Source organism: Saccopteryx leptura, chromosome 5 (assembly GCF_036850995.1).
Source record: "Saccopteryx leptura isolate mSacLep1 chromosome 5, mSacLep1_pri_phased_curated, whole genome shotgun sequence".
NCBI classification, from domain to species: domain Eukaryota; kingdom Metazoa; phylum Chordata; class Mammalia; order Chiroptera; family Emballonuridae; genus Saccopteryx; species Saccopteryx leptura.
This window is the reverse complement of record NC_089507.1, coordinates 9,911,998-10,488,713: the sequence shown is the minus strand read 5'-3', so window position 1 is coordinate 10,488,713 and position 576,716 is coordinate 9,911,998. Positions and strand designations below refer to the sequence as shown.

The 576,716-nt window shown below is 44.4% G+C and overlaps 1 protein-coding gene and 1 pseudogene across 10 annotated transcripts; both read left to right on the top strand.

Moving 5' to 3' along the window:
* The first annotated feature begins 89,295 nt into the window (after nucleotides 1-89,295).
* LOC136406443 (prohibitin-2 pseudogene) lies at nucleotides 89,296-90,315 on the top strand (annotated as a pseudogene).
* A 108,777-nt stretch (nucleotides 90,316-199,092) lies between these two features.
* LDB2 (LIM domain binding 2) lies at nucleotides 199,093-553,938 on the top strand. Of its 10 annotated transcripts, none has more exons than XM_066385356.1 (9): nucleotides 199,093-199,408; nucleotides 330,685-330,787; nucleotides 482,696-482,868; nucleotides 489,656-489,778; nucleotides 492,457-492,540; nucleotides 543,748-543,871; nucleotides 546,912-547,060; nucleotides 549,537-549,679; nucleotides 552,578-552,714. In XM_066385356.1, exons 1-8 carry the CDS (start codon nucleotides 199,277-199,279, stop codon nucleotides 549,639-549,641), a joined length of 993 nt encoding a protein of 330 aa, XP_066241453.1. In that variant the 5' UTR covers nucleotides 199,093-199,276; the 3' UTR covers nucleotides 549,642-549,679; nucleotides 552,578-552,714. The 10 variants fall into 10 exon arrangements, with proteins under 10 accessions (XP_066241453.1, XP_066241455.1, XP_066241451.1 ...); XM_066385358.1 differs by having other exon boundaries at nucleotides 546,909-547,054; XM_066385354.1 differs by having other exon boundaries at nucleotides 546,909-547,060.
* The last annotated feature ends 22,778 nt before the right edge of the window (nucleotides 553,939-576,716 follow it).

Genomic DNA, 576,716 nt, shown 5'->3' with positions numbered 1-576,716 from the left:
CTTTCCCTTCTACAGCGGCCATGAAAAGTCGCCACTGACTTCTTTCTCAGTAAAGAAGAACAGGATGCCTGCAAGGGCTGCCCCTCTGGCTCCAATACAAGCCACCACGCAAAGGCCACGGCCCCGAGGCTGCCGCCAGCCAGTGAGCAAGCAGTGGGGTACCAGACAGGGCCGCAGGCTCTCTGAAGTGCAAGCTTTGCCCTGCTGCCCACGACCAGGCTGAGACATTCTCAGAGCTGCACACTCAGAGGCTCTTTTTACCTGTTCCCTCTCCCTTTCTCCTTCTTTTTCTTTTTTTTTTTTATGGGTGTCAGACTTCCACTGGTGTCTAAAGGTGCTTCTGGCTTTTTCCTGCTCCCTGACTCTTCACCAGTTGTCTTTCCCAATAAAATAAATCTCTTTCTCATCTGATTCTCTTAGGATCTTCTTCCAAAGAGAACCTGATTGAAAACCACTAACACTGGTGTTTCATATCCCCCTTCCCAACTTCATTTTATCTGTTTGGCTCTTACTACTCTTTAACAACCTCTGTTGTACTTACTTAGCTTGTTCGTTGTATTTCTCTTCTCTCTTTGGAACCTACACTCCCTGAGGGCAAGAATTCTGTTTTGTCTCTCTTGTATCCCCCTAGAATGATTCCTGGCTCACAGAAAGATCTCAATAAATATTTGATGAGCGAATTAATAAAAGAAAGGACATTAAATAAGACTCAAATAATGTTCCTCGTGAAGATGAAAATCCCAGTGGAATTTTTTTTAAAGTTCAACTTGAAAAATAAATAGTAAAAAGTAGACAAGAAAAATTCCAAAAAAAAAGCAATATATAATATGAGATATTGAAGAGTATAAGACACAATTTGGACATTGACAGATTGGGGAGGAGAACAGCATGTAAGTCCAATTTCAAGTGTTTTTGAGAGATTGGTATATGGATAAACATGGCATTTAAAATTTGTATGGAAAGAATTATTCAATAAGCAATGTTAGGAAATCCAGCCATCTGGAGAAAAAATAGATCTGAACTTTATGTCATATGTAACTTATATGCCATATGGAGCAAAGATTTAAATATAAAAACAAAATCATAAAGTACTAAGAGGAATGTGTGAGTATATTTGGAGGATGAAGAAGATATTTATAACATGTTACTAGTGGCAAAAAGCTTAAAGAAAAATATTAATAGGTTAGATAATTTAAAAAGCAAAACAAAATCATCAATACATCTGTACATTAAAAATAGAAAAACCAGTGGATTGTTTCCAACCAAATTAATGGTTGGGATAAAAACATATGCCATGCATATGACAAAAGTTAAGTTTCAATAAATTTTTCATTGTTTCATGAATATCAATTATTATGTACTTACTTAATAGAGGGATTTTAAGAAATCAATAAGAAAATGATGAAAAATAATTCACAACTGAAGGAATGCAAATAGCCTATATAATTATAAAATATTTAACCCTTACATCGAGATTAGAAACCATACGTCACCATTTCATCTTTAAAAGATAAATAGAATGTTTATGTCAAATAGAGCAGTGGACCCCAAACTTTTTTGGGTCACGGACCGGTTTAATGTCAGAAAATATTTTCACGGACTGGACTTTATGGTGGGATGAATAAATGCACAAAATAAAATTATGTGACCGGCGTAAAAACTGTGGTATTTTTAAATATAATTGTCAAATTTACGAGACAAGCATCAAGAGTGAGTCTTAGATAGATGTAACATAGAGAGAATCTGGTCATTTTAAAAAAATAAAACATCGTTCAGACTTAAATATAAATAAAACGGAAATAATGTAAGTTATTTATTCTTTCTCTGTGGACTGGTACCAAAAGGCCCACGGACTGGTGCCGGTCCGCGGCCTGGGGTTGGGGATCATTGAAATAGAGAAATTATCTGTTCTTTTATGCCATTGATGATTTTGTCAACAATCCTTTTGTAAAATAATTGACCATATTGAGCTATGACTTTTCTTTCTATGATTGTCCCTTAAGGAAATAACCATAAACATGAGCAAAATTTTACCTTAACTACACGTTTTTTACACTATCACTTATAAATTGGAAGTGATTTAAACATCAATTATAAAAGATTGGCTGAATAATGATTTTTTTTTTAGAAAAATGTTTAATGTCAGAACAATGCTCAGAATAAATCAGATTATGCTGTGGTAGCAGCTTGAAGTTTTCAAAGACCCATAGACAGCTTGGTGACTCTCTAGTGTGGCTCTATTCTATGTGTTGGCTTAGCATTTCAGTATGGTTTCATCTTGTGACACTGCTATGTCACAACAGGGAAAGAGAAGATTAAATGTTTCCACCCCAACGTCACTTCAACTCACATTTTATTTGCCAAAATCAATGGTCACATCTAATCTCAAAGAACAAAGAAGTAAGTCATGTAGTGGGCTTGGCAGTAGAGGGGAGTTGGATATTGAATTGAGTATTGCTTACCATGCAGATAGGTTGTTAAAAGTTTGGAATGACAATATAATTTGTAAAAATTGTGTGTGTGTCTGTGTGTGTACAGAAGATATAGACAGATGTATAGATTCATATATAGAATCAACAGAGAATCTCTCAGGGTGGTGAGACTATTAATAATTTTTATTTTCTACTTTTTCTTTATCTACATTATTAAAAATTTCCACAATGAGTAAGTGTTGTGATAAAAAATCAAGTTATGACCTTTAAAAAACAGTAACAAAGAAATGTGTTGGATATATTTTCTTTTCCTCGGAAAATGTACATTATATATCTATAACTGTTTGGAGTCTAGGGTTTCAGGCCTTTTAAGAAAGTAAAGGTCTTTAAATTTTACCCTGTGCCATTTTTTATTATTTCTATCTTTTTTTTTTTTGTACTACTTCGCTCCGGTCCTTAAGTAGAAAAAATTGTTAAACTTTTGTTTGAGTGATAGTCTTTAATTTCCATCCCATTCCAATAAGATGGTGCTCAACTCGTGTGATTGAATTATGATTACAATAGCATTACTCCTCTTAAGGAGACACAGGAAAGGACAGATGGAGTTAAGTGTATTCTGAAGGAATGTGAACAATTGTCACTGAAGAGACTGAAGATATGACCTTTTTTCTTTTGTTCTCAAGCATAAGTGTTCTTACAGGGATAAAAAAAAAAAAAAAGAAAAAGAAAGAAAGGAAAAGAACTTTGTGCATTTTGATTAGCATAGGACCTGACCCCTTTTTACTCAGCTAAGAATTTGGAAGTTTGAAGTGTAACCGGGTTTCTACTTCATTCCTGCCCTTTAGAATTCAAGTGTCTGTGTTGGTGGAGGGGAAAGTCCTGCTGCACTTCGGTGTCCTATGCCTCCAGTTGAGCGGGGCCCCTTAAGAGACTATTGGCCCTTTTCTCAAGCTTACAGAGCGATTTGCACCCTGTGAGCGTGGTGCCTGTTGTGTAACATTGAAATCTATGAGCTGAACCCATGCTGGAGGATATGGTCTCTGGCATGCACCCAGACCAGCCTACGCGCAGGGCTGCTTATGTGTATAAAGCTGATTGTTTAAAGAGATATACTTGAACTTCCGTGGGTTCTGATGAAACCCTTACTCTCTTTCAGATTTGGACATCTAAAAGGAGGACTTTTATGGTCTCTGAGCTTGTATCTCATTTGTTCCTGGAGAGTATTGTTAATCTATCTACTGTGAATCTTGTCCTTATTAGCTTTTTTTCTGAATCTTTAACATAAACAGACCCCATTAATTTACCCAAACAATGTGTGTGCCTGTCAGTCCGTCAGTTATTATTATTTAAATAATATTATTTTAAATAATTGTCAGTCTGACAATTATTTCCATTTATCATTATGGAGGGCCATGAAGGAGCAGAGAGAAATGTGAGGTCACTTAAACAGAAAAGTGAAATTTGAAGATAGCTACAAAGGCAACCAAAATCTGTATCCTAGTTCTGAGAGAGTCAGAATGGCATTTCTTGGGTCAGGGAACTTAGGACCCCAGGTCCAATAAACAGAGACCTTGCGACAGTGTAACGAATTCAGTCATATCAGCTGATACCCGTCAGTGGATGGAGTGAGGCAGTTTTCAGGGAAGGGTGATTGTGAATTATCTAGTAAACCACTGTGCAGAGAGGCATGGCATTGAGAACTCTGTAGGGAGGCTCCCATAGTACGCACACCAGTGTCCATCTGTGTTCCATTCTCTTCCTGTTCCTGGTGTATGGAGTACTGCAACCATCTGCAACCACACAGGTCAGTGAGGCTACGTGATTGGTGCTGGTCAGTGATGGGTGGGCAGGACCGAAAGCTATTACTTCTGGATGGAAGCAGTAAAAGAGCCCTATGTCATTATCTACTCTTTCTCCTTCCTGCTGAACTAACCCAGAAGGCTCACACACAGCACGGTGGCCTCTCCAGCAGCCTGGAGTTTAAGGTCACCCCATAGAGAATGGGCACCCTGGAGAGGTACCGGGCCTAGTAGCTGAATTTGCTTCAGTGAGACAGGCAGCCACTCAGATTTGGGGGTTGTTATCATAGCAAAGCCAGTCTACCTTGACTAACGTACTCTGTAGGCTGCATCTAAGTCACCCCTAGGCTGGACTGAGGTCTGGCTTTGTGGCCTCTTTGATCTGGCTCTTAGTCCAGGCCATTGATGAATGCCGATCACTGGCCTAGTTGTCCATTCAACACTGGGTCTTCCAAATCACTCTTAGCCACCCAAGGTCTCCATCCCATCTGTAAGACCCTTAAACCACAGAACTGCTCCGATGAAGCCGGCCGCTGTACCACTCTTCAGAAGTGTGCTTTCTTTTCTCCATCTTTATTCTGCAAAGTGTTGCGAGAATGGGCTTTGGATACAGATGAGCTTGGGTACGAATCTAGCCTCAACCATTCCTAGCCAAGAAAAACGGGAAGAAATAAGAAAGTTGCTCCTTCTCTCCAAAAGTTTTGTTTCTTTCTAGCGATGACAATAACGTTGACTCACAGAACTGTTGAGAAGGTAAAATGAGATGATGTGAGTAAAACACCTGGCAGGAAGTTCTGTCACAAAGCGCGCTCTTGCGCTCCACCAGCGATGGCTGCTGTTGTGCTTACCAGCTCTTCCCCAGTTCAGCTCTGTTTCCAAACACTGAAGGACTTTCCTTGAGTTACCCTTCAGCCATTCTCACTCTGTTCTGGAAGACTCTGGGTGACCCAACATTGTGCTTCAAAACCTTCACCTACTGGCCTTCTCCTTGGGGAATAAAGGCTAAGGATTTTACTTTCTTAAATAGAAGCTCATTAAAGGAACAAGCGTCATGGACTTAGTTTCTTATATCATTGTCTGTCCCCAAGCAATGTTTGTTGGCTAAAAAGCAAGAGGGAAAAAATGAGCAATGTGCCCCTCTCCTTTACTTATTGGTTTGCCTGACGCAGGTGGGCTATGCTTTCAAGAACAAATCCTCTTCATTCTCTGCCTCTCGTCCTTCCTTAGTTGGTCCATCCTGCATTCCAGCCATCCTGAACCTTTATCATTGTCCCCAGAGCCGTGCTTTGCTCACCTGCCATGTAGATTCATTAAGATTTGGGAAGCGCCCAGTGCTTGAGTTGTCATTTGACTCTCTAACCTTCCATTCCCTTTTATTCAAAATGACAAAAACAATAGCCACGTCACTGAGTTAAAGTGAAGATCATAAGACACTTCGTATACAATACTTAGCACAATAAAGGTGACTATTATTAAAGTATCTTTCCCATTGCAGAGTCATTAGGGATCCACGGTGTGCTTTTGGCATGTGAATGATGGTCCTCCTTCAGCCCTAGCTACTCCTTACCATACCCCGTTTCCAGTTTTGAAATCTCGGAGGATTCATTTTTGAATTATAACTTCTACATTTCCTATCCCTTCTGGAAGGACCTTTTCTTCCAGTCAACTCTTTGAGAAGCCATCACACTTTTGGAATATGTCAGGTTTTTTTTTTTTTTTGTTTTGTTTTGGTATTTTTCTGAAGCTAGAAACCTGGAAGACAGTCAGACAGACTCCCGCATGCGCCCGACCGGGATCCACCCGGCACGCCCACCAGGGGGCGACGCTCTGCCCACCAGGGGGTGATGCTCTGCCCCTCTGGGGCGTCGCTCTGTTGCGACCAGAGCCACTCTAGCGCCTGGGGCAGAGGCCAAGGAGCCATCCCCAGCGCCCGGGCCATCTTTGCTCCAATGGAGCCTCAGCTGCAGGAGGGGAAGAGAGAGGGGGAGGGGTGGAGAAGCAAATGGGCGCCTCTCCTGTGTGCCCTGGCCGGGAATCGAACCCGGGACTTCTACACGCCAGGCCGACGCTCTACCACTGAGCCAACCGGCCAGGGCCGGAATATGTCAGTTTTTAATGTACATATCAGCATTTTAGAAATTCCTTGTTAGCAACGAAGTTGTTTGCTCCTCGGTTGTGGGGCGTGCTTTAGAACCCTTTGTCTCTGCAGTATCTGAAAAGAACAAGAGCTCATATAAATCAGATTCTGAGGGTGATGACAATTGCTTTCCTTTGACTGTGATTTTCCAGAGAAGGGGCATTTCTTTTTTCTTTCAGTCTTAGCCCAAGGTGTGCCGTGATTTGCAAACTTTAATTTCAGCCATGGACCCCTATTGTCAGAACAATATTACAGAACCCCGGATAATACGGGTCAGAGCTGAGCTGCTCTGGCTGAAATAGAGGAGGGGCCTGGAGTGGTTCACTTTCTACCTCTCCATCCCCTACTCACAGACGGGCAGAAGGTTAGGGGTCCAAGGAACAGGCGTAGAGTTCTCCTCAAGGACCTGGCAGGTGAAGATCTTGGTCGTGTCACTTTAACCCTGGACACCTTCAGCTACCTTATCTCCAAACCAGAGAACTGTGTGCAAAATGGAGGTAAAGAGGCAAGACAAAGATAGCGGCACTAATCTTTCTATTTTAGCGTGGGACAAGGTCCCTGTTGTCCTATATCTTTTGTTCTCAGTTGTGGTGTGACATAAGAAAGGTCCAGGGTCTAAAACCGAGGAAACAATTAGAAAGAAAGATTGACAGTGTGTTAGTTTAAAAAATATCCTTGAGGAAGAGGGTACAGACTTGGAAGTGCTGATTTGGCATTATGTGTCGTAAAGCGGAGAAGAGTGGATTGAGGATGTCACCTCTGGAAGCCTAGGAACTGGCCTATATACCTTCTTTTTCTTCCCTTCTCCCCCTGAATGCTTTCCCACATCCAGCGTTTCCTCTTATTATTACGGTTTTCCCCACTCTCATTTAAAAAGGGATCCCACGCTGGTCTCGAGGGAAGGACAAATGACTAACACAGGATAACATTCTTGGAATATTTCTCAAGGTGGAAATGATTCCATTTCAAGTATTTGAATATATTTCGAATTACCCAAACCAGGTGTTGTCTCATCAACACAGCGCTGCCACAGGGGCAGGAGAGCTGTGAGCGACCCCTGGGAAGATGACAGGTTTTGTAAACAGCAGGGTCCTGCAGGGTGTAAGGCAGCGACGAGGACTCTTTCGAAGGTTTGACTTTGCTTCTCAGTCCCATGGTTCACCATGCCTTCTCAGGCTGGGTGCTGGTCGAGAAGCTGCTACCCTTGTCCCCTCCTCCCGGGAGCATGTCTGAAGGGGGCAGGGCTCCTTGATGGTGGCCTAGAGAATTATCCTCTGCACGCTTTCTTGCACACTCACAGAGCAGGAAAAGCATGTTCTATCTTATTAGATTTCAGAGATACGGACCCTGTACAATATTCCTGACTCAAAACTGCCAGTGAAAAAGAGAGGGCGGAAGTCCTGGATTCGTAATTTGAAAAGATACCGAGTGAAAATGGAAGAGAACAGTTGCAAGGGCTCTGGTCAGAGAGGCCTTCATATTTCTCACTCCTTATACTTATTAAAAAGTGAATTGGCCTGACCAGGCAGTGGTGCTGTGGATAGGGTGTCAGACTGGGATATGGAGGACCCAGGTTTGAAACCCCAGGGTCACCAGCTTGAGCGCAGGCTCATCTGGTTTAAGCAAAGCTCACCAGCCTAAGCCCAAGGTCACTGGCTTGAGCAAGGGGTCACTTGGTCTGCTGTAGCCCCATGGTCAAGGCACATATGAGAGAGCAATCAATGAACAACTAAGATGCCTCAAGGAAGAATAGATGCTTCTCATCTCTTTGCCTTTGTCCCTATTTGTCCTTCTCTCTGTCTCTCTCTGTTTCTGTCACACACAAAAAAAGTGACTTGATTATGCCTCTTTATAGTCTCAATGAGAGGGTCATTGAGGAAGGTGGAAGCAGCTCAGGGTTGTTCGCAGAGTCAGGCAGAGAAAGAGGCAGAGAAGGAGGTTGGGGAGGACTCCCTGCACTTACATTTGGAGGAAGAAAATCAGTTAAAACCTTGCTATATGAATGGGCAAAGGAAATGAATGAAAAAGTCACACCAGAGGAACTTTAAATAGCAAACACACTAGGAAGTGTTCATCTTGTCTTGGGTCACCCACACAGCTGTGGTCATGACACGGTGAGACTATAAGTTCTTGGGCTGTGCCGGCGGGAAGGATATTTAATAATGTTTCTGGGAAAGTGTTCTTGGGACTCACGTTTCTACTCAATTCGGGATCATCTGAGTTACCTTCCCTACCTCCTTCCTTTGCGATTACTCTCCTCTGGCAACTCCCACTGTTTGGAACTGGTTTGTGGCTTGAAACTCTCCTTTCATTGCAAATAATCTCTGCAGTTACAGCAGCTCTCATTTGGGCAGAGTATACACATCATTTTCCAAGCATCTCTCTAAGCATTCTTGTGTTAATTTAACCATTTCTGCCACCCTATGGTATAGCCTCCTTCTCCTCTGCCTTCTCCTTCTCCTCCTCCATCCTTTTCTCCTATGAGTGGGAAAACCAAGGCTTAGAGGGCAAGTAGTTTGCCCAAGGGCCTGCGCTGGGATTCAAATCAAGGCGGGCTGACTTTACTCCATGTTCTATCTCTATACACTCAACCTCTTTTCATTTATACTGAAGCCTCTTTCTTCTTTTCTTTTCTTTCTTTTTTTTTTCTTTTTCTTTTTTTTTTTTGTATTTTTCTGAAGCTGGAAATGGGGAGAGACAGTCAGACAGACTCCTGCATGCACCCGACCAGGATCCACCCGGCACGCCCACCAGGGGGCCATGCTCTGCCCACCAGGGGGCGATGCTCTGCCCCTCCGGGGCGTTGCTCTGCCGCGACCAGAGCCACTATAGCGCCTGGGGCAGAGGCCAAGGAGCCATCCCCAGCACCCGGGCCATCTTTGCTGCAATGGAGCCTCGGCTGCGGGAGGGGAAGAGAGAGACAGAGAGGAAGGAGGGGGGGCGGTGTGGAGAAGCAAATGGGCGCTTCTCCTATGTGCCCTGGCTGGGAATCGAACCCAGGTCCCCCGCACGCCAGGCTGACGCTCTACCACTGAGCCAACCGGCCAGGGCCTCTTCTTTTCTTTTTAAAATTTATTGATTTTTAGAGAGAGAAGAAGAGAGAGGGAGAGAGAGAGACAGACAGACAGAAACATCAATTTGTTTCCATATGCGCCCTGACCGGAGATCGAACCTGCAACCCTGCATATCTGAACGATGCTCTAACCAACCAAACTATTAGGCCAAGGCTCTTTCTTCTTTCTTAACTCAGCTTCCCACTTGGCACAAAACACCTATTTTGTGAGATGTTACTAGGAATGCCCCCAGGGCAGTGATTCAGTGGCCAAATATTTATGAAAAAATTAAAATAAAGCACATTTCTACTCCACAGGATTTCCTGAATATTTTCGATAGTAGTATGAGTGTTTTGGAGGAGGATGTATCGTGCCATATATCTCAAACTTACACGATCATGAAACCTGTTGTTTGACATTATTTGGTTGAACATCTTTAATATCTGGGAGAGCTACTGTTGTGCAGGATTCCACTGGGGACACTGATTTACCTACCCAGCAGCTGGACCTGAGCCGACACCTACCTCCCCTGTGGCCAGAGGCTGAGTTTTCTCCCACACTCCCCATCCTGCGGAGATGCGAGCGTTGGGGAAGTTCTTCTAGCTGCCCCATGCTATTGCTCTTTGCTGTGCACGGCAATAAAAGCCCTCTTCATTTGAGGCTAATGAACATTCATCCATCCAACAATTGTTACTACTTCTCATTGCTTTTATTTGCTTAACTCCTGACCCCTTCCCTTCTTCACTGAAGACTTCGGCAATTGCAGCGCTATTTCCCTCTCCACCCCAATTCCTCCAATTGTCATGGGCAACATCTATGTAGATAAACCACCCAACAGCTAGACCTTGGAAGTCTTTTTCTCTGTGACTACCCATGGCCCTCACTTCCTTTTAACCACCTACACCCATGGTTTATTGCCAAGTATCATCCATCAATGAGGTGTAAACTTCTGTATTCCACAGTGACCTCAATTTCCCTCCTTCCAGCTAACTTCTTTCTTTACGGTGCTTCTGATTCCTCACCACATCAAGACCACTATACTCCCAGACTTCCCTTGCCACACAGCCATTGCCCCCTTCCCAATGCTTCCCTTTCTTTCCCATCTAGTCTAGATTCCATGGTGCACAGCTGCAAATCTATTGCTGATATCCTCAAATTTCTCACTCTCTTATCTTTTTGCTAGACCTTTATAATTCTGCTTGGTCATCCTTTCATTCTTATTCTCAAAAGCCTGACCAGGTGGTGGTGCAGTAGAAAGAGTGTTGGACTGGGACACAGAGGACCCAGGTTTGAAACCCCAAGGTCTCCAGCTTGAGCATGGGATCATAGATATGATCCCACTGTTGCTGGCTTGAGCCCAAAGGTCGCTGGCTTGAAGCCGAAGATCGCTGGCTTGAGCCCAAGGTTGCTGGCTTGAGCAAAGGGTCACTTGCTCTGCTGTAGCCCCTCTCCCTCATCAACGCACATATGAGAAAGCAATCAATGAACAACTAAGGAGACAAGGGAGCCATAACGAATTGATGCTTCTCATCTCTCTACCTTCCTGTCTGTTTGTCCCTATCTGTCCCTCTCTCTGTCTCTCTCTTTCTCTCTCTGTTTCTGTCACAAATAAAATGAAAAGTTGTCTTCGTAGTCTAATAAATTCTACTGTTTGGATGAAAGAAAAAAAAAATGATATTTTTCATTCTCTCTGTCCAAGCTGGATTTCTTTACACTTTCTCTTCCAGTTTATGTAAGTAATAGTGGTTTACATTTAGCTTTCATCTTCCTTTCTTCCGGGGTTATCAAGGATCAACTGCCAGTATTTGTTATACCTTTGATTCAATCAATTTCAGGAGTAAATATTTGTAATAAATTTCTTTCTATAATCAGACTATCACAGATGAACAGTGTCAGGCTTTTCTCTTTCTTCAGCAGGCTTCATGTTCTCCGCATCACTTTATATCACAGTTGTCAATGGGTTGGGCTTCCCCCTTTGACAACCATCCGTGTTGTCTAACAATTTCTGTTCCTCTTACTACCAGTTGTTGCAAGCCAATTTAGACCAAATTAGATTTCTCCCGATTTGCTTAAAATTCCTCCTGTTCAGAAGACATTTCGTGATGTGCACCCACAGAAATCCGCATGTGTGTGTGTGTGTGTGTGGGGGGGGGTGCTTTCATGGTTTATACCTTTTGGGTCTAGCCTCTTGCCCTAGCAGAAATCACGTAGGGTGCTCCCAGGCTGGAAGCTGAATGCACCAGTACCTGAATAGATTCTTGACTCTGGGATATTATAAAGATGATAAAAGGATTAGTTGAGCAAATCTGATTTTTTACTATGGAAAGTGAACCAAATACAGGTGATTAGACAGAGTTGATTACAACCACCATGAGTACAATGATGTTCTAATATCAACGAGCAGGTCTTCCTCTGTAAAGAACTACCAGTAACCCTGATCCATTTGACCAAGAAAGCATCTGTTATCTAGGATTGGCCGCAGATTCCTTTCTCTGCTTTCTCCTCTCCTCCAGGCGAGCTCCAGGTGTGTGCTCTGTACGTCCTGTCCCACTGATGTTATCCTCACTCATTACTTCTGTGGTATTCACTGCCCACTGCAAGCAAAGTATCAATTACTTTTCTTGCAGTTTTGCTTGTCTTTGATATGATCTGTAAAAATTCTGGGCGCCTGCTTTTCTCGCCAACCCTGCTTGTTGTTGCAGTCCTCTCATAACCTGAGTGTGGGGTCCTGAGCTCAATGCCATGCAGGGCTGAAGTGGGTGGTCGTCGGTCCTCTCTTGTGGAGTAGGAGAGCTCTTTGGGCTGGAAGATGAGAACAAACCGTCGCATTGATCAGAGCCCGGAGAGACACTCTCTGTGCAGTGGTACTCCAGTAGACAATGTCGGTGCCCTGCCTGCATACCTCTCCATCTGCCTGTCTGCCGGCACCTGCGTCTCTCTGTGCCTGGGACCTTTGTCTTCTTCCAGGTGCAGTATCAGGGTGAAGAGTCCAGAAACGAACAACCACAGACAACCCTCAATCAATGAATCTTGCATGTGGCTGTGTAAATACCCAGCTCCCTCCTTTCTAGAGAGGGATATCTGTTGTAAAAGTGTTTGGTGTCATTTCGTAGAGTTTTCCCTGGAATGAAGCTCTAGTTATCCTTCAGGGTAGCTGGCTTAATTACTTACTCTCTGTCGACCACCTTCTCTTCTCTGTGTTATTTTCCCTGGTCCCCTACTGGGATTCCCAGAACACCCCAAATAAACTGTGTCACTCAAATGCTTGTCTCAGGGTCTGCTTCTGAACTGACCAAAATTAAAACAAGCATCACACTTTGTCTGAGCAGTGTTATCTCAGGGCTGTTCCACTTAACCGTGTAACACATTCTACTGTGAGCTATACTGGCCGAGGACTTTGGATTTCATTTCCTTCTTCATTGTGATAAAACAGATGTAGCATAAGATGTACTGTTCTAACCATTTTAAGCGTATAGTTCCATGGCAAAAAAATACATCCACATTGTTGTGCAAGATAAATATGGTAATGACCACATTTATCTCCAGAACTCTTTTTCTCTTATAAAAACTGAAACACTGCACCCATTAAAAAAATAACTCACCATGATCTTCTCCTCCAACCCCTGGCAACTCCTCTTCTACGTTTTATCTCCCTTTTCCTCAGCCTCTGGTGCCCACCATTCTACTCACTGTTACTGATTTCAGCTGTAAAAAATATATTCCACATATAAGTGAGATCACAGACACCAAAGACCTAAGTTTTCTGTCGAGTAGCCCAAGAAGGACTCTATCTAAGGAAGGGTTATATTTCTCTAGTGGTTTCAGGGTCTGCTTACCCCTCGTGAGTGGCGTCCTCAGGCCATGAAATGCACAGTCGTTCCTGGAATAACAGTAGTGGGTTTAATTCTTAGGAGAATAAAGGAGCCAAGAAGACGATTTCCAATGATACTGAGACTGTTAGAGGCTAGTCACGTGTGAACTTTTTGAAATGTGGTTGATTCAGGCATTATAGATTTCAAACAATTTATTGAATTATATTCTGAGCAGCCTAAAAGTAAATGTGTTCAGTATGATTGGAGTGGCTGCTTAGAGGTCCAGAGGAATGCGTTTAAATGCTTCCTGCTAATAAAGTATTCAAATGTAACATATTCATTCATTCATTCATTCATTCATTCAGTCAGTCAGTCAGTCAGCCAGTCATTCATCTCTTCTGCCAACAGTATTATTGGGCACCTACCATTGGAACATACTGTGTTAAGAATTGGAACTATAGAAATGAAATTTGAGAATCCCTCCCCTCCAGAAGCTCAAGGTCAAATGTGATAGACAATAAATCAACAATAACAGTTGAGAATAGAAAAACCTAAGAGAGGAGTAAAGACCGAAGCATGATCCCTAATCAGTCTGCGTGTTTAGGTAGGGCTCCCCTGGGCTGTGATGCTCAGTCTCCGTCCTGAAGGACACCCGGGTAGGGCTCCCCTGTGCTGTGATGCTCAGTCTCCGTCCTGAAGGACACCCGGGTAGGGCTCCCCTGGGTTGTGATGCTCAGTCTCCGTCCTGAAGGACACCCGGGTAGGGCTCCCCTGGGTTGTGATGCTCAGTCTCCGTCCTGAGGGACACCCGGGTAGGGCTCCCCTGGGCTGTGATGCTCAGTCTCCGTCCTGAAGGACACCCGGGTAGGGCTCCCCTGTGCTGTGATGCTCAGTCTCCATCCTGAAGGACACCCGGGTAGGGCTCCCCTGGGTTGTGATGCTCAGTCTCTGTCCTGAAGGACACCCGGGTAGGGCTCCCCTGTGCTGTGATGCTCAGTCTCCGTCCTGAAGGACACCCGGGTAGGGCTCCCCTGTGCTGTGATGCTCAGTCTCCGTCCTGAAGGACACCCGGGTAGGGCTCCCCTGTGCTGTGATGCTCAATCTCCGTCCTGAAGGACACCCGGGTAGGGCTCCCCTGGGCTGTGATGCTCAGTCTCCGTCCTGAAGGACACCCGGGTAGGGCTCCCCTGTGCTGTGATGCTCAGTCTCCGTCCTGAAGGACACCCGGGTAGGGCTCCCCTGTGCTGTGATGCTCAGTCTCTGTCCTGAGGGACACCCGGGAGCCGACAGGGGGAGAGAAGGCAGGCACTGCAGGAAGAGGCGTGCGCAGGAGGGAAGCCTGCAGGGTGGCTCGTTGGAAAGGCTGCAGGGACTTCTGTAGGGCTGGGTCCTAGGGTCTCCTTGGTGCTGCCACTTGGGAAGCAAGGCTGGAGAACTGGCCAGACAGCTTAGCACGAGACACCAACGTATTTGCATTTATGTACATGATAATCACTGGGCAGTCGAAGAAGAGTTTCTGAACACAAGGATACTATAAATAGAGTTTTATAAAGCATCTCAAACTGTAGTGTGGCACTTTTCCATGTTAAGCTTGTTCGCCTGACGGATACAGTGACCAAAGGATAACTTCTTCCCTTGTGTGATGGGAAGAACTCAGACTGCCCACGGGAGAGAAAACATACTGTTCTCAGGAAAGGCAAGGCCCTGTCTCCATCCGCCCCTCATCTCGTTTCATCCTCTCGAGCGACAGACAAGCCCACCTTGCTGCACTTGCTCTCCCTTCCTGCTAGAACATTCTTCCCGCGGATTTGTCAGGGCGAGCATGCCCTGTCTTTTCAGATCCTCTCCCAGCAAGGCCTTCCCTGAATCAGCACCCGTCCTGCCTAGCTGCCAGCCGGCTGCCCTGCTTGGCTTCCTTCTCCGCCCTGACGGCCACCTGATATGACACAGCCATGCACTTGCCGGCTCGCTGTCCGTCTCCCCCCCTGGAGTGAATGGGAACTCCATGGCGGTGGGCAGGAGTTTTGAGTTTTTCACTGCTCCACCTTGAGCACCCCTAATAGTGCCTGACACTGTTCAATATCCGCTGCATAAATAAGTGAATAAAACCCAAGTTCTTCTCAAACCCAGAGACATGGAACTGACTGAATGGGCCTGAAAATTCTGGCTACACATGTTGACAAAATTTCATGGCTGTTCTTAGTTCTCAGGTGGCTTGATACTGTTACGTTTATACACAAAAAATCACTAGCAATGTCATAATAAACCCATTTTTTATGAGCACCTTTCCTTAGTCTTGTGGGCTGGTTATAATAAACATAATTAAAGCTATAAATAAAAATGTCACTAATCACCCAAGACCCAGAGTTCACTCCTAAGGGGATTCCATGGGTTCTGACCCCTGTAAATATACAGGTAAATGGAGGAAGACAGGTACTTATAAATAACAAATGAACGGAGGTTTGGGGAACGGGTGCATCCAATGTCGGTCCTGCAGCGGCGGCTGTTGCTGTTCCTATCTCTGACCCAACGTCTCAGGTCCTTAGCCAGCATCTATGAAACTGGAGCAGGTTAACTTGTTTACTTGCAAAAAATATAAAATCTCTCACCTTTCCAATCTCAACAGTTGGCATTTGGTCATCCTTGTTGATTAGGCAGGATCTGTATGATTAGATATATAAAATTTCACCAGGATGATGAAGTCTCTGGAATCCGCATGCCATGAAGAGCAGTGGAAAGATCCCAGAGAATTCAGGCTGCAGAACAAAAGGCCAGGAGGGCATGACAATGGGTTTCTAATCTGTACGGAGTAATATAGGAGAAAGAATGCCCTTTGCCTGGGTTGCGACAAAACCCATAGTTCACACTAATATAAGGAAGACACATCAAAGCAAATTTTAGCCAAAGGGTACGGAGAAGCTGTTAGCTGCAAAGCTGTGAGTAATGCCCATGAACAAATTGGATTTTATAATAAAGATCTAAGTTATTTGGCTCAGACTCTGGACATGCTCAGTAATGAAAAGGGTTTCTTTAATGGATCCTGTGCTCATGGACATGGAAGGTATTTAAACTCACTGCTGCCATCATGGATAAAGAGCCCACTCTCCTTCTAGTTGGGAAATTGTTTCAGATCTGATCTTAAATTTCTTGAACAAACTCATAGTCTATTCAAATTTTTCATATTCAAAAAAAATTTTTTTTTTAGTTATTTCTCTGCTGATGAATTCCTTCTAGACCAAAGACCCAGAGAAGTTAGAACATACTTTTTTATGTGGAAATGCTTGGAGGTTTAAGCCATTATATATACTTCTTTCCATACTGTTCTGCCGACATCTCATTAAAACAGAAGGCCAGTCTAGAAAGGAACTGGAAACAGATACGGGCAACCTGAGGCAGGTGTCATGTTGCACTGTCTGTTCCACTATTTATTTATTCATTCATTCATTCACTGCACAATGATGTGGCATCTTCGGTGAGCTAGACCTCGTGGCAGGTGTGGAGAATATGAGAGAAAGCAAAACACCACCCATTGTCCTAGCGGTTTTCACGTCTAGTTGTGGATACAGATGAGTAAACCAACAATTAAAGCATTTTTTTTTTCCTGTAGTGCTAAAAGATGTAAACCCAGAGTCCACAGGGAAAGCACAGAAGGCTGACTTAGGGACAGAAATAGTCATGGCCAGTTTCCCAGGAAAGACTACAGCACGTTCAGCGTCATTTCATTATACCGTTAATGAGATGCTGTAGGGACATAACTCTTGTTTGTATCAAGTAGTCTTTGGTAAAATTGGTTTTGTTATATATCATTTCACTGCAGTTCCAAGAACCTGTCAACAATGTTAAGTGAGAACTTACTGTACATGTGTGCTAACTCTTGAGGGACAAAGAGGAATTAAAATATCGCTCAGTTATAAGTGGGGTCAGGGCATAATCTGTAGAAGAAAAAGCATGTCCTCAGGCACAGGACAAGGTAGGAGATAGTCTGGCATGTCCTGGGAGCTAAACTGGTACGGGCTGTCTGAACAAATGGTGCATGTGGAACCATGAATGGGCTGGAGAGTTAAGCAAAAACCAGATCACAGAAGACCATTGGGACAGAAATGAATGGACAGAGACAGCTAGAACTTTTTTTCACAAAGATGGTGGGCTGCAATGAGCAGGATGACCCGGAGGAAGGAAACACTCAGGGGCAGGAAATCAGGGAGGCGGCGGCTACAGCAACACAGGAGAAAGGTGTTGAAGGTTGAACGACTGTGATGAGGGTACACTCTGAATTACAGGCATAGAAGTCTCCTGAATTTGCCTTAGAAACTCTTTTTGTGCCATCAGAAATTCCAGGGCGGGCGTCCATGACATAATGAGTGGGGGTTGGCCCCCCATGTGGGAGCGTTGGGTGGCATCAAGTAAACCAGGCGAGGAGGGCAGGGCCATCTCCTCCCATCCTCACTCGTCTGGGCTTTTCCAATGCCTCTAAAATGCATTATGGGTGCTGAGTGCATCCTCCTGGGTCTATGGAGAATATTGGAAGACAGTGCAGACAGAGTTCTGAAAGAGAAAGAGCTTGGTTGCTAGGAAACCAATGGCGATATTAACCACACCTACAGGGCAGCTCCAGCTGAAGTCTTTTCTCTCTAGAAAGGAATTTCTAATTCCTCCCTTCCTCTGCTGGCCAACCCATTTAATTTTCTTTTGGGGTACAACAGCCATTTGGCTCACTAACAAAGGGTTTCTAACTGATTATGCAAAGTGTTCAGAGCCAGAACTTGGCCAGATGTGAGTCTCTTTCTTTCACCTCCTCCTCTGAAATCAGAAAAAAATAAAATAAAATTAGGAAGGCTCTCTTTCTTTCTTCTTTGGGGCTAAGAACAAATAACACTGTGACAGCCACCTTTTAAAATTTCCACATGCATTTCTTCTTCTAAATGATTTTTATTGAATACCCTGAACTTCAAGCAAAGACCTGGGCTAGGCATGGAGGAAGAGGTAGCTGTGGAAATTTCCATCCAGTGGCTCATGATCAGGCTGGAGAGAGAAGACATCAGGCAGAAAATGTGGGTGGTAAGGGTTGGGTTATACTAGTTTTCCTTGTGTTGAGGTCCAGCCCCACGCATAAATGCACAGGGCCTGGTCCTTGGTGGGTGTTCAAGGTAGTTTTGGAGCAGAAAATAAATCTCTTATCAACTGTCAAAGCAATTTGACTTCAGCCCAATGACACGAGCTCAGGACAGAAACCGAAGCTCAGGAGGGCAGCCGCGATGGGGGAACACCACGGGGAGGCTCTTCGCTGGGCTCTTACCCCAAGAGCTAGCATTCTGAAGTCACCTAAATCTTGAGGATTGTTCTGAACTGAATTGTTCCCCCCTACTCTACCCCATCTCTGCTCTTTAATTAATATGTTCAAGCCCTAACTCCTAGTATCTCAGAATATGAGCTTATGTGGAGATAAGGTCTTTCAAGGAGTGATTCAGTTAAAATGATGCCATTAGGATGGGACCCTAATTTGGTCTGACTCGTGTCCCTGTAAGAAGAGGCCTCATGTACAGAGGAAACCCATGCAAAGATACAGCAAGCAGATAGCCTTCTGCAAAACAAGGAGAGCGTCCTCACTGGACACCAACTCTGATGGCACCTTAATCTTGGACTTCCAGCATCTAGAATGATGAAAAAATAAATATCTGTTTAAACCACCTAGACTGTGATATTTTATCATGGCAGCCTTAGTAACTAATATAAGAATTTTTATGTAGACATTGCCCAAATCTAGGGAGAAGCAAACTTAACCTTATGCCCTCCCTCTTCTACTTGGAATTTAGTGCAAACAGCTTGTAGGATGGGACTTGTCAGTCATGGGAAGTAAGGAGTCAAGGAGAGCATTGTGCTCTCTGAAATGAGACTCCAGGGCTCTGTGCTGGACCAGCTCAGGGGAGTCAAAGCTATTCCTCCCTCCCTGGAAAAGCTTACCCTCCCCTTCCCTTCAAGTAAGGAAACACAACAAGAAGATGTTTAACATAATCTCAGAAGTGTGAGCAGTCACCTGGAATTCTAAAAACGATTAATAGACACATGCATGTAGGTCAGCTGAGCTCTCTTGTTCTCTAACCTCCTATCTCTGGCCATCATTATCTAAGACCTCAGGCTCCTGAAGAATGTCCCTACAGGAACACTTGACAGTGATTCTCAGAGGATGCCTTTGAGGAAAAAATTAAAAGTCACTAGTAAAATATAAGAGCAACAAGAAGTTCTGTCCAGAGAGAGTTGGTAAGAGCAAGATTAAATAAAGGAATAAATAGTAAGTGACTATGACAGCTACACAAACTACTGAAAAAAATAAAGAGAAAGAGAAATGCATGCAAAATATAGGCAGAGAACTAAGTCTGGAAGAGAAAATAATCCAAGGAACAGAAGGCAATTCCCCAGCAGTACTTCTAGTTATAGAGCAACCTAATAAGAGTGGGAATTCAATAAAAACCAGTGCTCAAAGATGAGATAATAAAGCAATAGAACATGATGAAAAGGGACATTGCAGCCCTAAGGAAGAAAAATGGTTGAATAAAATACTTTCATTACAGAACTAAAAAGTAAAATTTTTAAAAGTAAGGAAGGGAACAGACATCACTGAAAATTCAATTACTGAAAATGTGAAAAGACTTGAAAATAACACAAGGAAGGCAGTTTACAAAGGGCAGAGAAAGCAATCAAATAGATGCTATTAGATAAGGAAGGCAGAAAAAGATACATCTGACATTTATTCATATTCACTTAGCCAATAATATGGAGCACATCCACATGGACAGTCTCTGCCTTCAATGCCTTTACAGGCAATAAGTAAATAAACAAACAAACAGAAAGTTGGTGTGTCAGATGTGGACAGGTGCTAGGAGAAACAGAAAGCAAGGTAAAAAGGATGGTAACTGTGGTCCTGAAGGTGTGATGACTGAGAGTGGTCAAAGAAGGCCTCTGGGGTAGGATGACCCCAGAGGTGAGACCTGAATGAAGGGTGGAAGCTAACTCCAGTACTGTTTAGAGGAAGGGAGTTCCAGGGAGAGGAAACAAGGTCTAAGGCCCATGAGGTGAACACATACCTGATGTGCTTGGAGGGCGGGAAGGAGCTGGTGGGACTAGAATAGGGTCATCAGTGAGGAGGTGTGAGCAGATGAGACCAGAGAGGTCAGATCTGCACCAAACTTGCAGGCGTGTATTCTGCGCATTGTTTCGTGCAGAGCAGGGACAGAATCGTTCAGGCTGGTTTGGTGAGAACAGACTACTGCAGAGTGAAGGTAGACTCAGGGAGGCTAGTTCAGAGGCTGCTGCAGTGTTGAAGCAAGAGATGATGGTGGATTAGAGGCGGAGGTTGGAACAAGTGGCCAGATTCTGAATATATCAATGGTAGAGAGAACAGAATCTGCATAAGGATCAGATATGGGACATGAAAGCAAAGAGAGGAGCCAAGGAGAACTCCCAAGGAGACAGTGTCCATCTATGAGATTGGGGAGACTGGCAGGAGCAGGTTTACAGTGGGAACCAGAGTCTGTTTGGGATGTGTTCAATTTGTCTCTTAATTCAAGAGGAGGTGCCAGGAGGTGATAGCGCATGCAGTTCTAGAATGTCAAGAAGAGCTCTGGCTTAAAGACATGCGTATGTGAATTGTCAGGATATAGTCACAGTCCTTGAGGTGGAGCTCACAGAAAACGGAGCAGAAAACATTTGCAAGGGTATAATGACATCAGAAAACCCACGACTCCGCAGATTAGGGGAGCTTGCTCTTCCTGAGGAGAATTCGACGCAGAGCACCCGAGCAGAAAGGACGCGATGCGGAGACATAGCCTGGTTCAGCTGCTGAAGTTCAAGGATACAAAGGGAGGTTTTTCGGGCATCCAGGAAGAATTAGTAAGTCACAGAGGAAGGAAGGAGGCAGAGGCTGGCCGCAACATTAGTCAGTAGCCGAAAGTAGTAGACCAACGTCTACATTTTCTGGAGGAAAGGGTGATTTAAGAATATCAGATATAACCAAGATGTTGTTGAAGAACAGGGCATCAGGCAGATATTCTTAAATAACTCACATAACTCAGGAAATATTGCACCCCTGAGCTTTTACGGGGAAAAAAATTACTTGAAAATGAAATCAAGACACTTAAGACATGAATCAAAGTATAGAACTCAGGGACGGAGGACGTGCTAAAAGTGAGCACTGAGTCAGTTTATATATAGATCCGATACTAAATAATGGTGGGGTTTCTCTTACAGAGCAGAATGCAGATACTACAAACCTTGACAGTGTATAAATGATGCTCTAACTAACAAAACTCAGGAGGTGGAGGGAGGGGTGGTGGGAGGAAGCGTTGAGTGCTAATGCTTCATTATTTACTGTCTTCAGTCAATGCTGCCTAAAACTGCAACCTGTAGTTTAAAAACACTGAATGCCTCTAATTATGATCTCCCTAATTTTATTTTGTAACATCACTGTATTTTAAAAATTTAGCACAGTACTGATTCATGTCAAGATTAGCAATTCCTCTTGTTTCATTTGAATTTTTTTTGTTTGGGTAAATTCAAATAAAGTTGTGTATTTTAATAAAAAATAGTGCTTGTTGCATGATTTTATTTTATTTTAAAAAAACATCTATCAATCTCTTATTTATCTACATTTATATAAAGAGAAACATACAGAACAATATTCACCTATACAATTGATGGTTAATTTTCAGTTGAATAATTTGATGCAATATTTAAATTTTTAAAAAATTTTTCTGCATTGCTTGAATTCACAATAACCATATATTATTTTTGAAAAAATATTAGCATGTTTCTTTCTTTTCTTTCCTTCTTTCTTTTATTTTTTTAAGTAACCATGAGAGATTGCTCACAAGAGACTGCTAGAATGAGCAAGAAAGGAGATTATTGTGAGATCGGTGGGAGGGGACGATTTCTTGGAGGAGGGGCTTTGAAGAGAACATTTACCAATGGAAAAGAGCTCGATTTGCATAAGAAAAGAATTCATGAAGCTGTGGAGACATATAGAAAAAAAAACATAGACACAGGTATTTTTCGTTCAGGGAATAATAAAAGCTTCCTTATATTCATTGCCTGTTATGTATTAGGATACAAATAGCTGTTTCTTACAAGGTGAAGGTTATTACTCCCCTGCGTTGTAAAGGGTCAGCTCAGCAGACTTGGGGTGTCCAAATCCTGCACATTCCGAGGAAAGGACTGATCCTGGGCTGGCTCCTGGGAGACAATCTCTGAATCCCTGGAAGATCCTGCCTGGTAAGAGCGTCTTTGCTGTACCTGGCCCTGGGCGCACGTCAGGTGGTTGAGAGAGCTTATGTTAACAATGTGGTGTATGGTGAAACCCGGTTTTGTTCTCCGGACCTGTCCTGGATCAGTTTGATCCCTGGGGGTTCTGTAGACTGACGAAAGGTCCGTCCCACGGGCACTCTATGACTAACGGCCGCTTACATGACGGACCCCCAATAGAAACCCTGGACAGCAAGATTTGGCTCAGCTTTTCTGGTTGGCGATAGTTTGTACCTGTTGTCACATATCATTACTGGGAGATTTCAGTGCTATCCCTATGAGTCCCCGGGAAGAGAGCAACTGGGACCTGACATTCGTCTCTTCTGGACTCCTGGAAAAAGTCCTTTTTCTCCTCTGGCGATTTTAATCTGTATCTTTCACTGTAATAAAGCATAACCATGAGGAGAACAGCTTCTCCAGTTGACTGCGGACCCCGTGCAGGGCCACAAAGGGACCTAAGGGCTCCTAGGCGAAGGATCCTGTGCTGACCCGAAGTTTGTCCTGTGTCCTCACACTGAACTATCCCCCACAAGAGATCAGTGGGGAGCATGACTGAGGTCTCGGGCCAGAGGGAGACCACAGGCCTGACGTGGGATGAATGAACCTCATCTGAACATTCCACAAAAACGAAGTAAGAAATGCCCCCTCGAGTGTGTCATTAAACACACTGGGTACAAACTGTTCTCTCAAGACCTGTCCTCATGCTTCGAGCTGCTGCTCTGTGGAAGGGCAATGGAAGCCGGACTCTTCTGACGCTAATTCCAAACTGGCCTGTTAACAAATCCTACACTAGCCTGACAGTTCGCATCAGGGAATTCCCCCTTGAGAAGGCCGGTTGGACAGAGGAGGGGAAAGGCTCCGGGAAGTTAAGTCACTTGCCTAAGATCACACGGACGCCAAGCTGCCCCGAGCTGGGTGCGGAGTACCAACCGACTCCTAATTTAGAGCCTCTCCCAGTGGAACACAGGGGGTTCCAGAGTAAACGCCATGGCGGGCCAGCCGGGGCCCCGTGCCATTGTGTCGCCGTTGTGCCTTTTCAGAGTGTCCGGGAAACGCCGTTATAACACTCGAGAACAGAACTACCGACAGTTTACAAAATTCAACTTCACGGAATCCGAAAAGAACGGCCATTTGGCCGACGACCTCCACGCTGAGCGACGGAGTCTGCCTGGAGCCCGCGGGACCGCGGCCAGACCTAGTCCCTCCTCCGTTCAGGGGATGGAGGGAAAGCGAGGCTGCCTGTTATCTGGGAATCCCCCTTATGTGGAGGATTTTGACTAGACCTTGATGTTAATTAAATTGTTTCTAGGGCCTAATGTATTATAGGTAATGTTTGCTTTCTAATGACCACCAGATGTTTTTTCAATGCTAATGAGGGGTGTATAATGACTCCCAGATTCCTAGTAGGAGCTGTAGAAGTCAGCATGCTGTCAACCAAATGGATGCTCTGGGCAGACTTCGCCCTCCCAGGGCCTCGCAGCAGCGGGGCCGGGCGTTTGCCACACTTGTGTGCACGTTAGGCTAGTGGCAATAAGGGTGTACTCAGATGACAATGACCTCAGCATTAGCACCTTGTAGGTACCACATGGAGCACATTTATTGAGTTTGTAAAAGGATGTCCTAGTTGGACTGCATCTTAGAGTCCAGATACGCCCCACCGTTAATGAGTATGACCAACTCTGTTTATTATTTAAAAAATGACTTTCTTTTTTTTTTTGCACTTCATTATTAAAGTTATATCTCCGCAGAAAAATTAGAAGTATAGATAAGCAAAAAGCAAAGAAGAAAGAAAGAAATGAAAGAAACAAAGAAAGAAGGAAGAAAAAAAAAGAGTAGGAAGAAAGGAAAAAGAAAAGAATGTACATCACTTTGCCCAAATCTGGTTTGGCTAACGCAAGTTTGTCCACGAGTCGTTGCCAGTTTCCACATTCGTCCAAAATTCGGCATCATTTGCACCTTTCTGGCGCTCATTCTTTGTTCTTCTATTGTTTTGACACTTAAGTATTCTTGACAAAAACATATTCCTAACTGCAATTATGACTGATTTTGGTATATCTAATTATGATTTATCAAAGTTGTGAAGTTGTATAAATAATGAGGAGCATCTGAACAAGGGATCATTTTATCTAACGACTTGTAGATATTTAGAAAACTGGTCCTTAGGAACCTTGGTGTTAGCTGAAGTGGCTGTTAGAAAGCCCGTTACTTATGAGTGACCAAACTCCTTATTTGGTCTCTGGGCAGTCTTTCTGAACATGGGTTTACTCATTTCACTGTGGAGTATGCATATATAAATAGACACATATATTAAATGTATCTTATATGCATATTTTATGCAGCTCTAGTTAAACAAAAGTGAGATGTTGTAATTTGAAGCCTAACCCATAAATGGAAACTATGTCACTAGAAATTCTACTCTAACTACATTAAATACCTGGGTAGTATTTGAGTCCACTGACAGGTTACTGGGGGATATTGCTCTTACAAACACTACGCTCTGTCACCTGCTTTCTTGTTTGCCCTTAACATTATATCTCAAGAAGCTTCGAATGACAGTATATATAAATGGCTCTTTCTGGCAGTTACCTAGTTGTCTATAGTGTGAAGGTACCACAATACTTTAAAAAAATTCTTTATTCTGTGCAGCTAAACTTGTGTGTAATCCTCAGATTAAATTCCTAGAGGTGCTATTAATGTTTTGAAAGCTTTTGATATATATACATATTCTCAAATTTCTTTCCAGAAATATTGTGCCAATTTTTATACTTCCACAAGTGGGATAGGATAATAGCAATTTCCCTACGTTGTTCCCAACTCTGGGTTGTTCTTTCTCTCCACCCCCACTTTAATTCCAAAAACAATACATGCTTATATTACAATACAAACAAACAACAAAGCAAGAGTATGGATTTCTAGAGAGAAAAAAGACAAAGGCTGCTTTGTGCTCTACATCTGTTCCCCTGACTCCCTCATCCAGTTTCCTATCCAGAGGGACTTCGGTTAAAATTTGGTGGGCACGCTTCCAGAAAATGCTCTTATGTGTTTATATTGCAAGTACTTGATCACAAATGGACTCTATTGCTTGCTTTCCTTTTTTTCAACTATGTATTTCATTTTCCAACGATAGTTAGTATAGATGATTTTTTGAGTAATTCCAGAGTATCCCACTGTATAGTTGTGCCACACACTTTTAAAACTATCGCTTATTAATAGACATTTAATTTCCATATATTCACTATTTCTAACATTTAGAATACTTGGCCAGTTGAATAAATGAGAAAACTCACGTTACTTCAATCTTAATAACATGTCCCTGATTTACAGGTCTGGTAAACATTTCTCACAAACTCATTGACCATTTGTATTTCTCTTGCAAATTGTCAGGTCACAGGTTTCAATAGACATTTCTAATAATGTGCTAAATTACATTTTCTAGGTCTTTAACTTCTAAGCAGGGTTGAGTGTTTCTTGCCAATTGAATGTGAGTAGAGGATGTGGGTATGACTCTCAGTGTGGGGTGGTTAAGAATGGGTATGACCTGGGACACTTTGGAGCTGCATGCAGAAAGGGACTGGATCCTTGAATGACTGTGTGGAGCAGAGGTTTCCCGGTCAACTTACATCAGATTGTGATAAGAATTGGGAATAGACTAACTCAGTGGCAAGCCACTGAAATGGGGCTAGTTTAGGGCAAAAAATAGCATCACTTACCCTGAAATACAGATGTAGAGACTTTTTAAAAAAATCAGACCAGATCATGAGAATTACTGGTCTACATGAATAGTGATATCACAAAGAATCCTATCGGGAGTACCTTAACCATTAAGGGATCAATTAAAGGGTCTTTGTGAGAATACACTTGTATTACCAATTAGAGAGACATATGGTGTAGGACAGTGAGTCTCAAACTTCACTGTGAATCACACATTTCTGGGGAGCTTACGAAAAGTACAAAGTCCTGGAGAAGCCCAGAGATTCTGAATCTATAGATTTAGGGCAAAATTCAGATAGGTATTTGAACAAAAGCCAGCAATGTTTCTGAGTCTAGTGTCAAAGGACCGCTCTTCAGAAACATTGGTGCAGAGTTAAGCATGTAGTTCTACTGTTCACCTGGGTCCTGTCCTCAATTTCTCTGAGCTGTGCATGTCTTGTCTATAAAATGGGAATAAGTAATAAGTAATTCAACCGCAAGATTGTTGTGACAATTAAATGTGAAAACCTTTTGTAAACATTAACTCTATCAACTGTTTCATTTTTTTTTATTAATGTAAGTAATCATCTTATTGGCAGAACTTTCTCTCTCCATCTGGTATATCAGCTTTACAAAGAGCAGGGATAAGAAAAAAAGAAAATTTGCTTCTGTTGATTTCCTACTATGTACAGGGAACTGTAGTAGACATTTTACTTAGGCTTTTTTTTAGTATCTCTCTCACAGCAAACAATTTTCAGGTAAAGGATCTCTTGGAGTTTGCGATGGGTATAAGGAATAAGACTCTTCTTGCTTTCGAGTTTTTAAACAAGTGAGAAGTAAACATAGATGTCACGTAGGAATCGAAAGCCTTTGCAATGGTAAAATTGTACCAGAAGTAGAAGCGAACTTCTTACTTCCCACTGCTGATACACACACACACACACACACATGCATGCGCACAGACACATCTTGTGCCCGTTATGATACTACCGTTTCTTTACTCCAAATCCGCCATTTTATACTCAGTTCGGTGAGGTTGGGGCTCTGCATATCTGCTTTGTCAGCTGCTCCCTGTTAGACTCATCCAATAGGGGGCGCTAGAGAGAGAGTAGGAGGCACCTATCTCTTGGCTCCCTGTCTTCCTGTTCCTATGAGCATCACTCAGCCTGGCTTCTTCATCCCGGCAGGGGCAGGATCTTCCTGGAACAGCCCCTGAGTCCAGCGTGCAGCTTTCTCAAAGCTTGCGGATCCAGCCTCATCACACTCCCCCACCCACATTGCCACCCTCATATTCCCCTCCTCAGCACCATTAGCCCAGCGGACCCCTCCGGGTCCCAGAGCTCGGGCCTCCTGCAAGCTTCCAGGTCTCAGTGATTCCAACCTCTTCCTCCTGCGCCCCCGGCCCTGCTGGTGTAGCTGCTTCTGCTGTTCCTCTCTGTGGCACTCTTGAGTTCTCTTTTATTCTTTCAGTTTCCTAGGTAACAACTTTATACCTAGTTAACAATTTTTTATATTAAATTTCCTCTTTTCAAATAACTGATGTGATTTCTTGTCCCTTGGCGCGCGCGCACACACACACACACACACACACACACACACACACACACACAGCAGAGAGAGCAGATAAACAACACAGACCCCTCCACCCTCCATTCCCCCAGTTCCAGGGCCCAGGCCGGCCTCAGAGAGCTGACCACACAGAGGGGGAAAAGGTGAGCGTGGGGTGGGCTTATCCCTTATTCTGAAGAGGAAGAGGGAGCCACAAAGGAGAGAACTCCACAGGTCCATTTCCCTGACGAGGACACCACTGACGGGCCGAGTGGACTGTCTCAAACTGTGACATCTTTGCTCAGTCCTATCCTTACCCCAGCCTTTCTCTCCCCTCTCCTCTGGGGAACTTAATGCAGTGACATCAAAATCATCGTCCTTAGCGAAGATTAGGTCCATGTCACCTACCCTAAACATACGGGTAAGTGACGAGCTCAGGCTCGGCTTTGTCTGATGCAAAGTCCTATTTTTCTCATTACATGATGTGGCCTTTCTCAGCAGCCTAAGTCCTATGAGTGGGACCAGGGACCAAATTTCAGCTGACAACTCCATGGTATTGTTTCATTTTTTAGGGGGAGAAACGTTTTTCTGTGACTTGGAAAAGAACTTATTTGTCAGGTCTGCCACCTGTCCCCGACAGCGGTACCTTCTTCTCCACTCTTTCCATGTTTAGCAATGGTGATGGTTTTTAAAACAGAGCTACTTCCGATTATTCCATGGTGGGGGTAGGGGAGAGGTGATACGGGTCACTGAGGTTCTCATTTTCTTTTCTCTCTTCTTTTCCCTCAACTACGCAGACTTACTTATTCATCTCTGCGTGACAACAGGACTCGATGCCTCCCGCTAGGGCTGACTTCCATTATTTCCATCTTTGTAAACTTTTCTGCCGCAGTGTCTTGGCCAGTTCAGCACATTTTGGCGTCTCATAGCATCTCTGGTTCACGTGTCTTTTGCCTTTCACTGGCCTGTAATTTCTGCGGAGGCAGGAACCACGTTTTATTCGTCCGTGTATTTCTGCCGCTCAGGAGTTCTAACCCTGGGCTGGGAATTCACGAGCCTGGGAATTTGAATGGAAACCGAATGCATCTTTGTTTTCACTAGCTGCTAACAGAAACTTAGCGTGTCCTTCAATCATGAATGTAGGTAACACCTGCGACAGAATCATAGTACCTGTGACTTGGTCACCAGTAGAAAACCCAGATGTTTTTATGTCACATTACGGGTTATTGCAGGCATCTCCACATATCTTTGGCTCATCACCACTCTGAAACTATGGTAGTTATTAGACTCGCTGCTAGATTGTGTTATGTTTAAATAAAGAAACACATATATTACTGTCACAATTCCTAAAAACATATTTTCAAAGCTGTATTTCAATATAATTGGTTTCCTTTGTAATCCTATGTTTTTATTTTATGCTTTTAAATATATTATTCTGAGAAAGCCGTAAGTATCGCAAATGGAAAAAAGAATTCTTGTCTTAGTTTCTAACTCAGTTAACCTTGTTCAGAGTTTGGTGCATAAAATACATGGTGAATAAAAGAAGTGCATTAAATAATTTCTGTTCCAAGGAAGAATATTTGGTCATGCTGGCATAATGAAAACAACTTGGCAAATACATCCAGTTAAACTGGTGGTTCTCACAATATATATACAAAAACAAATTCTAGATAAATGAAGAGTTAAATATATATTAAAGTTAAATTAATTAGATGTATTTGTTTGTCAAATATTTATTGAATGCTGGCTACCTGCCAGACACAAATCTAAGCAATGGGTACAGCAATACACAGAAATAAGTTTCCAATCACAACTGGTGCTGAAATAATTGGACATCCATACAATGAACCTCAATTCGTATCTGTGCTATATATAAGAATTTACCCAGAATTGATGATACTTATAAAATTAAACCCTAAATAATAAAGTTTTAAAAGGAAACATTGAGAAAATCTTTATAACTTTAAGTCACACAAAAATTTATTACATACAACATAAAGAAAATCTATAAAAATAATTGATAAATTGGATTTCATCAAAATCAAGAACTTCTGCTCTTTGACAGACACCACTTACAGCATTAAAAGACAAACCACAGACTGATAGAAAATATTTGCAAATCATACATCTCGTAAAAGACTTGTGTCTAAAATATATCAAGAAATTGTCAAAACTCATAATAATAAGGACATAACTACACCAATTAAAATTGGCAAAGAATTTAAATAAACATTTCACCAAAGAACATAAATGGATGGCAAATATAATCGTAAAAAATGCTCAGCATAATCTGTCATTAGGGAAATGAAAATGAAATCCACACAAGACACCATCACTTGCTCATTGGAATGGCAAAGAGTAAAACAAAGATACTGACAACTGATAATCCTGCCAAGTGTTGACAAGGACGTGGAACAACTGGAACGCTCATCCATTGCTGTTGAGAGTGGAAAGTAGTACAATTCTGGAAAAGGACTTGGTACTTTCTTATATCACTAAACACACTTAATAGATGAGTTAGCAGTCCCACTCCTAGGTATTAACCTAAGATAAATGAAAGCTTCTGTTTGCAAAACAACGTGGATGCAAATATTCATAACAGCTTTATTTGTCATAACCCCAAACTGAAAACAACCCAAATGTCTTTAAACTGACGAGTGAATAAGCAAACTGGGGTACAATCCATACAAAGTCATACTTCTTAGCATTAAAAAAAAAAGGAGCAAATTACATGTGCAACAAATGACTCTCAAATGCATTATGTTAAGTGAAAGAAACCTTTACAGTTTTATTTTTATGATAGTCTGAAAAGGTTGCCAGCAACTGGGGTTGGAGATGATCTTGAGTGTGGTGGTGGTCACGTGACTATGTATTTGTCAAAACTCAAAGAACTCTGCCCTAAAGTAGATGAATTTTATTGTACGTAAATCACACTTTAATAATTAAAAAAAAAAAAAAAAACTGGCACAAGACAAAAGAAATTCCCAGTTCTTGTGGGGAAAATAAATTTTAAAAGACATGACATTCAAAAATAGATAGAAGTCAATTGCTGTTAAGAACTATGAGGAAGAACGGACGAGAGAGAGGGACTCGGGAGTGAGGGAGCCGGCATTCAATGCCCAGAGGCTGGTCAGGGAAGTCCTTTCTGCTAATGTGAGTGTAGAACAGGGACTTTAAGTTAATTGCCTTTTAAAAATGGCAGAAAGAGAGCAGTGAATCCAGACATACCTCATTTCACTGTGCTTCACTTTATTCTTCGTAATGTGGGGTTTTTTTTTACAAGCTGAAGGCAAGAACCCCCCACCAGCGAAAGGACGATGACGCGCTCTATTGTGAAACTCTCTTTATTGTGGTGGTCTGGAAGCGACCCTGCCATCTCTCCCGGGTCTGCCTGTATTTATTAAACCTCTGCAGGGCTGATGATTTTCTGAACTTTATGATGGCCAAAAAAAAAAGAAAGAAAGAAAGAAAAAGATTAAGATAGATTTTTCTTTCTAGTATTTAAAAAATTCTGGAAAACCAACCTCTTGAAGTGTCATAGATCTTCTCTGGAGCCATTGGACAGAGGCACATGTAATAGTGAGCGAGTGAGAGCCTGGTTTGAGATGTGTCCAATGCAGGACATGAGTGACCATAGGGAAGTAGGGGAGGGGGCTACAGAGAAAGCAGAGCACCAAGATGGACTCTTTGGGAGATCCCCTCCTGCACCCCAACTTGGGGACCTGTTCCCCAGCTGTGGGGCCCTCCACCAGAGCCTGCACCCCTTCCTCTCTCTGATTGGAGTTCGGGAGATTAAATGAGTCATTTCTCTTTGCAGGTGCTGTAATCAGGTGTTCCTGTTCTAAATATAAAACTCCAAGGCTCATGTGCAGATATCCAGAAAGCTCAATTAATCCCAAACCTTCCTTCCCACGGAGATATCCCAAAATAAAATCATCGGCACATGTGAAGTGGCTTAGCGTTTTCCTTGACTTAATGACTGAAGTTAAGTTTATGAAGGGCTTTTATGAGGACAACGCTGAGCTTTATTCCCCAGGTTCATGGGCAGCTGAGTAAGAAGACAGGAGCTCAAATTAAAGCTGGAGAGTCTGCGGGCTGAACAGAAAGAAACTTCTTAACCCGCTGAGAAATTAAATGTAAGAACTGGCTATACGGAGCAGCTGGGGAAGCTCAGCTCTACAGAGGTTCAAGGAGAAAAGAGACATGCCGATGTCTCATTGATAATTGTTGATAAGGCAGAAAATAGCCTATTAATCGTTATATACATCTAGCTTAGTGCCTGGTGCATAGTAGACACACCTACCTGAAAAATAGATACTTTAGTAAAGAACTGAATGAATTAGTGAAATAATTCCAACTATGTGGCAGATATAAATAATAAGATTTGGTCCTTCCCTAATGCATGACTCGGCATTTGCATGAGAGAGAGATATTTTAGTTTAAGGAATTGGCTCAGACAATTATATGCAGGGTGAGTCAGCAGGCTGGAAATCCAGGAGCTAGCCAGCCGATGGTGTAGTTCAAGGCCAAAGGCCGTCTGCCCGTGGAATTTCCTCTTGCTTGGAGGAAGCGAGTCTTCACATTTTTTGTTCAAGCCTTCAACTGCTTGGGTGAGGCTCACCCACATTATGGAGAGCAATCTGCTTTACTCAAAGCCCATTGATTTAAATGTTAATCTCATCCAGAAGCACCCACACAGACACATCTAGAATAATGTTTGTCCAAAGATCTGGGCACCAGGGCACATAAAATTAACCATCCGACCTGGCATCCCATTCAGAATTTGTAGTTGCCACAGCTCAGTTGCTGAAAGACTATTAAATACTAGGCTTGGTGCTGGATTCAAGCAGGGCCAACAAGCATCAGCTGATTGGGTGGGAAGGTCAACAGATGTCAGAGGCCCTGATGGTTTTCTAAAGCGTTTTCACCCTGGTGTCTTGTGTGGATTATGCAGAGAGAGTGCCCCGTGAGACAAGTCTCCATGCAACTGACTCTCTGACCTCAGGCTTCCAGCCCAAATCCCTTCACCTCTTCCTTTCATTCTGCTGGGAAGGTTGTGCTAAAATGCAGGTCTGCTACAGAACACCCTCTGTTACAGATGATTGAGAGGATCCTTGTGCACCCACAGTCTGCCATAACCCTGTCTCCCTCTCCAGTCTCCTCCCTGGCCTCTCGCCCCACCCAGCGCCACACCAGGTCCCGAAAGGTGACAACTCCAGGCCTTTCCTCGTGCAGTGTTCCCTGCGTAGGTTGGCTTTGATCACTGGACAGGAACCTCCCAACTCAGGGCTCACCCTAAGTATTCCTTCTTCTATATTCTTTTCAGATTTCCCAGGCTTCCTCCTCCACTGAGCTCACAATAGGTGTGGCCCCTTTGTAGAATCCATGACACTTTATTCTATGTCTTCACCTGTTTACGTGTCTGTCTCACCCCCTGACTGACGATGATGCTTGGCACATCAGCGGTGCCCGATGCTTGTTGACTCCATGCAGGATGAATGAATGGGTGCACGTGCAGGAATGAATGGTGTCCAAGGTTATAGCGCTACAGTGGCAGAGTGGGGATTTGAACCTACATTTCTCTGACTACAAAGTCACTGGTGTTTGCCTTAAACAGTGGCAGTTTGTATGTGGTGTCAGGCTGGATATATCTGAGTCTCCACGGCAGATACTTAGTTAAAAAAATAAAGATTCCTGGGCACTATCCAGCTTCATTCAATCAAATCTCTTGGTGGACTGAGTGCAAAAGCAAAGAAGAGCCTGACCAGGAGGTGGTGCAGGGGATAGAGCATCAGCCTGGGACATGGAGGACCAAGTTTCTAAACTCTGAGGTCACTGGCTTGAGCACAGCCTCATCCAGCTTGAACGCAGGGTGGCTGGCTTGAGCGTGGGATTATAGACATGACCCCAGGGTCGTTGGCTTGAACTCAAAGGTCACTGGCTTGAAGCCCAAGGTTGCTGGCTTGAGCAAGGGGTCACTCGCTCTGCTGTAGCCTCCCCACCCCACCCCAGTCAAGGGCACATATGAGAAAGCAATCGATGAACAATTAAGGTGCCGCCACAAAGAATTGATGCTTCTCATCTCTCTCTCCTCCTGTCTGTCTGTCCCTCTCTCTGTCTTTCTTGCTAAAAAACAAAAAGGAAAAGAAGAGTGTTAGGATGCCTGGTTTAAAAACAAAACCAAATGCCCACTTGGAGTCGCCCCCGGAGCAGTCTGTCCTCCAGGGATCGTGCAGAGATGCACACGATGGAGTACATACACGCTCTGCCACTTTAAGAGGAAAAGAAAAAATTAGAAACAACCTACATTTCCATCCAAAGGGGGAATGGTGGCCAAATGATTTACGCTATATTTATACGTGGGAATACGAGGCAGACATTAGGAGAGAATGAGAGAAGAGAAAGACAGGAAAAGATCTCAGACACACATTTTTGACGAATAAAGGCGAACTGTGATCCTATTTATTTGTTTATTTTTTATTTATTTATTTTAAAGCCAATACATGGGTAGCTATTATTTATTTATGTATATAAATTCATTAAAGCATTGATAAAAATATGGGAAAATATACAACATAATGTTAATGGTGGTTTCTTCCATAATTTGTGAATAGAGGGATTTAAAGTCAAAATCAAAATTAAAAGCTTTCCAGGCACAAGAAAAATATTTAGGAGTGACAGAAATGTCACACTGGATTGTGGTGACAGTGGCACAACTGTATAGATTTACTAAAAATTGCTGAATTATACACTTGGAATGAGTGAATTTTATGGTATGTAAATTACACCTCAGCAAAGGCTGTTTGAAAACCAAGCTTCCCAGGTGATTCTGATGTGCACCGGAGCTGGGGAAGCGGAGCTGTAAAATGCTTTTCCCAGTTCTCCCCTTTCCGCCTCAAACCCTATCCTCCTCTCTGAAATGAATGTGTGTTTTGCCTTTGCCAGGGAAGGTGACAATAAAATCAAGAACACATTGTAAACATCATCAACGTTGCTGCAAAGTTTCTCTTACTTTGCATATTTAAGAACCGGGGAAAGGAGGGCACATCAGAATTAGAGTCTCCTAGAGAATGCAAACACTTCTCTAGTTTAAATTCAACAAAATGTCCAGCCTTGGGTCTTACTGTTGGAGTCTATGGTGAACCATTAACCTTGAAAAGAAACCATGTCTAAAGGATGCATTTTGAAACACTGGACTTCACAATATGAATAGAAGAAGTCATGGTTATATTAGATTAGATGGGAATCTACCGCGCTCTGCAATCTTGCCCCAGTCAGGATTGCATGAAGGCTGACTCCAGACCCACCCCTGCAGACCTTAGGGGATCGACTAGGCCCACTGGAAGCTGACCCATAGGTTGGCAAGAGCCTGTGTGGTCACTGGCTATGCAAGAATTTTAACTGCCAAGACTCATGATGGCCCAGTGAACCATAGAGAGTCTCTTTTGAGTGTCATTGGAAGACGTGTAACGGCAGAGAGATCAAGTCATTGTCCTACCAGTGGAGCACGAGACTGGGAATAGTGGACTATCCTTTCAGTCATGATTGTCACCAGATGGCTCAGGGCAGGGCAGTGCTTTGCAGGTGTGGAACCATGTTCGAGTCTCTATGTGGCCTGGCCAAGCACCCAATGGTCTTCCTCATTTCCTGTGCATTGTATGGGAAACTCCTCTTTCTTGCTGGAACCTAAATGAGGCTGTGTACCTTGCAGATGAAGCAGTCTAATTCACCCAGCCCAAGAAGTGGCCCCCAAGCAACCAAGAATGGTGTTCCCTAATGATGGTTATCTGTCACTCATGCTGCCCTTAATATACGCACAAGTCCCATTCAGAACATGTAGTATGTGGCCCTGACCAGGTTGCTCAGTGGGTAAAGCATCCTCCTGGCATGCCGAGGTCGCAGGTTCAATCCCTCATCAGGGCATGCCCTGGAAGCAATCAGTGAGTGCACAACTAAATGGAACAACCAAGTGGAATGGAGAGTTGATGCTTCTCTTCCTTCCCCTCCCTCCCTCTTTCTTTCTGTCTCAAATCAATGGAAAAATTAAAAAAATAAAAACAGAAACAAAAACCATGGTGCATGCAGCAACTCCTGGACTCCTCCCTGTTCATATGAGATGACGCTATTTTTATTATTATTCCCACTTCAGAGACGAGGAAACAGGCATGTTGAGGTTGGTCCCGTAGTTGGGAAGTTGGGGCTGGAACCAGAACGCCCTCCCTAACAACTGTGCCATTTTGCTCCCAATTAATACCCATTCTCTTTCCCTTCTTGTTTTCTCTCATAACACAGTTTCTTACGAGTCTTCCATCTGCGTGTGAGGTCAAAGCAGGCCACAGCTTCACCTTCCTACTTACCTCGAAGCCAGTGATCCAGTCTCCTCCACAGCAGACTGCCTTTTCCTCCGCTCACTCTCTACCCTTGTCATTAGCATAACCAAGTAGCTCACATTTCTTGTGCCTTCATTCAAGAGCGCTAAATGTGCTCTGCAGTAGAAAGAGGCATAAAATAGCAGGGAATGTAGTAGAAGAAAGACAAATTCAATATCTGACCTACTTTCTTTTTGGTGTTAGAAACAGGTACAACTTTAGAAGAGCAAAGCGTGACTTGAGGGAACATGGACACTTTAATCATTCTGATACAGCTTTTCAGACAATTCTTTCCATAGCAAATATTTTCTTTACCTCGAACATGAACTTTTTCTTTTCGGTTAAAAGGCAAACATCCATGAAGAAGAAATGCACATGACAGAGTGTGAACAAGTTTATTTCTGGTGCAAAGAAAGATTCCGAGTTAGAGGACGTTAGAATGCAGTCTCTGTTCTGCTATTTGCTAGCAGAGGGACTTTGGGGGGGCCGCTGGGTTTCCTTGAATTTCCAATTCTTCGGTTGTGAGATGTCTTCCCTGTGGGACTGAGAGTGTGACACACCACATGTGTGAAGGACCTCATACACATGTATCTATGGACATGCATCTATGACTGTAAGCAGAGAGAGAAATACGTTATTCTTGCACTTAGCTGTAACCTCACCTTCATAAGCCATGAAATTCATTATCTGAGGGAAAAATCTCATATTCTTTGGAGAATTCATATGAGCGTTAAATGACAATGATGCAAAATGACTTTGAGGATCTAAGTTGCTAGTAAGTATGAAGAATCGCAACACCTGTAGTAAGTCTTCATTCCCAAGATATTTCTTGAGCAGAAAACATGCAACTGTCAGAGAGAGTATCATAATTTCTGTTGTCACTATATTGTGGGACAGATGTGGTGGTGGTAAGGAATGCTAACTATTTGCAGAAAGGAGGGAAGGGTGGTCACTGTGAGTGAGGGTGGTCAGGGGTGGGTGAGGATAGCTGAGGGTAGACCAGGGTAACTGAGGGTAGATGAGGGGGCTTTTGAAACGGGGCAGGAGAGCATCAGCTGGGGAGGGGAGGATGCAGAAGTATCATGTTTGGGGACTAAAGTGAAGCCATTGTAGTGGTGCCTTCAGGGAGGCAAGATGGAGTTTATTGTTGTTGAGGAGACCAAGGAACTAGAGGGTCAGGAGCCGATCGGTGCTATGGGTTGGATGCTTCTGCCCCCCCTCACCCCCACATTCCCATGTTGAAACCTAATCCCTGTTGGGATGGTGTTTGGAGATGGGTCCTTTGGGAGGTGATGATATCACGAGGGTGGAGCCCTCAGAGATGGGATTAGTGCCCTTATAACAGAGATCCCACCGAGTTCCTAAGTCCCTTCCACCATGTGGAAACAGCCATCTATGAACCAGGAGGCAGGTCCTCACCAGACACTAAATCTGCTGGCCCCTTGACCTTGGACTTCCCAGCTTCCAGAACCATGAGGAGTAAGTGCTTGTCATTTAAGGCGCCCAGTCTGTGGTATTCTGTTACGGCAGCCTAAATCAACTGAGACCACTAGGATCCTGAGAGTGAGGGAGGTGGCAGAAGCTAGACTCTCTCCCCAAGCAAGGTTGTATCATGCATAAGAAGAAGCTGATTTTTTTTTTCTTTTAATTTAAATTTTTCATGCCGTTATTGACAGACTCACCTCTTGTCTGGGCTTTGAGAGGGAAGAAGGTATGATTTATTTAGAAATGGCTGTTGGAGCTACTGGACTGACGAGCTAACAGCTCTCCCGATGAGCAGTCTGGGTGAACTTCAGGACATGGCCGTGGTTGCTTCTGAGCGTGGCTTTGCACCAGAAGCCTCTCCCTCCCCTGACAAGCTCGGCCGTGCTGTGGCAGCTGAGAGAATGGGAGTAGCAGGCCAGGGGCCTCTCTCGGAAGGTGCCTTGGTGCACCTGCTATCCCCAGAAGAACCCATTTCCCTTCAAAGCTTAGAACGGATCCTCTTGGAGAGATTAATTTCCTGACACATTCGCTCTGGGTTTCATGATAACATATAGTCTCAAAAGTGACTTTTCAAAAAGCATAGGTCTGATCTCAGCACTTCCTACTCTAAAACCTTCCATGACTCCCCACTGCCTATTAATAAAATTCAAATTCCCTGGAATAGAATGACCTGACCCCAAACTCCCCTTTTGCCTCCTCGGCCAATTTTCATATCTCATACTCCTAATCTGGTCCCTGGATCCGTCACTACTTCCCAAACGGTCCGTGTGATTTCTCGTCCAGGCTTCCTCTCCCTCCTGAAATGACCGCCCTCCCAGCCCTTGTGGACCCTGTGGCTGTCCTCCGACACCTCCTGACAGGACAGGGCACTCCGTTCCCAAGGGTTGTCCGTCTGCAGTGACGCAATGCTTTTATCTCTCTGGGCTCATGTCATCGTTTTTGCTAAGGAGTCCTTATAAAAACAGGTGTGAATTTGAGCTTAAAAATCAAATTTACAACGTACGTGTTTCTACTTTTAAAAAGGCATTTGAGGGTGGAACTGGGTGCTTTTGTCCATCAAAACTCACCTGTACACACACATCCCGCCCCCTGTCTGCGACTGTGGGATGGCGCACGCACGTCGGGTTCCTGGCGGTCGCGACATTCAGGAGTGTTGCAGGAATCATTGCTTTATTCCGCAGCTCTGGCTTTTCACGGGCATTTCGGACTTTCCTCCTCAAACCAGCCCGCGTGCTGACTCACGAAGCAGCGTGTTTAAGAAAAGAAGACTCCTCTTTTCTCCATCTGCGTTACCGACCTTGGATTTTAGTGTCAGAGGAAAAGCCATAAAGATGTGTCCTTCCATTTGAGAAGGCACACTAGAAATTCAGCAGCTGGACGAAGGATGTTAGAGAAAAGGTTTTCCAGAGCCGGAAGGAGGAGGTGCACAGCCACGCATGACGAGGGGCCCAGGAGGGCGAGGGCTTGCACGCCGAACTCTTGCTGAGCCTACCGACCCCGTGGCTCCATTGAGGAGGTGGGGGGAGAAGAGTCCTCGGTCCATGCAGAAATGACAAATGGCCACACACCTCTCACTGCAGGAGAGAAGGGCAGGCAAGAGCCGCAGACGACCTGATTTCTGCTGGCTAAGCATGAGGAGAGAAAGGCAACCGCAGCCCCCGCCCCCAGCTCTCCTGAGGGGAGACTTGGTTTTGCGACTTCAACTTCCAGCCTGGATACTTCTCTGTGGATTTCCAGGGAATAGCTTCCCAGCTTTGTATCCAGGCTCCCCATTAAACTTGTATTTCTTTGGTAATATTTTGTGATCCCTACCCAGTGGTCGTTTTGTTGGATTGATACACAATAGTATTGCGGTTGGACTGGCATCTTTGTTCAGAGTGAGCTATATCATGTTTCCATGCCAACAAACTCCAAGAGTCAGCGATACTCATTCTTCCCCCCCCCCTTTTTCCATTTCTTTCTTTTCCTTTCCTTTTCCTTCCCTTCTCTCTTTTCTTTTTTTCTCTATTCCTTTACCTTCTTTCTTTTTTTTCTTTCCTTCTGCATGTTTTATGAAATACTCAATTTTAGGCATTGGGATAAGATATAATCGTGAGAGGGACAAACACAATAGGCCTTCTGTGGAGAAGGTCTTCATAGTTTATCACTCAATCTGCACGCGGTTTTTAGTTGTTTTTTTTTTCTTTTCATATACACTTACAAAATGAATTCCCTGGTGGCTAATTTTATGTGGACTTCGGCCATCTAATGACGAGGATGTAGAGGAAGCTTCCACCTTTCAGCTGCTGCTGCTGATGTTGATTTTCTTCTTGGGATGAGTGACCGCATCCAGTGGAGAAAGTGAAAGAGAAAGTGGCAGTGAGGTAACCCAGCAGAGGTAACCCTACCCTTGCTCTGACCTGAATGGATTTGAACCGCTTTAAAGACACAGACCAGCCTTGGCCGGTTGGCTCAGCGGTAGAGCGTCGGCCTAGCGTGCAGAGGACCCGGTTCGATTCCCGGCCAGGGCATACAGGAGAAGCGCCCATTTGCTTCTCCACCCCTCCGCCGCGCTTTCCTCTTTGTCTCTCTCTTCCCCTCCCGCAGCCAAGGCTCCATTGGAGCAAAGATGGCCCGGGCGCTGGGGATGGCTCTGTGGCCTCTGCCCCAGGCGCTAGAGTGGCTCTGGTCGCAACATGGCGACGCCCCCTGGTGGGCAGAGCGTCGCCCCTGGTGAGCGTGCCGGGTGGATCCCGGTCGGGCGCATGCGGGAGTCTGTCTGACTGTCTCTCCCTGTTTCCAGCTTCAGAAAAAATGCAAAAAAAAAAAAAAAAAAATACACAGACCATTTCCTTAAGCCTTTGTTCCCCCACTTCTCCGCCTGACCTAGCGCAGCACCCTTAGCACACAGCGAGTCCTCAGTGGTTATTCGCAGACCGGCACTGAGACACCCTTGGTTGCATTCCTGCAATACTCGCTCCCTTTCCACTGTTGCACCCCCTTCTCACCCCCGTTACCTTTGGGCTTACTGAGCTGGGCTCTTTAAGACATCAGGAGCAGAGGGGATGCATAATGAATTTTCGTTGTGACAGAAATCTAATTAAAATTACCCTGAGGGAGGGTATATTTTCCTACAAAACTGACAAGTCCATGGAGAAATACTATTCCAAGCATCAAACAATAACATCAAGATAAAGATACTTTGTCTCTAGAAGGCCCCCTTCTCTCTGGGTGGGGTTTGTTCCTTCCCGGTAGGGGCTTTCCAGCACTTCAAGTTTACCCTTAAGCCGTAGGGAAAGTTCCAGCGAAACGTGCTGGGGACAAGTCTCCCTACTGAACTGGTGCTGTGTGCTTAGTTCTGAGCCAATCACCCTGGGCACGGGGGTGGAATATTCTACCTGGGCCAGCCTGAGACTTGTGTCTGGCTGGAAGGCAAAGGGTGGGGATAGAACTGTCCACGTTCAAGGATGAAAGTGGGTGAAGGGTGGCTTTACAAGGGAAACTTGGGTGCAGAGAGGAGAGCAAATGAATATGGGCACCAGGCAAGAAAGATTGAAATGGTGCCCACCACGCTCTGTTTTCTCCACTCCCCACTATCCCCAGTGTTTGCCGGGACTGTTGAATCTTAAGTTACTCCAGACATCACACAAAAAAAGGGGGATTAAAAGACTAGCCCACCTACCTGGTATTAATTGGTTCCTCTTTTATATTTGATGGCAACTAATGAACTTCAAAGTGGCATTTCTTTGCATGTGGCCGGCCATTAAGTGGCTGCAGTTAAGCCCAAACGCTGTAATGACGAACTCAGAAAGTCCATTTTCATCCCCCGCCTCATCCATTCCCGAGGATATTTATGAGCACTTAGATCGCCGCTTCCGGGCACCGGGAGAAAACATCGCTGTCGCGCGACATTAGGATTTTATACCAATGAATGGGAAAGGAAGCATAAATGATCATAAATCGAGGAAAAGCCATCTTCCCTCTCTTCATTTCCTGCCCGTTTGCTAAGCGGGGCTCTATTTCAACAGGAAGCCAGAGAAGCATGTTTGAGTCTGTCCCTCCTCTCTTGTCAACACTGTCACTGTTGGTTTCAGTTCTCAACACCTCCTCCTTGGACCACTCTTGGGTGTCCTAACCCAGAGCCCCAACCCCTCCGCTCCCCTCACCTTGGCTTGTCCTCGCTCTGCAGCCTGAGTGATGGTCTAGGGGGCATAGCTCCGCCCACACAGGTCTGCAAAGTCCATCATGTCAGGGCTGTGCCCCGCCACCCCCCCAGTCTAACTCACACTGCCACCATTTGCCTACTAACTCTCTGACTTCTTTGCTATATTTTTGTGTCATCTTCACCATGCTTTTCTTAATACAGGGTGGGCCAAAATAGGTTTATAGTTGCTTGTATGGGAAATAATACAATAATTAATAAGCAATAATATACTGTTTCACTTACTCCCATCTGTAAACCTACCTTGGACCTCACCCTGCTGTATTTTCTTGGAATTCATTTTTTTATTTTTTGACTTGCCTTTGTTCTAAGCAATACTCCTCATTACATTTTAATTTCTCTGTGCTCGGATTTTTTTTATCCCATTAAACACGAATGAAAATTAAACCAAGGAAATGTGATTTTTAATGTTTCTAAAATGAACAAGGGTATACACACGCTCTTATTTGGGAACACTAGTCCTAAGGCAATCCTTAGGACATGTGCAATCCATAGGCAATGTTTGGATCAAAACCAAACATAACATGCTTCCAGGTTCTTGTTGGTCGGACCCCAGTGCGCCTTTCTGGCCTTGTCCCTCTCCGGTTGGCTCTCCAGGTTCCCTGAATTCTTCACAGATGCACATGTGGCTTAGCACATGCTGTTCCCCTTGGAATGGCATTCTTCTATTTCCTTATTTTTTACCAAACAAATTATCCTTGCCCTATATATTCACCCCTTCGGTGAAACTCTGCAAAGCAATTATTCTTTCTCCAAACAGTTCATCTAACTCAGTAGTCCCCAACCTTTTTTGGGCCATGGACCGGTTTAATGTGAGAAAATATTTTCACGGACTGGCCTTTAGGATGGGACAGATAAATGTATCACGTGACCGAGACCAGCGTCAGGAGTGAGTCTTAGACGATGTAACAGAGGGAATCTGGTCATTTTTTAAAAATAAAACATCATTCAGACTTAAATATAAATAAAATGGAAATAATGTAAGTGATTTATTCTTTCTCTGCGGACCGGTACCAAATAGCCCACGGACCGGTACAGGTCCGCGGCCCGGGGGTTGGGGACCACTGATCTAACTGAGCTGGATGTGTTGTACCAAGGCTGTAGACTACTTGACCCAGGTATGGGGCAATCGGGTTCATATCTGCTCCCCAGTGCCCAGCACCAGAACCCCCTCAGCAGGGGGTTACTGTGCTTGTTACAATCACACTCAGTCACATCTGTTCCATTTCTTTTTCCCCAATAACAATAAGGGTCATTTTACTTTGAAGAACCGCAACACGTAGGTATTTGCCGAAGGTCCATAGCTCATTTCATGGTACTGTGTCTGCCCACAGAACTACCTACTGTGTGAATTCTACTAAGCAGTGCTTCTTGCTTTGTATTTTTTTCTGGTCTGTTATAATAGAGAGTAATGAGAGAAAATGTTCATATAGGCAGTATTCTACCTTGGAGAAACACAAGTTTATCATCCACAGTTTCCTAAATGCTAATCATAACTCTGTCCCATTCTTTCTCACCCAAGACAGAGTTAACGTGGCAATGAGAGTGATATTACTACAGAAATAAAGTTGAATCCACTCTAATTTATTATTTAAAAAGAGAGTCACTTGAAAATTTTAATAATTAGGTTTTAGTAAAAACCACATGTGAGACATCTCACAACTGAGTCAGTTTTCCCTTACTGAAATAAAAACCTCCAAGAAAGCAAAGATTATACGTATTACTTTCTCTTTTAATTTCATAAGTACATACCCAGTACCTGGACATGGTGCCTTTAACATATTGGATGCATGGTAAATATTTTAAGTAAATTATGGCACCTGTGTATTGGCGAGTGAGTGATTGGATAACTGACTGTGAGGAGTTGCGTAAGTGGGGAGGGGATATTGCAGGGCAAGAGGACGTGTGAACAAAACTTTATAGTCTGAATAAGTCACTAAAACGTGCCCATTAGTACATTTCAAATGTGTACCAATGCCTAAATTCACAGTAGCTGTTTGTTATTGGGAACTTTACAATCAATAATAACAAAATAACTTTTCTTTTGTGAGGGAAGTTGTGATAAAATTATATACAATATTATATCCCTTTCACATATACGATCCCTTTAGTGGGGGTCCACACGGCTATTATCTTTGAGTGGGACAAATAATGGGCTCTCCTTTCACTTGTCTGCATTTCTACGATGAACAGAAGCTGCTTTAAGAAGCTTTTCTCTTTAACGTAGGAAGGTTCCCCTCCCCACTCTTAACAAAAAAAGAGGGATGTTCCTCCTGGGAATTTTGGGGCCCGCTGTTCCCTACACATCCCCCTTCTTGCTTGTTGCTCCTCTCCCTGCTCCATAGCCCTGCCTGGCCCCTTCCTCGCCCCAGGAATCCCGCTGCTTCACTTACCTTCATTTTCTCAGTCTCAGCCCCCAACTCCTTGGTTTCCCTTCGCCCCTTCGTTCCCGGGACAGGAGAGATGAGGAGGCTCCGAACACCCTGTGGGCAGGAAAGGTGGGTTAGAGGTTAGAGGCTCCTTGCGGTGCCTTCGCTGTGAGATCGTGAGATCGTGAGATCGCGGCCTTTCGGCTGTGAGGTGCCTCACACGAGAGTGGGGAAGGCATGCTTTGAGCTCCTCGCTTCTTTTCTGTCTGCCGTTTTCTTTCGCCTTGACAATGCTGATGTCATAGGCTGTCCCAAAGCTCTGGCGGTGACCAGTACCAGCGTACCAGGGCACTAGCCCTTTTTAATAACCGGAAGAGAGCTGAGGCAGAACATTGAAGGCTCCTGCTCCGTGATATCCAGGGGACTCCTAGAAATAAGCGCGGGCCTGTCCCCACCACTGCCCCGGAGCTGAAAATCACCCTAGAAGGCTTGTCACCTCCAAAGTTTTCACTTTGTCCTAGTGGAAGTTGGTCCTTACTGGCTTCTGAGCCAAATACTGGAACTTCTCTCCGAAGAAAACACATCTTAGAGTCAGCCCCATGACAAGATAGAAGGAATACTAGACGCCACGAGAGAATGAACCGAGGGAGGTAAGGGATGGGATGTTCAGGTTGAGGTGTTCAGGATGTCCTCCTGGTGCGTGGAAACTGCCAGAAAGTATCCCCAGGATGTCTTATGGGGTCTCCAAACTAAACATACTGTGGGCTTGAAGCCCAAGCCAAGCCTCCATCAGCTGAGCCTCCTTTATCAGCTGCAGCTAAGCCTAGTATTTTTAAATAGTCATTACAATCAGAAGTCCACTTAAACAGAGACCAAACTTGAAAGGTAATATGGAACCAAAAAAAAAAAAATCAGAATTTTAAAACTTAATCATAATAATGCCGGAGCTCTTTCCTCCGCCTCTCTGATTCATGCCTCCTCCAAGTAAAGATTGGTAAAGTAAAAGTTTTAGTTTGGCATTTATGGTACATTTTGGAGGATTTGTACGTCTGGCTCTTGATTTGTCGGCGTTCTGGCTGCCCGGTAGGGCCTGTAAATCAGGGTTGTGGTGTGACAAATCAACTTTGCTTTAGAGATGGAGCTCGGGGCTCAATGAAGCAGAGGAGCGGAGGAACGTAAATACTGCAGCTCTGGACGGAGGAGTGTCAGGAGCGAGGCCCAGGAAAGCCCCATTGGCATCCCGGCTGGGGAAAGGCTTTGGTGGTTACAGAGCTTGGCTTATGGTTTGCAAACTGGCCTCCGAGATCCAGAATACAGTCCGTCTACATGTTTTGCATAGCACGTAAAATGTTTTCTTAAAAATTTTTGTATGACTGTCATCAGTGGGAGAATCCAAGGAGAAATTCAAGTACAAGTGCTATCTCTTGACGAACAATCGGAGGTTCTGGTCACTTGGCCTGTGGGGTGATCGTGGCGACAGCCAGCTGGAGTTGTGGTGCCGTGGTCCCTGTATGAGCGCCTGAGCCCTCCCTTCTGCCATCGTTCCCACCTGGCCTGCTATACTCACATCACCTGCCTGGTCTTGTGATCTTGTCACCCCACTTTAGACACTAAAACACTCCAAAGACTAGAGTTTTGGGGAAATCATACTCAAAACAATTATTTATTTTTTCTCTGAAGTTCCAGTTTCACTTGCTGTCCTGTACTGCATCTGATGCTCCTACTGTGGGAAGCAGAATTCTGAGATGGTCACCAAGATGTCCACACCCCTGGTGCACGTGCTCTCCCCTGGAGCGTGGGCAAGACTGATGATGATGGATTTCACCCCTGTGATCAGGTTCTATGGCGGGGGAAGGGGTTGGGCAAATGCATCAAAGGTCCCGAATGGGTTGACCTTGAGGTCATCAAAAAGGGGTGCTGTGACTTAATTAAATGAAGCCTTAAAAATATTATCCCTTCTTGAAAAAAAAGAAAAGATTTAAGGAGTGAGATTCTTCTGCTGGTTTCGAAGATGTCGTTTCCTATGTTGTGAGAGAGTCTATAGTGGGACTAATGAGACAAGGACATGAGAGTCGGCCCCAGCCAACCATGAGGAAGAAATGGCGACCCCAGTTACAGACCACAAGGCAATGAATTCTGCCCACAGCCAGCTAATTTGAAGGAGGACCTGAGACTCAGATACCAACTCAGGCTGACCAGTGTCTTGACTTCGGCCTCGGGAAATCCTAAGCAGAGAACCTAGTTTAACTAAACCCAGACTCCCAATGAAACTGTGAGTTAACAAATGTGTGGTGTTTTAAGCCCCTGAGTTCGTAGTAACGTATTAACCAGCAATAGGAAACTAATACACCTACCAGAATCTTAATTTCTTTGTCTGATTTGAAAAAAATTCGAATGTTCTTTGTTAGTTACAGAGATACTCCTAAAGCACTAATGAGTTAGGTGAGACTCAGGTTACATTTCTCCTCAGGGTTCTGAGACGCCGACTCCCAGAGAAACCCACACCTTCGTCTGTACAGGGGAGGGTTAACAGAAACATACATGTGACAATATGGGGAGCTGGGTTTAAACTGGGCTCCATCAGTTCCTTCATGACTCTTCTCGCCTTATGGCCTCTCCTCTTCATGGCCTTGAGATTTCTCAAGTTTTTGGACTTTTAACTTCTCTTGCTACACCAGCACATATTTCTCCAGCTTCCAGAAGAATCTAATGGCACCAATAGCTCCCTGCTTCTAAATAGTTTTGCACCAGCCCACATTATACTATCTGAGAAACAGAGCCTGGCTGAGTAGGAGTTCTGGTTATCTACTGCAGTGGAACAAGCTTGCAGTTTGGGTAAGGCTCAGTGGGTCCAGTTCATTTCTGCTTCATGTGGCATCAGCTGAGGTGGCTTAAACAGAGCTGGAGGATCCCTTGTCAAGATGACACACCCACATACCCAGAAGGTTGATGCTGGCTGTTGGCTTGAAGCTGGGTCGAGGCTGCTGGCTAAGGCCTCATTTTTTTTTCTACATAGGCTTCTCTACATGGCTACGTGGGCTTCTCCACAGCATGGCAATTAGTATTCCAAAAGAGAGGAAGTGTAGGTTGCCTGTAACGTACGGTCTAGGTCTGAAAACTAGGATAGCACCACTTCCCCTGTATTCTTCTGGTTACACAATCACAGAGTCAAGGAGAAGAGACATAGTCTTCCCTCTATGTGGGTGGGTGATATAGAATTTGCTGCCATATTTTTCTATCAAAGTATATGAATCATCCACCTGTTATTTGATTATCCTTAGGTCAGGTGACCATTTCTGGTCAAATCATTATGACTGAGAGATGATTATGTGGTACTGAATATGACTCCTTATGTAAAGGAAAAGACAAAAATGTTAAAAAAATATTTGTATTTCTTAGCAAAAAATATGATTAAGGCAACTGTCCTTAGGAAGGTTCAGAAAGTTTTGCAGGCAAAACCTTCTTTAGGGTGGTCAGGCTCCTGGGAAATGTTTTTGTGGGGCCTCTGTCTACAAGAACAATTTGTTGAAAAAATTATTTTTTTGTTCTAAAATGGACTCATGGAATTATGGTGATTTATTGAAAAAGATTTAGACTAGTGGATAGAGAAGAAGTCCTTATATATTTGTTTGTCACCCAGTCAGTACTGGGGACCAATCTTGTACAATCCTGTGAAAAAAATATCACGTGCCAAATAGGAGCAATCCACTTGCTAAACACTCTCCTGAGACCAGGAACCAGTTATAGGACCCCAAGGCAACCTTGTAGATGGTATAGTCTTCCTCAGAGCATCTGGTCAACCACATGTCTGGAGTAGAGGGTCAGCTCATGCCCTGAAGGGGGGAACAGGAACTAAGCATTGGAGAAGGATTTAGAAAAATTCAAGGAAACTTTCCAAGGTGCATAACCCCTGAGGCTTAGGATTTAGTGCAAAAAGCCATGTAAGTGTAGTTACGGTGGCAGGCAACATAATGAAGTGTTTAAATCTATTCTTTTATGTAATAAACAAATAAAAAGATAAAATAGGTTTTTCAACAATCAGGCTTATCGTGTATGGTGACATATATGATTTCAGGTGTCAGGTGCTGCATACTCCCTTCTTCAAGCAGACAGAGATCCTCTTAAGAGGATCCCATTCCACATAAAGGACTTCCCCAGCCTGGAACCTGGGCCACAATGGTAGATGCATGAGCGGAGCTTGCTTACTTCCTGTGTCACCTGCCCATGGTAATTCATTTAGAGATGAGCATTTTAGTGAGTCCTCTGAAGCTGTCCACAGCCCCCTTCCATTCCCAATGAAGAAAATCATCACCTACAGTAGAGGAGAGTGAGACCACCTGGCAAAGGAAAACAAGCCAGCAGAGAAGGGGAATAAACAGAAAGATGACACGATCTGAGCCCCTGGATTCAGCCGTGCCTGAAACTATCATTAACTCAAGGTGCCATGGGCTACTCTTGGACTTTCCAGTTATGTGGAATAAATCATCCTTTGTGCTTAAGCTATTCTGAGATGGGTTCTATCTTTAACAAGCAAGAGCTCTTGAATGCATTCATTTATACAAGGAAGAGTCATTTCTTTCTCTTTCACACATACTAATATCAATCCAGCAAACTTGAGCACAATTAAATTCAAAGTGATCCTGGGTTCTATTATACTCCGATCTTTGTCCCCAACACTTGTAATGGTACAACCTTTTTTAAGGAACTGTGTTAGGTCAGGTTCCCTAGAATCAGAGCTTGAGAGGTGAATTCATGTGTAAGTGATTTATTGAGGATGTGCTCCAGGAGATTCCAGTGAGGGCGTGGGGAAAGAAAAACAGAAGAAAAAGAGATGTCAAACAAGGTCAAAGTCTAGCCTCAGTCTTATTTTGGGGGTAGCCCAGAAATGTAATTTGCACCACAGAATTAGACCAGCTTTAAGGCAAGGGGCTTTTGTGTCCCTGAATAAGTCAGTCATTGGCTACTGGCTGCTCCATGGGAGACAAACTCTATGACAGTTCCATTTATTGAAAGGCAACCTTCCCGACAAGAGTGCAGGTATGAGTCCCAAGCGCTATGTAGGTAGGCAGCAGCTGGGGGGGGGGGGGGGAATGGACACACCTAGCCTGTAAAAGGGATCCCTTGGGATTTGGTGAGGCACCAACAGCATCTGTTACAAGAATAGTCCTTGCCCTAGGTACTCACAATTTTAAAAATATTGGTAAAATTAAAAAAATAGCATAGAAAAGTATTTTTAAAAGGAGTGCTTAATAGCAATTGTTTTATGGGAATGCAAAGAAAGGGAAGAAATGGGGAAAGAGGGACTATAATCTTGGGTCACACTATGTGTGGACACTGGTGAGTATGTGTCAATCCAATCTCACATTATTTGACTCCTGTGCTCTTTCTAATACATCTCGGTGTCTCTTTAATCTGTTACATTTATATGCCTGCACTAAGAAAAGTAGATTTTGATTGGGAAAGTTTGAATGACCTTGTTGAGTTGGGCCTTGAAGAATAAAGAGTTTGGTAGAGAAAGGGGCCTAGAAGAAAGTAGACATTTAGTGGGAGAAACAATTTGGGGGAAATTACTGGCATCTGGGTGCAAGTAGAAGTAAGGCATAAAAATCCAGGACAAGGACCATGGGAGGAGCCATCTTGAAATACCACCTGTGAAACAAAGTTAAGTTTTTCATTCTTCATCAAGAAAAAAATCTAAGGTGATTTCTCTTTCAAAATTTGTTCCCAGTATGCATGGAAATGGATGGATTCTAACCCTTGCTTTATGTCACACCATCATCCTTGGTCCATTCATGAGCTATGGTGATTTATCTATTTTTTGCTTTTTGTGTCTTTGCCTCAGTTCCCTGGTTGTACCTCCCAAGTAAGGCATAGAACTAGGGTATCCAAATAATATTTACTGCTGTTTGAAATGTATTTTGTGATGATACCAAAGTTTATCTATTTTCTTGGCGATGAATATTTGAATAATTTCCAACTTTTTGCTCTTTTAAATAACTTTACTAAGAACATTCTTGTACACATGGCTTGGCACATAGTGAAAAAAATGTCTCTTGAGTATATGCCAATGAGAGAAATTGCTGGTTGGTGGGCTATGCAAATGTTTATCTTTACAAGAAAATGCCAAGTTACTTTCTAAAGTTGTTATACCAGTTTATTCCTTAACAACTATGTCTAAGGGTCCCCTTTGACCCACATCTCCAAAATTTGGCCTGGTTCAAACTTATAAATATTTATCCATTATGAACTTGTCCAAAAAATTCATCATTTGTCTATCAATTGTTTAAAAATTAATATTTTCTTTTTTTGGTTGAATTTTCCAAATTACAGCGGAGATTGAGCATCTCTTTGGATTATTTTTAAAGTTATATTTCTTCTGTTTCATCCCCAGTTACACATTTTTAGCCACCTTTAGTGGTTGGCCTTTTTATTATGCATCAAAAGGAGCTCTTCACATATCCTCTATTCTAGTCACTTGTCAATTGATTGTGTTGCAACCCATTCTTCTAAAAAAAGCTTGTTTTACTTTCTTTGCAGGGATTTTGATGAATATCTAAAAACCTCTTAATATTTCTTCCCTAATTTTCTATAAAAATACTCATTTGTTTTAAAATAGGAAAAAAATGAAAAGTCTCAAGTAAAGGATTTAATACAGATTTTAGTTTTAAAAAATGTGTGTGCAGATGTGTGTATTTACTTGGAAGGATATAGACAGACATTTTAATATTTATTACATAAATTAAGATTATAATTATTATTAAATATCTATATTTTTATTATTTTAATATTGTGCAATGAATATTTACTTTTTGTAAATCAATCAAGAGATCAGTTGAATTTCAGAAAAGTTTAAAGTCTAACAAAGAAAGAAACAGGAATGGGTTCCATACCAAAATGAGGTGATTCTAACACAATCCACAAAGGAGATAATTAACTACATCTAAGGTTTTATGTAGTGAAGCCATGGGCCATTCATTTCAAATCTAAAACATGTAAATTGCCTTAGTTAAAAAAAAAAATGTAGGCCTGACCTGTGGTGGCACAGTGGATAAAGCATCGACCTGGAACACTGAAGTTGCAGGTTCAAAACCCTGGGCTTGCCTGGTCAAGGCACTTATGGAAGTTGATGCTTCCTGTTCCTCCCCCTTTCTCTCTCTCTCTTATCTAAAAAATAAATAAATAAATATAAAAAATAAAAAATTGTGTAGCTCTCAAAGAACTTTCAAAATAAAAATCATCATTATTAGCTAGAATTACTATTAACAAGTGAAAAATGCCCAAGTTCAACACTAGGGTTTTAGATGGAAACCAAGAGAAAATAAATCACACCCACTTCCTGGGCGCCACTGTGATAAGGCTGAGTAGAACTTCATCCAGATCCACTCATACAGCTTATTACAGGCCACTGCTAAGAAACTCATTACTGAATTTGTACTTGAAGAAGCAAATGGACAGTCGAAGGCTTAGCATTTCTGGCTTATCACATAGAAGTATGACCTGGACATTTCTGAGGCTAAGCACAACTCTTAAATCATACTTCATGGTGCTGAGGGAGGGTGTTTCAGAAACTAATTCAGCAAAAATTGGAATATACTGAATTCAAAATTTATTAGAACTTTAAATAGTAACCTTCACTGATTTTTGTTGCTGGAAGGATAGTAATATATATATATTTACTAGAGTGACAAATTTGATTTGAATTATGTTATAGGATAAGAGCTATTGTTTGTATAATCCATCAAAGATTTCAAATAGCTCTCATCTTCATTAATTCACTTGATTCTCATAATAACCTTGTGAAGCACATGAGACAAGAAATCATTATTTTCTTTTTTTTTTTTTTTTGTATTTTTCTGAAACTGGAAACGGGGAGAGACAGACAGACTCCCGCATGCCCCCGACCGGGATTCACCCGGCACGCCCACCAGGGGGCGATGCTCTGCCCATCTGGGGCGTCGCTCTGTTGCGATCAGAGCCACTCTAGCGCCTGGGGCAGAGGCCAAGGAGCCATCCCCAGCGCCGGGGCCATCTTTGCTCCAATGGAGCCTCGGCTGCGGGAGGGGAAGAGAGAGACAGAGAGGAAGGAGAGGGGGAGGGGTGGGGAAGCAGATGGGTGCTTCTCCTGTGTGCCCTGGCCAGGAATCGAACCCGGGACTTCTGCACGCCAGGCTGATGCTCTACCACTGAGCCAACCGGCCAGGGCAGGAATCATTATTTTCAATGAGGCCATCCAGTCTCAGAAGGTGCACAGTCCCAAGGAATTGTAATGGATAAGTGATAAAACCAGGATCAACACTGGATCATTTTCTCCAGCTTCAGCGTCCTTTTTCTATTCCAGAATGGGGACCTGGGAAATATGGCCGCTCAGTAATAACTTCCAGGGACATCTGTTTTTCCACTTCCTGCATGTAGTAGAGAAATTAATCAGTTTTACAGGAGAAAATGCATTTCATTATGAAATAATTAAATCAGCACTTGTCTTCCAGGGAAGAAAGGAAAGTAGTAATTTAGCTACTCAAAGTAAACAAATGAGATGTGGAGGAAAAGGAAAGCCAAGGAGCCAGTGGGAGACACCCTAAAGAGAAACACAGGTGTCAAAATACAGACACATCAGGGGAAAGCAAGACTCCTGCCCAGCTCCACCTCAGTTAAGAATGCAGCTATACACATGGTTCTTTTGGTTGCAAGACCCATGGAGACAGGGAAAAGGCAGTGTCATTAGATAAATCTGGGGTTTTATAGAGAAAGTTTGAAAAGGAATGAGGGGTTATGTAGGGGAGTGATGAATTATCGACTTTAATACAGAAAATAAAGCCTTTGGCAGACAGAAGGAAGGTCCTTATTGAAACAGATTTAATGCAGTTTATAATCAAAAACAGATGAACATGAATTCGGTATTAGATGGCTTTGATAAGGAAATACCGAATTGAAAAATGGATAATTAAAAGAAACAAACTACTACTGAATATGCAACCTTGTGAAGAAAAATCATTTAATATTATTGAAAAGGAGCACTTGATTTGGACGCAGATTACAGAATATAAATAAGGAAGACACGAAGGTGCATCTGGTTGCAACCTATCTAGAGATGGAGTGACCAGTTTAGTGGCTTTAATGTCTGAGAATCTGGGAGTTCTGTTGCCCAAATACATTCTTTCTAAGTAACATCGAAAATTTCAATGTCAAAATGTAAGGATGCCAATATCTTCAAGAAAATAAGATAATAACCATTAATTTTATACCTAGCTCAGATACAAAAAAAAAATCAGGAAACATTTTTGGATGTATACTTCCTATGAACCCTTCTTAAAAAAAATTATTGGAGTATGAGACTTAGCCAGCAAAGAGATGTTAGTACATAGCAGAAAGAGAAGAAATTGATAAAAAGAAACTAATAGTATATATTTTACTCAGAAGTGAAATAAAGACCAAATAAATACAAGTATTTTATCTATAAGAACAGAATATGTCATAAATATTTTTAGTGTAGAAACTATGCAAATTACAATAACTGGGAGAGAAGAGTGAGAAAAAAAAATGAAGTATACTTATGTCCTTACCCTTTATAACCAGAATTAAAAAGATTTCATTTAAAGGTAATAATTTATAGAAAATCATATAAATCACTAACATTGGAGGAGGGAGCAAGGGAACATGTAGACATGTTCAATTTTGTCACTGTTATGATAGAATAGAATAGATAGAATAGAATGTCACTGTTATGATACTGTCTAAAGAAAGACGGGCTTAAACAAATTATGTTGTTATAAAGAAATTATCTAGAGGAAGTATGTAAGCCTTTCAAATGACCAAAAGAAACACAACACAGACTATACATCTAGTAAAAGATATTTAAGAGTGAAGAAAACCCATACAAAGTATACCATATGCCAACATTAAGACTAAACATATCTGACATGTCAGTAACTACAAATGGGTCAAATACTACAATTTAAAAAAAATGCATTTAGAATACAGCACAAAACCCAATTATATGCTAAGAAAAGAGACACATTTAAAACAGAGAATAGGTGAAAATAAAAGAATTAAAATAGACATACCAGGCCAAAAAAAAAAGTTAATAAAAGAATAGAAAGTAACTAATTGAAAAACAATTATTGAACTAATGAATAAAAGCTGAGTGTTTTAAGTAGATCGGGCAGTATAAATAGATAACCTGTTGGATAACCCAATCAGGGTAAAGCAGAAAAAGTGCACAAACTAAATCATAAGAGCTAAAGATTGAAAGAACAATGAGACTACTTTGCTGAACAATATGCAAATAAATTGGAAAAGGTACATAAAGTGAATGTAATGAATAATTATCTAGGAAAACACAGACAATGAAATTGACCCCAAAAGAAATAGAAAATCTACCCGCCCAATACCATAAGATATAGATGTTTGTGTTTACAGACATCTAATACACATGCACACACACACACACACATAAGAGCAGAAGTGAATTCTAGACTTTTAAGTTTCAATGCTTAAACAATTTTGTCACCCTCTTCATAAAAAGGTAACAGGTTTTTATTTATTTATTTATTTTTGTTTTGCATTTTTCTGAAGCTGGAAACAGGGAGAGACAGTCAGACAGACTCCCGCATGCGCCCGACCGGGATCCACCCAGCACGCCCACCGGGGGCGACGCTCTGCCCACCAGGGGGCGATGCTCTGCCCATCCTGGGCGTCGCCATGTTGTGACCAGAGCCACTCTAGCTCCTGAGGTAGAGGCCACAGAGCCATTCCCAGCGCCCGGGCCATCTTTGCTCCAGTGGAGCCTTGGCTGCGGGAGGGGAAGAGAGAGACAGAGAGGAAGGCGCGGCGGAGGGGTGGAGAAGCAAATGGGCGCTTCTCCTGTGTGCCCTGGCCGGGAATCGAACCCGGGTCCTCCGCACGCTAGGCCGACGCTCTACCGCTGAGCCAACCGGCCAGGGCAAAAGGTAACAGGTTTTTAAAACAAAACAATGATCAAAGTGAATATATATTTGTAATAAAAAAAGAAAAAAATTACAAATACAAACACTAAACCAAAATGCATATATTACAAATCTCAGGTAAATAATATGTTTTAATTAATTTATTTATCTGTAATACTATTTTTATCACAAGTTCTTGGCAACACACTTTATGATCACTTCATATGACAATAATTTCTGAGCGTCAATTTTCTACAGAAAAGAAGAAAGGTAATTTGGTGTTTCCTCTATCAACATTATTCAAAATTTATTTATTTATTTATTTATTTATAGAGATAGAGAAAGAGTCAGAGAGAGGGATAGATAGGGACAAACAGACAGGAATGGAGAGAGATGAGAAGATCAATCATCAGTTTTTTGTTGTGACACCTTAATTGTTCATTGATTGCTTTCTCATATGTGCCTTCAGCAGACCCAGTAACCCCTTGCTCCAGCCAGCGACCTTGGGTCCAAGCTGGTGAGCTTTGCTCAAACCAGATGAACCCATGCTCAAGCTGGCGACCTCGGGGTCTCGAACCTGGGTCCTTTGCATTCCAGTCCGACGCTCTATCCACTGTGCCACTGCCTGGTCAGGCTCAAAATTTATTCTTTTTTTTTTTTTTTTGTATTTTTCTGAAGCTGGAAATGGGGAGAGACAGACAGACTCCCCCGCATGCGCCCGACCGGGATCCACCCGGCACGCCCCTCAGGGGCGACACTCTGCCCACCAGGGGGCGATGCTCTGCCCCTCCGGGTGTCGCTCTGCTGCGACCAGAGCCACTTTAGTGCCTGGGGCAGAGGCCAAGGAGCCATCCCCAGCGCCCGGGCCATCTTTGCTCCAATGGAGCCTTGGCTGCGGGAGGGGAAGAGAGAGACAGAGAGGAAGGAGGGGGGGGGTGGAGAAGCAAATGGGCGCTTCTCCTATGTGCCCTGGCCGGGAATCGAACCCGGGTCCCCCCCACGCCAGGTCGACGCTCTACCGCTGAGCCAACCGGCCAGGGCCAAAATTTATTCCTTATTATTGTCCTTTTCAGTATTTTTTAGCTTCAGAGCTCATTACTGATAATATGAAAACTATGAGGATTGTTAGCAAATTTGGGAAAACCACTATTAAGTTTTTGTTATATATGAGATATGTATTTTTAGGTATTTTAAGTTTTCTTGTGCAGTGAACTGCTGCTACTCGTTACCTAGAGAAATTCAAATGCATTTTTAAATTGCTGTTATGTTGCATTGAACTGCATGATTGTGTAATCAAATTACTCATAAGCTACATGCACTGATGTATTGATAAATACATGTGGTTTTGTCACTCGGATACTTGTTTATTCAGGCACTTTCAGTTTATGATGGTAATTTGGCATGCCATTTATCTGGACCTTCCAAACTTAGTAAAACACAATTCACAAAAACAAAATTAAAAACAACAACACATGATTGCATGCACAAATGCACTTGGAATTTCCAACGCTGCTCCAGAATGATGCCCTACACTTGGAAAGTCTTTCTCAGTTGGCACAAATTGAGTTTTTAAAAGGTGTGTTGCTCTCATAAATGTATATACTACATTATTGAGTATTTTCCTTCCAGAAGAAATTTTCCATTTGGATTAGAAATTGATAGAAGCAAATCCTTTGTTTACACAGTTATGTGTGTGTCAAATGGAAGACTTTCTAGAGATTAGTTTCTGGCCCCGTACACTTGAAACATTGTCCTTCTCTACTCCAGGTACTTCCAGAACTGGGCACCATAGGACAGATTCATACATCAGTGTATCCTCTGACGCTGTATTTTCAGGTCATGATGACAAGTGAGTAAATAGAGTTGGAGTGAGGAGTACTTCGGAAGCCATTTCCACATACCATATCAGCAGTCAGTAACATAATACACCGAAGTGCGTGAAGATCACTGTGTGTGTGTGTGTGTGTGTGTGTGCGCGCGCGCGCGCGCACGCTTGTTGTTACCCATTACAACCAAACTAAATGTATACTGAACTTGACTTTCTTATTTGCAGGTTAAGTTCTCCAAAAGTTTGGAGGAAGTCTGGGGGCTGAGACAAGCACTTGGGACGAACGTCGTGGTGCGAAGGCGAGGAAGCCGACCTGCACCGCGTCTCTGATGCAGAGAGCCTTAGAGGCAGGGTCACCTGTCAGAGCGCTCTGCATGGGGTTCTTATGTCCCTTTCACTCAGTCCCCTGAAAGGCTCGCCTTGACGGGGCTATGACCCTGGGCAAGGTAGCTCTCTACAGACAAAATGGACCCCAAAGCATCTGGTGGCTAGACACTGTCTTCTGACTACATTCCCCTCAGTGAAGACACAAGGCCTTTCCGGAAAGGGGATTTGGGTGGTGTATCTCCAAGGCTACCATCTTCTCTTTAGTTAGACCTTCCAGGAAGTGTCTGCAGACACTTCAACATCGCTTAACAAAAACACAAGTATAACAAAAAAAATTAGATGGAAAGAGATAGTGGCCTTAGTCAATTGTTATAAAAAAAAATCTTACTTAGCAAATTTCACAAAAACATATCACCATTAGGACAAATGTCTAGGGCTTTCTAGGACCTTCTTAGGGTTCCATGCAAGGAACCCTCAAGTTTAAGTTTCGTTAGCATACGTGAAACTTGAATGTATAGTCAAAGTGTTACATCCCCCAGAAGCAACCAGGAATTACCAAATGGTAATTCTACCAAACCTGTGAGGAAGAGGTTAATTCAGTGCAATTTAAACTGTTCCAGAACGCGGAATATAAAGCGCTGTTTGAAGTTCTCTTTTTATGAGGTTAGCACAATATTGAAATCTAAACTCTACAGAAGGGGGAAAGAAAGTTAACTGCAGATCAAACTAATTTACATATATTGATAACTGCTATGAACTGGATTGTAATCTCCCCAAATTCATATGTTGAAGCCCTTGCCCCCCCTGTTTTGGTATTTGGAGGTGAGGCCTTTGGGAAATGACTAGGGTCATGAAGGTTGGACCCTTCGGGATGGGTTTAGTGCCTTTATGAGAAGAAATTTAAAAGAGAGATCTTTTATTCTCTCTTAGCCCTGGGAGGACCTAGCTAGAAGGTTCTGTAAGCCAGGAAGAGGGCTCTCACCAGGAACTGAATTAGCCAGCATGTTAATCTTGGACTTCACAGTCCCCAGAACTGTGAGAAGTCAGTGTCTGTTGTTTAAGCCACTCCAGTCTTTGGTATTTTGTTACAGTTGCCCAAACCCACTAAGACAATAACAAACAGAATCCAGAAACAGGTGAAAAGAATAATGCACTCGAAACTAAGTGGAACTAAGTGTTGAAATGCTAGGAAATCCACCACGTACTTCATCATAGGAATGGGTCTAAGCAGAAAAATTATATGATTATCTCTAAAGATGCTAGGCTTTAAATAAAATTCAATAGTTTATCTTACTAAAAACTTTAATAAATAGAAAATGATTAATATTTCTTCACATGATATAAAGCTATATGAATATATGTTTTAAATATACCTTGCCTCAGAATCAACAGCATGTTTCATGAAGAAACAATAGACTAATTCTCATTAAATTTAATACAGATTTTTAGTATATAATTGAGTATAGATAAGTTATAAAATTAATATAAAAATTAAATAAGCAGGTAGAGTCAAGAAAATGCTAGAAAGGAAGAGTAACAAGGAGAAATCTTGGTTTTCCAGGTGTTTTTAAAAAGATTTTATTTATTGATTTTAGAGAAAGAGAAAAGGAGGTGAGGAGGAACAGGAAGCATCAACTCATAGTAGTTGCTTCTCATATGTGCCTTGACAATAGGTTTTCCAGTTATTAAAACATATACTTCTATACTAATTAAAGCAGTGTGGTTGTGACATGAAAAAACAGATTAGTGAAATTGAACAGGACCTCAGAATATAACTGCAAATACATATAAAAATTTTAAATCTGTAAAAGAGATTTAAAAATTTGTTCAAAATATGGAGTTGGGAAAATAGGGTAGCCATCTACAATATGCATTTATCTATATATATATAAATATGTATATATTTGGCTCCTGACCTCACCTTACACATAAAAATGACCATAATTTTTAAAGATTCAGTGCAAATTGAAAGTATAAAGTAGTAGAATAAAATATAAAATAATCATTTAAAAATAATCTTAGAAAAAAGTAGTTTCTTATCATAAAAATCCAACATGAAAAAGTTATAAATTTAGCCACATAAGTGAAAAAGAATTCTGCAAAGAAAAACGAGTCAAAAACAAACCACAAACTAGGAGCAAATATTTGCAACTCACATTGCAAGTGTGGAGATCATTTCTTTAATAGAGAGCTTCTATGAATCAATCGAAAAAGGAAAAAATCTACAAGAAAAATATACAAAAGATTTCAATAGCCAGTTCACAAAAGCAGAAATACAGAGGGTTTTTGTACATCTGAGAAGACACTCAGCCTGATAATAAAAAAAATGCAAATAAAACCACAATGATGTACCATTTCCTACCTATCAAATTGGTAAAGTTAAGTACATTTAACCACACTCTCTGTCAGAGGGTGTGTGGGGAAATGGAAACTCTCCCACAGTGGGAATATGACACCTTCCTTAGAGGGCAATTCTACAGTACCGGTCAACTTTACACATACACCTCCCCTTTATTCCAGGAATTCCACTTCTAGGAATTTATCCTTTTGATGTAAGTTAGGTTGAACCAAATGAAATTATTGTTTAGGTAAGCCAAAAATGGTTCATTATCGACAATTCCATATGGTTCAACTCAGTACTTGAAAATGATCAAAATAATGAATGTTCAAAGAAATGTTCTATAGAAACAACCCACGTGTCCATCAATAGGGCACTCGTTAAATAAATTACAATACATCTTTTGGGGGGAAGAATGAGTAAATATTTTTTAATGTTTATTTTATTGATTTTAGAGAAGTAGAGAGAGAGACAGAGACAGGAACATCGATCTCTTCCTGTGTGTGCCCTGACCGGCGATTGAACCCAGCAACCTCTGTGTTTTGGGACAATGCTCTAACCAACGAAGCTATCTGGCCAGGGCAAGTGAATGAATATTTTTAATGAAGTATTTTCATTTCTACTGATATGAAATGATTGTACATTATATTTTTTAGTTAGCGAAATAGTATGCATAGAATGCCATCATTTAAGCAAAATTATAAACAAGAATATATTTATGTATATTTTCCTGTATATTCAAGAATTGTCCATGCAAAATACATTAGAAAATCATTATATTTCTTGCTGTTGGTGAGGAAAACTACATGACTGGGGGCAGAGATGCAGAAGCACTTTTTTTTAAATGTTTGCAAGAAAGAAATAACCTCAGATATGGCTTGGTTGACCCGGGCAGGGTTTACTCCACATCTGGGCGTTGGCTGGCTGTCGGCTGGGATAACAGAGGCAGCTCAGCTCTGCCTTGTGCGTCTCCTCTAGGGAGCCAGCCAAGCATACTCCCACTGCAGCTATGTAAGTGTAAGAACAGTCAGAAATGCTCAAAGCCTCTTGAGGCCCAAGCTCAGAACTGGAGCATGGTCACTCCTGCTGCTTTCCATTGAGCTTAGCAAGTCACAAGGCTGAACCATATTCCCCATGTGAGGAGCTAGACTTCATCTCTTTAGTGAGGAGAATTGCAGAGTCACATGGCAAAGGGAATGGGTACATCGAGGAATCAGAAAAGGAGCCATTATTACAATCAATCTACCAGGGGCTCCAAATTTTCTTTTCACCAAGAATTCAATTTGTAGCTAGCTTGCGTTATAGTCTACCCACATCAGTTCGCTGTCATGTCTAGTAATATGTTGGGAACAAAGTAGCAGCGGTCATTTTCCTTTATCCCAAATTGGAAAGCTCTGCTCTCTCGAGGGGCCAGAGTCGGCCCAAGTTCAGGTGTCCCTTTTCGGCATTGGGTACAAGACTGAAATACCCCAACTCTTCTCCTCTTCTCCCCTGCGTTTCTCAGATCTAGGTCACAGCATGTCCTGCCTTAGTGTACTATTTTATTCCTTATATCTTATTAACATCATACTTTAATCAGTAGGATAATCTCCAAGCTTTGCAATTGCCTGCCACTTCATAAGTGCTCAATGAATGGTAGCTATTACCATTATAGTGCAGATAGTCAGAATAAGGTGCTATAATCTGGAATAGATCCAAAGTTCTTTGATGAGTGAAGTGCAGGAAAGGGCCTTATTATAAGCCTGTCTGACCCATTAAGAGTAGTCTCCCAGGGTGGCAGGGTGACACGCCAAGCAAGGCGCTTCATTGCAGGAGTTGTCTATTACGGACATCATGCAATTTTTAGTCAGGCGATCTCCACTCATGCATTTGTGACTGTTCATTTTATTCAACATTCACACCTCTGCACACTTAATTAAATGTCATTTTCTTATGGGACTCCTCTAGCAGAGGGAAGAGGGTGTATTAAACAAACAAGAGCTCCTAATTTTTTTTCAGCCATCAGGCATTCATTTATCAGTGTCCTTGGACATAATTAATGGTCTCACACAACTTGCGACAGCTGGTTTGCTGCAGCCAAAACCAACCTTACTATGAGTTAAGATTTGGAGGTTTGCCACAAGGGTCCCGTTAAACCTGTCACTAACTCCTCATTTAATATTTTAATAGGCTTTTCTGGCGTAGGAGCCATTTGCTTGGACCCCCTTTCCTCTAACGTACAGAGGCGTGAATTCAGCTTCATCACCCTGCGTATCCTCATCTTGTCTCAAACGCCTGGAGCACCGGGTTTGAAAAGGTCAAATCAACAGAGAAGAGAAGTTTATGGAAAAGTTCAAGTGAAAACACCACGAAACTGCTCAGAGATGACGTTTAGTATTGGCAGCTCGTAAAACGAAAACTATGTTGTGAACTTGTCTAAATATCAACAAGTCCTTTTCCCGAAACATACCAAAGAATAAGAGATTGGCCCTAATCCTGAAGGTACAGTCGGTGTCACCTCGCTGTGTGCACGGCAGGGCTAACCTGGCCTCTGAGGGAGAGGAAGGGAATTCTAGTGTGTGCTGCATCCCATGTGAATGATCTGATCTCGTTTCTTCCTGGCAAAAAGCTGCTTGCCCTGCAGAGCTGTGATTGCCGTGCCCATGATAAGAAGGAGATATGGAGGCTCAAAGAAGAAAATGATTGGTCCAAGATGGCATGGCTGCTCAAGACAGAGCCAGACTTTGAACTCTAGTGTGCCTAGGTTCGGGGCAAGCCCTGATTCGTTCCCTAAGACAAATATATTAGGGCAGTGTACTCTGGGTCACTGTCCCTGGCAATGTGGCCTGAGAGGAGTAGAAAGGGAAGCAGAATCCTTTTATATTGTGGATAATAATAATAATGTAATAAAGTTATGAGGATTAAAGGAGATTATATTATATTATTTTATTTGATATATTATATTATGTGTGTGTGTGTGTGTGTGTGTATGTATTTATTTATTTTTTAGCAAGAGAGACAGAGAGAGGAACAGACAGGGACAGACAGGCTGGAAGGGAGAGAGGTGAGAAGCATCAATTCTTTGTTGTAGCACTTTCATTGTAGATTGATTGCTTTCTCATATGCGTTTTGATCAGGGGGCTACAGCAGAAGAAGTGATCCCTTGCTCAAACCAGCGACCTTGGACTCCAGCTAGCGACCTTGGGCTTCAAGCCAGCGACCATAGGGTCATGATTGTGATCCCACGCTCAAGCTGGATAAGCCTGCACTCAAGCTGGCGACCTTGGGGTTTCAAATCTGGGTCCTTGATGTCCCAGTCTGACGCTCTATCCACTGGGCCACCGCCTGGTCAGGCGTATTATATTATATATATTATATATATTATATATATTATATATATTGTATATATTGTATATATTATATATTATATATTGTATATATTGTATATATTGTATATATTATATATATTATATTATATTATATTATATTATATTATATTATATTATTATTATATTATATTATATTATATTATGCCTGACACATACTAAGGGCTAGATTAGTGTTATGTTAACTAAATAAACCCCAAAGTAGATCAAGTTGGCAGATCTCTTCTTTCAGTATCTACAGGACCACTGAAGATCATTTTTCATCCTACATCTGTAACCACCCAGAGTTCACTTTTGAGAAGACCAAGTTTTTCCGCACAACTTTAAAAGTTCATCCACCGTAGTTCACTTTTCTTCATTATATATCAGCCCATCATCTCCTTGCTTCTCCCTTTTCTGCTGGTCATACAGCTTTATAAATCTGTGGTCATTTAGACATTAGATGCCCATATACAACATCAATCCAATAACAGTATCTCTTTCAGAGTTCTCTCTCTGGAGATGAAAAGAGAGTCTCTTACTGTGCGAGGTTGCTAGATGCTCACTTTTCCAAATGCCTAGTATGTACATATCTGTGAGCTGTGTCTCACCATAAGCTGTTGGCACTGGCCCTCCTTTTCTTTGTGGCATCAGCGTCCTGAGTGGTCCTGGCTCTCCTTTAGGCCAGTTTTCGGCACGGGCTCTGCCCTTTCGTCCTCTGTATCTAGAGTCTCATCAGACCCTTGTGCTATTATGTATGCCTTCGTTCTCACCTAAACCATTGCAATAGTTTAATAAACCTAATAGGTCTTTTGCTACCGCATCATATTTCTCTAACCTATTTTCCAAACTGCTAGAAGGAGCTTTCTTAAATTAAAATCTTATCATAAAATTATTGCATGTCTCTCCATTGTCTTAAGGGAAAACAAAATATTCTTTAATTAATAAGCCCTGGAAGGTCTCTCCACGGCCTGGCCTGTCTAACTCCACAGCCACATCACAAGCTGCTTACCTTGAGAGAGGGGAAGAGAGAGAGAGGGGGGAGAGTCTACACTAAGCCTGATGAACTACAAGCACTTCTCTGTACTCATTCAGACCTCCATGTCTTTGCTGATCCAGAAAAAAATTTCTTTGAGTACGTCTACCCTTCTCTTGCCTAAATGATGATCCAATGATTCTTCAAGAGAAGATGCAAGTGCTTCTCCTAGCTGAGGATTTCTTTCATCCCTGCACTGTGCCTGATTCTTCTCTCTATGTGTTAATGATGACATTCACCCTCTGGCTTGCAACTGTGTCTCTGTCCTGTTATTGTAAGACTTTGTGGATAACGGAAAGGGGCGGGATGTTTTTCATTTATCCTTTCAGGTCGCTGGTCCACACTTTTCCATCCTGATCTGCATGTATCCAGGACTGCGTAGAAATATGAGATCTTTGGTCCCTGCTGTCTGGCTGGTGTCAGCCAGTGGGAGCCAATTATGGGAAACCTGAAGGAGGATCCGCCCTCAGGGGGGTGTTTTTCCTATAGTTTCCCCCACCCTCAGCCATGATGTGCCTTGGCTGTGTCTGCATTCACTTATCAGGAGGCCTCAGCTCCTGCCTAGTGGCTCTACTTCTCACAGTCTCTGACATCCAGGGGTCCCTGCTTCTCTGGTCTGTTCAGACCGAAGGAAAGTGACAGCTCCCCACAGTTGTTAGTGCTGCCCCCGTCCCTGGTATTGCTTCTACTTTTGAAAATGGTCCCTTTACCAGCCTCCTTAATCAACTAGTATGTATAGGCCATCTGTTGCCTGCCAGGTCCTTGATAGATACAGGGACCATGCCTTTCTCATTCTGGTGTTTCTAGAGTTTAGTGCAAATCCTGGACACATGGTGGCTGCTCTATACCATAGTGAAGAGCTCAGGCCCTGGGTCAGACAGACTGGTGCTAAGTCCAGCTGCTCTATTAACCATTTAGTGAGCCAATTACTCTAAGCCTTTGTTTCCTTATTAAATGATGGGAACAAGAATAATACTCATAGATTTCTTAGGATGGCATAAGATGATGAATACAAAGTATACATCACAGGGCTGTGAGTAGTAAAGAATTTGGTTTTGCCCAAAGAGAAGTCTGGCTTGCATCCCTGGCTCTGGAGGTAACCGTTAAACCAGGGGTCGTCAACCTTTTTATACCTACCGCCCACTTCTGTATCTCTGTTAGTAGTAACATTTTCTAACCGCCCACTGGTTCCACAGTAATAGTGATTTATAAAATAGGGAAGAAACTTTACTTTATAAAATTTATAAAGCAGAGTTACAGCAAGTTAAAGCATATAATAATAGTTACTTACCAAGTACTTTATGTCGGATTTTTGTTAAGCTTGGCAGAATAAATCTTTATAAAACAACTTACTATAGTTAAATCTATCTTTTTATTTATACTTTGGTTGCTCTGCTACCGCCTACCATGAAAGCTGGAATACCCACTAGTGAGCGAGAGGGACCAGGTTGACTACCACTGCTCTAAACCCTTGAAATTTCCTGTAAGTTGGGATAGATAGCTTATAATGCTGATGAGATGACTCATGCTGGGTCCCTCAAGCCACATGACATCACCCCTGACCTCCATGGTGCATGGGTGACTAAAGACTGAGCTCGACCGCATGAGTAATCAGCCAGTCATGCTCTAGAAATGTAGCCCCAATAAAAGGCCTGGACACAAAAGCAGGGAGGAGCTTCCAGGCTGATCAGAAGAGTGTGTGTGTCACTCATTAGTGCTGGAGAGGAACGCTGCCTGCCCCAGGACCTGCCAGATTCGCCCTGTGTGTTCTTTCTCTGGTCTGATTCTAAGGTTTCATTTTCCTGTAATAGACTGCCACTGTGAGTCTAACAGCTTTTAGTGAGTTCCGAGTTTATATATCAAACAATCAAACCTGATAGCGGTTTTAGGAAATCCTCAAACTTGCACTTGACATTAGAAGTCTTGGGTAGACTTGGTGGTCTGGAGGAATGTGTCCTCTCGCAAATCTCACAGTTTGGCTAACTGTGGTTAACTTGGTATGTGGTGATTGCCCAATACATTTTCCTACTAACTACAGGGGTCCTTGGTTTACAACAGTCTTGACATATGATATTTTGAGTTTACGACATTCACTCCCATAAAAACTTTAAAAAATTGAGACATGAGTGTTTTGGCTTACACCATTAGCATCGTACTTACGGACTATGTGAGTGAACTAGTTTGGTTGCCCGTGGCAGAAGAATACGCAATACGGGGGTATATGAGTGAGGGAGTTGGGTATGCTTACCTACACCATTTTGAACTGTTAAAAGTACAAGTGTTTCATTTGTGTTAGGCTAGGGTGTGTTTCGACTTACATCAGAATTCGGGTTATATCACTGTCATAGGAACGAAACTGTGTTGTAACCAGAAGACCCCCTGTATTGGTTCTTTGGTTCAAGGAGTGAATGAAAGGATGATGATGATCAATCAACACACATACCACTTTTCACAGTCCGGGAACCACGGCTGTGGCAATCGCTGCCTCACACTACAACTCTGCTTTCATGCTTTACTAAATTGACCATCATGTTTCATTTTGATCAAGAATATTGTATTTAATTTGGGTCCAAGTGGTACTATTTTGGTTATAAGCTAAGAAAGTTGAAATGGAATAAAGATTTTAAAGGTGAAAACTTCCAAATGGTCAGATTAGAGATATTTCTTATTTCAGAATGTTTTAATAGAAATCAGTTGAATCTCACATACCCACGAAAGGGTCCTTGAGACAGATTGGTTCTCCAATGTCAGGAAGATTGCTCCAGGCTGCTGGATCATTACTTGGTGGGAAGTTGTTCTCAGCCACACTTCCTCAGCAGAAATTTCCCTGCAGGGACCATGGAGGTGACCACCTGTCCCAGTTTTCCCAGAATATGGGATTCTTCATTTTAAAGCTGACTGGAGGATTCCCCGGGATTCGGGGCTTTTAGTGCCCAAATCAAAAAAGTTTCGGGAAAACTACGATGAGTTTTTCTGTTTAGGATCATGTGACCCTTGACCTCCGGCCTCAGAACTTTGGAGCAGACAATGGTCCCAAGAGTAACCAGTCTCTCAACTGAAGAATCACTTCTGTGGATGTCCGGCTGGAAGACTGGGTCCAACAGAGGCTACAATGGCTAACTGAGAGTTAGAACTTGAAAACAAACAACACAGTTAAAACTGGGCAGAGCCTGACCAGGAAATAGAGTATAGGACCGGGACACAGAGGACCCAGGTTCAAAACCCTGAGGTCACTGGCTTAAGTGCAGGCTTATCCGGCTTGAGTGCAGGCTTGCTGGCTTGAGTGTGGGATCATAGACATTCCCCCATGGTTGCTGGCTTGAGTCCAAAGGTGCCTGACTTGAAGCCCAAGGTTGCTGGCTTGAGCGAGGAGTCACTCACTCTGCTATAGCCTCATAGTCAAGGCACATATGAGAAAGCAATCAATGAACAATTAAGGTGTTGTAATGAAGAATTGATGCATCTCATCTCTCTCCCTTCTTGTCTGTCTGTCTCTATCTGTCACTCTCTCTGTCTCTGTCACAAAAATAAATAAATAAATAAGTGGGAAGAAGATCTGAATAGACATTTCTCTAAGCAAGACATACAGATGGCCAATAGACATATAAAAAAAAATGCTGAATATCACTAATCATCAGAGAGATGCAAATCAAAACCACAATGTGATGTCACCTCACACCTGTCAAAGTGGCTATCAATACACAACAAGTGCTGGTGCAGATGTGGAGAAGAGGGAGTCTTCAGGCACTGCTGGTGGAGATGCAGGCTGGTGCAGCCACTGTGAAGGTTCTTCAAAAAATTTAAAATGGAATTGCTTATGACCTAGCAATTCTGCTTCAAAAATATATTTTTAAAAATCCAACACACTGATGAGAAAGACAATATGTACCCTTATATTCGTTGCAGCATTTTTTCACAATAGTCAAGATTTAGAGGCAGCCCAAGTGTCCATCAGTAGATGGGTGGATAAAAAAGCTGTTGGGATATTTACACAGTGGAATAGTACACAACTTTAAAAAAGAAGAAAATCTTACCTTTTGCAACAGCATAGATGGACCTGGAGAGCATTATGCTAAGTGAAATCAGCAGGTCAGAGAAAGATAAGTACTGAATGATTCCATTTATGTGTGGAATTGAATAAAATAGACTATAAATAGAAACAGGCTCATAGATAGAGACAACAGACTGACAGCTGTCGGGGGGCTGGGTGAAAAAGGTGGAGGAATTCAGCAGGACAAATCGCTGGCTGCAGAGCAGCCACAGGGATGCGGCTTGCAGCATGGGGAATAGTCAGTAATGTCGAGAACTGGGTACAGGGCCAGGTGGGTGCTTTGGGCAGCAGGGGGCCTCCTCCGTAGTGTGCATGGTTTTCTGCCCACTTTGCTGTGCATCCGAAACTGGTGCTGAACGGTACTGAGTATGTACTGTAGTTAAAAAAATAAAAAATATGTATTTATTTTTTAAAGTTAGAACTTGAGATGGAGAGAATTGACCCACTGGTAGAATGATGTCAAAAGACGTAGGGAGTGAGGAGACCAAGAGTATAAACCAAGTTATAATAACGGATGAGATCTAAGAAATGATTAGTCAAGTCCTCTGCTGGCAAGAAATGGTGGTGTCAAAGCATCTTTGGATTCTGATAAGCCATTTATTTTCTAAATTCTGTTCCTACATCTTGAAGTCTGCTTTCTCTCACAGTGTCTGGTTTGAACAGTCAAAATTCCTACATTTTTATCTCTACATGAACACTTTTAATAATCCTTTCATTCCTCATGTTAAATGGAGCAAACTCTGCTCTTCTAAACCAAATAGCTGAGTGGAACATCTACACTGGATATTATGGTGAGTTGGGAGAAGGAAAGAAGAAAGTGAGTTGGGGAGGGTGACGTAGAAAGTGAGTTTAAAATTGGCACTGTGTATGGCATTGCCTACTGAGTGATTTGGCTTACCTCCTATAGATCCAAGAACAAGGAGATTGACATCTATTTAGTGTCTATGATGTGTTGAACACCTTCTATAGTTTGTCCATTTAATTTAGTCTTCTTGACAACATTGTGAGGTAAATGAATCATCTCATACATACGAGGAGCCTTTGTAAAGGTTAAGTAACTTGACATTGGCTTTCCATGGATGGTGAATTCAAAGCCAGGTTTTCTAATTGCAAAGGCATTAAACCCTGTTGCCTCGCACAGCATAAGAGAATTAATTGAAGTGGCTCTGGGCCGTGACAGGGGTCTGCGGAAAGGGTTGAACAATCCTTTCTGAACTTCAGACACATCGAGTAGACAGTAAATGTCACAGTCTATCTCCCCACTGCATTTTGCCTCCAGTCTCCTCTGTCTCTCTTCGTGCGTTACTGACTTTGGTTCCACTTGCCACGTGGTCACTCCCTTCGTATTTTTCAGATTTATTTTATAAATAGAGTGATAGTTGATCCTTTTGTAATAGCCATGGAAACGTAGGCTTAGATAATAACATAACTTGCCCAAAGTCACAAAACAAGATTCTGCCTTTCAGAGCTTCTGCGTCCCCTGGGGGCCTCCTTCCCATCCCCTGCCCCCCTGCCCCCGTCCCTCCGTCCCTCCATCCCTCCATCCCTCCATCCCTCCATCCCTCTGTCCCTCCGTCCCTCCGTCCCCCCATCCCTCCATCCCTCCATCCCTCCATCCTTCCGTCCCTCCGTCCCTCTGTCCCTCCATCCCTCCATCCCTCCGTCCCTCCGTCCCTCTGTCCCTCCATCCCTCCATCCCTCCGTCCCTCTGTCCCTCCATCCCTCCATCCCTCCGTCCCTCTGTCCCTCCATCCCTTCATCCCTCCATCCCTTCATCCCTCCATCCCTCCGTCCCTCTGTCCCTCCATCCCTCCATCCCTCCGTCCCTCTGTCCCTCCATCCCTTCATCCCTCCATCCCTCCATCACTTCATCCCTCCGTCCCTCCGTCCCTCCATCCCTCCATCCCTTCATCCCTCCATCCCTTCATCCCTCTGTCCCTCCGTCCCTCCGTCCCTTCATCCCTCCGTCCCTCCGTCCCTCTGTCCCTCCATCCCTCCATCCCTCCATCCCTCCATCCCTTCATCCCTCCATCCCTTCATCCCTCTGTCCCTCCGTCCCTCCGTCCCTCCATCCCTCCGTCCCTCCGTCCCTCTGTCCCTCCATCCCTCCATCCCTCCATCCCTCCATCCCTTCATCCCTCCATCCCTTCATCCCTCTGTCCCTCCGTCCCTCCATCCCTTCATCCCTCCATCCCTCCGTCCCTCTGTCCCTCCATCCCTCCGTCCCTCCGTCCCTCTGTCCCTCCATCCCTTCATCCCTCCATCCCTCCATCACTTCATCCCTCCGTCCCTCCGTCCCTCCATCCCTCCATCCCTTCATCCCTCCATCCCTTCATCCCTCTGTCCCTCCGTCCCTCCGTCCCTCCATCCCTCCGTCCCTCCGTCCCTCTGTCCCTCCATCCCTCCATCCCTTCATGCCTCCATCCCTCCGTCCCTCTGTCCCTCCGTCCCTCCATCCCTCCGTTCCTCTGTCCCTCCGTCCCTCCGTCCCTCCATCCCTTCATCCCTTCATCCCTCCGTCCCTCCGTCCCTCTGTCCCTCCATCCCTCCGTCCCTCCGTCCCTCCATCCCTTCATCCCTCCATCCCTCCGTCCCTCCGTCCCTCCATCCCTCCATCCCTCCATCCCTCCGTCCCTCCGTCCCTCCGTCCCTCCGTCCCTCTGTCCCTCCGTCCCTCCGTCCCTCCATCCCTCCATCCCTCCGTCCCTCCATTCCTCCATCCCTCCGTCCCTCTGTCCCTCCATCCCTCCATCCCTCCGTCCCTCCATCCCTTCATCCCTTCATCCCTCCATCCCTCCATCCCTCCATCCCTCCATCCCTCCATCCCTCCATCCCTTCGTCCCTCCATCCCTCCATCCCTCCATCCCTCCGTCCCTCCATCCCTCCGTCCCTCCATCCCTCCATCCCTTCATCCCTCCGTCCCTCCGTCCCTCCGTCCCTCCGTCCCTCCATCCCTCCGTCCCTCCGTCCCTCCGTCCCTCCATCCCTCCATCCCTCCGTCCCTCCGTCCCTCCATCCCTCTGTCCCTCCATCCCTCCATCCCTCCGTCCCTCCATCCCTCCGTCCCTCCGTCCCTTCATCCCTCCATCCCTCCATCCCTCCATCCCTCCATCCCTCCATCCCTCTGTCCCTCCATCCCTCCATCCCTCCATCCCTCCATCCCTCCATCCCTCTGTCCCTCCGTCCCTCCATCCCTCTGTCAGGTTGAATTCCCTGATGCCAGATTCACGGCGAGAACACCAAGGGGTTGGAGAGTCACAAAGAAGGGTAGTGACCAGTAAAACCCAGCAGACTTGGGAGAGTCTGGGGACACGGAAGCTGGCTTGCTTGCCAGCTAGCCGTGTGACCCAGGGGCTGGTCATGGTCTCTCTCCAGTTCTCAGTGGGAAAGGTTTCAGTGAACAGGGACATCATGCCATCCTTTGCTGTGGGCTTCTGTACTCACTGTGGTCCGAAGCTGGGTCTCTTTCCCTCTCTCTCCCCCTCCACACCATCCTGTAACTGACTTGATCCAACACCTGACTCAGATAGACCTCATAAGTCATCTCCTCCAGGAAGCCTTCCCTGGTCCCCAAGCATGCATGAACTTTCCCTCTTAGGTGTTTCTCTACTATCCTAATGCCCCCCATCCAACTAATTACAATGTTCTGTAAGTCCATTAATAGACAGTGAACGGGGACCAGACTTGTCCCACACAGCACTGTGGCTCCAGGGTGTGCCTGGCACACAGAGCATTCCATAAGTAATTGTCAAATAAGTCACTTAATAAATTAAAAACCACAGAGTCGTAAATAGTAGCCAATACAACGAAGCTCAAGAGTCGACCAAACAAAGGCAGAAGAACAGCAGTCTCTGTTTATGGAGTGGCCAGAGGGCACTGGGCATTCCTCCACGTGGCCTGTTTTATTTAATTATCATCATGGGTCTATGAGGTGGGCATTTCCATCCCATTGGAAAGGTGGAAGTCACCCGCACTGCCCAAATCATGCAACGTGAGAGCTGAAATTCAAAGACTTGCTTCTTTGCAAACTCATGCTTGAAATGCAGAGCTGCAAGAGGGAACCGTCGCTCGAAACTGTCTGGAAGCAGAGCGCTGGGCTGGTCCCGAGGGGCTGAAGTAGGGGGCTGGCTTGGTTCAAAGGTCCACCCAGGCAGCTGTTCAGGACAGGGCCGGCCTTTGTCCAGGGTTCCTTCAGCCTGCCGCGGAAAGCAGATCCCAGAGCTAGATAGTGAAGGTCAGCATTTCTCGTTCTGCCCGGGAAACCTTTCCTCTGGAGTTGACAGCTGAACCAACCCGGCTCTCCACCGTCCAGTCCCTCCTGTTCCCGTGGAGTAGCCCGTCTGCACCCCCTGGGGGGCCTCCTTCTCATCCCCTCCCCCCCCACCCCTGTCCCTCCATCCCTCCATCCCTCCATCCCCCCGTCCCTCCGTCCCTCCGTCCCTCCATCCCTCCATCCCTCCGTCCCTCCATCCCTCCATCCCTCCATCCCTCCGTCCCTCCGTCCCTCCGTCCCTCCATCCCTCCATCCCTCCGTCCCTCCGTCCCTCCGTCCCTCCGTCCCTCCATCCCTTCGTCTCTCCGTCCCTCCGTCCCCCCCGCCCCCGCCCCCGTCCCTCCATCCCTTCATCCCTCCGTCTCTCCGTCCCTCCATCCCTCCGTCCCTCCGTCCCTCCGTCCCTCCATCCCTTCGTCTCTCCATCCCTCCGTCCCTCCATCCCTCCATCCCTCCGTCCCTCCATCCCTTCATCCCTCCATCCCTTCATCCCTCCGTCCCTCCGTCCCTCCATCCCTCCGTCCCTCCGTCCCTCCATCCCTTCATCCCTTCGTCCCTCCATCCCTCCGTCCCTCCGTCCCTCCATCCCTTCGTCTCTCCGTCCCTCCGTCCCTCCGTCCCCCCCGCCCCCGCCCCCGTCCCTCCATCCCTTCATCCCTCCGTCCCTCCGTCCCTCCATCCCTCCATCCCTCCGTCCCTCCATCCCTCCGTCTCTCCGTCCCTCCATCCCTCTGTCAGGTTGAATTCCCTGATGCTAACCGTAATTATAAGCATATGTTGTTGCTCTCAGCTACCACTGGACTCATAAGCTTTATTTTTAAGGGGACGGGGGAAAAGCCGTTTTTGGAAAACGTTTTCTGTCAAGGGGCAGTTTCTGTGGACAGAAAAGTGATTGTCAAATGCATTCTTGGAGCAGATTTGCATACTAAGCATGAGTTCAAACCAGGTAGCCATGTCAGGCAATTACCGCCTCAGCAGAACAATGTTTTATAGCTTCATGTGATGGTCGCAGGATTCCAATCTCAGAGACTTGCTGGCTTACAGAATGCTAATGGGGAGCTGAGAACTCCAAAGAGCATCCCAACAGCCTCTGCAGACCGGGTCAGATTACTCAAAAAGGCAGATTTCCATAAACAATGTTGATTTGTTTAACTCCTGGTAGCCCCTTTCTTTCAAATTCCTCTCCTTTGAAATAGAGGAGCACACTCGAAGGCAAGCTGTCCAAATCTTGGCTTGGTCTACTGCCCGCATCTACGTGGGCAGAGGCGTGGGAGGGTAACTTGGTGTATGTGTGTTGGATTCTGGTCCATCTTCATCCCCCCTGAAGTCTCCACTGCATCCCAGAGGGCGGGCGGAGACCACAGATCTCCCAATCCCTGTCCTCCGATTTGCTAGTGAGAGGCTCTCGCACGAGATCTGGAAAGCTGAGAGCAGAACCCAGGAATTTTTTAGTGCAGTTGTAACAGATGTGTGCACAGAGGTGCAAGTCACAGGAGCTTCCTTACAAATTCTTGAGGACCACTTGCTTCTGTGTTTCAGGACGAGGACTTCCGTGTTGGCCTCTGTGACTTTCAGAGGTGGCTTTTCTGTTCTTAACTTCCCAGCTCTTCCAACAGCTCCACAACTCCCCAGTTCTAATACCTGAACACACAGAGTGACCCCCCGTTTACTGGGCGAGACGTGGCTAAAACGGTATGCGCTGCAGAAAAGCAGACCACTTCAGCAAGCAGCAACTTTCCGGCAATTTCTTTCCATGGTGTTTTACAGAATCTTAGTTTGTTGAAGCTGGAAAAGATCTCCGAGATCATGTTGGCTGATGGTTGCTCGAAATTTGGATTTCATTGACAGAATATTTTTAAGGTTAACATGGTGGAACTGCCTTGGGACTTGCAATGTTTTATTTTGCTGAGAATTTTTTTGATGTTTTTCCAGTTATCTATCACAATCATTTTAAAAAGAAAGGACATTTAACATCCCTTTTCAGCAAAGCAGACCATTATGTCAGTAGAAAGGACAGTATTTCAAAGTGACTACGTTTAGCTTTATAAAAACTTGGCTACAACTTTAAAAAAATTTTTTTTTACCTTGTAGCAAGCAGATCTAAGCCAAAGTCTTCATTTCACAGATAAGGAAACCAAAGTCCAGATAAGCTATGTGCTTATGTATCCCAGAGCTTATTCAAGGCAGAGTTAAGACCGGGACCCAGATCTCTTCATCTCTGGTCTAAGATTTCTCAACCTCAGCACTATTAACATTTGGGCTGAATAATTCTTTGCTTTATGGGTATAGGGAGAAGGGAGGTGTTCCATGCATTGTAGGATGTTTACAATTATCATTGGTCTTGACCCGCTAGATGCCAAAGCACCCCTCAAGCAACCAAAAATGTCTCCAGGCTGAGAATGCCTGCTCCAATCCAAGAGACCTTCTTCTATGCTAAGCTACTTGTGAATTGACTTTTGCCTTCTACCACCAATGACCAAATGGTATAAAAAGCAATTTTTAACAATATCAACTATCTTTTAACTGAAGAGAAAGAGAAAGAAGATGCTGAGGCCCCTATGGTGTTGGAAGAGGCACACACACTATGTGATGTGTGTGTCTGGGACTAGGTGAGGAGGATCCCTGTACCATCTCCACTGATAGATCAAATCACTGCAACAGCTCCTCTTTATTAAATAGGCTGGGTGAGGCATTTTGCTGAGTTAGGTATGATCTCATTTTTTCCTACTCAGCAAGTCTGAAAGGTGGGTATTTTTAACCTCCATTTTGCGGAGGTAGAAACTGGCTTAGAGCGATCAGAGCCCCCTACCCGAGAAGCTGCAAGTGGACCAGATCTTCCAAGGCCTTTCCCTTCAGTCAAGTGTCTAAGCCCCAGCAGAAGAGGACGCATCCACTGTGTCCCAGTTATTGCCCAGGGAGCTGAGTGTGGCTCGAGTCTGCGGGCAGTTACTTTAAACACGAGATTCGAAGAAGACTGATGGGGCACAGGGCCCCCTGGGGCCACATTTCTTTTTCTTCTTTATTCAGTGAGAGGATGGGGAGCAGAGAGACAGACTCCTGCATGCACCCTGACTGGGATCCACCTGGCAAGCCCACTAGAAGACGATGCTCTGCCCATCTGGGGCATTGCTTTGTTGCTCAGCAACCAAGCTCCTCATAGCACCTGAGATGGAGGCCATGGAGCCATCCTCAGCATCCAGGGCCAACTCACTTCAATCAAGCCATGGCTGCAGGAGGGGGAAAGAGAGAGAGAGAGAGAGAAAGAGAGAGAAGTGAGAGCAGTAGTGGTGGAGAAGCAGATGGGTGCTTCTCCTATTTTCCCTGACCATGAATTGAACCTGGGACATTCAGATACTGGGCTGATGCTCTACCACTGAGCTAACTGGCTAGGGTGGTACCCTAGTTTTTAAATCTCCACAGAGACTTCTGGAGTTCTAAATGCCTTTCCAGATTTTTCTTCTATGTTTCTCTAGCTGGGAAGTCTTCCTCTATGCCCTGGAGACCTCTCATCATTTCCCACCACCCCCATTTTATTCACCCCATTCTTTCCCACCCTGTCAAGTACATGAATCTTATTTATTTATTTATTTAGTGACAGAGACAGAGAGAGGGACAGACAGACAGGAAAGGAGAGAGACGAGAAGCATTAACTCTTCTTTGTGGCTCCTTTGCTATTCATCCATGCTATAGCAGAGTAGAGTGACCCTTTGTTCAAGCCAGCGACCTTGGGCTTCAAGCCAGCAACTTTTGGGCTCAAGCCAGCGACCATGGGGTCATGTCTATGATCCTACGCTCAAGCCGTATGAGCGCGTGCTCAAGCCAGCAACCTCGGGGTTTCAAACTTGGGTCTTCTGTGTCCCAGTCCTATGCTCTATCCACTGCGCCACTGCCTGGTCAGGCTACATGAATCTTATTTTTCAGAATTCAATTAATATCTTACATTTTCTATGAATTCCTTCTCAGTCAGCCTTCCTGGAAAACAAAAAACAAAAATCCTTTAAGATCATACTGATACTATGGTTCTAAGTACCAATGCCATTATTGTTACTAATTTTTTTTCATGAAAATACACATTTATTACACCTTCCCAACCAGACGTCTGTTCCTGGAAGTAAAAGCACACAGTGCTTCGTCCCATTATGGCTCTGCCGCCACTGGCTGTGTAATCCTGACCACGTCGTCTAACTTTCCTGAAGCCCAGTTTCTGCACGGGAAATTCAGAGGGCAACAGGGTTTTCCCTGTGTGTTGCTATGAGAATGAAATAAGAGAGCAAGTTGAAGTCCTTTATAAATTGCAAAACTCATCACAAATGCATCTATTTAAATCACTTTAACAATTAAAAAGTTCTTAACACTCTCCATATATAATATGTTGTCAGTAAATATTGCATATTGATTCATTGCTTCAGTCTCATTGGTGAAGGTGCTATGCAAAGGCGAAATCAGATTAGGACCTTTGAGGTAGGCAGATGTCCTTAGGTCCCCTGCACTGGGGTGATGCTCGTTGCTAAGGAGTCAGGGTGCTTACTGTGTAGGAGAGAGCAGAGGCTGCTTGTGGTGGCCAGGATTCTAAGCTGACACCCAGTGAGTCACAGCCTTGTATAACAGCCTCTCCTCAATATCCACAGACTCTCTGACTTGCTTCTAGCGGAGAGAATATGGAAAAGGTGGTAAGATTTCACTCTCATACGTTATACAATGTGAGACTTCAGCTTAGCAGACTGGAGAGAGGGGTTCTCCTGCTGGCTTTGAAGAAGCAAGCTGTCACGGTGTAAGAGGGCCTGTCGGGGGTGGGGGGACACGGGGAAGAGTCTGCAGGGGCCTGGTTGTCACTCCATGTCTGCCAGTCACCTTCCGGAGTCTTCTGGAAGGACCCGATCTCAGCATTTATTTGATGCTTGGGTACAGGGCGTGCCCCACCCCAACTCACCACCCAGCAGAGCTATGGGAAGTGTCAAACTTTGGGAACTTGGTGTTTTTGCTGCGTCCCTCTCCCTGGCATTCCTTTTCCATCCACCCCTGAGGTAGACAGCACCTTCGAATCTGTTCTCCTGCTCTTCCTCTTTGCCGGTCATTTCCTGTCCCCAGAGCATGATGGGTCTCCCTTCTGCAGCTGTGGAGAAAATGGCTCCTTGGCGGCAGTTAACAGATCAAGTAATCGAGGCTCAGAGTAGGGAAGAGACTTTCCCACGGTCATACCCAGGGAGTAGGCAGCCAAGCGAGACCTCAGACTCCCAGGCCAGCCTTATCTTGCCGAGACCCACCTCCGGGCCAATCCACGCAGCGTGCTGGGGTCTGGCTGACGGCAGGCATCCAGCTGATTGGCTTGTTCGGTGTCTGCGTGCATGGAATTATACCATAAATATTGTTATCCCCTAGCTCAGATTAGCACTGGTGCTAAGTCTTGATTTGGTTTTGAGAGGGGGCTGGGAGATATATAAAAAGATGCTCAGAGACCTGGCTGTTGGTCTCCGTACTTAAAAACAGATGGCAAAAAAAAAAAAAAAAAGCTCCAAAGCTGTTGAAAATGTGTGACCAGTCAAAGTGCTTCCTAGAGTCCCAACGCACAGCTGCAGAGAGAAGATGGGGAAGGAGGAGGAGGTAAGACAACCCCGGGAGGGTGATAAAGTCCCATTTTTCTGGGATTGTGGTGGGAGGTGGAGGCGTCAGCAATGGCCCCTGTGTTTGGTTTGCGTCATACCGGTAGGCAGCAGCTGTGAACAGGCTGACAGGAAACAAATCTAGGAAGAGCAGGATTCTTGCAAACAAAGAGAGCAAGCCGCCGATTCCTCTTGAGAACCCTGGGACTGCTCGGACACGTGGGAAGCCTCTCCTAAGGATGCCGCTGACAGCAGCGCGTGGCCTCCAGCGGCCGCAGCCGTCTGAACGTCACTGGTCAGAGGCGTGAACAAATCTCCGTCCTTTCAGCGTGTGGCTCCTGTTCTCCCCTCACGGCCCGAAGAGAACGCAGCCCCATCGAGCCAGCCAAGGGTGTATGTAGACTTGGCGTTGAGCGAAAACTTTGGAAAGCAGCAGATTAATGCAGAAAAAGATATGAAGGCAGCAGGTCTTCATTGCAGAGGTGCTGAGATGTCTGAGCTGGAAGGGACTTTAGAGGTCGTAGAGCTCCGGGTCTGCTAACAGGTAGAACCTGGAGTGATTTCTTGGAGAGCTCATTGTTGAGGGTGGGCTTGGGCTCGTGGGAAACCGTGCTGCGATGGATTAGCAATGTCTGTCCAAGGGGCAGAAGGAGGAAGTGAGAGCAGTAACGCGTATACAATTCCCTCTCTCTAATAGTTCAATCAACGCTTTGTACAAATGCGTGCGCTGAGAACTGAGAAGGGAAGAGACATTTTTTTCCAAGAGACAGTGGCAGAGGCAAGTCTTACATTTTGATTAGTTTACTGCTCTCTCCAGGGTTAATTCATTCATTTATTTGTTTAGCCAATGCTTGTTGAGCACCTACCTGCTTTGTGACAGGAATCTTTGCATTTCAGCCCTTAGCCTTGAATGCAAGCAACGAGTTTAGTGCCTCATCTCTTGCAAAGCATTAATGTCCTGGTTCAGGCATGAGACAAATTTGTTTTAATTTCCTGAACAGTGGCTTTGCATGCTTGCCATGTAGCAGGGGCTGTCTCAAACACTTTGTGACTCTGTAACAGTATAACATGGCGGTTGACACCATGCACTCTGGAGCCAAAAATCAGCTCAGTGGATTTGTCTAAAATCATGTTATTTACAAATTTTTCATAACCAAACTCTTGATGTCTCTCCTCTCCCCTTCCTGCCTGAAATCCAATCCTCCCCTAGAAAGCCTTATCTCAGGAACGATGCCACCCCGAGAAGTGCTATTCCATCATAGCCCATCATGCTTACCAGCCGGGCACTGACACCTCTCACCCTGGGGATCCGACCCATCTATCTGATCAGGTGTATTCCTTCTTTCCTGAATCCCCTCATTCCTCTTAACTCCATTGCTTTCTTTCTAGTCCAAGGCACTGTCACCTCTCACTTGACAGTTGCTTACACACTCTTACCCTTCTCCAATACTCTCTCCACACTTCCCCCAAAGAGATTTATGTAAAATGCAAATTAATTATCGTACATCCTTTGTTTCTGCTCACCCTACTCCAAACACATACTTAAAACTTAAACATTTGTGTGTGTGTGTGTGTGTGTGTGTGTGTGACAGAGACAGAGAGAGACAGACAGATAGGGAGAGACAGACCGGAAGGGAGAGAGATGAGAAGCATCAATTCTTCATTGTGGCACCTTAGTTGTTTATTGACTGCTTTCTCATATATGCTTTGACTGGGGGGGGGGGGGCTACAGCACACTGAGTGACCCCCTTGCTCAAGCCAGTGACCTTGGGCTCAAACTGGTGAGCCTTGCTCAAATCAGATGAGCCCGTGCTCAAGCCGGCGAACTCGGGGTTTTGAACCTGGGTCCTCTGAGTTCCAGTCCGACGCTCTATCCACTGTGCCACCGTCTGATCAGGCTAAAACCTAAACTCTTGAAGCCATTTCAGAGTTGTTATGAGAAAGGCCGATTTCCTTAACCTGGACAGTGGTGAGACAGGCTCTGCTGCCGCAGGCCCCGCCTTTCTCCGCAGTCTTGCCTCGCAGGTACACTGACCTTTTTTTTTCGCTGCCAAGCTTTTTCTCACCCCTGGACTTTTGCATATTCTGTCCTCCGCCAAGAACAGCCCTGTTCCTATCAACCTTAATAAATTAACTTTTATTCATCCTTTCGCTCTCAATCTCATTCACCTATTACACTTAGTATAAGAAATGGCTCATTATTAACTTTAAAAAATTTCATATTTTTAAAAACTGCAGGTCACTAAAAAGACAAGAAATTCCATTTCTGTTCTTCCTTAAAGTTTTTGGTGAAGAAGGTGGGGCAGTGGCCTCTGGTCTTCAGAACATCAAGGCCACGGCTGCGATGCTCACTGTCCAGCCTCAGAGGGTCCTCCCCTCTCTGCTGTGCTTGGCCCGCGTGTCAGCGCTGAGACCGGGAACTTGTGTGCTGGATGCCAGCCCGTGGGCACACTGCCTTGCTGTTTGCCCGTGGAAATTAGGTCCTGGCACCTCCCAATGGCATGCAAAAGGAGTGTTGCTGTCTTTTACTGGCAGGACCCTCTCATACTGCATCACTTTCCCAGGACGGGGGCCTCTCGCCCTCTCCCAGAGTGAGTTATTCCTGTTTCTACCTCTCCAAGCTCTTCCCCTGGGACCTGACTCCTCTGGGGCATCAAATGGGCCTTGGCCACCCTGTGAAGACCTGGGGCAAGAGCGGGAAAGGAGGATCCTGACACCGGTTTTTCCTGGTAAGTCCTCTAGTTACATCACTTGAAAAGAGGGGGGGGGGGGAAAGGTTTTTTTTTTTTGTATTTTTCTGAAGTTGGAAACGGGAAGGCAGTCAGACAGACTCCCGCATGCGCCCAACCAGGATCCACCAGGCATGCCCACCAGGGGGCAATGCTCTGTCCATCTGGGGCATTGCTCTGTTGCAACCAGAGCCACTCTAGCACCTGAAGCAGAGGCCATGGAGCCATCCTCAGCGCCCAGGCCAACTTTGCTCCAATGGAGCCTCAGCTGCAGGAGGGGAAGAGAGAGACAGAGAGGAAGGAGAAGGGGAGGGGTGGAGAAGCAGATGGGTGCTTCTCCTGTGTGCCCTGGCCAAGAATCGAACCCGGGACTCCTGCACGTCAGGCCGACGCTCTACACTGAGCCAACCGGCCAGGGCCAAAGAAAGGGTTTTTGACCGTCTTTAAGTCAAAGATCCCTTTGGCTGTCTGATGAAGCCCATTTATAACCCTCTCAGAATAATGTTTTTAAATCTACGAAATGCTCAGAAGTACAATTCCATTGAAATAAGTTATCAAAATACTGTTCACTGTGGTGTCATGACCTATGTATTTCTGTAGTAACTCGTTAAGTGTCAGGGTCATGAGGCAGGTGATGGGTATAAGCACAATTTCAAGATCCCTGCAACCACAGTGACACCGCTGGACTTGTCGGCCACACTTATCAATGGGAGAAGATGCCGTCTCAGTTAGATGGCAGTGAAAATAAAGCTGTAATGCTTTTTCTTTGTCACTGGGCATAGTCTGTGCTTTTCTGTGTACTGCTTCTTATAGTTGACAATTACATTTCGATTCGTGTGATTTTTAAATCATACGGTAGACTGTCAGCCCACTGAAGGCAGAGACGATTTTTATTTGCAATTATATTCCTGTATCAAGCATAGTCCCTGGCACTTGACAGAGGGGTGCTTACTAAATGCTTGATGAACACGTGGAAAAACACAAGAACCTTGAATCAGTTCAACCTTATATGACTCAGAGACTAAATTGTGCTTATTTTACTGTTCTGAGCTATGCTCTCCTTCCCTGAGGTCTGGTGGCTCCCTCGGGAAGGAAGCTCGATGTCTGGGCTGGTGAGGTGGCGGGGGTGGGGGAGGGATGGTTCAGGGGAACTGTGGAACTAGAGCCAGAGGGCGCGGGGTAGAATGGGGCCGGGGGCCGTGGAAATGCAGAAGGCCTAGTACTAGTCCTAGAAGCCCATCCAAGTGCATTGTTCGAACCAGCAACCTTGGAATGAGTTCTGGAGCTATGTTGTTTAGAATGCTTTTGGCTGCAAGTAACAGGATATTAAAACAACAACAACAACAAAAATGATTAAAAGAGCAAGGGCAGTTGCCTACTTGTGCCAGAGCCAGTGAATTCCAAAGGTGGCATAACAGCTCAGCAATCTTATCAGCTCAGGCTCTTTTCCAGTTGGCTGGTCCAACTGGGTTGGCAATGCTTCCTCTCCTGGAGTCAGGCAAGGTGGCTGCAGCAGCGTCACCCGGCCTACGGTTTCCATCAAGTTCAGTGCTCTCTACTGTTCTTGCCTTGGTTAATATATTTGTTTTTTTTACTTTCTAAAAACTTCTTTAAGCAGGGGAGGGTAGAGAGACAAAGTCCTGCATATGCCCAGACTAGGATCCACCTGGCAAGTCCCCTACAGGCAATGCTCTACCCACCCAGGGTTGTTGCTCTATTGCTCGACAACCAAGCTATTCTTTGCACCTGAGGCAGGAGGCCAGGGACTCATCCTTAGTACCTGGGGCTAACTCACTCAAAACCAATTGAGCCATGGCTGCAGGAAGGGAAATGAGAGAGAGAGAAAAAGAGAAGGAGAGGGAGGAGGGATGGAGAAGTAGATGGTTACTTCTCCTGTGTGCCCTGACTGGGAATCAAGCCCAGGACATCCACATGCTGGGCTGATGCTCTACCAAAATTAACCAAGCCTGGTTAATTTTTTATATGGCACTTACCCCCACCTGGCTCATTCTTTGTTTAATGCTTTATCTCTTCTACTAGGATCTGAGCTCCCTGAAGACAGGCACTTTATTTTGTTCAGTTTTATATTCCCATTGCCACTAAGAGGGCTTGTCCCAGATGGTCCAGGCTCTCGGTAAATATTTTCTTGAATGAGTGAATCAATGAATGACTGTTATGTGCTTGGCATTTGAGCGTGATGGAGGACCACAGCCTCTCTGCAAGCACCCAGACACGTGTGATGTCTCAAAAGCCGTTTGATGGCACTGCCAGAATTCTTGGCGGACAACTGTGTGTACACAACATCCCCACCCACCACCATAAAGGGAGTCCAGCACAGGCTGTGTTTCTGTCACTCTGGGGAAGAGGCATGAAGGTCAGGCTCCGTGCTAAAACCACAGACATTTGAATAGCTTCACAGAGAAAACAAAGTGGTTCGTGAGAAGCAGTCTGAAGTTTCGTACTGGAAGTGTGACTGCCCACTGTAATGACTCTTCACATAGACTTGCTGGGGATTGGTGGAGGCGGCGGTGGCGGAAATGCTGCTCATTGAAATAACAACACACATACACTAGGTGCTGCCACTGCAGGTCAGTGGAGCACAGCAAAGGCAGGTCAGATTTAATTATCAATGCACCATAAACAATGGTCTTTGCTGTACTCTCTCTGTACTGGATTAGTTATAGCAGCTTGCCTTAATTTAGTTTTAAGAAAAAACTCAAACCATAGCCTGCTGCAGGAAGGCTTCTCAGCATCCCAGGGTACGAGCTTTTCCTCCCCACGCCCTGCTGGGTGAAGCATGCCTCCCGTAGCACGACCAAGCTCTTCTAGAATATTTGGGCAGGACTGCCTCCCCATCACATTTGAAGTTTCTACCTATTCTTTCAGCAATGTCTTCCTTCCTGTTAGCCCCAAGTTCAAGTTTGCCCCTTTCTAATCCATCTTCTAAGATCAGAGTGGTCTTTGCTGAAGAACAAATTGGATCATGCTAGTTCCCTGTTGAAAATCCGTCAGGCATCCCTGTTGTCCTTCTGGTAAAGTCCCAATTTTGTATGTGGTTTATTCGCCATTAGCTTCCAGCTCCAAGACCCACAGAGCAAATGATGTTGAACATAAGATGAAAATCCTGAAAATGGTCAATGGGTGGATGGGAGTTCATTACAATAGTCTTTCTCTTTTTGTATCTGTTCAAACTTTTCCAAAAAAATAAAAGAAAGAAAGGAAGGAAGGAAGGAAGGAAGGAAGGAAGGAAGGAAGGAAGGAAGGAAGGAAGGAAGGAAGAAAGAAAGAGAAAGAAAGAAAGAAAGAAAGAAAGAAAGAAAGAAAGAAAGAAAGAAAGAAAGAAAGAAAGAAAGAAAGAAAGAAAAAAGGAAGAAAGAAAATAAAGGTGGTGGTCCCTGGAGGTAGCTGGCTCTTAGTAGAGATTGAATTCCTGGGTTGAAGGGGGGGAGGGGGGAGGAGGCATCATGGCCCGAGGTGACAGCATTTACAAAGCCCTAAAGATGACACAGAAACTCTGCTCCTGCTCAGATACCTGACAGAGCTCTAACCCGAAGGGCAGTTTGCAGTCCCCTGGTCAGACTAAGCAGCACCACTGTGCATTGTTAGTACCTTCTCAGTCTCATCAGATTGATGAGCTCAGTTTATCTGACTCAGAAGGGATCAAAATTATACTTTTATACATCTTACAAAGACGTAAAAATACTGAGAGACAAGGCCCTATTGAGGGCCACAGTGGTTCAGGGTGGCTGGCATTTGACATGGGAATTCCAGGAACTGAGAGTGAAGAAGGAATGTGCTAGGTGGTCTATAGTGAGTGAGTGATGACTGAGTGAAGGGGTATAGCAGGTGAACAAAGAAATGTCTGAGACAATGGGACCCGAGAGAAGAATTCAGTCAGGTAGAAGAGGCAACTGTTCAAGATGGCTATTGGGTTTCTGTGTTGTATGTTTGTCGGCAGTAGTGATAAGCAAGGTAGTGATAAGAAGGCCTCGCATTGGTTGGGTGTCCCCTGATGTTCTGGGCACAGTTCTGAGTCCTTGAGTTGGCTTTCTTTCTTTCTTTTTTCTTTTCTTTCTTTCTTTCTTTCTTTCTTTCTTTCTTTCTTTCTTTCTTTCTTTCTTTTTATTTATTGATTTTTTTTTTTTTTAGAGAGAGGAGTGAGAGAGAGAGAGAGAGAGAAGGGGGAGGAGCAGGAAGCATCAACTCTCATATGTGCCTTGACCAGGCAAGCCCAGGGTTTCGAACCGGCGACCTCAGTGTTCCAGGTTGACACTTTATCCACTGCGCCACCACAGGTCAACAGGTCAGGCTCTTTCTTTCTTTCTTTCTTTCTTTCTTTCTTTCTTTCTTTCTTTCTTTCTTTCTTTCTTTCTTTCTTTCTTATCTCTCTTTCTTTCTTTCTTTCTTTCTCTCTTTCTTTCTCTCTTTCTTTCTTTTCAAGCTTTAAGGAGAAATGCTCAGTAGGAAACTGCCTAGTAAATAGTGCTTCGTGAGTACCTGGAAATTCAGATGGTCTTCAAGTGTGGAATTCAATGAATGAAGAAATGGGGAAAGGCTGTGGAAACATCTGGTCTTCGCTCTCTGATTTAACACTAAGTTGACTGTTTAAAACTGGGCGGGCTCCCTCAGGGCCTGACCTGTGGTGGCGCAGTGGATAAAGCGTCGACCTGGAAATGTTGAGGTCGCCGGTTCGAAACCCTGGGCTTGCCTGGTCAAGGCACATATGGGAGTTGATGCTTCCAGCTCCTCCTCCCCTTCTCTCTCTCTGTCTCTCCTCTCTGTCTCTCCCTCTCCTCTCTAAAAAATGAATAAACAAAAAAAAAATTAAAAAAAAAAACATGTAAGCTTAAAAAAAACAACAACTGGGCTCCCTCAGCATGAATTGTCTCGGCGTGAATTGTCAAGTCGTGAGGATTGTTCCTGTTGCCATCATAGTTCTGTTGATGAGTTTTTGGATGAAGCATTTGAGAAAGAATTGGATTCTATGGCAAAACATGAATCTGGGGAAGATAATATTTTCCAGTTTAAAACTCAAATAGCCCTTGAACCAGAACAGGTAAAATAGAACTCACATACCTCCTATTGTGTTCTTTTTAGGTCATGTTTCATGGGTATAATTCCTGAGAAGAAAGCATTCTTTATAATAAAGCTACTCTCTTCCTTAGGACACTATACAAGCAGGCTTTTGTTATCTTGTTAAATAAGTGCTTTACACAAATCGTGCATATAGAAAAGTGTTTTTGCAGTGCTGATCCATTTAATAGTATTTTAAAAATTAAGGTTGATGATATGGGATTTATTTTCTGAAGAAAGCATTAGGATGGGAGATGAAAATGATGTTACCTGTGATACATGGAGTTTAGAAAAAAGAGAGAAAGAAAGAAAGGAAGAAAGAAAGAAAAGGAGAGAAGGAAGGAAGGAAAAAAGGAAGGAAGAAAAGAAAGAAAGAAAGGAAGGAAGGAAGGAAGGAAGGAAGGAAGGAAGGAAGGAAGGAAGGAAAGAAGGAAGGAAAGAAGTTTGGAGGGAGAATGGAAGGAAGGGAAAAAAAAGACACTTTTCATGTTTTCCAACAGGGACCTTTATAAAACAACATAACATGTTAAAACAGAGATAATCTTGTGATTTTTTTTTTTTTTAAGATGTGCTTTGGTGTTGGGAAGACCCAGGTTTGAATCCTGGCTCCATTAGTTAGATAATGACCTTCTAACGGAATCTTGTCGCCAGTGTGCGGAGGAGACAGAGTGGCGGTGGAGATTAAGTGTGATTACAGGCAAATGTTAAGTGTTCAAGAAATGTCTTCCTTCTTTATTTTCTGTTCTTCCATCAACATGATTTCACTTAACTTCCCTAAACATATATCCTGGAAGAAAACTCAACTAAATTCCCATAAACCAGCCACTGAAGTAAAAAATATTCCAGGGCTTAGAGGAAGATGCCATCTAGGTCCTAAACACTAAGAAGGTGGCTTTAAGCAACGTATATTAAAACAAAATATAAGAAAACCACCCACTTGTTACCTGAGGCTTATTGTAATAAGATTTTCCAATGTGTGTGACACTTATCTAAACACGGTTTATTTGTCTTAAATTTGTCACTTGGTATTTGTCTCAACATTCTTTAAACTGAGGTTCCTCATACCCGTATGGAGGTCAGCAGTGGCTGTGGCTGTTTTAGATCCAGAACACGGCGATGGAGACACTGGGTCCTGGGGCCTAAGCCCTGCCCCCCCCCCCCCCCCCCCCCCCCCCCCCCCCGCGGGCTTCTTTGCTTTCTGGCTTCGGTTGACTTTGGCCAAAGGCAGGTGCGGAGTACAAATGGGAGGCCGCAGGCCACTGGAGGCGTGGCTTCTTGCTCCCTCTACCTGCCGCTGAGCTAGACTTCCAGCCACGCCGGAGTCCCCTTACATCCTCTCCCGGTGGCTGACCAGCCTCAGATCCCACTATTTCCTTGCTCCTCTCAGCCTGGGAGTGGTCCTGGCTTCACATGGGTGCTCGGGCTTGGATCCCTCAGCACCTCTTACTGGCCCTGTGACCCTGCTCTGGGAGTGGTCCCTTCAGACTGTCCCCGCCAGGGCCGGACTGATTTTCTGCCTCCGCTAGTGCCTCCTGTTTCACCTCTTCATTCCCAGAGCACATTACAGCAACAAGCAAATTCTAGGTGTTCAATAAAAACTGATGAATGAATGTGCCTCTATTTCAGAGAGGATGGTGCTTTATTCCTTCATAGGTCTCCTATCTTAGTTAAATAGAGATGGAGGTAGTTACAGGTGACATGAGAAGGGAGAATAATGAAAGATGTTAGAGGACTAGGTTTGTTGATAAAAAAGGGAGTTGGAAGAAAATCGAAGGAAGCGAGCTGAGCATACACACAGGTTCCTTAGACATTTTGGTCTCAGAACACTTTATATCCTTAAAAATTATTCATAAGAAAATGTTCAAGCTCCCAAATTTCAAGAACACAGGCATATGCCAGCCCTTCCTTTTTGCCTTGTCGCATCAGAGAGGACAAGGTGGGTCACCAGCTTGCTGGTGCCGCCTGAGGAAATTGGACCAGGATTCTTGTTCTGGCTGCATCAGCTCAAACGGCCTGGTCTGATCCGGAAACATGGCCTCAATATGTGCCTCTGGTGGTTCCGATAGTCCGCAAAGGATGTAGGCTTCATTGAGTTGCACTAAGTGAATTTCTGAGAACAGGTCATTCAAGACATCTACCTTACCGCAAAAACAATGCTAGCTCTTTATACGTTAAAAAGGAAAAAAAACCCACTTTAAAAAATGTTCATTATCTAGAGCTATGCATAAAGTTCTTAGACTTGACCCCAAGGCACGAGCTATAAAAGAAAAAAAAAAATCAACCAATTGGACTTCATCACAATTTAGAACCTTTGCACTGTGAAAGATCTAAAAGAAACCACAGTTTGGGAGAAAAGATTTGCAAATCATATATCCGACAAAGGGCTTGTACCCAGAATACATGAAGAACTCTCTGAATGCAACAGTAAGAAAACAAATAATCCAGCAACACTTAAATTTTTACCAAAAAAAAAATGTATGGATCAGTACACAAAAGATGTTTGACATCATTACCTCTTAGGAATATTCAAATAAGGCTACAACAAAATACCCCTGCATACTTATCAGAATGACTAAAATAAAAATACTGACAATAAAAAGTACTAGTGAGGACGTAAAGCAACCGGATCTCTTATCTATTGCTGATAGGGATAAAAAGTAGTCCAGCCAAGGTGAAAACACTGAGCAGTTTCTCATGCACTTAAACGTATTCTGTGCATAACCTAGCAAACTCAGTCCTGAGTACTTAGCCTAGAGGAACCCATACGCAAAGGTTCTTTAATTGTAGCTTTATTGGTAATAGCCAAACACTGACAGCAATGCAGATGTCCTTCAAAGGGTGAATAAATAAACTGTGGTACATCCATTCAATGGAATACCACTTAGCAGTAAAAAGGAATGAACTATTGATACTTATGGGGGAGGATGTCAGAAACACTGCGCTCAGCATAGTGGCAGTTCTCAAAATGACAAAATGACAGAGAAAAGATCAGCATTTGCCAGGAATTAGGGTTGGTGGTGACGATAAAAGAGAAACTTGAGGAAATTTCTTTACGGTGGTGGAACAGTTCTATGTGCTGGTCAAGGTTATTGTTTTATGAATCTGTATGTGTCCTAAAATCTATAGAACGGCACACACACACACATGCACAAGAGTACATGTAAAAACTGATGAGATACACGTTAAGATCTGTAGTCAACAGTCCCGAGCCAATGTCAGTTCTCTGGTTCTGTCTGTTTTTGTAGAAGATGTCATCATGGGAGGAAACCAGGCAAAGAATACATAGGATCTTGGGGTGCTATTTTGTAATTTATTGACATTCTTACATTATTTCAAAATTATTGTGGTTCCTGAGGAACTTTTGTTTAAGTGTGCTATTTATCAGGACGTGCTACATTAAAAACTGATTTCTGAGATTTAGTTACATGCCTATTTACTAATTCATTTAAAAACCATAGTAAAGCCTCCTTGCGAGCCCCTGGGTCACGGACCCTGGGGTGAAGGGTGCAGTTTCTGAACTGGAGTGGGGTAGAGGCGGCCAGCACCCCCTCCTGACCTCTGGTGCCCCGGGCCTCAGGATCGGACATGACCCAAAACTTGAAGGCCTCAGTGGGCCGCTGCCCTCTGGGCCCCGGGACATGCGCACGGAGGGAAGCTACTGCTGGGGGCCGGCGCCCCGCAGACATGATCCACGCGTCCCTGTTCGCGGCGGAAGGCGGGCTCAGAGCCGTCTCTGGTCGGATCAGCAGCTTGCAGTAGGACATCGCTCTCACCAAGGGCCTTCAGTTCAGGATCCCCTGGTTCCGGGATCCCGTCATCTATGACATTCAGCCAGGCTGCAAAAGAATTCCTCCCCCAAGGCTGTAAAGACCCACAGATCTCCTTACGAGCGCCAGCTCGACCCAACGCCCTGGAGTTTCCCTGCGTGTGCCAGCACCCCAGCCACACCACGAGGGGCGGGCGCTGCCCTCCGCTGTGAACCGGGTTCTCAAGAGTGTGGTGGCCAAGCTCAACGCCTCGCTGCTGGTCATCCAGCAGGTTCAGGCATCCCTACTGATCCGAAGGGAGCTGTCAGACAGGGCCAAGGACTTCAGCGTCATCCTGGGTGACGTCGCCATCACAGGGCTAAGCTTTAGCGCAGAGTACACAGCCAAACAAGCGGCGCCCCAGGCGGCCCAGCGAGCCCAGCGAGCCCAGCTCTCGGTGAGAAAAGCAAAGCAGGGGCAGCAGCGAAAGGTCGTGCAGGCAGAGGCTGAGGCCGAGGCCACCAGGATGCTTGGAGGGGCCCTGAGCAAGAACCCAGCGTACACCACACCGCGCAAGAACCCGGCAGCTCTGCGCATCTCCGGGAGCAGCGCCACCTCCCGGAATCGTACCTAGCTCACTGCAGGCAGCCTTGTGCGGGCCCTGAAGGATGAAGGCTTCACCCGGGGAAGTGCAGCCTCCTCCAGGCTAAGAAATGAGCCTGAGGACCAAGAACTCACCCCCAGAGAAAAAGCGTGTCTGCTTCTGCCCTGGCGTTTGAGGAGCCAGCTCCCGTGGGGTCCAGCACGCTCCCCTGGGGTCCAGCACGCTGCCTCACACCCCCACCCCAGTGTCATGTGAGAGTCCTCCCCAGCTCCCGTGGGGTCCAGCACCCCTGCCCCCCAGTGTCATGTGAGAGTCCTCCCCAGCTCCCCTGGGGTCCAGCACGCTCCCCTGGGGTCCAGCACGCTGCCTCACACCCCCGCCCCCCAGTGTCATGTGACAGTCCTCCCTGCAGCTGTGCTCCCGACCCTGCTCAGACCAAGAAGACTGAGCGGTTTTCAGGGGAATGGTTTCCCTCCTTGCGTGGGCCGAGGTTGTCGGGACAGTGTGGGACTTCTCCCTGATTTCCTACACGGGGTCTCCTCCCTCAATTCCAGGAATTCTCAATAAACTCTTGTTGCTTAAACTGAAAAACAAAAAACAAAATTTAAACCCTCCATAGTAAACAATTATACAGCAACTAATACATTTTTTATGAAAAATAACTATAATTTTCAAAATAATATTAAGAAAAGTAGCACTATTTTACCTTTCATCACTTGGTGGGAATGCAGATTGGTGCAGCCACCATGGAAAACAGCATGAAGACTCCTCCAAAAATTAAAAATTTGACTGCCCTACAACCCAGCAATGCTACTTCTGGGTAATTTATCCAAAGAGATCCAAAACACGAATTTGAAAAGTTATCGGCATCCCTGTGGTCATTGTAGCATTATTTATAATAGCCAAGATACAGAAGCAACCTAAGGGTCCCTGATAGACGATTGGGATAAAGAAGAGGTGGTGCCTATTTGCAAGTCTCTTTACCGTCGAGATTAATAGAAGGCAGCTAGATTGTCCTGTTTCTGCATTCAGTCTCTCGTGATTTTATGTGTCACATCACCTCTGGAACACTCCACTGGACACTCGTGAGAGAATGGGAGTAAAAAAGGGCAAATAACATGTTAGTTTTTTTTGGGGGGGGGGGTTGTTGGTCTTTTTTAATTAAAAGTGTTTGGATCTTTCAGACACCCTGAAATGGTCTTGGGACTGCCCAGGTCCCCTTCCTATACAGTGAGAACTGCTGGTTTGGGTTAAGGCTGGTCCCACCATATTTAGCTATTCATTTCTGTGTGGTTGTCCCCAGTATGACAAAGCTACAGCAGAGCAGAATCTTGAATTCACACAACGCCAACCATTTGGTAGGCTGTATTTTTTTTTGCTCCATAAGAGGCACCTGACCATAAGACACACCAAGGGTTTTAAGGAGGAAAATAAGAAAAAAAAAATATTCTGAACCAAATGATGTATTAAAATATTTAATAAAATACCATATGTTTTCGCTCTGTAAAACGCATGGGCATTTTTTTCCCTCCACTTTTGGGGGAAAAAAGTGTGTCTTATGGAGAGAAAAATATGGTAATGCATATGGCAAAAAGAGTAAAAAGTGGATGAAGGATTGTTGTTCTGTTTGCTTGTTTGTTTTCTTTTTTCTTTACAGGTCCATAGGTGATTGCAGTTTTTCAAGTGTGCAGAGAAGTTTGGGTTTCAAGAGCTGTGCTGTCGGTAGGAAGAAAGTCCATTTTGTCAGGGAGCAGTGTCCAGCGGTTGAGAGACCCAGGGAGGCAAGCCAAGGGATTTGCATTCAGACTGCTCCGTTTGGCTTCTCCCTCCCCTCGTCTCCTGCCATCTTTGATTTTTATGTTCCTTGTCAGAGCGCAGGAGTACGTGCAGGATATACAGCATATGTTGCAAGATCCAGGAAGGCTTCTTTGCAGGACCAGGCGCAGCCAGGATCAATTAAATAACAAGGAAGGTAGAAAATATAGCTGCAGCTGGAACAAATCAGTTCGTCAGGCACGCGGGTTGCAGCCCATAAAAGGTCAGCAGGCAGCTCGTGTGAGTGGCTGTGAGTGAAGCTTTTGGCTCCATGGAGCCAGAAGGAGCCAAGTTGACTGAGCATCCTGATGTCCAATCAGGCATCCTGTGGATGCTGAAGACGTTGCAAACGGTGGGCCACGTTGTGCCCCAGTTACCTTTCTCATCTGGCTTCGTCTCAGCTGATTTCTCCCCTGCCCACCCCCTGGCCCTGGGTGAGTTATTTCACCACAGTGACAGTCTGGTTTATGGATGAAGGCGGGCCTCCACTACTAAATTTCAGTGAGTAAGAGGAGCTGGACCTGGGTAGGAATTAGGGGACTTCTTGGAAGGAGGATCAGACCAGCAGAGATGCTTAAAAGAAAAAGCAAAGCCTCATACTTCACTTGACCACACATTAGAGATCAAATTTCAGGTTCATTTCCAACCATGAATAACTTCTTGGCAAACTGATTAGCTATCTGCGCTTTGTTAGTTCAGGAACAAGGGATCCTTGTTTCCTAGCCCGACTCAGTTCTCTACCCTGTTTTATTCCAAAGAATCAATCCATAGACGTACACGTATTTATACATTTTTGTTGTGGTGGTGGTGGTTGTTAAGAGAAAATGCCACAACAAACACGTGAGAATGTTTTTTGAGTATCCTTGCAGAATGAAGCACACTCATTTTGATCAGAGTTCAGAATGCAATTAGAAAAGGGACACTGATTTAAATGAAGACTTTTTAGCTAAAAATAGTGATGTCAATATGATCTCAACGACCATGTTTGCTAAAAGTCCATCCTTCTTTTAAAAAAAAAATTATTGAACAACTGCTCTGTGCTAGACAAGGAGACTACAGAAATGAAGGAGAAATTAATACAGGTTAGATGGGGTCATTCAGTGCTGCCTGCTGGGAGATCAGATCATGCACAGTAGGACTTCAAGGGACAAATTGTCACCTCTACTGGGTGACTCCATGGAAGGTAAAGTCTTAGAGGAGATCATGGGCTTAAAATGCACTTTCAGACATAAAGTATAATGTTTAGAATCTTAAATACACCTGAGTTATTTTCATCCTGATTAGATTCAGAGAGATTATGCCCTGTGTTCAAGATTCAAGTTCAGTAAGCTAGTAAGAGGTAAATGGGTGGGTGGGTAGGAGGCTCAGATTCAGAGCTTTTTTGACTGTAGTAAATTTTCTAAAATACTGTTGGGAGAATAATTAACTTCAAAAATTATATGTAAAGATTACATGTTGTCTTTGTTGAAGCATATTTTTTTTTTTGTAACTTGATAATCATAGTGAATTAGAAGAATATAATCTCTTGCCTCTTTTTACACATTCAATCAACTTTATGCTTAAGTGCATTCCTTATAATTCATTATTTATAGAATTGGGGCTCAGTGTGGCCTGCTTTGTACCTTGAGAATTATGTAAAGAGAGTGTCCGACATGACCTCAGTTAATTTGTTTTTGGGAATGAGCATAGGAAGCATGGTTAAAGAGGAAGACATTAGAAATTATGTATCTTAGGGCCCTAGCTGGTTGGCTCAGTGGTAGAGCGTCGGCCCAGTGTGTGGAAATCCCAGGTTCAAATCCTGGCCAGGGCACATAGAAGAAGTGCCCATCTGCTTCTCCAGCCTTCCCCCTCTCCTTTCTATCTCTCTCTTCCCCTCTTGCAGCCAAGGCTCTCTGGGAGCAAAAGTTGGCCCGGGGCACTGAGGATGGCTCCATAGCCTCCACCTCAGGCACTAGAATGGCTCCAGTTGCAGCAGAGCAATGACCCAGATGGGCTGAGCATCGCCCCCTAGTGGGAGTACCAGGTGGATTCCGGTCGGGCACATGCGGGAGTCTGTCTGACACCCCATCTGCTCCACCCCCTACCCCTGACTTCTCACTCTGGAAAAATACAAAAAAAATAAATAAAATAAAAAGAAAGTACATATCTTAGAAAGAGACAGTGGGCCAGCCAGGGAGGGGAACGAGTTTTTGGGAGAAGCTGGCCAGTTCTTTCTGATTCCTGGGGGATCCTTTGGAAGGACAGGCTCAGGCCACGGTTTCTGAGAGGCCACTGGAGCTAAGGCAGAGGAGTTTACCACAAGCTAGATGAGAAGGTTTCACCCCAAAGAGCAAGAACAGTTCTCTGAATTTGAGGCAGCACTGGGCAGTGCAGAAACATGGGTTCTCGTGGGGCGGAAACGCAAAGTGTTTCCAGGAAGCGCGGGTCTGAACCTGCGGGGCCAGGGTGCCTCCTCTCTGAATGTCTGTTCGCTGGAGAGAAGCGTGCATAGTAGGTAGCATACCACTGAGCCTAGAGTCGATTCCATTTGAGTCTTAAATGTTCGCCAACGTCACCAATAGCCTGGGACCAAAGCCACAGCAGCTCTGGGTTAGAAAGGAAGGGCAGGAATGCAGTGAGGGGAGAGGCGGAAGATCTGGAAGCAAGCTGAGGTCCTCGGGGTGACCGTGGACCCGAGGCGGAAGATCTGGAAGCAAGCTGAGGCCCTCGGGGTGACCGTGGACCCGAGGCGGAAGATCTGGAAGCAAGCTGAGGCCCTCGGGGTGACCGTGGACCCGAGGCCGCACTAGCGAAGGAGCGGGCCTGCCCCTCTGCCCAGCAAGCCTGGAGGACAAGGCACATTGGGAACAGTTAACCCTGGAATTTTTGTCGTATTGTAGTTACTTTGTGTGCGGAAGGATGTTTTGCAGATTAATATGCATTCAGCTTGGAAAAGGAGCTGGGCTTAATACTCAGGTACCTTAAGTGGGAAAGAGAAGCGGAACAAGCGTTTGGTTGTGGGCGTGTAAAACGGAGGAGCAGAAGCACCAGTAAGTAAGAAATCCTCTTCTCTACTCATCATTTTTTTTTTTTTTTTTTTTTTTTTTTTTTTTTTTTTTACCAGAGTAGATTAAAGAAAAGAGTTCAGGAATAAGGAGGTGGGCTGGAAAGACAGCGTGAGTCAGTGTTGAGTCATCATATATATATGATGATTTTATATATATATAAAATAGGTCATGTTCACCAGGAATGAAGACAAGGAGAGACGATTCAAAGCCTGTGGAAGAGAAAAACACTTTCCCTGGATAATAAATAGTAAGCTGTCAAAAGGCCTAGGTGTGACCTTGGGCCCAAAGAGACGCCTTGGACCTGCTGCTCCAAGAAGTTCAGAGCAGCGGGACCAAACGGTGGTCGTACCGTGTCACCCGGGAGTGCGTGAATCTAGTTCCACCTCAGATCAGCAAGCTATTTATTTTAAGAAGATCTCCAAAAGGTAGTCTTTCAGCCAGATTTCTGTGATTACCCAGCAGCCCTCAGGAGCAAGGGATGGTCTTAACTCTACTTTGAGAAATGCCAGACCTTGAGTCTCCACACAGTCAGCTCTCAATAAAGGTTGAGTGGAGGCACTGATCAGACAATCCAGGGTGGGCAGGCCAAGTGTAAAGCAGCAGGGGTCGTCCTCAACATGAGGAGCGTGGCTGAGACCACACGAGTGTCTGGTGACGCAGGGGCGGGTTCCCGGGATGGGCAGGACAGGGGAGAGCCTGCAGTGCAAACTTCCTCGGCTCTCTGCATTCTCTAAGGGTTGAGACATCTCTCTGGGCTGGCAAGGCAGAGGGACCCAGAGGCAAGGTTGTGTGGCACCAGACACAGCTGCCGCGGAGGCCTTGTACCCAGGTCCCGCCGAGTGGGGCTTTGGGACATTGGGCCCATTGCATCACCCCACTCGGTTCCCACTCTGTGTGACAGACACAGGCAGGATGGGGCCTGACAGCACCACCAGGTGACCAGAATGCCTCTAAGTCCAGAGGCATTGCCGTGGCTCAGTGGAATGACCCTTGGGCCAGGAATGAGAAGCTATTGGGCACGTGGAGAGGAGGAAGTCACAACTTTACCATCTGTACTCACAGGCTGTGTGATGTTGAATGGGTGGTACCCACGAGTGTGACTTTTTGACTGACAGGCTCGGGAGTGCCTTGGGACATGACTGCTTCAGCCACAACAGACTGGTGGGGACAGCTGGAGAAGCAGAGATGGTGGGCTGTCTCTCAGAGGGCCCACAGAGCACAGCCCTGCTTTATGAGACCTGCTTAACCGTCTCTTGCTATTCCATGAAGTCTCTTTCCTGCCATCCTTTTTAGAAAGACAGCAGAGCATGGGGGCCGAGAACCTCTGGGGCCAGCTACTAAACCCTTTGCATCTGAACGTCCTGTGCTATAAAATGGCGAGGTCACAGTGCCTACCTGATAGAGGCTCAGGTGAAGGGTAACTGATTTAAGATATCAGAAGTCCTAGAATAGTGCCTGACTCAGACTAAGTGCTTAGAAACATCAGAAACTACTGTTATATATTTTTTGATCCAAATGATAGATGAAAAGGAGACTTGGGTATTTAGGCCAGGTGAGGATTTCTTCCGAGGAAGCTATAACAGCCCTTTGGAATTTGTTTACTTTCTGGACCCTTCTTCCTCCTGGGCCATCAGGTGGGATGCAGGATGCCTTGGGCTCCACTCAAGGCTGATGACGATTGTTGCAAGATCGGTCTCTGCAGCCGGCCGCTCCGGCCCAGCCCCTCCGTCAGAATTTTCAGACTGGAAAGAATCTTAGGTTCAGCAATGCACCCCCTGACTTGTCAGGCGAGGCTGCGAAGGGGCAGGTCTACCTGACTAAGCCATGAGAGCAGGAATTACGAGTCCCCGAGCCCAGGAGCCCCGCTGTCTGAGCCGACAGAACCAGCCGTGGAGCGTGCTAACATTGGCTGGTAAGCTCACTGGCTTTTCCCACTTTGTACATTGAAGGCAGAGTCACTTTGAAACATTGTACAAATTAATTTTTTTTTTTTTTGTATTTTTCTGAAGCTGGAAACGGGGAGAGACAGACAGACTCCCGCATGCGCCCGACCAGGATCCACCCGGCACGCCCACCAGGGCGACGCTCTGCCCACCAGGGGGCGATGCTCTGCCCCTCCGGGGCGTCGCTCTGCCGCGACCAGAGCCACTCTAGCGCCTGGGGCAGAGGCCAAGGAGCCATCCCCAGCGCCCGGGCCATCTTTGCTCCAATGGAGCCTTGGCTGCAGGAGGGGAAGAGAGAGACAGAGAGGAGGGGGGGGGGTGGAGAAGCAAATGGGCGCTTCTCCTATGTGCCCTGGCCGGGAATCGAACCCGGGTCCCCCGCACGCCAGGCCGACGCTCTACCGCTGAGCCTGTACAAATTAATTTTCTTTCCAAAATAAGGGTAGCAAATAAGAATGACTAGGAATATTCCTGCTGTTGTGTGCTGGATGTGTATGGAAGTATTCACAGTTCAGGGGAGGTGTCGTGAGTCAGGGGAGGATAGATTTGTCATAGCAACAGAAGTGAACGTGGGACGGGCTTCCTTTCGTTCCTGAGTTTCCAGAGCCCTCATCCAGTGGCCTCTCAGAAGCCGCAAGCGCGTCCTGCCGAGTGTGGCTCTTTCTTCTTCTCCACATCCTCCTCCTTTGATCTCTCCAGTTGTTTCCCTCTTTCTATCCCCTCCTTCCCTTCAGTCCCTGCAGGGAGGGCCCACAGGACCCATGGAGACCTCTCTCTCACTGGTGCATCTATGTCCTGGGATTTGCCTTAACCATGTAGCGCAAACTTAGAAATTGATTCTCTCATGGCCTGGAGACCAGAAGTCCAAAGTTAAGGTTTGGACAGGGCTGTGCTCCCTCTGAACGCTCAGGGGAGGACCTTCCCGCACCTCTAAGCTCCACTGGTGCGGGCAGTCCTTGCCATCCCTTGACTTGTCAGTGTTTCTAGTCTCTGCCTCCCTCATCTTATGACTTTCTTCCCTGGGTGCCCCCATAGGAGTTCTTCTCTTACCATAAAAGCACCAGTCATAGCGGACCTAGGGCCCACCCTAATCCAGGACAGTAAGGTCCTGACTTACAAACCTCTGACTTACATACAACTCATCCTTACAAATGGAGAGCCGTAGGGCTATTGGTAATCAACTGCACTTGGACAGCAGTGACAATGATATCACTCCCATGGCAAAGAACTAAGCAATGAAGACTTTGTGGTGCTATAGCAGCTGCTGATAGCATTTAGGGAGGAAAACAGGGACTTAGAATCTCCAGAACTGAAAAAGTTTTCTGTAAGAGTTAGCTGATGCCTTTTGTCTCACTGAGGCAGGAATGGCAAAATTAGAGGAGCAGGATCCTGACACAGAGAGGTTCACCGAAGTTTACCAGATGGTTACCAAAGGCCTGTGATTGCTACAGGGCCATTGATCATGAGAAAAGCGAAGCTCTCTGCAAACCTCCTTTGATGCCTACACTTCAAGACACTGACTCCAGCAGCAGGATCGCACCCTGACTCCCGGACACCAGTCCCAGCCTCTCCAACAAGCCCATCATCTTCTGCATCGTCCAAGATTGTTTGTGGTTGTGTTTGAACATGTGTAAGTATTTATATGCATAGAAAGGTAAAAATAAATGCTATGTTAAGACCAACATCTGTCTAAGTTGCATTTAACAGATCAACGTACATAGAAATTCAATTTAAGAACAAACCTGCAGAAACGTTTTTGTTCACAACCTGGGGATTTCCAGTAAATTTTCATGTTAATTGAACTAATTATGTCTGCAAAGATCCTATTTCCAAATCAGGTCATATTCTGTGGTTCTGAGTGGACATGGAATTTAGGGGGATGCCGCTATTCAACCCGGAGCAGGCAGGGTTTCAACAAAGCTTTGGCGTGGGTTCTCCAGGTAGGCATTGGGCCACCCTATGTCCAACTGCTCTCAAATTTGTTCTTTTCCAGGATTGGTGGGGTTTAGCCCCCCAAATTCCCCAGACTTGGTTCTGATCCATCACCTTTGAGTCCAGGCTCTTTATTTCTTTTTTAAAAATTATTATTTTCATTTATTTATTTATTTTAGAGAAAAGAGAGAGAGAGAGAGAGAGAGAGAGAAGAAGGGAGTAGCAGGAAGCATCAACTCCCATATGTGCCTTGACTAGGCAAGCCCAGGGTTTTGAACTGGCGACCTCAGCATTCCAGGTCGATGCTTGATCCACTGCGCCACCACAGGTCAGGCCAGGCCAGGCTCTTTATTTCTTACTGATCAAAATCTGTTAACTTCCGGTAGAGCATCGGCCTGGCGTGCAGAAGTCCCAGGTTCGATCCCCGGCCAGGGCACACAGGAGAAGCGCCCATCTGCTTCTCCACCCCTCCCCCTCTCCTTCCTCTCTGTCTCTCTCTTCTCCTCCCACAGCTGAGGCTCCATTGGAGCAAAGATGGCCCGGGCGCTGGGGATGGCTCCTTGGCCTCTGCCCCAGGCGCTAGACTGGCTCTGGTCGCAACAGAGCGATGCCCCGGAGGGGCAGAGCATCGCCCCCTGGTGGGCAGAGCATCGCCCCCTGGTGGGCGTGCCGGGTGGATCCCGGTCGGGCGCATGTGGGAGTCTGTCTGACTGTCTCTCCCCATTTCCAGCTTCAGAAAAATACAAAAAAAAAAAAAAAAAAAAAAAAATCTGTTAACTTCCCAAGGGACATTTAGAACCAAGTGGTAGAATCTTGTCCGGCACTACTTGTTTCCGAATCAGTCCTTGTTCAACGTAGTTTTGTTCTCTACCATCCACCTCTGCCACCCCCAGCATCACACAACCTACCCTTCCAACAATCTACCCAGCATCCCCCAGATGGTTTCCCATGCTCACCCCTGAGGATTTTTCTTGACTACCTCTTTCCCATCTGGCACCCCAACATCGTGGCTAGGCCTCTAGAAAGGCCTTCCCCTCCCGCCACCACTTCCCGTGCGTTCCATAGACATATTGTTCACACTGTCACAGTGCTCAGCACACTGCACCTAAGCGGCCCCTTTCGGAGTTGCTCCTTTATTGGACAGGGCTCTCTATGGGTCTGTTCTTCCAGGGAAGCCTACCGACATCCTCCAGGAAGACATCCCTCCTCCAGGAAGACATCCCTTCTTCCTCCCTCTTCTTCCTGCCGCCCCTGGAGGTTCTTGCAGGAGGATGGCCGGGGGAGGGGAAGGTTAGAGCTCCTCTACTTCCTTTCTGCTTCCTGGCGAGAAAAAAGAGTGAGTGCGGCAGGTGAGTCAGTTCGAGAATGTTAATCAAAACCCATTACCGAGTGATCGAGTGTTAACTGGGAAATATAAATAAACCTGAAAAAGGGATCTCTCTCTCTCCAATGTTGGAAATGAGATGGTACCTGAGCATCCCTCTTCTAGTGAAACCGTGCCCTCCTCATCACATCTCACTGTCTCATTGCCACCCTGGAAAATCCAGTAGAAACCAGGGGGAGGAGCCAGAGAGGAATCCGGTTGGCCCAGCCCGAAGGAATCTTCCTGGTTCTGTGCCAGGAAGGTCAGCTCACCAGGGGGCCGCGAGCCCACGTGGGGTTCACGCACTGTGGCGGGGACTGATGGGGGTCCCTCAGCAGCTACTCTCTCCTTCTTCCTTAACAAGAGCTCTCCCAACTTTGCGTTGGGTTCATTGTTGCCCTGACTACAGAGTTTCTTTCCAGCCTCCCCTGCAGTCAGCTGGGGCCCTGTGAGTGAGTTCTGGCAATCGGGTGGAAGCAGATGTGATGTGTGCCCCTTCCTGGAAGTGACCTCAAAGGGAAGGGGTGTGCCTTCCGTTCCTCCTCATTTGAGCTGCATGGACTTCAGACGTGATGGCTGTGCTCGAGCCAACACTTTTAGCCTATGAGGAAGGAGCCAGCGCCCATGGTCGTGTTGGAGCTGCCGTATCAGGCTTAGACTGCTTCCCTCTGGGATTCATTTATGTGAGGAAAATCAAGTTCTCGCTTACTGACACGCTTTGGGGGAAGGTTGCAGCGTTTTCTAACGTAGCTGAGCTGGGATGACTAATGTCTTGGCTAGTCATGAGCCTCCTTCTCCAAGACTGGTTATTGCTCTGTCCCTCTAGGAGGCTCACGGTAGGGGATGGTGGAAGCTCAGCATCTGAAGATGAGAAGTCCAGGTTCCTGTTGTAAAGAACAGTGTTTCCCTTGCCTTTGTGGAACCCATGCTAGGCCCTAACAGCCTCTCACGCACTATTTTCCAATCTACTTTCCACGGTCGACTCTCGAAAGACTCTTTTGATATTTGTTTCCTAATCAACTTCCCCCGTGAGATAGTATATTTGTATATATCCTACATACATAGGTGTGCCTCATACATAAAAATGTGTAAGATTTTTTCGTGCTCCCCCACAAAGAACAAAGTTTTGTTCCCTTGGGGACACTGTCCCCTCTGTTGAGGATAGGGCCTCACTGAGGACAGTGTGCTGACCAAGGGAAAATGGGACCTGTTGTGAACCCTCTTGTACAGACCTAGGGACTCGCTGTGTTTTTCTTGGTCCCTCAGGTTCCTGTAAGAAAACACTGGAAGCCTGTAGCTTTAACGACAGAAATGAGTTTCCCCCGGGGGCTGGAAGTCCAAGGTCAAGGTGCTGGTAGGGTCAGGTCCTGGTGAGGGGTCTCTTCTTGCCTGCGGACGGCAGGCTTCTCGCAGTCCTCACATGGCAGAGAGCAGAATACCTGGTGCCTCTCCTTCTCCTTCTTTTAATATGATCAATCTTTTATTTTAGAAATTGAATTCTGGATAATCTCAAGCATATACCAGAGTAGAGAGAATGGCATACATAGATGGCTGTATTCACCCTCTCCCTCCCTCATCAATTATCAGCTCAGGGTGAATTTTTTCCCTTTTATATTAGCTTCAGGTGTACAACATAATAATTCAATAAATGTATATATTGTGAAGTGATCAGCACCATAAATCTAGTTAATGGTGCCTCTTCTTACAAGGGCATTAATCTCCTTTACGAGGGCTGTGCCCTCGTGCCCGAGTCGAGGCCCGAAGGCCCCGCCTCCTCCTGCCCCCGCTGGGGACCAGGTCTCTGCATTGAAGAGCACACACATTCCGTCCCCAGCCCCCTCCGGGTGTGTTCCTTTCTCCTGCCCTTGCTGTTCCTCCTGCCTGGAACATCTTCTCCCAGATCTTTATAGGTCGCTTGGTGGCTCGTCCCTTCTCACCTTTTACATCTCAGTACTCCTGTCACCTTCTGGGGGTTCCTCGTTCACAATCCAGAAAAACATGACGCCCTCAGCCTGCACTCTCTGTTGTATTGGCCCTTGACTTCTTTTCCTGGCACCGCGTCCTGAAGCTCTCTGTTTACTGAGCTGTTTACCATGTTGTTTGTCTCTCTCTCTACCCACTGGGATGGGAAGTTCCCTGAAAGCTTTCATCTGCCATATTCACTGTTGTGTCCTGAGTACCTGAAAGAGGACTTGGCGCATAGCAGGCACTCAAGCAATGTGGAATAAGTGAAGAGACAACCAACCCCCTTCACCGTCAGCCTCTGAGCGTCATGAGCAAGCACCCTGGTCATTTCCTCCCGTACCAAACATGGGAAGTCTCGATCCCTCGCTGCACCCGGCCCTCCGGAGTTTACAAAGGCCTCTCCCATCCATTCTCTCACTGAGGGCTCTCAGCCTTCCAGGCAGGCAGGTATTATTCGCCTCGCTTTGTCGGGAAGACCTTCTCGGAGTCTCAGATCTGGCTGGTGGAACTAAGGCCTCCTGACTCAAGGCCAGCTCCCCTCCATTACACTCCCTCCTTCCCCGGGGGAAGGGCCCTCCCTGTCCATTACAGTCTCCACTTGTTAGCCTTGGACGTGAGGAAATGAGCCCACGCCTCGGCCAACCAGGCTCCAGGTCAGATATTGATTCAATTGATGGCCACCACGCTTTAAGTTGCACTTAGGAGTAACTGGAAAGGTTTCATCCCACTCCTGCCTCTTAGCTTTTCCCGAGCAAGCCTTTGGCCTGGCCCCAGCCTCCTCCAGGGTTTAGAAGCTCTCTGCTTGCCCTGCACTGGACAGACTGGTCCTGGCAGCGGTGTGGGCAGAGCGAGTGCTCCCAGAGACACTATATATAGTAAGGAGGAACCCTGGCGGGAGGCAGTCAGGCGACACAGGACATGGCAGTTGTGTACTTGGCTGTCATTTGAACAGTGTCTTGGGAAGCGTCCTCTTTTAGATGATACAATGGATGAAATGGGTCCTCTCCTTGGGATTTTTTCTAAGGGAACCACCCCTAATACACAGGAAGCATAAGACGGCCTGTATGTCACACAGCAGGCGAGTGAGTGGTCAAATAAAGACGAGTAGAATAGATACATGGAATGTCATTCCACATGGGATGTGACCATTCTAAATGTTGGGTGGAAAGATCAAATAGTGATCCGAGAAAACACGAAACACCAAGGACATGTTACGTGACAGAGACCGGATGCAGAGCTGTATGTACAGACACAACGCGGAGCGGAAAGGGCCGCTGAGGAGAACGTCACTGTGTGTGAGGGAGAAGGAGCGTCCTACCAGGGCAGGCTCAGCAGCGAGTCTTTCCCGTTCTCTTTCTAATCATTTTGTAATGCAACATCGAGGTTGCTTTTTCATAAAAAAAATAATAAATATCTAAAAGGAAACAGTTAAAAATTCACTAGTGTCCCCACCACTGGAAATATAGAGGGGATGCAATCTCCCCATTTTCTCTACACACGTAAAAATCTACACTATTACAAACAAAGGTGAGGTCACACGGTACCTGTCATTTCTAGTGTCTGTTTTACTCAAGCATATTTTATGAACATTTTAACATGTCAGATTTCTACGGCATTATTTAAAATTCTGTTTAGTCTGTGCTGTATTGATGCATGACTATTTAATTGATCCCCTACTGTCGTATGTTTAGACGACTTCTAATTTTTTTTTTTTTTGGTGTTATAAATTACAATTGTGGATACCCTTCCCAACTAACTTTTCACACAATCCTGATTATTTATTTAAGATGAAGTTTTTAAAGTGGAATTTTTTAGTGCTGGGGTATGCACGTCCTCAAGTTTTGCAGAGAACGTGCGTTTGTATGTACACATACACACAAATATATGCCAGTTTGTATTTAAGTCTAAGTTGCGTAGGAGGGAGCCTATTCCCCACACACTGACCAAATTTGGTCAGCATTACTTTTCGTTTTGTCAATGTAATAGACAGAAAAAGCTATGCTATTAGGTGTCTTTCCATGGAAACTTTAAAAAACCTAACTCAACTAGTGTGAGAAAGGAAGGCCAAGTTACCAGGGAGGAATAGAATGACAGGTCACATAACTGCAAAGTGCCGGAGACAGTTTCTTTTTAAGTGAAGTTTGATTTAAATTCAAAAATATCGCTAGGATTGATTTGTGGAGTTGGCTTCTTCTGAACTGGGTGCTTTCTCCTCTCTGTGATGTCATCTCAACGGCCATGCCAGAGCTAGGGAGCATTCAATAAAAACCCTAAGAATCGAGTCCTAATGGCCCCAGCTGGGCCCGCACAGGACATGTGGCCAGCAGTGCCAGTGGCCAGTGGCCACGGCGTGGACCCCACGCATGCTCCTGCCTGGCATCGTCTGGGCTACAAGGGGAAGGGGCGGAGGTTGCCTCATCAAGCCAGAGCTGCCAACAAGGAGAGGGGGTGGACGTCAGGTGGCCCCGTATAAAAGCGTGCTGTAAAGGGGGTTCACTGTTGGAAAGAAAAATGTCAAAACCCACATTAGATCATATCTGTGTGTTCTTCGAACACATCTGCAGTTTCGATCTGCTCATGGGATAAAACCTCCAAGGACCAGAAGTCCCTGAATGGTGGCCTGCCCTCCTCCCCACTCCCCCCGGCTCTTCCTCTCCAGCCTCACCCGAGCAACACTGCTCTCAGACCTGGGACAAGCCCTAACCCTCCGAGCCTCAATTCTCTCATCTGTACGATGGGGTTATTCATCCCACCGTAATCCATCTGACAGGGTAGCGGCAAGTCATACAAAATGAGCATAAATAAATCTGATAAAATCTCATGTTTGAATAGATGTTTCCTACCGACTCCAGGAAGAGGACTCCTAGGAAAAGCCCCTGACCACGATTTTTGGATTACCTCCAAAGAAACTTGTTGTGTGCCCTTTGGAAAGAAACTTAAGAATTTGACATCCATTACCTGTCTATATATAAAAAAATAAGCCTAGGAGCCCAGCCTTCAGACATATAATGTCAATGTAAAAACTGTAAGCCTTGTAGAAACACAAAACAGATCACGCCATCTAGAAAGAGAGGTCCTCATATGTGCAGGGAGTCCTGGTGATATTTTATGTGCACTGTGCAGTGGCTGCTGCCCCAGGCCTGCGAGCCATGGGGACACTTTCTAGGGATTCTCTGCCCGTGCTGTCAGTGGAGAAAAAGCCTGCACAGGGGCGCTGAATCCCTCTTGTCCCCGTGGCCGCCGAGGGCTCTCCGCTCTCTCAGCGGCCACCACTCATGAGCTCCTTTAAGTACATTCTTCCTGGAGTCCCGCTACATCTGCCCAGGGAACCGCGTGCTCCTGTCCTGTCTCTCTCTTTGCAGGTGACTGTTTCTTCTTTGATTTGGGGCTAGTCCATTGCCCTGTGATCTCAGGTCTTTGGTTAAGAAATACTCAGAAGCATGCATTTTGTTCTGCTCCTTTCGTGGTAAGATCGGGAGCAGGGCTTGTTGAATACATGCTTGAACAGACACTGAAAGTTTCTGCTCTCAGTTTTAACTGGAATCCTTGCACTGGTCACAGGAGGTATGCACTGTCCTCGTTTTAGCAATGAGAGAATGGCTCACGTCAACTCCAAGGTCCCACACGCCCTGGAAAGAATGGAGGTAGAACTGGAACTCAAAGTCTTGTAACCACTATGCGAACTCACCTTCTTTTTTTTTTTTCTGTATTTTTCTGAAGCCGGAAACGGGGAGAGACAGTCAGACAGACTCCCGCATGCGCCCGACTGGGATCCACCCGGCACGCCCACCAGGGGGCGATGCTCTGCCCACCAGGGGGCGATGCTCTGCCCCTCCGGGGCGTCGCTTTGTTGCGACCAGAGCCACTCTAGCGCCTGGGGCAGAGGCCAAGGAGCCATCCCCAGCGCCCGGGCCATCTTTGCTCCAGTGGAGCCTCAGCTGCGGGAGGGGAAGAGAGAGACAGAGAGGAAGGAGAGGGGGAGGGGTGGAGAAGCAGATGGGCGTTTCTCCTGTGTGCCCTGGCCGGGAATCGAACCCGGGACTTCTGTACGCCAGGCCGACGCTCTACCACTGAGCCAACCGGCCAGGGCCTGAACTCACCTTCTTAAGTACACCTTTCAGGAGCGGCATGTTCTTCTGTGCGGCTAGGCAGGAGCTTGAGTGAGGCTGGGCAGAGAAGCTGGAGGAGTTCAAGGAAGGCCTAGTATACCAGGTGAGGAATTATGACCTTTGAGCCTTAGCCAGTCAAAAACTTCTGACAAGAGAATGACTCGGCACCTACGAAGACTAAGTTTGTCCTGTTAAAAGAGTAGCCAGGCATCAGTGTGGAGGACGAGCCAGGGAGGTTGGGACCACGGGAACTTGCACGAGACCATGGGGGTTCCATTTCTGACCCACTGGAACAAAGGAATCTACGGGTCTGGATGTGACCAATGGAGACCAGGTGCGAGGGAATCTGATTTATGTTCTCGAGAAGAGCAGAGTGACATGAAATGGGTTGATTCAGAATCAGGTGGAAGACCTGGTTTGGCAGAAAGGGTGGATAATGAGCTTGGTTTTAGGCAGACCAAGCAGCAGGTGTCTGTCTAACCCACGGAGAGAAGTCCAACAGGTCCCTGGGCGTGGGAGTCCAGAGCACTGGGAGCCGGTCGCAGTCACGAGCTACACGGGACGGCACTGTCTCTGTCATCCGTGCACACTGGTGTATCGCCCAGCAGGACTCTAGCTTTTGGAAAACAAGTAAAATCAACAGCTCCCTGGGAATGTTCCGGGGTTTTAATGTAGCTTACATAAAAAAGCGGGCAGGCCTTTCTTCCTGGCTCATGCTGGAGCTCATCATGCAGCGACAATTTGAAATTTACAGCTCAAACATTTAACATGTTTCAAGGATAACATTATCATATGAAAACCTTGTGAGGAGAAATGTGTCTGTACTAAGAAGTGACACTATCTTCCTTTTGTAGAGAGACCCCAATCATTTACATTTTCACTTTGCTTCCAAGCTTGTGTTAAATAATTCTGACATTTTCTTCAAATGCAAAAATGTATTTCTGAAAAATTTTCAAATGTGAGGTTTTATTTTTCAGAGAGAGAGATTTCATGTGATAACTATGACTATCTCCTGGGTCTCTAACTCCCACCTAGTCTGATCAGAAGAAGTTAAGAACTACATGATTTCACATATAGGTGGGATATAAAAATGAGACTCATGGACACAGATAAAAGTAAAGTGGTTACCTGGGGGAGGGGTTGGAGGGAGGAAGTAAAGAGGGACAAATATATGGTAATGAAAAATGATTTGACTTTGGGTGATGTGTATACAACATAATCAACAGTTCAAATGCTATAGAGATGTTTACCTGAAACCTATATACTCTTATTGATCAATGTCACCTTGTTAAATTTCATTTTCTAAATATAATTTTTTTAGAAAAGGTACTAATTTTACCTAGTTTTAATGCCTGGCAGTGCAACTTCTATCAGAAAGTGGCTTCTTGAACCTTAAATCGCTGAGGAGCTAGCTGTTCAGATAAACACTCAAAGTGTTCAATATTAACATACGATCTTAACCTTGGGATTGGGAGGCCCTTCAAAGTCACCAGCGGTTAGATGCTCCCCCTCCATCACTGAATTTCCATGAAAACTTTCCACCAATTGAGTATTTGGCCAGAGCTTACACACCTCCAATAGTTGGTGGAAAAGATGCCCTTAAACTAAAATAATGAAATTATCCTTCAATTACATTTGAAAGCCTCCACCTATTGGTCCTACTTGGCCACTGTAAACTTCTCCTCGGTCAAAGAGGAAATAAGGCTGTTGGTTATGCTTGGGCTTTGCAGAAAGACGCATTTGGCTTCAAATCCTTCATCCGACTCATGAATCATATTTTAAGCATCATCTGCATCACCTGGGAGCTCGTCAGAGATGTGGAATACTGGCCTGCACCCCAAACCTACTGAGTCGTAATCTATGTTTTCACAGCAGCCCCCAGCTGCCCCATACACAGTAAAGTTTGAGACGGTTAGCTCAGAAGAACTTAATTACCCACACACTCAGTTTCTTGTCTGAAAATTGAAATGGTTGGACTTGATAACCCCTAAAAGTTCTTTTCACTTATAAAACACTAAAATCATACATAGAGTTTATAAAAATCTATTTGTAGGACATTTTAATAAGGAAAAACGATAACAATTTAGCTATAAAATAACAGGGAAATTTTAAAGTAAGCTGTGATTGTCACTCAATTAGACCTTTAAAAAATTACATTGTCCAAAATCCCTAATAAAATAGAAAATTTGGGGGAGAATATCAAGAAAAGATCTGGATATAAAATTTAATGGTTTTATTTAATATGCAGGAAAAACATTAGAAAAATATCAAAATGTCAAAAGTGGTTTTATATCGATGGTGTCACACCTAGTAATAGTTATGACCTATAGTCATCGGAGAAATGCAAGTTAGAATCACGATGAGATACCCGCTACATGTCTATTGGAATGGCCAGCACTAAAAAGAATGGGCACATTGAGTTTCAGCAAGAATACGAAGCAACTGGAATTCCCAGACACAGGGGGAAGGGGATGAAAAACAGTCCAACCACTTTGGAAAACAGTTCAGCCATTTCTATGGAAAGCTGAACATACATTTCCTTCATGTCCAGTCATTCTACTCCTAAGAATGTATATAAGAGCAGTGGTTGGGAAACTGCAAAGTTAATATTTTAGGCTTTGCAACATTCTCGGCTATTGGGATGCAAATGCAGCCAAGGATAATAAACACATGAGTAAGGCAATAAATGTGTGTGGCTGTGCTTATGGGAAGCACTGAATAAGCCACAGTCCGACGCCCCCTGCAGATGTCCATATAAAAACCTGAATGCTCATAACAGCTAATAGCCCCAACCTGGAAATCATCCAATTGCCACCTGCAGGCAAATGGATAGACAGATTATGGTATATCTATATAATGTAATAATACTCAGGAATAAAAAATAATGAATTATTGATACAATAAGTCCCTGAGTTACAAACGTACTTATGAACAGAATGCCATAAGGGCTTTTGGTAATCAACTGCTGTTGGACATCGGAGAAAATGATATCATAGGGTTACTTGACTCCCATGGCAAAGAACTAACCAATAAAGACCTTACAGAATTAGAACAGCATTTAGGGAAGAAAACAGGGACCTAGAAACTCCAGAACTGAAAAAGTTTTCTGCAAAAGAGTTAGTTGATGCTCTTCGTCTCACTGAGGCAGGAATGGCGAAGTTTGGAGGTTCACCAAAGTTTACCATACAGTTACCAAAGGCCTGACATGCTATAGGATGTTTATGATGAAAGAAAAGCTCTGTCAGAAAAATGAAAAAAAAAAAAAAAAAAAAAGAAAAGCTCTGTGCAAACCTCCCTTGATGCCTATGTCAAGACACTGACCCCCTCATACCAGTGCCAGCCTCTTCAACAAGTCCATCACCTTCTGCATCATCCAAGATTGTTCAGGCTGTGTTTGAGAATGCTTAAGTAGTTATATACACAGAAAGGTAAAAACAAATGCTATGTTAAGACAGGCATCTAAATTGTGCTTAGTAGGTAAAAGTACCTGTTCCAACTCACATACAAATTCAAGTTGAGAACAAACCTACAGAGCCTGTCTCGTTTGTAACCCGGGGACAGCCTGTACACACAGCACGATAAACCCCCAAGTCATTAGGCTGTACCAGAGAAGCCAGACCCAGAAAATACAAAGTATCTGTAGTGACTGAAAGCCGATCGGAGGTTGCTGGTAGAAGGGGGAGTTGGCAGGACAGGAGAAGAGGATTGTAAAGGGGCCCCCGCAAGCTTGTGGGAGGGACGGTGTGTTCATTATCTTGCCTGTAATGTTGCTTTCATGGATGCATACAGATGTCAAAACTCATCAGATAGTACACTCGAAATATGTTTGCAGTTTATTGTGTGTCCGCTATACCTCAATAAAGGTGTTAAAAACACACACACACAAACACACACAGTCCTCAGCTCTCTCGTGTCTTTCTTTCCAATGACTTGGAAAATTTCCCCCGGTGATGCTACATCCAAACCCCTACATTTATTGACCACACTTCCCTCGCACCTTAGAGTTCAGCTTCCTGCCCTGTTTCAACCCCCTGAGCTTGTAAGGAAGCACCTACATATTTTTAAGATGCAAAACTCTTTCCTCTCCTCAGTTCCGGACAATTTTATGGGACCTCAGAAAACGCAGGATGAGCCCTCGGGCCTCAGCTACAGGCCATGTGCCGTCAGCCAGACTGCGTCAGAGCCGAAGAATTTTAATTCCTTCGCAAGAAGGTTTAGTCCTTGCTTGTAAGGCTGAGCGGGCCTGGGCTGGGAATTTCAGTGTTTTAAGAAGAGGTAAACAGGTTGCAATTTCATTGCTTCTAAACATGCGACTGCCTCGGGGGCTTCTGATTTATTTATTTTTTTAATGGTGTGCGAGGCCATAAACCCACCCTGCCGGCCAGCGGCGGCGCGCGTTTTGAGAGGTGCACCAGGCTGCAGAGGGGAGGGGGGCACCGAGGACCTGGTGGAGCCCGTAATTAAAACCATGCTTGGCAAATGCTTCTGATTCCAGGGGTCACATCTGATTTCATCTAAAACATTCTTTTTCGTCCCCTCTTAACCCAGTCTTGACTTTTGAGAATTCATATCATTACCAGAACGGAGGGTGGGAGGAAGTGGGGGTGGGGTGGTGGACAGAGGAATGTAAGTTATACATTGAGGGTTCCCAATGATTTGCTGTTCTTTTTTTTCTGTAATTTGATTCCAATTAGACATTTGCAATCCAGTATTGGTGAGTGGCTATTGTGTTGTTTCTCTGTATCACTAATAGTTTTTTGTTTTTTCCTTTTTAGGGGCTACTTTGAAAAAAGGTAAGACTTCAATATAGGACTTCAATATAGGTAGGTATCCCTTATTTGTGCTTCATATCCAATTCCTATCTTTTCCTAATGGAAAACATACTTTTGTTATTATTCATTTTGCCCAACACATATTTCCAAATGTCAACAGATTGGGGCTTTTTTCCTCGTTTTTTTAGCTTTTCTTTTTTCTTAACTTGCAGGTATCATCTGTTGAAATTAGGCTTGGCTTTTACCTAATTACCTAAATATCTGGCTGTTCAGAGCATCAGCTTCAGTTGGGATTAATGTTTTGCTCAGCCCCTGAGAAGCCTGTGCAGTGAATGAAATCTCTTATTGCTCAACATGGGGAGACTTCATCCAAAATGGCTCTTCAGATCCAGCCGGATTGCAGATCGGGAAGGGATCGTGTTCAAGTACCCAGTCTGATGAGACGAAAAGGCGCTCAAAGCTTGCTATAGTGGAATACCTTAGAAATCTATTTTCTGCGTAACACCCAGCACTACGTTCCCTAAGGTTTGGCACATATCTCTGCAACTACGTGTTAGTTTAGTACAACTGCATGATTTTTCCACTTTCGCATACATTTCTCAACAACTCAAGGAGGAAAAGGAGTTTGAGCGTCCCCATTGCAGGGAGTTAAAGAAGACTTAGCAGAAACACCCTGCGTCTCTCTGCCTCGGTTTCTCACCTGGAAAAGGAGGTCTGGCCAGTGAGGTGTGGGGACACTTGCTCTCTGAACGGGGGGTGGGGAGAGGAGAGGAGGAAGCCCTGGTTGTGGTGTTCGCCTTGCCCAGTGTGAGAACAATCCCACAACAGCCGATGTTGAGCTATGGACAGAATGAGGCTGAACACAGAGCTGGAAAGAAAAGTGCACGATGGCCTTGCACCAGCCCAGGTGACCGCTGAGCACGGATCCCCTGGGTCCAGCGCACACGCTGCCTCTCTCCAGAGACTCCTCTGAGCCTCCTCCGCTGTGTCCCCTCTTACCTCCACGTACATCAGAGTGTCTGCACCCGTACAGACACGCAAGTCTTCCTGTGGGTAAAGGAGTATTCACTGGGAAATGAACATCCTGAATTTTGAGCACTAGCTAAAGGCTACTTGCCAACACAGCCCAATCTCTAAACTCATTGACTTTCCTATAAAGAGAGGAGCTGTTCACCTCTCGCTGTGGTTCATGGACCTCAGAAGGAGCGGCAGTTACACAATCTCATTCTCCTCCTGCAGTGTCTCGGAGCAACCCGCATGTGGCCGCTGGCCTTGGTACGAGTGCGGTGGGTGGCTTTCAGCCTTGCCTGGCGGCTTCCTTCACTTCCAACCTTAAACCGAGCTCCAGAAAGAAGCTGCACAAAAAGTAATGATCCTCAAAAATGAATGCATTTTAACAGCAAAGAAGAAATTTAATTAGCCAACATAATAGCATCGTTTAGGCTTCTTTCTTCTTTTCTTTCTTTTAAAAAGTGAGTGCAGTGGCTCGCAATGGTGGTGGCACTGCCTTCGCCCCTTTCACTCAACAACTGGGACGGAGTTGGGAGGCAGGAATGAGCCTACTCTCTGCATTCTAGTTTTGCAAATAGGCTAGTCAGATTTTTTTAAATGGTAATGATAGTAATAATGGGGTTTTTGTTGTTTTTTGGGGGGGGAGGTTGTGCGTGTGGTGACAGAGACAGAGAGAGTCAGAGAGAGAGACTGATAAGGACAGATAGACAGGAAGGGAGAGAGATGAGAAGCATCAATTCTTCCTTGCAGCTCCTTAGTTGTTCATTGATTGCTTTCTCATATATGCCTTGACCGGATGATCCCTTGCTCGAGCCAGCGACCTTGGGCTCAAGCTGGTGAGCCTTGCTCAAACCAGATAAGCCCGTGCTCAAGCTGGCAACCTCGGGGTCTCAAACCTGGGTCCTCTACATTCCAGTCAGACGTTCTATCCACTGCGCCACTGCCTGGTCAGGCAGTGATAATGTTTTTAAATGGACTCTTAGGCACAGTGAAATGGTGTAGATCTAAGGGAGCTGGGGTCCCAATGATTCTCTGGGCCAGTGTTTTAGCACCTTTGAGTGATAGTTTCCATTCAGTAGAATACTGGTCCTTCCAGAGCCATGGCAGGAAAGGGCAGGCATGAGTCTGGCCACTGGTGATGGAGAATTTCTACATTCTGGAATGTAAGAGTAGTGACAGGGAGACATGACCAAGGGTTGTGTCATTCCATTGGAGCCTATGTAATGGCGGGTGGTTAGGGGACAGGCTATTGGACATGAATGGAGACACCCAGATCCTCTTCCCTCCTAGAAGCCACCATTTTGTTGGCCCCTATTCCCTTCCACTGACACTTTTGGGTGGCCCCATTGTTACTTCTTTTCCCTTTGAAGCTGCCCTTTAATATCTGCCTGTGATAGGCAGTATTACTAGTATTTAGTTATTCAGTCATTAGCAGTTGTAACCTTGAATCTCACAGTGGGTCTCAGATTTCTCATCTGTTGAATGGAGGCAACGTAGTCCTGACCTCAGAGGTTGTTTGAGTATGGAATGAGATGACCAAGCTGAAGTGCTTAGCACAGAGGTGAACTCACATGGTTTTTCATTGAGAAACGAGGATGACACTGATATCGGTGGGACACTGATGATCGTACTTGAAAGAGCAGGTGTGGAGCGAGTTGGAGATTTGGTGAGCATGAGGATGGGGAACCTTGTGAGGGAATGCTGTACTATGCCCCCCCAGGGCCCCAGCTTAGGAAGGTTGTCCCAGCTCTTAGCTGTCAATCCTCAGCCAACAACTGTGTTGTAAACTAGAATGTAGAGAATAGACTCCTCCCTGCCTCCCAACTCCATCCCAGTTGTTGAGTGAAAGGGTGTGAAGAGCCACTTGACGCACACTGGCCCCTACCCCTGGAGCACCCATACCCTAGGATGGCCTGATAGGAGGAGACCAAGGCTCAGTTCCTCTCCCTCATCTGGGACAATGTGGAGGGGACTCCCCAGCTCAGAGCTCCTGTGGGTTGGCTGCCCCTGTGACCTATGAGAAATACATAGTTGGTCTCTGCCGTCTTTCTCCTACTTTCTAGCACGCAGCTCCTGAAACCCCTGGGCTCTCTGAAGTGAAAATGTCACTTGGTGTGATCATGCACTTTGGCTGGGAAAGAGATGGCTGGGGGCTGGGGGTTCCTGGGATCTCGGGGGGGGGGGGCTGCTGGTGGCCAAGGGACCCAATGCTGTGAGGAGGTGGTTGGGACTTCCAGCTGTACCGCCTGTGCTCGGCAGCAGGGAGAGGGGCCAGAGATCGATGTCTGGTGGTTCAATCGATGATGCCTGTGTCGTTAAGGCTCCATAAAAATCCTGAATGAGGAGGTCTGGAGAGTGTTCGGATGGGCACAGTGCCTGCTGGCGCGGAGAAGGCAGGGCAGCGCCTTGCCCCTTTCCACAGACCTCGCCCTGGGCACCCCTTCCATCCGGCCATTTCTGAGTTGTGTCCTTTCGCCACAAGCCAGTAGTACAGTGAGTTAACTGCCTTTCTAACGTTGCTGAGCCATTCTGGCAAATGATTAAACCTGAGGAGGAGGCTGTGGGAAGCTCCGACTCACGGCTGCTGGGTTCGCAGCACAGGGGACTCCTGGACTTGCAGGGGGCAGCTGAGGTGGGGTGGGAGGGGCGGTCGTGTGGGACTGAGCCCCCCCCCCCACCGTGGGGCCAGCACTGCCCCAGGGGGACGCCCAGCCGTGTCAGGGAACTGCTTGGTGTGGGAACCCCACACATTAGGTGGCCAGACGGGACGTGGTGTGAGTAGTGAAGTTTTTTCCTCCCAGGGCAGAGAGTCGGAGAGACAGAAGGTTGCCTCCCACCAGCACCGCTGCCCCGCAGCCCCTGCCCACTTTCTCTGGTGTTCGCTTCCTGAGCCTCCCACTGCGGGGGGACTCTCCAGAGCCCACATCCCCGGAGCCCCAGGCTGTGGTGGCGTTCACAGCAGACGGGACAGCAGCACATGGACTGGGAAGGGTGGAAAGCCAGGCAAGGTTTCCTGCGATGACTGATGGCGTTTGGTGCAAGGAAGAACGTCATGAGAGGTTGGCTCTCCCTGTCGGCTTTGAAGTTGGTGCCACTGGGCAAGCTGATGGGAAAAACAAACACTGCCTGGCTCCCCACGGGCCTCTGTCCAGAAGCCGCAGACCCAGACGCCGAGGTTCTTCAACTGCACAAAGAGCGGCGGCGCAAGGACGCGGCTCCTCTTTCGACTGTCATACTCCCCAGATCTCTTCCAGAGACCGTCTGACGCCAGGAGGTCAACCAGACCTCAGGGCACAGTGTCGAGAGAGGCCGTCAGCAGCCTTTCCATGGAAAAGCCCCGCTGCCCTTTCCTGAATGACGCTCCACCCACACGGGGTGCAGAGTCTGGACTCCCTGCCACCCACCCCGATGGAGAGGATGTGACCCAAAGAAGGGCTATTTCTATTTTCCTGTACAAACAATTATTGAAGAGATCTCAACCATTTCTTTGTGGAGATATATTTTGCATGATCAGAACAAATGATTCTATTTTAAAAGTAGAAATGTGAGAGTAATATATGCAATCGATTAAATAATTTCAACCACTAAAGTAAAAGAAATAAAGAAAGAAATGTCCTTATCCCAGAACTTTCAAACCCACTCCTTAGAAATGTTCAGTGAACAATTATATGTCTCCTCCCAAATATGTTCTATACATAGTCAAGCACATTTGTATAGATGCTTTTGAAGTTTTTTTTACACATAAATAATACATTACATATATATATATATATATTTTTTTTTTTTGCTCCTTGCTTTTCTCTCCCCCTACTTACTACTTACTTATATGTTTCACTGCAAGTAAGCAAAAACCTAACAATGTTACCAGCCGTCCAGTTTCTCCTTCTGCTCTGCTTTTTACCGCGTTATTGCCGAGGCTGGCTCCCCATCGTAGCTGCAGTAGAACTTGCTGGCGTCCCCAGGGCCACATACTTACTTACACGTCCGTATCTAGGCAGAGAGGATGTTATTTCCTGAAGTTCTCTCAGAAGAGCCAGAAAGCTTTCTTTTTTTTTTTCTTAATTTTTAAAATTAATTTTAATGGGGTGACATTAATCAATCAGAGTACATAGGTTCAGAGAAAACAACTCCAGGTTATTTTGACATTTGATTATGTTGCATACCCATCACTCAAAATCATATAGTCTTCCGTCACCTTCCATCTGGTTTTCTTTGTGCCCCTCCTCTCCCCTCACCCCCTCCCTTCACCCCCCTCCCCGTAACCCCCACACTCTTGTCCATGTCCCTGAGTCTCATTTTTATGTCCCACCTATGTATGGAATCATATAGTTTTTAGTTTTTTCTGATTTACTTATTTCACTCAGTATAATGTTATCAAGGTCCATTCATGTTGCCGTAAATGATCCGATGTCATCATTTCTTATGACTGGGTAGTATTCCATAGTGTATATGTGCCACATCTTCTTTATCCAGTCATCTATTGAAGGGCTTTTTGGTTGTTTCCATGTCTTGGCCACTGTGAATAATGCTGCAATGAACATGGGGTTGCATGTGTCTTTACATACCAGTGTTTTTGAGTTATGGGGGTATATTCCCAGTAGAGGGATTACTGGGTCATATGGTAGTTCTATTTTTAATTTTTTGAGGAACCACCATACTTTCTTCCATAATGGCTGTACTACTTTACATTCCCACCAACAGTGGATAAGGGTCCTTTTTCTCCACAGCCTCTCCAACACTTGTTATTATTACCTGTCTTGTTGATAATAGCTAATCTAACAGGTGTGAGGTGGTATCTCATTGTAGTTTTGATTTGCATTTCTTTAATAGCTAATGAAGATGAGCATCTTTTCATATGTCTGTTGGCCATTCATATTTCTTCCTGAGAGAAATGTCTGTTCACGTCCTCTTCCCATTTTTTTATTGAATTGTTTGCTTGTTTGTTGTTGAGTTTTATGAGTTCTTTGTATATTTTGGATATTAGGCCTTTATCTGTGCTGTTGTTTGAAAATATCAACTCCCATTTAGTTGGCTGTCTGTTTGTTTTGTTGTCAGTTTCTCTTGCTGTGCAAAAACTTCGTCTGATGTAGTCCCATTCATTTATCTTTGCCTTCACTTCCCTTGCCTTTGGAGTCAAATTCATAAAGTGCTCTTTGTAACCAAGGTCCATGAATTTAGTACTATGTTTTCTTCTATGTAATTTATTGTTTCAGGTCTTATATTTAGGTCTTTGATCCATTTTGAATTAATTTTAGTACAAGGGGACAAACTGTAGTTGAGTTTCATTCTTTTGCATGTGGCTTTCCAGTTTTCCCAGCACCATTTGTTGAAGAGGCTTTCTTTTCTCCATTGTATGTTGTTGGCCCCTTTATCGAAAATTATTTGACCATATACATGTGGTTTTATTTCTGGGCTTTCTATTCTGCTCCATTGGTCTGAGTGTCTATTTTTTCTGCCAATACTATGCTATTTTGATTATCGTGGCTCTATAATATAATTTGAAGTTAGGTATTGTAATGCCCCAGCTTCGTTCTTTTTCCTTAGGATTACTCTGGCTATTCAGGGTTTTTTATAGTTCTATATAAACCTGAAGATTTTTTGTTCCATTTCTTTAAAAAATGACATTGGAATTTTGATGAGAATTGCATTAAATTTGTATATCACTTTGGGTAATATAGTCATTTTGACTATATTTATTCTTCCTATCCAAGAACAAGGTATATTTTTCCATTTCATTGTATCTTTCTCAATTTCCCTTAGCAATGCTTTGTAGTTCTCATTATATAGGTCCTTTACATTTTTTGTTATGTTTATTCCTAGGTATTTTATTTTTTTTTTGTTGCAACCATGAAGGGGATTATTTTTTTGAGCTCGTTTTCTGATGTTTCATTGTTGGCATATAGGAAGGCAATGGACTTTTGTATATTAATTTTGTATCCTGTGACCTTACTGTATTGGTTTATTGTTTCTAGTAGTCTTTTTGTGGAGTCCTTGGGTTTTCGATGTATAGGATCATATCATCTGCAAAAAGTGAAAACTTTACTTCTTCTTTCCCAATATGAATGCCTTTTATTTCTTTCTCTTGTCTGATTGCTCTAGCTAGAACTTCCAGCACTACATTGAATAAGAGTGGAGAGAGTGGACAACCTTGTCTTGTTCCTGATTTTAGGGGAAAAGTCCTCAGTTTTGTGCCATTTAATATGATGTTAGCTGATGGTTTATCATAGATAGCCTTTATTATGTTGAGATATTTTTCTTCCATACCCATTTTGTTAAGTGTTTTAAATATAAAATGATGTTGTATTTTATCAAATGCCTTTTCTGCATCTATTGATAAGATCATATGGTTTTTGTTCTTTGTTTTGTTGATATGGTATATTACCTTAACTGTTTTACTTATGTTGAACCATCCTTGAGATTCTGGGATGAATCCCACTTGATCATGATGAATTATTTTTTTAATGTGTTGTTTTATTCAATTTGCTAGTATTTTGTTTAGTATTTTAGCATCTGTATTCATTAGAGATATTGGTCTGTAGTTTTCTTTTTTTGTGTTGCCCTTGCCAGGTTTTGGTATGAGGGTTATGTTGGCCTTATAAAATGTGTGTGGCAATATTGCCTCTTCTTCAGTTTTTTTTTAAGACTTTGAATAGAATAGAAACCGAGTCTTCTTTGAATGTTTGATAGAATTCACTAGTGTAACCGTCTGGGCCTGGACTTTTATTTTTGGGGAGGTTTTTAATAGTTGTTTTTATTTCCTCCCTGCTTATGGGTCTATTTAGGCTTTCTGCTTTTTCATGACTTAGTCTAGGAAGATTGTATTGTTCTAAGAATTTATCCATTTCTTCTAGATTGTTGAATTTGGTGGCATATAGTTTTTCATTGTATTCTACAATAATTCTTTGTATATCTATGATATCTGTGGTGATTTCTCCTCTTTCATTTTGAATTTTATTTATATGAGTCCTTTCTCTTTTTTCCTTGGTGAGTCTTTCCAAGGGTTTGTCAATTTTGTTGATCTTTTAAAAGAATCAGCTCCTTATTTTATTAATTTTTTCTATAGTTTTTCTGTTCTTTATTTCATTTATTTCTGCTCTAATTTTTATTATTTCCTTTCTTGTACTGGCTTTGGGTTGTCTTTGTTTTTCTTTTTCTAGTTCCTCAAGATGTGAAGTTAAGTGGTTTACTTGGGCTCTCTCTTGTTTGTTCATATAGGCCTGTAGTGATATGAACTTCCCTCTTATTACTGCTTTTGCTGCATCTCAGAGATTCTGATATGTTTTATTGTTATTTTTGTTTGCCTGTATGTATCTTTTGATCTCTGTGCTTATTTCTTCTTTGACCCAGTCATTTTTTAAAAGTATGTTGTTTAGTTTCCACATTTTTGTGGGTTTGTTTACCTCTTTTTTGCAGTTGAATTCTAGTTTCAAGGCTTTATGATCAGAAAATATGCTTGGTATAATTTCAATCTTTCTGAATTTGTTGATGTTACTTTTGTGGCCCAACATATGGTCAATTCTTGAGAATGTTCCATGTACACTAGAGAAAAATGTATACTCTGGCACTTTGGGATAAAATGTCCTGTAGATGTCTATCATATCCAATTGTTCTAGCATTTCATTTAAGGCCAATATTTCTTTATTGATTTTCTGTTTGGATGAGCAATCTAGAGCCATCAGCAGAGTATTGAGGTCTCCAAGTATGATTGTATTTTTGTTGGTTTTTGTTTTTAGGTCAGTCAGTAACTGTCATATATTTTGGTGCTCCTTGGTTTGGTGCATATATATTAAGAAGTGTTATGTCTTCTTGATTCAATTTCCCCTTTCTCATTATGAAATGACCATTTTTGACTCTGTTTACCTTTGCTGTCTTGTAGTCAGCATTGTTAGATATGAGTATTGCTACACCTGCTTTTTGTTGGATGTTATTTGTTTGGAGTATTGTTTTCCAACCTTTCACTTTGAATTTGTCTTTATCCTTGTAGCTTAGATGTGTTTCTTGTAGTCAGCATACAGTTGGATTTTCTTTTTTAATCCATTCTGCTATTCTGTGTCTTTTTATTGGTGAGTTCAATCCATTTACGTTTAGTGTAATTACTGACATTTAAGGGTTTCCTATTGCCATTTTATATATTGCTTTCTGATAGTTTTGTATCTTGTTTGGTTCTTCTTTTTTATTTTTCTATCATTTGTTTTTGTTTGGTTGTAATCCATACTTCTTTTTCTCTTTTACTTCTTTTTTCAAGCCATGTACTTCTGTGTTGTTTTTTTAAGGGATGGTTACCATTAAATAATGGAAAGCATATATATCATGTTCATTGTAGTACATTATCTTATCAGTGCTTCTGCACTCCATCCTTCTTTGCTACTGTTAATCTTTGTCCTCTCCCCTTTTTTGTTTTTGTTGTCACAGATTAATCTTGTTTTTATTGAGATCTTGATGGAGCTTTTATTTGTAGTTTTGTTTTGTTTTGTTCTTTGTATCTGGTCAGAAAACCCCCTTTAGTATTTCCTGAAGTGGGGTTTTCTGTGATAAATTCCCTCATCTTTTCTGTATCTGTGAATGTTTTTACTTCTCCTTCAGATTTGAAGGATAGCTTTAATGGGTATAGTATTCAGCCAGAAAGCTTTAATTTTAATATTTTCCCCCTTGGAGGCCCAGGCCAACTCCTTTTTAAATCTTATTGGCATGAATTGGGTCATATACCATTATCAGAACCAGTCTCCCTAGAAAGGGATGGTGTTACATTAATTAGTTCAGCCTGAGCCAAGGACCCACCAGAGCCAGGCATAGAGTTATTGTTTTCCAAGGATATGGTCTGTGAGTGATAAGTATGGGTAGCCAAGCAAAAGTTGAAATATTTAGCAATATTATTGAACATTACGTTATATGCTTTTTTTTCCATAGCCACACAGCTAGACTTATTTCCTGTGGAAAAAAAATTAAAATTGTCAGTGTAAGTTTCAACTGTGAAATACAATTTAGTTTATTTAACCAACACTTGTTAATGGACATTTAGGTTATTTCCAGCTATTTCTTGATAGGAAACAATGTTTTGGGAAATGCTTTGCATGCATTTTTACACACACATGGATTACAGGTATCTAAATTCCCAGAAGATGAGTTCAGGAATATAATCCACCTATACTTAGCTGCAGAACATCCAGGAGGTAAAGACTCAAGTTTGATTTTTCAGGAATGATTATTGTTACATTGCTGGATGGACCTACCCCAGGAGCTGCTGCCTAACTGAGAAGGTGTCGGACAGCTGTCAGTAAGGAGAACTGCACCATATGGAGCCATGGAGCCACGTAGCTATGGTTGGAGCACCAAGATCAGGAATCAGTAAGGATGAGGAAGCCACTGCTGCTGCAGCTTGAGAATGACTCAGCACCAGTCACTGAGGCTCTATGCCCCAACTTTTGACACCCACAGGCTGATAACCACAAGTCCAGCTGGAGCAAAGTGTCTCCCTCATTTGTGCCTTCCAAATCTCATATAGTACTTGTTATTTATGGGATCCAAATGACCTTCATAATCTTACCTGCTAGGGAGTCTGGGAAATGTCTAGGAAGACACACTGGGAACAAAATTGAGACACTGTGATGGTTAGTTCTATGTGTTGACTGGGCCACAAGGTGGTCAAATATTTGGTTAAACATTATTCTGGGTGTGTCTGTGAGGATGTTTCGGGATGAAATTAGCCATTGAATTGGGAAATTGAGTAAGGCAGGTTGCTCTTCTCACTGTGGGTGGGCCACATCTAACTCCTCTGAGGACCAGAACAAAAAGGCTGGGAAAGAAACCACTCTCTCTGCCTGCTTGTGTTTGAGCTGAGACATCAATCTTCTCTTGTCTTCAGACTCAGACTGGGGCTGAAACTGACACCACGGGGTCTCCTGCTTCTCAGGCCTTTTGACTTGAGCTACAGCTACTCTGTCCTCTCCCCTGGGTCTCTAGACGCCAGCTGTGGGTCTTGGGAGTTCTCAGCCTCCATCAACATGTGAGCCAATTCCTTATAATAAATCTTTCTGTTTATAATAGAACATTTTAATATATAATACAATATATAAGTCTTATTGGTTCTATTTCTCTGGAGAATTCAGAATAATAAAACTACCACTTATGATACATGGCCTGTAGTGTTGATTTAGAAACGGACATAAAAATACAGTTTAAGTAACACCCTTCAGGCACAGTGGTTAAAGCGTTGAAGAGGTCGCGGGTTCGACCCCCACCCCCACTCCCAATCAAGGCATACAGAAGAAGCAATCAATGAGTATACAACTAAATGAAATAACTCTGCAAAACAGTAAGTTATTGCTTCTCTCTCTCTCTCTCTCTCTCTCTCTCTCAAATCAATGGAAAAATTAAAAAAAAAAGAGATCTGAGCTGAGCATCATGGATGAGGATGTTCTCATCTCCACAGCAACTCGTTGCTAGGGAGAATCACTCTAGGTGGTTAATATCTTGATCCTTAGATAAAATAAAGATATCATTCATCAGAAAGAGGACTGCAAACGGAAGCACAGCTGGGTAGAGAGCAAAGAAGGGAGCTCTGCCGAGTGGAGAACATTCACCCAGGGGAGATGCAGGAGCTTCAGGGCACTGTGCAGGCTCTGACCCGGGGACCTGGGACAGAAGGCTAGTCACCCTGCTACCTCGCTGTGTGGTGGTGGGGAAGCCATTGTTTATCCTCCCAAGCCTGTTTTTTCTCATCTATAAAATGGGCATATAACTTCCCATGCCTGCATCTCCCGGGATTTTACAAAGCACCACTCAACATGTGAGGAATCTGATATTAGGTTAAGGGGGCATCAGCCAATCGCCCCTTTCCTCTCTGGCATTTTGACCTGGGTGCCACCATTCTGGAAGTGGAACCAGACAGAGGATTTCTCAGCTTCCTGTTGAGAGACAGGAAGTAACTGAAACTGAAGATTAAGTAAAAAAACTTGTATCTCGTGTTTTCCTCAACCTCTGTACATTACCTTTGAAGTTAAAAAATATGATAGTTCCTAAAATAAAAACATATTCCCCAAACCTAAAGTTTAAAAGTGAGTGTATTTGATTTTTATTGAAAAGTATATTTCATTAAACCTCTAGTAAGTAGTCTTCATTTCAATTCCTCTTTTCCTTGGTAGGTGTGTGTGAGTGTGTTGGAGGGGGGTGTAGGACCAGTAGTCACGGCCATTATGGCCATGCACATGCAGGTTCCCACCGAATTCTGACAGACGGTAAAGAAACAGTGGAGCCAAAAAATGGTGGGCCATTCCTTTATTAAAGTCTCACACGGCCAACGAGCAAACATAGGGAAAACACTTCCCTTTCACTCATTCAGAGCTCACAAAACCCTGACACATTCTCTGGTTCCACAACCAGGAGGATCTTTTCCGGTTCCTCCTAGAATCAAAGGCCCCCCAAAGCCCCTCAGCTCTGGTTCCCCATCTGCACATCTTCTCTCTCTCTGCACAAATTGGCTTCTCCTCAGCACTCGGCATTCTCTCTGCACTCTCTGCTCCTCTCTGCAAACATGGCTTCTGTCTGCCTCTTCTCTTTCTTCTCTCTTTTCAAAACTTTCTGGCCTGAAAACCTCTCCTCCAACAAACATTAGCAAAATAACGGCTCTTCCCAAACAGGAAGGTAATTTGCAATTTTACAGACCACATATACCTGGCACTGCCCAGCCCCCAATGCAAACTATAAGCAGGCAAACATAAAAAATCATATTTTACAAACTTATTTGACCAACAGGGGACCACTGCAAACCCTGGGTGGTGGGGGGGAGTATGGGGTAGGACATAGTACATACTTGAGTATAACATCTAATTGTCACCATAAACTTATGAAACGGCCATGGTAAAAAAAATAACAGGCCCTGGCCGGTTGGCTCAGCGGTAGAGCGTCGGCCTGGCGTGCAGGAGTCCCGGGTTCGATTCCTGGCCAGGGCACACAGGAGAGGCGCCCATTTGCTTCTCCTCCCCTCCCCCTCTTCTTCCTCTCTGTCTCTCTCTTCCCCTCCTGCAGCTGAGGCTCCATTGGAGCAAAGATGGCCCGGGCGCTGGGGATGGCTCTGTGGCCTCTACCTCAGGTGCTAGAATGCCTCTGGATGCAACGGAGCGATGCCCCAGAGGGGCAGAGCATCGCCCCCTGGTGGGCATGCCGGGTGGATCCCGGTCGGGCACATGCGGGAGTCTGTCTGACTGCCTCCCCGTTTTCAGCTTCGGAAAAATGAAAAAAAAAAAAAATAACAGTACAAAACAAACAAACAAAAACCCAAACGAAAATAGAAATGGCCGTGGTAGCCCCTTTTATAAATGAAGTAGCCAAATATAAAAGAGTCTAAGTAATCTGCCTACAGCAGAGAGCCAGGAGGTGGCAGAGGCAGGATCCGAACCCAGTTCCAGCCCTGTGACTCACAAGTTCAAGTTGGGGCAGAAACCTAACTCCGCTGTAAGAGCAGTTGGAGCTAGATACAGCAATTGGATTCAGGTAACTTTAACCAAGAAAGAAGCGACGGGTCCGCAGAAGGAACCCAGGATACTTGGACGAGGAATTCTGGAAGGCAACAAGCCCTGCTGGCTGGTTATGTCTTATCCGAGCATGTACCTAAGATTCATGGACTCGATCCTGTTGTATCTGAAGCAGCTGGACCCCTCAGTCATTTTTTTTTTTCATTTTTCCAAAGCTGGAAACGGGGAGGCAGTCAGACAGACTCACGCATGCGCCCGACAGGGATCCACCCGCCATGCCCACCAGGGGGCGATGTTCTGCCCCTCTGGGGTGTCGCTCTGTTGCATCCAGAGGCATTCTAGCACCTGAGGCAGAGGCCACAGAGCCATCCCCAGCGCCCGGGCCATCTTTGCTCCAATGGAGCCTCGGCTGCGGGAGGGGAAGAGAGAGAGAGAGAGGAAGGAGAGGGGGAGGGGTGGAGAAGCAGATGGGCGCTTCTCCTGTGTGCCCTGGCCGGGAATCGAACCCGGGACTCCTGCACACCAGGCTGACACTCTACCAGCCAGGGCCAGACCCCTCAGTCATTTGAGGGCACCCGGAGGAAGGGGGAGCTGGCCAGCAGAAGTGCAAATTTGCACATCAATTGGTGAGCAATGTGGAAAACCCTTTTATTCTTAGCTTTAATTCATGAACCCTTTCGGGCCCCAAGCTTACTAATTCCTTCCTTCCCCCGCTCCCCCAAACACCACCAGGAATTGGAGCCCCAGCCCCTGGTGCGATGTTAGAGAAACTGTCTTCACCGTAAACAAACCTATGTCCGCTTCGCTGAGATTTGGGCAGCTTAGCTTTCGATACCGCAGGCCTTTTCAGAGGAATCTTGGGTTCCTGCATTTCGAGGCTGACCACTGAAGGGCATGGCCTTGTTTGGGCAGGGCCACTCCCAAGGGACTCCAACCCTCCCTTTGATCTTCCCCCCTCTCTCCTGCCTCCTCCTCAAAGTGCTCACCCTTCCTGGAAAGTGAGGCTATTTGCCACCAGTTGCCTACCAACTATTTTCCTTCCTGATTTTCAGTAAAGGCTGGGAATTAGGTGCTGGGGTGTCAGCGTTTCCTAACTTGCTCGTTTAGCTCAGCTGGGCGTATTTATAGAGGATTGAGGTAGCCTGCTGTGGGTGTTTCAGAAAAGTCTTCCTTGGTTACCCCCCATACCCTCTCTAAGAAGACAAGCCATACATCTCCTAGTTCCCCGAATATAAGATTATGCTAATAAATGAGCCTGAGGAAACACACCCAAACAAGCTCTAAGGTCACTGCTAGTGCCTTCGACCAGAAAACACAGTTCCCTTTAATAATGTTACAGATAAATATATATGTCCTGGCCCCGTAGCTCAGTTGGTTAGAGCATCCTTCAGATGCGCCAAAGTTGTGGGTTCTGTCCCTGGTCAGAGCACATACAAGAATCATCCATGACTGCATAAATAAGTGGAACAACAGATCAGTGTTTCTCTCTCTCTCTAAACTCAATAAATATAAATTTTTAAAAAACCTATTTTGATAACATTTAAAGATATTCTTGATGTGCAATCCAAAAAGGCCAAGTACACTTCTAAATCTTGCTTTCAAATCACTAAAGCCAAAATATTCTTGACAGAATGAAGTGTTTCTCCCAAACCTCAACACGGGTTTTTTAAGCAGCCTCCAAACGATAGCTGAAACAGAGTCTGACTTTGGGCTTCACGGCCAGGCCTGAAGAGTTCTGTAATCGTTTCCAGCGGCTGTGAATGCACTGAGAACTTTCCTACGGGTCAGGCCATAATGTTCATCTAGTTTTACCAGGGACTCGTGGCCCCACACATTTTATATTATGTGACCTAATGCAGCATTGAAAAGAACTTCCTGGAATGAACTTGGCCTGTGTCTTAACTGATTAGACCCAAGGAAGGCAGAGGGCAGAGGAAGGACCGCATGTAATCATCTGCCATCAGTCTAATTTAGTTAGTCAGTCAACAAACATCCAGCCAGGACTCACTCAGTGAAAGGCACTGAGATTTGATTGTCTCTCTTTTAGGACTCTGCAACCATAAATGCAATTGTTAACTACAAATTGCCCAGCCCCTTTGAAGTCTGGCTGCAGGATGGAAGCCCCAGCCTTCCAGTTCTCCAGGGAGACTGCATGCTGTGTGATGAAGTGTGCATTAGTTGATTTGTGTGCTTTGAAGATCTAAGGAACCAAAGTGTTGGCAAGTATCATCAACCTCCTTAAACTTTCTTTGTCTCCCTTTTCCTTAAAGGCAACTTACAGTACCCAAAATACAGAACTTGCCCCCAAAGTCCTCATTATCCATAAGTAGGCCGCCTGAAAAAAGGGTGCTTCTTTGTTCCTGAAGAGGGGAGAGCTCTCTCATCAGAGGCTGGTTTAGAGCAGCTTTCTCTGAAGATGCTCAAAACAAGTTCAAGCCTAAAGAGTGGGTGATCAATTAAATCAGAGGACCTGCAGGGGGTGCCCCAGCCCCAGGAGGCCAGCTCCCCGCAGGGTGATGTGTAGGAAGCTCAGAACACTAACGCCTCCCCAGGGGATGAAAGGGTCGTAATTTACCATCTACCAGGGGAGATGAGATAACTGCAGTATAAATCAGGATGTGCTCCAAGCTAGCCGAGAGATTCAAAGAACAGGAAGGGGGGTTGAGAAATTGAGAATATCACACCTGGAGAGAACTTCCAGGAAGGGAGTGGCTTTGGACAGAGTAACAAATTGGGAATGACTTTCACTGAGTCCTCCCTGTGTAATCATTGAGCTAAATCCTTTCCATGTATCCTCTCATTTAATGGGCCTTGACGGACGGACAGGCAATGTCATGCTGGTGGTTAAGGCTGGGGACAGCCTCGTTCACGGGAACAGCAAGGACGGGAGCCAGCCTGTCTCGAGCTCCTCTCTCTCCAAGGGCATCTGCTGATCTTCCATCACTGTTTCTCGATTCCTTGCGAACGACTGTGAACGTGTTGTTTAGAGGGAGCTTCTGCTTCTCCCACTCACATGTGCCAAGAGCATCGGTGTCATTCTCGCAATGTTTACCCACATTTCTCAATTACAAGGACGATGAGGGGTGTGATGGCAGCTCTCGAGGTTCCCCGGGAGATGAAGACAGGGACCCATCTGTTTAGAAGGGCTGTTGGGGACTTGGTGTGGATGAGGCATGTGCCTAATGAGAATACCACATTTAATTTATTTGAATTTACCTCGGATAGATCCCGGACCAGAAAAGGGATGTATGTGAGTGGGACAACTGGTAAAATTTAAGTGAGATTTCTGGGTTCGTGGACGGCGTTGGAGCAGCTTTCACGTCCTGCGTTTGATCGTTGTATGACCTCTGAGTAAGATGGTGACATTTCGGGAAGCTGACTGGAGAGTAGAAGGCAACTCACGGTACCCTTCTTCTCACAACCCTTTTTGTGAGCCCGAAATTATTTAAAAGCGAAGAGTTAAAAGAAAAAAAATAAGTAAAAATATTGACGTGGATTCAGAGTGACTAGGGTGGAAGTGTATACTGGGGGAAGGGAATGAGCAGCAGCTTCCGCAAAGGGTCCTGAGACTGTGTGGAGGGGCTGCTCACACGACCCTCCGACGAGGTCCGTTTGGAAAATAGAGCCATCTCATTCGTGTCTCTAGTTCCTCTTGGCAAGTGAGAACTCATTTCCCTCATGATCAGGAGGGGGAAACTGAGGCTCGGGGAAGTTCAATCACCTGAAGTCGCAGGTCTGGTAAGCGGCAAAGCAGAAATTCTCCTGGACTCGCTAGTAAAGCTGTTCCTATAGCTTCACCTGACCTCATCTCACAGCAGTCTAACTTATCCGTGGTTTCACCGTCTTAGGGTTCAGTTACCTGCGCGCAAACGTAGTCTGAAAATATTAAGTGGAAAGTTTCTGAAATAAACAACTCACAAGTCTTCCATTGCGGCTGTTCTGAGTAGCGTGATTAAGTCCGGTGCCATCGCGTTCCGTCCCGCCTGAGACGTGAACCCCGTTCCTCCCGGGTCTCCACACTGGACACGCTCCCGCCCAGCAGTCACTTCGGAGCCGTGTTGGTTACAAGACCAACTGTCCCAGTTATCAGCTCAGGGCCTGGGCTCAAGACACCCTGTTTAGGAAGGGCCCCAAAGCCATTCGCACAACTTTCATTACAGAAAGTTGTTGTAATTCATCTACTTTAGTACTGTTGTTGTTCATCTCTTCCTGTGCCTAAGGTATAAATTAAATTTTAGCATAGGTATGGACATGTACACAAAACACAGTGTGTGCAGGGTTTGGTACTGTCCGCAGTCTCAGGCATCCACTGGGAGTCTTGGGCCCTATTGCCTGTGGGTTGGGGGGGGAGACCCCTGGATTTCTATACATGTCATTTCCAGAAACTCCTGGTGGGCACGCTGTCCCGCCCCTCCCCAACTTCCCAACCCCAGCCTGATCCTCACACACAACTCCACTGCTCTTCACGGCCTGATTGACACCAGTTTCCAGCACGTGGTTTTTATCTCCTTGGCTGTTTGTGTGTGTGTCCCGTCTAGCGGATACAACGTGAATTAGTATTTTTGATGGGGAAAACTCTCATGGCTTTGTAACCTTCTTCATCTGGAGTAATGTTTCTGTTGGTTTTAATTTCATTCAAGGTATGTAAACACACACACACACACACACACACACACACACACACGAGTGGAATTAAACCATTTGGGCCCTGGCCGGTTGGCTCAGCGGTAGAGCGTCGGCCTAGCGTGCGGAGGACCTGGGTTTGATTCCCGGCCAGGGCACATAGGAGAAGCGCCCATTTGCTTCTCTACCCCTCCGCCGCGCTTTCCTCTCTGTCTCTCTCTTCCCCTCCTGCAGCCAAGGCTCCATTGGAGCAAAGATAGCCCGGGCGCTGGGGATGGCTCTGTGGCCTCTGCCTCAGGTGCTAGAGTGGCTCTGGTCGCAATATGGCGACACCCAGGATGGGCAGAGCATCGCCCCCTGGTGGGCAGAGCGTCGCCCCTGGTGAGCATGCCGGGTGGATCCCGGTCGGGCGCATGCGGGAGTCTGTCTGACTGTCTCTCCCCGTTTCCAGCTTCAGAAAAATGGAAAAAAAATAAATAAATAAAAAAAACAATAAAAAAAAACAAACCATTTCACCGAATGTCAAACATTAATTAAAAGTTCAGGAATTTTACTCAAAGCGATGTAGAAGCCGGAGGAAGCTTCCCTTTGAAATCAGATGCCAGCCCAGAGCCATTTCTGGCCGTTTGCCCTCCCCGGCTGCGGCAGCTCAGGACGGACCTTGCAGGTCCCCGGAAGCAGGAAGGCCATGTGTTGGCCGCATCCCAGAGAGGTTCATGACCCAGGGGCTGAGCAGGATCTAACGTGCTGGGCCCTGGCCCTGCTGAGCACCTCTGCTCTGCCTCTGCCACTCCCAATACCAGGGGTGGGAGAGGAAAGAGGCTGTGGAGCCTCCACCGAAGGGAGCAGGAAGACAGTTCATTCATCACTTAACGTTGTGTTTTATAACTAACTACCATTTATTTTTTTATTTTTTTTTATTATTTTTTTTTTTTTTTTGTATTTTTCTGAAGCTGGAAACGGGGAGAGATAGTCAGACAGACTCCCGCATGCGCCTGACCGGGATACACCCGGCACGCCCACCAGGGGCGACGTTCTGCCCACCAGGGGGCGATGCTCTGCCCATCCTGGGCGTCGCTCTGCTGTGACCAGAGCCACTCTAGCACCTGGGGCAGAGGCCAAGGAGCCATCCCCAGCGCCTGGGCCATCTTTGCTCCAATGGAGCCTTGGCTGCAGGAGGGGAAGAGAGAGACAGAGAGGAAAGAGGGGGGGGGGTGGAGAAGCAAATGGGCGCTTCTCCTATGTGCCCTGGCCGGGAATCGAACCCGGGTCCCCCGCACGCCAGGCCAACGCTCTACCGCTGAGCCAACCGGCCAGGGCCAACTAACTACCATTTAAAAAAAAATTTTCCCTGCCACGGAGTGCTATGATATCTTTTCCATAATACTTCAGAATATATTCGTAGGCATTACTTTTAAGCCTTACCTTCCAAGGAGATTAAAAGGACAGCAGCATGAGGTTTAGAGACAGACAGGCTTGAGTTGAGATCTAAGCTCTGAAGCCTAGGCGTGGGGTGGGGTGGAGGTGAGTCACACACCACCTTCGTCTCAGTTGCCTCGCGGGTGAAGCAGAGCCGATAACACTCAGCCTGCCCCAGTGCTGTGGCCAGCTCTGATCCAGATGACGTGTGGAGTGCACTGGCACCGCACGTGTGACTCTCGTGAGGCTCACCCACCACTAAAAGCAGTAAGGCTGCCCTCCACGTTCACCATCCTCCTCTCTTCCCTTCCAGCATCTAGACTCCAAGCTCCCAATGTGCTCCCCACGTTCTCTGTCCAATTAGGAACACCTCGGCTCCTTCTGGTCTCAGGGGCCCCAAGATGCCCACATCTCTCAACCCATCGCATCTAACCTCACTAGTCCAGTGTCCCCATCCCTTGGGGCCACTGTTTCCTGCTCACCCTAAACAGAGTCCTGTGCTAAAGCATGAATGGTGATGATGACGTATCGAGACATCCCTCAGATGAAGAGGTGTATCCACAGTCCTGTGGTCATGAGGCACTAAAGCAAGGCCCAGAGCTCAGGACTTCTCATTGCTAAAAGCAGCCTGCTTGTTGTCTACTCTTCTTCTCATCCCACCGAGAGCCCCAGAATGCTGTCCTGCAGCCTTGTGTTTGTCTGGTCTGCAGTGGCCGGATCCCAGGACACTAGGTACAGCTTTGCACAGGCTTCGGGTGTGGGGTTCAGCTCAGAGACTTGGGGAACTAACGGTACACTACGTTTGAGGGCCATGGCATTTTGTTGTTCGCTTTTTGCATTTCTTTTCCTTAAACCAGTAGAAAGAGACAGCGTGTCAGCCCTAGCCTGGACCTCATACCTTTACATTTCTTTGCTCTGGGCTATGTGTTGAGGAATTGGAGAAAATGCCAATTCCTGTACTGCAATGCAACATATTGTGATAGATGCTTCTTCTGAGATCCCGTATGCTTCATATTGCCATGGAAAAAGAACTGGCATAGAAAGGTTGTTCTTTTTTTTTTTTTTTTTTTCTATAAATTTCCCCAGAGATTGAATTGGATTTCTGTTGGTTACTTTTACAGCAACATTGTCTCAGCAAGGAGAGAGGGAGAGGGGGTTGAGGGGGGAGATTGCAATTAGCAAATAGAGTGGATTTTGATGTATGCATGCTTTAGGACGGCAGCTTGGAGGACATGGCCCCAGAACATTCCTGGTTCTGATTCTACAAGGTAATATTCTAAAGGATTAGTCTTGTAATAATGGAAAAACATTGACTTTAGGAGGAGAAAAAAAGCCACAATTCCTGACTTGGCCACTCACCAGCTCTGAATCTGGGGCAAGTGTATCAATTAGGTTTTGCTGAAATGATTTAGTCATTCAAAAGCATTAAAAAACATTTATTTTTCACATTCCGGTCTGGGCAGGCTCCGCTAGGGCTGGACGGACCAAGGTAGCCTCCCTCCTGCATCTGTGGTTGGAGTGACGTTAGCCGGGGTGAGGGGGTGACTCGGCCCTGTGTCTCTCGTGCTCCAGCAAGCTGGTCCCAGCTTGTCCCCATAGCTGTGGTCACGAAGGGTCCTGGCAAGGACACTTTCCAATCCCCTGTTTGCATCGCCATTTGCTAGTACCTGGACTTAGCCAAAGCAAGTCACACCCCCGAGACCACATTCAAAGGGCAGAGAGGTCGACTTCCCCTCTTGGTGGGAGGTGTTGCATCTACTGCAGCAAGTTAATTATGCTCTCCGAACGTGCATGTCCTCAGAGGCAAAATGGGTGACCACTGTACACTACCGAACTGTTGAGATTCATCATGTCAAAGGTGAGCTCTTGACCCCGTGTGCCATGCCACCCAACATGCTCTCCGCTCCTGCCCACCTCCCTAAGTGCCACCGCCGTTCATTGACCAGCTGAGAGCAGACACCTGGACGTCACCCTCTACTCCTCCCTTTCCTTATCCCTCGCATCTAATCCCACCACAGGAGATATCTATGGACTCTGAAAATGATCCTGAGCCTGTTCTCTGCCTGCTTCTGCCCTTGTTCCCTTGGCAATGGTGAACTTTCTTCTTTTTGGAACAATTTTCCCGCAGGTTTTCACACGGTTCCTTTAGGTCTTGGCTCAAGGTCACACGCTGAGCAAGGCCCTCCTTGACCATCAGATGTTACTGTCAACCCCACTACTGCGTCATATTTCATATCCTCCCTTGCTTTATTTTTCTCCTTTAGACTTATCACCGTGGCATTTTTTTTCCACTTGTCTGTCACACCAGCATTTCAGTACCAAGAGATAAGGGAATATTTAATTGTCTGGTTTGCCATTGACTCCCTAGTGCCTGTAACAGTATCCGAAATGTAATTAGCAATACCAATTTCTTGAATATATAATTAAGGGAGATTTTAAAGAGTGTATTTAACCCTCTTGTCTAAATAGGTGTGTTGACACCTAGCCCACCCTGAATTGAAATGTCCTGGCCCTGGCTGGTTGGCTCAGCGGTAGAATATTGGCCTGGGGTATGGAAGTCCCAGGTTTGATTCCTGGTCAGGGCACATAGGAGAAGCAACCATTTGCTTCTCTACTCTTCCCCCTCCTCCTGTCTCTCTTCTCCTGCATCCATGGCTTGAGTGGTTCGAGCAAGTTGGCCCTGGGTGCTGAGGATGGCTCCATGACCTTGCCTCAAGTGCTGAAATAGCTCAGTTGTTGAGCAATGGAGCAGCTGCCCCAGATGGACAGAGCATTGCCTGATAGGTGGATTGCTGAGTGGGTCCTGGTCGGGGCGCATGTGGGAGACTGTCTCTCTCTCCCTCCCTGCTTTTTAATTAAAAAAAAAAAAAGAAAGAAAAAATAAATGTCCTGTTTCCTGCACAAAGGTTCTGCTTTTAACTAGTTATTACTAAACTAACTTTTGCAAAATGCATAAGCCAATTGGAAAGATTTTGCCGAGAAATCAACAGGCATTGGAGAGAATACTAAAGCAAGCGTGAAAGAAGAACAAGCCAGCATAGCTGATATTGCATGTCCTCCTGAGAACAATGGCAATCGCATCAGATCAGAAGAGGTTTGGGGTGGGAGGATAAGACTGCAATTTTTGAGATACTTTGAAAAATAAATTTTCATAATTATTGCCAACAATTCTGGACAAATTATGCTTAAGGTATCAGCAGACCAATGGTAAGAAACATCAGGTTGAAGAAGGTAAAACATTTTTCACTGGAACTTTAATTTCTTTTTAGTTTCTTTTATCTCCAGGTACTATTTACAGACAGTAAATTGCACAGATCTTAAATATTTGGTTCAGCTAGTTTTGAACAATTTTGTACAATCATGTGATTACTACGCCAAACAAAATGTAGGATATTTTCATCAACCTAGAAAATTTTCCTTATGCTGCTTTTTGATTCAATTTCTCCAACTTGACTCGACTGTTTTATAACTTCTATTACCACAAATGAGTTTTGCCTTTTATATAAATGCAATCCTATAGCCTCTCTCTTTCTCTCTCTCTCTCTCTCTCTCTCTCTCTCTCTCCTTTTTTCTTTCTCTCTGTAGCTTTTCTTGCTCTAGATAATGTCTATAAACCCGTCTGTGTTTTTTTCTAAGTATCTTGCTTTTTTATTGCTAAATCGTATTTTATGGTATAAGTTTGCCATAATTTTTAAATTTATTCTCTTATTTGAGTTGTTTCAAGTTCCTAGCAATTATGAATAACAGTGCTATGAACATTCTTATAAAAAGTTTTAGTGGACTTTTGATTTTATTTTTCTTGCATAAACACCCAGGAAAGGAACTGCTGCTTCAATAAGTGAATTTTTTTTTTAAAAAAAAGATTTTATTTGTTGATGTTTAGAGAGAGAAAAGCATGATGGGGGAGGGAGAAGTGGGAAGCATCAGCGTGGTAGTTACTTTTCATACTGTGCCTTGAGCGGGCAAGCCCAGAGCTTCGAACTGTGACCTCAGTGTTCCAGGTTGATGCCTTATCCACTGTGCCACCACAGGGCAGGCAGCATCAGTAGGTGAGTTTGAGACATTCTAAGGGGTGTAGCACTTGGCATTGACACCTGGAATGTGTGAGGGGTTGTTTGCTCTACATCTTTGCCAACATTTTATGTAATCACTCTATCTCATTTTAGTCATTCTCAGTACCTCGTTATAATTTCCATTTTATTTATGTTTCCCAATATCAGGTGAGTGTTTTTACACATTTATTGGCCATTCCTATATCTTCTTTTAGTGAAGTATTTGTTTACATCTCCACCCACACTATCTTTTTTTACTATTTTTTATTATTATTTAGTTTATATATTCTGAAAGGACTCCTTTATCTGATATATCATATGTGTGCAAATATTTTTCCCTTGTCTGTGTCTTGACAGTTTTCTTAACAATATCTTCTAAAAAATAAGGATTTTAATTTTGAGGAAGTATAATTTGTTTATTTTTTTCTCATTGATCCTTCATGATTTCCATATTCTCTCCAGGAAATCTTTGCTTCTTGAAAGGTTGTGAAGATTTCCTTATGTGTTTTCTTCTAGAAGACTTACTTATCTGGCTTTTATGTTTGGATCTGGAATCCATCTCAAATTAATTTTCCGTATAGATGGGGAATTAGTTCATTTCATTTGTATCATAAATGTATATGTGCAGAATTGTTTGCAACATTCTTTTGCTATTGTTTTGATGTCTGAAGTATCCTTAACATCTCCCATTTCATTTCTGGTGCTGGTAATTTGTGTTTTCTCTTTTTTTGGTCAATCTTGTTGGAGTGTTGTTGATTCTATTGATCTTTTCAGAGAACTATTTCTTTGTTTTAATGATTTTCTTTATTGGCATTTTGTTTTTAATTTCAATGATAACTGCTCTTTGTTATTTATTAATTTTTAGAGAGAAGAGAGAGAGAGAGAGAGAGAGGACAGAAAAGCAGGAAGCAGTAGTTGTTTCTTGCATGTGCCTTGACCAGGCAAACCCAGGATTTTCAACCAGTGACCTCAGTGTTCCAGGTCAACACTTTATCCACTGCGCTACCACAGGTCAGGTGATAACTGCTCTTTATTGTTACTTTTCTTCCTCTTGGTTTGGGTTGATTTTGCCCTTTTTTTTCTAGTTTGTTGAGGTGGGAGCTTAAATTATTCATTTGAGACTTTTAATTTTTGCTAATGTCTACATTTAGTGCTATAAATTTCCCTCTCAGCACTGTTTTAGGTATATTTCATAAATTTTGATATGTTGTATTTTTATTCAGTTTTATACATTTTTAAATTTTCAATTAAGGCTTGAATCGACCTATTGATTATGTAGAATTGTGTTGCTTAATCTCTAAGTGTTTGGAGCTTTTCCTGTTTTTTTCTTTTTTTCTGTTACTAATTTCTAGTTTGATTTTATTGTGGTTGAGAACACATTCTGTATGATTTCACTCCTTTTAAGTTTATTGAGGTTTATTTTGTGCCCCAGGATATGGTCTTTTTTAGTGTATGTTCTCTAGGCCCTAGAACAGAATGAGTATTCTGCTATTGTTCTATAAATGTTGATTAGATCCTATTGGTTGATAATGTTATTGAGTTTTTAAAAAATATCTGTTGATATTCTGTCTAGTTGTTCCATCAGTTATTGAGAGAAGGTTGTTGGAGTCTCCAATTATAACTGGATTTATCTATTTCAATCTGTTTCCTTTGACTTTCTACGTTGTAGATACTCACATAACTTAGCTATTTTATTTTTATTTTAGCACATGTTTTATAATAAAACAATATATTAACATAATAATCTATAAGTAGATACTTATCAAGAATGCATATTCAAAACTATTTTCCTGATAAGCATGTATGACCAAGAATTTGGAGAAACTACTTAAATCTAGAAATAGTGACAGAGACCATACAATAAGGAACACTATATATCACATTAAAGAATTTCTATTTTATCCTGATGGCACTGGGGAGTATTAGAATACCTTAAATAAAATGCTAAAGTGATGAAATGGTTATTTAGTGGATTACTCTTGCTACAGAGTGGAAAACTGGAGTCAAGGGGATTGTTAAGAGGGAGGTAAAGATCTGATTCCACTAACTTATCCTCATAAGTTTGTACTCATGTAGTCTATATATGTCTTTACCTATGACATATGGAAGTAGCAGACCATTTCATTGCTAACTGAATTCCACCATCTTATTTCTTCCCATTATTTCTGTCCCATTTTGAGTCCCCATGGACAATGCACCTTTTAATCTCTTACTCTCTCAACCTTTTTAACTCCATGATCTTTTTTTTTCACCCATCTTACTCTCCCTTGGTCATAGTTACAGGCTGGACCCCTTGTTACAGCCTTCACTTAGAATATCTGTTTCTAATAATCTCCTGCTTTTCTAATATCCTTACTTCCATTGTGCAAATTTAGCAATTATTTTATTTCAAGACCTCAAGTCTATTGACCTTATCATTTTCTCACTATCAATGACATTATCTAAATCAATTTTTTGAACCCAAAGTGCCAGTGTGAGTTCATCAGGACAAAGCCTGCTCGTGAGGCTCCTTGGAAGGGAGTCAAGGTCATCACCTTTGCTCAATATCTCTTTATTATAAGGAACTATTAAATCTATTCTGTGCAAGTCATGATAATCAGTATTCTTGCAGATAAGCACATAAATGAGATAAGCTTTCTAAACCTCAAGAAGGATCCAGTGGTCAGACTTGCAACCAACTCATTTACACACAAGTCAGGATGATATCAATGCCAATTGGTTATATGTGCTGGGAGCACTGAGTAAAGAGTAATTCCTGTTGTCCAAGGGAGCTGGGACTGCTTCATGGAAGAGGTGGCATTTCAGCTGTAAAAATCTGTGATGACTTGTGGGCAAAAGTCTAAAAGGTAAAGCCTGGCATAGAGTAAGTGTCCATTAAATGTTGGCCAAGAGGTCCTGCACCCTGACTTTTTTTTCCCTTAAACTCCAGCTATACTCGCGAGTCGGTATCACAAAAAATGGTACTGTACCCTCTACCTTGGCTTGTTTATTCTCACTGACTAGGCTATATAGTCCTAAAATCCACATACTGTACAGTATATCTTTGTGTCCCTGCAGGTGGCATATTGCCTGGTACACATCAGGGACTCCAGTGATCTTTTCTCTGTCATTAGATTGTTTAGCGTTTCATGAATAGCATCTATAATAAGTCCCTTGGGTACTTCTCAATGCTTAAAGCAACATCACTTCATACAGTTGCCATATAATAAATGTTGCTGGCTATGCTACTGATGGATTGAGAGGAAAGAAATTTGCCTTTCTTGAAATGTTGAACATTCGCTCCATAAGACGCATGGCCATAAGTCCTTAGCCTGTGCCTCTCTGGGCTAAAGGTAATTACACAGATAATGAAGGCTAAAGGAAACTTGCTGTTTTCATTTGTCCTGAGCTACCAGGAGTCTAGGTAGGTCCGCCGTGATCAAATTCTCCATGTGGTGATTTAACCCTCTGTGTCCCCAACATTTACAGACAAAGCTGGAAAACTGAGCCGAAAAGAGACAGTGAAATAGTGAACAAGCATCCACTTTAAGAGAAAGAGAGAGAGAAAGAGCATAGAGACATCATTCTAATCTTTAGGAAAACGATCACCCGCTTACTGCATTTGTAAATGATGGGTAGATGCCTATTAAGATAATGATCGAAACACTGAGTGAAATGGAAGGGAGAGGTCAAGAGCAGACTGCGGGAGACAGGTAATTGGTCAGATAAAGGAGGACGTTCATGCCCACCTTCCCCTCACGCTCCCCATTTAGGTCCTGGGATGGGGTCTTTGCTTGTCGTCCTTATTAGGGAAAGCCTGTCTCCCGGACATTTGGAGAAAAATTAAAGAGGTAAGTGAGGATGCTCATATCTGCCAGGCACACCCACTTCATGTCCACAGAAGTCTGAGGAACAAGGATGAGAGACGAGTCGATGAGGAGGATTCCAGGGACCCAGGACTGTCCCTGTTGCCACAGGTTGGTAAAGATGAATCACTCCTGTAGAGGCTTCGTCCCCTCCTGTCCCGGGGCTCCCGGGACTTCCTCACACAACCACCAAACAAGGTGGCCACTGGCTGGCCCTCTTCTTTCATGATCAACAAAGGCACTTAGCAAATATTTTTATAACATGCCAACGTATGCATAGCTTAAGTGTGTGCACACCTATAAACCCTGTTGTACCAAATTTAAAATTTTAACGGATTTTGTCAAGACAGTATTTAAAGTGTCAAATAACCATTATGAAAACAAAAGTTACACAGCTCTTCCTTAATAAATCAAGTCTTACTATTGATTCTTTACATATTTAAAATAAGAATCACTGAAAGAAAAAAAAAGTAAAAGAAAGAAAGAAAAAAAGAAAAAGGAGAGGAATCTCCTTCATTATTGTTAAATACTGCTGAACATTGTAGAAATTTTAATTTATATTTTTTCTTTTCAAATTTATTAAGGAATAACTTTTGGATAGTAAACTACGTGTATTTAATGTGTACAGTTTGATGAGTTTTGCCAGTGACCCATGCCCATGAAACCGCCACCACAATCCTGATTCAGAACATATCCGTCGTGCCCAGAGGATTCCTCGGGGTCTGATCGAGTCCCTCTTCCCTTCCCTTCCAGCACCAACACCCACAGAACTGCTTTTTTGTCACAATGGGTTCCTTTGCATTTATATAAATGGACTCATACATGCATCTGGTGTCTGTCACTCAGCATAATGCCTTTGAGGTCCATTTATGATGTTACAGGGGTCAGTTGGACGTTCCTTTTCACTGTTGTGCAGTGCGCCATTGCGCGGGCTCCACCAGTTAGCTCCACCATTCACCTGTTGATGAACACTCTTCCTCCCAGTTATTGGCTGCTGTGAATGTGAAGTTGTTATAAGTATTTATGTATAAGTTATTGCATGGACATATGTTTTTATACTGTTGAGGAAAAGAATAGTTGTTACAGCCTTTTGAAAGGTGAGAAAACTATAGCTCAGAGAGATTTTGTAAGCAGCCCAAGGTGGCAAATAAGGGAAAGGGCTGGGGTTTGAACTCAGCTTGATTTAACTTCAAACAAGCGTTTTTCTGGAATTAGACACAGGATGGTGTTACTGGTTAACAGTGCAGACTCTTCAGAAGCCAAAAGAGTGTATACATCCTTGTCAATGGGTTAGCTGTGTTAGCACTTCCAGTTTATTATTTTTATATTCATTTGCTTATTTACTGAGTTTAGAAAGAGAAAGAGAGGGAAAGAGAGAGAGATTGATTTGTTGTTCCACTTATATTTTTCGCTCCATAAGACGCGCTTTTCTCCTCCAAAAGTGGAGGGGAAAATGCCCATGCGTCTAATGGAGCAAATGTTCATTTTTTTTTTAGCTGCTGCGGGGCACTGGGCCGGTAAACATGTAGAGTAAACACCAGTGGAAGTGTAATCATACCCGCCACGGTGGCATGCGGAACCCCTCATCTGCTGAGTGACCTCCTGGTCCCGGTTTCCACAGCGCATGCAGGAGGGAAGATGCGCGACGTTGTGTGGGCGCATTGATCTGGCATCATGGAGGGCGGACACGAGAGGCGCCCTGCAGTGGTGGAGGGCTGTGCTGCAGCTGCTGGAGCTCTGTGTGAAGTGCTGACATCACCTGCTGCCCTATTAGTGCTTGACCAATTTAGAGCACATATTAGCGAAACCACACACACACACACACACACACACACACACACACACACACACACACACACAAAATTTAAGACTTATCTAGCTGTAATATCTGGGTGTCTTAACCAGCCAGTTGCAACCTCTCAATGTTTCCATCAACAAGCCGTTTAAAGTCTTTATGCGAGAAGAATGGAACAAATGGATGGCTGCTGGTAATCATGATCTGACACCAACTGGATAAATGAAGAGATTCACTATCACTCAGGTTTGTGAATGGGTGAAAACATCATGGCAGTCAGTGAAGAATGAAACCACGGTACCGTCATTCAAAAACTCTGGCATTAGCAATGCCTGAAATGACACTGAAGAAGGCATCATATATGAAAATAGCGAAGAAAGTGATACCAGTGATTGTGAGCAACTGAGCTTCTTAAATTCTGACACTAGCGATGATGAGTTCCTGGGGTTCCCGGACAACTAGAAAAGTATCTGAACATTAAAGTCTCTTCTCAGTTGTTAATAACAGTGCTGATGGTTGTGAATACTGCCGTTGAGTTTACATTGTTGAAATATTATTGTGGTATATTTTCTTAAATATTTTAACACACCATTTGGTTCAGAATATTTTTTTTATTATTTTCCTCCTTAAAACCCCTAGGTGTGTCTTATGTTCAGGTGCGTCTTATGGAGCAAAAAATACGGTATTTATGAATTCATTGGTCGATTCTTGTAGTTTGACCTGGGATCAAACTCACAACCTTGACCGGCAACCTCAGCATTTCCAGATCGACGCTTTATCCACTGCGCAACCACAGGTCAGGCCAACCTTGGCATATCAGAATGATGCTCTAACAAACTTAGCTATCTGGGCAAAACAGTGTAATGTCTTTCTAAAAACATTTGATGAGCTTTTAAGATGTGCTTGCCACTGGTTCTCATGCTGGTATCCCTGCCTGGCGTGGGATGTGGCATTATTCTCTAGTGAGGTCACCAAGCAAAAGTATATGTTCTCAGTGTTATGCATGAGCAAAGCTCAGATTTAGGCTGAAAAAGCATGTGGAGGAGACCCCAGCTGTTTGATGATGCTTAAAAACGTGAGACAGGAAGCAGAGAGAACGGAGACCAGGGATAGAATGGAAGCCTAACAGGAGTCACAGACCCGAACAGCTCTGAGGGTCCGACAGGTAGCAGGAATGAGGGATGTGGTAGAGAGGGGTCGAGACTGTGGAGCCTCCTGTCCCTCACTCTTAGGAAACCCATCACGTCTCAGCTCCCGCTAACGAGGGCCGTGGCAGCCCTGGCCGTCATAATACTAACGGTGACGTTCACGTGTCAAGCGCTGTCTTGTTTTGTATTTTTACTCAAGAGAAACTAGAAATGTGCACCTTTAAATTGAAATACTGGAATTTTTTTTTTTTTTTTGTATTTTTCTGAAGCTGGAAACAGGGAGAGACAGCCAGACAGACTCCCGCATGCGCCCGACCGGGATCCACCCGGCATGCCCACCAGGGGGCGATCCTCTGCCCCTCCGGGGCGTCGCTCTGCCGCGACCAGAGCCACTCTAGCGCCTGGGGCAGAGGCCAAGGAGCCATCCCCAGCGCCCGGGCCATCTTTGCTCCAATGGAGCCTTGGCTGCGGGAGGGGAAGAGAGAGACAGAGAGGAAGGGGGGGGTGGAGAAGCAAATGGGCGCTTCTCCTATGTGCCCTGGCCGGGAATCGAACCCGGGTCCCCCGCACGCCAGGCCGACGCTCTACCGCTGAGCCAACCGGCCAGGGCCTGAAATACTGGAATTTTTAATAAGGCATCATGGGCTGAGCAGAATTCATCTCCGAGCTAGATTCTGCAGAACCTGCAGGTGGAGACCTTGGCCCCTGCTCGGCTCCGGTCGGGGTTGGGGGGCCTCACACCCTGAGCAGGGGAATCTGGGGAATTCTACCCTGGGGCGATGGGCAGAGGTGGTGGAGTCGAAGCAGGGGCAGCGATGTAAATCCTGGAATTGCGGTCACTCTGACTGTAGAGCGGAGAATGGGTTTGAAGGCAAGAAGCTGTGACCACGAGGCAGAGACGGGGCTATCGTGAGGTGCGAGCTATGAGGCGCACTCTGGGGGCTGTGTCCGCGTCAACAGTAAACGGCCTAAAGCAGCTAAAAGAGAGACTCTGAAAAGCCATAGCGGGGTTGTCAGATCTCAGGGCAGGACCGATGGGGATAAGAGTCAGGAATGGGGCAGTTCCTGGCCTCGCTCAGATCACGTGATGACTTCGTCCTGGGGTGTGGAGCGGTTTATCTGGGTTTGACACCTGGCTCCTTCACTCATCCTGGCAGACACCTGGAGCACGGCTCTTGAACGCTCTGAGTCTGGATCTCACCTGTAAACAAAGGTGAGAATTTGCTCTTGAGATTGGTGTGGGCATTTTGTAATCTGTAAGGAGGGGGTGTTTATAATGACTCCATCGGTGGGGGGAGCGACTCCTCCTCGGGTGCTGAGTCTGGAGGTTCCCAATCCCTGAGAGGCCTGGGCCAAGGCAGGGTCCGCCCCTTCCTGGCTCTGTGGCCCTGGGCGGGTCGCTTTCCCGCTCTGGGCTATTCCTTCTGCAAAATATGACGCTTGGTTTATATTTCTAAGGGTCTTTCCAACCCTGAAAGAAAAAGAAAATGTATCTATGATTCCATAAAAATAGAGAAAAAGGTAAAATAGCCTAGAGCAGCGGTTCTCAACCTGTGGGTCGTGACCCCGGCGGGGGTCGAACGACCAAAACACAGGGGTCGCCTAAAGCCATCGGAAATACATATTTTATTTTAAAAATGTATTGTATAATAAATATATAGTTTCCGATGGCTTTAGGCGACCCCTGTGTTTTGGTCATTCGACCCCCGCCGGGGTTGCGACCCACAGGTTGAGAACTGCTGGCCTAGAGTAAAGACTAGAAATGGAAAAGAGTCCTTAGTCTGAGGGCGTCACAGGCAGCGTTTTCTGTGCAGGCATCTCCTTGTCTTCTCCTATCTGGACTGCGCTCCGTGGGACGTGAGTGGATTGAGTTTAAGGGCAAGGGCGAGGGCCAAGTGGTGTGATTTTAAGCGTCCTGGCCCAGCCCTTCTACTAAAGACCTCCACTGGAGGTGCTGATCCTCATCTTTGCTGCTGCCCATTGTCCTGTGAGAAGAAAATCTCCCCAGAATCCCCTTTTAAAATGCAAACACCCGGCTGGAATGTTCCCTGAGGGCAGTTCTTGCTTCCCTATCTCCAAACTTGGTGCTGTGGAGGCCACCCCTTCTGTCCCAGGTTGCCAGGCCTGGCCGGCTGCAGGGTGAGCCCTCTGAGAAGCACAGGTCAGCTTCTGGGCTCAGCCAGAGCCCTGGCTTCTCTCTGCAGTTCCAGAATAGGAGGGAGTGGCCCAATCTCATCCCCCAGATGAGGAGGGGTGTGCTTCTGCCACGGAAGCTGAAGCCAAACCGTGTGTAACAAAGCAGTCGTGTTCCTGCAGAAACAATAAGCCTTGTGAAAAGGCTTTTGGAGCTGGGTGGACAAGAGCCTTATTAACAGCTGGCATTAGAATGTGTCTTAGGGGAGACTTGATTTATTTAGAAAAATTTTTTAGTGAACCTCTTAGGGCTAAAACCCTGAGGGCAGGGATTAGCAGAAGAAAATGAAACAATAAAAATACCGTGCGTTCAAAAGTAGAAGGAGAATGGGGGAGGCGGTATATAAACGGGGGGAAATTAATATGGCAGGAGTCTGGGAGCCAAGTGAAGAATTTGAAGTACATTTTAACTAATGGCAGTAGCGACAGTCGTTGGTAAGAGCTTGTCAATAATGGAATCCTTTGTCTCATGGGAGTCCCGCAGATAGATCCTTGTGTTAGGGCTTCAACTGATGGATGTGTGGGGGACACAATTCAGCCTGTAACAAGGATCTACTTTGAGCCAGACGCTGTTCTAAGGTATTACAGGTACAGCAGAGAAGGACAAAAGGGTGGAGATGTGATTGTTAACAATAACCAGTGGTAATAAGGGAGGGGCAGGCAGGCTTGCATTCTTGGACTGGCTTGAACCTTGCGGCACGTCTTGCCCCTCTGAGCCATGTAATGAGCGAGCTTCATCCCGCTGCTCTTTGATCACTGCATTTTCTTCATTGCCTCGTAATGATATTCTCTTCCTGTGTCTGACTCCTCTCCAGACTATGAACTCTCAAGACAAGAAGTGTTGTCTTGCTCGCCGCTGGTCCCGAGCCTAGTGCGGCGCCTGACATGTAGAAGATGCTCAATAAATGTTTGATGAATAAATGAATAAAACCGGAGCGGGCCAGCTCTGCAGGCCTGGCAGTCAGGGTCCTGCGGGATCAGGCAATGGGTGAGACAGAATTTTAATAAGCAGTGAAAAACATTCAAGAACCTGAGACATCTAAAGGCTGCTCGTCTGACTTCCCTGCCGTCAGCTGCAGGGTTTCTGGGGTTCCTGAAAGGCGAAGACGGATAAAAAATTTTGTGGGCTGGTTCAAATAAAATCTGAAGAGGAGCCGTTTTATTTTAGTTTTTAATTGTGAGGCTGCCCGCGAGGATCACGGAAAGACAGCTCTGCTTACCCACGCATGTAAGCTTGAAACTATGATTTGCCATGTCCTTCATCTTAAAAGGGCCAGGCAGGCGGTGTGCAGGCGTAGGTAAGGTTGGGATGGTTGGAGAATAATAAATCTACAATTATCGAGATCTGACTTACACGCCCGGCACATTGCTCAACTCATTACACACATGATCCTGTTTAATCCGCACATCAACAGGCGGTTCTGAACACTTTTATTTCAAATGTGAGGAAACCGCTCAGAGGGTGTGAATGAGCAGTTCTCAGACACACCGTGTTTGGGTCCTGAAGAAGCGGTGGGATTCAGCCGGTTCGCACCGGTTTGTGGAGCTCGGCGAACTGGTTGTTAAAATGGCACTTGTCATCAGGGTTGTCTCTAAGGTGGGTGCCTGGGCAGCCGCCCAATGTGGAAATCACAAACTTACATCCCTTACTCTTCTTAAACATTCATCTGTGCAACAGCGTATTCTAAGCGCCGGTAGTAATGGTCATTCTACCCACAAGTGAAAAAAATTGCAAGTGAGGACACCAATCAGGAAGCAATATGGAAATATCTTAACAGTTTTACTGTTTTTTGTCAAGTATTTTTAATATTTTTTCATTAATATTTTAAAACTCTAATAACTGAATCTAGTTTTGTGTACCTCTTGTATTGTTCTTATTTAAGTATTAAATGCATAAAATAAACTACCTTTCAGTATATCATCTTTTTATACTTAAAATGGTCATTAGGGCAGAGAACTGGTTGTTAGATTTTATTGCTCACAAAAATTAGGGGATATTTATAGCTTCATATTCATTTTTTAAATATCCTTAATTTTTGTGAGCCAACCAGCTAAGAAATTTGGAAACCCAGCAGCGGAGCTAGGAGGTATTTTCATCTGTTTGTCTGAGTTCCAGCCTTTCCTTCTGCAGGGCTTGGTATTTGGTGTCTTGAGGAAAAGACCAAGGCAATTAAGTCCCAAGAAATCACTTCAGCAAGTTTTACCCAGTGGAAGGTCAATGTGTGAACCCTTTTGTGAAGGTAGGGTCCTTGTCTCGGTTAGTGCGGCTGCTATAACAAAATGCCACAGACTGAGGGGCTTCAACACCCCATATGTCTTTCTCGCAGTTCTGGAGGCTGAGAAGATCCAAGTCAAGGTCCCAGGGAAATTCGACTCTTGAGGTGGGCTTTCTTGAAGAGGATGCCTTCTTGTTGTACTCATCTGATTAGAAAGAGAGGGCTTTGGTCCGGCTTTCTCTTCTATAAGGGCACTAATCCCATCTTGGGAACCCCACCCTCATGACCTCCTCTGACCTGATTACCTTCCAGAGGCCCCACCTCCAAATAACATCACCACAGCGGGCAGGGCTTCAACACCTGCGTTTGGGAAAGACACAAACTTTCAGGCCATGCCCATTCCTTTGGCTGATCTCAATCATTTAAACCAGACCTTTGGTTAGTGCCCAAAAGAAATCTGTATTGATCCACAGACAGCTCATGGAGGTGAACAGGAGGCCAGTTCTGGCTAGATATGTGTCTGAGGCCAAAAATTATTTTGATAGATTGGTGATCTGATAGGATGAAATGCCCAAGAACTTGGTTGCTCAATTTCATTAAAGGTTTTGACTACAAGGTGAATGCCTACCTCTCCTTGAACAACCTGTTCTCTATTGATACCAACTTGGAAGCATCTTCCTACTTCCACATTATTTGTGCTGCAAGGTGAAAAAAAAAAACTAAGTGTTTGATAGAAGATATTTATTTACCCAAGTTAGGAGGCCTAAAGTGATTTCTCTTGATATATTTTCTGGCATCCTGGTGAATGTAATCACCTGGAATGTTTATGGAGGTTAAAGCTCCTATCTATAAAATTGTGCCCAACACTGTCATCCTCTATGTGCATCCTATCCATGTACGACATTATCAACAAGAGAAAACCATATTTGAAATAAGAACACGTAAAGGCAGTTCTGATTTTAAAATGCAGAGAGATACGTTTTTCTGGGCAGAGTTGAAAAACACTGGCTCATTTAGAAATTATTTCTTACTTGTCTTAAATTTTTACTTTGTCCAAAAGTGTTCTTTTCTTAGTCCCACTCAGCTAAGATTGTACTCCTCCCTCCTTCCACAAATCTAACATGATACACATCATGAGGGATGATGACCTTAGAGGGGAGATCCAGAGAGAGAGTGCGGAAAGAGAGAGAGAGAGAGAGGGCTGCATGTATGCAACAGAGCTACGTGTCCTTGTAAGGTTTAAACAGCATGAACGTTGAGTTAGGTGAAGGTTTTTAAACCCTCAGCCAAGCCTCTAGGAGCAGCTTTGTTTTGGAATTCAGAATTTAAATCTTAGAAAGGGAAGTCAGTGCATACGATCGATAGATTGCATATTACCCACAGCAGAAACGATTGGGAGGCACCCGGTATTCCAGCCAGACTATTAAACTGGAAAAATATTAATGATCCCAAAGTGGGAAAAAGACTGTCAGTAACGGTTAGGTTTTGCAGCCAAACTTTATAAAGAAGGCTTCCAATTTTCAGAGTGTTTGGGATTTCAGAACTCCAGAGAAGGGATTGGGAAGCTGCAGTGTGTAATTAAAAGAACATACAGGCTCTATAATCTCATTTTCAGGCAATCAGCCGCTCTGGAGAAAAAAATCCTCTGGGGAAATCCTGGGGAAAGTCTCTCCAAGGCTCTCTCCCCATCACAACACTCTTCAATTAGAGGCTTTGGGACTCGGCGCAATTTGGATTCAGTCTCAGGGCAATTGCCTTCTCATCCCCCTCTTCCCAGCCTGGGTGTCCTTCCTCAGTTTGAAATTACAGGGATTTTTGGATGAGGGAGGTGGGGAAGAAATGCTTTTTTTGTTGTTTTGCTTAGTTTTGTAATTTATTGTTTTTCTTGTTTTAAAAAATAAGTCATATAAAATTCATGGAAAAGTCAGATACAACAGTAACGATAAAAAGGATGTTAAGCTCCTGACCACCCAAAGATAATGTCAACAACTTGCTATAAATCTTTCCAGATTTTTATTTTTCTGTTTTAAAAAATTTAGCTAAATGAACAGATACTGTGCACAGTTCTATAATGGAAGACACTTAAAAGTAACATTTTACGAACGTGGCGTATATTTTCAGTAGACCTAGAAATGAAGAACAAAAACATCTGTAATCCCACTGTTAGTATTTTCAGTTGGGAGTAAAATATTCTTTTTTTAATCCTCCATTTTATTTAGAATTTCTGTCAGCTTCTCATGCTTGAGAATATACATAAAGCCACCGACGACTTAAGTAAGCTGTGGCTTTCCCCAAAGGACAGCAAGGTCTTTGGCTTCCTCTTTAGAATTTGATGTGCAAATTAAAGAGGTGCAGACTGTTGTTAAATACTCAAGCTGGAAGGCAATGTAGATGTGAGGTTGTATGGGAGACTCTGGGCTTGTTGGGGGGTCCACTCCACCTCAGCAGCATTGGGTCCAATGCCTGGGTTTAGATCCTAGCTACTTGATCGGACAGATCATTTACCTTCTCCGAGCACCAGCTGCATGATCTGATTGATACTCGGTTAGTATTCACGCCCACTGCCCAGGGCATCCATCGTAAGGACCAAATGAGCGAGCACGTTTGGAGGACTAAGCATGGTGCACAGCTGCCATGAGAGCCCAGGAAGTTCAGGTTTGTCTGCTAGTGACAGAACTGGAAGAGGGGCTCAAGCCTTGTTACTCCCGGCCCGGGGCTCTTCCCTGACGCTGTCCAGGGAGGACTGGGGACAGCAGCCTGGATGCGATGGGCTTCGGAGGGGTGAAGGCAGGCTTAGAGCAACCTGATTATACTTGTCCTTCACTTTCTTCAAAACAATCATTGCCGAGAGTGAGCAGCTACAGGGACCATCTTCCTCCTGGAACTGAACCGGGAACCACCGGCAGAAGAATGGGGGCGTGGCCTGCGACGCAGGAGAATGGAGTGGAGATGGTTCTGGAAGCGAGTCTTTGCAGAGGGTGTGAGGGCTGGGAAAACAGCTTTTCTACCTGAACACAGCCAAACTACAGTATATATGAAATTAAGGTGAAATGTAACAGGTATAAGTTACTGTGCTGGACAGTAACGGATAGACTTCCCCAGTAATGCATGAACACTGGAATTTAATATCAACTTGTTACTTGAAAGATGTGGCAAACACAATAAAATCAGGTTTAAGGAGAATTTTTTCTGAAGCATATTGCTGAAGTAATATACATGGAACATAATCATGGAACATGTTGGACTGGTGGAAATATTAATTGTCCTTATGTGTCTTGGAACATACATGCCTATATACACATGCACACACATGCATACTTGCACATGCACACACCTAAATACACAAGCATCCATGCACCCATCCATGCGTGCACGCGCACGCGCACACACACACACACACACACCCCGGTACTTCTAAATTTCCTGGTGATCTGAATGATTAGAAAATGGCTGGTGAGCTTGTGATGTATGATTTGCTAACCACATGACCCCTTTTCTTTCCTGAAAATCTTTTAGTGATAAGATCCATCATCTCATTTTTATAATTTTTTTTTTTAAAGTGAATTTGCCACAAAAGAGAAGCTGTGTTTGTAACGACCAGCCATGTCTTCGGACCATATTTACTATTAGATTTTGGGAAATCTTGATGGTTCTCCTCATCTGAAAGATTCAAAGCACCCGAGCTTCCTTGAAAGACTGTGATATATAACCTTAATTTACTTAAAAGAAAACCTTAATAGGGTCCAATAATTTGTGGCCTGATAGAAATTTTTATGCAATGTTGAGATGGCCATTCATCCTTTCCCCGGGGAAGCTGGGAGGGGAAGACGCTGTGCCCCTCTAAATCATAGGGAGAATTAGTTTCCAGGCTGGCGTGGCAGTTTTGAAAGAAAGAAAGAAAGAAAAATCCATATTATTTCTCTTCAATGTATTTATTGTTGTTCAAAGGAGGCTGCGTGGCAATCCCTGGGGAGCAAAGAAAAGCATTTTGGGGTTTAAATATAGTTTAGGATCAGTAAAGAGAGGAAAAGGAATCTAAGACAACTTCTTGTTGAAGAATTGGGGAGAAGCTGTAAACAGAAGAAAGACGGGAGAGACTGAGCTTATTTACCCATTTAAAGAAGTGCCACCCACATTTAAACAATTAAACCTATCCTCATCATAATACCTTTTGCAGAATGAATCCATTAGGACCTTCAGAAATTCCCTTCTTGGGTGTGTTTTCTTGAAACATTTGCACTGAGTGCTAGTGCAAATGGAGAATTTATGGGAAAACCCTAACATGGAAAGGAAAAAAAAAAAAAAACAGATGCAGCATTAACAGTGATTCAAACTTCCATGAATCAAATCCATCATGGGTGTAGGAAAATATTTCCTTTCCTCTTTGCCAAAATGAACAGGCTGACAAACCCACGTCCTCCTCTACGGGAAGGGAAGAAAGCCTATTAACACCATATTTCAGGTCCTTTCAAAGGGGTGCCAGGAACCCCGACCCTGCTCTAGTGCTTCTGGGCTGTTGTCTGGAACCCATGCACATTGGATTCCTGCCTGTCGCCCAGAGCTGAGGGCAGACATGCAATCCTGCCGCACAGTGCTGCCCCTGCCCCGCCCCCAGGAGGCTCCGAGCCCCTGGCAGAATCTCAGTTTCTCCGAACAAGATGGAGATTTATTAGGAGGAAATTATTCTGATGTCTTCAGAAATACAACATTCCTGATAAAAATCTTGCTCCTGACAGCAGACTAACAAGATACATTTGTTCGCGGTTTCTGTTCCCGGGACTCTGCGCGGTGAGGCTCTGCCCTTTCATTACAGTCTTTGAGGGAGACACGTGCGGTGGCAGGCGAGATGCACGTTTTTCATGTCACAAACATTTGAGTTGGGTATGACATGCCATACACTCTGCTGAGTTCAGTTTGCATGGCCTGCCCTCTGTGGATAGAGGACGTGGCGAAGCAAGCTCCTCCCATCACCACGATTAGCCCAGCACCTACTAAGCGGCAGTGATCACATTATTCGCAGAGAATACAGGGTGGTCTGGTGCCTACAACAAGGCATATTTTCTTTGTCAGTTCTAGGCAAATGACTCCAATCTTAATTTTCATTTCTATAAAATTAGGAACGAAATAATTAATGTGTGTGTGTGTGTGTGTGTGTGTGTGTGTGTGTGTGTGTGTGTATTAAAGGAGATCTGTAAAGCATTTTACATAGCGCCTGGCACATAGTAGGTGTCCATTAGTCATTACTATTTCAAGTTTTATTGTTCAAAGTACAACCTTTACCTTCAGAGAGCTCAGAGCCTGACAGACAGACATGCAAATCATTTCAGACACTGGTCATCAGCCCCCTGGGCCTTTGCATAACCCACATGTCTCCAATGCCTAGAACACATATGCACGTTATCACATAAAAAGATGAGCTCTTATTGTTTCAGAACTTAATGTTACAAGCTTAGTTTTCGAAAGTCTTACCTAGTTGTGCATCTGAAGCAGCAAAGAAGAAAGACTAGAGTTTTCTAAGAGCAGGGAGAGAAGCAGCAGCAGGAAGGGGACTCAGGCATCTCAAGATGTAAGGAGGCAGACAGGACAGTTAGAATAATCCGGCCAAAGAATTCAGACATCATAGACATTCTGGGAGAATTAAACAGAAGTTACATCTCAATGCATGAAGGACATTGAAGAACAGAGATCCAACCTTACCCAATCCCACTTAGTGACCCTCAACGACAAACAGAATGAAGACTGACATCTGTTTCAGGAGGTCTATTGAAGAAGCCTGGGGATACAGGACCCTATAGGAAAACCTTAGAGCAAAATGATGGAATGTTGAACTGTCGGCACCTTAAAGAGAAGTTTCGGTATTTGGACCATTTATTGATATGCCTTTCCCATTATCTACTCTGCCAGGTAAATACGATCTCACTGTATTTGAGAAAGAAGTCGAGTACTGATGTAAGTCAAGGTTGGCACATTGCATAATTGTAAGAGGAAGGTTTCTACTAACTTAGAGTTAACAGGACCCCTTAAATATTTTTTTTTAACTATGAAAATATACTTATTAAATTTTTAAGATCGTGCATTGCTTCTGTAACAAAGTAACACAAACTTAGTGGCTTAACACCACACAAATGTATTTCACAATTGGTGTAGGACTCAGGTAGAACAGAGGGGTGCTTTTCTGGGGAACCTTCATGGTAACATACACTTATTATTAAAATGAAAGTAATACACATTTCATGAAATGGGCTTCATAGTCTTTCCTTTTAGAGATGATTTCTGTGAAAACTTTGAAGTACATCATTGAAATGCTTATGTACATTTAAACAATTATGTCTATAGCATCTGTATTCTTTTTTTATTCAATGTACTATGGTTATCTCTTCATGTCAATGTATATAGATCTATTCCATTCTTTTCAATAGAGGCATCAAATGCAGCTTTATTTATTAACCAAATCCCCCAACCTGTTAGGTTATTTTCAGGTTTGTGCTATTGGAAGCAATGCTACAATAGGTTTGCTTTCATAGTCTCCAAGGAAATTTTAAATTGCTTAACTTCTCTAAGAAGCAGGGTTCTTAACTACAAAATGGGGATAATAGCAGTAGTTATCTCAAACTATTTTGAATCATTTTCCATACAATCCTTATTGATTCTTTTGGATAATGTCTTAGAAGTGAAGTTATTGGATCAAAAGTGTGCACAGTAAAAATTTTTATACATATTGCCAAATCTCCCCCTGATATGTGAGATTGTGTTTTCATGCCCTATCATTAACCTTTGAAAATCTGATTAGAAAAAATTATATCTCATTGTCTTAATTTTTACTTAGTTGATAAATATTTTTGTGTGTGTGTGACAGAGACAGAGAGAGTCAGAGAGAGGGACAGATAGGGAGAGACAGACAGGAAGGGAGAGAGATGAGAAACATCAATTCTTTGTTGCAGCTCCTTAGTTATTCATTGATTGCTTTCTCATATGTGCCTTGATCAAGAGGCTACAACAGACCGAGTGATCCCTTGCTCAAGCCAGCAACCTTGTGCTCAAGTTGGTGAGCCTTGCTCAAATCAGATGAGCCCGTGCTCAAGCTGGCGACCACGGGGTCTCGAACTTGGGTCCACATCCCAGTCTAACGCTCTATCCACTGTGCCACCACCTGGTCAGGCTAGTTGATTAATATTAAGTAATAGCTTACCAACTAATTAGTATTAGTAATCAACTAATTCTAGTTGATTAATTTCCATTTAGTTGATACTTCTTTTATGACCATGAAATTTTTTATTTCTTCATTTAGAATTTGCATATTTTGAAAATATCTCCTTTTCTTATCGATTTATAGAAGCTCTTTATATATTAAAAGTTTCTTATCCTTTGTAGCTTATTTTATAAATATTTTCTCATACTTTTCTTTAGTCATTAAACCTTATTTATTTTGTATTTTCAAAACCTTTAAAACTGCCAAACTTTATAACTGAATATCCCTAAAGTATCTATAATAATAAGAATATTCTAAATATAATTTAAAAACCAATAATTCAAGTATATGTTGAGTTACTATCCCTCCAAAAGAAATTAATTATGATTTTTTTTCATTCATAAAGGATAATAAATAAGTTAATGAATGGGTTTTCTTAATTTTCAGTTATTTTTCTTTCTTTTCTTTTTTTTTTTTAAAGAGAAAGAGAGAGAGTCAGAGAAAGGGAAAGACAGGGACAGACAGATAGGAACGGAGAGATGAGAAGCATCAATCATTAGTTTTTCATTGCGCATTGCGACACCTTAGTTGTTCATTGATTGCTTTCTCATATGTGCCTTGACCATGAGCCTTCAGCAGACCGAGTAACCCCTTGCTCAAGCCAGTGACCTTGGGTCCAACCTGGTGAGCTTTTGCTCAAACCAGATGAGCCCACGCTCAAGCTGGCGACCTCGGGGTCTAGAAACTGGGTCCTCGGCATCCCAGTCCTACGCTCTATCCACTGCACCACTGCCTGGTCAGGCTCAGTTATTTTTATTTAATTCACTAACTTATTGACAGGTGAAAACTAGCAAACCATAGCACACATGAAGAACGGCAAGCACACACTAAAGAGAAAATCTGGAAACAGACATGCTTAGTTTGATGATTATTTGTTTTCATGGCTATATGTGCTGATTGGAGTGTTTTTATTTTAGATAGTTATTTTGGAGCTTATTTATATCCCAATAGTTTGCATCCTTTAAATATTCATGTACTGCTTTATTCAATTAACATTTGTTGAGTACCTATTTTGAACTACACTTATGTTTGTAGTATATAGCTTTTCATAGTGTAGGGGTTGAGCATTGGACTTACCAATCTTTCCAATCACAATTAGCCTATTTTTGCTGTTCTCTCCTTGTATGTCGGATTTTTCCTGTGCTATGTGAGTTTGTTGTCTCTGGCATGCATCCGAGATGCTGATTACAGCAGGCCTCCTTATCCACATTTTTGCTGTCCTCAGTTTCAGTTTCCTGTGATCTAAGATCAGAGTCACATAACTTTTATTACTGCATATTGGTATAATTATTTCATTTTTGTTATTAGTTTTTGTTGTTAACCTTTTACTTTACATAATTTATAAATTAAATCTTACCATAGGTATTTATGTTTAGGGAAAAAAAATAACATAGTACAGTTGACTTTTTTCTTTTTTCTTTACAGAGACAGAGATAGAGTCAGAGAAAGGGACAAATAGGGACAGACAGACAGGAAGGGAGAGAGATGAGAAACATCAATTTTTCCTTGCAGCTCCTTAGTTGTTCACTGATTGATTTCTCATATGTGCCTTGACCGGGGGGGGGGGGGGGGGGGGGCTACAGCAGACCGAGTAACCCCTTGCTCGAGCCAGCGACCTTGAGTCCAAGCTAGTGAGCTTTGCTCAAACCAGATGAGCCTGCACTCAAGCTGGCAACCTCAGGGTCTCAAACCTGGGTCCTTCCGCATCCCAGTCTGACACTTTATCCACTGCGCCACCTCCTGGTCAGGCAGTACAGTTGGCTTTGAAGAACACAGGTTTCAACTGCGCAAGTGCACTTATACATGAATTGTTTTTAATAAATACAGTTGGCCCTTCATATTCACAGGTTACACATGTGCAGATTAAACCAACCCTGGGTCAAGACAATATTTTCTCATTCCTAACTGAGGTTTCCCAGCTGTGGATTCCCAACAGAATCAGCAATATTGTTTTTTATCTGTAATCGGCTGACTCCTCAGATGCAAAGGGCTGACTGTGGAGTCTTAAGTTACACGTGGATTTCCAACCGCATGGGCATTGCCTATAGCCCTCGTTGTTTAAGGATCAACTGTGTATGTAGGGCTCAGTATTATCCACCATTCCAGGCATCCCCTTGGGGGTCTTGGAACAAATAAAGGTCTCGGACTATATTGGAACCTTCTTGAGGGCAGGTAAATTTCCCAGGACAGTGCTTTGCTCATGCTAAAGGCTCAGTAAGACCGTTTTCATTGGATATCAAGTCCTGTCATTGATCTGTGTGACTCTTTAAGTGTCATTTAACTATTCCTATGTCTCAGCTTCCTCATTTGTGACAGAAATGGTTCAGCTAAGGGAGAGATGGGCAAAGCTGTCATTTTCCCTATCAACGCTGAAAGATGTGTAGTGTCTTCACAGAATGGCGGACTTTACTGAGACCATGCATCGGTGTAGAGTAAAAAGCCATTGCCAATGAACAATGTTCTCTGTGGGGAGCACAGAGGGAACATTCATGGTCATGGTCAGCAAGATTGCAGGCGGCTAGAGCAGCTCTAAATTTTTTTTCCAAGTAGAAAACTCTACATTTTTACACGACCTATGTATTAATCACTCTGTCCCTTCCCTTGTATTTGAAACATACATAGACCATTATTCAGATTTTGAAGTAGTTTTTATTTTCCTCCCTTTTTACTATTCTGGAACTCAGAGGGATTTTACAGCCTGTGGACACACGCCCATTTAAAGTCACTGACACCAGATGGTCCTCAACCAAATACATAATTATTTCTGACTTGAGCTAACAAACGAAGCAATGAACTCACGAGAAGGTAATTGTTAAACATTTGTGTTTTTGACAATTTTGAAAATGAGTTTTATTTCTTAGCAGATAAATAACGTTGGCATTTTATCAATAAAATAGTAATACACTTTCATTGCAGACTCTTTTAAAATGCACATAACCTAAAAGAAGAATGTTAAAAAATCGCCCATCACTTACCACACCAAGATTACAACCGTGAAATTTCAGACTCTTTCTATTGCAAAATGTTAAATATAAGTAAATATATGTATTTTAACAAAAAAACAGTCACTGCATACATTTTATTTTGTAATCTTTTTTTCTAATAATACATAACAAACATCATTTTATTATTTTATGTCAATACAAATGTCTACTAAACTATTTTAAACTTGTCGCATAATATTCCACGGTGTTATGCTGAATTTCTTTTTTCTTCTTTTTTGTTTTGTGTCAGAGACAGAGAGAGGGACAAATAGGAACAGACAGACAGGAAGGGAGAGAGATGAGAAGCATCAATTTTTCATTGCAGCACCTTAGTTGTTCATTGATTGCTTTCTCATATGTGCCTTGAGTGGGAGGGGGGGCTACAGCAGACTGAGTGACCCCTTGCTCCAACCAGTGACCTTGGGTTCAAGCTGGTGAGTCTTGCTCAAACCAGATGAGCCAACGCTCAAGCTGTTGACCTTGAGGTCTCGAACCTGGGTCCTCCGAGTCCCAGTCTGATGCTAGATCCACTGCACCACCGCCTGGTCAGGCTATGCTGAATTTCTGAGAACACCTGTGAAATAGCCATCATCCTTCCTGAGTTCTGAACTATATGAGACAGAAGCATCACCTTCATCCTTGACAAAGCTGATATTGGATACAGCAACTCACATCTGAAGACGAATAGACTTTCCAATATTGAACCTCAGAATTACACAGATTCTCTTACCCAGCTTCAGGAAGTGCTGGACAATAGGTCCTGACCTTGTGAAGAAGGACCCCTGCAGAAATCTTAGTTCCAAGAGCTAGCAAGGAGGAATGGGCTAAGCACGCCCGGTTTCTTCTTCCCCAACTCCCCAATTAGAAAAGTCACTCCTCCTTGTCCACGAGGCAGGGAAAAGGGATGCGGAGGGACAGAGATTATGTGAGTGGAGCTCCCTCCACGTCAAAGGAAAGATCAGAAATGGGAAAGAAGACCCTTGGCTGTCCATGTATCGGACTTTATATCGCCAGCCCTTGTGGGACATCTGGATTGTGTCCAATCATTTTCTTATATTAGAAGTTATTTTGATTGGACAAGATTATTGACCCCCGTAGGGACAGGAAGGCTCAGCAAGGTTCTGCATGACATCTGGGATCCCATGGTTCATGCTGGACCTGCACTTCGAATTCAAGTTCTCCTGATTCCTAAGTTCAAAGTCCCATATCGGCAAGGGTCCTCAGAGGTCACCCAGATGAATGCATCAGGTAGCTATGGGGAAGGCTTGGAGGAGGAGGTGGGGCTTGCTGACTCTGAACTATAGACACAAAACAGCCAGACAATGACCTAAGAGTCAGTAAAACAAGTATGTGATGGTCTGGTATAGACCGTGTGTGACCATGGCAGGTGAATGACCCCAGCAGGATGGAGTCAGGCACAGCAAGATTTCTTAAGGAGGGGACTTGCTCTTGGAACTGCCAGCCAGCCTGTACACAACGATGTCTGTCCTTGAAGTGTCTCTCTAAAGAACTGCGCTGCTTCAGCTCCACTAACAGTGACCACGCCTCATCTTCACTTCCCCAGAAAATGACAAGAGAAATTACAGACACGTGTCTTCAGAGCCCAACTCCCGGAAGCTTTTTACTGCAGACTTTGTCATAAGCCATAACGTAGAGAAAGCAGCATCCCGGTGTCAGTGACGAGACGTGGATGGCAGGGGTTGGCAGCCTTCCTCACACACTACCAGTTTGATCCGAAGAAGGATGTGTCGCTGACAGCAGGCACTTCCGGTGTGTCGCACACCCACGCTACGGGATCACCCTCGTTTCCCATGGTCTGCTGTGTGTGTGTGTGTGTGTGCCATTTTTTCTCTCCTCTCCTTCATATCTCAAAGCCCTGCTGTTCACCCTGACTTGAGATATAGCCACAATCTTGCCTTTTTTTTTGGGGGGGGGTCAAATGCATGGTATTCTTTCTTTAGCTGGGATCTGAAGAGATGCTGTAGATAGTTTTCTGTCCGAGTGTGGCTTGGCTGGGTTGTTTCGTAGCAAGCCTTGGTTCCAGGCTGGTAGTTTGATTGACAGAGAAAGAAACGACACTGCCCACTAGAAGGTGGAAGCAAATGGGTGTGGAAAGGCAGGTGGGAGCTCGAGTTCAGGAGGCCACAGGCCAACACAGAGGAGAACTGGGGCAGGGCCCAGATGGAAATGCCACTGGACCTGTTCTTCTGTCTATTTATTCTGTATTAAGAACTGCTTAATGTAGTGTGCTTGGATGATACAAAAGGAACAAAACACAGTCTCAGAGGGCTTAAAGATAAGATATGCATACAGCTACAAAATGAAACAATTATGTGGTACACATGCAACGGGACAGCTTGTTGAGATGTTAATTTGTATCTTGTTTTCACTCCACTTCACCCCTTCCTCCCAGATTTGCCTGAAACCTCTCTTCTTTCTGGTCTCAGGGGAAGATTCTGTTGAGGACAGAGAAGATGCCTGCAGAACATGTATCAGCCACCTTGCTGTAGATCATTTGTGTCGTAGAGATAAGATTAAGCCTAGTGGATTTCTTAAATAATCTGACCAATGTCTAGTTTTATTTTATTTTATTTTTGTGTTTTTCTGAAGTGAGAAGCGGGGAGGCAGAGATACAGACTCCCACATGCTCCCAACCGGATCCACCCGCATGCCCACCAGGGGGCGATGCTCTGCCCATCTGGGATGTTGCTTCCTTGCAACTAGAGTCATTCTAGCGCCTGATACAGAGGCCATGGAGCCGTCCTCAGTGCCCAGGCCAACTTTGCTCCAATGGAGCCTTGGCTGTGGGGGAGGAAGAAAGAGATAGAGAGAAAGGAGAAGGGGAAGGGTGGAGAAGCAGATGGGTGCTTCTCCTGTGTGCCCAGGCCAGGAATCAAACCTGGGACTTCCACACGCTGGCCAATGCTCTACCACTGAGCTAATTGGCCAGGGTCTGACCAATATCTAGTTTTAAGAATATTTATTGAGTACTACCTTAAAGCTAGGCATTTCATTTTGGTAATCTCATTATTATTATAATAGTTTTTAGTGTTGCCCCCATTTAGGAGATGAGTAAACTGAGACCCAAAGAAGTTTTAAAAAATTGTCCCATTCATTACTGCTAGTTAGTGGGAAGGACAGGATTTCAATCCATGCTTGACTCTATTCTAACATCTTTTCATGGATAAAAAGTTTTGGATGTTGAGACTGCAAGAAGTTTCTTGCATTTCATCAAGAATCAGCAAAGCTAATATTGTAAGTAAGTGGACTCTGTAACCTAAGGTTGAGTAACTCACTCAGGGTTCAGAATTGAGCGAAGAAAAGGCAGGCTGGTGTAATGGATCTAAGGTGATTGATTAATCTTGCGTTTGCTCTCACTTCCGTCTTTAACAGCTGTCTCATTCTGGACCAGTTACTCATCCCCCTGTGCGTCTCTCTTCTCTGTACAATGAGGATGCTGATCTGAGTCACCTTCAGACCTCTGCCCAGTACGAAGTGCATTGGAAAGAAGCTTCAGGTGCATTATGTAAGGAGAAAGAAGAACTGCAATTCTTGAGAGTAGAATGCAGAAAGCTGGGCGAGCAGAAGACATTAATGTTAGAGAGGGCATATTCCTTTATGGACTATTTGATGACTTATGCAGCTATCTGCAGAAGCCTGCCACCTAGATCAGCACATAGTAAATGTTCAATAAATACTTTTTGACTGAAGATGGTTTGCCTTCTAGAGGCTGGTATTTAAGTTACATAGTTTAAAAATATGGTTAATATTAAAGTTAAATATTGAGTCTCAAAATGAGGCAAATGTTCATCCATTTTGATTACTTAAACGATTTTTACCAAGTATATTTTATGATATGCTGGTCTTTAGGATCTCATGTGATGAAAGCTTCTTACGATCAATTAAGGTTAGCAAATATTCATTCAGCACATGGAATGTGTTAGCTTATCAAAGGTCCTAGGATGAGGTAAGGAGGGATTCTCCCCTAGCACCTTCAGAGAGAAAACGGCTCTGACGATTCCTTGATTTTGGACTCCTAGCCTCCAGAACTGTGGGAGAGTGCGTTTTTGTTGTGCTAAGCAGCCAAGTTTATGACGCTTTGCTATGGAAGCCATGGGAAACGAATACACTTGCCCACTGTCATTTTTCTGGTTCAAGCCCCAGTCTGCTCTGCCTGGATGCCTCATGACAGAAGCTGCCCACGAGCTTTGCGTGTGCCCGCCTTGTCTCTCTGCTTTGCCACCATTTCTGTTCTGCATGTCACCACCTGAGTGATCACACTAGGATGCGCACCGATCCTGTTCCCTTCTGGATTAAAACTCATTGTTCTTTGTAAAGCCTCCACACTTTCTAACACAGCTTCTCAGCTCTCTGCCCTTTTCCTCTAACTCAGCTCACCTTCTGTTCTACGTTCATATGACATTCCTAGTCCTACTCGCCCAGACGAGGGTGGTTATCAACCCTATGGGCGTCTGGAACACTCTTCATTGGCCCAGAACATTTTGCACAATATTGGAATCGCCGGTCTGTTGTGCTTTTCTTCCCCAGAAAAGGAGAGAGGTCCTGGGTTCGTCTTCATCAGCGCTGTTTCCCGAGGCACGGTGCTGTGCTGCGCATGGTAGACACAACATCACTTGTTCCTTAATTAAAGAATTACCCCCCTGAGTATAGATGTGGAGACTGAGGCTTGGTGTTTGCATCAAAGCCCAGATTAAATACTATAGGACAGCTAGCATCCCAGCTAGCTGTAGCCAACATTTATTGCCAGGATTGGAATACCTTTGCAATAATCTTTAGAGGTGGATTTTTTTTTTATGATCCGCCCTTTGCAGAGGGAGCGACAAAGGAGCAGGAGGGTGAAAAGGACTGGTTCAAAGTCATAGCACATGTGAGTAGGGAGCCAGTTTCAACCCAGGCAGCCTCCCTTAAGGCTTTACAGTTCTAGAATTCTTTAGGTCACATATTCGGATCTGTTTTTGGACCATGTGACCAGAAGGTCACATGTTTTTATCGTTGTTTTCTGAGCACATAGTCACTATGCAGTGTAAAGAAATAAACATGGTCCATGTACCTTTTGCACAGTCAATGCTTTACTCGAGCCTAGATAACAAAGTCCAAGTCCCGACTTCATCTTCATTCGACCGCATTTAGTAAGCACCTACTGTGCACCTGGCTTGGTCTCCGATACTGGGCAGGCAGAGATGACCAAAACCAGGCCTGTGCACGTGCATTCTGAGAAGGGAGACAGTCAAGGAAATACGTGTTGTAGCGGAGTGCGATGAATACAATCACAGAGTTACGTCCGAGGTAAGGAGATGGTCCGGAAGGGTGGAGCTCACTCCACCTTGGCAACGGGAGCTGAGGAAAGGCTCCTGGCTGCTACATTGTGAAAGGTGAAGGAGGCAGGCTCAGGAAACAGGACCGTGTTTCCTTTTCCTTCTGCGATTGAATTCTAAGCAGTTGAGTAATATCCAAACAAAACAGAGGGCTGAGAACAGTCAGGATAAAAAGCCGGGAGCCAGGAAACGATGGGACGACGGTATCATTCTCTGGAACTTGGCCCTCACCATGGAGGTGATATAACAGAAGGATTTAAGGAAGAAGAGAGACACAAAGACCTCAGCTTTAACAAGATCAAGTGGGCGGCCTCCTCACAATATAAAAAATATGGTATGCTTATATGACATGCACATGGGTGTGTTTGTGTGTGTGTGTGTGTGTGCACGTATTTTCATGTGGTTATTTCTATGTATACACACGTATCTCTACTTATTTAGTTGAATTATATGCTATTGCCACTTTTTTAGGTTGAAATGGTCAAATATCCCACTTTCGAGCAGTTTCATCTCTAGGGCTGGGTGTTTGTGCACCCACTCCCATCAGGAGTTGGCTGAGGGTTGTTCCTCGCGGTTGGGAATTCCAGGCGCCTGTTGCTGAGAGGCTGGCAGAGCGCCCTTCCCCAGCTGCAGAGGCAGCGTGTCGTGGAGGAGGTGCAGGCACGGGGGGTGAAAGTCATCCCAGCTGCATTCAAGGAGTGACCCCCAAAAGACAGTCCACCACACCTTGATTTAGTCCCTTCATTTCTCGAGGTTCATTTTTCTTATGAGCAAAATGAGGAATAATACCTACTTTACCTGGCTTTATAGGCTAAATGATGTCCTCTAAAATAAATATATATTAATTTCCTAACTCCAGTACCTCGTAACGTGTATACATGGAGAGCTAGGGTCTTTAAAGAGCTGATTAAGGTGCACGAGGCAGTATGGGTGGGCCAGTCAATCAATGTGACTGGCGTTCTTACGAGAAGAGATTAGGACAGACACAGAGGGAAGACCATGTGAGGACGCAGGCGAAGATGGCTACCCGCCAGCCTAGGAGAGAGGCCTCAGAGAGAAACGAACCCTGCCACACCCTGGCCTTGGACTTTTTCCTTCAGAAATGCATGAAAATAAATTCTAGTTGTTTAAAAACCCCAGTTAGTGGTGCTCTGTTATGACAGCACTAGAAAACAGAATATACAAGGAGAGGAGTAACCCATTTTACTATGCTCCGAACAAATATTACTCATATCGTGTGTCTCTTTCCAGCTCACCAACACCAAAATAGGCCTCTCGTATTTCAAGTAACACTTTTGCTTTTTACCTAACCCTTCTGATTACGGAGCCTTCATTTCCCATGTGTATGCGCTGAGGGCCTAGACCTCCATGGGGTAAACTCTGAGAACTGGGAAGTACCATCTGCCTATCCACGGTGTTCCTTGCAGTCAAATACAGCCCACTTATTGCTAATAATGTTTCTGCTTCTTCATCCAAGGAGGATGTCAGGAGGGTCGCTTGCGTAGCCTAGAGAGGAAGCCAGTGTGGTTTCCATGGTGTCGCACTAAGAATTCTGGATTGTGACTGCAGCAAGAGGAGTTCAGACCTCAGGGGTGGCCTGCGGCTCTGCACTGGTGTCTGAGCAAAGGAGGATTTAGGTTTCTCAGGTGACTACCAAGAGTCCTGAACCACACCTGGCAGAAAGAGACCAAGAAGATGTGTCCTCACACCTTAAAATACCTCCCTTATTACTAACAACATATTTCTTTATGTTAGGTATTTCTCTCTCTCTCTCTCTCTGTCTCTCTCTCTTTTGTGACAGGGACAGAGAGAGACATAGAGAGGGACAGAAAGGGACAGACAGACAGACAGACAAGGAGGGAGATGGGAAGCATCAATTCTTCATTGTGGCACCTTAGTTGTTCATTGATTGCTTTCTTATATGTGCCTGGACTGGGGGGGGGGAAGGGGCTACAGCAAATAGAGTGATCCTTGCTCAAACCAGGAACCTTGGGCTCAAGCTGGTGAGCCTTACTCAAACCAGATGAGCCCGTGTTCAAGCTGGTGACCTTGGGGTTTTTATCCTGGGTCCTCCGGGTCTCAGTCCAACGCTCTATCCACTGTGCCAGCACCTGGTCAGGCCTCTTTCTCTCTCAATTGAAGTATATTATATAGAGTAAAATGCATAGATCTTAAGTGTAAAATCTGATGAGTTTTGATACCTGTATAATCAATAGCCTATTCAAGACAGAATATTTGTCACCCAGAAAGCTCCCTCCTATCCTTTTCCATTTATCTTCTTCTGACAACCATTGTTTTCATTTCTACACCTACAGATTAATTTTGCCTAGTCTCAACGTTCTTAATGAAATCATACTATATGCATTTTTTTGGTGTCTGGCTTCTTTTACTCAACACAGTGTTTTTTAACATTCATTTCATGATATTGCATATACAACAGTTTGATCTTTTTTTAACGCTGAGTAATATTCCATTGCATAATATGTCACCATTTCTGTGTCGGTTTTTCTGTTGATGGACCTTTGAAATGTTTCCTTTACTTATTTTCTATTTTGAATAAAGCTTCAAGGAACCTTCTTGGACAAGTCCTTATGTGGATGGATATCTTCATTCTCCTTGGGAAAATGCCTTGGAATGTTGCTTTACAAAAGAAGACACACAAATGCACAATAAACACATATTAAGATGTTCAACATCATTAGTCATAAAAGAGATGCAAATTAAAATCACCATGAGATACCATTTTATCAGGATGTCAACATTTTGCAAGTGTTCTCTTTAAACAGGCAAATGCGTCTAGGAAGAATAGCCTTTAATGTTTAATGTTGTTAGTAAAAATTTTGAAACACACAAAAGCAGAAAGAATAGTGTACTTATCATACACCCACCCCTCACATTCAACAATTATCTGCATTTTGTCACAATTATCTATATTTTGTCATTTTCCCATACAACCAATTCTCCATTTCTCCAACAGCAACTGTAGGTAGTCTACAATTCAATTCAATTCTGCCACTAACTACTTGTCATGAACACAGATCCCACAAGTCAAGGGCTCGGTCCCACAAGACTGCCCCCGCTTCAGATGCCAGATGCAAACGGGGTCCCAAGGCTGCTTAAAGTTCTGCCTTAGTCACCTGAAAGTTCGGGGATTCCCAGGCTAGCCCCCATCAGGTTTGGTAATTTACTAAAATGAGAAACAGAATTCAAGAAATAGCCTTACTTACGACTACCATCGTAGTACAACGGACACAGCACTGGAACAGCCACGAGGAAGAGCTGTATGGGATGGACCGTGTGGGGCAGGGGTGGAGCGAGCTTCAGGCTCTCAGTAGCTCTGCCAATTCCCAGCACATCAACATGCTCACCAACTCAGAAGTGTCCCTGAGCCCCGTTGTTCAGGGTTTTTTAATGCGGGGTTTATGTGTTATTGTTTAGGGTTTTATTATATAAACATGATGATTTAAATTATTGGCCATTGGTGATTGAATTCAATTTCCAGTCCCTTTTCCCTCCCCGAAGGTTGGAAGTAGGACTGAAAGTTCTAACCCTCCAATCGCAAGGCTGGTCCCCAATCTGAAGCCATCCAAGAGCACGGCCGTGCATCACCTCGTTCGTATAAACCCACGTGCGGCTGAGAGGGACTCACAAATGACAAAAGACAGTCCTATACTCAGGAAATCCCAAGAGTTTTAGGAGCTCTGTGTCAGCAGCAGGGGAAAAAGACCCAATATACACTTTTTATTATATCACACACCCCAGGAATGCCTTATTTCTGTGTATAGCGATTTAAAAAATTATTTTGCAATAGTGTTTCAAAAAAAATCCTTTGCATCACATTATTTCACCCTTACGTAAGGATAGTTCAGATGCAACCAAAATATTATTTTCATGTCGAGTGAGCAATAATAGCTTAATACCTCTAATACTCTCTCTATACTCAGATTTCCCTAATCATTCCCCCCCCCCCAAAAAAAAATCTTTATAAGAGGTTTACATGTTGCATTTGGTTGTAATGTGTTTTTATGTCTCTTTCATTCTGGAAGCGTCCTCACTGTACCCTCTCCCTGTTTTCCCGTGCCATTGACTTCATGAGGAAACTAGGTCAAATAGCCAAAGAACACATATTATGCTTCTTTCTTCATCTCTGGCTTTTCTTTGAACAACAATTTAGGCTCTGAAAGGCTCTGGTTCATGTTCAATGTTTTCAAAGCAAAACTACTTCGTAGGTGGGATCATTTATCTTGAAAAGCTTTTGTGTGTGCGCGCGTCTACTACGGTTTCAGTTCTGGGTATTGCAAAAGTAAATAACATACGTCATGGTTTTGCCACTATGGATCTTACAGTCTCATAGGGGAGAGAGGCATGTAAACCAATCAATATGATAGTAGAAGGGTCAGGGAGGGTTTGGGTGGGGAGATAAATCCTGACAGGGGCATCATGGCTGCGAAGAAGTGATTCACGGGCTGGCTCCGGAGGGAAGAGGAGGCTTTGCCAATCAAAGGAGAGCGAGTGGAGAAGGGCGTGCAGACCCAAGGCCCCGCCTGTCGGAAGGAGGAGACACAGAAACATCTGGGAACAGGTTGTGTAGAGCCGACTGGGCCAAGTCAGGGAGTGTGGACTTTGTTTCTTGATCAATGGCACGCCTGGGGGGAATTTTGATCGAGGGAGATTTTCAGCCCTGTGTGTAGTTTTTAGCACCTTTGTATGAAAAGACTTTCCAAAAAACTGTCTTCCTAGCCTAGAGTGGACTCATAAGTCCTGTTCTAATTTCTTAGCATGTGACCCCAGACAAAAGGCTGATATTTGTCATGTTAGATGCCCCAATGCCATGTTTACTCTGCCCTTTGCCCCATTAGGTGGCCTTCGTAACCATGGAAACATTCAGGTTTCCAACCCCACAGAACAGAGAAAGATCATTCTATGGACTGTGCAGAAAATAAAATCTTCTTTTCCTTAGACCTCTCGGTGATGCCACTCCAGCTGTAGAGTGATTGAACACCAATATTTGAGACGGTTTGCCTGCATGCACCCACCTCAAGATGCGCATGAGCAGGGGCCTGCAGTGTGGAAAGGAAGACAGTTCAATATTGAAGCGGCCAATCCTGTGTGCAGGAAGCAAGTGCTCTTAAAGGCCCATCTCCCCGAGGGCCTATGGGCTACAGATCCCGGAGGGCAAAACCACAAGACACTGTGGGTTAAAGGGTTCAAAGCCATGATGAGAGCTGATTGGTCAGGCATGAGGTCAGGGTAATAAATCATTCTTCAGGCCTTGAGAACAACTCAGGTCTGTCCCTCTGTCTGATCTCATGGGAAAGTAGCCAGAAGGTCACTCACTCTACCTTAAGGGCTCAGGAGCTGAAACATAATTTAGGTCATGATGTTACCTTTAGCCTGCCAGAGGTCCAGACCATGTGACCCTTAGTCAGGTTCACATTATTGTCACCTGTTGCCTTGGAGGTTGCTGATTCTCCAGGGGAAAGGCTAGGTCTCTGAGGGATGTAGAGAGAGGGAAAATATGATTTCTAGAGCTAGGATTCAAAGCTAAATTTAATCAAAGTCATCAGGATCCATGGTGTCAATAGTGTCGGCCATCAATCCCATAGTCCCTGCTGCCTGATGTCCATGGCTGACTTCCTTGGGACTTTTTCACTTATTAACAATTAGAGGAGAAATCATGGCACATGCTCAGGGGAATGAATGAATAAATGGCAGGTCCCCGATTCTAGAAAACTGTAAAAGTGCCTGAAAGAAAGGAACTGGCTGGAAGTACTAAAGATAAGACAAGCATACGCACCTCACTGCAAAGTTACCGTCCCAGTTTGCCCTTCCTGGTGGCACACAGGCCAGATGGAAGACCATCACAAAATAACGGATTTCCATTCCTATCCACACACTGTTTCACCAAAGTGTGACCTAGGCATTATTTTTTCCCCTAAAATTCCCAGGTGATTTTAATGCAACTGAGCTTGCAAATGTAGGAAAGGAAAAACAGAACCAGAAACAAAATATCTCTCTTTCACCATCTTGGGTTCATTGACTGGGGATGGTGAATTAAACTGAGGAATGATCAACTAACAGGGGTAATTTTATGTGCAGATGGGGCTTCACAGAAAAGAAGTGAAATCCCAAAGCTGCAGTTAAATGCAGGGGCTCATGCACCACTTTTACCAAGGGTGGTAAGGGTGAAGAAGAAACTGGGCGAAGGAGGAGGGGTCAGGGGCTTCGGAAGGAGGGCGAGTCGTGGGAAGGGTAAATGGCGCTGCTCTGTAGTGTTTCTTATGCAGACACAAGTCCTCTCAGGTGATGAGTACTTCCTGACTCTCTTTCCTCTTCTTGGACAACTTGACAAATGTAAGTTTCTTGGATGAAAGGAAATTGCATGCTCTCTATTAGGCAGAAAGAGCAAGTCCAGAGAGCTCCTCCTGTATCTGCTGTTTCTTCATTGACCTTCAGCTCGAAATAACCCTAATGTCAAGGTGCCCTATTTTGGGGTGGCATATTCTGATCCTCTTCACAAATAACTACGCTAACCCAAGCAACGGGCAGTCCACCTGGACGGTGAACAGAGGAGGGGATGCTAAGGCAGGGCACCAAACTTCTCAGCAGCCTTGTAAGAGGGGATGAGGCTTCTTTACTTGTGAACAGAGTCCTGTTAATGGGTCACACGTTAGAGAAGTTTGAGCTATGACATGAAAGAGACCCTACATAACAACAGTTGCTGGGAAAGAATTGGACGTACTTCGCAGGTTGCCCGGCGTTGACCGATAGACTAGCGTGGTCAGCATCCAGTAGCCCTTAGCTACCGAGGGAAGCATGAAGTCCGTCTCTCTGAGCCTAGTGGCGTCAACAGTCCTTGCGCCCCTCAGCGGAGAGCTCTGGTATACCATATGTTCAGAGCTTGTAGGGAATTTTTAACAGACGGCAAAGAGCACATGCTCTGTATGAAAGCGAATTCTAAAGTAACAACAACAACAAAAAAACCCTACCCACTGTGATCTACCAGGGGTTTAGAACACTCACTGAAGAAATAGCTACAAAATATAATGTGGAAATAGAGAGTTCTGTTGGACTCTAGGGAAACAATCGGTATGTTGTTTTGACAAAAAGACGAGGACACCGTGTGTTAATATTATGAACTCCAACTTTGGGATGCTTTTTCCCAAAACATGAACTCTTACTCACTCAATGTGTGAAGCTTAAAACAGGGACTCAAAGAAATGAAGATCAAACCACAACAGAAATTTGGCTTCTTCTGTTCCAACTCCCCCACTCACACCTCTCCTCTCTTCTCTAGAACTGAGCACACACTTGGGTCCATGCTTTTTTGCTTATTGATAAAGTAAGTGGGTTTCTGCAGAAACAACTGTTTACGCAATATCTGCAGGCAATATCAGAGACAGCTATTCACAGAGGCCAGTTAAGTCAAACACAAAAGAACAACGTAAGTCAGCAGATATTATTAAACACCTATTTTATACTCCCCTCCTCATTAAGTTTTTCTCCACAGCACATTTTACCATCTAACATACTATATAATTTATTCATTTCAAAATGTATTGCTTTTTTCCTGAAAAATAAAAACATACTGGTTTTGGCCTTTGTCCTTTTGCTAAACTATGAGCTCCTTTGTGCCCATCCTTTGTGATTGTCTCAAAGCCCAGGTCAGTGCCTGGCACGTTAGTAGACCCTCAGAACTACTTCCCGAAGGAACGCACGCATGGAAGGGGAATGGATAGGCACTGCATTCCTGGCGGTCATTTCACATTTCAGAAATGGACCCTGGCCTGATTTCTATTCCAAATTAAGATGTAGGAATTAATGCAACCCCTTTTAGATTAATAGAAGACACCAGAAGTTCATGGAACACAGGGACGTGGGTGGGTCTATTCAAAGAGCGAATCAACACCAGCAGTCAGCATGGTGAGGGAAGAAGAAAGCAGGAGTCCAAGGCTCTTCACGGCTATTTCATTTGGCTGAGGTGCTGCAAACATGGATTTTTGTTTAATCTCTCCTTTGGGGATTCTTCTGTTTAGGTTTTTGGAACCCTTTTTGTTGCATTTGCAAACCAACCCAGTGAAGGCATGATGATCTGTGACTATCAGGATACTAATTGTAGAATTGGGGAGACAGACTGTGGATTGCTACCATCCCAAGAGCAGCGACCCAGTGTTTTAGGACTGGTGCACGAAAGGGACGAGTCCACCTGGATGGTGAATGTTTCCATATGTATGTTTCTTATATGTATGTTCCCAAATGAAACTGAATCACTTGTCCCCAGTTTATAAATGGAAGGATCAAGACTAACACTAGGTTTGTTCTCTTTCCACTGCTCAGGCTGATTGACGATAAACACAATGGCTGAAATTTTCTGAGTGTACTCTATGACCCAGTCACTGTTCTAAGTATTTTATATATTTTGTTCAAAATTTTAAAAAGTTTACTGGGGTGACATTGGTTAATAACATTATATAAGTTTTAAGCGTATAATTCTATGATACATAATCTGTGTATTGCATTGTGTGCCCACCACCCAAAGTCTAGTCCGCTTATGTCACCATAACTTTGACCTGTTTACTTTCTTCATCCTCACCCCACCTCTCTTCTCCTCTGGTGACGACCCAGTACTTTATATTTCATAGCTCAAGTTCATGATGAGAAGAAATCTGAATCTAGGGTGTCTGCCTCCAGTCACCCAGCTTCTTTACTGGTATGTTTGTGTTTCAGCATTCTTGAGACTGGCTTTGGGGCGTAGAGAACACTACAAGATTTCAAAGTTGTATCTTGCCTTAAGCCATCCACATTCAATTTATTAAAGTAGTGGAATCACAGAATCTAGATTTTCCTTACAATTTTAGTTTCATCTGGTACATTTATGTTTCATTTACAACCTAGCAAATTTTAGCCATCCTTTCACTTATTTTTATATAAAAAATTGACTTTTTATTATTTTATTTCAGAAAACTTCAAGAATATGCAAAATTTGAATAATATAATAAATCCACATGTGTGAATCACTCAATTTAAATGATGATCAACCAGCCCTGGCCGATTGGCTCAGCGGTAGAGCGTTGGCCCAGAGTGTGGGAGTCCTGGGCTCAATTCCCAGCCAGGGCACACAGGAGAGGCACCTATCTGCTTCTCCACCCTTCCTCCTTTCTTTTTCTCTATCTCTCTGTTGCCCTCCTGCAGCCGAGGCTCCACTGGAGCAAGGTTGGCCCGGGCGCTGAGGATGACTCCATGGCCTTGGGCTCAGGTGCTAGAATGGCTCTGGTTGCAGCAGAGCAACATCCCAGAGGGGCTGAGCATCGCCCCCTGGTGGGCATACCGGGTGGATCCCGGTCAGGCGCCTGCAGGAGTCTGTCTGCTGCTCCCATGTTCTCACTTTGGAAAAATACAAAAAATAAAATAAATAATAATAATGATCAACCAATGGCCAATTTTATTTCATCCATTTTTTCATCTACTTTCCCCTTATTATTATTATGAGCTAATTCTCATCATGTTATTTCACCGTAAAATAGTTCAATATGTATGTAAAGGGTAAGTACCCCATTTCATTATTATATATAAACAAAATAGCAATGAATTATTAATTTTAAGTATCTAGTCTAATTTAAATTTCTAATTGTCTCATAAATGTCACCTTCTAAAATGTTTTTGGCTGAATCAGAATCAATAAGGTCCATATATTGTAATTGTTTAATAGATATTTTATTTTATTTTTTCATATATTTTTTAATTAATTAATTTATTTATTTTAGTGAGGAGAAAGTGAGGAAGGGGGGAGGAGCAGGAAGCATCAACTCCCATATGTGCCTTGACCAAGAAAGCCCAAAGTTTTGAACTGGCGACCTCAGCATTTCAGATTGATGCTTTATCCCCTGTGCCACCACAGGTCAGGCTAAATAAGTGTTTTAAATTTATTTTAACCTATAGGTTGTTTCTCTCTTTCTCTTTCTTACAATTTGTTTATATTGAAGAAGATGTGTCATTTTTTATTGTCCTTTCTGTTTAGGATAAAATTTAAATTTCACATAATTACTTAGTAGAATTATTTCTCAATGCAAATACAGCAATCTCAAAATAACATTGCTATAAACAATAAGATTACTTTAAAAGTTGACTTGATTTTGGCAGGAGGGGCAGTTCTTTTTGTCTTGAACGTCCATCTCCTTTGGGATAAGAAGTCAAAGTACTGTGTTTTACAATTTCTTGGAATTCTTTTTTTCTTGTAGATTTGACACAAATTGTTAAGTTCATCTGTTTCATTTTACTTTTCATTATTAGTAATGAATTAAAAAAATTTAATTTTGTTCTAAATCATATAAATTATTTGCATAATTTGAAATTCAAATCTCTGAAACAAAGTCAAATCAATAACCAATTCCCCCCTAGGTACCTATTTTCTTTATTTTCATAATTAAACTTTTCATCATTTGCTTTTTATTAATATAAGCAGACATATACATCTATCCATACTCTCTTTACTTAAAAATAGCACACTATTCACATTTACCTTACCTTGCTTTTTTTTATATATATAACTTATCTTGAGTATCACTCTATAATAGTATGCAGATAGAGGGATTTCTTATGCTCCTATAAAGCTTCATGTTACTGCATTGTATAAATGTATCAGGATTTATTTGATCAATCTCTTATCAATGGACATTTGAGTCATTTCTATGTTTTTACTATTATAATTAATCTTGCAATAAATAACTTTGAATTATATAGTTTTATCTTTCCTTCCTTTCATATTTGCCAGTGTATCTTTGTATCTTTGGGACTCATTCCTAGAAGTGGGATTGTTAAATCAAAATTTAAATACACATATAATTTTGTTAGATATTGCCAAATTTCCTTCTATAAGAATTGTACCATTTTGCACTTCCATAAGTCATAGATAAAACTCTTACTTGTTTTAGAAAAGCTTTGTCTACAGGATTTTTGGCAAGCTAATAAGACAGTTTGGATTTGCTACCTATGGGATGAGAATTGACGCCTCAACCTGAAGATGATTTTTTATTATAAAGTAAGCAAATGTTCATGTGACTGAGTCTTTTAAATTTATTTTTCTGTGAACCATTTGCTCACTCACTAAAATTCATTTTCTTTAGATTTTAATTTTTTGTTAACTTTAAAAAATTGTCCATTACAGTTGACATACTGTATTATATTAGTTTTTGGTATACAACATAGTGATTAAGCCTTTCTATACCTTAAAAAGTGGTCCTCCTGATATTTCAAGTAACCGTACATAGTTATGACATTATTACTGACTATATTTTCCATGCTGTACTTTCTCATGACTATTGTGCAACTGCCAGTTTGTATTTCTTTTATTGTATATTTCTTATTCCCTTCACCTTTTTCACCCAACCTTTGAACCCCCTTCCATCTGACAACAATCGGTTTGTTTTCTGTATGTATGAGCTTCTGTTTTGTTTATTTATTTATTTTGTTTTTTAGATTCCACACATTAGTAAAATCATATGGTATTTGTCTTTCTCTGTCTTATTTCACTTAGCATAATACCCTCTTGGTCCATCCACGTAGATGCAAATGGGGAGATTTCATTCTTTTTTATGGCTGAGTAGTAATTCTAGTTGAGTATCTATATACCTCATCTTTATCTATTCATCCACCGATGGACACATAGGTTGCTTGCTTATCTCAGTCATTGTAAATAATATTACAATATATCATATGTAAAAACATAGGGCTGCGTATATCTTTTCAAGCTAGTGTTTTGATTTTTTTTTTCATTTTTTGTAAATACCCAGGAGTGGAATTGATAGGTCATATGGTAGTTCCGTTTTCCACATACTAATATTTTCCACAGTGGCTGCACCAGTCTGCATTCCCACAAACAGTGCAGGAGGGTTCCCTTTTCTTCACATCCTCACTTTTTTTTTAAATTTATTGATGATAGCCATTCTCACAGATGTGAGGTGATACCTCATTTTGGTTTTAAATTGCATTGCCTTGATAATTAGTGATAGTGAGCATTTTTTCATGTGTCTATTGGCCATCAGTGCATTTATTTTTCAGAGAAATGTTTATTCAGGTCCTATGCCCATTTTTTCATTAAATTTTCATTTGTTTGCTTGTTATTCTCTAGTCCATTTTCTATACAATTACTGGTATTTAAGATATTTGTTGGGAGTCCTAAATATGTTAGGGATATTTCGGACTTCCAAAAAATTGTTGTTGGATAAGGTGCTCATATTTTTCCCAGTTTGGCTTTTTTCCCCCTTTGTTTATTATCTTTTTTCCAGGCGAAAGTTTTTTTCTTTTTATTGCTTATTTTTTCTTATAGTATTTTGAATAATAAGGAAATTATTTGCTAACCCTAAGTTATAGTGGAATTCACTTATGATTTCATCTAGTACTTGCGTAGATCTCTTAACAGTTTGACACTTATCCTGGTATATAGTGGAAGAAATAGTGTATTATATCTATTTTATACGACCACCCAGTTATCCAAATCTTACAAAAACACTGATCTTTTCTCCAATGATTTGAGAAGACACCTTTATCATGCATTAAATTTGCAGCTGTAATTGTGTCGATTTCTTTGTTTGTTCTTCAGTTAGCATTGGGTTGCCTGTCTATGTGTACACCAACACAGTCTTTTCTACTGACAAAGGTTTGGCAGAGTGTTTGAATAGCTAATCAAGCTAGCTTCCCTCCTAGTTCTTTCCCAGGTTTTTTTCTGGTTATTCTTGCTCATAAAATCTACTTCCAAATGAATTTTGTAATCCACTTGTCTAGCTTGAGAACAAAACATCTGGTGGTATTTTTATGGGCTTGCATTACATTTATAAGTTATAACGTAGAAAAAACTGGCATCTCTGTGATGTTGAGTCATTCTACCCAGGAACACGGTATGACTTCCTTTTGTTTTTCTACTTTGGGGACTTGCACAAATTTTCTTTAACATATTAATATATATTAATTATAGAAAATTCTATTACAGGTATATTAATATTATTTTATTATAAATATATTAATTATGTTAGTATTATTTTATTATAAAATTAATATAAAAATTGCATATAACTTTAACCACAAAACTGGAGATCTTTTCCATTAAAATCAGGAATAAAGAAAAAGGAATCCATAGCTATGTAACATTTGTTAAATGTATTAGTCATTGCAAATGTACATAACAGTAGAGTTCATGAGCATCTTTGCATAGAGATGATGGACATCACTTTTCATTACTAATTTTAGTTGAAAACAATCTGTCTTTGTTATTAATGTTATACCATGTATGCAATTTTTATATATTCCAGGGAAGTATCCATCAATTCTTTTATTGTTTTCTTTTTATATATAAGTGTGTAAAATTCATGAATGGAATTTGGCACATGTCTTTTCTGCATCCCTGGAAATAATTATACTATTTTTCTCTTTAGGTCTATTAATATGATGAATTATACAACTGCAACTCCCAATATTGAACCACTTTTGCATTCCTAAAAGAAAAGGTACACATGGTTTTAATGTATATTTTTAAATAGGCTATTTGTTAATATTTTATTGAAGTTTTTTGCATATATATTTCCTAGTGTGAATAGTCTGTAGTTTTACTTTTTGGTAAAATTTTATCAACTTTTAGTATCAATATTACCTTTGCTTTATAAATTGTAGTTGGTATTTATCCTTATTTTTTTTAATTAATCCTTAAAAAATCCCTGGGATTAAAAAATACATATTTATTAAGAAGCACATTTGGCATTCCATTTAACTAAGGTTGCCTAACCATTAGAAAAGGCAGGTCACATGCCAAGTAACCAGAAGAGGCTGTGGCCACGAATGAGGCTTGCAGTTGCCTGTGTCAGACTCTCAGAGCTATTCTTCTCATTTCAGAAGGCTGGATGGTCCCTGGTAAGTGCTCCAAACTGATAGATATGAAAAGATGACCAACAAAACCTGAGCCTGGTGAAAACCATGAATCTGAAATGAAAACCAGGACACCGAGTCTGGCAATAGAACGGACGCAGTGTTGGGAAGTAGGACTATCCTGACCACTCCTGGGTGTACGGTCACAGCGTTTATAGACTCCCTGGTGTTTAGCTGAGTGGATCTAGCATTTGCCTGTATAAGAAGAGAGAAGGGAAAAGTAACTGGACTGAGACTGAGAGTGTAGACTAAGCACGAAGCTCTACACTAGTCCTTTTCTTACCTGGTGTCATCTAATTTCAGCCAAGATCCTTAGGGGGTAGGTATTACCCACTCCCCACTGTTTTCAGGTGAAGAAACTAAGGCTTAGAATAGATAAGTAACTTCTAAAAAATGAGCTTCCTAATTCATAAGTTTAAGAAGTGACAAAACAATTGAAAGGAAACTGGATATTTGGTCACAGAGCTCACTTCTGTTACACTCCTGCATTTAACTGCTAACTGCAGCTACATAACTGCGTGCTGCATGTCACCGTTTTTCACTTCTGAGATTATTGGGTAGTACATGTTAGTAGCAGAAAATGAGAAAACAAAAATAAGAAAAAAGGAGATAAAAATCCTCTAACATCTCAGAAAATAAATTTTGAATAGATCCTTCCAGAAATTTTCACATAAATATGCATAAAATATAAATAAACTTTTTTAAAGCAAAAGTAGGAACATTGTACACATAGCATTTTTGTTAACTTCTTTATTTTAACTCAACAGCACAGGGAAAATTTTGAAGTTTTTGAGATTCTGCCTTTTAAATTTTTAACGACAGAATTCTCCTCGTGGCTCGGATGTGAATTTGGGCGTCTTTCTGCGACCCCGCTGGCTGGCCTGGCCCCTCTGCCCGTGCTTCCGAAGGAGTTGTGCATATTTTATAAGTACGACCAGAGGGGTTGAAGCAGGATGGCTAAAGCAGTACCTGGCAAATAAATGCAGGTAGTCAATAAATGTTTGCTAATTGAATTAAAGGATGCATAATAAATGACATTTCAAAACAGGAATGCCATTATTGCATCCCTTTAGCAAGCTATGAGGGATGCAAGTTTCTGCGGTGGGGTCACCGCCGAGAAACAATTGTAGCTCTATTCCTGTCTCGAAACAAGTGGCTCCACTGCAGAAAGCCAGATGAGAGAGGTCAGCGGTCCCTGTGCGATGAAGGCCACTCCACTGCCCTCCTCACACCTCTCTGCATCTCCAGATCTCGCCAGCTAGCCAGCAAATGGTAAGAAAGCAGGCAAAAGCCATAGACTGGTGAGTGCAGAAGAAAAAAAAATGTAGAGATGAGCAATTAAACATGAAAAGGGCTTAATCTCACTCATATTCAAAGATATCTCAACTATTTGATATACCTAAATGTGAAATCATTGTACGTGTATAGTATAAATTTGGGTAGATATGGATAAGTCCCCTGCCGAAAGGTAGTAGTATTCATTCCACTCTTCCTCATGGTAATGATGGCCATTTCTCCACATCCGTGACAGCCTGGATTTTTTATTTCATTTTTTCATAATAGAAAGAAAAATTATGTTGATTTTTACTTTCTTGGTTGTCAGTGAGATTGGAAGTCTTTCCACATTCTCATTGGCCATCTGTACAGTGTGAACTGTTTGTGTAGAGTTGACATTCATTTTCTATAGCACTGTTTGCTTTTTAATATTGATTTCTATGCCCTGGCTGGATGGCTCGGTTGGTTGGAGCATTGTCCTTCAATGCAGGCGTGGTTGGTTCGACCCTTGGTTGGGGCACATACAGAAACAGATTGATGCTTCTGTCTCCTCCTCTCCCCCTTCCTCTCTCTGGATTCAAAATAAAAAAATAAAAATAAATAGAAATAAAGACAAAAAAGTAAGGCACCAAAGAACATTTTAAAGAAATAAAATAAAATTGATTTCTAAAATTCAACATAAGCTGATATAAATCCTTGATTATTCATTTTACAAATATTTTCACCAAATGTCTCACTTACCTTTTAACTTGGTTTACTGTGTCTTGCAAACATTTAGCCTTTTTGTTGCCAGATTGGCCAATCTTTTCTTTACTGGCTTCTAGGTCTTATGCTTAGCTCTGGAATAGCTTTTCCATTGAGGTTTTTTCCCCATTGTGATGTTCTAAGTATATTCTCCTTTAAATATCATCTTGTGTTTCTTTATAAGTAACTCTTTCCTCTTCCTGAAATTTATTTTTGTGTATGGGGTAAACTCAGGGTCTCTAACAAATTGCACTCTCCATGCTGTAATATTCAGTGGGAAGAGCACCATGGTTGATTAATCCTCTCTGCCATGGGTGTTGGATGGGAGCGTGGCAGAATTCACTCATAGTAAGTGCACACTGAGCCCCTTTGTACTCCGTGCCTGGCATGAGTTTTAAGCACTGGGAATATAGAGCTAAGAACATGTGTTCTTGCATGAAGCTCCCATTTAAGTTGCAACAGATGTAAACACAAAGATAAACAAGAAAATGAGAGATGGTGATGAATACCATGACAAAATAATCCACTCTGGCCATGTGATGAAGGACGAGGGTTTGCGCAGGCTGGGATGTGGGGAAGACCTTTCTAAGAGGCAGTGTTTAAATTGGTAACTGAATGGTGAGCAGAAGCTAAGTTTAAAGAGTCTGGAGGAAGAAAACTTTAGAGAGTAAAAAACAAGTACAAAGGCTCTAAAATTTGCCCCCACGTGGCATATTTGAAGTTAGAATGAAGGCAGAAATATTGAGAGGAGGAAAGAGATGGAAGCAGTCAGTGAGATAAGCAGAATCCAAACAATCTTGGCCTCCTAGACCTTGGTAAATAGTTGGGTTTTATTCTAAGTGATGGGGAAATATTAAGAGATTTTAAATACAGGCACCAAGTGGTGTACACCATTGGTGTACCTGCCATCCCTAAAGCTGCCACTAGAAGGAGGCAAGAGGCAATGGGGCAGGACACTACAAACTCCCCAGATCACATCCTTACCCATGGAAATCACCTTCAGTTAGGAGGAAATATCCAGAAGAGGAGCAGACTGTGTCTGATTAAGGAACAAGGCCAGAAACTTTGTCCAATTAAAAGAAGGTTAGTCTGAAATGTATATTTAATAGATAAACTTCTGAGATTATTTCCAGTAGCAACTGAAGACAAATTATGTTAAGACAGCCTAGCTGGGTGGCTCCTGGGTAGCTGTACAAACCTCACAGGGTGGCAGAGATTCTGGTGACTTTTCCTAGAGGTCTGGCCCATGTCCCAGCAGGTTTGGGATTTGGTTGTATTATCAGTCTTCCCAAGGGAATGGAATGAGAGAGACTGACCTACTCCACCCACACCCAGAGACTGGCATCTATAAACCAGGAGGGCCATGTGCCAGCTTACAACAGGAACTCCATCTGATAGGCGGGTACACCTGGCTTGTCTTTCCCCTAATAAAACAAAAATGAGAATCAAATCTCTGCCAGCCACATGCTTGGGGAGCAGAGTATAACTAAAAGGGAAGTGAACGAAGAAAATTGAAAACGTTCAGACTCTGATTTCCATGGTTGAAATAACTACTTGATCAACATGATTCTTTTTTGGCGGCAGGGGGGAGCTTTTCTGCTGGAAGTTCCTGAATGGCACAACCAGTGTTTGCCTTAGTAACTCTTTTGGCTGCAGGTGGCACTTAGCACTTTGCATAAGAGTGCAGGTGTTGCAATGAGACAGGTGAGTTCAAATGCTGCCTCAGCCACTCACAAACTCTGTGATCTGGGACAAGTGACATTTTATCTGAGTCTTATATCCCTTTATCCAAAACTGGGTGATGAAGTAACAATGCCCACTCGCTAAGATTGTTGTCAGACTAAATGGGATAACCCACGCAGAGCCTGACACAACACCAACACGTGGCTCACCGACACACTGGGGCTTTTGTCTTGTTGTTAATGCCCCTTTCTGATCGACACAGCCCTTCCTTATACAGTAGTTCCTCAATCTGTTTAATTGTGTTTGTTTGTTTCATTATTCAATTCCAAACAGGCCATCCTATTCCAGGAGTGGTGGCAGGTGGGTCACTCCTTGTTCATTACCTACCGGACCATAGCAACCAATATCCCCATGCTTAGCTCCAAAGCAGGAACTCCCAGGCCTCTGTCACCACCACTTTCTAAAACCCTCAAAACCCAGATCTTGGGTAATTATTCAACTTCACTATTACCATAAGCAGAATTCTATAAATAGCAGAAATGTATGTCTCAAATCCCCTTAGAGAAAACACATTGCAAAGAAAAGTGGTCAGTCAAATTAGGTCCCAGTAGATGACAAGCTTATTTTTAAAACTACAGAAACCGATGCATAAAAAAAAATTCACATACAGTATAAGCAAAATAACTGGAATTGTGTCTTAGATGTTCACGTTGCAGACGTTGAAACAAAGGAGCGGGTATGAAGACCTCAAGGGCAAAAGAGAAGTGTCTTCCACATTTTAGGCTCAGGAAAACATATTCCTCTCCAGGGAAGGTGATCTAAGATCTGGGTCACTGACCACGTTGACTACTGAAGCTTGACACATTGTGGAATTCCAAGACACCATTTCTACAATGACTAAAAGGGATACTGAGATTTTAAATTTATCTTAGGAAATACTCTGCTTTGATAAATACTCCGAAGGTAAAGTTTCCCCATGGCAGGGAGAGAGGGGTAACTCGTACATACCCTGTAACTGAGAAAATAAATGAAAACCACAAGTTTCCTTTCTTTAAATAATGCAAAGAAATAAGCATATTTCTGTTAAATATGGCTAGCAATGAGTGTGTAGATAGCTCGTATGTTTCTGAAAGCCCAAGAGGAGTTAGTATTTGAAGTACTTCAGTCCGTCTTCCAGCCGTTTCTTGGCAAACCAACATGCATTTTACGTTGTCAAAGAGAAACTTCAAAGTTCTGCATCGATGGAGTATTGTGAAATAATTATAATCAGACTTGAAATACCCCAATCATGCTGCCCTCTGTTCTCTCCCCAAATTGACTATTGAGAGCTGGAGAAATGACAAGAGAACGCTCTTGTATTAGAAACACAAAGGACAATTGTATAAGCCAGGGTTCTCTGGAGAAACAGACCTATCAGAGAGATGTAGAACCAGATAGAAATCCCATTGGTCCTGCTTTCTGGACAACCCTGGCTGATGCATTTATTTATATCCCCGTCAGGCAAGAATAGTTGATGATGTCTATGAAGTTCAAAGGTAATCTGCTAGATTATTTTCTCTTATTTGGGGGAAGCCAGTCTCTTGTTCTGTTCAGGCCTTTAACTGATTGGATGAGGTCCACTCACACTATAAAGGACAATCTGCCTGACCTGTGGTGGCACAGTGGATAAAGCGTTAACCTAGAATGCTGAGGTTGGTGGTTCAAAACCCCAGGCTTGCCTGGTCAAGGCATATATGGGAGTTGATGCTTCCTGCTCCTCCCCCTTACTCTTTCTCTCTCTCTCTAAAAAAAAAAAAAAATGAATAAATAAAATCTAAAAAAATTTTTTAAAAATAAATATAGGACAATCTGTTTTACTCAAAGTTTACTAAGTTAAATACTAATCTCATCCCCACCAAAATATATTAATCTCATCCAAAAACACCCTCACAGAAGTCCAGAATAATATTTGATCAAGAGTCTGGGTACCTCGTAGCCCACTCAAACTGGCTCTTAACATTATCCATCAGAACAACCTGCTTATAGAGAATGTCCTTGGGCGAGAACGCATTCAGCCCAGCCTTCGCTGCAGACCTCAGCACTGCGGCTGAGACACACAGCTCAGCTTGGGCAACATCAAGAATTCATCAAGGAAGGACGACTCTGCATCTCGTCAGTCTAGGAATATGGCTAGAGGGAAGGGCAGACATGCTTGAGCTCATTTACTCAAAGCATTCAAACTATTTGACTCATTGGAATTATTCTTCTGTTAAAGGAATGTAAGAATATAGTGCCTGGGTCTTGACAAGATCAATTTGGAATCACCACACATCCGAGAGAGCCTTTTAGAGGGGTGGGCAGCAACCTCCAGTGAGAGGTAGGTTGGCAATGTTAGCATTTAGCTCAGCAACTGTAGACACCAGTCGCCTTTACCCACAGGAGGCCCCCAGACATCTGTGCAGTGGATTTCTGACGGTGAGCAGAGCTTAAACAAGAGCGTAGGAACAGGGAGCACACTTTGGAGAAGACCGTTCAGTTTGAGGACCTACAGAGCAGGACCTCAGATATCCACGGGCGTAGAAGATAAGATTACAAATTCTATCAGCATATTTAATTTTTTTTATTTTGAAAAAAGAAAAAAAGTTTAGAATTACAGGAATGTTTTAAAAATTGTACAGAGAATTCTCATGCACCCTCACCCAGCTTCCCCTGATGTTAACATAATCATATTCCCATGATCTACGCCAGCAAACTCACACTGATACAACGCCACCCACTAATCCACGGACCCGGTTTGAATTCTGCCAGTTCTCCTACTAACATCCTTTTTCTGGTCCTGGATCCAAGTCAGGAGCCCACACTGATTTCACTGTCATGTTGCCTTCGTCTCATCCAATCTGTAATGATTCCTCCATCTTTGCTTTTCATCTTTGAAGACAAGCGGTCACTTATTTTGTGGAATACCCCTCAGTTTCGGTCTGTCTGATGCTTTCTCATGACTTGATGGAGACCAAGGCTTTTTGGCGAGAACGCCACGGAAACGTCCTTCCATTCCATGGTCACATCAGGTGGTACGTGACGTCGATGTATTTTATCACTGACGATGCTAACTTCGGTCTGTCGTGGGTTCAGACAGCCTCTGCCAGGTCCACTGTAGAGTTACAAGTTTTTCTTCAGCAATTACAATGCTAATGATGATGGGGAGAGATCTGACACTATGCATATCACCTGTTCTCATTCTACCTTTGCCCACAAAGTTTAACGTCCACCTCCTGGCCCCTTCCTGCAACCAGAATGCCATGTGGCATTTGCCTAAGGGTGATTTTCTAATTATCAAAAAATAAGAGAGAAACTTTAAAACAAGTTTAGAGGGAACACATGAAGTTGTGCAATATTTTTAGTCATATTAACTTTTTTGTCTTCTTGTCTTTTCTGCTTAATCATGATGTTTGTGTCATTCAAAAAAAAAAAAAAGAGGGCCCGCTTTGGCTGCGCATATACTAAAATGGGAGCAATACAGAGAAGGTTAGTGTGGCCGCTGTGTGAGGAAATAGGAGAGAGAGAGAATTAAACTCTGCTAATATCTGATTGGATTTATTTTGTTGCCTTCACTGGGTCTATAAATCAGTATAGACATATAGGGTTTGAAAATAATAAAACCGCTGATCTGCCCAACTCCAAATTTGACATTACCAAGAAAGGTATTTAAAACATAAATTTATATATCCGTAATCAATAACCATAAATGTCTTCCTAAGTACAGATGCATGATGTGTGTTTTTCCAAGGTGATTTTTCAGTCCCGACAACTGTGATAATCAAGTAGAGAAATAAATTAAACTTAGAATCTCATTTTCAAATACTGTGATTCACAAAAATAATAAAAATGATCAAACCAATTGTCACCACTAAGCATTCATCTATAATCATTTTAGTAAGATTTCTTCAAAGTTATAGCCTTAAGGAATAAATAAAATGTTATTTGTTTCATTTTTACCCAATCTTTTAAAATTCTTATTTTGGGATTAATGTTCGTGTACAAAGTAAAAATAAACAAATGAAACACATTTTCAAGGCACTTATTCAATTTGCTTTCCCAATAAGGATGTATAGACAAAAATTTTGGAGTGCGTTTTTGGGGGATAAGTAAAATTTCAAAATGTTTCTAAATGTTGATAGCTTTTCACTTTTTCCTTAAAAAATCTTATATTATTTACTACTACTATCATTTAGTAAAGCAATACTAAAAGGCTAAGGAGGACATAGTGTTAGAATAAAGTAATATCCTTTTAAATGGAATATGTTATCTTTACTTAAAAATCTATGTTACTTTCTTTTTTATCTTACTGTTTACTGGGAACTTCCTACAGTATTCCAATATTAGAGGTTGAATTATGCTCTTCTCCCCCCAAAAAAGGTAGGTTAAAGTCTTAAGTCCTAATGCCTCAGAATGTCCTGTTGGAAATATTATAGTATCGTTACAGATGTCACCAGTTACATGACGATGAGGCAGTGTGAGCCCCTAGTCCAATACGACTGGTGTGTTTACAGGGAGGTGGCCATGTGAGGACAGACACACAGGCAGAACACCGGGTGAAAAAGAAGGTCGGAGAGACGCACTTACACACCAAGGAACACGTGGGGCTACAGACACTAGGAGAGAGGCAGGGGACACATTCTTCCTCAGACTTCAGAGGATGCCACGCCTGGCTACCCCTTGATTCTGGACTTCCAGTCTCCAGAACTGTGGGCAAATACATTTCTGTTGTTTAAGCCCCTCCCCCAGTCCTTCTTACGACAGCCTGTTTTGTACCTTACTTACATGAGAGGGTCAGCCAGGTGCAGCCACCAGAGGAGACAGAGGAGAAACTAGGGAAACAAAGCTGTCTGTACTCCCAGGTCCTGGAGCCAGCGCCCTGGGCACAACATCCAGGGCCACACAGGAAGACACCGGGTGGTCTCGGAGCAGCAGACAGGAGCGCGGAGAGCTTAGGCCACGTCCTACGTTGCGGTTGCTGAGAGCAGGGCGGGCAGGGCAGGGAGGACGGTCTGGATTGGCCAGTGTGAATAGCTCGGTGGGCTCTCAGCTGTGCAGCTGGTCTCCAGTGTCCTGGTGCCTGGTCCAGGGATGGTCACCCAGAGGAATGTTGCTTCCTGGGTCACGGGTCAGATGGAGGAGGCTGGGCTCTGTGTCGGTCAGTGTGTGCATCAGGACACCGGTCAGATGGAGGAGGCTGGGCTCTGTGTCGGTCAGTGTGTGCATCAGGACACCGGTCAGATGGAGGAGGCTGGGCTCTGTGTCGGTCAGTGTGTGCATCAGGACACCGGTCAGATGGAAGAGGCTGGGCTCTGTGTCGGTCAGTGTGTGCATCAGGACACCGGTCAGATGGAAGAGGCTGGGCTCTGTGTCGGTCAGTGTGTGCATCAGGACACCGGTCAGATGGAGGAGGCTGGGTTCTGTGTCGGTCAGTGTGTGCATCAGGACACCGGTCAGATGGAGGAGGCTGGGCTCTGTGTCGGTCAGTGTGTGCATCAGGACACCGGTCAGATGCAGGAGGCTGGGTTCTGTGTCGGTCAGTGTGTGCATCAGGACACCGGTCAGATGGAGGAGGCTGGGCTCTGTGTCGGTCAGTGTGTGCATCAGGACACCGGTCAGATGGAGGAGGCTGGGCTCTGTGTCGGTCAGTGTGTGCATCAGGACACCGGTCAGATGGAAGAGGCTGGGCTCTGTGTCGGTCAGTGTGTGCATCAGGACACCGGTCAGATGGAGGAGGCTGGGCTCTGTGTCGGTCAGTGTGTGCATCAGGACACCGGTCAGATGGAAGAGGCTGGGCTCTGTGTCGGTCAGTGTGTGCATCAGGACACCGGTCAGATGGAGGAGGCTGGGCTCTGTGTCGGTCAGTGTGTGCATCAGGACACCGGTCAGATGGAGGAGGCTGGGCTCTGTGTCGGTCAGTGTGTGCATCAGGACACCGGTCAGATGGAGGAGGCTGGGTTCTGTGTCGGTCAGTGTGTGCATCAGGACACCGGTCAGATGGAGGAGGCTGGGCTCTGTGTCGGTCAGTGTGTGCATCAGGACACCGGTCAGATGGAGGAGGCTGGGCTCTGTGTCGGTCAGTGTGTGCATCAGGACACCGGTCAGATGGAAGAGGCTGGGCTCTGTGTCGGTCAGTGTGTGTATCAGGACACCGGTCAGATGGAGGAGGCTGGGCTCTGTGTCGGTCAGTGTGTGCATCAGGACACCGGTCAGATGGAGGAGGCTGGGCTCTGTGTCGGTCAGTGTGTGCATCAGGACACCGGTCAGATGCAGGAGGCTGGGCTCTGTGTCGGTCAGTGTGTGCATCAGGACACCGGTCAGATGGAGGAGGCTGGGCTCTGTGTCGGTCAGTGTGTGCATCAGGACACCGGTCAGATGGAGGAGGCTGGGCTCTGTGTCGGTCAGTGTGTGCATCAGGACACCGGTCAGATGGAGGAGGCTGGGCTCTGTGTCGGTCAGTGTGTGCATCAGGACACCGGTCAGATGGAGGAGGCTGGGCTCTGTGTCGGTCAGTGTGTGCATCAGGACACCGGTCAGATGGAGGAGGCTGGGCTCTGTGTCGGTCAGTGTGTGCATCAGGACACCGGTCAGATGGAGGAGGCTGGGCTCTGTGTCGGTCAGTGTGTGCATCAGGACACCGGTCAGATGGAAGAGGCTGGGCTCTGTGTCGGTCAGTGTGTGCATCAGGACACCGGTCAGATGGAAGAGGCTGGGCTCTGTGTGGGTCAGTGTGTGCATCAGGACACCGGTCAGATGGAAGAGGCTGGGCTCTGTGTCGGTCAGTGTGTGCATCAGGACACCGGTCAGATGGAGGAGGCTGGGCTCTGTGTCGGTCAGTGTGTGCATCAGGACACCGGTCAGATGGAGGAGGCTGGGCTCTGTGTCGGTCAGTGTGTGCATCAGGACACCGGTCAGATGGAAGAGGCTGGGCTCTGTGTCGGTCAGTGTGTGCATCAGGACACCGGTCAGATGGAGGAGGCTGGGCTCTGTGTCGGTCAGTGTGTGCATCAGGACACCGGTCAGATGGAAGAGGCTGGGCTCTGTGTCGGTCAGTGTGTGCATCAGGACACCGGTCAGATGGAGGAGGCTGGGCTCTGTGTCGGTCAGTGTGTGCATCAGGAGAGCGCCAGTCTGGGCCCTTCGTGACCTCTAAGAACCAGCCGGTCTCTCCCAGGCCAGAAAAATTTTTTAAAATGTCAAAACATCATACTATTTTTTTTTAAAAAAAATACATATATTATATATGTGAATAATTAACATACATTTGCAATTAAACACAGACATAATACACATCCCTGGGTAACCAGTGCATCCAATAATTAGCAACGTTTTGGGGAATATGGGTTAGTGCTATATTGTAAAAATCTCATATTAAGTTTATATTTCTTGGACCCTTGGATGATTTCTGAGCAGATGTGCAGCAGGTCAGAATTGAACTTGAGTAAAATTGTTCCAACAGTGGAGAGTGGAACAGATAATAACACGAGGTGCCCGGAAGCAGAGAATGATCACAAAATGGCTGTAAAGATCTTCCTAGGAGGTACCCAGAACTCAACCAGGAAGAGGGGGCGTCTCTGAGAAGGAACAGATGGTCCCAAGATTAGAGAGATTATGGAGGTTTTTTGTTTTTAATTAAAAAATTTCAATATTCAAAATTGTTAGAATGTTTATTAAATAGGAAAGGAATTTTTAATATTATTCAAAAGCCTTAAAATTGGTTCTGCCTTTAGAACTTAGAATCCCGGGGCTGGGAATCTCTCCCCTGATGGTCAGGAAAGGAGCCTCTCAGAGCTGAAGGCTGGGAGGGAGTATCGTGGGCTGAGCCTCAGCTGCGGCTCTGAAATGCCCCCCTGCTGGCCAGCTGGGGCCACTGTGGCCTTGGGCTGCGGCAGCCCATGGCAGGGCAGAGCCACTCTGGCAGGACGCTTCTGCAGGGAGATGTGGGAGGCCTCGGTGGGCAGCTTTGGCTTCAGTGCTGCGACGTGGACCGCTGACCTTTTCTTAGAACGGCACTTCACCGGAAGACTCCTCCCGGCGGTCTCCCCTCCTCTCGCCTCGGTGTCCTGGCGGCACACTCTTCCGGTGTGCCCGGCTTCCTCCGCGCTTCCCCCAGGCGCTGCCCCGAACAGATCTCCTGTGTTTCTCAGGTCCTGGGTCTGCCTCTCAGAGAACCTGGCCTAAGGTATCTCTAAAGGGGCTTCTAAGAAACAGTGAGGATTTGCAGTGAATATCCATCACAATATTTTTCAAGAGAACAAAACATTAGAAATCCCCTAAAAAATCCAACAATAGGAAAATGGTGAAAGCCACCATGGCAACTCTGTAAACTAGAATATCGTGCAGTTATTTAAAATGGTGATTTTCACATTGATGACAGAAGAAAATGGCCATACATATAATATTAGGTGAAAAGATATATTTATATATATATTCTTACCATGATCATATTTAAAAATCATCTGTGTGTGCATAAACAATTCCTAGGAAGAAATTTGCCAAAATGTTAGTGGCTATTTTCCTCGGGGGTAGAATGACTAGCTTTAACGTCCTCTTTATTGTCCTTTAATTTTTAAATATCTCTCTAATGACTATTATTGCAATTATCATTGGAAAACTGCTTCACAACTTGAAAAAAATTAGATTGCTCCTTCAGTTTTATTTAACTATGATATATAAAATGTACAATAGATCCATGGGATTTTTCTATCTTATGGTCTAGATTTTCAAGTGATATCTCACATGATTCCTTTTGCAACTCCTGACGAATGCTTGTGTAACTCTCAGGAAAGGAAGTGGGCTTTTTAGTGGAAGAAACTGGTGAATCAGAGAGTGTGGTGTGATGATTCTTACATGAAACGACCGCTGGGGTCGTGCCCGCTGTTACAGGAAGACTTCCTAGTTCCCAGGGGTGGGGTGAATCACTGGGCACCTCCAGTGTCCTCCATTTATTCCCTGACCACAGGGCAGCCCTCACTGTGGATCACATGATAGGCACACGGACTATCTTATAAGCTCCTTGAGGGCATTCATTCTGTGTTACTCTCTCCACTTAGCGCTCAGCTCTAACCAGAGTAGGCGTTTGGCAATGGTCTGAATCACTGAACTGAATCACTCATCACCGATGAAACACCCTGTTCTGATTGCCGACTCGCCTCTGCTGCCCATTACGACACCCACACCTAGCTTGCCTTTGGCAACTGAGAGGCCTTTATTTGGCTACTGCCATCCTGGGATTCAATTCCTTCAACTGATTGGCTGAAGTCCACCCACACTGGGGAGAGCACCCTGCTTTACTCAGACTATCAATTCAAGTGTTCATCTCCCCCAGAAACACCCTCAGAGCAGCGCTTCACCCAATATCTGGGCCCCCTGCGGTCCAATCAAAAAGAAACATAAAGCTAGCCATCAGTCTCCACCTCTTGCTTGCTAGTAGTACCTGATAAATCATGAAGCCAACAAATATTTGTTCAGTTGAACTGAGCATACAAGTCACTGTGTATAGAAAATATTGATTCATTTTGAGATTAAGTTGTAACCGACAACAACCTCACAATATGTTGTGTGTTTTGAAATTTTTTGCTCCATAGCAATAAATGCATCCAGACCTAGTTTGTTATGACGTGCTAAATACAAGGTACCACGTGAGTCCTAGTTTCTATTCTGAGGACTCAGCACCTCTCAGTCCAGTGAAATGAGTCAAAGAAACAGTTGAACTAGAAATTGGGGAGTCAGGGAAGGCCTCCTAAGAAAGTGATGTTTACTTCCAGACTCAAAGAGAAATGCCAGATCCTCATTGCTCTGATTTTTTTTACCACTGTGAAAAAGTATCAGAAGTGAGGGCATTGTCACCCATGGTATTACACATCACACAGTGGGTGCTATTCTCGGCTCCCAGTGGGGCGTGAGGGCTGGGCGTGCACGCACACTCGCTCTCAGGGGTGAGCTCCTGGGTCCTCTCTCTCGCACCCGCGCGTCCTTGCAGAAAGTCTGGTGCACTTCCCATTGTTCTTCACCCTTTGAAATAGCGTGTGAATTTCCTTATAAGTATGCATTATGCTTACCAACGTGAGAACAAATGAAAAACCGTTGGTGGGCCAGCTTCCTCGAACTCACTTTATAAGGCACTTTGGTAACACGTAATTAACGATGAACAAAGTACCGTACGCTTTGCCTTAAAATATTTCTACGTTGAGAATTTTGTTGTGGGTAAATGCAGCTCCACGTGGACCGAAAGCCGTGAGATCACCGCACAACTGTCGCTGTGTGAAGTGACTTGTTAATTCCCTTGATTGTGGAAGACATTTCACAATGTATACGTGTATCACATCATGACACTGTACACCCTCCGTAGATACAATTTTGATTGGCTAATTATATACTTTAATAAAGCAGGAAAATAGATATTATTGGTGAATGACTCAAGGATTGCTGCGTTAGAGAAAATTGGGAGTACTCCAGATATCTAATCTCGGGGACAGAGCAGTGAAGGTCCATCACACAAGGCAAAATCCTCCACAGGCCTTAAAAACAACGAGTAGAAAACAGGTGATGATGACTTACTGGGGAAACAAAGCAGATAAAAACAAAAAGCCGACTGATAAAATCACTGGACAAACACTGAGCCCCCAGCGAACGGCAGAGACACAGAGCTCTGTTTTCAGGAGAACAGCCGTTTCTCCGAGTTACCTCGGCTATTACATACTTCAAAAGCGATGGCAAATGACAGAGAGAAACGTGGCCGGTTCTGGAAAATGGACTATTATGTACAGTTATTTTCCAAAATAAATTGTTTGAACTCGGATTAGGGTAGGGCTTTTATGGAAGAAAATACACACACGCTTTGGATGTCAGTCCCAATAATAGAGGGACTCAGAAGTCGGTTCCGGGCAGGCACAGGTGTCCCGGGTTCCTTTGTTCGCCAGTGACTGTCCAGGTCCGAGCTGTGCCGTGGAAGTCCGTCCCCGGCAGGCTCTGGGAGACTTGTGCAGCCACACTGTCTTTCCTCCAGGCCTCAGGGTGTCTGTCAAGTCCTGGGGTCACAGTCCCCAATCTGCAAGTTGCCCAGAGAGAGGGAGGCAGGGGGCATGTCAATAAAAGAGGCTGGCAAGTTGTGTTTACAAGTAAGGTCTGAGAAAGTCACGAACCACCCTTTTAATATGTTGGAAAAGAATTGTGCGATAGTCAGAGATTTAGTTAGTGCAGTTGTGAAATATCTGTCACCCACTAGGGTACGATCACAGTACATGACGTGGCACTGTGTGTGTGTGTGTGTGTGCGTGCACGCGCAGGCACATGCTTGCATGCATGACTTGGGGGGAGGGTGTCATATAAGATTAGTAAAATATAGAACCTGCCCTCAGGGATTGTATCCATAATTTAAGAAGGAAGACCAGTTCCGTGGGTGGTAGCTTCTTCATGCATAGAGAAAAAGATATCTCAGTGGGCATTGTGAAAGATATCATTTTATGGAAAGCACCAGACTTTACATATTTGCATGGCAATTAGTAGGCAATTGGTAAATGACACTATTATTTTGTTATTCTTACTCTTACTAGTATAGGAAGAGACAACATATAAAATGTCCTTGCACTCCCTTCTAACTCATGTTGTTTTGAGCTAAGCTGGCATCCTGGTGGTTGGGTTTGGAAGGCTCTGAGCATCAAGTCCATTTCCCATCTCTGTCAGAGTGCTTGCGCATCAAGTCCATTTCCCATCTCTGTCAGAGTGCTTGCGCATCAAGTCCATTTCCCATCTCTGTCAGAGTGCGGGAACTGCTGTAACGAAGTTCCCCATCACACTGGGTGGCTTAAATCATCAGGAATGAATTCTTTCACAGTTCTAGAGGTTCTAAGTCTGAGATCAAGGTGTCAGTAGCGCCATGCTCCCTATGAACACACGTGTCAAGAATCTTTCTTTGCCTTCTTCTTGTCTTCTGGGGGGTTCTCGGCTGGCAACAGCATTACTCCGGTTTCTGCTTCCCTTTTCTCACGACCGTCTGCCCTCTCTGTATGTCTGTGCCCCCGTGCTCCAGCCATTGGATTTAGACCCCATCCTAATCCAATAAGACCTCATCTTAACCTGACTACACCCACTAAGACCTTCTTTATAAATCAGGTCACATTCACAGGTACAGGGGAGTGAGAACTTAAAGTTATAGTTTGGGGGCATAGTTCAACTTGCCGCATCTACCTTTTGCTAAGCACCCTGCTATCTATTCAGGCCCTTGGATTTAGAAGGACCAACTTCGGCCCAAGCTGGAAAAATAGACATGTGACCCAGGACTAGCCAAGCCCTTGGCCACAGTTATTGGTTTAGATGTGGGCGTTTAAGTCCAAACCAGACAATGAGATCCAATGCCGGATTTTTACTTGAACTCCTGCAAAGGAAAGCTCTCTTTCTGCTGAGCAAGCTTGGATAGGTAGGGGCCCATTTCCGGCCACAGTCACCACATCGACAAAGCCTCCCTCGGGGGACGGCAGGCAACCTGCAGGGCTTCAGTTGGGCCCCTGGATCCTACCGTACCTGAGCTCAATTACTTCTGACTTTCCCAACGACATACATAAACCAGCAAATTCACTTACTCTCTTTTTTTGCTTATGACATTAGGAGTACCATAAGTTTTCCTTTACTTGCAAACAAGAGTCCCAAGTGATACACAGTATTTTCTTTTCTCCAAGACAAAATGTGTTGCGTGTCTGTGTGGCCTTATACGAGGACGGGCCTGTTCTCTGTGCTCAATCGGTTCACAGCTGAGTGCGGAGACACACAGAGGCTGTCGGTTGACAATGTCAGCAGACGGGAGCCAGACCGCTTGGTTTTGGATTCCATCCCCATCCACCACCACCTGAGTGACCTCCGGCAAGCGACCCAGCCTCTCTGTGCCGGCACTTCCTCATCGACAAAGGAAGAACAATAAGGGTCTTTATTAGTCAGGATTAAATGAGCTCATATTTGCAAAATGCTTGAAACAGTGCCTGACATTTCATACCAGCTCTAGAAAGTTAGTTATCACAACTAACAGAAACTATTCTTCATTCACTCCCATAATGGCTCTCTGAAATTAACACTATTATCACCATTTTGTAAATAAAGAAGGTAAAACTGATGTCAGTGATGAGAAAGGGCGTTATGGAGCGAAGGGTCCTGGAAATAGAGTCTCTCAAGTTACCAAACTTGCCTGTATTGGTTCTGTTCTCCGAGTACCTGACTTGTATAAGTACCCAACAAATGCTTTCTGAATGAATACAAGAAAATGGCTTTTCTATATCCCTGTTATACCGGAATGGGCAAAAAGTAGGTTTACAGTATGGAAAAGTAAATAAATAAATAGGTAAAATACAACAATAAACTATGTTTTTTTCCAGGCGAACAATGTGAACCTACTGTTCCTGTATGGATAGGCTGGCCCGGGATAAGAGAACGAAAATTATTAGCTCAGCCCCTGGGATGCATTCTGATCAGTTTTCATCCATTTATTTTATAAAAACGTACTGAGCACCCACATATGCCCGACAGCATGTTAGAATCTGAGTGTACATGGGTGGATTAAACCAACAATGATCAGCTGTCACAAATTTACCACCTTGTCATGGTCACAGGGAATCTACTAGTCAACAGCCGATACAGACGCAATTACAAATACTGACCAGCGTTAGAGACCCAGCAAACCGAATTCAGTGGTGGAGCCTGAGTAGGCAGTTGAGAGTCTGGCTGTCAATGGCCTGTTGGAAGGGGAACATCTGGAACTGAAACTGAATGCGAAGGAAGAGCCAGCCATGCCAGGGGCAAAGACAAGAAGGTTCTAGAATCTGGAAGGGAGAAGTTACTGTGTCCTGGGAGTACAGTGGGAGGAGTCTCAGGGAAGAAAGAAACGCAGGAGTGTCTAGCAGAGTGGGCGGGGCCAGATCCCACGGAATCTGGGAGAGGTGGGTCTGGCACACGGCGGGCTCTCAGCGAACTCTAGTGATGTGATTAGGGAAGGTAGGGTGGTCTGTGGTCTGGGGGTGGGTTTTACTGCTGGTACTCAGGAAATGACCCGTCCTCAGTGGTTCTGGCCTTCCTTAGTCAGTACTATTCCTTATTAGATTTGGTTTCAGCAAGAGGACATTAGGGAATGACAGGAGGCTGGACGGAGATTTCCAGGCTCTCTGGGGTGGTTGGCAACGATGACCCTCCTCAACCATGGCTGCCATGGTGAGCTCTAAGTGCCTGAACGGTGACAACTGGTACTGCTGAGAAGACGGCCTTCGGAAATCCCACAGCCGCCGGTCATTTCTGTTCTAGGTGACGGGCAAGAGCAACAGGACTCCTCAGCCTCTGCTTCCAGTCTGCTGTCCGTAATTTCCAGAGAGAAGCTGCCAAGCAAATATATGCTGGCGCGTGAGTCCTTTGTCTGGAACCTGCTTTCTGAAGCATAGTTCACTCCTTGGGTCTGTCTGAATCCAGTCATGTCTCATATCTGCAAGTCACTTTAGTTTATCATTTTCTGGCTCCCCGGTGCCTATACAACAAACCACAAATTTCTTCTTAATATTGTGCTGTCTCCAGCTTTTGCAAAGTTTCTTGACTTTGGTTGATGTCAAACATGTTCATTTCTGTGTTATCTGCTCTGCTTAGCGTAACCTTTCTCAGACTTTCAACTCTGCCTCTCTGACAGATCCTTTGAGATAAACACGGATGCCAACGCCTCTGTGAAGCCTTCCTTGATTTAACTGGTCTGAATAATTCCTTCCTTCCTTAAAGGCTCCCTGTAAATTACCATTGTGTTGATAAGTTTAAAGATGCTGACTATATTATGACTTAGATTCTTTTCAGCTAATGCCCACTTTCTATCCCAGCTTGTCCTCCAAACTTCAGTCTCACTTTACATTTGTTTCTGAAACTTGCAATGCCTGTTACTTCTTCTATTAATAACAATGACAGCTCTGAACACTTACTAATGCCAAGCACTGTTCTATTTACACATATTAATTTATTTAATTCTCATAAGGACCGTAGGATTGTTAATAGCCCCACTTTACAGATGAGAAAACTGAGGCACAGAGAGGGTAAGTGCACAAGATACACAGCTAACTGCAAGATTCAAGATTCAAGCCAAGTCAGTGAGGCTTCAAAGTTTGTCCTCTAGAAGATTATTCCGGAAATACTTCTCTCCTGTAAAGACCCTGGGCTTAGAGATTTGTTCTCTGTTTCCTTCTGTTTTATCCCTAGGGCTCTATTCCCAGCACCTGGCACTGTCCTTAGTTCTAAGTAAGGGCTCAATATATTCTAGTGAATGAAGGAAGCATATTTTGCACATCTCTAAGTCATTTGAAAGCAGAGAACATGCCTTATATGTCTTTCTCTTTACCCACATGCAGTATCTCAGCTGTATCTATCGTGCACACACTTGTTAGTTAAATGACTATTGAATGAAGAGGCAGAAAGGAACACAGAGGGAAAGAAAGAAATAGGTAAGGAAGGGCAGAGAGCAGGATCTGAAGAGTGGAAGAAAAGCTAGCTTTCTGAAGCAAACTGAGCTTGCTAGAAGGAATTGGAGAGGTGCAATTGGATAGAATAAGGACAGGGACAATGACTTAAATACCTAAAGGAACCAGACAGGTAAAGGAAAATTAAGAACGTTGGCTGGTGAGGGCCACAGAGGGATAGGAGCCAGGGGGCACGGGCAAACACTGATGGTCCCAGCGCACGCTGCCTCGCAGACGGGGATGGGCCAAGGGTTGCCAGAGCTTAGGATTTGTCAAGAAAAGATGAAAATCTGGATTTCATGTGAAATTCTTGATTTTTGTAAGCTGTTGGCAAACATTTCAAATTAAAGGGAAAACAAACACTCATTGGGTGAAACCTAAGCTAAATATAGCAAGATGAGCTCCTTGGGAGTTTATTCAACACTTAACATGCAAAATGATGCGTAAACTAGCATGGTTCAACCATTGGGGGTAAAGGCGCTGCCACGCTGAGGGCAGGCTTGCTTCCTCTTTATGGCATGCATAGATTGCTCGTTGAGTTTCCCCAGGGTTTCTCGAAGGAGATGGTGTGCAGGTTTAAAATGAGCATTTCATTTGTTTCTCTTCTCAGGGCTCAGTCCTGGACCATCAAAGATGAGTCATAGCCAGGCCCTCAGGAAGCAAGGAAGCAGGACAGACGAACAAGGGGCAAGACCAACTGTTAATCTGGTGGAGCAAAGGATTAAACACCTGACAGTGCAGCCTTGGGAGTATTTGTCAGGAGATTGTGAACAAGGGGAAAAATGGTGGAGACGGTGTGGCAAGGCTTCGAGGAGAACGGTAGAAGTAACGCGGGGGCAGAGGATGTCTGAAGGTAAGCGGGAGAAAGACTCCAATCCTGGTGAGAAGAACCCCTCCATCCTCTGCCCTTTCTTCCGTTTAAGTGGGTACATCTGGCTTGAGCATCTACTGTGGGCTCAGTACCACGTCACAGAGAACAGAGATGCCCTAAAGATGAGGATGAACCTGAGCTTAAGGCTCAGGCAGACTGGTGTGAATCTTGTCCCTGTCCCTTATTAATTGCATGACCTTGAAGATTCTCAGCATCTCAAAGCCTCAGTTTTCATATCCATGAGATGGGGAGAGCAATTGCAGCAATCATATTGGTCGATTGTGAGATTAGCCAAGAATACTTGTGGAAACCACTCAACAGAGTCTCTGCCATAGAGTAAGAACTTCAGAAATGACGGCTATTACTATGTTCACATGGAAATTCTCTAATAGAACAATATAGAAGATACACTTGTTGACCCAAAGGGGTGAATTATTTTTCATCTTTTTCTTTTATCTATTGCCTTCATAGCATACACTACAGGTCGAAATTATGTTCCCAGAGGCTTATTATTTCTGCAGTGCCCCCCCCATACTTGGTTGCAAGGGACAGGAAGGGAAGGAGTCTGTCTGCTCTGTGCACCTTGATTTCCTGTTGTTTCTTAGCACCTAAGCACATACATTTAACTCTAAACACCACAGGTTTATACACAATTTATTTTCAATACATACCATCGGCCCTTCATATCCATGGGTTTTGAATCTGCTGATTCCCAGACAGTCTGTTCTATCTGCTGTTGTGAACTTGCATTTGGGAATGCAGAAATACTGTTTTCTATCCTTGGTTGGTTGGGTTGGCAGATATGAAGGGCTGACTATAGAGTCAAAAGTTACACACCGATTTTCAACTTCCTGAGGGTCCACAACTCTTCCAAGGTCAACTGCATTAGGTAAGTAAGAATAATAACATTTTTTGAGCATTTATATGTGTGGGTTCTAACACATTCTAGTGTACTATCTTATCTAATTCTTTTCAACAATCTTATGCATTGTTACTATCATAGTCATTGATGTAAAAAAATGAGGAGATTGAGGTACAGAGAGGTCCGACCATTTACTCAGGTTCAAAGGGCAAGTAAACGGTGGAACCAGGGTTGGAATGTGCTATAGCCCGTGCCCACATTCACTGTGAAAGGGATATCTGTGGAATCAATGAATTAATGAATGGGAAGTGAAAAGGGTTCACAGGGAGGAGACAATTTAATGGGTAGAAGGATGAGTAGGACTTTGCGGGTAAACAAAGGACCGATACACAAATATGTACATTCATGGAATGAAATCGTGACTTCAAGAGGATCAAGTTTAGCTAATTAATTGTGTGTGTGTGTGTGTGTGTATGTGTGTGTGATGCATTTGACAGAGAGACAGAGACAAAGAATGAGACATAGGGACAGAAAGACATACATAGAGAGAGAGAGAGAGAGAGAGAGAGAGAGAGGTGTGTCTCAATCAGCCCTGTGAACCATCCTAAGGAGTTTGGACATTTTCCTACATGCAGCAGGAAAACACTGAAGGGGAACATGGGACATGGTCAGTTCCCCTTTTCTCTCGCCGGCGTTCTGGTTAGAATGAGGACGAATCGCAAGTTAGAAGAGAATGATGAGCAGGGACACCAGTCTGGAGACATGCGAAGTAGGAGGGATGCAGAAACAACGGGAGCCAAGCACCATGAAGTTTCAGATATTTCAGAATTTGGATTAGGTGTGAGCAGGAAGCAGTATTTCCAATTATAACTTGGAATGGTCCAAAGGAATTAATGACAGAAAAACTAAACTTCCTACAGGAAGGGGTTCCCGATACGGGTTTCTGAGTTTTTCCCTTTTCCATCAATATTGGGCTTCACACACCTGCTAGGTGTTTCTTGGATTCTTGCGCTGAAACAGCCTTGTAAACACAAACTCAGGCAGGCACGGAACTCTTGGACCGGTCTTTAGTTTGAGAAGTTAAACACAAGGAACTGTTAGGTTTTGCAGTGGCCATCATTCCAAAACATAAATCACGCCAAATTTGTTTGAAATCCTGTCTTTAGAAGGTTGTGTGTTTTGACAAACCTTGCAGCAAATTTGGTCCAGCTTTTGGATTTGTAATGAAACCCGAAACCAAGCGCGCTGGCCTGCCTTGGGGTCTTCTCGAACAAGTCGCAAGCAGTCTCAGTGCAGGGCCTCCCTAATCCCATCCTGGCCAGCACAGGGTTTGGTTGGGCTGCACTGGACGTTTGAGGAGTGTGTGTGTGTGTGTGGGGGGGGGGCTCTGCAAACATTTCATGCAATTATGGAAAAAGTCCAGAGGAAGACTGCGGTCTGGGGGCATTTCTATGCCTTAGTATTCTTAAGAGTGAGAATTGTAGAATTAGCAATACCATATCCCCTGTTGGCTAGTGACTTGGAGATACCCCAAGCCATGAGTGGGGCAGAAAGTTAATTAATCTGCTTATTGAAAAGAAGAAATGTCTCATTTGCATGCATTTACATTCAAGTCTTGCATGCATCTTGCTTTTGGTGGTCTTTGCTTTCTTTCCTTAATGCCACTGACCTAGCTAGGTATTAGCTCAGTACATTTACATTTTCTGTGTCTGAGCTTTGTTTAAGGGGTATATATCTGCTTATCATTGGTTCCAGCAGAATTTGATTGCCATAGAGATCACTTAATTCTCTGTAGAGATTCTTTTCCCTCCCGTGGGCTGTTTTCTTACAGGTATCATATAGCACAGTTGGGAAAAGATTTATATCCTTGACCAATCTTGGAAAATACAGACTCACCTCCATCAGACTTGGACATGTTGCTTGGGAATGAGCCATCCAATTAGCTGCAATTTCCCACTCAATGAATTTTCCAGGGTTATTTTGATGGAAGTTTTCTCTTTGCTTGTCCTATCTTATTGAGGGGTCTGCTTCTGGAATTTTTTTTTTTTTTTTTTTTTTTTTTGCCTCCTGGAGAAAAAAAAAGATCATTGCTCCATGGATGTATCTCAGGCATCCCACATTCCAAGTCGTTGTTTTTACCTGGAAATCCTCAGGCAACCTGAATGCAGGCCCCCTTAAACCTGCTGGAAGGAAGGCTTGGTGGAAGGCAGCGGTTTGGAGGGGTGGGGGTGGGGGGCTGGGAAGAGTGACTGGGGAAGGGTGGCAGTGAGGGTTTGAAATGCAAAGACCGGGAAGCTCCTGGAACAACAGCAAGTCTAAACCAAACTAAGGGGCAGACTAGTGCAGAGGGAAAGCTTTGCAGGTGAGTGAATCACCAGCTCGCACGCACGCACGTGGAGGACCGGGGTGCCCTGTCTCTGTACTTTGTAGTAACCGCGTTTCTGATACATTACAGCAGCCTGGCTGTCAGGGGTGAGTGGCTCAGGCAGCCTGTTAAACCACCTCTATGCTAACAAGCTTAGCAATCAGGTTGTGCAGGGTCTTGGCTGGAGGAAAAAATTAAAACCAAACCTTAGACCTCTGTCAGACAGTGAGGAGAATTATATTTTTGAACTAGTCTACAGTGTGGACAGGAAATGACCTCTCCACAAACTGCTTCTTTAAAAACAAGCAGTGGTGCCTACAGCTATCCAGCGCCTCTCTCTCTCTCTCTCTCTCCCTCTCTCTCTCCCTCCCTCCCTCCCTCCCTCCCTCCCTCCTTCCCTTCCTCCCTCTCCCTCTTTCCTTCCTTCCCTCCCTTCCTCCCTCGCACCCTCCCTCCTCTCCGAGCTCCTGCTCTCTCCCTCTCCAGTGCTCTCCCTCCCGCCCTCCCTCCCTCCCCCTCCCTCCTCCTCGCGGCTCCCGCTCCTCGCTCCTCTCTCGCTATAGAGGGCTCCGAGAGCACATCCTAGCCAGTGTGCTCAGCCTGCCTGCCTGCCTGCCTCTGTGTGTGAGCGCGTGTGCGTGCGTCTACTTTGTACCGCGAGGAACACAGCCCATGTGCTCTGCATGGACCTTACTGATACTCTGTTTAGCTTGATTGTCGACAAGCAGGCAAGATGTCCAGCACGCCACATGACCCCTTCTATTCTTCTCCTTTCGGCCCATTTTATAGGAGACATACACCCTACATGGTACAGCCAGAGTACCGAATCTACGAGATGAACAAGAGACTGCAGTCTCGCACAGAGGTAAGTACTTCAACCTTGGGTGTGTGTTTGTGGTTTTTTTTTTTTTTTTAAACTGTGCCTGGGCTTTTCCTGGGGCTGCCCGCTGGGTTCTGTGGGAAGTGTCCCACTACATACTATCACGTATGTGGAAATGAGCGCCAGGCTGGCCCCACGACTAGTTTGAAGGCTAGGTTTCCAGGCACAACAACTCTTGGAGCTGGGGACAGTTTCTGCTGGAATCTTGCAACAGACAACCCAGCACTTGACTCGCATGCTGGGTCCCCAGAAAGGCTGCTGTCCCAGACCTCGGGGTTTGCAGGCTGGGAGTTGGTCCCATGAGCGTGTGTCTTGAGATATAATTCCAAGGGATTTTGTAATCATTTGCATCTAGCAAATTAAAAAAAAATTTTTTTTAAACAAATCTCTGGGGAAGTCTGCTTTTGACTTGCATTTGCTTTCTTAAGTCATCAAAATCGAGAGAGAGAGGGGTGGCCGAGAGTAACCCCGGGCACTTTTCAGAACTAGCCCTGGGGGGACACGTTTGTAGATTTCCTTGTGAAATGCAGAAACCAGTTGCTTGGGGCAGGGGGTTCTCCACTTTCTCCTATCCTATCTGGGGGTGTCTCCTAAGGGCTATACCTTCCTCCAGAGCGGGCTCAGCATGCAAGCCAGCTCGTGTTTCTGCATAGTTGTGATTTTGTGCCTGAGAAAGTGAGCCCCAGCCTCCTGGGCCAGCAGCTCTGAGAGCAGAGAGGAGAACAGGACTTTCAGAACTTTGTCAATGCGAAGCTCCAGGCTGCCTCCTGCAATTTAAATATTTAATGCCAGCTGACTTTTTTCCTCTCTGCTGGCTCAGCTGCCAGGTCCTCTCCTGGGCTGTCCCTTTGCCTGCAAGTTGGGGCTTTGTGTTGAAGTCTGGTGGGGAGGAGTTTGTTATAGGTGCACCAAAGTGACTTTAGGAAGTAGAGAGCTCTGGAAATTCACTCTTCTCTGGAAAGATCAAGTAATCGAAGGGTAGTTGGTAAAGAGCTCTTAGGGAAAAGCTTTGGTGGAATTTTAGAGTGAAGACAGACTCTCAGCCCTGGAAAGGGACACAGCTAAGGTGGTTGTATGATACGCTAAAACACACTTGCTTGAATTGTCAACGGAGCCATGGAGAATTCATGACGTTTTCTGTGTTTAATACAGCTAGGAAGATGTGACCCGCTTTCTGATTGGCTAACTGCTGGACAAGGACTGATATATAGATATCAGTATATATAGTTATATATATATAACTATATATAAAACTGTGTTGTCTTTATCATTGCTATTTTCTTTATATGTTAATACCTCCACAGATATTCTAAGTAAATGGTGAGACTATTGCTTGTTGCAAAAGTCAGTAGCTTTATACAAGTATAAACTGCTTTGCTTGGAGTGCTGAACTGTTAGCAGCAAATGACGTTTGTGTGAGTTGTATGTGTAGTTGTGTGTTCCAGCTTGGATCTTTCATTCAGACCTTTGCAACTGTGTGCTGGAATCTTAAGTTCTTGCATAAATTACTGGTTGTTATAGCCTGCTTTCAGAATGAGGAGGAGAGAAAATGTCTTATATTTCATGCATGCATTAATTGCAATCTAAATCTAGGGTAAGAATTTCTTAGAAATATTACTAGTTAAAAACAAAACAAAACTGGGAACCATTATGGCTCAATTCTTGGAGAGCAACAGGATTTAAAAACACCCGGTGTCCACTTTACATTTTGAAAGTTTTTGAGGAGTTGTGGGAAGAGGTGTTGCTCCCACCCTTCTTGGTTAGGATAGGAGGGCTGGTGAGTCTCTCTGGTGTGTGTGTACCTTGTGCCCCTTAATTACCCCTCGGCCAGGGCCAGTCTGAGCTGGAAGACTCATGTGGGAGCTTCTCCATCCTGCAAGATGCATCCAGGTCCCCAGTTTTTCTTTAAAAATTTGAGAGAAAACCTTTGGAAAGTCCTCCATTCATCGTATGTTGCTTAAAAATGGCACATTATTACTTTTTTTTTTTTGAGATCTAAACTCAGGTATTCTTAACTTTTGGATTAGAGGGTATTCCTTTTAAAGATTTCTGATTAGAAAATTAAAAAACTTCTTCAAAACTCAAAAATAAGGAGAGGAAAACTTGGTATGACAAATCTTAAAATTGTATGTAAACCTCTATGGCTGTGACACACACACACACAAAAGACACAAGAACTCTTTTCTGGTGTGTTCTAGAGCCAATCCTGAACATTGCCCCTTTAACTAGATCTTTTCTGTCATTACCAAATAATTGCCTGGACACTTCTTTTTTTCTTTGCCAACCAGTAAATAATGTCATGAACCCAAGACCATACATTTTTCTTTCTTATTTCATTTGAAAAGAACAAGAGAACCATGTCATTGGTCCTAAGACACTTAAATATTCACATTTAATATTAAGGTTTGATCATGGTTTGTAATTGGAAAATATTTAGAAAAAAATAACTTTTCATATATAGTATGCCTTTTGATGATTCTTTATGATAAAGTTGTTCTGATCCGGAAAAGGATGGGTTGAGATAAAACACAGTAATACCCAGCAAGAGTGACCAGTGTAATTGCACACAAAATCAAAGAGATTGTTGAGCAGTTATTACTTTTAGAATTTAACCAATGTCCCCAACAATTTCAGGCCCAGGAGACTCAGCCTCTCTCTTCTCTCTCTCTCTCTCCTGGTTCTGGGTCATATATTACTGAGTATATGGCTCTTAACGCCACCCACACATGCACGTCCAGGTAATATTCTCAAACTTCCCATTCCTTTTTCAACATAGACTTGACTAGAAAGGAATGGTAGCTAATCATTTGGTTATAAACAGACTGTAAACAACTTTGTAGAGATTTTCTAGAACTTTCCTTCTTTATGGAAGGGATAGAAAGTATCCTGCTCACAAAAATTCGGGGATATTTAAAAATGAATATGAAGTGATTAAATATGACCTAATTTTTGTGAACAAGTATAATAAAGAACCTACCAGTGACCCTCAGGGCATTCTATCACGGGGATTTATGCATTTCTTCCAATTAAGTGAAATCAAAGCCCTCCAGAAGCTCTGGGTAGTTTTAGTTTAAAGAGCATTAGAATAGGCGTTAATCTTGTGTCTAATCTGTTTCTGTAGTTTACTAGCTGGTTGGTAAGGATCTAGGTTCCTCGTCTGCAAATTACCTGTAATGCCCCTTGAATTTACAAAATCAGGAACGACCAGAATCCTGGGTTTGGTTTTCTCTGGTATGAGCAAGTATTGTAAACTAGAGTAAAGAGTAGAGACATTATTTCTTTGCTCTTGGTAATTAGTTCAGAATCACAACGGTACTGAAATGAAATAGTATGGTAAGAGTGGAGGAAATATTGAAGACAGAGACCCCCCACTAGTCTTGTTCAAAGCTAGCCCTGCTCCCTTGGAGCAGGGAATTCCTGGGACAAGCTAGGTACTCAATAAATATTGGTTAATTAGTCCATCAATTAATGAATCAGTAGATCAAAAGGGAGAGTTGGAGAACTGTATCATTGAAATTGGCACCTCTACCGAGAGACACAGTTCTGATGCCCTGGGTGCCCCAGAAGCTGGTTGGGGCAGCTGCTTCCCAGTAAGTAGCCTAGAAGTGCTCACCCCACACACTCTCCACATTTATTCTATCCTGAGATATATTTGGTCCTTAATCTTTGTGGCAAAAGAAAACAAATGTCTAAGAGGTTATAGAACCAGGTCTCTTTTTAAAGGACTAGAGATGCATTGCAAAACAAACAAAAATATGTTTTAAATGCTGTTGACTGTGCTGGTAAATAAAATTTCTTTGCAACACCAGAATCTCAGTGGAATTTCATGAAGATATGCTTGAGTATCCCCCCTCCCAAATGAAATTAAGAGAAACTCTTTGAGATTTGTGTCACTGTTGGTCACTGTGATTCCCAGGCAGGGGGAAGGGGGTTTCATTTTCCGTTGTATGTGTATGTACCACCATGAACTGACCTGATGTCTTTCAAATTTCACGCATTTGAATGCCCTTACTGTCGCAAATGTATTTGGGAAGAACAGAACAGCACAATTGTCGAGTTTAACGTTGCATACCGGGTACAGTCAGAGTAGGAAAATATATTTGAACGACTTCAGAATTTGTTTTCTAAAAAGCTTGAAGAATAACAAAAAGTTTTTTTGTTTTCATTTCCTGTGCTATAGACGAAAATATAGGGAAAATATAAGACTCATCATAGGGACCTTCATTTTTCATGAAGGGATTTAACTAAGTTGGATTGTTAAAGAATTTTAAGAAACTTGATCAAGTAAAGTTATAAAAAATCCTTGCTGTTGCTGATAACCTTCCTATACCTTGTTTCCTCACTCAAATGACGAAAAACATCTCCACTTCAGTAAGGATGTTTTTGAGCTTTTTTTTTTTTTTCATGTTGTCAGGATGCACATTTTACTAAAATACCACAAACATCAGGGGCGAGTGCGTTCCATTACGCATTTCTTCTGTTTTGAGATTTTTTTTTTCTTTCATCAGCAGTACGCATCTCACTCCAAAAACTGATTACAACTGGAAGCTGCATACGCAAGGGTTTTATTAGAATTACAGTTTTTAGTTCTACAGGGTTTAATATGAACGTTAGAAAGATTTGAAGACCTTGAAATTTAAATCTGCTGCCTTTCACCCCTTCTCAGCTCCGCTCTCCGACTCCCTGGGGGAGGGGTGGGTGTGGGTGGGGGCTCCCAGGCTTTTCTTTCGCCTACATTTTTATATACTTCAGTCACAGGGTTTCAAGTTGTAACATCATGTTTATTCATGGAACAGCTCAGTATCATTGATGTTCAGATGGAGTCTAGTTAAAATGAGATTAGGTACTTTGGATAGGTGGGGGGGGATGAAAAATGCTTTGTGATAACTTGGAATTTATTTATTTTTTCCTAGAAATTTAGAAAGAAAAATGTGACTGTTACTCTGAGGCACATGAATGATTTTCAGTGTTAAACACAGAACTTTCCAAGTTTTCTGCAGGGGGTTGGTGGGGAGTGGGGGAGGGGGTTGGTGGTGGTAAGTAAGCTATTTTGAAAATGTTAAATGAAACCAAAAGTGCAGTTTTAAAAATGAGAACTTGCAAACTCTTATTTTTCAAGATCTCTACATGGCCTCAGAGAACAGGCTTCAGGACTCTTGTGCGGATTTTATTTTCCTTAGGTCCTTTTTTTTTCTTCCCATTTTCTTACTATGGGAACTGTTTTTAATTAAAAATTGCTGCAAACTAACTATTCGTAGGAGGCCACGGAGGGGGAAAATACCCTCTCCACTCACATTCAACACAGACTCTTATCTGCCGAAAATCAATGCACATTTAAATTTCTCCTCTTTCGGTGCATAAATAATGATATAGGGTATAAAACAGTATGCATTTTTTATGCATTTAGCTTTTTGTTTGGGTTTCAGAAATAAATTAATTTAAAGTGTATGGAGAACAGGGCTATAAATCTCCGTTTATTACATTTGTCCCATTAACTCATTTTTCACAAGGAACATGGAATACCCCTTTCTGAACAAGCAAACAAAACAAAACAAAATCCTCAAACATTCAACTTTATACACCGTCAAGAGCAAGATTCATAAACTTACTTATCTGGATTGGATTGGTGGGTCTTAAAATATAATTGATCTGGGAATACAATCTCTTTCTGAAAGTGTCAGACAGCAGAGCTTTAAAAATATCCTTCTGACGTAGATGTTACATGTACCTTCATTATTTTCTGACTGAGATTTTCTTTCCTTCTTTCCCCCTTCCTTCCTTCCTTCCTTCCTTCCTTCCTTCCTTCCTTCCTTCCTTCCTTCCTTCCTTCCTTCCTTCCTTCCTCTCTCTTTCATTTTTTCTTCCTTTCTTTCTCTCTCTCTCTTTCATTTTTTTCTTCTGTTCTTTCTTTCCCTCCCTCCCTCCCTCCCTCCCTCCCTCCCTCCCTCCCTCCCTCCCTTCCTTCCTTCCTTCCTTCCTTCCTTCCTTCCTTCCTTCCTTCCTTCCTTCCTTCCTTCCTTCCTCTCTTTCTCTTCTCTTCTCTCTTCCCTCCCTCTCTCCTTCCCTCTCTCCCTCCCTCCCTCTTTCCTTACTTTCCTTCCTCCTTCTTTCCTTCTTTGTCTCTCTCTTTTCCTTTTTTTTATTAGTTTGATCCTAGTGTCTTTTTAAATTTTAATTCTAGTACCGTGCATCTGAATATACGCAACAATTAACATTTAAAACAAAATCCTGTCATTCTTCAAAAATTCTCATACTTCTGGTAATGACAATACCAGAGTTTGAAGATACAAAGATGATTAAGACATTTCTGTCATCCAAAAGCTTACAGTTTGGTAATGAAGGGACACATACAAACCAACTCTTACAATGAGTTTGCTATGGTAGATGCATACACACTGTATGTAGTATGGGTGTATACATGTATTGAAAGGTACGCACACTTCTGAAAGGAAGTCATGGTGATAATAACTCGCATTTATGGAGTGTTTAGCATTTGTTGGGTCATGGTGCTAAGTGCTTTCTTTAGGTCAATTCAGGTAACCCTCATAATCACCTCATGAGATAGGTACTGTTAACATCCATTTTTACTGATGAGGAAACAGAGTTAAGTAAATTGTCCAAGGTCACATTGATGGTGGTTCGGTTTGAGAGGTGATGCTGTTAGCTACCTGCTGTAGCATCCCTCTTGAGATAAGCAATAAAAACAGATTCTAGTTTTACTTGTGGAAATTTATTAGGTAAATACATCCCTTTTTTCCCCAGTACAGGTTGACTTGGGCAGAGGCTGGAAAGTTGACCCTGTTCAGGGCCAACGTGTTTAGACTATTTGTCTCTCAAATGCCTACTTTTAAAAAGAACCATGTATAATTTCAAAGGACGGAGCCAGAGATGGAACATATATCGTGTTTATTGAAAAAAAAAAGGACCAAAATTATACTTGCTATTGAAGAATGAATATCTTTAATATTCCTTCAAGTGGCATTATTTGAAAAATCACTGGAATATTATGCATAGTCATCTAAAAGTTTAATTATTTTACTTAAAAAAATGCTTAGATTTTCATTCAGTGCTTGACTCTTCTCAGGTGTGCTCTGTAGAAGATGGTCCTTTAATCATTTTAAACAGTAGTGGGAGGACGATGAAAACGATTTCATTTTTGGTAGTGCCACCTCCCACCGCAATGTGCGAGCAGATTAAATTAGAACTTGGCACCGTGCTGGCTTCCTTTGCAGGTAATGAATTGGGAGTCTTAGAGAAAATAGAGGCGCAGAGGGAAAAGGATTCCTGGTACCTTTTGGCTCTCACTGTCTTGGTGTGGTCCTCTCCTAAGAGGTGTCTCTGTATTTCTTTGTGGAGGGTGATGTTTCCTTTCCACCCTGCAGTAGCTACCTGTGAGGCCATTGACTATAAATGCCTGCCAATGAGGAAATCAAACGGAGCTCTTCATTTGTGTCAGCCCCAAGCCCCAGAAGCATGCTTGCTACTTCTCCTGTAACAGACAAGGAGAGGGAGGCTGAGGGAGGCGGACCGAGTCTGGGTGTGGACACCTCGGACACCCCCAGTGGCTGGGTCTTCTCACTCGTCCTCTCCTTGTTCTCTCCCAAGACAAGCTAAAGGCTACCCACGCCACTGAGGGGGCCCCGACAGCCCACCTTGACCTCTTTTTACTTCCACTTTGATCAGCCTAATTTGAAGTTTTAGTTTTCTAATTAAAAACAGAATACTTGTAGTTGAAGATTTGGCAGAACCCTCTGCAGAAGAGGGTCTCTCCTGTTGTGGTGACGTCACAGCCCCATCCCGTCCTCCGGTTCAGGGTGGTCTCCTACCTGTGTCCCTCTTTCCACCCTCTGTTCCCCCCCAAGCAGCCAAGGTGGTGCTTTTGAACACAGGTCAGATCATGTTTTTCTCCAGCTCCCTGTCAGACCTAGATTAAGGCTCCAAACTCTTGGCTCTCGCTTTAGGGCTGTTTCTGGGTTTCTTCCCGATGGCCCAGTCTTACCTCCTTCCTGCCACATTTCACCAGACTCCAGGGGCTTGTTTTGGACCCATTAACTCGCCAAGCTCACTAACATCTCAGCACCTTTGTCTCGACGCCTTTGCCCTTGGTGGTAGAATGCATGCACGGATTCCTCCATCATAACCCCTAGAAGTATGGAGAGCTCTAGACTGCATTAGAATTTGGCCTGGTGTTGGCTTTAGTGGCAGGTAATCAAACATCTCAAAGAAAGTAATGGCAGCGAGGCTGTTCCAGCGCTTAGACGTTTCTCTAGGGATCAGCCTAAGCATCCCCTTCCTTGACCACCTCAGTTAAAGTTAGCCCCCACCCACTCACTTTCTATCACGTACCCTGATAATTTCCTTCATACAAATTATAGCAAGCTCATACTTTCTGGCTTGTCGTTTATTTCTTAAGTGTCTACTTGTCTTCCATAGAAAGTTAGTGCGTGAAGACTGAGACCTCTTTTGTCTAGTTCAGGTGGTCTCCCCATAACCCATAGTCGATACGCAAACTATATCTATTAAATAACGCAAATTAAGCTGTGTTAGCACTATGCAGACTGACAGTGGAAGTCACCTTGAGTCTTACCAACAATTCCCTGCACTTGCAGTTGGAAAAGATCTGTGACCCCGGCAGCCGGTGAGCGTTCACTGCTAGAGCGCTGAGCCCGACCCGCCGGAGAAGGAAGGCTGACAAGGAGCATGAGCCGGGCAGGAGGTGTGGACCTGGGGATGTTGCTCTCTGCGCATTGGGAACCTGTTGGGAACCTCTGAGTTCTGATTAAAAAATCTGCGTCCTTATTCTAATGTTTTTCCTCATTTGAGATTTTCAGCATGCCTCCCTCTTTGGCTCCATCTACCTGGGGGCCTAGAGCCGTAAAGTATGATAAGAACCATGATAATACCTTACAGTTCCTGGAGCACTTTGCATTTTAGGAAAGTGCTTTCCAGGACCGTTAATTAGCTTATTTGAAGTGATTTGTACAACAAAATGCAGGAAGTGATATTAGTACATGATGTTGCGGTCTCTAATAACCTTGTGTTTGCTAAGTGAATGGCGGCAGCGGTGGGGGTGGTGGTGGTGGTGGTGGTGGTGGTGTGTGTGTGTGTGTGTGTGTGCATGGGAGAGAGAAAGAGAGAGTGGGAGAGAGGTGGGGGAAGGAGAGAGGTATGCCCACTTCGGTCAGATTGTGTTTGTGTATGTACTTGTACAGGTCCTGGTTGGGAAATTAGCACAAATTTTTCCCACCAGTGTTTTGTTCCTTTTGGCGTAAAAAGAGTGACCTGCCTGGAATGTAATGATCTGAACTGAAGTATGACTTAGTGTAAGTCAAAATCTGAAGCCAAGCTTTGGCTTTGCCTCTGGGTTGCTGTGTGATGTCAGGAAAGTTCCTTAACTTTTCTGCGCCTTCGTCTTCTTAGCCCAGGTTTCAGCTGGGGAGTGTGTTGCCTCGGCCTTCATTCAGGGACACGCGGGGTACGTAGCACGTGCTCCGTCCGTGCTGCTGACGTCGCTGTGCTGAGTGTGCTCTCCTCGTTCTCCGTTGTAGCAGCAAATGAAGGAGTATAAACGTTGCAAAAATTTCCTGAAAAGTCTTTAAAAAATATCTTTACCCGGCCTGCAGTATATTCAGTTGAATAAAGAGAACTTGCAATGGCGTGTTGGAGGACTTGTGGGTAACCTCAGAGCAGAGAACAATGCCCCGAGATTCCCACCTTCATATAGTTGTAGTGACACAGTTACCATCTACTGTCTTGTGGCCATGATCTCCCCCAAAGTCCAGGTTACAATGATCTCTCTTTGACATAATTATGAAGAATTGACCAACATTATGGGGCACGTGAACTCCATTTTGGGGAGGAAAAGCTATATTCAGGGTTTGCCCCACGTAAGAACTCAGTGGAGACAACAGAATGTGAAAATGTTCCCCTCACTGGTGCCTTCCACGGGCTGTCTCAGTGGGGACCCCAGAGCGGGGGACTGAACAGCACACACCTGCTGGCCCTGACTGGCCATTTGGTCCAAGTAGAATACTTCTTAATATGCAACCTGGCACGGACTTCTCCGAGAGAGCTGTGTCAGCACTGGCCGGAAGCCGGAAAGACCCCTTGCGCGTCTGGACTGATAAAAGTCCTGCCAGTTGATTCGCTGTGACACCTTGTGGCTTACACTTTAGTACAGAGAAAATGCATGCAGGTGGAACAGGTGATGTGGCATCTCCCTGGCCAGAGGAATCAGGCCGATGGGGAGTGAAGCCACCTGCCTCGAATGTGCTGATCTGTCCTCCTGATTTCAGTGTAGGGCCTCCTCGGTTCCTCACATTGAATTCTTTAAATTACACAAACCTTCCTACACTGAATTTCATCGACCAGATCATCAGAGGTTTTTATTTTGAGTTCTACATTAATAATATTTTTAATTAACCTTTCTAGAGCACTACCTTACATAGCTTAAACATTAAACTGTTTGCACTCACACACTACACACACACACACACACACACACACACACACATGCACACACATTCTTTTATCTTTTTTTTTCCAAGAGGGAAATGCTTGCTAAATTTTGCTTCTTGATATAGGTCATAAGGATTTTGGACTCATGATCTTAGGACTCATGAGGATTTTGTCTTGCGACCGAAAACTGGTGTAGACTAAAGCGAAAATAAAACTGAGCTAATAAACAAGGCTGGCCATTTGGCAGTGCACACACACACAGAACTCTTCCTGTGTCTTGTAATTTTAGCCTTGAGGACCCTGCCGTTGTCTGAAATTTCTTGCTTGAAATGGAAGTTAAGCAGTTCTTCGGGCATACCACCTGCTTTTGAAAGGTTCTGACAGAGAACATTTGATGGAGCCTACCAGTCCCACACTAGCTGACTCCTGGAATTTTGGGGCTGGAATAGACATGTGAGATCATCCAGCCCAAGCCCCTGACTTTTGGAAGTACGGAAATCGGACGCAGCGGGCTTACCTGGACTACGCAGCGTGCCGATATAGACGTGGTCTCAGGCTTTCTATATCGTAGCGCCACTGCCAAGGTAATAACCAGGAACCACCAGATTAACGCTCTTGCCAACCCCTAATTTCTACTTCAACCCTACAAAAACGTCTGTGTTTCAAACCCCTTTCTCCATTTTCAGTTTGTCAGTTGGCCTCAGATGCCACCACTTTTTTAGCATCATGCCATTGGTGTTGAAAAACACATCACTAACCTTTTATATTTTCCAAGTTATGATTGCTTTCCTTGTCTATTTGTTTTACATAAAGTTGCATATGCTCTAAATGGATTTCTGATGTTTAAAGCATGGTACCTTTTCAATATGAAATGTTTGTAAAATACAACAATGTACAGAGAGGTAAACACAAACTGTCTTTAGTCCTATGCAAACAAACTGCTGTTAACATTTTAGTGTGCAAATCTAAGCACACAAAGACACACGTCAACACTGCCATTTTTAGGGACTTATTGGACATCCTTTTGACTAGCTCTTTTTAACTAAAATCATGAGTATTTCAAATAATTTTGAGTTGCTTGAGTTATTTACACACATGCTTATATTTTAAAAATTAACAGCAGACGGAACCAATAGTTTGGGATATAGCATGTTAATTTATGACACCATCTGAAGGACATATCTTTAATTCAAAGGGAAAAGTGATATCTCATAAAGGGGCTATGTCCTGAGTTGTATACAATGTTATCTTATTTTTCTTACTGGATCGAAGAGATCGTTGGGGTCAGGTACTACCTTATCCATGTTTGTATCCTTAGTGACAATTGACGTTCTCTAGGGTCCACAGTAGTCTCTTTTGTTGTTGTTGAAGGCACATTTCACGGTGGCAGCCATTTTGTAACTGAATTCTGAGTGATCACTGTTTCTACAGGGTGGTGTGCACGTGATAAATAAGCCTCACACCCGGATGGTTGCACAGTGTAGTCATGGGGAGCAATAAGACTGCCACCTACCACAGCATTTGCACTAAATGGTTCCCTTCCAGAGTCATGCAGACTTATTTTCTCTACTTACTATCTGCGTGAGCTTGGGTGAGTTAATTTACCCCTCTGTGCCTAGGCTGCCCTCGTCGGTAATGCACAGATGAGGACAGCATCTATCTTCAGGTTTTTAATGAGGACTGAGTGAGATAATTCTTATGAAGTGATTAGCATAGCGCCTACACCCTATAAATGTTAATTATCACTTTTACGGCTTACCTGTTGAGTGGAGGTTGGACATCGACCATATGTGGTATTACTGGTCTAGAAGTGAAGAAGGCGGTATCCCTGCCTTGAAATAGCTTAGCGAGAGCACACAGCAAAGATTTGTAAGACAGAGGGCCTTGAGGGATGAGAGGGGGCGTGCAGTTTGAGAAGGGTGGTGTGTTGTTGGCAGAAGGAATAGCACCTGCAAAGACACTGAGCAGTGAAAGGGGGCGATTGGCTTGAGGAAGGGCGAGGATGTTGGTGTGGCCCGGGCTCGGGGAGTGGGGTGGATGTTGGAGAGCGTGTTCATGTGTCCCGCGGGGTTGATGGGTGGTAGGAGATGATCCTGGTGCAGAAGTCGGGACCAGACTGTGAAGGCTTTCCTCTTCATCCTGTGAAGACCACTGAACTGTAGCATGGTGAGTACATCCGGGGCCCTGGCCTGATGAGTTCATTTCTCAGTACCTTGGTCTCCTTGGTCCCCTCATCTGGAAATGATACAACAGAGGTCCTCACTTCATAGGGTTGTTTTAGGGAATTTAATGACATAAGTCCTGTAAAGCCCTTCGATCAGCACCTGGTCCAGGGTCGTAGTTCAGTCAACATTGGCTTCTACTGTTGGTAAAGGGACCTGATGAAAGGTGTTTGTTTGTTTCTTTGCCTGAGCACGGAAAACCCTTGGTCTGCGTTTGAGCGAGATCAGCCTGGTCCCTGTGGAGGCCGGACCGGCGGCCAGTGTTGGAGCACATTTGTCTGCGGAGAGGCGGGCCTCGGTGGATGGGGAGACGCACAGAGGAAAAATTACACACGCTTACTGGCCGACTGAGCTATTTTTAGCCTAGAATTTCTGAAGCAAGGGATGGATTTTCATGGCATTTTTTTTTTTAGCAGATGCAAAATTACTTGCAAGGCTATGTCAGTTGCCCAGGGGCACGTTATTTGCCCAGTAGGTGTGGTCCATGAAACTTCTGGTGGCCATTTTGGAGGATGGATCCACAGGCTGTGCTGGGCTGTGGCCTGTGGAGAAAAGTCCCTTAGCTTGCAGCCAGCCTGGCACAAGGACCCCAGAGTGACAGCAGTGCATCCTGTGAAAAGGCTGAGTGGGAAAAGAGGAGATGGGGGGGGTGAAATCTCACCCCGTGTAGCGTGAATCTCTTGAGCCTCAGTTTCCATGACGGGAACAACAGTCTATCCACACCAGCGGGACATCTTAAACAGTAAACACTGCCAAGTGTGGGTAACTCTTCCCTCCCCTGGGGGACCCTTCAGGTCAGATCGCCGGTCCGCAGGCTTGGGTTCATTTTTAGCGATGTTTCCTGAACTCTTCTCACACCTTCCTCCCTCCCTGAACTTGAGCCTGTGGCCGTGGCCCAATCTTTCCCTTTCCTGAGCCCGTTTCCTCTTCTGAGGGCTCTGGGTCAGACGAGATAGGAACTGGGTTCTTTCATCGACCCCAGAGCCTCCGATTCCTGTTAAGGGGGACTGTTTGTTTCTCTTGTAATCTACACATTAGAACATAAAATCAAGGTAAATCCCAAGTTGTCGACCGGCTCCGTGCAGCCTCCTTCTCTTTCTCTCCCTCCTTCTTGGGCGATGGGAACTTGCTGAGTCACAGCAACTTGCTTTGACACAAAAAGTGGCTGGAGCCAGAGCACCACCCCTGGCCTCCGAAGCTCTGTGCACCATTGTCTTAAAACCTGCGCATGCAAGAAGGCCGGATTGTTTTTTCCTGGCATCATAAAAGAACCTCAAAACGCACATGCAGGATGTGCTAAAATTACAGAGTTCAGTGGGTCCTCCGTATGGTCCAGTTTCTTTTTTCTTTCTTTCTTTCTTTTTGATTTAAAAAAAGGTTAAAATGTAATTGAACCAAGACTAGTAAATAAGCTTGAAGTGTCAGGTTATTCCGAAAAGACTGTTCATGCTTGTTGGCTAAGTGCATTAATCTGCTTTGAAATGATCACTTGTGTGTACTATTTTAAAAAACTGCTTTGCTGGGATGGTGATTTTAATGGATTTCCACCCCCACCCCCATCCAGACTCAAAACTTAGCATTTGTCTATTAAACGAAAGGCTGTATTTGAAACAAATAAACATTAAAACATACTTTATTATATTTCCAGGTGTTTGTCTAAAAAGAAAATATGTCAAGACATTTATAGTTAGAAACTGAAATCTCTGCCTTAATTCACTGCATTGTATCTCCGAGGAGCCCAACCGTATGTAATACTACCGGGTCTCCGGAGAGCTCCCTGAAGGGTTACCAGATACTGTTGGTATAATGAGAGAACGGGGGAGGGGGGAGAGAACGGATGGGGAATGGTTTCCAGTCCTAATTCTCTATTTCCTGTGATTTTTTTTTTTTTAATGGAGGCTGGAGAAAAGGGAGTGAAGAAAGAACTCTGCTGTTATTTTTATGATGGCTTTGAGTTTAAAACCATTTAAGAGGTAGCATTCACGATAGCACCCTGTGGTGACCAGGATGGGATTGCAGTGGCTCGTTCACCCCTCAGTCGCTTGCTGAGATTTTTGGAGGTGCTCAGTGATGGAGGGCTACCAGAGAGCCCTGCCCTCAGAAGGCTCTCAGCCTCGAGGGGAACACAGCCGGCCGGACGAGCACTCGTGGCAAAGGGTGACAGTGCCCTGATGGGCAGGCCTGGCCTGTCGATGGACTGCATTGAGGACGGGTGTCACCGCAGCAGAGACTGTGGTATCGAGACACACACGTGCAAACGCACACACACGTGCTCACATACACACATGCGCACTATCGCAACTCTAAGTTGCTTATATTGTAAATTCTGACCTGAATATTCATAGTATTTTTAATCTAGGGCACTGCTAACTTTTTGATGACACTGCATATCTGGTGATCTTTAGAGCAATTAAGCTGCTTAAATATCCCAAACCAGAGAGCTAAAGCTATGTAGCAATAATGTCCTGGTTATGGCTGCCAACAGGTCCTTCAGCCTATTGTCATCTAAACCCTGGGTGAGGGAGAAAGAGAAAAGGCTACTCCTCTGAGTAGCCTTCTTTAAAAACCAAGATGTGGCAAAAATAATCCTTCTTCCTTCTGGGCCATGGAAAATTGCTTGACTACGGGGTAGAAAATGTCATGCTTACCTGGGAACGGAATGGTAATTTTTGTAAAACTTCTAGATTGTTACTTAGTGAATCTTAAAAAAATAAAAATAAAAAATCCCTCTTCCTACAACTATGGTATATAGCTAGGTGATATTGAGAGAAGTTTTGGAAGAAAACACATCATGCAAAGCCTTGAATAGTTAGAAATCCATAAAACCGGAGGCTGGGGACTGGAGAAGGACAACCGCAGCATCGCAAAAATTCCAGAGCAGAAACAAAGTTGATCACACTGCACGTTTGCTGTTGGCTGCGTGCCGGTGTCACAGGCCTGTGCCGTAGACATCACTGTCTCAGTGAAGCCACGCAACAGTGCGGTAAGCAGTACTATTATCTTCACTTTTCAGATGAGGACACTGAGGCTGAGAGAGACTTGGCAGTTCACCCAGGTTTCCACAGGGAGCAAGGCTTCCCATGGCTTGAACCTGAGTGTGCCCAAGTCCAGAGCTGATTTTTGCATCTCGATTCTACTCAGTCTCCAGACAGTGCCCCATTGTACAGCTGGAGAGATGGAGGCCCAGGGAGGGTAAACCAGGCCTTGGGTCAGGTTGTAAGGGCCGACTGAAGCCTTATCATTGGGTGAAGACTGGATCTTCGGCTCCTCAATGAGAACCAGTGTGTGTCCACTCAGAATCCACTGTGAGCATCACACTACCGTGGCCTTCTTGAGCTCAGCGACCAGGCCTGGCTCATCTTTGTATGAGCAACAGAGAACACAGGGCCAGGAACAGAAGAGATGCTCTAGATGTTTCTTGAATGAAGAGTATGAGAAAACTAGTAGGTCCAGAAGCTTAAACTGACTTAACTGTAAGCTCCACACTACAGAAGACAGCACCCTGTCTCTCTTCCCAGGCACGGCAGCCTCATAGGACATATTTATGTGCATTGGTGAAAGGCATTCTGGCTGGGTGAGCCTACAGGCTTTTTGTGCAAAGGGAAGGCTTTCTGGTCTTCCTGGCAGACACTGGCCTCGAAGGGTTTGGCAAAGAGCTCTGGATTTCAGCCTTCTTCTCCTATTCCCTTGGCTAGCTGCCTTTTTGCAGTGTGGAAACTACCCAATTGTACAAGGAGGGCTGTTTTTATTTAATTTACTCATCCAGAGTCTAACAAAAGACCTGGAATTTGATTGATATTCACTGAACGCCAATTGAACACATGAGGAATAAATTGTCTTCTGCCATTAGAATACAATGAATACGATAGAGTGTTTGGGCCATGTGTTGAGGGGCCGGTTGGGATTGAGTGGGTTCTACAGGGGGTTATAGGACTTAGCTTTGTTGGGAAAAATAAGAGGGGCATCTGGTTGAAGGAAACAAAGGCCTGAGATGCCTTCAAGCACCCAGGTCTGGGGCAGGAAGAGGATGTGGTTGACTGACCTCTGCTCAAAGAAGTCTGCAGGTATGAAGAGAGTTGCATACGTGAAGGAGGCAGCGTTCTCAATGTATTCTACGCTCGGGCCCTACGCCCATAGAATACAACGTAAATGGGATTTCATAGAGTTGTTAAATTGCCCTTCTAGTTCTTGGGGAGACAGTTCCTTCTCTCCTCCCGTGATGTTAGTCAGAGTTCCCCAGAGAAGTGGAACCAATAAGAGGTTTATGTATCTAGGAAGAGACTTATTAGAAGGTACTGGTTCACATAATTATAGAGGTGGGGAAGTCCCGTGATCTATGGTCTGCAAGCTGGAAACCCAGGAAAGCTGGTGGGGTTTGAAGGCATGAGAGCCATGGGCTGAATTCTAGTCCCCAGGAGAAGATCAATGTCCCAGTTCAGCAGTCAGGCAGGAAAAGTCAATTTAACTTTCCTCATCTTTTTGTTTTATTCAGACCTTCAGTCAATGAGATGGTGCCCACCACATCAGGGTGGGCCACCTGCCTTACTCAGCCTACCAAGCTAAATGCTACTCTCTTCTCTAAACACCTTCCAAGACATACCCAGAAGTAATGTTTCAACAGAATCTGGGCATCTCATGGCCCAGTCAGGTTGACACAAAATTAACCATCATACCCTTCCCTGCCAAGAGTCTGCCTTCTCAAGTTTAAGAGAAGGTGGAGCTGGAGGTCCTTTGAATGCTTGGTTGAAGAGTTCGGGTGTGACTTTAGAGCAGCAGGGACCATTGTATGTTCTTGAGTAGATCCATTTAAATCCTTTTCATTCTTTTATTAAGCACACCTATATTGAGTAAGGCTGGTGTTTAGCATAAAGTGGTTCCTAAAAACAGATCTGGGATTTTTTTTTTTACAGGAAACTGACAGCCGAATAAGGGAGACATATAGCAATGAAGTAATGATACTAATTAGCAGTAATAATGGATCAAATGTGCACTAAACAGCACAGTGTAACAAGCACACCAGAGGAGCCCAGCTTGTTTCTGTAAAGCATAACAAAGAAATTTTACACTGGTGGAGGCTGTGGCCAGGAAAGGCTTCCTTGAGGAAATAAACTTTTAGTTGAGATTTAAAGAACAAATAAAATTTAATTTAGAAAAAATGGGACATTGGGTGCCAAGATGACATTCTAAAAGAAGACAGAGAGTGTGAAAGTCCCGTGGTAGGTGGGGGCCAGGTATTCTGGAGAGCAGGGAGCAGGGAGGAGATGGAAGATGCCGTCTGAGGCTGATGCAGTTTGGCTGGAGCCAGATTGTGTTTGACTGAGGATGGGCCACCTGAAGGATTCTGGCCTTTTCCAAAGTTATCCTGAGAGCCATGGGGAGTGTGCTCCTTCTGGTGGGGGTGGGAAGGGAGGTCCACCACAAAATGGGCGTTTTGAAATCATGATCTAGGCTGCCGGGAGGAGAATGATTTGAAAGAACTTAATAGCAGGTGCAAGAAGACAAGGAGAGTACAGCTTTCCAGGTAAAACATGACCATAAATTGGATCGAACTGGAGCTCATCAGGGGGGACAGTGTTTGGTGATGAATTGGCAATGGAGGGTGTTGGGTAGGAGAAGTCTCCGAGCTGTACTCTCGGGTTACTGGAACAAGAGTAGGGATTCTTCTCAGGCTTCACCGCTATCCATTCATGTCAATAGCACGGACCTGTGTTCTCAAGCCCCAGATCAGTGTATCGTTTAGTGATGTTCACTCTACTTCCCAGAATCCTCTTGTACTAGCTGTCAGCAGCATCCCATGTACCCCTCGGATCTGTCAAACTCCTTCTCAGCATTTCCCAAGCCCCTTCCCCTTGTCACCTTTGATTAGCTTCTACTTTCACAACATCCTTCCTTACCACTTTGTTCAACATTCTTTTTGTTTTTTTTTTTCAAAGATTTGATTAAGAGTCTCATTATTTCCCTGTTTTCTCTCAGTTATTAGTCGCCCTGTTTTGAGTGCCTCTTATCTTTGAAAAGCTCTTGTGATTCTCTTAAGCCCATTGGCCATTTTGTTGGCTTGTCTTCCTTTTCCTCAGAAGCCTTAAGTATGTCATTATGGTTGCCTTCGTCCCCTCTCCCCTTCTGCAGGTCACACTGTAGGTAGGCACTTTACTAACGGAACATTGCTTAGCACTGTCGGACACAATTTAGACGCTTAATAAATATTCGTTAAGTTTGTTCCTCTTATTGAATGTACAGACTTTGGTGAAATCACTTAAAATGTTTCTTTTATATCAGTGTATTATATCAGTCTATGCGTGGCTACCTGAATTCATGCTTTCCCTGGAAGGACTCTGTGGTTCTACACCAGAGTGGCGGATGTTCACTCAGGCCGGTGTGCGTTACCCTCAAAAGCATTGGGTGTTTATCGTACATGTTCATCAGTTCAATCAGTTTGTATTGAGACATGTCCTTGCCCAATGAGTTGCTAAATGACTTTTGATGGTTTTACATAATGATTATGGATCTCAGGTTCTACATCTGTTCAGTGACAATAATCAGGGAATCAAAACAATGTAGGGACATTTGGAGAGCATGCACTTATTCTACATGTAGAATCTGTATTAAACCCCAAAGATGCAAAAGGGACCCAGAATGGGGGTAGGGGGGACAAGAGGATGATCGTTTGGCAATGAACTTGTTGAAGCTCCAGTTGGAAGTCAAAGGATTGTTGGCCCGGGATTGGAAGCCGTTCTTAAAGTGGGCTCCTTTCTTTAAACCATGGATGAACTGCCTCTTTCACCAGGTTAACATTAAAGATAAAACGAGGAGGCAGATTAAAAGTGTTTTGAGTAAATAAAATTACTTCAAAATTTCCACATTGGGCAATGATCACTGAGTCAGTGGTCTGATACAATAGATAGGGCATTTAGTTAGTGGAAAGAGATGTTTGAAGATCGATGGAAATAGTTATTTCTGGAACGAGCCTGTTGTTGGCTGGTTTCTGTTAGTTGGCATCAGTTAAATGCCTTTCCCCCTAATGTACCTAGAGATTCGTGATGGAATTATCCATGCAAATTGAACACTTTAAAAAAGCCCTCCACAAACCTGTATGTTATATTTATAAACTTTACATTGTACTAAAGTCAGCAAATGTCACAGAATTAAAATCAGTAAATGCAAAAGTGAAGGTTTCCATAGCAACAGTAACTAATCCATATTGCATGTAAAATGGGATGTACTCTAGGATTTACATTTAATCGTCTATTAGTAGAGAAAGCTACTACATAGAACAGGTGCAACATGATACATTCAGGTGACCCTAGCTGCTCTTTATCTTTTCAAACTTCAGGCTTTAGCAGCTGTAATCCTTTTGTGTCTACTGAGTTTTGACTCCTTTAAGGAAAACGAGGTGGGGACAGTCAGAGGCAACGTCAGGGCAGAGGTGTACACCCCGAGGTTTAAATGCCGCAGAACATCCTCCTTGCATAAATTATCAATCAACTGGATAGATGTTTCAAAGAAAGAAATAGATCTAGAATGCTAAATGCTTATGAAATTGTTGAATGTAAGATGCTTAAGAAGAATTTCTGTCTCCAGAGCCAGTTTATCCAGACCTCCATTCAGTCCTCTAAAACATGGGAGTGCACCATGGTTCCACAACATTGAGTTGGTTGTGGAAAGGCCCAGTTGAGGGGTGTTAGGACCAGAGGCAGAGACGTGGGTGCTAGCCCCCGCTCACCACTTCTGCACATCGGGCTTCCCTCGGTGAACTTCAGCTTTCTCCTGTCATGCATCCCCGACCTATTACTGAGGGCTCTGTACGTCTCAGCTCGGACTGGGAGGAGGAGGGTGCAGGGCACTGTGTAGACGTGCAAGCTCTCTGTGTGGCTGGTGGGATTGCTAGTGTGGGAACTGCTCCCTAAGGCAGGCACCATCCCCGAAAGGTAGACTGCCTTTGACTGGCCCCGGCTGTGGGCTTACGGAACAGGATGTCTCCTCGCTCCTAAGATCCTTCCCAGCCCTTCTGGTAAAGAGCTCTGAGTCACCGCCAGGCAGCAGTCCGACCTCTATCGGTCTAGATCAGCAGATGACTCCAGATGCAGACTCACTGGGCAACATTTTATAAGATCAGAAGAAATGTTAGTACTGACTAAACGTATGATTCATTCTAAAATGCGGTGGATTTTTAAAAATAATTTTAAGTAAAATGAAACATAAGTGCTCCCCCCTCCCGACCCCGTAAACTCGTAAATTGGAATGGATTTTAGATTCCTTGACTTTGCTCTCAGACTCTCTGGAGTAGGGCACAGGGTCTGCCTTTTATCCCGTAACCATGGTAGTTTCTAAAAATTTATTTTTAAATCAATCAATTAATTTTGTATAGCTTGAGCTGTTAGAACGAGGTTATCTGCCAACGACCAAGATCAGAATTTTGCCATCAACCTAGAAGCCCTGTTCTCGTCATAACCCCCTTCTTTGTAGAGTATTAATGAGCTTTTTTGGTATAAATGTTCCAGTGTTTTCCCATTAAATTCCAGCTGGTATTTTTAATTTGACCTGCCTCACTTTCCAATGACTACCTGTTGCTTATTTTTGGTTCATTTACTATTTAAAATTTCTTTTTAATTATTGATTATCAGGGAAAGAGGAAATGGGAGGCGAGGGGGGGAGAGAGAGAGAGAGAGAGAGAGAGAGAGAGAGAGAGAGAGAGAAGCATCAACTTATTCCGCTCATTCATGCCATGACTGATTGATTCTTGTATGTGCCCTGATGGGGGATTGAACCTGCAGCCTTGTCGTGTGGGGACGGCACTCTAATGAACTAAACAACCTGGCCAGGGCCTGGGTTACTTATTTTCAGGTCCATCAGGTGAGCCGTGGCTTCCTTTTGCTTCTACCTGCCCAGACTCGGAGAACATACATGTTTTGTGGCTGTCGGTGGTCTTCCCACCTGGCTTGTGTCTTACTGTTCATGGCACCTTTTCTTATCAGACTGAATTTTTATTTTATACTTATTGAAAAAGCTCTTGCAGACTTTGACATTAGCCCACTATCACTCTTGTGCATACATAAACAGTAATATAAATGAAATAAATTGATTAAATATTCCTAAGACTTTTCATATTCAGGGTCTAATTTTTCAGAATTATTCTTTGATTCATAGCTGTCTACAATTTTCTATATTATATAAATTCTGTGCCACCAAAAACATTGGTGAGACAGCAATCTTCAAAATAATGTGTTGCTTTTTTAAAAAAAAAAAAAAAGCCATTGGTGCTGGGCTTTGAGCAGGCTTTGCATTATGTAGAGCTTGCCTAATTTTAAATTTGATTTTCAGAAATGTAGCTAATTTTGTTGGATGCACAATTTCCCTGACTCTTACCTTGAACCATTTGATTTTGAGAGGCTAAGGAGTGGTCCATTTTTTTTTTTTTTTTTTTTTTTTTTGTATTTTTCCGAAGCTGGAAACGAGGAGAGACAGTCAGACAGACTCCCGCATGCGCCCGACCGGGATCCACCCGGCACACCCACCAGGGGGTGATGCTCTGCCCACCAGGGGGCGATGCTCTGCCCCTATGGGGCATCGCTCTGTCGCGACCAGAGCCACTCTAGCGCCTGGGGCAGAAGCCAAGGAGCCATCCCCAGCGCCCGGGCCATCTTTGCTCCAATGGAGCCTTGGCTGCGGGAGAGGAAGAGAGAGACAGAGAGGAAGGAGAGGGGGAGGGGTGGAGAAGCAGATGGGCGCCTCTCCTGTGTGCCCTGGCTGGGAATCGAACCCCGGACCCCTTGCACGCCAGGCCGACGCTCTAACACTGAGCCAACCGGCGAGGGCCAGGAGTGGTCCATTTTTCTTTCCCATTTTTTCCCCAAGTCATTCATATCCATCTTGCAAATTATGATACTTTTGTTTTTAATTTTAATTTAAATTTTTTGGAAAGAGAGACAGACAGACAGGAGGGAAGATGGGAAATATCAACTTGTAGTTGTGGCATTTACTTGTTTATTGATTGCTTCTCATATGTGCCTTGACCAGGTGACTCCAGCTGAGCTAGTGACCCCTTGCTCAAATGGGCGACCTTGAACTCAAGCCAGCAACCTTTGGGCTCAAGCCAGTGACCCTGGGGTCAAGTCTATGTTCCCATGCTCAAGATGGTGACCCCGTGCTCAAGCTCGTGAGCCCACGCTCAGGCTAGATGAGTCTGCGCTCATGATGGGACCTCAGGGTTTTGAATCTGGGTCCTCAGCTTCCCAGGTCAATGCTCTATCCACTGCGCCACCACCTGGGCAAGCTGATGCTTTTGTTTTCAATATTTACTCATGTGCAAGGACAATGATGCCTTGGCAGAGATGTTAAATTAAAATCTGACTGTAAAACATATATGGAGACTTCAGAGCCCAGAGCCATTGATGCTGAGGGAAATGTGCATGTCGGAATTAATGAAATTTTATACAGATAGAGCTATTGGGGGTTTTATTGCACTTGTTTGGAACCTTCTTTCTCACCTGAAAATATATTCTAAGCATCTTTTCATTAAAATAAAACTGGACTTTTCATTATATGAAAGTGGAGTTTAAGATCTGCATTACTATAATGAGGATAATCAATGCCTTTTTGGTTTTGTCACCTAATGTTGTTGGCATCCCAGGGGTGGTTGTTTTTGACAAGCTCTGGTTTATATCGGGAGTTGAGATGTTTAAAAATGATTTTTATCATTGTTCAAAAACAGTTTTACAAAAAACAAAACAGAAATAACCTAAATGTGTTAACTGGTGAGTGGATAAACCAAATGTGGTATATCCATACAATGGAATAACTTTTAAATAATAAACAAGGAACAAAATTCTAATAGATATTACATCAAGGATGATCTTCAAAAACATTGTGCAAGTAAAAGAAGTCTGTCACAAGACCACAGTTTGTATGATCATGTTGGTGGGGACGATGGGAACAGGTGTACCTGTGACAGACTTGAAGGAAACTTGGCCAAAACTGGCCTTAGAGGGTTTTGATAATTTACTAAAAATGGAAACAAGTGGATTTTATGGCTTGGATATTATACCTCAATAGAACCATTAAAACTCTTATTCTGGCCCCACTACTGTTTTCCCAGAATAGTATATTTTAAGATGAAATATATGCTAAATAATATAAAATAATATTAAAATATTGTTTTAGAAAACTTCTTTAGAATTAAAGTAATTTCCTTTTTCTTTGTTTATGCTTTTAAGGCATAAGATCAAAGTGGAGGTAGTGTAAGGACAGAGGGCATGCTTTGTCGTAGAGTCTCTGGGCGAACAACTCTATTTGGCCGCTCAGGGAACCACAGCCTGAATGTCAGCTCCTCGTCCCCACCATTCCTAGTCAATCCTTGTCCTCTTCCAGCACGTTTGATGGTGGGCAGAACACCTCATTTTGAGGCAATCTATCCTATTGTATTAGAGTTAGAATTGTTAAAAGGATATAAAATATTAAATCCAAGTCAGTCTTTTAATCACATCCAATCATAAATCATTATCTGAGCTTGTCCAGAATACGTTCATTATCTCTTCTTTTAGATAGCCCTCTACTCTCCAGATATTGGAAGCTAATTAACCCATGACTCTAAGTCATCTTCTTGTTGGGCTAAATAGTCCCAGGGGACCCAGCTGTTCTGATAGTGCCATGAAGATCTCCCTATGTGCCGTCCGCCTTCACTGCACTTGGACCAGCCTGCCTCTTGAAGTGTCTGACTCTCCTCTGGGCAGTGAGTGTCTCCTGATTGCTTTCTTTGGCTACTGTGTTGTTGGCAGGACTCTCAGAATGTGGTCTTAGACGCAGGAAAGTTAGCCCATGGGTGATTTGGGCAGACTTAGTTTGAATATGGTGGGTCATTTTCTTTCCCTGCTTTGTTTACAGAGGTCATAAGAAACATAGCTGTAGATCTTGTCATCTTTGGCTGAAAAATATTGAAAGTTGAGTAATATCGGAGGCTAGTTATACAACACTGATAAGAAGCTGCAAAATCTTTTTGTTTTGTTTTGTTTTCATTCGTGTATTGACTTTTAGACTACTTGTAAATGTTCTTCTTGATTGTAATATTAGGAGAGAGATCTACAGTCCTGCCTACATTTACTTATAACAAAAGATGGCACGAAGCCATGGCTGGGTAGCTTAGTTGGTTAGAGCATTGTCAGAAAATAATACACCAAGGTTGTGAGTTTGATAGCCAGTCAGGTCACATACAGGAGTCAACCAGTGAATGCATAAGTAAGTGGAACAACAAATCAATGTTTCTCTCTCAAATCAATAAATAAAACTTTTTAAAAAGATGTCATGGATTTACCTAAGAATCTGAGAAGACCTGTTGCACTCATTTATTTTTCCAAAATTATTTAAGTGCCTGCAATGTCCCAGACACCTGTTCTCAGCACAGGGAAAAAAGAAGCAGTGTCTGAAACAAAGGTTTTGTTTATTTGTTTGTTTTTGCCATTTTAGAACTGACAATTCAGTGGAGGAACTAGGTAACAGACAAGTGAACAGATGCACCTGTGGCATGGTAATATGTATGTAATATGACATGGTAACACTAAGAAGACAAATACAGTGGAGTTGGAGAGAGAGAGCTGTGCTGGACAGCACTACAGTCATCAGAGAAGGCTTCTTGGAGGAGATGGCATTTGAGCAGAGACCCAGACAGAGTGCAAGAGTGAAACAGCTGATACGTGGGCAACTCCTAACCAATTGGTTCACTAAAAAAATTCAAAAATAAAGAAAGAAGCATGTATATATATATACATAAATTTATTATAAATTTTACTGATAAGAAGATATATAGTTCGCAGTTTATGAATAATAAAATATCCAATACTCTTTGATTATAAATTTTATGTAACCAATTAATTCTTCCCAAATGTTTTCATTGATTTTTGCTGAACTCTTTTGTTCACAGCCAAACTGTAATTTTAATTGAAAAGAGTAGTTCTGACATGGATGTTGGCTGATGCTTTCTTTTAAATGAATAAATAAGAAGAAAGTGAAACAACAGATATGAATACATGAATCGCACTCATTCGCCAATGGCATGAGTTACTTTTCTTCTGAGTAGGATAATAGTTTTCCAATACTGGAAACATGTTCTGCAGACACAATAGACTTTTAAGCTTCATCTGCAGTATTAGCATTTCTGTCCATCACTTTTATAAGTCTAAACAATCAACAAAACACAACAGAAGTCAAGCCCTGATTTGTAGCATTTGCCCATTTCTGTGTGTAAATATTCCCATGATAGCCCTTTCTAGTTACCAACATGCAGTCAGCATGCATGTGGACTTGGGAAGAGCCACACCCTATTATGTTATAGTTCTACTGCTCAGATACAACAGACATAAATAACCTCAAAAAGCACAGATGACAGCAAGATGGAGCAACGTTATTAGAAAGTCTTGAGTATATGACCTGTGTTTTTTTGTTTTTTGTTTTTTTTCATTTTTCTGAAGCTGGAAACAGGGAGAGACAGTCAGACTCCCACATGTGCCCGACCGGGATCCACCTGGCACGCCCACCATGGGCAACGCTCTGCCCACCAGGGGGCGATGCTCTGCCCATCCTGGGTGTCACCATATTGCGACCAGAGCCACTCTAGCACCTGAGGCAGAGGCCACAGAGCCATCCTCAGCGCCCGGGCCATCTTTGCTCCAATGGAGCCTTGGCTGCGGGAGGGGAAGAGAGAGACAGAGAGGAAAGCGCGGCGGAGGGGTGGAGAAACAAATGGGCGCTTCTCCTGTGTGCCCTGGCCGGGAATCGAACCCGGGTCCTCCGCACGCTAGGCCGACGCTCTACCGCTGAGCCAACCGGCCAGGGCCGTATGTTTTTAATATAATTTATTTCACTGTAAATTAGCAGCCATCACAAAAGCGCTAGAAATTTAACAATGAGAGCAGAGCTGATTCGAGCTGGCCCCAGCACCCTGCCGAGAGGCGTGCGGGTATTTGGGGGAAGAGCAGTGCAGGCGGAGGAAGCAGAGTGTGTGGAGGCCCTCCGGCAGGAGCAGCTTGATGTGTTAAAGGGAAGCCGGAGGGCAGGATGGTGGGCACAGAGTGGACATGAGGAGGGAGGTGGGCAGCAGAGATGGTGGGATAACACCAGAAAGGGGGTACAGGGGGCATTTCCAGGGGAAGAGCTGTGGCCCACGGAGCTCCGTGGGCACCAGGCGAGGCCACCCTCCGTGTGCAAGCCATCCTCAGCAGAGGTGCGGAGCCCCCAATCAACTACGTGATGTTGCAGGAGCCACACGTGTTCCTGCCCGTTCGCCTTTCTTATCTAAGTTGAGGAAGTTGGGCCAAGGTGACGCTGAAACTTCCTTTGAATGCTGACAGTCTCTGAATCTAGCCGAGGCTTCAACTTCTTTTCTGATAATGAATGCCGTGGGTCTGGCTCCTCTTACCCGTCTTTGTGGAGACACCTGGGCTTCCTCAGCCCTCCCCCACATTGTCATGGTTATGGTGAGATTTCCAAACAGTGTCAGTCGGCTGCCTCTTCAGCCTCTCCTGCTTACCTCTGAAGTTGGTGGTCTGTTTCTGCAGCTTTTGTGAAAAAACTCAGTGGTTTGCTTTTCCCAGGTAAGCATTTGGGGGTGGTAGAGAGCTACTGTTCATCGCCGGTGTCGTTGCTGGCTGGCATTCCAACTGGGCGCCCGCTCATACCGGCTCATGTCACTCAGTCTGAGTGAACACCTCCCCGAAGACTGGGATGCCTGTCTGAGAAAAGGCTGCAAGCTGGGAAACAGACTCAGCGAAGTCCTGAGTGCTGTTCTTGGAGCTCCACATAGATCTTATCTAGACCACTTCCATTTAGGGACTGAAAGAGCTGGGTATTTTTTAGATTTTTATGTTCGAGAATGATCAAAAATATCTCAGGGGAAAGTGAACATCTGCATATGACCAGCTCCAAGCTCAGGAACTTAACCACATGCACTGTACCCCCTGTGACTTAGAAACTTCCTGCCTCAGTAATAACTATAATTTTTAGAAACATCCATGCTATAGTGGTTAAGAATTCCAGCCCTTGGACCAGACTGTCTGCATCTGAATTTTAGGCCAAACATTCCTTAGCCAGTTGAGCTAACTGACTATGAGTTAGTTTCCTCATTTTGAAATGCAAGGTGATAGAAACAGTAACTACTTTGTCAGGATGTTACTAGAATGAGATGAATTAATACTGTTACCTAGTGTTCATATAACACGGTAGCTTCTGAGGCACCATCATATTCACAATTTTATTTTATCTTGAGAACAAATCCTGTCTTAGTCAGTTTGGGCAGCTATAACAAAAACTACCATAAAATGGGTGGCTTCAACACCAACATTTATTTTTCACAGTTCTGGAGGCTGGGAAGTCCCAGATCAAGGTGCTGGCAGGTCTGGGGTCTGATGAGGCACACTTCCTGGCTGGGCCAAGCCCTGAGGCACTTAGCATGACTCCTGACAAATGCTAGTAGCGGTCATCACCACCAACCTTATCATCATCCATAACATCATCAGCAACACCCTCTTCACCAGCAGTGTCGTGGTCACCATTCCCATCGCCATCACCGCAGTCGTCATCATCCCAGAGGGGAAACAGAACTTCAAGGAGGTTAAGCGACTGGGCTGAAGAAGAGCTCCGAGGTGAAGGCCTTGGGCAGGCAGTGCCCCAGGGCACAAGACACGCTCCGGGGTTACAGTGTGCCTGGCCACATCTACTTTGTTGTCATCCTTTGGAAGGATTTATCCCTTCTCAGAAGATTCCGTTGCCTGACTATGAAACTTACTGCAGTGGGGAAGCCACTGGGCCTGGTGTCCAAGTTCAGCTTTTTATTCTTTCTCTTTGTTGATTAACCTTGGGTTTGACCTTGGGCCGTTCATTCCCCTTTGAGGCCAATTTCTTCATCTAGCAAATGAGGGTGTTAGACCAGATCATCTGTGCAGTTTTTCTTTATGTTACAGTAGTCTTTGGTTTATTGGTTGGACTTAGTTCATCTATTTACTTGTATATTTATTTATTGAATACCTTCTTTAAGTTAAAAAAGGAAAGCGGTGTACAGAATTTTGTTACTCCATCACCAAAATCTAATTGTCAAATGTATCTTCGTCCTTTCCAGGGTAGTTGTGAGTGTGCTGCTTTGTAACCTGAATTTTCATTCACTCTACATCATGTGTGTTTTCCATGCTGATGCCTTTTTGTATTGATTGTTTTTAAATGGCAAGCAAAAAATAAAAATAAAAAAAATTCTGCACAGCCACCTCCCTTTCCTCCAGCTCTTATCGCGCAGTCCCCCGTAGCTACCCTGTTCGGCTAGCACAACAATGATCATCCTTCCATGTGGCCATAATGCCTTTGAAGGAAAGCGGAGTGGGACAAGGGGCTGGAGAGTGACCGGAAGGGGGGCATCTGGGTTAGAAAGGGCCACCAGGGGAAGTCGGTCCGCGGGAACAGCAGAGCAGACGCCGCCGGCAGTAAGCGCATGCGCAAACCTCGGAAGACCTGGGGGAGAATATTCCGGGCAGACAGCAGAACGGTGGGAATGAGTTGGCGGAGTTCGTGGGGCAGTGAGAAGCCTATGTGGCGGCAAGTACGAGTGGGAGATTCCACCCATGAGCTCTCCGAGATGAATGAGTGTCCCCGGCCCCTCCTTTCCAGAGCCAGACTGGCTTGTCCCCAGCGTGACCACGGGCAGCCTCGGGGCGTGGCGTGGCGGAGTGCTGAGTCATTGAATCTCGGTCACTTGCTCCTCTGCTGTGGGGCTGGTTTGGCTTCAAGAGAAAGAGGGGACCTGGAGATGCTACCCTCATCTGAAGGGCTGGCTTCGGGGGCCAGGACACATTTACCAGGTGTAAGGTGGCCCCTCTCTTGGAGGCTGCGGGACACTCCCTGGCACTGGGGCTGGCTCGTGGAGGCTGCTGGCTGGGTCTCCAGTTGGGGCTTGTGCAGCCGAGCCTTCAGGAGCCAGGTCTGAGTCCCTGCACATCAGAGACCTGAGCTCTGTCACAGCAAGTTCCTCTTTCCTGCAGGCGGGCGAGGACAGCGCTTTGTCAATACTGCTTGTTCAGTGGGGTCCCCAGGGCTCTCAACATGGCCAAGGGAACTTCAGGCTCGGGCCACTATTTTAAAAAGTACATTTAAGGAGGTGACACTGGTTACCATAATTACACAGGTTTCAGGTGCCCAGTTCTACTACACATCTCTGTACTCCGCATTGTGTGTTTACCTTCCAAGTCAAGTCTCTGTCCATCACCATTTATCCTCTCTCCCTCTCCCACCTTCCCCGTCCTGCCAATCCCACTGTTGTGGGTGCCCATGAGGTTTTGTTTTACTTCTTAGGTCCTTTTCTGCTCAGCCCCTCCACCCCCACCAATCAGCTCCCTCCAACCCCTCCTCCCCCCCCAACTGTCAGCCTATTTTTTATCTCTGAGTCTATCTCTGTTTTGCTTGTTAGTTCATTTTGTTCATTAGATTTCACATGAGACTAAAATCGTATGGCACCGTCTACCCGTCTTTCTCTGACTGGCAGGCCACTTTTTAAGCGATGGTTTTGGTTCCTAAGTTCCTGTCTTTGCAGCAGACATCTTTGTGTTCCTGGTGCCCTGAGAGGGACCTTCACTACTCTGGAGATAATTACTAACCCCAATCTTTAGTCTTTACATGACACTGAAGTCTAACGTTTATTTTATTAACTTGGCACCAAGGTGGGTCAGAGATCTGCAGCATAATGTTGCCTGGGCGAGGAGAGTCCCAGAGACCTGTGCTATTTTAAGGAGTTTTCATTCTCGTATCTGAAGGCCGGGTCAGATTTTGATGGGATGAATCACTCTTGGACTTGCCCCTTAAACAGTTACCTTTGGATCTTCGGGGCAAAGATCTAATAAAATTATAGAAGAGAAAAGAAGGATGTGTACTCATCAGCTTAGACTAGCGACTGGCCACAAAGCTTCAGAAGCTGCATACCTTTATAGACGTAATAAACTTGGTCTTCTTCCCCCGTCCCTCTCTCTCACTCATGTGATGGTCCAGTATGAGTTGGTGGGAGCAGGGAAGGGACTCTGTTCCACTTGGTCATTCAAGGACCTCCTCATGTAACAGTAAGGGAAGCCCTGGGCATCCCTTTGGTCCTCTGCATCCAACCAACAGCCACAGAGCCTGTGAAGGGGGGGCAGGCATCTTGGAGTTGGGCCGGAAGTGGTGCCCAGTGCCGCTGCCTCGCTGGACAGAGCTCGGTCACGTGGCTCAGCTGTCAAGAACTGAGACGTGGGCTCTGTCACACAGCGTTCCTCAAAGTGCTTTACTGCTCACCTGCATCACCATCACTGGGGGAGGCAGGTGATTACTGATAGTGAAAATCCTCTGACCTGAACCCTACCCCGAACCAAGACCTCGGCTGCGTGTGGGTCCGGAGATCTGCCGCTGCATAAGCCGCTGTAGCCTGAGGTTTAAGATTCACTAGCTAAGAACGAAGAGGGTAAACATGATATTTACTTCATCATGGTTGTTGAAGTAAAAACATGATAAATGCTCCTCTCATTCTGCTTTCTCTACCTTTGGCACCTTTTCAAAGAGGAATTAAATTAATAACTTGTTGATTTGCAACTCTTGCCCTTTACACATGCAAGCTCCCAGCACGCTGGATGTCAGAACCATTAGTCAATACATCAATACGCTGAAGGAGTCTGTTCACTTAACTAATAAAGCAAAGTCAAGGTTGTTTTTCTCCTCTGTCCTTGGCCAGCCGGAGCCAGTGCCCTCTGTGACTGGAAATACACGGGCTGCCAGGGCAACGCTGTTGATGGATGGCTCCTGTGCTCAGCTGGCTGTGACCCTCGGATCCTCTTCCCTTTCCTCATCCTCTTCCTTTTCCTGGTGACCAATGTCTGCGGGGCTTGGCATCTGCGTAAGCATCACACAAAGAACTTCGAATTTGCCGGATTTCAGGGGCGGAGGACGGTGGCATTGTTCCTGTTTCTCCTGTTATCGTTTGGCTTCATAATTCCAATTTCCTTATATTCCCGTGGGAAACTAGGAGCCTTTAACAGCTACCGAGGGTTGCAAATAGTGTGGGTTTGAGATAGCACTTTTTGGAGAGAACTCACCCCGGACCAGAGCTGGAGGGCTCTCTGATTCACTCAAGATAGGGCCGTTTCTATAGCTACACAGGCATCAAACTTGTATTCTTGTCTCCAAATATTTATGGAGAGAATCCAATAACCAAAAGTGGAAAAAATGGTATTTTACTTAAAAGAGAGAGACTTTTAAGTTTTTTTTTTTACTTCTATTTCTTTATACCAAACACATGTAGATCTTATAGCCCTGAGAGAGAGCCATTCTTGTGAAATAATGTTTATAGATTCAAAGAACTATAAGCAGCAAGATAAAAGAACTTTTCATTGAGAACTTTTTATGTGGTAACCCCTTGATGTCCCTTCTTTCTCTTAAAATTTATTGATTAGAGAAAGAGTGAAAGAGAAACAACGATTTGTGGTTCCACTTATTTATGCATTCATTGGTTGATTCTTGTATGTGCCCCGACCAGGAATCAAACCTATCATCTAGGTGTATCAGGACAACATTCTAACTAATTCAGAGCAATCCAGCCATAGCCTTTCATTTCTTATAACAACCACACGAGAAAGGTATCATTGTGCTTCTTTTACACATAAAGAAACTAAAGTCTAAGGTGGTTGGGTTTCTTGACTGGTGTTGGGTTCTGGGGCAACTGAACAAGAAGTCAATTCAGTTCAGTTCAGTTTAGTTCAATTCAATTCAATTCAATTCAGCTCAATTCAATTCATAGTTCATGGGCACCTGTGGAGTGTTGGAACGTTTACTGTACATGTCTGGGACATTAAGAGTAGCACTGCACACAGAGGGAACAGTATGTGTGCAAAGAAGGAATGGTCATATATCGTGTTTCTGGGAGATGTCTGCTGCTACCACGTGGTGAGAGTAACAGAACTGGGCTGAAATCATCTCTGGAGGCCACACAAAGTTGTCTGTGAGTTTCTGCAGACAATGAAGAAAAAGCTTGAGTGTTTTAAAGCAGGGTTTCAGCATGATAACACCTGTGATTACAAGGAGGGCTGGTATTGGCAAGAGAGTTAGACAGGAGTGGAGTTATCCGAGCTAGACGGCAGTTCCCGGGGAAGCTGAAGGTTTCCTGTCCATCCTGTGACCTCTGACCATTGGTCTGCAGCACTGCCTTTCACTTGGGTGATTCTAACCACAGAGAACGCCTGTCAACGTCTGGAGGCATTTTTGGTTGTCACAACTAGAAGAGAGAGCTACTGACATCTGATAGGTAGAAGCCAGGGATGCTGCTAACCATCAGACCATGTACAGGATGGTCCCCTGTAACAGAGGATTTTCCTGTGCAAGGTTTCAACGGTGCCAAGGTTGAAACCTAGACGGGCCTACTGGAATTTGGGTACAACTGGCTGGGCTCTGACAATCACAACCCTACACTCCTTGTCATCTCTTTTTAATCAACTTAGTGAATCTGTGCCCGAGTTTTCTTATTTGTACAGTAAATATAAGAAGATAATAGAAATAATGGGGTGGTAGGACAAAAAGGTTTTTATGAACTTTCCAATGATTATTTTTATATCTGTGTTCTTTATGGACTCATCGTCACGGAAGTAAGAATCCCTCCACACCACAGTGAAGCAAACTGCTTGGGGGTTCCCTTTTCTTTTCTTTTCTTTTTTTGTATTTTTCTGAAGTTGGAAATGGGGAGGCAGTCAGACAGACTCCCGCATGCGCCCGACCGGGATCCACCCAGCACGCCCACCAGGGGGCGATGCTCTGCCCATCTGGGGCGTCGCTCTGTTGTGACCAGAGCCACTCTAGCACCTGAGGCAGAGGCCATGGAGCCATCCTCAGCGCCTGGGCCATCTTTGCTCCAATGGAGCCTTGGCTGCAGGAGGGGAAGAGAGAGACAGAGAGGAAGGAGAGGGGGAGGGGTGGAGAAGCAGATGGGCGCTTCTCCTATGTGCCCTGGCCGGGAATCGAACCCGGGACTTTCGCACACCAGGCTGATGCTCTACCACTGAGCTAACCCGGCCAGGGCCAGGGGGTTCCCTTTTTCTTTAACAGCTTATTACATTTAAGCTGCATACTCCTTCTTTCAGAACACTTGCCTTTTTGGAAAATTATCTTTGTTTGATTTTTTTTTTTAATAGCTGTAGTTATGCCCCTGGGAGTATCCAGTTTCTTCACTGGGCAAGTATAGATCCGGTGGTAAAGAGCTGCAGTGATGCCAAGGTCAATATACTGCTGGCTATGAAATAAATTCACCAACTGTGACTTAGTCCACAAACCTGGATCCCTGCCAAGACTACTTCAGCATCATGGCGGCTCTCACTGAGTAGGCGGGTCATGGTACAAGTGCTCATGGAATGAGGTCATCTTAGAACACTTTGTCAAGGAACAGTAGTAGAGCTCACCTATACTTTCACAGATGAACAAACTGGGGGCCAGAGAGGTTGCGTGATTTTGCTTGAGGTCACACAGCCGATGGGTGGCAGCCTTTACGCCTTGTTGATAAGGGCATAGGGGCTAAAAACAGACCAACCACACCTCACTGGCATTTCATATTTACAGATGACCTGGCAGTGTGAGCAGAGGAGGATCACTTAGATAGAGACCCTTAGGTCCCACCGAATACCGCGATACTCGCTGAACACAGAGGATTGCGTAGCTGCTCAGTTTAAGAGGACTGCTTTTTTCTTTGTGACATTAGGTCTCCTTGTACCTAAAAGACAAAGGTTCTGAATCGGGCTGGACATATTTTTATGACAGATATTTTTAAAAATCCCACCGGTATTTAAATATATAAGAAAATGTAGGTAAAAGAAAATGCCTGTAGGGCTGGAAGACAATGTTACTTTCAGGCTGCCAGGACTCATCCGGCTTTTTCAGAGTTTGTCTCAGCCTGAATCCTTATCGGGAAGACCCTTTCTAGTGAGGTGAAGGCACTGGAGAGGTGGGACTGTGTCCAGTTTCTCCATGTTTGCAGGAAAGTAAGGGCCGCGTTGCCAGATGGGCCTGGCTCTTTACTCCTAGATCTACAACTGACTTCCCTCTCTGAGGAGTTTTCTCATCTGTCAAATGGGGACAATAATAGTACTGGCCTCTAAGTTGGCGAGGATTAAATTATTTAAAATTTGCACAAAGTGTTTTTGCAGAGGATCTGACAAACTTCAGAAAGAATAATATATATTAACTATTATTATTTTTATTATTGCTATTATTATTGTTATTTTACTATGAAATATGTCTGGCACATAGCAGGTTTTTCCACCAATGATACTCATTTTTTTTAAATATATTTTTTGAGTTAGCTCTCTGCCCATTGAGTGTCTGTGTGGCCTGGAAAATGCCCCCTCCTTCAAAAGGGGCCTCAGCGTCCTGTTTGGACGGAGATGAGAGCAGCCCCTTTCAACTCACCCCGCTCTGTGCAGTGAGCCTCTGAGTGTGTGGTTCTGGTCACACCACAGTGAAAGCATCCAAAGGGACCGTTGTAGGGACAAGTGATGTGAAGCTACAGGGGATGTCTCACCATGAAGACTCACTCGGTTGTGAGGCCTTGGCCCTGTCATCAAATAAAAACCCTTGGGGGGGGGGGGGAGGGTACCACCCCGGCATTGGGAAACTGCAGTAGTGCCCTCTCGGTTAAGATGCCCCTTACTGGCTTTTACTGAGTGGTACCTGGATGAATCACCCATCCATGCTACCCGTCTGGACCAGAGGATGGGATCCTTACTCACAGAACTCAGTTGATCACAAGCTGAAGTGGTGAAATGTTTCAAGGACCCGAGTCATTCGTCTTATCTGGAGTGGAATTAGAGGTCTGCAGCAGGACTGCCAGGGACCAGCGTACACATCTGTGACCGACTGACAGTGCTGAGCTCAGTCTCCTTATCTGTGACACGCGAGCCACCCACAGCCACGGGGATGAGGCCGTGCTTTAATGAGAGGATGCACCGCAGAGCGTCCGACCCACGGTATTCTCAAGAAATGCTATTTTGTTATATTTCTTTTTAATATAGTGGGGTAAGCAAAGTTCTGAGGACTCCCTTTTGCTTAAAAATTATGATTTCAAGTTTGGAGGGTGAGCTGATGACTTGGTAGTTAGCACGATCATTTAATAGATTGAAAAAAAATGCCATAAAAAAAAGTAGACAACAACACAGAGAGAGATTGTGTACTGACGCAGTTTGCATAGGTCAATAAATATTGTATCAGGTCCAGGATGGAAAAAAGGATGTTGCCGAAATAATTCTGTTGCGATAATTTAAAAAAAAAATAAAGGCAACAATGGGCCAGTGCGCTGGCCAGCAGGAAGCCCCAACAATACTTGCACCTTTTTCCTGTACCTTACCCGGAGTTCCTTCCAGGCGACAGATAGCTGATGGGTGATAAAGTCAGGTTTGGTGTCCGCTGAAAATAGAATAATTAGTGTCAAATTGTTATCTGATCAGATAATGGACTTAGCAAACACCCTTCCTAAGCAGTGTTTAAGAAAGTCCCTTATGAGGAAAAGTCCTTTCTTTTTTTTCATCTGAGCCGTCCCTCTCAGTCACGGTGACGGTGACGGTGACGCACGGCGGCTCAGCTCACCTGGACCACCAAGCCAGTCTCGCCTCTGTCTCGGGCTGTTACTGCACCCTGCACAGCCCTCCTGGGCAGTGGTGATGGAGGCAGTAAGCTCTTGCATTTGCAGACAGCTCTGTGTGCATGCTCGTTCCTTAGTCCAGGGACCTCTGGAGGCGACTCCTGGCTTTGTCTGTTACCTCCATGACTTACTGCAAGGTTTGAACTGGGACGATGACTCATTCCCTCTTAGCCTCAGTTTCCTCATCTGTAAAGTGGCAGATAATGATCATTTAAGTTTCACTGGGTTGTTTTCAGGATTTTGTGAGATCGTGCAGGCCAAGTGTTTAGCAGTGTGTCTGGCATTGCTATATTTAATTTATTTTTAATTTAAAATTGCTATATTTTAATAATGAAATAGTTATTATTGATAATAATTCTGTGAGGGACAGGATTACCTCCATTGTGGAAGCGAGAAACTGAGGCTCACTCTATCAACATACTGACAGAGCAGCCATGTCCCAGGTACTATCTTAGGTTGGGCTGAGAGGAGAGATGGTCAGCAGGTATATATGTATAAATAATTATAATTTATCCTGGATTCTGGCATGTGACATGAAGGCAAAGGTGAGAAAAGAAAAAGAGAGTAAAGGAGATGGATGTCAGGGTAGTCTCCCTGCTGAGGAGACATTTTAGCAGAGACCTTCATGAAGTGGAAGAATGAGCCTCACCAACATCTCAGGGAATAGCATCTAAGCAGAAGGAACAGCCTATGCAAAGGCTCTGCAGTAGGAGTGTCTCAGCCAGGCATAACAAGTGGCAAGTTCCCTTGGCTACCTAGAGTAGAACGAGCCCGGACAGCAGGAGGAGATATGATTTTGCCCATTCGGCAGCCATTGGAAACTTCTGAGCTGAATGTTTGATCTGAATTAAACTCTGTCCAGAGCTCACCCTGGATCTTGTGGAGGAAATGGGTCACAGGTGAGCAAGATGGGAGCAGGGACATCGATCTGGAGCCTTTCTTAGTTCAGACAAGTGATGACGGTAGCTCGGATGGGGTTGATCATAGTGGAGGTGGTGGAGACGATGATGGACCATAGGAATAGAAAGGGAGCATAAGACCCAATTCATTCTCAATCCTGGAAGAACTGCTGGTCTACCAGAGGGTAGAAGGCATGTAGAGGATGCATTAAACTCTAGAAATGAACTTCCAGGGGGGGGGGGGGATTAAGAAAAACACAGGTTATCATGAGCTGGCATGGGCAACAAAAGCTTTAAGGAGAATGTGGGACTTCAAATGTCCCCAAGAAAATTTGAATGACCCAAGAAATGATGGCAGTAAACCACTTAATTTTCAGATATCTATATAAGGAACGGCACCCACCAGACCAAACATAATGCTAAAAGCATCTAAATATTTGGGTTATTTCCAGTTTTTTGGCTATGCAAGCAGTATATCAATTGTGTTGTCTTAGGTTGAGTTATTTTAACTATTCTGAGCCTCAATTTCTTCATTTGTAAAGTGGAGAAACTAACAATATTTATTTTATAAAAGTGTTCTGAGAATTAAGTTGGTTAATATGTGTAAAGTGATTTAAACAGTGGCAAGCACATAGCGAACAATTTATAGGTGTGAGCATTTATTTAAAGTCGGTACTGAAGAGCAGAGTAACTGAGACATAGACTGTGCACATTTAAAATATAAGGCTTTATATACAAATAAGGCATGTCCTCCTTCTCTCTGGTATTCATAGAAAAAGTTTGCAACGTAGGCTAGTTGTCCTTCAAAGTAACCTTACCAATTTATAATCAGAATATAAGAATATTCACTTCCTGTATGCTCACCAATGCTGATGGCAGAAATAGTCTCCCTGCTGAGGGGCCATTTCGGCAGAGACCTTCATGAAGTGGAAGAATGAGCCTCACCAACACCTCAGGGAATGGCATCAAGGCAGAAGGAACAGACTATGCGAAGGCTCTGCAGTTAGAGTGTCCCAGTCAGTCAAGAGAAATGACAAGGTCCCTCGGGTGCCCAGAGTAGAATTCAAAAATATTATTTTTGAACATTTTAGTCAAGCTGATGGATCAAAAATGTTATCTAAATTAAACTTGCATTTTTTTTTTTGATCAGAAATTATCAAATGTTTTGGTCTCAGGACCTCTGACACTCTTGAAAAATATTTGAGAATCCCTAAAATCCTTTATTTTTTTTTTCTCTAGGAATAGCTGTCAAATTCAACATGTTAGAAATTAAAGCTGAGAAATTAAAAAAAAAGTTACCATTTATTTAAAATGGTAACAATAAACCGATTACATGTTAACATAAATGACATTTTTTAAATTAAAAAATTATGTTTTCTCAAACAAATTAGAAGCTAAGTGAGAAGACTGGCATTGTTTTGCATGGTTGCAAATCTCTCTAATGTTTGCTTAATAGGAAATAGATGGAGTCTCACATCAGCTTCAACGTTCCATCGCTGGTATGTTGTTTTGGTTGAAGAAAGTACACAGGCAATCCGCCTCCCATAGATTTGTGGTTAGAAAACAGCGGGAACATTCTCGTAGCCTTTTGAAATCATAATTCTTTGTTCCTATATCCAAACTTTAAAGACGGGTTGCAATGTGGAATCTGAAACCATATCTCTGAGCTTTTCATGCTTTGTAATATTAAAATTCATTAGACTTTCCTGCACTTTGAATGGATTCTTTTACCCACTCATGTATTTGTAATGCCATGCATTGGTTATTTAAAAAATATTGGTTCACTGAATTTTGCAAATCTTCCAAATTTGACACTTTTCATTATGCAAGAGCGAAAAATCACAGTTATTAATATCACCATCAATCTTATCGGAAAAGTTTTACATCTTGGGAAGCGGTCAAGCAGACAGCAGCAGATATACGTTTACCGTAATTTAATTTTTTGTCAAAGGCTCCGAGTTTATCATTGGCAACAAATCCTGTCAGTTGTGTTCCTTGAAGAGACTGGCTCACTTTGCTCATTTTTGAGAAAATGTCCTACAAATAGATGTCCGAGTAACTAGTCTGTCTCTTGTTCCTTCAACCAAAATGGTATCGAATGAAACAGGCACTAGTTGAGCTTAAAACAATCGCACAGGGTCTTTCCTAGAGATGGCATTCACACTTCTTACTTGTTACACAGAATAGTCAAAAGGAAGGGACTCCATGGTAGAAATACAACTTAAATTTTTACTACTTCATCAAGGAATTCTCTCTCTCTCTCTCTCTCTCTCTCTTTAGCTCCAAGGGCATGATAATGAAGAATACAATTACTTTTGCATCGTCTGGTACCACTGCCTCGATTTTGGGCTGAGGCTCTGCAGTTTTCCCCACAATTACTGCGCACTGTCCTTGCATCTGTCAACACAGGCAAAAGGGCAAATAACGTAAAATTAGGATGAAAGTAGTTTTTATCTCCTGTATCCCCTACATGATGTCAGCTATTGGGGGTTTTATTGTACATGATGTCAGGGACCACTGAGGACTGCTGCTCTACATAATACTGAGGTTGAGAAAAAAATTTCTGTTTTCTTCTGCAAACTGGCTATTCACATTCTTTATGAATTTTTCTACTGGGTTGTTTTTCTCTTTCTGATTAATTCTTAGAAATGGTCTATATTTTGAGAAAAGAGCTCTTTGACACATGTATTGCAAATATTTCTTCACCAATAAGGCAAAGCCTAAATAATGATGTGCATACATTCACAGGAAAATTCTGCGTTGCATGACATAATACGATATATACTGACTTAGAAAGGCCTAAAAGATTCTGTTCAGTGCAAAAAAAAGAGGCAAGTTTCAAAAAATATATATTGCTTATAAGTTTTTTTCCATTACACAAAAACAGTTGTTTTATGAGTGTATATAAATTATATAACTTATATATATATATATAACTTTTATATATGCACACGCATATGTTACTTAAGTATATAGAGCATATGTGTATATGTAACATATATATTAAATACACAGAAAGATAAACAATAACTTGAAGGATAAACACCCACATTATAACAGAAAATGGTAACAATCGCTATTTTCGAGGGAAGGAGAGGACCCACAACAGGGAATTGTATTGATTGTGTTTTTGATTTATGTGATACTCTGATTTCCTTTTACAAGGGAACATGTTTATGAATTTATTAACTGAAATGAATAACTTTAAAAAATTATAGCAACATGGCTTCTTGATCCTTATGGCATAATAGCACATGAGGACTAGGATTTTCATACATGGTGGGAAGAGTAACAGTGTATGCATCTTTGAAAAGATAATAGTGTTTTCTGGAAGCTAGAAGACTGTCCTTTGCTTGCTCCCTACTGAGAAGTGGTGCCTACTTTACTGTTAAGGAGCTGTGGGCCAACGTTCTTACTAAACTCAAAATGACCTTTCTTTTTTCCATTTTCCAATTTCTGACCAACTAATATAAATAATCTTAATTCAATATTTATATAAAATCCAGGGTATAGTAACCACTGTTACTTAAAATATTTGGACCAGTTTGTTTGATTTAAATATTAGTGACTGGCTTTTACACTTTGGTAACTGCCTAACTTTCTTATATTTACCATAGGAAAATAAATAAAGTTAAGTTTTTAGCCCCAAAGGCACCATTTAAGGGATTTAAAACAAATGTAACTCTTGCGTGGAGTTCATATAAGAAATGAGATCACGAAAGCCTAAAAATAGCCGATGTCAAATTAAGAAAAGCTGGAGCAAGTTAATTTCCTAGGTGTTATCTTCTGAAGTTATATAATGCCTATCTTCCCATGATGCATAGCAACAGCACGTGTAGCTGAATGGTCATAGATATCCATGTAACATCCTTTGTCCAGAGGAGTCTCCCTGGGCTTCGTGAGTGGCTTTTCTCCCGTGTGGGCAGTGCCTAGCCCAGCTCAGGTGCAGGAAAGTTGACCAGTACAGAGTGCTGTAGGTGTGGGCAGGCGGGAGGGCAGGCCCATCCTGTTTATCCCCTCACGCCCCGGAATCTGCAGGACTTAACCCCGCAGAGAGAACATTTCCTTCATCCCCAATCACACTCACGGTCCTGGTGAGAGCACAAGAGAGATACCTTTGTCATTGTCCTGTAAATGCCCTAAGGGTCTTGGTAAGGGATGGGGTGAAGATACTAAAACGTACCTCAGGTCCGCTCCACACCAGGTAGTCTGAGAGGTCCTTTACGTGTTCATTTAGAAAAACTAGTGGAGAGAGTGGCTCCTATCTCCATTGTGCAGCGCAGGAAATGAGTCTTGCCTGAGATCACAAGGCTAGAACGTGACAGGGTCAGCATTGCTCCCGACTGTCTCTGACCTGAGAAATCAAGCTGGCTCACTGCTATCTCAGAGCAGGCGAAGGGGCTCTCCCAGGAACCTCTCTTTCTCTAGCACACCATGGTGCTCCTTATCGTCTGATGCGCTCTTGTCTTGTTGACGTGGGTGGCTGTGGTCCTCAGCCGTGGCGTGGCTGCTGCCTCTTCTCCGTGTACTGGCTCCCGCCTCTCAGGTCATGCGCAGACAGACTGCCTGGCCCCGCACTCCGCTGTGGACATTGCTCCACCTCCCTCCTGCCCTTCCTCAGCCTGTGTTGGGAAAGGGTTGTCTCAACTGGTCTCCACTTCCTTTCCATGGGTTCCCTTGACCTCCCTCTCCCCCTTGTGCCGACTCAGCCTCTCAAAGGCGTCACTCACTTACATGCTGGCAAGTCAGATGCTATTTTAAAAATTTATTTACTGGCCCTTTCTGTTGTGATGGCTGTGCTCCCCACTGAGGAACAGAGGACCCTTGGCTGTCATGGCCCTGTCGTCCTAGTGTTTGAATCTACTTCCCTGTCCACTGTCCTGTCCGCTGCTTTTCCCGCTCCTCTTCCTGCCGTGTGTGATGGGCTGGGACGGGCTCCTCCCTGCTTGGGAAGGTGAGTTTTTAATTTTTCAAGAACTTTGTAAACCTGTTAAGGTCATGTTGGTTGATTGAAGTCGGCTATGGAGTTGTATTTACAAAATAGGAACTGGCAACTGTTAAAAATCAGCGCCCTTCCTTCCCCAAAGGCAGGGACATTGCCCAGTGTCCCCATTGCCTCTGTCCCACCCATTCAGGTGGGTATTTTCTCGGGGAGCCATTCTTAACAAGCTTTCCCTTCACTTGACACGTTCTGTCTGGACGGTATCTCCATCGTCCCCAGCACACACACACACACACGCACACACACACACACACGCACACACACATGCACAGTCATCTATACCCTAAGTGTCTATCTGCAGACCTAAACTCACTCCAGAGTTTCGAACCTGCACGTCTGTACGCTTCCTGAAAATGCATATCTGAAGAGGCACCCTAAGTTCTCCAAGTCCCAGATGGAACTCGCCGCCCTGCTCTTTCCCCATGTCCCTTACTTCAGTTAACGTGGCTCCCTTCCACCACTCCACAGACTGGGTGTGACCTCGGTTTCCTCTGCCATGCTGAGCCCAAGAAGACATGGTTAAAAGGGATAGCCATTCATTCCAGGAGCCAGTTCTCGGGTGGTAACGTGCGGCATTTTAGATAATGCTGTGCTTTCCCTTTTGATTTTCAGACTGTCCCGATTTCTACGATGTGGGAAGTCTGAGATTCGCAGGTCCTGTGAATTCCTGCAGCGGAAGCAGCATCTCCCTCTGTGCTCAGGAGGGGGAGGAATAAGTTCCTGCCAATTAAGCATCTGGTAGATGCCAAGAGTTTTAGACGCTTTGCTGTACATAAGTTTACTCCATCTTCTGAATGTTTCTATGACCTAAATCTTACCATCATATTTTTACAGGCAAGAGAAATTGATCTTTAGCTTAAATAAAGAGCCGTCCAAAGTGCACAGGCAGCAGGGGGTAGAGCCACGGCTTGGACAGGCGTGCAGGGCTCCAGAGCTTTGGCCTCTTCATTCCCCCACGCTGGAAGGAGAGGAAGGAGAGGGGGAGGGGTGGAGAGGCAGATGGGCGCTTCTCCTGTGTGCCCTGGCCGGGAATCAAACCCGGGACCTCTGCACACCAGGCCGACACTCTACCACTGAGCCAACCGGCCAGGGCTTTGGTGAAGTTTTAATAGCTATTCTTCAAAGAGTGTGTTGTGTTGTGATAATCAGGAGGCAGTCATGTCATTAAGTATCACTTGAGACTCCATTAGTCACTGTATTGTTAAATGGCTCCCGAAGAATTAATACATGATTAGAGCCGGAGGGATTTGCAGGGAGTCACACAACTTGCTGATAAGGCTCCCCTGAGAGCCACCAGTCTCCCTAGAGAGCCTCCTCCTTGTGTGGAATTTGGTCACGATGCAGTGTATCTAATGTCCATTGCACCTGTGTTAGTCAAGCAGCTTTCTAACCAGACATTTTGAATGAAACCATGAACAAAATCAACAAAGTTCCTCTCTCATCGGCTTGCATTGGGTGAAATCAGCTTAAGGAAAATAAAATATCAAGTAGTGATTTTGGTAAGAGGAAGGAAGAAACGAGTAATGGGAGAGAATATGTTTGGGGCCACAGTAGAGGGGGTGTCCGGGAAGTTCCCCGAGGAGCTGATATTTACACAGAGACTTATCTGAGAGAATAAATAGCCCTGTAAACAATTTGGGGAGAACATTTAGGCGAAGCCAGTGGCACCCACAGTTGAAAGAGTAGGAGAAGGGGAAAGAAGGGAGAGAGAGGGAGAGAGAGAGAGAGAGAGAACAAATATGGCCGGAACAAATGATCGGAGATTTGATTCAAGAGACAGCTGGGAGCCAGATTATCAGATTATATTCATCTCTGGAGACCAGGGAAAGGAGTTTCCATTTGGGATTTAATTGTGGTGCTTGTGAAGGCTTTGGAAAGCTACAGTAGAGGTGTGGCATAATCTGCAGACACACCGTTCTGGCAGCTATGCACATAGGGCACTGTGGGGGGCTTCCCCACGCTCCACTGGAGACGAGATCAGGCAGGGACCTGAGTGGCGGCGGCGGGTTTGGGGAGAAGTGCGTGGGTTTGAGATGTGTATTGCTGATGGACTTGTCGTGAGTGGCAAAGTAAAGAGAAGATTCAAATATTAGCCTCTAGCAACTGTGTGGGCATCGGTGCCATTTTTAGAGTTGGGATTACTCAGATGGAGGCGGGAGAAAGTTTAGGGAGGAGATGACTTCCCCTACATTCTAGCACATGGCTCTGCAGCCTCAGCTGAGATCCTGAGTCGGGGAGGGTTAGACTAGCCACCCTGCTGCTGGGTGTCTCCAAAGGGGAAAAATTGTTCCGCCTGCTAATCTAGACCCTGCCTTCTTGCTCCTTCCCTCCACGTGTACGCTCTTGTTTCCTTGGAAACACATGGGAAACATCTGCTGCCTTCTCCCTTCTCAGAAAGTGTTGCCAAATATTTGAATACCAAGATTTTTGACATTGCTTTACCACATTAAGACTTCCAATGTGTTTGTGTAAAATTGCCATTAATTAGATTATCGTGTGTACACATGGGTTCCTCCAAACTCACTGTGTGATCTCCGTGTGGAACCATGTTATGTAACCTGAGTTTTGAATATAGTGTTAAGCCTTTAGTAATGATTTGGCATCAAGACATTTTACATAATTCCTTTTTTAAAATTTTTTGATATTCACTTTGTACTTAGTTTTAATGTAGTTTATGTATCTTATGTAAGAAACATAAAGACAAGTAGATAGATTAAGAAAAAATACCATCTGGCATCTCACCACCCAAAGACCTTGATAATTAAGTATTTGGTTCTTTTTTTTTCAGAATTTTTTTTTTTTTTTTACTTTTATCTCAAGGGATAGTGTTGGTTGTACACACACATATTTTGCATTTTTCATTTGCGTCATAACAAACATTTAAAAGTAATACCTGAAGTGTTTCTCAAAGAATATTTCTCATAACACTTGCTGATATGTATTTCAGTCCAGGAGATGATTTAATTCATTAGTAGAGTTTTAATAATTGTTGCTATTTTATTTTGTTTTATTTTATTTTATTTTTAGTGAGAGAGAGAGAGAGAGAGGAGACACAGAGAGACAGAGACAGACAGGAAAGCAGAGAGATGAGAAGCATCAACTCCTAGTTGCATCACCTTAGTTGTTCATTGATTGCTTTCTCATACGTGCCTTGACTGGAGGGTTAGAGCAGAGTGAGTGACCCCTCGCTCAAGCCAGTGACCTTGCGCTCAAGCCAGTGGACCATGAGATCATGTCTATGATCCCACGCTCAAGCCGGTGCCGGTGACCCTGCGCTCAAGCCGGTGACCTTGCACTCAAGTCAGTGGACCATGAGATCATGTCTATGATCCCACGCTCAAGCCGGTGCTGGTGACCCTGCGCTCAAGCCAGTGACCTTGGTGTTGGAACCTGCTCCTCAGTGTCCCAGGCTGATGCTCTAGCCACTGCATCACTGCCTGTTCAGGCAATTGTTGCTATTTTAATGCCACTATGTTGAACAAATTGTACTGTAAGGATTTTTTTATAATTTGAATAATATCTTAAGGGGGCCACAATGTCAGAGTGGACTTTGTACAAAGTGACAACAGTAAGGTTCCAAAAAGGCGATACAAGTGAGCCCCCTGTTAGTGTGGGTGTGCCTGGGTGCTTGACCCCTCTCGGGCCTCTCTGTTAAATGATATCTTTAGAGAGACACATGTGCTGATTTGATAGAAAGAAAACCCGTTTGGTGTTCGCATTCTCATTCGTATTCTGTGACTTACCAGTGAGGCTGAATGTTTTCCTAAATGTTTGCCATTAAATTTGCTTGTTTCTGAATTGTCTGTTTTTACTTTTGCCCATTTATCAATTGAATGTGTTATTTTTAAGACACATCCCAGCCCTCCACGTCATTATTCCTTCCTTTATCTTGTTATAAAAACATTTGTAGGAGATTCTTTTATAAACTGGAATCCAACTAACTAGAATGTTAAGTATTCAAATTTTGGGGGAGAGGCAAATTGAACAGAGAAATATAGGACACCTACTCTAAAGTCAGAGTAATTCAAACAGAGTGCAGTCTTTTTCCAGCTCTCAGGACAAAACTCATCAAAGCAAAAACTTTTATTTAGACATCTGGGAAATGGACTTTGACAAACATCCACTTGCTGACCGTCAGAGTCATAAAGAAATGTTGATATAAAAAAATCCACAGAAACTGCTGAAATAAATTATATATCTTATGATAAAGTGCTCTTGGTTAACTCCTTTGCCTTACCTGTGCGGTGTGGCTCTAGCATCTTAGTACTAAGGAGGGCGCCATTTTCATGGCAATGACATGATAGGATTTAGAAAGAGCTCTGAGGAGTCTGGGAACTGCAAATATGGCGTCGCCTCCTACCTGCTTTGAGTGATGCTTACATGTGGTGGCTTTTCAGTATTTTTAACCTCTAAGTGTTTCCAAGACTTACATATCCAGTGCTTTTATATCTCTGGAAATACTTTCTCAAACTATCCCAGAAGGTAACAAAACATCCCTCAAAGTCTGAACTATCTACATGGAATCTTTAGCCCCACCTCCAGTAAGCTAAAATGTAACTAGTTCTACACTGCTCACACAAGTTAGAAGATCAGGGACATGCAGATACTCCAGTGCTTTCAGCCTTCTGTATAGTGCATTTTCATCAGTGACATAAAAGTTGTTTTAACATCTCATTTGCGTAATCAAACAACTTTCTTTGACTTGTCGTTTGCTTTTCTGATGTTCTTGTTTAATAAAAATAAAATCAACGCTTCTTTTTTTATTGCTTCATATTCATTTTGAAATATAAATATTTCCTAACTTTTGTGAGCAGTATATTAAAGAGTTGCACCTTTCACTTACCTACAGCACAAGAGAGAGCAGGCTTTTCCTTCTATTTATCAAGCCTGAAACCACTGGTATTAGTCGTTGGAAATTATTGGAAGTGAGCTAGCCATCTTGATAGGTCTCCATATTACAGGTGAGGGTTCTCATCTGTTCACTAAAAACAGATCAGCAAATGTGTAAGGCAATCTGCCGAGTGTCAGGAAGGAGCCACTGGAGACGGTGTGATAGGCAGAAGAAATGTAAAGGCTGAGATCGGAAAGACTTGGACTTGGAATCCATCATGCTACTCAGAAGCTCATTTCTTCTTGGGGAACCTGTTAGACTTTTTGGCAATCATCTTCCTCATGCACAGTCTCCTAAATTAAGGCTGGTGATACTTCTCTGGCTTGGCAATGGAGAATTAACTGAGATAGAATACATAAACCGCCAAGCAGAGTGTCTGGCCCATAATCCATATTCCACACAGCATCACGTTGTTATAATTGGAACCGTTGTTATTACCTATAAATAACTCTTACTATCATAGAATATGGCTGGAAGAAGAAACAGTAGATGTGGGGTAACAAGTAACCTTGTATTTTGCATATAAATAGCTTCTATGATAACTGATATTAGCAACCACACAAACATTTACTGAGCACCTAACATGTGCTGGGTCCTTGCGCCTGCTAAGGGGAGGCAGGAAAGGAGAGTGAACCTCGCCGTTGCTGTCTGGGTCCCCCTGAGAGAGCTGACACACCCAGCGATGCTCACAGGAAACAGGTGTGGCCACAGAAGGAGCTGAGAAGGGACCCTGGACACCCATTCAAGTTGTGGTCCTGGTTACCAAAGCTCTTCTGTCCTATGGAGGCTCACACGCTGCAAACTTGGGAGTAGGGGTCGGCTCACACGCTGACACCCTGCTTCCCTCCTGCTAGGCCCGCTCGATCTGCAGGGACCACAGAACAAAGTCCACTGTTCAACCCCCACTCTCAGTTCAATCATGGTGAAACTGAGACCTCAAATCTGAGAAAGTCACCATTAGCCTGAGGGTGGACTAAAACACACACTCGACTCCATTAAAGAGCCGGAGTGAACTTCCCCCAGTGGGTGCAGATCCTCTGCTCTGCTTGTGGTGGTTTACTCTTGACTTCCCATTAGCAGAAACACGACATCACGTGGTTTTCCCTCTGTTACCTTTTAACCACAGGCCGTATTCCCTTTGCATTCAATGTTTAATACAGTATCAACCCTCAAATCGGACAAACGCAGGCAAAAGCAAACAGGAAGTTGCGTAGGTCACAGAAAAGCCATGTTTTCAGGGATTCTGAAAACTATGCTAATGTTGAGCAGAAAAGCTCAGATCAGGGAAGCAGCACTTTAAATCACTGTCCTAAGAAGTCGTTGATGAAAAGACTAAAGGTGAGGAAAGGCTGGGGGGATATTTTCTCGAGTGCAAAGTGTCAATTTTATTTCATTGAAACATTTTGTGCTTTAAGGACTCATCTCAGTTACACTATAAATAAATAAATAAATAAACAAATAAATAAATAAATAAATAAGCTGAGTTAGAAAAAAAATTACCAGCAAAATAACAGACACATCCTTAATATCTTTACTCTTTAGAGGGCCACAAGGGAGCAACAAGAGTTCTTATGAAATAAAGTTGCCACGTTTCTTTCCCAGATGTGAACCTGCAGAAATGTAAATAGGGCTTGAGTGAGAGGATGTCCTTCAGTGAGAGGATGTCATCGGCCAGGGAATTTGCAATGAGGCGCCCAAGGAAATGGAAAGTGGTGAGACATACAGTTTGTACCTCTACACCTGCTGCTTTCAGACCCACACCTAATGGGAAAAGCAGACACTTAAAAATTGGTTTTTAAAGACATAAAAATAAATATAAGTAATATGGCCCCATTTTTATGCCATTTGATAATGCCTTCAGTAATGTAGAGTGTCTCGTATTTTTAGCATTTGGCAATTACATTTTAATAAACTACAATGTTTAACATACAAGAACTATATCTATATAACTTATACCCAATATTTAATGTGCAAAAGTTTGTTGAAGTCATTCATTCATTCATTCATTTGTTCATTCACTTATTTGTCTACTAGTTTTTGAACCAGAGTCTCCGCTAGTTTCTGGGGACTTAATAATAAAAAGGGGCTACTTAGTCTGCCCCTAAGTAGCATACGTATAAAAAGTGCATTCTTAAAAAGTACATAATCCAGGACATGGAAAATGCTAAATTCATCACACCATTTATTACAGCATTATTTTTAACACTAAGATTGGAAATTGCCTCACTGTTTAAAAACTCAGGAAATGATGACTTGTAATAAATGTACCAGCTGTAGATAATTGAACATGGTGTTTGTGAGAGAAGTGTTTATGCTGTGTTAAATAAACACGGTGAGAGTACAGATTTGTATATACAGAATGATTCTAATCACACTAACAGCGAGGAAAGGAAAAAGTACATTAAAAACATGGTTGTGTGATGAGATTATGGTAGGCTTTGCTTTTCTCCTTGCCATATTTCCTTTTTGTTGAAGTAGTAGAATGAGAACAGTTTCCCCCGACGGTAAACTTCCGGGCTTCCCAAGTTTTCATCCTGTTGCCCGTCTAATCGTCACCATAGCCCTATGTTGCAGGTGAGGAAACTGGGCATTGGGCGTTGTCGAGCCTGGACTCAAACCTAAGAATTCCAGTTGCAGAACCTGACTTCTGAACTCTGTGCCCAGCTGTTCTTTAGAGAGAGAAAATCATCTGGCTTTCAATATACAAGTTGAAGCAGTGGACCTCTGAGCTCAAGCTCTGAGGTCTTGTTGAGGAGATAGAGATCTTACTAATATTTATTGCCAAGAGACCGCAGCAGAAAGGCTCAAATTGTACTGGGTGGGCGAAGTAGGTTGACAGTTGTGATGCTTTTCTTTTGAGTTAATGAAGCTATTGTAAGAATCATAATCTGCCTTTTTTTCAGATGAACAACTGTCAGCCTACTTTTGCCCACCCCGTACAATCATGTTTGTGAACCTCTTTGGTAAATTTTACATTTCCATTCAAAAGGCAGTTATGATGTATATTCAAAATATTTTTCAGTGCCTTAATAAATGTGTATATAACAAGTCTGGGAAACTGTGAATCCCCTCACATTTCCTATGTTATAAAGTAGACGTTATTAAATCATTTGAAACACATTTTTGTTGACATATACAAATGTAAATCAGTTAGTTTATATAGTTTAAATAACTGTTTAGGACATGCATTTTTTCTTAATTGATGAAAAATGATACATTTTGTTGATGTATAAAAAATGTAAATCAGCTGGTTTGTGTATTTTAAATGACTGTGTATAACATGAATTTTTTTCTTAATCGATGAGAAACTGTACTGAATAAGGTCTGCTTTGAGAATTAGTTTCTTCTGCTGAGTCAGCTCCTCTTTGCCCCTTCCTCTCTGACATTCTCAGCCCTTCCCTTTGTGTGATTTTCTTGGCGTTTTCCTTTCACGGAACTAGCCCCTTCCCAGTCAAGAAACCACTAGAATTTGCACTTTGGAAATATGTGTCAGCCAAAGGTTTAAATTCCCAACTAGCAATTGGGATTCTGGGCTTAGGTTGCTCTAGTAAGCTTTATATCTGTCGACTCGGAGTAAAAAATAATAATAATAATAATAATATGTGTAGAAAAATTACAGAGGTGACATTAAAAGCATGTGAAATGATTGTAACCTTAAATGCCATGAAATAAATGAGTTTCCCAAGAGGTGCCCAGCGATAGACCTTTATAGACTTCTAGGAGAAATATATGAATTCCATGTGGGCCTTGATGGCCTTTTGAAGAAAATGGGGAAGTTTTGTGTTCTAAAAGTTTATGATGTTTTAGGTTTCGTCATATGCATTGGACATTTAATGTAAAAGTGGCCCGTTGAACATTTCATATGGCTTTCATTTGTAGGGGCCCCCTTGCAAATGGGAGGTTGCACTCTGTGATCTGGTTTCCTCCCGACTCTGAGGTTTTAGTAGTTGTTCGACTCTACGATAAATGCAACGTTTATTTTCTAACACAACCACCGATATTTGTGTAGGGCTTTAGAGTTTGCAAAACATTTTTCAGACACCTCATCCTGTCTTAAAGAAGGGCGAAAGGTGGGGAAAGTCCCAGTTAAAGCTAGTTTAGGATACAGAATATACAATGCCTCTGATACTTTTTTTTTATGTTGTTTTCTTTCAAGATGGAAAGTAATGTTCTCATTTAAAGGAAACTGTGTGAGAATTAGAATCTTACTCACATCCAATGACTTCTAAAGGATTATCAAACACCTGTTAAGGAGGTGCACACCTGATGTATAATGCCATTGAAAAGTGGTTTCACCAGGTGGGAGAATTTGAATAAAGCATGCCATCACCTAATTTAAATATTCAGTTCATCTGCTTCAGATATTTAAGGGACAATATTGATTTTTCTGGGACAGTGCGAACCCACCCATGTTTCCTGCGTTCTGAAATGGACCTCAGTACGCTGGCTGTGTGAGCTATGCTTTCCTTGGAAATTCAGGTCCGATCAGAAACATCAAGGCTAGCTATCATTCTGCCTGCCCTGAATTTTAAAAAATGTAATAACTGAATCTTTTTCTACAGGGCCTAAGGAAAAAAAAATGGTATTCTATAATTTTCCTTAGGGACTTGGACTTGGGAGATAAGGCCGGGCATATGTGGTGTACCCAATCAAAACACAATTTCACAGTTTATGAGTTTGCATGAGATGCAGTCTCTCTCGTGGAACCTGGGTTTGGGTGTGCATGCAGAAACGGGACCGCTGCGGCAACCAAGCCGATGGATACCCTTGGGTACTCTTACCCGAGGCTGTAATGTTGGGGTCAGTTCTCTCCTTGTCTCCTCGAAGTGGGGCCAGGAAGCTGTGAGCACAGTTGTTTTGGGTAGAAGAGAAGGCTTCTCTTCATCCATTCTTAGTCAAGAAGATGAGCAGTTTGTCACATTAAGAGGCCATGTTTACCCAGTACTCTGTGTGTGCGTTCTGCATACGACGCCAAGTGCTATGATACATTTGATAGTCTTTGTGGATTGTGCATCTTTGTTTGAGATGGAGAGATCCCAACTAAGTCTTCCAAGGTCAGAGTTCATGGTCTAACCACTCACATAATCCAAAACAGCATCCTTGCTACTGTAGATGTGCTACTAAAGCCACGTGGTGGACATGCTCTTTCTTTTTCAACACTTTTCTCTTCCTGTGATTGATTTCCTGTGAGTTTTCCTCTGTTATGACCTCCTGGACAAAAGTTCAGTTGGTGAGAAAGGTGCATTAGAAAATACTAGTATGCATTTTTGCACTAATTTGTAATCAGGCTTATTCATAAAATAATGTGAGACTTATATAAATATATATGTATATTTACATGGATGTGATCATGTACACATATAAACTTAGATTGCACTTTGTCACTTAAAGTCATGTGCCCATCAAGTTGACCGCTGACACTGAGGACCGGACCATCGGGTTCAGTGCCTGACTTGACCATTACTGGCTGATGGGTTTGGACCAAACTTGCTCAACTTCTTAAATCCTTAGCTCATCATCTGTGAAGCGCTTATCACATTTCCTTCTTGATAGTGTTTTTGGGAGGATAAAAGGAGATGGTGATTTTGCAAGAGCTGTATGAATTGAAGAGGGTGATGGAAATAGTAGGCGTATTTTACAATACACAAGGGTTTAGAAGATCTTTGAGGTCCTTTTCAATCCAAAGACTAAGTGAGCTTCGTGAAAGTGTTGGCCACTTTCAAAATGCCCCAAAAGTGTGTGTATGAGTGTGTGTGTATGTGTGTGATTAATGGACTTGTTCAAAAGGGCTGGACTCAGAGAAGTTTCCTCATCGACACATCAGTAATAATAGTTTCCTCATAATAACAATTCCCCTTTAAATAACAAGGGGAATGTGAAGCTCATCACACAGTGCTTGGCACATAGGTAACAGTCAATAATAGTACCTTTTCCAGTTGAAAAAATATGTATAAAGAGCATATAGAACTAGTTCTGAATAGCTGTTCTACCATTAATTAGCTGCCCACCTCCACCCATTATGAATCCTGGCAAATTTCTTAACTTGGAGAAATTACTTAAATTGTGATATATTTCTTAACTTGAGAAAATAACCTTCCCAGGCTTAGTTTCCTGTTAGTGTAATGAAGATCACTGCCCCCCACTAGAGGTGTGTAAGTGCCTGGAACACGAGACGCTCTGTTCTCCCGCTTCCTCCTCCATTATTGGGGAGCATATTTGAGTCCTGCCTGCGGGAGACACTCGGGAAACCAGCTCTTGTGTTTTGTGGGACTTTCTCACGAACACAGAGCTGAGTGTCAACTTTTCATTGATCCCAGGGAAGGAGGCTTAAAAAGCAAAGGCAACTGTAGCCTTCTGAGGGCTGTCACAGATCTGACTGTGCGTACTGGACATTTAGGATAAGTTCTTCCAAAATGCACAGAACTATGGTTTTACTTTTTATTATTACTTTTAAAATAGATTTAAATGAAAAGTTTTTCTTAAAAAAAATTTTTTTTCCTTATTTATTTGAAACAGAGAGAAAGAGAAAAGAGTGAGAGGGGAAGGTGGTAGGGAGAAGAGAGAGAGAACGAGAAGCATCAACTCATTGTTCCACTTAGTTGTTCCATTTAGTTGTGGACTTATTGATTGCTTCTCATTGTGCCTTGACTAGGGTTTGAACCCGTGATCGCAGTGTGCCAGGTTGATGATTTATCCACTGAACCACCTGGCCAGGGCTTTGATTTAAATATTTAAAAAAATTAAATGTATTGGGTCTGACCTGTGGTGGCGCAGTGGATAAAGCGTTGACCTAGAACACTGATGTTGCCAATTTGAAACCCTGGGTTTGCCCTGTCAAGGCACATACAAGAAGCAACTGTAAGTTGATGCTTCCTCCTCCCTCTCCACCCCACCTTTCACTCTCTCTCTTCTCTCTAAACTCAGTAAATAAAATCTTAAAAAAAAAACAAAACACTAAATGTATCAGGTTAATAACATCATATAAATTTCAGGTGTACAACTTTATAACACGACATCTGTATACTCTATCGTGTGCTCCCTTCTCAAATTCTTTACTCAGTGCATGGAAAGCCGAATCATTTATGAGCATTAATGGACAACAGATTGTCTTTGCCAGTACATTAGCAGAGAAATGACTGAGCCAAGTTTGGGACCTCAATGTGTGTTGGGAGCTCTGCAGTGAAGTGCTTCCCCCATGGTGTTCTCTGAAGGGAGTCAGTCCACCCGGGGTAAGTGGTCGCCAAGAACTAAACTAATATCCCAATAGTGCCTCCTGAACCTTGGCACAACACTCTTAGCTATAGGTTTCACAAACCTGTGTCTTGTGTCTTTAAAGGCCAAAAGGGAGCCACAAGCATGCTTGTGAAATCAAGTTGTGAAAAAAGTTGCTTTTCCAGATGTGGAGCTACAGAAGTGTCGATACAGCTAACCGGGGAAGAGTGCCCCATGGTCACGTGCCGAGGGATTTGAGGTGGGGGCCTGGGCAGAGAAGAGGAAGGTTAGTTTGAGTCTCTGCATCTGCTGCTCGCTGATCTCCATTTCTCGTTTCCCTAATTAGGGAGAAGGCCAGCTTCTTCCAGCGGGGGAGCTGGACTGCGCCTGCCAATGAAGAGTTTAGTTGCTGTATTTCCATGTCAGAAAAAGTCCATGCTGTCAGAAAGATGTCTAAAAATCTGAACTGTTCATATAAACGGGCTTTGATTTTTCTCTAAATAAGATAGAGACAAGCTTTTGTTATTGCAGAAAATCTTCTTGTATGCTTTCTCTGTGCCCACGCTATAGGAGGTGAGATCAAAGCGCAAAGCCTGGTCTCTGCCTGCTGAGATCTCTGAGTCTCGTGCGCAAGGGTTCTGCTGCACAGAACTTACTGACTGTGCAGCCAGAGCCTTCCATGAACTAGACAGCTAAGTGCCAGGAAATTCAGACATGAAAACACATTCCTGCCTAACAAACAAATACTGTTTTATCTGTTCTTAACCTAGTGCATTGACCACTTCGGCCACACTGAGCTGGGTGGTATCCCTGCTATTTTCTCTCAGGATCACTCAGGTGACTGCAGCCTTCTGCAGCTTTTTGGGGGCTGGATGGTTACAGGCAGCCTTGTACATGTCTGATAGTTGGTGCTGGGTGTCGGTGGACCAGCAGGCCAACCCAGGCATTTCTGTGGTCAGGCAGCATTCCAAGAAAAAGCAATTTCAGTGTGCAAGTGACTTTCACATTTCTACCTATAACATACCATGGACAAAGCATGTCACATAGCCAAGCCCAGAGTCAATATGGGAAAGGTTATGTCAAGATATGGATGAGAAGACATCATTCCATGAGACTATTATTTTAACAATCAACCAAAGGCTGTGACCTAAATAATAACAATTATTATTTAATTTATTTAGCACTTCATTTATGTACCTAGTGTACTACTTCATTAACTATATATGATGATTCTTCAAGATAGATATTATTATTCCAATTTTTTTGAGGTTAGTTAAGTTAGTATGACCGTTCAGAGAGGACATGGCCAGAATGTTAACACTGAATGGAATAATTCCATAAAGACACAGGGCTGGACTAGCAACAACTTGTGAAACAGAAAATGAGGTGTGGAATTGTTGAGCAGGTAATGGTTATGTTGCTGTTGAGTGTGTTGATCAATCTTAAGGGCTTAAATAATTCAGGATTGCCTTCAGTGAGCTCTTAGGATTTTAATTGGAACTACCTAGAAAATGGGAAGCATTGGGCTTTGGTTATAAAAAGAGCTAAGTTCAAAATCTGGTAAAGCTACTTCTAGTGTGTGCTTATTGAGATTTTATGAACCTCAGTGACCTAATTTTTAAAATAGGGATGCTGTTGTAAGAATGAAAGGATTCCAGGTGTGTAAAATTCTGGGCACAACAATGATTGTGACCTAGAGGTAACTTAATAAATGGTGGGCATGACTGACTTGTAGGGGAAATGGCAGAGGAAGAAGGAGAGGTTATTTCAGACAAGGAGAGCAAAGCTGGAAAGGGAGAGGAGATCTGATAGCAGGAATGACCTTGGCCATTGAGCTATGAGGGGTTCCAGTTTACAGCAAAGAAAGTAGCAATGGTTAAACAAGTTAAAGATCAGGTTTGGAGGACCTTGATGTCCAGGCAGAGGAGGTCAACTTGCCAGTTTGCAAACAGGGTCATGTGGACTGCTTTGCGACCTGGAAGCAACTAAGATGTGATTTCACACTCACCCATTCTTAGAACCTGTGGGTTCCTTACTATCCAAATTCACCCTCTTAGCCAAGCTTTTTAATAAATTCAATTCAAATAAGTTTTAGATTTGAATCCCATAAACTCAATAATAATATCACTTTCTTCAGATGTTGAAAGTGAGGCCAATGATGGAATGTCAGCCCGCCTCTCTTCTTTGTTAATGACCTTGGCTCACACAAAGGCACATTTATTTATATAATCATTGTTATTGAAAAGTGCAGGTTTCTTTCTATTGATCAAATCACACTGTGAGTACTAGACAGTGTGATTGAAGCAGGCATGCAGGAGCCCGGTGTGCACATATCCTCCCAATTCTGTGTTTAGTGTTGGTAGCTTCAAATCGTCCTTAGTGAGAGTATTTACACCACATTTATGGGCAAACACTGCATACGAGGGCTCTCCACCCCACCATCCCTGAAGCTCCATTTACCAGCACCTGTGGCACAACTAATTTAAGTATAAAGTCAAGAAGGACAGCTAGCTGAGGTAACTGGGAAGAGAGTTCTACCTCTAAAAAATGAGAATATATTTTGAGTCACCTAAAAACAAAACAACACACCAAAGAATGACTAAAATTATCTACTGACCACATCATCAAATGTTGGTGAGGATGTAGAGTAACTAGAGCTCTTATATATTGGTGATGAAAGTATAAAATGGAGTGCTTGTTTTGGCAATATCTTATACCTACTCCTTACACCTACTCCTGTGACATGGAAATTTTATTCTTAGGTATATTTATTCAGGAGAAATATAAACTTATTTCCACAGAAAGACTTGTACAAGAATATTTATAGCAACTTTTAAAAAAATAGCCAGAAATCATGGCAGGAAAAGGGGTGAACAATTTGGGTTTGTCCTTATAATGGAATGCTACTTAGCAATAAAAGGAATGAACCACTGATACCTGTAACAATATAAAAGAACCTCAAAATACCACATGATATGAAAGAAGACAAAAGGAAAGAGTATGTAGAGATAATCCCATTTATATGAAGAAACTTCTATCTATGGCAGTTGAACATTGACTTCCTCTGGGGGTGGGGGTAGGTGGAGGTAGGATCGACCGGTGAGAAGCCTAGGAAAACCTTCTACGGTGAGATAAATGTTTATATTTTGGAAAGGATGGTGGTTACATAGCTTTTATATAGTTTTTGAAACTCAGATTGTAAATTTGAAATCTATGCCTTTGACAATACATAAATATAACCTTGACTTAAGAAATCAGGGTCCACATTTTTTAATATTTATTTATTAATTTTTAGCGAGAGGGAGGAAGGGAGAGAGACAGGAACATTGATCTGCAGTTTATGCCCTTAGTGGGGATGGAACTAGCAACCTCTGTGCTTCAGGACAATGTTCTAACCAACCGAGCCATCCAGCCAGGGCCCACATTCTTGAATGTAGGATATACCTGGAATGAACTCTTTTTTTCATTGTCTTTGTGGTATAGAAACCAAGCATTTGGAGTTCAGTAGTCTGGGGTTTAAATTCCATCTGCACTGTATACCATCTCTGATTTGGTGAGAGGTACTTAGCCTCTCTGAATTTCAGTTCTCTCTTCTGAAATATAGAGACAATATATTCATTTAGTCTTTCAACTAACAATCCCACGGCAGTTACTGTGTAGATGAGGCCAGTAGGATAGCGGTCAAGGCAGACCCTCCCCCCCCCCTCATGGATTCCACCTTCTGAAGCTTTTACCTAAAGGGGGGCACGTGCCTTGAGAGGTTCAGACAATGGTGGGCAAATGGGATTCAGTAGCAAACTATAGAGCAGGGGTCGGGAACCTACGGCTCGCGAGCCAGATGTGGCTCTTTTGATGGCTGCATCTGGCTCGCAGACAAATCTTTAATTAAAAAAAATAATAACGTTAAAAATATAAAACATTCTCATGTATTACAATCCATTCATTTCCTACCACTCATGTTCATGGTTGCGGGTGGCTGGAGCCAATCACAGCTGTCCTCCGGGACAACACCAAATTTTTTCTAGATAATGCGTAACATACATGGGTTGTTGTATGGCTCTCATGGAATTACATTTTAAAATATGTGGCATTCATGTCTCTCTCAGCCAAAAAGATTCCCGACCCCTGCTTAGAGCATATGCCAGTTTAAAAAGAAGAACCCTTACTCTGCTGTAATTAATTCAAGTCCTGTGACCCAGTCATGCCAGATCTGATTTTTAAGAGAATCTGGAAATGCTGGTTGTGAAAGCTTAGGATTTCATTCAGGGTTTTTTTTTCCCCAAAAAAGACACATTACAGGCCAAACAGTTAGGTTTGTGACCTCTCACAATGTTTAGTCATTTATACAACATTTATTTATAAACCTCCATCTGGGATTTATCTGATCTGATCTTTTATCACGGTTCCAGTTTCCTTATGAGTAAAATAAGAATATTCAGATTAAGGGTAGAATTGTACTGTAGGTGCTCCGTAGACACCAAGTTTTCCTGAGTCAGTTCCTCAACCTTCTGGATTTTTCTAAATTGTTCAAATGGCCTTACAGTTTTTCTTCTTAAGAACGTGAGAGGTTCTCAATTTTACATCCACCCAACAAAGATGTCATTTATGTCCCCATTTGCCAGCAGTATTAGTGACACTTACCAAGGTCCCTTGAATCTAACCATCCTACTCCAGGCATAACCTTTCTCAGAACATTGTAGGGAGTTGGTTAAAATGCTGCTCAGAAAGCTCAAACCCCACTACTGATCTCTATTATAATACATTTCAAGACTTAGGGTGTGTAATTTCATTTCACTATCAATTTCGAAGTTACCCTGTAAAAGTAGAGTTGGTGTCAGTGTGCTTAGCAAATACCCCAAATCACTAACATTTTCTTTAAAGAATGTTATACCTTAAAAAAACTTATCTAGTTTAAGCAATATTATCCAAATTCCTTTATATTTAATTGTTTATGTCAAAATATAATGCAGCCACATCAAAGTAATTAAACTATTCTCCTTTTTCTATCATTTCATCAGCATTGTCCTTCCCTTTTTCTCTTATTAGTCAAATTCTAGCTACCCGGACTCTCTTATCAGCCGGGCAAGTGATTTTGGACAAGTTTTCTGACCTCTCACTACACCAGCTTTCTTTGGTAAAATGGTGATAATAATGGCATTTCCATTCGAGATTGTGAGGACTAGAGAGCATGACATGTGGTTTAAAGTACTTTCCACGTTACCTGGAACGTAGTGAGCACTTAATAAATGCATTAATAGTTGTTATTTTTATTTTCCTTTGATTCGGTTAGGATTGGGTTCGGCTGTGAGGGACAGAACACCAACAATCAGAGTGTTTTACACAGGTTGGCAGTTTCATTATACACGAATGCAGGCCGTGTTTGTAGTAGCAGTCAGAAAGGAAACACAAAAGGAAGGGAGTGTCCTTTCCTTTGAGGACATCTCCCAGTAAGTGCACACAGTACTTTAACTGACATCCCTTTGGCTAGAACATGGTCACATGTCACACACCATTGCCAGAGAGATGGGGCTATATTCACCAATTTTGGGGGGTGGTCATGTGCTCAGCTAAAATCCAGGGTCCAGTTATTGAGAAGGAAGGAGACAGCTAACACCTTTGCACTGTTGCCCTCTTCGTAGCAGGTACTGTATTCTTTTATGAAGCTGTCCTAGCTACTTGCATTCCTCAGTTGTTTCTTTCATCTTAGAATATTTAAGAATATACTTTGACTGAGTCATAGTTCATTGTATACAGACTAGGTATACAGAAGTACCACAGAAATCTTATCAGGTGCACTGGCACGGATGGACCCAGAGATTATTATGCTAATAGAAATAAGCTAGTCAGAGACAGACAAGTACAATATGATTTCACTTATATGTGGAATCTAAAAAACAACATAAACAAAACAGAAACAGTCTCATAGATACAGAAAACAGACTGATGTTTGCCAGAGGGAAGGGGCATTGTGGGTAAAAAAAGGGGAAGGGATTGAGAAGTACAGATTAGTAGTTACAAAGTAGTCACAGGGAGGTCAAGAACAGCATAGGAAATATAGTCAATAATATTGTAATAACTATGTACAGAACCAGGTGGGTACTGGAAATATCAGGGGACCACTTTTCAAAGTCTATGATTGTACACCTGAAGCTAATACAAAATAATATGACTGTAAACCTAATTGAAAAATAAAAAATAAATTAAAAAATTTAAATTAAAAAGAAAGAATACATCTTTGAAGATCCTGACTTTTTTGTCACCAGCACCGTCACCATTACTGTTCTTGCCCAAGCCTCTGGGACCATCCTCTGTCCCAGGATCTCTGTGGCAGCCACAAATGGGACTTCTGCTCCAGAGTAACCTTTGGAAAATTATGTCGGTCAGATTATGTCCCTGTTCTCTCAGTCCCCTCCAATGGCTTCTCCTGTTCCTCAGAAGAAAACCGAAGATCTTGCCTCCCCCTGTGGATCTCTGTGGCCCGCTCCGCTCTCACTCTGACGCGGTCTCTGTTTCAGTCCTCCTCACTCAGCTCCACCACACCAGCCTTCTTGCGGCTCTTCCTGTACTCCTCACTCAAAACACGGTGTCGTTCCTTCTGCTCTGTGCACTTGGGACAGAAGGACAAGCTCCGTGAGACCGAGTGAGCTGCCTGAGTTCAGGTAGCTTACAAGTATTGCCGTCCGGTTCCAAGCCACGACCGTCTGACCACAAGTTCTTTATATTCTTATTTAACCCCAGCGACACAAATGTTTAATAAATGTTTGATTTCTCAGTGATGGATTCCAAAGAGGCAGTCAGTCTATTTTGTAAAAAAAGAACTGACTTTTCCACCAATTCTACAAATTTCCAGTATTTCTATGAGCCCCACAAGTCCTCTGGCAAGAAAAAACAATGCTTTATAGTTTCTATCTCTTCCAGAACCATAGGAGCCTTTACTCTAACCCCAGTATGCAGAAAATGACAAGCCTCGTTAGGTCTGATGTCAGCACAGGCTGATTGCGTCAGCCATCTTCCTTCCATGGACCAAACGGAATGACGCTCTCTGGGAGCTGAGGTCGGACCTCTGCAGGTCAGGTGGCTGTTCTGTGGTTCTCTGTGCAGAATCACCTCTGTTTGGCACAAGTGAACTTCAATGCTGGCCTACCCCACTCACTTCAATGCTGGTCCTACCCCACTCACTTCAATGCTGGCCTACCCCACTCACTTCAATGCTGGCCTACCCCACTCACTTCAATGCTGGCCTACCCCACTCACCGAGCTGCCTCTTTCACTGAGCACTGTGGTTGATTTAAAACGAATGCAAAGGAACATCCTTGCCCTAAGTACTTCTTCATTTAGAACAGTTATTTAACCTGGGCCTGGGGGCCAGTTTGTTTGCGCTCCAGGGACTCTGAGGCTCTTTTTGAAAATATGTATAAAATCTTGTCTGTATACGTACAGACATTTGTTTCTTTCAGTGAGAGGATACAGAGCCTTTATCAAGTTCTCCGAGGGGGTCTGACACTCCAAAACACGCCGAGATCTACTGGTAATAAAAACGTCCCTAGGTGCCTATCATTTATCTAGCACAGAATATACACACCATGTTACACACGGCTCCCTTTCATCCTCAAAACAACCTCATGAGTTAGTATGTTGCCATGGTAATTTCACAGATGCAAAAACTCAGATCAAAGATGTAATTCCTTTTTAATATCACACATAGATTTTGAGCATGGGAAACGTATTTGAAACCCAAGTCTGTTCTGCTCTCAAGAATCGTTTTCTATTTTTATATTGACATATGTTTTATCAAAGCAGCGTACAGATACATGATTTTAAAAATCAAAAATGTTAATTACAAGCTCTGAGTGCACGAGGGAGGCTTTTTCCCAGTGGCTCTTTCCCCAGGGGGATTGGGCAGCCCACTGGCGTTGTCACGGCAGTGACCCTCAGGAGTTTCTAGAGCTCTTTTTGGGGATACTTGAAGTTTCTGCAGAGAAGAACTTCCCAACGTCCTGCCCAGGGTACTGTGAGACGTGTTGTTAGTTAGGAGGCCCTTAGGGGTCTGGTCAGGTAACAGGAGGGTGAGGAAGGGGCCTGTAAGGACTCTGTGGGATAAACGGGCTCCCTTCTCTTTGGTATCCTTTTCTTCGGGCTTCCGTGTGCCATTTCAAAGCATTACTACTTCTCCATTCAACTTCCATCTTCCAAAAATTCATTGCAGTTTCTCACCCATTTCACCGCTTCCATTCCCTTTGCCTCCTGCAGTCGGACCTTTCCTAGTCCTTCCCTGTCTCTCCTGATGCAATTGGAAGGGACGCTTGTGACCCTGCCACGCTTGGAAAAGCCAGTTTCTGGGCTTGCTCCTTCTACCGTCCTCATGCTACCTCTCGGTATCTACCATGTTCCATCCAAACCCAGAGAGATACAAGAAAAAGCTGCGAGAGCTTTTGTCCTCTAGTAGCTTATCACCTAGCCCTGATGAAGCCACGCCCACAGGTTCTCAATGCAGGCACCAGTCACACCTACAAGAGCAAGTTTACAGATGGGCGGGAAAAGAGACCCTAGGTGGGGGGAAGGGTATCTAAGGCTAGGGGAACAGTATGAGCAGCATCCTAAAGGCAGAGAAGTGCAGAGGCAGAGAGAAAACAGTGGGTCCTCCAGCTTGGAGTGAGGAAAGGCACTCATGGAAGGAAGCAGCAGTATACACATCCTGCAAGATGCCAGGCGGAGGTTGAATGGTTGATTAAAAGCGTGGGTATTATTTTGTGCTAAGGTGATGGTTTGCCACTGACATCCTACAAACTGATGGTATAAAGAGTGTCAATGAGAACTGAGGTGGGGTTCCTGGAAGAGAAGGATTGGAGAGGAGGGGAGGGGAGGGGAGGGGAGGGGAGGGGAGGGGAGGGGAGGGGAGGGGAGGGGAGGGGAGGGGAGGGGAGAGAGCTAACCATCCTGGGAGAGAGGAGGGAAGGAAACTTCAGGATGCAAAGTAAAGGACATGGTTTGGTAGAAATACGAGGTTGGGCAAAAGAAAGATTCTATGAAGAGACAGGAAGCATAATGTGGCAACAACCAGGAGTGGAGGATCCAGCTGGGCGTGTCTGCCTGATGAGAGGGGTTGGTGGTAGAGGTCCCTGTGGTCTGGCCCAACCAGGGCAGGTCACACGAACATGGTGACATCCCACATGCTGATAACCCTGGGCTTTCCCACGAATCTTTGTTATTTCTGCTCTGACTCGCTCCCCACCCTGCCACAGTTATCAAAGCACAGGCATATGTGCAAAATTTTGGAATAAGAAAAACAAAATAATGTTGATTTTTGCAGTTTGGGCAAAATGTGAATATTTTTTAAATTGTATGCTGATGAGATTTTCATGATCTATTCACTTTTTCACATTCCAGATTACTTTTTTTTTGTTTTGTTTTGGCCATTTTCAAAAATGAAAACTCTCCAACACTAATCTGCTTAGCGAATCTTATGAACTAAATCGAAAGCCTCACAAGCCTATTGCCAAACATGTCAGATTATAGACTTTTCTTAACCTGATAGATACCCTTGTTCTCATCCTGGGGGTTTCCCTCTTTTCAAGTAGGGTAGGAAAATTCTGAATGTGTTTAAGGGCAAAGACTGAATGGCATCTTTTTTTATATATATAAATTTTTATTAATTTTAATGGGGTGACATTAATTAATCAGGGTACATATGTTCAAAGAAAACATCTCCAGGTTATCTTGTCATTCAATTATGTTGCATACCCATCACCCAAAGTCAAATTGTCCTCTGTCACCTTCTATCTGGTTTTCTTTGTGCCCCTTCCCTCCCCCCTCTCCCCCCCCCCCAAACCACCACACTCTTGTCCATGTCTCTTAGTCTCATTTTTAAATGAATGGCATCTTCTTAATGCATCTTTGTAATTGTTTCTTTCATTTTTCTCAACTTCGACTTCCCTTTAAAAGCATCAGCCTGCATGGAGTCCCTCCACCTTGCCTCTCACTGTGACGTTGTCCACCAGCGGTCCCTGCTGTGCGGCCCCGACTAGAGCCCCCTCCTCTGCTGACCAGGGGCCAGCCTATCCTCAAGGAGATTCCATAGGGCCTCCTCCTGATCTGGCTTCACATGTCCTACTGGCGGAGGGGACGCCATTTTTCTCTCATGAGTGCTCCTTTAGGGACGGCGGGATGAGAGAGGAGAAGCCAGTGAGGGTTCTCCGCATGCCCTTTCTGCGGACCCGGTTTGCGATTCCTTCAGTCTTGGGGTTCTCATGGGGCATCCTCCTCTCTCTAGGTTCTGTCAACGAATCCTGATTATGACTGAACCTCTACCCCCATCGAGCCTCGTTCAGTATTTAATCAATCTCGAAATGCCCTCCACGTTGCTGCGGTTCAAACGCCAGCCTTGTAGCCACCCTAAGCTCTCTCCGTAGCCACCCTAAGCTCTCTCCATTTGCATTTAACATACCTTTTCTGTTCTTTCTTTTCCTTTTTTTTTTTTCCTTTTGTCGCGGCCCTTCCCAAAATGTTTAAACTTGTTGAAAAAAAGTAGATTTTCTCAAGCATTTGCAGTCAAATGAAAAAGCTAATAAATCATCAGTGGGTTTAGAAAGAGGGTTTTCCCCTTGCCCGGCATACATTAGACCAGTGGTCCCCAACCTTTTTTGGGCCACGGACCGGTTTAATGTCAAAAAATATTTTCACAGACCGGCCTTTAGGGTGAGACGGATAAATGTATCATGTGACAGAGACAAGCATCAAGAGTGAGTCTTAGACGGATATAACAGAGGGAATCTGGTCATTTTAAAAAAATAAAACATCGTTCAGACTTAAATATAAATAAAACGGAAATAATGTAAGTTATTTATTCTCTCTTTGAGGATCGGGACCGGTCCGCGGCCCAGGAGTTGGGGACCACTGCATTAGAGCTCAGGTTCATCAGAGGGTGGGAATGCTTGTGGAAGAACGCTGTCTTGTAAGGCCTTCTGGGGGAGGAGCTTGCCCGCAGCAGTGGGGCGGAGGGAATTGCAAGGCACCAGAGACACCGTTTTTTGCATAACAATATAATCCGCCCATTTGCTGGTGAATATTCATATTCTGGGGGTAGAAGTTTCAGTATTTACAAGTTTGTGGAAATAGGATATGTAGATCAGCGGAGGGTAAATGCAATATTTTCTTCACCCAAACCAAGTTCCATTTTTATCCTTTTGCCTTATTGTTCACGCTGAAATAAAGCCTGAAGAATATGGGTACTGAACTATTGGTAAAAGATGCACTCTGATGACTTTCATTTCATGTTAAGGTGTGCTACAAAGCAGTCGGCCTAATTAGGGTGTGAATATTGTTTTTGTCCTACTATTATAACTAGTTTGCCCTATCTGTCATCTATCTAACTTCTATCTACATCATTCTTTATCTAATCTATAATCCATAAATAGATTATGTAGAACATTAGTGCTAAACAAATTTACTGATGTTAATGAGTTATATATACATAATGATTATATATGATACTATATATAATGAATTTATATGTGTGTGTGTACCATACACACAAAACACACACATATAAAATTAGTTTTATGGGTGATTAATAAACTAAATTTAGAGTGCTTTAATTATATTAAAGCTTTCTGGAGAAAATGAGAAGAAAATTGCTATCTATTAACCTCTGTGGGGAAGAATTTGGCCATAAATCACATCTCATATATCACTGAATTCACATAACAACTCCGTAATGAGGTTGTGAGAAGACCAAACCACAGAAAGTAAAGGCCAGGGCTCAGAATTACTGAGCTGGGTTCAGGGTGTTTTTGTTTCACTAGAGAGGCCAAACGGGTTCATCTGACAAGGCCCTTCCTATTGACGGACTTGGCTGCGTGAAGCATTGTAACCCTTGGCTCAATTAAAAAAAAAAAAAGATTAATGATCAATCTGTTCATGCCACAACTATTTATTGAGCACCTACAAAGTACTCAATGTTCTAGGTACTGAGAAAATACCAGAGAAGAAAACAGATTCAGTTCCCTGCCTCTTAAGAACTTCCATTCTAGGGGAGAGCCATAGATGAAGCCATGATGTCCACCAGAGATATGGGAGTGAAGAGTGGCCATCCCAGTGATGTGTGGTGAACTGTGGTCCTTACATCTCACTATATGAATGGGATTAGAGCTATTAATAAATCATGTGTGACCTTCATCTTCTTTAGAAAGGACCCTTTTCTTCCTTATGGTCTTGCACTCGTCTGGTTTTAGATGTCATCTTGTCACCCAAAAACCCACGTGGATCACAGATCGGATGTAGTCAATGGGCGTTCAGGGTGCCATGCCTGCCTTGGGGGTTCAGAGTCTCGGGAAAGTTCAGGCAGGGTCTTTGAGTGTCGCTCACCCTTTGGATCATTAATCTGGAGAACTCTAGCTTCTGCCACAAAGTTGTCATTTTCACTATTATTTGTTATCTGGTTTTTCTCTTCACTCAATGAGTAGCCTAGTGACCTCTGGATCTATGAGCCACATCTAGAATTCTTATCTCAGAAAAATAATTGGAGCTGCTTACTCCGAGTTCTCAACAAATCTCAACATATCATGAAGCAAGTCTTTTCCCACATCATCTGCCTAGTGAACTACTCATCCTTCAAGGGCTCTCTCTACAGCCCCTTCCTCCAGGAAGCCTGCCTTCTCTGAATTTCTGAGACAGAGTCAGTATCTCAACACCCACTGCATTGCAGATGTTTCTCTGTTATCCCACAGGTATTATTCAACACCCACCGCATGCCAGGTATCATTTAGGAGCCATTAGCACATATTACTTCATTTCTTCATCTCACAATGCATGCTTTCTTTTTTGTCTCCCTCATGTGGCTCTAAGAAGACTGAGATTCCCACTGTCTTATTCCCTTTAATACCCCAGCACCCAGGCACATCCTGGGTCATGGTTGACACTCAAGTACCATCTGCTGAGTTAAGGAAACGTCCCTTTCAGCCTTAAAAGCTGAGTTGAACACCCATACTGTAAGTAAATATTTCAGAAATCGAATGGATTAAAGGTGCCAAAACTTTGGCCTGTGAGAGAATCAAAGAGGGAAGTTCACATTAAAAACATGGACTTTAGCTTTGGCCGGTTGGCTCAGCAGTAGAGTGTCGACCCAGAGTGTGGAAGGCCCGGGTTTGATTCCCAGTCAGGGCACACAGGAGAAGCACCTATCTGCTTTTCCACCCTTCCCTCCTCTCTTTCCTCTCTATATCTCTCTTCTTCTCCAGCAGCCAAGGCTTCATTGGAGCAAATTTGGCCCAGGCGCTGAGGATGGCTCCATAACCTCTGCCTCAGGAGCTAGAATGGCTCTGGTCACAATGGAGTAACAACCCAGATGGGCAGAACATCGCCCCCTAGTGGGCTTGCCGGGTAGATCCCGGTCGGGCGCATGTGGGAGTCTGTCTGACTGCCTCCCCACTTCTAACTTTGAGAAGAATACACACACACACACAATCCCCCAAATCATGGACTTTGGACTGACCTGTGGTGGTGTGATAGAGCACTGATCTGGAGACTTGGAACTCTGAGGTCCCTGGTTCAAAGCACCAGGCTGGCCCTGTCAAAGCACATATGAGAAGCAACTACTACTATGAGTTGATGATTCCCACTCCTTCCCCCTTCCCTCTTTCTCTCTTCTCTCTAAAAAAACCCATAAGTAAAATTTTAATTAAAAAAATAAAAACATGGACTTCGAATTCAGACAAATTAGAGTTCACACAGCTTTAAGTTAAAAGTTCACGTTGCCTCTTAGACAGAGTCTTTTACTATTCTTCAAGTTTAAGGAAATGTTGACAATAACCTACCACGTAAGGTTGTTATGTGAATTAAAGAAGATAACATTATGTGAACTAAGACAGTTCTTACCTGAAACCAATACAAAATAACAGAAGGAAAGTATAACTGGAAAAAAAAATTGTGTGTGTGTGTGTTTGGCAGAGAGAAGGGCAGACAGACAGGAAGGGAGAGAGATGAGAAACATCAATTCTGCGTTGCGGTTTTCTAGTTGTTCATTGATTGATTTCTCATATGTGCCTCGAAGGGGGGGGGAGCTGCAGCAGACAGGGTGACCCCTAGCTCGAGCCAGCGACCTTGGGCTCAAGCTGGTGACCCTTGCTCAAACCCGATGAGCCCGTGCTCAAGCTGGCGACCTCAGGGGTCTCGAACCTGGGTCCTCCACATCCCAGTCCGATGCTCTATCCACTGTGCCACCGCCTAGCCAGGCTAAAAAATAATATTTTTAAGGAAAAAAAAAAAGATAGTTCTTAGTCTGTGGACTCATCCCAATTGCCCGTGAGCTTACTTGACCCAGGCATGCGGGCATGGTGTGGCAGCACCTAACTCCAGCCTTTTACGCCCAAGAGCTAGTGATGATTAGCTTGTGCTATTCTGCTTGGTGAGAAAGCAATATGCTCACGAGAACGCACACGCCTGCACACACATTCTTCCTCCCAATAACTCATTGATCTTCTATTTGTGTCTAAAAACCAAAAGATGAGAGTGTCTTCCTCAAATAGATGTCCTAAAGCAGGTGAATGATAGTGCTTACACTTTTTTACACGTTGCGCGGAGGGGACTTGCGTTCCAGTTTGCCCGCCCCATGCGGAACTGGGGTGCAACATCGCCGCCCTGAGTCACACGCGGTAACCCGCGTTGTGCTGCATGCAGTGCTTAAAAATAGAGGTAAATATAAATAGTTAACGCTTCTTTGAAAAGGAATCACATCCCCACTTACAGCCTTTATCAACCAGCTGGTTCTTGGAAGCATCTTCCCGATCTGTGTGCAAACATTACTTTCAAGTGATCAGCGGGCATAATTAGGTGAGGTGGCAGGCAGAGGAGCACAATTCGGCGTTCTCTGCGTCGTGGCTGGCAGCAGCAGCCAGCGTCAGGGATGGTGATACCGCGACCAGTAGTTAGACGTGGGAGATTTCCCCCGCAGCTGCAATACTGTGCTAATCAGCGGAGCTAGTTATTTACTTGTTTGTTTTTCTTTTTTAGTTCAAAGGTTCGTTCTGGCAGAACCTCAGCCAGAGAGATAATTATAAAGCCTGGCACCGTGGGCGCCGGCGTCATCGCTGGCACAGGTAGCAGCTCGGGGTGGCGGGTGGGGGAGTCTAAGTTCTGTGTTTACTTTCTAGCTGGATGTTTTAGTACGTAAAGCCTTTTATTTAGAGGCATTAAAAACACTCATGGTACCCTAGACTTAAGTCAGCTTCAGGGAAACTGAATTTCAGATGTGGCTGGGAAAGGGACTGGAGGCTGTGATTTCAAATTTGGGATTTTTCAAATGAGTAGGAAGTTGTTGAACAGTAACTTCATGAAGAAAGTGGTCTTGGAATGAGGGAAGTCACCTGCTAATACGATCATGCCCTTGGGCAACGTCACCGAAACTCTCTTGACTTTACTCTCCGATCTGTAAAAACCTGTGGTTTGGAAAGAGCCAGCCCCCAGAGGTACTGAATGCCTGTATGCAGCGGGCTCTGTGCTGAGTCTGCCGTGGAGCTCAGCTGCCCAGGAAGACAGACGGACTGCACACAGATGAAGTGTGCTAAGGATCCTGACAGAGAGGGTGTGGGCTGTGTTGGGTGAGCAGGACTGTGTAACACTTACCTGCATGAGTCTCAAGTGTCATTGACGTTACTAGCTGATGATCTTGAAGAATAAACCAACATCTATTTATCAGGCTGTTGGGAAATATGTGAAATATTGCTTGGCATATAGTGTGTGCTCAGTAAGTACTAGTTGTTAATATGGAAACACAAAACAAAGAGAAGGAAAATGATGTATTAGTTGACATGGGAAAACCAGACCTCTGAGAGGAAGAAGTAAACTGAGACCTGAACAAAAAAGTGGAAGATCTTCAGACGTCTCCCCTAGAACACGCTCCCTAGGCTAGTGGGCCTGCTTCCCTCTCTATAAACCGTACTGGCTGATGCCCAAGCTCCTGGCGAGTAGACCACACTACCTCTGCTTTAACTCGTGTTCTACCTACCTACCAACTAGCAAGCCTGCTTATCCCAGATTAACCCTTTGAATAGGATGAATGTTCATGTAGGTCCTCGTGCCTCCTGACCATCCAGAGTACGTTCGCATATGTGTAAGGCAACATTAAAAAAGGGCAAGTGTATGTTCTTGTTTCCATAAATTGGTTATCAAACAAACATGATTTTAAGTTAATAAAAGTGTAACTGGAATTAATTTCAATTTTTTAAAATTATTTATTTATTTATTTTACAGAGACAGAGAGTGAGTCAGAGAGAGGGGTAGACAGGGACAGACAGACAGGAACGGAGAGATGAGAAACATCAATCATTAGTTTTTCATTGCGCATTGCAACACCTTAGTTGTTCATTGATTGCTTTCTCATATGTGCCTTGACCGCGGGCCTTCAGCAGACCGAGTAACCCCTTGCTGGAGCCAGCAACCTTGGGTTCAAGCTGGTGGGCTTTTGCTCAAACCAGATGAGCCTGCGCTCAAGCTGGCGACCTTGGGGTCTTGAACCTGGGACCTCTGCATCCCAGTCTGATGCTCTATCCACTGCGCCACTGCCCAGTCAGGCTAATTTCATTTTTTGAAAAAAAACTCACTCCTGGAGGTCAGCAAGCATGAAAAAAAACTCACTATTCAAACAGTTTTAAAGAACTCTACCATTAAAATAATTATTGATATTTACGGGGCAGGTCCTAGGCCCAGATAGCAGCTCAGATTATGTGGACATGTATACATAGATGATTGTATACATAGATGATCGTATTTAACCTTTTAAAAAAACAGTTCTAATACACCCTCTTTTATGCCCATTTTACAAATGAGGTCCAAAGTGAAAGAAGGGGAGCTGAGATTTGAGCCTACGTCCCTTTGGGGCCAAAGCCACCTCCTCTGAAAGCTCTTTAGCGGCTTCTCAGGTGGAAAAAAGGTGAGCAGGACATTCCGGGAACAGAGCGCAGCATGTCCGAAGCCTCAGAACAGAGATGTGTTCTAGGATTCCTTCCTTCCAGCCCTAGCATTTCATTATTTAATGCCGGAGGCCACGAGTTTCACTGTCGACAGTGAGACTCAGAGAACTGGGGCACATTGCCCAGTGATTTTAGCTTATGAATTCCTCGTCAAGGTTTTCTTTCAGTTTGGTTTGATTTTTTAACATTGGGATAGTTGTTATTCTCGGGTACCAAGGATAACATGTTTTCAAATATCCATGTAAAAAGCCAGTGGTTAGAAAGGCTGTGGTCTTTGTTCAGCGTTTTTGAATATCAGGAACAAACACAGCACCCCCGGTACTGAAACGCAGCCTGGGAACTCCCAGGGTTGCCAGACCAAGGACTTCTCAAGTCACACCCTCCTGCTCCCAATCCTTGCTGCCCTCGGAGTGAGGGGGCATGGTAACAGAGGGGGAGGGGGCGGTACCAAGTGGGAGAAATAATTTGCACGTTAACAGAGATATTTTTTCCCCTTTGCAGCTATAAAGTATATGGTGATTAGTCAACCCATTTTAAAATGATCAAATAACGATTAAGTAAAATAAAAAAAAACTATAACTATTAATATGTAGAACATGACAGGCACACTACTGCTAATGGAAACTTGGCGTTGAGAGAAATCGGGCTCAAGGGAAAGAAAAAAATATTTCTACACAAACATGATCTGCCCGATCTTTGTCTTAAAGCGACTTTAAAATAAGACTTAAAAATTGTCAGACTGTTTTGAGTACGTACTGTGTAGAAAATGTTACTCTGTTTTCCCTCAGTTCTTTCTCTCCCCTGCTATGAACTGTGAACACACAGGGTCCGGGCTTAGCAGGATTCAGAGCAGACTCTGTAAAGGCAGCGTATTCCCTGGGAAGGAGTCCAGGGATGTGGGTCTTGTCATTCTGTGCCTTCCTCTTGCTCCTGGAGAACATGCCAGGCGCACTTCCTCTGGAGAATCTTGGTCCCAGCAAGTTCACTGCCAGGAAAACTCTGCCCTCAGGTTTGCAAGGGGCTGACTCCTTCCTGCCATTCAGATCTCAGCTCGAATGTCACTTCCTTTGCGGTTGGCTTGACCTGCATATCTGAAGTCATCACTGATTATCAGGAGCTGTTTCCCTGCCCCCTTTTCATAACAGTTCCCACAGTTCGCAATGGTCTGGTTCCTTTATTTGTTTTCTTGTTCCTCGTCATCCCCCTCTGTTAAACCGTAAACTCCAGGGACCTTGTCTGGTCACCACTGCCAAGAGCAGTGTCGGGCATAAAGGGGCATAAAGTAGACACCCTGTAAATATTTTTGAATAAATGAATTTAAAAAATGCTTTTAAAAATAGTAAAGTGCTCTGTAAATATATATATATTATTATGTGAAACTGAAATTAAGAAATGAAAAAAATCTAAGGTGACATTTGTCTTTCTAATTATTTTGAGCAAATAGACTCGTACCTTTCCCCCAAGGTGCATTTAACTTTCTCTTCATGTGTTATTTACATAAGTGCCCATTTCTAGCAGTTTAGGGAACTAGCACTTTCCAAAATAAAGTGTATTTGCATTTATAGTATAATATGTATTTTGCTTGTTGGCAGAATACACAGGGAAGAGCCTGCATTGTTTTCTGTTTGAGAGGGGAATAAGCCTTAGGTCCCATATCCTAGACAGCAGACTCCAGCAGATCAGAGAAACAAGGTCATCCACATTCACGTTGACTCTTAAGACTTCAGAATCTGCGCCTGTCAACATTTGTAGAGCTGCTGAATCTTGGAATTCAGTGCAAAGGGAAACTGATGATTCCTTCACTTCATTCAGTCCCCAAATCCGACACTTGTGTCCCTAAATCACTTCTTTAATTTTGCAGATTGTATCCTCTGAATTAATTTAGTATCCATGTGATATTGCTTACACTTGTGTTTTAAAATATTCTCTTGAGGTCTGATTTCTAGACATCATTACATTTCATAAAAATCGAATTGTTCTTGTTACATCCCAAATTGGAAGGATGGTCCTGGTGATTTCGAGGTAGTAAAATTTCATTTAAAAAATACTGCTTGAAATGAATACAGGATATACGAGCTGGTACTAGGGAATGTTTGCTGTGCAGAGATTTTTGTTGTGAGGGTCAGAAGGTCGGGTGGTAGGATAAGATTTTTTTAAAAAAATCAAAATTTGATCTAAAGTAGAAGGATGTTTTTTTGAGTTTGAATAATAATATATGAGCTGATAAATATGTCAAGAATATTACAACAAGTAATCATTTTATTCAGGGTCTTGTTCAAGTAAGTTAGATATAGTCTCTGTTTTATACAAAATTATGGTTGAAATTGTGACCGTTCCCAGAATTATATTTGTTTAATCTGGAAAGAACCACAAAAGGTTAACCTAAAACTTTTCTACTTACAGGAAGAAATGCATTTTGGGGGTATAATCTAGTGTACGCACACACACACACACACAGACACACACACACACACACACACACACACACGTGCACAAATAAGCAGCCACAACGGAAACTGAAGATTCGTAGTATGCACCCTGTTTGTACAAGATGTGTTCTACTTTTTCTTTTATACCACTTCATTTAAACAAGTTTATTTTTGCCTTTCTACATTGATTTAAAAACACGTTATTTGGAAAAAACTAATCTAGCCCAAGCCATTCCTTTTACAAGGGGGAAGACAAAGGTGCAAAGAGGGGACCCTACATTTCCCAGTTCATATCAGATTCAAAAACTCTTCTTGCTAAATGGTGTGTACATCCTGTATCTTCTCTGTCATTCCAATCAATGGTCTTATAGAATAGTAAGTAGAAGCCACAGTTTTTGTCTTTTAAAAATATACATACAACGTATTTCTTGGCTTTAAGTCCAAGTCCTCAGTAAGCTCATCCTCTGACTTCTTTGAGCCTTGGTGAACTCATTTTTTATATATAGGGACTTACACCCTCCCCATAACTCTGCTACATGGTTATTGAGACGACATGGATGAAAATGCCAGATAGAATTCATGGTTTCTGTTCTTTACCTTACTCCCCACCCCCACCCAATCATGTCAATTTAAAAAGAAAAGGGAACAAAATATAAAACAACTTCCTAAAATTCAGCTTTCTCTATCATACTTGGTGTGGCTAACTAAGATGGCCACAAATTGGTGGTGGTGGTGGGGGGGGGTTTCTTGAACAGAACACAGGGTCTCTCTTTTCTGTTCTTGAATTCAAGCTGACCTGTGACTTCATTGACCAGGAATCTACTGCAGAAGCGACGTGGTGTCACCTGTAGATGTCGTCTTTAAGAGGACTGACAATTTTCACCTTGGTTCCTCCAAGTGCTGAACCATCCTGTGGGTATCATGATGACCATGCTAAGGGACCATATGGGTAGACCCTGGGACCACAAGGAAAAGGAGGGGACTCATGAGAACCCAACCATCCAGGTGTCCTCACCAAGGGGTCTGCACCCTCCACATCAGCCGGGCCTGTTTGAACCCATTTGATCTTATGTTGAACAGAGAATCACCCAGCCAAGCCACTGACCCACAAAATCATGAGATTTAATAAAATGGCTGTTGTCTTTCACCGCCAAGTTTTGGGGTAGTTTTTTGGTTTTTGTTTTTTTTTTCATTTTTCCGAAGCTGGAAACGGGAGGCAGTCAGACAGACTCCCGCATGCGCCCGACCCGGATCCACCCAGCATGCCCACCAGGGGGCGATGCTCTGCCCCTCTGGGGCATCACTCTGTTGCATCCAGAGCCATCCTAGTGCCTGAGGCAGAGGCCACAGAGCCATCCTCAGCACCCGGGCCATCTTTTGCTCCAATGGAGCCTTGGCTGCAGGAGGGGACGAGAGAGACAGAGAGGAAGGAGAGGGGGAGGGGTGGAGAAGCAGGTGGGCGCTTCTCCTGTGTGTCCTGGCCGGGAATCGAACCTGGGACTCCTGCACGCCAGGCCGACGCTCTACCACTGAGCCAACCGGTCAGGGCCAGGGTAGTTTTTTTTAACGCAACAATAAATGACCAATAGATAACCAAAACACTTGAGCTGCTACAAATAGTTCAAGTAAGCTGTTTTCTAGAGGCAATATAGCAAGGTATTTCTGGAGCAAGACAACCTTGACTGAAGCCTTGGGTGAGTTACTGAATCTCTTTGTGCCTCAGTTTCCTCACCTGTAAAATGGGAACAATAGCTCTATCTTCTTCATATGGTTACTCTAAGTTTAAAAAAAAGTTAATACCAGTATATATAAAGTTCTCAGAACAGGCCCTTGCACACAGAAAGTGCTGCGCAAATATGTTATTATTGCAGAGCAAGAAAATATTTTTTGGAATGATGATTTAGATTATAACTCAGAGGACCAAGTTTTATGGCTTTTGGACAGTGAACAGGCCTTTGTTCTGGGTCTTTAGGTCTCTGGAAATCTGACTTGCAAAATAATTTAAATTGTCCTTAGAAAGGCATATTGCCATGGGCCCTAGAAGAGATTAAGAATCATACACAAGGAGCAGAGACACACGGCATCTGCCATAGTGGCGTTTAGTAACAGGCACACTGTTTCTTAACATTGTTATTAGCGACGTGGGCAAGAGGCTCCTTAGTACATTTGTCATATTTGTGACATTGAATCATGAAGAAGACAAGAGAAAACAGGGATTACATCTTTATGTCAGGAGATAGTAGGAGGGCAAGCTGGGAAGAAAACAAAACAGGAAGATGAAATACAGTCAAGTTCAAGATTTCGAATAGGATCTGTGGATATACCAATCCTTTCACACACACACACACACACACACACACACACACACACACACACACACAAGATTTGAAGAATTTCAGCTGAACAAGTATTTACCGAAGGTGTGTAACTTGCCAGGCAAGGTCTGTGCTCAAAAATGAGAACTGCTAGGCAGATAAAGCCCGTCTCTCCCTCTGTAAAGACCTCACGGTCCTATAGGCAATGCAGACTGAAGCCAGCATAAGCTACACAGGGTGATGATGGGTACAAGAGTAAATGTCTGTACAGGTGCAGAGGTCATACAGATGGGGCACGAGTGCTTCTGCTTGGGCTGCTGTGTACACCAACGGACCTGTAAGCAAAAGGTGGAGAAACCAGAGACATGAATAGGAAATTGAGACTATGTATGTAAAGGGAAAGAAAATAGAAGCCCACGAGAGTTTGCATATTTGAGAATCAGATTTGGCTGTCCCCTTCTTTTTGTGAATGACAAAACAAATAGAAAAAGTGAGTTACAAGCTGTCAACAGAGAATATGAGAATTAAAAATCAAGATATAATTCCAGAAAAATGATTGATGAAAAAAAATATATATTTGTGAACTTGGGAAAAATACATTGAGTAAAGGAAAACAAATTTCATTGACATCCGGGCATTTGCATTGTCTGTGGAAGTAACAGGAGGATTTTAAGCCAAATATCTTACAACTCTCTGTTCATTTATCCATTCATTCAGAGAAGCTGATACAATGGAAATAACCCATAGTCACTTCTCTTCCAAAGCTTACAAATAGGTGTGTGTGGGAGGGAGTCTTCAATAAGATAATTGTGCCAGTATAGAGTCATAACTTTGCCACCTTCCAGGGAAAAAGCGAAGTGAGCTATGAGAGGGACATCACAGATCTAGTACTAAGGGGTTGCCTAGAGCGATTCTCCTCCAAAAATAATGAGTGGATGCTCGACTCAAGGCTTGAAGCTTGGGTTTTGTAGGAAGGAAGAGAAGGGATGGAGAGGGCACTGTAGACAGAAACTACAGCCTGTGGAAGGCCCAGACTTCCAAAACAGGCTTTGGGGAAAACAGGATCTACTGAAAGGGGTACTAGATTTCAATCAATACCATAGGACCTTAGATGGAAATGCTTTGGATTTATTTTCTTTAATGTCAACAAAAGCTCAGGGGCACTTGAGACCCCAGTAGAATATTTTGGATAGCGTAAGCCCTGTTGCATCTAGAAGAAACAATTAAAGGATGCTTTTCTATGCTTCCGCAGTGATGTCACCAGTGTTAAGGATAGTTTAGAGGTGATTTTTGGAATCTGAAGTATGTGGTCTAATCAGGGTACTGAGCAGAACAGCCTTATTATAGCTTTCAGTCGGAAAACCTGGTTCAAAACCCAGCAGGATTTCACACTGTTGTCCCAGTGGTAAATCAGATGAATGCAATGAAAAAACACAATGGTTGGCTTCGGACTTGCAATTACAAGTGTTTATTAAAGTTCATCTTCTCTACTCTGTGATAATGTTTAGGCTTGATGTTGAGTCAATGCTAAGTAGTACATTTAACGATCTGAATATATAGAATTGTATTTCCCCAAATGCTTTTCTTCTTCATAAATCAATCGCTGCTTCTTAGAAGGAATATAAATTTGCTTTTGAATGGAGCACCCAAGTTGTTTTTCTCTTCCCATTCCTAGATCTTTGCATGCTTGAATGGGTTGCAAATTCCATGGAGCCTCGGATGAAGCCCACCTTCTGTGGGAAGCTTTCATTTTCTTTCTAGTTAGCTGATCTTTCTGGTTTCTGATGTCCATCATTTGGTATATATATGCCCTCTCCAATTTAACTTTCTGAAGTGCTTACATTTTTTTTTCATCTTGGTTACATTTTAAACCATAATTCTTAGCCTGGCAGCTGACACTTGATAAATTCTCAATGTGTCCGTCGATGGAACGGACTAGACATAAAGGGATAGGGTGATGCATCAACTTGGGCTCTTTAAGTTGCAGGAAACAGAAAGTGACTCTTTTTAGCTTAAGAAGATAATTCACTGGAGGATTACAGGTTGATTGCTCAGAGGATGGGCAGGGAGGCTGAGAATCGGGGTTGGGAGAGTTGGGGACCAGTGACCACCATGGGATGTTAACAGCACCATCGTTGAATAGGTGCATGCTGAATGCAATGAAGAGGTTTATTCTTTTCTTCCGAGTTGAGTTCCCAGAGGAAATGGGAAGGTGACTTTCTCTTACTTGCATTATGCATTCTAATAGCAGCAATACATCCTCTCACATTTCCTCTGTTCATTAAGTGTTGGGATCTTATCGAAGCCTCTTTCAGAGTCCTAACTCATTTACTCTTCACAAGAACCCTGTGTATTAAATACCATGAACATTCTTATCACACAAATGAATAAACTGAGGCACACCAAAGAATCGGAAGTATCTGTCATCAATATCTTATTTCATACTCTGTATCCCACTGGTAAAGTTTGAATGTTAATTCTGTTTCTTAACCGTCTTGCAAGAGTATGAAGAAGATTAATGAGGAAATGTTGGCATAATATTTAGTGTTCCTAGGCAGAAAGCGTCTGGTGAATGCAATTGTTGTGCATTTTCATAATAATGAAATATGAAATATCATGGTATTTTGTGCTCTCCTCCTCTTTACTTAATCTTTCTAATCCTAGCCCACACTCAACTTATTTTCAAAGCCAAAGATTTCAGAATAGCTACCCTATCTTAAATTTCTTTCTCTTGATTTTATAAATATTTATCTATTTATACTTATTGATTCCAGTCTTAAGTATTTATCATTTTTAATTGATTTTCCCTTGAAGGTCAGAGCTCTAGGGGTGCAAGAGATTAAACCCTGAGTCAGAGAACAGCTGTAGTTCTCCTGGTGGGCAGATGATCAAATTTGCTTTGGGGGCAACAAAACAAGCAATCTTATGTTTAAAGTTAAACTGCAATCACAGAGTTAATGCCCGTGCTTCTTAGAGGATAATAACTGTGTTCAAGGGAAAAGGAGAGAGAGGGAGAGAAAGTGATCTGTAAAGAATTTCCCCTTGATATCTTGTCATTCACCCAAATGGCTGGTGATAATTGGACACTGGAGACATATGTGAGATCAGACAAGATATCACTCCCTTAAGAAGCTACATCTCTGACAATGGAGTGTCAGTCATTATCTCCAGACCCAGGGGCTCTGTGCCTTGGTTAACACCAATGTGCTAAACCTCAATTATCAGAAAAGATGGTGAGAAATTATAAAAGATGGGACAGAAGACTTCACACAGGTGATAGAGTTTAAGATTATTGGCGCTAATCCCAAGTTTCCCCGTTAGTAAAATAAAGATGAGGGCATGAATGATGGGGCAGGATAGGGAATCAAAAAGAAACAGATGATGAAAAGAATGAAAATGATTTTCATAAGCCTATGAATGAGCTTTAATGATGTTGTTGACAAGAATATAATATTCTTTGTGTCAGTCTTCCAAAAAAGCATCTGTACAGATCACAAGTATACCTGGGCAAATAGTGGTTTCACTCTTTTTACCTTTATTTACTCATTGCATTTCTCAGCCCTCTTCCCTCATGAAGAATAGAAGGTTTTACAGCAGACCTAGGTCTAAGGTGACATATTTGTATATTTGTATTATAATATACATGAAATAGTTATTCTGTTAAAAATTAAATTTATATGTTTAAGATGGAACAGGTATACATTTTTGGATGAAAAAATTGTGTTTAAAATATGACACAGTTTCACTGTACTAATAGATCGGATGACTACTGTGGGAAATGTGGTATGATAAAGGCCCTTTTTCTAAAAGATTCATCTCAAGTTTAATGAGTGTACAATGGGGGGCTGGTAGTGTAGTATTAAAATGTCTAGTTGGTAGCAATATTTGAATGCTTGATGAAAATGCTATAGTAGAATGATTTAAAGACTGTTGCATTAAGTGGTAAAGATTCTCATCAATCCATTAAAAAGCATTCATTGAGCAACTATGGTAAGTAAGGGACTCCTGATTTGGATGGACCAACTTCGGGACATAACAATGGCTCCATACCTGACTCCTTATTGGTGCTCAAAAGTGTTTGTAGTACACAAGAAGAAATTAACTCAGAAAGTTTGAATGATAGTGAAGATATTTCTAGAATAGATGCCACGTGCAAATCACATCCATGGATCAGTCTACTTAACCTTTAGAATATCCCTGTGCTGTAAGTGATCTTGTACTGAGGATGAGAAGACCTACACATTAAGGAACTTATCTGAGGTCAGACGGCTGGGAGTTAGTGGACTGAAATTTGAATTCGGGTCTGATTACATCTGTTATGGGGGGTTCATGGACTCCCTAGACCTTCTGTGACCAGACCCTGAAAACTTTTTCCAAACTTGATTTTGAGCATTGGCTCAGTATGTGGAAGTCCCTGGTTCGATTCCTGGCCAGGGCACACAGGAGAAGTGTCCATCTGCTTCTCCATCCTTCCCTCTCCACTTTTTCTCTATCTCTCTCTTCCCCTCCCGCAGCCGAGGCTCCACTGGAGCAAAGTTGGCCTGGGTGCTGAGGATGGCTCCATGGTCTCTGCCTCAGGCACTAGAATGGCTCTGGTTGCAACAGAGCAAGGGCCCACATGGGCAGAGCATCACCCCCTGGTGGGCTTGCCTGGTGAATCCCTGTCTGGCGCATGCGTGAGTCAGTCTCTCGGCCTCCCCAGTTCTCACTTCAGAAAAAAAAAATTGATTGTTAATCTTCCCAGGGAGATTAGTAATAGCTTTATTCTTTTCTCAACAAGATTCATAATGAGATCCCTGTGTCTTCCTCCCAAATTTAAAAAAGCTCATATGCAATTGAAAAGCTAAGATTTAGTCATAACACAATAGATACATTCAGTACACATAGATGAAGAGATAAAGTTCAACAGAGATATTATGTGACTAATTGTCTGGGAATGGTGCAGGGTTTGAAGTAGTAGAACCCTTGTGTGTGAAGTGATTTGGAAGGCTTTTCCTTGGGAGAGGCAGTCGAGAAGTGCTTTGGAGGATGTTCCCGCACTTGAGTCATGGGCCTGGGTTCCAGCTGTGGGCCCTGTGACCCGACTCTCCCTTCCTCCCCTCTCCCTTCTTAAAGCGACATTCGACAGCGAGGAAGAATTAATCCCCACACGTTCCCCTCTCCCTAGAGCCCATCGCCTGCAAGGCTGCTCCGTGAACGTCGGACTGAGAACAGCAAGGCAGATGCCATTTGGAAACGTTTCACTCAGAGCGGATGCCCAGCTGCTCATTTTGTTCATGAACTGTTTGTCAATACTGACAATTAGTGGGCTAAAGATTGCATTGACCACATGACAAGAATCAATACGTGCAGTACTTGTTAGTTATTTACCTCCGAGTGTATTAAAGCCCATAGATTTCTTATAAATCCTTCAAAGCCATCGTGCTGTGATCCCCTCGACAACACACACTGACACATCAATAAATCCTTTTGACAAGGGTGATCTGTGAAAATCAATACCAGTTTATCAGCAATTCCCATAGAGTCCTTCCCCCCTCCCTCCCGCCCCGGGAGCCTCCAGAGGTTTAAGATCATTTCCCAAGGCAGGAGAACCAATATGGTTTAGGGACAAGGCTTATAGTCCCTGCACCTTGATTCAAGTCCTTTGCTCAAAAAAGCTTTGTAAATAAATCCCTTCCAAGGGAGAGAGGCTCATTCACTGACAGTCCTGACAGTGTGGACGGCCGCCTCCGAAAGTGCAGCGGGGAGTTGCCGGTCTCGGGTCTCGGTCTCGGGGCTTAGTCAGTCCTGCCTGTGCCTGTGCCTGTGCCTGTGCCTGTGCCTGTGCCTGTGCCTGCCAGTCTTCAAGTCCCTCTGCCTCAAAGTCCCTCGAGCCCTTCCCAGCACTCCCTGCCCTTATTCTTAGCTTTCAGCAAAGGCACGTCCTACCTGTTTGTTGAACAGATTTGCTGTACATTTTTTTTATTATTATTATAGGAGCTGAATTAAACCTTCATGCTAAGCAAAAGTGGCCACAATGTAAGTTCCTCTATGACAACGGTGTATTAGTTAAGATAAGGATAACTCCTGTAACAAATAAAAACTTCAAAATGTCAGTACCTGCCATGTCCTATGTGGCCCAGGGTAGCTGTCTCTGGACCGGCAGTGACAGTGACGGTCCTCTACCTAATGATTCAGGGACCCCACCCAGCTCCTGCCACCTGTGGCTCTGACACCCTGTGGTGTCTGAGCGATCTCAACCCAGCCTGAGAAAGTAGAACAAGAGAAGAGAAAAACCCTAACCCAGAAAGGACACTTACTTCCTAGGTTTATAGTCTCAGAACTTAAAACAGGAATACAAGGCGCAGAAAGGATTTGTCAATGTAGTCCTCGGGAGGCACCCTCCTTGTGACAGTCCCCCTGGGCGCCAGGGAAGCGCAGGTTTGCGGGGCCGTTAAGGGTATGGAAGAAGGATCTGGAAAGCACAGTTGTCCCAGCAAACGAGGAGGTAGTCCCGCTGCCCTAAGCTAGCAGAATGTATGCAGGCCATCATTTCACTGCTGATCTCTCTGGTAAGACCCCCTAGGTGACGGTCACCTTTATCTCTGTGGGCTTCCATGGACCTCTGCTCTTGGCATAAAAGTTTCTACATCAAACCTGTCCCTTAAGTCTTGCCTTGGGAAGTTCTGATCCTGAAAAGTAAAGGGTTCATAATTATCTCATGTTTTCCCTCTCTTTTTAAAAAGATATACAACCTCAAAAGAGATGACGTCACCAAACTTTCAGGCCTCCTGGTTCCGCTCGTCATTAATAAAATCTGCCTGCAGCTCTGTTCGTCTCAAAGCTCTCTCGCTAGGCGCCTTCTCTCCGTCTCTTATCAAAAGCCTTGCTGAACAGCCATGCCCGTGTCTTGCTGAAACTAATAAAATTGTAGCTATCGCTCTCCTGGGGAACTCTATCCAGAGTCACATTTGAGATCCCAAGACAAAGAGAAGTTCCTGCTGGCATTTTGCTGTAATTAAAGATCCCAGAGTTACAGGGGCCATATCCAGAGAAAGGGTAGCTGCAAACTTTGGGATTATTGTGGGGTTTTGTGTCCTTCCTTCCTTCCTTCTTTCCTTCCTTCCTTCCTTCCTTCCTTCCTTCCTTCCTTCCTTCCTTCCTTCCTTCCTCTCTCCCTCCCTCCTTCCTTCCTTTTCTCCTTTCTTCCCTCCTCTTCTTAATCTTTTTCCTTCTTAATCTTTTTCTTCATTTATATTTTTAATGATTATACAAACAACATTGATTATTTAAAGGTATGTATTCTTCTGTTCTTTAATATCTTTTTTTTTTTTTCTTTTAAAGCATAGACCCTTATCTTGCCATATTGAATTGGGAGAAGATAAAATACTTCAGGGAAAGCCTACTTTCACCATTTGTGGGTAAATTTAAATATTTAAATTCAGGAGGAAAGATCCCCAGTGGCAAGAGATCCATTTCCTAAGCAGTCTTTAGTGGGGTTTTTTGTTTGTTTGTTTGTTTGCCATGTTTTAAAGTCTTTGTCACTTTCTCATGTGAGGGGCTGACAGATAAATGATTACCTGGAAGGGCCCAGGTGAGGCAGAACTGGGTGTGGGGGAAGAGGGCGCTGGTCTTCGTCTCAGCTTTTAGCCGTTGTCATTTCTGTAAATACGACAGTTCAAGGGGAAACCAGTGGGGGGAGGGGCCGGGTTTCTCTACAGCTCACAGGGCCTTGAAAGGGAGGGAAGATCTGGAGGCTTCTCTGCAGTGTAGCAAATGAAATAGCTGGTCAGCTATAAGAAGCCAATAATCTTTGCGATTCCCCAATAGCTACTACTACTCCTCAGGAAATTTATTCTCGGAAAGGCGGGAACAGTAAGACAGCAGGAAGAAAGGGGGCGCCGGAAACTAGGAGAGAGGGAGTGGAAACACGCTGCACATCCTTGCAGAAGGCGCGGTCCTGTTCCTGACGCTGATCCTGCCTGCTGTATAGACTATTTTCAGTGCCCGGCACTATTCCCGGTTAGAAGGATGCTTTGGTTATTATCCATGATTAATTAAGGCCATCTGGCGTTTATGCTACTACTACTTGTGAATGTACCACTAATAACAAGACCGTACGTACTGTTAACAGTTTTTTAAGGCACGATCACATTTTGTTTTAACCGTGTGAATTGCACAAGACAGTAAAATTTGCAACCCATTCTACAGATGGGATGTGGTATGACACACATTTTAGTCTTGTATTTCAGGGTTGCTAAGTTAAAACAGGGCCACAGCCCTAGGCTGGGACTGATCCAGGCCAAAAAGTAGTTTTCTTACCTCCCAATCCTCAGCTCTTTCTACCAAGGCGATTTGGAAGAGAATAATACTAATAATAGCTAACACATATATAGCATTTTGTTAAGCATACTTTTCCTACATTAACTCATTTAACCTTCAGAGCAATGCCACGAGATAGGTCCTGTTCTTAGTACTATTATATACATGAGAAAGTGGGGACAAGGAGAGGTTTAGTAGCTTAACCTTAGTGATAGAACTGGCAAGGGAAGGAGCTGGAAACACGTCCTAACGACACCAAGCAGCTATAAGTTCCCAAATCTGTGCCAGACTCTTGAAGGTGTTCCATGGCCTTGAGGATCTAGAGTTCAGATTTAAGACCTTTCTTCTCTCTTGAGTCATAATGAAGTCCTGCAGAAAAGCAGTTCCTCAGTCACAGCCTGCTCCTTTAAAGAGGGAGCTTCCCAGGTGGCCGTGGCCTGTTGCACCTGCACCGAACTCAGCCCGGCCCAGCGGGCACATTCATACACTCATCTGCCATGCATGCATGCCCCTCATGGGCCAGGCACTGAGCAATGGTAGACACAAAGATGAAGACACTTTGGTCTTTGGTCTTTGTCTTCAAGGGGATCACAATCTCAAGGGGAGAGAGAGATGTGGAACCAAGTTACTGTTGTCCGTATTAAGTGCTCTAAGGGAGCTATGAGCACGTGCTCCTTGAGCCAGAGATAGGAAGGGCAAATCTGTGCTAAAAACATAGGGGTCCAGGCAAGTAGGTTCATTCACTGGCTGCTCAGGAACTGAAACCAGACAGACTGGGTCCAGGTCATGGCTAGGTCAGCGTGTAGCTGGGAGATGTTAGGGCAGTTGCTTTTCTTTACTAAGGCTCATTTTCTTATCACGGTGAATGTGGAGGGTAACCCCACCACCACCACCACCACCGCCACCACCACGTAGGGTGGCCGCGAGGGTTTCTATAGAAAACCGATCACATAGTCAATGTTTGAGAAGTGGAATGACATCGACGATAACCACCTGGAAAGTGTGTCGGCGGTTGTGCTGTTGTGACTCTTCACCACGGCCCAGCAGCGGCAGCAGGTTGTCAGGCAGAGAAGACAGAGAGTGTGTGAGCCGGAAGAAGGCAATTCCCACGCCAGGAGTCAGCGTCAGCAAAGGCGCAGAATCACGCCTCCCCGTGACACAGTCCTGGGAATGCTGTACGGCCCGAGGCTCCACCTGCCTTTTCTCCACAGGCTCTTCTGACCCCAGCCGGCTCCACCCACAGTCAGAGCGATCCTCTTTCGTTGCCATAATTGTTATCATAGCGTTTTCCCCCTCCTCAGATTCTCAGAGCTGGGCAGTGGCTCCCAGTTGCCTCTTGCATCAGCTTGAATCAAGTGGATCACAGAGTTCAATGCCCCTGGTGGACATGAGCTGAACTGACACGGGGAGCCCACCATAAAACCCGGAGTGGGCGCCCCAGCCTCCCCCGCCATGCCCGCCTCGGTTCCATGGGTGGCTGTCCTCAGGCAGACCCGTCAACAAAGCTGCAAAGCTGCCCCCGCGTTTCCCAGCTGCGTAGCCTGGGACAGAGTTCCTTACAGTCCTTATATTTGGCGAGGGAATCAAAGAACTTCAGAATATTGTCCAGAGAGAGATGAAACGGCAGAAATAAAAACCCTAGCATCTCATCTTCAAACAAACCCATCTTCATTGTTATGAGTTGGGGCCCTGGCGTTTGATTTGTTTAAATTTTGTTGCTGCCTCTGTCTCCTTATTAGAGCCTGGGGGACAATGCCCAACACCTTCAAGAGTCCTGAGAATGGAAACGGTTTCCGCCGCCTAAGTCGGGTGAGAAGCGGGCAAGAGAATCTTGTCAAGGATTTAGTGCTGGGCACAGCGGGAAGCCAGGATTTTCCCTCCAGAATTCTTTTCATCCCTGAGTGTGTCTCTTCACACAGATCTAACTCTCTCCTGAAAGGTGGACATCAGTGCCACAGTAGGACACAGCTCCCCAGCAAGCTGAGTCACGGGGCATGCCCCCAGCTCTATCCCTGTCACCTACTCACCAGCCTTGGGTCACCCACAGTGGGACACCAACCTGAGCTCGCCCTCAGGAAGGGTCACACCCCCATCCTGACTCCAACCTGACCTTTACTTCTTGTTCTAGGATTTCTTTTGCCAGTAGGTTTTGTGCGCTTATATGGGGGACCAGAAACAATAGCTGTTGAAGACAAAGGAACCGGAGACTTTCTGTAGAGGCCGCTGTCCCTCTGAGGCTAGCCAGGCTGGTCGCAAGAGACGTGCAGGCGAGAGGGATCCCGTCGTTCTCGGTCTCAGCGCACTTTCTGCACGAGGCGGACTCAGCCTATACAGGTCTCAGCGCACTTTCTGCGTGAGGAGAAGTCTGCCCTGTACCGTAGTGGAGATGCAGGGTTGGAGGTGGGGAGAGTGGGTGGTAGATGAGCACCACCCTTAATGCGAGCGGAGACCGAGCTGCGCAGTAAACACCATCTAGCTAATTTGCCTGTGTGCGCTGTAAAGGGACCAGCTTCTGCAAATGGAAACCACAGCCTCGGAATGAGCGCCCTTTGGAGAGCGGGCTGGAAATCAGGTGCTTTGGGGGAAGGAGGGGAGTTACAGGATCCTGGAATTCTCCCAGAGCTTTGAATTGGTAATTGAAGGTAGTGATGGAGCAGCACCTTAGAAAGGATTTGGGAATCTCCCTTTCTTTGAAGCACCTTTTCGAAATGAATTGGCAATTCCCCCTTAGAACTTGGGTAGATGGGGTTCCAAAATATATTTTCCCTCTCTCTTTTTTTTTTTTTTTTTTTTAATAGGGAACTTCTGTATTTTTAGAAAGAAGATAAAACAATGTGAGATTTTGGGAGGACCTGTCCAATTTTGTAATTCGATTTCATCTGAAGAGTGATGGCAATTACGAGGGATAGTATAATTAGATCTGTGTGGGTAGAAAGAAGGGAGGCACTGAGTGAGAGTGAATCAGTATCTGGGGGAGGGAGGTGGCTCAGTGACTTGTCCCCAAAAGGGTTTTTCTAAGAAAATACAGCTCGTATGAGTCTGCTTGCCCACCTTCCTGCCTGTCTCACCCCTTCGCTTCCCTCTCCTGGGTATACAAGTGATCCTCGTCTGCATGCAGTTTCAATTATTCATTCAACACTTTTTGGGAGGGAGGGCTTACTGTGAGCCAACACCCTCTGCTTGGAGTTGGGAATGCACGATTAAATAAACGAAAGCTCATTTTGGTCCCTGCCCTGACAAAGTGCAGCCTAATACAGGCTACAGACAATTAAGCAGTAATTGCAATGCAATGAGAAAAGTGCTATGGTTTGTGAAGCCCAAGGGGCCCATGGGAGCCCATCGGATGGGCATCCATCTAACCTAGGCTGAGAGCAGGAGGCGGAGCTGGACTGTGCCCGTCGGAGGGGTTGGAAGACGGTTCCCGAAATGTGCCAGGTCCTGGGTGGACAAGGAACGCTGCCTCCTAGTTGGGAGTTTTGATTTGTCTTCAGAGCCAGGCATGCAAAGTCTGGGGAGAGTTCTCCAGAGGAAGTGTCACAGTCAGACTTACGTTTTAGACATGTGTCCTGGACCTGGTCGGGTGGCTCTGTTTGTTAGAGTGTCGTTGCAACACCAAACCCAAGATTGTGGGTTTGATCCCCACTCAGGGCACATACAAGAGTCAACCAATGAATGCATCAACAAGTGGGCAACAAATTCTTTCTCTCTCTCTCTTTCTCTCTCCCCACCCCCTCCCTCTTGCTTTCTAACATCAATTTTTAAAAACTAAAAAAAAAATGGTGTCCCTTTCTATTCCTCTCCATCCAGTTCATTCCATTTCATGATTGTCTAGCCCCCCCCCCCCACACACATAAGCACGTGTGCACACACACACGCACGCACACACACATGCCCCTACATAGGCCCAATCTCCGCTTAGACTTCCTTTTATGCTCACTGTCCAAAGATAAATGACAAATGGCCAAAGGATTTTTTTATAAAATATAAAATAATGAATCTTATAATATGCACATCAGGAATGCCAAAATAAATTTATAAATAGCTGCAGAATCTGGCCTGTCCACAGAGCAATAATCTGACACCACTAATACAAAAGTCAAAAGTCATCTATATCATTACCATTTCTGCTATATACAGGGCTGCAGAAGAGCTCCAAACAACATAAAGCGACATAACCCAGGTGGGCAGGAAACTCCTGAATCTTCCTGCCCGTTTTAAAATGTTTGTCAGTCTTTCCTGACAGTAGAGAAGCGAGTATGTTGGACTCTGGACGCCGGCATTCACTTCAGAGCACGGCCACTCTCCAGACCCAGAGCAGCCCAGTCACTTTCCCTCTGGACCTCGTCTCTTCCTTTTCATTTGTTCATATACGGGGCATTGCCGTATGAGACCATTTGAAAGCAGCAGTCCACTGGGGGGGGGGGGGTCTACCAGATTCCACAAATAAGGCTACAGGGTGTCCAGTTTAATTTGAATTTCAGATAAACATCAAATAAGTTCTTTATATAAGTATGTCTCAGATATTATATGGGACCTACTTATACTACAAATGTATTCATAGTTGGTCTGAAATTGGAATTGAACTAAGTGGCCACCCTGGCTATATCCTGAGTATTAAGCAAGTGGTATGGACTGCAGTGTTCAGAACTCAGACGAGAAGACTCAAAAACCCGGAGACGCCGTCTCCTGCATCTTTGCTTTTGTTTTGGCCAGTGTTTTGTTTAATGATGAATCCTCAGTCACTGTCAGGGAGATCAACTTCAGTACAGAGCTGGGGCCAAGGCCACCGGTTGGCAGGAAGGAAAGGACAGAGAGGAGGAGGAAAGGGATGGGAATCAGCCGTGGACAGAATTTTCCATTCTCTCCCTCCCGCTCGATGTTTACAGACGGTGGACTCGATGTATTTGCCTGTCATAGGAGAGAAAACTGGGCATGCAGGTTGTGTCACAGGGGTGGCCCTTCACTGGCTTTAGAGCAGCGTTCCAGCCCTAACTAGCACACAGCTCCTTCTAGGGCCTTAGGGTCGCTGTGTGTCTGCTTAAGGCCAGCAGGTGCTTTTAGGCATCATGCGAGTGTTCGGGTATTCACAGGACACTGCGAATTGGGGAGGGGGGGGCATTTCTGGTTCTTCCAGATTTTTATAGGATTTAATCATTCATATTGGATAGCTTCATATTGAATTTCTTCTTTCCCCCTTAACGGTGCCATTGGTATACAAATGAAAACACCAGTCTTACGATGGATGAGCATAACAGAGTCTCTGTCATTTGATTGGAAGTGACTGCAAATAACAGAGTCCTCCTGTGTGCCAGGCCAGAGGCAGGGGAAGAAAAGTGTGCAAGAATCTTCCATGTTCTAAGAGAAATTGGACATTCAGGGCCACATTCTGTCCTTACAGGGAATGCTAGGCAGAGAGAGGTCCGCTAGGCAGAGAGAGGTCCGCTAGGCAGAGAGAGGTCCGCTAGGCACTGGCCCTCTGGAGATGTTGGGAAGGAGATTGGGGTATTCATGGCTTTAGCAGAGGTGGTCTGCCTATTGAGGATTTCTGAGAGATGATAATTCATAACCAGGAAAGTGTAAAACTGAAAAGAAGATCCAGATTAGTTGCTGTGTCCTCGTGTTTTTTAGTTTCCTTGTCTTATTTCTTGGAATCCTCCCTGTCCCCAGATCTTGTTATTCGGAGGACTTACTGCTTCTCTCCAAGATCCTCAGTCTTGTCTTTCAGCCTTGAGCGTCCTCCCGGATCGGTCTGATTCTGTGGTTCTCTCGCTGTGAGACCTGGGGCCCGTTACTTAACTTTCATCTCTCTCTGTGAAATGAGAGCTGGCTACTACCTTAGATGATAACATTTGCTCTGTAGAGAAATGACATATGGAAAGCCTTGAGAAGTCACAATAAGGGTGTTATTTGGGGTATTATTTACTCCGTACTGACCACACAGCCATCTATATAAACACACTGAATTCTCACAGTAACCCTGTGAGAGAGGTAACATCAATCCCATTTCACAGGTTAAGGAAACCAAGACATAATTAAACTGCCTAAGGTTATAGCTTTCAAGTACTGATACTTTTATATGATCAGAAAGTCTAGCTCATGGGACTATATTATTAATCACAATGTTCAAAGCCTCTCTATAAATATTATTATTATTATTATTATTATTATTATTATTATTCCCAAGTATTCTACAGAACACTCGGGTCCAAGAAAATGTAGCAGTCATTCAGTTCCTTAGTCGTGTTAATTTGGGAAGATTCATAACATATATCAGCCTATTAGAGTATCTGAGAAGTCAGAGAATAAAGAAATCATTTATTTTTTTTAAACAGACTTCCAAATTTTTAAAAATATTTTTAGATAAAGATAAAAGTTTCAAAGATAGTCCTGAAAATTTCCATCTTACCCTGTGGTCATTTCCCCAGTAGTTAAGATTTTATGTTAGTCTGATACATTTGTCACAACTAATGACCCAATATTAATGAATTATTATTAGCTAAAGTCCATACTTTGTTCAGATTTCTTCAGTTTTTATGTAATGCTCCCAAGCTCTCATCCAAAATCCCACATTAAATTGAGTCATCGTGTCTCTTTAGGCTTCTCTTAGCTGGGACAGTTTCTCAGACTTTCCTAGTTTTTAATGACCTTGGCAGTTTTGAGGAGTACTGGTCAGTTATTTGGCAGAAAGCCCTGGGATTTTGGTACATCTGTTGTTTTTCTCATAGTAGACAGGTGCGATCGTTTTTTGAGGAGAGAGACTACAGATGTGGAATTCCATTCTTATCACATCGTACCAATGGTGCGTATTATCAATATGGTGTTTTAGTGATGATGTCCAGCTTGATCACCTGGTGTAAGTAATATTTGTCAGGTTTCTCCACCATCAAATTACTCTTTATCGGCCCTGGCCGGTTGGCTCAGTGGTAGAGCATCGGCCTGGCGTGCAGGAGTCCTGGGTTCGATTCCCGGCCAGGGCACACAGGAGAAGCGCCCATCCGCTTCTCCACCCCTCCACCTCTCCTTCCTCTCTGTCTCTCTCTTCCCCTCCCACAGCCAAGGCTCCATTGGAGCAAAGATGGCCCAGGCTCTGGGGATGGCTCTGTGGCCTCTGCCTCAGGCGCTAGAATGGCTCTGGATGCAACAGAGCAATGCCCCAGATGGGCAGAGCATCACCCCCTGGTGGGCATGCCGGGTGGATCCTGGTCGGGCGCATGCGGGAGTCTTAACTGCCTCCCCGTTTCCAGCTTCGGAAAAATGGAAAAAAAAATTACTCTTTATCCTCTTTCTGAACCATGTTCTTTGGGAAAAAGTCACTGGTCACACCCCATGCTTACAGAGTTCTATTCCGCCTTTTAAAGGTGTGTCTACGTACACGATTTGTATATAATTCTGCATGGCAGATGTGTCTTCTCCTCCACTTCTTTAATCAACCATTTAACTGCTCACAAAAATTAGGGGATCAGGGAACGTGCAATACTCCAGTACTTTCAGCCTTTTGTATAGTGCATTTTCATCAATAAAATATGGTTTTGCATCTACTACTATAAAATAAAAGTTGATTTTGCATCTAATTTGCATAATCAAACAACTTTCTTTGACTTGTTGTTTGCTTTTCTCATGTTCTTGTTTAATAACAAAAAATCAAATGCTTTTTTTATCACTTCATATTCACTTTGAAATATCCCCTTATTTTTGTGAGCAGTAGATTTATAGCAATATGGATTCATGAATATTTGTTTTATACTTTGGGTTATAATCCAATACTATGTTATTTTTCTTTTTTTATAATTATTATTCATTTTATTGAGTACTATTTCATTTTAATTGCTTTAACAAAATAGATTGGATCATCAACAGTACCGAAAGGAACTGTAAGTTTAATGTATAGAATATACTGCAGTGTCCGAAGATTTTTCTAATTTGTTTCAATTACAGTTTACACTCACTATTATTTTGCATTAGTTTCAGGTGTACAGTGTAATGGTTAGACAATTATATACTTTACAAAGTGTTCCTCCTAACATTTCCAGTGCCCACCTGGCACCATAATAGTTATTGCAAAGCTATGTATTTTTATCTTGTTATTGAAACTGTTCCACCATTGGCCATTGCAACCTCTTTCAGTTGGCTCCTGTGTCCCATAGCCCCATCGTGTATATGTGTTGGGGCACTTCCTTACTTTCTAACACTACTAGGCACTCAGGCTCATCTTACCTATCCTCTGCCCCAGCTTTATTTTAGCCATTTTTACAAGGGTTCCTGGTTCTTTCTATGGGACAGTCTGGGTGGTAGGTGTGCTCATTGCTACCAGGGTTTACTGCTGTTAGGGCCTCTCAGCAGAGATAATTTGGATATATACGCCTGTATAGTAACCCTGTTTAATGTTTTCAATCTAATGTTTCCTAAATTTTTCTGAATATAGGTTTCCCCCCAAATACTTAAAGCACTGCTTGACATGGTTCAGAACGTCAGCATTCCATGGAATCAAGTTACTGTGTGGTACAATAGCAATAGAATGGGCGTCTGGAGTTCATCAGTATTAATAACAGTAGTCAGAACAATAACAGTTACCACTCACTGACCATTTCTTCTGTACTCAGTGCAGTCCTGACCTGGAGGTTAGGGTGGAAGGACAGACTTCCAGGTCCCTATTCTCAAGGGCCACAGACTGCAGTGGAAAAGAAATAAAGGAACAATCAGACTCTGGGATCACAGTGATATGTTAGAGCAGGGGTCGGGAAGCTTTTTGGCTGAGAAAGCCATGAACGTCACATATTTTAAAATGTAATTCCATGAGAGCCATACAATGACCTGTGTACGTTACACATTATCCAATAAAAATTTGGTGTTGTCCCGGAGGACAGCTGTGATTGGCTCCAGCCACCCGCAACCATGAACATGAGCGGTAGGAAATGAATGGATTGTAATACATGAGAATATTTTATATTTTTAATGTTATTTTTTTTTATTAAAGATTTGTCTGCGAGCCAGATGCAGCCATCAAAAGAGCCACGTCTGGCTCATGAGCCATAGGTTCCGACCCCTGAGTTAGAGAGAGAGCCAGCATGTTGTGGGGACGCATCTGAGGTGTCCCCATTGCCTGAATGACTACCTTGACTTTCTGTCCTCCCCACGCTTTGCCAAGCTGAGCCAAAGCTAGCGGCTAAAATGCCGCCGGGGAGGTGTCCCTCTGCTTTCAACATCCCCTCAGGGGCTTCCGATTGGCCTCAGGATAGAGGCCCACAGGGAGACGGCCAGAGTGGGGCAAACAAGGTACTGGGGGGGGGATATTAAAGAGGCATTAGCTCTCAGGTGCAGACTTGTACTTGTGTGACCCTGAGAGTAAGTGCCTCCTTAAATTTTGCCCAAACCTCTCTTGGTGACTTATAAGGCCTTTTATTGATTGATTGATTGATTGATTTTAGTGAGAAAAGAAGCAGGGGGAGAGAAAGAGGGGGGGGACGTCCATCTATTCTTGTATGTGCCCTGACCAGGGATCAAACGGGCAACTTCTGCGCTTCGCTTGGGGATGATTCTCTAACCAACCGAGCTGTCTGGCCAGGACAGGCCTTTTATGATTGAATCTCTCTACTTGTGCTAACTGCCCCCTCACTACAGCCTCTCTCTCTGTAGCCACACCCAGCATCCTCCTCTTCCTCAGGCTCTTTCTCACTTCCGCACCTTCACAGAAAGATCTAGACGTTTCTGGAACAATCTTTCTGATCCTTCATCTGACCAATCCTTACTCATTCTGCAGGTTTTGAGTAAAGGTTTTTTATTCCAACTCAACTCCTGCTCTCCATCACAATCCTGATTTCAAGTAAGTCTTTTCATAGCACCCCCTTCTTGCTTAGAGAGGCTCCCATTGATTGTCAGCACTTGGCTGAGTATCTCCTCTGTCCGATGTAATCTCTCTGAGGGAAGGACCGTAGCCACCTTGCCCATTGTTAATCCCCAGTGCTTGCTACTTAGTCATGGTGCGCAGGACTATGCTGTTGAGTACGTGAACGCTTGAATGTATGAGGGGATGAACTCAGAACCGAGCATCACAGAAGGTTTCTAGAAGCAGGTGATATTTTGATATTTGAGTGAAATCAAGAAAAGAAAAGAGAAGGCTTCAGTAAGGCTGAAAACTTTAATAATAGGTTGAATCATATGGAATGATCATTTCTCTTAAATAAAAAAAAAAATGGTTGAATATTCCTAAGGGTCACCCAGATTATAACTAACATTATTGAACACTTAGGATGTGTTTAAGCTCTTCACATGCATTCAACAATTATTGTTGTCATCAACCCAGTTAGGTGGATACTCCAATTATTTACATTTGATCAATGCAGCAATCGAGGCACAGAGAAATCAGGTAACAGACCTAGTGGCACACAGCCCCGGAGCAAAGCAACGGCTCCGGCCCAGCATGTCTGCTTCCGAGCTCTGAAACCCTAGCCAATATCTTGAAAGCAAGGAGGACGGGGCACGGAGAGGGGTGCTCGGAGGCTGTAAGAATACGAGACGTGCATTTTTCATAGAGATCTGTTGGCCAAACTGAAGGTAAAGTGACAGCTTTGGAGGAGCTGCAGGTGACATTATCACACCTCTTTCTTTGGAGCACTTCCCTGCCTTCACCTTCTGCCAACCAAGATGCCTTCACGACATCACCGATGACAACCTGCTGTTTAAACAGGTTTAAATCCAAACCATCGCGGCTCTTCTCCCGGTGTCAGCCCCACACTGCCTAACCCACCAGCAATCATATATTTAGGCTGTTTGCTCTGGGCTTGAAGGTCTTCAGTGGGTTCCAAAAGGGGCCTTTTCTAGCAAGAGAGGGGACTGCTTCTCCCCCTGGCCAAGACTCTTCCTTAGGAAGTATGCAAATCGTCTCAACGATGGTCAGACAGTACTGACTAGAAGGCGGCGCGGGCGCAGGGCTTTGGCTGTTAACTAAGAGTTTACTGAACAGGCTGGTAAAGGAGACGCAGACCCAAGCAAGTGCTTTCATTGCTCTGATGGTCCTAGGTAGCCTCCAAAGACCTTGATCAGCTCATCTGTAAAATGGATACATGGTTAGGCTGCTCCACTTCCTTCTCTCCCCTTGCCTGCTGAATCAATCCCCAGTCCACGTGGTGATTCTCACCACTCCATGGCTCAGATCGTCACCACCGTGGTCCGGATTCTCACCACGCCAGGGTGATTCTCACCACAGTGTTCAGATTGTCACCACACCGTAATCCAGGTAGGTGCTCCACACGGTCTTGCTCCAGAAACATGTCCTACTGCATATTCTGCCCAAAAGAGTGCCTTCCACTGCAAAGAAAGGTTATGAATAGGAATCATCACAAATCCCTTTGTAATAGTTTGTGAACTATTTACATGAAGGATTTAGATCTCTTCAGTTGTTTTTATTTTCATGAACAAAAAGACTCTTGTTTTTGTGTGGATAAATGACTGCTTATAAGACAAAAAAAATCCCTTTAACTTGAGCACAAACAGATCTTGGGTAAAGACCCAAGTGATTAGAAATAAGAAGCTGGAAACGACAACCCCGGGAGCTGATGGCTTGAGGTTTAGGCTTCAGATGGAATTCCAGCTACTAAGTATAATTAAGCGCAAAACCGCGCCTGGAGGAGCGCGGAGGATTTGCGGGGAGCCCACCCACGGAAGCCGGGAAATTCAGAAGGGAGGCTCCAACGTTGTGGATCATCCTGCCCTGGTTCCAGGGCTCCTTGATACTGCTCTTGCCCACCGCGCCCCCTGGGGGTAGGGGCAGGAGCTGCAAGTCATTTCCTCCACCAAGAAGGCATTAATTCTCAGCTGCTTTTCTTTGTTGTCACCTGAAGGAAACCGATAGATTTTATTGAGCATATTGAAAAATGCAGCTTCTTGATCTGGGAAATGAGTGCTTCAGCGGTATGAGGGAAATAGCCCCCTCCCACCTCTACTTACATAACCTGCAGTCCTGATACAATGCTCTTTGGTGGGGAGTGGGGGGGGGGCTCTGTTCTCTTGGGGCTCCTTCTTTTCCTATGGGAGTGGGGAAGTCTTGTTATCCAGAGTGGGAAAATCTGGACTTTCCCCTCCCCCACGGAGGGAGCTGTTTTCTTCCCTTGCAAATGTGTGAGAAAAGCATTGTAGCCCCTTCCGAAGGCAGCCAAGTGGTATGGACTAAGTAGGTGTCCAAGATGGGCATCAGACTTGCCGAAAAAGCTGTAACGTAACAACAATATATCCCTCCCAGGGAGTCAAGGTGGGGCAGGGTCTTTTTTCTTTATGAACATTTGCCTTTTACTTATTATGTGACATTGACAGTAGCAGGTTGTCCTGGAAAGACAAAAATAGGTTAATATATATAGAAGAAGGAGGAAGTGAAGAGGGAGCTATCATTTATGAAGGGACCATGATAGACCATTGTATTTCTATTGTTTCACATTATTTAATTGTATCTAATTTTTTATAAACACCTATGAAATAGGCTTTCTATAGACAAGGCAACAGCTTAGGGATGTTATGTAGCTTGCTTAAAGTCACAAAGCAAGTAAGGCAGAGCTGGGATTTGAACCCTCAAACCCATGCTTATTTCTACCACAGTCAGTAAAAAAACCCTTTCAAAGGGCAGTCATAGAATATATCATAAAGGTCTTTCTTTCCTTCCTCCTGTTAGGGCTTCTTGCAGGACTTCTCATAATCCCTGCCTGCCAATCACAGAGCAGAGAGAGCTGTTTTAATTGCAGAGATGGCCCGAGTAAAGGGAAGGGGGCAGGGGCAGGGGCAGGGAGGGATGCCAGGTTGGCACATTCATCTGCCCAGGTTGGCAGAGCAATGTCTGCAGCCTCGGTACTTTCCCCATAATCATGATACATCTTTTGAAATGAAATGAGAAAATTGCTTAGAAAAAGTAATTAGGTAATTGGTTCTGGGGAAGAGACCGACTAGACCAGGAGCAGTCTTCAACTCTGTGACACTTTTCATCTGTTTTAGAATGTGAACTGGGTCTTAAAGAATGTTCCCGTGTGATGAGATGAATATTGCTTTTCCTACATTATAGAGAGAAACAGAATCTTGTGGCTAGGACTCAAGTCAGATCAAATTTAAAGAATAAAGGAATTAAGGGGGGTAAATCAGTCTCTGTGTCATAGGGTTGCCAAGAAGGTTCAATATTTATAGAGCCCTTAGGAGAGGGCCGGGAATATAGTAGGAACATAAGTATTTGCTAAGAACGAGTCCACGGGTTGTCCGGTTGTTCTTACTGGAACATGAGTGCCAAGGACAGCACACACTCCTGTCATGTAGTACTTGCTCAGTAAAAGTCCAGGGGGTGAAAAACTCTGGTAACTATAATGGTCTCAGAATAAGTAAAAATTTCAAACCCATGCCCGGAACATTTCCCAGTTAGTGTGTCTGTGTAAGGTTTTGGGGAATACAGAACATTGCGGAATAGAGACTGAAATTGCTCAACTCTCCTCTGAATCTGGAATTTCTCTCTACAAACTCTTTTTAAAAATTAGTAAATTTACCAGGGAATTTATCGCATATAAAAATGTTGGGGTCTTCACGTTTTTTACCGTGGAAGTGCGTATCACTCTACGTGACGTGCCGAAATGCTCAGGTTGGCTGGTGAAATGAATGTTTAGAAGTCATCACGTTTCTGGAGAGTGAAGGTAAATATTTCCTGATAGCTGAAGGGTCCACGTGTAATCTTCAACAGAGCGTTGACTTATCCCCGTGCAGCTCCCAACCCCCTTCGTGGCAGCGAGAACGAGAACGACAGAGGTGTTACCACAAATTACTTGATTAGCTATCTTTCAAATTAAATTGGTTCTGATCTGGATGTTGTCAAAAAAAAAAAAAAAAAGTCGAAAGCCTGGGGAAGATTACAGTGTTTACAAATCAAACGTGGCTGCTTCTATTTGTAATGGCATTTAAAAAAAAAAATCCTGATTTGACAGTCCTCCTTTCAGACTTGAGTTCACTGCGAATGTGAAAACCAGGCAAGACATTACAGCACAAAGAGCAGGTTTTATCGTGACAAATTCTGAAAGGCCCTTAACTGTGGCCGCGGTGTGAGACGTTGGCTTGGCTGTCGGAGGAGAAAGCTCACCCAGCAGACGGTAATGACAGGTCGTTACGGAAACAGGGTTCTGGAGCCGGGCAGGTGGGCTTTCATAGGAAATAGAAGTCCACAAACAGAAAGGAGGCTAAGATCGGGCAGGTGCAGAGGTGTATAGGGCTCCGGTCCACACACACTGCTAAACCCTGGGTTGCCTATTCTTGTCTCTGCCGAGGCTCCCACAATTTAACAAGAACCCCTTTTGTGCTTACTGCATTGCTCTGGGTTTGAGGCATTGTTTCGTCTCCTGGTTCATTTCTGCAAAGTAATTTTGTAAGCATGTTAAGCTTTGCTTCAAGTTACTAGGAGCAAAAACTAGCTCCCTCAGAAGACCAACGTTTGCTGTGCTACCATCCGGAGAGCCTCTTGTCTACGACTGCAGGGCATTCCCACGGCTGGGACTTTCCTCCTGGTTATCAAGGCAAAAAAAGTAATATCAGTTCCCTGAGATGGCTTTGAGTTATGTCTGGGGAAGGAACCCTGACTGAGGAGTCACACTGACCTGAGTGTGAATCCTGCCTTCACCCCTTAATGGTTTTATCATGCCGGTAAAACTAGTCAAGCTCTCCTGGTCTCAGTTAGTAAAATGCGACCAATAAAAGCTAATACTGAAGACGTGTGAAGGACTCAGTGTTTGTATTTAGCTGGTGCTTGGATCACTGGTTTCTGTTATTGCTGTTACTGATGGTAGAAGTTGGATGAAGGCATAAGGAACAACATTGGATTTCAGGTCACCTGCTATGCGTCCTCGAGTGGATAACTAAAACTCTCTGAGCCTCAGTTTTTTTCTAGAATGTCGTTAGTACATGAGGTCAGGGAGTATTTACTTGTCTAACTCCTTGCAGTTTCCTTCACCTGCGAGTTCGATGTCTGGCTCATCGTGGGCACTCAGTAAGTGTTGGTGGCATGAATGAATGAATGAAAGAATGAATGGAGGACTCAGGCAGAACACCACTTTCTCCATGCCGGTGCGATCCCCGGACCACCGGGCGTGGCTCTGTCTGCCTGATGCCTGAATGGAGCGCTCTGCTCTGCCCACCATGCTCGGAGAAGATGCTCTTCGTTTCTCCGCATCTTCTCAGGCCGCTTCCTGAGAAGTGGTCCCCTCCCCCCACCCGTGTGTGCACAGGGAATGCAAACTAATTTAACCAAAGCCAAACATAATTAGGAGAGTAAATCTGCTACTGCTGCGGCCGTTGCTGCTGCTGGAGCAGCAGAAGAGAAAATCATATCGTGCAATCCAAAATGAAATCCGGTCTGGCGCTGGCGACCCCCTACTGTCAGCGCCACTGCCAAGGCTCCTGGCTGCTGCCTGCCCCACTAGCTTGCCCGGGAAAGAGTTAACTGTGCAGCGGCACCCCTTTGCTGCCAGATGTCGGTGACATCCAGCCGACACAGGATTCACTGCAAGTGTCATTTGACTCGTAGGCAGTTCCAACCCCCTGTTTCTTTCCTTGGTTTGTTTTTCATTTTTCGTTTGTGCATTCATTCATTCATTCTTTTGTTCATCTGCCAGTGCTTGTCTAGCCCCTGCTGCTGCGCCAGGCCCTGGGCTGAGTGTTAGGGTGACGGCGGGGAGCAGGAGCTGGTCCCGGGGGTCTCCCCTGGGGGTGAGTGGCTTGGGCACCTCCAGTTTGGGGAAGACTAGTCTAGAACCCAAGGTATCCCTTGGTTTCTCCTCGTCTGTGGTTGGACACCCCTGGATAGACCCATCCTATAGCTCTCCCCAGGACAGGAAGACTAAGCATTTGAAGAGTTAGCACAGTAAGTACTTTCTTTTGACGTGGATTTTGTTCATTTGGGTTTCCTGAGCCGAGGGAACTGGTGACGATGGCACAGAGCAGCCCGTTCCCTCTCCCGGTACTTCCCCCGGGGTCCCTCTTCAGCCATCCGCTGGCCTCCTGAAGTCTCATGTTAGCTGGATGACACACAGCTCCTTGTCCACTCTCACCACAAGGGAAAGGCGATGGAGGCCACTCTTGGAACCTGCGTGAAGCCAGACATCACCGGTGCCACTGGTCCTGATGCCCGCACTTCAGCACCGTGGAGAGAACGCCTCTCCGACGCTGGCGGGAAGTCTCTCTGCAGCCGGGAAGAAGGGGAGCGACGGGAGACACACATCCTGAGCTTAGTGTCAGTCAAACCTGAGCAGTGGGAAACATCTGGATGCGGGTCCTGACATCACCCTTTCTAACGACAACAGTTACAGTGCCGTGAGTGCCTGCCATGGGACTTTGAGGAGCCCTTTATACAAGGAAGAGTGTCACGTCTTTATAGCAATCTGGCAAAGCAGTGAAAGGGTTCCTTCCCTTGGAGTAACAGATCAAGGCTTGACGATGGGAAGTAACTTACTTGCCGGCGCCACATGCCTTCCTAGTGGCAGAACTGGGGTTCGAACAAAGGTGTGCCCCCTGTTTTGCCACTATGGGACCCTGTGCTCTCCTTATATGATACTAAAGATTGTCACTCCCATCCTTCGTGCCTCCTTATTGTGTATTCTCTCTGCTGGCCCTCTAGTTTGTGAGGCAAGGCTGCGTCTTTGTGGTTTCTTGTGTGTGTCCCCGTCACTTAGGGGACACAATGCTTGACTTAGGAAAACTACTAATTACACATTTATTGAATACAAAAGGGGATGAATGAGCAAAGACCTTCCTAGCCCCTGGTACTTCTTCTGCCCTCTAAAGCAGCCTAAAAAAAAAAAAAAAAGATTTTAACTTTGTCTGCGGAGAAGATGTTCATTTTCATTTTGTAACTTAGTTTATTTAAATATCCACCGTGGGTCCCCTCCTTCCCAAGGCCGTTAAGACAGCTCAGCTTCTGAGAGAAGATGGGCTTGCCAGTGGCAGGGATGCGGTCGTGAGCGATCTGGGGACAGAGTCCGCAGGCCTGGGGTCTGGTTTGGTGTGGGGAGGGGAGGGTACAGGTCCCTGGTGAGGCTCAGGTGTTTCCCAAGGACATGTGAGGGGTCTCCGGTTCTCAGTCTCAGGTCCACACCGGGGTAGGAGAGAGTGCAGCATGAGAACTTTCTCTGCTCTAACGGCATTGTTTCTCTGCCTTAGCCCTTGATGTCCATTCTAACCATCTGGCCCTCAGAATGTGCGGCCACGATGTCTTCATCTGAATGTGTGTTTACGTGTTCGTGTCACCGCCCAGTGAGGGAGGTTAAAAACTCACGTATAAGACCTGCTCGCATCCCCAGGCGTCAGTGTCTAGGTGCAGAAGAGGTTTGTAGCGTAGAGGAGGAGACGAATCTTTTCCCTCTTCCCATCTTAAGTTTTTGGGCTGGGGCCCACGAAGCAGGTTGACCAAAACACATTTACAAGAGAAAAATGAAGAGAAGTGTATTAATATGCTCAGCAAACATACACACGGGAGCATTCAGTGAAGAGTAGCTCAAACAGGTGGTTAGAACTTGGGTTTATATAGAATTTTAACAAAAAAACAAGATATCTATAGAGCAGTGACAAGACAAAAGAAAAGGACCTTGAATTTCTAGGAGTGGCAAATTGCGGGAAGGTAAGTCTATAGGAACTAATGGAAGGCAAGAGCTGGTGAGCCCAGTGGTCAGGCAGATTCCTCTGGTGCGATCTCTGGGGTACCAAGGGTCTGGAGCAGCAGTCACAACTGCCAGAACAGGGTGACAGCCGTGAGCACAGCAAATCCAGTCTGTCTTGTCTTGCTCACGTTGCAGTTGGAACAAGACAGACCATAAACAAGTAAACATGCAGAAGAGCAGATGCCCCAAACTTTTGTGGTTGATAATGATGTCGACGACAGCACTTGCTAGGTCTGCTAATGAGCCTCCTTGGAAACTTGAGTGGTTGATGAGAGGCTGAACGACTTAGATAAGTCCTATCAGTAGATCCGCCGACTTAAGAGTTACAGAAGCCTGTGGATCGTGATGGATGCAGGAGGCTGACCATTACATTCTGGCTGGGAAGAGATTCAATTAAATCGTATATGTTCAAACTTTCTTCTTAAGGTATTTGTTCCAGAAATCGGAGCTCCCTTTTAGTGGTTTGTTAATATCAGGAAATGAATATCTGATTACATTTTTCTGAGGCGAATCCCTTAGCAGCAGGTGGAATCTCATCCTTATCACATCTTGTGCATAATTCATTTTGGGGAGAGTCCCTTGAGTTTTGCTTTCCAAACTTGAGAAGAACAAAGCTAGTTTGGGGGTCAGAGGGCTTTTAACCTTTCTGGATAAGCAAAAGTATCTAATGAAATTCCAGCAACAGAGCCTGAAATGTGAATTTTTTGAGAAATGATGGAGGAACTAGGTCATTCTCTTCTCTGGTGGGGGTGAGCCAGGGGAGGAGGAAGGAGCAACCTGTAAGGACGTGGGAGCCTGTGGACCAGCTAGCTAGTGTCCTCCACGCCACCCTGTTTCTTTATCACATATTTCTCAGGAGCCAGTCCCCTTGCTTGACGAGAGCTGATTGTCACGGGAACATTCTGGAACTTTGTTTTCTCGCTTTTGTCCGATCCAGCGGCTGCCCTGCCATTGAGACCCCCCATAGGTGAGGCTGGCACATTGCATTTTGGCCAGAATGGGCAGTTTCAACTGTGTATTCTAGTAACACATCTGTTCTCATCACAAACGGGGGAGATTCTCCCTGGAGTTGACCTTGACCGTTTCCGTTCTGGACTGGCCTGCGGTGGAACCGGGTGCGATCCAGGAAGTGCTTGGGAAAAGGATGGAATTGGTAGGCACTTTCTTTGGACCCCGCTGTTTCAGAGCACTGGGGTAACTGTGGCCCAGGGCCTTCATGACTCCGCACAGCCGTGTTTATCAAGCCAACGGACTTTGTCTTTGTGTGGCCTTTCCTTGAACCACTCAGAAATTGTCTTCCAAGCTTTTTAACAGTACATGTATTTTCACAGTACTGGATCATTAAATTTACACAATGCACGTGTAACTTTAAATCGTGTTTGTTTGGTTTGTTTTGTTCTCTATTTTATCATAAGGCTCTTTCCCTGTCATTAATAACAACTGAAAAAGAACTAATTTTCTCAGTTATAAAGCAATACCTATTCTCTTAGTCCATTTGGGCTGCTAGGAAAATATCATAAATTGGTCACTTCTAAACATCAAACTGATTTCTCACCATTCTGGAGCCTGGGAGCTCCAGATGAGGCTCAAGCATGGTCAGGTTCCGGGGAGGGCGCTCTACCGGCTGCAGAAGGCCACCTCCTTATGGTAGCTCCACATGGCAGAAGGAAGAAAGAGGTTTGGGACTTCTTTGGGGCCTCTTCCACAGGGGCCCTGATTCCAGTTATGAGGGCACCACCCTCATGACCTAACCACCTTTAAAGACCTCACCTTCTGATGCCATTACCTTGGGCATTAGGTTTCCACATATGACTTTTGAAGGCCCCCACACACAGCCAGATCATCAACTTTAACTACTTTAGCACTACTACACAGATGCTTTCTGTCTCTAATTTATGGAAAATAGAAACAGACACAGAAACACATGGATATATAATAAGTCAGAGATAGAATTGTTAGGAGAAGTCAAAAGGAAAGAGATTGATGGTCTAGCAGTGGTGGGTTTGAAATTAGACCCCTGACAGCCTTGAATGGAGTACTAAGGAGCCTGAACTTTATTTTTCTGGGTAGGAGATTGTGTTCAAGATGTTGACCAGCTCAGAGAAGAATCAGGTGTGGACTTAAAGAAGTGCACAAAGTTCTTGGTTCACACAGCCTTGGGCCACCTCTGTCTTTGAAGTTCTGGGTCATTCCTCTTGATGGAAGCGAAAAGGAGCCAATCTGAGGTTGTTGACACAGATCCTGGAAAGAGACGGTCTTTCTCTCTTCCTCTAAGTACTTTCTCTCTTCCTCTAAGTACTGACGGGTGGACTGGAAGTCTAGAAGCTGGAATCATGTACTTCTTGAGCATAACCACATAATTTATCTGTTGCATAACCACATAATTTTTCAGGTCCAAAAACTGAGGTCCAGGGAGTAGAACAAATGAACAATACAACAATGGCTATAAAAGCATGTCTTTGTGGGTGGGATGCTTGTCCCTCCGAGCCCCAGTGTCTTCATCTATAAAGTGGGACAATAGAGCACTTGTCTCACAATATTGTTGATGGGTTTAAATGGCACAGAGCATGTAAAGGATTTAGCATTGGTGCTTGGCATTTGTACAAAAAAGTGTTCAGGTAACAGTAAGTGTTTTCATCATTTTTCATCAACATCACCATTGTGAATTATCTTGTTTAATTACAAGCCAAATTATTATCCCTATAGTGTAGGCAATGTAGCGTTGGCGGTATAGATAAATTCTAATGCCAAGTGACTAGTAAAAGGCAGACCTTAAGTCATCATTGTCCAATGAGCATTGGCCGAAAAACAAGGCCTTCAGAATATCTCCCTGCCCACGAGTAATCGTTCTAATTTAACATTTTCTATCACAAGGCCTGAGAAGTGGGGATTTAGAAACAATAGTTTGGTTCCATACCCATCATAGTGAGAGCCGCGGGCACTGTGTGACGGTGTTATGATGAGAAGTATGTGTTCCTGCTCTGGCCTCTCTGATATTGTAGCGAATGTTGCCTATCAGTTTTTTCCATGCCCAGGTAGAGGAATAGGGCTTGGTTTTTATGTGGTTGTGTTTCAAGTACTATGAGGCTGCACATCAGCTCTGCCTCTAAGCATGTTTTTATTCTTTTTTTTTAACTGATTTTTTTTTTTTTTTTAGAGAGAGAGAGAGAGAGAGAGAGAGAGAGAGAGAAAGGGGAGGGTGTGGAGTGCGAAGCATCAAGTTGTAGTAGTTGATTCTTGTATGCGCCTTGACCAGGCAAGCCCTGGGTTTCGAACCAGCAACCTCAGCATTCCAGGTCAACACTTTATCCACTGCGCCACCACAGGTCAGGCTCTGAGTGCATTTATACCTTCACTTGTTCTTCCACCTGGTGAGACGAGTGGGCAATAAAACACTTCCCACACAGAGATTACCCACAAGCCCTGGGCCCAGCAACCTGGCCCTCCCAGAGGAGCGCTTTCTGTGCCTGTGACTGCCACACATGCGCTCCTGCGCCTGGCTCTTCTGCACATCTGCCTGGGTCAGAAGCGATGGCCGTGGGCCCAGGGGAGCAAAGGCACATAAGAATAACACTGTCAGCGACACACTGTGCTTTTTACAGGTACCTACTCGTGCCTTGAGGTTGAGTGCTCAATAATGTTTGGGGGATGTAGTCACTGAAGTTTTCCAGGTCTCCACCCGCTTGTTTATAGGAAGGCAGCCTGGTGATCCGGGTCCAGGAGGGGTCACGCCCTCCGGCTCTCTGGGTGGAGTCTGCCCCCTCGGCCTCGGCATGTAGGATTGGAAGGGGTATTCTAGCTCACACGTGCCTACTGGACAATTAAGAAGATATAAGGCTCTTAAAGGACATTTTAATTGTTCTTGGCCTCCGTTTCCTTATCTGCAGAAAGGGCGAAGTGATACTTTATCTGGGGATTGTTGTACGAATCCGATATGAGGTGTGTGCAGAGTGCTGCTGCCCTATATTAGCTGGACATTCAAGCATCTGGGAACTGAAGAATTGCATTGATTCTTGTTTCTTTTTTTATTACCTGAGTAGAGAAGTCCTGTGAGCGAGGCAGTGTTATTACTATTTTCATTGTATGAATAAGAAAATTAACACACAAAGGTTTTATTGCCAAGATCCTCCCCTACGTAAGTGGCAGAGGTGGGGTTCAAACCAGAGGCCCGGGCCTTGAGGTCCTATTCTTAATCTAATCACCGTGCTGCCTGCCTTCCGCAGGGGGGCTGGCAAGCCTAAAGCCACCGAGGTGGCCTGCAGTTGGTGTGTTCAAGGCGTAGTGAGGTCTATGGCTGGAGCAGAATGAGGGAGGGAGGCAGTGTGAGGAGATGACAGAGATGTGACGTCTGGGCAGGCTGTTCTAAAGACTGCCTGTTCCTCTACATTGACTGGGAAATGCCTGGGGGTGTCTGAGCAGAGTGGACATGCTCTGTGCTTTGAACCCCTGTATTTTAACTCTCCTCTCTTTTTCCTACCAACAGCGGGCATTTACTGAATGTTTACTACGTGCATTATTATACTAAGTGCTTTATGTGCATTTTCTAATTTGATCCTTAAATCAAATTTGTGAGGTGGTCATTGCCAACCCCACTCTACAGAGGAGAAAACTGAGCCTTCGACTGGTTTAGTAATTGGTCAAAGGTCGCATAGCTACTGACAGGATCATCAAGTTTGGGTAAAAACAAGGTCCTTTTGGTTTTGAAACCAGTGCTCTTTTCCTCTCCCTTTTCGAAACAGTTCCTTATCTGGTATGGTTTTTCTCTCCTGGTCCACGGACTTCGCTCCCTTCTTGGGAAGGGAGGGCTCCCAGAACTGAGTCAGTGCTCCTTAGCCGGCTCACCAACTCTGAGGGGAGGGGACTGTCTTAACGACCCCTGCCCTTTAAACCTCACCTGGCTCCGGCGCGGTACAGGTGCGGAAGGTAGGATGGATGGCAACAGCACTCACAGATATTGAAGATCTCTAAGCTGGTTGACGGGGGTTCTAGCTCCAGGTCTCCCGGCAACTAGTGTGTGATGATAAGCACCGGCATCTATTCAACTGCAACCAGCAGTGTCTGTGGATTTGCATTTTAATGTCTAGCTTCCCAGAAACCTTCAGGGGGACAGGGTCAGTGTTTATCTTATTTCTTGCTGTGTCCTCATTACTTGCAGCAGTGTTTGACAAAGTGGAAGCCCAATTTACTAGTTGTTGAATGAAAAGGAGTAACAGAGGACCCGAGTAAAAAAAAACCACTCCATTATGGAGTGTTTTCTCCCTGCCAGGTGCATTATATGAATTATCTCGTTTAATTTAGTGATCATATCTATTTAAGGGTGGATAATATTATCACCGCCTCCATTGTACAGACCAGGAAACTGAGGCCAGCAGGTCTCAGCAACTTTCCCAAGATCACACAGATAAATATACACATAGGGAGGTGGCCTAAGTTTCCATGGCCTTGGATGGAAAACTAGAGCGCTTTAACCAGCTCTGTCTAAGCGTGCTTCCAGTTCTGAAATGAGCCCTGCTGATCCTGATGCCCGGGCCAATGCACTTTCATCCTGGTCTCATTGTCTGCCTGTGACTCAGTAGAGGGAAATTTTAGGACAAATGCACAGTTTTTACAGAGCTCACTTTATTTCTTTTTTTATGTTCTCTTTCTCAGGAAAGCAGGGTGGAACGGATGAGTTAGCCTGGCATCTAGCTGTGGGGGTAGGGGAGCTGGAGTGGGGAGTCTCTTTGCAGAATTTGGCTTAGGTGGCCTGGGGATTTGAACTTGTGCCTGGGCTGGCGGGTGTTCTTGATGTTGCTCTGATGAGCAAGGGTTATGCGATTTGCTTTCCCTCCCGAAGTGCACCACAGGACAGCCGATCTTCTTGAAATCGCTCTCGTTGAAGAATCTGTCTTTTTTTGAAGCAAATGAGTCCCCTGACACCTCCTGTGGTCTTATGGAAATCTCAGTGCACGTTCTAAGCAGGGATGACCTGGGTTTATCTGCCTGTCTTCTGTTCACTCACACTGTTCTCCACACAGAAAGGAGCCCGGGCAGCACGTTAACTGTCCCTTTGGCTTTCGCACCACCCTCCTGGGTGATGAGAGGGCGTGAAACCCTGTCCTTGGAGAAACAGTAGGAAGGCACAGGGTTGATTAGCTTGACGAAGAGGACGGACCATGGGGCCATAGCAGTGTCCTCAAATATCTAAAGACCGTATTTTAAAAAAATAAACAGAATAATATTGAGGAGGCTGGGCTGGTGAACCAGCCCTAATGCTGAGTAGTCGAGAGAAATGGGTGTCCAGCACACACTCGTTTCCCCGTCACCCCCTCATTGTCCTTTCAGTTCAGGGACTGAACACAATGGCCAGCGACGTCCAAGAGTTTCAGGCACCAGTTGCAAGCCTGTTCTACGTACAGGACATACAAGGTTCTTGCCATGTTCAACTTGCTAGTATAATCCCACTAGTAGAAATTAAATTTTAAATTATTTTGACTTCTTTTATTTTCTTCTCCAAAATGCACAACCCTCTTCCTTTAAAAAAAACACCAAACAGTTAAAATAATAAAAATATGGCAGCATCCCCATTTGTGGTAACAGAATATTTCTTATTCCTTTATTCTCTTGAGAAATTTTATTGCTTGCATTCTCTTATGTCAGCCGTGGAGATTAGAGCAAGATGAATTTAGTCGTTACTCTCAAGCAGCAAAGGGTCTAGAGCAGGAGACATACAACATACACACACGCGTGCGCACGCATGCACGCACACACACGTGAGCAGTGTGGCCCCTCCCCCAATCACCCTTTGTGATAAGAAGCAAAAGGGAAATGGACACATACTCAGTACAGGACAGGTGTCCTCTTTTATACAAAGCTGGCTCGACAAGGCCTCCCTGAGGAGGTGACATGTGAGTTATTTAAAACAACAAGAAGCCATAGAAGAAAATCTATATTTGCATATTGATGAAAATAAATGTATTTCTTTCCAGATTTCCATCCAGTATGTCTTCTGTTTCTCTCACAACTTCATTAGCCCTGTATTGGGAATTTCAGTTTTCTTAGTATAATTCCCACATGTTTCTTAGCATATTGCACGTGTCTTGAACTATGTTCAGTGCATCATTAATTATGTTTTAAAAATCTAAATCTGTATTTTAATTTTATAAGGTAGGAACTGACATCCATGAGGCAACGGCCACCAAGAAGGTTAAACTATTCATCCACAGCGAGATGTCGAGGAGAGAGTAGAGTTCGGATTGGGACTCTGAGCTCTGTGACTCCCTTGGCTGTCAGCCCTCCGTGGGGCCCCATTTTGTGGACCCTCCTGGACACCTGGGCTCCAGCTCAGGGTTGCCTGGACTTGGCAGGGGTCCTCTCCACTGAGGGACCCAGGCAGCTGTCTCCTCAATTAAGGCCCTGTAGTGGGAGCGAGGAGAGGGGCAGGAGACAGATTCTTGCTCACACCCCTCAGGAGAAACCAAGTTTGCTGACACCGTGATTCCAGGCTTCAGACTCCAGAACTGGGAGAGAGTAAGTGTCCATTGTTTTAAGGCACCATTGCGTAACAACTTGTTATAGCAGCCACAGGACACTAATACACTCACCTAGTGAACAGTGAGGACCTCTCAAATTCCATACCTCAGGCCAGGTAACAGTACCAGCTGTCGGGCGCCGGCCACACCTCTGTACCTCCACGTTCTTCACTTCCCATCCCACTGCGGTAGCTACTTCCTGCTCTCCATCTCCAGTCTGCATTCTGGGTGGGTAGGGTCCAGATTTAGTTCAGCGCTGTATCCCCAGTTCCGGGGACAGATAATACATGTTAAAAGAATAGACGAATAAAAAGGAGATACTTCTTGGCTAAAGTGGTTTTGCCAAAGACTCAGAAACCCCAAGCCATCCAACATTTTATGTTTGTATTCTCTTGATGCTATTAAGTGCCTGTTTTATGCCAGGAACTATGCTAAGAGTTGGGAACGCAGTGGTAAACAAATGTAAAGTCAAGACGCCCGCTTGCACAGGGCTTGTTACCCAGAGGAGAGGTTGGAGACGGGACACGATAGACCAGCAAACAAACACACAAGTGCACGGATAGTGTAGGCGGCTTTGGACGGTACTGACTACTCAGAAGAAAATCAAAGAGAGTCATGGGTAGAGGCGCCGGTGTTTCCTTAGGCAGCTAGGAAAGGCCACTGGCCAGGAGGTGCCATTGGAGCTGAGACCTTAGTAGTAAGAGGACTCAAGTCTTGGAAGAGCTGGAGAACAAACCCTTCAGGAAGAGGAAACAGGCGCCACCAAGACTCAGAAGCAGATGCTAACCTGAGCTATTTGGAGAACAGAGAGCGAGCTGGAGAGCAAGGCGCAGGGGCCAAGAGGTAGGGACCGATGTCAGGACACAAAGTTGTCTTCTTCGTCACTCTCTGAAGCCAGAAGAGGTCCAATTCATGGGATGGTGACTTACGTGTTTCTGAGGGTGAGGAAAGTTGTTTAAAATGAAAATTACATTCGATGTTTATGGCTGGCAAAGGGAAGCCCCGAAGATGATCAAATCCTCTGTAAGGAAAGGGGCTCGGCCTTCGCCAGAGCTGAAGGGAAGAGAAGCCAGACCTCACATTTTCTCCTCGTGAGATCAGGAGCCTGGGTGGCCCGCCCGGGGGGCTGCCCTCCCTGTGCGCCTCACGCCTGGCCTTCATTTTGTTTGAAGCTTCGTTTTCTTCACATTCTGCAAAAGGCACCGCGGACCTGATGTTTGGGGACCATGTTCTGGCTGGTTTTGTGTCACCGGTACAAGGTTTCCTGCCATGCTGTGTCCTGCTTTTGGTGGCAGAGGTATGAGAAGTGGCCTCTTGTTATGCAGTTGTTTTGCTTGTCCTTGGTTTTTGCATTTTCATTAAATGATCGATGTCTCTAATTGCTTCCATGTGGCCAAAATGCTCCTTGATTGGAATTCTATGGAAAAGAGAGTTTGCTTTATTAAACAGCATTTCTTGAGGGATTTGAGTGGGCTTTGTTTTCCTTTCTCCCCAACTCCTTTTTTATTTTTCTTTTCTTTTTTCTTTTCTTTTTTTTTGAGTTTTTAATTTGGTGAATGTATAATCACTTGTTTCTGTGCTGGAATTGCTCTCCAAGCTTCTATAACCATGTATTATAATTCCCTTTATTACCGCAGAGTCATTTTTAGCCTTCAGTGAAGATGACGGGGCAAGAGTCAGATGAAATAGAATTAGTATCTATTTTGCATGCCACATTGCTCCCGAGGCCAGACATTGCCCTTGCTTTCCAACTTTTTGGTGGTTTGGGAAACAATGAGATTATTAAAAACAATCAATACCTGATCTAGTTTCAGCCTCACGACACCCTGAGCCTCATAGGTGTAAGTAATCCATACTTTAACTCCTTAGAAAGCTGAAATGACTTGTCCAAGGTCATCCGTGCAGGCTGAGTCAGAAATACAATGCCAACTGGGCTCCTGGAAATGCGAAGGCATCTCTCTGACCCCTCTGGAGTATGCTTTTCTAAAGTATAAGCGAGGGGGCGGGAGTACCTGCTTCAGAGACATTAGGACAAAACACATCACCTCTGGTGAAATGTTTCAGTGAGTTCCTGGCTATGTAATGTTGATGATCATTGCTGCTTCTCCACCTGGAGAGAAAGGAATTCTGTTTTTACTTACTACAGAGAACATCACACCCTCGAGCTTAGGGACACACCATTGTATTAATCAGAGTTCTCCAGAGACACAGAACCAGTATGACACTTGTACAGAATAAAGAGATGTATTACAAGGGTTGGCTCACACAGTTATCGAGGCTGACAAGTCCCAAGATCTGCAGGGTGATTCGGCAGACTGAAGACCCCAGCAAACCAGTTTTGTAGCTCTAGTCCAAGTCCAAAGGCCCAAGAGCCGGGACAGCCAATGCCGTAGGTCCCAGTTCTGGGTGGGACAGGAGAGGACAAGTGACCCAGCTCAAGCCCGCAGAGCTCCCCCTCACTTGGCCTTCTTGTTCTATTCAGGTCTTTTATCCATTGGACACAGCCCACCCCCGTTGCTCAGGCTACCAGTTTACATGTTAAACTCACCCAAAACCATCCTCACAGACACACTCAATAATGTTAAACAAATGTCTGGCCACCTGCTGGCCCGGCCAAGTTGACACATAAAATTAACCACCACAACCGCCTATATTTGAATTTTGCCATTATTGTTTACTAGCAAAGAGGCCTTGGTCCAATACTTCACCTCTCCCAGTCTTGTTTTCTTCATCTGTAAATTAGAAACGGTAATGTCTTTCTCATGGGAATGTTGCAAATATTAAATGAGATAATTTTGTAAAATACTACTATAGGACCTAGCCCAGAGAAAATATCTAATAACTTCTCTTTATTTTGTTACTATTACCTGCATTCTTGTAATAATCTCAGTCAGTTCAGGAACATAGAAGCAATGTGTTTGTGTATATATTTCTGTTGAGTCTAAACTTTAAAAATCAAGTGATTAACCTGTGCTGTTAATCTCACTGGCTTGGCATAAGGATCAAATCAGACACAGTGTGTGACATCACTGGGAATACTGGCCCCACTCCAGAGGACCTTGGCTTGGGTGGGGACAGGGCATGCTTAGTACCAAACCCCGTGTAGGCACTGGCTGTCCAAGGTAAGCAGGATAGGACTACTGCTGCTGACGGTGGTGGGGACAGGGGTTGGGGGTGGGCAGGGAAGGGAAGGGAGGTGAGGGCAGCTCCTGCAGGTGTTAGACTAGCAGATATTCTCTGGACCACAAACTGGGGAGAAAGGTTTTACAGGTAGATGAATTGTGCACTGATTATCGTCTATAAGGAAGTATATTATCCCTAGGTGAACAAAAGCGTGGTTTGATGACCCTCAACAGTGACAGTTCCCAAGATAAGACTGACAGTTTGTATTCAAATATAAGGCCTTAAGTATTTAAGCAAGGGGACCTCTTTGGCATTGGTTTTCAGGTGGATATATTTGTTCCCAATATAGACTCTTGATAGGAAGCCCAGGTGCGTAGGGGGGCTGGCAGCCAGGTGGCGCAGTCAGAGCAGGAACGCAGGGCCCTGGGAACAAGTGTGCTCCAGCCCGGGGGAGGGTGCAGATGGGAGGCCAGGCAGGACAAGGAGCTCCGACAGGAAAGCTAAAGCAGCCAGGAGTTTCACTCACGTGCTGGTAAGCTTCTAAGAGACAGGGAAGAAAAACAACGGATACAGAGGAGAAGCTGATGGTTGCTGGAGGGAAGTGGAGTGGGGGCATGGATGAAGAGGGGGAAGGGGAATAAGAGATGCACACTTTCAGTTATAAAATAAATATATCCTGGGATACATTGTACAAAATATAGTCAATTCCGTGATAACTTTGATAGTGACAGGTGGTTACCAGATTTATTGTGGCCATCGCATTGTAAGATGTATAAATGTTGAATCATCATGTCAAACAATGGAAACTAATATTGCATGTCAACTATATTCTTTAAGAAAAAACAAAGAAACCAACAAAGAGAATAGCTAACGCTTGTCTAAGAAGAGTGCCGTTCGTCAAGATGGCGAGTTCCTGCGAAGATTGCTCTGCGTTCCCGGCACGGGTCTGAGTGCTTTGCATGTGTTATCTCACTTGACCCTCGTAACAAACCCACGAAGGAGTTACTATTATTGTCTCCACCTCCAGTTTCATGGATGAGAAAACCAAGGTCCAGGGTAGTGAAGGAATTCACTGAAGCCACATTGCTCTTCAGGAGCAGAAGTGACTTGGCCCTCTCATAGAAGGTCCTTGGCACCAGTGCGCCAAATTGACCATGATCTGCCTGCTGAAACCCCTTCCGTGAGGTCTCACGGCTTGTGAGACGAGACCCCATGCCCTCACCTGTCTCATCGGGGCCCCTCACTCTGGGCTCCCAGTATTGGCTCAGATGCCTCCTGGCAGGTTCATCATGATCTTTTGACCTTTGGGCTGGGGCACTTGCTGCCTCCTCACCTCAACTGACCAAACCCTCTCTTGCGAACAGGTGCACTTGAGAAAGTACTTGTTTGGTGTGAGTTGCCCATGGGAGGGGGGTCGGGTCAACCTCGTTCAGCCCTGTTCCCTCAGTGGCTGCCCAGGCTTCTTCCAGACAGCTGCATGGCTCCCTCTCTCTCACTTTTCGGGTATTTTCTCTAAACCAGAGGTGCTCAATCTGAAGAACAACCACTAATGTCTGGGGACAATCTTGTTTCTCTTGCCATCTAGTGGGTAGAGGGCAGGGATACTGCCAAACATTCTGCAATGCGCAGGGCAGTCCCCATAACGAAGAGCTATCCGGCAGCAGATGCCAGCAATGCTGGGCTTGAGAAACCCTGCTCTGAAGAGACATTCCTAGAAAGGCCATCTGTTGTCACCCCACTGAAAATGCCACCGTCCCTTCCCCACCCTCTGTATTTTATGTCCCTATTTCCTGCTGTGCACCCATCACTGTCTATAAGTGATACACTTCACTTTCTTACCTTGGTTATGGTTTGTCATCCACTTGTATATATGCTCTATGAGGATAGGGATTTGTGTCCTTTCTGTTTACTGCTTTATTACAGTAGTACCACATAGTAGATGCTCGGTTAATATTTGTTGCATCTATGAAAAAATGCAGAGTTCCTGGCTACCACCACCAATCAATAGAACAAGCACTTGGACCCTGGAAGGTGAGGTCATGAGAAATCCCTTTTGCATTCTTTGGCGGTGATGTCGCTTCTGCTTTAGCTCTGACCAAGATCCTCCCCACAAATGTTTTCCCTGAAGGCAAGAGTGGGGCAGATGGGCAGGTTATTTAGGTGAACAATAAATTCCTGACAAAGGGAGTGTTCTGGAGGATGTTTCTGGAAAGACCCTTAGAACCCTTGGAGAATCCAAGGCCCAAGTACATCTCTGAGGCTATTTTAAACACGTAAGGTGTTTTGATCTGGACTTGAATAAGTTCCCCCAGCAAAGAAGTAGCAGGATCAGAATTAGAACCCAGTTTCCTGCCTCCCATGGAGATAGATGGAAGTAGGAAAGTGAGAAAGCCCCGCAGGACCAAATATGGGAGCTGGCAGGCAAGCCATACTTTTTTAAAGTGCTGTTTTGCCTTGCAAGTTGTGATCTCTGGTTGACAAGGAAGCAAATTGAATAGCTAAATGCGAAGCTTTCCAAGATGCTGAGATGCAAATTAGCCCGACCACATACAACTGTGGATTTGGGGTTGGCGTGCAAAATAGAAAGGCTTTGCTTCTGCGGGGCTGTAGTCAGAGGCACTTTGGTAGATGGTGCTCTTCCCCAGGAGGACACCAGGCAGGGCATGGGGAAGGGACACACAGTGGAAATAGCAATGCAGTCCCACCCTCCTGAGGGAGACAGCAGAGTGCTGAGACAACCGGCTCTTAGGATTATACAGTTTTTGAGAACAGGGAACTATATTTGGGGTGTCTGTTAAGCCCTCTAAAACAGGTGGCCAGAGCAACAATGACAGATACGAATTAACCAGTGTTGGCCTGACCTGTGGTGGCACAGTGAATAAAGCATCGACCTGGAATGCTGAGGTCGCCGGTTCAAAACCCTGCACTTGTCTGGTCAAGGCACATATGGGAGTTGATGCTTCCTGCTCCTCTCTGCTTCTCTCTCTCTCTCTCTCTGTATCTCTCTCTCTTTCCTTCTCTCTCTCTCACTCTCCTCACTGAAATGAATAAATTAAGAAGAATTTTTTTAAGTATTAAGAATTAACCAGTGTTGACTGTGTCCCATGTACTGTGCTAAGCACTTTAACATACCAACTAGTTCATTCAATCCTCACCAGGGCACTGCAAGGTAATTATTATTATTGTTTCCATTTTCACAGTGAAAGCAACTGAGGCCAAGTAACTTGTCCGGAGTTCCAGAGCTAAGGAGTGCTGGCTCTGGCATCTGGACCCAGGCCACCTGGCTGTCAGGTGTGCAGGCTGTACTGGGAAATACATTACTATAGATGTTACTTAATGTCTACAGTGACGCTGGCCTGACACTTTCCTCACCACCTAATGTGGTGCTCTTTGTTGCACGTTTACTCTGCTCCAGTCACTGGCCTATGCATTACCTAGTTTAACCTTCACCATGAAAGGTGAGTTATTATTATATCCATTTTACACACAATGAAACAGACACAGAGAGTGTAAGTAATTTGCCTGAGTTTACACAGCCGGTAAGTGGCAGAGCCAGGATTTTGCATATTTCATGTATTGTGGCAAATCACACAAACCATGGCATTCTGTGTCTGGCTTCTTTCACTTAGCACAATGTTCGTGACATCCATGTGATCGTATTTATCAATGTCTTGTTCCTCTCATTGCCAACAGTGTCCCATTATAAGGAGACACATTTTGGTTATCCATTCATCAGCTATTAGACACTTGGATTGTCTCTATTTCTTGCCAATTGTGAATAATGAAGCTATGAACAGTCATGCAAAAATCTTATAGATGACCTTTCATTATTAGTATTTGCCCATAATCCTGTCTCTCTCTCTCTCTGTCTCGTGAGTTAAAAGGGCTAAATCCGGGAGCCAGGTAACGAGGGATTGAGCACTGACTCCAACATGTACCAGCTGTGTGACTGGGAAAGTTAAGTAACCTTTTGAAGCTTTTTCTTTTCTTTTTTTCACCTTTAAAGTGCAGATAATAACAATATCTACCTGATAACGTTCAAAAGCTTGAAACAAATAATGCTTGGAGTTTAGTTTGTAATTAAACACACAATAAAATAAATGTCTGCCAGATAAACAATGGGCATACAGAAAACAACCCAATGAAGAAGAGACTGTCTCCACCACGGAGTTTAGAGTCTAATTGCCACAACATGAAAATGTAACAACTAGATGTAATGTAAAATAAAATAAAATAATGGAGTACCGCAGGAGTAGTCAGCATGACTTTCATATTAATTGAAAAATTTTTAAAAGAAGTAACGGATCTCAGTCTAGAAAGTGAGACTTTTTGTAGGATGAGGCCTGGGAGGTGTCAGGATGGTGGCAAGGCGTGGGTGGAGAGCTTGAAGGACGAGCAAAGGATGGACAGGAAAGAGCTGGAGGGCGTGGGGTGAGAAGAAGATAGCAGTGAAGGGACGGAGGGGCTAGAGGGAAAGTTCATCAGGCTGCACGTGTGTCCAAGAGAGTGTTCGGTGGCGAGCAGATCAGTATGCGGGTAATCTGCCCACTCCGTGCTCTGGGACCTTCAGCCCATGATGAGAAGTATCCATAGTGTGTGTGTGTGTGTGTGTGTGTGTGTGTGTGTGTGTGTGTGTGTGTGTGTGTGTGTGTGTGTGACAGTTCCTGTTTCCCCAGCTTTCTGGTAACGTATGTGGGATTATTCAATTTTTTGGTTTTCTGACAATTACATGGCTATGCAGTAGACTTAATCTACTTGTTCTTGATAAAAACAAAATGGAATACCTTTTTATAACTTTATCAACCATTTTCTGGAAACAGTACATTAACATCCTTTGTTCTTTTCTATTTTACTGAGTTCTGATTTGTAAACGTAGGTAATAATCTAGTTCCTAATCCTCTCCTCACTGGTCACTTAGAGGGCAGCACTGTTGACAATGGCTGTTGTCATGTTGACTACTTTGATGTTGTCAAAAGGTTCACTGTTTTTCATATGATTTGTCCTTTTAATGTGTTGTTTATAAAAAAATTTCTGTTCTGAGGTTATACAAAAATATTTTTCTATATTTTCTTCTAGTAGTTTCAAAATTTTGTTTTCCTTCTTTTTAAAGTTTAATCCATCTGGAATATATGTTTGGTTATTTGAGGTAAAACTAAGTTTATTTATCCACATTGAAAATCCAGTTGTCCTAACACTACTAACCAAGGAGTCCCTTCTCCTGTCCCCAGCAAGGTCATCTCTGCGTGTCCTCGGCCCTACGCAGCTTCTGGCTGTTTCTCAGCCCTCCGTTCTGTCCCGTGTTCTGTGTCTCCTCATTTTACATCAGAACGGAAGAATGCCTTTGTGTCATTAAAAGTCATGGCTACACATTATTTTTAAAGATTTCCATTTTCTTCCTAGTGGACACATCATGGTTACTTGAATGATGCCTCTGTTGTAGGGCAGCAAGTATATTGTTCCTAGATTTTATTTACTTATTTATTTATTTTATTTATGAACACTCCTACAGTGAATATTTTTGCATATAAAGCATTTACATGTTTTTGGATTATGTCCTTTGGATGGATTCCCAGAAATAGAGTTACCGAGTCAAAGGGCATAAATATTTTTAATGTTTTTAGCTTATGGCATGTTATTTAAAAAATTAAAGCAAAAAAAAAAAATTCTGATAAGTTCCTGGGACTCTACTGTGTAGTTGCAGTCTACTGGGCTGTGACTAGTCTGGATCTGGGATCGGCTGCCCCGAGGAAGTTCGCGGAAGAAATTAATGTGGTTTCCTCGCTGCGTTTATCTTTCTTTTTCCTTTGTCTAACGCGTCTTTAGAATATTCATTTATTTGGGCAGGCATTTCCTATGCACCTCTTGTGTGCCAGTTTCCACAGCACAGAGGCGGCGGGACCTGTGCTCTCTGCGAACTTGTGTTTTCTAGGAGGTGGGAAGACAGTAAGCAAGCACAATCCAGTGTGAGGTGCTTCCTGGAAGAAGAACACAGACATAGACCAATGGGATGGCAAGTTCGCCCCTACAGATTGGATGGTCAGGAGTGACACAAAGCTGAGATTTGCACGATAAGGAAGAGAAAGGGTTGCCAGGTAGAAGAGAGGGATCCTCTGGCTGGTGGAGAGTGCGGAGGGCCGTATGGTGGGGCAGGGCATGGCCTCGGGGCGGGCAGAAGGGAGGTCCTTGTGCTGAGGTGAGGAAAGCCAAGTCCCAACCATTGGTCAGTTGGCTCCGTGGGGATAAGCAGCAATAGGAAGTCATGGGGAGGTGGGAGTGGTTAACAGGGAGCAATGCAATCTAGAGAGTGTTGTACAAGATCAGGCAGGCTTCTCCGCAGAGCACAGGCAATAGGCGACCAGGAGTACTTGCAGAAGAAAAGGTTGGACAGCAATCATGGCTGTGCAGGCTGGAGTTACTGGAGGCCCAGACGAGCGGGTGGTGGTGGTGGTGGAGGGAGAGAAAGGCGGCTGGGTTCCATTACATACTAGAAGTAGATTTTTGACAATTGCTGATGGCTTGGAGATATGGAGTTAGAAAAAGTAAAGAATCAGGAATGTGTCCTAAAAGGTTAGCCTAAGTGACTGGTAAACTGGAATTCCACTGCTGAGATGAAAAAGAGTGGGGAGAACAGGCATGGGGTGGATGGAAATGGGGGTGGGCTTGGCCTTTGCCACGTTCAGTCTGAGATGCCTCTCTGGTTAGCAAGTGGGAAAGATGGTGAGGGCACCGGAGCTGCAGTTCTGGGGTCCCAGGGAGAAGGTGCAGACCACCATACAGACTTGGGTGTCAGTGGCCAATGAGACCGTAAGTCCCCTGGCTTATAAACCAATGTATAAACAGGAAAGAGAAAAGGACCCTTCCATCGTTGTCTACTTAACCCTATTATTTTCCTGCTGAGTTTTGAGAATACACTGCATTGCTTATGTTTATCTTTGTGAACAAAAATCTTTTTTTTTTCCTTCTGCCTAAGTAGAAAGAGGAAAAAGCTTGAGCTTTCTTTCCTAGTGGCCCTTTAATGCCTCGTTCGGTCCTGGCACAGGCTTTCAATTTTTAGTGGAGGCTCTAAGAATTATTCCTGTCATTTGACTCAGATGCCATTGGACAGATCACAAAAGCAAGGCTCTGCATCTGGCAGACTTTTCCAGAAATGTTCCCTCGTCTGCCGTGTTTATGTTGGAACAGAGGATTAGTGCCTGATTTTTACGGTGAGCTTTTCTCAAGATATACGAGTTGCTGCCTCATCACATTCTCTTGCGTTTCAGGACCTCTCACATTTAGGTGGTGTGATATCATATGAGGTACGGTGCTCACCGCCACAGAACTGTCACCAGAAAGACCTGTGCTTCTAGAGTAATGCCTTGCTACGTCATTTTCAAAGTGGGTTTATGTAGGTCCCAGTATATTAGGTTTAATATGTGAGAGTGCATGTCTCCTTGTTGGAGTATAAAACATGAAATTTAATTATGAAGAAAACACTATTTCTCGCTTATACCAGAATAATGTAAATTAAAATAGGCAGTAGAGCTTAGGGATAGAAATAAATGTTCAGGAATCAAAATATTCAGAAATCAAATCCCAGTGTTGTATGTTACTTGGTCTGTGACCTGGGGTGCATTTCTTGACCTCCTGGGGCTTCAGTTTCCCCCATTCAATTTGGAATAATCACATTACGGACCGATAGGGATACTGTGAGATCTAGGAAATCATTCGTTTCATTGATTCGCTCTTTAACTATTTAACAGCCCTGGCTCACTAACGTGTGAACAGTGAAGAGAGTGGAAGCGTCCCGCCATTATGAAAACAAAACCATTGCTCTTCTTCAGGGTCTTGAGAATATTCCAGTTTTAATTCAATAAATATTGACTTGTGAAATTAAATTATTTAAAGGGTCAGATCATCGATTCCTTATTTCTTGCGTGCTAGCCATGTGTTAGGTGCTGTGTATGAAAAATGCACAACAGATGGGTGTACATCCTGCCCTTGTAAAGCTTAGAGGAATCCAACCTTTAGAAAAGTTATTCTGTTATTATATATGTGGCAAATAGCTCAAATTTTGGCACGTAAACACATATACAGTTTAGTCATTTATTTTTAGCTTACTGTCAATAATATTTCTCTTTAGAATGCTCACAACCAATTAACGATTTAGCAGGTCAAGGCTGGAGAGATTGCAATGCGTGAGTTTCCCAGGTGTTTGGGGGGAAACACACTGATGTAGTGTTAGCTGAGGAGCGAATCTGCCGGATGCCGAATCTTGCCTTTCTGTCTGCTTTAATGCGCCCGTTTCCTGAGGCAGCACACACTTGTGCTGAGGAGGGAAATACAGCAAATGCTTCCTAAAAGGGAAGCCCCGAATTGTGAGTGAAGCTAGGAGATGTTCTATCAAGACACATAATTTACTATCTTGGTAACATGCTGTTTTAGAATGACTCTGTTAAAATGATAACTAATGTTTTCTGCTCTATAAAATGCAATTTAGCCAAGAATAAAAGAAATTATAGTTGAGAATGAGAGAGGAAAAACACAATCCCTGCGACATGAGATTTTTTTTTTTAAAAATAAACAAACCCATAACAATGAATAAACAGGTGGGATTTAAAATTCTCTCTGTGTGTCCATTATACACTCGTCATTACTGGCTGGTAAGACCAAATGACACTACCTTATTATTTTCACTTCTGTGACTGGATATGGAATTCCATAGATAAGGTGGAAAGCCTTGCTTTGGACTGTCCACTCTGGGGGGTACTCCAAACATTCAGTGCACTTAGCATTAATTGGATGTTAAAACGACTAAGACGGTGGTATATATTTGCAGAACATCGTTCTGGCTAAAGCAACACCAGTTTAGAGTGCTTAGAACAGACCAAACCCAAGGGACAGGGTCTCCGTGTTTGAATTCTCTGCACCTTGATAGCTTAGTAATCTTAGGCAAATATTTAACTTCTCTGTGCCTCAGTTTTCTCATGCGTAAATGGGTGAAGATTAGCACTTATCCCATTGGGCTGTTGTGAGGTTCCAAGGGGTTGATATTATTCAGTGAGTTCCCAGTGGTGGCTGGCACACAGTAAGTGCTATGTAACTGTTGATTGTTATTAAATGTAGCTTACTGAGGATTAATACAGTTTGATACAAGATCACTATGTATGGAAAATAGGAGTGGTAGAAGGAAACAAAAGGACGTTTATAGTTAGGGAACGTATCAATAAATGACATGCACTGCCTTCAGTGGAGGGGACCTCTGTGACAAGGGAAGGCATGAGATTTGGGTTTTTTTATTGTCTCCTGTCTCCTAATATGGGTGTGGCAGGCAAAGAGACGTAGGGAAAGCCAACATGTGAGGTGGGCTCCCGCCCTCGTCCTGGGGGTGCACACATTCTTTCTTCTGTGTCTTCTGAGAGCAGTTAGCTGATACATGTAACAAGGGAGTGACGGAAATGGTCAGATCCAAATTAATGGAGTGCTATCTGCATGTGCACGCATGTGTGTGTGTGTGTGTGTGTGTGTGTGTGTGTGTGTAAGAAGGTCGGGCTCTAAGGCGAGATGTCATTATTTTCCAGAACCTCAAGAAACTGAACGACGTCAGTGCCCTTCTCATCTCCCTGTTTTGAGACCTCTTCACACCCTCTCTCCACTTTGACCTGTTTAAGTTTATTTTTTTAAAAAACCCCACATTTTCTAAGAAATAGATGCTTTACGTATGGTTCATTCTTTGGAGGGGGTGTATGTGTGCCACGTGACAAGTGGTTGCCATGGTAATTTCTCATTATTGTTGAATTGAAAAATAATTACTCTGGCAAAAATCCCATATAACCTGTCAGTGCTTGAGTTAAAGACGCGGGGGTGGGGGGGCGGCACTGGCACTGGGGCCCTGTTTTTGGTGAAGAGAGACCGAGATGGGAACAGGAGAGGATCCAGGCCAGGCGCAAGGTGCTCTGGTGGATTTTTGAATATAATTAAGACTCTCTTCTGCTATTTGCCCTGAGTGTGTCGCTCATCCTGATATGTGATTTGGGGACCAGTGGTGTTGGGGCTCACCTGTGAGATGGGACAAAAGGGCCAGGGTTTTAATCGCAGAAATGTATATGGGGCAGGGGGGGGGGTGGGGTGGTGTTTAGACTGGAGAAATTTCCAGGGTATTTTGACCTAATTAAAATATACGAGAATTGTCGGCACTGTTCCCTTTTTGTCTGTGTTCAGGTTGAGTTAATTTCATCTTTTTCTTACCCGAAGGCTGCTCTGTGCTACTTCCCAGCTTCGGAGAAAGAATCCATTTTGTACCCAGCAGTACTCACTAAACACTAGCCACACACTGTTCAGACAATAGCAGCAGCGAGGATTGGAAGGACCCGCTTGGGACAGGCAGGACCTCCATCTGCAGCCTTGTGGCAGGAGGCAGAGGGCTGGCTTGCTCCTCACTTCCTACCTCCTCCCACAATCGGGAGCACAGGGGACCATTCTGTCCCGTACGTCATCGTAGAGGACCAGGAAGAACCTAGGTTTTCTTCTTAAGTCAGTATCAAGAAATAGTTCTCGTTTTGCTTAATGAATCTCTTAAAATACATTCTGCCTTTGAGAGAATGGCGGGCAAATGTTTATTATTATTATTATTTTAATGCACATTCTTTGGACTTCTAAATGCTCATTCTTCTCCTGGCAAAGCTGGCGTTTGTCTTATAAGTATATTGATCCTGCCATTAGAAATGTATCACTTAGAAATATGCTTTGTTTCATTGCTATCCATGCATCAGTCAGAGCAGAAGTCTTTAGTCTGGAAGCACGGGCACCTCCTCTGACAAGAGCCAGAGTATAGACGAGTGCAACCCTCTTCCTGGGCGTTGCCACTTGCAGCAATGCTTACACGGACAGGGGCGGGCAGAAGTAGGTTCACAGCCGTGGGTATGCAAAACACTTGATTCTTGGAGTATATGGTTTTCCACGCAAACAACTGTAAACTTCCTTTTCCTTACCCCCGTATACACAAAGGGACACTACAAAGGTACTTATTGCAGCATTCCTTGTAACGGCAAAGAATTGGGAACTGTATAGAGATCATTAGTAGCAAAATGCTGAAATATATTTCATTCATTTAGTCACTACCGGTATAGCTTATATAAAAAAAAATAAGGTATATAAAATACATAAAATGCATAGGTCTCCAAAGCACAGTGTTGAATTAACAGAAAAAAAAAAGCAAGTTTAAAGAAAGGAATACAATGTATGATGCCATTTAAATATAATGTGAAAAACATAAAATAATGCTGTATATGAATGTGGCCATGTACATACATGTAGATAAATACTAGAGACGGCTGGAAAGGGACTTACGATTTTCATGAGACAGTTGTTTATGGGGGGGGGGAGGAAAAAAATAGAGCAGGACATTTATTTATTTTTATTTATAACTTCTAATTCCTTTTAAAAAGGAAAATAATATACCATTGTCATTGTAAGAATTGTTAATTTTGTATAAAGGTTCCATGGGTCTTCATCCCATTATCCTCTGTTCTCTATTTTTAAAAATGAATAAAGTAAAGCCTTATTTATTTTAGTGACAATCAGGAAAGTATGCTCACTTAACCAATGTTTCACTGAAAAGAACAAGGGAAATGCCCAGAGGGTGATGGCTCAATACAATGGTCATGTGGTTGGGAGGTCATTTTTAAAATTTCTGCCTCAATAGGAACTTTTTACCTACATGTCCTGTGTATCCCACTGATGGATATGACAGAGGGACGGCTTAGCCTGCACACTGTCCTGGTCCCCAGCCACTCAGTTTAGACGTGTAAGAACCCTATAATATTAAGGAAGAACCTTACTATGTGGGTGTGGCCTCTCCACCAGCTTGTCCCATTTCCCTGCTCCGTCACTGGGTAATCCATAGTTGGGAGTTCCCTCCAGGGTGAAGTGATGCCCAATGCCCAGTCCTTATCTTTAAGTCTCTCACAGCCTAGCATCGCAGTCAGACATTAAGATAAACGTATGTACAAGCTGATGACTCAATTATAATCTGATTCACACTGTAATGGGAGTTCAAGCTTTCCTGATACAGGAGACAGTGAAAAAGGGAGGCAGGAGACGGTTAACCGGGACCCCAGGTAAGTTGCCGAAGGTCCCTTGGCTACGGCACTTACGCAAACGCCTGACTGAGCTGTTCTCTGGTGGCTAAGAGTGGCCTTTCCCCTGGATAGAATGTCTTTTATGACATGCGCACCAAATGTTGTGCCTATAATATCTGCCAGCACCTGATGTTCACACACACCTGGGAACAAGTCCTCAGGTTCTTGCTTTGTTTTTAAGGGCTTTGACCATAACCTTTACTTGGGAATCCCAAAAGGTGGCACTAACCTGCTGCTCAGTCTCTAGGCCAGGGGTCCCCAAACTATGGCCTGTGGGTCACATGCCATTTATCTGGTCCCCGTTGCACTTCCAAAAGGGGCACCTCTTTCATCAGTGGTCAGTGAGAGGAGCACAGAATGCGGATGCAAAGCGCAGCATAGCTCACTTATAGTACTACTTCCGGTGATGCGGGACGGATGCGTCACAGCTCTGGAAGCCCGTCATATCACTTGTTACGGCTAGCAGTGACAAATATGGGACCGGACATTGACCATCTCATTAGCCAAAAGCAGGCCCATAGTTCCCATTGAAATACTGGTCAGTTTGTTGATTTAAATTTACTTGTTCTTTATTTTAAATATTGTAATTGTTCCCGTTTTGTTTTTTTTAAAATAAGATATGTGCAGTGTGCCTAGGGATTTGTTCATAGTTTTTTTTTTTTTTATAGTCCGGCCCTCCAACGGTCTGAGGGCCCCCTGTGTAAAAAGTTTGGGGACCCCTGCTCGAGGCACTTCCTGGTTCATCTCCAAGTTGGTTTGACCTGAGATAATTGCCTGCATGCGTGAGAGAGGTCAGGTGCACCTCAGTTCTCCTCCAGACTTTCGGGGAAACCAGCATAGCGAGCTTCTCTTTAAAATCCTTGCTTCAAAACGGCCTTGGAAACTTGACTCGCGCAGCCTCCTACTGGTCAACTTCCTGCACTTGGCCATGGCCTGCTCAGGGGAGAACTGGGAATTCCGTGGGTGTTTCTCTCCCCCCACCCCTGGGGGGGGGGGCTGGAGGTGCTCTTTCCAATCAGGAGGGGGAAGTGCTCGCCTGTAGGCAGACCTGCAGAACTTCCAACAGCCCATCATCCTTCAGATTTCCTCGTCCCCTTTGTCTTTTCCGCATGTGGCCAGCACAGCGCCAGTAGCCTTTGTCTGCAAGGCTCAGACCCTTCTGGGTGGCCCATAACTTGAGTAAGGGTGGGCCTGATCTTTTTATTCTGGGCCGCAGCGGATGAGGTAGCCGTGTGGCTAAGAACCGAACTTCCACCGGTCAGAATGGTTAGATCTCCTGCCATAGCTTTCTCGCTGGGTTTGGCAGAGACCTCGTGGCTGCATCGCAGCCCCCTGCCTGGAATTTGAGCCTCGTGATTACACAGATTTCTTTCACAAGATCGCCTAATGGATCCCAGCAACTATACCAGGCAGCGAATAGGAGGCCAGCGCTGTGTGAAGAGGAGGTTTATTATTCAAAAAACCACATGCCTGTTGGGGAAACTGTGCAAAACCGGGAAGAACTAGTAGAGACCTGCTTGCCTTCTGTTTGTTGAGCCATTTCTGTCTTAAACCTAAAGTGGAAAATTGCATGTTAAGCATTATTTGGGAGAAAAAAACAACACCTGGACTGGTTAGTTTATCAGTTGAAACAAATGTACCACTCGGATGGGCGATACTAATAATGGGAGAGGCTACGCATGGTTGGGGCCAAGGAAGGGGACCTGGACAATCTCTGTGCCTTCCTTTCAACTTTGTGTGAACTTGAAACTGCACTAAAGAAAAGAAAATGAGTATAAAGAAATGAACTGGAGTTAGGTAGACTTGTCAGTGACCTTTAGCCTTACAGCTTTCAAGCTAACTCTCTGAGCTAGCTGCGAAGTTTAACTTTCTTGAAACCTGGATTTCTCTATAAATATCTTCAGGGTCAAGTGAGGGGAAGATGACTGAGGGTGGCTGCCACTTATACAACAGCGACTCTGTGCGGGACAGCCACTCCCCGGTCTTCACAGTGGCCTGGAGCTACTATTCCCGCGTCACAGATGAGCAGGTAGAGGAAGAAAAGTTTGGGGACTTGACCACAGTCATTTGCTATTAAGAGGCAGAATTCACACATTGGAGTCCATGTGACACAGAAGTTAGGAGAGAAATTCCCTACAGGGCTGCCTGTGCTTCCCCGTGGTCGCCATCAGGATAGTTGTAAATGTAAGATGATCAATTCATGTGAAGTGCTTAGAAAACATCAGGTTATGGGTACTAGTATTAACCCAGGGGGCCTCTAAGGTATGCTCTTTCCATAATCTTCTTTCTTCACATAGGGCCTGTGCTTGGCATTTAGTAATTTTTTCTTAAAGTACTACTCTTTTTATTTCTTTTGCTACATTAACATTGGTCCTAAATCTACGGACCAATTCAAAAACTTTATGTATATGTGTGTGTAATGGGGCAGTTGACAATTATAATTTTTAAATATATCAAAAAAATTTGGGTCCTTGATGGCTCAGTGGATAGAGCATTGGCCCAGCATATGGACATCCTGGGTTCTATTCACTGTCAGGGTACACAGGAGCTTTACCCCCTTTAAATCCCCCTTTTTTTCCTCTTCCCCCTTCCTCTTCCCCATTCCTCTTTTCCCTTCCTCTTCTCCCTTCCTATTCCCCTTCTCTTCCTCTTCCCCTCCCACAGCCAGTGGCTTGATTGGTTCAAGTATGGCCCTGGACACTGAGGATAGCTCAGTTGGTTTGAGCGGGTCAACCTTAGGTGCTAAAAATAGTTCGGTACTCGAGCATCAGCCCAAGATGGGTTTGTCAGGTGGATCCTAGTTGGGGTGCAAGTGGGAACCTGCCTCACTATCTCCCCTCCTCTCACCTAAAAAAAAAAATTTTTTCATTCCGGTTAAAAAGTATCAGCCAAAGGACAATTTAGAGTCAACAATTAAGATCTCTTGAAAACTTCACAGAGCAACTTTTTTGAGTTGGGTTTGTAATGTACAATAAGGAATTTTACACATCCATTTATTTGTTCTCTCATTCATTCACTTTGCTAGTCAAAAAATATTTTAATGTACCTATAATGTCTGACACTGTGAACTTACCTATTATGTTTCTATTTTTGGAATATGCTTCCAAAATTTGCAACCAAAGCAACTTGAGTTTTTCTAGTTACCTGATGTGACCTTCTTCTACCAAACCTGTCCTGACATTTTCTGAAACATTGAGTCAGCTCATGATCCATTGCAGTTAGCTTGACTCAAATGACTTCCCCCTTCTTGGGTCATTATGCCTCTCTCAGATGCTGCCAGCATGACACTCACTTGTCTGGGTCCTGAGGACCCTGCGTCATTGCTCCTAGATGATCCCAGCACTTTCTTTTAGCCTGAGTCCTTTCTTTTCTCCCAGCGACTTCAGCCTGGGTCCTCCCCGCGCCTTCCTGTTTCAGTGCCCCATTTCTGGCAGACATGCTAGAACCAGAGTTAGCTCACAGGAGTGCGTGTGTGGGGTTACCTGATCTAGTCACGGGGCCCTTGAACAGTCCACAGGGCAAGCAAGAGCTGATCGATGTCCCTTCAGAGCTTTCCCTGTGGTATAGACAGGTATTGTTCCCAGACAAACGGGAAACACGCTTGATTCCGAGCAGATGGTTTTATAAAGTCCCTTTCTGATGCGGTTCTTTCCAATGTGGACTGTCTCATCCCTTGGAAACGGTAGCGAAGAGGGTAGACAGAAGCAAGAAGGGGCTTGTTACCGATCGCCGGTATGTTCTGGGCTCTCGGCCGGGCCCTTCATACCCACTAACTTATTTAATGCTCACATTTACCTTGCGAGGTAGTATTGTTATTATTGCTCTTGTTGTATCTACTTTGCAAGATAATTGCGACTGTGGTTGTTGTTCTTCTTATGATCACACTCAACTTCCCAGTACGGAAACTGGCTCAAGGGGTAAATAAATTGCCCAGGTTCACGTAGCTGGGATGAAGCCAAGGTCTGAGGGTTGCCCAAAGGAGCGGATTCCACCAAGGGTGTAGGACCACCTGCTGTACTGTGCTCTGCCAGGGGTCCTAGGCATGTGTGCTGGCCATGGGGCAGCGCAGGAAAGCAAGGCGGCACTGCAAGAAAACCCAGCCGGAGACAGAATATTCCCCTTTCAGTGCTCCCTCCCTTCCAGCGGGCCCCTAACCCCTGCCTTCCCCAAGACCACCAGGGAAAACCATCAGGGAGAGAAGCTAGGCCAGGTCCCGGCTGTCCGAGGGCCCGAGTTTAAACCCCAGCGCCACCATGTCTCGGCTGAATGTACTCGGGCAACTTCCGTTAACCACCTAAGCTTTGGCTTCTGCCGCTGTAAAGTCAGGGTAATAAGGCGAGGGGCTTTATTCACACAGTAAACAACTTTCACTAGTAATACCATGGGCTCGACACCATTCGGGGAGCAAAACAGAACCCCTGCTCACAAGAAAACGGTGTTATCTTTATGCTGGAGAGAAAAAGGAAAAAAAAAAAAAACAAGAAAAGGGGAGGTACTGAAGGGTAAGTGGGAAAAGGCACATAAAGTACTCAGAATAGTGCTTGGCATGTGGTGAGCACACTCCATAAATGTTAACTATTATTCTCTATCCATCTGGGTAGCAGTTCATGTAAAATAAGCCTGTGAATCCAGCTTCCCCAATAGGGATTCTTTCCACAGCTGCTTCTTCCCCTTCTAAGCCCACTGATTCTTCTAGAAGCTCTGACAGCTTCCACGGCACCCAGGCTCTGTGCCACGGGATCAGGTACGGAATGAGGCTGCCGGTTAGGTGCTCGCTTGGTGGTCTCCTACTAGTGGGTTTTGAGCCCTTTGAGGCCAGGGACCAACCTCTCTTCCAGCTGTGTATTCTGAGGGCCTGTACATAGTAAGCGCTCAATTAATACTTGTTTCCAAAAGGAGAAGGAGGGGTAGTTTGCATGTGGCTCCATGAATTGCCCCTGAGTGATTTTTATTTCTGTTATTTACTTTAAAATTTTTACTTATTTATTTGAGAGAGAGAGAGAGAGAGAGAGAGAAACGTTGATTTATTGTTTTTCTTATTGATACATTCACTGATTGATTCTTGTATGTGCCACGGGGATTGAACCCCCAACCTTGGCGTATCAGGACGATGCTCTAACCAATGGAGCTACCTAGCCAGGGCCACCCCTGAGTGGTGTTATACTTACTGTGTTTTTACTGAAGAAAGTGTTGGCTTTTAATGTGGGGACTGGGAGGAGGCCAGAGAAAAAGAGACCAAAAAAAAAAAAAAAAAAAGAAATTCATTTGTCTGACTTTTTTTTTTTTCTGGGAAGAGGACGGCATCAATCTTCTGTGGTCTTTTAATTATTCCTGCCAGGACTGCAGGCTTGTTTCTGAAGCCTGCCAGTGACAACAACTTAATGTTGTCATAAGCAGAACAACTTAATGAGAAGAAGAGAGGCCTGTGCCGGCCCCGCCAGGCCACAGCCATGGGGCCCTGGAGTGGGGAGCAGCAGGCCTGCTCTGGTGCCCCGCCCCCACCCCTGGACAGGCAGCTGCAAAGCCTCTCAGGCCTGCAGTCAGGCACTAACGAACAACCTTCTGGAAAAAGAGACTACTTAAGAATGTGGGGGTAAACTATCCACTTTACAGACCTTAGGGCCTAGGAACACTCCCCCCTTCTTAAACCCGGCACTTTGCATAATGTCCCTAATTCCTGCTACAGGAGGTCCCCCCACCCCCACCCTTGGAGGGTAACAGGGACTTCTCAAGACCTTCACCGGGGCCAATTTCAAAGTGCTTTCTGGACGAGCCAGGGAAACACTCAACCCAAGACAACCACACAGAATTCATGGGGATGCTTTGCATTCTGCTGTACTGCTTCATTGTTAACAACTGTTTTAATAACAAGCTGGTGATTGTGTAGAATCTTAAAAACAATCCTCAGCAACAATCCAAATGCACGTGACGGCGGCTTGTGCAGAAATGCATCTTTCTGTATCTAGCCATGTAGCAAAGTCACCTGTATCTCTTGCAGGAATATTTGCATGGAGTAAGGCTGTAGGCCACACACACACACACACACACACACACACACACACGCACGCATGCACACACACCCTTTTTGAATAAATTATGCTTGAAAACTCTACTGTCCTTAACCTAGTTGTCATATTGTAGTTTCTGTTTGTAAAATTAGATTCCTAAAAAAAAGCAAATGGAAAAGAGAATAACGGTTGAATGTATTTCACATTAAATGCTAAGCTTTTTGTGAAAAATATCATTGTGCTCTAGAGTAAATGTATTAAATCTCCCCAAATATGCCCTCCAAAATTAATTTCCATTCCATCTGCATTAACCCATCAAGTTGAATTGGAATTCGGTCCCCGTTTGGGGCGATTACCCTGAAGGCGGCCGTGCCCGCGCCCACCCCCCTCCCGGAGCGCCCGCCCGCACACGCGTGTGCTAGCAGGGACTGGGTGTCCTTCCTCTCCACTGCTGCTTGCTCAAGAAATGATCTGTCTCTTCGCAGGACAGCGACAACCTCTGGTGGGACGCGTTTGCCACGGAGTTTTTTGAAGATGATGCCACGTTAACCCTTTCATTTTGTTTGGAAGACGGACCAAAGCGATACAGTAAGAAACAAGTTTGTTTTTTCTCTAATATTTCCTTTTTTATTTTTTCTTGCTCTTCTAAGAAAACCAGCCCTGCCGAAGCCCTAGCTTCCTGTCAGGGCCTCGCCATGGGGTTGGCGGCTTGTGTCAGCTGTGAGACATTTGCCTCCAGGCTTGGACGGGGCGGGCACTTGCCCGTTTAGTGAGCGAGGCGAATCTGAACTGAGAGTCGCTCGGTGATAAGTGGGAGCTGACCGGTGGGGCCTTCCGTCCATCTCTGCCCAGTGACACCCCTTGATCCTCGACAGCTCACACTTCACACCCAATGTCCTGCTTCTGAAGGTTCCTTAGAATAAAAAATGTCCTCACAGTCCCTGTATCAGCCACATCCTTCTAATTCCCTCTTATCAATGATCCCAGGTATTGATTTGACAAGCACTACCTTTTCTAGTAGAGGGGAGAGGCCACCGCGGCTTTGAACATAGACTTTGGGATTGGTGTTGACAGAATTATAGTTCCTTGTCTTTCCGGGGAGTGATAACTCCGCGAGGATCCTCAAATCACAGCCTGTGGCACCTTGGGCAGCAGCTGATCTGTCCTGATTAGGTTCAGCGGACGACTTGTCAGAGATCGGATTTGCTAGTTCTGCTGCAAGACTGAGAGGCAGAGATCCATCAGCGGAGTGGCAGTTCACGTCCGGTTAGATCAGAGGGAGATGTGTTGCCAGGAACCAGGGTTGCGCATATGAAAGGGTCTGTCAGAGGGGAAAACGTCCCCGGGTGCGGCCACCTTGGGGATGATGGTGGAACTGGCCGCAGTGTGTTTGAACCAGGAGATCCAGAGCCTCGGGCAATTGATAGGCAATAGGGCTCTTGATAAACACAACTGCAAAACCTGATTGTTGCTAAATGCATTTCAAAGCCATAGGAAACAACGGGTTCTTTTTGTTTCTGGTTTTGTTTTTAATTTGAGACAACTTAATAGTATTTAGGTCTGTTGCCTGATAAATTAATTATACTAATTTATGCACGACGATTGGGACTTGGCCTGGCTGTCCTGTTGGAATGTATGTCCAGGAGCATCACTTTAGATTTGTGCATTTGGGGCTTTTTAAGGCGTGGGACATTTCTAATAACAATTCTGGGGTGAGAGGGGCAGCTAGTATGTCAGACAACAGGCTGTTGTAGAGTGTCTTTATTCAACACAGCGACTCCTGTTGCAAGCACAGGGAAGCCCACTTCACGGGGGTCCTGACGGGTTAACTGGCTTCCCCAAGTGTGGGTGCCCCCAGGCGGCTTCATCCCCAGACAGGGGGAGAGTTGGGCTTAGACGATACTGTTTTGAAAACCTTGGGAGATAAACAAACCCGGGTGAGCCAGCAATTACTCTCTCCCCCAAAAGCCTACCCGACGAATGGTGAATAATTTTCAACCGAGCAGTCATCCGTCCTGTGAACCTTCTTATTCTTTTCTGAGGCACAAGCTCAGATAACTTCAAATTATTGTTGTTTTATGTTCCTTGTTCCTATTTTTTTCCCCTTTGGGAATTCTTCAGGGTCTGCTTCGGGAACTAGAATTAGGGTTTTAAAGCCTGAACTACTAATGAGACAGAATCCCGACCTCCCTCCCGCTCATCCCCCCTCACCCCAGCCAGCATCATTTGGGAGTGAGGAACGATCCGTGCCTCTTTAAGATCTCATATCCATGTACAGGAGGAATGCCTGACTCGGAGCCATTGTTGCCCGGGTTTCTTTGTTTCTCTGAGCCAAAATATTTCCCGAGTGGAGAAGGGAAACAAAGATGATTGACAGCTTGGAGCCAAGTCTCATCAGTGGCTTTGCTGACAGCCTGGTGATGTGCACACGCTGCTGCTGTGCAGGCGAGTGACAGCTGATTGACAGCCAGGGCCGGGACACAAGGAAGACGAAGCGTGCTTAGAACGCCCGACGCACGCTGTTTATGCAGCGCTCCGCGCTCAGGCGCTGCCACCTTAACCCACTCGTGGTCCAGACACGCGATGCCAGGCTGGGAAGACACCTGCTGGCCCGGGGCTGCAGGCTGTAGCTCTCCCTCGAGCTCTCCCAGGGAGCCAAGAGCTTAGCATGTCTGAGGAAGAAGTGCTACATCTTCTGTAGAAGATGTAACTATTACATTTGTAAATATTAAAAAAAAAAATCACCAAATTATTTTCATTCTAGGTACCAAGAAGTATTCCAGTTGAGGTTTCTTTAGACCTTACTAGAAAAAACTGTTTCTTTCTCCCTCCCCATCTTTATATCGTTAGAGGGCCCCTCTGGCTCTAAGATATTCTATCTCCAGGCTACCTGCATTATTTTTACTTCTTCTTCTTCCTTCCCAAGTGAAAGGAGGGGAGATAGAGATAGAGAGACTCCCGCATGTGCCCTAACTAGGATCTACCAGGCAACCCCTGTCTAGGGTCAACGTGCTACCCATATGGGGCCATGCTCACAACCGAGCTATTTTTAGTGCCTGAGGCAGGGGCTCCACAGAGCCATTGTCAGTGCCCAGGGACAATGCACTCAAACCAATTGAGCCATGGCTGTGGAAAGGGAAGAGAGAGAGAGAGAGACAGAGAAAGAGAGAGAAAAAAACAGAAGGGGAAGGAGAGGGGTGGAGAAGCAGATGGTCACTTCTCCTGTGTGCCCTGACCAGTAATTGAACCTGGGACATCTACACACCAGGTTGATGCTCTACCACTAAGCCAGCTGGCCAGGGTCTGTTTGCTTGTATACTTGTTTGCTGTCACCTCTATTAGAATGTTATCTCCATATGGACAGGACTTTTATGTCATTTATTGCTGAATTTTCAGGTGAATTCAGGAACTCCCACATAATAGGTGCTCAATAAATGTTTGCTGCATTAATAATTTGAATGAATGAATTGACAACTGGGGTAGAGGTTTGTATCACCAAACATAACATTGGCAAAACAATCCCTTGACCAAGACCTCTGGGCTTTTATGTCTGGAAGAATTTAATCTACAGTGCTGTGCCGACATTTTCAAATAAGCTCTTGGATATGATCTGATCTACTTTAAGTGGGGAAAGGAAATGGTATAGTAATTCCGGGAATAATTATGCTTTGGAGATACATTGCTGCTTCAGAAAGTGCCTTTGTATTGGCTGTGTTGTATCACCCACCCCAGTCCTCACTCTCCTGATGGGGAGAGACCCCTCCCCAGATGGGACATGACTAAGAAAGTGAGAGACCGCTGGGTGTGGCAGGGGTGGATTGGTGCCCCGTGGACAAGGTCACTGGACTGTGTCAGAAACCGGGCTGTAGTCACTCAGGCAGACGCCGGTTCCTGCTTTGAGAGGCGTCGGGAAGATGTTTACCCAGCAGCTGGGGTCATTGGCAGCTCCAGAGAGGAAGCTTTCTCCTTGGGGTAGGAGGCGTACGTGACTTGCTCTGTCTTAGAAGATTGGTGATTAAAGACCATGAGAGCTAAAACGTGTCTTTTCTGAAAATGGAAACTTGATCCAGGGGGTCCCAGTTGGTGAGTCATTGGGTGTCCCGTCAACTGACTTCAGAGTTGAAGTCAGAACACCCTCCCTCCTCTGTCCCAGTGCTACCCTACATCCTCCCATAGCTACTGGGAAGGAAGTGGGTTCATCAATTCACACGTTTCCAGGAACATAAGTCACACATAATCACTGTGTCTTATGTGACAGAGAAGACAAGGCGAGCTGGGGAGTGGGTCCTGAGAGCCCCCTGCACACCAACCTTGCAACTGACTTTATGCACCGACGTTGCACACTGACTTTACAGCCTGGTGTGTGATTTTCCTCGCCCGTTTCCTGCAGAAACAGCCATTCTTAAGTGCATTGCTCGCGTTAATGTACAGCAAGCATTGATTTTCTTCTACTTCTTTTTCAGGCATATAACAGAATTGTATCCCACACTCTTCACTGTCCTCATGAGTATCACAAACACCCTGTGGGTAAAGGTGCTGGTAACCCCTCAGGACACCGAGGGGTCCAGGACCACGTTGTCCATGTCCTTCATCTATTGGGAACGTGTGGTTTGTAGTTCACTCAGCGACTAGTCCTCTGCTGGGGAGACGCATGGAGAAAGTTCTCTTGAGCCTATGGCATTGAAGAAGCTGGGAGTCCACACAGTGTAGTGGAAAGGCACCAGGGTTCGATGTAAACATTTTTGGGTTTTAATCTCTGCTAGTTTTGATGAACAAAGCCTCCATGTCCTCATCTGTAAAATGGGCACAATACTATCATCACTGGCTTGTGGAAAAAATTAAATGTGATAATCAAAAAAAACCAAAACAATCGTTTGGAACATCGTGTAGTTGAGTATTGACTATTGTGATTGATAACCATGCCCAGTCTCAGTATCACTATAGCTTTTGTGCATCATTGGATGGGCTTGGCCATTGGGCGGGTGCTTTTAATATCTGCTTAGTGTATAGAGCTCGCCCAAAGCTCTGCTGCTCAGCCGAGAACCCATAGGACTGTGCTGGTGGCAGTTCCTGCTGAAATGCACACCGAAGAGACCACCTCCCACCAGAAACCAGCTCTCAGTCCTGTGAGTAAGTGACGTGCAGGAGGAGGGAAACGGAGGGGAAGCTTGGGCGAGCGGGTGTGTTCTGTACCTTGGCAGGTAAGGACTCCCACACTTGGTTAAACATGTCTAAGTTGGCATTGCTTGAATATTAGGGTAAGAAATGATATAACGACAAAAATGCCGTCTTGTTTTAGTGCATTTCCTATCGGCCTGTATTTTAGGAAAGATGTGTTGTTCAGGCAGGAGCTCTGCATCTGACACCAGGGTTCAAATCCAGCTTTGCCTTTTACTATCTGTGCGATTTGGCACGAGTCACTTTCAAAGCATCAATGGTCTCAGTGGAAAAGTGGGTGTTTGATGAAATGATGTGGGTCAAGTTCTTAGCAGAATTTCTGGCACCGTGAAAATGCTCCATAAATAACTGTTGTTATTCTATTGAATTCCAATAAGCGCATTGTGGTCCCTGGTTTGAAACCCAGGTCAGTTCGGGTACAGTTGTCATTAATCTCTGTTTGGAATTTCAGGGTTGAGGGATACTTTTTTTCTGTCATCCGCTCATTATTTCACCTTGACTTCCGAACTCTGTCTGGAATGAGGATTTCTGGCATGACCTCCCACAGTCATAGTCCCACTGGCCAAAGGGTACTTATTCTCTTTCCCTCTGTGTTTCAGGACATGTCATCACTTTTCATGGCATTATTTTCCTCTGTTTATCTTGGTCATCAAGTCGCGTTAGAAGAACCGCAAATTGGTCCCTTTGTGGGGTCATTGCCACACTTGTTTCTGTTTTACATTTTCCTTCCAGCTCCCTTTTTTTTTCTGACAGCTCTGCAATATTGACTAAGCTCTTCAATTGCGTCCTGAAATAGGTGCTTTTATGCTTATTTATTGCAAGTCTTTGCTCCCCCATCGCTGTGCAATGTTAGGCACAAGGTGTGACATCAGGAACGCTGCTTAAGCTGTCTCAATCTCAGTTTCCTCATTCGTAACCTCAAGGTAATCCACGTCAAGGGACACCGGTGAAGATGAAATAAGACTGAACAACGTCTAGCCTTAGCTTAGTGATACCCACAGAACGCACACAATCAGGACTGGTTGCATGAATGAATGAATCAAGAGAGTGAGCTAAACGTAACATATGCAAGTCACTTAGATTAGAATAGAAAACAGTTCCCATATTCATTTAGTCCTTTTGCATGCAGGAGAGAAAACTCTGGCTTTAGGCAAAGCCAGATCACACCTGTCTCCTTGCTTTATGGACACCTAAGGAATTGAATTCGTAACCAAGTGGGAGGAAAGCTGATATTAACAGAAGATGGTGATTCACACACGCAAGTCCCAAACTAATTACAGTTATGACACCTGTCCAACAGAGGGTTAGGATGGCATCACCTACTACACTCAGAGAGCAAGGAGCTGCTCTGGGCCCCTTTGAGTTGAGATCTTGTTTACTGAGGACCAGAGGAAAGGAAATGAGCTTCAATTGCATTAAAAAAAAATGTTATCTTAGAGAAAAGAATGCAACACCTCAGAGTTGTCCTTGATAGTTACGGGATGATTGTGGCATTTTTATTGCTTAATGACATAATCATCTTTGTCTCAGGTGACTCCAGAAAAATGATTTCCTTTCCATGGAGCTGCACTAAATGGTTTGTGAATGGCTCTAGCCTTCGAACTTGTGGTTTTAGCGAATGACCCTTTCAACAGCAGTCTTCGTTAGGCTAGCAGGATTCGGAGTGAATTCAATTAGAACGGAAGCCTGATTTATCATTTGAAGTTCATGTGTTCCTGCACGCATTCTCTCATTCATTTATTCAGAACTCGCCGAGCCCTTGCCATTGGCCAGATGTTGTCAAAGTGGGAGCAGACAGTTCCTGGAGAAGAAGGCAGTTTCTTATCATTTGCTTTTGATTTCATTGTACTTAAAATGCTCACCTTAAATTGACATAATCAGCTAAGCAGCTCAGAAAGAAAATATTCTTGCAATATTAATACAAAAACCTGGGACCAGCTAGAAAAAACAACTCGAGAAAGCCTACAGCTGATGGATGGGCCGACAGACTTCTGAAGGGGAAAAAGGCAACTGAATCTCGTCCCATTTGTGGTTCCCACTGATGATAACAAGAGCTGCAAAGTGGCCATAACTGTAGACTGAGCAGACATTCTGTTTCTCTCACTGCTAATAAATACCACACTAATAATGATTACACGGGATAATGGACATGAAAGCACTTGGAATGAATTGAGAATGCTATGCAAGTTGAAGGTACCATTATCAACATATTTGTAATTGTGCTTTAGGATTTTATGACTTTTTGTTTTCCCTTTATAAGTCAAGCCGTTAAAGACATCACGGAGGATTGTTGCTTTCCTCATGGAGATACAATTCACTGTCAGATATACAGGCTTGCGCAAGTCGGATCTATAACTGTCCTCAAATGCTTGGTTGAGGTCTGAGTGAAGTACTAACCAGGAAGTGGACAGTGTGTGCTGTTTTTGTGAGGCTCTGTGACTGTGGTGTCAAGGAGGTCTGGCACACGTACTTCCTGACTTCCTGGTTGGTTTCATGAAGTATATTCTTTTTCCTTTATCTTCCCTATGATTCCTAAACCAAGATGGTGCTGCCCCACTGTGCGTCACAGGATGATGGTGGCAAACTATTTTTATTATCAGACAAACAGGTAGTGCTTCTGGCACTTATTGTCTAGAGGATGGAATAGATAAATGTTCTGCCCATACACACAAAATGATTGAGATCCATCTCATTTATGCCTCTTTAAATCTCATTTACTCATCATCTTGAAGATAAGGTTGCTAGATAAAATGTAATAAGAACATCAAAGCAATTAAAATAAAATGTAATATAATACTTATATTACAGAGTTATCTGTTGTTTATCTGAAATGGAAACTGAAGCAGGGATCCTGTGTTTGTCTTTGTTACATATGGCAGCCCTCCTTGAAGGGCCCCAAGTTCATGCTCAAATATGGAATCTTGGTAATTCCAGAGAAGCTACAAGGGGCGGTGAATGTGGAGCATTACGTGAGAAAAATCTTAAGGGATTGACCGAGTCTTCTTACAGAAGTCTTGCCTCTGTGTACGCCCAGCACTGTGCTCACAAGTCCCAGGTAGAGAATGAAACACCTCGGCAGAGGCTGGGATGGAGGTACAGGGTGAAACCCAGCTGAATTTAAATTCAAGTCTTCACAGTTGACTCTGCCAGTATTTGGGCTGCTGCAATGGATTGCCTGCCTTATAGAGCTTACAGTGTAATGAGAGAAACAGACACCTAAACAGTGAACTCTAACACAGTAACATCAACATTGCAAGAGCAGGACAAGGAAAGTGCCATATGGCATCGAGAAGGGAGAGATCAAATCTGATTTGAACTGGAAAAGACTCCAGTTGAGTCTTTTGATAATAAAAAAAAAAAATTGCCACAACCACCTTGTGACCTAGTATGGGGTAGCACTATCTTGATCTGACAACCACAGGGAAGATACAGGAGCAGGAATATACTCTGTGAAGAGTCAGGAAATGCATGTGCTAATCCTCGAGGATATCATAGTCACACGGAGTCTCAAAAACAATACACGCTGGCCATTTTCTGGTTAATTTTTTATTCAGAACTCAACTAAAAGGCGGGCAGATATTTCTTTCTAACCTTCTGAAACTATTAGTTTCCTAAAGCCATGACAGAAAACACCCTACCATAATACCTTGCAAATAGGCTTCCAGTAGCTATTTACAGACTGCAGGAATGCTGTAGCATGGGTAGACAGTACAGATATGGCACCCGGGCCCGAATAGTGGGCCCACACACACCTCACTGCACATATGATATTTCCTGTGTTTTAGTAAGTTTCTACTATCACAGTTCCAAGTTGTAGCTATTCTACTGGTGTTAATAGAGTAACAGAAATGTCACAGAGCAACTTGGAAATTTGTCCACAAACAGAACCAGGACTTGAGACATTTTCAACACCAAACAAAAATCACCTTTATCCAACCTACCACACTAGGACTGGTGTTCTTCTTTGATGCTTGGTTCATGATTGGAGAGAGAATTTCACTACATAGTTAGTCTGCCAACCTCCTAGTAAGTCCAATGCCATCGAATAAATAGTCCTTAGCATTGGTTAACTAGGTACATAAATCTTTATGTATTGAGCGGAACTTAATAGATTTAATTTCAGTGGAAACATCTATTTACTTATTTAACCTTTCTTAAGGATTTTCTATGTGTCATCCTTCTGTGCCCTGGCAACGAGAAGGTGATGAGAAAAATCTCTTGCCTCAGAGGAGCTAAATAAAGGTCTAGTGAGCTAACATTTCAGAGACTTACTCTTAGCTGGATATTTTCATATTGATGCCTTCTGCTTTGGTTTATTAACCTGTTCTTAATAATGCTCACCATTGTATTTTTAGACTCTTTATTCGAATGTCACATTGGTATCTTTATTTATTTATTTTTTAATAAAAAGCATCTTGAAAAATCAGTTTAAGCTGAGATGTTTGCAGTATTGTCTTTGTACGATATTGGCTTATGATGTTCTCACGCAGGGGAGTGAGCTGATGCGAGGCATCCTCCCCACAAGCCAGTAGATAGCTTCATTTTTACTTTTTGTGTCACGTTTTCAGGTTGTGAGTGCACCTGATTTGCAAAAATAGGGTAGAACAAAGCATTTGTAGAAGTCAGTTTAAATTAGCACTCCTCCAGAACTGTACTAAGCAGTGTTCGGGTGGATTTCATTAAGAATGCAGTGGCTTCGTAAGAAAAGCGCCCATCGGGACGTGTTCCATTATTTATTGTTTAATCAAGGTAGTCACAATGGAGAGTATTTGAATTCAAGACCTGACAGAACTTGGTGACTTCGTGTGTTTTGCATTATTATTCATTCCAAGGGAATCCACTTCACAAAACAATCACAGTGTGCTTGTTTACTTTTATGAAGTTGGTCCTTTTCCAGTTGGTGCTATCTTTACCGCACTCTCTTATGGGAATTCTTCTGATGCAACATGTATCTTTTGCTTTTCAACAAGTTAGGAAAAGTTGAAATTGACAATTGATGCTAATAATTATCTTGAAGATGTGTAAAAGGAGGAAGTAAGGTCACGTGTGAGGAAGTGATGAGATGAGTTCTCCATATTATCCAGAACAAAGAGAGTGTTACATTATTTTTACAGACTTTTCTAAAAATACGTGTCTTACTTAGTCCTGCCTTTGAATGGCCTTATTCGCAATTTGATTGTCTTTGTTTTACTTTGAGAAAAGATATCGTTTGTTACGCCAGAATGGGTTAGCTAAACTGAGAACAAGGAGAAAGCAAGAATTCTTCGAGACTCTAACCGTGAGGCAAGCCTAGTCAGTGATGCGTGGGCAGGTATTTCCTCGTAGACACATATTACCTTTCCATGTGACTCTCGATTCCAGATAAAAACCAACCACTTGAGACGGTCCTCATTATAAAGAGGATGATCTGTGTGTGTTTGTGTGTTGCAAAATTAATGCAAGCTCTGAAAATATTCCTGAGAATATTTAGTTACCTGAGAGATGTATTTGTCCATGTACAATTTCCTCTGGAAATGTTAGTCTTGGCATATATGTGAAGTACTAACATTTCATCAAGTCAACTACTCTTATTTTTATTTTATTTTTTATTTTTTGATGGGGGGAGTGGACCAACAGGAACAGACAGACAGACAGAAAGGGAGAGAGATGAAAAGCATCAATTCATTGTTGTGGCACCTTAGTTGTTCATTGATTGTTTTCTCATATGTGCCTTGACCTGGGGGCTACAGCAGACCAACTGACCTGGCTCAAGCCAGCGACCTTGGGCTCAAGCCAGTGACCTTTGGGCTCAAGCTAGCAACCATAAGGTCATGTCTGTGGCCGCACACTCAGCCAGCGACCCCTTGCTCAAGCTGGTGAGCCCACATTCAAGCCAGATGAACCCATACTCAAGCCGGCAACCTCAGGGTTTCAAACCTGGGTCCTCTGCATCTCAGGCCAATGCTCTATCCACTGCAGCACGGCCTGGTCAGGCTAATGCCAACTACTCTTATTCAACTGAGGCATTTAGAAAAGTTCAACTTTCAGGCTTTAAAAAAAATCAGCGATAATCAACTTTTTCAAGGTTGCCTACATAACCTAACATCTCCATGCTTGTTTGCTTCTCTTCAGTAGAATCATAAGAGAAATGATCAACTCTGGCAGATTATATAAATAAATTGCTAATTATAGCCTTAATAGTTCTCCATACTATTCGACACTGTGCCTGAATATATTTTCCAATAAAACACATTAGTACTCAGAGCTCTATTATTTTTTTAAAAGATGGGCCCAAAATCAGTAATTACGAGAGTTATTACTCAGGTTCCCAGTAGTGTGGCAGCTGTTTTTCACCTGATAATTACCTTGTTAAATTCATGTCAGACCAGCGCCATGCCTTATTTCAGAAAATGGTCCTCCAGCCCCGTGCAAGGGGCCCCAGCTGTGGAAACTGGAAAGATATATTGAATCCCGGGCATATCTTCAGCACTGCCTCAGCGACGTTACTACTTAGCAGAAGTTCTGAGAATTTGTCTGTCTCTTATGAGGTGTTTGTGGTATCTTTCCTGAGGTTGGCGTTTCCCCCGGGTTTCTCTCTGTCTGAGGGGCTGGGCTGTGTTGCCAGCCAGGGGCACTGTTTAATTGGCGTGCGCTCCATTCAGAGCCTTCCGGAAGGAAAAGGAAAGACGGCCCATCCCCCGGGAATCAGGGAAGGCATATGCTACCTACCGTTCCTCACTCTACCTCCCCCGGTTTGGAACTGCAGCTTTGTTACTTCTTTCCCTTAGGAAAGGAGAAAGATCTCTCTCTTTTTTTTTTTTTTTTTTTTTTACAAGACCCTCCAATAGTAGCTGTGGTTTTGTGTAAAATGAGAAACAGTTATAGGCTCCAACTTTTAGTCCAAAAGAAGTCATTCTTGCTACAAATACCATAAATTGGAGGAAAAAAAAAAATATGAGTCAGATACAGAGCGGAGTCTTGTCTTGGCCGTTTTTTTTTTTTTCTCATGTTTCCAACAATAACCAACCTCGTGGGTTGGTTAATGAGTTACAATGACAAGCTTTCGGATAGTGCCTTGCTGTTTATAAAATTCTTTCATAGATCAGGACCATCTGTCCGCTCGTGGAGGGGGAGGAGGACCGACTTACTTTCCCCCGAATCCTTTGTGCCTGCCGTGGTAAGGGACGGAGAGAGGGCCCGCGGCTGAGATCCGCTGAGTGGGGCCGGCGGGCAGTATCCCGCCCCACTGTCCCGGTGAGCCCAGCAGCAGGTGTTGTCCTGACCGTTTGTACTGTAGAGAGGGGGGCAGTGAGGCACCCGAGACCAGGGCTCGGCTCTTCTGCCGTCGACCCCCAGACTGTGGCCCCTCTACCATCCTGCTTCTCAATAGCCTCTTGAAACAGTAGATAACCTTTAGATGTTAACTATTTGGATGAAAAAAAAATTCTAATGCCTTGCTCTGGATTCTGGAGCTGTCCCTCCTCCCCTCTCCTGCTCCTCCTGGAAAAACAGCACAGGTTAAGAATAATTCGTTCCTGCCTGACCTGCGGTGGCGCAGTGGATAGAGCGTCGACCTGGAAATGCTGAGGTCACCGGTTCGAAACCCTGGGTTTGCCTGGTCAAGGCACATATGGAAGTTGATGCTTCCTGCTCCTCCCCTCATTTCTCTCTCTCCTTTCTAAAATGAATAAATAAAAAGTATTAAAAGAGTAATCTGTTCCTAGTGGCAAATGTGTACTCACAGCATATTTTTTTCATCGCAGTTAAGTGTGAATTGCTTAAATCCCTCCAACATTGCTGCTGCAACACTGACATTTATAAATTTTCTTTTTCAACGCAGTATGGGATCCTCCATATGTCTTTCACCAAAAACTCTCTATGTTTTCAGGGAATCTAAAGATTTATTTCCTTCCCACTCCTTGTTGCTGGCATTGTCTCCCAGCCTCCCAAACTGCCAAAAACTGAACTTCAATTTGGAGGAACTGTTACATTTGTCATTGCGAATTTGCTAAACTTTGGAGAAATTTGAAGATTTATGCTTATTCCCAAAGGGGCCCTGAGACTATCTTTGAGGCTTAGAAAGTTCATGCTTGACTTTCTCCCCATTGTTCTAGGTACACGTGTTCTTAAATCTGGGCGGCCTCCCGCCTGGGCTCTGGGTCCGTCACTGTCTCCGCCTGGACACATCTGCGCTGCCAGGAACTCGGATGTGACTTCCTTCTAAGGCGCAAGGGAGGAACTCCTCCCCTTGCTTTGAGCTGTGGAGACTGCACACTCTGCCTGTATTTCCAGGGTGACCCCTTAGTGAGGGCTGCCCAGTAACCCTTCACTTTAAAGGCACATAGCCCAGGTCTGTGAGATGGCAAGCTTCAAAACTGTGGCCTTGTCCTGCAGTAACTCCATGACCTGGAGTGTTACACCTCATCTCTCTGAGCCTCCCTAGTTTCATCTGTAAAGTGAACATAACGTCTATTGGGCGTGGTATAATGGTATTTATAAGTAACGCACATACAGTCCCTGATACATGAAAGTTTATAAACAACTGGTAGCTTTTATAATGATTATTATGCCAAGATAATATACCAAGAAGTTGACTTGACTTTGACACCTTCAAGGCAATCCAGCTGCTTAGTGATAGAGCCCGGATTCGAGTTCACATGTCTCAACCCTTTATAAAGCTCAAGGCTCTGCTGAGTGACTAGCTAAAAATGTTATACTCTTTTTTAAATTATTTTTATTGAATATAGTCTAGAAGTAACATAGTTTCTAGGGACCGTATATTACTTAATTTTGTTCTTTGAATCACCTTCAAAATCTTTGAGAGCCAAGTGCAACAGGAAGTGTCACTAAATTCACTGAATTCAATGATGTGCAAAAAATTGGAGACAGCCTACTTGATGGATAGTTTTCTATCACAGCACATCAAATTACCACGGGTTAGCAGCTGAAAATCACACACATACATTACGTTGCATTTTCTGTGGGTCAGGAACCAGGCACTGGTTAGCTGGATCTTCTGCCCAGTTTCACAGGGCAGAAATCGAGGTGCCAGTTGGGACTGTGATTCTATCTGAGACTCAAAGGTATCAGCAGAATTTAGATCCTTGCTGCGGTAGGACAGAAGTTTCCACTTTCTTGCTTGTTCCCTGAGACTGTTGTTTGCCTTCTGCTGTTCCCAGCCATGTGGTTCCCCACACAACACAGCAGTTTGATCTTTCAAGGGCAGCAGGAGAATCTCTCTCACCTGATGAGGCCAGGCCCACCCAGGATGATGTCTTTTTTGCTGAACTCAAAGTCATCATCTTATGGACTTTAATGACATCTGCACCACCCCTGTGCCATCTAATGGAACATAATCCTAGGGTGATAACCTCAGCAGAGTCACAAGTCTCTTCATACTCAAGGGGAGGGGACGATGCTGGGGGTTTAGACCAGAGGGTGGAATTCTTGAGAGCTATCCTAGAATTCTGCCTACCAAGGACATGGGACAAGTGCATCGTTATGACACAAGACTTCATTGCAAGTGTCACCGAACACTTGTGCCCTGTGACCTTGAGAAGATAGGTCATTTTTTTTCTGGAGGCTTTGGGAAGCATGACAAAGGCAGTGGAGAAAACTGGGGAGTCAGAGGAGAGAGTATACTAGAAGAAACACATCCCAAGGAGACAAAGACAGCATCTGGGAGAAAGGCCAGTGGTTTGGTTTGGCTAGAACTGGCCTTTAAGGAACAGCTCCATGGTTTTTAAGAGACTGTTGGGCTTCAAGGACAGGAATCCTCCAGCTCCACCACATGAAACTAGCTGGAAGTTGTTGTAGGTAAAAGAATCGACCGTCTCACTGTACAAGGAATGGGGCGATGACTCATCCCTGAGTCCTTTCACGCACGCGCTGTGTCGCTCTGTGCCTTTACCTGATTTTGCCCCGGGGGAGCCAGCAAACGAGACAGCCATAGTCCTAGCCCTCAGGAAGGTTCTCATCTAGACTCTAGGTTCTTGATAATTCTAGACCATTTAGACTTACTTTCTCAAGTTAGTGAGCCAATAAAGGGACGGTACACTCAGGATTAATTTCAGTTGTGATGAGTGTTACAGGCAAAATATATGCGATGCCATGAGTGCAGATCAGGGGCTTAAACCAGCCTCTGCCAAGGGTGGGGGTGGAGGGGGATCAAGTTAAACTTCTCTGAGGAACTTACAAAGGGTAAAAAAAAAATCTAGGAAAATAAATGTACCAGGGAGAAAGGACTAATTGAAGCAGGTACAGAGTTGCTGGCGCATCTGCGGGGCAGAGAGGGTGAGGAAGTTTCAGATTTGGGAAAGCACACATCAACCAGCATGCTTCCCTTGCTTTCCTACCTGGTGGACCTGTTCTCATTCTTCTCCTCCCATCTTCCCTCCTGGTTCTCGCTGGAGAATTCATCGATCCTTTCTTCCTGTCCTGTGGCATGGCGCACACGCCTCTGTTACGGCGTGACTCTCCTAGTTCATGGTTAGAGCGAGGCTCAGCGGGACCTCATGGGAGGTGTCCTCAGACAGTGATGGCAGCATTTCCATCTCTTCATCTCCAGTACCTGCTCCTGCACCTGGCACCACAGTTGGCACTGAATAATATGTGTTGAATGAATAAACTAGAACTAGTTGGAACGTGTGGATAGACTATTGTGCTTTAACAGGAAGATCTTTCAGAACACCAATGAAATGAAATGGTCTACCTCAGAATGACAAGCAGAGCTCACCGTCCCCGGAAGGGACAAACATCCCGTAGTTCTGTGTATCTGAATGCATACTAAAATAGAACTTGAAAAACTTGATGATTACTGCTAACAATTATCAAATTATGTTTTTAATCCTGATTACCTGAGAAAGTTAATGAATTTTTTCAAGGGCTTGATTTGAGTGTACAAGTAGCATTTCTGATTTAGGAGAGTCTTTCCCTGGCTGTGTATTCCCGAGATGTGCTGAGTGTTACATTGATGACATGGAGGATAAGATTTTCTTAAACTAGGAATGAGATACATAGCGGGCATTAATGAGATATTCCAAACAGTTATTAGAACTGGAAACTTTACCAAACTATGAATGAAAATATGCCTGTAGGACAGAGTAAGGCATCGGAGAGAATAATGTGTCAGATAGTATAGAAGAAAAACGCCTATGTGTATACATGTATACATCAACAAAAAGTCATTGAGAACACAGTTCTCCAATGGCAGAGAGGAGCCTAAGGAGTGGGTGTGTCCCAGACGTCCACAACTTATATTAGACAAGCAGCACATTAATATACAAAAATCAAACTGATGCAGAAAGTTGGTGAGTTAGTCCCTGCCACGCTGGCTCTAGCAGCCTAGGGACAGAGGAGACGGAGGGACAAACTAAGGACCAGCTTACACTGTGGGAGGCCTGGTGGGATTCGTCTATGGACAAAGAACAAAAGACTTACAAGGTCGCTAAGCAACTGTTCCCAGCAAATGCGTCATGATAGACACCCATAAACCTCCCAGGCTCATAAGTGGCCTGTTCAGGGCGGTGTAAGCCGGCAACATAACCAAATATGACAGGATTAAAGAGGAATTTAAACGGTTGCCCATCTGCTAGGGGACAAAATGATGAACACTGTCTCTTAGAGAATCAAAACCAAAGCTAATTTGTTTCAAATGGAAGCTGTCATAGTTTAGCGTTCATAAAATAAAAACAAGAAATATTTATTGAGGTCTTATAATAAAATCTGCGCTATCTCTTTCCCATCTCCGATTTCAGGTTTTAAATTTATTCAAGGAACCTCTCTCATATAACCCAACAGAGGAACACAAAGTTTATAATGAATTTTAATTAGTTTTTTTTTTAAAGTATGATCATTTGAATTCAGATATAAAATGCGGTCTACTTTATTAAAAAAATAAGTTGCTTTAGTGTATTTTAAAGCATTAACATCTTCCCCTTTTTTCTTTTTTGCTCCATACTTACTGTCTACTCCTTCACCAAAATTTACCTGCAAAAGAAACTTTTAAATATTTATATCATCAAAAGGAACTTCAGAAACTGATAGGGAGGTCAACAATCAGGATTATTTTGAGGGTTCCCTAGAGTGGTTTAATTAAACAGAAGCCCGGTGGAAAATTTCACGTGGAGGAATTGGGATGAAGTCTCCCTTGTCCAGCCTTTCTCTCTTTCTGAATTAAGTTCTAGTTCTTTCTCTATCACAGAGATTTTGGGACAGGTATTCCAAAATCAAAGGGATTCCCCAAATTAGAACAACTGAGTCTAGAATTTTTAACTGCCCCTTTTATTAAAGGATTTCTCATTACTAGAAATATCAACCAGCTATAACTGAGATTTGCATAAACTATGAGTAAGCATCCAATGATAAGTATTTATTCGTTGTGGGGCTGCAAATGTTACTTCATTTATTTGTGTATTTATTCATTCTACACTTAACACTCAGAACATTCATTCATGAATTTCCAAATCTTCTCTGTCCCCTTGTACTTAATACATGGGAATCAGATTTTCACCTTCGTCTGAGGATACCTCTGGTAACCTTAAAAAGTCTCCATGGACAATGCAAAAGCTAAAGTTTGTCTTCTAATTTTACGTAGGTAAGCATGGATTTTGTATAGCAAAATACAAATTTATTCTATGTAATGTAGGAATAAACATCAAAAGTCATCCAGACTAGATGATAATTTTGGGGCAATGCATGATATAGAGGTTGCAGAAAAATAATTTCCAGTGTTCCAAGCTCTTTGTATGTTTTATTACTAAGTGTTCCTCCTTCTTTTCTTTTTCATTAAATATATATATATATATATAGATATAGATATAGATATAGATATATAGGTAGAGCTGCTGTCATTATTGTGGTCTCACTATGAAGAAAGCTGTGTCATCCCTCTGGGAAGTAGGGAGGTAAGTGAGGGACAGTGGTATATTCGATGACAGAGCTAATAAAATGCCTAACTTTGTTTCCCTGATATTCTTCTTGAGTGACGTGTCCCATTTATAGCTCCCTCCCCTAAGAATTGACCGCATCAGATGTTGACACCACTGTTAGGCTTTCTAAAAGAAGCCCTTAGATTATGTGTGCTTGACTCTACCTGCCACCTTCACTACTTAACTATTAAACTAAATTGAATGAGTGTTAGAGTCTGTGAGTCAGAGGGAGCAGGTAGGTAGAGGGGACCGTTCTTGTCCAGAGCTGAGGTTCAGGGGTACAGAGAGTGGGGGGGGGAGAGGGAGCGGTGGACAGGAACAGAAGGCTGAGGCTGGTCTCCATCTGCCATGACTGGTGCTGCTGGACACACACAGGCTGCTGCCCAGGGATGTAACACTGTGCCTGTAGCTGTCTACAGGTCCAGTTCCATGGACGACAGCTCTTCTCTCAAAAGGACTAAAGAGAGATGCAGAGATGGGGAGAGGAGGAGAACTCAGCTGGCCCCAGGGGCGAGAACAACTGTTGCCACGCAGAGAATCAGTTTGAGACGATCTCCTTACAGGTCCTCTGGGATTAGAACACCCCCTCCTTACCTCTTACCACATCAGCGGATGGTGGCAGAGCAGTGATGGACAGGAGTGTGACCTTGATGTGAACAGGCACTCATAGTTTGATGTCTCACCTCGATACCTAATTGACCCCCAGATATGAGGAATTATGACTGTTCTTATTTTTTTTTTTTTTTGTATCCAAATTACAGCATTTTACTTCACAGCCCGAACCCTTAGAAGACAAACAGTTCTCTTCATCTTTGGTGGGAAACGCTGAGAAAGATGGGACATCTCAGGTGTGAGCAACAGCCAGAGGGAGGCAGGGAGGGGAGGGGGACCTGCGATGGCCGAGGGAAGAAAGGAGGTCGGACAGAATGAGGGGAAGATGGAAGGCCAGGGATGGGTGACCGCCGGTATGACAGTGTTTATCTGGGAATCCTTAAACATAAAGGTTTATCTTTCACTACAACAAATTCTGAACACAAGAGGTTGTTCTAGAAATCACAGGTTCAGCTTTTAAGTTTTTAGTGATTCGTAGTTTAACTCCTTAAATTTTCATTCATTCACTCATTATCTCATTTGCTCATTTACACACTAATCAATAAGATGAAAGAAACAGTTGGATGAATTACCTCAGCATGGGAGTTTTCAAAAACCTTGCTCCGAAGGTCTGACATGACCAGCCATTTTTATTAGCCATCGTGATCATGCTAGCAGCCATTTAAAGAGAACTTAGCATATGGCACAGATGAGGTTAGAAATACCACAAAAAGCATCTCCTCTGTCTAATCAGTTGGACAATTCTTAGAGGGCGAGTATTCTTCCTTTCTCATTTGCTGGATGAGAAAACTAAGGCCGAGTCAAAATTTGAACTCCAGATGGTTTCTTCCTTTTCCTCCGGAACCCAAACCCCGCCCTCTTCGCTCTGCCAGGCAGCTGGCCACCCTGGGAAAAAGGGCGGGCTTCTGCGGCTTCCTCTCTCCCCCAAGGAGTGAGGTTTTCCTTTATTTTTATCTGTTACCACTAATAACAATATTTTTAAAAAATGAGCTGATATGTGATGATAGTGTGGAAAGTAAACACGGTAATTAGGCAACATCAAAATGAAGTTAATTATTGCCTTGACGACTGGGGTGGTTTGTGTGCGGCAGCGAAGGTGGGGGCCGCCCATGCGCTCCTGCGGGCTTGTCGGTCCCACAGGGCCGCGCTCCTCCCTGTCATCCTGCAGGGCCGCGCTCCTCCCTGTCGTCCACAAGGCCGCGCTCCTCCCTGTCGTCCCACAGGGCCGCGCTCCTCCCCGTCGTCCCGCAGGGCCGCGCTCCTCCCCGTCGTCCCGCAGGGCCGCGCTCCTCCCCGTCGTCCACAAGGCTACGCTCCTCCCTGTCGTCCCACAAGGCTGCGCTCCTCCTCCTCCCTGTCGTCCCGCAGGGCCGCGCTCCTCCCCGTCGTCCCGCAGGGCCGCGCTCCTCCCCGTCGTCCCGCAGGGCCGCGCTCCTCCCTGTTGTCCACAAGGCTACGCTCCTCCCTGTCGTCCCACAAGGCTGCGCTCCTCCTCCTCCCCGTCGTCCCGCAGGGCTGCGCTCCTCCCCGTCGTACCACAGGGCTGCGCTCCTCCTCCTCCCCGTCGTCCCGCAGGGCTGCGCTCCTCCCCGTCGTACCACAGGGCTGCGCTCCTCCTCCTCCCCGTCGTCCCGCAGGGCTGCGCTCCTCCCCGTCGTCCCGCAGGGCTGCGCTCCTCCCCGTCGTCCCACAGGGCTGCGCTCCTCCTCCTCCCCGTCGTCCCGCAGGGCTGCGCTCCTCCCCATCGTCCCACAGGGCTGCGCTCCTCCCCGTCGTCCCACAGGGCCGCGCTCCTCCTCCTCCCCGTCGTCCCGCAGGGCCGCGCTCCTCCCTGTCGTCCCACAAGGCTGCGCTCCTCCCTGTCGTCCCACAGGGCTGCGCTCCTCCTCCTCCCCGTCGTCCCACAGGGCCGCGCTCCTCCTCCTCCCCGTCGTCCCGCAGGGCCGCGCTCCTCCCTGTCGTCCCACAAGGCCGCGCTCCTCCCTGTCGTCCCACAGGGCCGCGCTCCTCCCTGTCGTCCCACAGGGCCGCGCTCCTCCCTGTCGTCCCACAAGGCCGCGCTCCTCCCTGTCGTCCCACAGGGCCGCGCTCCTCCCTGTCGTCCCACAGGGCCGCGCTCCTCCCTGTCGTCCCACAAGGCCGCGCTCCTCCCTGTCGTCCCACAGGGCTGTGCTCCTCCCTGTCGTCCCACAGGGCCGCGCTCCTCCCTGTCGTCCCACAGGGCCATGCTCCTCCCTGTCGTCCCCTCCCTGTCGGCCCACAGGGCCGCGCTCCTCCCTGTCGTACCCTCCCCGTCGTCCCGCAGGGCTGCGCCCCTCCCAGTCGTCCCACAGGGCTGCGCTCCTCCCCGTCGTCCCGCAGGGCTGCGCTCCTCCTCCTCCCCGTCGTCCCACAGGGCTGCGCTCCTCCCCGTCGTCCCGCAGGGCTGCGCTCCTCCCTGTCGTCCCACAGGGCTGCGCTCCTCCTCCTCCCCATCGTCCCACAGGGCTGCGCTCCTTCCGTCAGCCGGGGACAGGAAAACGAGTGAGCACCGGCTTCCCTGGTGCCACACAAATCAAATCGTTTTTACCCAGTGCTGCCAGATCCCCGATTCCAAGACCGATTCCTAGACAGAGCCCGTGACACTGCGTATATCCAGAGCTGTGCAAGAGTAAGTTGCCCTGTATTCCCGTCCAGAAACTGGGTATTTATCTGTTCAAATGCATCTGAATTACGCCGCTCATGGCATCTTTCCCGTGTTGAACTGTGATGCCATTCCTGTTCCCCCCTTGAGCATGAGTTACCCGATCGGATCCCGTTTCACTCCTCCCTGGCATTATATTATTAAAGGTAGGGTCATCCCTGACATCAAAGGAACTGGCAGCGCATTTGATTTTGCACCACCTTGGTTGTGCTGTTGCGTTTCATCGGAATGCTCCTTCTAGAAAGAACGTGAGTTTGATGCCTGGCCCAGTTTATGGTTTCATTCTTTTTGTTCTGGTGGTTTTTAAAATGTTGTATCTGGTTCCAGTCAAGACTAGTTTCCCCAGCTGAGATTTGGGGAACATCAGTAGCAAACCCCAGGGATTACAAACACGCCCTACGCCGTTCTCCCGGCCTTACCGAGTCAGCAATGCAGGGAAACAGTCGCTAGGTAGGAAGTGGATGGATTTGCATAATTTGGTTTTCTAAGTGCAGAGTATTCATTTTTAACTTACATTGGTTTCGCTTTGTTGCCAAACCCCTTTTCAGGGAAGACTGCATGCCCCATTTTTCCCCCCTATATCCTGGCCTCTAACAGCTGATACTTCAGGTGTTTGCCTTTATCCAAACAGATGAGAAACTGTCTCAAAATACAACTTCCTGTATTAGGCAGTTTCTCCCATTTACCAATTTGACTTCTGTATAGAAGTATTGCTGGAAATGGTAATGAGCTTGCCAGGGCAATTTCTGTACTATATAAATCCTATTCTATTCATGCATAATAATTAAGGTTATTAATGAAGGACTGAATTAGTAGGAAAACAGTATACTGAGCCACCGTGATTTGCTTGATGGAGGTTAATAATCATACATTATAGAACATTTGCAGCTTCCTTGGGCTCTAGAATGGAAGCTATGGTGGCGGAGGGCATTGTGATCAAATCCACACTAATGAAGTAACATTTGGAGCTCGGCAGGGGATAAAAAGGAAGGCATTGTTACTGTGAGTGCCACAGTATTGTCCTTTCTCATTTTAGGGTGTCCTGAAATACACAAGTAATAATTGTATTTGCATTTATAAAAGAAAGCTCCACCCAAGTCCAAGCTCCTCTGAAAAGGCAAGGCTAGGGGAGGGGGTGTGGAAATCATCAAGTGGGGTGTCTTGAAACAACCGTACTTCATGGAGGGAGAGTGTTTTCACTGTGCAATGAGTCTGAATCCATAATGAGACAGGTTGGAATCTGAGCAACCCGAGATTGATAGGCTAAATTGTTTACACAAATTTGCTTAGGAGGAACAGATCTACTTTTCAAGGCCAGGCCTCTGAATTCCTGCAGGGGCATTCTCAGAAGCTCACCTGCAGCTTGAAAGGCCAGCTGGGTGGGTTTTGAAAAGGGGGTTGCATGTGCTTCAGATTGCTTTGGATTGGTCTTGGTTTGTTTTCCTGAAGTGACTGCTTTAGAATGGGAAGCAGACAGACTCAAATGTGCCCCCCCCCAAAAAAAAAATTCTCCAAGAATATGACCAGCTGCAGATCAGCTAGGCTGGACCCCCTGGACATTGAAGCAGGCTCAGCAGACCCCTGAAGACCTTGTAGGAAAGTATGAGTGTATTGATCTGCTCGGGCCGCCATGACGGAATGCTATATATAAGCAGAGTGTTTTGAACAACAGAAATTTTACTTCCTCATGGTTCTGCAGCCTGGAAGTCCAAGATAAGGGTTCTGGCCCATTTGGGTCCTGGCGAGAACTCCCCTCCTGGCTCATAGGTGGCTCCCATCGTGCGGGGTGCTCACGTGACACACACACACACACAAGCCCTCTCTGTACCTGTGTGCACTCAGGAAGAGAAGGGGGGAGGGGCTAGCAAGCCGTCTGGTGCCTCTTACCAGGGCTCTACTTCCGATGTGAGGAACCCCCCTTCGTGACCTCTGCTAATTCTAAGTATCTCCCAACGGCCCCATCTCCAAATATCACCCCATTGATAATGATAAATAAAGCCCTGGCTAGAGCTTCCACATAGGAATTTTGTGCGGGGGACACAATTCAGTCCGTAGCAATGAGTAAATCTATGTGCCAGGAATTGGAGTAGGCCTGTGGCAAGAGGCAAGTTGGCCACATGTCTTAATTCCCTTCCAGCCCATCCCTATTCATTCTATTCCAGCCCATTCTATTCTACTCGGCTCCCCTCCAGTCCGGGCTACCCCATGTCTACCCACTCCAGTTCATCAAGTGCCTCTTTGAGTCCCACCTAAGAAGAGCTCAACGCCCTATTTCCAACCCCCCCCCCCCCTTCTCCCTCTTCTTTATCTAATGCATATCCTTTTCCTGCTCCTATCTAATTCATTTTGGTGGCCAACAGCCATTTCTTTGTTTTCTCCCTACTTCCCTTCCCTCTCTCCAATTCCAGCTGTTTTGCGCAGACCCGGGGAAAGCTCTGTCCAATGGGAGTTTAAATGGAACTCTGCTTCTTACCTTCCCTAAAGCCCCGAGATGTCACGTGCTCTTTATTTACCATGCCACCAGTGGGGATGGTAACGATGCTAAGGCTTCATAGAACAGAGTGGTTGTATGTGTTAGGAATGTCTCAGAGCAAGGAGCTTCATACCCGGTGTCAGATGTTACATTGGGGAAGGAGAAATGACCATCTTATTCGGGTCCTTGGCCCGGGGTGGGAAGCAGCTATGACAGAAGCTGAATCTGTTGGGTCAGGCTCTGTGCTCGGAAGTCAGTCGATCTGAAATTAAGCCCGGTTCTATTGCACACTTTACTATCTGAGAAAATGACTCAGCCTCCATTGTTCAGCTAAAAAGTAAGACGATGATACCATGGTTTTAGGGGAGGAATAGCTGGGTTACTGCATGTGAGGTGCTTAGTGTGTAGTACATACCCTGGAAATACTAGCTAATACTATTATAAAAAAATCTATAGTATGCTAAGTGGTACAGTTATTGAGTCTTTAGCTTGTGTGGCTCACTGGACTGGGTGTGGGAAAGTCAAAGATGAGTAGCAGTCCTTTTGCTCCTGGAATTCCCAGTGTCACCAAGGAGATAGGCGTTGACCCACGATTCAAAGATTCACACGTGTGTGACGGCTCCTGGGAAGCAGAGGTGTCTGGCACTGTGCGGCTGGGTAGAGGGGGCACTGAGATTGGGCTAGGCCTCTAGAGCAGAGCCCCGAAGAGAGAGACTCCAGACAAACCAAGGCCCCCTCTGCCGCTGGTAATCAGGAGAAAAGCCGGGACAAAAAAAATGCCAAGGGGTATGTTTCTTTCTGACTCTGCTGGTCAAACTCAAAAATGCATTATAAACCACAAAAAGGAACACAGAGTGACACGGAGAAGCCCTGAGGTACTGGGGTGACACAGCGCCCGTGCTGTTTTTGACATGAGAAGCCCGTGTTTTTCCAAGAAAAACTGGATCACAAGAGCATGTTGGGAGGTGGCCTTGGCAATGCCAATGATGCCCTGACTGTTTGTTTCTTCCCTCCCAAGGTGTTCACAATCGATGCCAATGAGGAAATACTTCTGTGCGGGGGTGATTCTAGAAAATGCCCTTTCAGAACAAATGCAAGGGGTGAAGTGTGCTTAGGGCCCGTGTGCCCGTGGACCGCTCTGTGCCCTGGAGAGGAAGGGAAAATAGACACCGTCACCACTCTTTAAAGACTTCAGCTGCTCCTGTGTCCGGTGGCGGTGGTGGTGTATTTTCTTTTCTTTCTATCTTTTTTTTTTAAATCAGCTTTTCATCCCAAACTTCATTTGAATTGTGCAGGGAGGTGTATAATAGGGGAGGCCAGTGAGCTGGTTTTTACAGAGCCCGTTTGTAGCTTAAACAAAGACGGGGGATTTGAGGGATAAAAGCAGACTGAAATATAGCAGATTATGCAGCTTTATTTTTCCGAGATTTGCTAATTCTCCTCCCCCTCCCTCCTGCTGGTGTGCTTTGCTTTTTTTTTTTTAATTCTTCTTTCAGCTGCCATTCCAAGAGAAAATGGTAAGTTTTACACTTGAATTTGGGACTGAGTTTCATGTAACCCAGCTCTGTTACCTGGGCTGAGCCTCTGTAAGCAGATACATGCGGCCCTTCCACAGCGGAGCCTAATGATAAATCATAGGGATAAACAGGAGCTGAACTTATAAAGCCCCTTTTAATATGAGAAGCATAATTCGCAGCATGTGCAGGAAGGGCTAGAGGGTTTGTGTTTCCCACCTGAAAGATGAAGTTTGCTTTGAAATCTGAAATACAGTAAGAAGAGAGACGGATCTGAGTTTTCCGGGAGGCAGGGGTTTGCGCCGCTCCTGTGTAATCGGGGGGTTCCTCATTCTGATTTTCAAGATCTGGCTGACAATAACATGGAGCATCTTTCACGCATTAGCAAACCGTAGGTTCATACCCACATCCTTCCAGTGAAACAGAGATCTCATTTCATTTTTGAATGTGACTAATTTCTTGACGGGGTTTAGCGCTGTATTTGCATGCAAGCTGCCGGGGCAGAGAGAGCTGTCAGGACAATGTGCCCTTAGAGCTCTTACTCCTCTCCTTGAGTTGTTAGCAAGAGCCTCGCTTTCTCTCATTTCGCCGTTTAACCCTTCAACCAACACTTGTTTTGCTCACATCTGGCACAAAGCTGTGCCTGTTGACGGATGCAGAGATGCACACAGTAGGGCCCCTGCCCTCCAAAGGAGGCCGTTCTAGTGCTAATCCATAGAGACTGATGCACGGAGATGTTTTCATGTTGCTTCAGCTACAAATTGCATCGATATGACAGATAAAACATTGTATTAGTTGTGCTATTTGATAGTGATGCTTAAGTCATAAATATATCATTGACTATTAAATGCATAGTCAATGTATAGATAGTATTTATATAGACTAGTATATATGTATAGATCATTGGCTGTCATTAAGATGTTCATATAAGCAAAAAACACTTTATAATTTTTCCTTTCTACCTGGCTAGTTTTTTAGTATAGACATATTTCAAGTCAATAATAATGCTTTGCCTGATACCTTACTGTACTATTTAATTCTTTCTCTCTCTCTTCTCTCATATACTAAGATGTAGTTTCTGGGTAAGCTGACTTCCTTAAGCCTCAGGAGGGAAGACTGCACTTCTACCATGAAGGATTTGCCCTGTCTGAACCCCCAATTTTCCCTTGGTTTTCTCTTCAGTCACGTTGTCTTGTTTCTTCCTCTTTCCCCATATTATGCCATGCTTCTTTTCCTTCTCCCCCAGCTCTTTCTTCCTTTTATTAAGCCCTCTCGTTCTTGAGTACAAAATTAAGCAGCAAACACAGCGTTCAGAAACCCATCGAACACTAACTTCCCCTGGGGGAAATCTTGGCTCAGCTTCCCAGCAGGATGTAGAGAAGTTAGTACAGTCTGTCAATGGCTCGTCTTATGGTCTCTACAATGTCTAGAAAGTAAACCTCATTAAGCTTCCATTTATTTGTGTGTAGAACTTGGGCTCAGTAACAATCAAGGCTCCTTCCCACATTTGCATTCTGTTATCATCTGTCTGTCCACCTAACTACATAGGATCTGACTCCACATAGGCAGGCAAAAGCAAAACAAAGAAATGAAAAATGAAGACTTACCCAACCCTTGGAAATTAGAGTGGTTATTGTTTAGACAAGAAGAGTAGGTTGCTGGATAAATGTTAGCTTGAGAAAGATATAAGAAAATCATGCATATGGATAGGGCAAAACAAATATTTTGTAACTGGCTGGAAGGTATCTCTCTTTAAAAGCAAATGTTTGAGAAATAATTCAGGATGCAGGAGGGGGAAAGTCAGGTGAGGGGTGCCTTGAAGAGAGAAGTTCTGAGACACCTGCTAACTGCTCTTCCCACCCACGGGTCTGCCCAGTTCAGGGGCGGGGTGTGGAGAATGCCTCCACGTGAACGTGAACAGAGACGACCTCTGGCCTCGCTCTATGACGTTGGCTGTGGTATAGCAGCATGCTAGTTTGGAAGTTGGCCACATGGTTTCTTGTTTTCCGTAGACTAGAACTTCTCCTGCTCTTCCTCTGGGGGAACTGTCTGGTGACACCACCCTTTTTCTTCCAGCTTCTCGTGAGCCGGCCATTTGCATCCTCTTTGGGTCATTGAATCAGGAAACTGCCCCTTGGAGCATCTATCTTACTTAAGGGTTCTGCTTCTAAGCTACCCAGGAGGAAAGGGAGTGTCCTTGCCCACCATTGAAATGTATTTCAGTTGATTTATTAATCTGCATAGTTATTACAAAATAACTTGCTATCAAACCATCTAATTATGCCATTTTTTCTGAAGAAATCTGACCTGCGTTACCATAAACATTGTTAAAAAATAATTACACACATACACCTCTAATGTACATATGTATATAATTTCCATGTTCCAGATTTCTTAGCGGTTCAGGTCTATTTAAAGCTTTTAAAGGAGACCCAATCTTTCGTGGAAAATGTGCACAGATGGATTTTGGACTGTTTTGTCATCTGCTGAATACTTCTTCCTCCTTCTTTGCTTTAATTCTGACCAAACACTCAAAGACACCCCGAGCAGCCATTGAATGCACATTATGGGCAATGACTGCTTGGTTGTGAACGTTCACAGGCTGCCCCTCCTTCCCCTGAAAGCCCTTGTGATAATCTCCTGTGATCCCACTAAGATGGTTTAAATAGCTTCTCATTGCCAGCACTTGGCTTACTGTGGATGAACATTCCCAGGCAGCTGTCTAGCTGGCCATGGTGGGTTCCAGATACTCATGTGAATGGATTTGGACAATCAAGGAACTTTGTTCTGTGGTGAACGTGAACAGAGACAACCTCTGGCCTCGCTGATTTTCTCATCCTTCTTGCCTTCTGTTATTTTGCATCTGTTAAAATATAAATGTCTTTATTGAGCACCTGCCTGCCCCTGATGCATTCAGAAGTACCACTGAATTTCATCTCTACCATAACCCTACTACTTGGAATATGAGAGGCATCTGTTAGGTGAGGACCTAACTCAGAGAGGTTAGATCCCTTGTTCTAGGCCACACAGCAGGGGAGCACTGGAGCTGAGTCCAAACACAGGGCGTTTTCCTCCAAAACCCAGTGTTTGCCTAACCAAGATCACACACTAACCCCTTACAGAATGTAAAATGTTTTTAGGTGGCTAATTTAATAGACATTTATTTTAAAGCATAATGAAAATTCCTGTTTAAGGTAGACGTGTGAAAAGTAATTTTAGAAATTTTTTATACAGACCATATTTAAAGAAAAATATTAAACAAGAGTTCATTGGTTATGTAAGATGAGATAGATACAGATACATAACAATTACATAAAGAGAGGAGCAAACAGCGGTTTACAGTTATTTGTATGGGAATATGCAAATTAGTACTTAATAATACTAGAGTTAACTCTGTGTTTTGCACACTCACAACTGTAAGCCTACTTTTACCCAACCCATATATGTGCTTGTATATTAAAAGACATTTTATGTACTAATTATACAGATGTGTACACACACACACACACACATGCCTGCATGCACACACCCCAACACCAACCGAATGAGAACAGTGACAAAAGGCTGTTGTCACTCGGAGCCTGCCCTGGAGGGAGAGCCAGCCAGGCAACCGTCACCATGTACATTCCCGCAGACTCAGAGACGGGCACAGGGAAGGAAAGCTTCATAGTGAAGGGCACGGACTCAGTGACCTTTTTAGAAGAAATCTAAAATGAGTCAAGAGGACCTGAGTGAAGGGCTTCTCAGGCAAGAGAACAGAAAATTCAAGGTCCTGAGGGTAGGGCGGAAAGAATACAGTCTGAGAGTACCAGATGAGGTGATTTTTATAAGCAGCAGGAAAGGGGGCCAGGTTATTTTAGTACTTTATTCTTAAATTTTATTTTCCCTAAGTTTTGTCATAATTGGGAAGTGTCTCAATACCTATGCAGTTCATACGCTATTGAAAAAGTACTTATAAATAAATATAATATTTATTGAGCAATGATCATGTTCCAGCTTCTGGGGTCACACAAAGATGAATGAGCGATGGTCTTGAACCAGAAAAGCTATCATCCAAATAGTAGAGCAAGACAAGCTAACGATGATGCCATGATGTGATGACTGCCCAAGCCAGGATTTAAAACACTTAGGACAACCGGCATACATGCCCAGGGCATAAAAGAGGTGACATTTAAACTACGTCTTGAAGGATGACTATTTCTTCAAATGAACATTTCTTCTGAGGCTAGCCCTTTAAGATTTTGTATTTAGTATGTATATTTGTTATATTGTAGAATCACAACATACAAAGAGCTAAAGGGTCCTGAGACAACATCTAATTCAACTTTCAGCTTTTCTCACTGAGAGATTATAGCATGATGGTGAAGTGTGTGGGCTGGAATCTTATTTGACCCCGCCACATGACCTTGCCTTGAGCCAGTTACTTTCTACGCCTTTCTTTGTCATTTATAAAATGGGGTTCCTCATGACACCAAGTTTATACGGGAATAATCTGTGACTTAAAGTGCAAAAGTGCTTCCAGATGAATAATCAGGGCATAGTGAGAAAGCTTGCAGCATGTAGTAGCTGTTGCTGTGATAAGGAAACTGAGGCCTGCTTTCAAGTCATTCTGTCTTGAACTAGTTTTTGGTGTTTCGTTTTTTATTTAAGCAAAAGAGAAATAAAGTGGAAGCTTTCTCTCATTTTGTCAAGCCACGATGCATGGCTTAAGTCATGAATGGGGTTGATTCATACTTTATCGCTAGTTCCCTAAAATTCTTCGAAGCTATCTTCTTCTCAGCTCACCTTCCTTTTACTCTCTTTTGGGTTAGACCGTATAAAAACTCATCAGCCTGCAGCCCAGCCCTGTAATACAGCAAAGGCAGTTTCAGGGTCAAGAAAAGACAAGGAACCTTGTCGGGAAGTTTGGGGCGCCGCCTTGCTGATGCCAAGTACTTTCCATATCTGATACAGTAATTAGCTCTCAGTTGGGGTTTGCTGATCCAGGTACTACAGAAGTTTGTGTGTAATAATAATTTTGCTCTTTTCTGCCTCAGATTTTCAGTTGGACAGTCTGAACTTTAAAGAGTTTACGTGAATCTTTTCTTTTTTTAAAAAAGGTTGATTATAAACTAAGAATTCTTAATTAGTATTCTATCAAGGAAGTACATACATATTTTAGCCATTAGTCACCTTTTGATCATGGAGCAAATAGGGTACAGAATTTAAATGCCAAATGTAAAAATGTTTTAGCTCTTATCTGATGTTTTAGATGATTTGTCTGTCCATTAACTCCAGCTATCAATGTATACAATTAAGAATTCACTCTGATTTCACTTGCATTTTTTGAGTGCCTGCTTGTAGATCTTTGTAGTCACCCTTGTGGGAGGCCACAGAAGAAAAGATAAGATTCATTGATTTATTTATAATTTTGCAAAATAAATCCACACATGCACATTCTCAGTCATTTGAGGACAGTTTTATCAGCAGTTTAAACATGATATGATGCAGACTAAGTCTGTAAATTGCCAGAGGACAGAGTTCTGGAATTAGGGAGCTGGGTGCTTTCTTCTTGAGCTACCATCCAATGCTGACTTTTCTCCCTGACATCTCTGTGTTCACACTTAAACTTGGGCTTATGTATCTTGACTGATGGATAGATTTCCATTTCTTGGGTCAGCTCAGGTGATCTTTCAGTTGCTCTATACTCAGGAAATTCTTCCTTGTATTGAGAAGATTCCTACCTCTTTATAATGTGTACCCATTAAGTAAAACAATGAATGCAAAGATCTTGGTCTTTGGATGGCAGGTGATAGTTTCTTTCTTAATGTTAATTATTATTAGCATTATTACTATTGTCTTATAATTAAGAAAAAGGCACCGTTACATAAATAAAAGAAGATTTGCATCGTTTATGAATGGTGTGCACGGTTAAAGCTGCTTAATTAAGTTACTGGGGATCTGACAAAGCCAGACTTGTTTAGCTTCAAGAGCTGAGTGTTGAGGTAAGACAATATGGAGATGGAGTAGGCAGACGTACCAACTCCCACCTCCCAGAACCAAAGTGGATTACAAACTAATTTTAAGAACTATCATCTGGAAAAACCAACTTTGAACTAAACTAAGAGGACTCTTCAACCAAGGAACACTGAAGAAGCCACACCGAGACTGGTAGGAAAAGCACAAATGAGGAGAGGGCTGCCCAGCTCCCCAGAGCCAATGGCAGCCAGGAGAGACTCGTGTTGCGGGAAGTGAGTTTAGCAGAGAGGGGTGGGTCCTGAGCCCCAGGAACAAAGCCCCAGCCTGCAGCCCCAGAGCCTAGAAGAGGCATAGGGACAGTATTTAGCTGGAAACAAGTCAGAATACTGTTTGTGAGAAAGACTCTGACTTCTCAGACCCAGGATTCTTCTTAAAAGGACCACGCAGAAAATCTATCTCACAACCACTCACCTGGGGCTCCAGGGGATGGGGAGAGAGGAGAGGACCAGAGTAGCAGGAAGATAGTAGTGAGTCTTAGGGTCTGAGCTGCAGTGCCTGCACCCACACGGCTGAGGGCTCTCCGGAGAGCGGGCGGCGGGATGTGGAAGCATGGTTCTGTCGGCAGGGGCAGAAGCTGGCTGGCCACCACTGGGCTCAGGTGTGAGCTCAGTCTTGCCCGGCTGGGGAGGAGGGGACATGCAAAAGTGGTCAAGCCGAGCTGCGGGCCACCTGTAATCCAGCCTGCGGGAGAAGGGCGGGAGCCCCGGAAGGGGTGGAGACCGGCCCTTGAGCAAGGGCACAGCAGCACAGCCTTGCCCCACCCACAGAACCGAGGCTTGTGGCCTGACTTGGGAGCCGGCTCCTCCCGCGGGGTTGGAACCAAAAGCCTAGAACAGGCGGAGTCCTGCTACTGAGCGTGGGCACGCAGTCCCACCTGGCCTGTGGAGCCAAGGCTTGCAGCCATCCCACGAGCAGGCTCCTCCTGCAAGGGCGAGGCGGAAGCCTGGAAACAGGCGGAGACCCACAACTGAGCAAAGGTGCTGCCATTATCCTCAGGGTCGAGCATAACGCCACCCATGGGGGCAGGGTGAAGGCCAAGGCCACCAAGGCTTGTACACCCGAGCACATGATCACAGCCACCCCATGAAGGAAAGGCGGAAACCAGAGCAACAGCCCCAGCGGGAAGGCACCGGCAACACCCATACCAAATGCCCTATGCAGCAACAGCAGAGGGGGTGGCAGGCCTGCATACAGACCACACCTAGGAAACAGAGGCCACACCCAGTGGACTCCAGAGGTCAAGACCCTCTTTTACACAGAGAAGATGAGAAGGCAGAGAAATGCAACACAAATGAGTCAGGAGAAATCCCCAGAAAAGGACCTGAATGAATCAGATATAACCAAATTACCAGATGCAGAGTTTAAAATAACGATTATTAGGATGCTTAAAGATATTAGAACAATAGATGGTCATTATGAACACCTAAAGAGATAGCAGATATAAAAACGGACATTGAAATAATAAAAAAGAATCAGTCAGAAATGACAAATACAATATCAGAAATGAAGAACACAATGGAAGGAATTAAAAGCAAAATGGATGAAGCTGAGAATCGAATCAGCGAGTTAGAGGACACGATAAATAAAGGCACGGAAGCAGAGCAGAAAAAAGAAAAGAGACTCAAAAAGTCTGAGGAAACTCTAAGAGAGCTCTGTGACAACATGAAGAGAAATAACATCCACATCATAGGGGTTCCTGAAGAAGAAGAGAAAGAACAAGGGATAGAGACTTTGTTCAAGCACATCATAGCTGAAAACTTCCCCCAATTAAGGCAGGAAAACATTTCACATGTTCAGAAAGCACAGAGAAATCCATTAAAGAGAAACCCAAAGAAATCAACACCAAGACACATCATAATTAAATACCAAAGCTAAGTGATAAAGAGAAAATATTAAAAGCTGCTAGAGAAAAAAAGACTATCACCTACAAAGGAGCCCTCATAAGGATGACTTCCGACTTCTCAACAGAAACACTTGAGGCCAGAAGGGAATGGCAAGAAATATTCAAAGTAATGCAGAACAAGAACCTACAACCAAGACTACTTTATCCAGCAAGGCTATCGTTTAAAATTGAAGGAGAAATAAAAAGCTTTCCAGACAAAAAAAAACCTCAAGGAATTCACTACAACCAAACCAAGGCTGCAAGAAATGCTAAGGGGCCTGTTGTAAACAGATCAAAGGAGAAAAAGAATATAGCAAAAGAGGAATACAATTTTAAAGAAAAAAATGGCAATAAACAATTACATATCAATAATAACCTTAAATGTAAATGGATTAAATGATCCAATCAAAAGACATAGGGTAGCTGCGTGGATAAGAAAACAGGACCCATACATATGCTGTCTACAAGAGATGCACCTTAAAAAAAAAGATGCACATAGACTGAAGATAAATGGATGGAAAAAAAATATTTCACGCAAATGGAAATGAAAAAAAAAGCTGGGGTAGCAATACTTATATCAGACAAAATGGACTTTAAAACGAAGACTATAGTAAGAGATAAAGAAGGTCACTACATAATGATAAAGGGAGCAATCCAACAGGAAGATATAACCATTATAAATATCTACGCACCTAATATAGGAGCACCTAAATATATAAAGCAGACTTTGATGGATTTAAAGGGCGAGATCAACAGCAATACTATAATAGTAGGGGATTTCAATACCCCACTAACATCACTAGATAGATCCTCAAGAAAGAAAATTAACAAAGAAACAGCAGACTTAAAGGACACACTAGATCAACTAGATATTATAGATATCTTCAGAACCTTTCACCCTAAAGCAGCAGAATATACATTCTTTTCAAGTGCTCATGGTACATTCTCTAGAATAGACTACATGTTAGGGCACAAAAGTGGTCTCAACAAATTTAAGAAGATTGAAATATCGATCACTTTCTCTGATCACAATGGCATAAAACTAGAAATCAACCACAACAGAAAAACTGAAAAATACTCAAACACTTGGAAACTAAATAGCAGTTATTAAATAACAAATGGGTAAACAATGAGATCAAAGAAGAAATTTAAAAATTCCTAGAAACAAACGATAATGAGCATACATCAACTCAAAATTTATGGGACACAGTAAAAGCAGTCCTGAGAGGGAAGTTCATAGCATTATAGGCATACCTTAAGAAGCTAGAAAAAGCTCAAATAAACAACCTAACCCTGCATCTAAAAGAACTAGAAAAAGAAAAGCAAGTAAAGCAGAGAGCTAGTAGAATGAAGGAAATAGTAAAGATCAGAGCAGAAATAAATGACATAGAGGCTAAAGAAAAAATACAGAGGATCAATGAAACCAGGAGGTGGTTCTTTGAAAAGGTAAACAAGATAGATGAACCTTTAACCAGACTCACCAAGAAAAAAAGAGAGAGGACTCAAATAAATAAAATTAGAAATGAGAATGGAGAAATAACAACTGACACAACAGAAATACAAAATATTGTAAAAAAAATACTATGAAGAACTGTATGCCAAAAAACTAGACAACCTAGATGAAATTGGACAAATTCCTTGAAACATATAATCTTCCAAAAATTAATCTGAAAGAATCAGAAAACCTAAACAGACTAATTACAACAAATGAGATTGAAACAGTTATCAAAAAGCTCCCAAAAAAAGAAAAGTCCTGGGCCTGATGGCTTCACAAGTGAATTCTACCAAATTTTCAAAGAAGAACTAACTCCTATCCTTCTCAAGCTATTTCAAAAAATTCAAGAGTAAGGAAGACTTCCAAGCTCCTTTTATGAGGCGAGCATAATTCTGATTCTAAAACCAGGCAAAGACAACAAAAAGAAAGAAAATTATAGGCCAATATCCCTGATGAATTTAGATGCTAAAATCCTCAACAAAATATTAGCAAACTGGATCCAGCAATATATGAAAAAAATCATACATCATGATCAAGTGGGATTTATTCTTGGGAGGCAAGGCTGGTATAATATTTGCAAATCAATCAATGTGATTCATCACATAAACAAAAGGAAGGAGAAAAACCACATGATAATTTCAATAGATGCAGAAAAAGCATTTGACAAAATCCAGCACCCATTCATGATCAAAACTCTCAGCAAAGTGGGAATACAGGGAACATACCTCAACATGATAAAGGCCATCTATGACAAACCCACAACCAGCATCATACTCAATGGGCAAACATTAAAAGCAATCCCCTTAAGATCAGGAACAAGGCAGGGTTGCCTCCTTTCACCACTCTTATTCAACATAGTTCTGGAAGTCCTAGCCACAGCAATCAGATAAGAAAAAGAAATAAAAGGCATCCAAATTGGAAAAGAAGAAGTAAAAGTATCATTATTTGCAGATGATATGATATTGTATATAGAAAACCCTAAAGTCTCAGTCAAAAAACTACTGGACCTGATAAATGAATTCAGCAAGGTGGCAGAATATAAAATTAATACTCAGAATTCAGAGGCATTATTATACACTAAAAATGAACTGTCAGAAAGAGAAATTAAGGGATCAATGCTCTTTACCACTGCAACCAAAAAAATAAAGTACCTAGGAATAAATTTAACCAGGGAGATTAAAGACTTGTACTTGGAAAATTATAAAACATTGATAAAAGAAATCAGGGAAGATACAAACAAGTGGGAGCATATACCGTGCTCATGGTTAGGAAGAATAAACATCATTAAATGTCTATATTACCCAAAGCAATTTATAAATTCAATGCAATACTGATTAAAATACCAATGACTTACTTCAAAGAGATAGAACACATATTCCAAAATTTTTTATGGAACCAATAGAGAACACGAATAACCTCAGCAATCTTGAAAAGGAAGAATAGAGTGGGAGGTATCACACTTCTGGATATCAAGTTATACTATAAGGCCATTGTACTCAAAACAGCCTGGTACTCGCATAAGAACAGGCATATAGATCAATGGAACAGAACTGAGAACCCAGAAATAAACCCACACCTTTATGGACAACTGATATTTGACAAAGGAGGTAAGAGCATACATTGGAGTAAAGACAGCCTCTTTAACAAATGGTGTCGGGAAAATTGGAAAGCTACCTGCAAAAAAATGAAGCTAGACACCAACTTACACCATTCAGAAAAATCAACTCAAAATGGATAAAAGACTTAAATGTAAGCCGTTAAACCATAAGCATCTTAGAAGAAAACATAGGCAGTAAGCTCTCTGACATTTCTTGCAGCAATATATTTGCCAATTTGTCTCCACAGGCAAGTGAAATAAAAGACAGGATAAACAAGTGGGAGTATATCAAACTAAAAAGCTTCTGCACAGCTAAATACAATAAGAACAGAATAAAAAGACAAACTACACAATGGGAGATTATATTTGACAATGCATCTGATAAGGGATTAATAACCAGAATTTATAAAGAACTTGTAAAACTTAATACCAGGAAGACAAACAATCCAACCCAAAAATGGGCAAAAGAAATGAATAGACACTTCTCCAAAGAGGACATACAGATGGCCAATAGGCATATGAAAAAATGCTCAACATCACTAATCACTAGAGAAATGCAAATTAAAACCACAATTAGATATCACCTCACACCAGTCAGAATGGCGCTTATCAACAAAACAACACAGAATAAGTGCTGGCGAGGATGTGGAGAAAGGGAACCTTCCTGCACTGCTGGTGGGAATGTAGACTGGTGCAGCCACTGTGGAAAACAGTATGAAGAGTCCTCAAAAAATTAAAAATTGAACTGCCTTTTGACCCAGCTATCCCACTGTTAGGAATATACCCCAAGAACACCATAGCACTGTATGAAAATAAGAAATGCACCCCCATGTTTATGGCAGCATTGTTCACAATAGTGAAGATCTGGAAACAGCCCAAGTGTCCATCAGAGGATGAGTGGATTAAAAAGCTATGGTACATATGTACTATGGAATACTACTCAGCCATAAGAAATGATGACATCGGATCATTTACAACAACATGGATGAACCTTGATAACATTATACTGAGCGAAATAAGTAAATCAGAAAAAAAACTAAGAACTATATGATTCCATTCATAGGTGGGTCATAAAAATGAGACTCAGAGACATGGACAAGAGTGTGGGGGTTATGGGGTGGGGGGGAGGAGAGGAAGGGAGGTGGGGGAGGGGAGGGGCACAAAGAAAACCAGTTAGAAGGTGACGAAAGACAATTGGACTTTGGGTGATAGGAATGCAGCATAAGCAAATGGCAAAATAACCTAGAGCTGTTTTCTCTGAACATATGTACCCTGATTTATCAATGTCACCCCATTATAATTAATCAAAAAAAAAAAGAGCTGAATGTTGACTTGTTACCATGATGCAGGTAGTTCAGAGCTGAACTCGCTCTGCATACAGAGATTTGGGTTTGAATCCAGGAGTATCAGTCAGTGTTCAATCAGAGAAACAGAACGAGTAGGAGCTATATATTAAGAAAATTATTGCAAAGAATTGTTTTACATGATTGTGGGGGCTGATTAGGCAAACCCAAAACTTCCAGGGCAGGCCCACTGGACCTGCAGGCTGGAACTCTCAGGCATGAGCTGATGTCATCTGCCGGTGGAATTTCTTTCCCTTAGGGGAGTAGTAGCTCTGCTTTTCAGGACTTTGAACTAATAGAATCAGACCCACCCAGACTATGTAGGATAATCTCCTTTACTCAAAACTGACTATGGACTTTACTCACATTTATAAAATACCTTCTCAGGGTCGCCGACATTAGTGTTTGGTTGAATTACTGGGGGTAGAGCCTAATCAAATTAATACAGAAAACTGACCTTCTATATGACTCTGAGTGAGCTACTGAACCTCTTTATGCTTAATTTTTCTCACCTGTGAAAAGAGTGTTAGGACAGTTGGAGTTTAATGAATGACAAGAAGATAGTTAAATTGGCTTTTGATGATGCTTAGAATAACCCACAGGATCTATATCTGATTGGTTTTGCTTCAAGTTTTAGTTATCACTGAACTTTAGTTTTCTCATCTGTAAGATGTTGTGAGGAGTGAGGGAGAAATTGAATTTTAAATTACTGCCATATTATAATAACAGCCAACACTTAGGGAACATTCATTCTGGGCAGATGTTGTTATAAATGTATTGCTTGTATTAACTCACTTAAGACTAACAATAAATGTTACTCTTAGTAGCATTAATAACTATAAATATAACTAAATAAGATCATCTTAACAGATGAAATTTAGCTGAAACCTTCACGGGCTGGGAGAAGGAAGGGTGTGATTCCAGGATACTTGAACATCCTCAGAGATCCACGGGATTGATGGTGGATGATGAGGTATACATTGTAGTTTATTTTTCCGCATCAATCTGTTTATTGTTAACCACTGTTCAGGTGCAATTAAGACACAAAAATCTGTATATAATTAATATAGACAGCTTGATGAGTTTGAAGATATTTACCCATGAAGCTATCACCCCAGTCTATGCCATAAGCCTATCCGTCACCTCCAAATGTTTTATCTTGCCTGCTTTCATTTTATTTATTTGTTTGTTTGTTTGTTTATTTATGTTTAGTAGTACATAATATTTACCTTCTTAGCAAACTTTTAGGTATGCAATGAAGTATTGTTAGCTCTGGCTATATGCTGTACAGAGTGTCTCTAGGACTTAACCTTATGTATCTGAAACCTGGTACTTTTGAGAGTTAGGTCTAAATTTAAGTGGCTTTTGATGCTTCAGAGGCCTCACCAAAGACAAAGGACTAAAGGATACTCATCCACAGTGGAACCAACGTAACGGAAATTGAATTATTTTGACTAACCTCATTGATCTTATGAATATAGCCTATCAATGCTAATGAACGCCCATGGCTCTGTGTAGGCATTTTCTTTATAACCAAAGAGCAGGGCTCCCTTTGGCTGACCCTGTCTTTTGCTGAATTATTTTCGCCTTCTCTAAAGTGGTGATCCACAACTTGAAGCTAACAAAGTGCTCGTGGAAGAATTGATGCAGGCAGTTGAATCGTGTATGTCAAGAAGAAAGAAATAAGGAAAACCAAGCGGTTCATAAAGGTCATTTAACAGATCGGCTGCTCTGTGTGAAACCTTTTTTATTTTCTATTTTTGCATTTTGTCATATACTTTTATATTATAGGTTATTCCTTCTTACATACCTACTTATTTTGAGTTTCAACTTGCACAATTTCCTTCAATGTATAAACATTAGGCTCTGGAAATGTGCACAGCAGGGTTTGGCAGTTTAATCTCTGTAAAGTGCTACCGGGGTCAATAGTCCAAGCGGTCGACAAATATTCTTTTAAGAGCAATAGATCCATGTTTGTTATCTATTACTGCAGTATGTCTAAGAGAGTGTTCTGGAGAGCTCTAATTCCATGAGACGTTTATAGGTGCTACCCAAAAAATTTTGTCCATGATCAAGTACATTTGGGAAAAGCTAGTTTTCAAAAATTAAACAAAGTTCTTGGATGCAATACCTCTTAGCTTTTACTGTGTGAGGATTGGTCATGAATCTGTAAGATGGAGAACAAGAATTCAGCGATTCCCAAATTAAGTTGATCGTGCTCCCCTTCCCTCCCCCTTCTGATTTATTTTTTCCTCAAGGGATGATAATCTTCAGAATATGCTTTGATTAATGCTAAAGCAGCCATTAGGTCAATGACTACACATATACAGATTGGCTGCCTTGAATATGCAGATCTCATTTTTTACCCATGTGTCTTATGTTTAAAGATAGCAGCAAGAGTAAGAGTTACCAGAATAGCATTTGGTTTAAAGCCATTTAAAACTCTTCGACTCCATCTTATCTTGAAAAAATGTGTAAACTATTCTCATTTCCCCTTTCATTGCCTTAGACTTTGGTTATTAAGTGGATTGAAGACTATCTACACAAACATATATGTACCATGTTACATGTATATAATTACGTATTAACACTTGGTCCTTTCTAGAATGGTGATCCCTTGAGGACAAGACCCATGTTCTATTTCCCTCTATTTCTGTGGTAGCTGGAACAATGCCCAGCACCCAAGAGAAACGAATAGTTGTCTGGTGGGTAAATTGATATGCACCATTATTAGCACCCCCCCCTAAATTCACCTTTATCATTTTTTTCCAGGGGAGACATGCTTCTTATTTATTTGCATTTTTTAATTTACATGGGTTTCTTTTATTAATTCCCTCAGTCCCAATTTCCACATTTTGTAAGATTTTTGTCTACCAAACCGCTTCTATTCCATACAAATGAACTGGTTTTCCCCTTGTTTGCGGTTGGAAGATAGCACTTTTGATTACGGGAGATCAGCATTGTTATTACACTGAGTTTTTAAAATTCCTGCTTAAAGCAAAGAAACCTGATACTTGAGTTAATTGTGACAGATGCATTTTGGGGAAAATCTGATGTGTTTTAGGTGTTTTGAGCCTCAGTCCTCATTCGCTCTTTGAGAAATATTTAAAGGGGACAAATACACAGAAAGAGTCATCCACATGACCATTCGGGCAGAATGCCAAGCAACACAATCAGTCCCTCCAAGGGGTGGGGTGTTTATCCAATAAGAGGTTTGTATATAATAGAGACGTGTAGTAATAAATGTAAAGTGATCACATGGATTCCTTGTTCATTTGCAGGGTAGTGACCTGCCCATGCATTGGAAACTACAGAAGGCTTTTTTTTTTTATATGATTCTTAAGATTCTTAAAGTATGCGTTATAATCATAGTTTGGGATCATTTTTCCTCCTTTGGGAAAACTTCCCTGCCAGTGTAAGCAAGGCACTGAGTAAGGACTCAATGGGAGCTAGGATCTGCATCGCCCCGAACTTCTCCAGAGTGCCTCTAATGTGCACAGGGCTGGGTCAGGGTATGTTTTGTATTCAAGATAACATTCCAGGTTTCTCCAGCTAACACCCAATTAACCAGGCCTGCTTTTTCTGCCTTTCGGAATCACCAGAGCTGTTGTTCCTTCTGCTGAGTCATCTCCTGTTCTCCTATTTCTAGTCCTGGTGGAAAGGGACTAGAAGTGAATCCAGACTTCACCATCACCATTATTATCATTATTATTTGCCATCAGCTTTAGCAAAAAGTGAAGAAAGTAGGTTTTTTTTAAACTATGATTTGGTTTTATCTTTGAGCTTTCCTTCTTCCCACAGAAACTTAATCATTGGTTACTCTGAATAATTGGAATAATAAAAAATATCAAATGTACACTTTCAGGCCAATTGAGGAAAAGCAGAGAGCTTTTCTGTATCTGCTTCTTCTCAATTTCTTTTAGCACAAAATAACCCTTATGTGTGGCATACTTTAGGGTGGCTTATTCTGTTACCCTTCAAATGTGACTGCTAAGGAAGAAAAGAAACTCAGCCATTAACTCTGCCTTCAGTGAACCTAAGAGATTTGTGATTGGATATCCCACCTGCCACTCAGAGCCATTTCTATCTACTCCTGTTCCTTGCAGCAGACTCCTGCTTGCGGACTGAAACTTAATGATTGGCCCCAACCCACACCCTAAAAAGACAGTTGAGGAAGTTCTCCAAATATGAGAGCGAAAAAGGGGGGCAGAAAAACTTCACAAAGGGCTGAAACTCATGTGGTAATATGTGAAAGCTACATTTGTTTTTGCTTCTCATATTGTTTTATTCATGGAGGGAACATGGATAGGAGAATTACCCTCTGTCTGGTCTCACATCTCTGACTCGGGGAGTTTTCTTTTTCTGGCTATTGCTAGTTTTAATCCAACCCCAAATTAGACCTAGTTTGGAAAATAGCCATGTCTGATTTTGGCCAGGGCCTAACAGAATCTTGTTATCTGTACCATGATGTATCATGTGGCGTCTGTGGCACGGCAGACATTTATCCATCATATTTAATAAATATGTACTGAGTGCGTACTGTGTTGTTTGAGAATGAACGAGTGACTACACGAAGGAATGAGATTTAACAGCGCCTGTAGTCTACATGAAGTGGGCACTGTGTGCTTGTGACTAGGTGGGAGGCAGAATGTACCCTGTCTTCGGGTGTGTACTCTCGAGCCGTTGTGCATGCCTGGCTTCCTAACTAACTTGAGCCAGTCGGTTAACTTCTTGGTTTCCCCATTTATAAAGTGTGTACAATATAAGTTTTCATTACATGGGGTTGTTGTTTGAATTAAATGTGATAATACACCCGACACACTTAGAAACACACCGAGTACCTATTGAATCTCACTAATGTTAGCTACTATACTTGGTGGACTCTGTCCCTAAAACTATATGCCCAAGTCCCAACCCCAGTACCTGTGCATATGACCTTATTTGGAAATAGAGACCGTGTAGGCACAGTTGAAGATCTTGAGAGGCGATCCTCTTGGATTTAGAGTGAGTCCTGAACCCGGTGACTAGTGTTCCTACCAGAGAAAAAACAGGGAGATTCGTGACAGGGAGTGAAATGCCACAGGAAGCTATGGAAAGAGAGGTGGAACGTGGTAAGCCGCATCTCCAAGCCGAGGGGTAGCGAGGACTGACAGTAGCCTCCAGAATCCAGGAGAGAGGCACGGAACAGTCTCCCTCTGAACCTTAGAGGGAACCAGTCTTGCTGAAATTGTGATGTTTGGACTTCTGGCCTCCACAGCTGGGAGTGAATCCATTTCTTTTGTTTCAAGCCACTCACCCCGTTTGTGGTAATACATTGCCGCAGCCACAGAACACCAACACAGCCCTAACTGCAGGGAGGAATGCTGCCTCGTAGTGTTGTTTCCGGCCTTCGCCACAGCACCTGGTAGACTCCCAGTGACCAGGCAGGGCTGTGTCACAGACTCAGGTAGATGAGAAGGACTTGTAAGCACCTACTCCAGCCTTCCCATTCTCTCCTAGAGGCAACGGGGCTCACCAAGGCCGCAAAGGGAGGTGGTCTGGCAGTAAAGGGCCCAGAGTGAGGACAAAGCGTAGGCAGAGTCAGCTGGCCTTTCCCGGGCACTGCCGACAGAACACTGCTGGCCCCGGGAGAGGCGTGCCTGGTCGGGCAGCAGAGTCCGCGGCACTGGCTCTCTCTCAAGTACCCGGCGTGAGTAGGTGAGCAGGGGTGAGATGCCCTCCTGTTTATTTCTTGCCCAGGTGAAATTCTCACCGAGGAAACAGCAAGCATGTACTTGCTATTTCCAGTGTCACCTTCCAAACAACATAGTACTCAGCTTTGAAAAGTGATCAAAGGAAGACCAGTTTCTCAAGACAGACTTCTTAGCACGAAACAGATATATAAGATGGCTTTCTGGTTTCTGCCCAGAGGAAGAAGGTTTCCACCTGGCAACTTTCCGTGGTTATTTCTGGCTGCTTGTCAGAAGGAAGCTGTTAATTGCCTTTTAAATATCTTCTCACTGGACAGCGAGCCTTAACTGCTTGTAATTTCTCTCTGGCTTTTGTCCTTGACCTACCATTTAGCATTTGGGGTGGTCTCAGACAGAAATAATCAATCTGTCAATCACTGTATATTCTTACTAACTGAACCACTGTGGCTGTGCCAATGCTCGAACCAACTTGCTCCAGCCAGAATCTCCAGCTAGAGAGGAAGGGACCCTCTCATGGGTAGATCAAGATGTCTGTATGGATGTTAAGAAGCACATGCTTGTCAGACACTAAAATAAATTCCCAGGGCAGTCTGTGAAACTGATCCCTCCTCTTGTCCTAGCAGCTCCATAAATGGCTTCTCCTGGTCACCACTTACTGACTATTGACATTCAGAGGATTTCTTAACCTCTGTGCCTCAGCAGAGTTGCTCTTATTCGTAGAACATAGCTGATAGTCTCAACCTCATCATCTATGTAAGCCTCACAAAGACTCATATTAGACATATATCAGTGTCTGGCATAGTTGTTCAGTTAGTATTACGCATCAAGATTGGTCTTCCTTTAAATCCTAGAATTCTTTTTTGCCACCCACCTCACATCTTTTGCTCCCCAAGTTCTGCTGATGCTATTTCCTTATTCGGTGGTTCATTTCATATCATGTTCTTTTATTTTTTACTTGTTATTTAATGGCTTCACTGTTTTATTTTATACATAGCATAAAATCTTATGCATACAATTCAATAATTTTAAAAAGTATATTTACAGAGTTGTATAACCAGCCCCACGATTCAGTTTTAGAATATTTCCATCCCCCAACTAAGACCTTTAGTGCCCGTTTGTATATTCTCCGTTGCTGCCTGTAGCCCGAAGCAACCACAAATCTGCTCTGTCTCTGTAGATTTACTTGTGGCGCGATATTTTCTATAAATGAAATCACACACCATGGTCTTTTGTGTCGGGCTCCTTTGAAGTAGCATAACATTCCTGAAGTTCCTCCGTGTTGTAGCCTTATCAGCACTTCACCCCTTTCCTGTGCCAAGCGGTACTCCATCATGTGAATAATGCCAGAATTTGTTTATTCATTCACCTGTTATGGACATGGGGACCATTTCCACTTCTTGACTACTTTGAATAATGTTGCTCTGAACATATTTCATAAGTCTTTGTGTTGAAATATGCTTTTATTTTTTCTTGAATAGATACCTAACAGTAGAATTGCTGGGTTGTATGATAATTTTATGTCTAACGTTTTGAGAAACTGTCAAACTGTTCTCCAAAGTGTCTGCCCCATTTTACATTTCCCCTGGCAATGTTGGAGGGTCCCAATTTCCCCCCATTTTCTCCAACATTTATGATTGTCTTTTTGCTTATAGGCACCCTCATGGTACAAAATGGCGTCTCATCGAGGTTTTGATTGTATTTCTCTACTGACTAATGATGTTGAACATCTCTTTATATGCTTATTGGCCGTTCACATGTCCTCTTTGGAGAAATGTGTACTTACCTCTTGTGTATATTTTAAATTGTATTATTTGTCTTTTTATTATTGAGTTGTAAGAGTTATATGTTCTAGATACAAGTCTTTTATTGGACATATGACTTTTAAATGTTTACTCATATTTCTGGTTGTCTTTACTTTCTAATAATGTCTTTTGGAGCACAACAATTTTTCATTTTGACGAGGTACAAATTATTGCTATTTTTGCTTTTATAGGCTTGCTTTTGGTGTCATATCTAAGAAATCTTTGTTTAACCCAAAGTCAATTTAATCTCCTAAATTGTTTTCGGTTTTATATTTAGCTCTGTGTTTCATTTTAAGTTCATTATTATATTTGATGTGATATAGGGGTTCTAATTTATTCTTTTGTGTGTGAATATCCAGGTCCCTCAGCACCATTTGTTGAAAAGCTTCCTTTTTCTTTTTAATTGTATTGATATTTTCATTTAAAATCTGTTGATGGTAAATGTGAAGATTAATTTCTGTCCTTTCATTCTGTTCCCTTGATCTATATATGCCTGCCCTTACGTCAGCGCCATACTGTCTTTATTACTATAGCTTTGTAGTAATTTTTGAAATTGGGTCCTTATCTGAACTTATTTGGGTTACTAGACCATCTTCCTAACGGGTCCCCCACCGCCACTCTCTGCCTTTGCGGTTCATTCTCTATGCAACTGCCAGAGAGATGTCTCTGAAACTCAGATCCAACTTGTCATCTCTGGGCATAGCCTTTCCTTTGCTCCAGCCTTAGTGAAAGTCCAACCTTAACGTTGGCCAGGCTGCAGTTCCCTGTCCCCTCCCCTCACCCTCATCTCTTCCCCTGCTCACTCACACTTCTTCATTCCAGCACTACTGGGTTATATACATTGCCCAGGGGGGGTCGTATGTTTCACACCTGCCAGCACCTCACCGCAGCGCCCTGGCCAGGAACCCAGCACAGCGCCTGGCGGAAAGCAGCTCGCCATCACAGAAGGTGAACGAACCGTAAATACTGTGCTTTTTACCTGGAAACCACTTCGCCATTCTTTAAAAACTGCTACCAGGTTTTTTTTCCTTGACCCAAATCCTCCCCTGTTGTCATGTACTTTAGGTGCCCTAGAAATACTTTTGCTATCCCCCTTACCATATCATATTATAATTATGCATTCACACGTTTATTCGTCTCCCTGGACTGTCATGGCTTCAGCGTTGGTCCTTACGATGTCTGATGTCCTACACTCAGTAACAGTGTTGAATGAGTGAATGAATGGATCAGTGCATATTTTGAAATATAAGGTCTACCGGAAAGTTCTGTCCGTTTGTATCACAAGTTTCAACACGTAAGCACGTTTATTTGGCGCATGTGTGCCTCTCTATTTTTATCACTTAATGTATATATACTGACGTAGCAAATTAACTAAAACAAAGTTGATTCACGTTAGTCTTATGTGTGAAGCGATAGTGTACCCGTGGCTACTGATAAAGTTCATTTACGCCACTGTCATTTTTACGAATTTCAACAAGGAAGAAATGCTACAGAAGCAGGTAGAAATTTATTGAAAGTGTTTGGTGAAGGAATAATACTGACTATCACTTGTTTTTGTCCTTACAAAATTTTTTGGAGGGCAAAAAATTCAAAAATGAAGAAGATATCAAACAAGCACTGGTTCAATTTTTTGCATCAAAAGATAAAACATTTTTCAAAAATGGGATATACAAATTGCCCTCACGCTGGCAAGAAATCATTAATAATAATGGCAATTATATTATTTAATAAAGTTTATTGACGGTAAGAAAAATTTGTATTTTGTTTTAATTCCAAAAACAGACAGAACTTTTCTGTAGAGCTTATACATATTTTTAGAGCTTTTCAGAAAGAACCAAGGATTCTTCATAAGATTAGTGGAGTCTGGGTCCATTGCTGATTGCGATGAAATTGTTTCCCAGCCTTCTGGTCATTTCTCGAGCCCCTCACCCCCTGGGCCCAGCTTTGAAGCTTTCCCTGCTGACTCACACTACCATTGCGATTCTGCGCCCATGAGCAGTGGCCAAGAAAGAAGAAGAACGAAAAAATTAAACCAGAACTGCTCTCAGACTCATGATAAAGCTTGGTCTGCATATTGCTTAAGGATAAATTGCTGAAGGTTATATCCCAAAACAAACCAAATATATATCCTTGAAGGCTCTTCTTACTTTTTCCCTCTTCAATAAGACACTGAGGCAAACCTTCCTGAGTCAAGCTCTCTAGGTGGTTTTCCATGTTGGGAGTCTATTTTAGCCATCTCGGTAGCTATTATCTGTCTTCCATTCACTTTCTAGCCCTCCCCCCAACACACACACATAAATAACTCCAGATTTTGCTGGAAGCCTGGATTCTCCACCAACCCTCAGTCATTTTCACTTCATTATGTGACTGAGGAGGCTCAGCCAAGGAAGAATGATCTGACTGTCAGATGCCAGACTCTGAATGAGACCGCTCTGCGTGTTAAAGGTGCCTGTTGCTCTCACTGGCAGATGAGGCATTCAATTCTTGTAGCATTTTCTAGGCTGCGTGGTTTTACAGGTCTCTCTGCCGGCAGACAACATGTGGAGCACGGAGTCAACTGACCCCACCCTGCTGTTTGTGATGCGCTTGGCTGGGGTGGGAGTGTTTCTAGTATAATTTATAAAGGCAGAAATCTATTTTTACATTTTTTTTACATTTTACTTCTCATCACCCTCTATTTTAAACTCTCTGGTAAAAAGCAGGCAAAGGATTGAAACAACAAATTGTTAAGACTTTGAAGGGAGCTTTAGGGTTTCGAATCTCAAATTACCTCTGTCGCTTCTTCTTTACATACTTGTTTAGGTCAAGGTCACAAAGTCATATATCTACAGGGCTGATGGATGCATGAAGAGAGCCAGGAAGGGACTCTGGTGAAGGGGACGGTGCAGTCCCCATCCAAACATTAAGATCCCATAAAGCAACAAATAAATCCCACTGCACGGGGAAAGAGATGCTCCCCGGTCCCTACAGGTCTCTCCTGTCCTGAATGTAGTATGTCAGTGACGTCATTGTAATTCGTGTCTTTCCTGCTAACTCGACGCTTTGTGAAGCAGAGACCGACCGTCTCGTCTCTGCTCTGTCGAAGAGTATGTTCCCAGCACCGGAGCCAGAGCCTGGCCCATTATGGCTGCATGATAAATGTTGTTGACCGAAAAGGAAGAGTTTCTCCAGGGCCACATTTCAGAGAAGAAAAGTGGTAGGTGGGAAATGACCCGTGAACTCCCGCAAGAGTGACATAGTGGGGAAGAGGGAAGAGTGTCCTGTGAGGCAAAGGAGGCGGGGAGGGGAGGAGGTATCCTGGTGGAGTGTAGTCCTGGATGGTAACAAGGTAGACGGAAAGCAGGTCTGGGGGTGGGGGTGGGGGTGGGGGGCGATCCATTCTGAAAGACGCTTTCTTCCTCAAGTTGAGTGTAAGGCAAGGGGCCTGGGGTGAGCTTCTCAGGGAAAGATGAGTTACCACCAATAAGGGGAGGTTAAAGGAACGGAGTTTCTAAATTAGATAAAACTCACTTTGTTAAGCACAAATGTTACTGGAGCCAACCAAGGTCAATTGGAACAGTGGAAATCGTTCATTTGAGGCGCACACTCGTGTCTCTCCCAGCCTGCATTATCTAACTTTGCATGTCAAGTGCCCTGTGTTCCTGCCGTGAGTCATGTGGGCCTCTGTAAAAGGTCAGCGCATAATGATACAACATCTTGCGTGATGACATTTTTCACGATGTATTTCTCTACCCAAGATTTCTGAAAATCAATCACCCAGTTTTAAGCATTTTTTTTTTCCTGAGGCTGAGCAGCTGGAAGCTGGAATTTGCAGTTAAACCATTCACCCATTCTTAACCTGTAAATGTTTGGAGGGGAAATTTTTAAAAAAAGACCAGTGTAAAATAATTTAGTAACCCTCAGAATTTATTTAGTTTAATTTATGCTAATCATGGCTTATTGGTGTACTGGCAGATAAAAATAAAGCCGGTGGAGAAGATTGCACTGAATATACTGCAACAATTAACTCTCAAAATTATCACGTGAAATGATTTTAGGTTGCTACTGAAAATAATAAGTCCAACCAATTGTCTTAACTAGTGATGATTAAAAAGCTCATTAAATTCCGGGATTTATTTTACATTATCCCCACGTCCATTTGGCCATTTTGTGTAATGTTTTAATTACAGTGGCTTTTCCTTCCTTTAAAAGGTTGGAGCACAAAATTAGAATTGTACTTCACTATTCTGCTCAGTTATTTGCTGAAATGTTTAGAAAGAGAGCAGCAGTCATATTGTATGTCACAAGTGTTAAGGTGAAATTCTCAGTGACATAAAATGACCTGAACTATTGTCTTTTGAATTGTGAGATAATTCACAAATCATCACATTTTATCTCATTGCATTAATTCCTAGGCTTCGTATGCAGTTTCTTTCTCCATAGTAAGTACAATAGGATTATTATTAATTTTATTATAGAGGTTAAATAAATTGATACTGTGAATATTTTGTCTGAAAGTATTGCAGGTTTTGTTTCATCCTGGATTACTCCCTCAAATGGCAAGTCACCATCGCTCTAGAGGACTGGAGAAAATGGAAGGGATAGATAGAATCATGGTCAGTAAAGGTAGACAGACCAGACACTCTGCTCAGATACTAAACTTTGCAGTAATAACCTGCTTCCTGATCCAGAGATCTTTGTTATTCTATCTGTTATGGTGTCTCTATGGACAGTTGCTATAGATGCTGTTTTATTTTTATCAATTGTATTATTCACTCAGCTATTTCTGTTCATTATTTAAAAAGCAGCTAGCACCCTGTCCGGTTGGCTCAGCGGTAGAGCGTCAGCCTAGCGTGCGGAGGACCCGGGTTCAATTCCCGGCCAGGGCACACAGGAGAAGCGCCCATTTGCTTCTCCACCCCTCCGCCGTGCTTTCCTCTCTGTCTCTCTCTTCCCCTCCCGCAGCCAAGGCTCCATTGGAGCAAAGATGGCCCGGGCGCTGGGGATGGCTCTGTGGCCTCTGCCTCAGGCTCTAGAGTGGCTCTGGTCGCAACATGGCGATGCCCAGGATGGGCAGAGCATCGCCCCCTGGTGGGCAGAGCGTCGCCCCATGGTGGGCGTGCCGGGTGGATCCGGGTCGGGCGCATGCGGGAGTCTGTCTGACTGTCTCTCCCTGTTTCCAGCTTCAGAAAAATGAAAAAAATAAATAAATAAATAAATAAAAAATAAATAAAAATAAAAAGCAGCTAGCCATCAGTTGCTCCAAGAAGCCTCCCCAGATACCTCCCGGATCTGGGTTAGGTGCTTCTTTTATGCCCTGTCATCAGAGGACGCTCTTTCTATCTATCCAAATACTTAAACTTCAGATGCCTATGGAATTGTGTCTCCCATGATAGCATAAATGATTTAGGTCAAGAACCATGAGTTTGCCTTCCATAGTTCCAGGTCTTAACATGGGGCTTACTTAACACACGTAGATAGTTTATCAAAAGACTTGTCGAGTAAATAAAAGAATACAAATTCAGAATTATTTTAACTGGTATTGTTAGACCCACCATCATTCAAAGAAATAGCAAATATTTTCTCCATCAGTTTTTAAAAGTGGCATCTGCTCTAATGTTCACAAGATTGACTTATTTATTTTGTTCACTTAAAATTAATCATGCAGGAAAGGGTAAAAGGGAATCACATATATATTGATATTTTGTAGATATTATACTTTTTAAAAAATGTTTTGTTTATTGCTTTGAGAGAGAGAGAGAGAGAAACATTGAATTGTTCCACTTATTTAAGCATTCATTGGTTGATTCTTGGATGTGTCAGGACCAGGGATTGAACCCACAATCTCTAACCAACTTCGCTACCTGACCAAGGTGTAGATATCATTGTTAAAATAAGTTTTCTCTCTAAAAGTCACATCTGATTGATGAAAGGAGACTAGATCAATATAAAAAATTCATGAAATAGATTTGTAGACTATTAAATAATATAATGCTATAAATTGTCCCAAAGGGTGGGAGAAACAACAATGGACCAGATAGAACCTGATCTTGACTTTGTGGAGCTTAAAATCATTGAAAGGATGACATAATGAGTGATAAGGGCTGGTATGTGGCTCAGTTATTGTTGCAGTATTTCTGTGTAATACTGGAACCGGGTAACTTAAAACAATAAGCATTTACTTTTTGCTTTCATGAGTCTGTGGTAGGCTGGGTCAGCTCTGTGTCGAGCTGCAGGTCAGCCAGCCTTGGCTCCAGGCCACAAGTAGGGTTTAGTGGGCCTCACTCTTCTTGGAACAGTAACTTTGGATCATGTTCTCATAGCAAATTGCCAGAGAGGAAGGAGAAAGTGGAACTCACTCTGCCTCCTGAGACTCCTGCTCAGAAGAGGCACAACCACACTTCAACCCACTTTCCATTGGCCAAGTGATGTCCATGGCCATGCCCAACCTCAGTGGGTAAGCAAATGTACCCTATTTGCTCTATCAGGAGATTGGGTGAGGTCAGATGCCGTACAGCATGGACGTGTGATTCTAATACAAGGCGAGAGCTGTGGACACCGAGTCAGTATACTGGTGAGGCAGGGAAGGCACAGTACTATGTTTAGTCTTCACAACAACTTTGTAAATTGTACCTGTTGGTGTTTATGTAAATCACGAGAACAGCTTGCATAGTAACTTCATAAATGGTAACAGAACTCATTTTATTTCTATTATAGAGGTGTGGAACTTGAGTAAGTTAAGGGTTGAAGCATAGGTAGGTAAAAATAAATCAATGATCCTCATACAGCAAAACTGAAAAATACAATAAAAATTAAAAAAAATCATAGGGTCATAAGCTTATCGGAAACACAGGACCTGTCCCCATGTTGACTTATTTAGCAGTATTTTCTCCATTGCTGAGCACATAGAAGACATGGAACAAATGTGGCTTGACTGACACTCGGAGTATAGAAATACACAGGACGGCTCATTCAGGTTTGGTGATCAGAAACGGCTTCCTAGAGGATGCCACGTAGAAACTTAGCCATTCAGGATGACTAGAGGTGAGGAGGAGAGTGAAGGGAGTTGTCCATACGGAAGAATTCTTTCCATTTCACATGGATGAGAAGAGGCAGAGTACGTCAAGAACTCAAGGGCTGGCATAATTCAGCATGGGTGAGTTATGGGGCATCATCAAGGGAAGTCGTTAGCTGTTCCATATGTCATTTTCCCAGTGTTCCTCCCTGGGCACGAGTTTCTGCAAATGCTGGTGGTATCGGGACTCACTCTCTGATCCCCATGGAGACTAAGCAGGCACTCAGACCTCCACAGCCATCATTTCTGCCTCCCACTGAGTGAGGTGGATAAGAGGAGGGTGCCACTCTCCCGCATCTTAAGGGGTGCAGAGGAGAGGCCCTTGAGCAAGGAATCAAGTCCAACAAGGTCTTCAAGCAGCGGCAATTTTTCTCACCTTTAATTCATTTTGTGCTTACCGTGGAAGAGAGAAGACATGAGTAGCAGGGACAGGTGGAACGTTAGGTGCTGACTTTTGAAACAACACGTATGCAGGTGATTCAGGGTGATGGGCCCGTTCGGGAGAGGGAGGGAGAGAGACGGCAGGGCATGTACTTGATTTTTTTTTTCATTTCATGGAACCTTCTTAAGAAATACGTTGATGCCCTGGCCGGTTGGCTCAGCGGTAGAGTGTCGGCCTAGCGTGCGGAGGACCCGGGTTCGATTCCCGGCCAGGGCACACAGGAGAAGCGCCCATTTGCTTCCCCACTCCTTCGCTGTGCTTTCCTCTCTGTCTCTCTCTTCCCCTCCAGCAGCCAAGGCTCCATTGGAGCAAAGATGGCCTGGGCGCTGGGGATGGCTCCTTGGCCTCTGCCCCAGGCGCTAGAGTGGCTCTAGTCGCAATATGGCGATGCCCAGGATGGGCAGAGCATCGCCCCCTGGTGGGTAGAGCATCACCCCTGGTGGGCGTGCCGGGTGGATCCCGGTCGGGCGCATGCGGGAGTCTGTCTGACTGTCTCTCCCTGTTTCCAGCTTCAGAAAAATGAAAAAAAAAAAAAAATTAAGAAATATGTTGATAACCACAGAGAGAACTTTCCAAGTTAATGCAGTGTTGGCATTTGAATATCGCAAACCCAGTGGGAATAAAATACTTGAAACTCAAAGGACTGGGTATTTCAGATCTTTTCTCCTTTTGATCTCTTCCCAGCCGCCCTTCATAAGAACCTCTCTTCTCCTGAAGGAACTTTGGTCTTTGTTTCATTTTCTTCCTCCCCTTCCCAGATTTCTAGAATTTCAGGAATTATGGATTTTTTTGAACTGTCAACTCTTTCTTTGATGAGACAGAGACAATGTGTTGAAATAGGGAGGATATAAATAGTAATAGCAAAGTAATATGTAGTAATAGTCAGAAACTCTACTGGTTTCCCCGACGTGCAGGAGAAGTGAACAGGGCACAGGAAGGTGAAATGACTTGTATAATATTATACAGCAAAAAAATGTGTGTTTGAACAGGACCAGGTCCCAAGCAGCGTGGATACCACAACCTGTGCGCTCAGCTCGGGCTGCTCCCAGGAAGTGAAGCCGACCCGATACAACTCCTGGCTTTGCTTCTGATTAGCTGGGTGACTTCAGAGGGTGACTTGATGCCTCTGCTCATCTCAGCCTACAGACCCTCCGCCTCCTCATCTACAAAGCAAGGACAGCAGTGGGCCTTAGGATCACAGTGTTCCTGACTCACTCTATGCTAAGTGCCTAGCAGTGAGAACTCAGTCTAGTCTTGGCTGCCACTTATCATTGTGTCGTTTTCTGTTCTGATGAGGAAGCCACTCCAGTGTTGACTCCTGTGACTTGTCCAAAGCCACATATCTTCCAGACAGCCCTCATACACTCAACCCACGCTACTCTTTTTTCATCCACTTTGTTTCACTGCTGGGTGCATAATGGGTGGTGAGGCTGGTCCAGCCTGCACTGCACTCTCCAGCGGAAAGGGCGTCTACTGCACAGTGGGGTCTTGGTTGTGAGACTGAGGCTGCTTCCTGAAGATTCTGGTGGAATCCGTTGAGTGCTCTGGAGAGGCCACTAGATTTGCTCCAGGTGGCTATTGACAAAATTTTATTTTGCTTTTTGCTAACTGGATTAATCAGAAGGGCATGTGCATCATAGAAAAGAAACATCGTATTTCCTGCCTTGGTTCAAATTCCATCTCGGCCACTTCTTATCCGTGACCTTGGTTCATTATTGAATTCTTCTGTGATTTGGGCTTCTGAGCAGTAAAACGGAGATAATAAGAGTCCCTCTCATATGGGACTATTCTGAGTAACAAATGAGTTAATCTATATAAAACACACAACACAAAATGAGACCTGTTTTTATTAGCATTGTTCAGTGTCGGCTGTGATGTGCTTACTCCTTTTCCCCTTCCAGGTTAGGTGATGAGGACGCTTCTTCTTATCTATTCAGGAGGGGGCTTGAACTTTCTTTATGAAGTCATTACCCAAACCCAAAGTGTTGTATTCAAGCTGGTCCAGGAGGTGTCAGAAGTGACCAGTTTTACTTACAACCCAATGAGATTTTGTTTTCATCTTGAGTCCTTCCCCTGTGTGTATTTACAAGGGGACACCAGTAAGAGGACTCCAGGGGCCTCTCACTGCATAGACTGGCTTCTCCAAGCCTAAGGCGTCTCACTCCAAGTCCGGGTTATCTTTGAAGGTATGGTGTGATTGAAATATGAAACACCACTCACAATAGAACAAACAGGGTGGTTATGTTTACCCGCTGGAAGTCCCAGTGAGAAAGGCGGTAATGAGTGCTTCTCAGGTCTGAAGGTGCGTATGTATCAGTGGAGCATGTGATTGGGTGTTTTCTAAGATGTTTGAGACTTCTCAGGACAAGGATGGCTTCTTACATGGCTTCCACGTGTATTAAACACTGAATAGAAAGAGCTCGCATGTTGTGAGTTACCCCAAGGGCCATTTTTATGGAGTTCGGAATTTCCAAAGAGAAAATAAGAAGTGAGTATCCATTAAGGTTGCCAGATAGAACACGTATGCAACGTTTGAGACACAGTTATACTAAAGTTTATTTATTTATTAAATCTGAAATTCAAGTTGAACGGGGTGTTTTGTGTTTTTACCGGACGAGTCTGGTAGCCCTATCAACCCTTGTGCGCTAAGAGGATGCAGCACCTGCTGTCTGGGAACAGAGTGCATCATGGGATGCAGCAGCTGCCGCCTGGGAACAGAGTGCATCATGGGATGCAGCAGCTGCCGCCTGGGAACAGAGTGCATCATGGGATGCAGCAGCTGCCGCCTGGGAACAGAGTGCATCATGGGACTTGAACCTCTCAGCACTTCTCTCTGTTCCCTCCCAGAGGAAGAGAAATGAGCAATAAAAGGTTAAAGTCCTTCTTTAGAGTAATGATTATTTTAAGCTATAAATCTATCTTTGGTTTTTTCCTTGTCTCTCTTCTCTATACAGTTTTTTACTTTTGGAGGTTGGAGTTACTGCCTTATTTCTCTCACAATTCTAAGTGTAATTTCTTTATATCTAGATTTTCTATATGCTTTTCCATCTTAAATACTCTCCATGGGGACATATCTCCATTTGCATAATGGATGTTCATACAAGGCCATCACATACTTAATTACATTGTAAAAGTCGGTGGAAAATGGTGTTGATATACAGAAGTTAGTTTACAGGCAAACTCGCAGAAGTACATCTTATTCCCATGCAGTAGAAAAATACTTTTTACTTGATAATATCACTAGGCAGTGAAATCTGTGCCAGGATTTATTATGCAATTAGTTAGCGATGATCCTTATCATGTAGTGTTGGTTTGAATTTGGCAGCATGGATCGAAAAGATTGGTGGAATCTTTAATTTCAAATATGTTCAGTTTATTACAAAGGCGTGCTAAAACACTAGGAGATAGTTTTGGGCTCTGTAGTAGGAGGAACTAGCTCACATTAACGTGAAGAATGTGCAGCCCCTGAAGATGCCATCATCCCCTGCCTTGACCTCTGTGTGCGCTGTGCCCCTGCCCAGATCACAATTTCTTTACTGCTTATTTGAACAAATAAGTAAAACGTTGTTTAACAGTATAAAGGGCTGAATTTTCCTTGTTGTTGTATTTTTCTAAAGTGAGAAGCAGGGAGGCAGAGAGACAGACTCCTGCATGTACCCCACCGGGATCCACCTGGCATGCCCACCAGAAGGCGATGCTCTGCTTATCTGGGATGTTGCTCCGTTACAGCCAGAGCCATTCTAATGCCTGAGGTGAAGGCCACGGAGCCATGCTCAGTGACCAGGCCAACTTGGTTCCAATGGAACCTTGGCTGCGGGAAGGGAAGACAGAGATAAAGAGAAAGGAGAGGGGGAAGGGTGGAGAAGCAGATGGATGCTTCATCTGTGTGCCCTGACTGGGAATCTAACCGGGGACTTCCACATGCTGGGCTGACATTCTACCACTGAACCAACCGGCCAGGGTCAAGGGCTGACTTTTAAAATAAGAATCTCAATTTCTGTGGAGGCTCAAAGAGAAGCTGGCTGATCTTACAACAGAGCTATAAAGGAAGAGAGTCTGTCACTGATTAGCAACTCTTCTTTGGTTTTCTCTAAAAGTGCTTTTTTTTAAAAAAAAAAGGTGAATTTATTGGGATGACACTGGCTAACAAAATGATACAGGTTTCAGGTGTCCAATTCTGCAACGCATCTTCTGTACACTGTATGCACCCCTCCAAGTCACGTCTCCCTCCATCACCACTTACCCACCGCCCCCTCCTCCACCTCCCCTCCTCCCCACAATGACCACACTGTGGTCTGTGTTCACGAACTTTTCTCTCTTTTTTAGGTCTTCTTTTGCTCAGTCCCTGTCTTCTACATAACTACTATCAACTGAATGCTTGTGTTCCCTAGAATAAATATGTTGAAAACTAAATGCTCAGTATGATGGTATTTGGAAGTGGAGCCTTTGGGAGGTGATGAGGTCAGGAGGATGAAGCCTCATGAATGAGGTTAGTGCCCTTATACAAGGGGTAGATGAGCGCTCCCTTGTCCCTTGCATGATGCGAGGACACAGTAAGAAGACAGACAGCTGTCTGTGAACCAGAAAGGGGGCTCTCATCAGACACTGAACCTGCCAGCACCTGGATCTTGGACTACCCAGCCTCCAGAACTCTGAGAATTAAATTATTGTTCAGAAGCGCCCAAGTCTATGGTAATTTGTTACAGCAGCCCAAGTGGACTAGAATAACTTTGCTCATGATAGATCTTTAAGATGCTTACTACATGAAAAATTAATCTTTGCCTAGGAACCATAAAAGAGAATAATAAATCTGCATTTACATAAATTTTAAAAAGTCTCTGTATAGCGTATAAACATACACTAATAAATAAATATAAATAAAGGAAGAGAAAAATGACAAACAGGAAGAAATGTTTTCGGTATGAATTAAAAAGCAAATTTCCTTAATTTTCAAAGAACCCACAGAAAAGAATAAGAAAGAAAATGAAATCAACAGAATAAAGGGGTAAAGGATATGAAAAGACAGTTCAGAAAGGAATGCAAATAGCCAATAAACATATGAAAAGATGCTCAATCTTATTCATAATTAAAGAAGTGCAAATCAAATAAGAAAGGAGACTCTATCAGATTGACAGACTACCAAAAAAATCTGATAATAAGGGAGAGCTGTGAGGTGCACGAAAAACATTGTCTACACTCAGAGAGTGTGGGAGTTCAAATGGGTATATCAGTTTTGAGGATAATTTGTCAGTATCTATCAAAATGATATTACTTATATTCCTTTGACCCCATAATTCTAACCCCAAAGAATTTTCTTTGCTAAAGTTGTGCCCAGCATATCAAGACACATGCTCTGGAATGTTTGGTGGAATACTGTTTGTAATTACCAAAAAAATAAAGAAAAGCAAAACCGGAAATGATCGGTCACCAGACAAGAGGGTAAATAAAAACAAACTGTATGCACAAGCCAGTTGGATGAAAACAATACCTAATCGCCTAAGTGTGCATGTGCTAATGCAGAGAGCTCCACGAGATGTTAACAGGAAAAGGTAGAACATAGAGCAGTGCACACATTATGATCCATTTTGTTGAAATATAAAGAATACACACACACACACACACACACACACAGAGGAATTCATTTTTCCACTAATACTTATTCAATGCCTACAGTGTTGCAAGTACTTTTCTAAGTGCTGAGACTGCAATGGTGAACACATTTCTAGCACATCCTGTTCTTAATTTTCTTTACCTTTCTCATCACTGCCTAAGTCCATCTTACTTACGTCTTTCTTGTTTTCTGTCTGTCTCCTCCTACTAAGAGTGTCAGTTTGATAAGAGCAAGAACCTGGTCTGTTTTACCCACCTAACGCTGGGGTGGGGAGGAGGAGGAGGAGCCTGTAGATCTGGGATGACGATGAGCACAGAGCCAGCGCCAGCCCCATGACGATCAGGGAGTAGAGGGTTCAGGCAGAGAGAAGCAAGTGCGAAGTGCATAAGGCTGGACCCCAGGTGGTGGATTTGAGAGGAGCCCAAAGGCCAGTGAGTGTGGGGGAGGGGAAGTAAAGGACACACAGGTGGGAGGCAGACGGGGAGCTAGAGTCCAGATCCCACAGGGCTTCAAGGGCTTCAAATGGGGAATTAATTGGCTTCATCCTTTAATGGAGAGTCATTGGAGGGTTTTAAACAGGGGGAATGGCTTGCTTTACATATTTCTAAAATCCTTCCAGCTGCTGTGTCAAGAATGCACTGGAAGAGGCTGGAGGGGCAGCAGGGATTGCAGTGTGAGGCTGTGCAATGGTCCAGGAGAGATGCTGGAAGGCCTGGGGAGAAGCCCCAGCGGATACAGTTGGTTAGCTGACTTAGAAAGCTAGATAGTGGCTCCTTCCTTGCAGATGGACGGGGAGGTCATCAGTCCAGGCGGAGGGAGCAGCCTGTCTCCAGCCTCGAGGTGCAGAGCATCCTGGTGATGCAATTAGGAACTTCTGCCTGGTAGCTGAGGTTATGGACCGGAGGAATAGGTCACCTGAGGTCAGGGGTGCGGGCCACAGGCAGCTGTCAGTCATGTATGCAGTTTATGCTCAACAGATACTTTTTGATATTTGAATTGAAAGTCATCTATTTGGGAAAAATTATGAATAAATGAATATATTTGGAGAGGGTATCGTTCTCCTGGGACAGGCATATGTTGCAGTAGATTTAACAAAGAAAAGGTTTTTGAAAAACTTGTAATTCAGTGTTACCAAAGACAGAAATATGGCCCTTGGCAGTCTTGAAGCTTGTTCCGTGCTTGGTCATCGTGACATCCGTGGAGACTAAGCTACCATGTTCGTTCTCCGTCCCCACTCCAAATCCTTGCCTGGTCTGCTGACTAATGGAGTGAGCTCTCAACCTGAAAGCGATTAGAATGACCTGGGTGGCTTCCTTTCAGGGGGTTCCCTGGCACCCACCCAGACGTGTGGAACGAGGCACTCTGGGTGGACCCCGGGAACCCGCATGTGATAAAAGCTCTGCAGTGAGCTGAATGCAGATGCTGGCTGGGACTGGAGAACTGCCTGCTGGCAGCATGGCAACAGCTGTCAACATTTAGACCCCTCCTGGAATGGCTTCAGTGACTTCCCTAAAAGAACTTCTTTTCCACACCCAGAGACTGCACACAACGACACCCTGATGTCCAGTCACAGGTACCATAACCTCCTTTCCCAACGACCACTTCACAACACAGAGAAACGGGGTTTCTGATTCTTGGGGCTGACATAGATTGATTTCCTTCAAAAAAGCCTTCTTAGGCCCTGGCCGGTTGGCTCAGTGGTAGAGCGTCGGCCTGGCATGCAGAGGTCCCGGGTTCGATTCCCGGCCAGGGCACACAGGAGAAGCGCCATCTGCTTCTCCACCCCTCCCCCTCTCCTTCCTCTCTGTCTCTCTCTTCCCCTCCCGTAACGAGGCTCCATTGGAGCAAGGATGGCCCGGGCACTGGGGATGGCTCCTTGGCCTCTGCCCCAGGTGCTGGAGTGGCTCTGGTCACAACAGAGCGACACCCCGGAGGGGCAGAGCATCGCCCCCTGGTGGGCAGAGCATCGCCCCCTGGTGGGCATGCCGGGTGGATCCCGGTCGGGCGCATACAGGAGTCTGTCTGACTGTCTCTCCCCGTTTCCAGCTTCAGAAAATACAAAAAAAAAAAAAAAAAGCCTTCTTAGTTTCTTAATGGTAAGTGACACCTTCGGTTATTTTTGTTAGTGTTGTCAGTCGGCGCAATCATTAATTTAGTAGCAAAACGCTGGCTACTTGAAGAGTTAGAGCATTCTGTGTCTGGGTTCTGCAGACTCCCGGCACCCGCAGAACTTGTTCCCCGTCAGAGAGAGACACTGACCGCCCTGCTGGGGGCGATGACAGTGCCACGAGGGTCACTTTGCCTCTCAGGGTTAAGAAGGTTCAGAGCCACTACCTAAGGAGCAGGCTGCCGAGTGCCCTGGGGCCACTGCCCTCTCCTCCCCTCTCTCCTCAAGGCCTGCGATGCCCCAGAGTTGCTCTTCAGCTGCTGAGACTCAAGTCCGTCCCTGGTCTATTGCTCTGCTGCTGCCATGTTAGTGATTCAGTCCAGGGGCTGGCAAGCGACAGCCCAAGGGCCAAATCAGGCCCAGCCTCTCTTTGTGTGTGTGGCTTACAAGATAAGAACGCTTTTTACATTTTAGATGTTTGGGGGGAAAAAAATGACGAAAAGTGTAATATTTCATGAGTTGTGAAAGTTGTATAAAATCAAACTCCAGCGACCATAAATAAAGTCTGCTACTCGCACACAGCCATGCCCAGTCAATATTGCCGTATTGACTACGGCTGCTCTCCTGTGAGGTCCGACTGGAGCAGCCGTCACAGAGACCTTACAGCTCACAAAGCCGAAAATATCAACTATAAGGCCCTTTATGGTAAAACGTTTGCTATTCCCTGGTTTGGTCCATTCTGATTAGAAGGTGCTCATGCTAAAAACTAGATACCTTTTATTTATTTTTTATTTATTGATTGATTTTTAGAGGGGGGGAGAGAGAGAGAGAGAGAGAGAGAGAGAGAGAGAGAGAGAGAGAGAGAAGGAAGCATCAACTCCCATATGTGCCTTGACCAGGCAAGCCCAAGGTTTTGAACCGGCAACCTCAGCGTTCCAGGTCGATGCTTTATCCCACTGCACCACCACAGGTCAGGCCTAGATACCTTTTAAAGCATCAAGATTTCTTTCTTTTTTTGCATTGTTTTATAAAGCTTTTTATTCTTTAGGCTTTGCTAACTTTTTCTTGCTCAGTCTCTCTGATCACCTTCCTCGGAGGCGTGTCTCCGGTTCTGTGGCAGGTCCCGGTCACTACAGGGAGGTCGGGGCAGGGCACAAGGGGCTGCTGCGCTGGAATGCTGTCCCCTGGTGTGCTCACGCCCCCGTGCACAGCGAAGGTGGCCAACCCCATGAATGCATCTTCTCTTCTGTCTGCTGAGGTGCTGCTGCTAGCACTCACGGGCAAGGGACAATTAGAGCAGGTGAGCTGACACACGAGCCTGTTCTCTCCCTCTCAAAGAAACGAGCTGGGATGCGGATGTATGGGGTGGGGCCTGAAACCCACTTCAGTATTTACACAACGCGCATCATTCAGACTTTGAACAGGATAAGCGGCCTGCGGCTGCCCCTCCTGGCTGGTCCCATCCTGCCGCTGAGTCGCTGAGTCGAGCAAGAGCTGAGAGCCGCAGCCCCAGGGGACCATTCTGGGGCTCACTGGTGCCCTCAGTGGCCGCCTGTTGCCTTCGGTGGCCGCCGTTCGTTCTTTCCTTCTGCCTCAGAATCAGCCCAGTGCCCGCCCTGCAGGGGAGCTTCTGCAGCCGGGGTGTGGTTCACACATTTGGGATAACTCACTGCAGAGATTGCAGTGGATTCCTGACCCCAATGGTTGCTTGTGAAAACAGCATTTTACAAACGCATTGCTGTATTTACTTACACGTTCACACTTTCCTCCGATGTGGAGAAGCAACTCAGAAGGGGCTTCCTCTGTATCCTCCGCCCGCTTCTCTCCACACGTCTCTCTCCTCTGAGTTAAAAACGCTGGTAACAGCTGGCGGGAGAATATTTGCCTGAGAGAATACCCACTGCGTGGAAGAGACCTGTCATTGTAGTTCGTGTTTATTTTAATGAAGGGTGTTCCTTAGAACCCGGCACTAGGCGTCTGAGTTATCCACATCTGGAAAAGATCTCTCACACGGGCGTATGGACGGCCTCCTGCAATGCCTCCTCCCCCCACAGCCTTGCCAAATGTTCCCAGGGCGCACCTGGATTGGAACTTGCGGTGGGGTGTGTGTCGCAGGCTCTGGCAGGAAGACAAAACTCTGTGTGAAAACAGGTTGCTTCTTTATTTATCGTGGAGGCTCTAGCATCATATGGCTTAGATGTTACAGCTCTATTCTGTGACACAGTTTGTGCATCGCTGCTACATATGCACAAAGTAGCCACCTCCCAGAGTTGCTGTGCAGATTAAAAGTGCCGATGCAGCTGACATGCTTAGGACAATGCCAAGCATATAATCAGCGTTTAATGGACACTAGAGAGTTATGATTATGACTCTTATTTTTATCAGTGCAGAAAGTTCCTGGGTTTTTGGCACCCGTTTGGATAGGGAAACAAAAACTCCTTGTGCAGAAATACCTGTCTTTTCCCTTTTATCTGCTTTCCCTTACTCAACACCTCATTATTATTATTATTATTATTATTATTAGCTATTATGATATTTCAAGTTGTGGTTCGCAGTGAGCTTTGATTATCATAGACTCCTCTAGCATGAATTCATAACTTGAGATCCAAGGAACCCCAAGAGGGTGCTTTTGAGGCCTGTCAGTGTCCTGGAAACATATACGCAATTTTGAGTATGTTTGTGTGTTTGTGGATTTTGTAGGGGCAAGGTCTATAGGTTTGTCCTAGTCCCAAAGGAATTCAAGCCACACAGAGTGTAAGAATCCTTGCTCTGTGAAGCAGGCACCCCATGGTGCAAGGTCATAACCCTACCAGAAGATTCTAGAGCTACCATAGTTGCCTGGTTCTTCTTTCTAAAGATTTTGAGGTATCACAATACATGAGTCTGAAATGAAATCATGCTTCTTCTAGTTACGTTTTATTTTCTTTCTTGTTGCTAATGTCCTTCTTGTGACAAAGTTCCTTGAATCTTGTTTTAATTCCTTGCTTTTTATAAACATTACAGGGGGCCTGGTGCAGATAATTACCTAATCTCTAAAAATAAATGAAACTTGGAGGGAGAAGAGGAAATTTGGGGAATAAATGCTTTTGTACTAATCTCTACCCCAAGGAAGATAGGACTTACTGCAAATGTCACAGCAAGGAACAAATCGTCTTGGGTTTCTACGACAGACTTTGTATGTCTACATATTTTTTTTTGTATGTCCCACACTTTGTATGTCTACATACGGTCACTACTCGTGTTCACAGAGAATGCAGAAGTGAATCAGGCGTAATCACTAACTTAGCACAGGTGACATCAGCCTCCTGGGCCGTGAAGCCTTGCTGAAACTCACCAAGACAAATCGCTGTCCCTGCACTTCTCCCTGGCTCTGTGTCCCTGCCATGCTTGCCTACCTAGACTGATCAGGGCAGTGGAAAATTCCAAACTGAAGAGACTGAAGAGGTTCTTTTTTTTTTTCTTCCCTCCACAGTACTGAGCTTTAGCAAAAAATAAAAAATAAGAGAAAGAGAGAGAGAAGTATTCTTTTTTTCCACAGCAAAGGAGAGGAAAATTAAAGTTGTATGACTGTTATAAATATTGCATGCACAGGGCACAGTACCTGTACAGCTCCCGTTCCAAGGCTAGGTGAGAAGTAACCCTTATCCTGCTGCTGTTGGATTTGAGACTCGGCATATCCCTAAGGACATGCTTCCAGGTAGCTTTTAGTTTGTTTGTGTGTTTTAGCAAGAGTCTTAATAAAAAAACACATCACCTAGGCTTATTCTGAAGGTCTCACCAATTAATGGAAGATTGTTTTCTGCTTTATGTCCTCTGGGCGTGAGGCAAAAATATTTACATTTAAATTCTACTTCAACGGGATTGTGGTGTATAATGACATACATTTGTGAACACATATAGTAATTCGATGTTTGAATACTCTAGGGCAGTAGTCCCCAATCTTTTTTGGGCCACGGACCGGTTTAATGTCAGAAAATATTTTCATAGACTTGGCCTTTAGGGTGGGACGGATACTTGTATCACGTGACCGAGACAAGCATCAAGAGTGAGTCTTAGAAGGATGTAACAGAGGGAATCTGGTCATTTTTTAAAAATAAAACATTGTTCTGCATGATCAAGAGTGTGGGGGTTAGGGGATGGGGGGAGGAGAGGGAGGGGGTTGGGAGAGGGGAGGGGCACAAAGAAAACCAGTTAGAAGGTGACAGAAGACAATTGGACTTTGGGTGATGGGAATGCACCATAATCAAATGTCAAAATAACCTAGAGATGTTTTCTCTGAACATATGTACCCTGATTTATCAATGTCACTCCATTAAAATGAATTAAAAAAAAAACAAAAACAAATAAAAATATCATTCTGTCTTAAATATAACTACTGGGTATATACCCCAAAACCTCAGAGACATTGATACGTGAAGACACATGTAGCCCCATGTTCATTGCAGCACTGTTCACAGTGGCCAAGACATGGAAACAACCAAAAAGCCCTTCAATAGAAGACTGGATAAAGAAGATGTGGCACATATACACTATGGAATACTACTCAGCCATAAGAAATGATGACATCAGATCATTTACAGCAAAATGGTGGGATCTTGATAACATTATAAGGAGTGAAATAAGTAAATCAGAAAAAAACAAGAACTACATGATTCCATACATTGGTGGAACATAAAAATGAGACTAAGAGACATGGACAAGTGTGTGGTGGTTACCAGGGGTGGGGGGAGGGAGGACAGGGGGAGAGTTAGGGGGAGGGGGAGGGGCACAGAAAACTAGATAGAGGGTGGCGAAGGACAATCTGACTTTGGGCGAGGGGTATGCAACATAATTTAATGACAAGGTAACCTAGACATGTTTTCTTTGAATATATGTACCCTGATTTATTAATGTCATTCCATTACCATTAATAAAAATTTATTTTAAAAAAATATATAAAAAAAAATAAAACAGAAATAATATAAGTTATTTATTCTTCTCTGCAGACCGTTACCAAATGGCCCACAGACCGGTACCGGCCCATGGCCCGGGGGTTGGGGACCACTGCTCTAGGGTACTTCTTTTTGTGTAAGATTTCTCTCTTCAAATGCATGTTCTTGCCTCTCATGGTGACGCAGATGCTGCTGCTGTCCCCTTATACTTATGATCGTTCAATGCTGTGGCTCTCAGGTGATCAGCAATGCCATGATCCAGTCGCGGGCCTATCAAAGGGGAAAGTTGAGAACCAGCTGTATGTAAGCACAGGCAGCCATGGTGATTAGTGGGCGGAGAAAGGGTGTGGATAGAGTTCAGGGCAGGAAGCAGCCTCTCTACTGTGAGCAGAGAGGGGTCCCTGACCTAAAGCCTGTGCATGTCAGACACCTACAGTATTTCCTCATATATAAGATGCCTCCATGTATAAGACACACCTTAATTTTGGGGCCTGAAATTTGAAAAAACAAACAAACAAACAAACAAACAAACAAGTACGATAAAGCGGGAAATGCAAGAAAAAAAAGCTACAACTACTGTATAAGACACACCCAGTTCTTAGACCCCAAATTTTTTGACAAAATGTGCGTCTTATACGTGGGGAATACGGGACACTCCCTGTGACAATGGTGATCCCGACAAGAAAACAGTTCACGTCTCCCTTCCATTTTAGGAAGACACCATGGTAGAATTGGAGTTTAGAAAATGTTGAACTGCCTCTATTCCCCAAAGGAAATGTCTGAAATCAAAGCTGCCAAAGCCATTTGGCCGAGTTGAGATTGATCTCAGACATGCTCGCTCAAGTCTTATTCCTGAGATGAGATGAGATGGGGCCTTGTTCCTACGTGCGAGAAGCAGTGGTGTTTCTTCTTAGATTCCCGACTCCCTCTGCTTGCTCCTGTTTCGTGGTTAGCCAGTCTCCTCCGCTCTCCTGGAGAGCATCCCATAATGCCTTGTTCACAGCACAGCCCGCTTGCCTTCGGGGCAGAGAACACTGCAGTTACTGTGAACACTTGCATCTGCACGGCTGCTCTGTGTCACGCTGATTCTTGTAGCTCCAGACTCTAGTACAGCTCCATTTACACGGTAAGACTTCCCGAACCATGTGCTGTCACTCACATGCCGACGCGGAGGACAGGCACCCAGCTCATACATACAGAGGGCCAAGTGGTAGCTGCTAAAGGGTGAGAGGATGGGGGTTGGGGGAATGCCGGAAAGGGAGAGATCAAAAGATTCAAACTTCCAGTTATAAAATAAATAAGTCATAGGGATGTGTTGCACAGCATGGTGGCTAGAGTTAATAATACTGTGCTGCACGTGTCAAACTGGCCTAGAGAGTAGAGCTTAAAATTTTTCCAAAAATAATGTGTAACTATGTATGGTGACAGATGTTAACTAGACTTCTTGTGGTGATCGTTTTGCAATATATGCAAATACCATATCATTATACCTGAACCTAATACAATGTTAGATGTCAATCGTATTTCTATTAAAAAGGAAGAAATGTTTAAAAAGAAAGGAAACTAGGGAAGGAGGGCAGAAGCTAGAGTGTCCTCCGTACTTGTTTTGAGTCCTGTCTCCGGTAGAGACTGCATTGTTCCCTGAGGGACATCCCAGCTCTACGGGGATGTCCCTCCCCTCCGGACCCCACCCAGGGCAGCCCGGCACCCCCAGGTGAGGCTCCAGATACACCACTTCCTGCGGTGGGTCATTTCTAGATTGCCGACCCCTCTCCCCCCGGGTCTGTGGTCTCAGTTCCATCACCATCTGTGAAAACAATTCCTTGCATTATATATTCCCTGTGCTGGAAATGCCTAAAATGGTTTTGTTTATTTGACTGGACCCTGCCTGGTGCAGAATCCAAAACTATAAAACTGATATATTGTTTCATATTTTTAAATCCTGCATTGGAAAGAACGTATCAAGACCTGAACATATGCATTAGGATGAAAAGATGACGAAGGGCCCCCACAGAAGGTGGAAAGTCTGAATCCAGGCGTCAAGATCCTGCTTGCTCTCGACACGGAGGCTGCAGATTTGGTGTGGCAAGCCTTACGATGTCTGGCTCCCTCGGGGAAGTTCAGCCCACTCTCTGTTTTGAACCCCGCCGACGTGAAAAGGCCCCAAACCACGTCTCCTGGACAAATAATTTAGGACACGAACAGAAGCCAATCTACATTATGATGTTTTTGAAAAAAAATTATTATCAGATCCTGTGTTATAATCCAATGCCATAATAGCAATTGCAGCTATAGAGCAAAACGCCATTCTGTGCTTTAAAAAAAAAAAAACAGAGTAAAAGGGAAAGGAAGGGCCCTGTCGTTTCACATCTGTCTGGTGCATGGACAGTGGTGGCAGCTGTCACCTGTGACCTCTGTCACTGCCTGCCGTTTAAGTAGCCGTAAACACTTTAGCTGTCCCTTAAGTTCAAGTGGGATCTCCTCACCTGCCCCAGTGTTGTGGCGCCTCCTGTCCTCCCTGCAGGGGGCGGAGAAGCAGCTGGCCACCCCTGCTCAGAAAGGCCTAGAATTCACTTGGCATTCTCTTTTGGATTTAGAGTGTGGGTTTCTCCTCCTTCGTGACCTCCTCTGGAGATACGAAGGTGTCGCCCTCATGCTGCTTTCCGCCTGTCCTCTGCCTCGCCTCCTCCCCAAAGATTGCTCCTCCCACACCCCAGAGTGACGCAGACCCCGGCCCCTGGAGTCGACAGTGAGCCCGCGTGCGGCATGGGAAAGGCCCCGTGATGGAGCCCGGAGTGTGCCCCTCCGGCAGGCTGGCCTGATGCTCACCTTGCTCTTCCCGCCACGGCCAACGTGCCCGCACGTCCCCGCTGCTCTGTCCCGGTCCACGCACGCCTCTTTATCAGTATTTGATCAGCTTATTTTAACTTAGAACTCAGTAGACACACACGAAAAAATTAGTAAGGAAGGATTGTATCTATATGCCAGTGCAGTGTGTGTGTGTGTGTGTGTGTGTGTGTGTGCACGTGCACACTGTATGTAGAGAAGGCCACAATAATATCCCACCGAAGTGGCATGTGCATTAACTACCAGGCTCCAATCCTTTCTTACAGTTTTTGGGAGTCTCTTCTGGTCCCACCTGGACCCTGTATGGCTCCTCTGGGTTCCGACCTCTGCGGGGTCCAGTCTGCATGCCGTCCCCGTCCCATCCCACAGTGAATCCCACTCACTAAAGCCACCGAATCATGTGTGAGCATCTGGGCTGATGCGCGGATTGCCTATCGTTGTCAGGTGTCAGTAAACGCAGCTTTTTCATGAGTGGAGAACTTAAAGATCGAGAGCACAGATTTTCGTAGGAGGCAGAGTTGAGCTTAAGTCCTGGCTCTGTTACCAACCAAAGTGTGGACCTTGCAGAGCAAACCCATAAGCCACTGTTTCCTCATTTAATAACAGTGCACTAAAAAGTGAGAACAGTAGTGCCTCTTCCGAGGGTTATGCAGGTGAAATGAAATTCCACAATAGATGTGAAGCGCTTAGCAAAACTCCCCGTGCCTGGCCCATGGTAAACAGCTGTGAAACGGGAACTGTCGCTACAGATGCACAGTAGTGAGCTAGTCCTTCAGCCACTTGGGCGAGTCCCTGATGATCCCCGACCCTGCGAGTGCTGTGGGGCTGTGACACTCCGCAGTGCTACAAGAAGAGGCAGGGACTTGCCCCCTCCGCCCTGCAGGCTGTGTAAACATCTGCCACAGTTGGGCAAGATGAGTGATTTCTGATGAGATACCCACTCTATTAGAAAGATGTTTGTGTCAGGGGTCTTTTCTTTGTCTTCTTACCAAGTGTCCCCATCCAACTACTGTTGAACTGCTCTTGTCCTGCTGGATGGAGGCTGCCCATAGGTATAGCATGGTTGCAAAAACAATAAAGGCTTCAAGATCCAACAGACTGGAGTTCAAATCCCCACTCATGCATTTTCACATCTTGTAGGTTAGAACAGTTCACTTAAGTCTTTAGATTTCTTATTTATTATTTATTTATTTATTTATTATTTTGACTCCTAAAGTAGTTGTGAAGGTAAAGTTCAATATAAAAACAATCTAGCCCAGGGCCTGACACTTACTAGCTGCTGAGTAAGCGTGGGGTATTTCCCAGGATTTCTGTCTATAGTGTGTGTTGGATCGGATTTGGGCTCATTCTCAGCTACTCCCCAAGGTCTTGTTTATGATGAAGGAGCTGAATTCCAGGTCCAAAGCATGCTAACTTCTCTGTCCTGAAAACTCATGGGACAGTTCCTAGAGTCACCCACTCTCACATTTTAACTGTTTCCCCAGGGTCCCTTTCGACCCGGGCTGAGCACAGCACCCCGCAGAAGGGAGAGCCGGGGGGAGGGCACGGAGAAGTTCACTGGACAGACAAGTGCGCATGCGCTGGCCGTCGCTGATTCCGCTGCCGGGAGGGTCCGCTGCTCTCTGGTTCCCGAGGACAACCAGGCTGAGCTCGCCTATTCCTTACATCACCCTCTTCCCTGTTGTGACTAGCATCCCCGGGATTGAAAATAGGTTTCTTGACAAAAAGCACCTGGCATTACATTAATGAACTGAAATGAGTGCTTCTTAAAGACGTGTATAGAGGAGAGTTATACAAGATAAATGTACATAGAAACAAGAAATCCTCCCCTTTCACCCCACATTCCACTGGTGAAAAAGAAATGTATTCTCCAGCTTGTTTTTCTGAAGGCGTCTGGGACAGAGACGAAGGGGGGTGGGAGGCAGAAGCCAGGGCAGAAGTCTGTGAGGGCCAAAGAAAATAGGAGGGCAGGCTGCAGCGGGGGTGGGGGGGGGGGGGTGGGGGAGTGGGGTTTCTCGGCGAAGAAGGACAAAAACGCGATTTGCAGCCAGAGCGAGGATGGGCATTAAACACAAAAACAAACCAACGAACACAAATCAAGACACTTTTCATTGTTATTCAAGAACTGGTATGGTATTGGCAACCCAGATAGAAGCAGTTCTTCACTGACTGATTGATTGATTGATTGATTGATTGATTCTTTCATTCAAAAACACTTGGCGTTAGCCTTCCATGTATAAGGTGCTGTTCCAATGTCAGGAACAACAGTCTGGTACTCCTGCCTTGGGTTCTGATGGTCTCCCTGCCTTGTCCATCTTCTCAGAGTCCAGTGGTTTCCGGGGCAGCAGTCCCTGATTTTCAGGTTCACGAGGAAGTTTGATTTCAGGTTCCCAGCCTCTGGCTGTCACTATTTCTGCCCAAAGATTCTTACCTTTCTTGAGATCCATACTGAAAACCAAGAGCACTGTGTGTGGCTCCCCGTGTGGTCTGTCTTGGGTTAAGTTATTTCAGCCTGTGGGTCTTCAGCACCCGTCTCCGTGAGAGTGAGGCTCCTGGCACCCACTGCAGAGCAAGGCTGGAAGGGTGCAGTGAGAGGAGGTGTCCTGAGATGCCGGCATGGTGACTGGCGCCGGGGAGGTGGTAAACCTTCATCCTGACTGCGCACCGGGCAGCCCTCTCCGAAGACGTGGGTTTATGGCGTGATCTGTGATAAAGAAACAGCCACAAGGAAGGGAGATCTGGGAGCGTCTAGTGAAGGGAGTGGGGTGAATCCCCGTTCATGGTCACTCCCTGGCTGGGAGCTTTCTGCCCTTTGGGAACTGAATTCTTGGGGACTTATGGTTAGCCTTGATCTGTCTCATTTATATTTTGACTTACTTTTCCTTGTTTAGATGAGCCCTTACTTAAGAATGCTTCTAGGTTCTCAGGCAGGAAGGGGCAGCTTTGATTGTTATATGAGGATAACTGGACTGAAGAAGGGCTCTCTAAGTTAGTCCTGGAATCCACAGGTGGATTCGGCTCGCGCTGGAACATTCAATCTGCTTCCGGCTCCCCTGCCCCTTACTTTCACAGGCGCTATTTCCTTTCACCCTGTCCAGTAGGGAGTCCGAGAACCATTGAGAAGCTGAGAAAATCGAGGTGTAGAGAGTTTACGGAACTCATCATCCGGGTGACAAGCTGCAGAACTGTGACCTCTGAGTCCCAGTCGGAAGTATTTCTCTGGCGCAGTTAGTTCCCCAGTCTAAAAAGAACTTGAGAGCTGTAAAAGATTGTTCAGGTGATCTCGCCCAACTCTCTGATTTCAGGGAAGCAGAGACCAAAGCCGACTGAAGTTAAATGAGGCAAGCAATTTCCAAGTCCCCACACTGACAGGACCCAAATTAGAACCTGGCCTCCCGGGTCTCAAACTCTGTTCGTTAGCAGCTGGTAAACCTCTCTCCCCTGTATCACACGTTTAAAATGGCAACGTTATTTTATACAAGAAGTTCCAAACAGACCTGGAAGATCCAGCCCCGAAATGGAAGAGGAAAACCGAGGCTCTCTCTCAGGCTTGACGGCATAAGATTTTTACTTTGGGTGTTCTGCCATCTTGCCTCTAGGGATCTGTAAACTACAGCCTGGGGGGTCCAATCCAGTATATTGCCTGTTTTTGTAAATAAAAGTTTATTGGAACACAGCCATGCCTGTTCATTTAACATGTCATCTCTGGCTGCTTACAGCTTTCCTGATACAAAGGCAAAGTTGGGTTTGTGGACAGAAACTACATGTCTCATAAAACCTAAAACACCTCCTCTTTGGATCTTCACAGAAAAAAATCCCCAGCCCTTGCTGTAGCTGGTCCTACTCGTTGCCTTAGAGGTCTTAGCTTGTATATTTAATAAGTTTCTAGTTCATGCATACATGGTAACGTATGGTGGAGATGTTATCAAACACCAAATCAGAGGTCTGAATGTTTCTCCTGGGTGCAAAACTGTGTTGACTAAATCTAGACTTTTCTGTGCCTTACAAGACAAATTTAACAAGGTTCAGCTATCTGGATAATAACATGACACTTTTTCGAAGTGTTTTTTTTTTCTTCCCCTACAAAATAAGAAATATAACTCTTGTCAACAGCTCAATAAACCAAAATATGATGAATGAGCAATCAAGGAATATATCCATATTTTGTAGAATATGCTCGATGAGTCAGATTCTACCTGAATCCAGCCATTCTTCATGTGTTCGTTCTTGTTACCGTGAGACAGAAATACCTGCCACCCGTTTGCCCCTCTAACGGCCCCTGGCCTGCGTTTCTACGTGCACACACTGCAAACCCGAAGGTACAGAGAGCTACACGCACGCTGGGTTTCAGCTGCGGTGAGCTTAATTTTATTCATGAATGGCGCCGTTTTACTTGGCACATTGTGTCCTATAATTAAAGCCAGATAAAGCAGAAATTAGTTGCCAACGTGAATGTTGCTGTAGAAAATAGAAAGCCGGTGTCCATGAGGAGCACATTGCATTCATTCTGAAAGATGGGGCCATTGCTCTCCAAAGGTTGATGTCCTTTTTTTTTTTTTTTTTTAAATGATGTCCATTTTTTACAGGGGAAAGTTATTGCTGCCTAGTGGATGCCCAGCCTGGACCCATAATTTCCATACCCTCTTTCATGCCCTTTAATATCTAGGCAAGGTCATATGACCCAGTACTGCCAGTAGAGTTTTGGAGAAGTCACGGGTGTTGCTTCTGAGCTCAGTGGTTAAAAAGCAGGTGTGCCTTCTTGTATTTCTGCATTGGATGGAACTGAAGCATTAGAGGCCCTGAGGGTGATGGTGATGGGGCCGTAAGACAGAGGGGTCAGTCAGGGTCCCCAACTCGCTGCCTACACCACTCAGATTTGGGGGTTTTTATCAGTTCCAGCAGCTAACATCACTTTAATTAATACCTCAATCCACAATTCTACCTTTTTTTTCTTTTTCTTTTTTATCACCAGTCTCCCTCATGTCAACAGTGTCTGAGGGCAGTGGTCCTTGCCCTCCGCTGGGTGGACACCTCCCCGCTGTCATGATGAATTCTACTCCTGTGTTCTTGGTTAATTGGCCCTTAGAAGGACACAGTTTTAAAGTGGGAAGCAACTTTGTAGATTACAGTCCAAACAACTTCTTTTACAGACTAATTAACCGAAGTTAATAAACGACATCAAGTGATTTGGTGGAAGCCCCCCTGCTACTCGGTGGCGGCAGCAGCTCCAGATCTCAGGTGTCTTAATTCTCCCCAAATTTAGTTGTTGTTGTTGTTTTTAACATCGCCATGGTAGGCGTTTTAGTCTATGTTAGTTTATACTTGAAATGATGTTCGCTCTTGAGGATGGGGAAACACAGTGTCAGTATTACGGCAGGAAATGGGCCTGTGTGAGATTTTCCAGCTGTCCAGTTATCTCCAAGTGGAATTTTCCAAAACAGAAATATATTTGGAGATGAATACACTTGTTAGTTTTGTAATGGATTATGTAAAGTGACATTATTATCTTCTGGACTCCATAAGCATTTAATTAAGTTTATTTCTCACTCATCTTTGGAGTAGAGAGCTCCCAGGTTGGGTGAGTTTGTCAGCAGAAAACTGCTTCATGCCATTTATCGGAGAGATTTGTAAATAAGAAGAGACATCCACTAAAGCAGTGGTCCCCAATCTTTTTTTGGGCCACAGACCAGTTTAATGTCAGAAAATATTTTCACAGACCGGCCTTTAGGGTGGGATGGATAAATGTATCATGTGACCAAGACAAGCATCAAGAGTGCGTCTTAGACGGATGTAACAGAGGGGATCTGGTCATTTTTAAAAACTAAAACATCATTCAGATTTAAATATAAATAAAACGGAAATAATATGTTATTTATTCTCTCTCTGTGGACCAGTACCAAATGGCCCACGGACCGGTACTGGTCCGCGGCCCGGGGGTTGGGGACCACTGCACTAAGGGACACATCCTAGAATCAGAGGGTTGGCTTTGGGGAGCTCAGTCATGTTCCTCAAAAAAGAATGGAGATGAGTTACAGTTTTTTGGTGATGTTCTGCGGAGCTCAGAAGAGAAATTCCAGTAACCAGCACCCCATTGCCCATCTTGGTTTTGAACAAGTAGAAAAATAAAATAGAGCATTGAAGATTAGGCTGAAATATCACCTTCACTACAAAGAGGCCAGATTGGAGGAGTTGTTAGGAGGTCTGTTGCCCAACTGTGAATTTCATTCTGAACCCTAGAACCGAGTGCAAAGCTGGACTTCGGGAAGCCCCCCTTTCATAGGGACTGAGCTGGTCCGGGAAAGATCAGCTGACTTCCTGAAGGAGGAAGGAGGAACTGAGGCAAGCATACCAAGGGTCTTAAGTTAATTAAGCTGCTGTCACAGGAAAGAAACATCAGGAATGGGGACGCAGCATTCCCAGCTCCCTAGTAGGTAGCCCAGAGGGGCAAAACTGTATACTTACTAGGTATCAACCAGCACTTGTCATTCTTTTAAGTGCTTTATGAGATTACATTAGTTGTCCTCATAGCCATCTTGTGAGGAGGCTCAATGGTCAGTGAGGAAGCAGAAATTTTAGTCAGTAAATGAGGGGGAAGCCACTTGGCAAAGCCTCATCCCTCCTTCTTTCTGTGACCATCATTGTGCTTCTTAAAATCTATCTCTCACTCTCATCCTCAGCGAGATGAAAGAGTCTGTGTTTCAGGACGGGCAGGGCCTGAGCTGGGTCTTTTTTCATGTCGTTACTTTCTGACTCGTTTCTAAGGCTCTGCTTTTGTCCCCTGACAGATTAAAAACAACACAATGTGGAAACATACACTCCTTACTTATTTAAGACTCAAGTCTCATCAGCTATGTTACACAATTGTCTTCTCTCTGTCTCTATAAAATAAACATGCTGGCTGATGAGTAATGTTCAAAATGACATTAAAACTTTTCTTTTTAAGGTACATACTTGCCTGGAAAAACAGTCTGTAACTCTTTACTTATAAACAGGCACCCATCTCTTATGTCTCTGGACAGTTAAACTTACTGCTATTGAAAATAGACTTCCTCAGCTCTCAAGTCCGCAGAACTGGGATGCATGTATTTTATTAAAATGAGGAGTAGAGTGCATTTCAACAATTCGCATTATCACAGTGACATTTTTGTATTTGTTTTTTTTTCTGGTGTGTAACACATTACAACAAACTTAATGGTTTTCTTAAACATGCGTTCTCTCTCAGTTTTGTAAGTCGGAAGTCCAGGTGGGCTCAGTGTAGGGTCTCAGGAGGCCCAAGCCGAGGTATTGGCTGGGGTGGTCTCCAGACTCCTTCAGGTTGTTGGAAAATTTCAGTTTCTTGTGGTTGTAGAACTAAGGTCCCCATTTCTTATGTGCTGTTGGCCAGAGACAGCTCTCAGCTTCTGGAGGCCCCTTGAACGCCCTCCAACTCCTGCCCTCCCTCACCTCAGACCCCTCCTCTCTGACTTTTCCTTCTGTGATCAGCTAGAGAAAATTCTCTGCCTTGAAAGGGTTCAGGCGACTGGGTCAGGGCCACCTGGATAATCTCCTGATTTTGCACCAGTTGACCCGGGACTTATTACATCCGCCAGCTCCCTCTGCGGCAGCACCGAGATGATGATGATGATGATTATTATTATTATTATTATACTGAATAACCAGGAGCCACCGTCTCGTGGTGCCATTGTAGAATTTTGCCCTCCGCGATTCTATTTTCTTACGACTTTTCATCCTGATGGTGAATTCCCTAGTTTACTATCCGACTGAATTGTGCATGGGTGTTTCTGCCATTTTCGGTTGTGTACGAGTCAGGAACCGTTGATTCTAAGGAGTGAGATGAGAGAATGCCCACCCGTTGGATTGCACGAGGGTTCTTTGTTCCTGCTTTCATTTGCATTGGTCCCCAAGGCTGTAACCCCTGCCACTGGCTAAAAAAAAAAGTGGGACAGGTGAAGTGTACAACCGTGGGTCAGAGCGTGACCTTGCAGTCGGCTAGACCGGGGTTCAGCTCCTGTCCTCACGGGCTGTGTGGCCTGGGCCATGCTCCTTAGCCTTTCTGAGCCCCAACTTCCCGTCTCTGAACTGGAGACAGTGCCTTCCTCGGTGGTCTCTGCTGGCAGTGAGTGAGAGAAACCCTCCGTGGGGCTCCCTGGGTATTGTGAGGATTCTGTAAATGAGGATTATTTTAACTGCTCACACAGTAAGCGTTAGGAAGACAGGTACTGACCGGTACCCGCTTCCAGAGGCAATCTTTCGATGCAGTTGGTAAAAGAAAGATAAGACAGGAGCAGGTTGTGCGCACCCGCTCTCATTTCCCTGAGTCTAGAGGAAGGCGCAAGTTGAAATTAGTTTTGACGGAGGGAAGGGAACAAGAGAGAGAGAGATGTTCCAAGTAGATAAGGGGTCATCTGTGTCCTCTCTCCCTGCGCAGGCCCTCTGCTCTGGTCAGGCTGGCTGTTACGAGTCCTGGGAAGGCCCTTGGCCTGCTCCACCACTGGCCCTTTATTCATCTCAGCTCCTCTTTCTGGAACATTCTCAGGCCACTTCTCCACCCGCCTTCTCCCCACTTCCTCCCATAACTCTCCATCGTCAGTGACCCCTCCTCAGGGGCTGTAGACTGTAAAGGTTCAGAGCACAGGGGTTGAAGGCAGCCCACGGACACGCACATCCTGCCCCTAACCGTCCCTGGCCATGTCACCGCACACAGGTCACTTAACTTCTGTTCGCTCCATTTTCCCCTTTTGCAGCAGACATGCCAGACAGTAGTATCTCCCTTACAGCATTGCTGTGAGGACGAGACGCACCACTAACTCCTCCAGAATTTACCACATAGCTCATTCCTCGTCCCCCGCGGTGGAGGAGGGCAGGGCCCCGGAGAGGCCCAGAGCGTGACTGCAGGGAAGCTCATCCCACTCGGAAACCTGAGCCGAGGTGCGTCCAGATCCACTGACACCCCACCAGGGCCCAGCACCACTGCACACCGTATATTTGGGGCACACATATATAGATTAGACACTTGATGACCAAATGGGAGTAAGAATACCCCCAAATCAATAGTAGGTTCAGTTTGTTGTGTTCCATTACGCTTCAGTTCAGCTGTTAAAAAAAAGAATTTACTAGCAGGCTTGGCACAAAATTGCCCAACAGATGTTAACTCTTGAGGTGACCTTTCCTGTGTGGCTGTGGAGAGGACAGATGTCACAATTCCTCTTTGCCTGGAGAGCGACTCTTTGGGCTCCGGGTGCCCTTGTTGCTCAGGCTTGGCCATCGTGCCGCTGTGACCTCACTGTCCGCTCTGTCTGTCCTCTGCCGTGCCGCTGTGACCTCCCTGTCCGCTCTGTCTGTCCTCTGCCGTGCCGCTGTGACCTCCCTGTCCGCTCTGTCTGTCCTCTGCCGTGCCGCTGTGACCTCGCTGTCCGCTCTGTCTGTCCTCTGCCGTGCCGCTGTGACCTCCCTGTCCGCTCTGTCTGTCCTCTGCCGTGCCGCTGTGACCTCCCTGTCCGCTCTGTCTGTCCTCTGCCGTGCCGCTGTGACCTCGCTGTCCGCTCTGTCTGTCCTCTGCCGTGCCGCTGTGACCTCGCTGTCCGCTCTGTCTGTCCTCTGCCGTGCCGCTGTGACCTCCCTGTCCGCTCTGTCTGTCCTCTGCCGTGCCGCTGTGACCTCGCTGTCCGCTCTGTCTGTCCTCTGCCGTGCCGCTGTGACCTCGCTGTCCGCTCTGTCTGTCCTCTGCCGTGCCGCTGTGACCTCGCTGTCCACTCTGTCTGTCCTCTGCCGTGCCGCTGTGACCTCCCTGTCCACTCTGTCTGTCCTCTGCTGCTCCTCTGGCCCCGGCCGTTCTCCCGCACAGACATTCCCAGGACCTCTCATCGTCCACTTCAGATGCTGGGGACAGGGGGTGGCTGTCTGTACCTTGGAGGTGTTTCCCAGACCCCTCAGTGTAAGTTCTATAGCTCTCCATATCCTGGAGATGTGGAGAGGCCCGAATACACCCACCGGACATGGTGAAGATGCATCCGGCCCTTTCCGGGTGTTTCTGTAAGAGACTAACTAACGCACAGGAAGTCGGTGTTTTTGCACAGGTTATGGGAAACATGAACACAGGCTCTGGTGTGGCTGAATGGTTCCAGGTCACCTGCCTTTTCCTGGCGTCCCAGGTGGTTCAGTATTTGTCAGAACCAAAGACTCTTGGGCTGGGTGGTACACTCTATGAGCCCCTAATTATATGGAACGAGATGTTTGACCTAAGCCCAGCACGTGTTCTGAAGCTCAATGGAATCGGCCCAAACCTGAGCCTGGTGACCTGCCAGGTCCTCTCCCAAGAAGGGGGCCAGTCCCCTGAGCCACCAGCACAGTCGTGCTGTGCATCTGGGGCATCGGGCTGCAATCCGAATCTCCACAGTGAGCACCGCGTTCGGTCACCTGTCCCGCCTCGTCCAGCCACCCTCCCCATGTCTCCTCGTCCGCCCTCCCCACGTCTCCTCGTCCGCCCTCCCCACGTCTCCTCGTCCAGCCACCCTCCCCACGTCTCCTCGTCCAGCCACCCTCCCCATGTCTCCACGTCCAGCCACCCTCCCCACGCCTCCTCGTCCGCCCTCCCCACATCTCCTCGTCCAGCCACCCTCCCCACGCCTCCTCGTCCAGCTGCCCTCCCCAAGTCTCCTCGTCCAGCCGCCCTCCCCACGCCTCCTCGTCCAGCTGCCCTCCCCACGTCTCCTCGTCCAGCTGCCCTCCCCATGTCTCCTCGTCCAGCCACCCTCCCCACGTCTCCTCGTCCAGCTGCCCTCCCCATGTCTCCTCGTCCGCCCTCCCCACGTCTCCCCGTCCAGCCGCCCTCCCCATGTCTCCTCGTCCAGCCGCCCTCCCCACGCCTCCTCGTCCAGCCGCCCTCCCCATGTCTCCTCGTCCACCCTCCCCACGTCTCCTCGTCCAGCCGCCCTCCCCCTGTCTCCTCGTCCAGCCACCCTCCCCCTGTCTCCTCGTCCAGCCGCCCTCCCCCTGTCTCCTCGTCCAGCCGCCCTCCCCACGTCTCCTCGTCCAGCCGCCCTCCCCACGTCTCCTCGTCCAGCCACCCTCCCCATGTCTCCTCGTCCGCCCTCCCCACGTCTCCTCATCCAGCCGCCCTCCCCATGTCTCCTCGTCCGCCCTCCCCATGTCTCCTCGTCCGCCCTCCCCATGTCTCCTCGTCCGCCCTCCCCATGTCTCCTCGTCCGCCCTCCCCATGTCTCCTCGTCCAGCCACCCTCCCCATGTCTCCTCGTCCGCCCTCCCCACGTCTCCTCGTCCAGCCGCCCTCCCCACGTCTCCTCGTCTGCCCTCCCCACGTCTCCCCGTCCAGCCACCCTCCCCACGTCTCCTCGTCCGCCCTCCCCACGTCTCCTCATCCAGCCGCCCTCCCCACGTCTCCTCGTCCGCCCTCCCCACGTCTCCTCGTCCAGCCGCCCTCCCCACGTCTCCTCGTCCGCCCTCCCCACGTCTCCTCGTCCAGCCGCCCTCCCCACGTCTCCTCGTCCGCCCTCCCCACGTCTCCCCGTCCAGCCGCCCTCCCCATGTCTCCCCGTCCAGCCGCCCTCCCCACGTCTCCCCGTCCAGCCGCCCTCCCCACGTCTCCCCGTCCAGCCGCCCTCCCCACGTCTCCCCGTCCAGCCGCCCTCCCCACGTCTCCCCGTCCAGCCGCCCTCCCCACGTCTCCCCGTCCAGCCGCCCTCCCCACGCCTCCCCGTCCAGCCGCCCTCCCCACGCCTCCCCGTCCAGCCGCCCTCCCCACGTCTCCCCGTCCAGCCGCCCTCCCCACGTCTCCCCGTCCAGCCGCCCTCCCCACGCCTCCTCGTCCAGCCGCCCTCCCCACGTCTCCCCGTCCAGCCGCCCTCCCCACGTCTCCTCGTCCAGCCGCCCTCCCCATGTCTCCTCGTCCAGCCACCCTCCCCATGTCTCCTCGTCCAGCCACCCTCCCCATGTCTCCTCGTCCGCCCTCCCCACGTCTCCTCGTCCAGCCGCCCTCCCCCTGTCTCCTCGTCCAGCCGCCCTCCCCACGCCTCTTCGTCCAGCCACCCTCCCCATGTCTCCTCATCCGCCCTCCCCACGTCTCCCCGTCCAGCCGCCCTCCCCACGTCTCCTCGTCCGCCCTCCCCATGTCTCCTCGTCCAGCCGCCCTCCCCACGTCTCCTCGTCCAGCCACCCTCCCCATGTCTCCCCGTTGCAGTTCTTGTCCACGTATGTCACTGTTTTCCATCATTCTCCTTTGTTGGCTGTGAATAATTTTTTTGTCTGTTAACCTGTTTTAGGTTATTTTTTTTTATTTCGTTAGGTTCGCTCAGAAGATCCTTGGCAGCTTGGGAAGGGAGCTCAGTCAGGTCACCCCTGAGCTCGGGTCACCCTTTGGTTATTACCTCATCCTGCTCCTCCCCCGCCCCTCCCCCCGTGGCTGTCTTCCTCCAGCAGGTATTGAATGTGACAAGAGCTTCACCAGCATTAACACACGCAGTCCTCCCTACAACGCTGGCACACGGACACTAGCCTATCCCTACTAACCGATGAAACTGAGTCTCAGGAGCTTAAGGGACTTCCTTAAGCTCTCTGCTAGTAAGTGAGGGGCCAAGAATCGCATCTCAGCTGGCCTGGGTCAAACTCTGAAAGGGAGGTGACTCTTCCCACCTTCCACACTCAACGCTCCCCTCTCCCGGCGGAGAACCCTCGCCTGACTCGGCTCTCAGGTCCTTCCTTTCTTTTGTGGTATTCTTGCCGTGGATAGCTTAGATCATGTGCTTTTTAAAAATCAAGTAGAATGCTCATTTTAATTCACTCTTGAAATGCTGCTAACTGCTGGCTTCTTACCTAGACTGCATGCTTCTCACCAAAGGTAGGGATGATTTCTTAGAGCCGGTTGTATCTCTGGAACTAGGGTCTGTGCTGTGTATGTTGTAGGTGGTAACTGATGCTTCCTGGTCGTAGATGTCACTCTCTGTGAACCCCCTCCCCTTCCACGGCACCTACTGCTGTGCCTTGCGCCACGCAGGAGCCCAAGAACGCATGCTCCCATCCAGGCTAGGTCAGCAGTGGGCGCTGGGCCCCCGGCCTAGAGGCTAAGCCTTCATGCCTGTCAGGCCCTTCCCAGTGAAAACACGGTAGACTCCTTCCCCACTCTCTAGCAATAGGTGGAGCAGAACGCCCTGCAGTCTTGTGTTCTTCTCCTACATCAACGCCTTCCAGGGTCTTTGCGTGGCTCTTGAGCACTGAGTTGGGAACAGGCTCCGTGAGAGAGCAGGCTAGATCTAGCAACAAAGGAAAGAGGCCCTGGCTGGTTGGCTCAGTGGTAGAGCATCGGCCTGGCGTGCGGAAGTCTCGGGTTCGATTCCTGGCCAGGGCACACAGGAGAAGCCCATCTGCTTCTCCACCCCTCCCCCTCTCCTTCCTCTCTGTCTCTCTCTTCCCCTCCCGCAGCCGAGGCTCCATTGGAGCAAAGTTGGCCCGGGTGCTGAGGATGGCTCTGTGGCCTCTGCCTCAGGTGCTGGAATGGCTCTGATTGCAGCAGAGCAATGCCCCAGATGGGCGGAGCATTGCCCCCTGGTGGGCATGCCGGGTGGATCCCGGTTGGGCGCATGCGGGAGTCTGTCTGACTGCCTCCCCATTTCCAACTTCAGAAAAATACAAAAAAAAAAAAACAAAAAAAAAAAACAAAAACATAAAAACAAAGGAAAGAATGCATTTGGATTCAGTTTCAGGTGAGGTTCCTTCGCACACAGACACACCCCCCCCCCACCACCGGAAACGGACTATGTCAAGTATACGGACATGATGTTATTCGGTTATAAAACATTTTTTCTCTGGCTTCTCCCAATAGAGGCTTTCATGTGAATATAAAATACTGTTCTTATTATTAGTACTATATCTATAAAAGCTTAAAGAGCACCTGTCAATATGCCAAATATTCTCTTCTCATCTGACAGGCATCTTTGTTTAATCAAGCATGGACAGATATATGTATTTTTATGGAATTCAAAATAATCTTTTAATGAAAAAATGGGGGGATCTATGCATGCAATAACTAAAATCTGGAGTCAATTTATTTTTGTGTTTCAACATATTGAATCAAATTGTTGCAATGAGAAAATATACACAGACACCATATTGATAGATCATTAGAGCTAATATTTTTAAATGTTAAACATATGTTGCATGGGTACTATTAATATATTGACATATATAGTGTTAAGGGTTTAAGTGACTTTGGGAACAAAGCCAATAAAATATTGCCAAATATTTTATTCATCTTTATTTTTTTTTACAAGTAATTAAAAGGCTTCTTTCATTTTTCCCTCACCTGTGATTATCTGCACCTTTCCCCTTCCCACCAGACCTCGAATTCCACGATGGTAGGGGCCGGATTTTCTTTCTCTTTGTGTCTAGTATTTTTTGTTCTATAAAAGTGCCTGGCACAAGGCATATCTTCAGTAACCAGCCAAATTACTTTATCTACATTAGAAATGTACCTTGGCCCTGACCTGTTGGCTGGGCAGTAGAGCGTCGGCCTGGCATGTGGAAGTCCTGAGTTCGATTCTTGGTCAAGGCACACGGGAGAAACATCATCTGCTTCTCCACCCCTCCCCCTTCTCTCTCTCTCTCTCTCTCTCTCTCTCTCTCTCTCTCCCCCCCCCCTGCTCCTGCAGCTATGGTTTGGTTGGAACAAGTTGTCCCCAGGCACTGAGGATGGCTCCAAGGCCTCGCCTTAGGTGCTAAAATAGCTCGGATGCCGAGCAACAGGGCAATGGCACCAGATGAGCAAAACATCACTCAGTAGAGGGCTTGCCTGGGTTTGATCTCAGTCCGGGCACATGCAGAAGTCTGTCTCTCTGCCTCCCCACCTCTCACTTAATTAAAAAAAAAAAGAAGAAAAAAGTAATGTGCTTTATCATATTTTTGTACTATTATTTGATTTATGTTGAAGTATCTAGCACTCCATACAATAAAAAAGTGCATATGTGATAAAAATGGTGTATTTTAAAATGGTGAGATTTGAATAAGGGGGAGCCACTGGACCAGTGGCGATGACAGTCCTCCGGTGGTTACACTGCACTCGGTTGGTATTGGATGATACTGTTGGGGGGAACTGAGTAAAAAATGTTTGGAATTGGAGGTCTGTCTGTATTGTTTCTTACAACTGCATATAAACCTACAGTTATTATTTAAAAATAGAAATTTTAAAAAAAATGAGTACATCCAACCTACAGAGGAAGTACAGTGATAATATTTAGAATTATAAACACAAGTTAGTAAGGCACAGGTATATAGACATGATGTTATATTGTTTGAAGAGCTCCCATATGTGTAAACATGAAAACAAATGAGGAATTTGTTTTTAGTTTCTAGTGAGTAAATCAGCTATTTTGGTATCATGGGGATGAATAAGAACAGAAGCCATATGCTACTTTGTTATCATTAGCAAGTTCACCAAAGATACAGGAAGGTGTATGGATGCATGCTTGTGTATGTGGGCTTGTCGGAATTTGAGATTTTTACTTCCTTCATTTTCTCCAAGAAAATGACAATAATAACAAATGCTGATTTGGTACCTTCTGTGTACCAAGCACCAAGCATTTGCAGACCTCAGCTGGGGTCACAGACGATGCATGCATGCACTGAGTGCAGACAGACCAGGGTTCAAATCCTGACTCACCACTTGTTCCTTTTTGTGTGGTTTGCAATTGTGTAAATTCTCAGTTTTCTTATCCATCAAATGTGGGTGGGTGATAATCCTACCTGACAAGTAAATGGTGCTCAGAAGGGAAATGATAGTGTGGCCCAGTCCAGCCCAATCCGTGGGGACTCAGTGAGTGATAGGTTCCTCTGAATTACCACTTGGAAAACTTGGGTCTCTGTCTTCACACCTCCTCCACGAGGTGTGAGGACATGAGGAGGTCCTCCATGAGGACCGTTCTCATCTTAGTGTCTCAGAGAGGAGGGTGGATGATCTCTCCTCGTCACTGTGCGTCCGTGTCTCAGAGATGGAGGGCGGAGGATCTCTCCTTGTCACTGTGCGTCCGTGTCTCAGAGAGGAGGGTGGATGATCTCTCCTTGTCACTGTGCGTCCGTGTCTCAGAGAGGAGGGTGGATGATCTCTCCTTGTCACTGTGCGTCCGTGTCTCAGAGATGGAGGGTGGATGATCTCTCCTTGTCACTGTGCGTCCATGTCTCAGAGATGGAGGGTGGAGGATCTCTCCTCGTCACTGTGCGTCCGCGTCTCAGAGATGGAGGGTGGAGGATCTCTCCTTGTCACTGTGCATCCATGGCCGGTATGTGCAGAAACTGGAATCAGGACCAGGATTCGCAAGCAGAAGCCTGTGATGGATTAATATGATTTCCCATCATGTAATTGCCTTTCTGTTGACCAAAGGTACTTCGTTTAATCTATTTCTAATTTGTTTGAAACCGTTAATTCAGGAAATGTATAAAATGGGAATATTCTTAGGGAAATCTTCCCAACTTCCTTCCCCAGAGAAGCTCCAGTTGAGTTAATGTATGAGAGAGTGCTTGGTAAACAGCAAAGCGACCTACAAATGTGAGTCGTTACTGTTATTATTGTTATTGATCTTTGCTCTAATTTCTCTACGGGCTCTCTGTGTTCTGTGCACAGATAACCAACCCACAGAATGTAATGGGCCTTGGGAAAATGGGGAAGAAATGCAATAGAAGGATGCTCTCATTTCCTATTCACGGGTCCCCTCCTTCTCAACAAGACCTCTCGGTCAGGGCAACCCCGTTTCCCAACTTCGGCTCTGTGGGCATCCTGGGTGGATGATTTTATGTTGCACGATGGGGCTTAAGGGTTGCCTGCACATTTTAGGACGCTCAGCAGCACCCTGGGCCTCTACCCACTAGATGCCATTGCACCCCACCACTTGTGGTAACAGAAAATGTCTCCAGACGTGGCCGAATGTTCCTGTACAAGAGCTCACTCACTCCAGGGGTTACTTAGGTAATAACAGCAAACAGAAAAAGCACACGCAGTAGCATAAGGAATCCCAAACTCTCTGCAAAATTCTGACAGCTCCAAAACCTAATGGAACAATTCTCCAAGCTAGCTAAAATTTATTCTCAAACAGAGGGCATATGTGACAAGGGGGCACGTTGTGACAAGACCCAAGCCTTCCCCACTGCTACCTTTTCTGCACGCGATGCACAGCCCCAGCTCCAAGAGCAAACAGTGGGCACAGGAGGAATCTCGGCTTCGGGCTTCTCCTACTCTAATATTTATTGGTTCAGTCAACTATTACTCATAAAATATCCTCAAGTGTTTTTAACATGGTCCTTAGTGGAATGCATGCTATGTGTGTCCTGCCTTCCTGGGGACCACCAAAAAAAAAAAATCAAAAACAAACAAACAGAAACAAACACACACAAAAAACTTTGTATTTATAGATTCTAAACAAAGGTTTCTCCATGAAGTGGATTTATGCCTTTGTCCCTAAAAAAGGAGAAGAGTGCCCTCCTGCAGGCTCACAGTTCCTTTGATCAGGAACCAGAATTTTCAGTGAGGGAAGGACGGAAGGGAGGGAGGGAGGGAGAGAGGGAGAAAGGAAGGAAGGAAGGAAAAAAGTGAGAGAGGGAGGGAGGGAAGGAAAAAGGGTGGAAGGCTGTAGTTCTTTTCTTCCCTTGAAGGAAGCGTCCCCTCCCTGTTACAGTAAGGAACGAGATCGAGACTCGCTTTTTTTCCTTATTTTGACCTGGGAAAGGCAGGATGTTTAAAATTGAGATCTTCAGTCTTGTTGACAGGCTGATGCCAAGCCCCGCCTCCGTTGGTGTTGGCCTGCCTTCGCCCATAATGTATCTATCTGCCTTTTGTGCTGTAGCTGCTGCCTAAACAGATTTTCTGGTTTTAATAAGGAGCGGGAAAGTCTTGTGGTCCTTCCTCACAGTACCGTTGAAAAAAGAAACTAGAACTCGAGTAAACAAGGGCACAGTTCTCGTACTGTTAACTCTTGCCTCCCCGGCGGTGAGGCTAGGGCTCAATCTCCTGTCCTCATCCTTGGCTCGGACAACACCACTGGAGTTCAGGCTTCTTCTACTCCTCCGGGTATCTTCTAGCAGACACTGAGCAGCAGTGTACTCTGGAGGAGCTTGACTAGAAACCAGGGTCCCAATCTAACTGAATGCGCAGGATGAACAACCACGTGCTCTGGCTCCTCCGAAGGCAGCTGCGCCTCTGTCCACATGTTTGAAGTAGGGAGTGGGGGTGGGGGGGCAGGTAGTCCATAGGCTGTACCCCCTGGACCGGAAGACCAGTGTCCTCAAAGAAGCATGGCGGTGGGCACAGGATAAGCCCTGGGAACTCTGGGCGGGGGTCCCAGTACTGTTTCTTCTTGGCCATGAGGTCATCTTGGTCCAATTACATAATTACCTTGACCTTCAGCGTCACCTGTAGGAATGGCACCTTGGTCACAGAATTGTGAGGACTCTGTCGCCGGCTCTGGCTTTAGTTTGTTCTTCATGCGTTCCCCATTTCCTGGGAACAATCCCACTGCCTTAGTTTTTCTCCGAGCACCACCCCCGTCAGCCTATGACGTTCTGTGGACTTGACCCCATTTCCTACGTAGGCAGGAGCGTGTGGCCCAAGCAAGGCCTATGAGAAAGAACCCGAGCCAGGACCAGATGGAGCTGGAGCTCTGGGCAAAGAGCACTCCCCACGCCACCCCAGCTGGGGAGCCAGGAGGTAGGGCGGAGCTGCTGGGCACGGCCTGCAGAGAGTCGGCCCCGGAGTGAGGTCGACATGAAATAGACGTGACACGGAACAGAGGAAGCCCAGTTATGACGACTTTATTTGGACTGAGCTGCACTTGGGTGTCCAGTCACATGAGCAAATAGGTTCTTTTTGTTTTTATCCCTGTTGTTTTTTTTTTAAGTCTGTGATTTGTCTTTCTGCTCCTTGCGCTGAAGGCTGCAGCCTTGTAGAACATGGGTGCTCAGCCCCACGTCCGGCAGGTAGTGAGGGTTCCGATGCAGGACAGTGCTTCCTGCTTCTTTTTAAGGAAAGCACTTTGGTGGCACATGAGCAGGGACAAGTGGCCATCTAGAAATTTTATCAGAGGAAGGAAAGGAATGTGAAAAGAGGGAAGAAGCTTAGCATGGGAGAGGGAAGGATTTGTGGGGCCTGACGAGCTGTCCTGGGGAAGACATTCGCCTGCGCTGTGTCTCCAGAGCGCAGAACTCGGGCCAGGGAGGACTCCCCGAGGGAAACCCTGGGCCAGGCAGGGGTAGGGGGTTGGCAGGGGTGAAAGGCAGGGGCGCTTTCAGAGGTGGAGCCATGCCCTCCCAGGCAGGGGTGGGGGTTGGCAGGGGTGAAAGGCAGGGGCGCTTTCAGAGGTGGAGCCATGCCCTCCCAGGCAGGGGTGGGGGTTGGCAGGGGTGAAAGGCAGGGGCACTATCAGAGGTGGAGCCATGCCCTCCCAGGCAGGGGTGGGGGTTGGCAGGGGTGAAAGGCAGGGGCACTATCAGAGGTGGAGCCATGCCCTCCCAGGCAGGGGTGGGGGTTGGCAGGGGTGAAAGGCAGGGGCGCTTTCAGAGGTGGAGCCATGCCCTCCCTGGCTCTTGGCCAAGACTCAAAATAATATGTATTTTACACGTGAGCCAGTATGCAAAACTTTTCACAACACTATCCTTTTAGTATCTGAAATGCATTTTGATAACTTTTTATTCTATTCTGTTTTGTTTTATTTATTCTGTTCCATTTTACATTTTAAGATGCTGGTGTTGGCCCTGGCCAGTTGGTTAGAGGTATGGGTTTAATCCGCAGTCAGGGCACATACAAGAAACAACCATTGCAGACACAACTAAGTGGCAGCAAACCCATGCTTCTCTCTCTCCCTCTCTCTCTCTTTCTCAAATCAATTTTTTTAAAAAAAATTTATTTTTTGAACCCTAAGGGATCCCAATCTGCCTTTGAAAACTGTTGTTATATAAGATACTCTTGTCTGGGATGGGAAGTTATGATTATAATGGTGATGATGGTGACGGTTGTTATAATTATTATAACTAACTTTACATTGGTAACTTGTTATGTGCCAGGGTCAGATCTAAGGTCTATATGCATAAAGAGAATTTTCAAAACTTCTCTGATCCTATACCTATCAGTTCTTTCCTTGTGCAACCTCATAATGGTTTACCGTTTGTAACCACAATTGGGAATTACTTTACCTAAATCCCTGTCCCTTGTCTTAGTTAGTTTAGGCTGCAACAAAATACCACAGGCTGGGCGGCTATAAACGACAGAAACTTATTTCTCACAGTTCTGGAGACTTGAGTCTGAGGTGGAGGCACCAGCAGATTTATTTGGTGTCTTGTGAGAGCCCCTTCCTGGATATCGATGGCCGTCTTCCCCTTGTGTACCTCATGTGGGCATAAAAACAGCTTTGGTCTCTTCCTCTCCTTTAGAAAGGCACTAATCCTATTCATAAGAGCTCCACCCTCATGACCTAATCACCTCCTAAAACCTTTGTCTAATACCATTACATATAAATTGGGTGGGGGCACAAATATTTCATCTATTACAGTTTTTGTCTAATTACTTTAAGGGCCTGGGCTCACAGTGGGCATTATCTGACTATATCCTTGCAGTGAAGATGAGGAGAAAAGTTGGAAAAGTGGTACCTATGAATGCATAGCTTGGGTCTCCTGGACCCCAGAGAGCCATGCCATGCGGCTGCAAGGAGTGTATCCAGAAGCAAGTCCAGAGGTGGTGAAGAAAAAGTTGGGTGGTGGTCTCAGCCTCAGTGCTGGCTCCCGCACTGAATTGCTGTGCGACATTGAAAATGTCACCCTCTTCAAGTCTTAGTGTATCCTCCTTATAAATTGAGAAGGTTGGATAAGGCTGCCTGCCAAGCCTCGTTCCAGCAGTAGGCTTCTGTGAATATTACTTAGGTGCAGAAGCAGAGCCCAGGTGGTCTCAGTTACAGCAGGTACTCATTCCAAGGTCCTGTGTTGCCTCCCCCGCCCCTCTTTGCTTTTGACATGAGAGCGGAATGGTGGAAGCACAGGCTCATTTCTAGGTCTGGTTCTAATTTCTGACACCAAAGGCTCCCAGTAATAATAGCCTCCTCATCTCCACCTCCTCCCTCTAGGATGTTAATCTGTGTAAATGGGGCACAGCATGGAAACCATGAGCTCAAAGACACGAGTGTTCTAATTCCAATTGTGTGAAAGAACAGTACAATAATACCATGTGTTCAGTACCTACTGTACTCTATGTGCGGTATATAATGCAGTCTTCATCCTTCTCTGTATTCCACATTTGAGGAAACTGAGGCTCAGGCAAGTGAAGCAACTTGCCAACAGTCACACAGTAAGAACTCAGGCAATGCGAGACCAGAACCTGAGCCTAAGCCTGTGCTTCTCCTCCCCAAAGCACTCTCTCTCATCCACTAATTCTTTCTACCAGGAACCATTCATCAAAGCTTGCTGTGTTCCAGGCATGTTGTATTAAACCAGCTCACCCCTCTAAGGAGAAAAGGATCTGCCTGCTTCAAACCCCGACTCTTCTATCCGACCTGGATCACATTGCTTAATCTCTTTTTGTTTCTCATTTTTCTTATCGGTAAAATTAACGTGGTAATATATATCCTTAAGTTAGAGGGTTACTATCACTATCCAATGAGTTAATATGTGTAAAATACTTCAAATTATATCTAGGTCATGGAAGACACCCAAGGAACTTCACAGGTAATATCATTGCACTGGAATCATAACCAAGTGTGATAAGTATTCAAGTTCAGGTGTAGAGAAAAGAAGAGAATTTCTCTGGGCTCAGTTAATGGATGTGCATGGTTTGAAGCAGGATGTGGCTAGAGCTAGGGCTCAGAACCATCCCTGGACAGAGTACAGGGGTCTTGGCTGCCCCCAGGGAAGGCCCATGGCCTGAACTTGCTGCGTTTGCCATTTTAAGATCCCCTGCAACCTGGGAGAACAGCATTGTCTCATGTAGTAACTTTCTAATGTGAGGACCACAGACCCCAAGTAATGAGTTCGTGGGCCCTTGATATCTAATAGTTTATGAGACTCTGCATTAAGAGTGGAACACCGTCAGTGAGACCCTCCCTTGGAGCCATGCATCACCTGTCCCCAACCCACAGGTGCTGAAGCCATCCATGTCTTAGTACCCTGTTATTATAAGTCATCTGGTTGACCGAGAAAGAACTTACGTTATTTTGGATTATCCTGAACATGACTATACATCATGTGAAGAATCCTTGAAGAAAACTCAGAGAACCCAAGAACATTTCCACAAATACCAGAATGAGCAACAACAGCTGGCATTAGCTTTGGGGTCAGACAGATGCTTGTTGCAATCCTGGCTATTTTAAACTCTTACCGATCGGCTTGGGGAGAGCTGGTGAACTCTCACCCTTAGGCGGCCTGGCAGTTTCCTCATCTCTAACAGGAGAAACACAGAGTCTGAAGAAAGCCGGAGTCCACTGGGGTTCAACACAGAGTTTCAGCAAAGGAGCCAGAGCCCTGGATTGAGTCACCTAACTCTTCTAGACATTAGTTTCCTTTTTCCTTTAAAAAGAAAATCATTCATAATGAGGTCATCTCGAATGTCTCTTCTAGCTGCAACAGTTCTTACATGCAGTCATTTTTTGTGGCATCTGGTTCAATTTCCTGTTCTTGTCACCCAGCTTAGAGTGTGTATAACCCCGAGAAGCTCTGTAGGTTTCCAAGGTTCCTGAGAAACAGGCAGACTCACCTTTGTGTGCTGGAGACCCCGGTGAGATCTGGGGCGGGACACCCCAGAAAGGCCGCCACTGTACTTGCTGGCCACAGTGGGCTCCTCTTGCTCCTCTTCTCCTGGGAGCAAATTGACAATTTGTCAATTCCTCCTGGTGTTGAGGCTACTATCTGTCCATGCCTTCATCTGTCAAACGACGTGGTTAGGTTTCTTCCTGACCTGGGCAGAGACTGCTGTGGCCTGGAGAACGGCCCTTCCTACTGGGAAACACTCACGTGGAAAGCTTGGACCAGGGCGGTGGCCCAGGGGAGCCTTGCCACCGTGACCGGAGCTGAGACCAGTGTTCAGACTCCTCATGAAGCAGATTTTCACTCATGAGACTTTTGCATTCATGAAGTTTGCTCCTTAGTAATTAGTTGCTTACATTTGATATTTTATTCATTGGAAGACCACAATCCTAATAATAACTAACACTTATGAAACATTTACTATGTTTCAGGAGTTTTCTAATAGCTCTACTTGCATTAACTCATTTAATCTTTATAACATCTCTATAAAGTAAATACTATTATTATCCTTACTTTATAGGTGAAGAAATTAAGGCCCAAAGATTGAGTAACTCACCCAAAGTGGGAAGCAGGAGCCAGAATTCAAACCCAGGGTGTCTGGCTCCCGGATCCAAGCTTTAATCATCACAGTACCCTAGGGCAAGAGAGTAAAATAATACTTGTAAAATATTTAGCATTGAACCTAGCTCGTACCAAGCGCTTGGCGCATATTAACTTATTTCTTCAGCTGCAAAATGGGTATTAAAAACATGACCCCTGCTTACACAGTGTGAACAGGTTAGTGGGAGAGTAAAGGAATGGTTGACTAGTCACCTTTTATGATAGTGTTGGGCTCTTGGTAGAGACTTCAGAAGTGGTGGCTGTTAGTATCTCTATTGTTAATTCAACACTCAGCAAAGACGCATGAGTCAGTCTCTTACTATGTCCCTGTCATGGCCCTGACATGAGAAGAGGAATTTACATGAAAGCAGGTGGTCAGGGAAACCCTTCATAATTCTTGTTCAAATTTGTCCAGAATTTGATTTCCACCAAAAGCTTGCATGCCAACATATCTCATTTAGAATTCGTTAGAGAAAAGATCATGATTATCACTTTAAAGATGAGAAAACCAACTGCTAAACAAAGTAAACCGTCCAGTAAAGCATGAAGAATTAGCAACACCTGTAGCTTTAATTTACCGAGTGTTTGCCCTGTCCCAGACACTAAATATGATTTATGACATTTAATGAGTTCAGACCTCTCGGAGGTAGGGGCACTCATCCCCATTTTCCAGGAACTGCCATCAAGGTGAAGCAAGATAACATCTTGCCAATTTTGAACCCAAGGCCCATCCCAGCACAGGGAGCCTTCATGAGTTTCCCGATTTCACAAGCAGTTTCAATGAGTAGGATTTTCTATGCCCTGAAGATTTTTCCCCTTCTAGAACCTCCACCAATAAACAGGATGTGTGTGCTTCCATTTCCAACAAGTAGCTTTCAATTTCTCCATGCTGTGGAGCATCTGGGTGTGTGTGTGTGTGTGTGTGTGTGTGTGTGTGTGTGCGTGTGTGTGTGTGTGTGGAGGGGACTGAGGGTGGGGGTGTCGGAAGCTGTGCAGAGATGTGTAAAACTGTCCAAAGCTCTTGCCCAAATTATGCCCTGAACCCTTTACTCTCCTGCTGATATGCACGTGAATCTGGCCCTGCAATAGTTTTTTTTTCACCCCAAGATTTTGTTGTTGTTTTTATTTTAAGAGTGTTAGGAAACGGCCCTCTGCTGCAGGCACATAGCTTCTGAGTAACACTGTTGAGCTCCTGCTTTGCTCTAGGCAACATTCGAGGTTCTCTGCACCTATCGTTTTGCTTAGTCGTCTGCAGGACCTCACTTATGGGTGAGAAAAGCGAGCTCACAGCGGTAGGGGACATGCCCCAGCTTGCAGAGCTCATGAATTAAAACGGCAAGATCCTACTCGGATCTAAGTACAAACCCCCTTCTGCTGCAGCAGGTGACGAAACCCATGTGGAGGGAGCCTGAACTAACCGCAAACAGGAGACCTCGTATGTCAGTATACGATAGGTTGTCAGGGGCGAGGAATAGGGCAGGGCACTGCGAGGGCATCGGAAGTCTTCACCAAGTACAAAGCCCTTTAGGGAAGGGTGAAAAGGACAGACAGAGAGGCAGAGAAAGGCAGGAAGTTGCAGAATGTTGAGATTGCAACATTCTGGAACCTTCGGCAGTTTTTTTGTTTGTTTGTTTGTTTGGTTGGTTTTTTTTTACAAGAGCAGAGCGGCTCCCACCGCCCCGATGGTCCTGGATGTCTGAGCGGGGAGAGTCGGTGACGCCCTGGATTACAGTTTCTCTCCACCAGTGTTCTGGCCGTCATCCTGCATCAGGCCGGGCGGCACCAAAGGCCAGCAGAGGCCCACGGGGAGAGGGAAGGGGGCTGGGGCTGGCCTCGGGAGCCACGCCGTGACCTGCAGTGTGCTTCCATAACGGGACAGTGCACGCAGGACGCGAGGCCCGAGGCCAGTCCGGGGACAGCTGCAGGAGGGACAGGCACCTGCGCTCCCTCCACTCCGGCCGGGCGGTCCCTGCCCATCGATGCACTCTGCTCTTTCTCCAGGCCTGGGCGTGGCCTCCGAGTCCTTCTCAATCCTTCTCTCTAGACCAGGGGTCCCCAAACTTTTTACACAGGGGGCCAGTTCACTGTCCCTCAGACCGTTGGAGGGCCGGACTATAAAAAAAACTATGAACAAATCCCTATGCACACTGCACATATCTTATTTTAAAGTAAAAAACCAAAATGGGAACAAATACAATATTTAAAATAAAGAACAAGTAAATTTAAATCAACAAACTGAACAGTATTTCCATGGGAACTATGCTCCTCTCACTGACCACCAATGAAAGAGGTGCCCCTTCCGGAAGTGCGGCGGGGGGGGCGGATAAATGGCCTCAGGGGGCCGCATGTGGCCCGTGGGCCGTAGTTTGGGGACCCCTGCTCTAGACAGTGGCTTCCTACCTACGAAGAAACCCCGTGCCATCGTGAGTCAGCCTCCCAGGGGAGGGAAAGCCGGGCTCTGTGAGCTCCCGGGGTCAGCGTCTGGCTGGCCTGGAACTCTGCTCCGCCCGATTCCAGAGCCCCAATGCTTCCTTTGCTCCTGCGTCCTTCCCACGTTGCAGGCGCAGTGGGGCAGGGCTCCCAGAAAAAGCAGCACGTGGAGAATCAGGAGATCCCATGTCTGCTGGGAATGAGCCAGATGGTGCCTCCGCTCTGGACCTCGGTGCCCCCAGCCCTAAAATGACAACCTGTGGGCCTGTGGGGACAGCGTGGGACACCCCAGGTGCACAGCATGCGGTCCCAGGCTGCCACACCGCAGGGCTCAGGAAATGCTACTGTCCTTCCCCTCTGACCACCGGTCGGGAGACTCTGCCCACGGCTGGCATGATGGAAATGACTCTTCGCTCTGTAACAGTCCAGTTCAAGGTCACGCTGAGAACAGGGCCTGCGCTAGAGGTGGAAGGGTTCTGAACGGTGACACAAGTCCTCTCCCTATCTCTGTGTGTCATTTGGCAAATTACTCACCTTCTCTGTGCTTCCCTTGACTCCTCTACAAACAAAATCAAAATAGGATTGATTGGGGGACCTTTGACATTCCCAGACAGCCCGGAGTGACCATCTCAGTGTCAGACATTGAGCTCAGGGGGCTAACTAACGGCCTTCTGCAGATGCCCACGCCTCACTCTCCCCCGCCCTTTCAGAAAGGGAGTCCCACGCCACCACTGTGGGTGGAATAAGCTCCTTTTCTTTGCCTCCACCCCCCCCCCCCTTTAAAAACACAATGAGGCTCTGTCAGAAAACTGCCGCCTGTTCTGTCAAAGGCTAGTGGGGGCGGGGACGGCTCTGCTGCTTTGGGCCTGGCGCACGTCCAAGTCGTGGCTGTTTGAAAACTCCCGAGTCTTTCCAAGTCTTAGGTTTTGCAAAATATTGTGGACTTGTTCCCTGGAGGCCCGTCTCCATAAAACTCTCACCTAACAAGAGGTAAACGCGGGAAGGCCCCGGACAGCACGAGGACCACGTTGCAGCGTAATTCTCTTGCTGTGCAAACTAGTGGAAACCTGACTCTCTTCTCCATGAAGCAAGACCCAGCGCACCAGCAGAGAAGGAGCGCGACCTGATGGCAGGACGCTGCCTCCCTTCGTATTTGTCGTATTTGTCGGACACGGAGCAGCAGGCTGATCCCATCCAGGAGCTGGAAGGAGCTTCCGAGGAGAGTCGGGACGCTGGGGAGGGCTCCGATCTCAGGGACCTCCAGCCACCTGAGGCTTCTCTGCTCAGCCCCCCTTTGTCTGCGGAGCCCTCCTGGGGCCACATTCTGGGGTGACAACAGGGTGTGGTGAGGCTCCATGTCCTCATGACTGTCCCCTGTGAGCCACAGCCAGGGTAGGAAAACCACCAGTCCCTCGTGCACGGCCCCAGCTGGTCCTGGGGGTTCTGACGACGTGCGACCTTGTTCTGTTTCCGGTCATCTCGTCAACTTCGTGTCGTTTGGTATTTGTTTCTTGTGGCTGATCTCGCATCTTACCACAAACCTCATTGCTTAAAACCACAGAAATGTATTCTCTCCCCACTCCCGAGGCCGGAGGTCTGACATTGAGGCGTCTGCAGGGTTGGCGAGGCTCAGTGGATCTGTGCCATGCCCCTGCCAGCCTCCGCTGACCGGTGACAGCCCGCTGTCCTCCACGTGGCCTGGGCTGCGGACACATCACTCTGGTTTCTGCGTCTGACCTCACGTGGCGTCCTGTCCGTGCGTCTGTGGCCGTTTGCCCTTCCAGCCTCTTCTTTCCCTTCTTCCTTCTCATTGCGTTTGGGGCCTATGATGGGTCAAGAGACCCCTAATCCAAGATGGTCTGCTTGCTGTCGAGATCTCTAAATTGATGACATCTGCAAACACCCCCCTCTTTTTTTTTCCTGTAAGGTCACCTTTCCAGGGAGCAAATGAAGGTGATTTTGGGAACTACTATTCAACCCACCTCAGGGTTCTTCCTGCTGGTCCCTGGGGAGAACAAGCCACATCTCTTCTCCTTTTCTGGCCCCTGGTCAGATTCAGCCCCTAGAATTGCTCCGTGCAGCAACTGCAGTGTCTGCCGCCGAGTGACCACAGCCGAAGCTCGAGCTTGGTGTGCTGTTCTCTCCTCCGCAGCTCAGAGCTGGTCGGAACCGGCCCGGTGCAGGGGGGAACTTGGTGTGCTGTTCTCTCCTCCACAGCTCAGAGCTGGTCGGAACCGGCCCGGTGCAGGGGGGAGCTTGGTGTGCTGTTCTCTCCTCCACAGCTCAGAGCTGGTCGGAACCGGCCCGGTGCAGGGGGGAGCTTGGTGTGCTGTTCTCTCCTCCACAGCTCAGAGCTGGTCGGAACCGGCCCGGTGCAGGGGGGAACTCGGTTTGCTGTTCTCTCCTCCACAGCTCAGAGCTGGTCGGAACCGGCCCGGTGTAGGGGGGAACTCGGTGTGCTGTTCTCTCCTCCGCAGCTCAGAGCTGGTCGGAACCGGCCCGGTGCAGGGGAGAACTTGGTTTGCTGTTCTCTCCTCCACAGCTCAGAGCTGGTCGGAACCGGCCCGGTGTGGGGGGGAAAGGCTAGCGCTGTCCTTCTCCTCATCTTCTCTGCTCACCTGCTCCTGCCTCCTCCCACGTTCCAGCTGCTTTCCTCTTTCTCAGGGTCTGAAAGGGGTGCGGTGGGAATGTGAGGATCGCTCGCTCTTGGCTGAGTGGCTGAGTGTTATCTGGACCTGGCAGATATTTACAGGGCTGACCCTGGATAGGACTAGCCAGGAGGAAAGCAGACGTCTCTCGCAGAGACTTTGGAGGCTCCCGGGTGCGCCCACCGGCGCCCTCTCCCCTGCATGCCCCTGACCCAGGTTGGTGCACCTGGTCCTGAGTCCTTCTCAGGTGTGGGTCAGCCCCCGTCCTCTGTGTCTTCCACCTGCCGGCCAGAGGCATACTTCAGAAATAATGCCAGCCAGAGGCATTCTCCACATCCCTGAAGCGTCCGTCCCTCTGGAGGCCCGGGGTTAAAAGGTAGCAAGCAAACCCCGAGCCCTGGGGAAGGGGTGAGGGCTCATATGAAGACAGCAACGCTCTCTTCACCAATTTCCTATGCCCACACTCAGGGTCCCCTCGTGTCTCTTTTTTCTGGTAGTTCTGTCCCCTGAATATACAGCATCCCACCATCTCCCACTCACAGTGCAATGTAGTTTTTGCATTAGTTCCTTAGTTGCAAAAAAAAAGGCCAGCCTATTCTAGTTGAGTAGATTAGTTTAGGACATTCTTTTAATGAAGAATGCCCACTCTTTTTACTTTCACTAGTGGAGATCAAGAGGGCACAACACGATAGATCGGGCAGAGCATCCCTTGAGAAAGTTTCTGGAATCATGTTGGAAGTACAGGTGTGTGTCTATTCTGCGTCCATCATTACAAAGGCCCTTGGATGGGGGGGGGGGGGAGAATTAAATATGGCCCATTGTTTTATGCCTTGTGGAAGGACTGCACCATAGGAATGCCAACTATAATGGCAGGGATTTTTAAAAATCACATCTGTGGAAGTAATAAGGTCTTGGTTAGTCTTTCTTGATTAAAACAAACAAACAAAAACCCCTCCTAGGTAACAGAGCTCAAGAACTCTTTTCTAGTTCAGATCAACAGTGAGGGTCTTGGTTTGCACATGTCCCACCAGCCTGCTGTCCCGTCCCTGCCTCAATTTAACGTTCCACATCGTTTCCAATTCCTTCTTTCATCACAATGTGACGTTGCTTTGCCCCTACACCCCCACCTGCCTGCTTGGTGAAGAGTGCTCAGAGGAAATTGTTAATAACTCCCATCCATCGGTGCTAATATGGCGGTCATTATTTGAACTGTCTTTCCCAGGTGATAGCTGTCACTTGAGGGAAATTGTGTCGTCCTTAAAGAAGGACTTGACTCCTTGGAATTGCCTGAGAATTGACTCCTATCAGCGTGACAGTCTGAGAGGTATAAATCATATATCAGGACAAGATAAAGTCAGTCAGAACATATTCAAGCAGGCATGATAATGACAACTATTTTTCTGGCATGACTAGTTTCATTCTAAAGGATTTTAAATTACAGATACATATATTCTTTAAAAAAAGAGTTGTTCCAAAGGTGGCTGGTTTGAAGCCCAAGGTCGCTGGCTTGAACCCAAGTTCACTGGCTTGAGCAAGGGGTCACTCGCTCTGCTGTAGCCCCACGGTCAAGGCACATATGAGGAAGCAATCAATGAACAACTAAGGTACTGCAACAAAAAATTGATGCTTCTCATCTCTCTCCCTTCCTGTCTGTCTGCCCCTATCTGACCCTCTCTCTGCCTTTCTCTCTCTATGTCTCGGTCAAAAAAAATTAAAAAGGAGCTTTTTATTGACTAGCTACACTGTGGTAAACACCAAGGATAGAAAGGGCCACCATCTTGCCTTTAAGGAGCTTTGTGGTAACATGCACTGTGCTTCAAAATATAACAGCTATAGTTGTGCATGGCGTGGAGGTGGTGTGGAGGAGGTAGTGTGGAGGAGGCACCTCCTGACATCTATGAGACTGGTGAGGTGCTGGGTTGGGAAGTCAGACAGTGGTGTGGGGGCCAACTGTCAGCAGTCTCTGACAGTCGATCCTGAGCCTCTCTTCCTAGCTCTGCACTCAGTTACACCGTGGGAGTATTGACACCAGGGAAATCGGCGAGCACTGCAAATCAGGCCTTTTTTGTTTCCAGAAAGTTGGTTGTTATACATTTACCAGCATACCACCAAAGTCAAAATAGTACTTTCTTCTTTCATTTTAACTTGTAATTCACGTTAGAACAAACCATTTAGCATCTCAGTGTCTCAGTGAGAAGAATTCCACACGCTTTTAAAGGGACCTGTGAGAACCAATGAAAGTATATACAAGGAAGCACTTTGAGCTCCCTAAAATAAATCTTCATCCTTTGATGCCAGGAAACAAATGCTTAGAGCAGTTCAATTTCTTGTCCAGGGTCTAGCAAGTCAGTAGCAGATCTTGGGGGAAGGGAGTGGGGTTCTATTTTCTGTTGATTATCATGTTTTAAATCATCCTCTTAGTCAAGGAAAATAAAACTGTGTAGCATAAAATGTAATTTTAATATATTCCTCATTGTTTGTTATGATTGGGAGCTATAATTTTGAACCACATATTAATTTATGCAAGGCACTGTGTGGGAGGTGGTGAATCTTACCACACAGAACAGAAATGGCAGACTTGGGAACTCAAACTTATTTTTTATGCCTGACCTGTGGTGGCGCAGTGGATAAAGTGTTGACCTGGAAACACTGAGGTTGCCGGTTCAAAACCCTGGGCTTGCCTGGTCAAGGCACATATGGGAGTTGATGCTTCCTGCTCCTTTCTGTCTGTCTGTCTGTCTCTCTCTCCTCTCTAAAATGAATAAATAAAAAATATTTAAAAAAATGAAAATCAAACTTATTTTTGAGTTGCCTTCTGCATTTTGCTTTGCTTGGATTATTTTCATCTTTCAACGAATGATTATTGAGCATCTTCTGCACTGGGTTTGGGGCAAAGATCAACAAGATATTAATTCCCAGGTCCAGGTGCAATGTATGAATGGCCAGAGACTGATGTGTATTCACTGAATGGAAGGGCGCAGTGTTGGGAAACGGCCTATGTAGGGTGGCAACCAGTCTCTTGCAGGTTGAATGTAAACAGGGGACCTTGACAGAAAGAATTGGTATAGAATCAATCCAGAGTTTTCTAGCAGTCACTCGCCATCTGCCCTTCTACCTGTGTCTTATAGAAAGGGGAAGTAAATAATTGAAAGGCTGGAAGGAGACCAAGAAGGCCTTACTTTGGCTCAAGGTTAGAATCTGTGGGAAAACCTTCCAAGAATGAATGTTGCCTTCCCCGTTAATTAAAGTTCCCGGAGAAGAAGATTCTCTGAGCTGCTCTACCAGCGTCCCGCAGGGTCTGACCCGGCGCTGGCAGGAGCTCCCTCCGGCTCTAGTCTTCCCTCACTCACTTTCCGCTCTGGATGCCCCTTGAGGCATGTGGCCCTCCTTCCCCTCAATCATTCATTTACTCTTCAGTCGCCATGGCGTGCCTGCTGCACAGCAAGTCAGTGGGTTTCCACCATTTTAAAACTGGTGATGGCCTGAGCCCTAAATCCTTACACTGATGGGATGGACTTGGGCAGGAGACAGGGCTTCTACAATGACGGTGATAACGACAGTGATGATAAAATGGTCGCTGCGGTGGTAACGGCTGCTACAATGAAGGGGTATTGGCTGTCGGGCACTGCTCTATATGGTATAAACCCCTTTGTTTAATTCTCACAGCAACCGTGTGGTGCAGGTAATTTTATCATCCTCATCAAAGAGAGGACACTGCCCCACGGAGAGGCTGAGTACTAAGGCCCACAGCGAGTAAGTGAATGCTGGCATTGACCCCCTCCGGTGTGTTTCTGCACCCCTGGGCTGTGCAGCCTCCATATTTCTGTGAAGCCTCCCAGAGGTTCTGTTGTATTTCTGAGGTTAAAAAAATCATTGACGTGGTAATAGTACTGACATGGAGTAGGCTGTTTGTCTAGAACAGTTTCCTTTCTCCCCGCCGTTTCTCAGTTTCACTGTCTAGCAGAGGGGACAGATACATTAAGTGTACAAATGTGGGTACACACCTGCACACACCATAGACAGTGTGACGGTCATACTTAAAGCACTGTGATGGGCAGAGAGTGTTGGGAGGTGGGGCAGGGGAATTCTTCCTGGTTGTTGGAAGAAATTTGAAAAGCTTAGGGTGTGATTTGGTTTTAAAATCAGAATTCTGTGTATGAATCCTCAGGGACATGAAACTTGAATCCCTGGGAACTTACTCCCCCCACCCATAGAGGCATCCATGGTCCTGCGCAGAACAACGGCTGTCCACCTGGTGCTTCCGGAAGAGGTGGAAGGGGGTGAGCCTAGGCCGGGATCCAGTGGGGCCAAGCTCTGATGCAGGCAGTGTGTTCCTTACCCACCTCAAGACGTGTCTCCGGCCATTCCTCATCTCACTGGTGTTCTCTGAGCACCGCTGGTTATGAAAGGGACTCCGAAGTAAGGAACTGAGGGCTTGTTTACGTCACCTGTCCCTAAACCTGTTTCTCTTGTTCTATCCAGCGATTCTAGAAATGTAAAATTTGAATGAAGGAAGGATGTTGATATCTTGCTCGTAATTATAACTCCAGAACTTAACAGGATGCCTGGCATGGAGCAGGGACGCAGTAAATGGTTGCTGAATAAATGAAAGAAAAAAATAAATGAATGAAAATGAAACCGTGTTACTTCCAGATGAATAGTTTTACATCTCCTGGATGATGGTGGTGGTGGTGGTGGTGGTGGTAACATCTGTGTGCACCGTGATAGACATGATTTCATTTAATTTTCTCAGTATTGAGTGAGATCAGATAGGCAGGTGTCTTCATCATCTTCAGCCCTGTTTATAAGGAAGAAAGTTGAGTTTTAATGCACTCGACCTTGCCTAAGACCACTTGGTGGCCTAGGCACTACTGACACAGCCTTCCCAAAATTTGTGTCTTCTCTACAGCTGTGGGAGGCATTGCCAACACCCAGCTGCAAAATAGGATTCTGCATCAGAGGAAAAGGAAAGACGGGAACCTTCTTTTCCCTCTGAGATGAACAATGTCTATATGGTATTCCTTTGTGTATTATAGTATGTATCTACCCACCAGATGCCAGTAGCAACTCCACCCCCCAAAATTATATCTTTTTTAAGATGCCCAGTCTAACAGTTTTGTCCCAACAGTACATTTTCAATGAGTTGAGTCATGTTGGCATTATTTATTTTTTTAAGATGATAACACTGAGCTGTGTCGTTACTCAAAGTCTGGTAGGGTTATAAAGCAAGAGGTTAGGAGTCAGAGGGCAAAACTAGTCAAATATAATCACCAGAGTCACATGACTCATAATCACAGTAAAATTTTCCATTTTTTAAATATTGAACTTTGAACTTCTGTCCACTACTTTTCTTAGAAGGCTGCTTGCGTTGTATAATTTTTCTATAAATATATACCTTTTTTCTCCTTCAGATGTGTTCATAACTCCCTCCCTCCTGCCTACATGAAATTAAAATTAGCCAAGTAAATTAATTAAGAACCAATTAAAGTTAACAAACGTTGGACTTTGAGTCATGAGTAACATTTATTTTCTACCCGACAGATGAACATTGAAATTCATGGAAAGTATAGAATTAAAGCCCAATAAAATGTTATATAAACTCTTAAGTCATGTTGACTTAAGCGGTGAGATCATGCCAAGAAAGTTAATGGAGCTGGCTCCAGGGACGCCGGCCCCGTGATTTATCCACCTCGGTTGCATTTCTAAGCAAAAACATATGTCTGCAAAAATGAGCCTTTTTCAAGCCAAAGACAGGAAGATCCAACTGCCCAGGGTGTCTCAGGCCTTGCCCATACATACAGCATTCACAGTCAGAGGCAGCCTGGGTCTTTACATGCTTGAAGAAAGTACAGTAGAACTTCCACATATGTAAAAATATGTCTTTCTTTGGAGGTCATTTCCCAGTTGATGTTCTTGCTCGTGTTCTACAGGTGACCCTATCCTAAAACTCAGGATCATTCATGGATCTCTTATTAAAGGAAACGTTATTGCTTCCTCTCTTTGTTTAAGAAGTAGTCTGTTGTCTGTAATTAAAAGGAAGTGCATTATATTGGAAGTATCAATGGCTTTGGCTTTTGTTCTCTTCCACACCAACTCACTGGTTGTGTGACTTTGGGTGAGCTACCTCACCCCATGTGCCCTCTGGTTCTCTTTTATAAATGGAGCTAACCCATTACTCGGGGGTGCTGGGATGTCTAAGAGGATGGAGAACGGGGAGCCGCTAGTGGGCTCACTCCATGGATAGATGCTTAAAAGGTGTTTGTTCCTGTTCTCTTAATCATCACGATCTGGCCACCCAGAGGGCCAAGTGTGGCCTACATATGTGTGTCCTACAGAGTGCTTTCAAACATTCTGAACTAATTGCCAAGGTCTAAAACAGGGGTCGGGAACCTATGGCTTGTGAACTGATGACTGCGTCTGGCTCGCAGACAAGTCTTTAATTAAAAAAAATAATAATAACGTTTAAAATATAAAACATTCTCATGTATTACAATCCATTCCGCTCGTGTTCATGGTTGCGGGTGGCTGGAGCCAATCACAGCTGTCCTCCGGGACCACACCAAATTTTTATTGGATAATGCGTAACGTACACGGGTCATTGTATGGCTCTCATGGAATTACATTTTAAAATATGTGGCGTTCATGGCTCTCTCAGCCTAAAAGGTTCCTGACCCCTGGTCTAAAATATGGAGATTTCAAGTAAAAAAAATCTAACTTCAGGCTTTGGGGGGGGGGGGGGGGATAAGAAGATCTGGCAACACTGAGCCCTGTACGTGAAGCCCCATCTCCGTCACTCTCAGGGGTCTCACGCCTGGCTCACCACACATATTTATATCATGTGCCTGATATGTTTAGGGCTTAAGGTTTTAGCCACAATGCCCATAAACTATTGCGGAGACTCTGGTACATAGGAGGACTCAAGGGGCAGAGACCTAAAGTCATAGATTCTACCTTCTTATTTAAGGGCTTATTATAAGTGATGATTTCAATTTAGCAGAAATTTATTGAATTCCTCGTGTGGACCTGGCACGGAGTATAAAACTTAATAATATATGGGCCCTGCCCAAGACGACCTTGCTCTGCTGGCCTCTTCCATCCTGTCGATTGGATCGGAGTTTCTGTTTTCTGTTTCCAGCTCAGATTGAGACTCATACTAGCATTAATTTTTTATATTCTGCTTATAACCTCATCAAGTCGTACCCTAGTTTTTATTCACTTTTGCTTATTTGTTTTTTAATATACTGATAACATAAAATCATTGCAATGACTTATCTGTAGATTAATTTACTCTTAAAATTTGGGAGAACAGAAAATACAAACAGAAACCATTTTCCCTTTCACTTCCCACAGAGCGAAAGCTTTTTAAAACATCTGGCTTCCCAACTCCTCGCTTAGCGCCTGGCACATAGTGGGAACTAAGTATTATTTGTTCGCTGAACTAAACAGATGAAATAGCCATATTTTCTAGTAGCAACATTCTGGGATTAAGTGTTGGGGAACAGCAACTTTTCAAATTTACTGATAATACTGCTTTATATTGTCCACTTTATTACCTCTGATTTTGTTTATTTGTTTTTTTGTTTTTGTTTTTGTTTTTTGTATTTTTCTGAAGCTGGAAATGGGGAGAGACAGTCCGACAGACTCCCGCATGCGCCCGACCGGGATCCACTCGGCACGCCACCAGGGGCGACGCTCTGCCCACGAGGGGGCGATGCTCTGCCCCTCCGGGGCGTCGCTCTGCTGTGACCAGAGCCACTCTAGCACCTGGGGCAGAGGCCAAGGAGCCATCCCCAGCGCCTGGGCCATCCTTGCTCCAATGGAGCCTCGGCTGTGGGAGGGGAAGAGAGAGACAGAGAGGAAGGAGAGGAGGAGGGGTAGAGAGGCAGATGGCGCCTCTCCTGTGTGCCCTGGCCGGGAATCGAACCCTGGACCTCTGCACGCCAGGCCGACGCTCTACCGCTGAGCCAACCTGCCAGGGTTTGTTTATTTGTTTTATGCAACAAGCACCTTATTTTGTTCTGTTGCATAACTTGCAATCCACATTCCTCCCGAAAGCTGTGATGTCCCTTCTTTGAATCTCTTGTTTCCCGAATGTTTCCGGTTGTAGGACTGTGGCTCGCCCCTCGATTTCGCAGGAGCACTGTCCCTTTACATTTTAAAACCAGTCTGTTCTTACTTGTTTTAACTACAAACGAATCTAATAACTTAACATTGGAACAATTATTTTAATTTAATTCCCAGTTACGATTCATGTAACGGTAACTCACGCAGTCTGCATAAAATACTTAACTATCCACATAACCAAGTTGTACGGGACCAAGAACAAAATTATCCCAGCTGAATCAATCCATTGACAGGGACCGACACACACTGCTCCATGGGGTTGTGTGTAACAGTAGGCATGGTGCCTATGCCCACGCACTTCTGCCACAAAACAACAATATTATCTTAACGCGATGCAATAGTTAACTGGAGAGGTAATCCTACCAACGTCATAAACGTGACTGGTGGAAAAAGCATTTTGCACTGCTTCAATTTTTTAATTTAACTTCACTGCAATTAAAGTTAAAAAAAATTTGGAATTCAGTTTCTGTCTGTCTGGTCACATTTCAAGTGCTCACTAGCTCCCTGTGGCTGGTGGCCGCTGCGCTGCATGGGACACCCCAGTGAACTCCTCAGGGGGCACCTGCCCTCACCTCCCCGGGCCTGTTCCTCACGGAGCTGAGAGGGGGTCGGACGGACGGACGACAGGGGCTCTCAGGTCCGTCCCCTCCCGCTTGCTTCCCGCCCTTCCGCCCCGCCGTCCTCAAGAAGAAATACCGGGGCATGCTTGTGCCACCCAGCTCACAAGCAGGGCAATCGAAAGCCAAGCCCTTAGGAGACAGATGACATTTTTTCAGATCTTTTCCTCACGAAACAATGAGCATTTTCTTTCAGAGCAGGAAATGAGCCGTTTATCATAGAAAAATTGACTCAGGCACACCAACGTGATTTTTTTTTAACTTGTTACATTTTAAATAGACATGTCGAGGAACCCAGCAGCCTTGAGTATGCCAGGACTGGCCATCAGCCATCTTGGCCGGTGCCCACACTGTGGCATGGAGGGGTTGCTGCCATAAGTTGGCTGAATATGCAGATTTTTGTGAAATGCCAAATGTGGCGCTCTCACACTCCATCTGACGAATAATGCCAATAAGCACCGTCAGTATTCAGTTGACTGTAACGTGTAGGAAGTCTGTTGAGCAAATTATACTCATTTTAAAATTTGTGTAACTGTGGATTGACACTTATTCATGTGTTTGTAGGATAGGTGTGGAGTCATCGCTGGCTGCCACACACACACACACACACACACACACACACACACACACTCCTGCACTCACCCACAGCCATGAGCATTTCTGTTCTCCACAAGCATTGTCCTGCTAAAACTTTGATCCCACCAGAGCCCCCTTCTCCCTCAATGAGCCTCTAGCCCTGTCGTCTGTGTGCTTTGTCTTTACGTAGCACTTTGAAGCAAAAACAGACCTTGCAATGTCTATAAGAATCTGGATTTCAGGAAGGGTCCACTTAGACTTCCCACTGCCGAGACAAGACCCTCTTTGCCCCCCTGTGGCCCATGGCTGGTGTCACAAATATTAATGTCACATTTCCACACGCTGGGCTCAGAACGGCCCCTTTTAATTAAAAGAGGGACCTATTTTTTCCCATGCGTTTTCAGATTTCTGCATGGGGAGAAGGGCTTCTCCTGCCGAGTGCAATTTCAGGTTGAGCAAAATAGGGACAGATTTCATGCAAATCTCTTTGAAGTTGCAGAACATTCTTAAACCTTTTTTTTTTTTTTTCTTTAATGCTTTTTTATTCTCAATGGTTTCCTGGACATTAGGGAAGCACTTTCATGTATTCACATCTTTCGGAGTCTGAAACATTATTGGATAAATATTAAAGAGAACCAAATTGAATCGAAGTTAAAGTGAATCAAATAGGCCCCAAATAAAATTTAAAAAGCAACACTTAAAATATATCATGATTAAACAAGACTTTGGGGGATGCTATAGTCTAAACGTGACGCTCATACCAGTAAACCAAGGGTTTCTCCTGGGGAAAGACCCTCTGCTTGGACATCTTAATGCATCCACAAGGAAATGAAGCTCAGACTTTCTCTCTTTTTTTTTTTAATATTTTATTTATTGATTTTTTAGAGAGAGAGGAGTGAGAGAGAGAGAGAGAAGGGGGAGGAGCAGGAAGCATCAACTCCCATATGTGCCTTGACCAGGCAAGCCCAAGGTTTTGAACCGGCGACCTCAGTGTTCCAGGTTGACGCTTTATCCCACTGCGCCACCACAGGTCAGGCCAGACTTTCTCTCTTTAGATCGCTAGGGACAGACGTCAGGAAAGGCACTTTCTCTGGGCGAAATTTCTCTTTCTGAATGGATCACAACTGCCTGTGGGTCACACAACACATGTTTGGGGCCTTATTTTTGGCATTCGTGTCATACTTTATTGGCATTGGTATCACTTTTATATTGTTTTTCACGTGCACACACCTGTCTTCCTATTGGATTACTAAACTCCATGTGGACAGGCTGATATTGGGTGTTACCATCTCACAAGGCATCTCCATCCATCACTGTCTAGCATCTTTATCCCTTTTTCCTGTGACTTACAGTAGACTTCTTGGGATTTGGATGGGGGGGCTCAGCTTACAGGGAGCCATTGTACAAGTAAATAGAAAAAACAGGGATTTGGAAGGTGGGAATCACATTGATTACCAACTCTAATCTTCTTGTTTTCACTAATGTACAGTCTCAAGAGCCAGTCTGGGGTTCCTGTTCCCTGTACTGTCCACCATTTCCTTGTATTGGGCAGTGTTCTCACACTCAAGTACAGTGTGTCTGTAAAGTCATGGTGCACTTTTGATCGGTCACAGGAAAGCAACAAAAGACAATAGAAATGTGAAATCACCAATAAAAGGAAAACTCTCTCAGTTTCACACCTATTCAGTGCAGTTCAATGTGGGCTCACGCACAGATTTTTTAGGGCTCCTTAGGTAGCTATCCCGTATAGCCTCTACAGACTCTCACTGACTGATGGCCTACCAGAACGGGTTTCTCCACCAAACTGCCGGTTTCCTTCAACTGCTTATCCCACAGAGTAATGTTATTCCTATGTGGTGGCGCTTTGTTATAAACGCACCAATATTCACGTTGCACTTTGGTCACGGATTCAAATTTAGAGAGCCACAGAACACACTGAACTTTCCCCTGTACCGTCCACATCTCAACTGACATGGCCGTGGGCTGCTCTGCTGTATACACGGTGTTACATCATTATCTGCGCATGCACGCATGCTGCCACATCATCCTACAGAAACTGGGAGGGTTTTCCTTTTCTTTGGTGCAGATTTCACATTTCTATCGTCTTTTGTTGCTTTCTTGTGACCGGTCAAAAGTGCACCATGACTTTATGGACACACTGTACTTTTCTGCATTAAATTTGTATGCAAGTTCTTTGCATCAAACATTGATATTTGGACTTTGGGAGTACAACTTGATTTTAGGCTTTGGTCTTGCGATCTATGATTCATTTAGAAGCATCCACTCATTCGGAATACCATCTCTCAAAGTAGCGGTGAAGGAGCTGCATTGTGCATCTGGGGCTTCCCAGAATTTGTACTATGCTATTCAGAAGAGAGCTCTGAATTTCACCTCTTCTTAATCACAGTGAAATAAAGCTTAGATCCCGTCCCCTCTGGGCTCATCGATAACAGCGACCAGATGTGAGAAGGAGCGCTCACAGCACATGTCACAGAGTCCTCAACTGTGGCCGACCAGCGATGTTACGGAGCTGTCCTGCCCCTACCGTGACTTGGCCACTGAAGTGGACCCGGGTTCCCTGACCAGCGCCACTGTGGCGTGGCTTCATTGCCGTATGGCCTGGTTTGTCCCCGCCCCCAACCTGTGCTCTGTCTGCAACATCTGCAAAGTCTGTCTTCTCCAAATACCTTCCTTTCCTATTCCCCTTCTGCTAGCAGTGAGGGTTAGCCGTCCCGTTCCGCCCGTGTTGGAGTGCGCCGGGCGGGCAGACTCCAGGGCGTCGGCATCACAAGGACCGGTGGCGACTGCCCGCGGGTCCTCTCGCCCGGAACAGTCACACTCTGCTTTTGCCGTTTCACGGTTCGGAGCTTTGTTTATAAGAAATAACTCCCAGTTTTTGTTTTGCTGTCGTGTTGCTTTTAATCACCAAACACTAGTTGTCAGCACACTATCGCTGTGTGTAGGTGTCCTCACAGGTGGCCTTCTGTGCCCAGCGGTGACCTGCGGTGGGTGGTGGGAAGCGTGGGCGCTCAGCTCCCAGCGGCAGAAACCTATACACGGAAAAGGGGGCGCGAGACGGAAGAGGCGGGCAGGCCCCCGGCCGCGCAGGCCCCCGGCCGCCCAGGCCCCCCGGCCGCGCAGCGGCGCTTCCCGGAGGCCAGTGACTGGGAGGCGGGGACGGGGAGCACTCCCGTCATGGCAGGGCCCGGCGACAGCTTGCTCACGCTGTGTCTCACAGCCGCTCACAAACAGCGAACTTCAAGCACATTTTCACACTGCTTGGCTCAAGCTCCTGGCAGCGTTCCTAAAACACTCCGAGGAAATAATTCCACAAAGTGGCATAAATTAATGTGACTAATTAACATGATGTTAATTATTTGTAAATTGTATGTTTGGATACACATTACTTGAGAGGCATGTGTTACATTCAATGTTTACTGAAACAAGCGACTGCTAATAGCTCCTCCTGAGTGTTCCCTTCACGACAGTCAGCTCCTCTATAAATAAAAATCGTGTCCTCGGGGAGCGGTATGAGTGACTGAATATAATCAAGTGCCACCGAACTGCCCGGTTCCCTCGGAAAGTGGGCGTTCCTGAGGCTCCCTGCCTCACACCTGCTGTGTTCCGGGTATGGCTTCATTAAAGCCGTTCTCTCCCGAAGCCCGCGGAGAGGCAGAGGTGCCGAGACGCGGTCCCGGGGGTGTCTAGCCAGAGGAGCGCAGCATCTCAGCATCTCTCTCCGGATCTGTAACAGCGCGGGCCGGTCCCAGCCTCAGCCCCCGGGACAGGTAGAGGGCTCCGGGAGGACCAGGGTGAAAGCCTATCAGCCTGGCCATTCATTCTACCATCAGAACGCTTCAGGGTTCCTCCCTCAGCAACAGAGCCTTGTCTTCCAGCTCAAACTTGACATTCTGGTTCTTGGTCCTGGAATAAATCAACCTGTGTAAGTGGCTTTTAAGTTCTGAAGAGGGTATTTTGTTCCTTCAAGGTTCGTTAGCTTCAGGAGCTTTGGGTGGGGACTGCAAAATAAATTACTCTTTTTTTTCTTGAGAAAGAAAAGAAAACGCAGCCTTTATGGCAGTCTTTGGATACAGCGGCTAACGAGGAGGTTTCTGCAGACACGTGTGCGTGCTCTAACGGCTCCTTTGTTGCCATGGCGTGCCATCTCCCAGGGAAGTAAAACCACGTGTTTTTGGCTGATCGTCTTTGGTCAGGATAGACTGTCCACGTCCACTATGGGGAAATGTGACTCCAAGGACCTCGAGAGAGAGAGCAGCAGAGTTAGGCCCAGTCATGGCACAGCTAACGGAAGCTGCATCCTCATTCTAAACCCCATTATTTGGGGTAAAAGCCTCCAGCTTTCATGTTTTATTATGAGTCTAGACATTAAAAAATGATGAAGGTGCTATAAAGAGCCTCATGGTCTTAAGAGGAGCCATAAGGGTAGGAGCAGTGCCTTCTGGGAGATTCTGCCTTCACTGTGGAAAGCTGTGTGCCACACAAGTGTCTTTACGGGACCATGGTTCTCAGGGGGACCGCGGCGTTTTCCGCAGGGACGTGTAAAAATAGCACGGGAAGTCTAAAGCAGTTTAATTTGTTCACAAGCACTAATGACTTAAGTAAAATCAAACAATTGTGCTTAAAATACACACTTGATTAGTCCCAACACAGGGGCCTGCCAGAAACTCCTAGTGACGTTGACTACTGTCCCAGGTGCTGTCACATCTCACACTAGCCTCACCTGACCCATTCTGACCAGCGTGAGACCGTGCCTGGCGCAGAGTTAATGCTGACAACATGTGAGTGAGTAGATGTCGGATTCCCGGTGGGGAATTAAAACTAACCTAGATAACACAGTCACTCGCAAAACTATGTAGCAAGACAAAAATATTAGAATCCCTATCAAAGTCTTCAGATGCAATTTGATTTTATTTCATTTGCATCAACTGAATGAATATAAGACATTTTGAGGGATACAGAGACATGGGAGGAAAGTGGGAGAGAGGTTGGCAAAAAAAAAACTGAATTGCCCGTGAAGATGATAGCTCATCAATCCTAGGAAGGAAGGAAAGACTGAGCTTGTGGAAGGGACTTTAGGTTTGTGTTTGGGAGGTAGAACCTTAACCTTGAGAAGGAAGTACTGTCTCTCCTAAGAGAAAAGACAGTGAACATTTATACGACCATATGGTCAGAGCACCTGAATTACAATATCCGGAGGAGCCACATTTGAGGTGGTTCTGATCATCTTGAGGATGTCAATCAATGTGTCCACTTGCCAAGAGACGTCCTAATACGGCGCCCCGAGAAAGACGCCCAGTGCTGCTGTACACGGCGTGTTTGGTGTTTTAGAACCAAGACACACATCTATTTACAGACGAGTAAATGTAGAGTTTCAGAACATATTGTTTATAAATTGTATAAATGAAGACAGAAAAAAAATACGGAAAAAAGCAATTTCTCCCTCCGAACGTATATCTGTCTTAGAGACGTTGTCCCAAATTTAGATTCTTTGTAACCCCAACTCACAGCAAAAACCCAACACAGAGTTAGAGAAGGTGTGTGATAACGACAGCACCTGCGCTGTGGAGCGTGCGCTGTGCCGCAGGCCCCGTTCTAAGCACGCTGCACGCACTGATTCATGGGCCCTCGCACGGCTCCCACAGGTAGTTTCTGCCGTTCGTTGTCGCCGTTTTGCAGATGGCAAAACCTGGCACAAGGGGGTCGATAAGCTTGCTCGGGGTCTCACAGCTTGTTAACGGTGGTGGCAAAGCTGAAGAGTAAGTGTGTTGGTGTCAGAGTGTGTGCTTCTCATCATTCCTTAGTCTGATCAAAAGGCAAAAATCAACACACCTTTCCTCACAAGGGAGTAGCGCTTTGTCTTCTGTTAAGAACAACCTCAGAAAGATCCAGGAACGGGCTGCCCTTGGGGACAAGATGAGTTGCCCATTTCCACCACTGCAGGATAGAGGAAAAACAAAAATATTCTTTAAGACAGATACTTTTTGCCTGACCAGGCGGTGGCACAGTGGATAGAGCATCGGACTGGAATGTGGAGGACCCAGGTTCAACACCCCAAGGTCACCAGTTTGAACGCGGGCTCATCAGGTTTGAGCAAGGCTCACCAGCTTGAGCCCAAGGTCGCTGGCTTGAGCAAGGGGTCACTCAGTCTGCTGTAGCCCCAGATCAAGGCACATATGAGAAGTCAATCAATGAACAACGAAGGAACCGCAATGAAGAATTGATGGTTCTCATCTCTCTCCCTTTCTCCCTTTCAGTCTGTCCCTATCTGTCCTTCTCTCTGTCTCTCTCTGTCTCTGCCACAAAAATAAATAAAAGACAGATACTTTTCTTTTTCTGTTATAGCTACCAGCTTTATAAATTCATTAAAATACTGCTCTGAATAGACTTCACCTCTGAGGTGCTTTGAAAGCAAAGTGTTCCTTATTAGTTTAATATCCAGTATTTTCTGCCAGGCTCTAAGTTCTGGCAGTAAGAATAATAAGAGTGAATATCAATTCCACGTTTTCTAGGAGCCACACACTCTTTTACGTCCTTTCCCTAGACTTCGTGCCATTGGTATAAATCATTGGCATCCCCATTGGGCAGATGAGGAAAACAGAGGCACAGAGGCTAAGAACCAGTGAGTGGGGTCGGGCAGTCTGGGGTGCAACGGCTCTCATGACCCCTGGGGGGTTTTCGTGCTCACGGAACAAAGAGAGAGTGAAACCATAGAGGCTTCACACTCACTCACTCTATCGCACGTGGATGGTAGGATACCATCTTGCTGCTTTTTGTGTAAGAGAAGTGAGTTAAACACTTGGAAAAAAAATCCATGCCAACCGGTCTGTGTGTTCAGTAACCTAAGGAAAGTGCAAAGTTTATAACACATTAGAGCAATTAGAGTTTGGTCATATATTTTGCCAGGAACATGCCGAGCAAAGTTATACTTCCTCATGAGGAAGGGAAGCATTGCATTCTCAGTATAAATCTAGCCAGACCTGCGTTCTTCACCTCAGCTGACTCTGAAGGCCAAATACCGGTGTCACCCCTTGACAGCAAAGGGTTCTGGGTAGAATTCTTAATAGGGTCATGCCAAGAGAAGATATAAAGAAATAAAAGTTGGGAGCTGAGACTTGGCGTCTTGCCACTGTCTAGTTAGCATAGGCTTAATATTTTCCTTTTCTACATAAAAAAGTAGTTTTCCAAGGGATCATAAATTTTTAAACCAGAGACTGTCTGTGAGTTCTGATTTTTATATATATAAATTCAAATTATTGGCTTCAGCTACCATTTTTAAACTCTGCCCTGCTTTGTACTTACTCAGACATTCAAACCTCAGAGCCCTTCATCTGTGAATTAATCATGTGCGGAGTATATGCAGTTGGAATTTAGCTATAAATATAAATGATATTGCTCCAGCCATGTCTGGGTTCAAAAAAAAAAAAAAAAAAAAAAAAAAAAAACTAGAACAATTTGGAGTTTTCAGTTTTAAAAAAATTGAGAAATTTAATGGAAAGGGGAAAAGAAGTTAAGTTGAGAGGACTGATTGAGTATAATACAGTCTTTTTGCATGAAAATGTCGGGCCTGTGTGGTACATAGACTTTGTTCCTAAGATTCGGCAAGTCAGTTAATAAGCTCTACTGTCCAGGGGGAAAGGATAGAACAGTGTTTCACAGACGACAAGTATCTTTCTCACTTGACCTGCGGACACGTGGAAGGAAGCTGTGGACGTTCACCACCGTGAGGGACGCCCCCACAATGGGTGATCTAGTTTTTGCCTAGTGCCGATTGGCAAGGAGGCTCGTCAAGCTGGGGAGCTGAGGAAGACAAGACAGGGAGCGACAAAGATGGAAGAGCAGTACCTGCTTGCCTAAGAGCACACACCTTAGACTATTTCCTCCCGGAAACATCTGTGGCATGAAAAGCCAGGTTGGAGATCGAGTTCGGATGTCTCCGATTCCAATGAGGAAGTGGAAAGGAGCTGGGATTTGAGGTTGGGGCTCTGAGCTTCAGTCCTGGTGGTCACCATTACTTGCTAAGAGGTTCCAGCACGTGGCGAGCCCGCTCGGAGACTGGGTGTCTACATGCCCAACGCGAGAGCACCTGCCTTTCCAGGTCGCCTCGGCGATCGGCTGCTTCAACTACAGACGCATATTGAAGGCCTGCTAGGTGCCATGCTGCAGTGGGAAGGGCTAAGGATGCAAGAAGGAGCCACTTCAAGGAATTTGTCCTTGAGTGAGGAAGCCAGACCAGTGGGCAGTCATTACGGTGAGAAATAAAACAACAGAAATATGCAGAGAGGGTAGGGTTAGGACAGGAGAAAGGTGAGTAGAGCTTGGAAGGTGTACTAACGAAGGCTGCAAAGCTGGGATGCCTTCCTCTTCCCCCGGGGTGGGCCTGAGAGTCAGGGAAGGAGTTGCAGAGAGGGTCCGAGCCCAGCGTTGCTACAGGAACAGGAACGCTCTCAGACGGCGTCACGAAGGAGCCGTGCGCGCAAAGACACGGGCAGGCGGAATGGGACGCCCGGTGCTGTCGAGCGGAAGCACGGCCCCATCAGGGGAGCCTGGCCTTTCCAGGAAACAGACTGTGTGCCGAGGACCCCGAGCAGGGCAGGTGATGCATCAGGTGGGTGCAGACCCCAGGGCACTCGCAGCAGGGACCCCGGGCCCACTGCTCTGCAAAGACGAGGCGGTCACTTCCCAGGAACCGGGTCTTTCCGGTTGTACTTCTTCTTCAGAAATGTGTTTGTTTTTCCTTTTTAGTGGTTTTTATGTCCCAGCTATCTTGGGGTATCATACAATTCACTGATTTAAAAGACACAATTCAGTGGTTTTAGTGTATTCATTGAGCGGTGCAAGCATCGCCACAGTCGATTTTAGAACATTTTCTTCACCCACCACGCTCATTAGCAGTTACTTTCCTGAGTCCTCCCCCCCCCACCCCCCGGCCCCTGGCAACCATGTGTCTCCTTTCTCTGCCCTTACATCTGCCTGTTTTGAACGTTTCACAAAGGGAATCATACCGTGGTCACTGGTGACTGACGTCTTTCTCTTAGCTAGTGTCTTCAAGTTTCCCCCAGTTATCGTATACACACCAGGAGTAATTGATTCCTTTGTGTCACCAAATATTTTTTTTTTTGTATTTTTCTGAAACTGGAAACGGGGAGAGACAGACAGACTCCCACATGCGCCCAACCGGGATCCACCCGGCACACCCACCAGGGGGCGACGCTGTGCCCACCAGGGGGCGATGCTCTGCCCCTCCGGGGCGTCGCTCTGTTACGACCAGAGCCACTCTAGCGCCTGGGTCAGAGGCCAAGGAGCCATCCCCAGCGCCCGGGCCATCTTTGCTCCAATGGAGCCTCGGCTGCGGGAGGGGAAGAGAGAGACAGAGAGGAAGGAGAGGGGGAAGGGTGGAGAAGCAGATGGGCACTTCTCCTGTGTGCCCTGGCCGGGAATCAAACCCGGGACTTCTGCATGCCAGGCCGATGCTCTACCACTGAACCAAACGGCCAGGGCCTGTGTCACCAAATATTATCCCATTGAATGGATACACCATTTTTATCCATTCCTCGACTGAGGGATATTTTTGAGTTCTTGCCAGTTTGGGGCTATTACATATATCTAATGCTGCTAAGAACACTCATGTAAGAGACTGAGTGTGAACACAGGTTTTAATTGCTCGTGTAGATGCAGCGGCCCTGCTGAATCTCATGGTCTCTCTACCTGTGACCTTTGAAGGGGCTGGCAGAGTCTTCCAAAGTGGCTGCACCATGTCCTCCTTTTTTTCTTAATGCCTGAGGTATTGTCTGCTGTTTGTTCCTGGGTGAACTGAGGAAGACAACCGCAGGAGGGGATGCCACCCAGCTCCATCCTTTTCCGCTTGCTAGTCCTGGGAACGAGCTAGCTGGGATTGTGGTAATGCTGCCTAGTGACCCCCAGACCTCCATGGCTTATAATAACCAATATTTATTCCTTGCTGTTGGGACTACCATGTAGCTCTAACCCTACTCGCCCTGCTAGGTTTCGTAGGCTCTGACTGCAGTCCGCAGGTCAAATCCATTTAGGGGCCCGTGCCTACCCAGGTGGCTGCCAGCTGACCTAGAGGCCATGTCACACCACTGACATCCCTTTGGCCGAAGTAGGTCACAGCTGAGTCCCCAAATCAATGGTGTAGGGAAGTTGTCTTCTCTATTTGGGGGGAAGGTTCTGCAGCGTTACATTAGCAAAGTTTGTGTTCATATCATTTTATTACAGAGAAGGTGTCAAGAGTTAAGAAGAATGAGATAATTCTACAGTTAATGTGGAATTTATAATACCTGAAACTGAGTTTTCTAAATCAAGTTGGTAAGCAGGAAAGTAGACAAAAAGAAAGATTTTCAAATCATAGCAATTAAAAAAAAAATTAAAATTCTAGAAGGTCATAACAATGTAGAAACCATTCTTTGAAGATATACTTTACTAAAGAGGTAAAAGGAACCCATTAAAAAAATAAAAATAAAAAGGAGAAGGTATTTGTAATTAGCCTGCTGGTTTTACATGTTCCACTTCAACGCTCAAGGAATCCTCAGATGCTTGGTTACTTCACAGAATAACAAAATTGGCGGGACAGGAAGAGCCTGAAGGGACATCTCATTCCATCGGCAGAGTCACTGGAAAGGGGGCTAGCAGACGCCATGGCTCCAGGCCAGATACTGTCCACTGTCTGAGACGGTTTGGTCCCTTGAAGCCACCCTAAGTGGTTCTTATAATAATTATTTGCATTCTACTTATTTCCAACACAGCCCTTGAAGTAGCTGTCATTACTGTCCCGTTGTACAAACAAGAAAAACTGAGACTTAGGAAGATCAGGAGCAAAGTCACAGCTGCTCAGGGATTTAAACTTGGGGGCTCTGGCAATGAAGCCCACACCACCAGCTACAATCTTGGCTGGCTCCTGACAGGAGAAGCCCTGTTTGCTTTGATTTTGAATCTGCCTCTTTTAACTAGCATCTTCCTCCTTTTATTCATTCTTCCTGGTCTTTCTTTGTTTCTAAGTTAGAAAAAAACATTTCTCTTATACTCTTATTTATACTTGGAAATGACCTAATCAATCCTTTCTTTTATTACAGCGATTATAAAAGGAAAGCCTACCTACCATGGGAATTAGGTTAGGTTCTAAATTGGTGCCGGTTGAATCATTGGGGTCTAATCTATTGCCTGAAAGGTTTTGTGCTTCATCAACGGGCTTCTGTTGCCCACACTTCTCCCTTTTGCCGCAGCCTAAACTGAACACTGGTGATACAGGGAGCAGGGAGTTGTTTTGTTTTATTCCAACATTACTAGGATTTGTTTTTCTCTTCTCCCAAATTAAGTATTTGTACTTCTGTCTTTACATCTGTGGCCCGCTGGGAGCGAATGAGATTATCAGAAGGTACCTGGTGGTAGCTGAGTGATGGTGAGAATGGAAGAAAGAAAGAACATCTGAAAAGAGGGTTGAATTAGGCTGAATATCTGATAGAGAAAGTGAACGAAAAAGATACAGTTTAACAGGAGAGGACTGGTAGAATCTAGAAGGCGGAGTTGAAAAGAGAGAAGCCTTGTCAGAAAGTGTACGACAGAAACCAGTTCGCGCAGAAAGGCTCAATGGAGGGATTGGCAGTGAGAAGTGGGTACCTTGCTGGCGCTAGGCACTAATGGCACTGGACCAATCCTTCCCTAAGAAACACCGAGCACTCAGAATGAACCATGGAAAGCACCATTCACTTGTGTCTCCACTCTGCTGGTCAGCGTGCTGTATTCAAAGAAACTCTGTTAAAGTGGTTGTAGTCTATCTCCCCTGAACTCTCTCTTCTTAGGCATAAACAGTGCTTACTCAAATGGGGCTGCCCTAGTCAATGTATTCCAGAGGGACAGGCGTCTCCATCAAACCATCCAGACACAGCAGTGTGATGAGAATGTTCACAAACTGTGTGTGAGCCACTGACGAGTTGACAAAACATTGACAAAGAACAATTACTCAAGAAGCAGCACTTGGAAAGGTTTTTGTTGTTTAGGAGACACCAAGGAAACCCAGAAAGAACAAGCTAGGGACTAGTTTTTGCCTTTGCACTAAAACATTATTTCTCAGAATGCATCTCAAAGCTATCTGTAAAAGAAGAAAAAGGGGGAGGGGGAATAATAGACTATAATATAATAAATGAATTATTTCTTATACTTTATTTGTAAGGTACAGTTAATTACTGGACAGCTATTTTTTTAGGATCACGAATTACTCTTCGCCCAAGACCAAAATGCAGTATTTTTAGATGTCTCTATACAAATACTTGCAATAGACCAACTATTTCACAGTGCTTAAAATATAAAATGTATCTTATTAGTTTAAAATAACTATTATATTTTCAGATATGGTTTGCATAATCTATTTGTTTTAAGAATAATTTGCTTTCTTAGTTTAAAAAAATGCAAAGAAATAAGGGTTAGCACCATTCAACAGTAGTAATGATAATGGTAATAATTTGATAATGATATTAAATAACTGGTAGGTTTTATTTTGTCTGAATTAGCCATGCTGAAGGTTTTACTTATATTGTCTTAATAGCTTCTTGATACCTGTCTGTGAGAAGAAAACTTTAATTAAACATTTTTTTATACATAAGGGATCTGAATTTGGAGTTATATTATTTTTTCCAGTATCATACAATTAGTAACCAGTGGAGCTGGGATTTGACCATACATGTGTCTGAATTCATGCCCTGGGCACTACAGCTAGCACATCTGGGGTCTCCATGGCAATTAGAAAAAAAATGTACCTCTTCCTCAAGATGCTTTTATCTCCATCTGTTAGAAACTGTTGTACTAAACTGATTGTATTGAGCAAGACAGCTTACTGCCACCTCCCGGAAGATTGTTGGAATAAGTATCTACCATGTCCATGAAGTGATGGGATAGGCATTCCCCCTGCTCTGCTAGGCTCTTTACCCATTCTCCAATCCAGACAGGAGAACATTCCCATTTCCCAGGAAAAACTAAAGAAGAAAAAGTTCTCCTGCTCACCTCTCTCCAATCTTTCCTTTGTAGTCAGTCTTAAGCCTAAAGGAAACACTGCCTTTATCTTGGTACCAATTACCTGCCTGTTTAGTCAACGTTTATTCACTGTCCGTCTGCTCATTGTTTGCAATCATCCACAGGGATGCAGTGAGCAGGAAGAGAATGTCTTCCTTCCAGGAGCTCACAGTCTGGGCGGGGCCATCACTAAACACACAATGACAATATGGTCGGAAGGTCCACCTCCAAACGGCTGGTCATGGCCGCCTGAAGGCGGGTCATTGGTGGTGAGGAGGAAACAGACCTGAATCTGGGTTCCTGGAAAACAAGTCTCAGGGCGTTATATTAGTTCAGCAATAATGTCATTTTATTCCTTAACATGTTCTGTTCGATTTCTTTGTAAGGGGAAGTTTTTAAGTTTTCTCCTCCCCGTATTTTCTCATCTTGTCTCCAAGCTTTTAGATTACTTGAATCCATGTCCTTATCAGGTTGTTCTATGTCATGAATACTTTACAGAACATTTTTTTTTGTTTACACATTTGTTCTTCTTTCTTAGAAGTGGGGTTTCGTGCTGTCCTTTATCTTCTACGTTCTCATTTTCTTTTTTACTATTCTCGCCCTGTGGTATATGTCCATAGTTACTGTGTAATTCACTGTCACAAAGCAGGGAGGTGCAGACTTTCCAGCTGGCAGATACAGTGGTCCTGACCTCCTCGCTCGCCCCTGCACTATCTGGGACTTGCGGTGGGTTCCCTCTAAGCGAGTCCCTTTTGAGGCAGTTGGACTTCTGGGAGGTGAGACCGACTTGGGCCTTGCCGTGTCGCAGCTCTCCATTCCGCTTCAGAAGTGCCTGTTTCTCTCCTTGGCCACCAGCTCTGAAATTTCATGCCAGGGAGACACGCCCCTTCACTTCTTTCCTTAGTCTGAATAATTTTATTTATTTATTTATTTTGCTCTTACTTACTTGTCTTTGTCAATGTAATTTCAAGTGAAAACATGCCCCTTCCCCTGGCCCCACCTGTCAGCCTTCTTTTCTATGATGTGTGTGCCTTTTGGCTCCCAAAGGACCTGCTTTCTCAATGCAGTCACCCCGTGACCCTGGGCTCCCACACTGTGCACCTCACTTTGTCTTCCTTTCTCATCGAACACATGCTTTTCTGCATAGGCTCACCCCCTGCGCCTTTCATTGATCCTAAAAGGTAAGTCCCTTTATTCAAAAGCTATTGGCTATGTTAGATACTCAGATACCAACTTTCTCACTTGCCATCTTGTGAAATGTTTTCTTCTTCTGCAATGACTTTTTTTGTCTCTTTCTCTTAAAACACGGACCACTCATTAGAGAAATACTATCTTCCTCTTCTCTGCATCCAACCTCCTGTACCAAACCTAAATTCAGAATGTCGCATCTCCTCAGTTTTATACTCCCTCATAGTTTTCAGCATCTTACTATCATTTGGAAGTGGTATTCTGTCAGTCCTACATGTGTGATGTCAGTACTCATATGCATGAGCATATGCACACGTACACACACATTTAAGCCAGTAGTGTGGGCTGTATTTGTGTTAACAGCCTGGTGTTGAGAACCAGCACTGGGCTCTCTCCACCAGGAAAAGGGTGAGAGGTTATTTTGCCTTCTCATGTCACAGAATAGGAAGTCTGAGCTTAAAGCAGGGGTCTCAAACTCGCAGCCCGCCCACCAATTTTGTGCTGCCCGCAGACTGGCCCGCAGATTAATCCACGAAGTTTGATTAGTCTGCAGGCCGCACAAAATTGGTGGGCGGGCCGCACGGCCGCGAGTTTGAGACCCCTGGCTTAAAGTGAAAATGTAAGCAACCTAAATAAAACAAAAAAATCCTCATCTAGAAACCATGGTTGAATTTGAATCATAACCAGTTATAGTTCCTAGTAAGGACAAGTTCTGGTTATGAATCTTATATTAGATACAAGACATTAAATGCACAGGTCATCAGGAGCCCTGTAGAATAGAATCTGCCTTTTCCAGAGAAGAATTTGGAGTGCTTCTCTCTGAGTTTGGATGCTGTATGTGTCAGTCACCAGCGGTCAGATCTAGACTGTCACCTCACTTCCCTATTGGTCATTTTCCTTCTGTGCAGATTGGGGATAATAGCATTCCCACTTCATAGACTCTGGTGTGAGAGTTAAATTAATTAACAAATAAGTGCTTTTAGGAGTAAATGCTGGTAATACACAATAGCGGTTGTTATTTTTCTCTGTCTCGTGGATCTGGAAAACAATAAGGAGAAAGAAGGGTTGAGTACACGTAGGTATTTCTAATGTTTCCTCGTGGCTCATTCCTTCTCCTAGAGAGTCAGGACCATCTCTCTGACAGCCCAGCTCGCTTAGGAAGTCCTTTATGTTTCAGTGAACCATTTACAATCCATTAACCATTTAGAGGGCTTTTATTATCGCACTTACGAGGCTATATTACTGCTCTCTATTTACCCATCATATTTTTCTCTAGTCTATTGGTTCATCTATTTGTTCACTGGGCAATTAGTATTATTATTTTTGCAGATCCCCTTAGTTAGGTTACTTATCCTCATATTCTTTACAGAATAAAGATGGTTACACTAATAAATAGTATATCCCCTTTGAGACAAGTATATACTATCAAGGAATCTAGGGTGCTACAAAAATACATAAAAGAAGGTGGCAAATGGTAGATGTTTAACAAATAATTCATGAATCAATAGATAGACAGGTAGATAGATAGATAGATAGATAGATAGATAGATAGATAGATAGATAGAAAGAAAAGTTTGGGGATTAACCAACCTTCATCAAAGGGAGAAATTATAAAGCCGTCCGGAAATGGATGAATAGTGGGTGCTGGCTGTCATCCTTGTCTTCTCTGGGTGTTTCTCATGACTGCCAATGCCTTGAAGGCAGACCTACATTTATTCCTCTGCTCTTGGCACAGCTCGGTCCCTGGGTCCTTATCCGTAGAAGGAGTCAACTTAATGCGAAATGGGATCTGCACTCAATATTTGAAACAAAAATTTCTTCGACTTTAGCTTCCTTTCTATTTACTTTCTTTAATCATAATTGCTGTCCTCTTCTCATTAAAACTTTCACTTGTGCCAGCTTTGCATTTGGAATGTTACACCTATCTTTGGTGTTGTCTCATAGCTCTCTCTGAAGCCAAGTCGTGCCCATGCCAAATTTCTCAAGACTCAGTGGAGCACAATTAGCTTTTTAACCTTTAAATTATTTCACATGGCAACAGAAATTTAGGAGTTTTCTTCCCCCACCCCCACCCCGCATGTTAGAAACACTTTGCCTAGAATTGATTCTAGATCTCATTCTTCCCACGAAGAAATCGGAAACCAAGTGAGGATTATAATTCTTACTTCATTTACTTTCCTCCCTGCAAACTTGATCAATTTCTTTCAAAGCTCCCAAGCTCTTCTCTGAAACTTTTTTTCCAAAATCTAAAAGTCCAAGCTTGTGTATGCTACATGCTTTTGCATCAGGGGGAAGTAAGGCATCTAAACTGTCACAACTTCTTACAAATTGCAAATCAGAGATCGTCTCTCTGCACTCCCACCAAATCCCCAGCTGGTTTCTATCACAGAGCACATGCTCCTGTCTTGCTGTAACTGACCTCCCTGTCTGCGCTGAGTACTGTGCCCGGTGCGCAGGGTTTGTCAGGCGCCCACCTTAATGACCTAATGCCCAGCTCAGTGCTTGGCAGGTAACAGTAATTCACTGGATACATTCTTTTTGCCAAATGAATGAATAAATGAAAAGAGACACACACTTTTAAAGGTGCAGTATGCAAAGCACAGACACAATAAAAAATAATTTGAAAACAAGGGAACAGGCTGGCACACTGGATATCATTACAGTTGAGCCCATCTCCTCATTTTAGGGGTTAGGTTTTGTTTAAAATACCAATTTCTCCTTTCTCGGGATTTTCCCACTCTCTGAGCAAAACTGAGCGGCGAGGTGACTTCCTGAGCTCTCCTCCTGTGTTCATTCCACACATATGTAAGGGGTGTTTCCTGCAGCCCCCCTGCCATCCTGCCCAGACAACTCTCCATGGGTGACGTGCTGCAGCGACAGCACTGAGGAGGTGGCGATGCCACCGGGAGATGTTGAAGCGCAGAGCAGAGCTCTCTGCATGGTACAGTGTGTTCTGTTCTGCATAGCTGAGCCTTCTGCAGATACATTTTTTAACAGAATCCACTGTGTGTCCGCCTCTGCCTCACATGAGCTTCAGCTATATAGCTCTTTCTCTCGGCTAGCAGGTTATGTAACTGCCCCCCCACCACAGGTTGCAAAATTCATATATATATGAATTCATATATATATATGTTTGTAAACACAGAGCCCTTCTCATATGCCAGGGACGGGTCAAAGCACATAACTTACGTTAATTTATTTAATCCTTATAAGTCTATCATCCCCTGAAGTGGGTACTGTTAACATTTTGTTTTTTAAAAAAATGCAACAGTCATTTGTGTACTCCCTTGCCCCAGCTGTCTAGCTGGTGAGTAGCAGAGTTGGGATTTGAACCCATGCACCAGGCTTTGGAGTCCAGCATGCTCTGCTCCCTCGCCTTCGACAGAGGGCGTGGCCATTCAATTCTTATCTCAAGCGTCTGCTAAGATATTGACTACCTCTTGGCTGGTTCTCAGTAGACAAATGGAAGACAAAACTCCACAAATAAAATATTAAAGAATAATTTGTTCTCATGCTGTTATCTCCACTACCTTATTCCCAGACTTCTCTCCATGGCTTCTCCCGACACTCGCCCCCACCCCCGCCCATCTTAATTAAGTCTCCCCATTGGCTTAGGGAGCACGCAGGGCTTCCCTTCATAGCTCCTATTACAATGCGTTACTGTACATTGATTCGTGCAATCATCTGCTTATAGTCAGAGTCGACTTTCAGCTTCACGAGGACAGATGGGGACCATTGGTGATGGTGTAGCCAATCCCAGAACTAACTCAATGTAGGCACCCCGCAAATATGTGCGGCATGAATGAATAAGGTCTCATTAACTTTATAATGCAATCCCACTTTATGACTTGAGCACCCATATAATTGTTTACATGAGTAACAGCTCTCTTTCAATCAAAACCTACCTCTTCTATCAGGGAAAGGGGTGTTGAAAAAAATATCAGCTAGAAAAGGACTTCATAAGGCATTGGGGGAGTTGGGATTCCTTCTGTGGGCTTAAGGAAAACAACCCAGGTTTTGTGACTAAACCTCCTTCATCTAGACTCCACAGATGTAGGCTTTGTGGGTATTTTACCTGGGCTGGACCAGGCTGAAGAAAGCACTCTCAAAGCCAGTGATTTACAAGCGCAAGACAGTGGGAGCTTTTGTTCTTCTCAGAGTAAATGGTCTTGAGTAATCTCAGGAGCTGAACTGGGATCAGATGGAGGTTTCCCCTTTCAACGAAAGCAGAGCCAGCCTGCCTCCTATCTGCAACTTCTTTGCTATCAGGGAGTACCGATGGCAGAGTAAACTTTCACCCAACACAGAGAGAGCTGCTCCCTGCAGTCTCAGGGCGATTATATTGCTTTTCCTTCAGAGGGGCGTTCCCAACACTCCTGTTGGCTGATCCTCTGTGCACACTGCTTGGACATGTATGAACGTTAATGCTCCGAGCTGCTTCAGAGCTCTTTGCTCCTGATGCTTCAACGGGTGGGTAAATTATAAATTTTCAGAAACAGGTCATCTCTCTCTAAAGTTATGATGTGGCTTTGAGTTCCTCACCAATTCAAAGTGCCCTCTTGTGTCCCCCTTATCCAAATGTGAGAGGATTTATGGTAATAAAAATGATTCCTATTATTAACGTCAAAGAATAAAGATGCAGAGTTGAAAACAAAATACATGGATCGAAGTGGTCACGTGGCTGGAAGAGTCCTCAGGTGAATGACAGAATCTATCTGAGGAGTAGCCTCTCTCCTCAGTGATCAGAACCCCCTCGGAAGCAGAGCCCCCCACAGACTGCCACACCTACCCCCACAGACTGGCAGCAGGAGCGAGACTGGGGCCTGCTGTCTGTTCAGTGTGCTCTCTGCACCTCTCCAGTTTCCGCTCGGATGGGCTAATGACTTTGGGAGCGGAGGGCCAAGTTCGGGCTGGCTGGGACAGCACAGAGTGATAAGCCTTGTTTACACCTGTGTGGCATACTCCATGGACCCATGCTGACTGGAATCTCGGCTTGGCCTCTGATAAAGCTCCCTAACCTTTGGTGTCCTCATCCGTGGAGTGGGGATCACACAGTCATGACTTTCAGGATTTGACCCTCACAGTAACTCAACTGGGGCTTTTGTCATTTGTGATGGTGCTCTGTGCTGCATGTGCCTTTATATAAACCAGTCCTAAACCCGGCAACAGTTGTTGATGACTAACCACCTGCATGATCGTGCTCCTTCCGGTCCCTTGGGGCCACCTCTTGTCTGAGCGTACCTGAGAAACAAGGACATTCAATGGGAAGACCAGAGCTTCCAAACGAAGAATGTTAAACCCCATGTGGCAAAGCTCTTGAATTTCAGTCATACCAAGACCCATGAGCCCGGATATAGAACCATATTTATTCAATTTACACATTCCCCAAAAGCTGGGTGACCTGGTTTGCTAATTGATGGGAGATTGGAAAGAGCAAATAAATAGAAGAGACTGGGTTGCTGCCAATGGCAAACCAGCACAGAGTCTGGTGATGATACAATAAAGGAGGAGACTCAGCATCTGTTTCTCTCCCTTTCTTCTTCCCAACACAAGAATTCAGAAGGAAGGACTCTGTGGTTTCATATAGACGTACACAGCCCCACACACCGTTCAGTAGCCCTTAACGTCACCACTGCATGACAGCACAAACCGGGAAGAACAAATGCATGCCAACCCATCACTCCCTCTGCCTGTGTGTGTCCAAATCAGACAGCGGAAACCAACCTGGATGCTCTTTTAATTGATGCTAATACAAGACATGCTTAAAGTGCCTCCAGAATCCTTCTCAGTACAGCGCCCAGGCACGAGCTAGCCCTCCTCTGAGTGGAATCCGTGAGCTGAGATCCATGGACTCTCTCTGTGTAAGTCATATCTGTTTAAAAAGACAGGGACGTGGGGGGGGGATTTAACTCATTGAAGCATAAGTAGGACTTTTGTCCAGCAAGAAAGTTAAGAAGGACCTTCCTCTCCAAGTGATTCTTCTCATGCTAAAATCATTAGGATGACGGAGTGTGACAAGTCACTCGGAGACTGACTCACTGGCTGTCCACGTGGGGTAGATGCAGTTACTCCAGGTCAGGGCTCCCACAGGAGCCAAGGCGGGGTGAACCCCACTGGTGAGGTTCTAAGTCAAATGCCCCCTCCCCCCACGTGTCAGGGATGCCACTTGGAGCTTTGTGGGCAGGAGATAAAGGACTGCCATTTTTCAAGGGTTCCCTAGAATCCACACACTTCTTACAAAACAATATTTTGATGAATTAAGTCAGAGGAATGCAACCCGTATGTTTCTGATTCACGTAGAATTTATGAGGGTTTAGGAGTTGGATGAAGAGGTGCTAGACAAGATGTACTGTCCATTTCCACTAAACCCCAAACATTTGAAACAAAGCCTACTTTTCCTTTCCTTGTGCTTAACCCAAAGCTCAGGGACTTACTGGCCCATTCATGAACCTTTCTAATCTTCTCTGGGCTTTTATTACCCACACAGGGATCAACGTGTGTTTCTCTCCTGGTATATGCATGGGGTAAAGGGGCAGAATCCAACTGGAAAATTGCTGGTGCATGTTCATTTCACTCTGCTGCTTGGCCCCTGTGTCTGCAGTGGGTGGGTGTTCGGGCCGGTCCTCGGGACTCAGCTCCCCCCCCCCCCAGGGGAATGTCACTAAGAGGGCCGGAGAGCGTCCTGACTGGGTGGGGAGCCGCCTCGCAGCGAACAAAGCATTCTGTCTTCCTACGTGAGGTTGTTCGAAGGGAACTAGCAGGCTCCAGGCCTGTGATTTAGCTTCTGTGCGTTTTCAGGGCCGCTTGGGCTGCTTCCCCCCTGAGAACCGAAGCCAGTATTCCGAAGACCGTCCCGCATGAAGACTTGGTTGCTTTTGTGTTTTTCCCAGTTGATAAGCTGACGTGTTCATGGGAGAGAACTCGGTGGACGTTGGAAATCCTGGTTTCTGAGTCTAACCCCTTATTCGCCGAATGCGTATCCAGCCTACTTTGTCCCTGGTAAGGATACAGCAAGAAAACAGACCACTGTAGTCGCTTCCTTCAGAAAGCTAAGCATCTCCAGGGAGTCCAGTATACTGGCAATCCAGGGTGAGACGTCCTGTGTAACCAGGAACAGAAGGAATGGCAGAAGTGTGCCTAAGAGACACTTTCTCCAAATGTTCCGGAGGTGGTTTTTAAAGGATAAATTAACCAGAGGAAGGTTGTGGCATTCCAAGCAGATGGAACCTTGTGAACTAAAATACAGAAGCAAGGGAGAGCTGTCAGGTTCAGAGGGCTGTAAGAAGTTCTGTGCTGTTAGAGCCAAGAGTGGGTGTCTGTCTGTGACATGGGGTGGGTGGTAGCAACCCCAAAGGAGGCAGGAGAGGGTGAGGAGAAACAGGGAGACAGAGCAATGAGGCCAAAGAGGTCAGCAGGGGCCAGGTCACAGAAGATGCCTGCAGGCCATGTGTGAGAGTCTGGACTTCATCTTGAAGGCGGTGGCGGCAGCCATTGAAAGATTTCAGACTATTGAACTTGGCCAAACATTTTTGGCAGATGGTTAGACTAGGTGACCTTCAAGGTCTGTGTATATTGAAACTATCCCAAATGGATACTATATATTCTTTTCGAAATGCTATCCACAAAAATCAATTCCTTTGTGTTTTTTTTTTAAATAACCAGTTGTACTTCTGTAGCCTTTATTCAACCAATGACACCAATCTAGCAACACTGTCATTGTTCATCTGTTATGCGGACGGTACCATGCTGGCTATGGTGAGAGATTCAGTTGTGCATGAAGTCACATAAAAATGCAAGGGACTCATAACTGTCCTAACAATAAACGAGATTGCACAGATCTATCTATTCTTGATTGATTGAGTTTTGAGTCTAATGTTCTAGATGTGTGAACTTGATCTGTCTCAGCCTCAGTCTCTGTATCTGTAAAACTGGGAGAGTAGTAGCATCTATTGTGTAAAGTTGTTGAAAGTAATTGGAGGAAAGATTACAGGTAAAAAAGAAAGAAAAAACTTAATCCAATGACTGGCACGTGATAAGAATTTAAATTTAGTTTTCTAGTAACATTATTCTTAGTGGTAGCAGTAGCAGTGAGCTGACAGAAGGGTTTGGATAATGGCAAGGAGAGACTGTGACTACCATTACATTATCAGCTGTAAGAAAAATTCTTATATTTGGACATCTCAAATTCAAAATCATAGTCATTTGAGTTAGTGTGAAATTCTTTCAGAATGGAACAAAAAACCAGTTTGCTTCACCAATGAGTAATGGTGATGATAAAAAATGTGGGAGTATTGGACTCTTTTTAAAAATCTATATATGTATATGTCAAGTATGCTAAGCGACATTCTCGGCATGCACGCCATATGATAATTCTACAGATGGTTGTATTGATATATTCAAATATCTCCAAGTATCACTGAAATTGTTAGCACTTGATACTCATTGATTTTAAAGAGCACATTTAGCAGCAATAAATTGGCATTTCTTTGCAGAACATTGTCCTTTTCTCCCCTCTTACTTTTCTCCCATTACTCTCAATGAGTGTTATCTTACTAAGTACATACTAGTCCTTATTTATTTATTTATTTATGCAACAAATATTTATGGAGTGCTTGCTGTGTGCTAGGAAAGAGACACTGAAATGAGCAGAAAGGCAAGGCTTGTCCTTGTTGGAACTTACATCCCAGTGGTAAGTTTGGGGTTTGGCTTTGGAATGGAACAGTGACAATCTTTGAGAGTTGGCAAAAGCGTCTAGAAGTTGGTATAGAAAAATAAATGTGGTAAGACTAGCCATCAAAGAGTGATAATTTTATCAGAATGTGGACCATTACACAGAATTATAGACCTTAAGACAGGGGTCCCCAAACTACGGGCCGCGGGCTGGGGCTGCATGCAGCCCCCTGAGGCCATTTATCCAGCCCCCACCGCACTTCTGGAAGGGGCACCTCTTTCACTGGTGGTCAGTGAGAGGAGCATAGTTCCCATTGAAATACTGGTCAGTTTGTTGATTTAAATTTACTTGTTCTTTATTTTAAATATTGTATTTGTTCCCTTTTTTTTTTTTTTTACTTTAAAATAAGATATGTGCAGTGTGCATAGGGATTTGTTCATAGTTGTTTTTTTATAGTCCAGCCCTCCAAAGTCTGAGGGACAGTGAACTGGACCCCTGTGTAAAAAGTTTGGGGACCCCTGCCTTAGGGCAACTGCTTTCATATGACAATATTTTCAGATGTTTTGGTTGAGGCTTAAAAATTATATGAATAATTCTGTTTGCATGTAGAGATTCAAAGGAGGTTTTCTGCTTGAACACATCCACTCGCCCCATGGCAGGTTTATAAAACTTGTGTCTGATTTCTCAACGATTTGACATAGATCGTAACAAAGAAAACTAAGCACTACTGACTGTTACCTAAAACATTAAAAAATTTAAAGTTAAGAAGTATTGAAGTCCAGATTTGCACCTGCCCTACTCAAACCTTTTGACACATTCTGTCTGCTGAGTAAAAGCTGAACTCTCAAGCTTTTCATTCAAAACAGTCACATCAAGTTAACCAATAGCTGCTTTCTGTGATATCTTTTCTCTAGTTCCCAAGGCCTCCTGGAAACTCAAGTGATTCTGGGATTGGAAGGAAAATTATGCACAAGCTACTGCCTGTAACTTGAGCCCCTGGCTCATCTCAGTGATGTTTGACTTGTACCCATCTGGCTCTCTGTTTTAAACATGTGTCTGGTTCATTTATGTCATTCAACCCCGAGTTATCGAATGCCTCCTATGTACCAGGCATTCATAGTTTTTGTTTTTCACATTATTTGTTCCTCCTCAAAACATATAATCCAATCTGTGGTTTCCCTGAGTCTGAATAGGCATCCACTGCTGGTTCTCCACCTAATACCTGGCCCACTCATCCCGAAAATCAGAGCCACCTTCCCTATCAAAACACAAGTTTCCCTGTTGTGCTGATTATTTCCTGGCCGTATGAGAAAAAGACAAGACTAAAGAAAGAAGAGACAGGAGCTTCTTTGTACAGATTTGTTATCTACCTGCCCTGCAGCCCTCATCTCTCTTTATTTCAAAGTACCTACACTTGAATTGTTGAAATATGATTCTTAATCTAAGAAGAATTCTCACTGTAATAGTTCTGAAAATGTCTTCTTAAATTTACACAATTTATTAGGAAATTTACAGCATTTATCTAGGAGAGCTCAAGCCCTCTCTAATTTGCCACCCTGACCTGTTCAGGTGTTGGTAATTTTTGTCTTCTTCTTAACACACATTTGATATTCAGCAGGACTCACCCATCCATCCATCTATCCATCCATCTAGTGAGCCGGCCCAGTATGATGCTCTATGCTAAGCCTTTTTCTAGACCCTGAGACTAAGATGAAGACTAAGGCAGAGTTCTTGCCTTCAAGGAGCTCCTGTTACAAGATGTTATTTGGAACTGCAGAGTCCCAGGTTTAAAGAATGTGGATATCTTTTGTCAGTCGATCAGTTGTCAGAGACATGCTCCTCTGTCTTGAGTCTAGAACATCTATTAGATACCCTGGCCTGAAATCTTGTCTTAGTTACTGCTCTGATCACTCTGACATGCAACATGGCCCTGAATGCATAATAAGTCTGTGAAAAGTATTTGTGAGCTTGAATTAGGTTGATAATTGTTTGCTACCTGCCAACCATCTGTCAGTGACTTGAGATTCTGGTAAGTGACGTATTTTTTAACCTTAAGTTCTGAACCGATTGAAAAATAAGACAAAGAAGATAGCAGATATGAGACATCATTCATTAATTTGGGTACAAACAGCTATTGGAGGACGTGGCTATATCTATAGGCAAAGTCTTTCCTAACGTTAAGTGGAAGCACGGGTAGACTTCCCCACCCAGTGACCAGCATCGTTTGCTTACCTTCTCGGACAGGGCTGGCCCCTGGGGAGGCTGATCCAGGCGCGCCTTCTCAGCAGAGCTTGTATCCAAGAAAAAGAAGGGGATGGGGCTGGACTACACACGCCCAAGTTCTCCTTCTAAACTCAGCTCTGAGAAGACGTTATCACCCTTCTCACCTGCCCACCTTCCCTGGTTGATGTGAACCGGGAGGCCGAGGGAAGTGTCGCATCCATGGGGCTTCTGCCACTAGGAAGAAACCCTCAAGGGTCTGGGCAGACCTCCCCTCGCACACCAGCTCTCTTTGGATTGGGAACACGCTCCTTATGCATCTTCTGCCCGTGGTGTCCATGTTTGTCTCACTCAGCCTGCCGTTGGCGTCCTCTTCCAATGCGCTTTAACCTTTTAATACTACAGTAACTACTCAGAACTTCCTTTTTGCCTGATTTCTCTTAAATATACCTTCCATATAAGCTCAACCCTTTTCCTGGGTCCTATTAGCCTGGTTTGGACTACCGGGGCTAAAGAGATGTAGCAAAGGATTATTACGTCACGAGCCCGATAATATTTTAGGCAGAGAAAGCAGTGTGTCTGAAATCTGCAGAAATCCTTCATGCATTGGCTACAGCTATTAACAGATGCATTTAGAATCCTTTCAGGGGTGTTTAAAGTACTGGTGAAATGGTTATTCATAATGTTTTTATCTTCTATCTTTTTTTTTTCTTGTCAAATTTTCTCTACCATTAAACTCCCTAGTAAATAAAGAGGGAGAAAAGAATAAAACCTTTCTATGCAGGGGAAAAAAAAAAAAAAAAAAAAAAAAATATATATATATATATATATATATATCTCAAAGATATCCACCCAGCAGCTTGTAAAAACAAGAAGGAGTTCCGGGGATTATAAAACACATGTCTGACAACTGATATTATCCACCAGTGAGATATTGTTCATATCTCCACAGCTTGATATTGTACGAATGATCACCCTCGTTATCAATTCGTACATGCTCACAATGGCCTGGTGGCTCCGGGAATTACCTTCTTGGATTGCTGCGAATCCCTCACCTCCAACACATTCATCATGCAAAGTCCCCACTATAATGAACCTTGGGTGACGCTCAGCACTCAATTGCATTTTACATTGTTAAGTGGAGTGTCGGTCGTCCTGACATTTAACTGTTAGGGAGTGTTAGAAAAGAGCCTGCACCTTTCAGATCCGCTTCCCGCCATTATCTCCCCACCCGGCCCCGCCCGCCGCAGTCCGGGTTCTTTGAAATGGCTGTTCTCTGTCCTCTCAGCAGAAGAGCCATGAGGGGAGGCTCCTGGCTGGTGGCACCGGGTTCCTTGGGTCAGGGTCTGCGCCCGAGAGTAATCAGCAGGCTGAGCCTGGTGGGATAGAGGCGCCAGAGTGTTACCTGGTGGCTGGTAACAGTAAACACAGGTTTTTGCTTCTGTTTCTGTTCTTGAGAATCCCGTCCGTTCTCTGGGCAGCTCACCGTGGGGGAAATCTGTGACAACTGTGGACACTGGGATGCCCCTGGGCTTCGTGCTGTGCTCATTCTCGTCCTCGCTGGACAGAGCAAACTCTGTGACACACCAAACACACTCCGCGTCAGATTCAGTCAGTGACACACATGTGCGCATACATGACATCCACAGGCATCCACACAAAACACACACACATACAATCATATCTGTGCCCACATACACATCCATACACACATACACGACAGATGGGGGATGGCTGTCATTGGGTGCTGGGGGCTCTGGGACGAGGCCGATAAGAGGACCGTTCTCACAGAAACTACGTGCTAAGACATAAAAATAGTTGGACTAAAGCCGTGTTCCTGAATGTGGCCTACGGAGCAGCGGCTGCCTAAGCACCTGGAGTCCTTGTTCAAAATGCTGGACTCTGGCCCCTCCCGGTCCCACGGAAACAACTGCTTTTGAAGGTGAGGTGTGGGGAACCCTGACCTGACCGTGCTCCCCAGGTCTCGTCTGCTGGAGAACCCCAGGGGTGCAGTGAATGCTGTAACAGAGATGTGCGGGTTGTGAATGGGATTTGCAGGAGATACGCCCAACCAGCTTGCCCTGTGGAAATCTGAGCAGGCACCCCGAAGGACGTAGTTCCCACGTTGGGAGCTAAAGAAGAGCAGTATTCAGAAAAGAAAAATAAAACAAAGGGAAAGGGTCAAAAAGAAGATCCAGAAGAGGAAAGCCAGAGACCAAGGGGAGGTTTTTCAAAACATACCAACCTGAGTAACTCAGGGGCTCGGCCCAAGAGAACCCAGGGCGCCTCCTCTGGCTACTAAGGCTCCCAGTGTCCTGGGCACAGGCTCTCTTCGGCACCATGAGAAGCTGCACACAGTAGTTTTACTTCCTTTTCCTGGGTGTCTCTCCAATAATGACAGCACCGTAAAAACCTGATCGGTGTGTGGACGTAGGGCAGGATCCTAACCTCAGATCTGAAACCTTGCCAGTGGGACACTGAGGGACACCGAGTCCTGACCTCCTGCCACATACTGTGGCTGCTACTCGCGCCATGCAGGCTCTGGTGTCTCCTGCACAGAACCAAGAGTGTCCAGAAAAGAGTATAGCTTGAAACAGCCACACACCGATGTTCCGTTTTGGCACCGGACGTGCCCGCTTCTTCATGTTGTGTTTGCTCAGGCTCCAGCTTTCGGAGGTCAGTGAAAGTCAGGAGGAGCTGTCAGCTTGATTTAGTAAAATTAGATTCTTTGTCTGCCTTGGGTTTATCTCCTTGGGCTGGGTTGTCATTTGAATTTTATGTTTTTGTCCTTATTTTCTTCCGACCCTGTTGTTTTCTTTTCTTTTTTTCCCCAGGAAGGGTTTTCTCAGTGTTGCTCTTGCTCTATGTGCTTGCAAGGAAGGTGTTTGTCTCCACAAAGTGCCTGTCCCGTCTGAGCTCCATCATCTTTACGGCCTTGCGTCCTGTCACCGCGGCTCACGTCTGCCTGCGGTTTGTTACAAAGCTGGGGATTGCGTCTCTGGTTTTGCCTTTCAAACTTTCTTCTTTACGGTAGCCATAAAGTTGTGCTGCTAAAATGCTCCCTCTGAGAAGGGACTGGAATCCTGGTAACAAAAGGCTTGGGAGGAAGGACAAAAAAGAGACAGAAAAAGAGGAGGAAGGAGGGGAGGAAGGAATGGATGGAAAGAGGAAGGGAGGAAGGGAAAGAAGGAGGGAGGAAGGAAAGGAGGGAGAAAGAATTTTGAAGAGAGGTTATCAAAGTAATAAGTGACGTAGCAGCAGTCATTCAAATGCAAACTATAAAAAAATACATAGGGTTTTCCAAGATATGAGAAGATAACGACAGACTAGCAGGACAAATGTCCCTAGACTACCCTGCGCTGCTGCTTTGTAATTCTTGGGAGCTTGGACAAGTTGGGCACTGCAGAAGCCAGTCCCGGGGTTGAAAGCTAGGAGGGGAGAAAGCATGGTGTGGGGACACGCTCTGCTTCCTCTGAACCCTGTAAGGCGGTCGTGTTGCAAGTTTCTCTGTGAAAACACTTGCAATGAGCTTGTTCTTCCGTGGAGACAGCAGGCTGTAGGCAGATCTGCATGACCCTTGGTGGGGGGTACCTGTATTTCTACCTTCCAGCTCGCCTTCAGTAAGCAGTTGCAGGGTGTCTGCCCCGTGCAAAGACCCGGCTCTGCGTTCCTGGCTAGAACACTTGATGGAGCTCTGTTGTGTCCTGAGGGCTTGGCTGGACACACAGTGTACTTTTCCTAGTTCAGGTCATCCTCAAGGTCATCAGGGAAAAAAGTAATATTATCCCCGTGCAACTAGCATGTGGCCTGCTACCTCGGTGCACCACCACGTGCACTGATGTGGGGGCGGCGGTGCGGCTCTAAAGAACAAGGGGACGCGTCCATAGTCGCTGTCGTAGTCTCCGGCTCTCTGCTGTGACGGGAAGAGGGAGCTGGCCCTGGCTGTCTGCTCCCACGGCCTGCGGGCCTTTACACCGCCCCTGGCTGGCTCTGCTCTGACCGCCTCCTGCAGTGATTTTCAACCGTGGTGTCGCAAGAATTTTTAAAACATGCAATAATCCGTCAAGGGCACTGACCTCTTTTCCCTTAGATGGTCCAATAATAATAATAAAAAAGATAAGAGCCAACACAACAATAGCTTTATGGTGTGACTGAATCAAAATTATAACCATATTTTTTGTCAGATTAGCAAAGAATGTATTTTTGGGGGGTGTGCCACAGAAGTTTAAGAATTAGTTTATGTGTGCCATGAGATGAAAGAGGTTGAAAACCACTGACCCAGCGAGGAAGAGGAAGAGGAGCAGCACCTGCTTGGTCTACAGGGAAGTCTGGGGACCTTCCGCCTCCGGGGGGTGGGGGGCAGGGGGCAGGGGGCAGGCAGCCGAGGCCCACCAGCTCTGATTCTGCACCTCAGAGGAGCATCTGGCGCCGTCTCCAGGACCGGAGATGCCGCTAGACCCCTAAGGCAGCAGTCACTCAAACCACACAGGATTTCTCCTGGTGGCCTTGTCTCACTGACCTGCAAGCTTCATTCATGCTGGGTGTTTGGCCAAGGATATCTGAGGCCCTGGCCCATCTTCTCACTCCCCTAACACTGACCACCCTTTCCCGCACTGCCTTCCCAAACATTAAGTTGATTATACTCTCAGTACCTCTGTTTGCGAATATGCCGGCCCTTCCTTCCTTCCATTTGTCCTTCACCTCCCTCTCTCCCTTACTTTCCTTCTCTCTTTCTAGTTTTTATTCACTCTGTACTGAGCACACACGCAAGACCCAGGCATTTCCTATTCTGTTTAATCATTATGGCAGCGTAATAATAACAATGACAAATTAATAACTCTTTTTAGTGTCTCGATATGCACCAATGTGAAATTTAGCCGTTCAGTAAGTATTTACTAAGTGTCCACTGCATGATCCACATTGCCTTTGGTTCTGAGAATACAGCCAGGAACAGACAGACACTTCTTCCCTTCTTGAAGCTTGTATTCTTCTGGAGAAGCAGATAAAATATAAAACACAACATAATATCAATTGTGACGAATGTTATGAAGAAAACTTCATTAGAGGCAGGGATAGAGATTTGCCGGAAGTTAGAGCATTTTGTGCGTGATTTTAGACACTCTTTGCGACATCTCTATGAGGCCAGCACTGTTCTCATCCTCATGTGACAGATGAAAAACCTGAGGCCAGAATGATGAAGTAACTTGCCCAAAGTCACACAGCTGCTATGGGACCAAGCTAGGATTCAAGCCCAGGTATGGTGGCTCCTGGGGCCATGCTCTTGAACTTGTGGCCCACTCTTGGGAGGAGGTCAAGCCTGGTGAGGCCTAGGAGAAGCAAGGCCAGGAGGGGACCTTCTTATCAGTTTTTAATAGAGATAGAGAAAAAAGAGGGGTGCCAGGCCCTGGGCACTGAGGATAGCTTGGTTATTCCGAGCATATTAGCCTCAAGCACTAAAAACAGGTTGGTACTTGAGCATCAGCCCTAGATGGGGTTGCCGGGTGGATCTCAGCTGGGACACATGCGAGAGCCTCACTATCTCCCCTCCTCTCACTTAAAAAAAAAAGAAGATTGCCAGGGAGAGGCCTGGGCATGTCCATCTAGGTGCAGTGACAGTGACCTTGCTCCTGGTTCACATGGTCCTGTGGATGTTTGGTGCTCTTCATCTCCCGGTAAGAGGCAATCAAGTACAGACAGAGGCTGGAGTGTCATTCTATCTTGGGGAACAGAGCAAGGTCCGTCCACTGAAAGGAGATGGAGCAGCTCCAGAGAAGGGACTATCAGATAGTGATGAAAAGTGAGGGGGGTTTTGATGCCATTCAACCCACGAGAACTGTTTGCAGGCGTGTGCAAGCACTGGTAACCGGGTACCCAGGCGCACGCAAGTCAGGCTCTCACCAGAACCCACAGAATGCCCGGAGCCTGCCTTCTCTAGACAAAATGTGCGACTCCAACAACTGGCACCCACATGATTTTATCAAACGTGGGTGAGTGCAGTCGAGCTATTAAGCCCTGCCGTCAGAAAGCCTATGCAACATTTAACTCGCTGTCAGAACCCTTGTTCCTATTCTTGTGGACACAGTCGAGGGGTCAGGACCCCAGCCCCCACTGGACTGCCGCGGAACATGAAGCCGACCCTCTTTAGTGCTTCCCGCTTCCAAGGATTGTTGCCTGCCTGTGCAGTGCCTCTGGAATGTTGACTCGGCACGCAGAGGGACCCTGTATCTCCTCCCTTCCTTCTTCTTTCTAAAGAAGCATGCTTTTCTTGATGCAGTCGGAATGTTCATGGATTGTGTACCCAGGTACAACAGGGAGAAGCCCTTCAAACTAAGTAATCTCAGATAGGATGCTTTTGTTTTTTTTACTTGAAATATTCAAAATTAACTTAAATCCCAAGATGAAACTTTCAAAATGATCCGTCTCATCCTTGCTGATCTGAACTAGAACATTTCAAATACGAAAATTCCAGATGCGGGGCCCCTAAAACCTTAAGTGCGGCTTCTTGCTGTTTCGGTTCCCCAGCCCTGAACTATGCAAGCGGCTTTACCTCTGCGTTGGAAACCCACGTGCATGCATGAACCAGTTTGAGGTTGGCAGGCTGTCTAAACAGACATGCCAAGTCCGCGTTCATCCATTTGCCAAACATCTCTTAAGTAGCTATTTACATCACGAATGTGCTGTGATACTGAAATGATCGAGAAATGTTCTCTGCCTTCAGGGAATGACAGCCACTGAAGGAAAGACAATAAAATTGACGATTATAAAGCAGCGGATAAGCCGCGTAGTCTGTGCACACGCGGAGTGTTATGGGAGTAATGATGTGCCCCAAGCGCTGAGCAGAGTCGCGCTCCGTGGAAGCACTTTGCATGCATGATGTTATTAATACGTGGCTCTACTCATTGAATCAGTGACTATTCCGTGCCCATTTGACAGTGGAAGAAACTGGGGATTAAAGAGTGTACATCCAGGTCACAGTGTAAGTAAATGGCACAGCCAATAATCGCATCTGGAATTTTCACTGCAGAGCCCACGTTTATAATCACTGTGCTATAGAGAAAGGGAAGTGGAAACCTCAGAAAGGAAGCATGATGCTCCGGCGGGTGGGGGGGGGGGGGTAGTAGCTGAGACCTGAGGATGCCTAGGACTTGGGATGAAGCGAAGAGGTGGGACCAGCACAGCCCCGGCAGGGGGCGCTGCGTGAGCAAAGGTTCTGAGGGGCGCAGAGCATGGATGGAAACCCCGAGGAAGTGGGTAAGATTAACATGGAGATAGGAGAAGCCGGGACACCTAGTTCATTATTTTAATTCTACTTTGACTTCAAAACCCACTAAGAAGGGTCATGTGTTATTAACTTCTGTTGTAGTGACTACTGAACACCTTAGAAGGAATGTCTTGTATACTGTACCACCCAGCCCTGGGGGAGGGCCCAGTCTTACCCCCATCTGCCTCCTATATACAGGGAAAAGCATCTCATTCACCATGGTTGGCATGGCGAATGGTGCCAAGTCCTAGTTTTCATTAAGTTTGACATCACACACATATTTCTGTTTCTCTGGTGACATTTTTCTAACTCAGTTAAGTTGTGCTCATGTTAAAACACAAAATTGAATGACTTGTGGTGTTCCCGTGGCTTTAAATTTGAGAAGCCCCAATAAGTCATATTGAAATAATTTCATAAGAGTTCTTAAAGTTTGGCATCTTTGAAAAATCAAGGAATAGAATTTTCTTACTTCTCTAGTTTGGAGATGTTTTTTCTTCCTTTAGCTAAATGAATGGGTTTGAGATTAAAAAAATAATCCAGAAAACTGAAAACCATCTAAAACCATCAAATGTGGATGATTGAGTTGGAGGAATAACCACAGGAGCAGGATATCTGTGATTAGTTACTTAGTTTCACAATGTAGATAAAACTGGGAGTACCTGAGAGCTGCCGCTTTGTGAGGGGCCAGCTGTGTGATCTGAATGATAGAGAATGTAGATGTTGACACTAGTCAGCGCCGGGGAAATTGTGGGTAAAACATGTTCTGTCAGGGCTGGTAAGAGAGCGAACTGGTCACAGCACTTTGAAGGGTGAATATTGGCACCTAGTTAAAGAAAATATATTTTTCCCTTTTACCGTGTTTACCCTGTTGGAAAAAAATTGAAAAACAACCTGTATTTCCCTCAACGTGGGAATGTCTAAATACGTGTGAAACAGCCATAATCTGAAATACATGGCAGTGATTAAAAGAAGCAAATTAGCCTTAGAGCTCAAAAACTGTATTATTGAGTGAAAAAATACAAGTTCCATATAAATACAGTCAGGGTGACACTGTTAATGTAAAACAAACAAACAAACAAACAAAAGGCACATAAAATAAGTCTTCACTATAGGTCATGCATATGGAGATAAATATAAAATTTTAAAACCCAGAGGTTATGTCACAAAGGTGACCTGAGGAGACATAAAGGGACTTCCATTGGTGGGGACAGGATGACCAGGGAAGCATTAGGTTTATTAGTCATTGTATTTGTTAACTCTAGCTGCTTAAACAAATAAACCCGGATACTTCAGTGGCGTAACACAATACAAAGGTAATATTTTGCCCCCATGTCCAAACGGGTTTTCCTGATATGTAACAGCTATCCTCCTGGTGTGAACTCGGAGCCCCAAGCTCCTCCCAGCTCCTGGTCCTCCATCCATTGGGAGCTGGAGTGTATATGGACTCTCCTGCCGGATCTTCAGTGTCTGGTTGTCAGAGGGCAGGAAAAGAGGGCCAGTTACACATAGAAGGATTTGACTCATCATGTCTGAAACTCAAATTTTTCTTCTTGATGTCTACTTGGTTGAAAAAATAAAAACAACGGAAATGTCCATTGGACATTGGTTACAACTCCATTACCTGGCAGCACCCAACGGAAAGGCCGTTGAAAGGCCGTTGAAGAGGTCTGTTCCACGCCTAGAGTAAAGAATCAGGGCTCGTTAACAAGCAGTGAGTCTCTGTAACAGTCATGTATGCATTTTTGGTACATGTATTTCTTACATAAGGAGGGTGGCGAAGGACAATCTGACTTTGGGCGAGGGGTATGCAACATAGTTTAATGACAAGATAACCTGGACATGTTTTCTTTGAATATATGTACCCTGATTTATTAATGTCATCCCATTACCATTAATAAAAATTTATTTAAAAAAAAAAAAAAAATTATTAAGAATTTAACCTGGGTGTGGAAATAAAACAATGGTGGTTGATTAAAAACAACAAGTGTTCTATGTTATTCCACCGTGGCTCCAAGTAAGCTGTGCAGTTTTTCTTCTCTGACCATTATATTCTTGTCCTGTAACATAAGAGTGTGAGAATAAATATAATCTTGGATAACTTAATTACATTTATTAAGTAATTGTAGGTATTTAGTGCTATATTTTTCTACAAATGTTAAGTGCTATTCATAATCACTAATCAAGAGCTAATCAGTAAGACCATGAGTTGAGACCATTCCTTCTTGAATCAGAGAAACATGCTAAACATGCTCTTTTTTAAAAAAAAAAAATTTTTTTTTAACAAAAATATAGGACTAGATAGGTAGGGAGCAAGTACCATTTGATTCACTTATACGTGGAATCTAACGAGCAAAATAAACTAACAAACAAAATAGAAATAAACTTACAGATCGAGACAGACTGACAGCTGTCAGAGGGGTGGGGGGGGTTGAGGCACTGAGTGAAAAAGGATGAAGCAAAAAAAAGAAAGAAGGAAAAAGAAAAGAACTCATAGACGCAGTATGGTGACTAGCAGAGGGCAAGGTGGGCGGGGGAGGTAGAAAAGGATTGGGGGGACAGATGGTGATGAGAGAAGACTTGACTTGGGGTGGTGAACACACAATACATTATGCAGATGTTATATTATAGAATTGTACATCTGTATATAATTTTACTAGCCATCGCCGTCCCAATAAACTCAATTTAAAAAACTGGCTAGGTGCCTGACCTGTGGTGGCGCAGTGGATAAAGCATCGACCTGGAAATGCTGAGGTCACCGGTTCAAAACCCTGGGCTTGCCTGGTCAAGGCACATATGGGAGTTGATGCTTCCAGCTCCTCCCCCTTCTCTCTCTCCTCTCTCTCCTTCTCTGTCTCTCTCTCCTCTCTAAAAATGAATAAATAAAATTAAATTTAAAAAAAAAGGAACTCCCAAAGGAGTATGAGTCTCCAGTTTAAAAAAAAAAAAAAAACCTGGCTAGGGGTGTGTTTTGTGCTCCTCAGAAACCTACTTGGATTACAAAATGGTTTGAGAATCAGTCTTCTTGGGGTCCTCTTGGCGCTGTCATTCTGATTCCACACCTAGGATGGTGCCTCGGAGAGAATGCTGCTTTCATGGTGCTGTTAAAGGAATGAATTCCTAAGTTGAATTTATGCAAAAAATTTATACAAAAGTGTGTGTGTGTGTGTGTGTGTGTGTGTGTGTGTGTGTGTGTGTGTGTGTGTACAGAGAGAGTAAGGTTTATGGTGAGCACAAAAATTGTTCAATAATTGAAAAATGTGTTTATAGATAGCTTTCTAAAGAAAAGTGAACCATCAGTTACTCAAAAGACATTTGATCAAATTAAATATCTATCAGGATAAAAAAAAAAGGAAAAAAATCATAAAAACAAAAATTAGAAAAATAATTTGCTTTTCATTTTATAATAAGTAATACGATGTCGAATCAACATATAGTGTTTCGTAATCTTGGAGGCATTTTCTAAAAAAAGAAGAAATCAGGGAAAGAAGTCTGTAAGTTCCCTCATTATTTACTTTCATTTGTCTTGAAGTTCAATTCTAATCACTGCAATAAGATGAGAACTTAATAATATAAATGTATTGGAAAGAAGAAAAAAAGTTATCAATATTTAGGAATGACAAGTTTCTTCATCTAGAAAACCTTTTTAAAATTCTTAAAGAAACTATTAAAATTAATAAAAGCATTAATTGTCTGGGTTCCCACTAGAAATATAATTAATAAATATATTAACCATTTAACATAACTAAAAGTATGCAAGAATTCTTTTAACCAGAAATGTTAGTTATCTATATATTAAAAAACTGCAGAATTTTTTGACACAGAGATAAAGACTTATACAAATGGACAATTTCATATTTTTGGGTGGGAAGACTGAGCATCTCAAAGATGTCAATCCTTCTTAATAAATTTAATTTAATTTAAACCAACCTCTTCCCACTTTCTTTTTTTTTAAATTCAAAAAATATTATCCTATGGTTCCTCTTAAAGAATAAATATGGTAGTTATGATAAAGACATAAAGATAAAGAGGGCAGAAATAAATCTACCAGATGTGACCTACATTATAAGATTTAGATAACAAAAATGATCTATATTATACGGTCATACGAAGAGACTGAGAAAGCTCTATGTAATGGAGTAGGCCCTCCATACGAGTTCTTCTAAGGTGTAAATATGTTAGATCTGGTCAAGACAGCAGTCCAAGTCATGAGCAGTGTGCCATGCTTCCTCACACCCGCTGTTCCCTCAGTTTGGGCAACTCTCATCCCAGGTCATCTGTGCCTGACTGATGTCTGTTCATCTTTTCACTTAGGTCTTTCTCTAACATCTCGCTCACTCCCCATTGATCCGGAACTATGTCTATTAGGTATCGGTAATTAGAGCACAGACTTTTTCTGGAAGTCAGTAAAAGATTTCAATTTCATGCCAAAAGGGTGTTGAGTTACAGTTAGACTCCTGCCATGGCAATGGGCCTCCCCTGCACATTGATATTGTCAGTACCTTGGACGAAAGGAAAAGAAATTTTGCCCATTGTGAAAATAGCCTGTTGGTATGGCTGACTGAATTAAGATCCAGAACTATCTGAATATGCCAAAGCACTGGTTGAATGAGCTGAAATCAGACAGGCTTACATGTACGTTTCTACAACGTGGAGCTGTAAATCCATTGATGGATGACATTGACTCATTCAGAAAATATGAATTGGGTCCTGATGGTGTCAGACAACAGACAGACGGAGCCAATGCATACATCACTCGCGTTCTTAATTTACAAATTAATAGCTCTGAGAATTGCTTGATTAGGAGCCTCCTAAGCACAGGACGGGGTCTACCGTGGTCATCATTGTTTCTCTAGCACCTAGGGCAAGGTGGTGTGGCTGAAGTTTTAGTCATGTTATTAAAAATGTGATAGGTAGAAAATGAAGGAAAAAATGTCTAATAGATTTCTGGGAGGATCAGAAATTTTTGTGGGATTTTGAAATCCTGTTGGCAGATAAATACTACATTTAAGAAGACTGGGCTAGGTTCATCAGATCATATTGTTGGTTCAACCCTTCTACCGCCATCTCATTGCACGAGGATTAAAATGCAAGACCTTGGCCATGGTCTAGGATTCATTGCATAATCTGGCCCTTCTCTTTCTCTGAGCTCCTGTGACTGTGCTCTGCCACACTGCCTTCCTTTCTGGGACATCCCAAGCTCATTCAGTTCAAACTCATTCTTGTCTTGGAGCCTTTGCCCTTGCTTTTCCCTGGGCCTGGGATCTTCACATCTGGATCTTCACATGGCTCTGTCCCATTGGAAACCAACTCCATCATCCCCTCCTCACCACAGCCATCCGTCTGAACCAGCCTGCCTTTCCTTGCCACCAAGTTTATTCTGTCTGTTCCCTCATCTGCCATTTACCTCCAGAACCTGGAACAAGGTCAGGCCAGGTACTTACTAAGCATCTAGTCAATTATTGAATCCATGAAATAGTAAGAGCGGTGATTAAGTCATGTCACTTTGGCTGTGAAAAGAAGAAAAAGTAGGTTAGATTGAAAATGATGTCAATTATGAAACTAGTTAGTTTGACTTGCTCTCTCTTTATCAAGACAAAGGAATCTGTCTTGAACCCATATTACCCCCATTGAAGTTCAAGCATGTTTTGTTTCCATTGTTTTGGTTAATTATGGTGGCTATTTACTGTACATGAAATCATCAGTAGTGTTTATTTCACTCCTAGGAACATCATTTACATGTTTGCATAATGCATCCATTGATTTCTGAATACTGATAAGCCTAAAGTTTAATGAATCTTTGTGCTTATTAACTTCCTCAGTGGTAGAATTTCCATTTGGATTTCTGAGGTCCTGCAGCTTTAGAACAATTGCATAAAACTACTTAGATTCAGACACCAATTGATCCATTATCATGTTTACAAAAAGATTTTTTAATCATATTAATCAATTATTTTATTATACTTCACCAAAATTTAAAACAACTGTGTGGTTATGATTTTCTCTTTTCAATGAGGAATAAAATCATTAATTAAATACCATATTTTTCGCTCCATAAGATGCACTTTTTACCCAAAAAGTGGAAGGGAAAATGCCCGTGCATCTAATGGAGCGAAAAATATGGTATTTTATTTAAATATTTTAACACATCATTTGGTTCAGAATAATTTTTTTCTTATTTTCCTCCTTAAAACCCTAGATGTGTCTTATAGTCAGGTGTGTCTTATGGAGCAAAAAACACGGTAATTTCTCAGTGTTAAGTAGTACTAAGACATTGTTAGCTGTAAACCTTCCTCTTATTCTACATTTTAATCACGATTCTCAACCTCTTTCTTTCTTATTATTCTTTGTTTTTCCTTGAAGTGAATTGTCTTTGAAAGATGGAAAGTACAGGTATTTAGAATAGTAAATGATAATCCCAACTCCAGCGGTCTTAGCATTAGAACTTGAAGAAGTTCAGGGCACTTATGATGTGAACATTAGAATTGCAACTTGGCAAAATTATTTACAAAGACATTAGACTCCCACCTAATAAACTATCAGAATTACAGATTCTCAAGATGAGGCATAATTGATTTCCCAGGAAGTATCTGAGTATGCCTGTTACACCACAACCTCACCAGGTTTATGTTTTAATCTTTTTATTATTGTAATTTATATTGTAGTGACTAGTTTGCTCATTTGCCCATATCATTATTTTCTGCTTGTAATTTCTTTCACATGAATTGTCTGTAAGCATTCCTAAGAGTTAAAGAAAAGCGTGTTTTAATGATGTAGAAGTGAATAGAGGGTAAATGAGATGAAATACTCTAAAAGGGGTGAGATATCGTAGAGATGAAATGCCCTAAAAGACAGATGCACAGTAGTTTACATCTTCTCAACAATTCAGAGTTCCCAATGTGTAACCAAGTAGTGTCAAAATGGGCAAAAACCAGCTAATATGTGGTAGTAATATGTACATATCCCAACATCCACAAATAACACCTATAAACAAAGATGGCAGCTAGATCTTGCCTTCACAGCACCATCCTACTAACTCCAATAGCAAGAACTTTTGAAGAGTGGAGGTCAGTGGTTTGGAACAAAACAGAACAATGAGCAACTTCCCAAGGAAATGGAATTCAGAACTCAATATACAAATTAGCTATGAACTGATTTTAGTTCTTTCTGGACTAATGATTACCTACAAGGCAGAGTACTGACACTCTCTTTATACACATTTCAGGCTTCTAAATAATTTAATCTGTGATTTTCTTTTCTCTTTCATAAATACATAGATGAATAACATATGCTATAGTCAACTTACCTAGCAACACAGAAAATCTTCCTGGGCGATCTTGGTCACCTTACTTCCCCTTCCCAACTTTTGAAGCTTTGGCCTAAATATGTTAGAAAAAGAAAACTTCTGTTCTAATCTACTCTAGTCTTAATCTCTCTTCAGGAATATTTGTCAGTTGTAATTCTTATCATAAGAACACAATGTAGACTTAGGTATATCAATATTTAAAATATTTCTAATTACAAGTTTTAAAGTATAAATGCAAAGTGTAAGTCTAGCATATGAATGTGACGATATTAAATTTAAACAGATTTAGCTTTAGTGTGGCTGATGAGTTTTAGGGGATCACCAGAGCTAAATCTGAAATGTTCACTGATTTAAAGTCATTTACAGTAAGCTGTGCAGTGTGGTTGCACGACTTACAAAATTAAGGGCATTTTAATCTTCTCAGTGCTTCAAAAATAATACAGTTGCACATCGAATTCAGGAGTCAGAGAAACTGACGGAGAATTCAAAAATCACAAATTTGTTTTCTAACTTTATGATCACACCGTGTTATAGATACTTAGATACTCGTTAACTCTCTTGTTAGAAATGCATTTGAGCCTGACCAGGCGGTGGCGCAGTGGACAGAGCATCGGACTGGGATGCGGAGGACCCAGGTTCGAGACTCCGAGGTCACCAGCTTGAGCACGGGCTCATCGGGTTTGAGCAAAGCTCACCAACTTGAGCCCAAGGTCGCTGGCTTGAGCAAGGGGTTACCCGGTCTGCTGTAGCCCCCCGGTCAAGGCACATATGAGAAATCAATCAATGAACAACTAAGGAACTGTAACAAAGAATTGATGCTTCTCATCTCTCTCTCTGTCTGTCTGTCCCTATCTGTCCCTCTCTCTGACTCTCTCTGTCTCTGACCCCACACCCCCCCAAAAAAATAAATCCATTTGAAAGACATGGACAAAAATTCATCTCTGTGTTCCTAGCACCTACAAAGGAGCTTGACACCTACTCGGGGCTCAGTGAATGATCACAGCCGAAAGCAATGCATGAGCCACAGAGTGAATTCCTCAAGTTCATGTGATGTTTGCCTAGGTTGTCTGTCCCATTTCTGTGTATTGCTCATTGTGCGTGCGTGTGTGTACGTGCATGTGTGTGCATATGTGTGTGTGATATTTTTGACTAGTCTCCCTTGCAGAACAGAAGCTCTTTGGCAAAGATATTCTCTGTGGAAGCCAGAACAATGGCTTCTCAGAGATGCCCAGTGCTAATCCCTGGTACCTGTGACTTTATGACCTTACATAGCACAAGAAACTGTGCAGACCTGAAGAAGTTAAGGACCTTGCAATAGGAAATGATGCTGGATAGTCTGGGTGGCCCCAGTGCAATCACAAGGGTCCTTAAAAGTGGAAGAGGGGACCGCAGAGGAAGTGAGAGTACTGCCTTGTGAGCATTCCATCGCCAGGGCTGCTGGTGAGGATGGGGAAGGGGCCACAGCAGAGGAGTGCCAGCAGCCTCTAGATGCTGAAAAAAGCAAGAAAACCGATTCTCCCCTGGAGCCTCTAGCAGGCAAGGCAACCCAGCCAGACCTGTGTCTGACTGTCAGAACATCGTGGAAGATGATAAACGCACAGAGTTTAAGCTACTACGTTTGTGATCATTTGTTACTGTGTCAGTATAAGCCTCATACGGTCTCTGACACCCCTTTTTATCCCCTTTAGCTTCTGACACAAAGAGAGATTTACTCTCCTGCAGCCTCTCCTTCTCGTCACTGTGTTTCCCAGCTGTGTCCACGCCCCCCTTCCATGCTGGAACAGGGCAGCCCTAATCAGGAGTCCTCTGTTTGCGAACCACAGAAAGCTATCACCAGCTCATTCAAACACAAATTATAATTATTATTTAATTTTAAAAAGAAGGAGGAAGGCACATCTCACAAAAGTGAGGCCTCCGAGGACTTCAAGTTGGCTTAAGCCCCAGCTCAGATGAGGGCCCAAATCAGTCTCTGTCCCCCTGACCTGTTTTCTTCTGCGTGCAGGCTTCTGTATTTCTATGATTCGTGTGTTTTTAGTAACAAAGCTGCCCTCTTTGTTTTCTGGAAAAGCACTGATTTGCCCATCTTTGTAGCCTAGGGGCTTGAAAGGGTGTTGTGATTATTCATTGATACATTTTTTAAAAGGCTTCAAAATGGGTTGGCTTCAAATATAAATGTTGCTTTTATTTACTCATGATTCTGCAATTTGGGCAAAGCATATGGGCGACAGCTCATCTCTGCTCCAAGTGACATCAACTTGAGGCAGAGCATTTGGAGCTCCAGAATTCACTTCCAAGATGGCCTCCCTCACAGTAGTAAGTTGGTGGTGGCTGTTGGATGGAAGCTCAGCTGGGGTTTTTGGCCTGAAGACACAGTCTTTCACGTGACGGCTCCACATGCCTAGCTTGGGCCTCTCGCACTGTGGCAGTCTTCCCGTAGCTGGACTTCGTACATTGCAACAGACTTGCCCCAAGCATAAGACGGGGCAGCTTCTAGTCTTTTTTAAGGTTTAGCCCAGAACTGACACAAGATCACTTGTGCCACATTCTACTGATTAAAGAAAATCTCAGGGCCCAGCCCACATCTGAGGAGAGGAGACTGCAAACACAAGGATGTAGCTATCACAGCGGTTCATTGGAGCCACCAGGGGAGCAGTCTACCACAGTAAAAAGTGGAGCTTTGTGAGTGATGGTCCAAACGGGACCATGGGCAAAATGGTAGGGACAGTCCCACAAAGGACAAGGGCTGAAAACAAACCTCAGGTCTCCATAACAACCGTTTGCTGGGAAGTATCAGCAAAGCTGCCTTTTCCCCGAAGTGTCTTTAATCATACCATGGGTGCGTTTCCTAAAGTTGGGGAGCTACTTAAAAACGTAGGTTTAAAGTTAAGGAATTTCAAACTTTTTCTCATTCAATTTCTCTTATGCTATTGTGTGGGATTCATGATGACTAAACTGGAATGTGTCTAATCCAATGATGTTTCTTCACAGTAACCTTTACACTGGGACAATTCCTTGCACGCAGTGGGGAGATATTTTCACCCTACATCTACCTTTTTATGTTTTGTCCAGATCCCAAAATGTTAAATTATTAGAGCTGTTTTGTGGCAGTATGAGTTCGACAATTTGAAATGCATTAAATTAATTTTATCTGTTGGGCAAAGTACAATAAGGCATTTTGCATTAATAAAGTTTTCTTTATAATATAAGCCGTGCATACATTTAAGGATGTGGCGGACTCAAATTACTTGTATTTGAATTTTGTATTTTGTGCATGAACATATGTTATTGGGGATTAAGTGAGATTTAGGAAATGTATGTATAGGGATTATTTAAAATGGAATTGGCCAAGATCCTGGAATATTTAGAACACACTTGTTGATTGATTTTAACTGCAGTAAATATGAAGCAATAACAACTATATAAATTATTCAGGGACTAGTCATTCATATCAGGATTCTTTGGAGATTTTTTTAGAGCTGTTTGGCAGGGTATTCTTCAAATAGTTATTTTGTTTTCCCCCAGTCCATGAGATGTAGATCCATATGGAATAGATTAACACTGATTCTTTTAAAATGAACTTAAATATTTTAAAACAGTCAATAAAGATTGCATGATCTTTCCTACTGAAACTCTCTTTGGTAATTTATTTATTTTAAATATTATTTTTGTCTTTCAGGTGGTATTATATAGTGACTGTAAGAGATTTATTAAAAACCTGGGATCTCTTGAGAGTGCTTTAGTATTTTGCCTCAAAATCTGCACATAAGCAAAATTCCTGATATTATGAGTTGGGATTTTCAGTGTAAGAGGATTTAAAAATCTCTGCTAAAGCAACGGCTTGTTAGCTGTTCCTAAGCGTCATATATCAGAGAGATCCGGCTACTTACCAATCGCTCAAACTAAAATGGGGCAGGGCAGAACACGTTGTATCAAGGAGACGAATTTAGACCAAGTGAAAAGTGTCAAATTCTCTAAAAATGGGCCTTTTTATTCTAGAAAGATATCCTATCCCACCCCAGACACAGATAGAATGAATGATCAGTATTTACCGAGGTATGGATCTTCGTATAGGCAGACATGGTTCACTTTTTAAAGCTTCCCATTCATGAAAGTAGTTTGAGGCCTAGTATTAGAAAGAGAAACTGTTTGGATATTTGCAGATGTGGAGTTAGAGACTCCACTTTCCTACTCATGAGTTACCATGACTTTGAAACATTCTTTAAAACCGTTTCTCTTTTTTTTCCCCAAAATAACCTGTTTGGGTCTCGGTCCCCTACACGCTTGTGGTTGTTCTGAAGATCCGATAAGAGAATGCCCAAATACTTCACACCACTACAAAACACTGCCTTATAGAGTGTATATATATTATTATGATCCTACTACTAAAACATGATTGAGTAACTGGCCTGTAAACAAACAATCTATTAAAAATTCAAGTTGGTTGGGTGTGTTTTATTATATTTTTTTGAAAATATGTTCCCTTAGAGCATACACAAGGCCCGAAGTAGCCAATGTGTTTGTTTCCATTCTTTTAAAAATACTAACCCTTTCACTATTGGCTTTCAACAGACTCAAAATCTGCAAAGGTGGCTGTACAAATTTTTTTCTGAATCATTGGGGATTTTATTTTATTAACTATAACCTCAGAGGATCGTGGCTTGTTTATAAGGAGAACTTTGGCTACTGGCCTCCTCTCTTGAGACGATTGGTGTTCGGTTGCAGTCTGGCGATGGTGTGGGGTGTGTGATGGTGGGGTGTGCAATGCTGTGTGGTGTGCAATGGTGGGGTGTGTGATGGTGTGTGGTGTGTGATGGTAGGGTGTGTGATGCTGTGGGGTGTGCGACGGTGGGGTGTGTGATGGTGTGAGGTGTGTGATGGTGGGGTGTGTGATGGTGTGAGGTGTGTGATGGTGGGGTGTGTGATGGTGGGGTGTGCGATGGTGGGGTGTGTGATGGTGTATGGTGTGTGATGGTGGGGTGTGTGATGGTGTGGGGTGTGTGATGGTGGGGTGTGCAATGCTGTGGGGTGTGTGATAGTGGGGTGTGTGATGGTGTTTGGTGTGTGATGGTGGGGTGTGCGATGGTGTTTGGTGTGCGATGGTGGGGTGTGCGATGGTGGGTGTGTGATGGTGTGTGGTGTGTGATGGTGGGGTGTGTGATGGTGTGGGGTGTGTGATGGTGAGGTGTGCGATGGTGGGGTGTGCAATGCTGTGGGGTGTGATGGTGAGGTGTGCGATGGTATATGGTGTGTGATGGTGTGGGGTGTGTGATGGTGGGTGTGCGATGGTGGGTGTGCGATGGTGGGGTGTGTGATGGTGTGTGGTGTGCGATGGTGGGGTGTGCGATGGTGGGGTGTGCGATGGTGGGGTGTGTGATGGTGTGTGGTGTGTGATGGTGGGGTGTGTGATGGTGTGTGGTGTGTGATGGTGGGGTGTGCGATGGTGGGCAATGGTGGGGTGTGTGATGGTGGGGTGTGTGATGGTGTGTGGTGTGTGATGGTGGGGTGTGTGATGGTGGGGTGTGCGATGGTGGGGTGTGCGATGGTGGGGTGTGTGATGGTGTGTGGTGTGTGATGGTGGGGTGTGTGATGGTGGGGTGTGCGATGGTGGGGTGTGCGATGGTGGGCAATGGTGGGGTGTGTGATGGTGGGGTGTGTGATGGTGTGTGGTGTGTGATGGTGGGGTGTGTGATGGTGGGGTGTGCGATGGTGGGGTGTGCGATGGTGGGGTGTGTGATGGTGTGTGGTGTGTGATGGTGGGGTGTGCGATGGTGGGCAATGGTGGGGTGTGTGATGGTGGGGTGTGTGATGGTGGGGTGTGCGATGGTGGGGTGTGCGATGGTGAGTGGTGTGTGATGGTGGGGTGTGCGATGGTGGGGTGTGCAATGGTGAGTGGTGTGCGATGGTGGGGTGTGTGATGGTGGGGTGTGCGATGGTGAGTGGTGTGCGATGGTGGGGTGTGTGATGGTGGGGTGTGCGATGGTGGGGTGTGTGATGGTGGGGTGTGCGATGGTCGGGTGTGCGATGGTGGGGTGTGTGATGGTGTGTGGTGTGTGATGGTGGGGTGTGTGATAGTGGGGTGTGTGATGGTGTGGGGTGTGCGATGGTGGGGTGTGCGATGGTGGGGTGTGTGATGGTGTGTGGTGTGTGATGGTGGTGTGTGTGATAGTGGGGTGTGTGATGGTGTGTGGTGTGTGATGGTGGGGTGTGTGATAGTGGGGTGTGTGATGGTGTGTGGTGTGTGATGGTGGGGTGTGCGATGGTGGGGTGTGCGATGGTGGGGTGTGTGATGGTGTGTGGTGTGCGATGGTGGGGTGTGCGATGGTGGGGTGTGTGATGTGTGTGGTGTGTGATGGTGGGGTGTGTGATAGTGGGGTGTGTGATGGTGTTTGGTGTGTGATGGTGGGGTGTGCGATGGTGGGGTGTGCGATGGTGGGGTGTGCGATGGTGGGGTGTGTGATAGTGTTTGGTGTGTGATGCTGTGGGGTGTGTGATAGTGGGGTGTGTGATGGTGGGGTGTGTGATAGTGGGGTGTGTGATGGTGTGTGGTGTGTGATGGTGGGGTGTGCGATGGTGGGGTGTGCGATGGTGGGGTGTGCGATGGTGGGGTGTGTGATGGTGTTTGGTGTGTGATGCTGTGGGGTGTGTGATAGTGGGGTGTGTGATGGTGGGGTGTGTGATAGTGGGGTGTGTGATGGTGTGTGGTGTGTGATGGTGGGGTGTGCGATGGTGGGGTGTGCGATGGTGGGGTGTGCGATGGTGGGGTGTGTGATGGTGTTTGGTGTGTGATGCTGTAGGGTGTGTGAGGCCAGTCAGATGTCTTCACTAATTTTTCTGTTTGTGTTTCTCCCCCAGCTATCGGCAGGACACTTATCCCCCGCTACTTCAGCACGGTGTTTGAAGGAGGGGTGACTGACCTATATTACATTCTCAAACACTCCAAGGAGTCGTACCACAACTCATCCATCACGGTGGACTGTGACCAGTGTGCTATGGTCACCCAGCATGGGAAGCCCATGTTTACCAAGGTATGGGGCGATCTGTCACGTGGCTTGCTCTCCTCTGGGTGTACGTAAGGATAGTAATTAAAGCTTCCTTCTGGAACTATGAGCTGATTTCTCACATCTTAAACACTTTCAGCGCTGTAAGGTCATCCTTTTTATTTGTCACATGGCTAGACTCTTGGTGTACACTGTTCTCAGGGGTGTGCATGGGATACGAAGCACAGTCAAGCATGACGGAGCTTCAGCATTAAGATAAAGAGAGGTTTGGCTGCCTGGTAGACTCAGCTTGTTAAATTAGAGTGTTGGTTTTTACGCAAAGGGTCATCCGCAGCTAAAGGAAATGTTCTCCCCATGTTGACCGTCTGATTCAGAGATAGGCTCCGGTACATCCAAAGCCCATCTAGAATCACAATCGTCACCCCCATACCATTAGTTACTGAAGAAATTCTATAATGTTGCTACAATTTAACACTTTTATAAAGCTCAATTCAATGTGAACAAACATGACAGGGGAAAAACTTACCTAACCACAACTCAACTACCCATTATTTTTAAGGTGTATAAGAATATAAAAGAAAGTAGGGAATCTGGGAGTTTAAAGGTGGTGTCCCCAAATTCCAAGAAGCTCTGTGATTGGTCAGTCAGTGAGAGAGCCAGAAGTTGTTTGTGAGAGAGAGAATGAGAAAGACAGCGGAGGGAACGATGAGGGTCAAATCCATCGTTGAGACAGGATTCAAGCTCCCGTGAGGGATTTGAAATGAAAAAGAGAAAACCCCATCTTCTGAACAGCCCCCACCTCTGATCTTTCCTGCAGACAGATCACTGACCAGCAGAGTACTAGCTCTGAGCAAAGGCCTTCCTGGAACACCGCAGACATGACACATTCACATAGCCCTGTAGATCAGACGGATACCCAGGCCGCGTCTAGGGTTACCCAGTCTGCGCACTGTGGAGAAAGCCTTTCTTGGCAACTTCATCCTCTTTAATATGATTATTATTATTATTATTTAATCAGGGCTTAGTTTTACTTTTAAGTAATTCAGGAAAACACACACACATTCCTTATACTTTTAAAAAGGGAAAAGAAATCTGTGTAAAATTTTTGCCATAATGAAGGAGCGATTGCAAAACCATTGATAGAAAGCTGTATCTTGAGGGATAATCCTTTTATATATTTCCACAATTGCTTTCTTTCTCAGGCCAAAACTTTCGTACAAATGACCATGGTCAGTTACTCTGAAGATCAAGTGCTGTCTATGAGAGACTGGTTTTAAATAAAAAGAAATCCCGTTTGCCCAGTGAATCGATAATGTGCTTTATTTTTTTTTATCCCAATGAAGAAACTAAGGTTTTCTCTATGGTTCTTCCTCACATGGGGATGTTGATGGCCGAGCAGGTGCCCGGGCATCCTCAGCGCTCACCAGGGAGGCCGGCACGTTCCTGAACTTGGCAACCTGGGCCTCAGGCTTCAGTCCTTTTGATCACCCACCTGACTCCCCTCCGGGGCAAGATCATTTGCCAACTCTCATAATGAATATGTCCACTCTGTGATGAAAAATACTGCTTTCTGGGAAATGTAGCTTAGCTATGTGGACTTAGTCCAGATGCTAATTAAGCACATTTATTTTTAGAACATTTGAAAGAGGTTTTTTTTTTTTGCTCCTTAGTGGTTATTATACAACCCAAAGAATCTGCCCAGTTTTTCTTTTGTTCTTATATTAATTAAAAATAGCTCATCTTCATGTAAGAAAATCATTGGGCTATTTAGTATAAAACAGTGGGTTAATGAACTTGCAGTGTCACAGAGAAAAACAGTTTGGAAGCCAATGTTTATTTTCAAGGGGGAGCCGGCTGTGAGTTAGTACAAAGCATTCCGTAGCACAGGACGTGGGGGCATTATCACATTGTTCTAATTTAGAGTATCAATAAACTCTAATTCCCCACATAGCGTTTGAGCCAGTGGTTCTGAGTTGCTTTTATGAAAATTTGGTCAACTGGTGAATCAAAACTCAGGCACAGTCCTAATCAACAGTAACGCTTAATATTCCTCAGGAGTATAGTACACATTTTGCAATTTCCTGATCCTAGGAACATTATAGATTATGGATAAATATGTAATTAGAGTTTTAAAACACACATTAGGAAGCCTCTCTTTTCTATATTCAATTTTAAATCCAATTGAAAACAAGGTTTAATAATCAGAAGAACAGTCACCAAGGTTTTCAGAATCACCAGCCCCCAAATTCTATTTGAGGGTGTCAAGACTGACAGATGCTCAGATGAGCCCTCTCTGGGGTCATGTTGGGTGACTTTTAGGTTTTACAAACTAGAACAATAATTACAGCCATTAGTGGACACCCTTCTCATTTCTAGAAACACAGGTTGTTGTTGCTTTTCTGGTCTTAGTTATTTATTCTGAAATGATTTACTACTATAGTCAGGTGTATCATGGAGATGCCCCAACCAGCTTCCATTAGGAATACTCACTCTTGTCTTTGACAGTTTAACTCATTCTTATCTTAGCCACGTTATACCATGTTGTACTCCCGGGATTAGACATCTGTGCTCTTATCCTGACTAACCAAATTATTATAGTATCAATGGCCACATTGCTCTAATATGTGTGTGTGTGTGTGCGCATATCTCTCTCTCTCTCTCTCTCTCTCTCTCTCTCTCTCTATATATATATATATATATATATATATATATGCATTTGCATACCTCTATGCAAACTACAAAGAGTTTTATGCAACTGTTAATCTAAATCTAATTTACCAGGGCTTCCAGGCTGGTAAATCTGTAGAGATTTGGGGAGAGTGGAGCTCTCAGAGAGGGTATGGAAGCTCCTCCCCTTCCCACACCCCTTGCCCCATGCCTCTCTCCCAGATGGCTGTTTCTGAATTGTATCCTGTTATAAAAAGTTAGCAATCTAGGAACTAAAATAATAATAATAACAACACTATAGCATGCATACTGTTCCAGGTATAGAGACCAAGCTATTTAAATAAACACACCTAAAATACACAGTTTATTTCATAAAAGCTCTATGAGAGCTAGATTATACATGAGACTACAGGATCCATATTGCTGCACAATTAGTCAAAGGAAGAAAAGGGTTAAAGAGCGGCCGGTTAGTTTGAGAAATGTTCATTTTTAGTTCTCCTGTCCCTGGCCTAGTCTCAAGCGAGCACGTGATGTGCTGAATGCCTGCCAGCCTCTTTCTTGTTGATCCTCCAGAGACCATCTGTGCTGGGGGCATTGATTAGAGTGTGTCTGCTGGGATTTCATCTTTTCTGTTGCCATGCCAACTAATCAGCTGATTTTGGTTACCACAGAAACAAAATGTCAGAGCTCATAGTACGGCAACATGAATTCAACACAACAGAAAATGTTTTCTTAATTGGGGACACTTTTGATTTTGGATTCCAAGTGAAAGGTAGCTTTACAAAAAAAAATAGTAAGGTAACTTTAGATAAAACCTACGTTAATTGTATTGATTAAGAGAAATGCAGAGAATTTTTCTGAAGAGAGAAAACATTCATTGCCTTGTATAAGCTATGCCCATTTTTTACCATTTCCAAACAAGGAATGTACATATATATATATATATATATATATATATATATATATATATATTTAAGTGTCTCTATTTCATTTGCTGATTGTTGCATATAAAATAAATTACAAAGATTCTAGCTTCTAACCTCGGGGGCCGAGGGTGAAGTGAGGCTTCCCAGGGCTCGGGTGGAAGCTGCGGAGATAATGACTTGAGGAATACCACCAGTGACCCAGTTCTCCTCCATCCTTTCATTTCCTTTAGAAAAACACCCAACACAGTCGACTCAGATCCGATTCTAAGCGTGGTCCTCTTGCTCATGGTCTGCCCTGGATGGAGCTGACTCCTTGGTCTTGGCTGAGAAAGGAGGAACCCAAGGCTAATGGCCACTTTCCCTTGTGTAACCTCCAGGACAGTTTGACCTTAAGAAATGTCCTGAACCTGTGTGCTCTCTCACAGAAAACCGAGGACACAACTCACCTTGACCTTACAGGTGCTCCACGCCAGTAATTCATCAGAAAGACCCCATCCAGGCCCTCCCATTATGACATTCTCTTTTAGTAAAGGTCAACCAGGACCTCTGTCCGCCCTGGGTTTGTGGTTTGTAAACACAAAACAAATAGATTAGATAATTTAAAAGCATAACATTTAACTGGGCTAATATTTGTTTAAACATCCCGTAATCCTCTCTCTTAAAAGAAATGCAAACAGGATTCTAGCATCCAAACATCCTTGCCCTGTACTGTCAAGGCATTTCCCTGTTGCTTACTGGCTGAGGTCACCTACCTTCTGTGAAAGCCTTCACTGTAGGTGGCATCTTTCCTGCGGACACTCCCCGGGGAATGGTGTAGCTCAATCTCCATGCAACTCTTTGAAACCCTTGGTAAATTACTCCCAAGGCTGAGATGCTCTGGAGAAGTAGTGTGAGGACACTAAAGTCTTCCCCATTTCAGTGTGCTCAATTGTCATGGCTGAGATCAGGAACAAGGCTCCAAAGACCACTCGGGCGAGGTGTTTGGGGGCAAGGTGCCCAAATGCCCCAAATCACTCTCAGACTATGCTAACTGGATTTGAGTTAGAGTTCTTCACCCAGATTATCAATGATTATCATACAGTGCTTCTGAGACCTTTGGTAAAATGAAACGGCAGGCATTGAGAGCGTCTTTCTTAAGAGGAGCCTTATCAACACGTTACTAATTCTCTTTATATCAGAGTCAACAGAAAACACCTAAGCCTGTGCCTAGGACACCATTGGAACTCAATATGGTGGCATTCTGCATTAAATTCCCAGAGGGAAAATAAGTATTAATATTTCATAAAAAGTTGACATAGATTGCTAATTATCTTCTCAGGCTATAGTTTTAGAAATGTTCATATCCCTTAGTAAGTTAATTTTTTTCTTCAAAAGTAGTGTAGCACAGTGATTTCCAAAGATTTGTATGTTTGTTTTTATTTATTTTTATTTTATTTTTTACTAAGTGAGAAGGTGAGAGGCAAAGAGGCAGAGAGACAGACTCCCGCATGAACCCTGACCGACCGGGATCTACCCGGCAAGCCCCCTACTAGGGGATGCTCTGCCCATGTGGGGCTACTGCTCTGTTGCTCAGCAAATGAACTGTTTTAGTGCCTGAGGTGAGGCCATCTTCAGTGCCCAGGGCCAACTTGCTCAAACCATTTGAGCCATGGTTGTGGGAGAAGAAGAGAGAGAGACAAAGAAGGGGGAGAGGTGGAAAAGCAAATGGCTTCTTCTCCTGTGTGTCCTCACTGGGAAACAAACCCAGGACTTTCACAAGCTGGGCTGATAATCTACTGCTGAGCCAACCAGCCAGGGCCTATGTGTTTGTTTTTAATATAGAAAATCTTTCCTTGAGAAAGCTTGGTCAGAATCCCAATGTATTAAAACAAATAAAAATGAAACTGATGGTTGAATCTAGTGATGGGAAAGGATCTCAGAGTGAAGGGGAAGGTGAAGCTCTTCCCAGAAGAGCCCTAGGTCTCAGACAGGGTTCTGTGTTCTTCAGTGGCCTTTCTCTTATCCTTAGAGTGGTTATTTACTGTCAGCCTACTATGTGCTTGGTTCAGAGCTATATAATCTACATACGAAATTTTTTAAAATATATTTTCTAATGACTCTGCCTGAGGATATTTTTATCCTCATTTTACAGATGCACAACACTGAAACTTAGGGAATTTGATTTTTCCAAAGTTTCAGAATAAGTGAAAAATGAGCCAGGATTAGAATCTCGTACTTTCTGATGCCAAAGTCCCATCCACCGTCTGTGCTGCTTCTCTTAGGCCAGCATGGACTGAATAACGAATTGTCACGATTTAAACTGGACTGATATGTGGCCACCACTGCCTGTCTTAGAGTCGAAAGGGGCTGATGGGGTGAGATTGCCCGGTATTGCCTTCCGTGTAGAAGTCATTAGCAGTGAGAAGAAAAGTAAATAAAATAGGCATGACATGCTAAAAATGATCTGATCAAAAGAAGATGAAAAAGCTCCCCTATCACTAATCAGTTTATCAAGGAAGAGAGCCTCAGAAATTCTTTTTCATTCATAATGTACACTTTTCTTAGAAAGATAAATTTGCTGCCCCTCAAAGGCTGGCCCTATCTGCAAACAGAATTTGTCATGGCTGATGTGATGTGATTGAAGAAATATACTCTAAATATGTCCATGATGCCTACTGCCTTGGGTTAAGCATTGCCCTCTGGAATTTCTCTTTGGAAATGAGAAGCTCTGGTTGGGTAATCTTATAGTATCTCACACTTCTGCATCATTAATTTTATTAGATATTTTCTCCCAAAGTAGGATTAATGACAATTGGACTAAGAGCTCAAGCTCCTATCATCAAAGGATTATAAAAGTGGGAGAAAGAGTTGGTAGGAAGATACCATTTTGTGGCACCCATATTTTGTGCCATGAGTTTTGGAAATAATCTTGCTGTAAGATGGCTTTTGCGCCCATCTTTACGAGAGAAGAAGCGGAGGCTCACAGAGTCTCAGGTGTAACGAGTAAGGTTGCTAATAGATCGGGGCCAGTAAGCAACTGCACTGTCTTTGGAACCCAATGATTCCTGAACTTGTACCTGTTGCAGTGTGCCATGGGGAAGCCACCTGTGTCCCATTGTGTCAAGATCCAGAGCCACCCAAGGATAGTCAGGGAGACCATGCTGATTAGGAGACATGTGAGCAACAAAAATCTGGCGTTCACAAAGTGCATAACAAATGAGTGTGTCGTTTGTCGCTTCTAGGTGTGTACAGAAGGCAGACTGATCTTGGAGTTCACCTTTGATGATCTCATGAGAATAAAAACATGGCACTTTACCATTAGACAATACAGAGAGCTAGTCCCAAGAAGCATCCTAGCCATGCACGTAAGTAATTCCCTTTCTCTTTCACCTCCTTCCTATTGCCTCTTCGTTTTACCTGCCCACAGTTTCTCTGTGAAAGAACTCGGGTAGTCTTCACACTTTACCGGGTTGACTCTCTCGGCTGGGCCCTCCCTCATCCGTTGTAAGGCACAGACCCTTGTCTCCTCCTTTGTTTCAAGTGTGGTGCATTCTGAGCCCTTTTGTTTCGATACGTTATTGTATCAAACTCTAAACTGAGGTAACCTCAGTAAGCAGCCTGTGCTTTTCTTTAACCCCACCCAGTCCTCATCTAGTACTGCTCGGCCTGGGCTAATAAACCTGTTATTTACGACTGGGGGGAGGAAATAAAACAAGAAGGAAGAAAAATAGTTTCCAGTTTTGATTAGAACCATCTGAGGAGACATGGGGCGCATGGACCTCAGATCTGTGTGAACAGGCACTGGCCCTTTCTAGCCGGTGTTGGAATGAGCTGGAATATTTGGGGTTCTCTTGGTTTCTGTTGGACATAAACCACACCAAATGCATTGAACACCAACTAGATGCAAGGGCGGATTTGATGTCAAGCTAGAGACAAGTCTTAAAGGAAAGACTTCACGGGGACTAGTCAGGTACGGTCCCTGAAGGAGTCCACAGACGTTGACTTAAATAAGTCCCTTTTCCTCCATATGTGATACGGCAGTTTCCTTGCAAAAGCTTGGGAACAGAATCAGAATTAATAAGCCTAATTTTTAAGACCCAATATAATCAAAAGAGATTAAGATAACAGCAGCTGGTATTTGTTGGGTGTTTCCTATGCCAGGCCTGTGCTAAACATTTCAGGCACATTATACTTAATCCCCATAGTGACGTAGAGAGGTGAGTTATCATTCACTATTCCTGCTTTAGAAGTGGGGAAACTGAGGCTTAGAGAAATACAATCAGTCACCCAATGTTTTTCAGTCGGAAAGGGGTAAAATCAGGATTTCAACTCTGCTGGTTCTGACTCCAGAACCTGGGCTGATGAGGCAACTGCCTCCTAACTATCCGACTCCAGGCATCTCCAGGCTTTTGTGCTCAACCTCTCTGGTTGGCTTAACTCCAGCTCTGCCCCGTGCTTTCTTCTCTGGCCACACCCACCCTCCCCCCAACTCTCCTGCTCTATTGCTTCTGCCTTTACATGGCCCAAGTCTTTCTCGAATTTTAAAGCCCAGTTCACATCCTCCACTTTCCTCGAAGCATCCTGGAGTAGCCACTCTTATTATTCCCAAATAGGCCGAAGGAGAGATGGGCCTTAGGATGAGACCCCATGGGTTTGAATCCCTGTTCTTGTGCGACCATGGGCAAGTGACATGACATCTCTGTGTTTCCAGTCCCTCATCTATAAAATCAGTACAGCAATAGAACCCACCTCGGAAGATTGGTTTAAGGACTAAGAGTCAATGCATCTAAAGAACATAGAATAGTGCCTGGCACATAGTGGGTCCTCTGCGAGTTTGGTGATTGGCCTATAACAACAACAACCACGTCCTTCCATTTATGTGTTATTCTCCTAGCTTGCGACTACAGTGTAAGCTCCTTGAGGTCGAGCACGACCGCCTGATGCACTGCTGCATAGAACCCGCTCTTCCTGGCACGCAGGAGGGTCAGTGGATACCTGCCACATGCCCAGAGAGGAGCCTTTATCAGAAATTGATATGAAAAGTGACACATTGTGTTGTCTCCTACATTTTTAAAAATTTTTATACGCAGAGCCAATTGGTTGCATCACTGTGAGGAAATTCCTCAGAAGAGAGTAAATTAAACTGATTTAGTATAACCTAGATTGTCTCATGAATGCAGACAGGGAGGCACAGGTATATTTACTTAAGCCTCCCCGTGTTTAGCACCAAATTGCTCATACCAATTAAGAAAGAAGCAAGACAAACAGAAAAAAAAGAGCATCAACCAAGAGATTCACCTTAAAATAATATCCAGAAAGAACGTTCTTTTTTTTTTCCTAACCAAACAGAACCTTTTGGGTGGCCCATGGGACGTTCGTTACCTCCCTCTTTCAAACGTGACTAACACTCTAGGAAATGTAGTGCCCACCCTGGCAGTCCTGCGGGGTGAAAATTGGTGAGGACATCTATTTCTAGCGTTAGCTTAATGGGGAGGAGGCTTTGCATTTTTAAGAACAAATATGTATTTTTATTTTGTACATATATCTATTATAGATCTATCTATGCCGTGGCAGTGGCAAAGTTTTCACACATAGTTTTCAACCCCGTGCTATTAAAAACAACACTAGCACAACGGGAAGCAAAGGCTCATCCCAGAGCATGGCTCTCCCAAAGCATAGAGCACACCCTCTCCGAGGAGGGCAGAGACCTGGAGGTGTCCTGGCAGGTCTTGCTGACCCTCCAGCTAAAGACACTGGGCTTCCCACAGGGCCAGGGAAGTTACTGCTGCCAAGGTCTGACAGTACAGCCGACTCCGTTTGGTTCTCCCTGGCCCTGGACCCCACACCATTGACCCACAGGACCCTGAGCATTGTATGCAACTGTCTTGAAATGTAAATTAAATTATCTACAGCAACCTGGCCCTTTGAGAAAAATCAACAGTGTCAAGGTTTCATTTCTTAGCATCTGTAACACAGTCTGAGACTTTCTTGACATCATCTTTCCTCAATAAAATATATAATTTCCCCCCTCCCTCCTGTTTAGGCACAAGATCCTCAGGTCCTGGATCAGCTGTCCAAAAATATCACCAGGATGGGGCTCACAAATTTCACCCTCAACTACCTCAGGGTAAGACATGCGATGATTATATTTCCTGGTGAGTTTGAAAGTCCTTTAGGCAGTGTTTTTCAACCAGTGTGCCGTGAGACATGGTCAGGTGTGAGTATAAATACATTTAGAAACTATATTATTAACTATATGTATAATATGTACTGTGTTAGAGTGTCATTTTGTGTCATTTTGGTAGGTGGTGTGCCCCAGGATTTTGTAAATGTAAAAAATGTGCCGCGGCTCAAAAAAGGTTGAAAATCACTGCTTTAGAGGTATATGTGTCTCTTGAACCAAGGAGGTAAAATGAAGGAATAGAGCACAATCTATGTGTTTTATACCATGATGTGTGTGTGCATGTGTGTGTGTGTGTGTGTGTGTGTGTGTGTGTGTGGTCAAAGGAGGAAAGAATTTAATTAACAAGCATCACACCTGGATTTTATCAGTGTTGAGTTCACTCTGAACATTTGTATCACTCTTGGAATTAATTATTCAGAGGCTAGCGATGTTTGCCATAAAGCGCCTTGGTGCTCTGTCTCTGCTGGCCGTCTCAAGTTTCTAATGGCTCTTGTGAAGTTCACGGCTGCGGCGTCTCCACCTGGGAACCAGTCACCCCTGAGGAGACTGTGTGTGCCCCCCAGAGAGGGTCCCTACAGAAATTCCAGCCAGTGCTGTAACAGAGATGTGTATTTTTAAGGCTTCCTAGGGACCCTTTGTGTGATGTTTAACAGATTTTCTGGTTTGAGTGTAAGTCAGTTTTTATTTTTAAAAACTAAGTGTTATGAATACTGTCTCTACCAACATAACACTTATAGCTTCTGTATTTGGTCTAACCAGGTAACATATATCACACCGTTTTTAGTGGAGTTGCACTTGTCACATTGTAGGTAAGGGATATGGTTTCTTGTATAAAGCCAGCATTGTCCTCCAGAATGAACCAGAAGGCAGTGGCCACTGTCCACATGCCTTTGCCTCTGGGTTGCTGGGTTCCTGTATTATCACTGTGTGGGGTTCACTTCTCCGGGGCCCCACCCTATCCTAAAGTTTATGCTGTCGTTTCTTTATCCTTATGTGCTCTGCAGGCTACTCGATTTTGTTTTATATTCACGATCCCTTTCGTGTAGGTTGAAATACGGAAATGCATTGGCCAGACTTTCTCTTCTTTAAGTTAAGAGTGATTTTAATAAATGCTTACAAGTCACACCCTCGTTGTCATGGGTCAGGTGCTAAGCTAGATGCTGAAGACTCAAAAGTCATAACACTGGTCTTCAAGAAACCCATTTGCTAGCTGTGTGACCCTGGACAAGTTACCTGACCTCTCTGAGCCTCCGTTTCCTGATGCAGGAAATGCGGTATGACACACCCTGGGGCTGGGTACTAGAGAGATAAGTACATCTGGTGATCCCATCTGTTGGCTGCCGGCTGTACTTTTCTAAGGGTCACTGCGTAGAGTTGAGTTGTCCACTGGACTCCTCTGGGTACAGAGCTTATGGGAAGAGCCCCGGCAAGTCAACACACCCAGGAGCCTAGTCCTTCCTTCACTGTCACCTTCATTTTGCTGAAGTGAAAGCCCTCTCTAACTCGAGGTTTGAAATTGCCATCATTTCATATTTCTTATCTGCAATTCTTATAGGTGAACATTTACTGTACGCAGTAACTTTCCATTAAGTGACTTTAAATAATAAGACTTTTAAATTGAAAAGGACATAAGTGATGTCTGTTTCATTTCGTATCCCATAAAGATGATGGGGTGGGCAATGAAGAAATAATGTCCGTAAGCATTCAAAGGAAACCAGCGCAAACCTTCAGGACCCATGAGTGGACTGTGCCGTTTCAACGGTCTCGTCAGCACTTGAGGGGACGATCAGTCCTTGCACACTCGTCACATGTGTGCATGGACGACCCTGGCTTATACACTTGTCCACCTCTTTGAGGGTTTGGAGCAGTCTGGTTTCGTTCTGATACTTTAAGTCAACCGTCGAACCTAGAGATACTTGGTGGCATCCACTAAGTGCCACACACAAAAGCAGGCTGTTTACAGACGCGGAGAAGGCTTCTCCCTTTCCCAAGGAGCTGAAGAGATTGTTACAAATAGGTCTGTTTCCAGTTCACGCTGTCCAGCCTCAGCAGGGGACTCAAGCCCAGAATTTCCCTCCTTTCCTGTTATCCGTGGGGACACCCCATCCTCCTGGGCCTCAGCGGATGACTGCAAGGGGACTGTTTGCAGTTCCCACTGTCCGGCCTCAGCAGGGGACTCAAGCCCAGAATTTCCCTCCTTTCCTGTTATCCGTGGGGACACCCCATCCTCCTGGGCCTCAGCAGATGACTTCAAGTGGACAGTTTCCAGTTCCCACTGTCCGGCCTCAGCAGGGGACTCAAGCCCAGAATTTCCCTCCTTTCCTGTTATCCGTGGGGACACCCCACCCTCTGGGGCCGCAGCGGATGACTGCAAGGGGACTGTTGGCAGTGTCCAGGGCACTGGGTGGTCACTCAGCCGCACCGTGCCTTCTTCCCTTGGCCCTCGAGGTCCTCTTCTCTGGCCTCTGCTGCTCCTCAGCCTCGTGCAAAACCCCTTCTTCTACTCACACAGCACCCCAGAGCCACACAACCCCCCGAGTCTGTCCTGCTTCGTTTCCTGCATGCCTTGTACATTACTCACTGCCTGGAACGCTGTTCCTACCCTTCTCTTCCATCCAGTCCCCCGGGCTTTCCCCTTCTCCCCCTTTAGGACTCCTTAGTCCTTCGCCTGCTTGGAGAATCTCTGCCTGTCCGCTGAGGCACCAACCCCTCCCAGGGCCCTCGTCCCATGCTTAGCTCTCGGTGGCGCCTGTATAAGAATTGTCACGCCTCTCGTCTGTCTCCTACACTTGACCCAGAGCAACCTGAAGACAGTTCCATTACCTTGTATTTCTGGAGCCTCACAAGGCCTAGATCACAATAAACCCCAGTAAACTTCTCTTAAATGGATGGTTTGGTGGATAGAGTTTGGTTAATGGAAGATTAGATTTTAACCGAGACCAAAAACCAAACCAAAACAAACAAAATAACAAACAAAAATACAATAGAACTACAAATTTCTTCATGGGTGATTATTTTTATCTATTATCTTTGGCCAAATTTTCTTGATGCTGGAATACATGAAGTTGTCTTATGCGTTATGTTTAACGTGACTTTAAAACCTCCTCTCCTGTATCGCAGCCAAAAGACATTTTCTTTGTGTTTCCTCTGTTTATCCATGCATATGCATGGAATCTGCATAAATGTAATCAGTATACATCCATTTTCTTAATCTTATTTGGTAAACACTCTTGCATGTTTCTGCATCGTCATCCTATTAGCCATGTATAACAGCTGAAAATATTCCAGTGTGCTGCTATGGCAGCATTTATTATTTAATCTTTATTTAATCTTTTCTCTAAATGTCGAGCGCTGAAGTAATGTTCAAATTGCTGCTCTTGTTAATATCATTCTTCTAAACACCTTCACTATGGCCTGCTCCCGGTGGGATTCCTTGCAAGCAGAAGACTGAGTGATAAGGCCATGCTTTGTTTTTATTTAGTTTTTGTTTGTTTTGGGGGTGTTTTTTTTAGGTGAGAGGAGGAGAAATAGTGAGGCAGACTCCCACTTGTGCCTTGACCAGGATCCACCTGGCAACCTCCTCTGGGGCTGATGCTCGAGTACTGAGCTATTTTTAGCACTTGGGGCTGATGCACTCCAATGATGCTATCCCCAGCACCTGGGACCATGCACAAACCACTGGCTGTGGGAGGGGAAGAGGGAGAGAAGGGAAGAGGGAAGCGGGAGAAGCAGATGGTCATTTCTCTTGTGTGCCTTGACTTGGAATCAAACCTGGAATGTCCTTATGTCTGGTCAATGCTCTAGCCACTAAGTCACCAGCCGGGGCTGAGCGATAAGGTCATGTTTTAAGGAAAATAACATGCTGTGGATTCAGAGAAGTGTGGGTTCAAATCCAGACCCCCTTACTATCTACAGGGCACCTCAAGCAAATTGATTCCTTTCTCTGAAACACCCTTACCTTGTCTGAAAATTGGGAAGAGTAATGCTCCACAGGTTGACACACTTTATAAGATGAGAGGAGTTAGAATTTAGAAGAGCCTGGCACACAGAAGGAGCATACTAAATACTAGTCCCCTCCTGCGCTGGCTGAGAGCAGATCAGCGTTCAACTCTCACTTCAGCAACTTCTTAGGCAGTAGTGATCAATTGCCTGTATGTCTTGGAGCCCCTGTTTTTTGGCGGGTGAATAACTATGCACACTGTGAATGTAGTAAGTGCATCACGGGTGAAGGTTAAAATGATAATGCACGTGACAGGCACATTTAACTCTCAGTTATGGCACCAGAAAGCCAAGGCAGTCTCATCTCATTCATTGTCTCCTATGCCTTGGTCATAGCCTTGAATTCTTCACTGAGAGTCTGAAGCCATATGATAGATCAGAGAAAAGGAGAAGTCACTGGTGAATGAGACCTGCCGAGGAGGGTAGCAGGAAAGAGCCTGGGACCATGTGCAACCATCGGGCACTCTCTGCAAATATAAATGTTATTACAGATGTAGAGTCGTTATCGCTGGGGTGTTTGCAGTACTACCTATAAGCTTTGTGTTGTTGTTATTGTTAAATAAGTCTCACTCTTCAAATAAATAGTATCATCTATGGGGCTTGAAAGCATTTAGGTCTCACAGTAATTTTTTTTTGATCCTGTACCTTTGATTTCCCAAGTGAAGGAAGATTTTTGTTGTTGTTATTGTTATACTTTAAAGAACATTCACCCTAGCATATAGTTTCCACTGATAGCAAAGGAGCCTAGTCCAATGCCTCAGAAAACTGGGCAGTTAGCTTTTGAAAATGACCCCCAACAGTGTGACACAGAGTGGCCGCTAGGAGAATGAGCGTGGCTGGAGTCAGCGTTTGGAATCCTGCCGAGATGTTGTTTTGTTTTTGTTTGGTTTTTTTTGTAATGTTTTGACTGCCAGCCAGGATATTTTCCTCGGTCTTATGCATGAGAAGGGATTACAGTGCAACCCCTTTCCCGCCTAGATATTAAGCCTGAGAATGAAACTGGTATCCCTGCTCAGACATTGAGACAAACTGTAGTTATTGACAGTCAGGAGGGGCTGGGATCTGAGCAGACCATTCACAGTTCACACATTCAGACGGATCGGCAACAAACCCTTATTAGCACTGAGGTTTGGGGCAGGGAGGGCGAGGGAGGCAAGGAGGCGCCTCACCAGCAAATTTCCGGTGCGTCTCACACTGCCCGCGCGTTATAGACCCTCAACAGGGCCGTGCGTGGGTCGCTCCAGGTTTGCAAATGGTCTGTCACTAGTCTGTTAGGAGTCCAGAAAGTGAGAGTAAGAGCTCTAAAACTGCGACACAATTTGACATGGCCAGGACATCTAAGTTCACCCAGGCCACTCAGTAAACTCATCTCACTGATGAAAGTATAGGAACAGTTCAGGCATTATCAAACTCGCGTGGCGTAAGGCCACCAGTCAAGGCCTGGAGAAGTACATGTCACAGAGAAGGTGACAAGCACTGGCAGAGGGCACTGTGATATGAATCTGATTCAGGGATAAGCTCCAGTGTACTCAAGAACCATCGAAGGTCATAATCATCATCATAATACCATTAACTATTGAAGTTCTATATGTTCTCAATAAAAGGATGCGATAAGTATTGCTATCCCCATTTGACAGAGAAATTGTTACCATTGCTTAAGGTCACGAAGCTAGTCCAGGGGGGCGGTGCTCTCCAGCTCTGGTCTGGCTATTCCCCACGCCCACTCCACACTGCCCTGTTGGTGAGAACTGGCTGCTCCGTATGGGCCCATGCAGGTGACACAGTGTTTAAAAGTGAGGGCTTTGGGCCCTGGCCGGTTGGCTCAGTGGTAGTGCATCGGCCTGGCGTGCGGGAGTCCCAGGTTTGATTTCCAGCCAGGGCACACAGGAGAAGTGCCCATCTGCTTCTCCATCCCTCCCCTTCTCCTTCCTCTCTGTCTCTCTCTTACCCTCCCACAGCCAAGGCTCCATTGGAGCAAAGTTTGCCTGGGTGCTGAGGATGGCTCTATGGCCTCTGCCTCAGGTGCTAAAATGGCTCTGGTTGCAACAGAGCGATGCCCCAGATGGGCAGAGCATCGCCCCCTGGTGGGCATGCCGGGTGGATCCTGGTCGGGCGCATGCGGGAGTCTGTCTGACTGCCTCCCCGTTTCCAACTTCAGAAAAAATAAATAAATAAAATAAAAAAGTGAGGGCTTTGGCCTCTGAGACAGAGCTGTTGCAGCTCAGTCTGACCCTTCCCCCTTCTCCTCCTCCTCCCAGAAAGCCTTCATCTCAGAAGGGGCGGAGAACGGCTTCCAAGCCAAAGGAACGCTCCACACGTGGAACGAGTCAGGCTTGGAACCCCCGAAGGGTACTTTTAATTGCATCTGGAGTTGGAAAAGTAGTACATATGATGACATGATAAGGGAATTAAAACAGTTAACCCTTCAAGAAGTGAAATAACCGTAAAATACAAGCTGACATACCAGTGTCTAGAAAACAGTGGTTTCTAAAAGTCAAGCCAGAGGGAATAGCTATCAAAACACTAACAGAAGAAAAAAAAAATTATATATACAGATATATATGTACACACACACACACACACACACACACACACACACACACACACAAGCAAAAGCAGCATTTTAATGGAGCAGTTCTAGCTGGAAACAATCTTACAGCCACAGACGCTTCTAAAACTCTTAGCCTTCAAACTGCAAATGGCGTCTGCATTAAAGAAAGTCATTTCCCAGTCTCGGACAGTGGAGAGAGAGAAAGAGATTGCTGTTTAGCAAGACAATGAAATTCAAGGGGTAAGGTAAGATGGGAAATTGGAAGTTTAGGGGGACAAAAAGCTGAGGGACCACAAAGCCAAGTACGAGGTGGAGCTCAGAGTTCATCTCCCGAGACACAGCCTCTCTCACTGTCTAGAATGGGAAAGAAAATGTGTATCAGGAAAATGCATGGAATGGGGTGAGGAGAGAGCTGCTTGGCATTAATTTAATCTCGTTTTCAATCATAGGCAAGGAAGTGTCCTGAAATAGGACAAACGGCTAGTCAGTGTCACTGCTTGGTTCCGAGGTTACAGACCTTTCTCTATGTCCAGTATCTGACTGCTCTCTAACTTCGCACAAGTATCAGCTTGTTGCCCAAAGAAAACTAAAAAAAAACAAAACATCTTTTATTTATTGATTGGGGTGGGGGAGAAGGGATGAGAGAGAAGAGGGGGAAAACATCAACTCATAGTAGTTGCTTTTCATATATGCTTTGACCTGGCAAGCCCGGGGTTTTGAACTGGTGACCTCAGCATTCCAGGTCGATGCTTCATCCCCTGCGCCACCACAGGCCAGGCAGAAAACTAAATTGTTTTAAAGACAGTGACTGTTATTAGATTGCATGGCCTTGTCATCTGTTTTTGGCAGAGTCCGAAGAGCACAGTTGGTAAACAACAAACAAACATGCGAGAGGCGTGAAGGCAGATGGGGTTGAAGCCTCCGGTCTGGATGTACACAGTGAGCTTGGAAGGGCTCTAAGTGTGCTCCACATTAAGAGAAAACAAGTCAACTCTGAACTGTTCACCGCGTGCCTCCCAGAGAAGAAGGGAGGGCAATGACTGGGTATTCTTGAGTGCTTACGATAGTCAAGGCACAAACTTGGTTTTATTTCATCCTCACAAGTGTGGGAGAGAGGTGTTAATGATTCTTTTTACAGAAGAAGAGACAGAGACTCATAGAGTTCCTGGGACTCATCTAATGTCATTCGGGGGCACACGGCCAGGCCGGGACTGGATCGCATGCTGGCCTGATCCATCACCACTGTCGTGCTGCAGGAAGGGCAGCTCCTAATGAGAGCTGGGTCAGAGACTTGGATTAGGCCAGTGGTTTCCACGGTGACAACAACAGACAGTCGTCAACCTATGCAATGGATGGCGAGCACTGAACAAGTGTAATGTGGTCAAAGCCCTGACGGGGCTTGTCCCACAGTATCTCGCATCCCCGTTCATCCCTTTTCCAACATCCCAGGTCTCAAGGCCATCGTTCCTCTCCCAGATTTTTGTCTCTAGGCCACTTTTCCTAGTGCTTACACCTGTACAAGGTATTTTCAAAACATGGATCATGTCATGTCATTGCCCTGAGATGGACCTTAAAACCACCTGTTGAAAACCATTCGGAGAAAATCCTGCAAGGCCTGATGGGATCTGTCCTCCCAATTTCTTCTCATTGCTTCTTTAATACAGCAAGTTCCTCCCCGTGGAAGGGCCTCTATCCATGATACAGCAGACCACTAATCTACTGGAGGACGCTGGGCAATTGTCTACCCTTTCAGGGGACTCAATTTTCTCATCAGTGAAATGAAAATGATTGTTGAGAGGATTTAATGAAATGATGCTCAAAAAGTGCTTAGAATAAAGTCTGGCATGTAGCAAATATTTATTTGCTATTTTAGCATCATTATCATCATCATCATCATCATCATCATCATCATCGTTGTCGTCGTGGTCTCCGTTACCTCCACTATCTGGAATAATCTGGCCAGATTTTTGGATGGCCAGTCACTATTATTCAGGTCTTAAGACACAATGCCTCCCGCAAGAAGTCTTTCCTGGTCAGCCTATCTACAGTGACCTCGCCATCCCAGTAATTTCTGTGACGCCTCATTGCCTCCTATGTTATTTTCCTTGTGGCATTTTCATCGGTTGAAGTCTCTTGCCTGAGCACAGTTCGCCCTCCGCTTTCCCTGCCTCGCACGCCTGCCGCTGGAGTGTAAATGCTTTCAAAGCAGGAATCTTGTATCTTCCTCCCTATCTGCACTGAAGAGAGGGTCAATAATCTGAAGGCCACTCAACCTAAGATGTACTCTTTGAAAAGTTGGAAGTTTTAAAGAGCAAACCATTTTTAAAAACCCAGAATTCAAGTGCTGCCTGGGAACACTCGAGGACACTTACAGGAAGGCTGTTAACCATCCTTGACATCGTAGACTGAATGCCTGTCGCACTTTCCTCTAAGGATTTGATGTTCTACTTTGCAACTCGTTAGCGACCGTATCTGTGAGGGTAGGTGAGGAATGTCATGAACTTTATAGAATAAATGTTCCTCATCAGTAAAAAAGGGAATATAAGTCTAAGGTCTTATATTCAAGCATTCTAAAAAGAAGGAGTATGAAATAGAAATATTAACAAATATCACAAATAAAATGTTAATCCAACTCATGCCAGAAATGAGGAAACTGAAACCAAGAGGTTCTACAGTGGGATGGGGGCTGACCCAAGGCCAGCACCTGTGAGGAGTGTTGGGTGGGTTCTAGTTTTCTTTCAGTCTTGGTGTGCCAGTTGTAGGGCTCGTCAACAGGCACTCAATGCACAAACAACTACTGAGCACTTACTGTATACCTGGGTCTACTCTGGTCTTTAACCTGGAGATTCCTTATTGATAATAAATATTCTTGGGCTCATGAGAATCTCACATATGTTGCCTCTGATCTTAAAAATGTTTTTTCTATGTTAGGCCCTGACTGGCTTGCTCAGTAGATAAAGTGTCATCCTGGCATGCTGAAGTCGCTGGTTCGATCCCCAGTCAGGGCACGTATGAGAAGTAACCAGTAATTGCACAGCTGAATGGAACAACTAAGTGGAGCAACAAGTTGATTTTTTCCCTCTCTCTCTCTTTCTTTCTCTCTCTCTCTCTCAAATTAATGGGGGGAAAAATTTTAATGCATTTTTTTCTATGCTAATCATAGCATAAGACTGGCAGTCACTCCAAGAAGACAGCTAGTCTCTCTCTTTTGGCCTTATTTTCCCAGTCTTTGTGAAATAAGGTCAGGATGGGCCAACCCCTTTCCATTTCATCCTGCACAGATGATCACAGAAGCTTTGCCCTAGAGCTCCCCCGGAACACTGTACCAATGACTTATTGATGGAGATTTGGGTTGTTTCTAATCATTTTCTGCTATTAACAGTGATGTGCAAGTATCTTTTCACATTTCATTTTGCACAGGCGCAATTAAAAAACTAAGACTGTGGGAGAAAATCCTGAAAATAAAATTGTCCGTTTAAAAGACATGTCCGTGGTAATTGGGTCGATACTCTCAAGCTGTTCAACACAAAGATGGCACCAAGTTTCATTTGCCCCAACCACGTATAAAACGACTATTTTCCACACTTTCAACAACTGCAGGTTATCGTATTTTTCTCTTTTTCAGTATTGCAGGTGAAAAATGGTATCTCTTTTTTTTTCTTTTTTATAATAGGTATTTCTCTTATTATAGGACAGATTTATTATCTTCTCGTATAAAGCCATTTGCATTTTCAGTCTTATGAATTATTTGTTCATGTAATTTATTCATTTTCCTATTGGGCTGTTCTTTTCTTATAGATAGGCAAGGCTTTATTTTAAAAAAAGCACATACTTTGTTGTGATGTAATTAAAATGACAAGTTTGTATTTTTATTTTTTTAACCCTATAAGTTTGCTTTATCCTTTGAATGTATTTTGTTTTTGTTTCTGTGTGTATTAAATGAAGCATAGTTTCCTTAGTGTCTAATATTTTATGTTTTATATTTAGTATTAGTCCTTTTTGAGCTAATAATAATAAAAAAATATATAATCTATATTATCAAATGCCACTTTTAAAATTAGGAAGATTTTTAAATGGTTAAATAATTAATCCACATGGAATTTGAGGGAATAAAGTGTGATAAGCCTATTTAATTACCCAGTTGTTCAAATACCATTATTAATACATATTGTTCTCACCTATTTGAAATACCGCTTTAGCATACCCTAAATCACCTTCAGTATTTAAGTCTGTTTCTGGACTCCAATTCTTGTTCTGTTAATTTGTCTTATATTTTTTACTCAATACCACAATTTAAAAATTACTGTCTTTTTAATATACTTTAAAATCTAGTAGAATTGGTATCATATCATTCTTCTTTTAGGATTTTAAATTTTTCATTTTTTTCTTTTATAGTTTATAATTAGATTATCTAACTTAAAAATAAATTTATTGCTATCTCATTAAAATTCTTTTAAATTTACAAATTTTCATTTTGTGTATTGCTATCATTATGATATTTGGTCTTTTTATCCAAAATTTTGGCTAGCCTCTCCAATACTGAGGTTCTTTTTGTATCCTTTGGTAATATCTTTGAGGGTTTTACTATGTACGTAGTATGTCTGTCTGTCTTGTGTGTGCATGTGTGTATGTGGTTTTCCATACATAGATATGTACACAGTTACCATTACTTGATCATTTTGCACCTAGACAAACTATTTTTGTTTATAATTATAGATAGGGTCTTTCCTTCGGTTTAATAGTTTAATTGGTTTTGTTTATATTTATTTATATTATTGATTTTTCTATATTAATTTTGTTCCCAGGCACTTTAAAGAATCTTCTTAATATTTATAATAGTATTTTTCCCCTTTAATTTATCCTCTTGAGTGTTCCAGTTAAGTTTTATTGTTTGCAAATAATAATGATTTTACCAAGTCTTTTTTTCAATTTTATTATTTTTTTCTTTTGTTTAATTATATTAGCTAGCACCATCAAAAGAGTGTTAAATAACAGTGAGGATACTTAATATCCTTATCTTGTGTCTGTCTGACTTTAATGGGCATGCTTCTAGATTTTTTCATTAAGCAGGATGATGGCTTATGATTATTCTCACGTTAAGGTAACATCAATCTATTCTTATTTTATTAAGAGCTATTTGAATTAACAAAAAATGGATTGAATTTGATCCAGTGTATTTCTGATGACCACAAAGATGGTATTATTTTTCACTTGTTATTATTAATAAGCATATTAATAAGAATAATTGATGCTTGTATGGAACAATTGATAGTCAAGACAGTAGTCTAAATTCTTTATATCCACTGACTAATTTCAGCCTTGCCCAATCTAGAACTCAGTGGTATTATTATTGTCATTCAAAACTTAAGAAGACTCACATTCACAGAGGCTGAGTAATTTGAACAAGTTCAAACAACAGTAAGTGACTGAGCTGAGACTGGACCCAGACTGATTCCCGGAATAGAAACACTAGGCCAAGTTTCACTTGAGAGATTTCTTAATGACTAACCAGCACTTCATTTCTGGACAAATCCTACTTGTTCAGTAGGTATCTATCTTCTTTTTATTGAGTCACAGATGCCATTTGCTCATATTCATTTGCAATTTTTGCATCAGTGTTAATCAGAAAATTTTAGCAAAAATCTCTTTTTCTGTGTTTGTCATTGTTTTTTTAAAATAAATTTTTATTAATTTTAATGGGGTGACATCAATAAATCAGGGTACATATGTTCAAAGAAAACATATCCAGGTTATCTTGTCATTCAATTATGTTGCATACCCATCACCCAAAGTCAGATTGTCCTCCGTCACCTTCTATCTAGTTTCTTTGTGCCCCTCCCCCTTCCCCTTCCCCTCTCCCTCCCTGTCTCCCCCCCACCCAGTAACCACCACACTCTTGTCCATGTCTCTTAGTCTTGTTTTTATGTCCCACCTATGTATGGAATCATGCAGTTCTTAGTTTTTTCTGATTTACTTATTTTACTCCGTATAATGTTATTAAGATCCAACCATTGTTGAGTCTTATTGGTATCCTTGTCTCATGAACACTTTGGAAACACTTCTATTTTTTTGTTTTCTTTTATCAGAATAATTTAAATGGCACTGAAGTTATTTGTCTTTAAATGATTTTTTTAATTAGCCTATGAAACTATGTTCATTAGGTCCCCTTGAAGCCATCTGGGTCTGGTGTTTGTTTTGTTTTTATGGAAGGAGCTTCCTAAGGAAGTATCTTTATTCATTCTAGGCAATTGTTATATTTAGATGGCTCTGTTTTCAAAAAATTTTCTTTTACATTTTACTGAACTATGGTTGACATATATATAGCACTAGATATGTTTAAGGTATACTGCATAATGATTTGGCATACCTATATAATGGAATGATTGCCTCAATGTGTTCAGATAACATCCATCATATCCATCATCTCATACAGATAAAAAATAAAGAAAAAAAATATCTTTTTCCTTGTAATGAGAACTGTTAGAATTTGCTCTCTTAACAACTTTCATATCCATCATCCGACAGTGTCAGCTAGTCATCATGTTGGTCCTTGCACCTCCCTTACTTACGTATTTTATAACTGGAAGTTTGTACCTTTTGATCACTTTCATTTAATTCTCCCCACTCCCCACCCCCCATCTGACAGTGTCAACTATAGTTATCATGTTGGTCATTATACCCCCATACTTATATATAATATCTCATAACTGGAAGTTTGTGCCATTTGATCGCCTTCATTTAATTCTCCCTGCTCCCCCTCTCCCTCCCCCCCCCCACCTCAGGTAACCATAAATCAATCCCTTTTTCTATAAGTTTGGTATGGTGTTTTTTTTCCTTAGATTCCACAGATAAGTGAAATCACACAGTATTTGTCTTTCTCTGTCTGATTTACTTTACTTAACACAATGCCCGTCAAGTCCATCCATTTGGCTGAAAGTGACAGAATTTTCTCTGCTTTATGGCTGATGATATTCATGTATACATATGAATATTTATCCACTTTACCATTTGTTCACCCATGGACGCTGAGATAGACTCCACTACTCCATGTTGTTGGCTATTGTAAATAACGGCAAGAACATAGAGGTGCAAATATTTCTCCAGATGGTGTTTTTATTTTCTTCAATAGTCCCAGAAATGGGATTGCTAGATCATATAGTAGCTCCATTGTTAGTTCTTTGAAGTACCTGCATACTGTTTTCCCTCGTGGCTGTAACAGTCTCTACCAATAGTGCGCAAAGGTCCCCTTTTCTGAATATCTGGCAAGTAAAACCTTGAGCATCTTTATTAAGGACGAAGTCCAGGAAGAAAGAGGGAAGAGAAGAGAGCCCAGGGCCAAGCTCTAATGCTGCCAGAGTGCTAATTCTTGGGCAATCCTATCATTTTAAGTGTCTGGTTAATTTTGCTACCCATTGGAATTCCTTGTCAGAGATTCACAAAGGATAATCTGGAGAGTCTCCAAAGGAACAGCTCTGACTTGGGGACTTTGAGGACTCAGTAGGTATGTCTCCTTAAGGAGACATCTGGTGTCCAAGATCAGATCAAAAGGGATGTTACTGCCTTCTGGTCTTTCTGTTATGCTATTTTAGAATCTCTGAGAGGTTGTCTTTAAATGTTTTTAATAACACTGTGTTTTTTAATTTGGAACATGTACCCAAGGAGCCTTTTGAAATGTGACATATAGGTTTTTAATACAAAAGTGTTCTCATGTTCAGAGGCACATATACCCATATACACAAGCCAAAGCCTGGAATCCTAAGGGAGATTTGCCTGCTTATGAAAATTGTACAAATTCTTAATGGAAGGGAAGTGTTTACACAGCTTTAATATGACTCTATGGAATAATCTCTTCATATAATAATATTAGCACATGGAGTTACTTTTTAAAAAAATCTATTCAATAAAGATTAACTCAGATTTTCTGTACATAGTTTTCCAGAAAGTCTAGAATCTGCCTTTCCCCAAATCTGAATCTCAGTGTTATGTTATTTCTTTCTTCTTAAAAATGTTTGACAGGCTAACTTTATTAAGTTTAACTATAAATTGGTAAGGAGACCCCTCATTTAAATAAAAAATTATAACCATGTTTTCTATAACTATATTTACATGTAGTTGATTCAACTATTAACTACATATGTTCACTTGGGTTGTCTATTACTAGAGGTCTTTCACTCCTCTGAAAACCATTATTTCCTTATTAATTTCCCAACGGCTTTAGGCAGTGTCTAGCTGTGGCAATGACTATGTGAATAAACAGTTTTTATTGTCCATGGTTTTATGATGGAGAAAAATACTGTTGATATACTTAAAATGCTGATTATTAGATAAAGTCAAAAGGGTAGTCATTAGCTTTGATAACACACAAAACAACTCCTTATTGAGTGCCCACTCTATTCCAAAGCCTGGAGATTGTAAAAATGAAGATGTTTTGTTTGTTGTCACCAAGCTTAGCAGTACATAATGATCAAGATATGCTGAGTACTTATTCTGTGCCAGGCATTCATTCTTTCTTGTTCCAAATGATTCTAGGATGCTTACAATGTCCCAGGCACAGTGCTAGGTCCTGAAATATAAGAGTGAGCAGGAACAGTTACATTCCTGTTCTCATGTGCTGATGAATAGAGAGGCATTTACCAAATAATCACACACAAATGTGTGTAGAATTCCTGACTAGCTAAATTCCATCTTGGAAAGAAACATGATTTTATGAGTGAAGATTTTAAAGAAAATTCATCAATCTGAGGGAAGTCATCAGAAGGCTTTCCTGAGAAGGCGATGCTTGGACCAAGTTTTAAGAATGAATTGGTTATAATTTAGGTGGAGCAGTCAAAGTGCATTGTAGACTCTTGGGTCAATCCTGGCAAAGGCTCCTGGGCAGGAAGAGGAATAAGGCCGGTGTTGGAGAGCAGAGTGAGATGGAGAGTGATGTGAAATTAGATTAGGGAGGAGAGAAGGGTGGGAGGGAAGTGGTTGGTGGCCAATGACACTGAGCCTATAAGCCATGTTTTAGACAGACTTGATGGTAAAGGAGGAAACCGTAATCTACGCAACTGTTTATGCATCAGGAGTGCTGTCACAAAACAGTACTCCGACTGTTCCGTGTACTCAGCAGGGAAAACATTCCGTTGGAGGATCAGAGAAAGCCTTGTGGTAGAGAGACATTCAAGAAGGTGCTTGAAAATAAATAGTCACTTGGTAGTCAAGAAAGGAGAAATGGCCCATCCAGGTGGAGGGAACAGAAGTGCAAAGACCTGGTGCTGCAGTCTGCACAAGGTCATGTGTTGAAATCCTAACCCCCGATGGTAATGTATTCATAGGTGGGACTTTTGGTCATGAGGTGTTTAAGTCATGAGGGTGGAGCTATAATGAATGAGATTCATGTCTTATAAAAGAGGTCCCAGAGTGGTCCCTAGCCCCCTCCATCATGTAAGGACATAGCAAGAAGTCAGCAATGTGCAGTCCAGAAGATAGCCCTCAACAAAACCCGCTGGCACCCTCTCCGCGGGTCTCCAGCCTCCAGAACCGTGAGAAAGAAGTTGCAGTTGACACCCAGTCCGTGGCATTTGGTATACAACAATCTGAATGGGCTAAGGCACCAGGAAACATAAAATAACATGATATATTCAGAAGGCATAAAATACTTGGGTGTCGTTAGACGGCATGCAGGGTGTGTGTGTGTGAATGTGTGTGTATACACATGTATGTACACGTACACATGTGCAGGGGGAACTGGGTGTTTTGCTATTGCTGAACATTTGAGATAGTTTCCAATTTTACTGCTATTACAAACTGTGCTGCTATAAATATTGTTGCATAAGTTCCCTTGTTTATGTTCTACAATTCCTCAGGGCATATACCGGGGAGTAAAATTGTTGGTGAAATACCACGTGCATCTGGAGCTTTCTTTTTCGTAAGAGCTGTACCAATTTACTGCCCACCAGTGCATGAGACTGCCCATCACGCCTTCTTTATCAACAGTTGGTATTGGAATTTTCACCAATTTTACTAATATAAAATGATTTTTTATTGTTGTTTCTCTTCCCTCTTCATACTGCAGTGGTTCCTTTTCTCCTGGTACACCGATATCTTTTACCAGTACATGAGAAGAAAATCTCTTGGAAATACAAAATTATACCTAGCCTTTATAAGGGAAATGTGCCCTCCATCTGCACCTGAGAGCTCATATACTTGTTTCTTTCAACAGACATTGCCAATTTGGCTGAGAGTACAAGAATGAATAAATAAGACATACTGCTTGTTAACCAGGAACTCATGGTCTTGGGCAAAAGGCAGACATGCAAAACAAATAAGAAGAGATGATTAACACATTGATACTTTATTATGAGTAGAGAAGGAAATTGCAGAAGAGAGGTAGATTAATTATATCAGAAGCTTAATGAGGCTTCTGCAGAAGTGATATTCCAGCAGAATTTGAGATAAATAGCATTGAATGAATATTATCCCTTGAAGTAAGTATTATCTTTCCATCTGACACATGAAGAGAATGAGACCCAGAGAGTTTAGCACAAACTTGGGTAAGTAAATGGTGGAGGAAGGAACTGAAGCTAGACCTTTGGCTCTAACACCACTACACACCCAAAGACACCACATTGTTTAAGAAATATCAAATCTCGCCTGACCTGTGGTGGCGCAGTGGATAAAGCGTCAACCTGGAATGCTGAGGTTGCCGGTTCAAAACCCTGGGCTTGCCCGGTCAAGGCACATATGGGAGTTGATGCTTCCTGCTCCTCCCTCCCCCTTCTCTCTCTCTCTCTCTCTCTCTCTCTCTCATTCTCTCTCCTCTCTAAAAAAAAAAAAATTTAATAAAAGTAAAAAAATAATAATAATAATAAAAAAGAAATATCAAATCTCAATTGGTACCAAAATCCTGCGGATGCAGGATGTATAAGCTCTGAAAAGGGCAAAGCGTGTGACTCGCACACAAGGTGACTCACCCAGGTCCTTGGTTTGACTTACGGCATCATTTGAATTTTCAGTTGGCTTCAGCTCCTCCGCCATTAATTTCCTGCTGCCTGTCAGCAGAATATTTTGTGATTGTTATAGAGAGGGACTGCTTTGTCAGCGTAGAGTGCCACATTTCTACTTCAGATCTCAGCTTAATGGCACTGAGACCGCGAGGGAGTAACTTTTCCAATGCTTTCTTGGGGTTGGTCGTAAAGAACACTGTAGACCATCCAAAGAATCTGGGCTTCTTACCGCGGATGACGTTGAAGGACTGTCAGTAGAGGAGCGGCACAGTCTGCCTCAGTTTGAGCGGGGAGGCTGGCTGCTAGGTTGCGAATAAACAGGAGGTCGACAAGGGTGGAAACAGGACAACCAGTCAGGAAGCTGTTGCAAAAATCCAGACAAAAGTTGATGAAGCTTGACCGGGGTGATAGTGTGGAGATGACTCTCGGCTTCTAATTGAAAGGATACATCTGCGGTGTTCCCCGATAAACTGCGCGTGAACTTTAAGACAGAGACGAGTCCCTTCTTATTTCCATTACTTACTCCTCAGAAAGTCGCCGAAGGACCGGTGAGGGCGGTCTGGTTAGGAGCAGACACCTGATACAGTTACAAGTCCTCTCCCGTGGGAGATGCCTGCTTTGCCTTCCCCATCCATTTGTCACAACAAACATGAAAACCACTGAGCTCCTTAGAAGCTGTGGACTGAGAGCATTTAGGCAAAACTAGAAAAAAACCTCGAACAGACAGTGAGGTTGCAAGATGCTCTTAGCAATTGGATTCCTCATTGGATATGGAGCAAAAGCTCTAACAAGAAAACGGCAGGTAGTGATTCCTGCATCGGGTCTGGATCACGGCTAAATGAAATTGGGTCCAGGACCCACAGAGGCCTCCAGACTCTGGCACCTCCCGATCGCACAGGATGCCATGCTTCTGTCTTCTTCATGCGCTTCCGAGCACAGGGTTTTGGGTCTTGCTCTATGCCCATAATCTTCTAGGAATTCTATTCCTTGCCCTTAAATCTGCATAGCATCACATCGCTGCCACGAGCATGCTTTGCTGTGTTCTCTGGGGGGGGGGGGGGGGGGGGGGGGGGGGGTTCACTCTGCACAGAATCAGCCAGCTGACTAGAGGGTGTTGTGCCGTGTAGGAATCTAAATAGTGAGTGACTATTACATTTCCCCTAAGACTCTCAGCTAATTCTTAAAACAGAGTATTCCAAGGCCAGGATCCATTTTTTTCAAGCCTTCGCTGACATTCACCAGCCAGAGGTATGCAAAGGCTGCTAAACAAATGATTATTCGTTCCACAGGAACTCCCGGATCCCCGTCAGACACAGGCAGCGTCCGTCCCAGTGTTCGAGATGCAGTGGGAATAAAACACGGTCCCGCTCTCCGAGAGCGGGCTGGTGCCGCGGGGCAGCAGGTTAACACAGAGATCGCTCCGCCTGCGTCCGGGGTCTCAGGGAGTGCGGAGCGCTGCGCGGGGGTTGCGTAGGGGTTGCGTGCAACCCAGGAAAGGGGGAAAGTGGGCGGCCTAGGAAAGACCGAGGGGAAAGGAAGAGCATTTCAGGGCAGGGAAATGGATTTGGGTTTAGAAGCCGTGGACTAATCTGACTGAACCACCTGGAAGAAAGTGGGCTGAATGCGAGTCATGTGGTCCGCGGCGGCAGGTGGGCTTCCGGCCTGCTGAACAGATGGGCACGGAGACGCTCTTCGGGGCCATCTGGTCAGTACATGTGTTCTCCTCCCTGACGGAGGAGGAAGCCTTGCTGACCTCCCGTTTCGGTAAAACAACAAAAACCAAACAAACAAAAAACCCAGGAAGGTTCCAGATGTTTTTCAAGTTGTATTTATTTAAAAATAAACAAAGAACACTTTCCGTGTGCTGGGCAGCGATCTCAGCACTTTACAAATTGCAATTAATGTGAGCCTCATAACGCCTGTCGAGGTTAGCGCTATTGTCACCCTGTATGACAGGTGAGAAACTGAGGCAACGCAATAGAAAGCGTGTCCTGGGTGACTCAATAAGCCCGTGTCCGAGCAAGGGTTAAAGCCCAAGCACGCAGGCTCCGGAGCCAGGGGTCGCTAACTCGTGCCTCTGCTGCTTCTGGAAAGAGGGTGCAGTTGGGGGGCATCGTTATTCCCTGAACAACGATGGAGGTCCCACCTCTCCAGCCTCAGCCTCAGAGTGAACACGAAACAGGCAGGAGGAGCCCTGCGAGGGAGATGTGTCTAGAGGGGGAAGTGTCTGTAAAACATTCGGGCAGGTGACGAGGTTCAGAACTTCTAAACCTCAGGAGCACAGTCTGGGCTGGAGCTAAGGAATTAAGTTCTTAGGTTAAGGGTGGCCGCTACGGTCTCATTGTGAGTTGAATGTATTCGTTTCCTAAAGCTGCTGTAACAAATGACAGGAAACTGGAAGGCTTAAACCACGTGGGACATGAGACCTCTACCTCTGAATCACCAATGCCTCCTGGAAGGCTTAAACTAACAGAAACTTCTTCTCTCAAAGTTCTGAAGGCCAAAAGTCTCAAATGAAAGAGTCAGTAAGCCATCCTCCCTCCAGAGTCTCTAGGGAATAACCCTTCCTCCTCTCGGTGGTCCCGGTATTCCTGTGCTTGGGGCCACATCACTCATCTCTGTCTCCATGTTTATGTGACTGTTTCCCACTTGAGTGTCTCTGTGTCTTCCCCTTTCTCTATGAGAACATTTGCTCTTGAGTTTAAGATCCACCCTAAATTCAGTGTAGCGGCATCTTTAGATCTTTAACTTAATTCCATCTGCAGAGACCCTATTTTCCAATGGTTTACATACCCAGATTCCTGGGGCTAGGACTTCGCTAGATGTCTTTGGGTACCACTGTTTAACCCACTACAGTGGAGGAGCTTGTCCTAGGAAGGTCTTGAGCGAGGAGGAGGCATGTGGACTTGGGGCACGATAATGGATGGGCAGCAAAATTTGGGGAGACAAATGAAAAACTGAGAGGAGACCAAAGAAAAGGCAAAGCAGTGAAGAGAAAAACCCAGAAACCCAAGGAGAGTGTATTCTATATCAAAAGAATGTCATGGGCCTCCGTGTCCAGTATTGCTGAGGAATGTGGGACACAACTGTGAGCGGGCAGAGAGGAGGTGGAAGGTGACCTTGGCCAGAACAGTTTGGGGTTTTTGTTTTTGTTTTTCCAGTCTGGCAGTGCCGATGGGAAAAGGGAGAGGCTTGAAGCTATAGTCCCTTGGGAGCCAGTGTTGTCACCTCACTGGCACGCTGCTAAATGGCATTGTACACTTTAGCAGCCGAGAGAAACCAGATGAGGAGACTCCGACCCTCTTACCCTCTCTTATCCTCCCCTGCACACTTAAGAGGATATTTGACATTAGCCCTCTCTCATACAATAGACTGAAGTGCAGATAAATGAACAATCTTGTCTACAGAGGTAATTATTTGAGATGACAATATTTTGACTTTTCATTTCCTTTAAATTAGTTTCACATGGTAGGGGGCCACTTCCCATTTTAGAATTTGTTCGGAGGCTCTTTCAATTGTGTCTTCAGACATAGATACCCAATGCTCCTAAAATGTCAAAACTCAGCTCTGTTTCTCATAGCATTAAACGACGTCTCTTATGTTGTGAGTTTCACTAGCGTCACTAGTGAAGAACCCAGTGCCTCAGAGCTGATCCCGAGTAGAGTTTGGATGCTTAAAAATATTACTTTCTTTTTTTATCTGCTCGTCTAAAATAAGAATGTAACTTTCTTACAGTTGCTGGAGTTCATTTCAGTTAAATCTTAATGAGGAAAAATGAGACAAATGGGTCCATGAACATTACCTCGCAGACCTTCTAATTTTTATAAATTCACTGGCAGAGTTGGGCTTACCTTGTTGCCATTATTTCATTGGGCTCTTGAAAATTTCAGCCGAATTGCACGCGGCGGGTGCCAGGGGCAGTCATCTGCTTCGGGGCCTAACTCTTGTAGTCACGTTATCCATCTAAATCTATAATCGGAGAGGGGGCATGTTAGAGAGGTGAAAAGTATCATTTGTCACAGCATTCTTGCGGAAAGATGGCTGGGATTTTGGGAATAAGGCAGTAGGAGCAGTTTTTCTTCTCATTAGCTGCCTTATTTGTAACTGCAGGGGCTGTCAGAAGCAGGAACTTAATAACCTTCAAGTTTTTCTGTATTAACATAAAAAAAAAAGGTTGCATGAAATTTTGGCAAATCATTGCCCCCGTGAGGATATCGGAAATACTTTTGCTGGTGAATACAGAATAACCTTTCTTTGGGGAGCTCTCGGCTGAATTAAATATGTCATTGCAGTGGATTCATCTAGAATGAGACGTTTATGCTGATTGTGGACACGGTGATGATTCTGAAGCTTCACCAGGAGTCTCCACGGGTAGAAGTTGGAAGGAAAGTGCCAACAGTGCTATTAATGGACTAACAGAGTGCAAGGGATGCATTTTGTAGTCAGATGCGATTGTCCCTTTATCTGCTGTGTTTTCACATGCATTGGGGGCGGCATCAGGAGGTAACTGGAAGTCCTCAGTTCTCTGAAGAGGATCAGGAAATATCTAGCCTGCAGGATCTCAGACTAACCAGGCTAGAAGGGAAGGAGGGAGGGAGGGAGAAGTATCAATAAAATTGGTAATCCTTTTCTTTAATACAGCTCGTGCTTCTTCCTGAAACATTTTTTCTCTTGATTTACATTTCCTGTTTTTCCTCCTCCGGCATTGGCCGCCCGTTCTCAATCTCCTGCCCCAGGACTTTGCTTGTATTTCTTCTTGTCCCTTTCTGTACCTATTTCCTAGGAGGTCTTCTTCAGTCCCATGCCTTCCCGTCCAGTCTCTAGCCTGACAACTCTTTAATTTGTGTTTCCTGTTCCCCCTTCTGTGAACACCGGCCCCGTGGATCTATCTCACCGTCTGCCCAGCACTTCCACACGGAGTCTAGCAGATGCGTCAGGCTCTTCCTGTCCATCACTGATGCCCCTCCCCACCCACCTTCAGACCAAGACCGCGCGCATTTCTCTAACTCCCTCCGTTTGCACACAGCCCCCATCTGCTCTGTTGGGAAACCCCCCTGGTTCATCTCCAGACTTGAATCTGATGATGCTTGCCCTGCCCTGCAGCCAAACCCACCCAACTTCTCTCTCTGTTTCCACTCAGTCTGTTCTCTACCCAGGAGCCAGATTTATCATCTGAAGCTCAAATTGGACAGTGTTCCAACACCTCTGCTCAGAACTCTCCAATGCGCCCTGGCCGGTTGGCTCAGCGGTAGAGCGTCGGCCTGGCGTGTGCGGGACCCGGGTTCGATTCCCGGCCAGGGCACATAGGAGAAGCACCCATTTGCTTCTCCACCCCTCCCCTCCTTCCTCTCTGTCTCTCTCTTCCCCTCCCACAGCTGGGGCTCCATTGGAGCAAGGATGGCCCGGGCGCTGGGGATGGCTCCTTGGCCTCTGCCCCAGGCACTAGAGTGGCTCTGGTTGCGGCAGAGCGATGCCCCGGAGGGGCAGAGCATCGCCCCCTGATGGGCAGAGCATCGCCCCTGGTGGGCGTGCCGGGTGGATCCCGGTTGGGCGCATGCGGGAGTCTGTCTGACTGTCTCTCCCTGTTTCCAGCTTCAGAAAAATACAAACAAAACAAAACAAAACTCTCCAATGCTCCCTCCTCTCCGAACAAACGGGGGCTGGATTGCAGCCGTCCCCACAATCTGCTCGTCCCCACCGCTCTCCTCCTCCCTCCACCCGGCATCTTCCTCGGGGCCACCGAGCATGCTCCCTGCCGCAGGCCTGGGACTTGCAGTTCCCCTTCCTCGGCTGCTTTTCTCCAGGGTGTTTGGAGGTTCTCTCCTTTCCAGTCTTTTCTCCAGTTACCCCGTCGAATGCGTCCTCCCACTCCGCTCTCGGAAACGGCCAGCATGCACCCGCCCGCATGCGTCTCCCCGGGGCCTTCTGCTTCCCTCGTGGAGCTGAACATTCCTGACCCATTCAGGTTTGTTTGATGCTTGTTGTTTACCTCTGCCCACTGGAACATAAGACTGAGGAGAGCAGGGTTTAATCTCTGTGCACTGTTGTGTCTCCACAGTCGAGCACAATGGCTGGTATAGAATGGGTGCCGAGTCATTAGTAGGAGGGGGAGAAAGGAATGATCGAGAGAAACGAAGAGAGAGAAAAGCTGTATTGAAAATTGCCTAAACGTCAGTAACAAGGATAAACGAATGTGAAAGATGCTGTTTTTGGAGTTCAACCCTTGATTGTCATGTCCAAAAGGGCCCCTCCAAGGGCCACCCTGCACACTGAGAAAGACCCCGAGCTCAGGGTATGGATTACAAGGGCAGCCATCCTCTAGCCGGTGCCTCTCACGCCCTTTCTCAGTCTGTGACAGTCATCACTCCAGCCTTCCTCAAACAGATCAAACCCTTCGTTCCCTCCAGCCTACTTGGAAGGCTCTTGTCCACATCGTGACATGGTGGAGTCCTTCTCAAATGCCGTCTCTGAAGACTTTTACCAACTCTCTGACCCCTTCTCTGTCACCTGACTTTATTATCTTCATGGGGTTCACCGTATCCAAAATGCCTTATTTCTTCACTTTTCCACTTTCCCCCTTTAGATGAGGAGCTTTGTTTGGGCAGAGGCCTTCTCTCTCTGCGCTCCTCAGTGTTGTATGTCCAGTGTCTCCATCTTTTCCTGGTGTGCAGTAACTGTTCTGTCATTATTTTCTTAGTGGATGAGTCAATGAGACTGCCTCCTAGGACACTGGCCTTCTTTGTGTTCTCCTCTTCTCTCTTGATGTCATCACAGACGATGAAAGGGACGTGCTGCTCTGTTCATGGCAGTGAGCTGGGCACTTGGGACACAGATAAAATGACCACAGTTCTTACCAGAAAGTGCTCCTGGAAGTAGTAAAGACTGAGGTATAAAATATGTAGAAAAGGGCCCTGGCCGGTTGGCTCAGCGGTAGAGCGTCGGCCTGGCGTGAGGGGGACCTGGGTTCGATTTCCGGCCAGGGCACATAGGAGAAGCACCCATTTGCTTCTCCACCACCCCCCCCTCCTTCCTCTCTGTCTCTCTCTCCCCCTCCCGCAGCCGAGGCTCCATTGGAGCAAAGATGGCCCGGGCGCTGGGGATGGCTCCTTGGCCTCTGCCCCAGGCGCTAGAGTGGCTCTGGTCACGGCAGAGCGACGCCCCGGAGGGGCGGAGCGTCGCCCCTGGTGGGCATGCCGGGTGGATCCCGGTCGGGCACATGTGGGAGCCTGTCTGTCTCTCCCCGTTTCCAGCTTCAGAAAAATACAAAAAAAAAAATATGTAGAAAAGGAAACACCCCCCAGAAAACCTAATGAGCTGAGTCTTCGTTCCTTTGGAAAAAAGCTTTCGAATAGAGGCTCCCATGCCATCATGGAGTGGCAGTTCTCAACTCCTCTGCATCCCTGCCAGCTCGTAGCCAGATACCCATTGGCAAAAGGGTGTCATTTGCCTTCTTCTAGGTTATATATCAGGTGAGATTTAAAGTCACCCTGGTTACATCCTTCTCTTCCATCAGATTCTGCTACGCTTTCTTACAGAGCTGAGGGGTGCGGTGTAACTGCTGTGCTAGGAGTTGTAAATATCACCCAGACGTTCTTGTCTGCAGCTCAGCCTTTGCCCAAATGCCCCAGGATGAGCGACACATACTTGACTGTCATCCATCATGTCTATCAGAAAAGAGGAAAGAAAGATTCAGGAACCCCAAGCGTGGTGATCACCTGGATTTCACCGATTCTTTGCCTCACACGTAACTATGCAAATATTCATTAAACTGTGTGGGGAAGCACAGTTTAATGTTTAACAGATCATCATTATTTTAATCACATCTCATGCTACTGATTTGGTGGACCTCAGTATTTTTTATCTATAGCTTACCCAGCCTTTCAGGTAATAAGGTACTTCTCTCTAAACCTTTGTATTTTCTTAATTTGGCGTAAAGGTGTAAAAGATTCCTAAGGCTGAAAAACCTCGTCAAAGAATCATCTGACATCAAATGATGCTATTATCCAAATCAGGAAAACTTCCTTGAGACTCTAAAAGTGTCCCAAGCAAAGTGGTTCTTTCTCCTAGATCTTTATTCCATGTAATTCAGGCCAATGCACATTTTTTTATACCAAGTTCTTCCTGTGAAATAATTTCTGTATCCAAGTAACTGCCACATCTCTGCTCTCAAGGAACTTACAATCGAGTCAGAAAGGAGGAAGCTGTCTATTAATAATTCAAGAAGGGTATATATATACCCCGGGAACCTAAGTAGTCCGGTGAGGCTGAAAATGCAAATTGGGGAATAAAATACAAAAACAGGTGCTTTACTGAATATCTTACATGCTGGGCTCGGTGATTCAGACATTATCTGTTAAAGCAGTGGATTTTTTTTTAGACTTTTGAGCAGAAAAGAGTAGTAGTGTCAGCTGTTCTTCAGGAATATAGGATTAGCCATACCATGTTTCTGATGGTGTTTCCTGAAATATTTCTATTCTTTCATATTTCCCACAAGGCATGTGTCATTTTGAGATAAAGACTGAGAGGAAGAAAGGAAGAGATGCCAGTATATTGAAAAATATTGTAGTTCTCCTAGTCTATGCTGAAGTAAATGTAAGATCCAAAATTACACTTGGCTTATCCCAAAGAGGACTTGTTTATTGTTTTGAAAGTCCAGCTTGGGTTGGCCAGCCTACTCCATCTAGAAGCTGTACCTTTTGGAAAACAGGATGTCCAAGGTTGCTGTGTCAGGGCAAAAACAATTAAGAAAAAGCAATTGGCTACTTTAGTCTGAGTGACACCTCATTGTCATTTCCAGTCCATTGGCCAGAGCAAGTCATGTGACTTCAATGAGAGCACGTGGCTGTTTGGTGAACGCTAACTCTGCCAGAGTAATGGTGGTCAGGCTTTAGTGAATCGGATTCATTTTTCTTTCTTTCTGGATAAGAGAACTCACAATGGAATCCTGGACTCCAGATGAATAAAACATTGTTTGACCATTGCCTTTTGGGGCAGTTGAGTAAATTTGGTACAAACTCATGCAAGTAATTGGAAGTTAAACTATTTTTATGTAACTTGGGGCTTAAAAATACTTCCTGCTTTGCCTTCTTCACAGGATCAAATGAAATACTGTAATGTATGTGATTGTTTTCATAAACTGCTGGGCACTGTGCAAAGCTAATCTATTATTATCATTACCACTACTGTCACCATGGTTACCAAAGCCAAAGAGGGCAGAGACTACCCTGGTCTGTGTATGTGACCAGAGAGAAATAAAGCTTCTCCTTATCCTTCTAGCATTATTTCTGTCCCCTTTCTTCTAAGTGCCTTGCATTTCAACTTTGCTAAACTCCTGATAACTTCCCAAACATGCTTAATCTTTCCTGGGCCTTTGTGCACCCTTCTCTCTCTGCTTAGAATGCCTTCCCACTCCTCCCCTCCCTTCCTTTACCCAGAAAATGCTAGTGTTTCCCCCAAGGCTAAACTCAGAATTCCCCAATCTGTAAAGGTTTCCTTGCCCCCAAATCTAAGACAGCTTGGGGTTCGTCCCCGTGTCATAGCTCTGTTGTGAAACTTTGCCTTCATGGCACCTGGTTGTTGACATGTCTGTCTCCCCAGTTAGGCTGTGAGCATCCTCGACCAGGGGCTGGGTCTTAGGGTTCATGCACCTGAGTAGGGTCAGGACTGAAATGGCATGGACTCCAATCTGCACTCAACCATTCATTGGTTGTGTGATTAAATAAAAACACAGGCAGAGGGCTTAACAGTAACGCCTGGTACATAGTAGGTGCTCTGTAAATATTTGGTGAATGAAGGAATAAGTAAATCAGTGAGTGGGTGATTAATCGGCTCCCTCTCATGAGGTGTTATTTCACAGAGGAAGAGAAAAAGGCTTTGGAGAGGTGTTTGGCTCAAGGTCACACGGCTAGTTTGAGCTGGCTGAGTCTAAAAACTCCTCCTTTAACTTCTGCCTCTATGCGGCACATAACAGGTGCTCAGCAAACGGGTGCACTAAACAGAATCGGCGAGCCGGGCTCAGAGTGGTGGGAAGGGAAAGGCGGCGCTGAGTGAAGCTCAGGAGAGCTCTCCTTCTCCTTGTCTTCTGCTGAATCTTCACTCTTGTGATTTTTTTTTTTCTGGTGAGACATTTCTGGTTTCTTTCCAACGGATAGGAGAGGAAAGCCGTCCGGGTGGCAGGGCTCAGAGCAGGGGTCTGTCATTCCACAGGCCACCTGCCTCGCTCAGCAGCCCGGCTCCCAAAGTCCGCCTCGATTCTCACACTTCTTGATGCCCGAAGAAGGCAGGGCACGGTTTGCTGTTCACAGACCCATTCCAGACCCATCAGAGAGTGATGACACTTCGCTCTTTTGCTGCATGAAGAGGGGAGATAAGGAGTCCCAGGACACAAGGCAAAGGAGCGCCAGATTTGGGTGTGACTCGCAGAGACGGGGAGACCCTGCGCGCCGCCTCCCTCCGCGGGTCCGCGCTCTCAGAGCTGCTTTGCCATCCAGCTCCTCTGTCACCATCGCGCTGATCCCCGAGTCCCGGAGCCCAAGCCCGGTGTCTACAGAGACAAAGTAACATGAAACAGAGTAAAGGGAGCGTGCCCTCTGGATAGTTTGGCGCACTGCCTTACCCTTGGTGGTGACTCCTGTGAGTAATAAGGTACTGCCTTGTCCTTAAGGAGGCAGCTAAGCGGAGCGGAGATTTCTGCCACCAGCAGCAGCCCGGACAGCAGAGGCCCCGGGGTCCGGTCCCACGCCTGCACTGACGCGCTGCGGGGCCGGGCACCTTGCTCTCAGTGGCCCGTGAAAATAAACAGAGGGTCCCTCGTGCACTCTTCACTCCAGACTATAAACTGTCTTCCAGAAAGCTCTTTGTAAATTGCTATTATTTCCAAAGCAATTTGTAAAACAGTGAGAGAGCAGCAAGTGTTGACCTCCCACACTTTAGGCCAAGTTCCTGACACCTCACTGCGCTCTCAGTCAGAAACTAAGGTCTTGTCGGTAAAGAACGGACGACGGGGAGACTTAGCAGGCTGTTGTGGATTTAAAGCATGGTCTGTACACGCTGTCCTTTCCCGAATCATCCCTTCCTGGTGGCATATTGGCCGCAGTTCTCAGCATGTCCAGAAGAGGAGACAAGGTTAGTGGCTGCGGGAGACCCAGCCATCCCCTTGTGGCTAATAGACATTTCATCCTGTGCAGCTGGGTGCTCCTTTCAACCTTAGGTAGACCCTTAGATACTTGGGGGTCAGTTTGCATACTGTTCTGTTTCATTCGGTATTGATCTACAAAACGGGCCATTTTGATTTACAAAAAACAAAAAACAAAATTTGTCCAATCTAGTAATAAGTTTGGGAAATCCTATACCTTCCTTTCGGAAATTCAACTGAAAAATCTTGCAGAAAAGAACATTTGTTTCGTTTCAGTTCATTCACTATACTATCTCAAACTGCTTCAACCTGGGGTATTTAAAAATTCTTTTGTCTAACACTTATTAACATCTGCAAAAAGCATCATAAGAAATGTGGGTCACATGCACGGGTTAACCCCTGGGCTTCACTGCCTGCCAGTCTCCCTTCCGCTCTCCTAGCATGCCATACGGCCCACGTGTCCGTATGGTGCACGGGACATTCCCTCCTTTCTGCCTGGCAAATTCCTCTTCACGTTCTAAACCTGCTCCAGGTGACCTCCTTCTCTGGGAACTCCTCGTTGACCCTCAAAGGAAATAATAGCTCCCTTCTCTGAGCCAAAGGATCCCTGCCAAGCCAATCCTCTCTGTCAAGAGGGACCAACACATGGTGTGCAGGCCTCTCTGGGGTGTCACCTAGGCCAGCGGCTCCTCTTCCTCCTGGCTCAAAGCACAGAGTCACGGTGAGGGCCACTGCCGTCTCCTTAATGTGCCCATGCACCGTAGGGCGGGCTCAGCGGGAGGGGAGAAACGCTGTATCATTTATCCATAGACCACATTTATGCTTTCATTTTCCACAATGAATCAGACTTGTTTTCACATGTCCGTCTTCCTTAAACACATAGTGGTTGCGAAGGTACTAAAAAACGGATGCCCCTTTGAACTGCTGGAGGGACACGAATTGGTGCAACTGTGTGTCTCAGTGTTTGTTTTCTTACTCAAGACAAGCATAGGCCTTTGGCAAAACACTCATTAGAAAACGTGCACTTTCCTTATCCCGGTGTTTCCCAGGCAAGAGACAAGAATTCCTGAAAAGCCAGTTCAGAATGTCCAAGGAGGGGAGATGGAAATGAGGGGGCTCAGCTTCTAAGACCCTAACAAATGACCTCGTCTCATCCACATAAAAGTCTCAGGACATCCACAGTTTTTCAGATAGAATCTGCGCTAGAATCAGAATTACTGGGACAGCCTTGATATTTGGCCACATATGAAATTTGGGAATGCAGCCAACATCCATCTGTCGAGCTTGGACTTTAAGATGCGTGTCACCCCCCAAAGGCACCGTGGACAGAGCGTGCGTTGTTACCTGGGGCTCACCAGAGAGACGGGGCCTTGGTATGGGGCATCAGCTCCTCATGGCTCTGGCACCCCTCACGCTGTAGACCGTCCCCCCCCCCAACGCTAAAATTGGAGCCTGGCGCTTGACACAGAGGCTCCGGTGGCGGGATTAATCATGCAGAGTCCTCGCGTGCTGCGTGGCATGAATTGTGTTGCTAGTTACATTGTCATGAATATGGTCGAGAGTGATATTAATGCAGGAAATATCAATACCCGAAAGCTTCCCTGGCATGAGACGCTTGCTCCAGCGGCATGAGCGGCCTGTGAACGTTAAACGCTCTCTCGCTCAGAGGCATTCATCTGTACTCCCTTCGAGTACTTTTAATTAAAAATGTTGACTTCCCAGCAATCGTTGTTTTTCTGTAACCCCCAAATGGAGTTTTAGTGCAGGACAAGGTCTTTTCTATGAATACTCATCGGTCCAGCCAGGGTGACATCCCTCAGACAAGGCCTCTGTTGACAATAAGGAGATGGCAAAGGTGGCCAGCCACCGTCTCTGTCCGTCTCGCTCTCCCAGGAAACGTTTCAGCTTTATGGACAAGGATAAAACCCTGTTCAGAGTCAAAAGGAGAGGAACGCCATGGAGGGTATGATTTGATTGCGTCATTTGCTGTCACAGTTTTAGAGCCCGCTCCAGTGGGCCCGTCACAAACCACGTTGGAGTCCACTGAGCTGGGTTCTGAGGCTGACCGCTTCTTGCCTGTGCAGACACGCCTTAACACACAATTTTGCCTGGTCTCCTCCTATTGGCAGGGTAGCTGTCACTGTTTCCATTACTGTAGACGTGACTGGCGTTAGAGCTGCAGAAATGCCGTGCTGGCGGGGGTGAGGGAATGCGCTGCATACTACAGCCTGTACCTCACCTTATTTAAACTTCCTAACAAGCTGACCTTGGGCATTATAACCCATTTGGAGAACACAGAAGCTTGAGGAACTTAAATCCTTGCCAGGGTTACACCGCTCATAGGGCCTCCTCTGAGATCAAAACTTGAGTCTGACTCCAAAACCCAAACCTCTTCCTTGCTTCCGTCAGCGTCAAGTTGGTGACTCTTCCCCTTAGGGTAGACAACCATCCCATTAGGACTGAGGAGTCACCTAAGAAATGGGACAACTGATTTTAAAATCTGGGACAGTCCTGTGCAGATCAGAACAAGTTGGTCACCCTAACTCCATTCTGTAATTCCTTATTTTTCTTCATCCTCCTAGGTGACTAAGATCATGGGTTTATCTCAGAAAGAGAGTGGAAGCCTATTGACTGGCTCCCTCCCCAGAAAGCGGTGGACATTCAAGGAGTGTCAAACTGACACAGGGAGGGGGCAGTTTGCCACAGGGAGGGACAGAACTTGGCAGACACAAACCTGACCCAGGAAATCACACTAAACGGCCCATGGGTCAGTCACCACCCAATGCTAACACCTCGGTTGGAGTAGATTGCCTCCAGCGTTGCGTTGGGAGAACGTCGTGGTTATTGTTCAGAGCAAGGCGTCGTGGACACAAAGAAACAGACGTGGTCCATTAGGGTGACAGACAGGAAAGCAGTGTTGATCAAATGCCCACCTCTCTGAGCAATTTGCAGCTGATCTAAGAAGCGCTTCGGGAGCACACGGAAGAGTGCCCGGCTACGAGACTTTACTAATAAAGTTGAAAATATGCTAGTATTAATATAGCTGGTACTAAAGGATGGGAAATAAGCGCCTGGAACTTTGTCAGCTTATTAATCATTTCTTTGTAAGCAGTGTTTTTCCGTGCTTTGCTGCAACAGCTAACCACAGTTCACTGGCTGAAGGCCAGGCTAGCTTTTGCACGGGCCTATTACCATGCACTCGGATTCTGTGCCGCTTGTCCATTTATTAATGCTGCAGACTTTCTACAATTTAGTCTAAAAATAGCAGCAGCTCTGTGAGAAAGACTGCATGTCGTGCTTCAGCCACAGTATAGAAACATGGAAGGTTGTGTGCGTGTGCATGCGCATGCATGTGTGTGCGTGTGTGTGTGTGTGTGTGTGTGTGTGTACCTAGGGAAAATATTGTAATATCGCCAACCCATAGTTTGTGATGTTCCTGAAAAACCTTATTTTATTGGCATACTGAAAACTAAAAGAAAAAACAAATTAAGGAGAGGAAAAAAAGAGAGTAGATTTTATTTCCGGAACCTCAACTCTGCATAATCCATTTATTTTTAGTGCCTAAAGTGACCATGCTAAGCTAGAATGAAACCGAAGACACGACCTTTTATTAGAGCCCCTTATGAAACCGTGCTGAGCTCAGCGGGGGTCCTCTTCGGCTCCCCCTCCCAATCAGTTTTCATTGCAAAGCCCCCAGGGAAAAACTACCCATTGCGTATTTTCTTATACCGTATCTTGTAAACTAACATCCCTTTGGGTACTTTGGGGCGGAACATTCCTCGATAAAAATTATTCCAACAGGATGGTTTTCCTAGAACACACCCCCGGTTGGAATACGTCCGCCTGGCTACTTAGCCATGCCCGCACTCCAGTGCGCGTGACACTGGGATGATTTCTCCAAAGCCATGATTATTTTGGAACCAGAAAAAGCTTAAACAAGACAGACGGCGTTGGAGAAGCCACGTGAACCAGGTGGAGCTGCCAGGGACACAGGTGCAGGGTGACGGGGGTGCGTTTCACCATCGGAGTGGGAGCGATAACGCCTCGCCGCCGCACAAATAGAAAGAGTGGACGGACGGTTTGCATATCGGACGTATCAGGGTTTGACGCAGAACTCCTGAGTGATGCGTTGTTTGCCTGTCAGAGAAATTAAGAGGAAGGAAATGTCATTCTGCAACTTCACATGAGATAGCAAAGAGAGATGGTCGGCTGGGAAATTGTCGTTTCCTAGGCTGCTTCCGAAAGATACCACCGGGAGCAAAGGGTGACGGGGAGGGGAGGGGGGCGGGAAGCGGGCAGCCGGAGGCTGGCCTGGGAAGAAAGGGCTTGGGAGAAGACTGTTTTTTTTTCTTTTTTTTTTAAATCAGCCTTGATTTCAATACCATGTGCCCGAGGAAGAGATAATATTGTAATAGTCAAGGGTCGTGAAAAGAATGGGGGCTTTGGAATAGCCCACTTCTCCCACAGATGTTTACAGAGCACCTGCTATTTGCTGACACCTTTCTGAGTGAGGAAATAATGGGAGTTATGCCAGAATCTGGGCCCGATACTTTCTAGCTGTGGGTCTTGGGGGTCTCTAAAACTGGGTGGTGCTTAGGGGTCTCTAAAACTGGGTGGTGGTCACCTCTGAAAATAGGGATCAGAGATCTTAACCTAAATGCTGTTTTGAAGATAAAGTGAGATAAGGTATGAATGGTGAGTCCCCTAAATCTCTCTAAGGCTCAGACTGCCCACCTGTAAGATGAGGATGATAATACTGAAGTCAGAGAGTGAAGTGTAGATGGAGTAACAGAGTGACCAAGTGTGTGCCAGCCCTCCGAAATAGTGCAGGACATTGTTGGGATACCTTGTGCTTGCTTGGGAGTGTGACAGCAGAAGTCTCTTAAACCCCATGAGTTCCTGTCCCCACAGCTGTAATCATGTCCAAGATGTCTAGCTTTCATAGTTCTATAATTTTGGGAGTCTTGCAATATCTGCTTGCTGATTTACCAATAATTTGAGAATCTGAGACTGCATTCCTACCTAGTAACCTAGACTCACCTTGTGGTTATTTCCCTGCCTGTCTTGATGGAAGGTGCCCAGGTTAGTTCTGCCAATTAGACCTAATGAAAACGCCCACCCCAAGCTCCTTGCTGTTCTCAGACACCCAGAGGAACCCAGTCTTTCTCATATTCAGTGCCATAATAGGGCAAGGTCAGGAAGGTACCCACCAGAACACTCATAAATACACACACACACACACACACACACACACACCCCATGAAAGAGTGGAGTCTGAAGCTCCTGCATTTGGGTCAATCTAATGACTAGACCAATGGTTCTCAAAGTGTGCGCCAGGGCACACTGGTGCGCCTAGAAGATTTCCAGGTGCGCCCTATGGTATTTCAGAGAAATATGTGCCTGTTGGGGACCAAAAAACCAACAAGGTTTTTGGAGTTTAGATTTTTGGGGGACAGAGGTGTGGATAATTGGCTGTAAGCTGGCAGTCTGCCCAACTCGCCACCTCACTTGCCTGATTAGGTTGAAAAAGGCTGTTAAGCTGTGGTGCTGGATTGTTTACACTACCCCCCATGTTCCCCGGAAAGACTGGAGGCAAGTTTCTTCTATCCTTTGTTTGGTGTAAAGTTAAGATGATATGTATGGTGGGGGTTTTCTGCACTCAACACAATTAAGAGTAAAAAGAGAGGAATTCTTCAATGTATTGAAGAGAAAATGAGAGTTTTCCTTTCAAATATATGCCCAAACATTGAAGAAATTCCAAGGACACATCAGGCTCATGTTTCTCATAAACACAAGAATGAAAACACTTAACACATTCACATCGGGACCTGCCAAATTTACTAAATCTTACTAAGAATGTATCTATATATATAAAAAGATAACTTTTTTGTCATTTTTTAACCCCTTTTTACAAATTCTAAAAAGCATAACTCAAAAACTGTAACATAAAAATGTTTTTAATGTCAGAATAAATTTAATTTTGTCATATTTATTTTGTTTAATTACTATAAAAACACTGTGAAGCCAGTAGCCGTGGCCACCATCACAGCTGCCTGAACCATGTGGGTTCACATTGGATTCGGACAGTCGGTAAAGAAACAACAGAGCCAAAAACTGGTGGGCCATCATCTTTAATCTTAGCTTGTACTCGGTGGGCAAGTAAAAACACACACTGGGCTCCAAAACCCACTCATTCAGTGCTCACAAAACTACTGACTTATCCAAGTTTCCTAGAATCAAAGGTTTCTAGCTCACCGATTTATTCACCTCTGTTTCCCATCTCCTTCCTTCTCCCTACACAAACTCTGCACAAACTGGCTTCTCCCTCAGCACTCCGCCATCTTGGCTGCTTCTCCTGGCCTCCTCCACATGGCCTTTCTCTGCTCTGCTCTCTAATGCTAATTTCAGGAACCGAGAGAGCAAGTTCCCAGTCTGCCCCCATTTTATAGTGTAGAAATCCAAACCTTTAATCCAATATACAAAATAGGAAAGTCTCTAATATAAAGTCACTTCTCTGGGGCATGATGGGATTGCACCACCCCACATCAAAAACGGTGGGAAAGGCTTAGTCTTAAAACCAAGCCCCAGGCTACAAGCATCTTGTCCGCCCACAGCCCGCCCCCAACACACATTAATCACCTAGGCGATGGGTTTCCATGTGGGCAGCGCCATTTTTAACAAAGTGAGCATAATATATTTTATCTGCCCAACAAACACGCTTGGAGTTTATATTTTTTCTTTAATATTTGAATTAATTATTATAACATATTTCTCAGAAATTTGTATATAGTGAGCCTACAATTATTTGTAGGATTTTAAATGCATCTCAACTTCAAAAAGTTTGAGTACCACTGGACTAGACCAAGAGCAAATTTTTAAAGATCGTATACACATCTGCCATCAAGGGCCCACGAATGCTCTCAAAGCACAGACAACTAAAGGAAAACAATGAGATTAAATATAGAGGAAGATAAGGAAGAAAAGTTTCTAATGTGAATACCCATACATGGAGAGAGAAAATTAAAAAAAAAAAACAAAAAAAAAACGACAGTGTGATCCCTCTCTAGATTTCTAATACTCTATGGGGAAATAAGCACAGTGAAATGAGAAGTAGTGCATAGTCAAGTGTTCGTGGGACCCCAGATAAAACCAGCAAAGGCAGACCCCTTGGTGTCGACCTTGGTTCCTCTGAGGATGAAGGACTAAGGCCCTGTCCTACCTGTGGCCTTAGCCTTGTCAGTTCCTTGTCACTGAAATATGTACAGCTGAGGCTCAGAGGAGACATCTCCCTCATTCATTCAATATTAATTTGCTTCTCTGTTTGCCTGCTAAGAGCCACTTTCTGATGCTCTTAAGGTGGACAACTCCCCTCACCACCAGGATTCCAATCTCATTAGGGGAGCAGACCTATATTCAGTTCATTATAATGCAGGGTGATAGTAATGTGTTCACATTCAAGGGATAAGAATTAACAGGGAGGTGTAACTGCCTCAGCATGGGGGCTGAGTTCAAGGAAGTCAAAGCTAACAAGTGCCTGAAAGCTGTGTGACCTGGGACCAGTAACTCAATTTCTCTGGTCTCCTTTTCTTCCTATGGTGCTGGGGAGATGAAGTGAGAAAACCCAGCGAGGCCACTGAGCCTGCTGCCTGGTGCCCAGTACACACCAAGTCCTAGTCACGATGGGAGGTAGTGAGCGAGTCATTACCAAGCTGTTGAAAGAGCTTTATGCGCATCATTTTCTTCCCTCCTGCAACTTTTTTTGAAGGAACGTTGATGTCTTTGAAGAGGTGAAACATGGCTCCCGAAAGTCTTGCTTTAGACTCTGGTGCCCTGAATTAACTGGAGCTGACAGTAGTCATGACACCATCTTTCCTGAGTTGCAGTGTAAATTTGATTTTGTCCGTAATGTCTTTGCCTTCATGAGCTCCCTGTGCAGCTGTTGTTGCCCTCTGTCATTTACAGATCATCTTACAGCCTTCCAATTTCTTTTGATGAACCACTTTCTTCTCTTAAAATCTTCTCTCCTCCCACCATGCGCTTGCCCACGCCTTTCTAGCTCTGCTGGCAGTTGGCACAGCGTTGAGTTCCACCAATTAGAAGTCCTGTTGTCTTCCCAGTACTTGTGGGTTTGAATACCCTCCTCTGCGCTGGGCCCAGAAAAAATGAAAAAAAATAGACTAGACTCCATCCTCAAGTTGCTAACAGTAAGCATCTCTCCATTCCCAAGAGAGCCCAGACATAGGCACTGCTATGCCCATAGTCATCTAATGACTTCCCATCCCACTCAGACCAAAGGCCAGCTTCCTACTTATGGCCTCCATGCTCCAGTTTCTCTCAACTCTCTGATCTCATCTCCTACTCTTCTCATCCCCTCCTCTCCATCTTCTCTCCTGGTGTTTCCCCAAGCCCCCGGCCTTAGTATCTATCAACTCTCTGATCTCATCTCCTACTCTTCTCATCCCCTCCTCTCCATCTTCTCTCCTGGTGTTTCCCCAAGCCCCCGGCCTTAGTATCTCTCAGCTCTCTGATCTCATCTCCTCCTCTTCTCATCCCCTCCTCTCCGTCTTCTCTCCTGGTGTTTCCCCAAGCCCCCGGCCTTCGCCCTTCTGCTTCCTGGCTCAGAATGCTCTTCCTGATGTCCGAACTGTCTTACCCTCAAAACATCCCACTTCTTAACTTCTTCTGAGACTAGGTTTGCCAGAGTATATTTACTAGTTACCTAGTAAATTATTATTATATGAATTCAAAGGTAACTGGGTTACCTGGGGGGAGTGGGGGGTTGTTCGTTTTTTTGTTTGTTTTGTTTTTTGTTGTCATTTTTGTTTTGTTTTGTTTTTTGTTTTGGCTAAATATGATGACCTTACCAGAGCTTTTTACTCAGATGTCACCTTCTGAGTGATTGCCTTAGTTTTCTATTGCTGACAAGACTAATCACCATGAACTTAGTGTCTAAGAACAACACAAAGGTAGCATCTTCAGGTAGACCAGAAGTCTGACAAGGATCTCACTGTGTTACATCAAGGTGTTGGCAGGGCTGTTCTGCAGGCAGTAGGGAGACTCTTCTGCCTCGCCTTCCCAGCACAGGAGGTCACCCACATTCCTTGGCTTGTGGCCGTCTCCCATCTTCAAAACCAGCGGTGTCAGGCCAAGTCCTTTTCAGGATGCCATCTCTCTGACCCTTCTTTCTGATTCCCATTCCAATTTTAACGATCCTTGTGACTATCCTGGACCCACTTGAGTAATCCAGACTCATCTCTCCATGTCCATGTCGGCTGATTAGCAACTTAAATTCTCTTTGCCACATAACCTGCCGTCATCCCAGACTGGAGGGAGTAGGACTCCATCAGGACAGAACCATTGTTCTTCCTAACACAGGGACAGTGCCAAAGAGTCCAGATTTCCAACCACCTCAACTTCCATGTCGTTCCCCTGCCTTCTTTTTTCTCTTTGGTATCCATCACTAACGCATAGCTTATTTAATTTGCTTCTCTCTCTCCTTGGCCGTAGTATAGTTCCATAAGAGAAGTGGTTTTCTTTATTTTCTGTTTTTACCACATCTCCAGAATCTAGAACAAACATGGGGCACATAGGACACATTCAGTAAGTGTGTCGAATGAGCGAGTGAACGAACAATTAAATTCCCATCTGTGTGAATTCCATTTCCATAAAGCGTCGTCATTGTTGATGTGAATCTTGCTTTTCGCTTCTGTCCGATCTGGCTTCTATCTCCGGGAAGGGAAACAGCTGTGGTTAGAAGGTTCCACAGGCACAGTGATCCGGCCACCGTGAGAACCAGAGCAGATGAGCGCTCCGTTACTGAGAAGTCGCACTTTCCTCTGTGTCACTGTGGAGCTGGAGGGTCATTGCCTGGGAGTAACTCCTCAGAAAGCAAGCAGGTGGGTGTGCCAAATGCAGCTGCACACTAGGTGCCCAGGGCCAAGACGGAGAACTCCATATCCCCACACTGACCGTAGTTCTGAAATCCTCCCGAACGGCAGCCATGGGGGTGCTGGCCCAAACCCCGGAACACCGTGCTGTCTTTAATAGTCTTGTGGGTATTTACACCAACGCAGGAGGCAGGCATAGCCACACAGCTAATGTTCCGGAGGGATTACAACTGCTGGAGCAAGATAGCCGTGTTCTTTGGAAATCGTCACTGACGGCTCCCAAGGACCATATCCAAATTCCCTTACTCTCAGTAGTTAGATTATAAAGCCCATTTATAAATGCTAGTGTTTAAATGTTACTTCACTGCAAGTGTACAGTCTTTCAGTTCCCTGGGGAAAGTAACCAACATACTACAAAAGCTGCCCGTTTCCAGTGAGGACCAGCGTGGACGACTGCTAACCTTCTTGATGCTGCGATCAAGGGCACCCATTGTGGGGTGGGCAGGCGCCCCCATTGCTTGGAGATTCCAAGCAGCCAGGTCTTGTCTTTGGGATATTTGATACTTTTGTTTAGCCAAACACATCAAAATGCCAGTCATGCTTTTCTCAAGCACAGGAAAACATGGATGGAAAGAAAACAAACAGCCTGATATTTAACATGTCACCATTCATTTGAGCCTACTGGCGTTTGCAGAAGGCTCATCGTACACAGAGTGCTTCTGCCTACCTCAGTTATAGCTCTCAGCTCTTCTGGGGGACAGAAGCTGAGACCCTGACAAATCTGACCACTGCCCGCCTGTCCCCCGTGGCTTCCTCTCTAACCCTATTAGGCGGCAGTTTCCGATATATACTCTCTCTTGTGTTCACTCTCTTGTGTTCACACGTGGCTTCCCTCTGCCCAAGATGTCCACTCCAAGCTTTGTCCCAGCCATCTTCTCTTTCACCTGCCTGTCTCCTAAGTCATCTTTTTAGGTTTCAACTTCAATATCAGTTCCTCCCGGCAACTTTCCCTGACATCTCTGGCCTTCCCTTTTCTTATACACAGCCTGTTTGGAATTCTTGTTTACCACCTCTTCTCATCAAGACAGTCAGCTTCGAGGGAGGGGGGCTGGGTCTGCCGTGTTCATCATCACATCCCCGGTTCCCAGGTTACGGCAGTTATGAAATGGATAAAGCAAGAGCTGACCCATTTTCTGATGTCTACTCACCTATTTGGTTTTGTTTCCGTTCTATCATATTTATGTATTCAACCATTCATACAAACATCAGATCCATGCTTGGAACAGAGAGATCTTAAAAATAAAATAGTAGGACACAGCTTAGCTCTTCAGGTCTTTATAGTCTAGTGAGGAGACTATGCAAGTTCTCTGTGTCAGGTTACCTAGGCTGTTATCTGAGTCAGCTCAGGCTGCCATAACTAAATACTGTAGAGTGGGTGGCTTACACACAGGTGTATCTTTCTCACAGTTGGCTAAAAATCAAGGTGCTAGTTGATTTGGTTCCTGGTGAAAGCCCTCTTCCTGGCTTGCAGATGGCTGCCTTCTTGCTACACCCTCACGTGGCTTTTCCTCGGAGTGTACCCATGGACTAAGAGAGAGATCTCTGATGCCACTTCCTCCTCTCCCAAGGTCACCAGTCTGTCAGATTAGGACCCTACCCTTACAACTTCATGGAACTTTCATTATCTCCTAAATGCCCTGTTTCCAAATACAGTCTCACTAGGGGTATGAAGCTGAGGGGGCACAATTCAGTTCATAGCAGCTACAGTACCAGTGACTTAACCAAATGCCAATCTAGGTTTTTCTGTGAGGCTATTTTGTAGATGTGATGATCATCTATAATCAATTGACTAGCTATAACAGATGGCTGTTGGGTGAGCTTCATTCATTCAGCCAAAGGTCTAAATAGCAAAACTGAGATTTTTCCAGAGAAGTGAAAATTCTGCCTCAAGATGGAAGCATTAAGTCCTGCCTGAGTTTCCAGCCGATGGAAGCCCAGTGGTTATCATACACACGTGAGCTGACCCCTTAAAATGCTTATCCACATACATACATATCCCATTGGCTCTGTTCTTTAGGGAACCCTGACTCATTGAGTGACACAATGAAAAGGCAGTGTCTTCCAGAAGCCACTCAGTAATTCTGACCCATCAGCCTTCATTTTCAGTGTCGGATTCATCTGAAGGCACAACAATAGGTCAGTTTTTAAAATCTATCTGAAATTTGCTCATAGCGCCCAGGCGATACACAGCAGCACTCTTCAGATGTTTATTAATGACTGTGAGGTATCTCCCGCAGATGTTTTCTCCTTCCTTTGGAAATATTTCGGCGGCTCTGCCCTAGAACTTAGAGATGTATGTGGAATGCATGCGTAGGGTATCGGAGGCAATAGCTCAGCAATCAGAACAAGTTACTTAATAAGAAAGGCCTAGTGACTAAACATTTCAGATGTCCATTTGTCATGAAAATCTAATTTTGAGGCAGGGAACATTCATAATGGTTTGACAGGTATGTCCTGATGAGTTTCCAAATGTCTTTGCTGAAGCCCCTGCCCCTGGGCTTGGTCACACCCCTATTATAAGAAGCATGTAGGGAACACTTCCCATATGTTAAGACCTAGGTACAAATGAGACTAAGAGACATGGACAAGATTGTGGTGGTTACGGGGGGGGGGGGGGGGGGGGGGGGGAGAAGGGGAGGAGGTGGGGGAGGGGCACAAAGAAAACTAGATAGAAGGTGATGGAGGACAATCTGACTTTGGGTGATGGGTATGCAACATAATTGAATGACAAGATAACCCTGGACATGTTTTCTTTGAATATATGTACCCTGATTTATTGATGTCACCCAATTAAAATAAAAATTTATTTATATAAAAAAAAGACCTAGGTACATACTGGAAGCAGATTTTTCTGTTTCTCCTAGCAACCCAGTTAGTTAGGTACTATAGTTATCTCAACGTTGCTGATGGAGAAACTCAAGCACCAAAAGCTTCGCTGACTGAGTAACTTGCCAAGGTCTGGCAGTCTTTAGCTGAAATTCGAACCCAAGTCTAATTTTCATGCTACTACACATGATGGCTCCCTACACCTAAAGTCCTGAATTCTTTAGATGTTGCCTGATGTCTCATAAATCAGACTTTCAATCAGAATCTATCCAGGAAAACAAAACCCACACCACGTAATTTAATAGAGGAAATTTAATATGGCAAAATACTTCTAAAAGTGTTGGAGCTAGAAAAGCCACCAGGGAAGAGGACAGGCAGCCATAAAATTCGCAACGGTCACTCCCAGGGGGAGAAGGCAGGAGGTGTGACTGTCAGGTCACTTGGTACAAGGTGGGTCCCTGGCGGATCTGTGATGACAGCTATTGGAGGGGTCATCCGAACCACAAAAAAGACAAGAACACCCTTTCTTATTTCTTTGCTAATGTAGTAAGGTTGGATTGTGTCCCTCAGAAATTTGTGTTTACCTGGAACCCTAGGATATGGCTTTATTTGGAAATTCAATGACTAGAGTCTGTGTGAAAAGAAAAGGGGCTACGGAGACAAAGAGGGAAAGGCCAGGTGAAGGCAGAGCCAGGGATTGGAGTGATGCGCCTCTGAGCCAAGAAACGCGAAGACAGCTGGGTCCACCAGGGGCTGGGAGAGGCAAGGAAGGGCTCTTAAAGCCTCAGAGGGGGCACAGCCCTCCAACACCTTGGTGTCAGACTTCTAGCCTCCCGTACTGGGAGAGAAGACATTTCTGTTGTTTGTAGACACCTGGTTTATGGTGTTTTGCTTTGGTGGCCCAAGCAAACTAACTCAACCTGCTTCCCTCTGGTCCCCCTCGTGCCTCCGACTGGTCAGTCCTCGCCTACATCCAGCCAGCTAAAAGTGGGGGTAATAGGATGGGGGGTCAGTCCCCTGCAGTACAGAGTGGGGGGGGGGGGGGCAAGAGCGATAGGCAAAGAGCCAGAACACTGGGGAAGGGGCGTGCGTACCAAAGACACGGCAGAGAACTAAGTCCACGGGTCGGAAGGAAAGAGAAGGAACAACAGAAGCCTTGAACTGTCTCTGGCTGGGCCTGACTGGTGCCACGGAAACCCTGAACTCGGCTAGTCTGACAGACGCCCCCGGGGGTCAGAAAAGTAGCCAGTAACCTCACCAATCATGAGCAGGCGTCCTTCCCGGCAGCCTCAAACTGAGATCAAGACGCGATGCCGAAAGGCGTTGTGCTTAGCCTGCTGGCTCGGGAAGGAGATGGTTTGACAACACCTGAGGAGCAGCTGCTGCACCTCCTCTTCCGGGGCTGGATGGATATGATCTGCACCTCCTCTTCCGGGGTGGATGGATATGATCTGCACCTCCTCTTCCGGGGGCGGGTGGATATGATCTGCACCTCCTCTTCCGGGGGTGGATGGATATGATCTGCACCTCCTCTTCCGGGGGTGGATGGATAGGATCTGCACCTCCTCTTCCGGGGGTGGGTGGATAGGATCTGCACCTCCTCTTCCGGGGGTGGGTGGATATGATCTGCACCTCCTCTTCCGGGGCTGGATGGATATGATCTGCACCTCCTCTTCCGGGGTGGATGGATATGATCTGCACCTCCTCTTCCGGGGGTGGATGGATATGATCTGCACCTCCTCTTCCGGGGGTGGATGGATAGGATCTGCACCTCCTCTTCCGGGGGTGGATGGATATGATCTGCACCTCCTCTTCCGGGGTGGATGGATATGATCTGCACCTCCTCTTCCGGGGGTGGATGGATATGATCACTGTCCCAACAAATCAATTTGCAAAACAATTGAGAGAAGGCCAAGGCTCCCTGGTTGAATCTTCAGATAAAAAATGAAAAAAAAAAGAGGATGTTTTGAATTTGACAACCACTCTACCTTTAATCCTGTCAGGAAATAAACCCCAGCCGTAATCTGATGCTTAGGAAGTGCATAGCTTCTAAGGGAACGCGCTTCCAGCCCTCCCTCGTCTCTCTTCCTCTGAGGCAGAGTGGGCTTTGCTCTTGTCGTTCCTTGTTATCTGTTTCTAGATGGGATTATCTGCTCACTTTGTTTTGTTTTCCTTTTAGATTCTGTGTTATATTGTTCTATCATTTTATTATTAGATCTGTTTTGGTGATGTGTGTCTTAATTAGGAGAGACTCCTTCGCCCTTAGATAAGAGTTTGTTTCTTAATCTCTCCCACCTCTTGATTTCTTTCTAATTCATATTTAGCCACAAGAGTAAGTTACTGAAGAAAAAAGAAAAAGAAAGGACTGCGGTTTGTGGATTTAAATATTTTGCATTTATCACTGAATTCCAAAAATTGATATCAAAGACATCAGCTCCAACATGTCAGGAACCGTTTTCCTTTTTACCATCCTTGGACGGTGATATCTAGTGACCCCTAAGTCTGAAGGAGACCAGGTTTACTTCCTACAGCAGCCAACCAATCACGTCACACTCCGCGGGGCCAGTCATCGAAGTAGACAGTGTTTGTCCTAATACGGGATTCTGAGCGCGACCCTTCCGGGCATCGCATTAAGGATTTACATATGCTATTTTAAACCATCCAAGGTAAATATCATTATCTCCATTTTACAAATGAGAAAACTGACATTCAGAGAGGCTGAACATCGTGGCCCAAAACACAGTTAGTAAATGGCAGGCTTGGCGTTCAAACCCAGAAGAATCTAGCTTCAAAGCCCACACCCCTCGTGTATACCCCCTCTCTGTGTACATATCAATACCACGCAAGGAGCAATACAAAGACCGTGAGACATCTAACCACTCAAACTCACAGATAACAGAGCAGTTAGGAGTGAAGGGCAGGGTTGCAGTCAGGCGAACTTGACTGCGAACCTCTTCTCTGCCCTCCAAATGGCTGTATAACCTTGGCTACATTATAAGAATCACGCTCTTTAACATCAGCTCTGGATGACTTCATGGCTTTGCATGTTTTCTCACCTATAAAAATGGGCCAGAAAGTGGTGAGGGTTCATGACATAATATATGTCAACTACCTACTTTAGGGGCAGACATAGGTTAGATCAGTGGTAGTCAACCTGGTCCCTACCACCCGCTAGTGGGCGTTCCAGCTTTCATGGTGGGCGGTGGCGGAGCAACCAAAGTATAAATAAAAAGATAGATTTTAACTATAGTAAGTTGTTTTATAAAGATGTTTCTGCCAAACTTAGCGAAAATCAGACATAAAGTACTTGGTAAGTAATTATTATTATATGCTTTAACTTGCTGTAACTCTGCTTTATAAATTTTATAAAGTAAAGTTACTTCCCTACTTTATAAATCACCATTACTGTGGAACCAGTGGGCAGTTAGAAAATTTTACTACTAACAGAGATATAAAAGTGGGCGGTAGGTATAAAAAGGTTGACTATCCCTGGGTTAGATAGTCAAACTGATTATTAAGGTATGACTCGACAAATATTTGAGTATGCCTAATACTGTGTTAAATAAAAGGGAGAGAAAAGTAAATATGGACTTGCTATACATAAGTGATGAAACAAGTCCATGAGAAAGGAAAATTCCCAATGCAAATAAGAATGGGGGGTCTACTGGATTAGTATTAAGTATTATAGAAGCAGGAGTGCCTTGTGGGTGGGCATGGTCGGAGTCACATGTGAGATTTGAGGAGGACCTTGGAGGACCTTAGTGGTCATGTTGTTGGGACTCCAACATGGTTTGCAGACTTGAGTGGAATGGAGGTCAACTACATCGTTGTTGAACACATTTCCTTCAGCTGACATTTTTTTTAAATCAGTCGATTTTAGAGAGACAGAGAGAGGAAGGAAGAGAAAAAGAGAGAGAGAGAGATGGAGAGAGAGAAACATTCACTTGTTGTTCTACTTAGTTCTGCATTCATTGGTCGCTTCCTGCATGTGCCTTGACCTGGGATCAAACCCACAACCTTGGCGTTTTGGTACAATGCACTAACCAGTTGAACTAACCAGCCAGGGACTGACCATTTTTTCTTTTTCTTCCTTTTTTTTTATTTTATTTTATTTTTTGACACAAGACTTTTTTAATGAAGAAGGCAGTAAACGGATTATATTTTGCCTCACACTCCTTATCCTGCGATGGGAACAGTTTGCCAACCACCTCCTTGGAGTAGCTCTGGTTTAGAACAGAGATCAGCAACCTTTCTGTGAATAGCCAGATAATCAACGTTTTGGAGTTTGTGGGCCATATGGACTGTGTAGGAACTATTTAACTCTGGTGTTATAACAAACGAGCAGCTATTAACAGTACCTAAGCATGGCCATACTTAGCTCACGGGCCGTTCCTTGCCAGATCTCAGTTCAGAAGACAAGGAAGGAGGGAGGGAGGTCTTCTAGGCAAGAAGAACCATGTGAGCAAAGACTTGAGTTGGTTCTGACATAGTAATCCTGGTCAAGCCTGTGTACAAAGAGGAGGGCGTTCAAGCTCGGGGGACGTAATCCATCATTCTGAAAAGATGGAATTAAAACATCGGTGGTAGATTAGACCTCGGTTTGAGATTCAGCCGCACGCCAAGCCCAGGGCATCACTCTGTAAGCCAGAGCCGGCTCTGATAGGTGTCACCTGAGCTTAGGTTCGGGCCAGGAGTTGAGCAGGAAGACTGAGTGTGAGCAGAGAGCTGAGGAGAGTCAGCTTTCTCCAGGAGAGCTGTCAGATAACAGCAAAGCGAGAGTGTCTGTCTACACTTGCTTAGGCTCTTCATTACTATGAAGAGGCAGGCGTGCTGGGGCTGAGCTCCAATCTCCCTGCCTACCCAGGACGTGCACTAATTGGGTGTATACACGTGCATTTGTGCAAAGCATTCTACACAGAGGAGGCAATCAATTATTTATCAAATGGGCAAATTTATTACCTCTAAACCCACAGGACAATGCCTAATTTGTCTGCCATTAGCAAATAATTCCTTGCTATTAATCTGGCCAAGATATCTATTATCTATCCATCCATCCATACTCACTCAGCAAGCCACTGTTGTGGTGACAGATCTCAGTTCCCCACCCAGAGAGTCGGTGCTGAAGCCAGAATCCCGGAAAAACAAGTCAGACGTCTGGGGGGAGCAAGCCCAGCCTAAAATCTAAAATTCTCACTAGGTCTGCAAGAAGGCCCCTGTAGAGCCAGGAGCCACGGCCAGGGCCACTATCACAGCAGCCCGGCCCATGCAGGTTCGCATTGGATTCGGACAGTCAGTAAAGAAACAGCGGAGCCAAAAACTGATAGGCCATTTTCTTTAATTCTAGCTTGCACCCGGCGGGCAAGTAAAAATACACACTGGGCTCCAAAACCCAGTCACATTCAGTGCTCACAAAGCCACTGACTTATCCGAGTTTCCTAGAATCAAAGGTTTCTAGCTCACCAGACTTATTCACCTCTGTTCCCCATCTCCTTCCTTATCCCAAATACAAACTCTACACAAACTGGCATCTCACTCAGCACTCCACCATCTTGGCTGCTTCTCCTGGCCTCCTCCACGTGGCCTTTCTCTGCTCTCCTCTGCTCTCTCTTCTAATGATAATCTCAGGAACCAAGAGTCCAAACTCCCGTTTTGCCCCCACTTTATACTGTAGCTTCACAACCTCTAATCCAATATACAAAGTAGGGAAGTCTCTAATACAAACTCACTTCTCCGAGGCATGATTGGATTGTACCGCCCTACATCAAAAAGGGTGGGAAAGGCTTAATCCCAAAACCAAGCCCCAGGCTACAAGGATTCTCAACACACATTAATATCACCTGGGCGATGGCCTCACGTGGGCAACGTCATCTTTAACAAAGTGAGTATAATATATTTTATCTGCCCAACAGTCCCCTGCAGCTTTGCCAAGATAGGAGATGACTTTGGGGGGAGGGGGGGGTCTAAGTATCCCTGGCAGGGATTACCCATTTAAACACTTGATAGCCAAGGTCAGGCTTTCCCGTCTTCTCTGCCAGCCAGCACAGGAGGCTCTACTGCTCCCTGGTCCTGGGCGGAGGCTGCCGTCAGGTCTGTGGCTTTTCTTTCCAGGCAAAGGGACTGGGCCACGGGGAATTTTGCAGCAGGCCCAGCCTTGCAGATAAAGCTGTTCTTTGAAATCAAAGAACGCTGTGTTTTTATGTTTAGTTCCATTCATACGTGTTCAAGTAGTGTGTGTGTGTGTGTGTGTGTGTGTGTGTGTGTGTGTGTGTCTTAGGAGAGAAGGCATGTGTGTTGTAGGCTGATTCACATGTATCACTAACCAGAGACTCTTGACTCGGATGGATGGAGGTATAAGCGGGTTTATAAACCTCCAGATTCTCAAAGGGGGCTGAGCCTTCAGTGAGACCAGGAATCCTGGCTCCGGGAGGACTTGGCTAGTGACTATGGGAACCCACCCCCCGCCACCCCCCACCCCTACCCTCACCCCCACCTCCGCTGTCCTCCTGATCTCATTGCATAGTGCCCCAGGCCTTGGTTGTTGCCAGGACGCCCTGGCTGGCTGCCAGGGAAGGCAGGCTCTTGTCTGGGTGAGCTCTGCCACCTGCAGCCCCGCAAAGCCAGCACAGCTCCAGGCAGAAGGCTGAAGGCTCATTCGCCTTTAATAAGAGGAGGGCTACCTCCCCCCACGCCCAGCCCAGAACCCTCTGCTGGAAGGAAAAGGTTGGGGATTTCTGGTTAGTATTCAGAGATGTAAAATTCCTTTGGGCTGGGTTACAGCGATGGGAAGATATTTTTACATTAAAGGAGAAGGAATAAATTCTGAGGATTAGCACCTGAAAAAAAAAGGTTTCCCAAAACCCAGAGAGGAATGACGCTGGGAAAAAGAAAGGTAATGACACTTGGGTTCTCACAAGAAACGCCACTGTCCCATTTCCAGGCATGGTCAATGCTCCGAGGTCCAAACAGGTCATCTTTGCCCTCTAACTGGTTACATAAGGAACACGTGTGCTTCGAAAAGGGTGGGTTCCTGAGCTGCAGGAAGTGTAAACACAGGCGGGTCTGCTCCCTGTGCTTTCGTCATTTTAAAGGGAGCCGGACACTTTTGGAGGACACAGACTGTGTTTGTCTTGTCATTATGTCTCCAACCCCTAACAGACTGCCTTAGAGTTAGGAGAAAGTTCAATAAATGCTTTTGATTTAAAGTAATAAAAATGTGGTTCGTTTTGCCATCAACGCCATGCTTGCAAACACATTATCATGTCTATTTGTTGGACATGTTAAGTTCTCACAACACTATCAACATGGGTGTTGTTCTACAGGTGAAACTGATGCCCAACATTAGTAAGTGGCTTATCCAGTGACACACAGCTGATGACAGAGTGGAGGTCCACACCTGGACCTTGGCTCCTAAGCCCATGCTTGTCCCTCCCTACCCACGCGCTTTACATCCACTGTAAGCTCATTTCTCAATAAGGAGAACTGCACCAAAAGGAAGCGGTTTAAACATCTTTGTAACTTTGTTGAATTAAAAAACATGTATCTGTTTTCCCAGTCCTTAGAATGTCTCTGAAAACTTTTCTTCCAATCCAAGATGCAGACATTTTCTGACCCTGTCTGAATGTAGGAATGGTTCTTCTTGCATTGATAATTTGTACCTTAGCTCAATTTATAGAACTCACTGTGGAATCCTTCACTCTGTCTGGTCCCGGCCGCGCTGGCTGGGGAGCCTGTGGGTGGTCGGCAGCTTGCACATGTTTTGGTTCCAGCGAGGGATTCTTCATAGACGAACGCACACACTGAGTCTTCATGGACTTAACTGCACTGTAATTGGCCCTCTTTCACGGTTTTTTTCCTCATTAACAATTTAGGTTTCAAATTGGAGGTATAGGTAAACGAGAAGTTAGACAAGATCGAAGATGACTCATTACTAATCCAGAGCTCGTGCCGTTACAGCCTGGCTCACTAAGGTCGTTGGGTGGCTTTGTCTCTTTGGCTCACATTGTGCTTGCGGGGGGTCAGGCTTGGCATTCTTGCTCTCTCCTTCCAGAGAAGCAGCAAAGGGAAGGAGAGGACAGTTGGCTCTAAAATGGGGTGAGTGGTTTTGGCAAACTAGATGAAGGTAATCTTGATGATCACGGGTAGACTTGAGAGAAGAGCAGAGGCATGGAAAGGGCGGTGAGTAAGAAGAACGTGATATAGGGTCTGAAAACCATGGGATTTGTGCATGTCTTGCTGTCTATATTCATCTATCAGAAAGCCCGGCATGTGCAGGACAGTGGTCCTCAAGCTGTAGTATCCTTTACCTGGAAATATGGTTTTTAAAATACAAGTCAGGGTCCTACCTCCAGACCCAGTAAAATAGAGAAGGCAGAGGCTGGAAGTCTGCATTTTGTAATAATCCGCTCATTTGAGAGCCTCCAGTCTTTCTAAGAATCACTCCTTAAATGCATCCATTGATTTGAGCCAAACCTAAGAACACAGAGATAAAAGGCCCAGTCTTGGCATTCGAGTAGTTCAAGGTCAAGTGGAAAACGGCGACAGACTTGGAAGCAGATGGTTACAAAGCATGAATAAGCTCATAGAGCAGAAAGGGCTGGGTGCTATAGGAGAACGGTAGAGAGGCACCCAGCCCAGCCTGCAGGTGCCGGGGGCGTCGCAGAAGAAGTAACTGTGTCTGCAAGGCTAAGTGGACCTCAGCCAGGAAGAGGTGAGGGAAGAATTCTAGGTAACGAAGAACTAGCAGACAGAAAGCAGTGGGGCCTCTGGGGCACTGTTCAAGGTGAGGAATGGTGGAAGGGAAGAGGGTAAAGGAGGACTGATGAGGGTGGAGGCTGCACATCTGCCTTTCATAAAACATTTTTCCACATGGACGGTGCACTGCCAAAGTCTGTGTCCCTCTCCCTGCAGCAGTAATGGATGCCTCATGCCAAGTTGGGGTCTTTGTCCTCTTAGATACTCTCAATGCAGCGGGATTCGGATAAGCTTCCAACTGAGAAGGAATTCAAAAAGTCCGAGGCAATCAAAAATGGATTTACCTTCTTGTTTCATTCATTAATCTTTGTCATCAGATATCTTGGGCTAAAGTAAAGCTAAAGAAATCTAACTGGAGACAGAACCATAGAAAAAGCTCCCACACTGAGCAAATGCCGGCATCTGCTATTGACATTATCATCATGTGCAAAATACAAATGAGTACAATACATAAAAAATAAAATGTTCATAATGAGCCTTTGTAAGAATTAGGGTCAAAAAAAGTACCTGTATGTGCCACTTTGTTCTCCCAAGTTTCAAAAATGGCTTTCACTGCTACACAATCTACATAAAACAGCATTGTAGCTCACAGTGGCTGGTTTTATAAACAGGAGCAACAACAGAAACCAGAAAGAATCATTTGATTACAGAATAGAGCTGCATATATCTACCCAACAGTTTGGACAGTGACTGCATGTGCGTGCACGTGTGTGTGTGTGTGTGTGAATCACATTCAGCTATTATGTGATATTATAAATGAGAGCAAATTAAGTGTGTTTTATCAAACATTAGTAATATTTCTTTTCTTCCAAACTTGTATAGAGAAAATAAAAACCAGGGGGGAAAATAGAAAAGTATCGTTAAGCTTCCTAACTGAATCCAGCTGTCCATATTATTTATTGCAAATAATATTATCAAGTAGTGAAACACCCATGCCTTTGAACTTCTTTGCAGTTGTGTGTCATACTGGAGCCAATGCAGGAACTGATGTCGAGACATAAAACTTACAACCTCAGTCCCCGAGACTGCCTGAAGACCTGCTTGTTCCAGAAGTGGCAGCGGATGGTGGCCCCGCCAGGTACGACCTCATTCTGCACTCTCGTTCTGATTGCATCTTCTGAGGCTTCTCCTGGGGATGAGGTGACAGAGAAAGGAAGGAAGTGGCCGTGAATGGATCAGGAAAAGGAGTTTACCAGGGATATTCTGACCATGATTTTGGACTGAGACACATTGACTTTGCGAAAGACAAACATGCTTAGGGGTTGTCCACCATCTCCTCACGTGCCAGATCTGTGCCTGAAACCCAGAGAGCTAAGTTGACTTATTTACTGTTACTAAGAAGATCTTTGGCAAAGCTGAAATCAGATTCCAGGTATCCTGTCGGTCAGTTCAGTGGTTGTTCCACTGGACAAGACTGCTGGCTTGTCATGGCCTGCTATTCTTCTGTTTATTTTTTAATGACATGGTAGAAAGTATAAAAATGAAGGAAGGAAGAAAGGAAAGAAGGGAGAGAGGGAAGGAGGGAAGGAGGGAGGGAGGGAGGGAAGAAGGGAGGGAAGGAGGGAGGAAGGAAGGAAGGAAGGAAGGAAGGAAGGAAGGAAGGAAGGAAGGGAGGGAGGAAGGAAATATTCTTTCCTATGTTAAGATATATAATATCAAAGCATACTCTGATCATGAAGAGAGTATATAAAAGACCCCATTCCCCTCACTTCCCTAGAATCCAGTGTAGATACTATAGTCTCCCGCTGGGGTTCTGAAATTACTGCTTCAAGTCATCATCAATTGTCTTTCTATCTAATCCATTTTTATTCCCAGGTATGTGTTGAGCCTCATTGATCATAAAAGCAAAATGTATCCATTTGCTAAAAATTATTTTTAAAAGAGTAATTATTAACACAAGGCATATAGCTTTCTGAATCACAAAATATAATGGCCACCTTCCACTGGTAATTGGCCAGGGGTTTTATATAAAATGAGCATAGCAGATACAACTACATACATACTTAGAAAGCTGCAAAAATGAGCATTATTTTACAGAGAATAGATGCACCCCTGTCTTAGGGGAATTTAACACATTTAGAACATTATTATTTTTTAAGTATAGTACATGGGCTTAAGTTGGCTTCATTTTCTTTTTCAATATCAATAAGCCTTTATGGGAAAAAGATATCTCACTCAATGATTTGAGCACCTATATTTTCTAATGTATGCATATATAACACATACATTATTCATTAATTTAGTCCTTTATTTAACAATTATCTGTTGAGCCCCTACTTGGTGCCAGGCACTGCTCCAGCCACTGAGGAGACAACACTGAATAAAAGTCCCAGTCCCAGCCCTCACAGACCTTCCCTGCTCTCACTGAATCCTCACGATAGAACCGTATGAGGTATTTATTGTTATTCCCAGTGTATATAATGGAGACTGAGGTTTAAGTTTGCCGAAATCGGTTTCATAACTAATCAATGAAGGAGGCCTGTGTCACAAATTTTATGTCTCCTAAGTTCATGACTCAATTATAATAGCTACCTACTATCAATGGAAGTAATTTAGGTATACTTCCCTCAAATTTAGGTACACAATTTAGGTATATTTACCCCAAATATCATGAAGAAAATATAGGTATCAAAAAAACTGTATCGGTTGTCAATTCTTGAGATCAAAAGAAGATGTTTATCAGGGGAAACTGGGTATTTGCTTGACTTTAGAATGTACTGCTCAACTCTTCTCTAACCCCGTGAGCTAGAACAATTCTGTTCCCTTCTTTGCATAACCTCCAGAAGAAGCACACGTGGCTCTCTATGAATAAACATGTTGGGCCCTTTGATGCAAATATTTGAAAATAAGAGACAAAAAATATTCCTGAAAGAAGAAATTGTATATAATTAGAAATGTAATCCTCTTCTTCGTGATCAAAAGTCATGAAAACTTGGTAGAGTAAGTGATCCTTAAAACGAGCCTTAAAGGAGCTTCTCCCCATCATCCACCAGAAAGTATTACAAGGCTGCCTCTCATCATTTCAGTGTGATGCTGGCTTCTTTCCTCTCCGCCAGAGTTGAGTCTATAGTAGGGTTAGCAAACAGGGATGCCCTTGCCTGCCATTTCCAACCTTGTCAGGCTTCCGAAGACTTCTCATTTATAAGACAAAGATCATACCATTACATAGTTAACAGGAGTTTCTGTGAATATAAAATAGTTATGACATAGAAACATTGAAAATAGAAAATAAGTATACAGAAACACTAATGCTCAATACATAATAAATAAGTGCATAATATTTTATCATAAATTACCATGAGTCCTTATATTTTCATTAAGAGGCTACCCATCCTTCAGGTGTAAATTATTTCTATTTCTAAACAGGACTTTCTTGAAAGGATCTAGCTTCCCTTCATTAAAATTCTGGCTATAGCATACTAAGTTATTTTTTTCTCAAGAGTTTTGAAATTAGTATTCTTTAAATATCAGGGTTTAAGCTATGGAACTTGGAAACCATACTAAGCTTGGGGCTCCCTAAATTTCACAATCACAGCTGACAGGACTGGCAACATCCTCTTCTTTCTACTTGAGCATGTCAAGGTGTAGTAGTGCTGAGCTGCAATATAACACTTGGCCAATAGGTGGTGCTGTTACACACTGGCTCACTAAATTAGGTTCCTACTTTTTTTTCATGTCTTGGAGGCCCCCTAGGGATACGAGAACCCTTTATTATACACAAAAGGTAACCCAGAAGAAAAAAAAAAATGTTTTCCAAAATTTTGTAGCAGTAATCCTTTTAATTCAACTATGAAAGTGATGTTTGTAGCTCACCCCTGAAACATCTTAATAGATTGCAAACATATACATGAAATTCGAAATCACAAGGAAACGCAAATCATTTTATGTAGCTACAAAGGAAAAACACTGCATACATTTTGTGCTAAAAATTAGCCAACAGCTGTCTCCCTTTATTTTTTTATTTATTCATTTATTTATTTATTTTGGAAAGGTGAAAGAAATGGGGGAAAAAAATGTAAAGAGTCTACTCTTTTTCATTTACAAAAACAGCGGCAGAGGGACAGTATCTGATGGTCGCCCTGGACCTGATCCTCCTTCCATTTTCCATATTGCAGCAGAACCCACAAGGCAACCGACCACAAAGCGGAGGAAAAGGAAAAACTCCACCAGCAGCACGTCCAACAGCAGCGCGGGCAACGCCGCCAACAGTACCGGGAGCAAGAAGAAGACGCCGGCGGCCAACCTGAGTCTGTCCAGTCAGGTACCTGTAAGTCTCGCTTTCCTCTTAGGCCTGAAATCCTGCCTGTGCCTGTCTCCCAATCCAGGGGCCCAAGGTCAAGACTCTTGCAGCTGCCAAGACGTTCTGGGCAGGCGGGGGTGGGGGAGGGGACGGCCGGGCTGCGGTTGGCTGGGAGGGAGGGACTTTGCCATGGAAACCTTGCCCTGCCAGCCTGGAATTGGAAAGGAACGTTAAGAGTCCGTGCTGCAAAGGGACCTGAATTAAAAAGCCATCAGAGTCACAGACAGGAGATATGTCACTTAAGGTTTAATTAAAGGACCACTTAGCAGCGCGCCTGGTGGCAGATAAGGGGCTGTCGGCACCATCGCCGGAGACCCTGTTCTCCACTGGAAACCAGCTCCTGGCGCTCAGGCTTCTTATTGTAATTTGGCTGGACTGTCCCGACATAGGCGCCCCCTCCTATTCTGAGACCTTGGTAATGAACGCAGCCACTAAAAGGGCAGCTCAGTGGATTTCGCTTCAGCCACTTCACTAGCTCAGGGCCGGGCCAGCCCCTGGTTTGGTCTTTGCTCCCTTGACCTCTGGACCCCTTTCTTTCATTTCTGGGTCTTGACAAAGGAAATGGGCCACTTGGAAGGGGCTCTCTTTGAACTCCAAAGCTGACAGCCGGGGGCGTTCCCACACACATCTTCATCTCCTGTTTCTTCCCCAGTTCTGTCCCTTCTGCCTAACCGCTGCCAAACTCCTCAGCCTCGTGTTAGATCATTTATTGCTTTACAATGTTCATGTTCCTTTAAGCATTTGTTGTCCCTTCTCCACACCGCGATGAGGTGTGGGTTGTCCTTCTCTGCCGCCTTTGTCACATCTCCCTCCAGCAGATGTTTGCGTCCCGACACTTCCCTGGTGCGCCCCGGATCACCCCCAGACACCCTGTCCGTGGAAGTGCGCCCTTTCTTTCGCCCGCCCTCAACCAGCACACGTGCACCCTCCCCTCCTCCCCACTTCTGCCTCCTGGTCTGTTGTCCTCACCCTTCATGTTCTGGTTTTGCTCCGTCTCTCTCCGTGACAGAGTGGACCCTCCCATCCTGGCAACGCTCGCTCCACGTCTAACTGTGTCTTTCAACCCTGTCCCCCAGCCATTCTTCCTCACCTCCCATCGGTCAGTCCTCCTTGGCTACAGCCAACCGCAGTGTCTGAGAAGTGCCTGCCACGGGGCCGCTGTCCTCCACAGGCGGGGGGTGGTTCTCAGTCATTAGAAGGAAGAGGTCACAGAGAGAGTGGCCCGTCTGTGGGGAAGGTAGCACTTTAATATTAAGACCACTAGGAATTACAATCCTTAATTAATGCCAGAGACAACACTCGATTTTGAACTGGGCTATCACCCCAAAGAGCCGGGGCAGGGCGGGGGGAGGGGGGGGTCAAAGGAGAAAAAACAGAGTTTTATTAAGGTACAAATAAGTTATTCCCATGCCGGGTTAAATTGGAAAAATACATAGAGAAAATGTACTGGTATAAATAAATCAACCCCAAAAGTCCACATTAAGTAGCCCATTTATTCGTCTAATCCTGGAGTTTTAGATGCTAACAATTGTTACTTTTCTCTAATAAATGCAGAAAATGCATTCCAGAGAATCTTGGAACTGTGACATAGCTACTTAAAGGCACAGTGGTTACAAGAATTCAGATCAGTGCCCTACATTATACTAGGTATTGGCAATACTGAGATGGAAAAAAAAAAAAAGCGACCCCAGTCCTGTCATCAAAGAGCTCAGTGTCTAACCAAGGGGTGCCAACGGGTCTGTCTCTCCTGCCAGCTCAGTCGCCTGGTGTCAGCGCACAGGATTGAGAAGGATCTGAGACTTAGACTGGGTTCGGGGGCCAACAATTAGTGATGCCAGCCATGGGTGTAGGACAGCAGCATACATGTGCATTGTGACATACCTGGCCTGGTCAGACTCATTTCAGTTTTATGTGAAAGAGAGCCTATTCATTCTGCTCCACCATATTCCCGTCTTCCAATCCAACAACTGGATCTTAGCGGAAGATACCAGTGTCAAGGAGATGTTTAATGAGTTGAGACCCTTTAGACTTTTTGAGAACAAGGCACCCATTGGAAAGTGAAGATAGGATGTCAGCACTATCCCCACACTATGCAATTACAGATTGTTTTATTTATGTAAAACTTACAGATGGTCAAGAGAGGCAGGGAAGGCAACCAGGTTAGGAAAACGTGCAAACTTCTGTGTGTCCTGTAGTTAAATAGATGTTAAGCAATAAGCATCGGCTTGTAGAGACCGCATCTTATAAGCCTATCTACCGAATTACCAACAATCTTACTGCTTACACAGAAATACAATCGGCAAACTTGGCTGCTTCACCCAGAGGCGTGAGCCAGTGTGCCACGACCACAGCCGTGGTCTGCGTGGCTGCCGTGGCAGCAGTGGGTGTGTCTGGCGAGGACTAGGGTTTAATCCTTGGATTCTGCTTCTCACTCCATGAGCAGGGGCTAGGAGCCATCCCGAACTGCAGCCTCAACCCTGGGAGGGATGGAGACCTGTGTCATTCAACAGCAGTGACCCCTTCTGGCCAATTTAAGGAGAAGCATTGAGGGGCCCTGAAAGGAGTCACTTCCAGTCCTCCTCAGAGGTTGGTGGTCCTTGCACGGGGGATTGATTAGTGAGAAGATGTGACATGGGCAAAAGCTGGTGGCACCTCCAGGCCTCCGGCAAGGAGTAGAGGGCTGCCTCGTGGGGAGCCGAGGGCATGTGGGTTACTCCCAGCTGGACCAGTATTGCCTCCTGGGGACACATGGATAGCAGAGATGGGAAGGAAATGCACTCTTGTTGAATGTCGGGGGGAACTTTTAAAGATGTGGAGGGGTGGGGAAAATAATGCCAACATCCCCTAGTTTGAGGCAGCCCGGAACATGCATTACGTCTCCAGTAACTTTGCAGGAGGGTAACCAATCAGGACTGCTCGAGCAGAGAACCACTGTCCTAGCCTAGAGGTTTAGAAAACGAGGGGGAGACATGTGCCCAATTGCTTAAGTGGCCTCAGGTGTTTATGTGTATACAAAGTTAGGTCACATCTCTTAGAGCTTGCCATCTGTTAAGCACTCACACGGGAACACACGTGATTATGTGACTGGCTAAAGATGTTTCTTATAATCAGTAAGCAAATGTGGCCTCTCTCTGAAATTTAGACTGCTTAAAAATATGCCTGGGCATCTTTTCCAGCTGTTCTCAGAACAAAGACCCACCGAACATATTACAAGCCTATATCGGCCCCATTTGAAGTGATTCAAATCACTATTTTCATAGTGCTTTTCTTGAATGACTGTTATTTTCGGATACAATGAAAGCATCTGGAGTGTTGGGAACTTTTTTTCTAATATCACGCTTAAACTGGCTTCTGATTTTTCTCTCCTTTGTCCTGTCCGCTTACCTCCTCGTGCTCCCCCAGCCCCTCTCGATAACCTCAGACTCACGTTACTAATGCACACCCATGTGGTGGGTTGTCACATTCTTTCCCCGCCCAGGGAGACCCGACGCATGCGTTTTCCAAACCCTTCAGAGCGTGCTGCACATTAAGTCATGAAGTGAAGTTACCCCTCATGTCATCCTCTGCCTGATCTTGTCTTATTCTTTCCACTTACCTTCCTCCCGATCATAAGTGCCTCCTCCTAATTGCCTGTAACTAAGTGGCATTTTTTCATCCTGGACACCTCCAAGTGGGTCAAGTGGCAGCTTCCCTGGCTAACCAGATAACGTTGGCACCTCTGCGTACACCACTTTCCACCTAAAATCATGCCAGCTTTCTTGCCAGTCACAATCTGTATCTTTTGCATCTCGCCTTAAGAGTCCCCATGAGTCTCCTAACATGTCTGGCTCTTCATTGCATAATGAGTATGTTCTTGGATGCACACATCTGCTTATCCTGCCAGTACCTACATTGCTGCGTGTGCACAGTTCATACATTAGGCATTTAGATCATCTGGGACACTTCTCTTTAAAACCATTTTTTTAGCAAATCACAAGAGTGATTAGCCAGAAGACACAGTTTGGAAACCTATTGATTACCTCTCCATAATTCTGGGGGAATCAATCCATCAGTCAAGCAAGGTTTTCCTTTTCGAAATAATCCAGGTGGTAACTCAGGGGTTTAACTGGCACCTTCACACTTCTAGACGGGATCTCGAATGGCCTCCGGACCTTCTCCCGGCCTGATCATAGGCAGTATTCTCCTGTACTTCCCAGGAGAGCCTTCTCTTATGCCCAGTTGTCAAGGCGCTGCATCGCAGTAGCCTCCCTCTTGGGGAATGCACCCTTACATCCAAAAAGCACTTAGCCCAGTCCTGCCTTCCCTGGCACTGTCCCGGAGTCACTGCACTTTTAAGGAGACTACTGCTCTGAGCCCACCCAGCAGGCCCCACCCAACAGGTGTCCCGACCCATGCCCAGGTCACCCCCCAAACCCATAGGGCCCCCTTTGACCAGAGAGGCTGGAGCTGTGCCCTGTGTCTGCCTCCTTCACCCCATCCTCGTGCCTCGGCAGTGGCTCCCACGATGCCCCTGGCTACAGGAGGTGGCTTCCTTGTTTGCATGGCAGGACAATCTGTACTTAAAGGAGTGATTAGACGGATTCTTCTTGCACGCTTCCATTTCTGATGACTACCGGCTTCATCAGTGTAATTATAATTAGCGCTCTTCGTCTTCCTTTCACCGCACCAGCTGGACAGACTGGTTCTCTTGACTGCCCAGATTGGTGGCAGGGTTGCCTGTGTGGGGATAGGTGACAGGCACCATGAAATAACAGATGGTAAATTCAGGGCTTGTTGGCAATCAGCAGGTTTTTGCTAATGACTTAATTAGCTATGCAAATTGTCAAATCAGTGTGAACATTGTTTTTATCGAAAACTTTACCTAAATTAATTACCATAATTAAGTAGCAGAATGTCAAGGATACTGGCTGCCTAAAAGGGCCCGGCTGAGTAAAGAAAAGAGAGATTCTGTCTTCAATTAAAATGTGTACATACCATCCTCGGGACAGAGAAAACGCCATTTGGAAGGGGTTGCGTGAATAGTCCAGCAAGGCATCCTAACCCGTATCGCCGCTCCATTCATTCCAACGCCCCTCAGTGTTCCTTAATAAAAGCGGCGGGTTTTCGGAGGTTCTGAAAAGCGCCCAGCAGAAGGTTCCACAGCCCTCTCAAAAGTCCCCAGTGTCAGCAAGTTAAAAGCGTGGATTTTTTTAATTTTGAAAAATCCATTTTTTTATTTCTGCAGATTGCTAGCATTGCTCGTTCTCCGGTGTCAGGCTGCGCACTAAGGACATAAACTCGCGTGGTTGTTACACGTCAGGAGGCGATGTTTATTTCCTGTAGAAATCCAATATGCATCTCGGCCCCCGACATTGAGACTTGACCCCGGTGTTCAGTACACGAGTGTGTGTCTGTCCTAGATGCCCCAGCTCCTCCCACTAGTGTTTTAAGCTGAGCTTCTCTCTCCCAAGGTTTCCCTGTAATAATGTCAGCTGCTGTTCACAGGATGTGATGGTGGTAGGAGAGCCAACTCTGATGGGAGGTGAGTTTGGGGACGAGGACGAAAGGCTAATCACTAGATTAGAAAACACGCAATATGATGCGGCCAACGGCATGGACGACGAGGAAGACTTCAACAGTTCACCCGCCCTGGGAAACAGCAGCCCGTGGAACAGTAAACCTCCCGGCACTCAAGAGACCAAATCAGAAAGCGCCCCGCCCCAGGCTTCCCAGTGAGGTGGGCGGGCCATGGCGTCCCTGTCCTTAGGCCTGTGGGCTCCGCCCACTATTTCAGATCTCTACGCACAGGAGAGGAAGGAGGAGACAGACGTAAAAACTTTTTCATGCCAATACCTATTTCTAAACCACAATGAAATCTGAGTTTCTTTCCCCTCCCCCCCCCCTTTTTTTTTCTTTTTCTTTTTTTTAAATTGAGAGGCTCATTCCAAATAAACTTCCATGACCCTTCCCTGGGAGGCCTTCACAGGTAACCTAGATACTGGCACTGACTGTAATTAAAACAGGCTAGCGCTTCTCCCGGCACGGTGATGACCACGTGTTTGTTCATTTCCTTCCCGCTGCACCCAGGGCAGGCTGTGTGCTCAGCACGCCCTCAGTGCTCAGGATCTCTCTCATTATATGCCGAACCTAACGACAGATGACTTTTTAATATTGTAAAATATTTTCTGCTTTTTGACTTGCATCTGAGAGTTTCTTGTTTCAGTAAAAAAAGAAAATAAAAAATATCCACTTTTGGAAAGTAATTTAAATGTACACTTTTTTTTTTCCTTCCTGTACCTTTTCTTTCCTTGGGTAACAGCTGAGGGGGCCCCGCAGGGTAATATACGGGTGAGCTAATGTCAACTGGTTCTCCAGCCCGAGTTGGTTCCATTGAGCCCGAGCGCTGAAACAAGAAATGTCTATTTTGTCATCAAAGACAGACACCGAGGCAGATTTTGATGTAACGAGACACTTGGCCCCTTGAGAATTTATGCATTTGTAAAATTGCTGTTGATCCAAATATATTAAAGCCATGTAATCCATTACTTCTGTGGGCAGTTTAATAAATCTGAAAACTCTTTTGTGTTTTTTATTGTATCTGAGTTTGACCGTTTCTTTTCATCATATATTTCTTGTATAATATTTTGTAAAGCCGTCTCTTGGTTCTTTTATGGGGACATTTTATTTTCCTTATTGAGGCAATGCCCGTGTATTTATGTGAAACTTTATAAAAGAACTAATTTTTTCCATTTGCATATTAATATGTTCCTCTACACATGTAAAGACACAGTGGCTCCGTGTGTTACAAAACAGCTGTATTTTATGTATGCTTTACTGATAAGTGTGCCAACAATAAACTGTGTTAACGACCAAAGCAGCGAGTCTGGCTATTCCTGAGCACAGGCGGAGAAATCTCACAATGACGAGACGTAGGGAGCTCAGATTGAGCGCACCAGCTAGCTCGGCATGGAGAGGCGTGACGCAACCTGGGCCACCTTTGATGGAGTATGGCTTCCTTCTGTGCGCCCTGCAGTTCACTGGGGCAGACGAGGGGGAGCTCACTGCGCGGGCGGGGGACGCAGCAGTGAGACCGCCTCCTGCAGGTGGCCATGTGGGAGGGCCGCGGCTGCCACACGCTGACTCTGCAGCAGACAGCTCCATTTCAGCAAACCCCCCAACTCCACTGCCTACGCTCTAATATTCCCTTTTTTAAAAAGCAATGCCCTGCTCACCTATTGTCTAAAAAATTGGCTATGGAGACAGTATAGAAATTTTTCTTGAGGACCTTTCTGTTTAAGGACTTCTCCTCATGGTCTCTCACTCTGCCCCAATGAAGAAGATGAGAGGGGAAACCCGTTAGCATTTATTGAGTGTGTATTAAGTGCCAGGCAATGTCAATTTGTCATCTCAGCAAGTTCTGGAAAGCAGTTGTTTGAAACAGAAATGGAGGGAGGACATGGTCAAAGCCTGGGAGTCCCAGAAGCAGAGCCTGAGACCAGGACTCCAGGACACAAGATTTAGCGAAAAGATTAGTGTTTTTCAGGGGGTAAAACAATCTTTAAGGGAGTGAAGGGAACAGAATAAAGAAAGGGAAGAGCATAGAGAAGCTGTGGACTCAGAAGTCTGCCACCGGGGCCTGGGCCATGGGGGCGGGGATCAGAGCGTACATCTTACTGCAAACATGCCCCCTCCTGAGCTAGCTACCAGGCAGACGTGCATGACCCTGGACTGGTCAGTCCTTGGCTGGGGCTATCCCCAGGGCATGTGGGGGTTGTAATCTTCAGAGCAACATGGCTCCCATCAGCCAAGGGCATTTCTGCAGAGAGGAAGCCAGCTAGAAGGCAATGGTCATAGCATCTGGGCATTGGAATGCGGTCACAGGGAAGGCATCTGGGCAGAACGCAGCCTACCCCGTTACAGGGACTTGCCCCGTCTCATAGCCTGTGCATGGTGGGCACAGTTGGAATTTCAATTTGGATCTCCCTCTCTTGACAACAACTGTGTTCTTTCCAGAACATCACACTGCTTCCGTAGAATATTAGCATTTTAAGGAAAATGTGTCATATTGTAGCTACAGAGCCAAAGGAAATACAGGGAACCGGCTACCTCCTGCTTCCTCACTTAGCTCAGAGAACTTCCAGTTTATCCCTAACCCCACCACACCATTGCAGGTTTTCTTTTATCGATTCTTTCAAGTCACCAATATGCAGTCATAACAGAGGATGCTTAAGACATCTTGACACCTGTTCCAGTTATCAACTGTTGCATAGCAAATCAAGCCCCAACTTAGAGACTCAGGAGGACAATTTATTACAGTTGTTACCCTTCTGAGAGCTCCCTGGTCTCTGTCGGACATTCTGCTGTCACCGGCTCAGGTGCCGGCTGGGTCTGGAGCGGTCAGAGGCTTGACTGGGCTGAACATCCAAGATGGTGGTGCGCTCGCGTTGCTGCCTGCTGGGTAGGAGCTGAGCCGGGGCTACAGGGCTACCTCCCACAGTGCCTCCCCCTAGTCTTTCCATGGGGTTCTTCCAAAATGAAGGCCGCGTTTTACGAAGGAGCGTTCCAAAAACCAGCATTTTAGGAGAGGAGAAACCTAATTTGCTAGTGCCCAGAACTGAAGCAGCATCACTGTGTCTCTGAGCTGTCCTTCAAAGTAGCCCATCCGCAAAGTCTAGAGGCATGGACTCCCCTCCTCAATCGACACGTGGCATGTGCCCCTGGAGGGGAAGAATTGATGGCAGCCATCTTTGGAAACAAACAGCATCCAACAAAATCCACAACCTGGTCCTTGCTTACCTAGAGTTCTATCTTTAGTCCCTTGTACCCGATTGACCATCTACCCAGACTCCTCCCAATTTTTGGAACACACCAAGTGCTCATGTCACATGTGTCTTTGTATTTTCCCCTCTTGGAAAGCCAACTGCACCTTCATACATAACCAAAGCCATTTATCTAAATAAATGATGCTCACATCTCCTGAAATGCCTCCCCAGCTCTAATCAGAGTCTGTTCTCTGGGCCCAAGAGCACTTGGTTCTTGTGTCTGCCTTAGCACTTTCTTTGCAAGTGACTATTGAGTGCCCCTCACTGTCCCACTGCACTTTTCTCGGTCTGAGCAATCTAATCATTTCCACCAAATCCTCCATATCTGAACTCAATCATACACGTTGGTGGAATAGATATAGTGAGAAACACCCAAATAAGAAATCATTGACCACTGTTTGCCACTCATTACACTGTTACCTTTTAAACAGTCCATAATGTTACGGCACAATGCAGGGTGACATTTATCCGTGTAGGGAAATAATAAGGTGAGTAATGGATGCATGTACTCAAGTTTCTCGGAGGACAAATCAACATGAAACAAACATTTTACAAAGCATTGGCCTAAGCCTAACTTCTATAATAGAAAACCCAGGAGATTTGTCTGGCCCAGAATTCTCCTAAGGGTACCCATTTATTACGTACACACTATGCATCAGTTACTGACTAGGTGCTTTATCTGGGTGGTCTCAAACTGGGAACCCAAGGATGGTGCATGAGTTGTGTTTTGCTTTGTGACACTGTAAATCCCAGCAGCCCATGACAGCACACATTTCTTTTTCTTACACCTGGGCCTGTGGGTCTGCCCCTCAGGTCTCTTTCTGGGACAGTGGTTCTCCAGGTCATGCTCTTCTCTGAGCAGATTCTGGGAGAAGTGAAAGACGGTAGGCTGATCACACATCTGCATCTACTCGTGCTGCTTGCATTGGCCAAAGCAAGTCACAAGGACATGAGTCCAACACCAGTTGGGTGAGAAACACATTCTGCCTTCGTCAAAGTCACATGGCAAAAAGTGTGAATGAGTAAACAACTGGGAATTCGACCTATCGTGGTGACCTACACAATGTTGCCTGAAGAACTTCTAATTGTTTGCCAACATCTAAAATCTGACTCATTTCCTTTTATAAAGGTTAAAAATTTCTTCTTTCTCTTATAAACAAATCTAATATCCCAACAATAGACTCACATTTCTAAACTCCTAGATGGTAACAGTTGGCTGGCGTGGAGTCCTGGCTACCTTAGTTAGATGATCTCCAGCTTATCACACTCAACCTATTTTACTTGCTGTGCCTGTGTGGCTTCTGGTGGCTGCTGTGTCCATTACACACTTACTCTCTGATCCTTAAAACCACATTGGAAGTTGGAATTATGAGCCCCATTTTACAGTTGTGAAGCGTGATGCTCAAGCAGGTTAATTGGAACTATTTGCCACATAGCTAATAAGTGGTAAAGTGAGCTTTGAACCTGAGTCCTCAGGGCCAAAGCCTGTGCTCCTTTTAACCAAACACATGCTGGTTTAATACGAGTTACAATAGCCTAACCCTGTGGGTTAAGTTAGGAACATGGCAAGCGTGATCACACTGAATCTTTGCAATATCGCAGTGGGCATTGTAAGGTTATTATCCTCCACATTGCAGACGGGACTTAGGGCAGTTAAACAGTTTACCCAAGGTCACAGAGCTCATGAATGACTAAATTATGTCACCTGGACACTAAACCATTTTATTAGACTTCCTGTCAGATACATAGTCTGTAGGTCAGGTGTTTGGAAGTATTCTCTGATGTGCGAGAGGGTCCGGGCATCTGTCTTTCTGCCATTTACTCTAAGTTTTCAGGGACTGTCACAAGAGTATTTCGGAGATCAAGATGTACCACTTACCTGGTAATAGAATGAAGTAATAGGGTAATAGGAAGACCCCCTGTAGGACTTTGAAATCTCCAGGGCAGCTGACACGGGATTTCTAACTAAGTGGCCCAGTCCCTGAGGGAAATTCTTTCTCTCTGTGTCTCTCTTTATCCTTAAGGTGAACATTTAATGCAACAGGATAACACACCCACATTGGCATTACATGGGGTGGGGTAGAGTGGGAATAAGGCCAACAAGATCTCAATTTCCCTAAAGCAGAATTGGAATCACCTTTGGGAATTCATTTTATATACTTCCTCTATCTTCCACTAAAAAAATAGTTATTAGGGTTTTTTTCCTGATTGTTAAATAGTACATGCTTATTGTGAATCATTTAAACAAATGAGAACAAGAAAATGAATTCTCCTACCCTGGTCTAATCATTGTTAATATTCTGATACATATTCCCCTTTCTTCTTGGCTCATCTACATTACAATGTTGGTAATATACAGACTAGACAATTACATCTCCTGCCTCTTTCATGAAATGTATCATGAGCCACTTCGTTAACTATTCTTTAAAAACATGATTGTAATTTCCATATAATGACCCGCTAATAAAATATACCATAATGCATTAAGTCATTTATTTATGGCTGATCAATTCCCTTTTTTTACGTCCCATTAGAATTTCATAATCATTAATAAGCTGGTCAAAGGTTGATAAGGGTTTGTTAAATCAGAATTCACTATTTTGGGAGTTTGCCATGTGCCCAGCACCATGCGGAGCATTGTAAGGGCTTTCTGTACCTAGTCCCACCTTCCAAGGGCTTACAATGCGCTTGGGAAAAAGGTCAAATGCATAAAATACTATCTAAGCACATAAAGCTAAATATATTCAAAGCGTCAATGAAGCAAGCATAAGGGCGGAAAGCTCCAGGAATCCAAAGGCATGGAACTCAAATTTGTGTTTTGCATCTCGTTTAAGCTGCACCGTAACCAAGGGAGGCCGGTGTGCTGTACATGAAGCTCAGAGAGGTGGAATAAGGTGCCCGGGGTCACCCAGATGGAAACTGGCAAGGTCAGGTTGGAATCCACCCAGGACGCTAACGCCCATTCTTTCTCCGGTTAGCCACTGGACGTCCCTGGGGAAAGAACAAATGCTATGACTGGGTGTTGGCAGGCATGGCTTCATGGCAGAGAGCGAGAAGGGGCGACACACTGATACACCTACACACATCTGAGTGTCCTGAGGCTCCTCGGAATCTGCTCTCCGGCCTCATCTCCTTTCACTCAGTGCCGCTGTCAAAGGTGGTGTCTCTGATCAACGGGAATATTGACGTTTGGGTTTGGAACAAAAGTGAATGCGTCAACCCTGCTGGTGTTTGTATGAAGGTATTTCTGTACTTGAAACCCCTGAGTTAGAAAAGGTTGTTAAAGCTGAAAAGTTATTAATTAGGGGAGTAGTGAAGTGACCTCTGTGGCTCTGCCCAGTCCTGTCTTTTCCCCGAGTTCCTACTTATCCCAGAAAGTCGCCATCTTGAACAAAGAACACACTTCTCATTTCCCAATGGCCTTCAAAGAATGTCTGGAAAGCATTTATTCCTGAGTTAAGCAAACCTGTTCAGAGATATTTTTTTTTTGTCTCTCTTCCAGAGCTGACATGCTGTATCTTGGGCTCTTCTCCAATAATAGACCATTCTCTCTTTTAATTCTTAACTTGTTAGAAGTAGTTATTTATTCTTTTGGGGTTTACAGACTTTTCTGTCACAGTCTAATGAATGTGTTAATGCTTTAAGGGAAATTTGCAAGAATTCGCAAATGAGTGTGAAATTGCTTGAACTCCTGGGGCCCAGCTGATGCCCACCGTCAGGAAAGGGAACACTTGACATTTTGTAGAAAGAAGAAACTTTGGAAAACGCTGGCATTCTCTAAGGCACTGCTTCTGCTCATTCTGACCAACAGTGGCGACTTGGGACTTTGTGGTGAAGAAGTGTCCGAGGAGCAGCTCACGGAGAGAGAAGAAAGGTGGGAACCATTAGCCACGCCTGCCATGGCCGAGGGGCGCAGGTGGGCGCTCAGAGTCCTTGCATTTGCCGCCTCCACCCTAAATCCCCAGCATTGCGAAGGCACAGACCTATGCGATTCATCATAATTGTTTTCCCCCAATAGGAGTAAGGTGACTGACCCCCTTTTCTTGAACTGTCCCAGTTTTAACGCCCAGCGTCCCTCATCCTGGGGAGCACTTCAGTCCCAGGCAAACCTGCTCATTGATGCAGTGAAACAGACTGACCCAGAATCGTGACAGCCACTACTTACCTGTCAAGCATCTATTACAACCTAGGTACTTTGCATAAACTGTGCACCCACCCTGGGTGGACGTATTAATGGCATCGTTCTATAGGTAGTGAAACCAAGGCAAAGGACTATTAAGATGTCCAAGGATCTCTAGTTAATAAGCAACCGGGCTGAGATCCCGTCTTAGATGTAACTGGCTGCACAGCCTGTGATTTCTCTGCTCTGCCCATGGCTCTGAACTTTTATTCAAGGGTAACACGTACCATTGAATAGGAGAAACAATCAGGCATCAGTGACTGTGAGACAGCCAGAAATTCCTAAGGAACCAGAGTCCCGGTGTGCATACCAGGTACACACCTGCCTCTCCCAGCAGCATTCTTCCAGTTTTAGGAGAATTCCACCAACAGACTGAAAAAATCACCATGCGCTATTGAAGTTGGCTAATTAGAAAGTATTCAGACAAATGACATCAGGATCATACTGCGGGCAGCTAAGGATTATTGCATTTGACCAGGGAAAACCTCGCTTCCCATTGTAATGGAGACTAATCCAGCCTGTCTTAATGACTCACCTGTGGTTTTGCTGAGGCAACAGGGCCATTAGAAACATCTGTGGCTGCTTTGCACCTCAGTCCGGCTACCTCTGCATATACCAGGCATACTTTGATCACAATGTCATAACGCAAAGATGTTTAACAGAAATGCAGACAAAATATTCTGAACCACTTAAAAAATTTAAATGTTCTCCTAAGTAACTATTGAGTCAAAGGAAACATAAAATTAATATGTACATGCTATTTTGAAATAAGAAAATTGAAACCATTGCTCATAAAAGCAATGGAATTTTTTCCCATTCTAGTCTCTGATTATTACAATGGCTTCTGCACACCAATGTCTTAATTGGACAATTTCACTGAATTCTCTCATTAATTCTAATAGTTTCTCATTCCGTTCTCTTGTGCTTTGTAACGTATATAATCGATGTGTCTATAAATGTGGATACTTTTCTCTGTACCTTTCCAATAGATCTATCTTTTGTTTTCATTTCTTTGCTTAATGCAGTGGCTAAAATTTAAACTAGGTTACACAGCAGTGGTGATAACAGACATTTTTATATTACCCCTCATTTCAATAAAATGTGTTTCTTCATTTAATACGATGTTGTCTGCTCTGTAATATGTACAGGAAACAATCTTCTGGGACTTCCTAATATTTTCTTTAATCACGGATGAAAGTTAAATTTTAGCAAATGCCATGTTGTCAACTAAGGAGATCGTCAAATGTACTTCTATCCTTTGTGCTCTAAATGAGGAATTTGGTTGACTTCGTTCCTAATTTTGCTAGTTAAACGCTTTTTGGTCATGGTAAATTATTCTCTTAATATCAGTTACATTATATTTGCTATTGTTTTATTTATATCTGCATACATCTCTGTTCAGAGGAGAACTAAGCTACTGCTTCCTTCTTTTGTTTTATTTTTGTCCTATTTTGCCATCAGAATCATGCTCTGCATTGCATGAGCTTGAGAGTGTCCTCTATTATATTGAGTGTCCATACTAGTTTATAGAGTGTAGGTATAACCATATGACCACAGAGTGCTTTTGAAGACACTATTATGCTTTCTCTTTAGAAATGTGAGTTTGTTTCAAATTTATATAGAAATTAGTTAACATATTGTTATTTTTAGTATTTTTTATTTTGATTTTCTTATCTTCATTGAAGTGTGTTTTTGAGATTCATGGAGTTGAACCCTGACTTTTTAATTTTCATTCTTTGTTGCTTGATAATAATACAATTTGAAACTAAGAATTTCCCTCTAATTATAGTGTTTGAGGACCCCTAACATTTTTATAAGAATTAACACATTCACTGTTATTCTTTCCACTTTTTTATTCAACATTTTAAATTTGCTTATATCTTTCTTTATTTGTATTTTTGAGGAGGGAGAGGCAGGGAGAGAGACAGGAACATCGAGCTGCTCCTGTATGTGCCCTGACCGGAGAATTGAACGGCAGCCTCCACACTCCAGGACGACACTATCATCTACCATCAGCTAAGCTATCTCTCCAGGCCTTAGTCTTTATTGATTTTTAGAGAGACAGAGAGAGGAAAGGAGAGAGAGGGGAGGGGTAAAAGAAGCATTTGTTGTTCCACTCAGTCATGCATCTATTTCATGGACCTGTATGTCTGTCTTTCTGTCAGCACCACACCTACTCAATGACTGTAACTTCCTAGTAAGATTAGACATTAAGAAAGGTGATTCCCCAACTCTGTTTTCCTTTTACACAGTTGTTTTGGTTATGCAAGGTCCTTTGCATTTACATATGAATTCTAGAATTAGCTTCTCAATTTTTTCAAAGAAAAAACACAGCTGGAATTTTTTTGAGGTTTATGCTGAATCTGTAGGTCAATTTGGGAAGAATGCCATCTTAACAATATTAGTATGATAAGTTTTAGCTGGTGAAAACCCAGGACAATCGACTGAGAAATTTTTTAATGAATAATTTAAGTTGATCAGGTACACTATAAATTAAAAATAAGCACTTTTATATATATCAAAAATAACCATAGAGAAGTATAATGAATGAAGTAACAAAGTTCAAAATCTGTACGGATGAAAAAAAAACTAAACATTACTAAAATATAGACAAAGAACATAGAGTAACTGAACAAATCTTTCATATACAAGTACTCAGGGCAGACCTGAGTTTAAGTCCTGACTCTGCCTCTAATCAGTTGTGTAATTTTTTGGAAAAACATATAATTCCTCTAGGCCTCATCTGTCAAATGAGTCATAATAGGACCTATTCCATCAGATTATTCTGAGAATTAAATGAGATAACATTTATGTAGCAGTTTTGGAACATCAAAAGTATTCATTCAACACCAAGAACTATTATGATTGTGTTTCTACAAAGAAGCAAGTTCATCTCAAATTCACATAAATATTCAATCAAAATCCCTGTTGGGCAGATAAAATGTATTATGCTCACTTTGTTAAAGATAACACGAGGAAGCCGTCGCCCAGGTGATATTAATGTGTGTTGGGGTGGGCTAAAGGCAGGCGGAATCCTTGTAGCCTGGGGCTTGGTTTTGGGATTAAGCCTTTCCTACCCTTTTTGGTGTAAAGTGGTACAATCCTATCATGCCTCAGAGAAGTGACTTTGTATTAGAGACTTCCCTATTATGTATATTGGATTAAGGGTTTGGATTTCTACACTATAAAATGGGGATGGAACGAGAGTTTGCGCTCTTGGTTCCTGAGATTAGCATGAGAGAGCAGAGAAAGTAGAGCCAGCAGCGGAAGGCGGCCACGTGGAGGAGGCCAGGAGAAGCAGCCAAGATGGCGGAGTACTGAGTGAGATGCCAGTCTGTGTAGAGTTTGTATCTGGGATAAGGAAGGAGATGGGGAACTGAGGAGAATAAGGTTGGTGAGCTAGAAACCTTTGATTCTAGGAAACTCGGATAAGTCAGTGGCTTTGTGAGCACTGAGTGTGACTGGGTTTTGGAGCCCAGAGTGTATTTTTACTTGCCCGCCGGGTGCAAGGTAGGATTAAAGGTTATGGCCCACCAGTTTTTGGCTCCATGGTTTCTTTACCGACTGTCCGAATCCAATGCGAACCTGCATGTGAATGGCCACGATGGCGGCTCCTGGCCTTACAATCCCCAAATAATTTCTGTGACAAATCCAATTTGAAATTTCTCTATGAAATACAATCAGGCACAACTGCTATAAAGTCTTTTGCAAAATAAGAGCAATTGGTGAGGAGAGGTTTTTTTCCCCCTATTTAAATGCATTGTAGAGCATTGGTACTTCAAAACATATTATACTTATGACAATTGACAGATTGTTGAACCAGAAAAGATTGCTTAGAAACAAAGACTAGTATGTTTAAGGATTTCATTTATGACATAAATGGCATCACAAATCCAAAGGCGGGGGAAATTATTTGATAAATGATATTTGCACAATTAGATCACTATGGGAGGAGGACATAATTGTAAACATGGAGCCCTCACAAGAGAAAAAAGCAAACTCCATTGGGAGCAAGGAACTAAATATGTAAAACAAAACATAGAAGAAGAAGAAAATGGGAACTTACTATGTGCCTGATCTAAAATTGTTGGCTCACTTCCCAAGTATAAGAGAAATAGAGAAAAATTCATGGGAAAAAATTTGTTTGATTTGATACTGTAAAAAATGAAAACTTCTTCATAACATGAAAATCAAAAGGAAATCATTATTTAGGAACATTAATATCACAAATCTAATAGGCAAATGATTACTGTTGTTATTATTATAACAAACATTTACTAATTCTAAAAGTAGTTAAACGAAGAGAAAAATAGACAAAGAATATGAAAAAAAATGTATAAAACTATGAATTATTAATAAATAGATGACAAGTGTCCGACCCGCTGGTAATCAAAGAAATGCAAATCCCAACAACAGCCGTCTGCCTGTCTTAGATGTCAGGTCCAATCGTGTAACTGGACTTCAACCTCCAATCTTACAGCCTGAGGCTCTCCAGGGCACTGCCCAGGACAAGTGTCTTCCCCAGGGTCCCACTGTCACGGCTCCACGCAGTCTTTCTGTTTCTGCCTACGCCCACTCTCCCGCCGTAACTGATAGGAATTGTCTTGTAGTGCTGCAGAATCTAGTCCATTCTAGTAACACTGGTCTATTTCCTTTATTTCTAGTAACACTGGTCTACTTCCTTTATTTCTCTCCTGGATGAAATATCGGCAGGACTGCCAAGTGAGTTGTTATGTTGTCCTGTGGTGTGGCTTGTGGCCCAGACAGATCAGTGATACTGCTCCCGGGAAATCTAGTTGGGGGAGAAAGAAAAGAAGTAAATAAGCTCAGGTGCTGATGGAGGCCACCAAGAACACAGAACAAGAGAAAGGGCTAGAACCTACCTACAGCTTCTCTGACTAGGGAGCTGAAGGCACAGTAGGACCGATCTGACCCGGTCACCTCTATCATAAAGACACAGATGGCATCTCAGTTCCTTGGAAGTCTAGCTGGACCCAGTCCCGGGAGGTATTCATTAAATGTCAAATCCAGAGCTCGTGAAACCTGGCGCTTCCTTGTACAGTAAATACATTGTCTCTGGCTTGCATGGTTTTTGCATTCAGATGCTCAAGGAAATATTTAGAGTGGTGGCCTCTTCTCGTCCACCTCTATTCACTGACGAGACCTTATAATTTCTAGTAAGAATTCAGATTGTTCTTAACACAGTCTTTATTTTTGTTGTTTTGTTCAGAGAGAAATGACTGGTTGTCTATTCTGAGTATTACTCTTCAGTTGTTTCCATGGATACCTGACTCACTTAAAAATGAAGGAAGGGGAAGTTAGAGACTCAGAGGCCAGAGAACCTCGATCTGGTTCCTCGTGGATGAAAAATCTGAGGCTCAGGGAGGTGACGCTGGAAACCCCATTAGAGGGGCTCCAAGTGGGTAAACAATAAAACTCCAGTTGCTAGGTCTGGAGAAGAAGGAAACACGTTTAATCATTTTCACAGCCCATGTAACAGCGACTGAGTTTCTGCTCAAAGGAGGGATCGTATCCAGATCAGACCCCAATCTTATTGGGCTCTAATGGAGATGGCTGGGTGGAGTGCATGTCTAGAAAGATAGGGCTCACGAAACATTTGGGAGCCGGCGTCAGAGAGCGTACCGGCAACCACAATTTCCTGTAAACAAAGGGATGCACATTGTTTTCCCTTCGAGGAAGCCTTGTCCTGGACGACATTGCAACCCAGACTGTAATTTGCAGAATACTAAATCGCTCATAATTATGGTGTATTAGATTTGCATAAGAACACTGAAGGGTCTTTTTTATTAAACTTTTAAGATCAGCATTAGCATTTTAATTTCTGCAAGATTTAGTATGAGATTTATTACATTATTTCTCCCTTACCAGTAAACAAGCAGTTGGAAATGGAAAACTCCTATTTTTGAGATTCACCTCTTTCAATATGAACAACAATAAAATAACCTCAGCAAAGAACCACTGTCCCTGAGCAGTTTCAAGATGCTCCTGCCTTTCTCTGTGTGAAAGTCATTCCTTGACTCTGAGACATTCTGGAGAAGTGGTCAATGGGCCTCCTTGCTGGGCCCTGAACGGGGCCTCAGCTTGTGACCCAGGTAAATCTCACCCTCAGGTATAAATAATGCTGGAACCAGTATTTCCAGTCCCATGGGGACAAGCAGGTAAGAAAGTTGCAAATGACTGACTAGGGACATTGTATGAGGGTCTGTTTACAAGAAAGAGTATCCAAGGCCTCCCCTCTTCCAAGACGCCTTCTTGGACCACCACCTGCAGTGGTCTTTCTCCATGGAACTTCTCTGTCTTTATTACATGTAATTAAATGTTCACTGAACCACAGACAGAGCTGGAGGGAATCTTGGGACATCTAGATCATGGTCCCAAGATCATTGCCCACAGGGACCTACAGATATACCTTGTTTGGATGCACAATGTTTTTGAAAATATTTAATTAGTCAGCAGAATTTAGAACCAGAAAAAAATTCTCATTAAAAAAATAAAATCTAAGCTTTTAGCTTCCGTTGAAATACAAATAGCTCTTACTATTCCAGGGATGCTTGTTATTCAACTCTAGGCTCTGTGCTCTAGGTCCATCCTCACATACTCTGGTCCATGATGTGGAGCTGGGACTCTAAATTATTTCTCTTTTGCCAGCTGGTTTCTGCTAGGCTTTGCCAATAAGTGGTGTTATTCTGGAAGGAGGAGGAAGAAAGAACACATACCTGGATCCTTCCTCTTCCTGTCCATGTAACCCCAACAACAGTTCCTTACCCTGGAAGGCAATTTGTGGTTTTCTTACACCCCCCCCAAACCAGGGCAGTTGTTCCCCTCCCCGAAGTTTACAATTATCTCACGAACCAGATATGTGCACTTGCTTTCCTATGACAATGGCCCTACTACCTTATTTCTGTCCCACATCTCAGCCTACAACACTCCTGGCTTTTGCAAAACTGGCTGTCCTTGTGTAGTGGTTCAGAGTGAGGACTCAAACCAAAAGGCCTGGGTTGGAATTCTGGTCTACCACTCTTTACCTGCGGGAGACGTTGCATAACTTCCTCTCTGTGCCTTAGCAGCCACAGGTAAAAACCAGGGATACTAATGGTGCTGACCTCATTGAGTTGGTGTGAAGGTTAAATGTGTTAGTGCATGCTCACAACACTATAATTGTGATTGGCATGTAGTAAATGCTCAATAAGCATTTGGCAGTGTCATCATCATTATCACTTTCTTGCTTGATTAGACCTAGAGATTAAGAATACAAATTTGAATTCAAACAAAGCAGTATGCAAATATTGGCTCCTTCACTTACCACCTGCATCACCTTAGGCAAATTACTTAGCCTCTCAGTTCTTTTATGTATAAACTCAGAGAATTTTGTGAAGGACAAAATAAGGTTATACATGAAGTATAGTATTGGGTACATGACAAGAGCTAACAGATTGCCTATGGTAATCATCAACATCTTTACCACCCTCATCATTATCATTATTGTCTTTCTTCAAAGTAAAATACAAATTAGGAAAAATATCTGTTTGGAATCTCTGTATTTAAGACCAAGGGAACCTACACAAATTAGTGTTGTACCCCCGTGAATTCATGAAACAGTGCTCACATTACTCAACCTGTCTTCATAAGTAAATTAAAAGACATGGACTAAAATCCTCATAATATTTTTAGTTTTAAAATATCTTATTCTCTAAATCTATAAACATGCCCATGGATTGGTTTACCTGGTAAGTTTAAGATATCCAGGGAACTTCTACTGGAACAGAACACAGAATAAGCAGATGGTAGAAAGAGAGAAAAAGAAATAGTCAAAATATGGAAGGGTGGATGGATGGGTGGGTGGATGGGTATAAGGGAGGAAGGAAGGAAGGAAGGAAGGAAGGAAGGAAGGAAGGAAGGAAGGAAGGAAGGAAGGAAGGAAGGAAGGAAGGAAGGAAGGAAGGAAAGGAGGGAGGAAGGGAGGGACGAAGGAAGGGAGGGAGGGAGGAAGGAAGAAAGGAAGGAAGGAAGGGGAAGGAAGGAAGGGAGGGAGGGAGGGAGAGAGGGAGGGAGGAAGGTTGATGGATGATATGCAAGCAGATGACTAAATACAATAAGGTTAAACATTCATTGGGTGCAGCAAAATCCTGGGAAGAAGATTCCATAAACAGAAAAAGAAGGGAAATAGAAATTGGTTGAGCATCTACTCCACAGATTAACTTGAACTTGCTCTTTTATTTTATTGTCCTTGTCTTCCATTCGATACCAAAGATAAAGTACTTAAAGTCACAGTATTGTAAGTGGTAGAACCTGAACTTGAACTGAGGAATATTGCACTCCAAACCTCCAAACCTAAGTTTTATTTCCAAACATTTGAACCTGCCAGTTCAGAGTGAACCTGTCCAGAAGAACAGCCACAACCCAAATCCTTGATTAGAAAACACAGAATAAGAAATGGTGCTCTGTTCATTTTATAGGAAACCCCCACCCCTTCCAAGTGTGAGTGAAATGGACTAAAATGAAACTGTCATCTTGAGTATTAAATCCTCTCTCCTGCACCCAGCTGAACCAATGAGAAATATACTTGTGATTGGCTCTTTGGAAATTTAAGCTGGGTCAGGTGGTGCTGACCTCCTTAACCAATATTAAATCCATGCAATATTTAAAACACTTTACATTAGGGAAAAAAAAATCTTCCTCATAAAGCAACTAAAGAAGCTGAACAAGAAATAAGATGCCTTTTCTAGGAATAAAGTATGGAATCGCTTGCCCTGCATTTTCATCACTTGTTTACTCAAGGTTTTTCCCACAACAAACAAGAGTTCATGCTGCAGAAAATTCCCCAGCATCCAAGTTAATCAACTGCTGTGCTCCACAGAAACCCTTTCAGCTCAAGTTAATCCTCTTATCAGCTAGGCAAATAATATCTTGGACCTTCCTGAGGGTGGTCCAATTGGTTTTATTATGAATGATAAGCTTGTTATTTTATTACCACCATTGTACTGTGTGATACTCAGACCTCAGCATAAACCCCCACCCACCCACCCACCCACCCACCACTTGGCTAAGGTCAGGGCTTGAAGGTCAGAAAGCCTCGGGGAAGGCAAGGTGTCAACAAAAGTTCAAAAGGTTGGCCTTGAACATCCAATGACATCAAAAAAGTAGACAAAGAGGGACCAGTTGAGATAGTTTAATATACGGTGTGCAAACTGAGACAAAAGCCAGGAGCTGGATTGCCCAGTCGTTAGCTCGTGAGTGACAGTGTCTTCACCCGTGACCCAGTTCGTCTCCTCCAGCACTCTGCTTCTGCAGGCTGTCGCCTTTTCTTTCATCAACGTACTAGTATACGTGCCCTCCCACAGCTTCTTGTTTTATTACATGACTTGTGGCACACACAACACTAAGAAATGGGCCTTAAAATGCGTACAATTGTGTCCTTTAGAAGAATGTTGAAGTCCTAACCCCTGGTACCTGTGAATGTGACCTTATTTAGAAATAGAATCTTTCCCAATGATCCAGTTAAGGTGAGGTCAAGGATGGGCCCTCATCCAATATGACTGTACTGTATTAAAGTAGAAATTCAGACACAGAGACAGAAACCTCCATAAGGAAGATTATGCTAAGACACAAGAAAAACATCATCTGTAAGCCAAAGGATGCCTTGGGACACCGGAAACTAGGAAGAGGCATGGAATAATTTCTCCCTCACCACCCACAGAAGGAACCAACCCTGCCAACAGTTGACATTAGCACTAGACCGAGCTCTTGGAGGCAGAGACTAGGTCTATTGGATCTTTGTCATGGCTTTTAGAAATCTTACCCCAAGTTAAAATCCAGAAACTCACATTACCAGATTCCCTTGCAGCTAGGGCAGCTAAGAATGTGCACTGGGCTCCTTCAATCAGAAGAACTCGTGTAAGACTCCTGTTCAGAAATAGTAATCCTAAAGAAGAGGGGGCCAAACAGAAGCCTTTCCAGCAAGATGGATATTTGACTTCCAGCAATGGCTGCCAGCTGAGAAGCTGCTCCCCAGTGGCATGAGCAGAGGGCCCTCTAGAGCAGTCCTGTGGAAGAAGCTGGCGTGTGGCTGCCAACGTTGACTCTTCCAAAGATTCTGTGGGCTAACAAAGATCTGTTGACAAATTCCTTTTCTGCCTAAATGAGCTGGAATAGATTCTGTTGTCTTACAACCATGAGCTTAATTACTACACTATGTTATCATACCACAGTGCCCAGCACGTGGTAGGTGCTACAGATTGGTGGGGAAAGAAACCAAACACTTAAGAAAATCTACTTTAGCCTGACCTGTGGTGGTGCAGTGGATAAAGCGTCAACCTGGAAATGCTGAGGTCGCCGGTTGGAAACCCTGGGCTTGCCTGGTCAAGGCACATATGGGAGTTGATGCTTCCAGCTCCTCCCCCCTTCTCTCTCTCTGTCTCTCCTCTCTCTCTCTCTCTCTCTCTCTCTCTCTCTCTGTTTCTCCCTCTCCTCTCTAAAATGAATAAATAAAAAAAATTTTTTTTTAAAAAAAGAAAATCTACTTTACAAAGCAGTTACCGTATGCCAGGCACCAGAAACATACATAAGGAAGATTATGTTTAAGATACTAAGATACTTTAATCAATTTTATCATTTAATCTTCATAACAACTTTTGGAGGTGAATACTGTTCACTGTTTTTACTCCCATCGTAGAGATGACAACAGTACAACACAGACCGGTTCAAAATAAACAACTCTCACACCATCGAATCACTGGCCACAGCCCCTCTCCAGACAGTATTGCTCTTGCACTGCTTTAATTAAAAATGAGTCTCCACCACTCTGTGCATATCTGGTTCCATCAGTACCTCCCCGCCCCCCGGCCCCTGCATGGCTATGTGGAGCTTCGTGGCATCTCTGTTGTCAGCGCCTTTAGAAGACATCTGAGCACGCGATTTGATGCAGTCAGTTCACACTTCTTACCATGTTCTCCTCCAGTTCTCATCTCATCACACGTAGTTTCACTCTTCTCTTTAAAGATCTTGGGGTGGGAGTAGGGGATTGAAGATCTAAAGAGGCTTTTAAGAACCTCCCCCAGCATCTTTAGGAAAATGGCTCTGAAAGTACTCAGGTGTTATTTATTTATTTATTTATTTATTTATTTTTGTATTTTTCTGAAGCTGGAAACGGGGAGAGACAATCAGACAGACTCCCGCATGTGCCCAACCGGGATCCACCCAGCCCGCCCACCAGGGGGCGATGCTCTGCCCCTCCAGGGTGTCACTCTGTTGCAACCAGAGCCACTCTAGCGCCTGGGGCAGAGGCCAAGGAGCCATCCCCAGCGCCCGGGCCATCTTTGCTCCAATGGAGCTTGGGCTGCAGGAGGAGAAGAGAGAGACAGAGAGGAAGGAGAGGGGGAGGGGTGGAGAAGCAGATGGGCGTTTCTCCTGTGTGCCCTGGCCAGGAATCGAACCCGGGACCTCTGCACGCCAGGCCAACGCTCTACCACTGAGCCAACCCGCCAGGGCCTCAGGTGTTATTTTTAAATCTTTACTTAGTGGATCAACCCTTCAGTGACTTTCGGAGATGAGAAACATTATCATTTTGCTAATTTTCCACATCAACATTCAATTTCCAGAGTAAACTTAGACCGAACTCTCCAACGCTCTAGAAGATTATCACTAGGTAGCCTTTTATTTTTAGCATCTCAAAAAATTTAAATAAATATATATATATAATTTAATAAGTATATGTATATTCTTATGGAGGTGGGTAGCTTTGGGTAAGAAAAAGAAAATGAGAGACAAAGCAGCTTACAATATCTGTATGATTTATATTGATAGATCTCTATGCAGGGCCGTTCTTTTCCAAAATGATTCAGATAAAGAAAATTGGCTCTTTCACATGAAGTGTCAGCCCCTTCTCTTTCCTGTCTGTCCTGGTCCTGGGCTTCCTCCTTGCTATTTCTGTTCATTAGTATATAAAAAGGAAGGAAGCAGACAATGGAAAGGGCCGGAGGAGTAGGTGCTGAGTAAGAAACATCATCTCATTGAAATTGCACAACCCCTTTTTGGCCCCAGTAGAAAAGGGATGAGGGTGAGGTTCGGGGTAGTTAAATGACTGGCTAATGAGCGGCAGGTTTGAAGTTGTGGTGCAGTTCATTATATTATACCATGTTGCTATGAACTCAAATGTATCAACCTGAGGGACATTTGCACTTAGAAACTCAAGGATGAGAGAGGTAAAGGGAAATTAAGAAGTACAGATTGGCAGTTACAAAACAGTCATGGGGATGCGAAGTGCAGTGCAGGGAATATAGTCAATAATGTTGTGATAACTATGGAAGGTGCCGGGTGGGAACTGGAAATCTCGGCAGAACACTTTGTAAAGCATGTGATTGTCTAACCGCTGTGCTGTACACCTGACACCCATGCAAAATAATATTGAAAATAAACTGTAAGAAAAAGAAAAAAGAAACAAAGAAACGCAAGGATGAAAATTCCTGAAATCACAAAGAAGAGAAACAAAAGGCTGGACCAGATGAGAAGAGACTGTCAAGCACACTAACCTGCTGGAGGGTGTCGGACGCACAAACCAGTGTGCATGCTTTGTGAACAGCTCTGAGGTCCTTTTTATTTTCTTTTTTATATATTTTGTTAATATCTTATTTTTAATTTAATTTATTGGAATGACGTTGGTTTGCAAAACCATACAGGTTTCAAGAATACAACTCACTGAAACACCATCTGCTCATGGCACAGTGTGCCCTCCGTCCCAGGCAAAGGTTTTTTTTTGTCTCCATTTCCACCACCCCCCCCCCCTTTGCCAACATCCACCTTGTCCCCAGATCCTTTGCCCTCTGGCTATTGCCGCACTATCGTCTGTGTCTGTGTGATACGCGTATATGTTTCCTCGGCTAATTCCTTCACCTCCTTTTATCCAGTCCTCTTACCCCCCTCTCTTCTGACCGCTGTCCATCAGTCCCCTGTGTCCGTGCTCCTGTTTCTGTTTGTTCATCAGTTTATTTTGCTCATGAGATTCCATGTATACTTGAGATTATATGATACTCATCTTTCTCTGGCTGGATTATTTCACTTAGCATAATAATCTTCAGGTCCATCCATGCTGTTGCAAAAGACAAGATTTTCTTCTTTCTGTGTAAATGTACTACAAGTTTTTTATCCATCATCTACTGATGGGCACTTGGGCTGTTTCCAATTCAGCTATTGTAACTAATGCGGCAGTAAACAGAGTGGTGCATCAATTTTTTTTTTTTTTTAATTAGTGTTTTGAGTTTCTTAGAATATATTCCCAGAAGTGAGATTGTTGGGGCAAAAGGAAGTTATGTTTTACATTTTTTTTGAGGAAACTCCATATTGTTTTCCATGCCGTAGCTGCACCAGTCTGCATTTCCAGCAAGAGTGCACGAGGGTTCCCTTCTCTCCATGTCCTTGCCATGCTTATTGTTTGTTGACTTACTGATGGTAGCCATTCTAGCAGGTGTGAGGTGATGCTCATTGTGGTTTTAATTTGCATTTCTCTGATGATTAGTGACATTGAGGATTTTTTCATGTGTTTATTTGACATTTGCACGTCCTTTTTGAAGAAGTGTCTATTCAAGTCCTTTACCCTTTGTTTAAATTGAATTGTTTGTCTTCCTGATGTTGAAGTTATAAGTTCTTTACAAATTTGAGATATTAAACCATTATCAGATGTATCATGGGCGAATATGTTCTCCCATTCAGTGGGCTGTCTTTTTATTTTGTTGGTGGTTTCCCTTTGTTGTGCAAAAACTTTTTAGTTTGAGGTAGTCCCTTTTTTTTTTTCTTGCCCGAGGAGAAATAACAAAAAAAATATTGCTATGAGAATGTCCAAGATTTTATTGCCTTTGCTTTCTTCTAGGATTTTTATGTTTTTGAGTCTACCATTTAAGTCTTTAAATCACTCTGAGTTTATTCTTGTGTATGGTGTAATTAGTTGGTATAGTTTTCATATGTTGCATATATGCAAAAATGGTATCCAATTTTCCCAACACCATTTATTGAATAGATTATCTTTACCCCAATGTATGTTCTTGCCTCCTTTGTCAAACAGTAATTGACCATAAAGACATGGGTTTATTTCTGGGCTCTTTATTCTGTTCCATTGGTTTATATGTCTGTTTTTATGCTAGTACCATTGCTGTTTTGAGTACTATGATCTAGTAGTTAGTATAGGTTGATATCAGATAGTGTGATTCTTTCAACTTTGTTTCTCTTTCTCAAGATTGCTGTGGCTATTCAGGGTCATAACATTTTATGACACTTGAACCCTTTCAAGCTGATTCCTGAATCTTTTTTACATTACACTATTAAACTTTGAAAGTTTTCTTGCTTTTGGCACAAGATGTTTCTAGTTCATCTTGGCCCCAGCCCCAGAATTGCCATTTTTTCAAAGAACCTTTAATTCTTTTTAGTGGATAATTAAATTAAAGGGCATACCTTTAATTTCATTAATCTGGATGCTAGAAGGCACTCATTGCTACCATTTCCATAGATATATCTAAGGGAAACAGTGTGTGAGTGTTTCAGTGTGTGTGTGTGTGTGTGTGTGTGTGTGTGTGTGTGTGTGTGTGTGTGAGAGAGAGAGAGAGAAACACTCTAGGTTTAATTCAACTTCAATAACTTTTCACCTTGTAATTGTGTTTTATACTGAAAATGCTGACTTCTGGGAATATTTATCACAATTATTAATTTGCTCTAACTAACATCGTAGAAAAATAGTTTCAGAATATCAATGCTGAAGTTACTATAAGCATTAAAAATATTTATAAAAGTTTGAAAGTTCTTTGTACTTCTTTTCATTCTTAGAGAATACTCATAAATATTAAAGTGTCCTAAACCCAAAGAAACAACTATGTTCTCTGTGTAGCTGTGTGGCCAGCTTGACATATGTATAGGTTCTTTTTTTATTTTTTTAATTTAAAAGTTAAAACAAATTTTTTAATATTAATGTCTTTTTATGATTTAAAGTTCAAAACAATAGACAGGTCTATGTAGAGTAATTTTGTTTCCAGTCCTTATCCTTCTCCCTCTACCCCCTATTATTGTTTAGCCATTTTGTATTAGTTTTTATCTCTTCAGTATAATATGTGCAAGTTTCTATGGTGTAAATATTTCTATGGCTGCCATTGTCAGGCTCCCATGGGGATTTCAACTGGCTGGCAACATTTCTAATAATTTAACAATCAGCCCTCACAAGGGCTGCCCCCAGAACACCTCTACCTGTCTCCCCTGCACCCTGAGTCTTGGTTTTATTGGCTGTTTTTGTTTTGTTTCTACTTAGTAACACTTGGTTAGATATCATGAAGTGACCGTCTGTCTTATATGTCGCTAGAACCTCTTCCATCCCCCTCTCATTTCTTGTTACATGACCTACCATTATTTCCTAAGTACGGACTTACGGGAGAGTTCAAGTTTAGAGACTTTTACATCAAGTGGCAATGATGTTTAAATGTTAAGATGTCTATCTGCTCAGGACACAAAGAGTTAACAAAATACAGAAAGAGCCAAGGGAAAATATTTCCATTTTGTATCGCCATTTCTGTCCGTTTAAAGTTTCTTTTCTTTTATGTTCAGTCCTTTGATCCCTATCTTCACTAAAACAATGATCGCGAGACTGGATTGTTTAATTAGAAAATACGGCATCGTTATTCAAGGAGTTGTCATTACCTAAGCTGCAGCGGTCAGAGGACAGAGTTAATACAAGGGAGAAAAAAGCGCTTGACACGTCTCTCTAATTTAATTGTATTTATTTTCACATTTCTAAAAATACTGTCTCTGCAAACAGCTTCTGGGCACAAATTCAAAACCATAAATCAGCCAAGCCAACAGCAATCTCCTCCTCAGCTTCCTCAATTAGGAAATGTCCCAAAAGCCATTTGTAGCTGCTATTTTTTTTAAATGCTATACCCTGCATAATATCTGCCTCCTCCTCCACCTAAAGTTTCCAGCTGTCACCTGGTGGGGTCAGCATTCAAGGAGCCTACTATCGGCCACAAGGTGGGGGTGCGTCTGCACTCACAGATGCCTCAGACACAATCCCTGCTCCCAACAGGCAGTGTCCGGGCTGGGCTTCTCTGACCCGACCTCTTTAGGTCCTTCCCACCATCAATGGCTCTGATGCCAGAGGTCACCTGCTCATGCTTTCAAACACTATGGCCTAGGTAGAAGAAAAGATCATTTTTAGACCACCTGTCACAAAGTTGAAATGGTTGCTAAAATAACATCTAACAGGTATCGGACATACATTCTGGGTCAGGTCCTGCTCCACGAACTTAACTCATTTATTCCTGGTCATTCCATTTCACAGGTGACAACACCGCGGCGCGGGCTAAGGAAACAGAGGAAAGGATTCCCGGGGGGACGCGTGGGGTGAGGAAAGGGTTCCGGAGAGGATTCCTGAGCGGGTCTTAAAGGGTGAGGGAGTGTTTCCAGGCAGCAGGAGGAAGCCGAGGTCGCAGACAGAGGCATTGGAAGTACACAGTGGAAGCTACAGGAAAAGCTGTATACCTATAAATCTACTCAAAGTCTCTTCACTAATCCAGAGGGTAGAGGAAAAAGCCCAGACTAGGGCAAATGCAATATAAAAGGGAAGGAGAGCAAGAGATAAGGAATATTTTAA

Excerpts from the sequence above, each read along its gene's own strand:
- LDB2 (XM_066385350.1), top strand. The coding sequence starts at position 199,277 with ATGTCCAGCACGCCACATGACCCCTTCTATTCTTCTCCTTTCGGCCCA. Across the intron at positions 543,872-546,908 it reads GCGGATGGTGGCCCCGCCAG|CAGAACCCACAAGGCAACCG; the intron begins GTACGACCTCAT and ends TCCATATTGCAG. Across the intron at positions 547,061-552,577 it reads GTCTGTCCAGTCAGGTACCT|GATGTGATGGTGGTAGGAGA; the intron begins GTAAGTCTCGCT and ends TGCTGTTCACAG.